The 576,716-nt window shown below is 38.8% G+C and overlaps 2 protein-coding genes and 1 pseudogene across 4 annotated transcripts; 2 read left to right on the top strand and 1 right to left on the bottom strand.

Moving 5' to 3' along the window:
* The first annotated feature begins 35,347 nt into the window (after positions 1 to 35,347).
* Positions 35,348 to 40,712, top strand: LOC130033046 (TM2 domain-containing protein 1-like). Its single transcript, XM_056124748.1, has 2 exons — positions 35,348 to 35,353; positions 39,977 to 40,712. The coding sequence occupies exons 1-2, from the start codon at positions 35,348 to 35,350 to the stop codon at positions 40,616 to 40,618; spliced, it is 648 nt and encodes a 215-aa protein (XP_055980723.1). The 3' UTR covers positions 40,619 to 40,712.
* Positions 40,713 to 98,734: 58,022 nt separating this feature from the next.
* Positions 98,735 to 349,140, top strand: PRR16 (proline rich 16). 3 transcript variants are annotated; one of them, XR_008793884.1, is made up of 3 exons: positions 98,735 to 99,117; positions 335,749 to 336,658; positions 349,072 to 349,140. XR_008793884.1 is itself a non-coding variant. In XM_056124506.1 (3 exons), the coding sequence occupies exons 2-3, from the start codon at positions 253,883 to 253,885 to the stop codon at positions 336,502 to 336,504; spliced, it is 768 nt and encodes a 255-aa protein (XP_055980481.1). In that variant the 5' UTR covers positions 98,988 to 99,117; positions 253,797 to 253,882; the 3' UTR covers positions 336,505 to 337,200. The 3 variants fall into 3 exon arrangements, 2 of the variants coding, with proteins under 2 accessions (XP_055980480.1, XP_055980481.1); XM_056124506.1 differs by lacking the exon at positions 349,072 to 349,140 and adding an exon at positions 253,797 to 253,894 and having other exon boundaries at positions 98,988 to 99,117; positions 335,749 to 337,200; XM_056124505.1 differs by lacking the exon at positions 349,072 to 349,140 and having other exon boundaries at positions 335,749 to 337,189.
* Positions 349,141 to 432,829: 83,689 nt separating this feature from the next.
* Positions 432,830 to 432,940, bottom strand: LOC130033211 (uncharacterized; annotated as a pseudogene).
* Positions 432,941 to 576,716: the final 143,776 nt, after the last annotated feature.

Here is a 576,716-nt window from a genome sequence, read left to right on the forward strand (position 1 = left end):
AATAAAGTATTTGAAAGGAAAAGCTTAAAATGAACCCAGGCAGTGATTTCCAGCTTAAGCACAAAAGTATAAAATGCAAGTTTTGCAACATTTATTAACTCTATGGTCCAACGGACCTATGAAAGCAAGGGTTCCTAACAATTGAATTTTATCATCTCAAGTAACTCTACCTCTGCAGACAGGATATACAAGAACTTCCATTTTTAAAAAGTCAGTGAAGACATACGATCCACAGTTAAGTAAGTTTTCAGTAATGTCAGTTCCAGATTCTTGGAACATCTTAAAACTGTCCAACATACAAGACTTACAGGATTTACAGGAATAGCTGCATAGCATGTCACTTTTTAAGATCAATACCTGCAGACCACTCCAGAACGCTTTCCGGGTACTCAGGCTGAGACTCACGCATGAGCGAAGCCGTGTAGAGCGAGGGAAGAGGAACTCTGTGACCTCGGACTCCAGGCTCAACAGAACCGGGAACAGAGATCCTCTGCATTCTCCCAGCAGCCCAGCAGACCTCTATTACCTCCACTACCTCCCCTACCCAGCCTCCAACACACTCCAGGATGCTTTCTGGACACTCAAGCTGAGACTCACGCACGAGTGAAGCCCCACAGACTGAGGTTAGCGGAACTTTGTGACCTTGGACTCCAGGCTCAACGGACTCAGAAACAGAGATCCTCTACCTGCTCCCAGCAGCCCAGCAGACCTCCATTATCTCCACTACCTCCACTACCCATCCGCTGACACGCTCCAGGATGCTTTCTGGACGCATCATAAAACACTTAATACACATAATACAAGATAACTGCACCATATTTGATTGAGTTGAAATATGGTTTGAACCACGGGAACACCTGCAAGGATGATTAGAGGCTGCCCTAAAAGCCTCTATGCCTCTTGGAGAGCCTGGAAAGCTACTGAGAGTGTTCCGCCCACACGAAAGAGCCTGGCAGGCTATCCGCGGTGTATTCGATATGCCAAAAACAGTAAATACAATGGATCTCATTCCCCTGACCATGAAAGAGCCACTGATACGGCAGCATTAAGAAGGATGAGGAAGGAGAGTCTGATAAAATCTCAGGGCCAACCTAAGCTGCCACAACGAAGAAAGAAAAAAACTATCATGTGTACTTTCAATGCACGTATGCTGGCATCGGATGCATCCATCGAGGACCTGATGGTGCAAGTGCAAAAGATCAAGTACGGCATCATTGGTCTGACCGAGACGAGAAGACATCATTCACATCATGCCATTTTCAACACAGGAAAAGAACTGTTCCTCGAAACATGCGACAAAAGAGGCATCGGTGGTGTAGGTGTCCTTGTCAACACAAACTTGGCCCTAAACACTGATTCATTCAAATACCTAACAACTCAAATTGGAAGATTACACTTGAATAGATGTGGCTCATGGCCGGCAGTTTCTATCTTTCTTGTCTACGCACCAACATCCAATTATGATGAAGGAGAAATTGAGAAATTCTACATGGAGCTGGAGAAGTTCTAAGAAGACCACACCTTCTACAAGATCATTGTCAGTGATTTTAATGCCAAGATAGGACCAAGAAGATCAGCTGAAGAACTCCACATCAGGACCCATGGACTAGAATGGAACGAAGAGGGTGAGAGTCTGTCCGAGTTCATCATGTTGACCAAGACCTTCCATTATAACACACTTACAGAAGGCTGAATCTAAACATTGGACATGAGAGTCTCCTGGTGGACGGTTCCACAATGAAATTGACCACATCATATTCAATTCACAGTCTTGCCTGACCGATGTTGCTGTTGTCCCAAAATTCCAAACAGGATTGGACCACTGTCTCCTTCGTGCAAAATTCTACTTTACACAGTGGGGAGAAAGAGCTGCAAAGTTTAAGAAGAGAACTCCCAGAATGACCACCAACTGGAAGCTATTTGGCACTATTGTGGCAACATGGGAAGATGCCATCATTGACAACATTGATGAGGAATACGATTGTGGTTCAGCACCTCCATGATTGTGCGAAGAACTCCAAGAGAGATAGCCACAAAAAGATAACCTTTCTTCAAAAACTCTTGAGCTCATTCACCAACATGGCTTGGCGCAAGCCTCAGGCAACCACAAGCAAACGTCCGAGCTCGCAAAGCAGTGCAGAGAACTGATAAAGGAAGACCACAAAGAGAGAAGACCAGCAGGGCTGGCAGATGTGGTAGAAGCCGGGAAAGGCATTCGCAACACCCACCTGCCCTTCGCCAACTACAAGACCAAGATGACTGCCCTCCGATATCCTGATGGATCTATCACAACTTTCAGAAGGGCAATGGAGAAGATTATTCATGACTTCTACTCAGAACTCTTTGATAACCACATCCACCTGCCAACATACCAAATTCTGCAGGATGAATATGTCGTTCCCAAAGTTCTCCCTTCCAAAATACAACACGCCATTTTGTCAGTTAAGAAGCAAACAAGAAGCAAACAGCACTCGACCCAGACAAGGTCAGACCCGAACACCTGAAGACCCTGCCATCAGTACTTATCAATACACTGGCTCGGCTCTTCACACAACACCTGTCTGAATGCAAGGTTTCATCCCAAAAGAAAACCAGAAGGACTATACTACTGTACAAGTAGATACACATCCACGACATTGGCAACTATCGCATGATCTGTCTGTTGTCTGTCGTCTACAAGCTGTTCATTTGAGTCATCCTGAATAGGATTGGCAGAACACTAGATGAAGGACAACCATGCAAGCAAGCTGGTTTTCGGAAAGGATTTAGCACAATCGACCATATCCACATGACAACCCATGTCAATGAGGTTTCTCAGGAGATCAAGACGCCGCTTTGTCTAATGTTCATTGATTTAAGGAAGGCTTTTGATTCTGTTGAGACTGAAGCGTTCATCAAAGCCCTAGACAAACAGGGCATTAAAACTCAATACATCAGTATCCTCCATGTGCTGTATTACAAATTCACTATCAGGATCTCACCATTCTACAGGTAGGTGATCATTGACATCAAGAGAGAGGTTCGGCAGGGTGATACCATTTCACCAAAACTTTTCAGTGCCAACCTTGAGAACATCATGTGATAACTGGAATGGGAAGGAATGGGAGTGAAGATAGACAGTCGGCAACTACACCACCTCCGCTTCGCTGGTATAATTCTTATAACACCAAACATCAGCTTAGTGGCACAAATGCTGGCTGACTTTGACCGTGAGTGTGGAAAGGTTGGACTATAGCTGAATCTCACAAAGACAATGTTTATGAGAAATGGTCTTGTTCCTGACGTTCCTTTCACTCTCAACGGGACAAACATCTTCGAATGCAACAGTTATGTGTACCTAGGTCGAGAAGTCAACATGACGAATGACCTGGCACCTGAATTGAGCAGGAGGAAGAGAGCAGCTTGGAACGTCTCCAAGAATGTCAAAGAAATAGCTAAGAGGACAAAGAAACTCTGTCTCCAGGCACATCTCTTAGATTCCACTAATCTTCCTGCATTAACACATGCCTCAGAGACCTGGGCCCTATGGAAACAGGATGAGAACACTATTCTGGTCTCCCTAAGAGGAATCAAAAGAGGTATACTTGGACTATCACGTTTCACTCAAATGAGAGAATGAATCCACAGTTCCACCCTCCATCTATGGTCAAGAATCAGTGATGCTGTCTCGTTTGCCAAGGCATCGAAAAACAGATGGGCTGGACACATAATGAGATTTGGAGATGACCACTGGACTGGAATCATTATCGACTGGATTACACAGGACATCAAAAGATCGCATGGCCAACCACCTATGAGTAGGTCAGACTTCTTCATCAAGACCCTGAAGGATTGGTTTGAGGCTCTTTGTGTTCCTAGTAGGAGCAGATGCCATTAGTATGCGACAGGGGTGAATGGAGACGTTACTGGCACCTGCTCTAGTAAATCTATGAGTAACCGGATGTCAAGTGTCAAGTGATCAAGTGACCTGAAGACCACACAGGATCTGAGCCATGATCATGAACAGATCATTGGTTGTTGAATGAATGTGTACCCTAGATTCTTGCTGTTTCTTCAGTGAAAAATACAAGAGAAAAACATGGAGGAAGATTAGTTTTCTCTATGGAAAAAACTTTATATTTTTCCTACACATGATCCTGAGAGAATTTCATTAGCATCACTTGCATTTTTTAATTAGATGAAGGAAAATTGTGTTAGTACAAAATCAAAGTATTAAAAAAAAGTATTAAAAGCTGTCAATCTATTTTGATACTCTTTGTTTATAATAGAATGAAGAAATATCATTTAAATCAGTATTGCCCAAGTCGAAAAAAATCCTTGAGAGTGACTTTAGGGTAATAATTGTTTTTTAAAAAAACAGAAGTGGATGTAGTTTTCTATGGCATTATCAGTACAATTTTAATAATTGCAGACCTGTTTTATATCTATATGTTAATTATTTAAGACAAAAATAACTTTCTTCGTTATATAATTTTCCATATATTATTAGCAGTAAAAATGAAATAGTGACATGAATAAAATTAAGTTATTAAAGACAATATTGAAATTATTGTCAGTTTATCAGCTATATTATTTAATACTAAATAGTAATTTATTGGGTTGGAGTGATAACACATCAGGTAAGGCTTTTGCCTTGCATGCGGCAGATCTGGGTTTAATTCCTCCATCCCCTTTAGAGAGCCTGGCAAGCCACTGAGAGTATCCTGCCCGCACGGCAAAACCTAGCAAGCTCCCTGTAGCAATTCGATATGCCAAAAACAGTAATTAGTCTCACAATGAAGATGTTACTGGTGACCGCTCAAGCAAATCAATGAACAATGGGGGAACAGTGCTAAAGTGCAGTAATTTATTTGCATAATCTATACTATATCCAATATTTATATGAGATTTTGAATAGTATGAGTGCATTAGTGAGATAATAGCTTATGAATATAACCTCTCTGGCAAAGTGTAGTGAAATATGATGTGACTCTAAAAAATAAAATATAGTTTTATTACTGACAAATTCTAATTCTCTTTATCTAAAATGTTTACATTCATACAACTAAAGATAAAACTGTAGTTTGGGGGCACTAAACATTAAAAGCCACAATTATATTCAGTTATAAGCTTAGAGCCAAAATATATAAACTAAATTTCTGAGCTAATGTAATTATCAGCACCATATGCCAGGTCTCCCAATATTTCTGAAAAGGTAGCTATGTTTTAAAAAGTAGGTGTTATGGAAAATAATTCAATCTTTTTCATATTTCTCACCAAAACTTTTTCTTCACTTCTACACTGTGTCACCTGCCTTCAACATACTTTATGAAATTCACATTTTATATCAGTGGACGTTAAGAATTTTTGTCTTGTTATCATTTCTTTATCACACCAAAATGGTAGCTTTTCTTATTCACTTTATTTATTAGTAATTATGGTAATATTAATGACACTAAAATTGCCTTATTCACTTGGAATTCTGATGTTGTCCCTGGGTTCTAACTGTGGACATACAAAAAGATATTATTCAGTAGCTCATACATGAAGAGCATTGTCATACTTTATCCTCCCTATCATCACCTATGATCCTCTCTTTCCTTATGAAAGATTCTTATCCCAAGTTTACAAGTTCAAAGTGGAGACAGATAGGCAATAATTTGTAATATAAATGAATAAAGTGACATATGGAAAAGTAACATAAGGAAAAGTGACATAAGATAATTATTCATGGGACTAATGGTGACCTGGAAGAAAGACAATCAAGGACTGGAGGTGATTAATAACGTAATGCAAAGCTATTTTGGTGGGATATGAGTAAACTCACATAGGAATGCATCATGTTCCAAACTGAGTTATAAGGGGAGCAGAGTTCCAGAGAACTCTTATACCATGCAAATGAGCAATACCATGATAAAGTAACGGTATATGGTGGCCTGTAGCAGGACACTCTGCAGCTGCAGATTCGAGTCAGAGGAGGCTGGAACCATAGTATGGGGTGTAGGGTGCTAACCTTGCATGCAGTCAACCTAGGTTTGATCCCCACACCATATTTAGTATCCCAAGCCCATCAGGAGTGATTCCTGAGAACAGACAGGAATAAGACCCAAACACAGCTGGGTATGGTTGCAAAACAAACAAACACCACCAGCAACAAACAGGCCAAAGATTGTAGGACAAGGATTGGGCTAATTTCCTTACATATGGCTGCTCTGGTTGAATCCCCAGCATCACATGGTTCTCCAGGCATTATTAAATAAACCCTGTGGACCCCTTAGCATATAATGGCACCTCATTCGGTAGTCCCTGCATTGAACTGCCACCCTAATCACCAAGATGTTCTAGGAGTCGCCCTGGTGCCTAATAAACACCTGCTTCATAGATAACCACCCCCCCCAAACACACACACACACTTCTTAAATATTTTTGAATCTTAAGAGTCAAGACTTCAGATCTTCAAGACTGCTTCTTTTGTTGAGTTGGCTTTCTTCCTGTTAATAGTTGCTTCTGACGTGAAAACAATGGCATTAAGATAATCACGATAAGTGAGACAAAGTAAGAAAGTTAAAAATAGTATCAAATAATTGTACTCATGTGTGGATATAAAACACCAGAGCACTAACTGGCAACAAATAATAAAACTAGCCCTGATACTCAATGAAAACTACAGTGGATACAAGATGGAAATGGGGATCATGAGCAGAAGGAAAGCATAGAGGGTTCCTTTCAGTGGCCGGAGGGCACTGAAACTTCAATGTAGTAAGACACATACACAGAGATGTCAAGCTTTACTCCTGAAATTATATTATATTTAAAACCACTAATAAATTAATTAAAGAAAAAGAATGGACAATGCAAATGCTACTGCCTTTCAAGTGTCCAAGAATATGTCCCATGTTCCCTTGCATTATCCAATCAAACTTTAGTGTTACCTCATACAGTGTAACCCAAATTGGGACCTGCAGGGCCCAGTGCGAGAAACAAACAACTATATTGTGGATTTCTGTATTTGTGGGAATTAGCCCTGTAACTCTGGGAAAGTATGATTAGATCTTCTGACGAGTGCTTAATCTAAGGGCCCAAAGCATGAAGTCTATTCAATGACACCACTGCTGTGATATCACTCCTCAAAAGCTTGAACTAATCAATGGTTGTGGGGCCATGATAGTATATTTGGAATGAGTTTTACCTGTACTAGGTAAAAATTTGAAATTTGAAAATCATGGTGAAAGAAGTGATTTTATAGGCAACGGATGATGAACTACAGAAGGATAAGAAAAATCATCCAAGACAGGTAGTCAGTTGAAACATGTTTTGACAGCATGCCAGACAACTGAGTCACTGTCTTTTGTACAATTTCTGGGTTTACCTTCTGATTTCATTTTTGGTTTTAATTTTTTTTCCATTTTAGGATGGTAATACCGGTGTGTACCAGGGTGCACACTTGAATGTATTTTAATTTACACAAATTGCAGCACCAGCATTAATGCTTTAAATTAACTTTAAATGTTTGTTTTTCATAGGAATCTAACATTTTTGGATTGCAGAATTTTTTAGATGTTGGAAATTGATTTTCTGCTTTAGAACAAAAGCTGAAATGAAAGGTTACATCTCGTTTTTTCAACTGCTTTAACAATAAAGCAGAAACACTTTCTCTTTTTTAGTCACAAATTACACATCAGTCACCCATGAGTTTTCTGCCTTTTGAAAGTCTAATCTGTAGAATTAACTACAATGATTAGTAGCAAAATTGCCACTTTCTTTGTGAAATAATATGTCAGGCTTGTCTCATTTGTATTATTGTCTCCATTTGATGATTTATTGTTTCTCATCCTTTATTTTAGGTTTATTAAGTTTATACCTTAATTATAATCTTTTCTAAGCCCTAAATGGTTTAAGCATTAGTTTTTCTAGAGCTAAATTTAACATTAAAACTACAATTTTAGGTGGAAGAGGGAAAAAATTGTAACTGAACAATCTGAAAATATCTAAAGTAATTTAATAGTTTAATTAAATTATTGCATTTAATAATGCAATCATTCTTGTTGGTACTGTTTTCTAAGTCAATTTGCATGATCATTTACTTTCCTCTCTGATTATATTAATATCTATATTTCCCAGTTTTGTGCGCTTGTTACGATACACTTAATAGCATCATTAGAGACTCATTCTACTCTGGAGAAGGCTGTGTTCTTTCTGAAACATATGTTCCTTTCTTTCTCCTTATATCTAACTAAATTTCTTTCAATAAAAATCATTGTGTTTCACTAAAAAAATGGTCAGAATCAGAATATTTAAGAATTGGCTATGATTTTTCCCCAGTCTTATGTTGTTATTTTGGGGTTGTACTCATCTGTTTCTAGGGAGTTACTCCTATTAAAGTGCTTAGTTATTATTCCTGGTTATTTTGGGGTAACCCTACAGTTTTGGCGATTGAACCTGACTCCCTCATGCATAATGTACACTCTCATCCTTTGAGCTATTTTCATTATTGTCAAATATTTTTTTTATTAAGGTTGTAGCCTCTGCAACCATCTTCTCAATATCACTTCTCAAAAGTTACCATAAATTGATAGCCAATGTAGTCAAGTCAATACTTCTGAAAGATAGACTCCATAGATCAAGCACACTATTTTTTCCTGTGCAATCTGTATATATTCAATTAAACAAAATCTTTTTAATACCAAATGACTTGTTTATATCATAACAGCATAGTCCTACACAAGGAGAACTAATCAAGCAAGCTATAATAAAACCAATTGATTAGGCAATAAAAAAAATTTGGATCATAAATTGGAACTCTAGGCCAAACTGTTGGGGTTAACTCTTTTTGCAGTGCAGGCCCAGAAATGTTGTACACCAGAAGGAAATCTTATGAAAGATAACAAGTAGATCCAGGTTTAAAAAATATAAAATATATTTTACATCATTCAAATATACAGTGATTTTCTCTGATCATTTTAAAAGGTTTTTTCCTTGCTTTTTTCATTTCTTCTTTGTATACAGAGTTTTCTTCCACTTGTGTGCTTTTCCCATCTATATCTCTTGGGGAAAATTAGAGCATTATAGTTCAAGCATAGACTCTATATCACAGAACTCACTGGCTTCTTATTTTACATTAGGTTCTAATCACATAATTTTAAATATGATTAAACATTATGCAGTGTTATTTTGATGAAATGCTCTGTTTAAAACAAAGATACATCAATAAAGTAGAAATTTATTTTCTGTTCATGTCTAAAGATAATTTGAGAGAATTTCACTCACTTATTTAATTTTCTACCCTAATTTCAGAATTAAAAAAATACTTAGTGCCCCCTCACCCCCGAAAATCGACCTTTTTTAAGCAAAAGCAGGGGAAAAAGCACTATTGCACTTGAGATTACTACCCTGCCTGGATCATCCTAGGAGCCCTTGTGACTATTATATATTTTGGCAAACACTGATGCCTTTTGGATAGTTTAAACAGTATAATATAGGGGAGTGTGTGCTGATTTAAGTACATCAGTGGGCTAGACTATAAGAGGTCGTGCAGCCTCCAGGAGCTTTGTTTATAGTCTCTGGATCTTGGCCATTGATGGGATTACATGGCACCGGGGGCAGTTTGTCAGTATGACTGAAAAATGGGGTAACTGGGGGATCAATAATAAAAGCTACTGAAAAATGGGGTAACTGGGGGATCAATAATAAAAACAATAATATTAGTACTATTTTTTAAAGTGTCCACACCACTTTAGTTTTGTTACTATTCATAGAATTACTTTCTTAATAACATTTCTGTTTGTTTAATGCCGGCTTTTATTTTTTTTAAATGTTTTTAAAGTGAGGGGTGCTGGAGTGATAGCATAGCAGGTAGGGCATTTGCCTTGCATGCTGCCAACTCAGGTTCGATTCCCAGCATCCCATATGGTCCCTCGGGAACCACCAGGAGTCATTCCTGAGTGCAGAGCTAGGAGTAACCCCTCAGAATAGCTGGGTATGACCCAAAAAGAAAAAAAATGTTTTTAAAGTGAGTCTGATAAATCAGTATAAAATGACGTTAATTTACTCATTTGCTTTAATGGATTTTCTTTTCCTTTTAAAGGTGCATAACATAGTAAAGTCTTGTTACAAGCTAAAAAATGCACATATTTTGGTTTGTTTGTTCAGATCTTTACATATTTTGTGTTTCCTCACTGCATTGGCTAGATCCGCCTCTAGATCAATGAACTTAAAACTCAAGGGTGAGTCTTTATCCTATTCCTAATCTTGTGAAATACGTGCTATTTTACAATTAAGTATATATTTAGCTATATTTTTAAGACTTCTTTATCGGACTGAGTATAACTACCTTTCTGAGTTTGCTAGAAGTGTTATTTTGATTGATGAAATTTATCAAATGCTTTTGATCAAGTTGTGATGTAAGTTTTAAATATTATAATAAACAAACCTGGAATTGCTATTATGACATTTATCTTGATATACTTCTTACTGACATTAATCATGACATTATTCTTATAGTACATTACTGAAATTACCTTGTTAATATTCTGTTAGGAGTTATTTCTGAACCAGTAATTTGGCAGAACCAATTCCAAATTAAAATCAGAAAGATAAAATAACTTCATAGTCAAGTCCTATAAAAATAAAATTGATATTCCAATGCCTTGATTTGGTTCAACTCTTCAGAAGGACATAGAAGGACTGAATAATGATTAAAAAGGTTTTTTGAGGCCAAAGACACAGCTCAAAAGGCTAGAGAGAATACTATGCATGCTGGGGCTCTGGGTTTAAACTCTGGCTCTGTTGGGGGCTGGAGCGACAGCACAACAGGTAGGGCCTTGCACGTGGCCAACTCAGTTTGATTCCCAGCATCCCATATGGTCCCCCGAGCACTGCCAGGAGTAATTCCTGAGTGCATGAGCGAGGAGTAAACCCCAAGCATCGTCGGGTATGATCGAAAAAGCAAAAATAAATAAACAAAATAAACTCTGGCCCTGCATGGTCTCCTGAGGAATCGGAGGAGCAACCCACAACCACCGAGCAGGAGCAAAACATGAGTGTAGCAGGTTGAGTCCCAAACCAAAAAAAGTAAAGGAAAATAATTTTCACCTTCCTCTCTTTTATACTGAAAAGACTGAGTCTTGATAATGTTTCTGCATTTTAAAAATGTCTCCGATGCAAACAAGATAGACCCTATCCATGAGGAGATTTAAATACCAAGTCTAAAAATTGTATTCCGCCTGAACAGCAGCACCTGGCAAGCTCCCCGTGGTGTATTAAATATACCCAAAACAGTATTTTGGCGTATTACCCTAACCCTGAAAGAGCCTCCAATATGGCACCATTGGGAAGAATAAGTAAGGAGAGATTGCTAAAATCTCAGGACTGGGACAAATGGAGACGGTTACTGGTGCTCACTCGAGTAAATCAATGAACAACAGGATGAGAGTGATACAGTGATAAAGTGAATATAGGGGAGTGAGCACACAGTAACAAACATATACTATAGAAATAATGTTCCTTGTAAACATTAATAAAAAATCTATCATTAAAAGTAGTTTTCCTTCTCGTCAATGAGACCTCTGGATTTGCTCATCTTCGTGAAGCACCCTGCTTAAATTAGCTTTGTTATTTTCCAGACATCTTGTATGCATGTATAATCATAAATGCATCATATAATCACATATGCATCACATATTTAGTTTTTAATTTCATAGTCTGAGCATTGTCAACTGTGTCTTCTAAATTCTAGACTTTTCCAGTATTATATATTGTACAATTTTCTAAATATTTTCTAAATAATACTCATTTTCTTCTGTTCTTGAGCTATGCCAATTCTATTCTTCTTTGTTACTCTATATTTTAGAGGATAATAAAATATTACCCAAGCTTTGTTTTGTGATTCATTCCATGTTCTCTACAAATGATTTTAGAGAAATTTAAAAGGAGCTTAAAGAGAAATTGTCATTAATCTCTTCTGTTTGGTATGCATTGTGTTATCTATTTTTTACTCAAAGATGTATTATATTCCTTTGTTCATATTTTCTTGTAATGTCTTTGCATATGTCACACTCTATGTCATTTCTAATTATTGCCAATCTTGAAATTAGGAATATTATCTTTGTGCCTGCTTGCTACTTAATGTCAGTATTAAATTTGAGCTAGGCCATTGATCTGGAAAAGCACATTCTGCAAATTTGGATCAGTTATACAAACTTACTAACACTCAACTCCTCTGAATCATTTGTCATTGTTTTTTATCTTCTCAGTTGCCAGACATGATCAGAAATAAACTTTACTTCCTGTACTCCTCCAGCTTTGCATCCGATACATCCTCAGGCAAAGATAATATGTCCAGAGGGTTTTTCATTCTCCATAATTTCCCTTGCTCAGAGATGATAGGCAGTGGGATGTCCCTGTCATCTTTATTTGGCAGTAGTCCTTAATTTTCCAAAGAAGGTATCACTTAGTGAGTATGCTAACCATTCTAGGTCATCCGTCCTTATTTGGGAATGTTCTGTGTCTCGTGTGAAATCTGAAATTATATCTTTAGAATCTTTCATTATTTTTGGCAGTTCTTTATAATTTTTTTAAAAACAAAAGCTTGGTTTTCTCTTCTGTTATTGGTTTTATTCCACTGGTTTTCAGAACAGGAAATAATGGTTTCAATAACATTAAACAATAACTTTTAATTAGAAACAACTTTAGACTGAGTTTAACAGAAGTGTTAGTTTACGATACTGAAGCAGAGTTACTGAAGCAGTACCATCAAAATATCCAAGACTCCATCACTATCTTTATGTCACCACTTCTGTGCCTGATATTTATTCCCCTCTTCTACTCTTTCTGCTTGCTAATTGGTTCTGTAATGCAAGGTCAAGTCTTTACCATTGTATAATACTGTCTATTCCCCGTTTTTGGTCTCTTCCTATTACACACATGAATGAAATCATCTGGTATTTTTCTTCCTCCTGACTTATTTTGCTTAGAATGATACCAGTTCCATTCAAGTTGGAGCAAACTGCAATATTTCATCTTTACTTAAAGCAACATGATATTTTATTGTTATCTGTACCATAATTTCTCAACCCATTATTCTATTGTTGCATATTTGGTTTCCTTATCTTGGTTATTATATAAGTGCTATAAAGAATGTTATTGCTATTATGTGGAAATAAGTTTTACTGCAAATATAGAAAAACCATCACTGTCAGTTTCTAAAATGAGAGAAATCAATAGACTTATTAAACTTTTGTTAAAGTACAGATATTTGAAATCATAAAACTTTTCTGTCATGAAACAAATTACAGAAATAGTTTCTATATGCTGAGCCACTTCCTGTTCATCCCCAACGCTGTGCCAGTCTTTTTCCTCCCCCAAATTGTACCCCCACACACACCAGGTACCCGTAGGGGGCGTGACCTCTTCAGAAGTGGGCGTGGATTCTTTAGAAGTGGGCATGGACTAATTTTGAGTGGCCACAGGTAGTCTACACATACCCAACAATCTCAAGTAACATCTCAGTCTCCATATCCCCCACACCAACATGAAGAAGCAACACAAATCCTCACTTCAAGGGGAAGACAATGAAAAGAATCCCTAAGTTTCAGTAGGTGCTACTCACCTAAGGGACCTCTCTTAGAAAGAATTCAGATTTGAAGTAATGAAGATGTTCAATGAACTCAATGAAACAGTGAGAAAGATATCCAGTAAGTTAAAGGAGGACATGAGAGAAATAATCTAGAAAATACAGGAAGAAATGAGAGAAGAAATTAGAAAGCTATGCAGAGGAATGTCATGAATAAAAAATTTCATAGATGAAATAAAAAATTCAGTCTGTGCTCTCAACATTAGAATGGCCACAGCTGAAGACAGAATCAGTAAGCTGGAAGATCAGCTGCACCAAGCCAACAGGCAACAACAAACAATGGCAAGGGACCTCAAAATAGCTCTAGAGCAAATCAGTCCTAAGAGATGATTCAAGAGGAACAATATTAGAACCATTGGACTACCAGAAGGTCAGGGAAACAGTCCCAATGAAAAAGACACGGCTAAACAAATCATGCTGAAAAATGAGAGAGAAGAAAGTGACATGAAAAAAACAATCCCGTTCACAATTGTGCCTCAGAAAATCTAGTACCTAGGAATCAGTTTAACTAAGGGCATAAAAGAACTGTTCAAAGAAAGCTACAAAATGCTACTTCAGGTAAGAAAAAAGGACACGAGGAAATGGAAAGATAGCCCCTGCTCATGGATCAGGAGAATTAACATTGTCAAAATGCCATTCTTCCCAAAGCATTGTACAAATTCAATGCGATCCCTATATCCATGACATTCTTCAAAGAAATGAAGGAAACACTCCTGAAATTCAAATGGAACAATAAGCCCCCTCAAATTGCTAAAGCAATTCTTGGGAAAAAAAGAAAATGGGAGGAATCAACCTCCCTAACTTCAAACTCTACTACAAAGCAGTAATAATTAAAACAGCATAGTACCAGAACAAAGGCAGAGATACAAACCAATGGAAGAGAGTTGAATATACTGACACCCCCCAAAATATATTGTAGGATAACACTGTTCTATCCTTCCTGCATAGCCTTAGGTAGTTTAGGTTTATTGGGTTGCTCCCATTTCAGTGTTCCCATTCCTCTGTGTTTATTTGTAACTTCTTTCTTTGTGCTCTGTTGACTTGTAAATATTGTTTTTCTCTTCTCCCTAAGTCCTTTGCACAGTTTATTCAGAGCAATGTCCTTTTTGTATGGACACAAGAAGGCATGCTATTGAAATGTGACTCTCAGTGATATTTCCCTCCTGAGCATCTGTTCTCTCACCTAAGCCTCAGCTGCCTTTACTTCCTAGCACCCCTAAAAGCAGGATCCCGACTAGGGACTGGATGAAACCAGGGCAAGCTGTAAGCTATGTGCTATTCTGGCATAGAGATGGGCCTGGCCAAAGCGCCATAATGCTTAACTGTAGGTTAAGAGCTTGGTCATGGACAAATGCTGTCTTGATCCAAACGTAATAACTAGATTTGGACACTGCTAGGGCTAGAAATGATTAATCTGGCCTGAGTGCTATAATCTGAGTCTGTGGCAAGATGTTCCCAGGAAAACTGCCCTAGAAGCCTCAATGTTATCTCTTAATGTGATACAAAAATAGCTAGTATTGATATGTTGATAGTTATTGGTCTAAGGCCCTCCCGTTGATCGTCGATTTGCTCGAGCAGGCGCAGTAACGTCTCCATTGGAGACTTTGTTGTTACTATGTTTGGCATATCGAATACTCTCGATAGCTTGCCGGGCTCTCCGAGAGGGGCAGAGGAATCGAACTCAGGTCGGCTATCTTGGCCGCTTGTAAGGCGAATGCCCTACCGCTCTGCTATCGCTCCAGTCTAAGGAAAAGAGGAAAACACCTTAGGAGGTATTTTGCCCTTGGGCAGTCAGAAAGGGCTTTGGTATGCCTTTTAGGTGGTGTTCCCTTTGAACTTGATGGGCCTTCAGGGAGGGCTTTCTTATGATGATTTGGCTACCTGAATGGGTGCAGTGGCAGCCTGGAGAAATAAGGGAGTTAGAGAGAGAGGCAGAGGAGAGAGACAGGAGGGAATGAAGAGAGGATTGGAATAAAGTGCAACTAAAACCAACCAGCTTGGCTCTCACTTCTTCCTTCTTCTGCCCTTGGCCAACAGTCATCCCAATCCAGGTTACACACAATGGCTCCAGAGCACCAAACACAGGTGGTGAGACAGAGCCGTCCAGAAAGCCTGTAGACACACAACCTTCAGCGTGCATAGTTTTTTACAATATATGATCATCTAATCTTTCATAAGGGAGCAAGAAATGTGAAGTGGAGTAAGGAAAGCCTCTCTAACAAATGTTGCTGGAAAAACTGGACAACTACATGCAAGCAAAAAAATGGTCTCAGATATCTGCCTACCACCATGTATAAAAGTAAGATCAAAATGGATTAAAGACCTCAGCATCAGATCAGAATCCATAAAGTACATTGAAGACAAGGTTGGCAAAACCCTCCATGACATTGAACTGAATGATATCTTCAAAGATGTCACAGCACTGGCCAAGCAAGTGAAAACAGAGATAGATGAATGGGACTATCTAAAACTAAGAAGCTTCTGCACCTCAAAAGAAACAGCGACCAAAATACAAAGACAGTCTACAGAATGGGAAAGGATATTAGCCTAATACCCATCCGACAAGGGGTTGATATCAAGGATATACAAAATACTGGTTGAACTCCACAAGAAGAAAATATCCAACACCATCAAAAAATGAGGCAACAAAATGAACAGAAACTTTCTCAAAGAAGAAATTTGAATGGAAAAAGGCACATGAGAAAATGCTTTAAATCATTAATCATCAGGGAGATGCAGATCAAAACCACAATGAGATATCATTTCACACCACAGAGACTGGGCCACATCCAAAAGAACAAAAGCAACCTGTGCTGGCACGGATGTGGTGAGAAGGGACCCTCCTTCACTGCTGGTGAGAATGCCGACTGGTTCAGCCCTTTTGGAAAACAGTATGGATGATTCTCAAAAAGTTAGAAATTGATGTACCATTTGACCCAGCAATACCACTCCTGGGAATATATCCTAGAGAGGCAAAAAAGTATAGTCAAAATGACATTTGCTCTTGTTTGTTCATTGCAGCACTATTCACAATAGCCAAGATCTGTGAAAAACCCAAGTGCTTGAGAACATATGACTTGCTAAAGAATGTTTGGTACATCTACACAATGGAATACTATGCAGCTATTAGAAAGGATGAAGTAATGAAATTTGCATACAAATGGTTCGACATGTAAAGTATAATGCTAAGTGAAATGAGTCAGAAAGATAGGGACAGACATAAAAAGACTGCACTCATGTGGGGAATATAAAGTAACAGAATGGGATATGAACACACAAATATAGTTGACATAAGTAGCAGGAGGTCTGCTCCACGGCTTGGAAGCCAATAGCACATGCTGGGGAAAAAGACAACTCAAATAGAGAAGGGATCAGCAAGAAATGCCTGCAACTTTATTATACAAGTCTATTGTTTCTATGACGAAGATGCCGTCATTGACAACATTGATGAGGAATATGATCGAATGATTCAGCACCTCCATGATTGTGCAAGGAATGCCAAGAGAGAGATAACCACAAAAAACCGTCTTTCTTCGAACACTCTTGAACTTATTCGCCAACGTGGCGTGGCACGTGCCTCAGGCAACCACAAGCAAACGTCCGAACTGGCAAAACAGTGCAGAAAAGCCATCAAGGATGACCTCAAAAACAGGAGAGCAGCAGTACTGGTAGATGCAGCAGAAGCTGGGAAAAACATTCGTAATGCCCGCCTGTCCTTCACCAACTACAAAACCAAGATGACTGCCCTCCGACATCATGATGGATCTATCACATCTTCCAGAAGGGCAATGGAGAAGATTATTCATGAATTCTACTCAGATCTCTTTAATAGCCACATCCACTTGCCCACATACCACATACCACATGATGGATATGTCGTTCCCAATGTTCTCCCTTCCAAAATCCAACATGCCATCTCGTCGGTAAAGAAACAAAAAGCACCTGGCCCAGACAAGATCAGACCTGAACACCTGAAGAACTTACCATCAGTACTCATCAATACATTAGCTCGACTCTTCACACGCTACCTGTCTGAATGCAAGGTTCCATCCCAATGGAAAACCAGCAAGACTGTACTACTATACAAGAAAGGAGACATCCACGACATTGGCAACTATCGCCCAATCTGCCTATTGTCTGTCATCTACAAACTATTCACTCGAGTCATCCTGAATAGGATTAGCAGAACACTAGATGAAGGACAACCATGTGAACAAGCTGGATTCCGAAAAGGATTCAGTACCATCGACCATATCCACACAATAACCAAGCTCATTGAGGTATCTCGGGAGTTCAAGATGCCGCTCTGTCTAACATTCATTGATTTAAAGACGGCCTTTGATTCTGTTGAGACGGAAGCGATCATGGAAGCCCTAGCCAATCAGGGCGTACAAACTCAATACATCAGGATCCTTCGTGAGCTCTATTGCGGATTCACTACCAAGATCTCACCATTCTACAAAGAAGTAATCATCCATATCAAGAGAGGGGTTCGGCAGGGTGATACCATTTCACCAAAACTCTTCAGTGCCACCCTCGAGAACATCATGCGACGACTAGAATGGGAAAACATGGGAGTGAAGATAGATGGTCGGCAACTACACCACCTCCGCTTTGCTGATGACATCGTTTTAATAACACCAAACATCAGCCAAGCGGCACAAATGCTTGCGGACTTTGACCGTGAGTGTGGAAAGGTTGGACTACAGCTGAATCTTACGAAGACAATGTTTATGAGAAACAGCCTTGTTCCTGACGCTCCATTCGCTCTCAATGGAACCACCATCTCCGAATGCAACAGTTATATATACTTAGGTCGAGAAATCAACATGATGAATGACCTGGCACCTGAGTTACGCAGGAGGAAGAGAGCGGCTTGGAATGCCTTCAAGAGCATTGAAGAAATAACTAAAAGGACAAAGAACCTCCAACTACAAGCACATCTCTTTGATTCCACTATTCTTCCTGCATTAACATATGCCTCAGAGACCTGGACCCTACGAAAACAGGATGAGAACACTATTCGGGTCTCTCAAAGAGGAATCGAAAGAACTATGCTTGGAATATCATGATTCACTCAAATGAGAGATAGAATCCGGAGTTCTGATCTTCGTCAACGCTCAAGAATCAGAGACGCTGTCTCATTTGCCAAGACATCAAAAATCAGATGGGCTGGACATGTAATGAGGTTTACAGACAACCGCTGGACTAGAGCCATTACTGATTGGATTCCACGAGACATCAAAAGATCACGTGGACGCCCACCTATAAGATGGTCAGACTTCTTCGTCAAGACCCTAAATGATCGGTTTGAGGCTCTACATGTTCCTAAAACGAACAGATACCATTGGGCTACGCTAGCACGCAACTGGGATGAATGGAGACGTTACTGGCACCCGCTCGAATAAATCGATGAATAACGGGGATTAAGTGATTAAGTGATTAAGTGATTGTTTCTAGTAGTTTCTTGGTAGAGGTTTTAGGGTTCTCTAAGTATAGTATCACATCATCTGCGAATAATGAGAACTTGATTTCTTCCTTTCCTACCTGAATGCCCTTAATATATTTTTTTCTTGTCTAACCAGTATTGCCAGTACTTCCAGTCCTATATTGAACTTGTGGAGAGCGTTGGCATCCTTGTCTCATCCCTGACCTTAGAGTGAAGGCTCTTTGTTTTTCCCCATTGAGGATGATTCTTGCTGTAAGCTTGTGGTAGGTGGCTTTAACTATATTGAGGAAAGTCCCCTCAATACCCATTTTGGTGAGGGTTTTCATCATAAACGGGTGCTGGATCTTGTCAAATGCTTTCTCTGCATCTATTGATACGATCATATGGTTTTTATCTTTTTTTCGATATGATAAATTATGTTGATTGTTTTCCGAATGTTAAACCATCCTTGCGTTCCCATGATGAATCCCACTTGGTCATGGTTTATGATCTTTTCGATGAGTTGTTGAATTCTATTTGCTATTATTTTGTTGAGAATCTTTGCATCCGTGTTCATCAGGGATATCCACCTGTAGTTTTCTTTTATTGTGGTGTCTTTGCTTCCTTTTGGTATTAGAGAGATATGGGCTTCATAGAAACTGTTTGGGAGAGTTTCTGGGGTTTTTTTCTTTTTGGGTCACACCCGGCAATGCTCAGGGTTTACTCCTGGCTCATGTACTCAGGAATTACTCCTGGCAGTGCTCAGGGGACCATATGGGATGCTGGGAATCGAACCTAGGTCGGTCATGTTGGCTGCGTGCAAGGCAAACGCCCTACCCACTGTGCTATTGCTCCAGCCCCTGTTTCTTAAATTTCCTGGAAAAGTTTGAAAAAACGGGCAATAGATCCTTTTCAAATGTTTGTAAAAATTTGCTAGTGAATCCATCTGAACTTGATCTTTGGTTTTCGGGAGACTTTTGAATACAGTTTCAATTTCCTTGATATTAATAGAACTATTCAGGTATTCTCGATCTCCTTGATTCAGCCTTGGGAGATTATAGGAATCCAGGTATTTATCCATTTCTTCTAGGTTTTCTTGTTTCATGGCATACAAGCTTTCAAAATTGTCTCTGATGATTTTTTGAATTTCTTTGGTTTCTATTGTGATATCCCCTTTTCATTTTTGATTCAGTTTATTAGGGTTTTCTCTCTCTCTTTGTAAGTCTTGCTAGGGGTTTATCAATCTTGTTTATTTTCTCAAAAAACAGCTCTTGTTTTTTTTATCTTTCAGATGGTTTTTCAGGTTCCATGGCATTGATTTCTGCTGTAAGTTTTATTACCTCTTTCCTTCTGCCTGGTTTGGGCTCCTTTTGTTGGTCCTTTTCTAAGATCGTGAGTTTTGAAGTCAAGTTGTTTAAGTGGGACCTTTCTTCCTTCCTGAGAAATGCTTGCAGAGCTATAAATTTTCCCCTTAACACAGCTTTAGCTGCATCCCCCAGGTTTTCATAGCTCGTGTCTTCATTCTCATTTGTTTCCAGGTATCTTTTGGGTTCTTCCTCAATTTCTTTCCTGACCCACTTGTTGTTCAACACTGAGTTGTTTAATTTCCAGTTGCTTGAATTGGTTTTCTGCGTCTGTACATGATTAACTTCTATCTTCAGTGTATTGTGGTCTGAAAAGATAATTGATACAATGTCTATCTTCCTGATTCTGTTGAGGTATGCTTTGTGGCCCAGCATATGGTCTATTCTGGAAAATGTTTCATGTGAGCTGGCAGGTCCCTCAGTGGGTGCATATGCATTTAGGAGTGTGATTTTTTTAACTTTTAACTTTCCAATTTTGCTCTCATTTCTTCCTGTAATTTCTCGATTGTCCGATCCATTGTTTCTTTCCTGTCCTCCTTTAATTTATGGGATATGTGTCCCACTGCTTCTTCAAGTTCATTGAACATCTTCAATAGTTCATCTTTGAATTCTCTATTGGAGAGCTCACATTTGTGATTAACACCTATTGAAGCTCTTGGATTCTTTACATCATCCTCTCCTCATGGTGGGGATTTGTGCTATTACTTCATGTTGGTGTGGTGGTATGGAAACTGAGATGTGACATCAGATTTCTGGGTATGGGTAAAATAACTATAGTCCCAACAAAGGCCATGCCCACTTCTACAGAGCCCACACCCCTTGTAGAAGAGGTCATGCCTTCTGTAGCAATGTAGCTGGGGAGCTGGTATCAGCATGGCTCACACAAACCTGGATGTGCAGGGAGCAAAATGGTGGTGGTGCTGGGGATGTGGTGCCACCCATTAGGGCAGTGGTGGGGTGCAGGGGGCCAGGATGATCTGGCCAAGATGGTAATTTTTAAGTAATACATTCTCATCTCTTCATCTCGTCTAAATCCAAATATTTATGAAATTCTAATGAAGCTTTGCATATAACCTTCCAGATATTGCAGCAATACCATAAATGTAGTTATTTATGAATGATCTGTTAAATATGCCTTACCCGTGATGAATATATCAGTTTCAGCTACTCATTCAATCAGTAGAATGACCTATATTTAGACAACATACTAGCCAAAAGAAAGAAACGCTGACATAGTCTTCATAAGAGTAGTAGTCGTTTTTTTCCATAATTAATCCTTACTAATGGAGAAACATTTATCAATGTTTAATTTCAACTTTTGCCAAGAAAAAATGAGGTCCGATGATATGATAAATGCTTTTGCTCTGTCTTCTTGATAGTTTTTTAATATCTACAACTATAAATTGTGTATAGAATGTCTAGACTGCCAGATTGACTTAGCTTCAAATTTCACTTCTTTTATTTGCACATATGTGAATTATTATTTCTCTGTGGTACATATCATATTGAAATTGTTTTCTACCTTGTTTCACCTTGGAATATAAGGAAAATGTGACTCATTAGTGTAGTCAAGGAGAATGATACTCTAAGTAGATTATTGTATTGATTTAGGTATTGTCTTTTAGTACAGATAAACTAATGGAACTAATGGGTATTGTCTTTTAGTACAAATAAACTAATGGGACTATGTTAAACTAAGAATGTTCTGCACCTCAAAAGAAATGGTGACCAAAATACAAAGACAGTCTACTGAATGAGAAAAATTATTTGTCCAATACACATCAGATAAGGGGTTAATATCAAAGATACATACCACACTAGTACAACTTCATCCTGGATAGCACAGCAGTTGGGCATTTGCCTTGCACACGACTGACCTGACTGACCCAGGTTCAATTCCTCTGCCCCTCTCAGAGAGTCCAGCAAGCTACTGGGAATATCTCGCCGGCACGGCAAAGCCTGGCAAGATACCCGTGACATATTCGATATGCCAAAAATAGTAACAAGTCTTATAATGGAGATGTTACTGGGTCCTCTCCAGAAAATTTATAAACAATGGGAAGACAGTGACAGTAAAAGTAGAACTTCACAAGAATAAAACATCCATCTGCATCAAAAATATACAAGAAATGAACAGAAACTTCCTCAAAGAAGAAACACCAATGGCCAAAAGTCACATAAAACAAATGTTCTACATTGCTAATCATCAGGGAGATGCAAACTAAAACAACAGTGAGATATTATTTCACACCACAGAGATTGACACACATCAAAAAGTACAAGAGCAACCAGTGTTAGTGTGAATATGGGGAGAAAGGGACTCTCATTCATTGTTGCTGGGAATGCTAAATGGTTCAGCCATTTTTTTTTGTTACAGCAAACATAATTTTTATTTTTATTTTTATAAAATTGTTCATGATGATTTATTACAGTTCTTACATTTAATATCCCAACATCAGTTCTGCCACCATTGCACCTTCCCATCACCATTATTTCCATTTTTTTTCCAACCACCACCCAAGCCTGCTCCGATAGCAAGTCTAAATAATTTATTTTATGTTACTTGCTATGAATAATTCACTAAAAATTATCAGAAAATTTTCCTTAGAAGAAAGTCCGTGAAGATTGTTTTATTTCATCCTGGAGCCATTAAGCTCTTGTATAAGAGATCACAAACATTTTGTTATGTTTAGTCTTGTGTGTTAATTTTTTCTCAGTTGAGATTGGTTACCTTATACTTTACATCCCACCCAATGTGGTGTGCTACTCCGAGTATATCAGTTGTGTAGAGCTTAAGATGTTGCTCTAGGAATTCTAAAATTTTGAGTGGGGTGTTATACCTGGAGTTAAATTTTTAGATGGATGGTGTCTTTGAGCTTCAGTAGCTTCTGTGCAACTTGTTGATCTTTTCTGAAATTTATTACAAAATCTCTAGAAATAATTGGTTAACGAGCTATTTGGCACCAGAGGAAGTTTATGGGCATGACTGCTGGACTCCCAGAAATACAGGGAGGGGGGAGGGGGGAGGGAGATAGCCCATCTCCCATTCTGTGAGAGCCTGAAGATTTCGGTCAAAACCCACATACTTGAATTTTTCAACTGATTCATTCCTGGATGAGGCTCTTCCCGAGCCTGTGGAGTCTGGCTGTGAATATGGAGGCCAGTAGAGTATGGAGGCTTTAGACTGTCAAGGCTTTGTTTCCGTGGTTGGTGAGCTCACCCACCCCCCTTTAGGGTTGCTGGATAAGAGACTCAGCCTGGCTCAGGGTCCAGAAGCATATCAGAAGCATGTTGATCTCTTTCAAAGATTATTTATGAATTTCAAGATTATAGCCAGTTAATGAGATTATTTGCTGCCAGAGGCAGTTCATAGAGATGCCTGCCATGCTCCTGAAAGAATGGGGAGATGATGAGAGGCAGCCAATCCACCCATTTTGGATTATACATAACTCTCCCTCCTTCCTTCCTCCTACCTGTCATCTCTGCTTCTGAAGTTAAGAACCATTTGTGTAACACCTATACTTAACTTAAGAAAGACATGAATTGTGTGCTTGCATCACCTGATGCTTTCAGATAACCTACTTACATCTCCAATGCAGAAAGATAAGAACAAACCAATTCATTGCCAATATGGGAAGCCCAGCTGACTTTTCCATGTAAGAATGGGATTCCAAACACTTAACACATTCAGCTATATGACAGAAAGAAATCTATGGCTAGGGTATTTTCTGAATGATCTTTTAAATAAATCATTTAAAATGTGGCACTGCTCAAAAAACTAGATATGAAGTTTCCTTTTTACTCAGCAATACCATTTCAATATAACCTGAAGGTCCAAAAACACACAGCAGAAATACCATCTGCATTTCAATGTTCATTTGAGCAATAGTCCCAATAGGCAGAATTTGGAAACAATGTGAGTATTCCAGAACAGACGACTTGATACCATTCTTTCTATATAGAAACTGATGCCACTGGAGTAAAACTTGTTTGCTCTCAAAATATCTCAATTGTTTTTTGTCACCTTCCACAGTGCCATATTTTTTCTTTTACTTCTCTAATATATTGAGCTATGTTGTATTACCAGTACATTAAATTGTAGATCTCCAAATACTTGGGAGATAGATTCATGCACACACACTCATACATACACCATTAATTCTTATACACATGTGTCTTATATATTTATGTTTTATATATGTGTATAACTTAAAATGAATAATCTGTGTTTGGTTTAAAACTTTTGAATAGACTTTTGTTTTGTACTATTTTGTTGGGGGCTCAAACCCAGCCTCTTTGCATGCAAGTTTTAGGTTTTGCTCCAAAGCTATATCCAGGCCTGGAATAAACTTAGTGATATGCTACTTTGGGTCTGTTTGTTTTAATTCTCCTTTCCCTTAAGAAAGAAACTAATGAAAAAGAAAAGAATATCTGTCCACTGAGTTCTGTGATTTGGGGTATTGCATCAGTTACTTAACTGAATACAGCATTCAAGTTCTTGTGGACAACTGGATATGGAAGTAAGGGGAGTTAAAATATTTAAATTGATCTTTTACTTTTGCTCTAAACATAGAACTCATAAACATAGAGCTGCAGGCACAAAATTAGTGTTTTCCAAAGGCTGAGGCCTTACTGGGTCACATGGGCTGTTCCCACCAAATACTGTATATGGTCAGGGGCACAGAGGTTCACAAGCACTGTCATTGTCTTTGCCACATCTTAGATGTTGTCTATAGTGTAAAAATTCTGCCACCTAATCTTCCCTCACAGACTGAAGTTTGCATCTTTGTTTGAAAGTTCCCCATGGTTCTCTAGATATTATTAACAGGTACCTACCCAGCTAATTTCCCACCTCAAATCCCATCTGAACACGCACTTCTCAAAGACTCTGAATTTACAGGGGCTGGAGTGATGCACAGCGGGGAGGGCATTTGCCTTGCATGCGGCTGACCTGGTTTCAATCCCTGTACATCCCATATGGTCCCTTAAGCACCACCAGAAGTAATTACTGAGTACATGGTCAGGAGGAAACCCTCAGCACCACTGTATGTGACCCAAAAAGCAAAAACAACAACAACAACAAAAAGAATCTGAATTTAAAAACTCTGAAATCATCCGGTCAGTTGAGAGAGAGAGTTATATGACACTTCCATTGCTTTTGAACTCTGTTATTCATAGATATCTCCATAGTTATTCTGCAATCATTCAAATCCCAAAACTCAGTTCTTTGGCTTAACTTGGCCTTTCAAAATAAATTTTGCCCCCATCAATAAATGAATAAATCAATCCTTGCAGTTTTAAATGAGAATCTGTACTTTAGGGAAGGAGGAAGGAAAACGATAGATAGATTAAATATATGTATGGTGACAAAGTGAAAGAAATAATTCAATTAAAATTTTTAAATTTAAATAATCACGTTACTGTGTTTGGCATATCGAATACGTCATGGGTAGCTTGCCAGGCTTTTCTGTGCAGGTGAGATAGTCTCAGTAGCTTGCCGGGCTCTTCAAGAGGGACGGAGGAATTGAACTTGGGTCAGCCATGTTGGATGTTTCGTAGGCAAACGCCCTACCCTCTGCGCTATCGCTCCAGCCCACTTTTCAAAGTAGCTTTCCATAATCTTTTTGCATCAACTTCTCTTTAATGGCTTCAATTCCCATCATCTCCCACAGAACTCCAAACTCATATAATTAATTTCTGGTATGCATTGGACATTCTGTAGTAGATTCAGCTGTAAGAAAAGACAAAATCTTGCATTTTACTCTGTCTTGGAACTACAGAGTATCATGTTTAACAAAGTGGGTCAGGAAGAGACCAACAAATTTTGCATATTTTCACAACGTGTATAAATAAACAAAACAAGAGAATAGATAATGACTCCAGAAAACAAGCCCAGAGATTCTTTTCATTTTTTCTTTTAGGGTTATGTTTGGTGATGCTCAGAGGTTACTCCTAGCTCTGCACTCAAAATTGCCCCGACATTGCTCAGGGAACCATATAGGATGCCGAGGTTTGAACCTAGGGAACTCATAACAGAGACATTACTGGGCCCACTCAAGCAAATTGTTGATCAACGGGAGGACAGTGACAGTGAAATAATCACATTAACTATATTTTGGAGTATCCTAAGTCTTTCCAAATATTAATACATTTGCTACAGATTTTTACAGATCTCAAAATCTCATGTTTTCGTATGTGTTTGTGTGGGTTGTTCTGTTGTTATTTTTGTTTGAGTGGGACCAGAGTTCATCCTTTAGTCAATCTATTTATTTATGAGAGAAATGGCTCCTGATCTTCTGAGCATGTTCTGCCTTTTGCTAAGTGTGTCTCAGGCACTAGGCCCTAAATATAGCTAAACTTTGCTTTGTCTTGCATTTGACATTTACAACACAAATTTAAGTAAATGCCAGAGATTTACTCTGAAGATGTAGCAATTTCCTGTATTTGATACTGTTTGTCCATTTGGGTTCTGTGCCTTCAGTCAAAAAGAAAAAAAAAATACTAACATTTATACAGATTCTGGTGGTTGGTTGTTATAACCGAATTGTGTAAATTTAATATTGCCACAGAATTCTGTGAAAACAGGATATGATTCATAACTTGCTCAATATCTTATTTTCTGTTTTCCTCCTTATTTTTTTTTTCTTTTGCTAGTTTGAAATGTATAGTTCTGATGTCAGTAGCAGCATCTTACACTTATTACACTGTTCTGTCTGGAAGAGCACAAGATAAAAATTTCTTCACCCTATCACTGAAACTGTGTCTAATAGTGTCATATAAAAATTAAAATTGAATTTTATAAAAGCACAGCGGTAGGGCGTCTGCCTTGCACGCAGCCAACATGGCCAACCTGAGTTCGATTCCTCTGCCCCTCTCAGAGAGCCCTGCAAGCTACTGAGAGTATCTTTCCCACACGGCAGAGCCTGGCAAGCTACCCGTGATGTATTCAATATGCCAAACACAGCAACAACAAAAAGTCTCCAATGGAGATGTTACTGGGCCCGCTGGAGCAAATTGATGAACAACGGGAGGGCAGTGACAGTGACAGTGACATTTAAGTGTTGTTACTTAGAGACTTTGTTGTTACTATGTTTGGCATATCGAATACCTCACGGGGAGCTTGCCAGTTTCCTCAGCTTGAATTACACTTCCCAACATGTGATCTTTGGCTGCTTTCTTCTTGCTAGTTTAATTAGCGATACTTGGTAGTATGTAATCTAAATTATTGTTTTCCATGCATTTTGCTGTAGAATAAAGTGTTTCTCTTAACCATTTTTCACAGCCAGTTATTTGAAACTTAAGTACAATCCTTTGGGCCTTCTTGAGAACTTGTAGCACTATAAGTGTTCTCATCAGTTTCCTCGGTGCACCCTTATTTTGGTGTAGCATTCGATCGACATTTTCAACAGCATCCTTTTAATAAAGCTCGGTTGCCTCTTGAGTAAAGAAGTAATCCGAAAGTTAATACAAGGATTAATACAAGGAGAAATGGAGTGCCACCTCTGTTTTTACTAAATTTAAGACAATCTTGGGGCTAAATAGATAATACAGCAGGTAGGGAGCTAACCTTCCATGTTGTCAACATGAGTTCAATTCCTGACAACTGATATGGTCACCCAAACACCTCCAAGACTAATCCATGAGTTCAGAGTCAGGGGTAAGCTGTCAGCACCACTGGGTGTGGCCTCCAAACCAACAATATGAACATAGATAAATTATGTACAACCTTATAATGATGATGTAACAAATTGGTGACATGTATGTAATATATATGTCAGAGCATATATTGCACAAAATACAAAATATTCCTTTGAGGAAAAGGGCAATTTTTTTCTGAAAAAAAGGAAAAAGAAAATAAAATTCTTTCTTCAGGAGAGGTTGACTTATTGACTTAAAAAATTCTTTTTTTTTTTCCTTTGTTATTTTAGGGTATGGGAATGTTGCCTCACAGTTGATGGTGCTCAGGCCTTAATCCTGATTCTATGGTTTTATCATTCTGGGTAGTGCTCAGGGGACCATCTGTAGAACTAGAATAGGTATAGAACCCAGGTTAACTTTGTACAAGGCAAGAGCCTTACCTCCAGTACTGTGTTCTCTCTCTCTCTTTCTCATACTCTTTATGTAGTTTCCTATGTGTGTGTTAAAGGAGAACCCACAAGTGTGTGCATCAGTAACGAGGCTTTTCTCACAGGTATGAGGAAATAAATTATTGATATTTTTATTTGAATTTACTTACTATTAAATAATAATTAACTTTTTATATGTCTTTGGCCACCTATATGTCTTCATGCAGGGCAGTAAATCTGTCCAACTCTTCTCTCCATTTTTTGATGGTGGTGATTTTTTGTCTTTGAGTTTGGTGAGTTTCTAACATAACTTGGACATCAGTCCTTTGTCAGATATAAGGGATATGCATATTTTCTCCTATGCAGTAGTATGTCTTTCTATTTTTATGGTAATAGTATCTGGAATGTTCACTTCTGCAATGAGAAGCATGCATGATAATATAACACACAGAGTAGATGAGTCAAGATCCCAATTTTCCAACAAAGAAAACTAATATACCATGATAGTTAAGGCAAAATTTAAAATTCAATTACAGAGATAGTTTCCAAAAATAACCTTTCAATCAAAGATTTTCACCAGAGCAACTAGAAGAGTATGGGGTACAATATATTTTACTTGAAGGAACATACTGGTTTCTTCATTCATTCATGGTATATCTCGGTTTTTTTTAATACTATTACTGTTTTTGTAGGTCAAAATTCTTTTCTCTCTTGGTTTTTACTGCACTTCTCTTCTTTTTTTAAAATTCTTTTGGCATGTAAGAAACTCTGCTCTAAGAGGAGCTATTTCTCCAAATTCATCCCTAATACATTATTAAAAGTTGATGGCAGCAGCCTTTTCTCCCTCCTTTTCATCTGTGATTCACTCACTGATTGTATCATCATCAGCTTGAGTCTTTCCATAAATCTGTGAAGGCAATTCCTTTTGGCAATATGATATTCTGTACCAAAAACTATTTGAGACATAGAAAGATACTATCATAATATAAAGGTAAGAAGGAATGAGACTCAAGTGAGTTTATGATCTCATAGAGTATATAAACTACACAAATACATATATAAACATTAATAGTACAAGAACATAAGTCAGGAAGAAGATAATTACTCTGGAAATATACTAAGTGGGAAAATTAACTTCACTAGGGCTTCAGTCAGGGAAAGCTTAGGACATCTGAGAAGCTACTACTTGAGGTTTTGAAATAATTCAGACAAGTAGAGTTGTTGGAATGTAATGTTGGTATCTTATAATGCAAACTAATCCAGAAAAAGATTTGTTGTGTTTGAGAGAGATTGAGTTGCCTAACTCTCTCATAACATTTTGTGTGTAGAATAATAGGAAGAGACAAAAACAGAAAAGTACTGTGTGACCTTGGTCAGATCATGTAGCCAGTAAAAAGCGCCTCTAGGAACTAAGGGAAATGTGAAAGTAATTGACAGTTAAGTTGTATGTGTTTCTTAATTTTGTCAAAGAGCAAAATACTTTAGCTATTTATGGCCTTTCACTGAAAGGTTCACTATACAAAATCACATTGCGTTCAGACCATTTTCACATTCAAAGATGAAAAGACTGCTCATACCAAATGCAGGGGAGTATTATTCAGCCAATAAACTGGTCTTTTTCTTTATTCTGTCATAAAACATTTCTCATTATCTATCCTTTCTATAGTGACAAGGATCTTGGAAATAATGAGACAGATCTGTTCTGAAAGATAGAGAAGAACATAGTTTCAAGGGAACTTCTCTCACACTATCATTTGATTTCTGCCAGAACTTAGTGATTACAATAATGCCATTATACCAGTTTCCACTAAGTATGACAAACTGTTCTAATTAAGTCATTTAAAACAACAATTTCATTCCAAACATATGTGCAACCAAATGTGGTTTTTAAATTAATTTTCCATTGCTCTTTTGTGCAAATTAGAGTTTTCATCATTGCAATGTGATTTGGTAAAACGAAAATATTAGAAACTCAAAGTTGTGAAAAGAAAATAAATTCCTTACTTATTGGAATTTGTACCAGCAATAAATACTATACAAAAAACATAACTGAGACAAGAAAAGACAAGAATTCACTATCAAGATAATATACTCATTAATTTGTAAATATTAAGAAAATAAAAACACAGAATGGAAGCATAAAATATTTATTATATTAATAGCCAATATGTGCTTCAGAAAATAGTGATTTGAGAGCATTTTTCATTCTAATGGATTTAGTTTATATTTTCTATTTATGAATCTGCCTGTCACACTATTTGAACATTGATATCCAAACTTGAATCAATTGCATTAGTCCTATGCAATTTTTATCTGAATTTTTAAATCCTTCTTTATTTATTATTTATCACTTGTGTTATCTCCATTTGGTCCAAAACCAAATGATTTGCAAACTTGTATTTTATGTAAATTGTCTATTTTTCCATAGCACAGAGGAGAATAATTGAAGACTTTGAATTATACTAGTTAATAATAACATATATATATATATATATATATATATATATATATATATCAAAGGAAGCACTGCACTGTAGCACTGCCCTCTCTTTTTTTATCGGTTTGCTTGAATGGGCCCAGCAATGTCTCCATTGTGAGACTTGTTATTACTGTGTTTGACATATTGAATACATCACGGGGAGCTTGCCAGGCTTTGCCATGTGGGCGAGATACTCTCGGTAGCTTGCCGGATAGCACAGCGGATAAAGCGTTTGCCTTTCATGTGGCAGACATGGCCGACCTGGGTTCAATTACTCTGCCCCTCTCAGAGAGCCCAACAAGCTACCAAGAGTATCTTTCCCACACAGCAAAGTGACGTGTTTGATATGTCAAACACAGTAACAACAAGTCTCACAATTTGTTGTGAGATGTTACTGATGTTCGCTTGAGCGAATTGATGAACGGGAGGACACTGCTACAGTGAAATAATATATCAAAGGTCTAACAAGTCTCACAGTGTTACTGGGCCCACTCAAGCAAATCAATGAACAACAGGAGGTCAGTGACAGTGACAATGACAGTGATATCAAAGGTCTAATTTTATCTTTACAGCATAGTCATTTTATCTGATCTCTTCTGCTACTAGCTTGTTTCACATAGCAGAAATCACATTTCTCAGCTGGAATACTAACATGGCCTCTCAATAACTCCCCAACATATGTGTCCTTCCTTAGTCTATTTTTTACAATGCAGTGTGGGTTCTCTTTCTCTTTTTTTTTTAAGTAACACTGGAACTAGGTTTAGACGTGCATTGCTGTTAATGGCTTTGCTGCAGTCCAGGGGTCCTGGTAACTCAATTAGTAATTAGTAATTCACACATCTTTCTTTCTTTTGTTTCCAGGTACTTTTTAATTTTTTTCTCGGATGTCTGAATTGACCCATTGTCATTCACAAGCATATTACTCAATCTATAGATAGTTGTGTTTTTCCCTCTGTCTTTCTTTGGTTGATTCCTATTTTTACATTATTCAATTCCAAGAAGATATTTCAGTATTCATCAATTCATTCAGACTGTATTGTATTCCAACATATTATTTATCCTTGACATTGATCCATGTACATTACAAAGGAATGCATAATCTGTTATTTTGAGGTATAATGTTAGACTATTAAGAACATTAAGTATATTAAGTCCATTTCATTTGATTTGTCATTTAAGCCATTGTTTTTTGGTATCTTTTGTCAGGATTATTTGTCCATTACTCTCAAAAGAGTCCTAAAATCCTCTTCCATTTTTACATTGTTGTCAATGTCTTTCTTTAGGTTTGATAGTACATTCTTTAGGTAATTTAGTGCTTAGTATAATTGATATATGTTATGTCTTCCTCTATCTGATACAAAAGGGACCACCAAGTAAAGGATGCTTGAAGGACCTGCTCATGATGGGAGATGTGTGCTGAAAATAGACTATAGATCAAACATGATCACCACCTAATACCTATATTCAAACCACAATACTGAAAAGGAGAGAGAGAGTGAAAGGGAATGTGCCTGCCACAGAGGTGGGTGGGGAGAGATGAGGGGGAGAGAAACTGGAAATATTGGTGGTGGTGAATGGGCACTGGTGGAGAGATGGGTACTAGATCATTGTATAACTGAAATTTAAGCAAAAAAGTCTGTAAGTCTGTAACTGTACTTTACGGTGATTCATTAAAAAATAAATAAATATATAGCTCATTCCAGAAAAAAAATCATGTCTTCTTGCTGTTTCAAGCCCATTGTCATTACATAATGCCCATCTTTGTTTCTAGTATCATTTTCCTCCCCTTCACTTTAAGTCTGTATGTCTCTTTACCTAAAGTGAGTTTCTTTGAAGTAATATATGATTAGATTTTATTTTATAATTTATCCAGCCACTCTGTGCCTTTTGATTGGTAAATTCAGTCCATTTATTGATGGGGTGGTTGATAAAATTACAGTGGCATGCTCTCACATAGTTTTTATTTTCTAGCTATATTAATCTCCTTCTTCAATTCTTTTTGAGCTTTTTTATATTTTAGAAGTGCTCCTTTCAACACTCTGATAAGAAAGGTCTGTGATGCTGAACTGAAATAGGGTTTTTTCAAGATTTCTTTCACTGACAGTTTTTCAATCTTTGAGTACTCTAAGTATGTCACTCTCCTATCCCCTGGCCTGTTGAGTTTCTACTGAGAAGTCTCAAAATATTCTAATGGAAGTTATTTCATAAATTACTCCACCCAGCGGCCTTTAATATTCTGTCTTGGACTCTTGATCATTCAATGTATATTGATGCAGGTCTTCTCATCTTTGATTACCAGGTTTTCTGATAGTTAATAGACTTGCACTTTAATTTTCTTTCCCAGGTGTGGGAAAGTTCTCAGGTAATATTTGACTATGTTCTTCATTTTTATTCTTCTCCTGGTAGACCCATTATTCTTGTGTTGAATTTCCTCATGGCACTTATTTATTTTTTCTACAATTTGATATATTTCTAGGGCTCCCTCTTCTAGTTAGTCAATTTTTAAAATTTTATCTGTTTTATTCCTGCAGGTTCTTATAAATAGCATTCTAGTGCAATATTCTTGAAAACCTCAGAGGTTTCTTACTGTTCTTGAGATAAAATTGACAATTATTGAGATAGGCTATAAGGGCATTACTAGTGGGTACTTTGTCTAGGTGTTGAAATTATACACAGATATTTTAAAAATTGTGTTGTGGAGACTTCCTCTGAGTTTTTAAAAATAGACTATTCTTTCTAAAATGCTTCCTTTTTTAAAAAAAAAATTTATTGAATCACCGTGAGAACAGTTACAAAGCTTTCAGGTTTAAGTATTAGTCATACAATGGTCAAACACCCATCCCTTCACCAGTGCATATTTTCCTCCACCAAGAACTCGAATATACTCCCATCCCATCCCTCCCCGTGCCCGTGAAGCAAATGATTTCCACTATACTCTCTCTCTACTTTGATTACATGCATTATTTTGACAAAAGATGCACCATTATTATTTGGAATTTTTCCCCAACAATCAAACCTGCTGAAAAGGCATTGTGAAATAATTTGTTTTTTATTGCTGGTTATGAAGACAGTATGGTGATTTTTGGATTTCTTATGTTTTACTAATAAAGTCTGGAGGAATTTCTGCCAAAATCCTCATAGTTCCGAGATTGGTTTGTGTGCCTCTGGGACCTTGGCTGTGCTGGAGAGCCGCTTTTGGGAGCACAACTTGTGGTCTCAGCGGGGCAAGAATGAAGTGCTGGTTCCCCGCCCCCCCCCCCCCCACTCTCCATCCCATGAGGCTGCAATTGCTTCGTCACCGTTGGCTCATACCTGGCTATCCAATAAACTCTGAGGCAGCAGCTACCATGGTGGATAAAGGTGGAAGAGGTGGAAGACACAGACATCCTTTCCCTCCCGGAGGGAGCAGTGCACATGCCATAGCTTAATGCATAGTCCATTCACATTTCTGCCAGAAGCTGCTGGGTTCCAAATTAGGTCCGTGTGCCTCTGGGGCCATGGATGTGCCAAAGAGCCACTCGTGGGGGCAACTCCTGGTTTTGTCAGGGTAAGAAGGATGTGCCGGTTCCAGCCCCCATCCCATGATGCTGCAATTGCTCTGTCCTCTAAAATGCTTCCTTACATCTCTATGTCCTATTTTAAATGTAATATCCTTCAGATTATAGACGAAATCACATTGCAGCTTATTTTATATCTCTTTTTTTGTAGCCTAACATACAGCCAGGTTCCATCCCTTTTAAATATTTAATTAGTAGCTAATGACAATTGATGTGACAATTTGAGTGAATTCAGCTTGTACACCTGAATTTGGGTTTATGTATATTTTAATTTTAGTCTGAATAACTACTGGAGTGCCTGTTCATTTGTAGATTGAATGACTTAATACTAGCATACTGAATTCAGAATGTATTAAAAGGGTTCTGTGAGGGTGACAGGGAGATAGTACATCAGGTAAGACACTTGAACTGCCTTCAGTGCCATATCAGCTCATCAATGGCCATGATCCAGAGATGCACAAATAAATCTCATAAGAAAGCAACCAAGCTGCAGAGATGTTTCCAGATCCCAAAGTCATCTCCAGTTTAAAATTTTAGAGATTTCATATTCCACTGATGTACCAAGAATATTTGATGGGTTTAAGGTAAGAGGCTATCAATCTCATTCAAAAATAAATAAATATTAGCACACAAGGTTCGAACTGAAACAATGTGTTATTAATCTCTTATATAAAGACTTAATGGCTTTAGGATGAGATACAACAATCTTCACACATTTTTCTCTAAGAAAACATTTTTGGGATGATTTTTGACACATTATTGATAAGAAAAAAGACAGAGAAAATAAATTATGTAGGACCTGCTTTGGGGGCAGACTTGGATGGTGATAGAAAAATTCGAAACAATGGTAGTAGGAAGGTGTTATGGTGGTGGGATTGATGTTGAAATATTGAATATGATTAACTATTGTGAACAAATTTATAAAATTTTGGAATAAAATAAAATTTGGGAAAATTAAAATAAATTAAAAAATTTTTAAAGGTGCCTCTCTTGCAAGAGTAAGACCCCCCTCTCCACCACCTCTCTCCCACCCTCAGTCAATTCCTGGCATTACTCTGTGAACCCAGTATAATTCTGACAGCTCTGTTCTTTGAGTCTGGCTGTCTGAGATCCCTGGCACTATGATCAATTTTCAGGGAGCACCAGAGCTGAATATTCAGGCACTACCACCTATATGTCACCCTATAACACGTAAGCATAGTAACCCCAATACCAACAAAGGAAAGTAGGGGAAGGGAAAAAGTTATCAAAGGCATTGAGTTTTAGAAAGAAAAAGTGAAGCTTTATTTGCATATGGCATAAATGTTCATATTGAAATTATAGGCAATTTATGAAAATATTATCATTAGTGTATTTCATAGGCCTTCAAGATGACAACATCAATGTGCAAAAAATAAGAATCTTCATATACCTTTAATAAATGCTCAGTAACAGAAAAGAATCCCATTCATAATAACATTAAGAGGAAAAAATATGTAAGCATAAATTCAACCAAAACCCACAATAATGGTACAAGGGAGAATAAAATAAACATTGTTAAAATAACTTAGAGCTATCAATGAATTTAAAATTATTCATGGTAAATAACATGTTTTGATTTGTGTCTGATTCATTTTATATAAGAACATTGGATGGTACATGAATTAGTCTAACTATAATCATACATTCTTCGCAAAGTACACATTATACCTATTAATGTTCTAGTTGTAAGACTAAAACATACTAATACAAACTAATATCATCCATACCTGATCACATTATAATTGTATCTGAACAAAACATTCATTATAACATTTAGAATTTTAAAAACTTGCTTAAAATAGCTAATCACAGTGGAAAAAATAATGTAAAACAAATCTTTTGAATGAATGCTAAAGAAATTTTTGCATTTTTTATGTATAAGATACAGCATTTGGAATAATACTTAAACCATTGCTCAACTCAATTTTTTTTCTCCTTAAATTTTGTGTTATATACAAGTAAATGCATAAATTAATACTCTAAACATCAAACTTAAGAATTTCTACAAAATAACAGTAAAATAACTTCCCAGTAGAGAACATAGTTAATCAATTTTGGAAATTAATGAAAGTGAAATGTGTATGTCTCAACAACCTTGTAATCTGTTTCTTTGAAAAGAGTAACAAAATAGAGAACATTTTAGCAAACTTGATAGAGGCCAAGTTATTTATAATGATTAATTTAGCAAAATTAACCACCTTAAATATCTGTGATTGAACACTTTGAAAACTGTTGATGAACTTCGATAATTTTGATATATTAAAGGATAGTAACTTGTTTAGAGATAAGGAGGGAAGGGTTAGGGTTTAGAGAGGAGAGAGGAAGGGAAGGGTGAAAAGAGGTAGGGAAGGAGGGAAGAAGGAACAAAGGCTGGTTTTTCATTATCCAAATGGTTGAGTCCTAATTTTCAAATGTTTTTACTCAAATAAGGAGCGATAGCACAGCGGGTAGGGCGTTTGCCTTGCACGCAGCCAACATGGCCGACTCGAGTTCGATTCCTCCGCCCCTCTCGGAGAGCCCGGCAAGCTACCGAGAGTATTCGATATGCCAGACACAGTAACAATAAAGTCTCCAATGGAGACGTTACTGGGCCTGCTCGAGCAAATAAGAGGTCTACTTCATGTTGAGCAAATTTTTTTTCATTTCTTTTTTTTTTTTTTTTTTTGCTTTTTGGGTCACCTGGCGATGCACAGGGGTTACTCCTGGCTCTGCACTCAGGAGTTACTCCTGGTGGTGCTCAGGGGACTATATGGGATGCTGGGAATCGAACTCGGGTCGGCCGCGTGCAAGGCAAACACCCTACCCGCTGTGCTATCTCTCCACCCCATGTTGGGCAAATTTTACACAATATATATGGAATTATTTTTGCAATCTTCAGCTGTTTATTTTTTTTAATTTTGTGAGGAATTTGGTTTAGGGGCCACAAACAGTGTACTCAAGGATGACTCCTGGTGGTGTTCAGTGGACCATATGCAGGACTGGGGATCAAACAAGAGTCAATTGCATGCGAGGAAAATTCCTTATCCCTTTACTATCTCTCAGACCCTTCAACAGATTCTTTTACAAAGAAAAAGAAAAAAGAAAAGAGATTTCTTCTTTGAGAAAGTTTCTGTTCATTTCATCGCCCCATTTTTTGATGGGGTTGGATGTTTTCTTCTTGTGGAAATCCGAATGGCTTAAAGGCACATGAGAAAATGTTCCACATCATTAATTATCAGGGAGATGCAGATCAAAACCACAATGAGATATCATTTCACACCACAGAGACTGGCCCACATTCAAAAGAACAAAAGTAAATGGTGCTGGCGCGGATATGGCAAGAAAGGGACCCTCCTTCACTGCTGGTGGGAATGCCGACTGGTTCAGCCCTTTTGGAAAATAGTACGAACGATTCTCAAAAAATTAGAAATTGAGCTCCCATTTAACCCAGCAATACCACTCCTGGGAATATATCCCAGAGAGGCAAAAATGTATAGTTGAAGTGACATCTGCAATTGTTTGTTCATTGCAGCACTCTTTACAATAGCCAGAATCTGGAAAAAACCTGAGTGCCCGAGAACAGATGACTGGTTAAAGAAACTTTGGTACATTTACACAATGGAGAACTATGTAGCTGTTAGAAAAGATGAAGTCTGAAATTTATATACAAGTGGTACTACGCAGAAATTATCATGTTAAGTGAAATGAGTCAGATAGAGAGGGATAGACATAAAAAGATTGCATTCATCTGGGGAACATAAAGTAACAAGATAGTAGACTAACACCCAAGTATGGCTGAGATTAGTACCAGGAATTTGCTCCATGGCTTAGAGGCCAGCCACACATGCTAAGGGAAAAGGCAGCTCAGATAGAGAAGGGAGCATCAAATAAAGGGTGTTGGGAGGTTCCTCCAAGAATGGGAGAAGTATGCTGAAAGTAGACTATAGACCAAACATCACTGCCACTCAATGCCTCTTTTGCAAACCACAACACCCACCCAAAAGGAGAGCAAGAGAACAAAAGGGAATGCCCTGCCACAGAGGCAGGGTGGGATGGGGAGTGGGAGGGTTACTAGGATCCGTGGTGGTGGAAAATGGGCACTGGTGGAGGGATGGGTATTTGATCATTGTATAATTGAAACCCAAGCACAAAATTTGTAAGTCTACAACTGTATCTCATGGTGTCTCACTAATAATTTTTTTTTAAAAAAAAAAAGCAAAGAGATTATGTTACAAGCAGAAGAATGAGATTCCAAAGATAGATTGCAAATCCCCAGTGTAGGAGACTATACCACTTTCACAGAAAAAGGGACTTACTTACTTACTGAAGATATATTAAGGACCTGATATATTGAGGATTATCCAGAGATCTAGTAGGAGCATAGGACTTTTGGGAAGTGAAAGACTTAGGCAGAAGAATCAGGTTCATCTTGCTGATGGCATCAGGTTCAGGAAGAAACTCACATGGTGCAGCACAAGCCTTGCACGTGGGAGAGTCTGGGTTTGTTTCCAGCATGCACTGCATGGCTACCCTGTCCTTAAAAGGAAGGTGAAGACCTTGATCATTGAACCATCAGGCCTGGAAAATATTGTCAGAAGTGACCACTTTTGTAAGGAAATATACATACTGATAGAAGGAATATTAATCAACAAAGGTGGTTAGCCTACAAAAGCTAAAAATAAATTAGCAATCAAGAAAATAACTTCCTCTTCTAGAGTATCCAAAGAAATGCAGCCTTGCTGGTAGCTTCAAAGTAGCTTTGAAAACGTATGTCCAACTCTGTCAGGTATTTAACCTGTAAAGTTGCAGGATATATTGGCATTACTTCAAACAACTATATAGTATATTATTTAATGTTATTTTATGTTTTATTATTTTAAATTTATGGTCATTTGTTTTAAAATTAATAGAAAGCCAATACTATTATTCAACTAATTTTATGAAGCTAATATATTCTGGATTTAAATTCTGCACAAATTCAGAAAAGAAAGAGAAGTTACCTGTCAAAGAACAAAGCATCCACATACATAGAATGTCAAAGAATCCACATACATAAACTATATTTTTGTACTTGTAAACAGTAGCAGGGAAGCCAGAATGTTTTTATATTAAGAGACCACAGAGAAAAAAACCACATGATTATCTAGGTTGATTAAAAGTCTTGCCAGTAGTTTCATCACATATTCACTGTCACTGTTCCTGTCCTCCTGTTCATCGAGTTGCTCGTGCGGGCCCAGTAACGTCTCCATTGTGACAATTGTTATTGTGTTTGGCATATTGACTACATCACAGGCAGCTAGCCAGGCTTTGCCCTGCAGGCAAGATACTCTCAGTAGCTTGCCAGGCTCTCCGAGAGGGGCAGAGGAATAGAACTCGGGTCTGCCATGTTGGTTGCTTACAAGGCAAATGCCCTACCCACTGTGCTATCGCTCCAGCCCATCACATATTCATGATAAAAAAAAAATAAAACCAGGCGGGGTTGACCCGGTCCCCAGCATGGTGGTCCACCTGGGCCCCCGGGCCGGCTGCTCAGGAGGCAGTGGCTGCCCCACTCCTGGCCGTTGTATGGCTCCTGTCGATCCCCACGGGCCCTTGGGCAGCCTCTGCAGCGTCCAGTGAGAAGACAATTAAATCCGAGGATCTCAAAGTGGGACAATATATTAGTAAAGACCCCAAAATAAATTATGCGACCCAAGAACCAGTTAACTGTAAAAACTACACAGCTCACATTCCATGTTTTCCAGCACTCAACATAACTTGTAACGATTTTGGTGGTAATGAAACACATTTTACTGGAAATGAAGTTGGTTTTCTTAAGCCCATATCTTGCCAAAATGTAAATGGCTATTCATACAAAGTCGCAGTTGCACTGTCTCTTTTTCTTGGATGGTTGGGAGCAGATCAGTTTTACCTTGGATATCCTGCCTTGGGCTTATTGAAGTTTTGCACTGTAGGGTTTTGTGGAATTGGGAGCCTAATTGATTTCATTCTTATTTCAATGCAGATTGTTGGACTATCAGATGGAAGCATCTATATCATAGATTATAATGGAACCAGACTTACAAGACTGAGTATTACTAATGAGACATTTAGAAAAACACAGTTATATCCATAATTTTTTTTTAGAGAATCAGTAAGAGGATTTGTGCTGCCTTGATTTGCATCCAGATTCTCAGTCTATGTAGAGTTCCAGGTTTTCCTTTTCATCCTTCTTCATCTACCCTTCACAGATTTCGTGATTACTTAAAATCACACTATTTGAAGATTTATTTAACAGAACTTTGGGGGTAGTGCTCCATGACTATAGAGTATATCTTCAGCTGTTGTCTCTATGAGATGGAGAATTATTACCTTGGTATTCTTTAGTGAATATGGGCTTGCTTCTAAAATCCTTCAGGAAATTACCTGAGTGATGAAATCCAGAATAAATTCCCTTAAAATCAGAAACAAAACATAAATACTCACTATCACCTTCATGATAGTTACTGGAGTCTGTCATCCAGGAAGATGTTAGGAAGAAGGCAATGGTATAAGAAAAAGAGAAAATGACACCACAATGCCATTTAACTGTTATTTACTTAGATATAATAGCATTTTTCTCTTTTTAATTAGTCACCATGAAATTATACATTCTTCGTGACTGGGTTTCAGGAGTACAGTGTTTCAACACCAATCTCTTCACCAGTGCCCAATTCCCTCCATAAATCCCCCCTCCCTCCTTTGCTTCCGACCCGTCAATCTGTACTTCTAGCAAATATATAATAATGAATGTCCAAAGACAATGGAAACAAACAAAAAAAATCAAAAATCATGAGAACTGGTAATCAGTAGGAAACACACCATTTTGAGGGGTCTGGGAGATATGACAGGGAGGAGCCAGAAACTGTATTGGAGGGAAGATCAAATGAGAGAAGGTAGTACTCAAAGGTAGAATAGAATTAGACTATTCAATTTTTAACTTGGTGGGTCCACGCAACCAATTGGTAAAGGGGAGAAATGAGAGCGAGGACCTCAGTCCCCAGCCTGAGTTTTTTGCTGGGACCGCGAAACCCATTTCTATAACTATATGGCCAGTAGTCTCATGGACTGTGACCTTCTCCTACAATGAGGACTGGGATGATTTTCCACGTGACCAATTCAGAAAGCGGAGAAATGAGAGGTAGGACCTCTGTCCCCAGCCTGCATTGTTTTCTGCTACCACAGAACCCATTTCTATAACTATACGGCCAGTGGTCTCTTGGACTGTTGCCTTCTCCTCCAATGAGGACTGGGAGGATTTCCCGCTCGCATCCATCCTCTTGAAGACATGCTCAATCTGCTCTTCAGGTTCCTCTTGGAGGATGCACGAGCCATGGAGCTGGGGGTAGATAGAATAGGGTGTGTTGGTTGGGTGTCCTTGGGAAGGGCAGTCCCTTCCTGGCCCCTCCCAGCATACATGGGCTTTCAAGGAGGGGTTGAGTGGAGGTGGCCCAGAATGTCCCATGGGAAAATTGGGGGTTGAGAGAAATCGGAAGAAGGGAAACCAACACTTAAGGATGGTTTGTCCCAGGGGACGCTGAGGGCAGCAGTTAGGCTCACCGAGGATGTGGTCAACACGGGGAACGGCTGATTCAGAAGGTCATCTGTCATTTGCAGCATTTTCCATACGCTCTTTCACCTTCTCCTCCTCCTTCACCTCCTCCTCCGCTTTCACTTTCTCCTCCTTCGGCTCCTCCTCCTTTACCTTCACCTCCTTCTTCCCGCTCCTCCTTCACCTCGTTCACTTCCTCTTCCTCCTTCACTTCCGCCTCCATTCCATCCTCCTCCTCTTTCTCTCTTTCTCCTTCACCTCCTCCTCCTTTACCTCTTCCACCTCCTCCTCCTCTTTCACTTCCTCCTCCTCCTCCTCCTTCACCATCTCCTCAGCCTCCTTCACCTCCTCCTCCTTTACTTCCTCCTCCTCCACCTCCTCCTCCTGCTTCACCTCCTTCACCACCTCCTCCTCCTCTTCCACCACCTCCTCCTCCTCCTCCTTGTACATCTCCTCCATCTCTTTCACCTCCTCCTCCTCTTCCTCCTTGACCTCCTTCACCTCCTCCTGCTTTATCACCTGTTCCTCCTGCTTCACCTCCTCTACCTCCTCCTCCTCCTCCTTCATTTCCTCCTCCTTTTTCTCCTCCTCACAATCCTTTGCCTCATTCCCTGTGCAGCCTTCCCCTCAGCCCACCCCTACCTTTCCCAAAACTAGCTTCTTTCTCCTGGGGTCCCTGTCACTTACTCTTTGCGTAGGTGGTCAGGATTTTGAGCTGAGCTCGGAGATGGAGATTGTCTTCTTTGCTAATTTTCAGAAGTTTCTAAAGGGGAGGGGAGAAGGTGGTGAGTGAGTGAGCAAGGAAGCCTGCTTCAGGTCTTCCTGCTCAATGGTACCGGGCCCCTCTCTCACTCCAAGTCTTTCCACTTCACAGTCGTGTTTCTTTTGCTGTTGTTCCAACTGTTCCATGAGCCGCCGCTCCTTTTGGCTGGCTAACTGTTGGAATGCAGCCAGTTGTTGATGAAGATTAGCTGTGGACTGCTGCAGTAATCGGACATAGGAGTCTTCGAGAATCAACTGACTCCTGACCTCCTGGTTCTGCTTTTGCACCTGCAGGCATGAAGCTGGGAGTACTGACGGGCAGCAGGGGCTGGCTGAGTGTTAAGCACAGGTGACTGTCACCCAAGACTCTCAGGCCCAAGGAAACAGCATTTGAGACAGAGCATTTGTTCCCCACATAGGTCCTCATGGTCTTACTCTCAGGACCAAAGAGATGCCAACCCCCACCCACACACACCACCACGATCACCACTCAGGCCCTTGCCTCCTTGCCTGCCTCCCACCCCCCAGGAACCCTGGATTTAAGCTCCTGATTCTTGGTCCTATGTGGTGAAGTTTTGGCTTCAGCCCAGGCCTCAACCCCTGCTTTGTGCCCTTCGCCCCCCCTCCCAATTTTTTGGACTCCATTGTGCTGCATGCTTCAGCCTTGAGTGTGATTTCCAGGCCAGGCCCTAACTGACAAAGAGACCTTCCATCACCCTTCCCCCTTTCCCTAGTGCGAACTGCCTTGGTTCTCTCTTGTGCTGGCCCCAAGGAACAACTCCCCCTTTCAGGCAGGAGCCTCACCCTAGCTGGAGCTGGGCCTACCTTGACAGTTAATTCTGCAAAGGTTTGCTGGAGAAGTTCTATTTTTTCTACCACCTGGTCTTCCACATCATTTCCACTCTGGAAGACCCAAGTGGGTTGGTCAGGCAGTGCCTCCCCAGCCACTTCCCTGAAGGCCTCCTGCCCACCTCTACCCCCATCATCCAAGTAGGGCTCTGGGCCATCTTTCCTGGTCCCTGCTTCCTGATGGAAAGAGAAGAGGGAAACAAAAATTCAGAACATCCCAGTCAATCAAGCAGTAGAGAAAACATGAAGAACGGGCCGAGGAAGGAACAAGAGAGACACCCCCACAGTGGGAATACAGCCAGCAGCTCATGCAGATCTGGCAGAGGGCATGGCACCTGCCCTGCCACTTTACCCATGGGACAGTATTCTGCATTGCAGCAGGAAAGGTCACACTTCACCCTGGTCCTTCATCTAAAGGGAGCAAAGAGAGCAGAGCGGACAAGGGCCAGAGAAAAGGGAGTCAAAGCGAGACCAGGTGTCTAGGGGTGGCAGGTCCCCTTGGAATGGTCCAGGAGAGAACAAAGGGGCCATTGCAAAGACGCGCATGAGCAGCACCACACATGCCCTTGCCTGCAGGGTGACGCTGCTCCATGGTGAGGCTTGGAATGTTGCAGGTGAGAACAAAGGGGCCATTCCAAAGAGGGCCCTTGGCCAGTATCACACATGCCCCTGCCTGCAGGATTACCCTGTCCCATTGCAAGGCTTTTTTTTTTTTTTGGCCATGAATCCCTTGAATCAGGCTCATGAGAAAGGGGTGGAACCCAGTAGGGCTCCATCCATCCTTCGAACCTTCTTCATTCTAAGACTTAGAACCAGACTTCTAATGAAGGGGCTCACTTCCACAAAGGAGGCTACAGCTAAATGATCATGGCTTGTGGCAGAGAAAAGCAATAAGGACCCTTGTTTCCTGAGGCCGCCCAGCATGGTAATACCTGAGGGACGCTCCTTACTGCACCCCCGCCCCCCGCCGTGTCCTAACTCATGTTAGGAAATCATGTCAGAGATGCCTAACCTTAAGCCCTGGACTACATTTCTCCCCTCTCAATATGGGTTTCTAACATTTTCATTCGAGCCTCTGCTGAAGAGTTAAATCATGAGAAAGAACACTGACAGGAGATTTTCAGGTTTCTCAATCTGAATTATCACCCTCTCTGTGGGCAGCAAGGGTTGTTTTCATTGCATGATGGTTTTCAAGAGAAGAATCATGTGGATAGTCAAACTGTTAGGGTCTGTGGTCTTAAGGAACAAGTGCAGCACAAATGTGAAAGTTCAACAGAGCTTTATTTCTGCCAAGCAGAGAGTTCAGATACTGATCAATCAAGTGACCAGGGTCTTCTCCCCAGAGAACCAGACCTTACATCTCTGAGCCCCTTTTAGACCCTGAACCTGAACTGTGCACCGACCTATTCCCTGTTTGCTGGGCCTCGGGGCAATCAGGGACTTTGTGGCTCGGGATTGGCTGCCCTTGCTGGGTCTGTTAGGTCAGCGATTTCCTTCTCTCCCCTATTGGTCCCCTACCTGCTGAACTCGGTAGTCATTCCAGCTAGGTGGGCTTAGGTGGGCCCTCTCACAAACGTGGGGCCAGCATAGCTCCAAGGATGCGAGGACAAGCTTTGCCTACTGAAGGCCTGGATTTGCTCCCTAGACCACCTGGTACCCTGAGCATCCCAGAAGCAACCCCTGAGTACCTGCATGGAGAAGCACCTGAGCACCGTTGGGTGTGAACACAGATCCCAGAAAAGAGGACTGTTTCAGCCCTAAGATACAGCAAGAGGTAGGAGATTGGTGACCGTACATTGTGTGTCTGTAGGTAGGCTTAAGAACTGTTGTAGCCACTCACCAGCTCTCCAGCTCCAATGGACCCTAAGAGAAATCCAACATCCCCTGGGAGCCCTGGCCTCCACCCCCCCACAGTCAGAGAACAGTGACATCACATGGAGGCTGCACCACTCTAGCTGGGCCTGAGGGAAGCTCCCCACCCCCACCCCCACCCCAGGCTCCCCAGCACTCTTCTTTCCCGACATGGGGGCTCTGAATGCCTGTGGTAGAGTGGGCAAGGCGTGTTCTCGGAGAGAGAGAAAGTGCATTCTTCTATGCCCTGACCCTTCCCTCTGGGCCCTAGTTCAGTACTGGACTGGAGCTGCTACTGGAAGTGGTTCCTCTCCTCAGACATGTTGTTGGGAAAGTGGGGAGGCAGGTGAAGCCTTGATTCTATGTAAACGTAGCCCTGCTTGTTCGCTAGTTTGGAATGAACTGAAGTTATGAACTTAGAACTGATGGTATTTTTTCCAACCTATAAACCCCACACGAGGGCTTGGCTCATCAAAATGCATGTGAAAACTCTTGATTATTCAATTCTTAAACATTGTTTTCACCACGTGGCAGGACTGCGCCACGGATGCTGGATTTTGGACACACAGAGGTTCATTACACTGGTCTGAGGATATTTTGACTTTTTCCTAGTGAAATGAATGAAAATAATAACAATAACTATGTTGGTGACTGATATAATGTAAGACATTTATTAATTAAAAAGCAAATTTAGGTATTTTTGTTTTGTCTAGAGTTTTTTATTGGAAGATTTAATTTTCCCAATATTGATTTTTTTAGATATTGTTTGTAAATATAATGTAATTCTTGATGGATTTGAGATCTATTGTTGTGAATTTTGAAAAAATTTGTTCTGATTTTCTTTTTGTTTTAATAAGTCATATCAGATTATGGTGAGATACAGTTACAAACTTGCATGATTACGTTTCAGCCATACTATTTCCAAGCACCCATTCCTCCTTCAGTGCACATTTTCCACCATCATTGTTCCCAGTGTCCCTCCCTCCACCCCCACCCCATCCCACTCCCTGTCTCTGTGGCAGGTACCTTCTCTCTCTCTCTCTCTCTCTCTCTCTCTCTCTCTCTCTCTCTCTCTCTCTCTCTCATTTTGGGCATTATGATTTGCAATGCAATTACTTAGAGGACATCATGTTTGGTCCTTAGTTTACTTTCTGCACACATCTCCCACCCTGGTCATCCCTCCAGTCATCATTTACTTAGTCGTTCTGTGCGGGAGAAACTGATGCCAAGACAACCTGCAGCTCACCTTAAGTCTCAACTAGGCCTCAGTTTCTGTTTCCCGGGAGCAGGACTCGCAGTTGCTGGTAGACTTCCAGTTAAGTAATGCACCTACAGAAGGAATTGGGCAGTTGGGTCTGGCCAGTCACGAGGGGTCGCTGTACCCTCCTTAGAAACTCTTAACTAACCATTGCCTAGTTGGGACCACCATTGGAATAGGGTTGATGCTAAAATTAACTCAGTCTATAGACTGCTCTTAACTTGGAATCCTATAGAAAGTGCTTGTGATTTGGAGTCAAGGTTCTTGTCAAGACTCCATTGCGTTGGAAGAGACCTGGATCCTAGCTCGATGTACTGCTGGCTTGGGCTAGTAATCAAGTTTCTTTGCTTTTGTATTATCGTGTGTGGAACAGGGTCTCTCCAAAATTGGGGATCTGAAACTTGGGCATAACAGTTGCTTCTCCATCCCAACTGCCTTTTCCCCATCAGGGGGTACAGCTTCCAAACCATGGAGTGATCTGCCTGGCCCTTATCTCTACTTTTCTTAGGTGTGAGAGTCATATCACTTTGCTTTATATTCCACAAATGAGTGCAGTCATTCTTTGTCTGTCCCTCTCTTTCTGACTCATTGACCTTAGCATGGCTCTCCGTGTCCATCCTCTTAGACGCAAATTTCATGGTTTTCGTCTCATCTAACAGCTGCATAGTATTCCATGGTGTAGATGTACCAGTTTCTTTAACCAGTCATGTATTCTTGGGCACTCAGGTTTTTTCCAGATTCTGGTTATTGTTATTGTGTGACTTTAGGAAGGAGGATTGTTCTAGGCAGGATCAATGGAAGTACATGGATCTTAGCAGACTCTTTCGGGATCTTGCCCAGATACCTCAAGATTGACCATTTGAGTGCCAATTCAGTGTCCAATTATGAGCAGCCACATCCCTCTCTCCTGAGGAATCCTTTGGGTTCCATCCTCTGGAATCTGTCCTGCCCACACTTGGCAGGCTTCGGGAGACTGGAGGGAACTGGAGTAGTAACACCCCTGACTTGTGCCTTTGGGGAGGCCAGTGCAAGTAGCCCGTTGTGCCCTGGTTGCCAGCCTTGGGTCAGGGGCTCACGGTGGAAGCTGTATCCTCAATCTTCCCTGCTCTAGCTCCCTTCCCAGCATCCCCTGAGACTTTTGTCCTTTACCAAAGAATTGAATAACACTCAAATCCTCTTCTCAGAGCGTTTGAGAAGGGGACCTTGTGGGGCCTGGAGATAGAATCCGGGCAGGCTTTCCAGCCCTTTGAGCCATCATGTTCTAGGCCCCTAATGTAGCTTCATATACAAGGCAAAATAGCTAACCCAGTGCTTAGAATGAATAACAGATTTTACTTGATCATCCTAAATTCAGTATTGTATCAAGTTGTATCAAAAAACTATGATTAGCCAACACATTGTTATTGACGACCTCAAATGATAACTGAAAGAGCTGTCACTTAGTCCCTGAATGCCAGCTTATTGTGTGAGGATAGCTCTCACATGTGTGAGGCTCTGGGATGAATCCTCCATCCTGGAGTGGAATCGGGGTCGGGAAACTGCCACTCAACCTTTTAGGCATGAGTCTCAGTGACAAAATTTCATGGTACATGAATCGTCACTACTTTGAACTTTCTGTCCTCAATTTTAAGGAAATGTTTCTACTTTCAGTTGCATGACTTGACGTATGGTGAAAAATGCCTCTGCACATGATCTGAGAGCCAACATTTGGGTTCAAAACAGAATCTCAGGAGGGAAAGCAAATTCCATCCCAATGCACAAGTTCTCATTTCCCTAAATAGCTTCGTTTTCTCCCACTTCCTCCTTCTGATCTGGGCTCCCAACTCAGGGTGTATTATCTTCAACAATTCCAGCTGCATTTTGAGACTATCCCTGAAAAAGGGTCAGCCAGACTCTGTAGGACCTCCTCACCCACAATCAGGAATACACTGAAAAATGAAGGGAACCCCCACCACCACCACACAGTTGCCACACCCACACCCCTCCTCTTTGTCTCAGAAGAGATTTGGCCCAAGGTGACACTTCAGTGAAAACAAACTGGTTTTCTGTCTTATCTTCATGTGGGATTCTCTCACCTGGATTTCCAGAAATTCTACTGCAGAAAGGCTATTTGAGATGTTCTGACTCACAACCATGAACAACACTTCTTACACTTCCACCTTTGGACAAAATACTACCTAGAAGAACTTGCACTCACCTTCACATTACCTGGAACATTTTAGGAAAGGAAGAATAAAATTCCCATCCAGACCAATAGACAGAATTGGAGGGTAGGACTCTAGGAGGTTGTGATCATAGCTCCAGTGAAAAGTAAAACTAAGGAGCACCATTGGTCAATTACGTTCATAGGACTATCTGCCTTGCAATGAATGCATCATTGTTACCAATAAGCAAGTAGTGGGTCGGCAAAGAACATGCTTTTCATGCAGCTAAGTAAGGTTTGATTCCTTACACTGATATAGTCCCTTGAACACGACTAAGAGTGATCCCTGAACACAGAGGGTTTCTAGTGCAGTTCATGAAAAGTCTTTTGTTTTTGTCATCGTTTTTGGCCATGCCCTGTTGCTGGGGGTGCCCCGCCAGACCCCTCCTGTAGCCTGCAGAGGTGGCCTAGGGTCCATATGTGCAAGGAGAGACCAACCGAATGAACACAAGACACAAGGGACATAATGCAGTTTAGAAGCAGAGAGAAAAAGGGACAGGACAGAGCAGACAGGACAGCAGACAGGATAAGACATGAATTACTCTTTCGACTCGTTTTTCTCTTTTCTTTCTTTTTCTGTTCTTTGCTTTCTGTTCTTTGCTTTTTGGATCACACCTGGCAATGCACAGGGCTTACTCCTGGCTCTGCTCTCAGGAATCACCCCTGGCGGTGGTGCTCAGGGTTCCATATGGGATGCTGGCAATCGAACCCGGGTTGACCATGTGCAAGGCAAATACCCTACGCACTGTGCTATTGTTCCAGCCCCTCACGAATTACACTTGACGGTGATCAGGGAACTATATGCAGTGTCAGGAATCAAACCTTGGTTAGTTGCACTCAAAGCCAGCAACTTAACCGCTCTTCTAGCCCCACCCACAACTTGACTATTGTTAACAACATTGCATTGCGTGGCTTCTTACATACAGCCACAGAGAAGGGCCACATGGAGAGCTGGCTCCACAGCTCCCAGAGAAGGCACCAGCTTCCAAAAAGAGCCGAGATCACCGGGAAGTCCCAGATGGGGTAGGTGCCGCATCCCGCCTCCCCCAGATGGAACCTTGGTGACCAGAAGCCTCCACAAGCATAGCTCTAGTATGCGGGAACTAGGACTTTTCCTCCAAACCGTGCGGCCACTTACGCGGCCGTGTGACATCTCTGTATATACAAAGTGATCAATGGGAAGTAAATCACCCAACGTTTCTCCCTGAAAATCAGAGTTAAGTTTGGAGCACGGCCACAGCCCCCAGAAGCACAAGGACTTAATGCAAAACCCAGCAGCTTGGAGCAGAAAAGAGAAAGGACTATGCGTTGATCCAGGCCATCATGTCTGCCCGGAGAGGAAAGGGTGTTGCTCCCTTCCGCCCTCCTCCCTCTGGAAACAAAGATGGCGGCCGCATGGGAGCCTTGTGAACAGCAGGTATGAGCTGGGGGTGCGGGGGCGACAAAAACCTCATGGGAAGGGGGGCGTTCTGGTCTGTCCTTCACGCCCTACCGAGGTCACCAGTTGCCTCCTACAAGCGGCTCTCCGGCACGGCCACGGCCCCAGAAGCACAAGGACTTAATGCAGAACCCAGCAGCTTGGAGCAGAAAAGTGAACGGACTATGCGTTAATCCAGGCCATCAAGTCTGCCCAGAGGGGAAAGGGTGTTGCCCCATTCGCCCTCTCCTCTCTGCAAAGAAGATGGTGGCCACATGGGTGCATTGTGGAGAGCAGGTGTGAGCCCGGGGTGTGGGGGCGACTAAAACCTCATGGGAAGGGGGGCATTCCGGTCTGTCCTTCACACCCTACCGAGGCCACCAGTTGCCCCCTACGAGCGTCTCTCCGCCACGGCCACGACTCCAGAGCACAGAAACCAATCTCTTAATTATCTGACTCTCAGTAGAAATACTTCCAGGGTTAATTAGCAAAATAGCGGAAATCCAAAACCAACATTTAATTCTTGAACCCAGCTGTAGAAAGCGAATCACTTCACAATGCCTTCTCAGCATGTCTGATTTGGGGGGAGGGGGTAAACTCTAAATAATAGTGGTGCATATTTTATTGCAACAATGAAACTAATCAAAGCAGATAGAGTGTCAACTAGAATTCATCTGCCTCGCAGGCATTGGGAGGAGTGGGGGTGGGGTTTTATTGGGGTTCTTCGTGGTAAAAAATAAGTAATTGTAAAGGGAAAGGTGTTTGATATTTGCATGACTGAGACCTAAACCTGAAAGCTTTGTAACTTTTCCCACAGTGATTCAATAAATAAATAAATTATAAAAATTAAAAAAAAAAGAAATCTGTGAAGCTAAATTGGAAAAAAAACAAAGAAACATGTAAACATCTCAAAAAGTTCTCACCTAGGGGTTGGAGTGATAGCACAGTGGGTAGGGCTTTTGCCTTGCACGTGGCTGACCCAGGTTCGATTCCCAGCATCCCATAGGGTCCTCCAAGCACTGAGCATCACTGGGTGTGACCCAAAAAGCAAAAAAAAAAAAGTTCTCACCTAAAGAAGAAAATTTGTAACTATATACTGATGGATGGTAGTTGACTAGTGGTGACTCATTTTAAAGTATTCTATGTGTATATATATATATCACTGTAGCATTCTCCTCCCATTGTTCATTGATTTGCTTGAGTGGGCACGAGTAAGTCTCCATTGTGAGTCTTGTTGTATATGTATATATAAATTGCGTAATATATTTGGCAATTGTTAATTATTACCATCAACCAAATTACAGCACTTTGCACCAGAGTTACCAAACAAGATAAAAAGAAATAAGAAAATGAAAGACAGTTTAAGATGGTAAACAAGGCACTTGTTGGATTGAATTGAAGTAGACGGATTTAACTGGAAATCTGGAAAATTTAACTGGAAAAAAGAGCAGTTGAGAGGATAGATCATTTGGGAGAGAGGTAATCTTTGTACCATATACATAGGCATGTGAGTTTGAGGACTGGGTGAGTTCAGGGAGAAAGGAGGAATGGAGGGTAGAATACAAGTAAAAAGTTCAAAATATATAATTTTGAAAAGTTTTAACAGCTTTCTCTGTACCATGAAATTTCCTTCGTTATTGAACGCTTGTGTAGACCCAAGGAATCCTTCTCATTTAACTGCCAATAAAAGATATAAACATATTTTCAGGCCTAGGTGGCAGAAAAGTGTACACTAGTGAAGAGATAGGTGTTGGAACATTCTACGATTGAAATCCAATCATGAACAACTTTCTAACTGTGTGCCACTGAGAGATTCAATATAAAAATTTTCAAACATCATGGAGAAAATCGTATGACTAATTTCCATATTGTATCATCATAAATATTTTTATAATTTCAAAAAAGTGTTTTCAGGATTAGGTCCAGAGAGAGCGTACAGGGGTTAAGGCACTTGCCTGGCAATTAACCAACCCAGGTTCAATTTCAGGCACCACGAATGGTCCCAAAACCCTGCCAGGAGTGCTCCTTGAGCAAAGACCCAGAAGTAAGACTTAAGCATTGCTAGATGTGGCCCAAGTACCAAAAACAAACAAACAAAAAGTTTCAGAAACATTATTTCAAAGATCTGCATTGATCGTAGAATCAGTACTCTGAGAACGAGGTTTTAGTATTCTAATTTTACAATTGAAGGCATGAGATCTACTCAGGCAGGTAAACGAGCTAAGGTCACACCAAACTAGAAGCCACCCCAAACACCTGACCTCATGTCAAGTGCCTTTGCACCTAGGAAGTCTCACGATCTCTTCCAGAAATGCGTTCAGGTGGAAAATGAGCCCAAAGCCACATTCTTGTTCTCACAGGCCTCATGTTCCAAATGGGAAACATCAAAATTGGCATACAAAATAGACAGTGACCTTGATCTCAAATAGTATAATGGATTTAGATACCACAAAATATGGTGAAATGTTCACTACTATTGTCAGGACGATGTGGAGATCTCTTTCTACAGGGGATTGGAACATCTCTCAGAAACAGCAATCCTGAGCTGAGAACATGCTGGCCAAGAAAAAAAGCAAAGGAAAAGTTCCTGGCCATCGTGGAAGAACTCGAATATCTGAGGATCTACCAGGAGCCCCTTACATCTTCTTGGAGTGTCAAGAAAAAGCAAGGTCAAGTCCAGAGATGCTGATTATGTACCTCATATTTTGGCCATTTGTGTATGTGAGGAGCACTCTTGGGGGTGCTTGATGGACCATTTGGTACCAGGGATCAAACTGAGGCTCCTGCATGTGAATATGTGCTCCAGAACTTTGCGCCATCTCCTGGAATCTGGAATCTAATGTTTTCTAGGAGTAGGCTTGCTGGGAAACACTAAGAGGGTTTGGACATGTATCACACTAATATTTTCTCCTTTTCATCTGCAAGCTGGCATTGGTAGGTAAGACATTGTTTGCGGCTGAGAATTGCTGAGTCAAGACAACATGGTGCTTTCTTTGACGAAACACATGCTCCCTCCATAATCAATCCATCTTGAGGTGGAGAGGATGGGGCCATTGCAATGCCATATGCTCCAAAATATGAAGGGAGAAACCTACTATTGTTGGTTCCACCGCAGCCGAATTTATGGACTAAGTCCTTGGTTTCTTAGAAATCAACCAACAGACGTTATAACTGCAAAATCACTTGAGGTCAAGTGTAAGTAAATTGATTCAGAGCACCTGCCAGCAGGACTGTTGCCCTAACAAACTCTCTTCTCAGGAGGTGGGAGTTTGGACTTGGTTTCTCCAGAAGGGTGAAAGCTGGAATTTGCACACTCGAAGCAGTCTTCTGGAGCCATGGCAACAAAGCCTCGATGGACAAGGAGCATCCCCAGGACTCAGGGGAGACATATTTCACATCCCGCAAACTGTGCATAAGGCTTTCTAACAAGAAACTAATTTTGATTATATCTGCTATCCACACCTGGCTGTCCCTGGGGGGGCCCCTTGGAGGGGGGGCACATTGAGTTTCCTTCTCCGCCCCAACCAGAGCCTGGGTGGCCGAAGACCTCCAGAACCAGCCACAACCATGCTGAGACCACTCTCCACACGCGTGAAGGTACCAGCAGAGGAATGCAGGCATGCGGGTCCCGGGCCTGAGATCTGCAAGCCTGCTCCAATCGGGGCTGAGCATCCTCCACCCAGATCCTCCATCTTCCAGTAGGCGGGGCTCACACCCACCAACTGCCCCTCCCCTCCCCACACCTGCGCCCGTGTAATCCCATCAACAGCCAAGACCCAGAGACTATAAAACCCAGCTCGCAGAAGCAAGACACCTTATTATCTCATTCCTGCTTTCCACAACCTGGCAGGCTACCGAGTGCAGCCTGCCCGCACGGCAGAGTCTGGCAAACTCCCCGTGGCATACCCAATATGCCAAACACCAGTAACAATGATGGGTCTCATTCTCCTAAACCTGAAAGAGCCTTGAATGTGGCACTTTTTAGAATCTCAGGGCTAGGACAAAGGAGACGTTACTGGTACCTGCTTGAAGCAATCGACGAGCAACAGGATGATCGTGATCGTGATTTTTTATTATCTCGCCTGCATGGCAGAGCCTGACAAGCTACCTGTGGAGTACTCGATATGTCAAATACAGTAACAATGAATGGTCCTCATTCCCCTGACCCTGAAGGAGCCCCCAGTATGTTATCAGGATACACTTGCCTGTGACAGGGACGAATGGAGACGTTACTGGGCCCGCTCGAGCGAATCGAAGAACAACAGGTTGATAGTGATAGTGAATATGTTATTGATAATATTGATGCGGGATAGCTTAAGTTTCAGGATATATCAGCCTTAACCTAAATAAATCTTCTTTTCAACTTTTAAAGTTCCCTTCATGTCTTTTCCAACTACATTATGGAGTCCTAAAATTCAAAGTATGCCATGGGTAGGAATATAGATTTTATGAAAACTATATTTTAAGGTGTCATAGCATATATTATATTACATCATGTTTAAGTAATAAAATATAAAGTTCTTCCCCCCTCCCATATTTTTCAGTGTTCATTCCTGAATGCAGTATTAGCATTCATACAAAGTTTATTTCTCAATTAATCCACATTCTTTTACAATACCTTGCAGTTTTTTAAGTCTTCGTAGTCTTTGTCATGAAATACTTGTATCTAAAGTGATTAAGAATAGTAACAGAATAGATTAAATTCCAGTCTTAAAAGGTGTTAAATAGGTATCCTTCTAGCCCACCTTCTAATTGTTCCCTGAAATAGTAATGAGGCATCAACTCTATAGATACCAACAATGGTGTCTTGGGAGACAAGCTCCAAGACAGAAATAGACAGTTTTATATAACAGGGTTGAATACTCATTTCAGCCATTTAAAGGTGTCTATTTGCAGACAAGCTGCCCTTGACAGACCCCTGAGGGTATTATCCTACTCTATCTCAAATGCTCAATAGGAGTTATGCCAAAGTTACTCCAGGGTTCAGGTGACTTGCATCTACTTCAGATACTTTTGCTTTTCCCCAATTGTGAGATCCAGAGCCAAGAGTAATAATGAAAGAATTATTTAAATGCTGAAGGTAGCTTCAGAGGTTACTTCTTTAAATCCTCCCCTTGAACAGCACACAGATGCCACATCCTTTGTGTACACTTTGAGATGTAGGACAGTAATCTCAGAGCCCAGGGGATTCATTTGCCCACAGGATGTAACTGTAGATGACAATGATATTTGTTGAGAATCTAGTACTTCAAATCCATGTATGATACTTTATTCTATATTCTACTCAGAGGAATTATAATAATCTTTTAAAAATTTATATGGAGGAGTATCTTGGGCACTTTAGTTGTGGTGAGTTACAGTGCCTTTGTATATTGAACTAATAAATAATAACAGTATTGTAACCATGTTACCTAAACTATAACCAACTTTTTAATTAAAGAAATGAGTAAATAACTATATTATGTTGTTGGATCAGAAATACAATACCAGAGCTAAGGGAACATGCCTTTGCATGCAGGCACCCCTATTTTAATCCCTGGTACCACCTGGTCACTGGGAGACCCCATTAACAATGGAGTTATATTAATATGTTAAATCATCACAAAATCAATTTATTAAAAATCATACATATTGCATTTCAGTTGTGTTACCAGGTGATCAAATTTTGCATCTAATCTTGATGTCTTTTTATGTTTTAACATTAATAGATAAAACAACCACTAAAACACAATTGAAAACCTTAAGGACAAAAGGCATTTTTGTTTTGTTGATAACTACTTATTGGGCACTTGATCAAGGCCTTCAACATGATGACTTTCAATAGTAAGTGTATAATTATTTATAAATAAAATAACTATGATGTATTTTTTATATTTTATTTTATGCTGGAGGGATAGCACAGTGGTAGAGCATTTGCCTTGCATGTAACCGGGCCCCTGCCGAGCTGGATTTGATTCCTCTGCCCCTCTAGGAGATCCCAACAAGCTACTGAGGGTATCTGACCTGCACGGCAAAGACTGGCAAGCTCCCCATGACATATTCAATATGCCAAACACAGTAACAAGTCTCACAATGGAGATATTACTGGGCCCACTTGAGCAAATCGATGAACAACAGGAGGTCAGTGCTACACTGCTTATTTTTATAAACTTTTTCACAATAGTTCATTACAGATAACATTCAAACACTAATCCCATCACCGTGCACCTTCCAACCACCATAAGAGGAAAGTGTATGAAGGTTGCTGTATTTCATCCTGGAGCCATTTAAGCCCTTGTATAAGAGATTAAAAACATATGTTAAACCCAAACAAATGTGTGATACTTTTAGGATATCAGTGGGCTAGAGTATAAGAGGTCGCTGGGTGTTTCAGGGCATTCTATGTCCCTCTCTTACAGGAGCTTTCTTTCATAGTCTCTGGATCTTCGCCATTTATTAGATTATATGGTACCAGAGGCAGTTTGTGGGTGTGACTGCCAAGCTAGTGTAAAACTAGGGAGCTTGGGGGCGGAGGCCCAGTCCTGTTCCAAGAAAGCTTGGAAATCTCAGCCTGGGTCCTGCATACCTGGATTTTTCTGCGGGTTCCCCTGTAGGTAAGGCTCATCTGAGTCTGTGGAGAGAAGCCTTGGGTATGGCTGTGCAGTTAGATTCTGGATGTTTTCAGCTGCTGGAGTTTTACTGGGGTGGGGACGGAAACTCAACCCACCTTCCTCCAAGTTGCCCTGGTGAAGACAGCCTGGCGTGGAGTCAGGATGGTCTGTCATAATATAATTTTTTACCTACTTTATCAAGTCAATCATGAGATAGCAGCAAAGCAACTTCACCTGTAAAAGTTCCCAGATTTTGGAGATGGAATGCAGAAAATATCAACCATACATGCCTATCAATCTATTTGTTTTCTCAGTAACTGCTGTGTCCAGGCATTACTGTAGGGAATATCATGATTGCACATAGAAACTTGGTAAGTCCACAGAAGGTAATGCTGCAGAAGAAAATTTGTAATAAATATATAAGCAATCAATAAGCAAATGCATTACTTTTGATGGATAGAGTCTAACAGGGATTTATTTGCCAAGGTATCTTGCAGATGACCTTGACATATGCTACTTTAAAGCGGTCTACAGACATGGCTATTCAACTGCCAAGTAGGGTTCTAGTGATAGTGATAGAATCAGTGGTGATAAGCTCCCCGTGGCATATTCTATATGCCAAAAACAGTAACAACAAGTCTCACAATGGAGACGTTACTGGTGCCCACTCGAGCAAATCAATCAACAATGGAAGGACAGTGCTACAGTGCTATTTTTATTATTTTTATTATTTTTTTATTTTTAATGAATCACTGTGAAGTACAGTTACAGACTTACAAACTTTCATGCTTACATTTCAGTCATACAATGATTGAGTACCCATCCCTCCAGCAGTGCCCATTCTCACCACCAAAGTTCCCAGTATTCCTCCCATACTTCCTCCATTCCCCCCTCCTCGCCTCTGTGGCAGGCACATTCCCTTTTACTCGCTCTCTCTCCTGTAGGGTAGTGTTGTCTATAATGCAAGTATCGAATGACCATCATGTTTGGTCTATAGTCTAAATTCCGCACACATCTCCCATCCTGAGTGGGCCCTCTAAACACCCTTTACTTGGTGTTCCTTCTCTATCTGAGCTGCCTTTTCTCCCAGCATATGTGGCCTTCCTCCAAGACGTGGAGCAAACCTCCTGGTACTAATCTCTAATGTTCTTGGGTGTTAGTCTCCCATTCTGTTACTTTATATTCCTCAAATGAGTGCAATCTTTCTATGTCTGTGCCTCTCTTTCTGACCCATTTCACTTAACATGATACTTTCCATGTTGATCCACTTATGTGCAAATTTCACGACTTCATCTTTTCTAACAGCTGCATAGTATTCCATTGTGTAGATTTACCAAAGTTTCTTTAACCAGTCATCTGTTCTCAGGCACTCAGGTTTTTTCCAGGTTCTGCTGTTACAAATAATGCTACAATGAATTTACAAGTGCAGATGTCATTTCTACTATACTTTTTTGCATCTCTGGGATGTATTCCCAGAAGTGGTATTGCTGGGCAAATGGGAACTCAATTTCTAAGTTTTTGAGAAACATCCAAGTCACTGAGTGTTTTGGAAGGCTTTCTATTCCATTGTGACTATGCATAATAGGTTTCCTGAAGACTTTTGTGATCATTGAGTCAGCTGTCCCTTAACTGGCAACAAGTGATCATTGATATTTACATTAGAAACGTCCTGTGCCTTGCTTAGTTATTGACTATCTTCTTGAGTAAGTCCTTTGATGACTCTTAGAGCGAGTAGTTCAGTCCCAGGAACCATTCTAAAATGTCCACTCAAAAATTCTCTTGACATACAATTAACTTTTCAATATTCTCCTGAAAACTTTTCAATCACATTGCAATGACTGACCTACCTTTTCTCATAGAATTAATAAAAGTACCTGACTAAAATTCTGTCATTGATCTTCCAGAATACTATGCTTAAAGACTGTAACAACATAATTTATAATGTTCTGTTTCTAGAGAGAGTAGACATAATTTAGTCAGCCTCAGGATTTTCTCTTTTGTTCCATGATATTAGCTTATAGTTCTAATTTAATATTTTACTTAAAAATTGTATTTTATATTAGGTAATATGGTTATAATTATTATTAACTTTGGACTATTTATACAAAAAGTTATGCTACTGTACCTCCACTGAAGTATCTATTGACCCTCCAAGTTTATCCTTATGTCATCTCTAGTCCCATCTTCAGTTTCTACCTACTACTATCCTTACTGTTTTTTAATAAATTTTGTAATCCAAGGGTAAGGGCTTGTTATTGGTGTACTATCCACCCCCTCCCCATTTTTGTCTCTTTCTGTTACATAGATGTGTGAGATCATCTTTTATTTATCCTCCTTCATATTTATAGCACTTAAAATGATACCCTCCAATTACATTTGCTTTGTGGTAATGCTCGAGCTCGAGCGGGCCCAGTAACGTCTCCATTGGAGACTTTGTTGTTACTGTGTCTGGCATATCGAATACTCTCGGTAGCTTGCCAGGCTCTCCGAGAGGGGCGGAGGAATCGAACTTGGGTCGGCCATGTTGGCCGCATGCAAGGCAGACGCCCTACCCGCTGTGCTATCGCTCCAGCCCGCTGTGCTATCGCTTGTGGTAATAGCTAGGATAACAGAAACAACCCAGTTTAGAATTTGAAATTTGACTTTGAATCTTTTAATTCATCTAGTTTTGTCAGAAAAAAATTCTGTATTTCTTTCCCTTTTCAATTTATTTCACATCCCCTCTCTGATATTATTGTTTCTCAACCCTCATTTCTATCTCAGAAAACTCAAAGGTCACAGATTATAGGCTATAACCCAACTATTGTTTTATTGCATGTATCATAGTCTACTTGCCATCTCAAATAAGCAGAGGACACAACACAGTTAAATCTTAATTGGCATGATGTTCAATGTTAAATGTTTCATATGGTCTTGAAGATCTTTTGCCTAAAATTACTGTGATCATTATTTATATAACTTTGACTTTCATTTGATTGATAGACAATTAAACCCAACTCTGAAAACTTAACAGTAATATTATTAGAACAGCTTATTTTAATAGTAGTTGGAGTAAATAAGGAATAAGAGAAATAACATGACCAGTCTGACCAAGAGAAAGAGTATTGCAACTCAACAGAAAGAAACATGGATCTTCTCCCTAAGAAATATATCAAGATGATTCCACTCTTGTAGTGAGGAAGCCATTATAGTAGAACCATCACAGTTTTATTAAATCATCCTGGAAAGATATTACATCACTCGAAGACACATTATCCAAATACTCAAGTCATTCTACCTACCAAAATACACTGCCTCTCTATTTTCCCCCAAAAGTTAGTTGTTATATAAAATTGTGATTTTTCCCCTAGTAAATTTATTAGCACACTAGTCTCTTATAAAAACCATACTTCTTTATTCTTCATTGACAACTTTGCTAAATTTACAATCAATAGGTCATCATAATAATGATACCCTTGAAAGGTTTAACTTCTTATTTTAGCTAATTTAAATGCTTCAAAAAGTTCAGTATATTGTAAATTCATGAGGGGCTTATTTCCTTAGACTAAAATTTCATTTAATTCACACACAGATGCCTTTTATTAGCATTTTTCAACATTTATCATTAAGTGTGTTGAGAACAGATAATTGGCACTTAGTTTTTGTGTAACTAGTCATATGGTTATTGGAGATTCTGGAAAGAGTTACACTGAAGTCAAATCAAAAGAATTTCCTAGACAGAAAAAGAAAGTAAGTACTGCTAAATAGGATTAAAGAGAGACAGGAATTCCAGGACTATAATATCAACACTTCTGCATCCTTCTGTCTTCTATCTCTAGAGTACTTTTATTTGTGCACTAGGAATTCATTCATCACTTGAGTGAGATGTTGCATTTTTTCCAAAACTCTTGTTAGAATGGGATAGATATAAGAGTACTCTGAAAAAATTCTTGGAAAGAAAAATCCATTTGTAAGTCTTAGATGTATGGATCCAAGAGGCAGGGATAAGTTTGTTGATCACGTGCAGTAAAATATTTGATTGACTCTGTCTTCTTAAATATCTGTGCAAGTTTTATGCATATCTCCGCTGAAATTTCACATTGTTGTTTGGCTATATAATTTTGTTGCTCTGTATTTGTAACATCTTTACAAGGACAATGGAAGTGCTTGCTCCTCAGTTCAGATGTTTACAATTATGTTGGTTGACATAAATTTTAACAATGAAAGGCTATTTTGTCCACAGGAAATTGTGAATTATAGTAACTCATAATCCCAAGAGGTGAGGTAAAACAATATCTTTTAAAGTTAAAGAATTAGCTGTTAGAAAGTAGATAAAGGGAAATACAGTACCTGTACTGAAAACCATAATTCCCCAAAGGAAAGAGAAAGAAAAGAAAAGTAACTGCCATAGGGGTAGGCAGAGGGGGTTGGAGGGTGACTGGAGGGAAATTGGAGACATTGATGGTAGGAAATATACACTAGTAACTCTGCACTTTGTTTCCATTTTAATTGAATTCACTCACTCCAAATTCAAAAGTTATTAAATTTTTTTGAATATTATTATTCAGAGAAAAATAAAGATTTTGCTCTTCATTGTTTTCACACCAATTAAGAGAACACTGATATAAACAATAATTATATGTATTTTATATATTATTTTGAATTATATATTTATATAGCATTAGGTCAGAACAAATATAAAGCATATTTCTGACTTTTCAAATAAAATTGTGAATGACAGGAAGAGCTATAATTGCATTCATAAATGTAGTTGCTTGATTTCAGTGACTGGTATCTCCAGCTCTTAATCCTCTCCCTCTGGGGTTTATAATGGATGCCTGGCACTACACGCCAGGCTGTTTTCATCTGGGGTGCCCCAAAGGGGGGGTGGGTGAGACCCTCCCTGCTCCAAGGGACCCAGTCCCAGCAGCCGACCTTCACTACCCAACCATCACCACACTCCAGGCCGCTTTCCACATGCTTGTGCTAAGTTTCACATATGAGGAACATATTTCTGAACACATCCTAAGACACTCCCTGCCCATTTTCCATTATATATATGTATATATATATTTTTTTTTCAGTAGTTTGCCGGTTTCTCCGAGATATATATATCTCGGAGAAACCGGCAAACTAACTGAGAGTATCCTGTCTACATGGCAGAGCCTGGCAAGCTACCCACGCATATTTGACATGCCAAAAACAGTAACAATAATGGGTCTCATTCCCCTGACCCTGAAAGAGCCTCCAATAAGGCAGTGTTGGCAAAGATGGGTAAGGAGAGGCTGCTAAAATCTCAGGACTGGGACAAATGGCTTGAGGATTAAGTGTTGAACGATGTATGCTTAAAAGAAAAATTCTGTAGGCAATTTTTTAAAGATTTTTTTGAGGAGAACTGAGAAAGAAAAATGACTGGCATCTGTTTTTTCATTTTAGTAAAGAGAGACAACGCATTCAGTAATATAATGACAATGTCTGTTTAGGTTTTACTCCTAAAACTCTTAGATAACAATGAGTTTAACTGTAGCTTGACTTTAAAGCAAATTGTTATAGATCTTGACAGACATTGTACTTTAGAAGACAGATAAAAAAATAAGCATATAAAATATATTGCATATAACCTCTCATCAGAGAGATGAAAATTAAAGTAATAAAATACTACTTTGTATCTATCAAAATGCCAAGAACCAAAATCATGACACCACCACATATGGGCAAAGATGTAGAACAAAAGGAACTCTCATTCATTGCTTGCAGAAAGGCAAAATGATAGAGACACATTGAAAGATATTTGACTGTTTTTTTTTAATATAAAAGTAATCACCATTTTGGCGCTGGAGAGACAGCACAGCGGGTAGGGCGTTTGCCTTGCATGCGGCCGACCCGAGTTCAATTCCCAGCATCCCATATGGTCCCCTGAGCACCACCAGGAGTAACTCCTGAGTGCAGAGCCAGGAGTAACCCCAGAAGGAAAGACTGCTTCACTAGTTGAGTGCATAAATAATCTATGGTATATACAGGGAATGGGATATAAATCTGCATTAAAAATAGCTTTTTAAATGATGAAAACAAGTGGAAATTAGGTGCTTCTTACTAAGTGAAATAAATCCATATGGAAAGGCCTCATACTATATAAATTTCAACTGATAAAATTCTGATCTGATAAAAAACTGATAAAATTCAAAACAAAAATCTTTTATCTTTTTGGAGTAAAGATAATGGTTTTTAGAGTTTGGGAGGAAGAAAGGTGAAGGACAGAGGAATTTTTTTATCCTTGAAATTTTCTGTTTAATGTTATAGTTATAACGTTATAATATATAAAATTTATTAGTTTTGTTAAGTTCAACAGAATGTATAAAGTCAAGAATAAGCCATAATAAAAATGATAAAATTTGCTTAATTTAGATGTATCAGTGTAGGTTCATCTATTTTAACAATATTTTACTCTCAGTAAAGGGAAAGATTATGTGCTAGAGAGCGGTCATGGAATCTCTATACTGTTAGCTCAATTTTATTGTGAACTTAAAAATGGAAATGTTTAATGAGTTCACTTTAGATTATTATGTATAGAAAAGAGTGAGGGAGCCAGAGAGATAGTACAGTGGGTAGGGTGTTTGTCTTGCACGCGGCCAACCTGGGTTTGGTCCCAGGCATTGCATATGGTCCCCCAGCCCACCAGGAGTAATTCCTGAGTGCTAGAGCCAGGGATAACCCCTGAGCATTGCTGGGTGTGACCCAAAAAGCAAAATAAAAAAAAACAATGAGAGCTATTATTCAAATTAATACTTTTGTTATCACTGAAGAGTCTTCCACTGGTAGTAGAATGGCACACTGAATTTTGAGTTTCCTCTGTCTATTTCTGATACTAAAGACAGAATAAAAAGTAGTATGAACATCTGTATCAAATGAGCAGTGACACCATTAGTTTATGAATTTATTTGAGCAGTCTCGTGCTAATTCATGTTCTTTTCATTTGCCATGTTAGCCATGCTCCCATGTTTTATACTTTTATTTATTTTTGTTTTGTTGGGGAACCACACCTGGGGGTGCTCCCTGCTTACTCCTGGCTCTGCACTTAGAGATTACTCCTGATAGAGCTGAACGGACTATCGGGCGTGTTGTGTATTGACCCTGGATTGGTGGCATGCAAGGCAAAACCCCTAGTCACTGTCCTATTGCTCCAGCCTCATGTTTTCTATTTGACTCAATCTTCTCAGTCTTCTCCAGCCTCATGTTTTCTATTTGACTCAATCTTTCCAGTCTTATTTTATGTCAATGGTAACAAAAGTTCAATTAATCAAGTCAACATAAATCCCAAGCAATGATACTACTTAAATAACTCACAGTACATTTTCAACTGATACTCAGCATGGCCACCTCTGAATCCCCTGTTTTTAAAAGTAACTAGATCACAAAGGAGCCAGGGTCATTCTTTAAGATGATGGTATTGTTCCATTAAAGCTGCTCCTTTCCTTATTTTTTTTTTAATTTAAGCACTATGATTTACCAATCTATTCATGTGCTATCGCTCCAGCCCTGCCTTTACCTTTACCTATTCATAGTGGAATTTTAGTCAGACAGCTTTCCAACATTTATCTATTCATCAGTCTCAACTTCTTACCACCTATGTATGTTCCCCTTTTCCTTCCCTCAACCCCCCTCCCACTCCCTAAGAAGGCACATTTTAAAATTTGGTTGGCTTAGATCTCCTACTTCTAGTTTTGTTGTATCTGTGGACCAGATATATAATTATGTAACACCTCTTCACCACCTTGTGTCTGGGGCCTCTGTCACCTGCCCCCTGCTTCTTGTCCCCTGCCCTCTGCTCCCTGTCCTATAACACCTTCCTCCTGCCCCTTTTACCTTCCAACTGTCTCTTCTTGTTTCCCCTCTTTAAAATTAAATATTTTTAGTGATGAGCTACATTAGTACAAGAATTGGTACATTGCTGTACCCTAACTTTTAGAGAATAAAGTTTGCTTAAGCCTTAGAAACACAAGAATCAGCACATCCAATAAGTACATTGAATTATGGTGCTCATAATCTAAAATGATGTCAAAAGTCTTATAGTATTGCATATGACATTAATCAACAAAGAGGAAAGTCTAAACTTTTGTTTAACTTTAAATTCACACATAATTTAAATTTACTTTTTCTTTGTCCAACCCATACCAGATTGTTAGTATCTCAAGTAGCTTGAGTAATTTATCATTTATTGAGGAGTATGGCACTTTTTTTACACAAATTAAAACTTGAAAGAATTACAAATTACATTACACATACACGTACACAAAGTCTGTTAATCCCAGCACAGCCAAAACACAGCCAGCTGCTTCTAAGATGCTATCACGTGGCAATTAAAATAGCACCAATAATGTCTCACTAATGTTAGGTACAGAAAATATTTTATCTGAAAAGAGCAGGATGTATATTTAGATACTTGGGATTTGTGTTTCATATTAAAAGAACAGATGCTTCAAAAGATTAATCTTTGGTGCCAAAGTGTCTGTCTATGCAGAATGTTGGACATGATGGAACCATAAGAGCCAGATGCCTTCCCCAATGTTAGTCCTTTAAGTGGTGGTCTCCAAGAATCTTCTGTAGGTCGACAGGTAGAATGTTAATATGCACTCAGTGAATGGGTTTTCTGCTCAAACATAATATGGAACTATTGTTAAAGTTGTATATTTTCCCTCCTGTGAACTGTCAGATTTATACGTATACTTCCATATATTATGAATATTTCTACAGAAATTGCATTATTCTCCCAAATTATTTAACTCTAGAACCTGTGCCAGACTAGCCATTAACCAGTAGGCAGATGGAATTCATATTTGGAACACCAATAATGTTGAGAAAAATTACATAGCAATATTTGATATGTTTAATATGTCAAGAGAGTTAACACCCTGAAAAAACAGCAGAATTTATTCGGGCTTTTCCTGTTTATTTCAGAATTGAATATGCTTATTTTGGTATGCACGGTGGGTTCAAACTTGATTTTTTTTTTCAGTGAGTAAGGTCCTTATGGAATTGATCCAGCATTTTTTTCTGCAAAGAATATCTATTAGGGTAATGTTGCATGTAACTCACTTAAGAGATTGCTGCTTTAAATCCCATTTGCTACATTTGTCATTCTGTTCATCTAAGGATATCATAATATTTTCCTCCTTCAATCCTTCTGGGACTGCCAATTCTCCTGGGTCATTGGACAACTATGGGTCTGGTGTGGGTGCCAAAGAGTCTCTGGTCGAAGGAGAATGCTTAGAATATACAAGAACCTAGGATTAATGTAGGACACATGGTGAAGAGGTCCCCTGCTTCGCAACAGCTGGAGGCAGCAGGGTTAGTGACCTGCATTCACCCAAAATCTCTGCTCCTTCATTGGACCGTTACAGCTTAACACAAGCACTGACACTGACATTGGGACCAAACCAAGACCAAACAATAATGTTTGATTTTAACATCCTCTTGCTGTGCATCCTTTATCTTTTCTCATATCCTAACTAATCCTGCTCTTTGAAATCTTTAGGCAGATTTCTCTCTCCTCCAGAGCTTTCCCGGTAAAATTCCATACTTCACTACTGCTTTGAAATCACTTCCCTGACCCTCTAATGGTGATCTGTGCTGTCTTTTGTATTCTCAACTAACTGACCAAAAATTGTTTCCCATACCTCAGTGGCTTTATTAAGTGAAATGGAGAAACATATGGAAGAGAGGAGAGAATCATAGAAAAAGAAAGTGAAAGAACACAAAGAAAAAGAAGTGAAAGAACCAAAGTGATTCTAAGAGACAAGCTTATGATAGGAAAGGATAGAACCCATAGAAAGTTCAAACATAGAGAAGAAATTATATGCATTGAAAAACAGTCAGTTTGGTCCCAGAGTTCTCTAGACTTTTATCATGGACTGCAGTCCTCAAGCCCAGACATCCAGGAGATACATGAAGTGCCCTTCTTACAATATGGAAATAAGAAAATTTTTCATTTTTCTTTTTCTAGAAAAATTAAAGAGGCCTCAGAGGAAAATGTGGCAGATATTGATAAATAAGATGAGAAAAAATGTAAGCCTCACTTATTTTATAACCACTATAATAAAGTCAGTTGGATTGGGACTTCTCAAACTTGAGTACTTGAATGTGCACATAAATCCACTGACATCTTACCAAAATTCAGGTTTTGATTCATTAATTCTGGATACACAAATTGAATAATGTTTGCCATCCAGGCATTCTTGGGAAGTTTCCAGGGTTTGTACTAAACTCTATGGAAAATTTCAGCCAAGAAAATGAAAGATACTTATATACAAATGGTCATTGAGAGAGAAGACCCATTGAAGATGACTTCCAAGCTTCCAAGATGATGAGGGAGTAGCATCTCAAGTAGACAAAAATAAAGCAAGTCCAGAATACAATAGGAAGAACTAGATCCAAAACAGCAAGGTCTCCAGATGAAGAATATCCACAGGAAAATTGAGTATCTTGAGATTCTCAAGATAATGTAGATATAACAAATAATAATAGGTCTGATATTTAATTATTACTTTATTAAAGGTAAAAAGTATACACAGGGATGTGAAACAAATTTATCAGTTGTGACAAATTTACCAATTTGGTACTTTGTGGACAGGATATTGAAAATTGGGGGGAGAAAGTTACAGGAATTTATTAAGCTGTATGAGAACTTGTACCTTCTAGTCCTCCTCAGTTTTGGTGAGATATTTAAACTTCTGTGAAAAAATATAAAATATTATTTTTCAACAAATGGAAAAACCTAGCAGTTATTATCTACAGAAAAATGAGCACAGATAGTATAAAGGAGAAATAATTTCAGCAAATATTTGTACTTGTGTCGACAGTGAACAATACTCAAAAAGCCAATCCCAGTCCTGTAATTTCTGATGACACATTTAACAGGCAAAGCAAAAGTCCCTTGCATGCAGGAGATAGATAAAGAGGGCGTATCAGTGAGTTGATTCTCTTTATTAAAACATTATCTGCCATGGCCATAAGAAAATGAATCATTGAATCATCTGTGAAATGAGTAACTCATCAATTACAGGTATCTGTAATATTATAAATATGAAGCATGAATATAAAGAAAACAGCCATCCATCGCCAGAAGAGTTGATGGTAACTTCTTCCATGAAACAGAAAGCATTATTATTACTATTATTATATTTATTCTTTGAGGTCACACTTAGTGGTGCTCAGGACTTGCTCCAGGCTCTGTGCTCAAGGATCAGTCCTGGAGAAGCTCAAGTAACCAAGTTTGCCAGGGACTATACTGAGACTGGCTATAAACAAAGAAAATATCTTAACTGTCATAATGCCTATGGCCCCTGAGAAATACCATTTTTAATATAAGGAATTTAGAGGTAATTAACTCTATGCATTTATTAATAGGATCATGCATAATTAATTAAAAATAAGCAAATTATGGGCTGGCCACTGTAAGGACTTTGGGAACAGATAGTTCTGCAAAAGCCCTTTGTCTTTCCCACACTTGACTGAAACTTAACCTGAGCAAGCTGTAGTTTGGGGTAGGAAATGAGAAGTGGGCTGATAAATATTAACAGTATTCCCCCAATGACAACTTAGCCCTCTAACTGTGGGGTGCAGGCAGAGGAGTCCCTGCCACTTTAATAGAATTTCAATCTTCCTACTAAGAGGGCGTAAGGAAAGAGCTGATCTAAGATCAAAGAGCTCATTGCTTTTATCAAGGTATAGAAGGTTTTTGTAATGCTGTTCTTTTTAATGCTCCTTTAGACTTAAATGATAGATTTTTTAAGAAAATAAATAAAGCTTATGGGGCTCCCGGGAGACAGCTCAAAAGCTGGAGTGAATTCATTTTATGCTAGAACTCCAGTTTTAGCCCTGGCACCATATGGTTGCCCCAAGCAAGGCTGGCGAAACAATTCCATGCACCTCCAGGTGTAACCCAAAAACCAATCAATAAAATCATTTCAACAGTTGGTTGGGAAACTTGTTCCAGCTGTTGCAACTGAAATGGCCCTCTTAATTTTGCACTAACAGCTTAATTTTCTTAATTCAGTTCTCTATTTTATTGATTTCTTTTTCTAAATTAAATTTCATGAGTATAGCTTCATACCTTGATAAAAGTACATTATATATCTTATTCACACCAAACAAACATCTAGTACCGTTCACTCCTGTAAAACTGACCCTCCACCTCTTCCAATTGAGCTTCTTTTCCTTTCTCTTTGGTATTTTGCTGATTGTTTTACTTCATTTGCTTTGTTTCTTTATGTTCAACAAAAGAGTAGAAGTTAGCAATTATTTCTCATTTTTTTACTTGTTTCATTTATCATAACATAATCATCCCAGGTAATATCCATATAGACGCAAAGGTAAGACTCCACCTTTTCTTATAGCTGAGTAGTATTCTTTTGGGCACTTGGATTATTTTCATATCTTATAGCACAGCGGGTAGGGCATTCGCCTTACAAGTGGCCAACATGGCCGACCCGAGTTCGATTCCTCCTCCCCTCTCAGAGAGCCCGGCAAGCTACCGAGAGTATTCGATATGCCAGACACAGTAACAACAAAGTCTCCAATGGAGACGTTACTGGGCCCGCTCGAGCAAATCGACGATCAACAGGAGGGCCTTTACCTTTTTACCTTTTTTGTCAATAAAGGGGCACATATCTTTGATTTAGAGTTTCAGATGTCTATGTATAAACACATGGAATTTCTGGATCACATGATCATTTGATTATAAATATTTAGGTGAAAGGAACTCTTCATACCATTTTACAGAGATGCTCTTAATTTTTCCAACCATATGCCAGAAGTTTTATTCTATTCACACTCTGCCAACAATCACTGTTTCTAGTCCATTTTAATATAGAACACTGTCATTGCTGTGTAGTGTTCTCTCACATTGATTAACATTTTCCTAATAATTGCAGGGATTTTTTAATGTTATTTATCAATGCACTTTCTATAGGAAAGTGTGAATTCAGTTTTTTTTTCTTTTATAAAAACTTGAATGTGTGTGTTTTAAGATTATATGAGATTTTTATGTACTTTGGATATTTACGTTTTTCAGTAGTGATGTATTAAATAATTTGTTGCTTTTAGTAGTACATCTTTGCATTTGATGATAGCACAGTGCAAACACTTTTAACTTTGATGTTATCCTATTCATTTTTTTCTTGTTTCCTTGAAATTGTCAAGTCTCCAAATGCCACTGTGAAGAAGCATCACTTTAAAGTTTTCCTATTCTATCTTATGTTTTTATGTATTCAATTGGGATTATATATAAAGTATATCTATAAAGTATTAAATATAATATATATTACTTATATATGATACAATTTCCTTAAAAGAACACTACTTTTATTGAATTGAAGAGATAATTCAGGGATTAAGAAACTTCCCTGGGGGGCAGGGGTTGGCACTATAGTACAGTGGCTAGGGCATTTGCCTTGCATGTCTCCGACCTGGGTTCCATCGCCCTCATTCCATATGGTCCCCCAAGCACCACCAGGAGCAATTCCTGAGTGCAAAGCTAGGAGTAACCCCTGAGCATCACCGGGTGTTACCCAAAAAGGCCAAAAGTAAAAAGAAACTTTCCTTGTACTCGGTTGATTCTGAATCAATTTCTGGCACCATATATGGTCACCCATAAATGAGGAGAAGATTATCCATGACTTCTACTCAAATCTCTTCGATAGCCATGTCCACTTGCCGACATACCAAATTCCACAGAATGGATATGTCGTTCCCAACGTTCTCCCTTCCAAAATCTGACACGCCATTTCGTCGGTAAAGAAACAAACAGCACCCGGCCCAGACAAGGTCAGACCTGAACACCTGAAGAACCTGCCGTCAGTACTCATCAATAGACTGGCTCACCTCTTCACTCGCTACCTGTCTGAATGCAAGGTTCCGTCCCAATGGAAAACCAGCAGGACCATACTACTGTTCAAGAAGGGAGACATCCATGACATTTGCAACTATCGCCCGATCTGCCTATTGTCTGTCATCTACAAGTTGTTCACTCGAGTCATCCTAAATAGGATTGGCAGAACACTAGATGAAGGACAACTATGCGAGCAAGCCGGGTTCCGCAAAGGATTCAGCACCATCGACCATATCCACACGATAACCAAGCTCATTGAGGTTTCTCGGGAGTTCAAGATGCCGCTCTGTTTAACGTTCATTGATTTAAAGAAGGCCTTTGATTCTGTTGAGACAGAAGTAGTCATTGAAGCCCTAGCCAATCAGGGCATTCAAGTCCAATACATCAGGATCCTCCGTGAGCTGTATTGCAGATTCACTACCAGGATCTCACCATTCTACAAAGAAATTATCGTTGATGTCAAGAGAGGGGTGCAGCAGGGTGATACCATTTCACCAAAACTCTTCAGTGCCACCCTCAAGAACATCATGCGACGACTGGAATGGGAAGGAATGGGAGTGAAGATAGATGGTCGGCAACTACACCACCTCCGCTTTGCTGATGACATTGTTTTAATAACACCAAACATCAGCCAAGCGGCACAAATGCTGGCCAACTTTGACCGTGAGTGTGGAAAAGTAGGACTACAGCTGAATCTTACGAAGACAATGTTTATGAGAAACAGCCTTGTTCCTGACGCCCCATTTGCTCTCAATGGAATGACCATCTCCGAATGCAACAGCTATGTATACCTAGGTCGAGAGGTCAACATGACAAATGACCTGGCACCCGAGCTGCGCAGGAGGAAGAGAGCGGCTTGGAACGCCTTCAAGAACGTCGAAGAAATAGCTAAGAGGACGAAGAACCTCCGGCTCCGGGCACATCTCTTTGATTCCACTGTTCTTCCTGCATTAACGTATGCCTCAGAGACCTGGGCCCTACGCAAACAAGATGAGAACGCTATTCAGGTCTCCCAAAGAAGAATAGAAAGAGCTATGCTTGGAATATCACGTTTCACTCAAAGGAGAGAGAGAATCCGGAGTTCTGACATCCATCCACGATCAAGAATCAGGGATGCTGTCTCATATGCCAAGGTGTCAAAAATCAGATGGGCTGGTCACGTAATGAGATTTAAAGACGACCACTGGACTAGAGCTGTTACTGACTGGATTCCACGGGATGTCAAAAGACCGCGTGGCTGCCCACCTTCCAGATGGTCAGACTTCTTCGTCAAGATCATGAACGATCGGTTTGAGGCCCTTCATGTTCCTGGAGCGAACAGATGCCATTGGGCTACACTAGCACGCGACAGGGACAAATGGAGACGTTACTGGCGCCCGCTCGAGCAAATCGACGACTAACGGGAAGTTAAGTGTTTAAGTGATTATATGGTCCCCCAAACATACCCTGAGTGATCCTGAAGTACAGTGTTTGGCTTAGCCATACTTTTCTACAATATAAAAAAACAAATATATTTAATGATAAGTGATACTATTGGTACTATTCTTTCACTACATTTTTTTTTTTTTTGCTTTTTGGGTCACACCCGGCAATGCATAGGGGTTACTCCTGGCTCTTCACTCAGTAATTACTCCTGCCAGTGCTCAGGGGACCATCTAAGATGCTGGATATTGAACCCAGGTCGGCTGCGTGCAAGGCAAATGCCCTACCCGCTGTGCTATTCTCCAGCCCCACACTCAAATATTTTTTTGCATACAGTCATGTTAACTGCTCCAGAGAAAGGCGGTTTTGAGAAAATCAAAGGTGATGCCTTCACGTAGCTTTATTTTAAAAGAGTAAATAGAAAATCTGTCACTGTCACTGTCCTCCCGTTGTTCATCAATTTGCTCGAGCAGGCCCAGTAACGTCTCCATTGTGAGACTTGTTGTTACTGTGTTTGGCATATTGAATATGTCACGAGGAGCTTGCCAGATTTTGTCGTGTGGGCGAGATACTCTCAGTAGTTTGCCGTGCTCTCTGAGAGGGGCGGAAGAAACGAACCCGGCTCGGCTGAGCTGGCTGCTCACTTTAGCAGCACATATACTAAAAAAAAATTAAAATAGCAGAAAAATACATAAAATAATATTAATAAATGCAAAATATTATAAATATTATAGGCTTAAGAAGCTAGGGAGTTATGGGGAATGCAGGAAATATAAAGGTTTCATTAAAACATAAAACTAGTATAAAATGGCCAAATTTTAGTTTCTAAATGTCTTTTGTCTTCAAAACTGAGTAAAAATTGTTTTTAAGATTGATTTATAATTTTGGCCCTGAAAAGTATGGGGAAATATTAAATGAATACATTCTATACATATTCATGTATGGTTGTTTTCTTCTGTGATGAAAACAAACCTTTCACAGAAACACTTAAATATAATCACATTACTTCTTCAATTCTGAATTCAAGCCTGCCAAAAGTGGTGGGGATTATCCAGTAGACATTTTTGGTCCCTTCTAATTTTGTTATACTTCTGTGACAGGCAGTCTGATGTGTGTTTGAATAGAAGCTTAGAGAGAATGGGGAAGAAGGATTAGACCAAACATCCTAAAAATCCTATAAAATACTACTTAACTAAAAAATACTATAGCTACCAGAATTAATTTAATCTGATAGTAAAGGAAATGTAAACTTGCTTAAGAAAACAAATTTCTGAATTGGTTTCTCTGCATTAGTATTCTCTCAACTGATAGAATAGCCCCTTGAGTATTCATTTAAAAATCACAACAACTGAGTTTCTATTAATTATCCTATATTATCAGAGGGTTTGAAGTTATTTCTAAGACCTATATCCTGTCCTAAGGAGTTTGCATTATTGGCAAAAAAGAAAACAGCTATGGTAATAACTATGGAAACTTGATATCCAGCCCCAGCTCACCAACAAAGTAACAGTGTTAAGATAAAGTCAGCCTTATAAAAACACTCTAATGCCTAAATTATTTTGCCTTCCTCCTGTCTTACATAGGATGGTGGTGAACTTAAGGGGCAAGGATAACTCCTTAATGTCTCCTACCCTCTTATCTTACTTCAGATTTCCCTCACACCTCTCAGAGAAACAGGAATTGCTAGAAAATTCATAATATACTCTTCCAATCACCAATTTTACTGTTGGTCAATTAGTTTGGACAATGGAAAGGGCTGCTATTCTGTATTTACCCTCCCCCTGCCCTAGGTAGAAAGATAAGTTTTGATAGCTTGCCAGAGAAAATTAGAAAAGTTTTGTTTGTTTGTTTCAGGTGGAAGTGGGGCTATTTCAATGAAAGGTTGTTGTCTCTTTGCAACAGCTGCTGTATCTGGTTTGTGTTCCACACAGCCATCACCATCACGAACAGCTGCCTAGTGTGAGACATTGACCTTTAATTGCAGTCATCTCCTGAAAGCTGTTTTATCACTACCTAAAATAGTTTCTTTTATTCTCTCACAATAGACTCTAGATACTCTGGGCTATAGTTTTCCAGATGTATCTCTAATTATTAAGAAATCATTAATCCTATTGTTTCATCAATCGTTAGCTATGGTTAACCTTAAATTACCCTTCTGTCATTTTTATAAAACTCCTAGAAATTTATCCATTAAAACCAAGAATCTGTCCTTTGGAGTCTCAGATTTTCAGGGACAATTTCCACTTGCAATCAACCAATTCACTTTCCTGTTGTCACCAGCAAATTTATTTGGAGAAGTTGGGAAAGGAAAAAGCTGATTATATAAGACATTTAGAAGATACAAAGGGCCAAACACAGTAAACCAGTTGGAGGTGGTTGATAGAAGATTAGACAGAGTTAGGGCAACTTCTAGGATTCTGGTCAGACACTGGTGACTGAATGATAGGCATTCAAGAAGATGGAAGGTAAGAGGTCAACAGACTTGAGTAACCACCAAGATTATGTTTCAAAATTAACGCGGTACGTGCTGTCTCAGTATGGTAAGGTTAAAGTGGAAAGGAATTCTGCCAGACAGAAAGAGAAAAATACAGGCACAAATGTAGACACTAGATTGAATATAATTAGTAGGTGCTACTTCTGTTACATACCAGAGCTGTCACTCAAATGATAATAATCCAGGTGCAGGCCAGAAGACTTATTTCTATTTGGTAGAGAACTGTTACTTGAAGATAAATCCATGCTCTCACTGAGTTTTAATAGTAGAGAATGTGGAAAAAAGGAAAGAGAGAACTAAGATAGGAATATGTGGCATGCGAGTTTAAGGTTTCAGCTCTACCTTTCTTAAAGATTGATCTGGGGATAGAAGTCATTTGATGTTTAAAGAAATTACAAATATAGTGTGTATTCTGATGTAAGTTTTTATTAAACAAAAGGATATAGAGAAACAAGAGCAAAGAAACATGATTAACTGGATAATGGGAAACAATTATTATGACAAAACTAATTAATGAAGACAAGAAGAACATGATATATACTCTATCTTGTTCAACTACAATAATAGAATAATAGAAATATTCAATATAATAATAGAAATACCATATCTGATATTGAATACTTGAAATGAGGCTATTTTAACTCAGGTATAAAACGTTGTGCTATTTAATTTAAATTGAGTTTAACTTAAATAACCACATGAGTTAATGTCTCTCATATTGAGCAAGGTAAATCCACATATTTACTGGAACAGTGGGGCTAGAACCAAGAAGGGTGAAATAATTTATTGCTGTCCCTACCCAACTAGACACAGGGTACCAGAGAATTTGAATAAATCCTTATCTTCCCAGGTCTCTTACTATCTATATTACTCTCTTTAAGGGAACAAAAAAAACTAAAAGAAGAAGTAGTGTTGAAGAAGCAGATAGTAAAGGTCCTGTGGATAATTATAAACTCTTTTGACAAGGGGCTACTGATCAATATATATTGTTTTAGGGAACATATATCTGTACTTTCTACCACCAGAGTCATATATCACATATATTGTGTGCAACATACAATATATAATATAAATATATAATATATATCATATTATAATTACAATATTTAATATAGCATACATATATATGGACTGGAGCAATAGCATAGCCAGTAGAGCGTTTGCCTTGCATGTGGCCAACTCCGCTGACCTGAGTTCAATTCTTCTGCTCCTCTCAGAGAGCCCGGCAAGCTAGCGAGAGTATCTCACCTGAACGGCAAAACCTGACAAGTTACCCATGGTGTATTCTACATGCCAAAAACAGTAACAAGTCTCACAACGGAGACGTTACTGGTGACCATTTGAGCAAATCAATGAACAACAGGACAATGGGCACCAGTAATGCCTCCGTTGTGAGACTTGTTACTGTTTTTGGCATATAGAATACGCCACAGGGAGCTTGCCAGGCTCTGCCATGTGGGTGGGATACACTTGGTAGTTTGCCAGACTCTCCGAGAGGGATGGAGGAATTGAACCCGGATCAGCCATGTGCAAGGCAAATGCCCTACCTGCTGTGCTATCACTTCAGCCCATGATGCATATTAACTAATATAATTATATATAATATAATTATGATCATATATTATATGCCCAATATATATCAATTATATGTGAATGTGGAAAGGTCGGACTACAGCTGAATCTTACGAAGACAATGTTTATGAGAAACAGCCTTGTTCCTGACGCTCCATTCGCTCTCAACGGAACCACCATCTCCGAATGCAACAGTTATATATACCTAGGTCGAGAAATCAACATGATGAATGACCTGGCACCTGAGTTGCGCAGGAGGAAGAGAGCGGCTTGGAATGCCTTCAAGAGCATTGAAGAAATAACTAAAAGGACAAAGAACCTCCAGCTACGAGCACATCTCTTTGATTCCACTATTCTTCCTGCATTAACATATGCCTCAGAGACCTGGACCCTACGAAAACAGGATGAGAACAGTATTCGGGTCTCTCAAAGAGGAATCGAAAGAACTATGCTTGGAATATCACGATTCACTCAAATGAGAGATAGAATCCGGAGTTCTGATCTTCGTCAACGCTCAAGAATCAGGGACGCTGTCTCATTTGCCAAGACATCAAAAATCAGATGGGCTGGACACGTAATGAGGTTTACAGACAACCGCTGGACTAGAGCCATTACTGATTGGATTCCACGAGACATCAAAAGATCACGTGGACGCCCACCTATAAGATGGTCAGACTTCTTCGTCAAGACCCTAAATGATCGGTTTGAGGCTCTACATGTTCCTAAAACGAACAGATACCATTGGGCTACGCTAGCACACAACCGGGATGAATGGAGACGTTACTGGCACCCGCTCGAATAAATCGATGAATAACGGGGATTAAGTGATTAAGTGATTAAGTGATGTGTATATATATATATATATATATATATATATATATATATTGGTTTACGGAACATACCTTGTGTGTTCAGGTTTTACTCCTGACTCAGTGCTCAGGGATCACTTCTAGCAGGTCTGGGGGACCATACACATTCCAGAGATGAAACACAGGTCAGTCACCTTAAAGGCAAGGGCCTTACCAGTTGTACTATCTCTCTCATAAATTTGTGTGTGTGTGTGTGTGTGTGTGTGTGTGTGTGTGTGTGTGTAAAACAAACTGTCAATTTGTGGAACATCTGCATTGTACTGTGGATATTAGCCTTCTAATAAGAGCAGTTCTATTGCCCATCAGCACTGAGAGAGGCTAGTATTTATTTAAAAAATCAAAACTAGCACAATGGAAACTGAAAATGATGAGAGAGATCATGATTAATTAATCAGACTTTACAAAAAACAACCACAATCATCTGCTAACTGGAAGAAAAGAGAGAGTGCACGAGAGAGAGAGAGAGAGAGAGAGAGAGAGAGAGAGAGAGAGAAAGGAACTTATAATCATGACTATCACATACAGGAGACATTGTTGATGATTTGGGGCGGGGATGTGTTTGCTTGGTGACCATATTCAGTAGTGCTCATAGATTGCTCTCAGTTCAGTGCTCAGAGGACCATGTAGTACAGGAGATTGAACCGCAGTATCTAACAAATGAAGATTGTACACCAAAATTGTGGATTTGAGAAATTCCTAGACATAAGATATTGCATGAAGACAAAAAGATATCAATGGAAAGTTTGAAACACATCTGAAGGGGTGTGGACAGGATTAGATACCTCACTGCAATAGTTTTCATCCATTCCATAGATCACAGGTATAAGAAGGTTGAAAATCACTGCTTTGGTTTTAAGTTAAAATCTGTGGACCAGGATGCAGGACAGAGGTCATTCCGTTGCCCTAAAAAGATTGAAGGAAACTATTTTTGAGGTTTGAGAGAGGCTAATATTTATTTGAAAAATCAAAACTAGCACAATGGAAACTGAAAATGATGAGAGAGATCATGATTAATTAATCACACTTACCCAACTCACTAAGAGGGCGTATTTTACCCTAAGGTCTTTTTGTACTCATAAAAGAATCTCACTAGTTCAACTTTTTTCTTGCAAAGGAAGATGGAAACAACCCTTAGATTCAAAATAGAGATCAGAGCTGATAAAGACAAAGTCATCCTAAAGTGCTTTTAAGCAGCTTGGGCAAGAATAGAACTCTGCTATGAGATCATTACAAAATGGATATTTGTTTAGTTTGGGTCATTTGATTGTATATTAGCTATAAAACAAATTATATTTTAAATACTTAGTCTGGCCAATAATTGGCAAATATTATAGTTTTTGATGTCTGGCTAATGTCTGATTTAATTAAAAAATAATGAGAAGTTCTGCTAATTCTGTCTTCAATTATAATTCTTTTATGAGTACAAAAAGACCTTAGGGTAAAACACGCCCTCTGTCTGCTCTATAGGAAAATGGTGTTTGAGGCTCATGTCTTACAAGCTCAGTTTTATTAGTAGTCATCCTCAAGTGATGTGGATACTTATTCAGAAGTTAATGTGAACATTAACCACTAAGTGGTTTCACTCTTAGTGTTAAAAAAAAATAAACTATGGTTTTGGTTATTTCCATCCTAACACCTTTAGCCTGTTTTAGCCTCCAATGAGGAGGCCTTGATTTTTCAGGGCTATGAAAATACCCTTATATCAAATTTCCTGTAATACAGGATGCCAATCTCTTTCTTGGGACAGGATGTACCATAAGGGATTCTAGATATCCATTCACTTGTCACCATCTTGATGACAACAAGTTCTGAAGTGTAAGATCTTTATTTTCTCTTCCTCACAGCCACAGAGAGTAGATAGCAACTATTACATAATTAACAAATATTTGTAATTAAATTGAACACAAAAGATAAGATGGAGAGTTGACTGAAACAACTCATAGTAGCTTTGAACCAAGTTAATCTTTCCAAACTAAGCAAAGAGACGGGTGGCACATGGAGGGAAATTTTAGCAATTACATTTGCAGATACAAATAATGAACCCATTTATGGTCCTATTCCATATAGGAGGTTTCCAGTTATGATTATATTGACAATCTATTTTTGTTTCTTTATTATTTAAGCATCTAATTTGGGGCCATTTGCTCCTTAATACCTGGGACATCTTAAGTACTTGAAATCTTTTGTCACACTTATCCAGTTGGGAGTTAATATTCTGGTAGGCAAAGAACCTATAAAAGCATAGAGAAATGACATGCATCTCACTTTATATTTTTAGTTTAATTGGACAAAATATTCACTTTTTCTATCCTGGAAACTTCCAGAGACAGTAGGGGTATATCATATCTGGTGGTGCTCATGGATCACTTCTCAGAGTCCATTAAGGGTGCCAGGGAAGCTGTATTGTTTCTGTAGCCCTGTAGAAGTAAAGTAAGGTCCTCCCGTTGATCATCGATCTGCTCGAGCGGGCCCAGTAACGTCTCCATTGGAGACTTTGTTGTTACTGTGTTTGGCATATCGAATACGTCACGGGGAGCTTGCCAGGCTCTGCCGTGCGGGCGAGATACTCTCGGTAGCTTGCCGGGCTCTCCGAGAGGGGCGGAGGAATCGAACTTGGGTCGGCCATGTTGGCTGCGTGCAAGGCAAACGCCCTACCGCTGTGCTATTGCACTCTGGAGTATATTATACAGGCAGGTAACATAGAATTTAAAGGTTACAGACTAATATGGATATTGGACAAAGTGTCTTTTTTTTTTTATCATTCCTGGTGAATATCCCAGACACTATAAAACTCAGCTCCCTGAAGAAAACAGCACAGAGGCTCCTGCCCCCATGCCTGGCTGTCCTTACCGGGGCCCCTTGGAGGGGGCGGGTTGAGTTTCCTTCCCTGCCCAAAGTAGAGCCCCGGCAGCTGAAGACCTCTGGAACCAGTCACAGCCATGCTTAAGACCACTCTCCACACATTCAGAGGAGCCTCACGCATGAAGGAACCGGCACAGGAACCCAGGCATGTGGGACCCGGGACTGAGATCCCCAAGCCTGCTCAGATCAGGACTGGGCTTCCTCCACTCACATCCCCCATCTTCCAGTGGGTAGGCGTTACACCCACCAACTGCCCCCTTGCCATATTATCCCATCAACGGCCAAGATCCAGACACTATAAAACCCAGCTCCCAGAAGCACGCTGCTGTGACCTCTTATCTAGTTCTTACTCTTAGAGAACCAGGCAGGCTACTGAGAGTATCCTGCCCGCATGGCAGACTCTGGCAAGCTCCCTGTGGCGTATTTGATATGCCAAAACCCAGTAACAATGATGGGTCTCATTCCCCTGACCCTGAAAGAGCCTCGAATGTGGCACTTTCTAAAATCTCAGGGCTAGGACAAAGGAGATGCTACTGGTGCCTGCTAGAGGAAATTGATGAAAAACAGGATGACAGTGATACAGTGATACAGTGGTCAATATATTCACCAAACTATATAGTCAGACCAACACTGATGACTATGTTATAACCTATATGACTGAGAGTTGATTTTAGTAGAATAAAATTTTTACAAAAAATTCTCTCTTCTTTCATATTTCTCCTACTACCTATATCTAGTTCAGACAAGCTCACCATTTATATCTTTAATTAATTAATTAATTATTTCTTTTTTTAAAGTCACATCCATGGTGCTCAGAATGGATTTATTCAAACTTTGCACTTAAGGAATCACTTCTGGTGGAACTCAGGGAACCATATATGATGCCAGGGACTGAACCTGAGTAAGTATGTGCAAGGCATGTGCTTCCTCTACTTTATTATCTTTCCAGTCCAGGTTCACTGTTTATATCTCATTTGAAAAGCCATGTTCATGGGAACAATATTCCTGGCACTTCATTGTAATTGAAACCTTGTTATTTGACATCAAGATAATTTATCTTTTATATTACCTATCATCTCCATAACTGGTTATACAATATCTGTCTTTTGTACTGGATTATAATTTCCATGATGGATAGGGAAGACTGTGCATTCAGCTCACATGTACACTCTTATCATTATTCAGTGCTTTGCAAAAGGTGGTTATATAATGAAACTTCTATAAATTAATGAGAACAAATGAGGGTGAGTTAACCAGTGAGTAAAAACCAGAAACTATCCTGGGTCTTTTCTTTCAAACATAGAGAATAAAATTCTAGGAGGTGTTTAAATGGGTGATAGGAAAATATGGCAAATAACTCAGGGATATTGAAGAAAACAAGAGATAAACATGAAATCAAATGGTGAACCAGCATCAAGGACTCATGGAGAGAGGTGGTGAGCACAGAACTGGAGGGTGGATTAGGTTCTAGGAACTTGGCCATTAGTCACTTGTTGAGAGAGAGAGACAGAGAGAGAGAGAAGAGAAGACAAGAGAAGAGAAGAGACGAAAAGAGAAGAGACGAGAAGAGAAGAGAAGAGAAGAGAAGAGAAGAGAAGAGAAGAGAAGAGAAGAGAAGAGAAGAGAAGAATAGAAAGAGTGTGAGAGAGTCTTTGAGAAACTTAGACAAGGCAGCTACTATACCACCAGAGAGAGGAAATTGCTCCAGTCTTTACATTTTTTTATATTCCGGTTTTCACCTTTACTTAGACTTGCCCCAAAGAAGGTTATCAACAGAAATTGGCTGGAAAGAAAATGAGGCTCCCTGTCTGTGTGAAGAAGAATCAGAAAAAAGGATTAGTTGTATAACAAATGCTCTATATTATGTACCCTATAAAGTACCTGGCAGATTGGCTTCCGGGGATGAACAGGCTTGTGACTGGCAAGGGACACAAAACAAATCAATACAGTTGAATTCAGTATTGATGACTTTGCTGGCATTATTATTTCAAGAGTGTAGAAAGCAGACTATTTCTGTTCCATAATGTAAGTGTTCTACAGTCATTAAATCTACATATGCACATAAAATGTAATAGGTATGGTACATAGGAAAATTAGCAATGAGTCATAGAGAACAGAGAACCAAAGCAAGAGTAACATTTCTGACATAATATTCTATGATATTCATAATATTTACAACTGTATGTATGTTCACATATATATTACCAATGAATATTATACTTTGCATGTTAATTGTATATAACAGATACTCTATATATTTTATATAACATACTCTATTTATATATTATATATAACATATACTCTATTATATTCCCTCTCAGAGAGTCCGGCAAGCTACTGAAAGTATCTTGCCTGCACGGACAGAGCCTGGCAAACTTTTGTGGCGTATTTGATATGCCAAAACCAATAACTATAACAGATCTCATTCCCCTCACCCTGAAAGAGTCTCCAATTGTTGGGAAAGATGAGTAAGAAGAGGATGCTAAAATCTCAGGGCTGGGACGAATAGACACATTATGGCACCCGCTTGAGTAAATCGATGAACAAGGGGATGACAATGAAAGTGATTCTATTATATGTATAATATACATTATATACATATATACATGCACTGTATGTATAGAACTCCACGCCAGGCTGTTTTCACTAGGAGTGCCCTACAGGGGGGTGAGTAAGAGTCTCCTTGCTCCAAGGGACCCAGCACTGGCAGCCAACCTCCACTACCCAATCACCATCATGCTCCAAGCTGCTTTCTACATGCTCGGGCTGAGCTTCACCTATGAGTTAACATATTCCTGGACTGCGCGGCCGTGAAAGACACATCATAAGAAACTCCTTACCCATTTTCCATAATTACCACACCATATATGATATATATACATATATATTCACGTATATGCATCTCGGAGAGTCCAGCAAGCTACCAAGAGTATCCTCCTGCAAGGCAGAGGCTGGAAACCTAGCTGTGTCAAATTTCATATGCCAAAAACAGTAATAATAATAATGGGTTTCATTCCTCTGACCCTGAAAGAGCCCCCAATACGTTGGGAAAGACGAGTAAGGAAACGCTGCTAAAATCTCAGGGCTGGGACGACTGGCGCTCACTCGAGTAAACCAAACAATGGGATGACAGTAATATTGTGATACAATGATATGTATAGGTGAACCAGCATCCTGTCAGCATCAGTGATATAAAAGGCAAAATTTGGGAAGTCTAGTAAATTATCACAACAAAAATGAGAAGTCATTTAATTAATGAATGACCATAAGGAAGCAAAGAAACAAGCCTTGCAGTTATTAGAGAGAAAAGCATTTTTTTTTCAGGGAACTTGAGTGCCAGCAATAAAATTAATAAGGCTGGGGGAAATTGAGTGAACATATCAGTAAGATACAAAATTCCAAAGAGGACTGGGTGCTGGGTTGGGTGTGGGCTTGGAAGTATTTTAGAAGAACAAGAGTCAGAGTGGTGAATTGGATCACTGCTTGCTCACACTCTACTACACTGAACAGGGAAAATAAGATGTTCTTCTTCATTAATCACCAAGTGAAATAAGAGTGTAGCTGGGAGAAGCAGTTGTTAACAGTGCTTAGCGAGAGTATTACTTCTGCAGTCTGAAGGTCAACCTTGATGAACAGATTCAAATTTCAAATAAAAATTCCAGAAAATGTTGAATTTATGACCTGGCTGTCTCTCATACAAAAGTCTTTCAGTTGACAGAGAAACTTGAGGTTCGTGAAACTAAAGATCAGTATATTATGCAGAAACAATTGAAATACACCAACACAGAAATATCTCTGAACCTGTTAAGCCCATGAAAATAGCTTAGTCTGCCTTTTTAGGGGCAATGTTTACTTTGGTTAGGAAGGTAAAATGGTGGCAAATGCCCTGTTGACTGAATATTGAATATTGACTGAATCATAATTTTTCTTGAAGTGCTCTTCTGTATCAAACAAATAATTCTGCCAGGTATGAGCTGGGTTTGATGTTAACGGGCTGCCAGTGGGAGCCCATGTGAAGAAGGGAAAGGAATTAAAAGAACAAAAACTCCATAGGTAGGTACTACCAGGTCTAGTAACACATTATGTAATATACGGGACAAAAAGTTGGAACTTATGTTCTGGAATAGATCGTAATGTTTATGAACCATAAAAAGGCAAGAATATAACTCTGGATAAGAGGTAATTTCCTATTGGAGGCACTTATTCCATGGCTCATGAATTAGTATCATGGTACAGTTCTTGAAAATTAATTTAGAATTAAAGATGACTTAAAGATGGTAGAACTGCCTGATGTGGGTCAATCCCTGGAACCCTAAATGGTCCTTCAATTCTGATATTACCCTTACCAGAAGATTCTACCACTTTTGTTTGTTTATGCTTGTTTTTGGACCACATCTGACAGTGCTCAGGGCTTACTGATGGCTCTGCACACAGGGATTACTTCTAGCAAAATAGGGGGGCATTTAGGGTGCCAGGGATCAACCCAGGTCAGGCAGCTCTTTAAGTCATGTAACTTTTATATAAATTTATAAATGTACATGTATGACTTTTATGAACATGTATTGTCTGTCTATATATACCTACAAAAAACACTTAAGTAATTCATATTTTATAACTTTTGGTGGGATGACACTATATCCCAACAATAAGCTAGCCTTCTGAAACTACTTGATAGACTGAATGTTTGTACCCTGTGCCCCAAACTGTCATGTTGAAATTTTAATATTCAGTGTGCTTCTAATTGGAGAAGGGACCTACTAAGGGGTAGAGTTAGATGAGAGCATGAGGATAGGCTTTCATTATGGGGTTACTCCCTATCAGTGGTGACTCTATTCACTCTCACCTAGTACCTCGAGGTTATACTTTAAGGATGTGATTAGTGAGTCTCTTTTCTCCGTGCCACAATGAAAACTTCCAATAAGTCTCCAGTCTTCCCTTTGATAGAAACTCCTGAAATCTGTAAGATTTGCAGTCCATTGCTCCATACAAAATAGCACTGAGCTGTCTATACTGTCCTCCTGTTTTTCATCGATTTGCTTGAGCGGGAACCAGTTACATCTCCATTGTGAAACTTGTTGTTACTGTTTTTGGCATATCAAATATGCTATGGGGAGCTTGCCAAGTTCTGCCATGTGGGTAGGATACATTTGGTAGCTTGCCAGGCTCTCTGAGAGGGGTGGAGGAATCAAACCTGGGTTGGCCGTGTGCAAGGCAAACACCCTACCTGCTGTCCTATCGCTCCAGCCCTCATACAAAATAAGCAAAAACTTAGCAAAAAATATTTTTTCTAAATTTTAGAATGCTGTGGGGTATATAAAACATAGAGTTGCATATGTCATTGTAAAAGATTCATATGAAAACCTATAATAGGGGAAAGAAACAGAATAAATAGGGATAAGTTTCTAAAAGAGTTAACAATGGAAGCAATTTTAATGTCTTTTATGCCCATATTAATCTTTAGTACAACTGCTTTTATTTATGAACACAAGAGTTAAAAATAATTCAACTCTATCAAAATATGTATTTCAACATATAATAATTATGTTGCTCATTATTTTATTTGCTTAGTATGTTTAATGAATGAGACAATCACAAATACTTCTATAGACCAACAGTTTTGAAACATATCAACTTGCTTAAATAATCTCAACAAGGTGTATATCATGGTAAAGTTATCTTCAAAGTTAAAATGTGAAGGTGAAAGTAATTACAAGGCAACTCTAAATTTTTTCACCTAAAAATGCTTCAGTTCGATCATATTAATATCCTGTAAAAATTCTACTACTTTTGCCTAACATACAAGTAGTTTGTTAAGTAATCTTGTTATGAATACAATCATATTTCAGGGTAGATACGTGGATGGAAGGGAAAACAATTAGATCCAGGCTGTATTGCAACACATACCACACACACAAATACACAGATACACACACAGACACATACAGATATACACACACATTTTTCCCTCCTGTTAGTGATTAAGAACCTAGGACAAAGTTGAGAACCCTATGTCTCTCTTCCAGAGTGAATGACTACCCACAAAGTTCTTTATGCCCTTGCGAACAGTACCCTTAGTGGTTGACCAGTATACATATGGGGGCATCCTGAGGGATTCATGGAGAGCTGATCTTGATACTTGTGCATGTGTGTGTGCCTGTGTGTGTGTGTGTGTGTGTGTGTGTGTGTGTGTGTGTGTTTTGCACTACCTACTAGTTGGGACTATAGTCATCTTCAGGTACCACTGATCCAAGTCCTACCGGCTATATGAGTTAATCTCTATCAGGAGAAGACCTGATTTAGAAAAAATTTTAAAAAAAAATTGAAATGTGATTGACTCTTACTATGTGCTACAACATGGTGATGTGCTAGTCTACTGTAAGGCACATTTTCTGTTCATGGACTGTTCTGCCAAGCAGCCCAGCATTGTCAAGGATGTTCCTGGGCTTCAAGTGTCTCAAATGCATGGTAGAAGAGACAGGGTGGAAAACTTTTCATTTTGTTTTATTGTTTACATTAGTGCATTCTGAAACTCTTTTTACAGCTCCAGATGGGCACCACTCGAGCAAAAGTTACATATGCTTTCTTTGGTAAATCATTGCTGTGTCCTTATGTGGGGAGTGGCCTGGGGTTATAATATTCTGGATTCCATGACAGCATCATTAACCCAAACCTTGGAGGATTCAGCCTTGTGCTCAAACATTGGAAATAGCCCCAGTCTTTGAAATGTATTAAATAAATCTCAGTCCAATGTGGCAAGAGGGTAACTTTCCCTGAAGTAATTCAAGCCAGGTATAAATCTTCCAGTCTTACGTCCCTATTTCCAGATGCCCTATTGCAAATAAAGCTCTGGGTCTAGATATCACTCAGCTAAAAGTAAGCAAGAAATTCTCCCCTTCTCATCTCTGACCAGAAGCAGACTTTTTATAGACATTAGCTTTTTGCAGGCATTTTGGGGAGGGACAGTCAAATGGAAGGAACACAGAAAGAAGCTTCGTGTTGGAGAAGAAAGCTCTGCGAACAAGAATGAGAATATCTGGACTCTGGTCCTCTCGATAGCAGCTGTGCAATCTCCAATAAGTCGTGGAGCTGTGGAGCCATGGAGCTCATCTGTAATTTCAGGACAATAGTTCTTTTCTGCTCCAGTTTTCCTAGATTATCCTGAGAATTAAGGGAGACAGTGATGCTATTTGGGGAGTACCTGGAGATTGGTAACACTCTACATCAATAAAGCATGAATAAAAATGCCAGAACAATTTTTTTTGCATGGAAAATTACATCAGCATAAAAAATTACTGCTGTATCACATATGGGTGCATGCACACACACAAATATCCAGCAATGTCGATACCCCTACAATGCATTCCATGAGTTTTTTTTTTTAAGCAGCGTGCTTGTGCTAGTTTATTAAAAGAAGAAAGGGGGGAAAAAGAGGGAATGAAGGAAGGCAGGAAAGGAAAATATTCATGGTTGAATAAAATAAGTTTGAAAACTGAAAAAAGCAAAGTTTTTCAATTCAATAGCTCTCTATTTAACCTCACCATGATGTAAGAGTATTTATTACATATATAGCATGTACTGTTTCCTTTTTTGTTTTTTATTGAAATTGCTGGAACATACTTTGGAAAATGCTGTTATAGAAGGATTTACTTAATCAAGCAATTCTGTAGATATCCAAATGCTGGAGTTTCCTTGATAAGCTGAAAATATCAACCAAAACTAAACACAAAAAAGGCTAACACTGACTTGTTCGTAATTCTCAGATTAGCAGACCTTTCCACGTAATTATCTCTTTTGATTTCTCATCCACTTTTGCAAAAGCAGGTATTGTATTTATATGTGCAGATAAAGAAGCAAATGTGGATGAACTTTACATATCTAAGATCACGAAGCTAGTGGTAGTAGTATTAAAACAACTTCAAATTCACTGAGTTTGTAACACAGCCTGCTGCTTTATTGTTTGGAGGGAATGAGATAATGAACTTTGTGCAAATTCTTTCCAACTCAAAATAGGGGATTTGGAGGGCCCCCTCTGTTAAGTTCTACATTCCTCTGATTCTCTGTTTCTGAAGGAAACAGTATCACTCTTTAGGGATCCATTTAGACATCTGGACAATTGATCCGACTGAAATTTACTAGAATGAGAGGTTCAGGGTCCATGTTCTGTAGCAAAGGTGAAAACTTTTGTCAGAACTCCTTCTAAGTTGTTAGCTTGTCTACACTCCCAAACTCCTGGAAAACACAGCCTACTAGCACTTCATACAAGTTAGTACTAAAAAGGTTTTACTAAAATTATGTGAAAAGCTAACACAGAAGTGGTCATAATTGGATGTATCTATACCAAAAGCATCTTCAGAATTTATTAACCCTGGGTATTTGTTCTTCTCACTTCGAATTTACATATCTATATCCTGTGTTTAACATCATTTCAAAATATCTGAAATATTGAAATTAAACCAACTTATAAGTAGGCAGAGCGAGAGATATTTGAGAAAATCCTACAGAGTTAGAGAAAAATGTTACAATACTAGAAGAGATACCAAGGTTTTGAACATAATTATTTTATGAAAAATCATGAAAAAATCATGTTGGCACCCTATATGTGTCTATTAAAATGTTGTGAAATGTTACATACCTTTTGGGAGGCTATATTATCATGTTAAGAGAGCTGCTTTTCTATCTTATTATTTTAATGTCTGTACAACTTCCTAGAGCTACTAGCATTAATGCTTTCTTCCCTCCTCCACCCAAGTTTATAACATTATTTAGTCACCAGTTTAGTTATAGGCATGAAATATTCCAACACCAATCCCACCACCATTGCTCCTTCCCAACACTATTATTTCCAATTTTCCCAACCACCCATTAAGACTTCCCCACATAGCAAGCCCTCAATTTTATATTATATAGCTTGTTAAAAATTATTGGCCAAAGGGATGATCAAAAAATGTTTCCTTAGAAGAAAGTTAGTGATGAGAGTATCTCACCCTGGAGCCATTAAACTCTTGTATGAGAGATTACTCAGATGTTGTTATAGATTACGAATACTTTCTTTTTTTAATTCTTGCTATCTTTCAAATTATGTTACTGCAAGCTCTTTTATGATAGTAGATACTGACTATATATAGAGAGAGATAGAGATAGAGAGAAACTATATATAGAGTCTATATATATATAGAGAGAGAGATTTTGTGAAGGAAAATTTTTAATATAGAAGAAATGGTCTCTGTGATACCTCATTATTTCAGTATTTTACAATTCTTTCAAAAACAGTTTATAGACAGTCTGTATTTTCTACAACAGTTTGGCTCATTTAAGAGTCCATGTATGACCAAATATCAGAAGGTCTAATTCTAGTCATTGGCTGTGTCTCTTCTCTCCACTCATGATGTAATCTTTCTGAATCTGTGACTATATATCAGTAAGACTAACAGATTTTGATTATATGACCTCTATGGTCATGTTCCATTCTAAACATTTCATACATCCAGTTTCAATCACTCTTTCTCATTAGAATACATGAGTCTGCTTATTTTGTGATATTAACTGTTTTTATGCTGATATTTTAGGATAATCAATGGTCACTCAATACTGTGAAATTTACACATACATATACACTTCAACTCTTGGGAAAGAAACAGAGAATGACTATTTGATTTTACATAGTACAATAGTCCATTTTGCTGCTATTTTATTTAGTCAACTGAAGTTCATTGTTATCAGACTGTTCATGGTGTGTATGTATGTGTGTGTGTGTGTATGTGTGTGTGCACGCACGTGTGTGTTTGAGAGGGAATCCAGGGTCTCATATATCTGAAATATGTACTCTGAGACTGAGAAACCTTCCGTAAACTTGAATTTTCATTATCTTTTAGAATATCTTAATTTGAACATTTGCACATTACTTAGTTTTGAAATATTAATTTCAATCTTTAATTAATTCTCATTAATGCATCAACAGGGATGCTGAAGCATATAGTTTATCCATTCTTATTCTGGGACCTATGCATTATTTCTAACCTACCTTCACCATACCTACCTCAAGACCATCAAGGTGGATCAACGACCCGCATGCAGGAACCATCCTAACTGGGTTACTTTCTCTTTCCCTACTTCTCTTAGTCCCTTACACAAGATTTCAGCGTTCAGTTTTTGCATACAGCTTGTAAGCCCTAAGATCCCAGGTAATATTGTTCACACATCCACTCTGTGCACAAGTCAGGCAGCATTGAAATGATGCCGCCACCTTAGAAATCTCAAACCTTCGAGGTAGACAATGCCAGGTTCAGGGAACACTGATGAACAGAATACAATACCATCGAGGGAGTGGCTCAAACCACAGTAATTTATTTTCTCACAGTTCTGGTGGCTGAGAAGTCCAAGATTGAGGTGCTGGCAGGCTGGGTTCCTGGTGAGAGTTTTCCTGGTTGCCAGATAGTTATTGACTTGCCGTGTCCTCATATAACCTTTTCCTAGTGTTTGAGAGAAAAACTAACAAGGAGGGCTAGAGCTTTTCTCTAGTCCTCTCATGAAGCCCAGTTGGTCATTATCTCATCTCATCCGAATTACCAGGCAAAGGACCCACTTCTAAATACCACAGCATGTTAGGACTTAATCGTGACTTTTGAGGGATGTCAGCATTTCATCTCTACCATATTTTAGTCCTGACACCTTCAAAATTCATGGCCTTCTTATATGAAATATATAGTCACCACATCATTACAGTTCCACTAAACATTTTTTTTTCCTTTTGAGCCATCCCCAACAGAGCTCTATGTTCAGAGATTACTCCTGACAGAACTTGGGAGATCATATGTGGTGCCAGGGATTGAAGCTGGGTCTGTTGCAATCAAGGCAAATGCCCTACCTGCTGTACTATTTTTCTAGCTCCATAGTCCCCAGTGTCTTACCTCACCCCAGCCTTAACTCAAAATTTAATGTCCCAAATCTCAGCTAAATGGTAGGTAAATCAAGGGGTTTGTCCCAAGGCAACGGCACCCTCTTTGAATCAGTGAAAAAAGGCAACTTTACTATGTTTCTAAATAAAAATCGCACTGCAGACATTGCAGGGACTGACCCCTTTCCAGTTAGAAGAAACAGGAAAGAAAGGATGACAGGCCTTCATCAAGTCCAATGCCTGGGAGGGCAACTTCCATCAGTACTTAAGTCTGAAGAATTAATGTTCTCTGGGGACTTTGCTCTACAGGTCATTGGTGACAATGCCATCAGGACCCACCATCCCTGAGGGACCCCTTGCAGGACTCTTCAGAGTGAGGGTCACACACCCACAGCCACCCTTTGGCTTTGTTCCCCTTCCCCACTTGCATGCCTTTTCTGGGTGGTCTAGTCCACAAGTCTTGGTTTAAATTCATTTCCTTTTCCTAAAGAAGGCACATTTGCAAGTCATTAGCTTTATAAGCTACTCCAACAGAATTTAAGAACTTGAACTGCTTTCAGCTGTCAGGTTTCACCTTGCCCTCCAATGCTTAAACTGGCCAGGTAGATCATGGTGTTCCATAATCTCTTTATTGATTGATGGGCCAACCCCAATCTTGCTTCTCTCTTTTGAGCATACATTATTTCCTTAATGCACAGGGATCAGAATGGGAATTTTACAAATCTTTCAGTTATGTCTGCCCATCTGTCTGTATCTTTCTCACCTCCTCCCTCTCTATCTTACTTAATAATCCCTCTATTGATTTAATATTTGCCTTCTTGCATCTTACTGTAGGTAGCACTAGTATCTTCCCATTGTTCATTGAATTGCTTGAGCCGGCCCAGTAACGTCTTCACTGTGAGACTTGTTGTTGCTGTGTTTGGCATATCGAATACATCACAGGTAGCTTGCCAGGCTTTGCTGTGTGGGCGAGATACTCTAGGCAACAAAATCACATTTAAAAGAAAGAAGAAAGAAAGAACACATCAAAGAAAAAGGAAACAGACAAATTTTTAATAGTGTTTTCATGACAGGCTAGGTACTATTCTAGGCACTAGGAAATACAGTGGTGAATGAGTAAGTTAAAGAAGGAGAAGAAATCAGATCCAGGTTTTAAATATTACTAGTCAGTGCTCAGAGACACAGAATCGGTTGCATGCAGCTGTTCCCAATTCAATCCCAGCACCACTTGGTCCCCAAGTACCAGTGGGTCTGGCTCCTTAGCAGAGAGAATCACAAGCACCAATAGGCGTGGCCCAATTTCCTCCCCTCCCAAAGTGACTTGTTCCCAAAGACAGCTGTCGATTTCAAGGAGATCCTTCTCTGCCGAGTAATTTTACTAAGAATTTTAACAAGAATTTACCTTATGCTTTTATTTATCTGGTTTCATTTTGGGGCCATAGCTGGCAGTATTCAGGAACTACTCCAGCTCTTCACTGGAGGTGGCAGGAGGTCACCACACGTTGAGGAACTGTATGTGGTGCCAAAAATTCCTCCTATTATGTAAACCGTGAGCTCCAGCCAACTGAACTTTCTTCCCAGTTCTACTATAAGTAGTCAGGAAAAACCAAACTGTTTCTTCCACACTTTTCTTAGAAATCACATCAGTAAAATATCTAATTTATAAATTATATTCTGGCTTTGTGTTAATTTGAAAACAATTTTGCTTCCAAACAAACTTTACTTATAATTAATTATTAGAAAGTTGTCTAAATACAGGTTTTGGTTGAATTACTCATTTCACTGCCACCTGCTGGAAAATGGTGGTAATAAATACACAAATACATGACTATTACAGGAATGCTACAACTGTAATAGCAGCCTCGTATATGCCAGCTGCCTGGCTTAGCCAGGTCTGAGTGCATGACCCAAGTTACATCTGTTACATTCTCTCCTGGGATCTTGCAGGGACTCTTTCCTTTTCAGCTGCATAGCTGTGAAGATGGGAGTCTGGATCCATCAGTGACTAGAGTTTGGCTATTCGAGAAACTGGCCTAAGAGGAAGATGCCACGGTATGCAAAGCAGGAGGGGAAGTGGGAAGAAGTAAAGAGTCCCAATGTTCCCAGAATTTCTGGCTCTACTTCTACCCAACGATACTTCTAGCCTCACCTTTCCATGGTTCAGGTGTGCAAGAACATCCTCTGTTTGGTAAGACTTCAGCCTCCATCACATGCACAAGAAGCAAATTACCTTTGACTTTAAAGATCAAGATTGGAATTATAAAGGGGTATTGAGAAGAGATAATTTCACTTTATCTTACCCCCTGTAAAATTACCCAATTAAATGCCAGGATTATGTCTTGCTAAACCTAGATATATATCTGTTCCATAGCATATATCATGCCGAGAACAGCCATTCAAGAATGTGTGGAATTAAACCAATTTCAAAACACAGACATTGTTCCATTCACTCTATTTTCACATATATGTTGTATTGAGCAGATACTTTACAATAGAGACAGTTCTAATTACACAGGATAGTACTATAAGTAATGCTATTTAAATACTCAGATAACATTTTATTGCACCAATACACAACCATAGCAGGCAGAAATCATATAACAAAAGAAGTTGATCCAAAAGAGGAGGCTCCAAAAAAGTCATACAACTCATCAAAAAATGCTTGTATTCACACTGGGATCTGACCAATTTTTATTTGAGATATAAAATTTAGCTATATCAGATAATCTCCTTGAGCTTAGTTTTCTCACCTCTAAGACTCTTAATGAGTTCAACCTTAAGACCAATTCAGGCCAAAAAGAAATCTAAAACTGTAGTTTTCTACTTTTTTTTCCATTGGGTGAAGAGGCTGTGTTCTCCTAAGCAGTACTTAGGGTACTAGTGGCCACTCATGGCAATACTCAGCCATGTATGCAGAATTCTACGTTCCACCCAGGCATTGCAGTGCTGCTCAGGTCCCATGCAGAGAGCTTTCAGGCCCACACCTGGTGGTTTGGGGAAGTGGCATCTTATTCTGGGAATCAGATGTGGTGCCTTAAGCATGCTAGGCATGTGCCTCTGAGCCCTGAGTTTTCTGCCCAGCACTGGTTTTACTTTTAATTTCTAATGAGAAGTTTGTTCAACCTAAAATTTCAGGCCTCACTCCAGCTCTGTTATAGCTAAACCAACCAGAAGTGAAGTCCAGCAATATGTTAGTTTTGGTTGGCTAATTTGAAGTAATGCTGCCTGATGAAATTATACATGTGTCAAGTGGGCATCACTGAAAATGAACATTAAGTTTACCACTGAAAATTCAAGTATAAGATGAAACTAGACCACTACCCAATGCTGTTTACAAAAAAGGATTTTGAAAAAGGCTTAAATACTTGGATATAAGACTTGAAAGCCTAAAATACACATAAGAAAGTACATACAATATACTTCTTGACACCAGCCTTAGAGCCATGTTTGGTAATCAATATCAATAGCAAAGGAAATAAAAACGAATAAGAACTTAGGGAGCTATATCAAAGTGAAAAAGTTTCTGTGTAGCAAAAGAAACTTGTATCCAAACAAGAATATAACCTAATTGGGAGAAGATATTTGCACATCACATGGCCAACAAAGAATTGATTATCTAAAATATTCAAACATGACATAAAATCCAACCATAATAAAAACAGAAACTTCAGTCAAGATATGGGCTGAGGATATGAACAGGCACTTCTCCAAATAAAACAGATAGATAGTAAGATTCATGAAACATTGCTCATAATCTCTTATCATTAGGAAAATACAAATCAGAACAATGAGGATCAGACTTGTTAGAACAAATTTATGGATAATAGCCATTCTCACTTTCTCATAAACCTCTTTATTGCTCCTTTTCCCACCCACACACATCCTGTTGGATCTGTATTTTTTAACTTAATCTTTTAAAAAAATTAATTAAAATTGTTTTATTTAAAGAACTATGATTTACAAAGTATTGATAGTTGAGTTTTAGGCATAAAATGTTTCAACACCAAGCTCACCATCAGAGTCTGAATCCCTGTTTGTTTTAACTCTTGAGAACTTTGATTTATATACTTTTACCCTATACAAAGCATGTCTTTTTAAAAGAGGAAAATATTTAGATATGGCAACTTACTCATCTAAAATAAATACAATTATTTTAGACAGTTTAAAAAATATTCAAATCCAGAGAAGCAATATCCTGTCTCTTTCCTCACATTACCTACTGTTTCTTGGCTGTTTATTTGTTAAAATTTTGTCTGTGGATCACAAACACGATGGTGTCAGGAATCACTCCTGGTAGTAGTGCTCAAAGATACATGGTACAAGAGATAGAACCCAGGTTGTTTGCATGCAAGGTAGTTATTTTTTTAAAAAAAAAATATTTTTGCCACATCCAGCGATGCTCATGGCTCCCTTCCTTCCTCCTGGCTCTGCACTCAGGATCACTTTAGCTTGCTCAGGAGACTATATAGGGCACTGGGGATTACTCAGGTCAGCTGCATGCAAGGCAAGTGCCTTATGACTGTAGTATCTTCCTGGCCTCAGGTAGTACTAGATCTATGAACTAATTTCCTTTCATTTCTGCTCATATAAATTTACTCAGATATAAAATAACAATAGCTGTTAAGATCAAAACTTACTAGTAAATTTGTAAACTTGATATTATTGCTCGCAACACTATAGCTCTATAAACAAAGAACCTTAAATGACAAAGGCACTTTCATCTACTCTCCTGACTTGAAGCAGCTTATTTCACTATATCACTGTATCACTGTCATCCCGTTGTTCATGGATTTACTTGAGCAGGTGCAGTAACGTCTCCATTCGTCTGAGATTTTAGCAGCCTCTCCTTACTTGTCTTTTCCAACAACTGCCTTATTGGTGGTTCTTTCAGGGTCAGGGGAATGAAACCCGTTATTTTTACTGTTTTTGGCATATTGAATATGCCATGGGTAGCTTGCCAGGCTCTGCCGTGTGGGTGGGATACTCTCTGTAGCTTGCTGGGCTCTCGGAGAGTCATAAATATATATTTCCCTCTATGATTTGTTATCTACTGTTTGAACCCCATCAAATATGGTATGGTAAAAGGTAAAGGTAAAGGCCCTCCCGTTAATCGTCGATTTGCTCGAGCGGGCCCAGTAACGTCTCCATTGGAGACTGTTGTTACTGTGTCTGGCATATCGAATACTCTCGGTAGCTTGCCGGGCTCTCCGAGAGGGGCGGAGGAATCGAACTCGGGTCGGCCATGTTGGCCACTTGTAAGGCGAACGCCCTACTGCTGTGCTGGAGCGATGGTATGGTAATAATGGAAAATGGGCAAGGAGGGTCTTATGATCTGTCGTGGGGCTGCAATACAGTCCAGGAATATGTTCACTCATATGTGATGCTCGACCTGAGCATTTGGAAAGCGGCCTAGAATGGGGCAGCAGTCTGGTAGTGGAGGTTGGCAGCCCTGGCTGGGTCTCTTGGGGCTTACTTACTTATTTATTTATTTATTTATTTATTTTTATTTATTGAATCACTGTGGGAAAGGTTACAAAGCTTTCAGGTTTAGGTCTCAGTCATGCAAATATCAAACACATTTCCCTTTACCAATACTTATTTTTTACCATGAAGAACCCCAATAAAACCCCACCCCCCACCCCTCCCCGTCCCTGTGAGGCAGATGAATTCTAGTTGACACTCTATCTGCTTTGATTAGATTCATTGTTTCAATAAAAGATTCACCACTATTATTTAGAGTTTACCCCCCCCCCCAAATCAGACATGCTGAAAAAGCATTGTGAAGTGATTTGCTTTCTACAGCTGGGTTCAAGAATTAAATGTTGGTTTTGGATTTCTGCTATTTTACCTATTGACCCTGGAAGTATTTCTACTGAAAGTCAGATAGTTAAGAAATTGGTTTCTGTGTTCTGGAGTCGTGGCTGTGCTGGAGAGCCGCTCATGGGGGGCAACTGGTGGCCTCGGTAGGGCGTGAAGGGCGGACCAAAACGCCCCCCTTCCCATGAGGTTTTAGTCGCCCCCACACTCCCGGCTCATACCTGCTGTCCACAAGGCTCCCATGTGGCCGCCATCTTTCTTTCCAGAGAGGAGAGGGCGAATGGGGCAACACCCTTACCCCTCCGGCAGACTTGATGGCCTGGATTAACGTATAGTCCGTTCACTTTTCTGCTCCAAGCTGCTGGGTTCTGCATTAAGTCCTTGTGCTTCTGGGGCCGTGGCTGTGCTGGAGAGCCGCTCGTGGGGGGCGACTGGTGACCTCGGTAGGGCGTGAAGAACGGACCCGAACGCCCCCCGACCCATGAGGTTTTAGTCGCCCCCACACCCCCGGCTCATACCTGCTGTCCACAAGGGGCTTACTTATTTAGCTCCTAATTATTTTTCTCATTCATCCCTTTTTCATCTGGTATCCTCTGCTTTTGACCTACCCCCATATTACTTATATAGCTGTTTTTTTGACACCCTATCTAAATCTCTATTTCATTTTCTTCTGTCTTTTTTCTTCTTCCATGTCACAATGATGGGTTTCGAAAGAGAATATCAAAATGAATAATTCGAAATGAAGAGAATAGTGGCTGAGGGGGCTTCTTAGTGAAAAGAAGAGGACCACTAGGAGTATCTTCCTTTATAGAAGCACAGAGGAGGAATCCGAGGTGGGAGAAAGCAGAAAGCAAGAACACAGAAAAGGTATAAGCCAAGGGGGGAATCTTATTATTAAAAGAATGTTGCGGAGTAGTGTTGGAGGAGGAAAATAAAGTCGGGCCAGACTGCCAGGCCAGTAGTTAATAGCCCTTGGGTTTGCTAGGAAGGGAATTATAACTCTAGCTAATGAGAATGACAGCTGCCTACTGAGAATAAAACTGGGGGTTTCCTGTGAACTTTTCTCCCTGGTTTCTTTGGACACAAGCCTCATGAAGTTACTCACAGCAAATGATTTTGAGTAGATACGCGAGCACTCTCACAGGCACACACAGAGGACAGGGAAACTTGAGGCCAAACTCCTCAGTTTCCGCAAAGACGCAATCCAGCTCCATTGGGCAGCTGCCCCTCCTCCAAGCCCAGACAGGCATCCCAATGGGCATAAATCACAGAGGGCACGAAAGACAACTTGAAAAAATAAAATAAACAACAACAAACAAACCCGAACTGTCCCAGAAAATTACAGTCAACATGACTCAGACAGCCCGGGGTTGGAGGCGGCGGGGAGTTTTTGGCGTAGGGACTTGACTTGAATAAATCCGCTATTAGCTCTGTGGAATCAGCGGGATTAGGCTCCAGGTTTGAAAAACTCTGATTAAATTTCATCATTGGGGTGGTGCGCGCGGGGTGGGGGGTGGGGGTGATGGTGATGGAGGGGAGTCGCCTTTTTTTACGCACATCTCTCTCGGTGTCTCTGTTTCTGTCTCTCCTGCACAAATCGGAACACGTGTGTTTAACTCCTAGACTCTCAGGGTCTCTGAATTGACCCGAAAAGTGCAAACTCCGGAGCTTTGGGGGCTTCTTCTCCCTCCACCGAGCCGAAAGCGCGCTGCGCGGGAGACCCGGGGCGCGAGGTGAGCTGCCGCCGCCGCCGCCCGCAGGCCGGGAGGACGCGGGCAGCCCCCGAACGCCGCGGGGGGTGGGGCGGGGGGCTGCGTCCCCGCGGGCGGTCCCCGATCCCCCCAGAGGCCGGGCGCCGTGGGAGCGAGCCGGGAGCGCGGCGGGCGGGGAGCGAGCGCGTGTGCGCGGGGCGGCGGCGGCGGGGGCGCAGGCGCGCTGCTTGGCCGGCTGCAGCCCGGCGCCCCGCGCGCCGCGGCTCGGGAGTGGATGGCAGCACCCCTGTGCGGCCGCGGGGCCGAGCGCCGCCAGTCGCCGCCGCCGCTGCCCGGCGAGCGCCCAGGATGAGGGGGGAGCGGGGCGACCGCGGCCGCGCCAGGGACGGGGGCGCGCAGCAGCCTCCGCTCGCCCGCCTCTGCTGACCTGCCTCGCTTGCCCCCAAAGAATGTCAGCCAAGTCCAAGGGGACCCCCTCCTCGTCCTCTGCAGCCGAGGGACCGCCGGCAGCCTCCAAAACCAAGGTGAAGGAACAGATCAAGATCATCGTGGAGGACCTGGAATTAGTCCTGGGCGACCTGAAGGACGTGGCCAAGGAACTTAAGGAGGTGAGTGACGCAGGGGGTGGGGACGGAGTTGGTCGCCTTTTGCCCCCACGGGGTCCCCGAGGCTCTTCTCGCCGGGGATCTCCAGGTTCCTTAACTCCGCGGAAACTAGAGCAAAACGCCCCACCGGCGGACTTTTCTCTGCTCCGGCGACTCCTCCGAAGAGTTCTTGCACTTTTTCTTTTTTTCCTTGTGGGTTTGTTTTTCGATTGGTGAGAAATCAACTAGTGTTGTAATCAAACGACTTGGCGTTGCGGCGAGGGGTTGCGGCGCGCGCCCGGGTCGGTGCGTAGCGCCCTGGGTCGGGGGACACTGGGGGTGTGTCGGTCCGGGGAGTGAAGAGCTAGGGATGGAGCACCAAGATGTGCCTCTCCTGCCCTCTTGCCCCCTCCCCCATCCTCTCAGCCCCTATGCAAGTTGTTTCTGGGAGGGCCACCGCAAGGTGCCCGGGTTAAAGGGGCGCCTGGCCGGGGCTGGAGAGATGCTCTGATCTGCTTGCTCCCTGCGCTTCCCGAAGGAGCCCAGCTGAAAGGGCGCTGAGCAGGACCACGGGCTGCAGAGTCCAGCATTGGGGAGCGGCGAGAGCCGCGGGACTTTGGCACTTTGACAGTTGGCGAAGCACCCCCTGCTCTCCTCAGGCCGCTGCACCTGGTCACTCTGGGCCTTCCCAACACCACCCCTGCCCCATCCAGCCACCTTCTTCACTCCTCTCTTGTGGCTTTGAACCTGGGGAGCTGTGTGCACTGGTGAGTGAGTGTGAGTAAGTACAAGTAGACCGGGGCCTCAGGTCACTTGCGTCCTGGCTCTTGGGAACATAGACTGTTGGGGTGTTTTCCTGCTCCCGCCTTGCCCTGCCGCCACCCTACAGCACTCAGAGAGAGCTGAAATCTGCCTCGGAAGCAGCGGAGGAGGCAGAGTCAGGGCTGAGACTGCCGAACTCTGGCTGTGCTTCAGGCGGGGGCGAGGGCTGTGCTGGTAGAGGTGAGGGTGGGGGGTGGAGGGGGTCGTCCTCCTCCCAGGGCTGGTAGCTTTGCGCAGTAGGTTAGCAGAGGAGTCCCAGCCCGCTGCGCAATTAATCGGATTCTGGGACCGAGACTCTGCACCCCCAGTAGCTCCAGAGCTGAGGACAGACTTGTAAGTTGGGAGGTGGAGGTGGCAAGAGCAGGAAGGGGTGGGACAGAGCCCAGGTCCAAGATGGTAATCCTATTTCCAAGGCCAAGTGGGAGGAGATGAAGTGTTGTTTGGTGGCCTGCAGAGGAACCCTCTTCCATTCCATTTCTAATCCCAAAGTGGGGAAAGAAGCCAGCCTCCCCCAGCTTTCTGGCCCTTCCTTGCCTTGTCCCTTACTCCACCAGCAGAAATCCGCCTGGGTTACAGATGCAAAAATGCATGTTAAAATAGACCTTTTATCTGTAGGGTTCTGATGGTTGCCAGTGGCAAATTCAGTTGCATAGGTCCCCCTACAGAATTTCAGCAGAGGTCCTAGAAGCGGACACTGATAAAAATAGATGCGAGGATAAAACTTGTTAGTGCCGGCAGGGCTTCTCTGGGATCCTTGCTTCACAACTGGCTGACAGATGGTGAGGTTATACATTTAAATTCAAGTCTGAAGATGCCATTGGTTTCTCTGTTATTCTTTTATTTGACATCTTTGGCAGCCTGTGTTTTCATCAGAAACATTATGGCGCTTTAAAAAATGAACAAATGTGGGCATGTTCCTTTTGGCAGAAGTGTGCTTTATAGTCATGGAGATTTCTAAGGTGGGGGCTGTGGGAAAGCTTCATGAGCAGAGAAATGTATTTACTGCTTTAGCGAGGATTAGCAGAAAGGCAGTCAATCAAAGCTCTGCATCCATGGGCACACACTTCTTAGCTTCTGGTGCGTCACTTCACTCCGTTTTAGACAGAATAAGAAGCTGCGCACTGGCCTACTTCTGCTTTGCATCGTTATTCCATAAGCAGATACCAAGATCAGGTATATCTGTAGTGAAACTTTTTACCCTCTGTGGTTCTTGGTTGGAATATCAGAGAAATAAATCTGGGCGTCTGTGGCTGTCTCTTCTCACTTTCTGTATCTTCATTGACCTCAGGATTTTTAAGGGGAAACATGTAGTTTATATAAAGAATAGGAAAGCATTGGGTAATGCATACTGGGTAATGTGCAACCAAGTTTAATGAAAAGATCTGTCTTCTCAGCAGATCTAGAGATAAAATTTTGACTTTGTGCTTTAGAAGCTGTGATGAGCTGCCAGGGCCTGTTTGGGTTAAAATTTTACACACATACCTCCAGAGTGAAATTTGTGAATGATAAATGATACAATGTGATAGTTAATTAGTCCTGCGTGGCTAGATGGCTCTAGGTTTGCACATTGAGTTGTATATATTATGGCTGAGATCTCCAAACATTGACCATTTATAAAATAAGTGAGACGTATTTTGAGAACAAAATATTTATAGGGTATGTTAAACCCATGACATCTTGCATTTGTCCAGCATTTATCTTTTAAGATAATCCTGTACATGTCCCTAAATGTATCTTTTATATTATTTTTGAGTGTAAGGCTAACTGAAAGCTGCAAGTTGCAAAGCCTGGTGGTCTCCATTGTGACTTGTAAATGTTACTCTGCATTTATCAAATATTACATCAGTGTTCTGGTTGTTTATAATTGGCTTATGTTAGATATAAGCTATTATGTCTAGAATTCTAATTCCTTTATTGGCAATGCTATGCTTTTTGATTATAAAATGTTTTTATATAAATTAATAACACCTTATTAATTTAGAATTAAATTAAAGACAGAGTGATTATAACTTCATCCATTACCACGTGGACTTTGTTTTTCTTTTCTGGTTTTACTATTCTAATTAAAATGTGCTATTCCTTTTTCTAATATTTTGCCATTAACTTCACATAAACACACAAACTTGTGCACTTTTATGGGGTTGTTTTGGAGTTACTTTCATTTTAGCAGTTATATGAACTTTATTTACCTGAAAATTCTAGTAGTCAAAAAGATCTGAATATAATAATAGCTATACAAAATGCTTTAATATTTAATAATGAAGCTCCATTACTTGGGTGCCTTTTATTTAGTTGTTATTTAGTCTTTATACATTTACATGGTATAGTATCAATCTTTATATATATTTGGAAGAATAGGACTTGCAGAACATCTAAAAGCAGTTTTATTCTGCTCTCATAATGTAGTAAAACCTAAGTAATGGAACTCTTTAAAAATAATGTAGGTCTTTGATTCGATAAGAGAAGCCACCTTACATATAAGTTAACTAATACATTATTTTGCAGCACCATGTGGCAACTTTTATATTCCCTTTTTGTTATTGCTAAGGTGAATAATGTGAAGTTGTTGATCTTGGTAAACTGGAAAGATTAGTTTGGGGCCCATTTATACTGTTCTTGAACAATAATGTGAAAAGGCATTTCTGCTCAACGGCTATGCTAACTCTGTCCTTCCAGGCAGGGTGTGGGAGGGGGGGGGGCGCCCACTGGGGAACAGAATTGAGAATGAGAAAGGAATCAGTTTGATCTAGAAACTGCAAATCATCCTTTGGATTGTTGTTACTCTTCTCCTCCTCCCCTTCCTTCTCCTCCTTCTCTTTCTTCTTCCTCCTTCTTCCTTCTCCTTCCTCCTTCCTTCTCTCTCCCCTTCTTCGTCCTCTTCCATCACTTCCCCATCTTCCTCCTTTTCCACTACCACCTCTCTTTCTCTCTCCTCCTCCTTCCTCTCCCTCCTCTTCCTCCCCTCCACTTTTCCCCCCTCACCTCTCCCTCCCCCCCCTCTTCCTCTCATCAGTTACAAAATTATTCATGATTGTTCTTCAGTCATACAATGTTCCAACACTCTTCCCTTCATCAGTGTAAATTTCCCATCACCAATGTCCCCAGTTTCTCTCATGCCAACCACACCCACCCCAGCCTGCCTCTATGACAGGCTGACAGGCATCACTCTCTCTCTCTCTCTCTCTCTCTCTCTCTCTCTCTCTCTCTTTCTCAGCATTTTGCTTTGCAATGCAGGTACTGAAAGGTTATAATCATTTCCAAGTATCATTGTCAGTTGTCATAGTAGTTCCTTTTCTATCCTAAACTGAGTACTTCTGGGAGTAATTCCTAACCACAGAACCAGCAATAAGCCTTTTGCACTGCTGATGTGGTTCAAAAAAATGAAGGAGAGAGAGATAAAGAGAGAAATATCTAGTAGATCTGTAAAGCAATATTTGCTATGTAGTTAGTTGTATGGTATGTATGGTTGTATGGCTTAAGGTATAAGAGATACATATTAAGAAACTTAAGAATTTATTCAAATTATGATGAGTAACATACGTGAATCACTGCCCTACTTAGGTAATCCCATATGCAGATAAAGCAAATATTGGAGGATGATCATGTGCATTGTATGCAGCAGAATGGGGTTCAGACCCCAGCTCCCTATGCTCCCCTGGAACTTGCAGTGCCTCTATCTCAAAATAAGCCCCCAAATATGTTTTCCAAATTCTCTTTTTTAAAAATGGCTACCTACTTGAAGTCTGTGGTTTATTGCTCCAGGAAATCTGACCCATTTAGTTGGTAAGTCTATTTATTATAAAACTAATTACTCTAACAAATTATAGTAAATTATATATATAAATTATAATTAAAGAATAATCTGAAGTATTTTGCAAATTCTGGAGTTGTGAATGAATGGAAATTTATGACACGATTGTACCAATAGTTATTCTTTGACTACTCTAATACAACAGTCTGCCTCCCCAAACTGAAGTGTATTTACCAAGTGCTAAAGTGCTTCTTTAATTTTTCTGTTCTTAAGCATGAGGGCTTAGCATGTTATTGAAGGAGTCAAATGGTTCTGAGAAAATAAAGATAGCCCATATCTATCTTTCACTGTCTGTTTCTAATGCATTAAAGCATTCAATACTCTTAGAATTAACTGATAAGAAATTCCAGCAACCTTAAAGTAATAAATAGTGTGCTTCAGGCAATAGTGAAGTAATAGATAATAAAATCAATGTAATAGGGTTCATTGTTAACAGGATTATGTTTTTTCCACTCTTGCCACTCTGAGAGTCTCAGATATTTAAATCAAAATGTAAGGAAAGAGAAAAATTCAAGTTGGACTAAAACATGTTTTCCTAAACAAATTAAACGTGAAGAACCTTCTTTAGGGGTAGTTTATGGAAAATTTCATGGGCAGTTTTTCAGAATTAAAGAGATAAAATTACAGTTTACTGCTGATTCAGTTCTGATTTAAATGTGTATAACTCGTGTCGGCTAAAATTGCAAGATTAATAAGCAGAGCAAAAAGTATATTTTACTTTTTAAAAGTAAATGTGTTATTGAGTCCTATTGAAGATTTTTAGCTGAGACATGGAAATAACCTAACCCAGCAATGCATGAGTGGATAAAGAAGATACGCTATAGCTACCCAATGGAATAATACTCAGCAACAAGAAAAGGTGAAACCATATTTTCCTTCATATCACATGGATAAATTGAAAACACTCACCCTGCAATGATTAAGAATCTCACACCTGTGAGAATGCCCTGTGTTAAAAAGACTAGAAAGAGTAAATGCTGGTTTGAGATGTGATGGAAAAAGAAACCCTATGTACTACTGTTGAGATTGTAAATTAGATCAGCATCTTGGAAAAATAGTATGGTGAGTTCTACAAATGTTAAAAATAGATCTGTCACATGATACAGTGATTCCATGATTGACTCGAACTTTTTGAAAGCCATCAAAGCATGAATTAAAGAAGAATCATGCACAACCACTGTTCATTGCATTGTTATTTGTAATAGTCAGCTCTAGTAACAACCCAAATTTCCAGTGATAGAGGACTGCGTAAAGAGTATGTGGCTGTATATACAATGCAAGACTACTCAGTTAACAGAAAAGGTGAAATCTTATCTTTGAAAAGCAGTTGGATCAAACTGGAGGAGACAATGCTAATTGAACTAAGTCAGAAGTTATTATCCGATCATATAATTGTGAGGGACATGGAGAAGCAAAGCAAGGGAAAAGAAAATGCCCATAGAAACAATCCTTGGATACACTGAGGTTACCAAAGCGGAAGAGAAGAGGCAGGAAGAGAATCCAGTGGAATACAAAGAGGAATATAGGCATTTTGGTGGTGGATGAGGTTCGCTAACACATTATTTTGAAGAGATGTAAAGTTGTACCCGTGAAACATAGAATCACATATCTAATGTGTTGTGATAATATAAAAAATAAAAATTGGACATCAAATTAATGAATTTATTTATATAGTTTGTATTTAGAAAATTCTTAAGTTTATCACAAATTTTAGAGGTCAGTAGAGTGAATTCCAGTCCACATTCACTGTCATATGCATAATCTCCCCATTATCTACATCTATTGATGGACCAGCATGTTTGTTCCAATTGTTTAATCTATTATTGACACATCACAATCACACAGAAATATATTTTGCATATGTTACATGGCCTGGCAATCTACTAGTAGTGTATTCGATATTTCAAAAACATTGACAGTAACAGGTTTCATTTCCCTGACCCTGAAAGAGCCCCCAGTACGGCAGTGTTGGGAAAGATGAGTAAGGAGAGGCTGCTAAAATCTCAGGGTTAGGAGGAATGGAGACGTTACTAGCACCCGCTTGAGTAAATCGATCAACAGTGGGATGATAGTGATATAGTGAAGTTGTTTTCAGAATTTTTCCACCATAGCCATCCATCTGTAAGGTTGGTCATTCAGCATCACTGGTTTATTATGGTGCATTTTTTATGTTGTGCATTTTATGGGCTTGGAACTAATGAATAGTGTATGATATGTGCATTACTATGGCATTATTCTGTGTATTTTCACTACTCTAAAGTCCCTCTCTGGTCTACCGATACCTTATGCCCCAACCAAATCTATTATTTCTTTAAAGAAATAATGTGGCTATATTTTATTCAGAAGTAGTATAGTATATAAATATTAAGGTTTGAAAATATAAAAATTATAAGGATATTATGAATCATCCTTAGTTCCTTCCAGAAGTGTATATTAATAATTTTTCTATATTTTCTTTCAATCTTTTGCATGCATATATTTTAACGTGAAATACAGCTATGATTTCTAAGTCAAATAAGTTATTGAACAAATTGGATTTTCACTTTTATGTATCTCTTCTACCAGTTCCTTTATAGTCTTTCATGTTGGATATTTTGATTATTTTCATTTTCTATGATTATCAAATATCACTTAAAATATCATTGCCCTTGCAATAAAAACTCAACTATTCAATAAAAAATATCTTACTCCCTGTTTGGCGCTCCTCAAATGTGTTTATCTATATGAACTCTTTTTTGTTTGTTTGTTTGTTTTGGGGCCAGATCTGGCAGTGCTCAGGGATCAGTCCTGGCAGTGCTCAGGAGACCATATAAAGTGCTAGAGATCAAACCCAGGTTGACTACATGCCAGGAAAGTGCCCCAGCCACTGTACTATCACTCTGGCCCCGTTGTGAATACTTCTGAACCTCAAACAGGTGTATGAAAGGTACTGTTGTTTCTCTTCTTTCACGGAATAAAAAAAATCAGAGGCTGAAAATAGTCAATAACTTGCCAATTTCACTTGATTCATAAATAGAAAAGTAAGAACCAAGTAACAAGCACTTTAATGTCAGTGTATAGACATTGAACCTTTAAGCTCTGGGGCTTTTTCAAAACATGTCTGGGGGTTGGAAAATGGCTCAGTGATCCAGGATTTTGGACTAAAGTCTGACTCCTGGCACAGTATGACCAAGTGAGGACTTCAGGGTGCGGTCCTGGAGGTCCCTAGAGTACCGAGAGAGTGGACATGGTATTTGGCATCACAGAGTCCCAGCTGCACTATGTCCTCAGGACCTTCTACTGAATTTCTGGCCCATCTATTTGACCAAGAATTCCTGGCAGTGGATTCAGGACCCCTTCTCACCACTTAGGAGTGTACACCTTTTGCCGAAAAGGAAGAGAAAAGAAAAGAATGGAAAGAAAGAAAAAACATTTTCTTATTTTTTTTGTTTGGTTTTTGTTTTGGAGTGTGTGCAAATCTGGCAGTACTCAGGGCTTACTCCTGGCTCTGTGTTCAGGAATCACTCCTGATGGTGCTCAGATACCCAGATGAGGTGCCAAGATAAGGGTCAGCTGCATGCAAGGCAAATGCCTTACCCACTGTACTTCTCTCCAGCCCATACCCCCCAAAATATTCTCTCTCTTTCTTTCTTTCTTTCTTTCTTTCTTTCTTTCTTTCTTTCTTTCTTTCTTTCTTTCTTTCTTTCTTTCTTTCTTTCTGGATCATACTCGGTGATGCTCAGGGGTTATTCCTGGCATTGCACTCAGGAATTACACCTGGTGGTGCTCAGGGGACCATATGGGATGCTGGGAATTGAACCTGGGTCAGCCGCGTACAAGGCAAACACCTTACCCATTGTGCTATTGCTCCACCCCAAAAAACATTTTCTTAAGCAAATATTTTTTTTTCATTTATATTGCTGGGCTGGAGCGACAGTACAGCGGTAGGGCGTTTGCCTTGCACGCAGCCAACATGGCCGACCCAAGTTCGATTCCTCCGCCCTCTCGGAGAGCCCGGCAAGCTACCGAGAGTATCTTGCCTGCACGGCAGAGCCTGGCAAGCTCCCGTGACGTATTAGATATGTCAAACACAGTAACAACAAAGTCTCCAATGGAGATGTTACTGGGCCCGCTTGAGCAAATTGATGATCAACGGGAGGGCCTTTACCTTTACCTTTACCATTTATATTGCTAAAGTGTCTACTAAGGTGTTTTTACACATTTTTCCTAACCAGCAGTAGAACATATAAGTTTCTTAAAATTACAGTTATGTGACTGAGTCCTTTAGTTTAATATTTTTTCTGTGGCTAATGCTATCTTTATAATAACACATTTTTCTGTGTGGGTTACATTTAATTTGGGGCACCAGTATTGAGAGAAAATTAATAATGAGTGAAATTAACCTTACAGCTTGCAAATAGTTGCTGCAGTGAATAAACTTAAAGCAGTTTATAGTCAACAGACATGTCAATAGAAATATTCCCTAAAGTAGCAGAATGGGAGACTGATACCCAAGGGTAGTAAAGATAAGGACCAGTAGGGTTGCTCCACGGCTTGGAAGCCGGCCTCACATGCTGGGGTAAAAGTCAGCTCAGACAGAGAAGAGACCATTAAATAAAGAATGCTTGGAGAGCCCGCTTGAGATGGGAGATGCGTGCTGAAAGTAGACTATAGACTGAACATGATGGCCACTTAATACCTTTATTGCAAATCATAACACCCAAAAGGAGAGAGAGAGAGAGCAAAAGGGAATGTGTCTGCCACGGAGGTAGAAGGGGGGGATGAGGGAGGGATACTGTGGGAACATTGGTGGTGAATGGGCAGTGGTGGAGGGATGGGTACTTGATCATTGTATGACTGAAAGTAAGCACGAAAGTTTGCAAGTCTAGCTGTACCTCATAGTGATACATTAAAAACAAAAAAAAAAGAAAAGAAATATTCTCTATCTTGTTAGAAAATTGAGGTACATTTTATGGGAAGAAAATGACTAAAATGGATGCTTGCCCACATGTAGCATTGCATACAGTGATTTTATTTCCGTTATTGTTTAGTTTTTTATTTGTAGACCACACCTGCTGGTTCTCAGGGGATGTTACTGACTGTGTTCAGGGGTCACTCCTGGGAGTGCTTAGGGGAACAGATGTGGTACCAAGGAGTTAACCGAGGATCACTTTGTGTAAGACAAGTGCCTGACCCTTTGTAGTATCTCTCCAACCCCACTTAATTACTTTATAGAAAATATTTTGGGAAAATTTTGTTCTGTTTTTTTTTTTTCTTTTTGGGTCACACCCAGCAATGCACAGGGGTTACTCCTGGCTCTGCACTCAGGAATTACCTCTGGCGATGCTCAGGGGACCATATGGGATGCTGGGAATCGAACCCAGGTTGGCCGCACGCAAGGCAAACACCCTACCTGCTGTGCTGTCACTCCAGCCCCCTGTTCCCTGTTCTCTGTTTTTATTGTCAGATTGAATTAGGAGGGAGACACTGTCTTTATATTTTCTGAGATGACAATTGATTTCATACTTGTTTTTCTTTTTGATCCAAAGAATGAGTAAAGAAATTTGTTAAATTCTTTACCAGCCACTGTACTGAACTATTAAGCTGGCTAATAAGGTCCAGTGTGTGTTTACAATTAGATTTGGCAAAGAAAGTAGGCAAACTCAGAAGGAGGCATGTGGGGATGAGTTTCTTGTACTTTTTCCACTCTGAGATCCCAAGTGAAACCAGTCACAGCTTTGAACTGGATTAAGTGGCCTTTATCTTATTTCTCAAACTGGTCTTAGGCATCTCAAGACTTTTCCTCGCTCATGACAGGAATCAGAGGAGAGGTTCAATGACGGTGTCCCTCCTCTGTGACATGCACAAGTTATAAAAGAAATATGGCAGTTGCACTGGTGATAGAGAAAAGATGAAAGTCTGTTAATTGCTCATATGTGCCAACTGTTCTGAGCTACTCACTGTCCTCAACTATCCTTTGTGATTATTATAATTTTAATTTATTTATTTGCTTTTTGGGTATACCCAGTGATGCACAGGCTGTGCACTCAGGAATTACCCCTGGCAGTGCTCAAGGGACCATATGGGATGCTGGAAATCAAACGCAGGTCGGCCTCCTGCGAGGAAAATGCCCTCCCTGCTGTGCTATTGCTCCAGCCCCTATTTTAGTTTTTAAACCTCTGAGGTTGCAGAAATTGTGAAGTTGACTAATATAGAGCACAAGTGATGGAGTTGGACACTATATTTCTCCCTTTAAACTATGGTCCTTTAACCAGTTTTCTAGTTCTCCACAGGTAAATACTCTTTTGTTTTTCCATTTTGTTGCTTCATTGGCCTCTCTCATACCTTTCCATTCTCCACCATCTCCTGAACTTAATCTATTACTTTTCACTTACCCTTCCCTTTTTCCTCCTCTTCCACTTTTCCTTGCTTTTTCTTGATTCGGGTTTCAGTTTCTTTGATATGCCCGAGTACCTTATTCGCTTATTCTCAAAATATGTTTAAATGCCTATGCCTACAAGAGCAGCAAAATATGCTAGGCAACAGAAATAAACTAGCAAGCAGCGCATACCTGGCTTCCTGCCATCTGGAACTTCTCTGTTCACTGTTCAAAGAGAAGCAGAAATAATATTTCATAAGGAGTGTTAAGGGCTACGAAAGCACAATACATGATAGAACAGGAGCATAAAGCCATTGATAAATCCTGCAGATTCTTGCTACAAAGGGAAATTCGGATTGGCAGCTTTTTTCCTTCCTCCCTGCCACCTCACTAATCCCCATGCCATTAATTTCATGGATGATGTTTTAATAGCCCTTGAGCTAATCTCTCTGTTTTTCGTTCTCTGCCAGTTCACTCTCTACACACTGCCAGATTAATCTCCCTAATGTACTACTTTCTCCGGGCCACTCCCCTGCTTATAAGATCACACACCATCCTCCTGATACTTAAAATGTCAAGTGAACAAACCCAGCCTTCCAGCCTCATGTACAACAGTACCATATTTGTCATTTGACTTTATCTCTGTTTTGTCTTTAGTGAGTATCGCCTAATCCATTTGGGCAACGTCAGCCTCCCCACCCCCCGCCCCGCAAAGACATTCAGGTTGCAACCATCCTTGATTCCTGTGTTCCTCCTGTTTAAAGTCAATAATCATTCCCTTATTATGGGAATAGAAGTATGGATTTATGAACTGTGCCATCTTCAATCCAACCATTTTAAAACCTCATTCTTGTTACCTGATGAACTGAAACTTAAGGATCCATCCCAAGTGATACTAACAGTGTTCAGGGCTCAAGGCCACTCATTTCCCCTTAGACCTGAGTGTCTGTTCTTGCACACTTGAGAATGACCAAAACATCCTCCCCCCTTTTCTCTTATACCTTCAGTTGCATTCTGTGCTCAGTGATTCCTAGTAGCATGCAAGTGAAAATACAGAGAGTAAACAAGAAAAATCTCTTGACCCCACCGATCCTGAAAATTTGCCATCCTATTCTGAGTGGGGATGGAGCAATAGCACAGTGGGTAGGGCATTTGCCTTGCACACGGCCAACCTGGTCAGCTCAGGTTCGATTTCTCTGTCCCTTTCGGAGAGCCTGGCAAGCTACTGAGAGTATCTCGCTCGCACGGTAAAGCCTGACAAGCTACCCGTGATGTATTCGATATGCCAAACACAGTAACAACAAGTCTGACAATGGAGATGTTACTGGGCCCACTCAAGCAAATCGATGAACAACGGGAGGACAGTGACAGGACAGTGATTCTGAGTAAGGCCCGTACTTGCTATCAACTTTGTCTTCCCACCGTTTCCTAAATTCTTTTATTTACCATAGCATGAAAACCTCCTCTCTTGAGGTTGTCAGTGACTACATGTTGTTTCATCAGATAATCAATTCTGATTATCTGATTTTATTTAATCTTATTTAATCCACTGCCAGTATATTAGTCTCTTTAATAAGGGTTTTTCTTCCCTTGGCTTGAGAAATACCCTGTGATCCCACTGCAGGCCTTTCTTTGTCTTCTACCTTCAGGGTTCCTTCTCTAAAAATGTTAGGCCAATTTTTTTCCCCTTTAAAACTATTTACACTATTCTGGGCAGTGGACATAGTTCAGTAGGCAGCGCACTTGCCTTGCATGTGACTGATCTGTTTCATTCCTGCCATTGCTTATGGTCCCACGAATCTCATCAGGAGTGATTCCTGAGCACAGAGTTAAGAATATGTCCTGAGTACAACCAGGTATGGCCCCCAAACAAAACTAAACAGAAAGTCTGTTTCTGGAAGTCAGTGATCCTCCTGCTCTGCTGCTTCTTTTTTTTCTAATTGTTCTTTTTATAGGGGCTTCCCTTAGCTTTTTTCAGCCTGGAGATTAGGGCTTGATGGTTTGGTGCCGTGGGCCTGTGCTTAGGGCTTACCAGAGCCACACAGCAGTATTTGTGAGAGGCAGTGTGTGGTACTACGTTTTGAAATTGGGACATCATATAAATGTATGCCCCACCTCTTGAACCATCTCCCTGGTTGCATGATCTTTGTCTCATTCCTTGGAGTGTCTCAAATTCCTGGAGCAGTGGTCACTGGTTAGTAGATATTCACCCAATAAACAAACAAATAACTGAGTCTTTCCCCCTCTCATTCCAATATTTTCAATGATCAAAATGATCATCTTTTACTTTCTTGATGCACATCTCATAGATACAGGGACTTTTGCTGTAGATATTTGTTGAACTTTTTTTTCATGGATTTAAAAAAATTTCCTTCTCTATTATACATGGTAGTAGCTTATAGTTGTTTGGGATGCATGGAGAAGAACGGTTGTTTCCCCTACTTGATTTTATGATTTACCTTAATTTAATTTTTTAATTTTTTTGAGGGAAGCTATACGAAGTTGTGCGCAGAGCTTGTTCCTGATTCTGTGCTCAGGGGTCATACGGGGTGCTGTGGATTAAATCTGGGTCAGCCTCATGCAAGGAAAGTTAAAAATTATTAACTTTTGTTGGCTTTTATATTTATATATTTTTATATTAAATAATTTATAAATTTATAAATTTATATATTTATATAAATAAATATATAAATAATATATAATTTATATATTTATATATTAAATAAATATTTAATTTATAAATTAAACAAGCTATTTGATAGAAACTCTCAATATAAAACTTAGCGATTTCAGCATTTTCCTTCTTTTTCACATAGCTGCTCCCTCCAGTGTTCACAAATATGACTACTTATATAAGTACCAGAACATCCAAGTATTGGACAGAACTACATGTTGGCTCTTTTTCCTGTGTTGTGCTTTCCTTGAAGAAATCTGATTTGTAACATCAGGGCTGTAACTTCAGAGCTTAGCCTGCCTCTAATCAAAGAGTCCCATCCCCTTAAGTTTGAGTACATATAGTAGGTATGTACTATGAAACATTGAGAATTATATATTCTACATGAAATAAAATTCTACTTTTTTCTAATAGGAAAAATAAAGCAAAATGAGTAGAATTGATGTGTTCATGTAGCATTCATATTATTTTCTGCTACTTTTGAATAGTTGTATATTTCTTTTTCTTCTTTCTGTCTCCCTCTGTGTCTAGTTCTTATCAGCCATTTTAAATTTAACATCAAATTTTAAACTTTGTATTAAAATTAAAGTAACCTGGACATTGACTTATAAAAGGGATATTAGATATTTCATAAAGGTTTTAGTGATCTCACTTTGTCCATTGAAAAATATCAAGATGGGTCAGAGAGCTGGTACATCTGGCGAGTTGCTTGCCTTACACACAGCTGATCCAGGTTAATTCTCAATACCATGTAGAGTTCACTGAACACTGCCAGGAGTGACCCGGATCACAGAGCCAGGAGTAAGCCCTGAGCACAGCCAAGAGAGGCCAAGAAACTGATAATTTAATTTATAAATTAAACAAGCTATTTGATAGAAACTCTCAATATAAAACAGCGATTTCAGCATTTTTCTTCTTTTTCACATAGATGCTCCCTCCAGTGTTCACAAATATGACTACTTATATAAGTAGTCATCCAGAACATCCAAGTATTGGACAGAACTACATGTGACTATTAGACCTTCTTTTCCTGGTACTATGTTTTATTTCAGAGATTATGTTGTCTGGTTACTGAACTTTTAGCATATTGTATGTAAAAAAAAATGGATTCTCACTTGTGGGGATGCAGTCATGCCTAACTTTTAGAAATTTTCAGTCTGTCCTCTTCAGCCAGGAATATTATTGCACTTCAAGAATTTTGTCCTTGAAGAACACCAGATAGGGGATAATTCCCTAGTTTTAATAACAGAAATATAAGCTGCAGTTGAATAATTTCTATAAGTAAAAACTTCCAGAATACTATTTGTAAAATAAAAAAGTATGTTAAAGAAGTATCTTTGGCTATGAAAATTATAACATTTAAATTAATAACATACTGTGCACTGTTGAAAATATGTTTTTCATCATACCATTCAAGTTAACAGGCTGAAGATATAGTACAGTAGGTATGTACTTGCCTTACATGCAGACAACCTGAGTTCAATCTCTGGCACCACATATGGTCCCCTGAGCATTGCCAGGAATAATACCTGGGCACAAAGCCAGAAGTAAGCTCTTAAATATTGTCTGGTGTGTTCCCAAAACAACAACAAAATATATCATTAAGTTTTAGTGTGTCTTCTTTAGTTTTTGTCTGCCAATTTGTTTATTTTCATGTGAAATAGCATTGTATTCTAATATTATATAAATTTTAGATATGCAGTATTGCCAATTAATGTCTACCTCCCTTTCTAAATTCCTCCACTGAATGAATTTTCTTCTCCTTCCTATGAGTTGGTTTTTTAACCCCAGTGTATATTTTTGTTTTGTTTAGCTCATCTTTTTGTTTTCCCTTTATACCACATATGAATAAAACATCTAGTATTTATTTGATTAATCAAGGCATAAAATACAGTTTTTATTTTTGTCTGGATTCTTCCACAAAGTTCTATATGCTCTCTAGCTTCATCTATGTTTTTGCAAATAACAGGACTTCATCTTTCTTTATGCTAAATCGTATACCTGGGCTGGAGCGATAGCAAAGCAGTAGGGCGTTTGCCTTGCACGCAGCCAACATGGCTGACCCGAGTTCGATTCCTCCGCCCCTCTTGGAGAGCCTGGCAAGCTACCGAGAGTATCTCGCCTGCACAGCAAAGCCTGGCAAGCTACCCGTGATGTATTCAATATGCCAAACACAGTAACAATAAGTCTCATGATGGAGACGTTACTGGGCCCGCTTGAGCAAATCGATGAACAACGGGAGGACTGTGGACTGTGGAAATCGCATACTATGCATTTTTGTACCAATTCTTCTCTATCCATTCTTCAGTGAATAGACACCTATTGTCTGTTATCAATAATACTGCAAGAAAAAGAAAACTCACAAAAACCCAAATCATAATAAATCATGAACCCCTTTGAATTAATTTTTGGGTTTATTGTTTTGGAGAAGTGTCCAGAAGAAATAACCGAATGATAAAAATTTTCTAGTTTTAATATTTTTTGAAAACCCCAATACTGTTTTCCATAGCTGTACCAGTTGATATTCCGACACAGAGTAGATAAGAACTCTGTTCTCTTTACGTCCTCTCTAATACATGCGTTGAAAACTTATTTCAATAAGTTGACTTTACATAGCCTTAAGAAATGATCGAGATTTTCCTAAAAGTATTAAGAGATTATGAATCCTATTTTTATTTAATATAAAATATCAATCATTGATAGTCTAGCATATTAAGATGATTTTAAATTATAAACATCAACTATATTATTACTCTATGAATTTTTAAAAAGCAGACACTAGTGGTAAAGTTAATTTTTCTAAACCAATATACAAAAATATCGTTTATATTAGACTAATGCCCTGCAGTTTTTAAAACACTTTGATACTTAGTTTTTCATTTGGTCATCATAAAGTGAAGGTAAATACAGAATAGAAAGAAATAATTACTTTCAGTGACTTTCAGGATTTTGCTTTCTAAGTTCTGTTTCCTGGAATTACTTTCATAGTTTAATAATATATTTTACGCAGAATTTAAAATTCAACATGTGTCCTATATACTTTAAAGAAATTTATAATCAGTATTTGAGCCATATTCAAAACATGCTTCATTGTGTGCCCTTGAGGAGATTTACATATTTGAATATACAGAGTTATATGGTACAATATAGCTGCTTGGGTTGTTTAATTAATTACTGTCAGTAGCTCAAATGCACAAGAGTTTAACATCTGCTCTCTGAAGTCACTAAAACTTGTGTCTCTGATGTTTTGTGAATTTTGTTACTCAAAAATAGCCTACTAGATTCATTCTCTTATCCTCTGCACTAAACATTAAATTGGCCATTTACATTGAGGAAAGAAATAGTTGCTGAAGAAACTATCCAAGTTCTTATTCACAAGTGTTTATCCTTTTTCTTACTCCACTAAAAGTATCTTTATGATATACATTGGTAACTTGGTATTACCTATTAGGGTTAACTCTTATCATAAGATACTTAGCTCTTTCTTTGAAGTGTTCCCAATTATTTTATGTTACTACTGATTCCCAATCATACATATTCTATCCTAGAGAAATTAGTGAAGATAAAGGAATTTCATGAAAAATCACTACCCCAAAACACAGTTAAGAAAATAAAGAACAGTACCACAAGGACTGCCACTAAACAGAAACTGCAGTGATGAATTTTATTGTATCACAGAAGGACCAATTGTTAGGAACCTGAAGGAAGGTTATTATTGACATTATTGTTACAAGTTGATGCTTATCTTAAATTGTGAGGGAAGCTAAGTTAATTATTTTGTAGCAAGGAACTTTGACTTATGGTATAAATTTTTAATTATGGTATAAATTTGTCTTTACATTAACAGTAAATATATGAGGACTGATCGAATTTATGTCTTCAAAAGTTCTTTTCTGGTCATTAGGGAAATAGCTGAGAGGTGAGGGCAGCTATGGGACCTGAGTTTCAACCTCAGTACCCCATGTGTCCACCTGAGCGTCACGGGGTGTGAACCTGAAGGTGTCAGTACCACAGTGCCCCAACATAGCTTCTTCACTCCTTAAGTTCTTAGCATTGAGACTCTCACCAAGCTGTAGCCTCTAGCCAACACATGGTAGACATCCCACCCCCAATCCCTACCCTTGTCCCAAAAGAACTAAAGTCTTCTTCTCAGCTAAACTGTGAACTATTTCTCTTTTGAGTCAACTGAGCATTTCCCTAAAGTAAATTTTAGCTATGAAGTTCTTAGAAGTCTGCCTTTTGGTGGACTTTTCCTCATTTTTTTTGTGTATGCTTTTTGTTTCACACCTGGCAATGCACAGGGGTTACTCCTGGCTCTGCACTCAGGAATTACCCCTGGTGGTGCTCAGGGGAACATATGGGATGCTGGGAATCAAACTTGGGTCGGCCACATGACAGGCAAACACCCTACCTGCTGTGCTATTGCTCCAGCCCCTGATGTTCATTTTTAACAAACAATATTTTGCCTACCTCTTCAAATGGATCATTATAGATATCACTTCCATTATAATAGGAGAAATATTTAGAATAAAGCATGTTCTATAAAATTCTTCTGGAAGTCTGTAGATTTTTTTTCGTAAGGAGGGATAAAGATAGGAGTAATAGTGCAGCAATTAGGGCACTTGGCTTGCATGCAGCCAAACCCAGCATTCCATATCAAGAGTGTTCTCTTATTGCAGAGCCAGGAGTAAACCCTGAGCACTGCCAGTGTGGCCCACAAAACAGGAAAGAAAATAAAGAAAAAGTAAAAAAAGATAAGAAAAGAAGAGAAAGAAAAAAAGGAAAAAAGAGAAAAGAAAAAAAAGAAAATGGGGGAAAATAATTCAGTAATATCAGGTGCGATGTATCAGTGTACTACCTCCTAGTCCCAAGAAAAGTTTCTTCACAGCAGTGTTTTTGAAGTCATTTAATATAACAATGTCACTGTCCTCCCATTGTTCATCAATTTGCTCGAGTGGGCCCAGTAACGTCTCCATTTTGTTGTTACTGTGTTTAGCATATTGAATATGTCACGGGGAGCTTACCAAGCTTTGCCATGTGGGCGAGATACTCTCGGTAGCTTGCCGAGAGGGGCGGAGGAATCGAACCCGGCTCGGCTGGGCTGACTGCGTGCAAGGCAAACGCCCTACTGCTATGCTATCGCTCCAGACCAACAATGCCACAAAAAGCCAAATTTGATGAGTAATAAAAGTAAAAATTAAGTTGTAGTATTTTTGTAGAACTAGGTGCAGTTTGTTTCCATTTGCTTAGACTAATTTTTAACAAGTTTTTGATTAATCGAGTTATTATGTGAAAATAAACTTCCATTTCTGTGGGGCCACAGCAATAGCACAGTGCACAGGGCATTTGCCTTGATTTTGGCCAACCCACTTTCAATCCCAGGCATCTCTTAAGACCCCCTGATCACTGCCGGGAGTGATTCCTGAATGTAGAGTTAGGAGTACCGACCCCTGAGCACCAATGGGTGTGGCCCAAAAAAAGATAAAAGAGATTTCCACTTCTAAAGATATGCAATGTATAAGATTAGCATAGTATCTAAATATTAGTTGAAGAAAATGTGACTCCAGGTTTATGTTTTATTCCTATTTCAGACAAAATTTTAGTATACCTTTAAACAAATTAGCAGGGGGGAAGTTATATGGTTATTTAATAAGAAAATTGACATTTTAAAGTGACTATATTACATACTGCACAATTTCTTAAATCAGGATGCATGCATCACAAGAGGAAGGACCAAATTATAGCTATTACCATCCCCTTTTCCTTTAGATCTGGGCCTGTTATGTATAGTCTATAATGTATATTTAATAAAGACCTCAAAGTTAAAAAGTAACATTTTTTGCTTAATAAATTTAATTATGTGATAGAGCATGGGTATAGACTTTTCAATATTTGAATATGATTTCAGTCTTATCGGACTGGAGTGATAGCACAGCAGTAGTGCGTTTGCCTTGGGCACAGCCAGCCCTGCTGAGCCAGGTTCAATTCCTCGCCGCCCCTTTCTGAGAGCCTGGCAAGCTACCGAGAGTATCTCGCCTGCACAGCAAAGCCTGGCAAGCTACCCATGACATATTCAATATGCCAAACACAGTAACAACAAGTCTCAAAATGGAGACGTTAGTGGGCCCGCTCGAGAAAATTGATGAACAACGTGAGGGCAGTGTTTTTTTTTTCAGTCTTATCAGGTTATTTTGTGTTCTAAAATTATTTCACTGACTATGTTGCATTGTTTAAAGTGACTTAAAATGTGCCTTTATTTGGGCAACACATCAGACTCTCCCAAACAGGTGTTTGAGAATATTACTGTAAGACAGGGCTGGAGCGATAGCACAGTGGATAGGGCGTTTGTCTTGCACGCAGCTGACCTAGGTTCAGTTCTTCAGTCCCTCTTAGAGAGTCTGGCAAGCTACCGAGAGTATCTCGCCTGCACGGCAGAGCCTGGCAAGCTCCCCATGGCATATTCTATATGCCAAAAACAGTAACAGCAAGTCTCACAATGGAGACATTACTGATGCCCGCTCGAGCAAATCGAGGACAGTGCTACAGTGCTACTATAAGAAAAAGTTGCTCAGATACCCGGACACTTGTGTGATCTCAATAACCTGGTTATCAGAGGGGAATTGCAAGAGCCTGATATTATCCATATCCTATTTTATGGTGTTACAGTGAAACACAGTGTCATTCTGTGTCAATAACACAGAAATGTAGCCCCAAGCCAAATGAAAGGAAAATGGAGCTTTCTGAAAAATTTATAATGAAGAAAATCAGTTTGGCCTTCATGTGTCTTGGACACAACTTTATTCCTTCTAGAGCCTTTATTTTCGAAGTAAAACACACAGCATACTCATTTCATTGAAACACAATTTCTTACACACAGAGATGATTTGCCAAATTCAATAAGTTTGGCATCATATCAAGTTTCTTGGAATAAAGACCTCTGCTTTTTTGTAGACCATCTGTCAAACTAGTATTTGGTGGATCAATTTTAGAAACCACTCTTCTTGATTAATTAGATTGAATCAATGTCAGAATGTCATAGAAAGAAGAAACTCACATTTTTAGCATACAGCAAATTTATGGACAAATTGGGAGTATGCTCGTCAGTTAAACTTTAGATTAATAAGTTCCACTTAATCATGAATACAAGTTTCTGAATGCTTTTGATGTCTGCACATAGTTAAGAATCTGGACAACGAGAAAAAAAATGCTGCAACTGGCAAGTGATTGTTTCTTGTTGGGACCAAAGGGAATGGTGGTGTCTGGATTCCAAGCAGTGCTCAGAATCCCAGGGGTTGCTTCTGGTAGTTCAGTTCTGGAGAATGAAGTGCTTGTTGATCAGACCTGGTCCTATGGTAAGAAACCAGCAGGGCAGTACCTGAGATCCTGAAGGGAAGGGGTGTGGGGAAGGGGGCTTAAATAATTCATTACTGAAGTTCCTGCAATAAAAATAATTTATTTGCCCTGATATCGGGTATGGAGTACGTTGTTTTTTTACCTGAAGTGCTATAATGAACAATATTGTAAATCACAATGAATAAACATTTAAACAATGATTTAATTTCAGTCAGTTCCAGCTTGTTTTAGTTGACCCAGAAGATTGACATTTAGATATTTTATCCCATGTTTATTGTTCATGTTAAATTATGTATACCAAATTAGAAAAAGTTTTGACTTAGTATTTTCTTTTCATTTTTGAGGCTTATATAACCTACGCCATTTGGGGAAATAAAGCATCAGCCCAACAGAATGGAAAACAAGAAAATATACAATTAACTATATCTTTAAAATAATGCAAGTACCGAGATTAAAGAAAATGTTTCATTTCTTAAAATGATAAGCTTTAGAAAGATATGATTTTCAGAAAATACCTTCTCTTCTCTATAAATGAGAAAAATGTGAAAAAATGCTGTTTACCTTTTTTAGGATAAAAATGATAGAATAAAATATGCACGTTGATTTTTGTTTCATTTTCTCTCAATAGAAAATGTGAAATAATTAGAAGTTGTGAAATGGTTGTTTATTAGTGGTTGTCTTATGGTTTTTAAATTGCAAACATACATATAGTTATATAACATAAATTGTATCCTGCATTTTAAACTTAATTCTTTGATTTTAAATTTACATATTTATTCATTGTTGCTATTATTGACAGAAATTTATCATTTTTCTTGATAAGAAGGAATATTTTCTCCCTTCCCTTATCTGAGAAAAGGAATTTTTGTACTGATTGAAATTATATAATTGATTTTTTTTTTTTTTTTGCTTTTTTGGGTCACACCTGGCAATGCACAGGGGTTACTCCTGGCTCACTTACTCAGGAATTACTCCTGGTGGTGCTCAGGGGACCATATGGGATGCCGGGAATTGAACCTGGGTTGGTCGCGTGCAAGGCAAATGCCCTACCTGCTATCCTATTGCTCCAGCCTATATAATTGATTTTCTAATGAGTGTAGAAGAGTAGATTAAAAAGTATCTTATGTAATAATAACTTTAAAATATTTGCATAAATTTTAAAAGATCATTTTTATAGTTGTTGTAGGGCATATACAATACTGTCTTTAGTTTGAGACATTTATTAGCTGAAAATATTTAAAGGTTCATATATGTAGTTGGGTATACTTTTCATCAAGTGATTGTTGGAGATGCAATTTAGATGATGGTAAATGCAACACTAAGCAGACACTAACAGGATTAATGTTCTAAAACATCTGTTGTTAGTACCTACTAAGGATGTGCTAAAGTTTTCTTAGAGGAAGGTATTGAAGGATCATACAAAGTATAGACCAACTATAGTGAGTTTATCATAAGCTACTAAGGAGCCTTTGGTTAGATGTTGGTGTTAATTCTTTCTAGATTCAAGTTCTAAAGTTCACATACTGGCACATTAATTGCAGCATGAATAGGTATGCAAAACTGAATCGGGGAAGTAACTAGATTCTGTGATTAATTTTCTGGAAATCCACTAAGATGAAAATGCAGTAAAAACCCCCATAGAAAAATCCTGTCCTTGTCTTTTCTGTGCTAACTTAGAAGACCTCAGGACACATAATTTCCCTTTAAACTTTTTAAATTTTATTTTTTAATTCTTTAGTTGCCTCTGAATTTCTGGGAATGTCACTTGATCATAAAGGTTTTTTTTTTCTTTCTGGGTCATACCAGGCAAAGCTCAGGGTTTAATCTTGGCTCTGCACTCAGGAATTACTACGGGCGGTGCTTGGGGTACCATATGAGTTGCCAGGGATTGAACCTAGACAGGTCAGCCATGTGCAAGTCAAATGCCCTACGTGCTGTACATTGCTTCAGCCTTTATCATAATACTTTGATGGAAGAATTCATACAATTCTGAAGAAACATCTAAGCAAATAACTATCAGAACTAGTATAGTTTTCAGAATACATAAAGTTATAAAAACTGAAGCAGGAATTACTATATTATGCTGCTCAATGTTTTGGTTCAGTTACTTTTCCTTGCAATGTTAGAAAAATGACAGTTTTATAATTGATTTTTAGAACTAATTTAGAATTAATTGGCTTTAGTTTTGGTTTTGTTGGCTTTTAAGTTTACAAAGAAAAACCATACGGATTTTTATAGATTTCCTTATACTTAAATGTTTTAACTATTGTATTTTTTGATATCTTTGTGTATATTTTAGAAGAGTCATGTAGTATTTTATACAAAAAAGACCAACCACTGTACAATGTTGAGTTCTTTGATTAATAAACATGATGTGTCTTTTTTATTGATTTAGTTTTATTTGGTTTTTTAAATCAGAATTTTGTGTTTCTGTGTTTTGTTAGATTTATACTTATTTTTGAGTGGTTATAAATGCTTTTATTTCCTTTTAATTTTGATGCTCAGTGTATGGTTAATTTTTTTTCTTTTTGGTTTTTACCCAGTGGTACTTCTGGTGGTGAACAGGAAACCATATGTGGTACACAAACCCTGGTTGGCCAAGGGCAGGGCAGGCACCCTATTTGCTGTGCTATTGCTCTGGCCCCTGCATGATTAATTTTAAATGTGTATTTTACTGTGACCTTGCTGAGCTCATTCATTATTTCTAGAAGGTTTTGATTGTTTCTTTATTTTAAGGCTCCTTGGAATTTTCTTCGTTGTAATCTTCTCACTAGCAAATAATATCTATTTCTTCTATTCCTGACTGTTTGCTTTTTATTTCCTTTTCTTGCCATATTTCACCGTCCAGAACCTCAATGTTATGCTTAATTATAACATGAGTGGGCAATCTTTTTTATAGCAGTCTAGTAGAAAATGTATTCACTTTTCACTCTTAAGACAGGTATTAACTAAAATTTTCTTGTAGATACTCTTAATAATTTAAGAAAATTTCTTTAAGAACATTTCTTTTTTTTCTGAGCATATGGATTATGAATAAGGTAGATGATTTTTAAATGCTTTTTATTCACTGAATGATTTGAACATATGTGTTTTTCCTATTTTGAAAGGGATATAGATTTGGGCCACATAAGTCAGCACTCAGGGCTCATTCCTAGATCTTTGCTCAGGATTGACTCCTGGCAATGCTCAGGGAATTGTGTGTACTACTAGGGTCCGCCACATGCAAGATGTGCTATGACCTCTATACTATCTCTCCAGCCCTTCTTTACCCTTTTAACATGGTAAGTTAAACCAGCCTTATTTTCCTGAAATGATAATTGGTTAATTATGATATATAATTTATATTACTTATGGTTATTTGCTGATTTTGTTCCTGTAATTATGAGATATTAATAAATACTTTTATAGTTTTTATGGTACTTGAATAATTAAGCAGTAGAATAATCCAAGGATAGTGAAAGATGAAGAAATTTTGTATTTTCTGAAAACATTTGTATTGAATATATGTTCATCCTACTTTGAGTATTTTATAGTCTATATTTACTTAAATTTTTTTTTTTAAATTTATTGAATCACCATGAGATAGTTACAAGTTTTCATGTTTGGGTTACAATCACACAATGATCAAACACCCATCCTTCCACCATTGCACATTCCCCATCACCAATATCCCCGGTATACCCCTCCTTTCCTACCCTCCCCTTGCATCCCTGACAGACATGATTCCCCATAATCTCTCTCTACTTTTGGGAATTATGGTTTGCAATGCAGACACTGAGAGGTTACCATGTTTGGTCCTTTATCCACTTCCTGCATACATCTCTCATCCCGACCAATTACTCCATCATCTTTTTCTTAGCAATTCCTTTTCTATTCCAGCTTCCTTCTCCCCTTTGCTCATTGCTATGAAGCAATCTTTCTGTCTATCGACTATCTTTTGGTGTCAGCCTCATGTTATGTTGTTTTATACTCCACAGATGAGTGAAGTCCTTCTATGTCTGTCCTCTTTTTCTGACTCATTTCACTTAGGATGATACTCTCCATGTCTATCCATTTGTAAGCAAAGTTCATGACTTCATCTCTTCTGACAGTTGCATAGTAGTCCACTGTGTAGATGTACCAAAGTTTCTTTAACCAGTCTCTGTTCTAGGGCACTTGGGTTGTTTCCAGATTTTGGCTATTGTTAAGAGTGCTGAAATGAATATATAGGTACAGATGCCATTTCTACTGTGTTTTTTTGCATCCTCGGGATATATTCCCAGAAGTGGTATTGAGGGGTCATATGGAAGCACAATTTCTAGTGTTTGAAGGACTGTTTATATTGTCAGAAAGGCTGGACTAGTGGGCATTCCCACCAAAAGTGAAAGAGTGTCCCTTTTTCCCCACATCCATGCCAGCACTGGTTGCTTTTGTTCTTTTGAATATGTGCCAGTCTCTGTGGTGTGAGATGATATCTAATTATTGTTTTGATTTGCATCTCCCTTATGGCTACCGATGTGGAGCATTTTTTCATGTTCCTTTTGGCCATTTGTATTTCTTTTTTGAGGAAACATCTGTTCATTTTTTCTCCCCATTTTTATGGGGTTGGAGGTTTTTTTCTTGTACAATTCTACTAGTGTCTTGTATATCCTGGATATTAATCCCTTATCAGATGGATATTGGGTATATCTTCTTTCCCGTTTTGTGGGCTCTTTCTTTATTTTGGTCATTGTTTCTTTTGAAGTGCAGAAACTTCTTAGTTTGATGTAGTCCCATTTGTTTCTGTTTGCTTCCACTTGCATGGTTAGTGCTGTTTCATCCTTAAAGATCTTTTTAGCTTCAATATTGTGGAGAGTTCTGACTATATTTTCCTCTATGTACCTTATGGATTCATGTTTGATATTGAAGTCTTTAATCTACTTTGATCTGACTTTTGTGCCTTGCATTAGACAGAGGTCAAAGTTCACTGGTTGTCCAATAATGAGATGTTTAATTTCCAGGAATTTGATTTAGTTTTCTGTTTGTGTTGTGTGATTTACTTCTAATTTCAGTGCATTGTGGTCTGAGAAGATTGTTGATACAATCTCTATCTTCTTAATTTTATGGAGGTATGTTTTGTGGCTCAGCATGTGGTGTATCTTGGAGAATGTTCCATGCACACTTGTGAAGAATGTGTATTCAGCTCTTTGAGGATGAAGTGCTCTGTATACATCTACTAAGTTCTTCCATTTTTTCCCTCAGATGAAGTATGTCCTTGCTAAGCTTGAGTCTGATTGATCTATCAAGAGGTGATAAAGCGGTGTTGAAGTCTCCCACTGTTATTGTGTTGCTATCAATGTCTTATTCTATAAGTAGTTGTTTTTAAGTACATTGCTGGTCCCTCATTAGGTGAATATATATTTAGTATTGCAAGTTCTTCCTGTTGTACAGATCCCTTGATCAATAGGAAATGGCCTTCACTGTCTCTTGTGACCTTCAGTCTGAAATCAATATAGCCTAATACTAGGATGGCTACCCCAGGTTTTTATAGGAGTTGTTTGCCTGTAGGATTGTTTTCCAGCCTTTGATTCTGAGCCTGTGTTTGCTCTTACTATTGAGATGTGTTTCTTGCAGGCAGCACAATGTTAGGTTCAATTTTCTAATCCATCCTGCCACTCTGTGTCTTTTAATTGATGCGTTTAGCACATTGACATAGAGAGAGTTTATTGTTATGGGGTTTTGTCCCATTTTTTTCTGTTGAAATTTGGTGTATTTGAGGGGTCTGTCTTGTCTTAAAGTAGCCCATTTAGTTGTTCTTGTAACATGGTTTTGAGTCTATGAAGTTCCTCAGTTGTTTGTCTGTGAAACTGTGTGTTGTTTCTTCTGTTATGAATGAGAGTCTCTCTGGGTAAAGTATTTTTGGTGAGGCATTTATTTCATTGAGTTTTTTCACTATATTCCACCACTGTTTTGGGGCTGTGAGGGTTTCATCAGACAAATCGGTGGTGAATCTTAAGGATGCTCCTTCATAGGAAATTTCTTTCTTTGATCTTGCTGCTTTCAGAATTTTGTCTCTATCTAAGGTTTTGGTCATTTTGATCAGGATGTATCTTGGGGTATTTTTATTTGAATTTCTTCTAGCTGGTACCCTTTGGGCCTCCTGAATGTGGTTGCATATTTTCTTCAGCTCTGGGAATGTTGTAGAAATGATGTCTTTGACAGTTTCTTCATCAGTGTTTTCTTCCTGTCCCTCGGGGACTCCAATAATTCTTATGTTAGTCCATCACGATCTTCTCTTGCCATCTTTTCCCAGATTGTGAGTCTCTTTTCCATTTTCTGCTCTTTTCTGGAGTCTCTGGACTTCATCTTCGAGCTCACTGATTCTGTTCTCAGCAGCTGTTACTCTGCTGCTGAGGCCTTCCTCTGAGTTTTTCAATTCGCCTACCAGCTTTTTCAGGTCTGACATTTCCGTTTATAATTTTGTTTCCATTTTCCTCATTTCTACCTTCAAATCCTCTTGTCTTTTATTGGCACTGCTTTCCATTGTTTCTTTTGCTCTCTAAGCATCCTTAGTAGATCCTTTCTAAATTCCTTTTCAGAGATGTTGTCTAGGACTTCATTACTCTTGAGGTCTTCTGAGCTAGCCTTCTCAATACATAAGCTTGGTGGGCTTCTGTGTTGCTTTACCATTGTGACCTGGAAGAGTGAGCAGAGGGTCCTTGGAACAGTTCAGCTTTGCGTGTGTGTAGTGTGCCTCAATTCCCGTCCCTCCGCAGACCCAGGATGTAAACCGGCAATTCTCTGGGGGTCTAATTAGACGCGCAGCCCCTGAAAGAGCCTTGCCACCAGGCGGGTACCTGGATGAGTCACTTAAATTTCTTTTTAAAGATAATTTGTATATTGCATTTGGGTTGAGTAAGGAATATGTATTTTGATCTAATGTGGATGTTTATTCAGTCTGTGATTTTAGTACTGAATCTATATTCTTGCTGATTTTCTATTTGGTTTTCCTATTATATTGTGTTATATACAATATTTCATAATATAGAAACTCCATAACTGTCACTATCATCCCATTGTTCATCAAATTACTAGAGCAGGTGCCAGTAATATCTCTATTCCTCCCAATCCTAAGATTTTACCAGCCTCTTCTTAACCTTTTTTTCTCAATGATTGGAGGCTTTTTCAGGGTCAGGGGAATGAGATCGAATATGCCACAGGGATCTTGCCAGGCTCTGCCCATGCAGGTGGGATACTCTCAGTAGCTTTCTGGCCTCTCCAAGAGGCATAAATGGGTAGGAAGCGTCAACGCGGTCAAGAATGTGGCCCTGAGTGTAGTGGTGGTTAGGCAGTGGAGGTTGGCTGCTGGGGTTGGGTCCCTTGGGGTGGGGAGTGCTCTCACCGCCCCACAGCCCAGTGTGGAGTCCCATAGAAACTCAATTTGGAAATAAATATTTCTCAGGTTTATGTTTTGTATGCTGTGTTCTTTCTTTCAGATATTTTAAAGATTTCATTACCATTTTCATTTTTCATTTGGAGAACTTTAGAGAACTTCTCAGTAATATTCTCAGAAAGTTGTCTTGAATAGTTTTTAAAAACTTTTCTTTGTTTGAGAATCAAGTCTTTAAGAGTTTATAGAGTATATTCATTAAATATAAGTTTATGAATAAGTACATATTTTTAGTACTCAAAATATTCTGCTTCCTTCTTATCTTTATTGTTTGTGATAAGAGGTTTGGTATAGTAATATTATTTGCCCTTATAGATGAGGAGTTATTGCTCTTAAAATACCAAAACTTATTTTTGCATTTATGAAAGACAATGGAAATACAGATTAGAATGACTGACTCTTTTCTTCTAAACATTTAGGGAAGAGGTATATACAGAAAATACTAATACAGAAAATAGTGTTAAAAACTTTTATGTGAAATACTATGAAAGCCTTTTCATAGCATGAATGGAAAACAGCTTAGGAAGTATGAAAATACAATTCAGAACTGTATTTACTCTTTATACTTCATAAATTAGTTTAATTTGGAATAAAATTGATTGAAGTGTACTTCTGGATTCTGTCTCTAGTCATTTCAGGAAAATAGGTTTAAACATGCACTTTAATTTGGAGAGGGAATAGTATAGTCACTTTAAGTTTAATTGAGTGACAGATATATCTTTTCTTCTCAGAAAGAAAGGAGATTTGGAGATATTAAATTAACACACTTGCATGGTATATACATGCAAAACTGAATCTCTTAATAAACAGAGATAAACTTTTTTTCACCTTTCAAGCACTTATTCCTTTAAGAGGTTCTCTTTAATAAATCATGTTTTTTCTTCTGCAGTTAAAAGTAACTGTGGTTTAAAGTAAACTTATTTTGGTATGGTTTTCCCATTTACTGGTTCAGTTTTCATTCATGGAAGTGAACCTATCTAAGTTGTACAGTGTTCAGAGAATGTGATCATTGATTCATTAAAGGAAAAAACATATGACAAGTATGTTGGCAAAATTACTATGGAAGAGAGGACTAAGTCAAGCACTTTCAAAACTAAACTGAGGAAGGTGCTAACTAGAACAGTATTTCTGGAGGAAAGTTTGCAAATATTTATCAGAGGCCATTCAAATCATTGGTCTCTATAATGGTACCTCTTCTTTTAGAAATAAAAGGTAAGGTAAAGGTAAAGGCCCTCCCGTTGATCGTCGATTTGCTCGAGCGGGCCCAGTAACGTCTCCATTGGAGACTTTGTTGTTACTGTGTCTGGCATATCGAATACTCTCGGTAGCTTGCCGGGCTCTCCGAGAGGGGCAGAGGAATCGAACTCGGGTCGGCCATGTTGGCCGCTTGTAAGGCGAACACCCTACCCCTGTGCTTTCGCTCCAGGGTGTTCGCCTTACAAGCGGCCAACATGGCCGACCCAAGTTCGATTCCTCCGCCCCTCTCGGAGAGCCCGGCAAGCTACCGAGAGTATTCGATATGCCAGACACAGTAACAACAAAGTCTCCAATGGAGACGTTACTGGGCCCGCTCGAGCAAATCCAAATTTAAAACTCAGCAGTTTTCTGCATCTCTTCTTTTAGAAATACATTCTAGAAAGTAGTTTAAGAAGCATGGAACATTTTAAATCAAAAGATTATTTATCAAAATACCTTTACCAGTTTCTTTTATATGTTTTCATGTAGACTTACTTTCCTTATAATTATGCGATTTATTATTACATTGTACAAGCATAGAATTACTTTGTGCTTGTTTTATTGGGGGGGGCATCCAAGTAGTATGCAGGGGTCCCATAGACCGCTCCTGGCAATATCAGGCCAATATCAGTAACACTCCTGTGCAAGTCAGAAAGTGAATGTCTTGGGGCCAGTGGTACTTGGGGCACAAAGGCCATATTCAGCAGTACCCAATGGCATGGGTTTCCATGGATAAAGCTCAGGGCCTGGTACATGCAAAACCCTCTGGGCTGTCTCTTTGACCCCAAGAGTTCTTTAATTAGCAAAAAAACTTAATAGTATTTTTAAAACATATAGCAAAATTCAAGTATTTAACCCAAGTAAACTCTATACTATAGCTAATTAGGGGTTAAACTCTGTCTCTGTTCCTCCTCAAACAGAACACGCCTTTCATTCTTCCCTGCATCTGTGATAGAACTGCTTTAAATGGTTGAAAATAGAAACTGAAATAGAAAGACAACTGATATATTAAGAAGCTCCTTATGCTTAAAATGTAAGACCACCTGGTGTGGGAATTCAGAGGTCTTGGTTGAAATTCCAGCATGTTAGTAACCTTGGGCAAGCCTATTTACCACACTGCAAGGCAGCTTTCTTTTTATTAGTTGAAGCATATGATGTTTTTGTTGGGCTCCCAACCAGCAATTTCTGTCTTAGTCATAATGATATGACTAATAAATTTTCTCCGAGGGCCAGGAATCCGAATTTATTAGAATCAGTACTTATTTGTCTACCAACGATAAGCACTGCTCTTTTATTCCTAAGATTTACTTTGGGGAGGCAAAGGAGCCACTTGGCCTTTCAAAACCCCACACATAATCAACTAGAGAAGATGTTTTCTATACATTCTCTAGTGTACCACTATATCACCGTCATCTCGTTGTTCATTGATTTACTTGAGCAGGCGCCAGTAATGTCTCCATTCATCCCAGCCCTGAGATTTTAGCAGCCTCTCCTTACTTGTATTTCTCACTTCACTTAATCACTTAACTTCCCGTTAGTCGTCGATTTGCTCGAGCGGGCGCCAGTAACGTCTCCATTTGTCCCTGTCGCGTGCTAGTGTAGCCCAATGGCATCTCTTCGCTCCGGGAACATGGAGGGCCTCAAACCGATCGTTCATGACCTTGACAAAGAAGTCTGACCATCTGGTAGGTGGGCGGCCACGCGGTCTCTTGACATCCCGTGGAATCCAATCAGTAACAGCTCTAGTCCAACGGTCGTCTTTAAATCTCATTACGTGACCAGCCCATCTGATTTTCGACACCTTGGCAAATGAGACAGCGTCCCTGATCCTTGATCGTCGACGGATGTCAGAACTCCGGATTCGTTCTCTCATTTGAGTGAAACGTGATATTCCAAGCATAGCTCTTTCTATTCTTCTTTGGGAGACCTGAATGGCGTTCTCATCTTGTTTGCGTAGGGCCCAGGTCTCTGAGGCATATGTTAATGCAGGAAGAACAGTGGAATCAAAGAGATGTGCCCGGAGCCGGAGGTTCTTCGTCCTCTTAGCTATTTCTTCGACGTTCTTGAAGGCGTTCCAAGCCGCTCTCTTCCTCCTGCGCAGCTCGGGTGCCAGGTCATTTGTCATGTTGACCTCTCGACCTAGGTACACATAGCTGTTGCATTCGGAGATGGTCGTTCCATTGAGAGCGAATGGGGCGTCAGGAACAAGGCTATTTCTCATAAACATTGTCTTCGTAAGATTCAGCTGTAGTCCTACCTTTCCACACTCACGGTCAAAGTCGGCCAGCATTTGTGCCGCTTGGCTGATGTTTGGTGTTATTAAAACAATGTCATCAGCAAAACGGAGGTGGTGTAGTTGCCGACCATCTATCTTCACTCCCATTCCTTCCCATTCCAGTCGTCGCATGATGTTCTCGAGGGTGGCACTGAAGAGTTTTGGTGAAATGGTATCACCCTGCCGCACCCCTCTCTTGACATCAACGATCACTTCTTTGTAGAATGGTGAGATCCTGGTAGTGAATCCGCAATACAGCTCACGGAGGATCCTGATGTATTGGGCTTGTATGCCCTGATTGGCTAGGGCTTCAATGACCGCTTCCGTCTCAACAGAATCAAAGGCCTTCTTTAAATCAATGAACGTTAAGCAGAGCGGCATCTTGAACTCCCGAGAAACCTCAATGAGTTTGGTTATCGTGTGGATATGGTCGATGGTGCTGAATCCTTTGCGGAACCCTGCTTGCTCACATGGTTGTCCTTCATCTAGTGTTCTGCCAATCCTATTCAGGATGACTCGAGTGAACAACTTGTAGATGACAGACAATAGGCAGATCGGGCGATAGTTGCCAATGTCATGGATGTCTCCCTTCTTGAACAGTAGTACGGTCCTGCTGGTTTTCCATTGAGATGGAACCTTGCATTCAGACAGGTAGCGAGTGAAGAGCCGAGCCAGTGTATTGATGAGTACTGACGGCAGGTTCTTCAGGTGTTCAGGTCTGACCTTGTCTGGGCCGGGTGCTGTTTGCTTCTTTACTGACGAAATGGCGTGTCGGATTTCGGAAGGGAGAACGTTGGGAACGACATACCCATCCTGTGGAATTTGGTATGTCGGCAAGTGGACATGGCTATCGAAGAGATTTGAGTAGAAGTCATGGATAATCTTCTCCATTGCCGTTCTGGAGGATGTGATGGATCCATCAGGACGTCGGAGGGCAGTCATCTTGGTCTTATAGTTGGCGAAGGACAGGCGGGCGTTACGAATACTTTTCCCGGCTTCTGCCGCATCTACCAGTACTTCTGCTCTTCTCTCTTTGAGGTCTTCCTTGATCGCATCTTCCTTGATCTTTTTGTATTTCTCAATGCTGCCTTATTGGAGGCTCTTTCAGGATCAGGGGAATGAGTCCCTTTATTGTTACTGTTACTACTGTTATTGTTACTTCAAATATGCCACGTGTAGCTTGCTGGGATCTGTCGTGTAGGCCGGACACTCTCAGTAGTTTGCCGAGTTCTCCAAGAGGAATATATATATATATATTTATAAATATATATATATATATTTATTTATATATATTTATTTATAAATATATATATATATATTTCCCTCTATGATTTGTTGTATACTACGGCCTCTAGTGTATATTTTAACTTAAAAATAATTTCTTACTTTATAAGCTCAAGTTATGTTGAAGCAATAAAATCTTGGGGATCCACTAGGTTGAAAGAAAACCTCATTGTTTATATTCAGTTAATCATGTACAAAGCATTAAGATTCTACCATGAATCTTTAATGCTAAATGCTAACTTAGAAGATAACAGCATGCAGCATTTTTATAAATGTTCTAAAAAGTTCTGAAAAAAAGTTCTAGATTTCTAAGTTAAAGATTTCTAAAACAAAAAAAGATTTAATGTTTTTATAAAGTACTGTCATTTATGGGCTGGAGCGATAGCAGCACAGTGGGTAGGACGTTTGCCGTGTATGTGGCTGACCCGGGTTTGATTCCTCCATCCTTCTCGGAGAGCCCGGCAAGCTACTGAGAATATCCCACCCACATAGCATAGCCTGGCAAGCTCCCTGTGGCGTATTCAATATGCCAAAAACAGTAACAATAACGGGACTCATTCCCCTGGCCAAAAACAGTAACAAGTAGTCTCACGATGGAGACGTTACTGGTGCCTGCTCAAGCAAATCAATGAACAACGGGAGGACAGTGCTACAGTGCAGTGCTACTGTCATTTATACATTCTATAAAGTTATATAAGTTTAAGCAATTTCGCGTTAGGGATGAAGAAATGAGTTATCGATAAAGAGTGTGATTGAAGTAATAATAGACACAGGGTCGTTTTAGGGAAAGTCTGGAATCCAATTACTATGCTCTTAAAATAAGGTGAAAAAAAAGAGGGCAGGAAGCTTTAATAAAATATCATGAACAGAGAACATTTATTTTTGCTCGAGTAAGACTTGGTTGGTTGGGAAAAACACTATACAATCATTCAGTTGCCAGAGACACTGCTTTTTTGGCAGAGATCCAGGCTCTCTCCCACACTCTTCTTCCAACTGCCCTGACCTTGGTGCTGATTCTCTTGGAAGTCAACCCCCAAACATGTGGTGTCATCTCAGCAGAGAAGTGTCACTGGAAACACCCCAGGATCAGTGGATGTGCATTTGGAGTCTGATAGTATAACATAAGCTAGTAGAAACCAATCAAAAGGAATGGGAAGTAAATCATCCGACCTTTCTCTCTGAAAATCAGGCTTAACTCTTTTACAAACTACAACACCCAATAGGAGAGAGAGAACAAAAGGCAATGCCCTGCCACAGAGGCAGGGTGGGATGTGGGGAATGGGGGGTGGGAGGGAAAATGGGATCCATGGTGGTGGGAAATGGTCACTGGTGGAGGGATGGATATTCAAAATAAATAAATAAAAAAGGAATGGAAAGTATTCCTTTGATTTCTTCGAGTTCCTTCTTATACACAAAGCTCATGAAAGACTGAAGAACTTTTGCACTATATCTGAAGCCTTCTCCCCTCCCCACTGCCTCAACATTACCTACTTGAAGAAAGCTGTCGTGCACAGTTGACATTTTGAAAAGAAACTCCTCTGCTGCATTCCTTGAGTATTTCCCATTTCAAAGTAGGTGCCATGTGTCACGCTTGGTAGAATTAATATGGGCACTGAACATTGGTCCAAGGAGGACAGCATCCCTGGGGCGAAATGCTGTGTGAGAAAAGAAGGGAAAACTCTTGTAGATTTCAGAAAAGCACATCAAACCATTTGCTTACAGCACTTCCCTATAAGCCCCTTATCCACAGGGAACCCATTTACAGACAAGACAGACAGAGAAGCAGTGCCTGTATCCTGCTGTTTCTTAGGTGACTACCATGTGATTCCCAGAGAGACACACTCTGGACCACCTCTATTGTCACATGAAAACTTCCACAGTCTCAGTCATAAATATGCAGTTAAGGGCATATTGTGTATGCAGAGGACTCAATCCCAGTTATTCAAGGCAACAGGAAATAGGTGGTGGCAGAAGGAAATCTTGTTTGATAGTGGCAGCTTGTATGTGTATTCCTGTTGTTTTGTTCATTGGGTTTTTTTTGGGGGGAGGGGTTCTTAGCTGTGATGAAGAGCATTAGCACTATTTCCAGTGAAGGTTGGGAAGCCATAGAGAATCAGGTATTGAACCCAGGGCCCTCTGCATGCCAGGCATACTCTCTAGTCCTTTGAGTCATCTTTCTGGCCCAGTATTGACAGCTTTTATAGAAGCACCTCTTTGTATATTTAGGTATTCTCTCAATTTGATTTTTCTTCCCACACACTTATAATATATTTTGGAGAATTGAGCTCTGTTTAGTAACTTCAAGTGTAATACTAAAAGAGTCTTACCTACCTAATTGAATATACTGTCTCTTTGGAATGGGGTGTCTGCTCTCTTTCTTCCTATTCCCAGTACTCTTTTTGACTACGAGAAATGAGTTTCAGGATAATATAAACTTAATGAGGCTCTCACCAATATTTGAACTGAGAATATAATGTCTAAAGGAATACTAATAGAGTCCTTAATAAAGAAACCATTTATAATACATTACGTTATTAAAGATTTTCTGAGATACTGTAATAAAGCAGCCCAAGTCCTGGATCAGAAGTCTAACAGAGAGAAACTATAAACATGTCTGAATGTGGTTTTTGCCTTCTGCTTAGGCAGATATCAATTAAAAAGTTATAGAATACTTTGCAGTATACTTGCCAGCTGTTGAAGACTTGCGTTGTTAAAACTAAAATTCCAAAACATGGTTCTCAGAATTTATTTTGAGATTATTCATCATCAGAATGACTGAACTATCAATGGAGAATAGAGGTAACAGATTTGGGAGCTATAGAAATGTCACTCATTTTAATGGACAAAGTGGCATGATTTTTCCCATTTTTATTTCACAGATTTGCTACAAACAAATATTTTCAGTAGTTTGCAATCTTTCATTTTCTCCTTGAGAAATCTCAAAAGTTGTATGACATAAAAATTGTTCATGTTGAGTCTAAGAGAAGTACCTCAAAGGGCTGAGTGACTCTTTGTTTGAAGGAGGCCCAGGTTAAATCCTGAGCATCATATAGTCCCGTGAGCACCGCTGGATCTAGGGAAGATGTGGCACAGACCCCTCCCTAGTTGTTCATGAATTGTCGCATGTAATTTAAACTGATATAATAATTATCTTTTATTTATGAAAAATATCATGGTACTTTTATTTACAAAGTTATTCTTAGTTGTTCAAGCCTACTATATTCCAACACAATGCTATAACCAGTGTCAGCTTCTCTCAAGTTGTATCCCCAGCTTCCTTCCTAAACCCAACCTGCTTTTTTGACAAGCGCATTTTAAAGTTTGATTGTTGTAGTTTGGATCTCACACTTTCAGTCTTGTTGGTTCTTCATTTCAGGTTTGTAGATATGTTATAGCTCTATACTGCCAATTTGTCCTAGGGCTTTCTTGTGAAAGTGTTTGTATGTGGTGGCTACATATTTATGTATACATAGATACAGTGTATTTTCCCTTTTCTGCATAAAATATGTCTTGATTGATCATTTTCACTTGTAAACTAATGTCATTTAATAAAAACAAATTTTTCTTGGATCCAGAGAGATGGTACACCAGCAAAGACACTTGCCTTGCATGTAACCATCTCATGTTTGATATCAGGCACTGCATATGTTCCCTGAAGAACTATAAGAAATAATCTCTGAGCACAGAGCCAAGAGTAAGCTCTGAGCATTGCCACGCGAGGCCCCAAAATCCAAAAATAAAAAAACAAAGAATGTTCTTACATAGAAAACCTAAATATACAAATTTCACAGAAATTATACTTTAAAGGGCAAATACTATAGAGAGATTGTAAAAGGTAAAGGTAAAGGCAAAGGCCCTCCCATTGATCGTCGATTTGCTTGAGCGGGCCCAGTAACGTCTCCATTGGAGACTTTGTTGTTACTGTGTCTGGCATATCGAATACTCTCGGTAGCTTGCTGGGCTCTCCGAGAGGGGCTGAGGAATCCAACTCGGGTTGGCCATGTTGGCCGCGTGTAAGGTGAACGCCCTACCCGCTGTGCTAGAGATTGTAAGAAATTTTAATATGAATTACCTTTTAGTTACTACTGTGTATCCTTGTTTTAATTTGAAATTTTGATAAAAATGTAAACTTTGAGAATTTATTTGAAACTCTGTTCATATTTGTCCCATCCTAAAAAAAAAAGAAAAGGGGAGAGCCAATTTTGTTTTAGAAATCTCTGAAAACAAAAAATTAAAATAGGTTAGTATACATATTGAAGAAACATTTCTAAATAACATTTTTAAAAAATTGCATTGAAGATATGGCCTGATGATCAGTGAATATGGATGTCATTTGTAAACCATCTGGTTTATATCAGTGTGGACTTTCTAAGGCACAAATTATAGGAAACATTATTGATGATGGCCCAAACTTATGGTGCTAATTTTTCCTATATTACAGTAAGTTCAGAAGCAAGGGCAAGGGCAAGACCAAAGCAAAAGATTCACAGTGCTATCAAGAACTCAGCCCTCTTTTATCTCTCTGTCTGCTCATGTCCCGTGGCTACCCTTGCTCTCATGGTGGCAAGATGGATGCTACCCCACAATTTTCCAGCAGAAAGAAGAGAGAAACAAGACTACAGAGTACTAAGAAGAGATTGCCTGCTGAGTCTGCTCCTTGAAAATAAAATTCCCATCTGTTCCATCTCACTGAACAACTGTTGGGTACCTTGACCAGGAAGGAGAATGGAAAGGGGATTATTTCAGCTTTCTCTACTCAGTGAAGGAAGGCTGGGGAATTTGGCTGACTTGGGGAAGTAATTATGTCTGTCTTGAGAGCAGATAAAGAAATGTAAAGATGCATCTGATTTTTTAAGTCTAGCCAGGTTGCTGTGCCCTTTTCAATAATTGAGTGATTAGACTCAGGAATGATTTGTCTGAAGTTTTAATTTGGGGGAGTATATACTTTTAGAAATCCTGAAGAAACTAGATATATAAAGATATCCACTACACAGAGTATGATTATGATAGTCCTGGAACATACAGTTCCACATTTGCCATCTTACATATATAGATTAGCCCTAAGTTACTTTTATGTGGTATGTGTCTATATAACCAAAGTTAAAAGCGATATTATCATTTACTGCTATGTTTGATGACATCTGTCCCAAAAATATTTACTGAAGTTGCAGAACATACTCCTCAGTAATACTTATTCCTAATTCATGAGCCTTAATTCATTCTTAATTGTAAAAGGTCTTCTAGTAAACCTTGTGATAAGGATGTATCTGCATGCATAATAGATGGTGTCCACCAGCAGTTGAATTTCAAAAATTTACAGAAAAATATTTTCATGTCTCTTCTTCCTCATCCTTCTTAATGCTGCCATATTGGTGGCTCTTTCAGGGTCAGGGGAAGGAGACCCATTTTATTTACTGGTTTTGGCATATCGAATATGCCAAAGATAGCTTGCCAGGCTCTGCTGTGTGGGTGGGATATTCTCGGTAGCATGCCAGGCTCTCCAAGAGGGATAGAGGCTTTTAGGGTGGCCTCAAATCACCCTTGCAGGTGTTTCCATGGTTCAAGCCATATTTGAACCTTATCAAATATGGTGTGGTAGTCTTGGAAGATGGGTATTAAGTGCCTTATGATGTGTCCGGAAAGTGGCCTGGAGCGTGGCAGTGGCTGTGTAGTGGATGTAGTAGAGCTGATAAAATTTCAAGGCCTAACTAGGCTGCCCAAATGATGAAAGACTAAAATGACTGTCTGTACTTTCAATGTACTTACACTAGCATCAGATGCATCCATCGAGGACCTGATGGTACAAGCGCGAAAGATCAAGTACTACGTCATTGATCTGACCAAGATGAGAAGGCATCAATCACATCACACCATTTTCGACACTGGAGAAGAATAGTTCCTTGGAACATGCGACAAAAGGGGCATCGGTGGTGTCAATCCTTGGCAGCATGAACTTGGCCATGAGCATTGATTCAGTCAAATGCCTGAACAACCTGAATCAGAACATTACACTTGAATAGATGTGGCTCACTGCCCACAGTTTCTATCTTCATTGTCTATGCACCAACATCCAACTATGCTGAAGGAGAAATTGAGAAGTTCTACATGGAGCTGGAGAAGTTCTATAAAGAAGACCACACCTTCTACAAGATCATTTTCAGTGACTTTAATGCCAAGATAGGACCGAGAAGATCAGCTGAAGAACTCAACATCAGGACCCATGGCCTAGAATGGAACAGACAAGGTGAGAGACTGTCTGAGTTCATCATGTTGACCAAGACCATCCATGGTAACTCACAGTTCCAGAAAGCCAAGTCAAAATGTTGGACATGAGAGTCTCCCAGTAGACAGTACCACAATGAAATTGACCACATCATATTCAATCGATGGTTTTGCCTGACCAATGTTGCTGTTATCTCAAAATTCCAAATGGGATCTGACCACCATCTCCTTCGTGCAAAATTCTACTTCATGGAGCGGGGAGAAAGGGCTGCAAAGTTTAAGAAGAGAACTCCCAGAATGATCACCATCTGGGAGCTCTTTGGCACTATTGCAACAACATGGGAAGAGGCCGTCATTGACAATATTGACGAGGAATACAATCAACTGGTTCAGCATCTCCATGATTGTGCAAGGAACGCCGAGAGAGAGATAGCCACCAAAAGACGCCTGTCTTCAAAAACTCTTGAGCTCATCTGCCAACGTGGCTTGGAACAAACCTCAGGCAACCACAAGCTAACGTCTTGAGTTCTTAGCTCACAAAGCAGTGCAGAGAAGTGATAAAGGAAGACCTCAGAGACAGAAGAGCAGCCGTGCTGGCAGATACAGCAGAAACCAGAAAAAGCCTTCACAATGCCTGCCTGTCCTTTGCCAACTACGAGACCAAGATGACTGCTCTCCGATGTCCTGATGGATCTATCACATCTTCCAGAAGGGCAGTGTAGAAGATTATCCATGACTTCTACTCAGATCTCTTCAATAGCCACATCCACCTGCCCACATACCAAATTCCACAGGATGGATATGTCATTGCTAAGATTCTCCCTTTCGAAATCCGACACACCATTTTGTCAGTAAAGAAGCGAACAGCAGTTGGTCCAGATAAGGTCAGACCCAATCACCTGAAGAACCTGCTGTCAGTACTCATCAGTACACTGACTCTGCTCTTCAAACAATACCTGTCTGAATGCAAGGTTCCATCCCAGTGGAAAACAAGCAGGACTATACTACTGTACAAGAAGAGAGACATCCACAACGTTGGCAACTATAGCCTGATCTGCCTGTTTTCTGTTGTCTATAAGCAATTCACTCGAGTCATCCTGAATAGGACTGGCAGAATACTAGATGAAGGACAACCACGTGAGCAAGGAAGGTTCTGAAAAGGATTCAGCATGATTGACCATATCCACATGATAACCAACTCATTGAGGTTTCTCAGGAGTTCAAGATGCTGCTCTATCTAATGTTCAATGATTTAAAAAAATCAATGAACATTAGATAGAGCCTTTGATTCTTTTTTGACTGAAGTGGTCATCGAAGCCCTAGCCAAACAGGATGTTCAAACTCAATACATCAGGATCCTCCATGAGCTGTATTACAGATTCACTACCAGTATCTCACAATTCTACAAGGAAATGATCATCCATATTGACAGGGTGATACCATTTCACCGAAACTCTTCAGCGCCACCATCGCAAACATCATGCAATGACTAGAATGGGAAGGAATGGGAGTGAAGATAGATGGTCGGCAACTATACCAGCTCTGCTTTGCTGATAACATCGTTCTAATAAACCAAACATTAGCCAAGCAGCACAAATGGTGGCCAACTTTGACCATGAGTGTGGAAAGATCGGACTACAGCTGAATCTGATGAAGACAAAGTTTATGAGAAATGGTCTCATTCCTGACATTCTATTCGCTCTCGATGGAACGAACATCTCCGAATGCAACAGTTATGTGTACCTAGGTTGAGAAGTCAACATGACGAACGACCTGGCACCTGAGTTGTGCAGGAGGAAGAGAGCGGCTTGGAACACCTTCAAGAGTGTCAAAGAAATAGCTAAGAGGAAGAAGAACAGGGCAAATCTCTTCAATTCCACTATTCTTCCTGCATTAACATATGCCTCACAGACCTGGGCCCTATGAAAACAGGATGAGAGCGCTATTCAGGTCTCCCAAAGAGGAATGGAAAGAGCTATGCTTGGAGTATCACGCTTCACTCAAATGAGAGAAAAAATTTGGAGTTCCTACCTCCGTCAAGGATCAAGAAAAAGCACGCTGTCACGTTTGCCAAGGCATCGAAAATCAGATGGGCTGGACACATAAGAGATTTGGAGATGACCGCTGTACTAGAGCCATTACCAAATAGATTCCACGGGACGTCAAAAGATCGCATGGCCACCCTCCTACGAGATGGTCAGACTTCTTCGTCAAGAACATGAGTGATTGGTTTGAGAATCTTTGTGTTCTTAGAATGAGCAGATGCCATTGGGCTACACTAGCACGTGACTGGGATGAATGGAGACGTTACTTTCACTTGCTCGAGCAAATCACTGAGTAATGGGATGTCAAGCGGTCAAGTGATTTTCAGGACTATAATCTTGGTCAATATTTAAACTAGAGAAAGAAAGGTTTGTACAGCCAACATATTTACCCTCAATTTTATGCCTGAAGCATGTAGGCTAACACTTTGACCATTGTTATTATTTTGTTTGATTTTGTTGTATGTATTTTAATTAAATGTGCCAGTTTTCATGTAGTCCTTCTTGCTTCTTTGGCAATAATCAAGTGTGATAACTGGTTATGCCAATTGAAAATTAGAGTTTTTTTCTTCCTAACAACTTTTATGTCATGTCTCTTTCATGTTATAACTTGAACTTTGGAGTCACAGTGCTAGGAACAAATAATTTATCATGTCTTTCTTTGGTCAGGTAACTAAGAAGCATTGGCTTCTGTCTCCTGAATTGAAATCCTTATTCCAGGAGACATTGACCCAAATTCCCTTTCTTTCCATCTCTCCTGACTCTCAACTTTTGACCTTTGATACTCCCAGGTCTTTTATAACCTTTTGTTTTTGATTTTGCAATTAGAATTGATTTTATTGAAATAGGAGGAATTATTTTATTTTCCTCCTTCGTAAATGAAGTAAAATTGTTTGATGAGACTGTTTATGCATGGGGTTACTGTTCACATTTCTTTGGGATATCTGTTACCACACCACAGCTCCCAGGACAATCTCAATATCCCTTCACCAGAGTACAGAGGACACCTTCTCCTCTCCTCCTCTGGTAATCAGTTCTTCATCCTGGGCACAGAGATTGGCTTTCCTTTGGCTTTGTGAGTTCTCTTGCTTGAATTCTCTGAGTCTTATGTATCAGTGATATCATCCAATATTGTCTTTCTTCTTCTATCATATTTCACGTAGCAGGACCCATACCCACTTCTTCCATATTGTCTCCAAAGGCAAGATTGTATCTTGTTTTTATAGCTGAGTGGATGCCATGGTGTATATAGACTTCTATATCCATGCTTCCATCATTGGACATTTAGGTATGATCCAGCAAGGCTGTTCCTAGGATCTATCCAAAGAACAAAAAAGCAGTAAAGTCAAGAAGGTATATGAATAACTATATTTACTGATGCACTGAATATACCAGTCAAAAATTATTTTGGATTGGGGGAAGGATTGGTAGAGAAGGGAAAAATCTTGCCAATTAACTATTGGTGAGGCAAAATGATCCTGGAGTGTTTTCATTATGGCACCTTGAGTTTGGAAATCTTTGGAGCAGCAGAGAGTGCCTGAGAAGAGAATCAGTAGAAATATGATTCTCTTTTTGAGAGACATTCAAAACTAAGTCCAGTTGGTTTTTTATAGGAAAACAACTGGATAAACAAAGTAGTGCCTGCGATACAGAGACCATCCTGCTAGTGCCTCCACATACTCTGCTTTTCCTTTCTTCTGCCATGGGGTGAGGCACTCAGGAGTTCATTTACACACCCTCTGAATCTTTTTTAGCCTCTCAGTTGAGGTCTTTGGGAGTGCTTGCAGACAAAAGTTGAAGAAGAGAGGGGTGGGAGAGGCACTGCATTGTAATTCATACAACTTTTCTCCTTTTCCTTCCCTCCCCTTCCCTTGCTGCTGCTCAGAATAGGGACATCATGCTTAGAGACACAGTGGCTCTTTAGAGAATCAGGATGACATGCTGAAATGCTTGGCATCCAGGAGTATTCCAGGCATCACACCATTGTCCTGTTCTCCCTGAATTGCTTGAAACTGGATTTTCTGTTATGTAAATTTCTGTGTGCTGAAAATGATACATTTTTTAAAAAAATGTGCTATTGAATACAATTTTCCGTGGTTATGTAATAACTTAATAACTCCTTCCATGTTGTCTAATGTGTGGAAACTAATGACAATTTGTCCTCTTTAGTAACAGTCTGCTACAATTTGATCCACTCAGCTTAATTTTAGACAGATAATGACCCAGGAAGGCTCAGTTGTTCCAGGAACTACAGTAGTAAGAAAAGGCTAGAGAACAATGGTGTTACACTTCTACCTAGCATTATATTCCTGTGTTAGTTATCTCTGACTTCTCCATGATATGCACAGGTTATCATAAAGTGGTGTTTTCCAGTGCCCTCTTGGGGTCACAGTCTGCTGCAAACATTTTACTTTTACTTTTTGAATGGTTTCCCAGAAACAGAGTTTATCCTGGGATTGAAAACATTACTTTCTTTTTTTAAAAAAATTTTAAATTTTTTTTTTTAATTTTAATAGTGAGACACCATGAGGTACAGTTGTAGACTTACAAATTTTTGTGCTTGGTTTTCAATTATACAATGATCAAATACCCATCCCTCCACCAGCTCCACCAGTGCCCATTTCCCACCACCAAGGATCCCAGTATCCCTCTCACCCCCCATCCCCCCCCATCCCACCCTGCCTCTGTGGCAGGGCATAACCTTTTGTTCTCTCTCTCCTTTTGGGTGTTGTGGTTTGCAAAAGAGACATTGACTGGCAATTAAGTTTGGTCTATAATCTACTTTCAGCGTGAAAACATTACTTTCAAGGACAGAACTATTTAATGATTAAGACTGGATTTACCAATCAGTGAATATGTTAAATATGTATATATGTGTACATACATATTTATTTATATAAATGTGACCTGTGAAAAAGTTAGGCCATAATGTCATAAAATCATTCTAGGATGTTTTTGCCAGTTTGAATATTTATATATACTTTAGTTTTTTCTTCATTAAATCACCTATAGCTTCACTTGGGTAGGGTTGACTGGTGATAAGAATTTGCTTAACCAATAAAACCTGTTAACTAAAAATTATTAATGTGTGGACATGGTTTTTGAAAACAAGCTCAATTTAGGTTACAGAGGCCTAATCTTATGGTTTGTGCTGTCCAGGAATCTGCATGGTGGAGTTCTAATGAGTTGGCAACATGTAGGAGCTCCATCAATTCGTGTCTTGAACTTTCTTGTGCTGTTCACGTTGCCTGTATCCGTCTTGTAAATGCTTTCATCCACATGGTTTACGAGTTGTGGAGGTTTGCTGTGGTGTGATGATGCATGTGCCGGCCAGATTCTTCCCCTGGCTTCTGTGGAGTTCTCTGCTTCCATCTGCAGGGCTGTTTACAGCCATATGCTTTTGGTATCATGTGAGAATAAAAGGCTTGGCTAGACTAGCAGAAGATGAATGGCAAGTTGTCAGGGGCTACTGACATTTTTTCGGCTGGTATATCTTCTTGCTGCAAAGTGAGCTGTTTCACTGAGGGTGGGGCACAGGGAACCTCAAAGACCCCCACATACACCCTTGTGGGTTTCTGTGCTAAGAGTACCTTTCATCATTTTTACTGTTAAATGTTGTAGCTTCTAGCTATTTCTGGGTGGTAGCAAGGGGGATTTAAATTTGAAATGAGGAGCCTGTCAAACTTGATGGCTGTTGAATGTGTGTTATTTTTTTTTTAATATGAAAGTCCCTGGAGTTGTGTCCTTATAGTCTGTGCTTTGGAGCAGGAGGGAATGCCTGTGAACTGAAGTCATCAGGTAAATACCAGGAGAGTTTTATTCCTGCTTTATCTATTCAGTCAGAGACTTTCACTCACCCTGCCAATGCATAACCTTCTAAATTGGAATTTTGTATCGCCATTGAATAATACATAATGGCCTGTCAGGATTTCATGTCCTTTTGTTGGAACCTCTTTTTTGTTTGCCATGCTGGACTTCTGATGTGACAGGCCAGCAGATTTCTGATTCATTGGACTGCCCTGAGCACGTTCATGTTTGTATATGTTCACTAATAAGGCTTTTACTCTCCAAAAGGAGAATGTAAGAAAGATCCAGCTTAAGAAGGGTTAAGGGCAGAGCAGAGTAGAAGGACCCAGGCAGGGTATATTCATGTTTTATTCTTGTAGGGCTTGTTATTTAAAATGTTTAATCATTGCCTTCTTCTGACTTCTTGCTCATTTCTCACCTCTTAAAGGGAGAGAATGATGTATGCCTGCCAAGGAAGAGATGATATTATGGGCAAAGTGTTTATGATTGTCAGAACACTTTCTGTTCACAGAAAGTTGCTTAAATACTAAATAACAAGCTCCCATGTGTTGGATGGGAGCTTGTTAATGTATGTTAGAACTCAGTTCATAATGGAAATGTGAGAAATGGATAGGTCTTGACAGTTGAAACTGCTTCTCTTCAAATTTGCTAAGATGAAAAATGGCTTGCTGGCATGCTTATCATCACGCAACAGAGCCTGAAATCTCTGGGGGATTATTTCATACTACGCCTCATCATTAGAAAAGGATCTTGTCCCATGAAAAGCCACACTGCATCTTAGACATAGTAGGATGCCATCATTTTCCGTGACCTCCAGATGCGGTCTTTTTTGTTAGGAGATATAAAACGAGAGTTCTGTGCATTGGATGATGGAAAGGGGAGTTTGAAAATCACTTAAGTAAAGAAATGAATTCAGTTCTGCATGGTACACACCTTGAACTACCTAGAAAATTCCTGTGTATCTCAAACCCTGGACTTAATTTTTAAAAATAATATGCACACAAATTTATTTTATTATTTATTTTCTTTTTTGACAGGGTTTATAATACTGTTATTAATTATACCCTCCATGCACATATGGTTCCAACACCACACCCAGTTGACTGTGTGCAACGTAAATGCCCTACCCATGGTGCTCTCTCTGACTCTCCATAAAGGTTCAGTTTTATAGACAAAAACCCCCTGGACTTTAGACAGAGAGGCTATAGGCTATAAGTGAATTGCTTTTGTCCGTGATGCAAGGAATCTGGGGGCTGATTTTAGTCCCTATTCTACCAAATAGAAGCCACATGCTTTGAGTTATCTCATCTCTGAAGAGTGTGGGTTGACTCCCCCTCCTTGTTTGCAAACACTAATATCATTTGGACAAGAATGCCGGTAGTGTTCTGTGATATGGTCTGGTTTGCAGCTTTACTCTTTTGGGAAGCTCACTTATTGGCATACTGTATGTGAATCTGTCTGAGGATCCCACACACAAGCTCCTAGAAACTAATGAATCCAAGTAGAATGTCAGTATGTTCAGTCTAATGACAAAGAGCAGAACCAAAAGAGCCCTCCTCTCTTGGCAGATTTTCCTCTCAAAGGCCAACTGCTTAAGAAACCAGAATGTCAATTGAGTCTGTGCAGGTAAAGCATGAAATCAGTTTAGGTTGAATGGCATCAATTGCAGTTTAGTAAATTCATGCACATAAGTTTTTGTTTGTCTCTCTGTCCCCACAAGACACACGCTTGAGCCAGGACATTCCTTCCTTTGGATGGAGCCTCTGGGAACATTCCTTTTCTATATTTTTCCAAGCGTCCATTGCTGATTAATCTCTGACTAATTCATTAGGATGGTTTTTAGTCACAGTTTGATGTGTTGAGGAGTCACTTCTGGTTCTTCTAAATGACTTGTCTTTCCACTCCCCCATTTTCTCCCTACCTTCCTCTCTCCCTACCCCCCCCCCCCCACCTCCCATGGTGATCTCTTAATATCCTTTTCAGAGAGACTAGGATATTTCAGAGGAATTTCTATATCTTCAGTGCCCAGGTGAGATGAATTCAATATTTAAAGAATCCAGATCTAGGGTAATTTTCTCATTGCTTAATATATTTATTTGGTGGAGTTCTTAGTGTGTAAGAGACAGTAAAGCTTCCCAGATTTTGCTTTTATCCAGCAGGAAAAAGAAATGAACCATAGACACTCACTAGTCAAGGGAGGGAAAAAATAGCAACTTTGGACACAGTTGCGTGTCAGTGAACAAGACCTCCTCCAAAACCAAAATACAAAGAAGTGAACAACTTGAAGAAACTGCCCAGATGTTTCTACTGCCTTAGAAAACCTTCTAGCCACTGCTAATGATAGCACTCTTTTTAGTTTTTTTCAAGTTATAGAATTCATGTTGTGTTTTCTATCCAGTTTCCAATGGAAATAACTTTCTAAATTCACCATCAATTAAAATGTAGCTTGTGATAGATGATGCTGATAATAGAGTATGAAAGATACTTGGAGGAAGGGAATTTTGTACATTGCAACCAAACATGGTATCTTTCCTTGGTCATTTCCTGAGTACCAGGTGAACTCTTCCTCTTGATAAATTTCTTTGTAAAAAATAGCTTTCCATAGGCTACCAATATATTATAGTTTGCTTATATGTATATTAATTTGCTCAGTGTGAGTGTTTGTGGCAGGGGTGGGAGTGTGTGTGTGTGTGTGTGTGTGTGTGTGTGTGTGTGTGCATGCAGAGGTTGGGGGGTGACTTCTACTCATCAGTTTTGAGTGTTATTCTATAACATAGAGAAATCCCAGTGTGTCTGTTATGGATCGGACCTCAGGTAAGGATTTCACATTACTGCCCTTAAAACATTCGTGTGTTCTCAGACTATTTGGATTCTGTTCCATTGGAAGGAATTTCTGGGTTATCTTGCTGTCCTGTATCTCTTCCAGGATCTCTTGTACAAGAGGACCTGGCATAAGCCATCTTTTTAAATGTAATCTCGTTGTGTGTGTTTCCTTTACTTCTCTGCTAGGTCTCACTTATTGATACGGGAGCTTCTTTATATTGTTGCCTCATTTTACTCCAACACCAAAGTTTTATGTCAGTAAAAATCTTCTGATACCATCTCATGGGTAAGGAGACCTCAAACTTTGTGATTTTAAGCCTCACTCTTTAAGATTGTTTTTCCCCTTGGCTCCAGAGAATATTAAGTCTGCCAGGCAAAGAGTGAAGTTGAACCTGTGCGGATGCTTTTCTTTGGATTTCTCTTTCTTCTTTCAAACTAGCATTATTTTAAGCATCAGTCAAAGAAGATGAAAATCAGCTGGATATACAGAAAATATATTGGTGTAGAAATGGTTGCCCTTGGGCATTTCAGAAATATGGACTGATGCCAATTCTACCATGGCCAAATACGCTGGTGGTTGCAGAACCTGCTGCTTTATTTCCCATTTTAGCTATTTCCATATGGCTTGTAGGGGACCTATCAGCAGGACCACTGAAGGGCTGATGGCATTTGGCACATCCTGCTGGGTCTGTATCATTACCAAGAACAATTTCTATTGTTAGCACATTTCGTGAGAAATCCTCCTGCGGGAAACGCAGCCCAAAGCCAAGACCGCTTTGGGATTTCCCTGAGTCCAGGTGCAGGATTGACCTTTGGCAGCAGAGCTGTATTCCGCTCTGCATGGAAACGTCTGGGAGAAAACCTGAGACCAAGACCATCTAAGGTTGACAGGCTTGACCAGATTCCTTTAGGTGGTCTGTGTTTTCCTCATTTTAAAGTGTGAGTTGGGATGATTGTTTTATTAGAGTCATGCAGGAAATACATGAATTTATTTCATTACAAGTGAAGCAGGTATCTGCTGGTCTGCTGAGACCATTGTCCAGTAATTCCCTTTTCCTTTTTTTTTGGGGGGGGCACACCTGCTATTAAAGAGGGTCACTTGTGGCTCTGTGCCCTGGGTTGCTCCCAGAAGGTATTTTTTTGGGGGGAGGGGTCACAGTTGGCAGTGCACAGGGGTTATTCCTGACTCTGCACTCAGGAATTACTCCTGGCGGTGCTCAGGATGCTGGGAATTGAACGCGGGTTATTGAATCCAGGCCTCTTAAGACATCAGCATCTGAAGGCATTTATTCATTCAGATACTTTCTAAATAATTGGATAATAAATTGGTTCCTATAGAATGGACTCCATTTCCTTTTGTATAAAACATGCATGGAGATGGACAAACAAAACGAAACAATCTTAGATATAAAGAGGTTGGCAGATAACAAAGGTGAAAGGGTAGGAATTTCAGTGAAATAGATCATAAGGGTTAATTGTAGGGGAGTGCACCAACACTACCTTTTTCATGTGGCTCATGATGTAGAAGGCATGGATATCAGATGATACTGCTATATGCTAGAAACTTAGATAATGCCTAAACCAATATTATAGTGATATAAATATATCCAAATACTAATGGAAAAAAAGCTTTACAGAGTAAAAAAAATTGTTTGAACTTGAGATATTCCCCAGGGTTTTAAAATAGATTCAGGGGCTATTGAGATAGTATAGCAGGTAAGCAGGTAGGGTGCTTGTCTTGCATGCAGCTGACTTGTATTTGGTCTCCAGCATTCCATTTAGTCCTCTGAATTTACCAGGAGTAATCCCTGAATACGAGTAAGGTGTAACCTCTGAACATCACTGGGTGTGGACTCAAAGTCCCCTTCCTCCCCCTAAAATAAAAGTTGCATAGATTGCCTGTATTGTAAAAAAGTCCCTAACATTTTTTAGTGATTGCTCTTTCAAGAGAAGAATATTCTTGGGTAGCATTCGGTAGGGGCTGGAGTGATAGCAAAGCAGTAGGGCGTTTGCCTTGCACGCGACCGACCTGGGTTCGGTTCCTCTGCCCTTCTTGGAGAGCCCAGCAAGCTACCAAGAGTCTCTTGCCTGCATGGTAGAGCCTGGCAAGCTCCCCATGATGTATTCAATATGCCAAACACAGTAACAACAAGTCTCACAATGGAGATGTTACTGGTGCCCACTTGAGAAAATCTATGAACAATGGGAGGACAGTGCTACAATGCTACAGTATTTGGTAGGCCAGAAAATAATGAACATTCCCATGTGAAACATACTTCCGTATCTGCCTTTGTCACCTCCACCATGTTCACAAAGAGAAGTTGTAGTGAGGGTGGAGGATGGGCTCTTCTGAGGACCAGCACTGCATGCTCTCTAACCTCTGTTAAAATCAAAACTTTCCCAGTTCTAAAATTCTGGGATTCTCTTCATGCATTAATAAAACTGCAAGTGGATAAAGTATTTTGACTCAGGACTAGTTGTGTGTCCTAGAATGAAGGCTGGATTTTCCCAAGGAGACATAATTGCCTCCATTTGATTTTTTCTTATCTGTTCTTGGATAAATTATCTACTGAGGGTTTTTTTATAGGCTCATACCCTCCCATATTAACTTTAGGAAAAGTTAACTAAGAATCTTGTATTTATAAGCTTAAATCTCTTTAGAAGCTCTTCTATTTCCCACCTTAATCATCTTTTACTAATAGTGATGAGCAATGACTTGTTTGTTCGGGCTCATTTATTTTAAAGGGAAAAAAGTGCCAGCTATTTTAATGAACATTTTAGAATCTGAGTAAACCTACTTCCTTCCTTCCTTCCTTCCTTCCTTCCTTCCTTCCTTCCTTCCTTCCTCTCCTTCCTTCCCTCCTTCCCTCCCTCCCTCCCTCCCTCCCTCCCTCCCTCCCTCCCTCCCTCCCTTCCTTCTTTCCTTCCTTCCTTCCTTCCTTCCTTCCTTCCTCCCTCTCCTTCCTTCCCTTCCTTCCCTTCCTTCCCTTCCTTCCCTTCCTTCCCTTCCTTCCTTCCTTCCTTCCTTCCTTCCTTCCTGCCTTCCTGCCTTCCTTCCTTCCCTCCTTCCCTCCTTCCCTTCCTTCCCTTCCTTCCTACCTCTCCTTCCTTCTCTCCTTCCCTCCCTCCCTCCCTCCCTCCCTCCCTCCCCTCCCTTCTTTCCTTCCTCCTTCCTTCCTTCCTTCCTTCCTTCCTTCCTTCCTTCCTTCCTTCCTTCCCTCCTTCCCTTCCCTCCTTCCCTTCCTTCCTTCCCTTCCTTCCTACCTCTCCTTCCTTCTCTCCTTCCCTCCCTCCCTCCCTCCCTCCCTCCCTCCCTCCCTCCCTCCCTCCCTTCTTTCCTTCCTCCTTCCTCCCTCCCTCCCTTCCTTCCTTCCTTCCTTCCTTCCTTCCTTCCTTCCTTCCTTCCTTCCTTCCTTCCTTCCTTCCTTCCTTCCTTCCTCCCTCTCCTTCCTTCCCTTCCTTCCCTTCCTTCCCTTCCTTCCTTCCTTCCTTCCTTCCTTCCTTCCTTCCTTCCTTCCTTCCCTCCTTCCCTCCTTCCCTTCCTTCCTTCCCTTCCTTCCTACCTCTCCTTCCTTCCCTCCTTCCCTCCCTCTCTCCCTCCCTTCCTTCCTTCCTTCCTTCCTTCCTTCCTTCCTTCCTTCCTTCCTTCCTTCCTTCCTTCCTTCCTTCCTTCCACCTTCTCCTTCCCTCCCTCCCTCCCTCCCTCCCTTCCTTCCTTTTTTCCTTCCTTCCTTTGCTTTTTGAGGAACACTCATCTAGTAAGCCTACACTAAGGAATTACTCCTGGTGTGCTTAGGGGACCATATCAGGTGACAGGGATTGAATCTGAGTTGACCAGTTGCAAGGCAAGAGCTTTACTTGTACTTTTGCTCCAGAATGAACAGAGTATTTTTCAAAAAGGAAAGTATATCTAGTTACAGCTTAACTAGTAAATTGGGGGTGTAGATGAAAGTTCCCAATTGGTTAAGTGGCATGATAGCCACAAGTTGCCACAGCAAGTGCAATTTTAGTGGGTGATGGGACTGACAGTTTGTTCTTGAGTAGATTGTTTTGAATCTTTATAATGAACATGGGTAAAGGATGTGAGTAAAACTAATTTTTAGCACAGCGGTAGGTTGTTTGCCTTGCACGCAGCCAACATGGCTGACCCGAGTTCAATTCCTCTGCCCCTCTCAAAGAGCCTGGCAAGCTACCGAGAGTATCTCGCCCACACGGCAAAGCCTGGCAAGCTCCCCGTGATGTATTCGATATGCCAAACTCAGTAACAAGAGGTCTCACGATGGAGATGTTACTGGGCCCGCTCGAGCAAATCGACGCACAATGGAAGGACCGTGACCTCATGACATTTTTAAATATATGATATATAAGACTCTTGGAGTGCTCAAATACTGTCTTTCAATCAATGAAAAGAAATAATACAAATAAAAAATGATTTGGCATGCTGAGGAATTGCTGAAAAGAATTGATTTTGTTGTTCTCGTTTTATTTACTTTTTTAGCAAAATACATTTTCAACATGCCCTTTGTATATTCGTGGGATCTAATCTCTTGTTTACTATAAGATACATCCTGAAACTAATCCCTTATTCTGTATATTGGGACTTTTCTAGATAAGGGTTAACCTTAAATGATAATAATGAGTATTATAATTTAAAAAAATTTTATTCCTTGGCCGAGATTAGTACCAGGAATTTTACTCCATGGAGGCCAACCACACATACTAGGGGAAAAGGGAGCTCAGATGGAGAGGGGAACACCAAATAAAGGTGTTGGGAGGGTCCTCCCAGGATGGGAGAAGCATGCTGAAAGTAGACTATAGACCAGCCTCAAGAACTGTATTTTTTTTATTAAATTCTTTTCAATTGAATGATAGAAAACATGAACTGTTTTTCGTTGAAGAATCACAGGTTCTTTTTCTCAGGAGATGGAGATTTGTCTACACATAGGTTTATTAGAATGACTCTCTGGACAGAACTTTATGGGCACCAAGAAACAGGGTTATATTTCAGCATTAATAGGTTTAAGGGAAAAGTTGAACTGCATTGGAAAGGGTGGGCTTAAGCAGTTCCTTGCAGCTCTGAGGTAGACAATGCCATTCTGAGACATGTCTGTGGAGTGTGTCTCTCTTCACCAAAAAGACTTGGACTGAATGCCTAGGAAGGCATGTGACCTGGGGGAAGACAGTTCCTCCCCACAGAGAGCTCTTGGAAGAAACCCTACAAGTCAACAGGTAATGCTCCTAGATTGTGATCAGGGAATCAGGCCCCCTAGATGGAGGAAGAGTGAAGGGAGGCAGCATTAAATCTCTAATATTTTTACTGAAAGAATTGAGGAAGGACACACAGTAAAATTGAAATGAGTTCAAGATGTGTTTCGTGTTAGATATGTACCTGAGAAATCACTATTACAGTATTACAAACCATAGAACCTCAATGAATAATTTATGTTTTTTTAAAATAAATGAACTTAAAAACAGAAGAATCAGTTGTCAAACGAGTCTCCAATTCTCTGTCTTCAAAAATGTCTTTGGAGTTGTTCACTTTTCATTCAATAATCAGAAATAGCATACATTTAGTATTCAAGTGTTTGTGTTGTAGATTTCTGGATTTGTTGACATAGTCATTGTTATATAGCTCTAAAAGAGTATATATACTTCATGCCTGTGTCATTATTAAGGAGAATTAGTGCAGATGCATATCTCATGGCATAGGATATAGACCCACAGGAGACTAGAAGAGAGTGATATCACAGTTCTTAACCTCTATCTGTGGTTCTCATTTTTGTGGCCAAACCTTAATTCTGTCATTTGCCTTTTTACTTAAGTTAAATTCTCAAAAATTCTATACTCTCTTTTCCTAAATTAATTTCAAAAGTGTGACTGGGATTATTTGCTTATATGACTTTTGCATATTTGTTCATCTTATAGAGAAGCCAGCTTCATAGATGAGACTTTTCTAGAAAGCAGTGAGTATATCTTGCCATTATTCTTATTTTTAAATTTTGAGCTAATAAATTTTTTTCTCTCTATTGGTATCCTAAAATTATATAACATTTTCTTAAATAATTGACTCTATGATTGCTGCATTTCAATGGAACACATTGCAGCTGAAGAATAATTGCGACCTATATTATTAACTGTGTTATTTAATAGTTAATGTTATTTATATGTTTTTACTAATGGACCAAATGCCACTTCGAATTGCATATGTAAATTTGGTCCTCAAAGAACCAAGCATAATAAATTTCTTTGTATTTGTGAATATTATAGCTAAGCACCATTAGTATTAATATCAGTGAACACAGTTGTTTCATTGTTTTACTATTTAATTTCTTTGCACTTAATTTTGTAGCAACATTTATTGTGCATAACATCAATTAATATATTATGATTTAATACTTATTTTCAATTATGTTTGTTTTTTTCCGGAGAGTTTATAAATTACAGCAGCTATAATGTCCTATAATCAGTACCTTATCATACTTAGATTTATATGCATTCTTACATTAACATATTTCCTGAAAAAATCATCCTTAGCCAACATTTTTAGAGTGAATATATACTATTTATTATCCATTTATTGATTCTTTTAACCCAAGTTGCACCTCAAAAGATTTGAGGTAATATTAGAAATATTCTATCTCATAAAATTGGAATAAAGAAGAAATAGATAACTAAAACCAAGGGAAATACAGAGAAGTAATATTCCACAAACCAGAGGAAAGAATATTAATATGTAAATCACAAGAGTCAAAATAATCCCTGAAGCTGAACTTTGACATTGGTTATAAGTTTCCCAGTGTAATTAGAAAGACATAAGTGCTCAGTCATGTAGTGTTCATTCATTGTTACAGGACCTAATAGTGTTACTTTCATTTTATTGATGAGGAAACTGAGCCAGAGGCACTTCTGTGACCTACTTGTTATCATATAACCAGCTTGATTCTAATTCAGCTAACTTCTGTTTCTGAACTTTTATGTTTGTTTGTTTTGGGACCACACAACTGTGTTCAGGACCTAATCCTGACTTTTGCACTCAGCTATCAGTCCAGGAGGGGTTCAGGGGACCATGTAGGGTGCCAAGGACTGAACCTAGGTTACAGCATGCAGGCCAAATGCCCTGACCACTGTACTCTCTCTCCAGCTCTGTCCATAGACTTTGATCTATGAGTTCATTTCTGATATCTATACTCAACATCTCCTTACATAACATATACTACTAAATTGCAGTTTGTTGTTAAAAATTTTGCAGAAGGAACTTAATGCTTTTAGGTATGTGGAGGATTTTTTTAAATTCTTGATATTTATTTGTTTGGGGACCACACCAGGCTGTACTCAAGGCTTGCTCCTGACACTGTTACTCTTTGAAATGCTCGGAGGCCAGCTGCATTTGAGGCAAGCATTCTACCCACCATAATATCTTTTTGACCCCAGTAGTTTATCTTGTATATCTAATGTAGACTATGGAAAGTTTGCATATATATACATTATTTTATGTAGATATTCAAACTATTCAATTGAATATCAAAATGGCAGATCTTTAACCCATTTTTATGTGCAAAATGGCATATATGTAAGGTTTACCCTAATGTTGAAAAGTGATAGATACCTTAAAAATATGATTGTGTCAATGTCATTTTTATCATTTGGGTCATGTAGCTATTTAGTATTCTGGGTTCCCTAACTTTTCTTCACCAGTGGAGAGAGCTAAAGACCAGTTTCAGTTTTGGAAATATTTGCTGTAATAATTTTTAAAACAGAACTATTCACAACAATTCCTCTTTCTTATGAGCCTTATTCCCTCATTTCTCATGCCAACGTACTTGCTAAAAAATTAATACAGCTCAATGTTTTAATAAACTGTGAAGTGATATGCAAATGACACAACTCCATTACCTATTTAAATGTGCTTTATCAGGTAATTTTCAAATTCACCTCTTTGGCATTTCTTTTTAAGCCCAATGACTCAAGCTACAAGACATGGCCCGTCTATAATTCTTCTTTAGACCATTTCACCACACCCAGACAAATTTTATCAATAAAATTCAAATCATTGATTCACTAGTTTATCTTTTGGTTTTCACCCCTTTTAATTTATGTGGTCTAGCTATGCTTAAGAATTTTTATATCTTCTCAAATTCTTTGTGGAATGTGGCTAATTACAAAAAAATACATTTATTAAGTAGATGTTCCACTTCAAACTATTCAGTTCCATGCAACACTATGAATATGCATTGGTGACTTCATTTAGAGAGCAAATGATTTTTCTTTAGCAGTAACATCAATATTGCATTAAAAATAACTGCACTGTAACCACTGTCCTCGCATTGTTCATTGATTTGCTCAAGCAGGCACCAGTAACATCTCACAACAAATTGTGAGATTTGTTGTTACTGTTTTTGGCATATCGAATATGTCACGGGTCGCTTGCCAGGCTTTGCCCGTGCAGGCGAGATACTCTCAGTAGCTTGCCAAGCTCTCCTAGAGGGGCAGAGGAATCGAACTTGGGTAGGCTATTTTGGCTGCGTGCAAGGCAAACGCCCTACTGGCTGTGCTATAAAAAATAACTATTGGGTAAGAAAAATATTCTATTAGATTTTGTGAGTTTCAATGATTTACCACATCTGCACTGACAAACAGCTGATGTTCACCAAATGGACACACACCAAGCAGCTACAGGATGGATGAGTTCTTCTGTGCTATGAGTTTACTTTGCAAAACAGGTTTTGATGAGTACTCACTGTGCAGTTCAAATGATCAAGTTGGTGCGGTGGATGTTGAACATGACATTGATCTTCTTTTAATATGACAGAGGATGAATTATTAAGTAATGAAAATTTTGCTTCCTGTTTAAAAGATTTCAAGTGTTTAAAAGCAAAAAACAAGTGTCAGCGAGATAGTACACGAGCTTAGATCCTACTCCAAACTCATCCAGTTCCCAATGCCAAAATCAGGGCAGGCTACCAGATTTCTTTGTTGTCAGTCTTAAACCCATTTCAACAAGTCCTAACAGATCTGTTTGTCTTCCAAAAGAATTTACATTCTTCTGTTTTAATTATGCACCATTGCTTTTCCTCTTTGACTTTTGGAATACCTTTCTGTACTTTCTGTTCTTTTTTCCCTGGGCAACAAATCCAAGAAATAGTCATGAGTTATTGCAGCCCTCCTTCCCTTAATTATCTGACAACATCTTTCCAGAGCATTGTTGTGCCTTGCCCCAGGCGGATATAGCCTTAGTATCAGAGTCAGTGCTTTTTGTATTGCCTCTGCTCTCCACCAGAGATTGGCAATCCTTAAGTTATGTGATCTGCCTGTGCCATTGTTGATTGCATCATTTCCTTAAAAATGAGCCTTCATCTCTCAGTTGGGGCATTTGTGTCTTGGCTAATTACAATTACCAGATGCAAGTATATATAGTAATATTTTTTCCAATAATGGGAAGGCAGTTCAGAACTATATCTAGGTTTACAGTGACATCATTCTAGCCAAACAAAACCAATCATCTAAGCTGAGTATTTGAAGATTATCAGTAATAGTGATTGGATTTGTCTATATAGGAACGAACTATTTGTTTATTGGACCATTGCTCAAAGAACATTTTCTCCAGCTTATGTCACTGTATAGATGAATTTGGGGGGCCTAAAGTTTATGGATACAGGGAAATCTATAAAATAGTAATAAAGTACAAATATTAAGCAAATAAAAATTCTTCTAGTTTCACAAAATGAAGCTAGTGTTACGCAAACAGTAAATGGTTGCAATGATTGACAATTTTGATTTGCTGACTGCTAAAACATTACCTTATGAATCAATTCTCTTCTGTTTCTAGTAACTGTATTGGTTCTCACCTTGATAAGAAAGGCCATTCAGGTTAAAGCTTCTTCAGCCTGGTGTCCAAATTGATGATCCAATGAATTAACTCTCCAGATTTCATGACCAAAGTTTAGGGAGTTAAATTATACCTGCGGATCCGGCTGTAATAGCGCATCCTCTTTTTTTGACTTGGATTTTTGCTACAGCACCAGAGTCCCAGCGTGGACTTTGTAGTTTAAATAAGACCAAAGGCACCAGATGTTCCAATTAACATTGAGACATATCTGTTGCTACATTTCTAAATCTCCATGCCAGTGTTGCTGCTTTTGAATGTGGGGGTGGAGGGCAGAATGTACTGCAAAGAATTGCTCCTTTAGGGTAAGGAAGCTGAAAATATAGCTCAAGGAAATTTCCAAGAAGTAGAAAATAAACAGCAGAGACTGGGCGTTATTGTGATTATGAATCCAGGCTCAGGAGTCAAACTAAGTTCTGCTTCCTGATATCTCTACGTCATAGCTAAGCTTGTTATCCTTCCTGAAACTCCTTTAGATCACTAAGAAAAATGCCAAACTCAGAGGGCTTGAAGTTCATGGAGCTTAGTAAATAATTAGTAAATATGCAGTCCATGACAGTAATTCACAATTTTTTGAAATTAGTAGTAGGGAATAAGGACAAAAGAGTTGCCCCTTACAAAATTTAGTTAATATGCATGATTCCTTCATCCCCCTGGGAGAGCCCAGCAAGATATCTAGAGTATCCCCACAGGGCAGAGCCTGGCAAGCTCCCTGTGATGAATTCAATATACCAAAAACAGTAACAACAAGTCTCACAATGGAGACATTACTGGTGACCGCTTGAGCAAATGATGAACAATGGGAGGACAGTGCTACAATGCTACATGATAACATGTAGGAAAAAAAGTGTGTGTGAAATGTGTAAACACAAAAAGAGGACAGCAGCAGTCTATCTCTCCTGCCGCCCACGTTGGGTAGTCTCAGGCCATTTCCCCACTCCAGGGAGGTCAATGGCAATGGGCAGGCAAAGGAAGGAAATGAGGGCCAGGCTGGTTGGTCATAGTAGCAGTTTATAACAAGGAAGAAATTTATGTCATGGAGGGCCCATGTTCTCTCAATCACGTGTTCCCTGTTCTCTCAGATTCTCTCAGACCATCCACACCAGGTTCTTTCAGGCCTGTGTTCCCCCAGACAGCCCTGAAAATCCCCTTATATAGATCATGGTACCTCTAAAGGGCTCAGTGCAGTGATGTCATCAAAAGTAGTTGCAGAAAGAACATTGAACAAAACATACATTGTTTCTTTACATCTTTAGGGCAGTAATTTTGGTCTCCAGGAGAGAAGATACAAAACTAAGGCTGAAACCTTTCTCAAGCACTTTTGCAAGCTAGAAGCAATTGGATTTGCATCCCAAAGACCAGTCTGCTAAGAGCTTGGAATCTACATCTCAAAGTCAAGGATCTGAGCTTTGCAGCCCAAAGATTAGCCTGCCTGGAGACTGGAATCTACATCCCAAATATCAAGGCTGGCTAGCACCTGAGATCTGCATATCTAAGACCATCTAGGTTTCTGTGAGAAAAGGAAAACTGCCTCTTACAATATACTGAAATTATTTACTGAAGGCAGTTTGAGAGGGAAAAATGTTCAGCCTCATCCAAACTAGTCAGGACACACTGGAAAGCTACTTCTAGGACAGATTCTCATTTGGCAGATCAACTCACCCTAGAAATGAATTCCCTGGGTGTGTTTGCTCTCCTAGGGCCATCTAGATCTCAGACTACAGTGCTTAGGTCAGATAGTCTTTCCTATCCCTAGCAGGGTCCTAATCTCGTTGTTACTTTTGGATCATGACAGCAATTGTCTATGATCAAACTCCTAACTTATAGTTAAGAATCATGACACTTTGGCCTGGCCCATCTCGATGCGAGGGAAGCACATAACTGATGGCTTGCCCTGGTTCCATCCAGTCCCTCGTCGGGACCCTACTTTGAGGGGCACTAGGATGTGAGGGCAACTGAGGCTTAAGTTGAGAAAGCAGATGCCCCGGAATGAATAATATTCAAAGCCAATTAAATCCTGAATTACAAAGCATAATATTAATTGTCTTCCTGTATGTATATAAAAAGGACATTGCATTAAAGTAAACTATTCAAAAGATATAAGAAGAGAAAGGCAATATTAGCTTAGGATACAAGTTCAGTGTCCTAGAAGGATCTGACCTTACAAATTTACAGATTCTGACTAGGGGAAAAGCTGATTAACTGGGTGGGGAAGAGAGCATAGAGAAGTGGTTACAGATAAATGAAGGAATGGGAGTGACTTGGGAGCACTGTGATGGGTGCAATCTGATAAACCTAAGTTGCTTGTATTCCAACAGTGTGTGTTGTGTGTGTGTGTCTGTGTGTGTGATGTGTGCATAGTAATCCTGTAAACCTGTCATTTGAAACTCATTGAGTTTTTGCCAAAAAGGTCTACCTTTACATTTTATGGAATAGCTCCAACTGTGGTCCCTGAAAGCCAGAGAAACCTTTCCTGTAAAAAGACAGGTAGTAATTATTTCAGTCTTTGGAGTTGATGTCGGTGGGCCCCATGGGTGACTTATGTGAAGTGGGGAGGAGAAAGACAGTCACTTTCTCCCCACCCGCCTCTGTCTCCCGGGACCCTGGGTAGGCTAGGACCAGTAAAGTCTGCAGTGAGCACCTGCTTGGCACAGGCCTAAGCCCCGCCAGCCCCACAAGGTGGCCGTCAAGCCACACCTGAAGTCCGCTTGATCTTCTCGGCACGGGAGTTAATCCCCGCCACCTGATTGCTCGTGGAGCCATGGACTCAAGCTGGGGCGAGAATTCGCTCTTTGCAGGAAAGGAGAGACCAGTCCCAAGCCTTACCCGAGGTTTCTGGGGTTCTTGTCTCGCTCGCAGAAAAGAATTTCAGGAGTAGACGAGCAGTGAAGTAACAGGTTTTATTTGGAGGCTTTTGGAGAGGGAGAGAAAGGGATAAGCAGATAAGCGGGGGAGAGAGAGAGTAAGAGAGAGAGAGTAATGCGTCCAGAGGGAACGCGGGCTTCTCCGAGAGTGGAGAGAGCGCCAAGTGGGCTCTCAAGCTAATTCTTATAGATCCTTCTGACTCGGAATGTTCTGGAATCTCCTTGGGGCTGGGTCACTGGAGTCAACCGGATTGAAAGGGGGTTCGAGAATCATCTGACTTGGAATGTCCTGGAATCTCCTTGGGGCTGGGTCGCTGGAGTTAACCGGATTGAAAGGGGGTTCGAGAATCATCTGACTTGGAATGTCCTGGAATCACCTTGGGGCTGGGTCGCTGGAGTCAACCGGATTGAAAGGGGGGTTCTCGGAAAGGAGGAATTTCATGGGGAGGAGGCCCATATCTTCAGGGTCTGGGAATGGTCTTATCAAGTCCTTATTCTCTGTCTCCACAGGGTGGGTTGGTCCTAGAATTCTTCTATGAGACTTTGTTTCATTGCAGAGAGCCTTTCCCTATCTACCTGCCTACATCAGAGTCACTGTCACTGTCCTCCTGTTGTTCATCAATTTGCTTGAGTGGACCCAGTAACATTGTGAAACTCGTTGTTACTGTGCTTGGCATATAGAATATGTCGCGGGTAGCTTGCCATGCTTTGCCACGCGGGTGAGATACTCTCGGTAGCTTGCAGGGCTCTCCGAGAGGGGCAGAGGAATTGAAGGCGGAGGAATCGAACTCGGGTCGGCCTGGTTGGCCAGGTGCAAGGCAAACACTCTACCCGCTGTGCTATCACGACTTTGGAGTATAGGATCAAAATTAAATATATAAAGTAGATACATACATATCTAATTTTTACATATTTTGGTTGATGTGATTTAAAGTAGAATAATTAAAGTATAGTAATTGAGTCCAAGTGTTTTTCTTTGTTTTTTTAAATAAAAGCTTACTGGTAAGGTTTGTAGAATTCCTTTTTGTAGGAGAAAGTAGCATTTTTTCCTTCATTGTTGTTAAGTTTTTTCTATCATCAAATCATTTGGTAGCATTTATCTGTAAAACCATTCTTACTTTATGGTCTGTACAAGAACAGGTGGCTGGCCAGATTTGACTCAGGGGTTATTGTTTCCTAACCCTAGAGTTAAAGGATTAAGGAAACAAAAGAACCTTGAAACATTTTTATCAAATTAACATCTGAGCAAGTAATGATATGAGTAGCCTTGGGCTAATATTGAGTCATGATGTGGTTACCATTTCTGTAATCCTTTCTGAACATCTTTAGATGTTGCAAGCAATGGGAAACCAAACTTGAAACTATGTTTGAGGAAGAGTTTCCAGTTATGAAACTGGACACATTTTCTTCCTACATTTGCACACACTTTCTGCACAGTGGGTAGGGAGGATTAACTAATATATTTTCCATGTTCCCGGTAGTTGCAATCATTTTAAAAGGACGAGAACGTCAAAGAGAAGCTCATTTCGTTTTCTCTCTATGAAGACAGTAACCCAGAAATGAAACCAGTTATGAATGTAAGTTCCCTTCTCTTGTACATTTGCCCAATGTGAAAAACAATTATGAAAAGATGGAAGAAATGTCCACATATTAACCAGAATTATTTCTTAAAAGACAACTGAAAATATCAAGTTATTTAGTGAAGGGCCAGGGAAATGACACTAATGCCAGAGAATGTGTGCTTTGTATGGTCTGAGATCTGGTTTGATATTTAGTAACAAAATCTCCATCCCTTCAAATCCCCACTCACACTGCTAGGTATAGCTCTAGAGGCTCCAGACTACTGCTGAGTGTGATCCTAGTGTACTATTGGTGTGGCCTAGGTGGACCCTGGCAACTGAGGGCCCTAGGAGCATTTTCAATCCTTTGATTGAGCCATCCAACTGGGTTGTTAACTCCAGCCCCCCACTGAACACTGCTTATAAGAATCCCCTTCACCCAAAAAGGTAATTAGTGAATATTCTTTTAGAACAAAGTCAGTGGAATGATATGCAGAATTCTAAATAGTATTAAGGTGCCTTCTTAATCCCTTCTAAAATGACACTTCCTCTTGCTTTGTGACACAATGAGCATCCAACATGACTAAGATTCAGTAAACAAAACATCTCTTGTCATTGTTGTGGAAAATTTTAGAATTCAGCTACAATATAGCTGTGAGGTCAGCAGTGAATGCATACATGTTACATCAAATAGGGCCAGAATATCTCTAAAATTTGAGTACTGAGTTAGCACTCTGAAGAGATCAAATACTGAGAACAGAGTTAAATATGTGAGTAAAGTTATTTAGACTGTTAGGTTGACAATGTCTTTAAGCAAACTTCCATTGATTGCAGTTAAATAGAAGTTGCTAGATACATTATGGTGTAGTAATTTAGATGTCCACTATCTGTTGAAGCTGGCCATCTTCTGGGGATGGGCTAGTAAAGAAGAATCAGGAATGGAAACAAAAATAGGACTGCTGCTACTTCCAAGGAGACATGGGATATTCCTCAATGAATTCTGAATTCAAGCTCGCTGATAGTATACAATACGAGCTTGGCCTCAGGGATTCAACATAGAACTCTGATGTAGGATAAGAAAGATGGGGATCTCAGGTTTACTTTGGTAGAGTCTAATAGAGATGGTAAGATACCTGGTCCAGCAGAGGTTGATATGGAGATCACTGTGCACAGGATGCAGACCAAGTTCTTTCCTGAGAAGTTGGAGAGTGGCAGAAAAGCTTGACAGGCCTTTGCTGTGATCTGCATTCTACACATTCTGTTTGGTTATGGGCATATTCATGAGTGCTGAACATATAGCAGTATCATGTTCCCACTCCTTCTGAGTAGTGGTACTCTACAGAGGCCAGTGCATCTCAGGAGCCTTCTGGACAGAGGTAAGGTTGGTCCTGCCACCTGCTTACCTGCATGAATTGTGTGACTCTTATAGGAACTTGGATTCTTAAATTGAGCTGTTCTAATGAATTTTACAATTGAAACTTCTCCTCTGAAGTACAAGTTGAATATCAACCTAGCAGGCCTTAGTTCTCACTGTATAATAGGGTGGGATGCTTCATGAAGGACAGAGCAATCTTAATTGCTTTTGCATTGTTTATTGAGCACCTACTAAATGCCTGGTCTATACTGGAATAACAGGGATGATTTTAATATGCTCTCTGGAAATATACCTTTAACAGTGATATAATACTGACACAGTCCTTGCCAATATATACAAAAAATTACTGCCAAAATGTTTCGAAGGTGGCACCTAACTTAAAATTTCTGATGGTGTCTACACTGAATAGTGGCTGTTCATCCCAAATTGCTTAACTGACATCCCAAATCGCTTTTCTCAGCACTTAAATAATGCAGAGTGAGGCTTTATCAGATGCTTCCTTATTAAAACAAATCTGTTGCTAAGACAGAAATCGAATTTTTCCTTCTCTCAAATGGCAAGCACAATAAATAACCTTCTGGATTATATAACAAACTCTGGCAATATTTATCTGTTTGAATGAAGTGCAAGAATACTTGCTGTGCATTCCCTATCACAGCGTGCATCAGCTTGCTTGGTCTAAGAAACTCTCCTGTTCAAATCAGGTTGATAAGGGATCGAAAAAAATGGAGAAAAATTCTCACGTATCTCCTTGGAAATGACGAGAGGAAAGGATAAAACCTTAGAGTGAATATGAGTCTCAGGATTCAAGGATAGTGTATTTTTTAATCCCCTTTGTATCAGCTCTAAAATAGAACAATTGTCAAAGAGTCTAGTTACCATGGTGATACATCTTTTAAGAGCACATAACTAGATAAAGTCACTCAATAGCAATAACAGAAATATTGAATACAATATTATAGGATTTCTCTCTTTGTAATATTAGCATTTTTAGTTAAATAGAATGATTTAAAACTGTATTTTGTGTGCTGGGATCCAATGAGAAGAACAGAATACATTATACACATTGGTGTGTTTGTTTCTTTTATTTCTTAAGATCTTTTTCTCTATCACTATGAAACAGTGAGACTTGTTCATTTGAGGATTGAGTGTCGGAAAATTTGGTGCCAAAAATTGTGTAATGCTTGGGCTGGAGAGGGTGATCATCTGGCATGTCGCTAACTCTGATTCCGTCCCCAGCACTGCATATTGCTCTGAGGCACAGCCATGACTGAAACCTGAGCAAAGAGCCAGGAGTAATTCCTCAGCTCCCAAACTAAAAACTAAATCAATTAAATTAAAAGGGTCTAGGAAACATTCTGCAGGGAGGCTTTAAAAGAACACACTGGAGTAGAATTTTACCGACATAATTCCATGCCGTTCACTGCTTAGTGAAACATAAATGGAAGCAGAAATAGATAAAAAATAAATAAATAAATAAATGAAGTACAAAAGAAATGCCCTGACAGTCTCCTTCTATCGGATCAAACACTCTCATTGTTCGGTGCTTCTTTTTCTCTGAATTTCATTCACACTGGGTGGAATAATTAGGAGATTTAAAAATTCAAGAGTATAAGTCATCTTTTTTTCTGTTTTAAGAAATGAATCCTATAAAGAAAAGAAAACTTTTTTTGAAAATTAACATTTTTCATGTTAAGTAGTAGTATTTTGATAACAAATATAAGTAGCCTTATTGGTTACCAGTACTATCATTGAAATTTTTTTTTCAAAGGAAGAGCCTTAGATTGATTAGAAAGTATTGATGGGATTGAGATGCTGTTTGGTTGTGTCTACCATCAGAATCACCAAGGAAGCAAGTGGCCTCAGGAACATATTGTATGATGGGTTGTGCATGAGATCCAGAATAGCCGTCGTTCATCTTAGGAAAATACTTGTGATCTGAAACGTTCTAACCATTAATACCATTCAGCCCTGAATTTGGAAAAACAATGAAATAGACACATGCCCTTGATAGTAAGTAGTTTAGTCTCAAATAAACTTCAGTTAGATTGTTTCCTCTATAAAGTAATCTAAACCTTTGCATTTCTGTCCTCCTTACCTTCTATTTAGGCAGTATATGTTGTGACTTTCTGCCATAGTATAAATGATGCTTCAGACTGCATAATTTGACACTCATTTGATAAGGAAGAACATAAGGGAAAACAGAAAAGGAGTAGTATTAGCTAAGCATGATGTTGCATTATGAATATTCAGTGTATCCGTTGATATTTAAATATATAAATATGATGAGGAGCATAATTAATTTATTGACATGACTGCTAAACTGTTGTGCGGTAATTTGACAAGACAGTGATAAGAGAGTTGTTAGCTGACATCTCATAAATTAAAGACACTGCAGTTCATGTATTGACAGTGAGTTCATTGAGAACTAATTCTCTAGAAACTCCCTTAGAAATTCCCATTTTTGAAAATGATTGCATTCTTCCCTTTTGTATTTTGAAAAAAGTTAGCATAGAATGAGTTTTATGTTGATGGGCAAGAGAATGAAATTTATATGATGATTATAACATTAGACCCTCAAAATCATAAAATCCTTTGGTTGGGACCCAGAGGTACCATTTCACCCAATCCCTGATTCTGGGAAGGCTCATACATAAATCTCATCATGATTATTAAGCATTGTGTTGACATTTGTGTTTTTTCCTGTATTAAGACTTCTAAGTTCTTTGGAAGTCATAAGTGATGAGGCACTGTTTGTTAAGTATGTAGGAAATTTTGGAAACCACTTGAGGATGAGATCTGCTTGCCAGTGGGCTTAATCATGTCATTTGTTGGAAATGTTTTTTCTACAATGCCCCTCAGCGGAGGGTGCACCTCAGTGGAGAAGAGAAGAGCTGGAGGGTAGTGCCTCAATTTTCAACAACCAGTGAGTTAATAAAATATGTCTTTTATGGAGGCTCCAGAGAAAAGCAGAATATGGGATGTGGAGAGCTTCCAAGTTGGTAAACATGTTGAGATTTGTGAAAACTTCAAACTCTTAACTGAAGTTTTGTGTTATGTATCTCTTCCATCTAACTGTCTCTGAGATGTGTCCTTCGGTTAGAAGCACAAGTAGAAACATGGCCTCATGGTTAGGTCTGAAGTGGAAAAGAGATAGAATTATCCTGTAATACTGAATCCTTAGCACATGGACTCTGAGGTAGATTGTGCTATTCAGGGCAAACAGTGTCAAAATTTAGATGAATTACAAGGAATTTAGCTGGTGTGGGGGACCTCTAATACAAAGCATTGGAAATTTGAATCAGAAAACATATCCCAAAGGACCAGTCATGTCATGTCTTCTACATAAGGATAACATGCTGTTTGGATATACTTTATTTCTTATATATAAATTATTCAGAAAATCTGTTCTTAGTTCTTTTGATGGAGCTATCTACATTTATGAACCCACTATAAAAAGGATTAGAAAAATAAAATATTTAACTAAAAACTTAAAAATTGTACAATTTTGTCTCACATAATTGTGGACTTTATATGGATGGTTTCCTTTGGTATTTAGAATGTTTATGACTTTATCATCCAAGCCATTTTTACTCAGGATGTCTTTCAAGAGTATTAATTTGTATTTTATATAAATAAATATAAATAGGATTTTAGAAGAGCTCTTGTTTTCTATTAGAATGAATTTTTAATTTCATAAGAAACTTTAGGGGGGAATCCACATATGAGAGAAAATGACAGAAAAAAAGCACCAACAAATCCATTCTTAATATTAAAAGTCTATGAGTATGTTCCAGGAATCTTACAGTGATGAATGAAGCATTTATAAAGAATAGGTCTGTGTACCAATATCACCGGGAGGTCCCTGATGGGGTAGGTGCTGTCTCCTCGCCTTCTCCAGATGGAATCCTTTGACCATGAGCTTCTACAAGCATGGCACTGGTATGTGGGTACCAGGACTATTTTCTGAACTGCACAGCCACTTATGTGGCTGTGCAACATTTCCTGATATGCAAAGTGATCAATGGAAAGTAAATGATCTAGCGTTTGTCCCTGAAAAATAGGCTTAAATAGTGGTGGGAAAATATAATGCCGAACCGAAATGCATTTGGACTACGCATTTAACTATGTTGCTATGCCGCCTTGGGAGGGGAAGGGTGTCTGTCCCTCCACTGTCCCCCCCTTGTGGCGGTATCATGGTGGCCTGCATCTTTTAGAGCCTAATGAACAGTCAGGTATAAGACTGCATTGACGAGGCACATGGGGCTTCATGGGGTGGAGGTGTGGAGGTGTGGAATCTGCCCTGCTCCCTGCCATGACAATGCTCATGACAACCCTCAAACGCCTCCTCTGGCTTCTGACCAACCATGAACCCAGAGGCACACATACAAATCTCAGAACCCAGAGGCTTCTGGCAGTAATCCCTCTAGGTTTATTACTAAAATATCAGAGCTCCAAATTCGCGTGGCTGCTATTGTGGCCACATGACATCATATGTTCTTCATAATCTGTCACTGTAACTGTCCTCTCATTGTTCATTGATTTGCTCGAGCGGGCCCAGTAACATCTCCATCATGAGACTTGTTGTTACTGTGTCTGGCATATTGAATATGTCACGGGTAGCTTACCAGGCTTTGCTGTGCGGGCGAGATATCTTGGTAGCTTGCCAGGCTCTCTGAGAGGGGTGGAGGAATTGAACCTGGCTTGGCTGGGTCAGCTGCATGCAAGGCAAATGCCCTACCACTGTGCTATTGCTCCAGCCCTTCATAATCAGCAATAGAAAACAAATTATCTAAAGATGTCTTTGTGGCAGGTCTGAATGTTGAGAAAAATTCCAAATAACAGTGTTGGGTCTTTTGTCGTAATATTGAATGAAATCAACATAGAGAAAGAGAGTACAGTGGAAATCTGCCACACAGGCGAAGGGTGAGTGGGAGCGGGGGTATACTTGGGTTCTTGGTGGTAGAAAATGTGCACTGGTGAAGGATCGGGTGTTTGATCATTGTATGACCAACCGAGACTTGAACTGACAGTCTTTGTGACTGTTCTCACGGTGATTCAATAAAATAAATAATAAATAAAAAGAATAGGTCTGTGTGATGCCTTCCCAAATTTTTGGTGCTTCTAGATCATTATGGCTCAGGCCAGACTCTTAAGTTCCAGGCAGATCTTTGCTTTTCTTGTTCTTTCCCTTCCTACAATCAGTGCTCATCTTTCTTAGGAGTCTGATGCAGTAGGGCCCTGGAATACAGTTAGATGAATGCAAAAGAATTAACTCAAGGTTCTACTATTCTTGCCCTCTTGGAGTAATGTTCTAGATTTCTGTGCCAAAATTTTTACCTATGTGTCCCTTATGATTGGAATACATCACTGGGGCATCCAATTTGGCAATTCCAGAATACTATCCCTGATGGGATCCACACCCACACAAGGAGTCAAACATACCCCTTCTACACTGGTTTGTTTTCAATGTAATTCCCCAAAAATTCTGGACTGTGTATGAATAACAGTGTTGCAGGAGGGTGTTTGTGGTGAAGGTGCCATCAGAATCAAGACAGAAAGAGGGTGAAAGAGTTTACCATGGGACTCTGGGGGAAAAAGGCTGGCCCTGGTATAGTCATGACTGCTTCAAAGGCAGAATCTAGCCTGGTATATGCTAGGAAAAATCTTGGTGCTGGACCAGAGGGCACAAGGGAAGAAGATGAGTTAATAGAGAAAGAGGAGACAGGCATTGCATCTTTTCACCATTGTGACAACATTCTCCTGGGTGAAATCCAGGCAGCAGTGTGCACTGTTGAGCTGAGGATCACATACTCTGAATTTTAGTTTTAAAAGGAGTGTTCTAATTTCTCTTTTGAAAATAGCCCATAGAGTGGTGCAGGCGAGAGAGAAAATTAGGAGGCTATTACAACAGACCAGGTGACAGATGGTGATAGAATGGCTTGGACCAAAAGCAGCAATGGAAATTGTAAGAAGTGGTGAGATGCTGGATGTTTTAAGAGTATAAAGAACATAATGTTTCCTGACAGATTGGATGGGGGTGAGAACAGTAAAAGAGGAGTCAAAGATGAATTCCTATACTGTTGTGGACCGGAGCAGTTGCAGTTCCTCCTCTGGCATATGTAAGGTCACATATGTGGAAACATGGAGGGAGATGTTGGACTATGCAGTTTTGGACAGATTGGGCTTGAAGTGGTTATTAGCAATCCAAACAGAGATCCTTAATAAGCACTAATTAAGTCATTTTGGAATTTGTGCAAGAGGTACAACTGGAGATTTAAAACATGGTTGCTGTTGGCAAACAGGTTGTATTTGTATGGATTTTAAACTGCTTGCCTTTATCACTGTGAGATGAAGAACTGGGTCAAGGACTGAGATCAGAAGCCTTCAGTGCTAGGAGAAAACTTACTGCCACACACACACACACACACACACACACACACGCGCGCGCGCGCGCGCGCGTGCACGCACACACATATCTGTGGATACTGTGTATTTGGATATAGATATTTTTAAAATTATATCATTACTCTTAGCTATTAGAGTCCAATATTTTCTTCTTTGATAGTATATAGATCTAATGCATGCAAATGTGCTATTCACAGCACTTAACAGAGCTGGAAAGGGATCTTAGGCCAGCTGTCCTGGATTATACTGCACTTAAAAAGATTCTTTCACATCCTTTTCGTACATATTGTTTTGCAGATGGAGTTATGGATCTGATGATCTGTACTTAAAAACATGTTGTGTCGTTGTTTCCTCACCTGTTTCTCTTCCTTTTCACACTCAAAACAAGTGTTTACAAAAATGTGCTTTTAATATATTTCCAGTTTCTATTAAAATATTGTGTGAAATATATAAGCATGCTTTTAAATTCTGATGAATGCATTAACAATATTTTTATGTGTGAAATTTAAGTGAAATTGTGTTTAAGTATGTTCTGGCATTCAAAATAAAATCCTTGGGGACTGGAGCAATAACACAGCGGGTAGGGCATTTGCCTTGCATGCGGCTGACATGGGTTCGATTCCCAGCATCCCATATGGTCCCTTGAGCACTGCCAGGGGACTGAGTGCAAAGCCAGGAGTAACTGCTGTGCATCGCCAGGTGTGACCCAAAAAGCAACAAAACAAAAACAAAAACTAACAAACAAAAAAACAAAACAAAATAAAATTTCTGGGCCAGAGAGAGGCAGTCCTGGAGTTAAGGCACTTGCCTTACACATAGCCAATCCCCAGCACCACATCTGCTACTTTACACACCACTAGGAGTGATCCGTAAATCTAAAGCCAGAATAGCCCCTGAGCACTGCCAGGTTTGGTTCCACAAAAAGAAAGAAAGAAGGAAGAAAGGAAGGAAGGAAGGAAGGAAGGAAGGAAGGAAGGAAGGAAGGAAGAAAGAGCGAGCGAGCTATAGTGCAGTGCTATTTTTTAAGTTGATTCTGAAAAGTGATCAAGCATTATGGTAATCAGGGTATCGCTAATATTTAAACCACAGGTCATATTTAAACCAATGAACGTGTGTTTTGGAGCCCATCTAGCTGTGCTCAGAACATACTTCAGGATTGCTGCTTATGGATCATTCCATGAGGTACATAGTGGACCATATTTAGTGCTGGGGATTGAACTGGTATCATCCATGTATAAATCCATGAGAACTTTTTTTTAATTATTCTTATTTTTTTGCTGAATCACCATAAGATATAGTTACAAGATTTCATGTTTGAATTTCAACCATACAGTGATCAAATACTCATTCCTCCACCAGTTCATATTCTCCACCACCAATGTCCCCAGTATACAGCCCCTTTCCAACCCTCCCTGTGCCTCTAGGGCAGACAATTTTCCCCATACTCTCTTGACCATGAGAACTCTTAACTTTGGTTTTCAGGGGATCATATGCAATACCAGGAATGAAAGGCAAGCACATTAACCCTCAAACTGTCTCGATGATCCAAGTGGTTGTTAACTTGGAGTTTTTTCCCTATTATTAAGCCAGATTAGTTGAATTTGATCAAGTGAGATCAAACTTCCTTGCCATTACTGTCAGTTTGATTGTCCTTACCTGCAATCAAATGCGAGGTCAAGCTTAGTTATTTTGTTGTTTCTTTTTTGGCGGGGGACCATTGGGTGGTGCTGAAGGCATATCCTAGCACTGTGCTCAGGGCTCACTCCTGTTGGGTTCAGGAGACCATATGGGGTGCCAGAGATCAAACACAGATAGGCTGTGTGCATGGCAAGACCCTACCTGCTGCCAAGAATAATGAATTTTTATCCTTTGAATTCTTTATTTGGATGGCATAAATTTTTGCCCAGCTATTTTGGATTATTTTAGGTAAAGGTAAAGGTAAAGGCCCTCCCGTTGATCGTCGATTGCTCGAGCGGGCCCAGTAACGTCTCCATTGGAGACTTTGTTGTTACTGTGTTTGGCATATCGAATACTCTCGGTAGCTTGCCAGGCTCTCCGAGAGGGGTGGAGGAATCGAACTCGGGTCGGCCATGTTGGCCGCTTGTAAGGCGAATGCCCTACCCGCTGTGCTATAAGTAACAGATATTTTTAAAGGGAGCCATGGTTAGCATTCTGGGGGCTCAGTGGGAATTGAGCCAAACCCTGTGTTCAGAACTTGATGTTTTGGCTCTTGAGAGGGCCTTGTGGTGCCATGCCCATAGTGCCTACAATGCCAGGGCCACCAGGGCCACCAAGAGAAAAATTGATGCTGTTGGGCTGGAGCACACCACCACATTGCAGCTGTAACTCAGGATCTCCAAAAAAATCTTTGACTCTACTACTTGAGCTATCTCTCTAGACACTTAAGAGGCACTTTTAAAAAATGCATCATAAACTTGAAGCTTCTTCAAAACACATTTCTGTAAAAAAGTGTTTCCCAGACTGGTCTGTGTTTGGGAAATTTCAGGGATATGGCAGGCACAGCGGTAGGGCGTTTGCCTTACAAGCAGCCAATATGGCCGACCCGAGTCCGATTTCTCTGCCCCTCTCAGAGAGCCTTGGAAGCTACTGAGAGTATCTCGCCCACACAGTAGAGCCTGGCAAGCTACCCGTGACGTACTCAATATGCCAAATACAGTAACAACAAGTCTCACGATGGAGACGTTACTGGGCCTGCTCGAGCAAATCGATGAACAACGGGAGGACCGTGACTGTGACCAACCGTGGCAGGTGGTGTATGGTTGTGTCCTTGGGAGCCAGTTTCTTTTCCAGTTTAAAAAGGTAAATGTCTAGGGCTGGATAGATACCACAGTGGGCACAGCACTTGCCTTACATGTGCTGGGCTTGGGTTTGATCCCCACCGTAACATAATGTTCCCCCCCACCACCAGTAGTGATCACTGATCATAGACCAAAATCAAGCACTGTGTACTACCAACTGTGTCCCCCAAGCTAAAAAATAAATAAATCAAATAAAATAACAGGTAGACTTCCAGAGGGAGATTGAATGATTTTTTTTTCCTGAAAAGAATTCAGTAGGTGAAATAAGTTTGGGAACCTTTGTTCTCAACAAGGAGATTTAAAACTCTGGTGGGGCTGGAGAGAAAGAATGGTGGTTGGGGGCTTTCTTTGCATGTGGCTGAACCAGGTTCAATCCCTGAAACCTCAGGTGGTTCCCCGAGCCTTGTCAAAAGTGATCTCAGAGTACAGAACCAGGGGTAAATTCTGGACACCACCTAAAATCCCCTTTACACTCTCCACTGCTAAAATCCCCTTTACACTCCACTCTACTGCCTAAAATCCACTCCTAAAATCCCCTCCACACTCCACTGCCTAAAATCCCCTCCACACTCCACTGCCTAAAATCCCCTTTACACTCTCCACTGCTCCCGCCCCCCACCCCACCACACACACACACACACACACACACACACACACACACACACTAAAGACTGAGGTGTCTATTCATTGGCTTTAACCATATTCAAAATGCAAGTAAACTATTATTAACGCTTCCCTTTCTGATGGGCTGGAGTGGTAGCACAGCAGTAGGGCGTTTGCCTTGCATGCAGCCAATATGGCCGACACAAGTTCCATTCCTCTGCCTCTCTCAGAGAGCCCAGCAAGCTACCGAGAGTATCTCGCCTGCACAGCAGAGCCTGGCAAGCTACCTGTGATGTATTCAATATGCCAAACACAGTAAAAACAAGTCTCACGATGGAGACATTACTGGGCCCGCTTGAGCAAATCGATGAACAACGGGAGGACTGTGACCATGACTGTTATTAAATTACTGGGCTGTAGCCATACAACAGCGGTTAGGGCGTTTGCCTTGCATGCGGCTGACACGGCTGACACAGGTTCGATTCCTCCATCCCCCTCGGAGAGCCTGGAAAGCTACCGAGAGTATCTTGCCCATATGGCAAAGCCTGGCAAGCTACCCGTGACGTATTTGATATGCACAAAACAGTAACAACTAGACTTAGAATGGAGACATTACTGGGCCCACTAGAGCAAATTGATGAAAAATGGGAGGACAGTGCTACAGTGCTATTAAATTACTAACTTCACTGGCAATTGAATGGATTGAATAAAGGTTCCTAATGTTCAAAAGTTGCTTGGTGGTTTGAATTCCTTCGAGAAGTAGCAGGCCCAGTGAATAGGGTGCTTCCATCTTGTGGAAGAATCCAGTTTGTGGTTGAGTGTGGTGCAGTGGTAGATAGGAGGGAAAATGGGCCTTTTCCACAAGTTTCCGAGTAATACTGCTCCTTCCAGGTACCATCATCTGCAGGATCTTCCTATCCTGCTTTCCCAGTAGCTCTGCCACATTTGAATCTAGCTGAGTTTGTACCAGATACTCAGGGCCCCTGCAGGGGCAAAGTGATGGCAATAGGCAGCAATTGTATTTTAAGTTGATTCCCTGGAGGAAGATTGGGGGGAAGTGGGTGAAGTGAAATAGAGAGAGAAAATTGTTATGAAGGAAAATGGCCATATCAGGAACAAATGACCCCCGAGGCAGGAAAGACTTTTCTTTTTTAAAATTTCTACATAATACCTGGGCCTCTGAGAAAACAGAAAAGGCAGCTCAGTGTGGCCTTTAGCATTTTCTGAAATTTCTGACATGCAACTTGTAGGCCCTTTCTACAACATAAGTGGGAATTGATGCAGGTTCTCATGAATATTTCCTATGGGAGAAAACAAATTTTCAGTAACTCATAACATTAGTAGAAAAAAGCAGAGATACTTGTTTTCACAAAGTTTTTTTTTGCAGTTACAAAATATTCTAAATCAAGAACAGTTATTTAAAAGAACAATAAGAAATCAAAAAATGAGGAACAGTGACTGTGTTATTTGAAATGAATGCAGTGCAGACTTTATTCTGAACATCAAAGTACTATGAGGTGCTTTTATTATTCACTGATTAATGAATTCATATGATCATTTCAGCATTATGTAATTGGGTGCTTCATTTTACACTGTGGAATTAACACTGCAGCCTGAAGGAGATCCTAGGGGTAGTTTTTGTTTGCTTATGTTTTGTTTCTTGCAGGGAAGATTGTGAATAAAGTAAGTGATTTAGTGGTTTTATTGTTTTGGTGAGAGGTTTACATATCTCTAGAAGAGGTCAGAGTGCTATTCATTCATTGTCCTTTATGTTTAGCACTTCATTGTTTCAACATGTCCCCAGGGTTGACATTCATAGACAGTTACTACAGCCAAGACCACAGACTCTGATCTGTGGGAAGCAGACCAAGGACCCCTTTCATATGGAAACACACCTATTGCAATTTTGGTGAACCAATGGTGTCTCCTGTTGGGATAGTCCAAAAAAGAATAAGGTTCTGCCAGTGTGGTGTTCTCTGAAATGAAGTAAACACACATTCCCCTTTTTTTATTGTTTTCTTTATTTTTTGGAGCTACAACTAAAATTCTTAGTAAAGCCCCAGCAGACACCACTAAAAAGCTGCTCGTACCTGCCTGCATCCAGCAAGCAGCCCAGTTGACCTTCTTTCACACAGGAGAATTCTCTCTCCTGCAAGTGAGGGAAATTGAGGGCTCTTCAGATCATAGCCCTGTTGCTGCCCAAGATGTGTCACACCCAGACAATGAAATGCTGGATCCTCAGTTCTGTATTCTGCAGGATGCTCTGCTTTCTCTCCACTTGAACTCCAAATGTATTTGCACCCCAAGTCTCTTCTCTGCTAGGTTTTTTCGGACCAAAGCAAATTCCCTGAATGCTGACTAGATTAAAACTTTTTTGGGCTGCTTTTCCTTGATGTGCTATTCCTTTGTAGAAATGCTGTTAAAATGTTAAAGCTGTCATTTGTAAATTTTGTAACCTATGATTCATTGATTGCCAGTCCAGCTAGACTGTATGTTCTCTGTAGGTGCATGTAGCAGGGCTGTTTCCTGTGACACAGCAGTAGGTTTTATTTAAACAGAGTTGTGCATGTATATAAAATATGTCCCTTTAAAAGACACATGCTCGGGCCAAGCCTCACGACACATCACAAGACACTCCCTACCCTTTTTCCATAATTAGCACGCCATATTTAATGGGGTTCAGACATTCAGACAGTAGGCAACAAATCATATATGTATATATATGTCTCTCGGAGAGCCTGGCAAGCTACCTAGAATATCCCACCTGCTCAGCAGAGCCTGGCATGCTAACCATGGGGTATTTGGTATGCCAAAAACAGTAACAAAAACAGGTTTCATTTCCCTGACCCCGAAAGAGCCTCCAACATGGCAGTGTTGGGAAAGACGAGTAAGGAGAGGCTGCTAAAACCTCAGGGCTGGGATAAATGGAGATGTTACTGGTGCCCACTTGAGTAAATCATTGTGAACAATGGGATGACAGTGATGCAGTGATTTAGTCAGTTACAAAAGTGCTTATGTGTGAATATATATGTAAATGACATATATATATAATTAGTGTTTTACAGATATATATGCATTTATACAGTGAGTGATTGGTGAAGACTTCAATATATTACATACAAAGTTACATGATTTATAAAGGGATTTTTAAAAAAATATCTTTTGTGATTTGCAATACTATTAACGGTAGTTTATATTGTCCCATCCCTAGAGTGCCAGCATCCCTCCACCAATGTCCCAAAGCCCCTTCTCTTCACCCTTATCTCCATTTAAACTCAGGTCTGTACAGGGACTAGCTCTCTGTGTCTGTTGCCTTTGGTCGCTTGTTCCCTTACTGTGCATCTTTATATGCGTCATATGAGAAATATTCCTTTGTATCTATTTCTTTCCTCTGTTTGACTTCACTAAGCATAATTCCCTCTAGTTCCTAGAGGCAAATTACATGGCTTCATCATTTCATGCAGCTGCATAGAATCCCATTTTATGAAAACACCACAACTTCTTGATCCATTCATACATAGTTGGAGATGTGGGTTGTTTCCAAGTCTTTGCTATTATTCTTGGTGTTGTAGTGACCATAGGGCTGGAGCGATAGCACAGTGGTAAGGCGTTTGCCTTACAAGCGGCCAACATGGCCAACCCGAGTTCAATTCGTCCGCCCCTCTCGGAGAGCCCGGCAAGCTACTGGGAGTATCTCGCCCGCATGGCAGAGCCTGGCAAGCTACCCGTGATGTATTTGATATGCCAAATACAGTAACAACAAGTCTTATGATGGAGACGTTACTGGGCCCGCTCAAGCAAATTGATGACCGTGACCGTTGTAGTGACCATAGGTGTGCATAGTTCCTTTTTAATCTTTTGAGATTATATAACTGACTGCTTTAAAGTTTGAGGTCAGGTAGCAGTAGTACCGTCTCCAGCAATAGTTAATTTTAAAGTTTGATTTTTTTTTCTTACTACTTTACAACTCTTTCCTCATTTCCAGTCAGATATTCAGGACTAGTTGAGCAGTGTGCAATAAAATGCCCTAGGAGACATTCCATTCTTAGAAGCTGATGACCACCAGCCATGAGTATCTTCTACCCGCAGCAGGGGTTTTGAAGGAATTGCTAAAACATTTTTGAAGAATTCCTTGCTTCCCGAGGATTTGGATGTTGAGTTACCATAAGAGGCACATTGGTTTTCATTAGAAACGTTAGTCTTTGGTAATAATTGCTAATTTGGACATCAGAGTATCTGTGCAGGGATAATAGAGGCCACACAACCTTCAGGGCCCAGAGAAGCTGTTTTGGAGATAGACACAGCCATCAACCAAAACCACATATTCCAGGGCCTGTCTTGGTCACTTCATAGATCACTAATCTTTCTCTAAATCAGTATGCTTACTTTCCTATTCTGTTGATTCTTCCTGGTCATTATTTTGTTAAGTAGTAATTGTAGCCACAGATTAAAAGCCGACTTCTTGGGACTAACCTGTTAAAAACCCAATCTTCTCCACATGGAGAAGAAATTGCCAAGAACCTCTGAAAATCATTCTTATTTATTGGTTAAAAGTGTTTGCCTTTTTATTCTTGGTTGAAGTAATGCTGTATCATAAATAGTACCAAGTGTGCATTATTAGAAACCGAAGTCTGTAAAACATTTGTTTTGGGTTATATGTGGAGACGGGGGATGGGTACCATGGTGCAGGATGAGCAACTTTATGCCTTGGCGTTAGCTGTGACCTTGTTATAAGCTTCAAGTCCGCTTCTTGCAAAATGGTGATTTGAGAGTAATGCTGTGGTAGCTTTTTAACAAGAAAATTTTTTCTTCTAGATCACTGTATCACTGTCACCCCATTGTTGTCAATTTACTCTAGCAAGAGCCAGTAACATCTCTATTTGTCCCAGCCCTGACATTTTAGGAGCCTCTCCTTACTCGTCTTTAGCAATGATTGGAGGTTCTTTCAGGGTCAGGGGAATGAGACCTGTTATAGTTACTGGTTTTGACATATCGAATACGACACATGAAGCTTGCCAGGCTCTGCCCATGTGGGCAGGATCCTCTTGTACTCTTGGTAGCTTGCCGGGATCTCCAAGATGATTTATATGATTTGTTGCCTACTGTCTGAACTCCAACAAACATGGTGTGGTAATTATGGGAAATGGGTAGGAAGTACTGGAAAACAGCCTGGAGCATGCGGAGGTTGGGTAGTAGAGACTGACTGCCGAGCTGGGAACCTTGGGGTGGGGAGGGCTCTCGCCACCCCTCTCTGGGGTGCCCTGAGTGAAAACAGCCTGATGCGCAGTCCCATTTTCTTGTAGATAAATTTATGTTTTCATAATTTTACTCCTAATTAAAATGACATCCTAAAATTTATGGTAAAGATTGTACAGTACTTTTTAATCAAGTTTAATTGTTCAACATATTGGATTGATAGAAAAGTTGCAGACACGATACAGTGTTCCCATATATGCTTCTCTTACCTCAATACATTTTCAAGAATGAGGAAATTCATGTGGTTCTTATCTTACAATGTGTGTGCTAACATGTAGTTATTTATGTCTTATTTGATTATTAATTTATTTTGAGTTTGGTTCCATACCTGGTGGAATTCAGGGACTACCCCTGACAGCACTTGGGGGAACATTTGGTGCTAGGGAACAAACTAGTCATCATATTAAACTTATTTCATGCAAGGCAAACGCTGCATTCCCCTCCTCCCTCAAGCCCCATTCATATTTTAGGATGCACACTGTAACAATTAGCATACCAGTTTCTACACTTTCCATTTGTATACAATGAATAGTGTAGCTAAGTAAAAAAAAAAAAACTGTCCTGAGCTGACAGCAGTGTTGACAGGAATAGGAGAGTGATTGCTAGTACTTAATTCTGTTAGAGGCACCATATCACTGTAGATCATTTCTACATAACAGCATAGTGGTTTCAGGATGCCTCTGTAGAACTTTTTATTTATTTATTTATTATTTTGCTTTTTGGGTCACACCCAGCAAGTACAGGGGTTACTCCTGGCTCACGCACTTAGGAATTACTCCTGGCAGTGTTCAGGGGACCATATGGGATGTTGGGAATTGAACCCAGGATGGCCGCGTGCAAGGCATATGCCGTACCCACTGTGCTATTGCTCCAGCCCCTAGAATTTTATTATATTTTGTTTATGAAAATTACTCAAAAAGGCAGCCAGGGGACCTGCAAGATACTCTAATGTGTAGGACACTTTCCTTGCATGTGGCTGAGCTGGGTATGATCAACAGCACCATATATGGAACCTTGAGGACTGTCTGGAATGATACCTCAGTGCAGAGCCAGGAATAAACTGTGAGCACATCCAGGCATTACCCTCTCCCCCACTCCCCCCCCCCAAAAAAAAAAAGTAAGACAATCATTTGTTTTGCAATAGCTTCAAAGTAGTATTGAGGAAAACTTATTTAGAATCATGAGGCATTAATTCCCTTACCTGAGACCTTTTACCTTCCCTCTGTGGGTCTCGACACCATCATTTGTGAATTGTCAGGTTGAACCAAGGACCAACTGTGTTGGTATTCTACACAGATAACTTTGCTATTGTTTCTTTTTTATGGTCATGGATTGCTATTGTTTGGTATCTGGCAAATTATTGTTGATCCACTCCAAATCATGAAATTTTATGTCACAATCTTTAGACCTCTGCAGTCATATTGAGAGCAAAAATTAAATCAGAGGTGACAAGTTTAATGCCTAAATTTGTCAGAATTTGAGTGTCAGGACTGGAAATGTATCTCAGTGGAAGAACATTGTCCTTGTATGTCAGAGGTCATGTTTTACACACACACACACACAGACACACACACACACCAAGAAAACAGAGACAGAAGACAATATTTGTCTGCATGCATGACTTTCTTGTAGTGAAACTCTTTATCAGCTTCTAACAATGACGGCCTAAGGAAACCAACTCTTGTGACCTTTGAAGGAAATCCCGCCAATATCTTTGGTGTGAACTTTCATATTAGGCCTTTAAATATTAGCATCCCTGATGATGGAAAGGAAACAAATCTATGGGCTAAATCAAATCATCAGTAGTCTGACTCTTTTCCATTGGATGTCAGTTCTATTTCAGTAGCTTATAAACATACTTTGCCTTTACAATAGTAAGAAATGCCTTTTTGATCACTGCCTAGTACATACATATCTTTTTGTTTATGTGTGTCAGACTGGAATAAAAATTAATGAAATAGGTATCTATGATTGTTTTCTGTCTTATTTTATTTCCTATTCCCTATTTTAGTCCTATTATATTTCCTATTTTAGTCAATATTATAAACATCTATTTTATTTATTAAAGGTAATAATGGACTGGAGCAATAGCATAGCGGTCGGGCGTTTGCCTTACAAGCAGCCAATATGGCCGACCCGAGTTTGATTCCTCCGCCCCTCTCTTGGAGAGCCCGGCAAGCTACCGAGAGTATCTTGCCTGCACAGCAGAGCCTGGCAAGCTACCCGTGATGTATTCAATATGCCAAACACAGTAACAACAAGTCTCATGATGGAGACATTACTGGGCCCGCTGGAGCAAAGGTAATAATGGGCAGGAGCGATAGCACCGCAGTAGGGTGTTGATTGCCTTGCGCAGAGCCAGCCTGGCCGAGCTGGGTTCGATTCCTCCAACCCTCTCGGAGAGCCCAGCAAGCTACTGAGAGTATCTCGCCCTCATGGCAAAGCCTGGCAAGCTACCCGTGATGTATTCAATATGCCAAACACAGTAACAACAAGTCTTAAAATGGAGACGTTACTGGGCCCGCTGGAGCAAATCGTGGAACACTCGATGAGCAATCGGAGAATGGTGACAGTGACAGAAAAGTAATAATATTTACAGTCATGTAGTCATTTCAGGACTCCCCCAAATTTGGTTGGCTTCCTTTTATTTATTTATTTATTGGGTGGGAGTGCTAGAGAAGAGTTCTCCTGACCCCGGAATGTGATTTTCCACCTAGATGTCTGATATCTTAAATATCTCAAAGGTAATTTCCTCATCTTGTTACTTAGAAGGACACTCATAACCAATGCGAGTATAGTGCTATATTAATATTTTAGGATCCTGTATGAACCAAGTAATCAATCCAATGGGCATAAAAAATTGTCACCAGGAAGAAGGTAACATGGAGAACAGAAGGTAGGAAAGAAGGACCAGAGAGATATGCTTGTTAGGGACTTTACATGGGGCATCTCATCTGTTTTTGGTAAAAGATATTTTCCATATTTTTTAATTATCCACAGAGAGCATATATTCCTGCTCATTCCCATGGACAGAGTTGTATCCATAAATATTGTGTATACCAAATGCTTTGTTCCCTATAAATTAAAACTATTACATGAGACCATCAATATAGGTGTCTTGCTATCTAAGATTCTAACCATGATTTACAGATACTTTATTTGTAACTAATCAGCATTCCCTAGATACCCTGAGTGCATTGGTGAATTTTTTTCCAACCCCGACATCTTATCATTATAGAGCTGATGACCCATAGATTGCAACTGCTTTAAAATGTTATAGCAAGACAGAAATATTAAACTTTGTATGTTTTAATTATTCATGCCAGTTTAGCTTCTTTTTAGGAGAAAATGTTTTCTCATTATTAAACTTTGATATTAAAATAGTACCCCTATAGTGCTTCACAAATTGAATTCCACCTCCTGCTCCTCCTCTTCCTCTTTCTTCTTCTTCTTTCTTTTTTCTATTTTCTTCTTTACCTTTCTTCTTTCTTTTGTTCTGTTTTGGAATCACACCTGGCTACACTCAGAGATCAATCCTGATGCACTTGGAAGACCATATAGATTGCCAGGAACGGAACCCAGGTTGGTCATATACAAGGAAAGAGCCTGCCTATGATGGCCCCATAGAGATTAAGTTCTTCAAAAGGTTTCATATGGATTTTGTTGATATATGGTGAATATATACTAAAATAATATATATAAATACATATATATATACACACATTTCTATATATTATTGTGAAACACCATAAGGTATAGTTGTTGACCTTACACGTTTTTTTGCTTGGGTTTCAATTATATAATGATGTAGTACATATCCCTCCACCAGTGCCCATTCTTCATCCCCAATGATCCCAGTAACCCTCCAACCCCTCCGATCCCCCTTATCCCATCCCACCTCTGTGGCAGGGCATTCCCTTTTGTTCTCTCTCTCCAATTGGTTACAGAGGTTTGCAAAAGAGGCATTGAGTGTCAATCATATTTGGTCTGTAGTCTACTTTCAGCATGCATCTCCCATCCTGGGAGGATCCTCTCAACACCCTTTACTTGCTATTCCCTTCTCTGTCTGAGCTACCCTTTCCCCTAGCATGTGCGGCAGGCCTTCAAGCCATAGAGTGAACCATGGTACTTATCTCGACTCTTCTTGGATATTAGTCTCCTATTTTGTTACTTTATATTTTCCAGATGAATGCAATCTTTCAATGTCTGTCCCTCTCTTTCTGACTAATTTCACTTAGCATGATACTTTCCATGTAGTACCACTTGGATGTAAATTTCATGACTTCATCTTATCTAACAGCTACATAGTACTCCATTGTATAGATGTACCAAAGTTTCTTTAACCAGTCATCTGTTCTTGGGCACTCGAGTGTTTTTCAGATTTTGGCTATTGTAAACAGTGCAGCAGTGAACATAGAAGTGCAGATGTCATTTTGGCTGTACTTTTTTTTGCCTCTCCAGGATATGTTCCCAGTAGTGGTATTGCTGGGTCAAATGGGAGATCAGTTTCTAATTTTTGGAGAATTGTCCATACTGTTTTTCAAAAGGGTTGGACCAGTTGGCATTCCCACTAGCAGTGAAGGAGAGTTCCATTCTCGCCACATCTGTGCCAACAACTGTTGCTTTTGTTCTTTTGGATGTGGGCCAGTCTCTGTGGTGTGAGTTGTTATCTCATTGTTGTTTTGATCTGCATTTCCCTGATGATTAGTGATGTAGAACATTTTCTCAAGTTCTCCTTTAAATGTTCTCATGTGCCTTTTAGCCATCCAGATTTCTTCTTTGAGAAAATTTCTGTTCATTTCATTACCCCATGGGGATGGATGTTTTCTTCTTGTGGAGTTCAATCAGTGCTTGGTATATCCTTGATATCAACCCCTTATCAGATGAGTATTGGGCAAATATCCTTTCCCATTCTGTAGATTGTCTTTGTATTCTGGTTACTATATCTTTTTGAGGTGCAGAACCTTCTTAATTTAAGATAGTCCCATTTGTTTATCTCTGTTTCTACTTGGCTGCTCAGTGGAGTATCGTCTTTGAAGATATTGTTAGCCTCAATATTGTGGAGGATTTTGCCAACCTTGTCTTCAATGTATCTTATGGATTTCAGCCTGATGTTGCGATCTTTAATCCATTTTATCCGATTTTTGGTGCATGGTGTTAAATTGAGGTCTAAGCCAATTTTTTTTGCTTGTGGTTGTCCAGTTATGACAGCACCATTCGGTAAAGAGGCTTATCTTTGCTCCACTTTACATTTCTTGCTCCTTTATCAAAGATTAGATGTTCATTTGGGGTTATTTTTACGGATATTCCACCCTGTTCCATTGTTCTGCGGCCCTGCCTTTGTTCCAGTACCATGCTTTTTAATTATTATCGGTTTGTAGTAGAGTTTGAGGTTGGGGAAAGTAATGCCTTCCAACGTCTTTTCCCCAAGAATTGCTTTAGCTGTTCATGGGCGTTTGTTGTTCCACATGAATTTCAGGAGTGCTTGATCTCTTTCTTCGAAGAATTTCATGGGTATCCTTAAAGGGATCACATTGAATCTGTATAATGCTTTGGGGAATATTGCCATTTTGACAATGTTAATTCTTCCTATCCATGAGCAGGGGATATTTTTCCATTTCCTCGTATCCTCTTTGATTTTATGGATTCGTGTTTTGGAGTTTTCATTGTAGAGGTCCTTTATATCTTTAGTTAGGCTGATTCCGATGTATTTGATTTTCTGGGGCATGATTGTGAATGGGATTGTTTATTTTTCTGTCACTATCTTCTGTCTCATTATTTGCTTATAAGAAAGGCATGGATTTTGGGGCAATAATTTTATAGACTGCAACTTTACAAGTTTATTATTTTTAGGAGTTTCTTGGTAGAGGATTTCGGGTTCTCGAAATATAGTATCATATTATCTGCAAATATTAAGAGCTTGATTTTGTCCTTTCCTATCTGGATTCCTTTAATGTCTTTTTCTTGCCTAATTACTATTGTATATGCTTCCAGTGCTATATTGAACAGAAGTGGTGATAGTGGGTATCCTTGTCCCTGATCTTAGAGGGAAGGCCCTTAGTTTTTCCCCATTGAGGATAATACTTGCCATGGGTTTGTCATAGATGGCTTTGACTATCTTGAGGAAGGTTCCTTCAAAACCCATTTTGGTGAGAGTTTTCATCACAAATGGGTGCTGTATCTTGTCAAAAGCTTTCTCTGCGTCTATTGATCATGTGGTTTTTATTTTTACTTTTGTTGATATGATGCATTTTGTTGATTGATTTCCGAATGTTGAAGCATCCTTGCATCCCCGAGATGAATCCCACTTGGTCGTGGTGTATGATCTTTTTGAGTTGTTGGATTCTATTTGCTAATATTTTGTTGAGGGTCTTTGCATCCGTGTTCATCAGGGAAATTGGCTCATAGTTTTCTTTGTTGTTGATGTCTTTGTTTGCTTTTGGTATTAGGGAGATATGTGCCTCATAGAAGCTGTTTGGGAGAGTTCCTGTTTTCTCAATTTCCTAGAAAAGCTTGAGGAGAACTGGCAAAAGGACTTCTTTAAATGTTTTGAAGAATTCACTAGTGAATCCATCTAGGTCTTGACTTTTGTTTTTAGGAATAATTTTGATTACTGCTTCAATTTCCTTGTTATGAATGGGTCTATTCATGTATCCCAAGTCTTCTTGGTTCAATCTTGGGAGAGTATAGGAATCCAGGAATTTATCCATTTCTTCTAGGTTTTCTTGTTTCGTGGCATACAGATTCTCAAAGTAGTCTCTGATGACCTTTTTAATTTCATCGGTTTCTGTTGTGATGTCACCTTTTTCATTTCTGATTCAGTTTATTAGGGTTCTCTCTCTCTCTCTCTCTCTCTCTCTCTCTCTCTCTCTCTCTTTGTTAGTCTTGCTTGTGGTTTATCAATCTTATTTATTTTCTCGAAGAACCAGCTCTTAATTTCATTCAACTTTCAGATTGTTTTTTGCATTTCAATGTTGTTAATTTCTGCTCTAAGTTTTATTTTATATATGTAGGCTCTTTCTTCTTTCCTTAGGAATACTTGCAATGCTATAAATTTTCCTCTTAGCATGGCTTTAGCTGCTTCCCATAGGTTCTGGTAGCTCGTGTAGTCATTCTCATTTGTTTCTAGGTATCTTTTGATTTCATCTTTGACTTCCTTCCTGATCCACTCATTGTTCAACATTGAGTTGTTCAATTTACAGGTGTTTGATTTGTTTCTTGAAAAGTCATATATTTTGTTAATGATTTATTGACTAACCTGTCTATGAAGCGCATAATGCACAGCTCATAATGAATAATTTGTCTTATTTAAAATAAAAAGTGACATTGGGGACCACCAGTTTGATTCTTTTAAATTTAAACTTTGATAATACTATTGGTTCTCAATTGCTAAATTTATATTGAAGGAGTAAATCATTCTCCCACAGTTGAAATGTAAGACATGTTCCTGTCAATTTCTACTGATATGTTAAAATGCAACCCTAGACTCTTTTTCATTGATTTTGACAGTGTAGTTAGATAAAAAGATTCCTACTACTGAGTTTGACATATACCAGTATATACTGAGCACTTGGCCTGGACAGTGCACCTCATGCATTACTTCATTAATTCTCATGCACTACAGGGGCTACTTCTCTTGTTCCCATTTTAAGAATGAGGAAACGAGTTAATAACAGTGTCACCGAGTTAGCAGCACATCTTATTCTTTACCTCTGTGCTCCATCATCTCCACAGCTAGTTTTTTCACGTCTAGTTTTTTAAATCAGTAAATGTTCTACCTATTTATATATTTTATATATCAACATATATTATATAATGTACTCAGGAATGCATAGAATATTAAAAAGGAAGGGTATTAATTTGAAAAATAGTTTGGAATTCCTGATCTACAAACATCTTCTAACTTCAAATCTATATAATTATTCACATTTTGTTCTGAACAGTTTATTTGCATGTCTGTAAATAATCGAGTGCCTAGAGTATGAAGGATGTATAAGATGTACCTGTGAATTATGGGTTGAAAAAATTATGAAATATTTTTAATAGGTTGAAAGACTGATTAGTCCTGGTATCCCTTGCCCTCCTTTAGAGTAACCACCCCAAATTCCCTCCAGAATCTCGGTATGTGTTTCACATGATTCAGATATGAAATGTTTGTGACTGGCACAGAAGAGAAGGCCTGCCCCAGTGCTCATATCCAAGATGATTCAAGCTGATTCTGGCCAAATGATCTGCTTTTACTAGTTTTCTATACTTTGAAATCATCCCAGTATATTGGTGTGTAGGTATGAATAGGTGCTATGAATGTCAAGTTCCTTTGTCTTCTCTGATAAAGTGAACACAGCGGAGAGGTATTCATGGGTTCCACAAGACATTTCATCTCTACACTTGGCACTGTTGAGGGTGAGCAGTGAGATCCTTTCATTTCAGTGATGGAAGTTTGAGAATTTCTAAGTAGCACAGAGCACTATCATTTTACAAGATGGTCCCCAACCCCCAGATTTTTGAATTCTGCATTGGCAGAATATAAAAAATAAAATCGGGATATTATGAAAATTCTCAGGTTTCCAACCATAGTCTTAGTTTTCAAGTAAGGCAGATAACAGGGATTACTATCAATTTCCATCTCTCTGGGCAGGAGAACAGGTCTCAGAGATTCATCAGCCTGTTTTGAGAGGAAATATGAGGAAGCAGATGATGTTCGCCTCTCTGCTCTTTGTCCTTAAGACCTTGACCAATATTCTTAGACCTGTGTTCATCTAGGGAGGAAAATCATCATTACCCTGATACAATTTTTTATTCGCATCTTATATTATGTGTGAGCATTATGCTCAAGAACCAAATTGCTGAAATATACCAATTTTTTTGTTACTTGGCGAAGAATGTTTAAGGAGCAAAGTGTCAGTTACTAATGGAACACAAGCAGTTACTTATTTAACTTATTTTAAAAATTGGGGCCAAAGTGTTAGTATAACAGTTAGGATACTGACCTTGCACACAGATGGCTTAATTTGATCTCTGACACTCCATATGGTCTTTGAGCCTACCAGGGCTGATCCCCGTGTACAGTGCCAGAATTTAGCCCTGAGCATCATCAGGTATGGCCCTCTAACAAACAACAACAACAAAAGTCAGCAAAAAGTCTTAATTCCTTACATGGTGTGAAATTTGTAAACATTCAAATAAGAAAAGGGTATCACTTTGAATTTTTATATGAATATAATAATTTATTAAAATGCATTAAACTGTTCAATGAATGAATGTGCAAGTTGTAAAACACCATGCACCCACACAGGCAGTTTGGGGGGAATTTTTTAAATTTTCATAGGGCATAGCTTCGGTCATAGAAACAAAATGCCTGTTGTTAATGAGAAGAAACCTCTTGTATTTTTAGTGAATAAGCATAAGAAATGCAGATTTCGGGTAAGTCTCTTCTGCTTCTGTGGGCTTATCCAACCACAGCAATAGATGGAGGAGTTGCTGAGGATGATGGGGTGGCTTGGGGAGGGGGTTTAAGTTGAAGATTTTGGTTTCAGATAAAGGAAGCTTGGATTTTATTATTCTTTATACACATATTGGACATTTCCATGTATTTTCTTAGTCATATTGTACTGTGACTTAAGCAGCACCTATTTCAATGTAACCAAATAAGAATATATTGCCATTCTTGCTAATGAGCAAGGCTTAATTTAGCCACATATAACCATTATTTTTCAGGATATAGAAATATTTTCTTGTCATTTATTTACAGCACTCTTTTGTTTATTTGGGTTAACCTGGTGATTCTTAGGGCTTACTCCTGTCTCTGTGCTCAGGAATCACTCCAAGGGGTGGGGTGGGGGGGCTTGGGCAATAATTTTGGATGTGGGAGATTGAACCTGAATGGGCCACATGAAAGGCAAGCATTCTGAGTTATCTTTTTCATGCTAAGGCTGGACACATATTACCTTTCAAGGATTGATTACAATATCACTTAGTGATGGCATCAGGTCTGTCACCAGAAGTAAACAATGAGTTGATTGTGATATCAGTGCAGTTTTAATGAGACACTTTTACTTTGTGTTAGCTCCACATGCCATATTTCAATATGATGAACCAAATTTAAATGCATTTTGTATGGATGTTGAAAATATTAAAATTATTTTGTTTACACTTACATGCAGTCATCCATCGCAGACAAAACTCAGTTATTTCTTTATACTTATAAAGTCAACTGATCACTCTAGAAGAGCATATTGACATATTTTCTTCTTAACCACACATTGCCAAAATGCATTGTTTTTATGCTTTTTCTACATTTATTCTTTTGTCAGGCAGTGAGCCATGTCTGACAATTCTCAGGGTTTACTTTTGCCTTTATGCTCAGGAGTGACCCAAGGCAGTTCTTGGGGAGCCATATGCCATGCTGAGTTTGGAAGCAGAGTTAGCTTCATGCAAGGCAAGCATCTTCACTTGTACTATCTCTTTGAACCCTCTCTATTTTTATTATTTAAAAGATAATATTTCTAAAATGCTCTAACAGTATGCTTCAATATGTTGCCATTACTTTCTAAGAAGGGGATGTGATGCTCTGGGGTCCATTTTATTGCCCTCTATCTTTGGCTGGGTTCAGAGGTTCAGAGGCGTTATTGAGCTTTGGATCTGCCTTCCTTTGGGAATATCCCCTCTAATTTCCCTCTGAAGGAGTCAAACAAGATTCTCTGAGCCCTCTCTCTCTCTTCTTGTTCACTCTACCCTGAAATTACTATATCAGTCAGTTAGATTGTACATCTTTGAAGAAGAGGATCAGAAGTTATGATTCTTTGTGCTTTTGTCATATCAAAATTGTTTGCTTCTGGTGACAGACCTGATGCCATCACTAAGTGATATTGTAATCAATCCTTGAACGGTACTATGTGTCCAGCCTTAGCATGTCATATCTTATGTGTATAACAATACTAAATGCACATTTTTTGATTTTTAAAAATATGATCTTGTCTGTGTTAGTTAAACTCTTATATTAGAGCTTGATCAGAGACCAGAGCAAGGCATGGTTAAAGTGGTTATGTGGCGATAGCTCCAGTTAGCTAAGTAAACTACAATGTACTCTCTAGGTACAGGCTTTGTCTACTTCTAACTTTAGGCAGTTAATTTACAAATTTATTATCCTAGAAAAATGCTGTGGAACACTTTCTACACAAGAGAGTTTGTAGGCCCCTAGGGATACAGTTTTGAGTAAAAATAGACAAATATCTGTCTCCTGGAGTTTCTGTTATAGATTACAATTCTGTATTCCCTCACAGAACTGTGTAATTACAACACTTATCAGCTGAGTGCTGTAAAGAATGTATAAGGAGACTTGGGGGAAAAATCAGGAAAGCAAGAGAAAATTTCACTAGAAGAAATCGAAGAATTAATCTCATTTCCGCCAGTTACCTGTATGAACCTTGCTGATCTGGACTTGGTAAGTTATGAGAAGTAGCCTACCAGTACTGGGTGGAGAGAAGGCTGCTTATTAAAATATTTTCTGGAAAATGAGTTGTTGTACAAGCTGTTCCTCAGCACCTACATGCCATTATCACAAGAGAAATGTCTTCAATTATCGTTCTCTCTTCCTGCTTCATAACAGCTTTACCAGGTTGCAGATGTGAAAGGTGATGAGACACAATAGATGTAGACATTCAACTTGAATTGTTTAGACATTTGTTTCTCCTTATTTTCCTTTATTCCCCTTGGGCCACACATAGCTGTACTCAGGGTTGACTCCTGGCATGATGCATAGGAATCAGCCCTGGCAGGTTTCAGAGACCATATGGAGTGTGCTGGGGATCACACCTGGATCAGCCACGTGTAAGGCAGGCTTCCTACCCACTCTATTATCCCATCTATTTGTTTTTATTAGTGATCAAATTAAACAGAAATTATTTGCAGCAGGAATAAAATGTAATACAGGAGTAAGGGGAAGATTTCAGACTCAATTATTATGCAGGCAGAAGCCCTAGGAATCCTGGTAGAGAATCAGTTGCTGGAATGAAAGTTTGGCAAAGTATCTGCACTTCCCTACCACTCTGAGAGACAGGTTGGCCCTGAGCCCTTTGGAGATCAAGATTCCCACAAGCAATAATTCAAATCTCAACAAATAGAAGCCAACAAAGGTGTTTACAAAGGCCTCATCTCTGAATCAGAGACTGGGATTTTAGTCCCCAATCTCCCTGCTCAAAAAAAGAGATCACCATCTGTGAAAACAGAAACAACATGAAGAGGATTAATGGAACTAATATTGCATGCGAGTACCCCGAATAATTCCTTGAGCATTGGTACTTATTCCATGATGTTTCTTTCTGTCATTTTTCCTTTTTGCCATTTCTTTTTGTTTCTGCTATTCATTTTTCCCATTTTCAAATGCAGCTTAGCCTGAAGGAGGAAAAGACACAGCTAGGCAAATGTCTTGATTCTCCAAGTGTCTTCATTGTTCTTTACCAGATGGTAATGCTATTTCTTGTTTTCCAAAGGGCAAGTCAGATGAAATTGGATTAAAACGTGGACTCTCTGAAGAGCTAGCCTTGAAGCTGTTTGTCAGTTATTTAATTTTACTTTAGATCTTGATTCAGATTCATCGTTGAGTCCATTTGGATAATAAGAAGTTCCTCATCAAGTTGTTGTTCCCTTACCATAGTGCCTGGCATATAATCAATACGTGATAAATACATGCTGGCTTACTCTGTATGCTGCCTATCTGTCAAAGTCAAAGTTAATATTTATCCCATGTTGCACAGAGTATACTAAATCTAAGGTGTTTTTTTTTTTTCTAACTGGCAATGTTAGTCAAAGAGTAAGACTCTTGAACAGTGAGGGGAGGATATGACCCATAGGAATGAAAAATTTGCGACAATGCAGAATATACTGTATAGGGATGTGGAAAATTGTGTTACCAAATGAGAAGAATTGTGTGGCTCAACAGAGGGAAGTTACCAGTGCTTTTTGGATTTGTTAACAGAGAAACTCTTGTGACTAAAGCACATTTACTTTTATAATTCTTTTTTATTGATTTTGTTTTGGGGCCACATTAACAATACTCAGAGAATTATTTCTGGTGGGACTCAGGGGACTATATAGGATGCTGGAGATCTAACCCCAATTGGTTGCATGCCAACAAGTTGTCTTCTCACTGAACTATCTCTCCAGGCCTGAGTTAATTTTTTGATGTTTTGTTTTGTATTATTTTTGGTTTTGAGGCCATACTTGGTGATGTTCAGGCGTTACTCTTAGCTCACCACTCAGAAATTATTCCTGGCAATGCTTAGGGAACCATATAGGATCCTAAGGATCAAACCTGGTTCTGACATGTGTGAGGCAAGCACCTTCCCTGCTGTACTATAATGCTGGCCCTGCCCTGAATGAATTTTATACCCAGAGTCCAGTTTAGAGGTGGAAAGCATGTTGATGTTTTTGGCTTTTGTAGAACCAGAAGGGAACCTTCTTGCTGAAAGATCTCTGATCAACAAAGGGAGTGTCATTTATCAGAATCCAGTTCCCAACCCTCTGCAGCAGCTGAGTGACTGAAAGGGACACATTCATAATAGCAGACAGCTCTATAAGAGGTGACCAGGCATTCTGATAAGGTCCTATGAACTTCAAATTTTCTATTGATCTGAAACTCATCTGGGGGATTTCTGATGCCTTCCTTCATAGACATGCTGGAGATGTTGACTCTGGGGTCTGGCATGTAATTACTTCTCTCCAAAGCCTCCTATCCCCTCAAGTGAAATAAATTCTGAATCTCTTCTTATTAGGAGCTATAGTTAATTATAAATTAATCTAAGCTATAAAAGACAAGTTATAAATAGAACCTAAAAAATAACATATGTGTTACTTTGATGTGGACATTTGTAATTTGACCAAAGTCAAAGAAAATATAAAACAGAGATTGAAACAAAATATAGTTATCTTGTCAGCGTTCTGAAGCCAGGCCATGTAAGAAAAACTTGCAAATAAGGAATGTGATTTTTTCATTATGTTTAGATTATTCTTAGCTTGTGGTATAGTATTGATTCTTTTTGTTTTGTTACAAATTGTTTTAAGCAAATTTATCACTTAAAAGGAGTGAGTGTGTGTGTGTGTGTTTGTGTGTGTGTGTGTATGTGCTTGGGGGTGGGGTGGGGAGAGGGACAGGGTTCTGTGGTAGTCCACTGAATGCATGCTTGAGGACACACATTTTATCCCTAGAACTGCCCCATCAGTGTTTTGTACAACTTAGATTTCTGCCAGTGTGATTATTGGTGCCACAACCTATCGAATGACTACGGATACACAATAACCATTAAAAGAAAGGAAGGGGTAAAAATGTTCAAAGCCCTTATTATAATGATATTGGGTACAAGGGCCAGAAGGACTGGTCCATTGTTGCAAGCTTTCCATAACACAAGTGGTGGTGGTGGTGGTGGGGAAGGGCAGTTAGGATGGAGAAGGAACCACTTTCCAACAAGTATAGTTGGAAATAGTCACTCTGAGTACTGAAAGTAGGTCAAGGGACAAACATGACTTTTCAGTACATATAGTGCAAACTGTAATACCTAAAGAAAGGAGGGGGGGAGAGAGAGAGAGAGAAAGAGAGAGAGAGAGACAGAGACAGAGACAGAGACAGAGACAGAGAGGAGATAAAAGTGCCTGGGTTGGGGCAAACAGGAGGGAAACATTGTATTGGTGGTAGGAAATGTGCACTGGTGAAGGGACAGGAGTTGGAATATTGTGTGACTGAAACTCAATCACAAACAACTTCGTAACTGCATATGCATGGTGATTCAATAATAAGTAATTAAATAAAATGCTAAAATCAAAGATTTCATACAGATTCTTTTGTATTGAATCACTGTGAGATACAGTTACAAAGTTTTCATGTTTGTATTTCAATCATATAATAATTGAACACCCCCCCTCCACCAGTGCACATTTTCCACCAGCAACATCTCCAGTATCCCCACCTCCCTTTCCAACCCTCCCCCTGCCTCTTTGGCAGACTTTCCCCCCATATTCTCTCTCTATTTTTGGGCATTATGGTTTGCAATAAAGATACTAAAAGACTATCATGTTTGGTCCATTATCTACTTTCAGCACATATCTCCCATCCCAAATGATTCCTCCAACCATCATTGACTTTGTGATTTCTTCTCTATTCCAGCTGCCTTCTTTTGCAGCTCATGAGACAGGCTTCCAACTATGGATCAGTATTTCTGGCCCTTGTGTCTACTGTCCTTGGTTCAGTCTCACATTATTTTATTTTATATTCCACAAATGAGTGCAGTCATTCTAAGTCTGTCCCCCTCTTTCTGACTCATTTCACTTAGCATGATACTCTCCATGACCATCCACTTGTAAGCAAATTCCATGACTTTATCTTTCCAAACAGCTGCATAGTATTCCATTTTGTAGATATACTAAAGTTTCTTTAACCAGTCATCTTTTCTTGGGCACTCAGGTTGTTTGCAGATTCTAGCTGTTGTGTACAGTGCTGCAATGAACATATAGGTATTGATGTCATTTCTACTGTGCTTATATGCACCCTCGGGATATATTTCCAAAAGTGGCATTATGGGGTCATCATATAGATGCTCAATACAGATTATTGATCTCAGAACATCCTTCTGAAATAAGTAATGTGTAAATTTCTTTTGCATTATTTTAAAGTTCAGCCTCATTGTATCATAGTAATATGAATGTTGCAGAAGAACCTAATACTACAAGGATTACGAGTACAATTTTTATTTTCAAGGTGTTTCTTGCCTCAGGAAGTTGATTACTGTTCAATTTCCATCGATTTTTGAAGTCATTCACTTCATGTTGATGATGAAAGAAATAGAAGAATGCCAAGAGGAGAACTGAGTTTGGAGCCTACTCCAACTGCCAGCATTCTGATCTTGACTGTTTTGAGCCTTTGGGGAACACAGTTCAGTGAGAAGAACAGTTAACTCTGAAGCAGACTTTCAAAGACAGCCCAGAAATTTTATCTGGTTTGTCCAAGACAAATATGTTTAGGTGATATGTCCAGAATAGAACACGGTGTTTCTGTTTTAGTTTCAGTGCTATTTCCACAGTATCAAACACTGCAGAAAATGAAGGATAAAACATATGAATAAATGGTAAATAATATTCTTCTCTTTGTGAAAAATAAAATTCTATTCAAGTTTAACATATGCATTACTATTCTTGTAAACTTCTATATAGATTTGTTATGACATTGCCTAAGGACAATCCAAAAAGTAGTGAGAAACAGAATATAGTGTATTCTCTCCAAGCCTATTTTGTCATATTTACTTACTGTTTGGGTATCATTAGTAAGTGGTAAATTAGATACAACTTCCTTTGTACCATAGCTTCATTTCACTAAAGCATTTTTGTGGTGCCTCAGCATGTCTTTGTTATACAGGAGGAACCATCCCCCGAATGAGGAAGAAGGGTTGCTTTGAATTATAGCTTGCAGATTTTTCTAACACATAATCATTCTGAGTAATGGTGAATACAGACTGAGGTTTTTGATTTTGTTGTGGAGGTTCTCTCTCTCTCTCTCTCTCTCTCTCTCTCTCTCTCTCTCTCTCTCTCTCTTTCTTTCTCTGTGTGTATGGGGGGGAGAACTTTTGATTTTCCTGATGTATGTCATGCTTTATTGTCTAAAATGGTATTTGCAAAGTCATCAGGTCATCAGTGTCTATATTCTTCACATTCTTTTAGAGATCATTTAAGGTCATACCCGAAGCAATTGAATGCATTTTCAAGAACTGGAAATTTTCTATTATATTTCAAGTTTCTCAGGAACCATTTGCTAACTGAGAATGTGGTTCAGTATTAGAGCATATGCTTTGCCTTTGTGGCTCTGAATTTCATCCTTAGCAGCCCTTGCAAAATCCTCCTCCCCAATGAAAAAGAAAATAAATAGATATTTGATTTTATTTTTTAGAGATTTTGGAATTTTAGGCCCACACCTGGCAATACTCGGGGGTTATTCATGGCTCTACACATAGTAATTAATCATGGCAGTGCTAGGGGAACCATATGGGGTACTGAGAATTAAACTGGGTTGACCACGTGCAAGACAAGAAATTTAGCTGCTGTATTCCTCAGACCCCCAGAAAAAATTAAAAAATTGCTCAATCCTTTGCTAAAATTTATAGCTATAGTCTTTTTCATTCATTCCCAAAATACTTCTGAATAGTGTCTCAATTTTCTATGCCACCGTTAATATTTATGCTTGAGTAATACTTTTAGTGTCACAATTTGATATAATAATTATGTTTGAAAGAATTACAATTGGATCATAACAATAGATGCATTTCAATAAACAAGATAGAGTTCTCTAGTTAACCCACATGGTAAGAATTCAGTAAATATTCTGCTTCTTTCCTTCTTGAATCTAACAAGCAAGCTTCTTTACTAATATTTCAGTAAATATTACTTCTTTTGGACCCCTTTTAGCATCTTTTCCACAAATTGGTCAAATAGTAGATGGAATACTAAGTTTTCAGAAAGCATAATTTTTTTTAGCTTTTTTGGGTCACACCCGGCGATTCACAGGGACTACTCCTGGCTCTGCACTCAGAAGTTACTCCTGGAGGTGCTCAGGGGACCATATGGGATGCTAGGAATTGAACCTGGATTGGTTGCGTGCAAGGCAAATGCCTTACCCACTGTGCTATCTCTCCAGCCCCCCAGAAAACATAACTTAGAGAAAATAAAAAAATATTTGTTAGAAGCAAATGTATAAAATTGAGTTCAATTAATGCTTTTGAGGAGGTCAGTGTTTAGACAGTTAGGCTCAGATTTTTAGATCTTTGTTGCCAGATCTCACTATGAGGCCATTATGCCACAAATACCTGTGCATTTTTATAAATGGATAGTACTTGTCTATTTTAGATTACAGCAAATTTTGCATGCATAAGACCAAGATAATCTGGAGCTCTGAACAGATGTCAAACCCATATTTTAAATAGAATAATTTCAAATATTTTGATTCCTCTTTGATAAATTCAGTTGGACAAGTATTGACAGGGCAAGTGTTTTTTAATAAACGTATGAAAGTGAATTTAAGAAGTAAGTTGCTTCATTAATACTCAATGAAATCTTGATCTGTTGGCAGAGCAAAATATTCTTTAGGTATAAAGAGAAAAGGGTATAGTAAACCTCAAATCATACCTTGACTTCAGACTGAGTGATCCTACTATGTCCAGAATAATTCCAGTCTGGCTGGTTATAAATAAGAGAACTAACATTTACGGACGAGCCTGCATTTGTGGCCCCATGATTGCTGTTTCACATTTACTGTTTCTCATAAGCTCTTCCTAGTCCAGATTTCAGCAAACCCAGCTCTCCAGAGTAGCCTTGCTTTTAACCAGGTGAATGTGTCTTTCAACTGTCAGTGGGTTACATTGGGATCAGAAGGAAGAAAAATGGTACAAACACCTGCCATGATTTTTTTTTCTTTTTGAGTCACACCTGGCAGTGCACAGGGGTTACTCCTGGCTTTGCACTCAGGAATTACTCCTGTTGGGGCTCAGGGGACCATATGGGATGCTGGGAATCAAACCTGGGTTGGCTGTGTGCAAGGCAAACACCCTATCCTCTGTACTATTGCTCCAGCCCCTTTTTTGATGAATTTAACTGAGATTGCAGGCACAAAAATGAGACAGCCACAAAGAACCAGAAGCAACCTCTTCTTTTCCTTGCTTCTGAGTTCCATCATGAGGACATTAGAACAGCGAGGCAAGAGTGATTTTGTAGAAGATGCCAGAAATGAGCTCAGCCACTTTTCCTTTATGAAGCAGGTTTATTTATATGATGCATATTATCGATGATGGAAGCTTTATGCTAATGATCTCTATGAATTCTTTCAAGGGAATCTTTATAAATGTGTCCTTTCTATTAATAGCAACTTTGGCAACCATAGATGATATCCTTATTCATGGGAAAATAGAGTTGGTCCCACATGTCAATCTGTCTACACCAGGTTTTCATGTTCTGACAAGCCCTTTCATCTCAGATAAGCTGTGGAAGATCTATTTGACAAAGTTTAAAAATCAGTAAATTTTGAACTGTTTGAGAACCTCATCAGTCAGCTCTTCAGTTGCCATTTAAAAATGCCATAGACTGGGGCATGTCAGCTATGGGAATTAATTTTTCTGGCTGAGAAAGTCAAATTTTTTAACTAGAAAATTCAAAATCAAAGCAGTTCTTGATTGAGCTCATTTTTCTTAACTCACATATACAAACCCATGTATATCCTCACACAGCAAAGAGAGAATGCTGTGATCTGTGTCTCTTCCTATGAGGTCACTAGTCACTTCCCAGGGGCCCCGCTATCATGACCTTTTCTAAACTGAAATATTTCCCAAAGGCTTTCCTTACATATACCATCATATTGGGGCTTTAGATTTCACCATCGTAATGTTATGGAGACACCCTTCAGCCTACAAGTGTTCATAGTGAGACTTATCTATAAAATGAGTAACTGCTGTGTTTTTTTCCCAAAGTGTAGATGTAATAGGCTAGACAAATACCTCTTAAGATTTTATTGGTTCCAGTTTCTCAGTCTCCATTTTATTTCTGTGTGGGATAGCAGATTTTACATTGCAGAAATAGAATGCTGACCACAGGCACAATTGTTTTCCATCCAGGGGAGTGATTTTTTAAAATCACCAACTGAGTCCTTATTTCCAAGTACCAGTATTTGAATAGGATCAGCAAACATTTATCAATGTGTTCCTGTTAAGACTCCCGAAATGGGAAATGAGCCTGGCAAGCTACCCACGATGTATTCAATATGCCAAACACAGTAGCTACAAATCTCAAACAGAGATGTTACTGGGCCCGCTTGAGCAAATCGATGAACAACAGGAGGACAGTGACAGTGTGTTTTAACTCCCATTTTGTCTGCCTCTTCACATAGCATCCAGGAGTTGATGCTTTTGCAAAGCTGAAGAGAAACTGAAGCATACAGTTGCCTAACGTTGGTATCATTCAAGGTCTACTTGAGTTTCACTTTGTGCTTTGATTTATGTAGTATGTACATTTGTTCCACCCCCTCTCTCTTTTATTATCTGCATGACAAATGTTTTCATTGCTTTTTCCTTAAATTAATTAAAAATTTTTGGGGACCTTCCAATGTTTGTAGTGTGGCCTGGAAACTAATCTTGGCAAGACCACACAGGTATGAAAGCCTGAAGGTTCAGCTCTACAGACCCTTGAGACAGCGCTGCTTAGACTTGGCTCTGCTAGAATACTTCAGGGTGTCACCACACCGGTGCTTTCAGGACCATGAAACAAACTCAAGATGCCTCCATGCAAGGTGTATGCTCCCAGCCTTTTAATTATCTCCCTAGCCCTCCCATTCCTTTTGCGCCCCCTCCTCCCGCAGTTGCTATAGTTGATCAATATTACTGCAGTTAACTGCAGATGCACTGACAGGATGATATGAGGTATGGCCTGGAGTTCAGGATCCCTGATTCAAATAATTGATACTGTCACTTGTTACCTCCCTGGCCCCTGTCAGCTTTATTGCAGCAAGATTGGCAAGTAAAACTCACAGATTTAAGGTGTGTACAGATAAAGTTTGAACTATATTTACTTAGTGAAATGATTACTGTCATTAAGATAATGAATACATTTTGCATTGCGTAGTCACAACTTCTTTCTGTGTTTGTGTTTAAAAAAAACACTGGGGATCTGCTATGGGTTGGTTTCAAGTGAACAGAACAGTATTATCACTATGCTGTACAAGGTGCCGCCACACTAACTTATCTTTTTTTTTTTTTAAATTTTATTAGTGAGACACCATGAGGTATACAGTTGTAGGCTTACAAATATTGTGCTTGGGTTTCAATTATACAATGATCAAATACCCATCCCTCCACCAGTGCCCATTTCCCACCATCACAGATCCCAGTATCCCTCCCATCCCCCCACCCCCATAATGCCTCTTTTGCAAACTAACTTATCTTATAGTTAGAACCTTGCAATCTCTGACCAACCCTCTGACCAGCATCTTCCTTTTATCTGAATTCCCTGACCCTCCTTAACAACCATTTTTCTCTGATGCTATGAGTTTGTCTGTGATTTTATTTAACATTCCACATTTAAGTGAGTTAATATATTTTATTTTTCTCTGATTTATTTCACATATGTAATGTTTTCTACGTTCACCCATATATCACAAATGACAGGAATCCCTTTTATAAGGTCAAATATTAGTTTATTACATAGAGATATATACTATACATGTGTATCATGTGCGGTCACGGTCATGGTCCTCCTGTTGTTCATCGATTTGCTCAAGCGGGCCCAGTAACATCTCCATCGTGAGACTTGTTGTTACTGTGTTTGGCATATTGAATATGACCTGGGTAGCTTGCCAGGCTCTGCCGTATGGGCGAAATACTCTCGGTAGCTTGTTGGGCACTCCAAGAGGGGCAGAGGAATCGAACTTGGGTCGGCCATATTGGCTGCTTGCAAGGCAAACACCCTACCGCTGTGCTATCGCTCCAGCCCCGTATCATGTGCATATATGTATATTATGTCACATATACACCAAATTTTCTTTATAGAGACATTTGTTAATGAATAGTTAGCATAACCATATATATATTTATATATAAATAGATATATTTGATTACTGCCACTATTTGTATGCAAATATCTACTAAAGAGAGTGATTTAATTTCCTCTGTATATATACCCATGAGTGCACTTGAAGGAGTAAATTGTAGTTCTGTTTCAGTTCACTGAAGAAATCTTATTCTGTTTTCTGTATTGATTGCATCAAATGACAGTCTAACCAATGTGTGCAAGCATTTGTTTTTTTCTCTATTGTCCCCAAACATACTCTAATTTCACCTTTTGGTAATATTCATCAATGTTTACATAAAGTTATATGTTATTATACTTTTGACTTTTATGTGGTGATTAGTTATATTAAACTTCTTTTATATAAATATCAGCCATTTGTATAACTTATTTGGAGAAATGCCTGTTTACGTTATTAACTCCCTTTCATAAATGGAGTTATTTAGGGTTTACTTTTTTTTAGTTATTTATGTAATTTGGGTATTATCATTTTATTAAAGTAACACATTTCAAGTGCTGCCTTTAAAATTTTTGGATAATTTTCTTTGAATTGCAGATTTTTTCTTCTTTTTTGCTTTTTATGATCACAGTTATTGATTTTTGCTTTAATTACCTGTATTTTTGGTGTCATATTTCTTAAAAAGAAAAATCACTGCCAGGTTGATTACTTTGGATCACTCTCTGGCCTTTCTATATATTCATTTTACCCTTCAAAATTAAAAGACTTAATTACTTGTAATTATAATTCCTGTTGTTATCTTTGTATTTTTAATTAAGGAGTTTTAACATATGCTTGCATTTCAAGTAAGTAATATAAAACAGTAGATATGTGTCTGATAGTTATGCTATTGACAATTTGAAATTATTCAGCATCCTTACATATAGAACAATTTTTCCAAATGTTGGAGTTCTTGTACATGACTCCTCATAAAGAATTATTTTGGAATTTGTTTTCTTTGGAATCTGTTAATAGTTAAAAGTAGTTCAGATTCAGGCAGAAGAAGGCAGCAGTGTTACTTAAAAATTTTGTTTCTACTACAATATACTGTAGGATTTTATTAGAAATTAAATAATTTTAATCATACTTTAACATTAAGGCTACTTCCACATTTGCATGGTTTTTTTTTAAAAAAATTGGGTAAAAACTTGAAGTTAATGAATTCTTGTGAAAAACAATCTATTCAGTGTCAATGGACTGACTTAATTGTGGAATCCTTTCATATTATCATTGTCACTGTCACTGTCCTCCCGTTGTTCATCAATTTGCTTGAGCGGGCCCAGTAACATCTCCATCGTGAGACTTGTTGTTACTGTGTTTGGCATATTGAGTATGTCATGGGTAGCTTGCCAGGCTTTGCTGTGCGGGCGAGATACTCTTGATAGCTTGCCTGGCTCTCCAAGAGGGGCGGAGGAATCGACTTGGGTTGGCCATGTTTGCTGCATGCAAGGCAAACGCCCTACCACTGTGCTATCGCTCCAGCCCTTCATATTATGTATCAATATAAAATAATATATATTTCATATGTTATAGTTTTGCCAAATATAAATTAGTACAGTTAAATTACATATAACTTATTTTTTATGAGAGAAAATAAAAGAAAATAAAATTAGGTTTCTCTCCATTGATTAAAAAACATTAAAATGAATTAGTTTAATAATAACTTGGAGTTAGGGACCAGAAGATATTATGTCAGGTAGGTTGTTTGCCTTACACACAGTTGAACCAAATTCGATTCCCCTGACCATATATGGTTTTTTGAGCACTACCAGTAGTAATCTCTGTGCACAGAGCAGGAGTAATTCCTAATCACTATCTAATCTAATTCCAAAACAAACAAAAATATAATGACTTGAAGTTAATTTTTTTCTTTATATAAGTAACCCAGAGTTGGTAAGAAAAGACCAGGTATTTTGAAAGATTCAATTTGTGATACACACTCTACCTCTACGCTTTATAATGTTTTATATATGCTGTTCCTATATGCTTTATATGCTTTATAGGAAAATCTAAGAAAACTGGATTCAGAATCAATATCTTGTCATTAGTCTCTGACAGTTTATTATGTAGCTCTGAATTTGATTCTTCATAGCTATTGTTTTAATAGATTAAGGAGAAAGATTAATCATATATTCAGAAATAATTTGGCAATGATATTTTTAAAAATAATGTTTTAATTCACTCAATAAATGATGACATAAGATCAAAAAAGGTCATTACCGTTCAGTTGTTCTCACATATTTTTAGTAGGGAATTTTACTTGTTGCATTATAAGAATTGTGATAGAGCTTGTATACTCAATTATGACATCAACAAAATATTAAGTCTTTACTTGATGATTTGTTAAACTTGATGTGAGTTATATTTAGATTATAGTAAGGTAAAAGTAAAGGTAAAGGCCCTCCCGTTGATTGTCGATTTGCTCGAGCGGGCCCAGTAACGTCTCCATTGGAGACTTTGTTGTTACTGTGTCTGGCATATCGAATACTCTCGGTAGCTTGCCGGGCTCTCCGAGAGGGGTGGAGGAATCGAACTCGGGTCGGCCATGTTGGCCGCTTGTAAGGCGAACGTCCTACCCGCTGTAGATTATAGTAAGCAGCAAATTAACTTAGAAGTTTTATTGACTTGTGTTGGTACTGCATGGATGAAAAGTCTTAATCTTTGCAAGAGTATGATAAATTGTAAAAATTTTGGGAAAACTAGTGTATTGATCTATTCATATGCATGTGTTCTATCTTTATGCCCAACTCCTTGATGAGCTTTTCAGTTCAGTGTTTTTATTTAGTCGAATAGAACTTGGGGGAAGCAGGCAGGCGTGGTAGGAGGAATTTAAAAATATTCAAGTCAGGTATAACCTTGAAAAAATAATGGTGAATTAATGTAATTATAAAAGTCATTTAGACAAAATCATTTTTGAGTTTCCCCACTCTTAGTTAAAACTAGCCCATTCAAACTAGTTAATATAATTGCATCTACCTAAATGTGGAGAACCGTTTCAAAGCAAGTAGCTTCAAAAATAATTTGTTATGCTCTGATTGGATTTCTAGTTCATCAGAGTTTAGCCTGGAAAGATCATAGGTATCTGAAATAATACAGACTCTGTCTCATTTCCAAATATGGGAGATCTCTAGCAAATTTCTAACCTTGTCACGGTCATGGTCCTCCCATTGTTCAACGATTTGCTCGAGCAGGCCCAGTAATGTCTCCATCGTAAGATTTGTTGTTGCTGTGTTTGGCATATTGAATATGTCACGGGTAGCTTGCCAGGCTTTGCTGTGCAGGTGAGATACTCTCAGTAGCTTGCCGGGCTCTCCAAGAGGGGCGGAGGAATCAAACCTGGCTAGGCCTGGCTGGCTGTGTGCAAGGCAAATCCCTACTGCTGTACTATCACTCCAGCCCCTCTAATCTTACACATGAAATAAAAGATTGTACTCACCACTGAAGGATTTGTGGGCTAGAAGAAATGAAGAGTGTTTCCTGTGAAATAGTTTTGTGAGTTTTAAGTGCATTGCAAGCTTTAGTAGTTATCCTCTCAAAACCCTGTACCTCTAAAATACCATTCTACTTCATTGTTTTGAGAACTGGGCTTATTAAAAGTGCAATTAACGTTACAATTGCATCACACATGGGTTTCTTTAACAGTATTTTGACATTTCAATTTAGCCTGAATAGTTTTCCCCCTTGAGTTTTGACAAGGTTGATTTAGCCTATTCTCACCTAGATTTTGACTTATTCTGTACCAGATATATAGACTTGACACTGTGGATTGCCAGTGGAGAGTATTCTGTCTGTTCTAGTAGTTACGATTCAGTTAATCTTACCCTTGCCTGACTTGTATTTTTGGAGATTTAATTTCATAATGATATTCTCTTTTATCTCATGTCTCTTCTCAGAAAGTAACAACTGCTAATATTTCTCAAATAACTTCCATTACATATTCTACAAGCAGTTTCCTATGAACTCAATCAGAAGGGCTCTTTGACACTAATATCACTTCCACCATGTCTGTGTTAGAATTCACCATGACTTTAAAACGTATATTACTCATAAATTGCGCAAACTGTGGTTTTATTCTGATGACTCACAAAGTCCTTTCAATTTTTTTTTATCTTTCTGCTCCTCAGGTATGCTCAGCTCCTATGTCTCAAACAACAGCTTCTCAGGAGTTTGTGTTTTATCTTTGGTGTTTAAGGATGAGGGTCATGATCACGATCATCCTGTTGTTTGTCGATTGCCTCGAGCAGGCACCAGTAACGTCTCCTTTGCCCTAGCCCTGAGATTTTAAAAAGTGCTGTATTCAAGGTTCTTTCACAGTTAGGAGAATGAGACCCATCATTGTTACTGGTATTTGGCATATTGGGTACACCACGGGGAGTTTGCCAGACTCTGCCATGTGGGCAGATTTCACTAAGTGTGAGGGTATACTATGTGTACGCATATTAAGTGTTCTCATTTATTATAAATCAGTGTCTAGCAACAGCTCTATTTTGTGAAGGTGAATATCTTATGCATGGAAGTTAAGCCCAAATGTCAAGTTTGGTCATCCTACGGATAATGTTGCCTGCCTCTTAATTTGTAAATACAGGACCCATGTGTTTTTCTGGCCTCATGCATTCTCTGAGCTCATGTCATTTTTTAATTTTTATTTTCTGGAGCACAGTATACTATCCTAATGTCCTGTTCTGGTTGGAATGTATATGTAGCCCCAAGTTTATATGATGAATCCTTAACCTCCCAACGTGATGGATGGGGATTGTGAGATGTGAGACATCCAAGAATTAACTAGATATAGAGATGGGTCTAAGATTGGGATCCTCATGATGAAATTACTGTCCTGAGAGGGCAGGTAAGAAAGCCTGTTCTTTCTCCCTCTTTCTGTCTTGGGAGGACACAGTAATGAGGCAACTCGCCACTGCAAGCTAGGAAGAGAGCATTCCCCAGATCTAAAACTGCTGACGTCTTGATTTGGAATTCTCCACCTCGTGACATCTGAGAAAGAAATACTTGGTGTTTTATCCAGCCATCTTGGATATTTTGTTGGAGTCTCTATGAACTTAGTGAGATTGACAACCTTCCTAGCTTTCATTGGTCCTCCCGATCAAGGAGTGCACTGTGCCTTGGCATTCTAGTGAACCTTCCTACCAGTGTGCTTTGCCTTTTAAATTTGACTATGTTCATGTTCATAGATATTCTCGTTAAGATAATTAATTACCTTCTAGGACATGGCCCTGTGTAATCAGTGATATTACACCTGGGTTTCCATGTCCAATTCCTTTATACCCATCTCCACTCAGGCTCAGTGTATCTGGGAATACAAGTTGAAACACAGTTGTAGTCTTAGATAGCTATAAATTACATTTCTACTACACTATATACCAGCTTTCATTTCAGAGAATGTAGTATATAGTAGGCCCTGTTTTGTGTCAGATTGTTCATATATCTTCTATACCTATTAGACTCATGATGTATATCTCTGTGCTAGGAAGCAACTTTTTTTTTGTTTTTCTGTTGCATTCTTTTTTTAGGAGACTTGGAGAATCCAGAAATCTGAGTATGGTGGAGCCACACAGAATACAGGGATTGAAAATGCCAGTTCAAGGCTGTCATAAGCTGGTTTGGAGAAATAATGTTCTCAGGATACACAAATTCTAGATCAGTAGAGTTCCGGTAGAGCATGAAGAATCTGTGTCCAAAGAATCTGCATTTTGAAAAGCGTCCTTGATGATAAGGTTGTACAGCAAACAAGGAATTACTAGTCCCTCAAGCAAGTGTTGAGCTGTCATTGGTTATGATGATGGGTATGAGATGTTGGTGATATAAATTATTTCTTAAAGATATCAAGGTAAAACTAGTCAGAGAAAAATGGCATTTTAATGTTATAAATAAACAAAGAATATAAAAGATCAATACCTTCCCCCTCAAACACCCCACTTCCTTCCCCCTAATCCAATGAACCAATTCTAAATAGGAAACATTTTTTCATATGTAATATGGGTGTGGAGAATGCCTTACAGGCTATAGCATTCTTTTATTTTTATAGTGAACAGAGTACCATAGAAGTAAGAATTACTCATTCTTTGGTAATGATACATCATATCATACCATACCACAGACATTTTTTGGTAAAATATATGATTCTGATGCAATTTTTTCAATCTTGATTTAGACATCAACAATTTAATGGACTATATTAACATGTCAGAACCTTCTTAGGAGAAAATTTTGGGTGGATTTAGCTCATTTTAGGAGAACTGTGACATCTTACTGGAATGCAGTTGTCATTACTGGTTGCCAACAAACACAGTCACCAGCCACTTCTCAAAACTCAGACCATTGGCACTTTGTTATGCCTCAGCTTGTGAAAGTTTTCAGTTCTCACTGTTGGCTTATAAATGAGATAGTCCTTGAAATTGGACAGGACATTCTGACAGAGGATGGGTGGAAATTAAGGAGAGAACCACATGGGTAACAGGAGCTAATTCTTTCCAGACAAAGGAAATAATTCAAATGTAGAAGTAAATGCAGTGTTGGGGTGGGGGTTGAGTGGTGGGAGGGCTTGATGTGTTTCAGAAACCTCAGTGTAGGTGCTGTGATTCAAGTAAGTACAAGGAAGGAGGATAGATATTAGACTCAGAAAAGCAGAAGAGATTCAGATAAAATAATCCTTGATAGCCTTTATAAGGAACGAGCTATTCACCTCATTAGGGCAGGAAATCAAAGGGATGATCTATTTTTTTAAGGTCTGTGGGGAAAGGAATAGGAAGGTCAATGTTGGAATCTCAGGGATCAGAGATTATTTGTAAGATATTAATGTCATCCACGACGAAGTGATGATGCCTTGGTATTTGTTCTAGTTATCTATTACTTTGGAACAAATTACTCCAAAAATGCAGTGTCTTGTGACACAATTATTTTGTTGTATGTCGCATTTTATGGGTCAGGAATTTGTACAGAATGCTGCAGAATGCTGCTATAGGAAATCCTGTATCAGGAAATACACACATGAATCATTCGCTCTTTCTCAGCTGGTGTTTTAACTTTAGACACTACATGGTGCCTTGGAGGGATATCAATAAATGTGGGCTTAGGTGAGTTTCCCTCCATGGAGTCTCAGAGTCTCTCTGATTGGTCTTTTTTGGTATTCATACAGTTGTATAGCCATTCACTACTCCAAAAACAGGGTTCCCACAAAGGTAAAAAGTGGCAGCTACTAATGTCCTGAGGCTAGGATCTAGAAAGTGGCACAAAATCATGATTGTCATATTCTACATAGTCAGAGTAGTCATAAAGCTCACCGCAGCATGTGGATTTAAACCTTACCACTAATGGGTGAACATGGAAACAATTTGTGGCCAATATAGTACAAAAGATACAGAAGAAGTAAATTCTAGATTTTAAATGCGTCATTTCTAGGTTTGGCTAATGAAGTATATATCCATATGTAATAAAAAAGGAGTATTTAAAGATGGCCCTGTGGGTTTTTAATAGAACAACTAGAATAACAGAATTATAGTTAGAAAAATATGGAAAGAAAATAGGTGGTTTCATTTTATACATGATAATTTTAAGTTGCCCGTTAGAAACTCGAGAACATACTAAGAGACTGTCAGAAAATTGATTCTGAAATTTAAAAGAGAGATCTGAGTAAAGAGCTATTTTCATGGAGATGGTATTCAAATTCATGGGACTGGATGAATTTCATTTAGGGAGGAAAGTAGGTAGAGTGAATGATGAATCTATTTACTGAACCTAAGGGTTGTTCACATATTAGCTATTACAGGAATGAGGTGATCTAACAAAGGAACCAAGAAAGTCAATCATGAAGTAAAGAAATCATAGAAAATTATATCTCTAAACCCTAATGAAACTCTTTCAAAGAGAAGGAAATGATCAGATGGGTTAAACACAGCTAATGAGATAGATGGCCACTGAAGTACATATAATCTTGGAACCCGGACTCCACTGGAGATCCTTATAGGCAACATTTTGTTTGAGTCTTTGGCTTGGAAACCTATGCGAGTTTCCACAGGAATAAAAAATGAGGACAGCAGGAGAGAAAGCCAGCACGAACATAATGTGCTTTCCAATATGCCACTTGTCTGCCAAAATAAAATGCCTCTATTCTCACTTTTGGCTTCAGTCTGGAGAGAGACCCTAGAGGTACCTGGGCATTTTTATCAACTTAAAGATAATTTCTGGAAGCTGATATTTTTACTGTAAGTCACTGATGTAAAGAATGTTGACTAGGATTGTTTCTGGCCCTTGAGTATGTGTCTGTTCAACTGCCTATCCTGCTGTTAAATATCCAGGAAATTTTATCACTTCAAATTTAGATGCTCGTTTGGAAGTGTTTTCTTGCTATTATGTCATAGTAGCGAGAGGAATAAATTTAAACTCCTTACCTAAGGGAAAGAATTTGTAAACATTTGGTACGTATTTGTTAGACATGCTGTGCTAGCCATACTGACTTCTCAGAGAATCCCTCCTATAATATGGACATCTTGTAGAAATCACCAAATAAATTGAGGTTGGAATTATTCTGTTTGCATTTTGTAGATGAGAACTTGAACCTTTATGAGGTTCAAGAATTTTCCCTCCAAACTTTCTGATTTCCGCATTCAGCATAGTTTAAGGGGAAGAACTAGACTCAAATTCTAATCAGTCTCTTTTTTTCCTAGTTTTAACTCACTTCAGTGAGTCAGGCAGTTGACTTATTTATTCTTTCTAGTAATAATCAACTAGAATCATGTAGAAATACTCTGTTTTATCTATAAAATGCCGTATAATTTGGGGGTAATTTCAAAATACAGTGAATCTTGAACTATTTCTTCAACCCTCTGGTTAATGCATTTATTTTTTAATAAGAGAACTATATTGGAAATTAACTTGAGAAAGATATCTTACAGCACCAGCTAAAGAATAGCTTCCAATGCATATTTTAATGCTGCTGACTTCTAGTACTTTTACCTTGATCTTGTCTTTTAGATTTCTTGGTTTCTAATAGTAAAATAAATGCCACAATCGCGACGAACTTGCCTGCAGCCAAATAAAATGATTTGTGTATTTCCTTTTTGAAACAGTTCAATATCATGGTAAAAAATAATTAGTAAATGATTTTTTATGGCATTCTTAGTAGTTTGACTTGCCTGATTTTTGAATTGATTATTCTCAATTCACCTATGCTCTACAGTTTTAATACTTCTAATATAAAAACTTAAGTATACAGGATTCAAGAAATAGAATATGTTGTGTGTTTTTCAAAACAGATTCATGTTTAGGTTAGACTTTCTCAGTTAATAGGAAGAAATCTCCCAAACTATTTCTGAGTAAAATTTAGATATTCTTTTCTTTTTGTATTAAGTTAGGTAAGAGAATCATACTAATTTTGCCATTATGATAGTATTTGATCTAGTTGAGCCATTTACTGTAATCAATTTATGAACTTCTTGAGAGTAATTTCTACTTTGAAAGGTGTGCTGATGTGCCTGACCCAGGTATGATCCACAGCACTGCATGTGGTCCACTCCAGGAATGATCTCTGAGCACAGAGCCAGGAATAAGCCCTGAGCACTGTTAGGTGTGACCCCCACAAAAAGCAAAATCACAGCAAACAAGTAAAAAGACATACTGAAACTGCTGCAGATCATGTAGTCTATTTTTTACTTTTTCCAAATAATCAGAAACAGAGACTTACCACTACAGATTTATTCAGTTAAGTTTGAAGGATTCAGAAGACTTTGAATTGTTCTTGAGAAAGTTGTTTAGTAACCCAGAGCATAGATTCAACATGACATGAATTTAATTTAGGCCGTGATGAAATGTTGTAAATTCAGCAGATGTCCCTCCTGCAGTCTCTACAGAGCCCTTAAGGTCCTAGTATATTCGGAAGTAGAATCCACGGTGTGAGTCTTTCATTGCTTTGATAACTCCCTGCTATAGCTGCATGGTCACCACATTTGTCCGTAGACTGCATTTATACTTGGGGACAAATGACTCTACTTAAACAAAACAAAGAACTTATGAAAGAAATGCATTTGAGAGAAATGTTTGGTTTTTTTGGTCATTTTACTGTTCTAAGTCTAGTCTTTATAAGTCATAAGAGGCGAAAGTCCCAACTTCTCTTCAAACTGGGGAATCTTTGCTGAGAACTTTGATAAGAATGTTTGTTTTGGGGGGCCAGAGAGATAGTAGAGCAGGCAGGGCACGCAGTCAACTCAGGTTTGATCTCTGACATCCCATATGGTGGTTCCCTGAGTTTGCCAGGAGTTATCCTTGAGAGCAGAGCCAGAAGTGACTTCTGAACAATGCTGAGTATAGCCCCAAAACCAAAGGGGGGGGGGAAAGAAAAGAAAAATGTTTCCTCCTGACCTCATGAAAATAATATATATTCTGTGTAAAAAAGAAAAGCCATTATAGGCCTATGAATAAAAGTTTGACTAGTAAGTGGAATGTTAAGAAGAGAATAAAATAATAACCACCATCCCACTACAGGAATCAGTGTTTTTAGACAGAAATTCTTACGTTCCCAAACTTGTAGTTTTTGTAAATAGAGTAGCACTGTAGCACTGTCCTCCAGTTGTTCATTGATTTGCTCGAGTGGGCACCAGTAACTGTTTTTGGCATATCGAATACATCATGGGTATCTTGCCAGGCTTTGCCATGTGGGCAGGCTACTCTTGGTAGTTTGTACATAGGATAACTTTTATTTATTTATTTATTTAGTTTTTAAAAATTTACTTTTGGGTTTTGGCTATACCCACCAGTGCTGGAATTGGCCACCGGCAAAGTAATAGCCTTACTCGCCGATTATCTCTAGCCTTGGGTTCACTTTTAAATGTTAGTGTTATGGCAAAAGAATATACCAGTTTTATCATTTCTCTAGTATTTTCCCACTTTTATTTGATCTTTTTCAAACACAAATGATAACTCATATTTCTTTTAAGATTGGGGTAGTTTGATATTTATAATTATGTTGAATTTGGATTTAAATAATGATAGAACATTTTTCTTTTCTTTATAAATAAAAATTCCAGTACTGTTAATTAGAAGATATAATCACTTATTGTATCCTTTTAATATGCCAGTTACTATTATAAATACTTTGAAGATAAGAACTTTAATTCCTTAGAAACTAATGAAGCCTTAGAATCACACATGTGATAAAATTACCCACATGAATTGTTAATTTATATTTATAGGTTGGCAATGTGTTGTAAAATTGAGAGAATAAATATGTTCTCAAAGCATCTTTACAGAATAGAAAACTAATCTGTAATTCTTACTGTTTTGTGATTGTGCAAAATTTAGTACTCATAATAAATAATGGAGAGAGGACTTTTTCATTCAGTAATTCTGTGTAGAGTGGATGTCTGTAGACTATAAATAATAAAAAAAAATTAGAACCTACCAAGTGACCCCTGAGCACAGAGCCAGCAGTAAGCTCTGAGTATCTTCTGGTGTGGTCCCCAAACAATATAAAAATCAATATTAGAATGATTATAGCTCTAAAAACAAGAGTTAAGGAACTATTGCATTTTTAAAAAAATAGAATCTTAGCACTGTAGCACTGTCCTCCCATTGTTCATTGATTTACTCAAGTGGGCCCACTAACATCTCCATTGTGAGACTTGTTACTGTAACATTTGGCATATCGAATATGTCACGGGTAGCTTGCCAGTCTTTGCCATGTAGGCGAGATACTGACTTTTTAGTAGAAGGATAATTTTTAAAATACATACTACTCTCAAATATTAATGGACGTGATTCATTAGACTGGACTAATTGAAAATTAACACTTTATCAAAAGATGTCATAGAGTAAATGAGCAAAATACTGACAGGGAGGAGAGTTTTAATATATGTATTTAAAAATATGTATGTTGTGATATTGCAACTAATTACAATAAATCAAGCACTACCACATAAAAATGCATAAATAGCATGAATTATGGACCCTGGAGTGATAGCACAGCAGTAGGGCATTTGCCTTGCATACGGCTGGCCCAGCCGATCAGGTTCACTTCCTCTGCCCCTCTCAGAGAACCCAGCAAGCTACCGAGAGTATCTCGGCAATGCCTGGCAAGCTACCTGTGACTTATTCGATATGCCAAACACCGTAACAACAAACTCTCACAATGGAGACGTTACTGGGCCTGCTCCAGCAAATTGATGAACAATGGGAGGACAGTGCAGTGTACAGTGCAGATGAATTTACATAAAACACCCAGATTTTAACCAGATCACACTAAAAACCAATCCATTTTCATTAAAGAAGAAAAATTACAATGACAATAACATTTTTATATTTCTAAGTGCTTGCCAGGTGAATAAATTTTTTTTAAAAAATAGTGTTTTATGGAGCAACTAGAACTCTCCTATAATATTGGTCGTGATGTTAATTCCTGTGACTACTTTATGAACTGTGTTTAGTTTAATTTTGAGTTTAACATATATCTCCAACCCCAGCAATTCCATTTTGATAAAAAGTATTTTATGGGGCTGTAGCGATAGCACAGTGAGTAGGGTATTTGCCTTGCATGCATCCGACCCGGGTTCAATTCCCAGCATCCCATATGGTCCTCCAAGCACTGCCAGGAGTTATTCCTGAGAGCATGAGCCAGGAGTAACCCCTGTGCATCACTGGGTGTTTACCCAAAGGGCAAGAAAATAGCATTTTCTTACATAGTGACTAAAAACCTGCCAAAGAATATTATGGTACAATTATTTAAAGTACACAAAAGCAGGGCTGGAGTGATAGCACAGCGGGTAAGGTGTTTGCATTGCACGTGGCAGACCCAGCTTTGATTCCTCCGTTCCTCTTGGAGAGCCCGGCAAGCTACCGAGAGTATCCCACCCCCACGCAGAGCCTGGCAAGCTCTCCGTGACAAATTTGATATGCCAAAAACAGTAACAACAAGTCTCACAATGGAGATGTTACTGGTGCCCGCTCGAGCAAATCAATGAACAACAGGAGGACAGTGCTCTAGTTCTACACAACAGCAAGAAGTCAACCAATTATATAGCAATAATAGGTGAATTGTAATGTATTTATATGATGGAAATCTAGTCAGAAAAGAAAATTTACTTTTTGCAGACATTTAACTTAATTTTATGAATTAATAATGTTTCATATGTTGAGTCAAAGAGTCCAGATACAAAAGATGATTTCATGTATATAGATTTCAGAGTAGGTAAAATGAATATATGTAGAAGAAAGAATTCATGCTATTTTTCAAGGGAAGCAATAGGCAGATTATGTAGTAATATTCATTAACTTTATTTTCTCTCCACCTAGAGAGAAACCATGGGTGGTCAAGATCACCTAGGTGCATGCATGACACTGGGCATACTCTCTTGATCTCTTGCTTGTCCCTGTGCTTTTCGAGCACTTAACTCTGGGCACTTTCTTATTGACCTCTAACAGCAGGAGTGCTAGGATCTCATAAGCATCTGGGTGTAGTATAATGGGGCAGGATTGGGGAGCACCATCAGGATTTGAACTTCCCATCTTTAAACCATGGAGTCAATATCTATGCTCTATCCCGTGATCTATTTCTGAATGTGTCTACTGATTGTGCAAATGTGTTCACTTTGTATATTCCAGTGATTTCCTTAATCATGCTACTATTTTGTTCATTGATTATGCCTGGGAAATTAGAAAAAATAGTGAAAAAAATGAAGTGAGCTCTAAAATCTTTGTTCTTAACTTTATCTGAAGGAATTAATTTTTTTCACCCTATTATGCCCTTGGGATATCTAGATAAATTGTCTTTGATAGACCATCAGATATTATGGCTCTAATACACTTTGATTTTTTTCCCCTCAGAGATACATTTCTTTCTTCTTCCAAATTGTTATACTTGCCATAATTTATTACACTGCCATTATCTTAGTATCTTATATGACTGTCAAATGCCTACTTATGGTTTAACTATTCTGTGCTTAATATAGAAACATGAAAGTGGATGTGTTTTGACTACTGGATTTGAATTTCCTGAATCAAAAGCGTATGAGCTTCTATTTTTATTTAGAATTATGGAGATTATTTAATCTTATTTGTGTGACATGCTTATGAGGTCTTGTAGCTGTCTGATTGATATACTGCTCATATGAATTCATGGTGCGAATGACAGCTGTGAATCTGTGGAGCATGTATGTTTGATGGAGACATATTTTGCAGCCTAGACAGTAGATAATGTACACAGCCCTAGAAATTTAGCAGGTTAGCTTAGACCTCACAGAAACAATATTAGTTTCGTTCACATATTCTAGCTGACTCCTTTTCCATTTTCCGCCTCATAGATTTTATATATTCCTCTGCCCTACCTTCTACATTGTAGAGATCTCCTTTAATGACTTTCTATTTTATTCCTATAGAAACCAAAACCCTTTGTACAATGTTCATTTCATTTTCCTCCGGTTTGCCCCAAAGACAACTTTACTTACAATAGAAGTAATTGATTGAACTTAGGATAAATGGGCTGGTTATGATTTCTTCTCAAATCTCTGATATGAAAGCAATTTTTATGGATCACTATAAGCTTATGTATTTCTTACATAATACTATCAAAAATAACTTGTTGTACGACAAAGCTTTCCTGTCTCTTTGCCTCTCATAAAGTAATCTAACCTAGTCTTCTAGCATGGTGGAACACCAAATGTTATGTTTTTAAGTGCTTTTCCTTTTCTCCCTCTTACTTAGCAAAGAAAATATTTTTATAAACCTTCAACCTTACCTAATCAAATTGTGCTATATGATAGTCCCCAAATTGAATGAAAGAATAAAGTATATTAATGTTTGTCTTGAAATTATATTCATGAGTTATACATTAAGGTTTTTTCACTTGACATGGAACTTTTCACTTGACATAGTAGTATATCAAGAAAGAACACTACCCATTTTCCATTTATTTTGTAATATTCTGAATAATAATTATACTATTATGAATAATTTTGTGGGCTGGAGTGATAGCACAGAGGTAGGGCGTTTGCCTTGCACGCAGCCAGCGTGGCCAATCCAGGTTCGATTCCTCTGCCCCTCTTGGAGAGCCTGGCAAGCTACCGAGAGTATTCAATATGCCAAACACAGTAACAAGAAGTCTCACAATGGAGATGTTACCGCTCGAGCAAATCGATGAACAATGGGAGGACAGACCCAGAATAATTTTGTTTTAGTTTGAGCTGCAAGATCCATAGGTACTTTGTCAAATGATCCCTAATATACTGTACCTATGACATGTGTTTGAATAAAATCGACACTCGAGATGGTTGCTGAGTAAGGGAGACTTGAAATATGGATAGGTCTTAACTAATAAAAGTCAAGACCCAAATACAGCAAGATAGGGAATCCTCTTCAAATCAAGGGTAATTCCTACTGTCTCACATTTTGAGCTGCAGTACTGATTATTTTATGACCTTGGACTATCACAGAAATATTAACTTGTCTTGAGTCATGAATCTGCCTGACTTTAGACCCATAAGTGAATTCTGCTGATTCCCAGGCCATTACACAAAAACAGATCTGCAGCCCAGCAAGATTCAAAAGGAGAAAATTTGTGTCTGGTTTAATGCATTGAGTAGAGTTAGCGTTGCATAACAGAATGTGCCTATATATTTTTTAAGGGAAAATGCAGCTACGAAACACAAGCAAGTGTGGTTGAATAATGTACATAATATTACATCTCATCTATGAAAGTGGCAGAGGTGTGTTGTTGGAGTTGTTGTGGTGTGTTGTTTAAGATGGTAATGAGAGAAAAGTGACAGTTGTGTTGAAGTGGACCATTTATTATCCTTCAGGGCTCTAGAATTCTGATCAGGAAAAAGATTTTTGAAAGGCTGCATCTTGTGCAGTCCAAGGCAAATGTAATGATGTGGTTTTGCCCTTATTAGTTATCATGCCTGTTAAATTGCAAGGGTCAGGTCAGTTTGTTTTGACTTTCCTTTTGTTGTTGTGGTTTTGGTTTAGGAGCCATACCTGGCTAAGTTTAGGGCTTACTCCTGGCTGTACCCTCTGGAATCAGCCCTGGAAGCCTCCCAGGACTATTACTGGGTGCCGGGGATCGAATCTGGGTTGACTGTGCAATGCAAGTGTCCTACCGCTACGCTACCTCTCAGGGTTCAGTATTGGCTTTTGTAATCCAAGAGTGAACCTGGCTTTGATGTGGCAAAGAAGGAGAGAAGTACATTTTATTATCCTCTTTATAATTCTGTCTTTCTTCTATGTAAGATCCCATTGTTATGTTTCTGTGGACAATCTTAAGTAATACAGTGCCTGTTTTAAAAAGGTTTGGATTGGCAAGCCCCAGAGGCATCCTCTGGAAGATGGGAGACAAAGCTGATCTGCGCCTCTCTGCCTCTCCCTTTTCACCGCCCCAGCTGAGCCAATCCCTCTTCCTCAATCCCCAGATTCTCACCAGGAGTTATCTTCAGGCTCAGAGCCAGGAGTATGCCCTTATTACTTCTTGTATGGTCCCAAATTAAAGAAAAAAATTATGAAGAGGAGGAAGGAAGAAAAAGAAAGGAGGAAAGAAGGAAGGAAGGAAGGAGGAAGAGAGGGAGGGAGGGAGGGAGGGAGGGAGGGAGGAAGGAAGGAAGGAAGGAAGGAAGGAAGGAAGGAAGGAAGGAAGGAAGGGAGACAGAAGAAAGAAGGAAAAAGAATGAAGGAAGAAACTGAAAGAAAAAACTGAGAAAATGCCTAATGGTACACTTTCTTTCTTTCATCTTTACCCCATTATTCCCCCAAAAGTAATTATACTGAAAAACAAAAAAAGTTTAAGAGGAGTGGCAAGAGAACAGATTTATTAATACACACAGTACCAACATAGGGAGAACCTTCATAAGCATGTAACCACTGAATGCTATCAATGAACTAATCAGAACTGAACTAATCGTCGCTAATGCAGTTCTAGTATTAGAGATGAGTGTGCGTACAAATAATGAGAATTCAAAGGGATCATTCAACTTATTTTTTCTTCCTAGAGACAGCATCATTTGTTTTCCCAGTAAAGCATATCTCTTACAGTTTAATATATAAAACTTGCCTATTGGGAAACTTAAATATTGTAATTTTAAAAGTCACCAAGCTAATTAAACAACTTACAATGCCAATTCAAAAAACAAAACAAAACAAAACAAAAAAGTTTGGATTTCTAGTTCACATAGTCTTTTTTTCTAAACAGTATGGATGTATTCCAGGAAAAGATTCAAAATGGGTGAATAATTGCATATTCTTGTGAGTTCACACTAATATGAGTCATAGATGACTATATATAGCAGGGTGGCTACAGAAAGGCAATATGTGTTCCAAGGATGTGTTTTGAAATTTTAACCAAGAAATCCAAACTGGAATGTTTTTGTGTTTTTCTCACAAATGTTCTGGTTCAAAGTCCACAGTTTTCACATTGAGAAGTTGTAAGGGTATGGAATCTCAGTTAGCCAAGACTCTCTACTCTGAAAAATATTGACTCTTAAGAGCGCTTGTTTCTGATGACCATTCTGCATGTGTGAGTGATAACTTGATTTGCACAGTTGTTTAGGTATGGGAAAATAAAGTAGAGCAACAAAATGACACCAGTGTTTTCTGTAGGAAAACTTTTCATGAACTGGAGCGACATATGATAAAAACACTTAACCTTTCCCATGCCAGAATTAGGTTTGATTTATGACAGACCAAGTCTCTCCAGTAGTAATCCTGGAGCACAGAGCCAGGAGTAAAAGCTGAACACTGACAGGTGTAGGAAGGAAGGAAGGAAGGGAGGGAGGGAGGGAGGGAGGGAGGGAGGGAGGGAGGGAGGGAGGGAGGAAGGAAGGAAGGGAAGCTTTCCACTGCTGGATTTTTTTTCTCTTTTTTTCCCTTGACATTTGGGGGAAATATCATTTCATGAGCATGGCTTTCTGAAACTTCCACAAATCTTTTTATACAAATCAATGCAACATCAAAGAACATACAAATATTTGTTTGATTAGGTAATATTTATGAGAGCTGCTTCTGCCTCGGCCTCTGTAAATAGAACTGAACTTTTCTTCAGGGAGTTAAAGAAAGACATAGAAGGAAGGACTGACTAGAAAATGCAAATAAGAAGCCCTCTGTTGAGGGATTGCTATGGTAGACTCAATGCTTAAAGCTTCCTATCTGTTACCTCATTAAATTTTCTAGCAATCAGAGAGAAAGGTGCTACTATTGTGCTAATTTATAGATGTGAAACCTAGTAAGATTCTGATTTTCATAAATTCACAGAAAGTGACTGAAGTGTAATTTGAATCAGTTCTTTTGGAATCTGGAGACCCAACTCCAAAGATAAACTAATTTATGAAATACACAAAAGAAACAGAATGAAGAGAAAGCGAGGGGTGGGGGGTGAGAGTTAATTTAAAGTGATTTATTATTTTAAAAATATACCTTCTATTCCAGAGCATTCAGTGAAATAAAAGAAAATATAGAATTCAATACCTACATTCCAAGGAATGACTACTTTTTTATTTGCCTTCAGTTGTTATGCTCTATATAATTTTGTTTGATTATTACCCAATTATGTTTGTACTCCAGTTTTTTATTCTCTTACTAAAAATCAATCTTCAGTAGTTACTCTGTTAATACAGATTTTTGAATATAGTGTTGTAAAATACTGTGCTAAGAAAATGAGCTATAAATTAATTATTGTAATTCTACTTGAGAACAATTTGTTGGTACATAATACAAATATAAACATCAATGTGTATGGAGCATTTTGGTGGTGGGTCAAATATTTTATCAACTTTCCCCTCCTTTTTTCAATGAAAATATGGGATTATTTGAAAAAGTTAAAATAATTTGGCCTGAAACTGTGTGTGGAAGCTGTAAGAAACTCTCTGTGGGAGAAGCTTCCTTGTTGCATTGGACCAAAGGGGAACTTCAAGAACATTTTTGCTATGATAAGGACCCCAACTGGCTTGACAGTGTGTCCAATGGAAACTGCACAGTAGAACCATTTCTACCTTCAACCCCCTTGATCTTCATGACCATACTAACTAAAAAACTCTTCATGATACTTACCGTTATCTGTGCATGTAATGTATGTTGTTTTTATATTTCTCAATTGCATGTGTACTCTTCCTCATGTATATGCATGATTTCTCTGAAAAACTACTGGAAGGCAAATAAGCTTTTACTTCTGTCTCTGCTGGGCATAAAACCAGCCTCTGGTACTCTGTCTCACTGAAGCTGTTTGGATCCCCTTTCCAACTTAAGTTGTTTCATTGCCAATAATGCCCCCAAGCTGTTCCTTTTTATTTTGTAGGATGCTAATACAAATTTGTGATTAACTTCAGCTTATGACAGAAGTTTATGTTATCAAGATGCAAAAGAAATCATTTTTCAGAGATAGACAGATGCCCCCAACATAAGACTGATAAGATAAAAACTGAAGAGAAAGTTTTTGATATCATGAATACCTCCTGTTTATACTTCCTGAGAGAGGCTGGTTGAGGGACTCATTATGTGAGATTCTGTCTTTAAGTAGTTAAGCCACCAAAAAGGGTTTTGTGAAAAAGAAAGGAAAGGTCAATTAGGAAAGTTACCCAAAAATGTATAGTAAAATCATGCAAATGCTGCTTCCTTCATTGATTATATTGCCTCCTGCAGTGGACTTCAAGGGTGATATTGATATCAACAGTCACTCTAAGGAAATATCTATTTTGTCTTCACAGGGCCTCCTCAAGGAATTTAAGCATTTTCTCTTCTAAAATTAAACCAGAAAAGTCAGCCCTTGACTGAATTTTATTTTAAGGGTGGTGTTCTTAATAAAGGTAAAGGTAAAGGCCCTCCCGTTGATCGTCGATTTGCTCGAGCGGGCCCAGTAACGTCTCCATTGGAGACTTTGTTGTTACTGTGTCTGGCATATCGAATACTCTCGGTAGCTTGCCGGGCTCTCCGAGGGTGTTCTTAATAACATCATATAAATACTGTCACTATAAATTTAAATAAATTTTAAATAAATTTTAAATTAAGTTTAAATATATTTTCAATTAAAATTTAAATTAGCTTCTAAAACTTTTATATTGAATTTCTAAACCCACCATAATGCATTTCTTTACAGTACATTTCTTTTGGGGGGGGGGGCAGAAGCGATAGTACAGCAGGTAGGGCATTTGCCTTGCACACAGTAGACACAGGTTCAACTCCTGGCATCTCATATGGTTCCCCAACACTGCCAGGAGTAATTCCTGAGTGCAGATCCAGAAATAACCCCTGAGCAGCGCTGGGTGTGACCCAAAAATCAAGAAAAAAAACCAAGACATTTTTTTTAAAAAATATATAAATTTACTGTTTTTCCTAAGATTTTGTAAAAAATTATTGATGAGTCTTAACTTCAATTGTAATACCTATTTTGTGAAATGATACTTTAATATTTGTGAGTAATACCCCCCTCCCTTTTTTTTAATTTGAGGCATCCACAGTGTTTCTTAGAAGCCACCAAGCTTGTATTATGGCAAGACAGAGTTTACCCCTTTTGTAACATGACAGATTAGAAATACTCAGCTGGACCTGCACTGATTTGCAAAGTTAGTGCTCTGTTCATAAACCTATCTTATGATATTCCTTTACCTTCTGATTATAGGATTCCAGCATATCTTTGAGTACAACTTTGAGTGCAAAAAGACACTGGTTACTAAACTTACACCCTGGCCAATGAATCTCTAGTTTTTCAAAATTGTTTCTCTTCATTTTGCAATATTATTATAACTTGACTTCCTTATTTTACAGATTTTGACAAAATTAAAAACTACATGTACTGTTCAGAGATTATTATCTTTCTGGTCATAACTTTGGTTTAATTTGTAGGCATCCCTTAAATTTGAATATGTTTAATATTTATTTGAAGGTCTAATGGAATGACCTTTACTTACTATAGACATACACTCATTAATTGGTCATTGTCTACGATAGGGTGGAGAAAAGAATCTGTTCTAAGTGAAATGTAATTGTGAAGATAAGAATTATATTTAATAATAATTACATTCTTTGTGCTGATCTCAGTCTATGGATAAAGATGTGGCTATGTGACTAGACTGGCTCTTTGATTTTCATTATTATATCAGGATGCCCTTCAGTAATAATAGTCTCAGAACCCCAGTTTTTTATCTCTCAATAAATAAAAAGTTACAAAGGCCAGAGCTATTTCACAGACAAAGCTTTATTGGGGGTGAGGGCACTTGTACCTTAAGCACAGTGGAGAAAGCAAGATAGATTCTAGGGTTGATTTTTCCCATGTTGTGTGTGCGTGTGTGTGTGTGTGTGTGTGTGTGTGTGTGTGTTGTGGGAATGGGGGGGGGGGTTGCTTAAGATTTTGCACATGGAATTCCAAAGTAAACATGTATTCAGCTAAGCATGATTCTAACGAGTAGCACACAGGCACTATAGAGAGTGCACATCTAGTGGAAAAGAACCTCATATGGCCCAACAAAGTGGCAGGACTGCTCATTTGATACGAATTCCCCACAATCAGGAAGGCCTGATAGGAGAGAGACTGCTGAATCTGAGCTAAGAGTTCCTCTCTTCCTTTCTGGATCCTCTTAGTGTGTCATTAGTTTTTTGTTTGTGGGAGCACACCCTATGATGTTCAGGAATTATTCCTGGTTGTGTGCTCAGCGATACTTCTGGTGGTACTCAGGAGACCATATTGGTGCAGGAGATCCAATCTGGGTTGCTTGTCTACCCATTGTAAAATAATGCTAGCCCACTCAGTGTTTAGTTAGGTTGGATCATCTTTGTTCTGGAGGCTCCATATGTTAGGACAGCTACTTAACTGAAATTGAAGAGGTTATGAGTTGGGATCCTTGATGGACTTATGAAATCAAATACAAGTAACTTTAAGGTAACTTGGAAGCAGGGCTGTATTTCTTTCAGGCCATGAGAGTTTTCTCTGAGTAAGAGGAGTGAGGAGAGAGAGAGAGACCTGAATCTCTTGGGGTTAAGGTATGGGTCCTAGAGCTCATTCACAGGTTTGTTCTTCATTGCAGAATTTAAAATCCAAGAAGTTAATTTGAAACAGAAAAAGAGAATAAAAAACAAAAAGAATTGACTCAAGAGATTTTAACCAACCGTGATCTCTTGAACACAGGGTTCTAGAATGGGGCCTTGCTCTTTACTTAGTCTAGTGACAAGCCATGCTTTTTGGGTTAGTTTTCTATGAATGTCTAAAGTGGATGTCTTAGAAGTCAAGCTTAAGGCAGATGCTCTTATTAACAAATATAATAATCATAATTCTTTAAAGAAATTTGAGGCTTCACACTGCAATTAACTTGATCTGTTAAATTCTGTTAAGATCTGTTAAGTGCATATGTATGTATATATATGTATGCATATATGTACATAAATATATATAAACGTGTTATATATGTATGCATATATGTATATAAATACATATATAAAAACATATATATAAATTCTGTAAGATATGGTAGGAAAACTGAAACTTATGTGAAAAGCAAATAATAATCTAGAGTGGGAAGCGGACTCTTTTGTCTTCAGGTGGATGCTATTTAACCATTCAGAGCGAGAGCTTCCTCCTGCTGTGTTCTATGAAGACTCTGTAGGTAATCTGTGGAAGTGCTTTTTAGTGGATGACTAACAGGATACTAATAGGATTTAAGATGAGCCATAGGTCTGATGAATTGTAGGGAGGGAAATGTAAAAGTGTAATTGTGAAGAAAAGTATGTTTTAGAGGAGTATATGTATTAGTCCAATGACCATAATGGAGCTAAGGTTAATATAGATTAAGTTAAATTCAAATACATGTATAAAGATTTGATTATGAGTAATTAGGAGTAGATAGGCTCAGATTTGCAGCATTAATACATTTTCCACCAAAGAATATTCACATTTCCTTAACATCTAAAAATATATATAGTAAATATAAAAATGGTGACTTTTTTTGTAAACTGAGAGATATAGTTGAAAATTGGTAAGGAAATAGTATTTGAAAAACTTTAAAGAACATTTTGATACCCTTTGTCAAGCAATTAAGGAATATAATATAACACATTTTGAATGATTTCTTTCTTCCAGGAGGTAATACTTGCTCAGAGAATAGTACATTCAGCATAGTTACTTCCTGGCGGTCTGTAAACAAACCTTTCCAAAGGGTATAAATGATCTGACTACTGTAAATCTAGCTGAAGGCTGATATTCCAAAATCTAGGTAGCCAGTCAAATCTGTTTTGATATATTGCTTCATAATTTAACCTTCCAAAACATGGCAGTTTCAAATAGCATGAAGCATCCATTATTTCTGATGGTTTCAATGGATCTCACACGGAAACCTCAAACTGTGGAGGTAATCACTTCTGGTCTCATCTCTTCCAGTCACAGATCTGGTGGTGTGGACTTGCGCTGGCCATAGGTTGGTGTATCTACATGGGCTCTCTTCACGTAGCCTGGAATCTCATGCAACATGCTCTCCTGATTCCAAAACAGATACCTGAATTTAAAGGATGAGTCAGTCTGTGATCACTGCTTTGTTTGTTACCTATTTCCTCCGAATGCTATCGATCATAAAGTTAAAACGACCTAATCAGGCTTAAGGATGAGATAATATAGTCTTTCAATTTCATTAAAGGGTTAACATTTTAATAAAAATATATGGAAAGATTTAATAGAAATAATATGTAAGAGTAAGAAAGAGATAGCAAGTTGGGGGATAGAGGAGAGAGACAGAGACATATTGAAAGAGAGCACGCTTGATTATATTGAGAATACAACCTATCATTCTAAACTTAGTTTTCTAAAAATCGTCAGAACTTGGAAAAAAGGTAGAAAAAATGAATCACTTTTGTCTTGTGGACGCACATTTAATAAAATATGGCAACAACAAGCATTAATCCAGTTCATGAACGCATGTTCTATTTTGTCTCTAGTTTGTGTATTTTGCTAAGTACTTGTACTAAGAAACTGAGAGTTTTCTCTGTAGGACATGGATGGAAGCAATGGAAGCTCTCTCTCTAGTTGGCTAAAACTAAAAGGTTTGTGGCAAGGAAGAAATAGCGTCAGGAATGGTCTTGCAATTGTTTGTAAATCTCATGAGCTTTGGGCGGGTTGAATTGTCAAGACTGATGTTAACTGCCTGCCACTAAGAGAGTGTGGTTGGTGGGTCCTTAAGATGTTTGAAGTTCTAGTGGAAACTACCTCTTAAGTAGCAGGGATCCTATTTGTAACCTTTCTGCTTGTGAAGCATCATGAGAGTTTTCAGACTCACTGGTAACAGCAGTTAAAGCAATCAAGTTTGACCTTGACTGTTCCATATATTTCTGGGATTTATTAGAAGTTTTCAAGATTGTCCTTTTTCAAGCTTATTCAGTTCAACACTTATTAAATATCTGTTTAATATTCTAGGTCAAGCACAGTGTGCTATAAGGAAAGTTCAGGGGGGAACAGCTCTTCTCTGTCTAGGAATGTTGCCAACCAGTAAAAATGTGCACAAAGGCTATTTCAGGACAGCCTAGCTTCTTAATCTGTGTATCATAAATTCCTGCATAACTGAATGGGGCAGAAAGGTTTGCAAAAATGTCTTTAAAATTTGTTTTAAAATAAAGTTTTCTAGGAGCTATTATTGGTAAATAGTGGACTTGTGTACTTACTTTATATACCTATACACCTAAGTTGTATAAAAATTTCTCTAATGAAAAGGGGTGGCAAGTGGAAGATGTTTAAGCCTACACTATAGGATAGGGAGGTAGTATAAAATGCAAACAAGAGGCAGTCTTCTAATCTGAGGGGAGAGTGTTTGACAGGAGCCAGTAAATAAAGCCACAAAGCACTAATGATAAGTTTCATATCAAAGCAGGGTACAGCAGGAGTTCCAGCTTTTGTGCCATATATTGGCTATGAGGAAGTGGTTTATTGCTGGCAGAGGGTAATCCTTGCCCTTGATAGACTTATCATCTTCACTTCCTTGACGTCTAAGTTTTGAGTCTATGTGGGTAAGCAGTTGTTCCAGGAAGTCATCCAAAATTATAAAGTTTAAGAATCAGGAAGAAATTTAGATATCATGTAGAAGCTATTAATTATAGCTAAACATAGGATAATAAATTGACTCTGAAAGTGAAAAGATACCGTAATTGATGAATAAACCTAAAAGTTAATTGATCACTAAAAAAATTCTCATTTTATAATGCTCACTGGAATTAAACTGGAGGGATATTGCTTTTCAAATTTATGAGCAGTATCTAACTTAATGGCTAAGCAGGGTAGTTTTTGTTGTTGTTGTTTTGTTTTTTTAGGCATAAAATAAGGTCTACATTTTTAAAAGCACAATTCAATTTAGAGACTTGTGAATAGCTCATGATCAAACTGTTGTCACTTGCACAACTGGAATCAATAATTTTGAATTGAAATTTTGTATTTGAAATGGAGCTCACAGAGCCAGAGTTAGCAATAAAGAGGTTAAGGCACTTATCTTGTATATGGCCAGTGCTGTACCAATCCCCAGTACTACATATGGTCCCCTAAGCATAGTTCTGTGTCACCCAAGAGCAGAGAACCAGGAGTAAGCCCTCAACATCTGTAAGTGTGGTGCCAAAACCAAAAACTATATTTGTATTGCACTGTCGCACTGTCTTCCCATTGTTCATCAATTTGCTCGAGTGGGCCCAGTAACATCTCCATTGTGACACTTGTTACTGTGTTTAGCATATTGAATACACCATGGGTAGCTTGCCAGGCTTTGCTGTATAGGCAAGATACATGGGTAGCTTGCCAGGCACTTCGAGAGGGGTGGAGGAATCGAACTCAGGTTGGCTGGGTTGGCCGCGTGCAAGGCAAATGCCCTACCCACTGTATTAAAAAAATAAATAAAAGCAGAAAAGCAACTATTTTTCCAAAAATAGTCTCATCTGTCATGAAGAGTCTGCCATTGAAAAGGTCTTCTGGAAGCTACTGTCATTTCTTTTCTCATTGAATGGTTCTAGGAGTTGGATGAGTGACAATAAGATCCAGAGGTATGAGGTAATTTCCATGTGACCAGGGTCAGAGTGCCTGATGCCCCTCGCCTTTCTGTCCCCCAAGATTGATTCCCTTGTTCTCAATTTTGTAAAAATAAAGTGGTAATACTTTCCTTCTAGGGAGGCTCCTTGATAAAATAGTTTAAAAATTAGTGGACTTTGAAATGCTAAACAGAGCAAGACAGATACATGCATTCTACTTCTCTGATCAGTAGAAATGCAACATCTTATTTAAGAGGGTCTGAATGTCTACATTCAGATTTTAAGTCCAGGAAATCAAAGCATACAGCTCTACATGAGAGAGTGAGAGTTTTACAAATTTAGGAGAATAAAGGTCAGGGCTTTTCTGCGTGGTTTGTTTACTATGTAGAGAAATACAAACATGTGTTTTAAGTGAATGTATACAGAACTGGTTTCATCTTACAATATACTATATATGAACATATGCAATAATAGGCTGGATAATATGTTTATAGAATGGCAAGTATCATTTTTTCTTTGTTTCTCTTACAAAATGAGGCAACATTCTTAAATAGTTATAATCTGTCATAATTTCAGTTACTATTGTAAAATGAAGTCATTCATTAAAAAATGTAGAACACAAATTCTGATAATGAACTTTAAATTTGGTATTAATATACCTGCCTGTCATGTTTTTAGAATATAATAAAACACCTGTAGTGAGGGGCAAGTTAAGTAGTTTGCCTACATGTGGCTGACTGGGTTCGATCCCCAGCACCACACATTCCTGACCACTTCCATGAGTGATCCCTCAGAATAGCTGCGTGTGGCCCCCCAAATAATAATAATGATAGTAATGATAATAGAATCAAGCCTTTCTTTCTCTGTATTTCTTACATAATACACACTCCTAATCAGTTCTAATGACTCTTTTAGGGAGTAAGATACCAGTAAACTACCTAGGTGAGAATCTTGATTATTTGTTTCCCAGAAATGAGAGCTTAAATTACTTGGCTTTTGGAGCTTTAATTTACTCTTTTTTAAAATATAGGTAATAATGAAACCTACCTTCCTGGCTTGTTATAAGTATTAATTAAGGCTTTTGTTTTAAACAATAAAGTGTGGTTGGAGGACCTGCTCAGGATGGGAGATGCATGCTGAAAGTAGACTACAGATTGAATATGATAGCCACTCAATACCTCTATTGCAAACCACAACAATCAAAGGGAGAGAGACCGAAAGGGAATGCCCTGCTGCAGAGGTGGGGTGGGTATGGGGGGGATGTGGTCGGGGGGGGGGGAGGGATGCTGGGATCCTCAGTGTGGAGGGTGCACACTGATGGAGGGATGGGGACACGAGCATTGTATGACTGAAACACAAGAACAGAAATATGTAAATCTGTAACTGTAACTCATGGTGATTCACGAATAAATTTTTTTTTAAAAAAAGACTTTTGTTTTAGTAAATCTCTAAAGATACTTTCTAAAATTGTTTCTGTACCTTAACAAAAACCAAAATTTCTATACCTTGATAAAAACTTCCCTTGGGGTGGAATATGCCTGATTCTCTGTTTTCCTTGTTATTGCCAATTTCCATTCCTTTATCGATGCTACTGTCTCTAACTTGAACCCTTTTGCTTAATTTTCCCTTATCAAAATCTACTTGCAGGTAACTACCCAGTCCCAGGAAAATACCCGTTCGTGAACTTTCAAGGTGTACACATGTCTAAACTCAAACATATGTGGTTGCCTTTATTGTCCCCAGTCTGAATCTTAGGTTGTGATTTTTAGGGAAGTGATATTTAGACAACAAGACACAAAAGGAGATGCCATTTCTACTGTGCTTTTTGCATCATCAAGATATATTCCCAGAAGTGGTATTGCGGGGTCATATGGAAGCTCACTTTCTAGTTTTTAAAAGACTCTCCACATTGTGTTCCAGAAAGGCTGTTGGCATTTCCACCAACAGTGAGAGAGCATCCATTTTCCCCCACATCCATACCAGCACTGGTTGATTTTGTTCTTTTGAGTGTGTGCCAGTCTCTGTGGTGTGATATGATATCCCCTTGTTGTTTTGATTTGTATCTCCCTGATGACTAGTGATGTGGAGCATTTTTTATGTGCCTTTTGCCCATTTGTATTTTCTTTTTGAGGAAATTTCTGTTCATTTATTCTCCCCATTTTTTGATGGGGTTGGAGGTTATTGTTTTGTACATTTCTACTAGTGTCTTGTATACCCTGGATATTAATCTTTTATCAGATGGATAATGTGTAAATATTCTTTCCCATTATGTGGGCTCTTTCTGTATTTTGGTCACTATTTCTTTTGAAGTGCAGGAACTTCTTAGTTTGATATAGTCTCATTTGTTTATGTTTGCTTCCACTTGCATGGTCAGTGCTGTTTCATTCTTAAAGATGCTTTTAGCTTCAATGCCAAGGAGAGTTCTGCCTACATTTTCCTCTATGTACCCTTATAGATTCATGTCTGATATTGTGGTCTTTAATCCACTTTGATCTGACTTTTGTGCCTGGCATTCGACAGAGGTCATTGCAGCACTGTTCATAATAGCCAAAATCTGGAATCAACCCAAGTGCCCTAGAATAGATGACTGGTTAAAGAAACTTTGGCACATCTACACAATGGAATACTATGCAGCTGTCAGGAGAGATGAAGTCATAAAATTTTCTTATAAATGGAAAGACATGGAGAGTATTATGCTAAGTGTAATGAGTCAGAAAGAGAGGGACAGACATAGAAGAACTGAATTTATTTGTGAAATATAAAACAACATAACATGGGGCTGACACCTAAGGATAGTAGATACACGGGACATGAAGATTGCTCATTAGCTTCAAGCCTGCCTCATGAGCAAAGAGGAGAAGGCAGCTGGAATAGAGAAGGGATAACTAAGAAAAAGATGGCTTGAGGAACAGGTCGAGATGAGAGATGTGTGCTGAAAGTAGATAATGAACCAAACATGATAACCTCTCAGTATCTGCATTGAAAATCATAATGCCCAAAAGTAGAGAGAGTATATGGGGAATATTGTCTGTCATGGATGCAGGGGGAGGGTGGGAAAGGGGTTATACCAGGGATATTGGTGGTGGGGAATGTGCACTGGTGGAGGGATGGGTGTTTGATTATTGTGTGATTGTAACCCAAATATGAAAGTTTGTAACTATCTCAGGGTGATTCAATAAAATTTAAAAAAGGAAAACAGATGCAAAAGCATGAGGTTCTAAATTCTCAAGAACTGAGTAGTTTTCCTTTATATGTGCTATAGGATTTATGCCCCCCTTCTCTGCTCAGTGGTGTTCTCTCATCCGTACTTACTTGCCTTCTTAAGGTAAAGGCCCTCCCGTTGATCGTCGATTTGCTCGAGCGGGCCCAGTAACATCTCCATTGGAGACTTTGTTGTTACTGTGTCTAGCATATCGAATACTCTCGATTAGCTTGCCGGGCTCTCCGAACTTGCCTTCTTAAACCAGCACTTTTAGTAGGTGTAAGGGACCCTAAGCAGTTCTCAGGGGACCTCGGGAGTCAATCTTTGGGGTACGAAGTTTCAGCACACATAGATGGGTATGCTTGATGATCCCAGGATTGCTTGGAGCTACATTCATCCCTGCTCTGGGGTCCATGTGGTTCTGGAGATCAAAGTAAGAACCTTGTATAAGGTGGACAAGACTATTCTCTGAGATTTTTTCCTGGCATTTAAAATAATTATGCTACATATTAGTGATAGAGGCTTGATCACTTGATCACTTGACTTCCTGTTAATCATCGATTTGCTCAAGCAGGCACAGGTAACGTCTCCATATGTCCCTGGCGCATGCTACTGTAGCCCAGTGGCGTCTGTTCGTGCTAGGAAAACGAATCAATTGTTCAGGATCTTGATGAAGAAGTCTGACCACCTGGTAGGTGGGCGGCCACGTGGTCTTTTGATGTCCTGTGGAATTCAGTCAGTAACGGCTCTAGTCCAGTGATCATCTCCAAATCTCATTACATGTCCAGCCCATCTGATTTTCTATTCCTTGGCAAACAAGACAGCGTCCCTGATTCTTGACCATCCACAGAGGTCAGAACTCCAGATTCTTTCTCCCATTTGAGTGAAGCATGATACTCTAAGCATGGCTCTTTTGATTCCTCTTGGGAGACCCAAATAGTGTTCTCATCCTGATTTAGTAGGGCCCAGGTCTCTGAGGCCTATGTTAATACAGGAAGAACAGTGGAATCAAAGAGATGAAACTGGAACTGGAGTTTCTTCGTCCTTCTAGCTATTTCTTTGACACCCTTGAAGGTCTTCCAATCCGCTCTCTTCCTCCTGCACAACTCAGGTGCCAGGCCATTTGTTATGTTGACTTCTCAACCTAGGCACACATAATGGTTACATTCGGAGATGTTTGTCCCATTGAGAGTGAATGGAATGTCAGGAACGAGACTGTTTCTCATAAACATTGTCTTCGTGAGACTCAGCTGTAGTCCGACCTTTCCACACTCACTTTTGAAGTCGGCAAGCATTTGTGCCACTTGGCTAATGTTTAGTTTTATTAGAACGATGTCATCGGCAAAGCGGAGGTGGTGTAGTTGTCGACCATCTATCTTCACTCCCATTACTTCCCATTCTAGTTATCGCATGACATTCTTGAGGGTGGCACTGAAGAGTTTTGGTGAAATGGTATCACCCTGCTGAACCCCTCTCTTGACATGGATGATCACTTCTTTGTAGAATAGTGAGATCCTGGTAGTGAATCCATAATACAGCTCACAGAGGATCCTGATGTATTGAGTTTTAATGCCCTTATTGGCTAGGGCTTCAATGACTGCTTCTGTCTCAACAGAATCAAAGGCCTTCTTTAAATCAATGTACGCTAGACAGAGTAGCATCTTGAACTCCTTAGAAACCTCAATGAGCTTGGTTTTCTTGTGAATATGGTCAATCATGCTGAATCCTTTTCGAAGACCGGATTGCTTGCATGGTTGTCCTTCATCTAGTGTTCTGCCAATTCTATTAAGGATGACGTGAGTGAACAGCTTGTAGATGACAGACAATTGGCAGATTGGGCGATAGTTGCCATTTCATGGATGTCTCCCTTCTTATACAGTAGTACAGTCCTGCTGGTTTTCCACTGGGATGGAACCTTGCATTCGGACAGATAGTGCATGAAGAGCCAAGCCAGTATATTGATGAATACTGACGGCAGGTTCTTCAGGTGTTCAGTTCTGACTTTGTCTGGGCCAGATGCTGTTCATTTCTTTACCGATGAAATGGCTTCTTGGATTTTGGAAAAGAGAATGTTTGGAATGACATATACATCCTGCGGAATTTGGTAAGCAGACAGGTGGACGTGGCTATCAAAGAGATCTGAGTAGAAGTCATGGATAACCTCCATTGCCCTTCTGGAAGATGTGATAGATCCATCAGGACGTCGGAGGGCAGTCATTTTGGTGTTGTAGTTGGCGAAGGACAGGCGGGCGTTACTAATGCTTTTCCTGGCTTCTGCCGCATCTACCAGCACTTATACTCTTCTTTGAGGTCATCCTTTATCGCATTTTCATGTGCCAAACTATGTTGGCGAATAAGCTCAAGAGTTTTCGAAGACAGGTGTTTTTTTGTGGCTATCTCTCTCTTGGCGTTCCTTGCACAATCGTGGAGGTGCTGAACCAGTCGTTCATATTCCTTGTCAATGTTGTCAATGACAGCATCTTCCCATATTGCAGCAATAGTGCCAAAGAGCTCCCAGTTGGTGGTCGTTCTGGGAGTTCACTTCTTAAACTTTGCAGCCCTTTCTCCCTGCTCTGTGAAGTAGAATTTTGCCCGAAGGAGATGGTAGTCCGATCGTGTTTGGAATTTTGGGAAAACAGTGACATCGGTCAGACAAAACCATTGATTGAATATGATTTGGTCAATATTGTTGTGGAACCATCCACTGGCAGACTCCCATGTCCAACATTTAGATTTGGCCTTCTGGAACTGTGAGTTACCATGGACGGTCTTGGTCGACATGATGAACCCAGACAGTCTGTCACCCTATTTGTTCCATTCTATGCCATGGGTACTGATGTGTAGTTCTTCAGCTGATCTTCTCGGTCCTATTCTTGGCATTAAAATTAACATGAATGATCTTGTAGAAGGTGTGGTCTTCTTTATAGAACTTTTCCAGCTCCATGTAGAACATCTCAATCTCTCCTTCATCATAATTGGATGTTGGTGTATAGACAACAAAGATAGAAACTGCCAGCAGTGAGCCACATCTATTCAAGTGTAATCATCCAATTCAGGTTGTTCGGCATTGGAATGAATCAATGCTCATGGCCAAGTTTGTGTTGACAAGGACACAAACACCTCCAATGCTTCTTTTATCGCATGTTCTAAGGAACAGTTCTTCTCCAGTGTCGAAAATGGCGTGATGTGATTGATGCCTCTTGTCTTGGTCAGACCAATGATGTCGTACTTGATCTTTCACGCTTGTACCATCAGGTCCTTGATGGATCCATCTGATGCCAGTGTACGTGCATTGAAAGTACAGACAATCATTTTCGTCTTTCTTCGTTTTGGCAACCTAGTTTGGCCTTGAGATTTTATCAGCCTCTCCTTCCTCACCCTTCTCAATGCTGCCATGTTGGTGACTCCTTCAGGGTCAGGTGAATGAGACCCATTGTAATTACTGGTTTTGTCATTTTGAATACACAACGGATAGCTTGCCTGGCTCTGCCGTGCAGTGTGGGTGGAATACTCTCAGTAGCTTGCCAGGATCTCCAAGAGGGATAAAGGCTTTTGGGGCGGCCTCTAATCTCCCTTGTAGGTGTTCCCATGGTTCAAACCATATTTGAACACTATCAGATATGGTGCAGCAATCCTGGAAGATGGGTATTAAGTGTGTTATAATGCATTGCCGCGCATTCTGGAAAGTATCCTGGAGTGTGGCGGCAGCTGGGTAGTAGAGGTAGTGGAGGTCGTGGAGTTCTGCCAGTGAGGTATTTATCTGGTACTGGTAGGGGTAGGGTGGGTCTTCTGTGTGTAATCCAATCCCTGGGTCACAGGTGTTTGGTGGAAACAGACAGGGAAAGGTAAGGTCGGGCTCCTGGTTTTAATCCATTCGTCACCTCTGGTTGGTGGGAGCATAGACTACACATACTTAATGTATTCAACCTGGCGACGTTAGAAGTACATATTTAATGTTGGTGGGAGCATAGGCTACACATGTTTAATGTATTCAAATTGGCGAAGTTAGAAGTACTTCTGTATATTGAAACAGAGATCACTTCCACATATGTCTCTGTGAAACCAACTTCATATACAACATGCTGAACATTGTCATCATCTCCAAATGTTTCTTTCAACATGCTCAGTTTATCATTGTGGTAAGGACACAGTATGATATCTATGCTTTCAGCTGACTTTCAGCTGATATATTTTTTTTAGATTTATATTTTATTTATTTATTGCTTTTTTTGGGTCACACCTGGCGATGCACAGGGGTTTCTCCTGGCTCTGCACTCAGGAATTACTGCTGGCGGTGCTCAGGGGACCATATGCGATGCTGGGAATTGAACCTGGGTCGGCCGCATGCAAGGCAAATGCCCTAGCCTCTGTGCTATCACTCCAGCCCCTATTTTTTAATTTTTTAATTAATTTATTTATTGAATCACTGTGGGAAAAGTTACAAAGCTTTCAGGTTTAAGTCTCAGTCATGCAATCATCAAACACATTTCCCTTTACCAGTACATATTTTCCACCATCAAGAACCCCAATATAACCCCCCTCCCAACCCTCCCAATGCCTATGAGGCAGATGAATTCTAGTTAGTACTCTCTCTACTTTGATTAGATTCACTGTTTCGACAAAAGATGCGCCATTATTATTTAGAGTTTACACCCAAAATCAGACCTGTTGAAAAGGCACTGTGAAATAATTTGTTTTCTACAGCTGGTTACAAGAACCAAATGATGCCACGTGGCTGCAATAGTGGCCGCACGATTTTAAATTTCTGATACTTTACTTATTAATCCTGGAAGCATTTCTGCCAAGAGTCAGATAATTATAAGATTCGTTTCTGTGGCTTTAGAGCCATGGCTGTGCTGGAGAGCTGCTTGTGGGGGGCAATTCATGGCCTCGGTAGGACGTGAAGGATGAGCCAGGAACATCCCTCTTCCCATGAGGTTTCAGTCGCTCCGTCATGACTGGCTCATACCTGGCTTTCCAAAAAGCTTGGAGGTGGCTGCAATCTTACTGTCCAGAGGGAAAAAGGCGGAAGGAAGCAACACCCTTTCCCCGCCGGGCAAGCATGGTGGTGTGAATTAATGCATAGTCCATTCACTTTTCTGCCGCAAGCTGCCGGGCTCTGCATTAAGTCCTTGTGCTTCTGGACCCATGGCCGTGCCGAAGAGCCACTCGTGGGGAGCAACTCGTGGCCTCGGTAGGGCATGAAGAACGAGCCGGGAATGCCCCCCTTCCCATGAGGTTTCAGTTGCCCCGTCACAACTGGCTCATACCTGACTTTCCAAAAAGTTCTGAGGTGGCTGTCTTGTTATCCAGAGGGAAAAAGGCAGAAGGGAGCAACACCCTTTCCCTTCCAGGCAGGCATGGTGGCGTAGATTAATGCATAGTCCATTCACTTTTCTGCCGCAATCAGCTGATGTTTTTAGTCCCCTGGTTATCTCAGGTAGAATTTTGGCTCCCTATCTAAGTCACAGTTAGCAGGAAATACTTAACCATAAGAATTTTTTCCTTCCCAGACTGGAGAGAGTACAGGGAATAACATGCTTGCCTTGCATTCAGCCAAGTTCAGTTCAATCCTTAGCACTGAAAATGGTCCCCGAAGCATTGCTGGGAGTGATCCCTTAGCAGCTCTACATAATTAAATCAGACAGATAGCACAAATGTGCTTGTCTTACAGACAGCCAGTTCCAATTCTTTCCTGGTACCACATATAATCCCATGAGCAGTGTCAGGAGTGATCCCTGAGCACAGAGTCAGGAGCAATTCCTGAACTCTATTGGATGTCACCCAACCCCATCTCCCAAATATAAATAATGTTTCCCTCACAACAGAACAAACAAAAGAAAAGTATTACCTTATAAAGGCTTGATTTTCTAACTTGATTATCCATGGTTCAGCACAGGTTCTCAGCTCCTTCACTCCTCCTTCCTCTTTGTCTTCTCTGGACTCTGAATGACCCTGGTAGTTTGTATCTCCCATGCACAGTCATTTCTGCTATGCTTCCAGATTTTAGAGTGCATTTGTCTCTCCCCTTTGAGAAATGGTTAATGGCTGAGATGACTTTGTCTCTTCTTCAATTTTCCGTAAAAATATGTTCACTAAGAATATCAGTGAACAGTTGACACTTATTCTGTAATTATTGATGATCTTATATAACTCTATAATGACCAAGTTGCTGTTAATTTTTTTAATGTTACTTTTTTATAGAAAAGTATAATTGGAGCTTGGAGACATAGTTACTGTACCCAGAATTCAACAGCAATCAAGATTCATGCTTGAGCTGATCTGTGGCCTGGAGCCTACACATGGTTTCTTTCTCCCTGGCACTTTCCCTACATATGTCACCTGTATAAGTCCTGCTTTTATCATTGGAAAGTAAAGAAGAAAAAAAAATCACAAAATGATTTGGTGCGGGTATACCAAGAACTTGAGTATAAAATTAGTGACCTAGTTCATAATGATGAGCTATTGTTTTTACTGTGAACAAAAGTGAGTATAAATGATAAATGTGTTTCATGATTATTCTAGTTCTTATATAAAGTAGTGCCCTGATAAGTCTTCTCTAATTTTTATGCTGCATAGATTTTATTCTTTAGAGTTCATCCAGTATTCCACATTTTTCCATTACTAGTCTAACACTAGTCTTATATGTCCCTGCTCTTAGTGAGCACATTATTAGCAAAGAATCTATGTGTGTCTCTATATTTATCTTTTTAATTTTTATACTCATTAAATTAAACATATAAATGGGTTTATAAACAGGTACATTCATATTAATTATAGTAAATGTGTGCTGACTGTGTTCTGCAGTGTTCTTAGAGCTCTGTTATAAGCCATCCACCTATAATCATGTAAAAGTCATTTCTATTTAGCTAATTTAATAAATGCAATGACTAGGTCTGGGGATGTGATATCAACAGTTTATGTGTTCGGGCTGGAGCGATAGTACCGCAGGTAGGGCATTTGCCTTGCACTCGGCCGACTCAGGTTCGATTTCCAGCATCTCTTATGGTCCCCCAAGCACCACCAGGAGTGATTTCTGAGTGCAAAGCCAGGAGTAACCCCTGTGCCTGGCTGGGTGTGACCCAAAAAGCAAAAAAAAAGTTTATGTGTTCATTATTTTCTTCCAAATTATCCTTATAATTAATCACTTTCTTTTAGGTCATTTCCTCTTGATACTCTAGGTGACTGGGGTATATAAGTGTTGTTGGTTGATTGGAGTTGGTTGAATGAAATGTTCAGGATAAGGGCCAGAAGAGCTGCCTCAGCATTAGGGTTGTATGCTTTACATGTGTTGGTCTCAAGCTTAAACCCCAGTAATATATGGACCCCTGTCTCTATGGCTATGCATCACCTAGCATAGCCCTAGAGACATTGAGTCCTACTGCAGTGGTCCAGGAGGTCTCTGACACATTTGCCCCAGCATTGATTCATCAGGTTAAATTGACTAAGAATCATAGGAAAAGTACCAATCTTTTTTGAGAATTGTTTGGGTAGCCACCCGGAAAAAAAATTCAATTTTATGACTGTTGTTATATGAGTAAGAATAACTTCACATAGTAAACCTGGGTCAAGGAGATAGCTTAAATGAGAGAGTGCATGCCTTGCATATGCAAGGCTCAGAGATTGATCCCCAGCACTGTGTGGCAACCTGAGTACCACTGAGTGTGGCTTCTGTGGCCAGGAAGAGCTGTCTGCTTGAGCACTAAGTCCACATTTCTGGAGCATGAATCACGACAGTCTTTAATTCCAAGGCTCTTTCCTTGCAGCAAAACTGAGTCACCTCTATATAAAAAATAATTAACAGAGATGCATAGTGTTGTGAATAAAATTACATAAAAGAAAATTCTTATTTTGAATTAAAAGTACAAATTAGAGATGAATATTAGAATGTTGTCTAACCTGAGACATGCTAAAACAGCTGAAAATGGAAGCTTAGGCTTTCATTAGGCATGTGTTGCTATTATTTTCATTGCCTACGTAGTATCACAATTGAATCTGTATGTGATATTTTAGGCATCTATTACTTCCATCATCAAAGTGTCAGAAAAGATAGACTAGTGTTACAAAGGCATTATAATATACCATGGTTTTGTTAGACATAATAATGAAGATACCATACAAACTCTTCAATATATTCCACCCAAGCAAACTTACCTTGGGTGAAGACTAGATGCTATTTCTAAAGCAGTCTCTTTCAGACATAAATTTTAGATGAAAATATCCTCCTTACTAACATGAAAGATGTTCTACTTGTCCCAGAGACTGAAATGTGGAATAAGTTTTGGAGATGAGTTATGCTTAGTAAATGCTTTTGACTAAATTGACAGTTGATGGAACAAAGTTGTAAAACACTCTACCCGGGACCAGTTAATTTGTTCTGGTTTGTTTGATGTATGTTCTATCAACAGATATACTACATTTACATAAAGTATTTGAATCATAGTTTTTTGTTATTATGACTTTGGGAAGGCAAACTTAGGACAAATGATAGGACCATAGTGTTCTGCGATAGTTTATTTCAAAAGCAATTTGAAATGCAATTGTTCTGCTTATCTTTTTCTTTGCTGCCTGCTCTCTGTGATTCATCTTTAAGGTAACAATAATTTTTTTAAGAAAAACTATATATCTAAATCTTAGCTAATGATTAACTTTGGATTTTCAGCATAATAATTATTTTAGGCATGTGAACGTGTTTTATCATTAGCATTTAATTATCGGCATTTAATCAGTCTCCCAGATAATATTTTAGAATTTGATGGTAAATGCAGACTTTAAAAAAGACATACTACTTTATTTTCTGGAGTAGCAGTAATCACTAGAAGTAATTTTTTTTGTTTGTTTGTTTTTGGAATCTTGGCGGGGGCTACACCCAGTTGTGCTCAGAGTTTATTCCTGCTTGGTGCTCAGGGGTCACTCCTAATGGGGCTTGAGGGTAAACAAGTGGTGCCAGGAATAGGATCCAGATCAGCCACGTGTAAATCAAGTGCCCTCCCCACTATTACTCTGATCCCTAAAAGTAACTCTTTAAAGAGGTGCAAAAAACTAAGATATATACCATGGGATTTTAGTTTTTAATTATTAATTTGAGAATTTGTGATTTTCCTAAAAGAAACTAGTTATCCTTAATTCAGGTATAATTTCATATAAATACTTTAACACATTCAACATATATGATTTTGTCTTGACAGCATCCTAGTTATATTAACTTAGCTTTGCAGTTTATCTCTTTGAGTGAAAGGCGGTTTCAGGACCTCATAGATTCGAGAATACGTTCTCCCACTGAACCATCTTTCAGGCTCCTTAAATTAACTCCTAGCATTTCTATTGTTAATTGTTATCTAATGTATTTTATGTAAAAATGGAATGTTTTATGAGTTTTTTCTAGGTCTTTACTCTCATGGCAAAAATTCATCAGTTATTGTGAAAACGTAAACAGGTTTGTCATCCAGTCAAAGCATGTTTGTTTCCAAGTATCAGTGTGATATAGCACAGTGGTAGGGTGTTTGCCTTGTGCCCAGCCGACCCGCCTAGCAGGGTTAGATTCCTCCACCTCTCTTGGAGAGCCCGGCAAGCTACCAAGAGTATCTCACCTGCACGGCAAAGCCTGGCAAGCTACCTGTGACATATTCAATATGCCAAACACTGTAACAACAAGTCTCACAATGGAGACATTACTGGGTCCGCTCGAGCAAATGGATGAACACCGGGAAGACAGTGCAGTGATACAGCGCAGCATTGGAAATTGAAAGGAAGGAAAGTTTCTCTTGGCCTGTCTTCCCATTAATCTTTTGTATAGGTATCTTTTCCTTTATTTGTCTATTATCTACTTACCTTTCAGATATTTAGTGTTTTATTTTTTGATCTCTTATCAAAAGATTTTATTTATTTTTAGACATGTGGTTTTATTTTGTTTTATCATTAGTATTCAACATCATATTTTTTGACAAGAGTGCTTTTATTTATTTATTTATTTATTTATTGCTTTTTGGGTCACACCTGGCAATGCACAGGGGTTACTCCTGGCTCTGAGCTCAGGAATTACCCCTGGGGGTGCTCAGGGAACCACATGGGATGCTGGGAATTGAACCCAGGCCGGCCGCGTGCAAGGCCAACGCCGCTGTAGGGCGTTGGCCTTGCACGCAGCCAACATGGCTGTCGCGAATTCGATTCCTCCACCCCTCTCGGAGAGCCCGCAAGCTACCGAGAGTATCTCGCCCACATCGCAGAGCCTGGCAAGCTACCCGTGACGTACTCGATTTGCCAAAACACAGTAATAAAAAGTCTCAAGATGGAGACGTTACAGGGCCCCTCAAGCAAATGGATGAACAATGGGAGGACCGTGACCATGACCGTGAATCATTAATATTCAGTTATCATCACATTGACCACTGTGATTGCAAAGTCCTGGGATCTTGATTTATTGCAGGGCTTATGGGAAGGCACTTGCTGAACTTCATAGGAAACGTACTTCTCTATTCCTTCATAAGATGCTTGAACTTCATCTGACACTGTTTCAGGAGTGTTAGCTCCTGATTCCTTCCCAAAGATAGAGTGAAATCAATAGAACTAAAAGTTGTGAAATTTCAGATAACAGACTGATTGTACAGAAAAACCTCAAGAGCAAACTCTTCCTGAACGTTGCCCTACCCATTAAATTTTTCATCTATTTCAAGCTATAATATTAAAATCCTTTGTTTTCCTTTCATTTTTTTCTTAGAACTATTCTTTTTTCTTCTTTCATTTGCTTTAGTGAAGTATGTCAGACATACCAAAACTACATAAGAGACAACCCACTCTTTGTATCTTTGACTAACTTTAATAAGGCAACTAATTTACCATATTTGATTTTAATTTTTTTAAGTTTTATAAATAAAACATCACAGAAATTATTTCTAATGTGTCATCTTTTCTAATTCCACTCCTTATTCTGTTTTCCTTCATACATGGCATAAAAATTTTTTGATAAACTTTATATTACATATTTATAGACCCAGGGGCTGGAGCGATAGCACAGCGGGTAGGGCGTTCGCCTTACACGCGGCCAACATGGCTGACCCGAGTTCGATTCCTCCGCCCCTCTCAGAGAGCCCGGCAAGCTACCGAGAGTATTCGATATGCCAGACACAGTAACAACAAAGTCTCCAATGGAGACGTTACTGGGCCCGCTCGAGCAAATCGACGATCAACGGGAGGGCCTTTACCTTTTTTATTTATAGACCCAACCATAATATGTATAGTTTTGATTGACGTATCTCATATGCAGTTGGTATTAGAAATAATTTTTATTTCCTGTTCTACTTCTTAGGATTTTTATTTTTATTTTATTTATAATTTTTATATTATTGTTCTTTTGGTTATATGGTTATAGTAGTGTTCAAGTTTCTTGTATTGATGTACAGAAGTGCTGCACATCCCTGCCACCAAAGTGTCCATCCAATTTTCCCTTTTCTGTGTCACCTCCAAATTCCTCCCTTTCAATTTCCTCTCATTATTTGTTGATTGACATCTAATGTTTCAAAGCATATGTTTACCTCCATTAACAATTATTTATGCTGCTGTAAAGTATTCAGTTGTAGAATATGAGTATTCCATTGTAAAGATATACCATTATGAATTCATATATCAGACATGATCAACAATTACCAGCAGTTATTATTGCATAAAACATTTCACCCTTGATTGAGTTCTATACTTTTTTGTTATGCAGTTTATATGTTTCTATCAGGTTATGTCTATTTATTATTGATTTATGTATTTGCTTGTTATACTTGAATTTAGTTCTTTATAAAATATGTGTTTTGAAAAAATATGTTTACATTCTTTTTGTGGTTCGGTGTGTTTCTTTTGTTTGTTTTTAGGCCTCACCTGGCAATGCTCACTGGTTACTCCTGGCTGTGTTTACTTAGGAGTTACTCCTGGTGGTGCTTGAGGAACCATGTGGGATGCCAGGGATCAAACCCAGGTTAGCTGCATGCAAGGCTCTACCTACTGTACCATCTATCACTCTGGCCCCAAGCGGTTCTAACTTTGATCACAATATATCTTGTAATTTTTTTTATTTTTTCTTTTTGTTTTTTCTTTTGCTTTCTGGGACACACCTGGTGATGCAAAGGGGTTACTCGTGGCTTTGCACTCAGGAATTACTCCCGGCAGTGCTCGGGGGACAGTATGGGATGCTGGGAATTGAACCCGGGTCAGCCGTGTGCAAGGCAAATGCCCTACCCACTGTGCTATCGCTCCAGCCCCTATCTTGTAATTTTTAGGAGAATTTATCATCCATGTTTATTGCCATGTTTAAGAAATCCATTTCTCTTCCAGACACATGGAATTATATGTTCTTGTATTTTATTCAGTTTTGCTTTTCTGTTTGAGAATCCTCTTTCTGTTTCTATATTACAATTTATAAATTTTTACTAAAATTTTTTAAGTTTTAGAGTTTTTAATTAAATTTTGTTTTGTTTTTTGGGTTGTACTCAAAAGTATTCTGTGCTAAGTCCTATTTCTGCATTCAGGAATCACTCCTGGTTGGCTCGGGGGACCAGATGGGGTTATGGGGATCTAACACACCTTGACTATACAAGTCAAGTGCCATACCCACAGTACTATCACCCTGATCCTCAAATTTCTCAATTAAGATTTTAAGCAGAAATTTACTTTTGATTTTCATGAAAATAAGGACGAAATACTTGAGGTTCTGTACTGGGGATATAACTTAACAGCTGTTAACTTATGTTCCATTCTTGAGGTTCCATGTTTAATACCTGTCATTATATCCATTTTTTCCTAGTTATGCAAATTTGGTTCAAATTGTAAAAAAAAAAATCATTCATTTTTCCTCATACTGATTCATTATGTCGAACCCTTGTAGTAGGAGCATATATCTGAGCATTCTCTCTCTTGATTTATATAGCATTATCATAGTTTACACAACAATATTATATTTTCTGAATCGCCTTAAATTAATTAATATAATTTTCATGAGTAGGAGGATGATCTCCCAATATCTATGAGGCATATTGATTTCTGGTTTCCATTAGCAAATTTTCTTGTTAATTTTCTACTGAGTATTTTTAGCAAAGCCTGAAAAGGGAAAAAATAATCAGGACTAGTTCAAGCTAAAATATGCTTGTACATAACAAATAAGATGCTTGTAAAATAAAAAATCTACCTGTGAGTAGAGGAAAAAAGTCTCAAGCCATATATGTGACAATGGATTAAAATTGAACTTATACAACTCAATATCAAAAATACAAATAAGCCAAATAGGAAATATGTGAAGGATCTGAATAGACATTTTTTCTAAAGAAGACACATCAATAGTTATCAGGTATATAAATAATTGCTGTACTTCTCTAATTATTAGAGAATTTCAAGTCATAGCCATAATGATCTATCACTTCACACATTTTGGGATGATTATATGACAAAAGTCTAACATTAGTGAGAGTGATACCATATAGGAACTGGAGTCTTTGTACATAGTGTTGATGAGACTCTAAATTGGTTAAGTCACTATAGAAAAAGTGTGAAGTTTACTCAAGAAATTTTTAAACATTAGCATATAACCCAGCAGTCTCTCTTCTGGGGAGAACTATAAAGAGACTGGGCTCTTCTTTGTCTTAAGAGTTACCAGCACAGACTGACTGCACCCATTTGTGGAATATAAAGTAAAATAATAGGAAATAACACCTAAGGATATTAGAGATGAGGGCCAGGAGGATCTCCCCAGGCCTTGGAAGCTGATCTTGGAAGCAGAAAAGGTAGGTGGGATGGAGAAGAGACCACCAAGTAAATGATAGTTGGACGGATCTCTCAGGATGGTAGATGCATGCAGAATATAGACTATGGACCAAATGTGATGGCAACTTAGTGCCTATATTTCAAACCATAATACCCAAAAGGAGAGAGAGAGAGAGAGTGAAAGGAAATGTGTCTGCCACAGAGGCAGGGAGTGGGAAGGGGTGGAATGGCGGGAGGGACACTGGGAACATTGATGGTAGAGAATGGGCACTAGTGGAGGGATGGGTACTCGAACATTGTTTGATTGAAATATAATCACAAAAATTTGTAAGTCTGTAACTGTATTTCACAGTGATTCATTAAAATAAAAAAATAAAAATTTATAAAGTTACCAGCATGTCTATGTTTATTGCATTTATTATATGTATTGCATCCTAGTAGCTCAGATTTAAAAACCTTCTAAATGCCAAATGAATAAAGAAAATGTTAGATAAGTAGATAATAGCTGTATACATATAGGCATAGGTATATATATATACACACATATTTTGTGAACAGTTAGATGTTATTCAATCTTTAAAAGCAAGGGAATTCTGTCATAACGAACCTAATGGATATTATACTAACTAAAATGAATCAGGCAGGAAAAGACAAGTACTACATAATTATCACAATTTATATAGTGAATTTTAAATGAGTCTGGAGAGATAGTACAAAGGATAAAGCACTCTCTAGGCAGTGCTGCCAACTCTGGTTCTATCCCCAGGAATTGAATATGACTCCCCAAATCAAAAACATGGTCTGGAGATATCATATAAAAGATGGAGCACTTGCCTTGCAAAGGTCCAATTTAGGTTCAGTCCTGTGTTCAATCCAGGGCACCACACATAGTTCCTTAAATCCCAGCAGGAGAGATCTGAGTGCAGAGCCAGGAGAAAACCTTGTGCATAGCTGTGTATGGCCCAAAAATGAAAATTTTAAAAATGTAAAAATAAAACATAAAATATGTGAAAGTCATACTCCTAGAAACAGTGGATTGTAGAAGTGTGGTCTTTGGTTTAGAAATGAACGTATAGGAACAGCAGAGTGCAATTATAACCATTTTTTAATTCCAGAGATCTAATATACAACATCATATCTGTGGTTTGTAAGATTTTATTGTATAATTGAAATTTGTTAATGGAAATAAAGCTGTTTCCCTCTCCTAAAATATGTCAGGGGTCAAGTGTGTTAATTAATCTGGTGGTGGGAATCTTTTCACAGTATATCTGCATATCAAATTATTATGTATATAACAAATACCGTAATTTAGTTACTATTTTATTAATTAGCAAATGTGAAAACTCAACCTTTTAGAAAAAAGGAACTCCTCACCCATATAAGTTATCTATAATAGTTTGTTTTATTTTTATTGTATAATTTACAGTAGTATTGGTATTATATTTTAGTAGGAAATATCATTGAAAACCACCATTAAGTCAGTGGCCCTCCACTCTGTCACTACTAGGTCTTTCTCTTTCCCCACACACCCACTACTCTGTTAAAGATCACAAATGACGGATATCAGCTGATACTTGTCGTTCTCCTAACTCTTTTTGCTTTGCATAATGCCTCTAGTTCCAGCTAGGGTGCAGGAAACTGCCTTTTTTTATAGTGGAGTGGTTTGCAATTAACTATATATTTGTATATATGCATTAATTTCTTAATCTATTAATCTTTGTTTCTATCTTGGGGTTGGTTCCAAATAATGGCTATTGTCAACTGTGTTGTGGTGAACATAGGTGTGCAATTATTTTTCCAAATTAACGTTTTTGTGTTCTTGGGATAGATGCCAAGGGGTGGAATTACTGAATTACATAGAATTCTATTTATAACTTTTTGGAGAGGTCTCCATACTGCTTTCCAAAAAAGACTGAATTATCCAACAGTTCAACCAATATGGGTTCTTTTATCTCTACATCCCCACCAACACTGGTTGTCTGAGACCTTTCTCTGGGGAATATTCTCATTATGTGAATGATTATCTCATTTTCACCTTGTTTATTATTTCCCTGACATATAGCTGTTGGCTTCCTATATGTCTTCTTTTGGGGAATATCTATCCAGCTCTGCTTTCCATGTTTGAATGGGGTTGTTTATATATATTGTTTTCATTTTGAATTGTTTTATGTTTTGTTGACAAACTATAATGCATAAACATTTTAAATTGCCAGGAATGGGGTCTGAATGATAGTACAATGGGTAGAGTGCTTGCCTTGAACATGACCAACCTGGATTCAGTCCCCAGCATCCCATATGGTCCCTGGAGCACCAGAAGTAATTCTTGAGTGCAGAGCCATGAGTAACCCCTGGGTAAAGCTGGGTGTGCCCCCCCCAAAAAAAGCAAAAATAAAATATAAAATGCAAGGAATGATCCCTGAGTACAGAGCCCTGATGGATCATGAAATGTAGCCATTATTTGTATTTTAGCACTAAAATAAGTAATCTTAGACATGTTTTCTCTTTCTTTTCAAATTTGGAGGGAAACAGTTCCTTTGAGACTTATTATTCTACAATGAGATTTTAAGTGGGAACTCACAGAGCTTTGTCAGCACATAGGCATGGGCTGAAAGTCAGGGTTTGGCTATGGATATGCAGCAGGTGCTCCCCGAGAATAGGACTTCGTCCTGAGATGATGATCGTGCTCACAGCAGATCATTGCTTCAAAGTCCTTTGCACGATTGGTTTCTCAAAGATAGCAAACCACTTGCAGGAAAATTTCCCCCAGCTGCTTTCAGTGATCCCAGTCGGCATATTTGTGGTGGTCATGGTTTTTTTTTTCTTTCCAGATCTCTTGTTTTCCTGGAATTCAGTGTGTGTGTGTGTGTGCGTGTCTGGAAGTGTGTGTGTGATGGAAAGTTCACTTTAGAGCAAGCAAGAGAAACCTTTGCAAATTGAATTTTCCTGAACTCTTCTCATCTTTTTTTAAAATTCCCTACTACTAATGCTGCTGCTATGTATATGAAGAAAGAATTCAATATGTCAGACGAAGCATGGCGCTCTATGGGAGACCTATAATTTCTTGGAATCGCCACTTTCTTCAGTTCATTGCCAAATGGTTTAAGTGGATCTTGGCATTGACTTGGCTTATCTCTGGTAAACAGACCATGGCCATCTATGGACTGCTGGCTTAAAGGCTCAGTGTCTATGTTTTATTATTATGACTGTACCTGGTGGTGCTCAGGACTTGCTCCTGGCTCTGTGTTCTGGGATCACTCCTGATAGTGCCTGAGAGACCATTACGAGGTGCCAGAGATTAGACCCTGGTCACCCACTAGCAGTGCAAGTGCCTTAGGCTCTGTATGTTATGTCTCCAGCCCTGTAAGACTGTGTTTAAGCTCACACACAAAAATGTTTTGTTGATGTCCTCTTCTTGTTTTTTTTTTCTGAAAATATGTCTTCTTGTGTTATAGCTTTTATTTATTTGTGTTTGTTGTTGTTGTTATTGGTGGTGGTGGTGGTGGTGGTGGTAGCAGTGGTATTTTTTTCAGGGGTCTACACCTGACTGTGCTCAGGGCTTTTTCTTGGCTTTGTGGTCAGGGATCTCTCCAGGGAACCCCATGCAGTGGTTGGTTGAAATACTGTATTCCCTCTCCAACCCTATAGTTTTTAACTCTATTACCTTTCTCCATGTTGGCTGCGAGTTCGATTCCTTTGCCCCTCTCAGAGAGCCCGGCAAGCTACTGAGAGCATCTCGCCCACACGGCAAAGCCTGGAAAGCTCCCCGTGACATATTCGATATGCCAAACACAGTAACAAGAAGCCTCACGATGGAGACGTTACTGGGCCTGCTCGAGCAAATCGATGAACAACAGGAGGACCGTGACCGTGACCGTGACCTTTTTCCAGTGCTGGGAAAGAACTCAGATCCTCCACAGACAAGCCATATGCTCTATATGGAACAACATTTCCAGCCCCTTGTTGTGCTATATTAAATCTAATTATTATGAAGTAAAGACTAGAATATTCTTGCACTGCAGGGATGAAATGAAATCAACTTTCTCTGCTGAATCTTCATTGTCACCTTACCCCTGAAGCCTCCAAATGGACCAAAGTTTGGGCAAAAATAAGACACTCTTGGTGAAAATCAACAGTCTGTGCTAGGTCCTGGTTTACCTTTCCAACTTTATTGCTGCCTCAGCTCCCATCCTACATAGAGTATTGAGACCAGCTCTGATGTTTACAATTTATTATAATTTATCATAATCACATTTCATTCACAATTGGGGCATAAACAAAAGAGTAGTTAATGTGAAGATATATAAGCAAGGCAAAAAGAAAACAAAATTTTTGACATGTTGTCCAGGAGAACATGGTTTGCTTCATACTAGTCAACTTTTAGAAACACTTGGGAATTGGAAAAATGACTTGCATACTAATTATGACTTAATGTACTGAATAAAATCACTTTAGTCAATTAATTATAGTACTATTTCCATTAAGTCGAAGAGAGCTGACTCAATTCTGGGAAGAACTTGTTTTCTAAAAATATTTACTTTTATTCCATAGGAAGGAAATTATTTTTATATAGTAACATCGCTTTGTTTCCCATTTTAAATTATTTAGCCATCATTGCCAACCAAATGTAGAGGCAGATACCCTAGTCCCAGGATGGAGATTCCTTACCAAGCTTATAAACAGTATGAAGATCAAAATAATAACAGAATAAAAATCAAAGACTTCAAGATAAATATAATAATAAAACAGATATGAAAGAAAGACTCCAATCAATATATCTTATCAAATTATTGATTCTCTTTTTTCTTTGGTGAAGTCTTGAATTCCTCAAACATTTAGAATATGTTTGATTGAGAAATAAATGCATATGAAAAAGTGTGATTGTACTTTTTCAAACTGGCAATTTATCAAGAGTAGAAACATGTCATTTTCATTATCTGAAAAAAAAATTTACTTCATTTTTACTCCATTTTCATTTTCCTGGCTAGTTTATTCCTTAACTATAATAATAGTTTCAACTTGGTGGAAATCTGCCAGTTTCTCAATTCTCTAAGGTTCCTCAGTTCCCTTTTGCTCTGCACTTCCTTGCCAAGTTCTCAGACCTCCCTGCAGAGCTGGTCTCTTTGCTGTTGAGTCTTACCCTAGATTATGTCCCAAATTCCATAAATGAGGACATGTAGCTTCAGGCAGTTCTCTTGCAGTCTAATTCCAGATGTGGGTGACACATCCCACCAGCCCCCATTAGCCTCATGAACAACTCTACTGTACAGGCAGGTGGCATCTTGGTTCATTATCATTTAATGTATAGATTTGTGGGACAGGAGAATTTCTCCATTTGGGAATCCATCTGTCTGCTAGTACAAATAGCTCGTATAAATATTAGCTTCCTTTGCGCTGCAAAGGTAACTGGTTTAAATTCTGAGCTGATTTGAAACATTCTATTTCAAAGCTCCATACTTCTTTTTTTTTTCTTTTTGGGTCACACCTGGAGATGCACAGGGTTTACAGCCTCTCCGTACTTCTTTTATTAAAAGCCTGACTAGGAAATGTCTTACCTGGAGAGTGAATTTTAATTTTAAGGTATTAGAAGCTTAGATACTCTTAGATACCAAAGAGAAGTTTTAATATCTAAATATTACTTTCGTTTTCTTAAAACATGCTATTTTGAATTTTGAAATGTCGATAAATGGAATATACTTATTACATCTATTCAGTGAAATACATACATCACATTAAGTCCATACAAACATAAAGTTCTCTTTAGCGTGAATATTAATAAATGCATTTTTAAACTTAGCACTTAAATATATTGTCCTAGTTTGATCCTCAAAATTCACATTATTATTTTACAGAAGTGTTAGATTGAGTGAAATCTCTAATTTACTAAAAATGAAACCCTCATTTTACCTTCCAAGAGGAAAAATAAATATAGTCTAAAAATTAAATGTTTTAATTTATTCATATAATTTCCTTACATGTATGATTATTTATAGCATTAAAATAATATTATAAATTGTAGGTGTGGATTTTTCTAGACTGCTTTTTTTTTTTGCTTTTTAGGTCACACCCAGTGATGCACAGGGGTCACTCCTGGCTCTGCACTCAGGAAGCATCCCTGGAGCTGCTAGGGGACCATATGGGATGCTGGGAATCCAACCTGGGTTGGCCGCGTGCAAGGCAGATGCCCTATCCGCTGTGTCACTCCAGCGCCTAGAGTGCTTTGTACAATTTCATTAGTATGGTGATATGCTAATACTTTCTAAATACTTTTTGTTTAAGGTAGCTATACATAATTCAGTTGGTGGACACTAAAAATGAGACTATACTTGCATTTTATTTAATTGATTAGGTTTGGGGCCACACATGGCTATACTCAAAGCTTACTCCTGGCGTTGGGCCCAGAAATTACTCCTGGTGGGTGCAGAGGATCATATGGAGTGTGCAGGAGAGAGTCTGGGTTGGCCACATGGAAGGCAAACACCCCATTGTATCAATGACTGTGGCCCCTGAACCTAAATTTTAATTCAGATTTATGATTCCTTTAATAAATTAGGCTAAGTATTAGATTGCTTTCTGCTGCTTAGCCTAAGTACTAAACTTTAATTTTGTGTAGCCAATTAACAAATTTCCTTTGATCCTCAAATGCTGGTGTTACGAAGAGTAAAAAGATATCTCTCAATTCTGGATCGAAGTTTTAGTGCAGTTAGCTGAAAACTGAATGAAGTTTGAATGGAACGATCCTTATCGAAGTTCTGTCACACACATAAATCAGTTGATGGTTATTTGTGGGTTATGGTTTTGTGTTTGAATCCTAGATAAATCTGGTGGTGTTTGAGAGAGACATTTTTTTCTTTTAAGCAGACTCTGACCCTGTATACATGACTGATTTTACAAATATATGTCATTTGTTATAAGGGATAAAAGATGATGTAGCAAGCTCAGTGTAAAATCTATCAAGATTTCTGAAAAGTCTATTTAACATTCAGCTTTTATGCTGTGGGGGTTTTAAGAAAAATTTGTGGAAAAATGTGTAATTATTCAGTTAGAGTTATCCATTTAAGTTATGCCATTGATTAATTCCACAAAGACCAAAAATGTAAGTTCAAAATTTAAGTCTGGTACTCTTTCCATTAACAAATTCAAGTCATCGTGTTCTTTTCCAGGAAGCAATTCAATGACTAAGATTTAGACATTTTTAGTCCTAGTACGGATAATAATACTGAGCCTGATCAAAATGCAGTGTAAAGACTTAGCTCAAATATTTACCTGATAGTTTTCAAGCTTTTTCCATTTGCTTTTAGCCTAGTCTGACACTGTGTCCGAAATACATGAGGAGAATAAAAGAAGGAATTGTTCAGCTTTACACTTGGCATAAAAGTTCTGTTATTGAATAAGATCACAAGTTATGGCTTGAATAGGTTGATAATAATTTTTTCCACTGCACAAAGCCAGAAAATCTCTGCCAAACAGCAGAACAGAATCCATACTGTCAAAATGGAGAAATGGACAAAAGTGGTGGCAATTACAGAACTGGAGGATTCTGGCAGTGTACCTGGAATCTGGCACTTAGGCTTGGCTTGGAGGAGGGAGGGTGTGAGGCTTAGCTCTTGATACTTGGTGGATTGGCTGCTGTGCCTTCCACAGAAGATTGGCTTCTGAGACTAATCAAAGCTTATGTGCTTGGTTCAAAATTCTTCCTCCCAAGGGTTATAGTGCTGTTGTCACTAAAGATTATGACATGTCTTATATTGTTCAACTATAGTTCTTGGCAATGTAATAGCAAATGAGAGCAAGCATTTTTACTATATCCTTTCCAACATTGAGTCCTTTTCATGTATTAGCTTACTTAATTTTCACACTATTCCTATTGCTGATTATTTTATCTCCATGAGATGAGGAGAGCCAGCACATCAAATTACAGGGGAAAGTAGCATAAGAGTCAACCAAACTCAGCAAACAAAAACATAATCACTGAAGGATGAATTAGCAACAAACAGCTTAGCAAACCCTTAGATGAATATTTAATGACCCCCGGTGAAATATGACATTTTTCATGTGTTCTGTTTTACTAAATAATTTTTGATAATTCCTTTGCCATTTTATTGCAACACACAATATAAAAGAAATTATTGTGTGCTCAGTAAAGGGGCAGACTAGGTGGGTGGTTTGGTAAATGGGAACAGTGGTGGAAGGAACGTCACTTTGGTGGTTGGATTGGTGTTCGAACATCAAAAGTCCATAACAAATCTATTATGAACAACTTTGTAAGGCCTGGTGTTTAACTAAAGTATCTTATTTACAAAAAATGTAAAAAAGTATCTTAGCTTGAGCCCATGGCTAGAAAGTCTGAGCTGGTTGTCCTTTTTTCTCCTCCCTCTCTTGTACCATTCTCTCTCTGTAGCACGGTAGCACTGTCCTCCCGTTGTTCATAGATTTGCTCGAGTGGGCACCAGTAACTCTCCATTGTGAGAGTTGTTACTGTTTTTGGCATATCGAATATGCCACAGGGAGCCATTCTCCAGAGTGCAATACTGTTTACCATTACTGTTTATATTTCCCTTATTGAGCACTGAGGGCTATTTTTACTGATCTTTTAGAGGTTTCCATTGAGGGAAAGAGGGGAGAAGATAGCTATCTGAATTTCATCAGAACTAGACTTGTACTACTTCATGGCTCTTCCATACGAGGATTCCTTTATGAATCTCTTATTTATATCACTATTGTAGAGAGTATTCTATTTAGATTTCAAATGAAATGCGATAAGCAAGGTAGATCACTCTTCTTACATTCTTATATTTTTGAATATTTGAGCCACAAACTTTTTTAACTAGACATTATATTATTAGCATCTTGCATTCCAACTTTATAGTTTGCTTATTAATTAAAATGCTTTTTTTAACCGATGTGTGCATTAATAAAGTATGGACAGATTTTATTCCTAACAACTAGATGGGCTCTTGACACATAAATCATTCTTAGGGAGTATTCTATGAATGAGTATTCATGTGTAGATTAAAAATAAAGTTAAATCTTCAAGTCTATTCAGATGTTTAATTTCACCTTTCCTCTACTACATATTAGAGGTAATTACCAATAAAGAAGGACATTACGCCCGCTCCTCTCTGGAAAGAAAGATGGCGGCCGCACGGGAGCCTTGTGGACAGCAGGTTTGAGCCGGGCTCGGCGGGAGCGGCGGGGACCTCATGGGAAGGGGGGCTTTGTGGGCCGTCCCCCACGCCCCACCGAGGTCGCCAGCTGCCCCCCACGAGCGGCTCTCTGGCACGGCCACGGCCCCGGAGGCACAAGGACTTAGCACAGAGAACCAGCCGCTTGGAGCAGAAAAGCAAATGGACTATGTGTTAAACCGCGCCACCAAGCCTGCCCGGAGGGGAAAGGGCATTGACCGGCCCGCCCGCTCCTCTCTGGAAAGAAAGATGGCGGCCGCACGGGAGCCTTGTGGACAGCAGGTTTGAGCCGGGCTCGGCGGGAGTGGCGGGGACCTCATGGGAAGGGGGGCTTTGTGGGCCGTCCCCCACGCCCCACCGAGGTTGCCAGCTGCCCCCCACGAGCGGCTCTCCGGCACGGCCACGACTCCAGGGCACAGAAACCAATCTCTTAACTATCTAACTTTTAATAGAAATTCTTCCAGGGTCAATAAGTAAAATAGCAGAAATTCAAAACCGCGCGGCCGCGACATCATTTTATTCTTAAACCAAGTTGTAGAAAGCAAATCATTTCACAACGCTGTTTCAGTATATCTGATTGTGGGGGGTGGGTCGTAAACTCTAAACAATAATTGTGCATCTTTTATCGAAACAATCTATCTAGTCAAAGTAGATAGAGTATTAACTGGAACTCATCTGCCTCACAAGAATTGGGAGGGGTGGGAGGTGGGGGTCTATTGGGGTTCGGGGTTAAAAATAAGTATTGGTAAAGGGAAATGTGTTTGATATTTACATGACTGAGACCTAAACCCGAAAGCTCTGTAACTTTTCCCACAGTGATTCAATAAATAAATAATTTAAAAAAAAAAAAGAAGGACATTAAAAAAGTTATTAATAGTAGGCTGGAATTATAGTACAGTAGGTGGGCGCTTGCCTTACACATTGGACAACCCAGTTTTGATCCTGGCACCCGTATGGTCACTTGATTTCTGCCCGGAGTGATCCCTAAGTGCAGACCTATAGAAAGCCCTGATCACTGACACTGAAATCTCTGATCACTGACACCGATGGTCCCCAAACAAACATACCAGAAATGTTTAATAGTGTGGAAAGCAGCAGGAAACTAAAAAAAAAATGTTTGTTTTTCTCAACCTCTCCTTCAATATAATTCAGTTGATTTTTTAAGGAAGGGGTCTTACTTATTTCTCTACACTTCTAATACTGACAAAGCATAGTTCACTCTGTTGAGAGTTAATTATTGTGCAAACATAATAACTTAAATTTTTACATAAACCTAGTTTGAACAAAACTCAAGTATAGCAAATGCAGGATTTGGCACCTATGTTATTAATGGTTGAAGGTAGGAGCTGGGGACTCTGCATTTCGGGAGCCGTGATCTAGCATCTCAGGACTGGGTAGGAATCCAGGGTCTTCTACTTAGATCTCTAGAAGATGGGTTCCCTATTTGTTAGTTCATATAATCCTGAAGGTATTGCACCAAGAGACCCCTTTGCCTCTTTTGTCACTCAGAGTTAGCAGCGTGCCACTCGGATTTATTTGGTTGATATCTGCTAAGGGATGTTTCTCTGAGGTTGATTCAGTTCCTCATTGCTGCTCAGGAGAAGCCCACCCCTTCTGATATCCTTGGTTTCAGATATTTGAGGATAGCGCTCTGATTTTGTCTCTGCACCACATGATACTTGGGTACTTGTACCAGTTTGTATGGTTTGTTCAGTTATCTTTTCCCTTCCTGATAGCTATCTGAGGAACTGACCCTCATTTATTTCTGTCAATGTCTTTTAAAGCAGTTCATTCTAAAGCAGTATTGTTAGTGAATAATGACTATTCTCCAGAAAGATTCCTGTGACTCGCTGGCTCTGTTCTGTTCACAGAAATATTTGGCATCTGGGTGAATATCCTTGAAGTGGATGCACCAATCTATTCCATAGCTCTTAAGGTTTCACACATAAAAGGTGGCCCCTGTGCATTTCCTTCATGTGCATCTTTGCTGTATTACCTCTTTTCTTCTATTCATGTGTACCTCTCCCTTCCATATAACTTATTTCTCATCCTGACTAATCCCTGCATCCAATTCATAAATTCCCATACCTGTACAGTGTGTATTGGAAAGTCTAAAATAAATATGGTATTTTTAAAAGTTCTCTAATTTTTTTAACAGAAGCTCCATAGCCTACTCCCACCTCCCCACATGATGAAACAGGGAGACAGTGCTGCGGGCAGACAGTGACAACAGGACACCAGGAAATGCCCAAGAAGGTCAGCCCTACCTTGACATGATGTTTGCAGGAATTGGACAACACATACCAGCATTGCTAAGAAACATGCAAGTCCAATATATCATGTGATATTCGAAATATACACAGAAGGTGCAATTGCAAATGAGATCTTTTTGATTATTAAAGTAATTAAATAATTGCTACAAGTAGCATGATGAAAAATCATCACACTAGTTGCCACCAGATCATTGTCATACTTCATTCTGTGTTTTACATTTAAATTCCCTAGAGGGAAATATTTCATTATACTGCCACAAACTTCAACATTTATTTATAGTTTTTGTTTATAGGACTGCAAAATAAATTCATGGTGCTTTAATGATGTTTTAAAATTGCAGGATTTAACTTCCAGGTGACAGGATTTGTGAGTTCACATTAACATTCTTTCTGTGAATCAAAATAATTTGTGTTCTGAAAATTTTCATATATGGACTATGAAATCCAAATACATTGGCCATTAAAACTAGCAAAAATTACATAAAACAATTCTTAAATAGTCCTTTCTTAAAAGTTGATTTGTGTTACATAGAATTTACTCATAATTAAAATATAGTAGTGGGTGTCCATATATGACCATAAGAAGGATCACTACCTTTATTACTAGCTGTAGACCTTTTTGTGGGAGGTGGGGATATACATTCATCTCTCGTGCTCAGAGATCACTCTCAGTGGGACCCATGTGTGTGCTGGGGATCAACCCACATGAAGGGCAAAAACCTTAACGCTGGACTGTTTCTCCAACCAAAGAAGTGGACTTTTAATAAAATGAAAACTTGGGGCAGTTACAGTCAACAATATTATTTTCTCACAACTTTTATTTTTCATCAAAATTTGTGATCTGACAGTGTTTCAGTGTTTTCTGTATATCAGAGAAAATTTATTTCTTAGGTACCCCAATACTTTTAGAACAATACTGTAATTCCAACACACCATTGTATTTTGGCATCTACTCTAATGTTTCTGTTAAATATAGATGCTTCATTTTCCCACTAGATCAAATCTGAAATGTGAAATAATTAGTCAACTATTGACTTTGATTAGTAATATATTATGTTAGAAACCAAAATTAAAAGATACATAGATAATGTCAAAACTTGGGTGCTATATTGACATGCTGGCCACCAATAATTTCCTTTAATAATCTACATTATTTAATCAGACTTTTGAGTATACTCTTGAGATTAATTCCTCTGAGTAGTGTTATCTAGTTGTGAGCCTACTAGAGTTTCTGTATTAGTGTATAATGAGCTCAATGATGTATTAGTAACATTAAAAATGTTTCTTGGGTACTTTCCCACAAATTAAGTCTTTATTTTTTATATAAAATCATTGGAAGACAAGAAAGATTATTATTTAGAATTTAGATAGACATATCTTCTCAGTTAAATGTACATTAGTGGTAAATGAGATGGACATTATAGCATATTATATGAATGAAAAATATGCTGCAAATATTTTAAGAATAAATTGTTGACTACACTGTGATGAATATTAGAAGAATTTTTATAAAAATATTTCTCTGTGGAGCTGGAGCGATAGCACAGCGGGTAGGGCGTTTGCCTTGCACGCAGCCAACATGGCCGACATAGGTTTGATTCCCAGCATCTCATATGGTTCCCCAAGCACCACCAGGAGTGATTCCTGAGTGCATGAGCCAGGAGTAACCCCTGAGCATTGCCAGGTGTGACCTAAAAAGCAAAAAAAAAAATATTTATCTGTGAACTGGAGAGATAGTACAGCAGGTATGTGTACTATCTATGTGTACTATCTTGCATGCAGTCAACCCAGGTTGAATCCCTAGCATCCCGTATGGTCCCCAAGCACCACCAGGACTAATTCCTGAGTACAGAACCAGAAGTAACCCCTGATCATCTCAGGTTATTCCCCACCTAGTAATCATCATCATCATCATCATCATCATCATCATCATCATCATCTCTGTTGATAAAAAAATCAATATGCTAGTTTTATAGATTAGCGATTAGAAGTACTTGTAATTTTTCTTTTTTGACGTCATCATGGCAATGCTTCAGGCTTTAATCTTGTGCTCAGGAGTCACTCTTGGTGCTTGGGCAAATATATGTGTTGATGGGAATCAAACTGGAACCAGATGCCTACCAGGAAGGTGCCTTACTCTATGTATTAGCTCTCCGGCCCTTAATTTTCTATGAAAAAACATAATAAGATACAAAGCTGCCTGGTATATGTGGTATATCCAATATAAAATTATACTGCGTGGATAGTGTAAGACCAAACTTAAAGACTTCCCAAGTTCAGATTCTTCCTCTGATGTTAACTTGCTCATTAATATTTTGAAAATCAGTTATTGAGATTTAGTTGCTCTGAATTAATTGGCCAGAGAAATTCAGGGCCAGCAAAAAAACAAAACTATAAGCTCAGCATTTGCCATTGGAATAAATACTTGTAGTTATAGCCAAACAATATCTTTCTCTTGCAGTGGATTACTTTCTCACCCTTTGGATAGCTGGTTTTCATAGTAATGTTTGAACCTCTAACTCATAATTTTTCTGAAATAAAAAAAATTAATTCTAACATTTAACATTCATCAAAATTTAATTTATTTAAGTTGGTGAATTCTCTGTTAAATAATTATAAAGCTTACTAGTAAAGGAGCGCTGGAGCGATAGCACAGCAGTAGGGTGTTTGCCTTGTGCGCAGCCGGCCCAGCCGAGCCGGGTATGATTCCTCCACCCCTCTCAGAGAGCCCGGCAAGCTGAGAGTATCTCGCCCACACTGCAAAGCCTGGCAAGCTACCCATGATGTATTCAATATGCCAAACACAGTAACAACAAATCTCACGAAGGAGACGTTACTGGGCCCGCTTGAGCAAATATCAATGAACAACGGGAGGACAGTGCTTACTAGTAAAGCTAGTGGTGAAAGTGTTTTTTATAAAAACTATAAATTTTATTGGAGTGTAAGTAGTATTTGATAGCTCGAGAAAAAGAAAATATGGATCTTAATGTAGATGTTGAACTTAAGCACACTGCTGGGTCCTGTGGATCACTCCCTCTTCCCCTCCCCCCCAAAAAAAACCATAGAAATCTTAGCTTCTTTAAATAACTCAGTAGTTTGTTTGTTGCTAGCAAACTAATAAAAATCCTTCAGACCATAGTAAGGGGAACAAACTCAGATCAAGGCATAAAGGCTAATGATTCTTTTGTAGGGTGATTTCTCCTCTATATCTGAATTAAAATAAAACAATGAATTGCTTTTATGTGTTTAGCATTTTTTTTTGTTAAACTAAAAAGGTACTGTCTAAACTAACCAAATAGAGTACTTCATTCATTCAATGCTTATTGAAAAGATACTTTATAATGTACCTTAGGCTAGAAACAATAAGATTAATGAAAACACACTTCTGCCCATCCCTTAGAATACGTACAGTTTAGTGGAAAAGGTTATAGAGAGGTGAAACAAGGTATGTACTTTAAGTGACAAGAAGATATAGTTCAGAGAGAATACAGAGAGTTGATACACCAGAGCAAAGTCTGCTGTTTTACAGTTACTGATATAATGTGTAATAATATATATTATATATTTATATATATATATATATAGAGAGAGAGAAGCAACTCTTGAAATGGTTGCACAAGAGCTCAATTCCATAATACAACAGTCAATATAATTTATTTGAAATATCTTCTTCATCAAGAATGACCTTGACCATGGTAGCCTGGAGAATTGTGTAGCTTAATAACAGCAAGGCTGACCATTCACAGTTACACTGCAGTTCTCACCAGACTTGTGTTGTGATTGACTATCTGCAGGAAAGTGTGCTTGGGAGATGAATTTGCTTGTTTTTGTTGTCAAATCAAAACATGGCAGAGCAGTGTTGTTTGCATCCCGCCTAATCAGTCAACAGGCTATTCTCTAACATAGGCCTGAACTTCCTCTAATAGCAATCCCCTGTTTGGAAGATGCTACAGAGCATTACCTTTGGGTCCCAGTGGCTGGAGAGTGATCAATCAAGTTTATTTACTTGGAACAGATAAATTTATTTTTCTCCTTCTTGAACTCCTAGCTCCCCTTCATGTTTGGGGTGTTTTTTTTCTCTTTTTGAGTCAAACCCGGCCTTGCACAGGGGATAATTCTGGCTCCTGCACTCAGGATGCTTGGGGGACTATATAGGATGCTGGGAATTGAACCCGGGTTGGCTGATGCAAGGCAAATGCTCTACCCGTTGTGCTATCTCTCTAGCCCCTTGTTTTTGTTTTTTAACTGAATCTTTTTTTGATTTCTCTCCCTCTCAGATATTCCATCTGAGTACTCCTGTTTTTTCTCTTCTCTCTTCCTTCTCTGTTCACTCATCTCCAACCCTCCCATTTCTCAATCTCCTAAAACATCTTTTGCTCCCTGCAAGCTATGCCAACTTCTTCTGGTGCCAAAGCTTTAAGCGTGTGCTTGTGCATGTGTGTGTGTGTGTGTGTGTGTGTGTGTGTGTGTGTGTGTGTGTGTGAGATAGCTGAGACACATCTTTATGACCCCTCTGCTGAACCTATACATCATTTAAAGTTCCCATAAACTGTCTATCCTATCTCTCTGGGGACCAGAGAGATAAAGGAAATGGACAGGATGGGCAGTTTATGGGAGCTAGCACATCATCTTCATTAAATGTTTAATAATTAACTAAAATTAAACTTGCCAAAGAAAGGACTTGCGAATCAACACTTGGGATCACAACTCCATTTCTCCTTAAGTTTTCTTGGTGTCAATAAATCTACTTTAACTAGCCATGGTGACCCAAACACTGAGGAACGCCCTCTAGGTCCTATATATAGCACATAATATATAGTATGTTATTATAATTGGTCCCATAAACTGCCCATTCTGCCCATTTCCTTTATTTCTCTGGTGTCCAGAGAGACAGGATAGATAGTTTATGGGAATTTTCAATGATGTATAGGTTCAGCAGAGGGACCATAAAGATATATCTCATCTATCTTACACACACATACACTGTGTATAATATATAGTATGTTATATATAATAATATAAAGTATATAATTTATTTTTTCATCTTCACATTGTTCTTCTTAGAATTTCTCATCTTTTCACTAAACTGTCATAGCATAAATTTCCAAACTCATTAAGCTTCCTCTCTTTCCCCTCCTATAATCAATTTTCTGCCAAGCAGTTAAACTAGGATTTTTGAAATATCCCATGTTGGCAATATGTGGAATCCCCCTCACTGTCTTGGAGCTCCTGTACTCTTCTTTCTGTGGCTCTCTACCTTGTGTTCACTTCCTTTCTCACCCCAAAATCACTTGTCTATTGGTCTCAGATACCTCTTCCTACCATAAAACCACAGAAGTTTTCCTGGATTTTTTCCTGCCCCCGACCCTTTTTATTTACTTTGTACCTGCCTGGCTCATTTTAATTCATTTAGACTTATTTCATTTCGGCACCTTTCTTTGAGGTGCGTTTGCTAGTCATATCTGAGCCCTCACTATCCCTGGGGTAGCTCTCACCCCATTTCGTACTTTATCCTTCTGGTATACCATTCAGTATTTTCATCTGAGTATTTTTACTCTGTAATTGTTTATATGTTTTATTTTCTCATTTTCTGACTGTCTTCTCCATGTTGAACATATGCTTCTTCAGAGATCAGACCTGTCTTGACCTTTTTATTATTGAGTCCTCAACATCTAGAAAAATAATGACACAATAAATATATGTGAAATGAGAGAGATATTCTCTAAAGCTCAATTTGTTCTTTCTTTCCCATCTTTACATGCTTGCAAGCATTTCCAAGAGATTAAAAAATGCATAGAAAGCTAAAGAAATGCCTTTCTCATTACTTTGATGTCTTCTGAGAACAACACATGCAAAAGCTGCATATTTTAGAACTTGCCATTCCATATTTTAGCAATTTTCTGTGGTCTTTAAATCTAGTATCTTTTGCATGATTTCCATTTTGCTCTTTAAAAGGCTAGATGTCAATTTAGAATCGGATTTGTGGAAACCCAGTGTTAGCGCTTTAAAAAGCATGCAGTAGGGAAGAAACAACAAAATGTATACCATTCGCTTACAAACAAAAGACATTTATAGCTCAGATTTAGGAATTAATATAAGAAAAACTCCTACCATAGGTAAATGGAGGATAATGTGCAATAGTGCTTTGACTGCAGATACATTTTATTATTTGCCACTATTTAGAGTAGATAGCACCATTTGAAATGTGCTGTCACAGCAGTTCTTTTAGGCAAGAGAAGAAAATAATGTTTTAATCATCAGGCAACATAGTAAAGAGAAAAAGACATAAGAGGGAAGGTTTTATAACAGTGAAAGTATCAGGGGGATAACATAAATTGTGGTGAATAAATTATAGGTACCATTTCTAAATTCTCCATAGTAGTTGTGTATAATTGTCTGCTTCCTAGTCAATTTCTGATAATAGGTATTCTCTTTGGGTAAGGAATCTTCTTGCCGAGGGGACAGTTAGATGGATTATTTGATGACTGAAATGTGAGCTCTGGGTTTGCAATGCCTGGACATAGCCCAATGTTACCTCAACTGTTTACACTGGCTTTTTCTCTCATTTGTTTCTTTGTGAGACAGAACAAATGAATGAACACATGCCTTTCGGGACATTCTTGTGATTGTTGAAGTATAAAGAATTACCCCTATGTAATACTTGAGAGCTACTCCTGGTCTTCAAAGCCTATTACTCACATTGCTTGGGGTGGGGAGAATTACCTTGCAATGCCAGAGATGGTCCTTGGGACTCCCACATGCAAAGTACTTTGAGACATCTTCCAAAACAAGGGTGTTGTTTTGAGAGTTAAAGGAAGTAACCACACAGAACACTTTTTCTGTAACATAATGTGTTCCTAATAATATTACTAAATGACTGTTACACTATTGGTTTTTTTTTTTTTTGGATGAGGGTGAGGTTGGCCACACACAAAAGTGCTCAGGGGTTACTCCTTTCTCTGCATTCAGGAAGCTCTTCTGGGTAGGCTTGAGGGACCTTATGGAATGATGGGAATTGAACCCAGGTCAGTTAAGCATCCTACTCATTGCAGTAACACCACTCCATGCAAATACCACTCTGGCCCTTACACTATTTTTTCTTTTACACTTACCACATTACCATATATAATTATGGTAATCATCTTATTTTGCACAGCTCAAACCGCAAACATTATATTAGAATGAGGCTTTACTAGAAACACAAGAATTTATTGCATTAATTTATATGCGTTGTTTAGACATCTAGATCAGTGTTTTTATAATTTATGTAAACAGATGTTACATAGGGGAAAGACAGAGTCCATTATTTTAGTGGTTTGAAAAATGCCACTTTTGACCAATTTCGTCATCAGAACTTGTCAAATTATTTTAAAATTTTAGTTGAGAGTTGTTTCTATTTATCTATAGAATTTTAAGTTGTTTTTCTTTTCAGGTAGGTACCTGATATTTCAAAAATTAAGAGTCAAAAATGGCACTATAAACCCACTGTCTTCCAAGGAAGATATAAATTGCACAAGAATTTTCAAAACATGAACTTTTTTTTTCCTTCTATACTCTCATTTGCAGCATGTAAGTGATCAAGTCAAAAGAGAATGGTCAGATGGCAGAGCCGCAATTCTTATGGCATGTGAAGCACCTCATCTAGGAACTTGAAAGCTTGGATTTTCAGTATCATTGTTATATATAAAGGATAAGGTGATTTTAAAAGAAACTGAAAGTAGGATATAATTTAGCTCTTCCTTGTTTCACCCTAAAAGAAACATTTTCCCATGGCTTAAGTAGATTGAATAGATGATTAAAGAATATTGTTCTGTGTTCATTGCTGAGCTTATTGTGCTGTTCTGCTTGTTTTTTTTTCTGGGAGTTTTTCTTTTCTTTAATTTTTTTTCTTTCCTTTTGGGTCACACCAAGTGATGCACAGGGGTTAATTCTGACTCTGACTCTGCATTCAGGAATTACCCCTGGCAGTGCTCAGGGGACCACATGGGATGCTGGGATTCAAACCTGGGTCAGCGAGGTGCAAGGCAAATGCCCTACCCACTATGCTATCGCTTCAGCCCCTGGGAGTTATTCTTGCCTGGGTCAGATGTTCTGTCTTCTGGTAGGATATAGCAGTGCAGATCTGTACCAGCTAAATGTGATGGTGACATTATCTTTTGTTTGAAGCTCAGCTTTGAACTTATCTTGCTGTAGTCTCTGTTCAAGTTACTCAGCCTCTCTGTGCCTCAGCTCATCAGTAACTGGAGATAATAAATAGAAGATATCTTATGAGGTTGTGGTGAAGATTTGAATACTTTCATGTGTGTGCTGTGTGTGTGTGTGTGTCTGGTGCTGAAGATCAAACCCATAACCTCACACATGCAAGATAGATAATCTACTGCTGTGTTATATCCCAACTCCTAAATTTCTGTTTTACCATTTTTTATAAAGAGCAAAAAACTTTTCTTGGACCATAATATATTCTATATTTATTAATAGATTTGCAAATTCTCTGTCTTGGACTTTACTGTTTAATTTTATTTTTCCAGGGGGGAAGTTCTGAACCAACCCCAGTGGTGCTTAAGGTTTATTCCTGGCCCTGTACCCAGGAATCAATACTGGTAAGACTCAGAGGACAATATAGAATGCAGAGATTGAACCCATGTTTACTATGTGCAAGGCAAGAACCATACCAGCAGTACTATAGCTCCTGCATTCTATTTATTTTTATTCTCAATATTCTATCATTTATCTAGTGCCATAATCAAAAGGGTATGGCACTGGATTGATAGTACAGTGAATAGGACACTTGACTCACATGTGGCCAACCCAGGTTCAATTCCCTACACACATGTAGTTCCCTAAACCCACCAAGAGTGATCCCACAGTGCAGAGCCAGAAGTAAACCCTTAACACAGCTGGGCTTATCCCAGAAAACAAAACAAAAAACAGAAATTAAAAGGTTATGACAGGTAGAAGAATGAATGCTCCATAGTAAAATCTAATATGTGTATATGCCATGTTATATTAAATATATAGTAAATATAATATGTATTATGGTTATTGTCCAGTATAGACCCATGAAACTGGGTTGTGATATCCACAGCAGGGTTATTTCTAGAAATAAAAGGAAAAGAAAACAACAATGCTAAATAAAAGTCAGCAATTAGAGACGTGTACTATATGGTTGCATTTATAAGAACTGTCTGTTAAAAGCAAGTTAAGAGAACTAGAAAGTATATTATTGGTGGTAACCTCTGTCTAGGAATTAAATAGGTCTTGAGCATGAGAGAGTATTTGCGATAATGGCAAATATTCTAATGTCAGACTGCAGGTATGATTGTGCAAATCTTTTTGTTTACTAAAATATTGTATATCCAAATTACTGAACTGTTTAATTTTCAAATTATATCTTATTAGATGGATTTCAAAGATGATAATGGTATCATGTACCATTGACTCAGATCAAAGTTTAGTGATAAAGACAACTGAAAATCAGTGAGAAGTTTATAATCCATTCTAACCTTTTCTTGATCTGCCTTTCACAGTTAATAGAATGTTATAAGTCATTGTTTATGCCTAGCATTTAAGAATAGGCAGTAAAATGTGATTTTAAAAAACACTTACATAGAGGACTATACCCAGATTCTAGGATGCATATGGTACCAGGAATCCTAACACATGCCATATGTGTAGTTGGCTTGCCACTTGAGCGATCTCCCAAGTCCCAAAATGGAATTTTCACTTATTTTTCTATAGTAACCTAATTGCCCCCCTGATATCATTAACTGAGAATCTGACTTGGCAATATATTAGGTTTTGGTGCTTCATTTTAAGCTTATCTCTTCTTTTGAAAATTTCCAAATTGTAGTTGCTTCCTGGAATTAGATTTGTGTATAAAGAGGATACTAAAAACTGCTGGTGGAATTTACTACCTGTTACCCTGCCTAGATAAGACTATGCCCCTTCTAATAGCCAGTCTCAATTTTTATGTTCTGTCTTCTGATCGTCACTCGTGTCCATTTTTTTTAAATAGATAGGCTGACCATTTGTTTATCATTCCCCATTTTACAAATTAAGCAGCCATCTGTGTAGTAAGGGAAGCCAAGTGATTTTAAATGAATAATAGTGACTCGGTTTTCATGACTTACCACTGCTCTCACAAACGTTGCATCAGGTTCTGAGGTATTCCCACATCATTCTCTTCAAAAGTGTTTTGAAAGATACATATCTGGAAGTTTAAAAGCCTTACATCTCACTCCATTTCTGATGTAGTCAACTTCTGGTGAAAGAGAATTGTCAAAAGCTCACAAATCCATTCCCTTGCAGTTTCTTTCTTAAAGAAATGAAAGAATGTTACTGGGCTTTTATATTGTTTTAATCAATAGCTCTTGACTATTCTTATTGTAATTATGTTTCTAAATCATATCCTTTTTCTGTTATACTGATTTTCCTGGGTATCTCTTCTTTGAACAGCATCATGATTCTGTAATCACTTCTTCAGTTGTTCTGTTATCTTGCCAATTTATGTGTCCTTCATAGGAAGATTTGTTGCCCCCTATAAGGCTGATTTGCAAGCATAGTTGTTTTGCAAGCCTTGGAATTGTGTTTTTTTTTTAATGTGGAGCCCTTCTGTTTTCACCTGTGGGGTTGTGTGTGTGTGTGCATGTGTGTGTGCATTGTGTGTGTGTGTGTTCAGAGGCTGATGAACAAAGATGGGTATCTTTTTGTCCTGTTTTTCAGAAAGCATTATGCTTTGGAACTATGTAAACATTTTCCTGGTTACATTTCATTTTGTTTTTTAGATAGTTGTTTTTATAGATATAAATGAGACCGAGTGGGGTGGCCTTAATGTAAAGCACATGTATTGGCAAGTTTGCAGACACTTGTTGGAGTTCTCTCCCATATGTTGAATAATTGATTTGGTTTCTGTTATGTTTTTGGGGCTAAGCCCAGCATTGTGAATTTTCAAGTCTAGGAAATCACTGTAAGCTGATTGGAGCACCCCAGCCCCCAGGCTATAAAGAGCAAATGGCTTGAAATATAGGAAAAAAAGAGGGGTGATTTCTTAGGGATAAAGCACATTTTTTTCTTTTGTTATATGAAATGGCATCTATTTCTTTCCCATCCAATAGTAGCTATCTTAAAGACTGATTTTCATTGTCTAGTTCCTATAGCTTCTTCAAAATACGCACTATGTTTTTACCCTTTTGCTGTCCACATTCAATTTCAAATATACCTATTTAATTCCTACAAATGTGTGTTTCTTAAAATTTCATTTTCAGTGTGCACACAGAGTATTTCTTTATGCCTCTTGTCCAGTGAAAGGATCTTAGAATATTATAAATCAGCTCACAAACTTACTATCCGGAATGATAGACTCATCTTGGTTTCCATGACCTAACATTGTCATGATTATACTGATTGTTTTATATTAACAGTGATTGTTAACAAGAAATTAATTAATAAATAATGTCAACCAATTAATTAAGAGGGCCAAATGTTCAGCTATATATTATGTATTATAGCTTCTCTGTCATAATTGTTTGATTCACTCGTCTTTCTGTTTCAATTTCCATATTCTTTGCTCGGTCCTTTAGTTCTTATGATCATCTAATAGAACAAGCAACCCTTTCACTTTGAAATATTCTAATATTTATCCTTTATTTTAGAAGATGATTCTACAGGGATAGAGTTATATCTTATTAACTTGAGTTAGGATGGGATATATACACATTTAGATAGATTGAGGGGTATAGCATCTCAATTGCAAGACTTTTAATATTATTAATCCGTATCCTCATTTATTCTGTTGTTCTGAGTAGTCAGAAATCAATTATCAGCAAATCTTTAATTCTTTAGTAGTTATATGTCTTTTCCTCTGGTTGTTTTCAAGATATTAAACATAGTCTTTTATTCTCACATTTAGTTATAGTTGAATTAAAGTATAATATTTGTTTCAGGTATGCAAAATGATGAGTTCGTATTTGTAAGCTTTGCAAAATGATCACCACAGTCTTCTTAACATCTGTAACCATACATAAATATTATTTTTCTTATAATGGAAACAAAGAGAAAGTCTCTCTCTAAATACTTTCCCCATTTTCTGCATTCTTGTTCTTTCAAAGAAAGAATTGTTAAAACTTTATTTCTTTTTATTCTATTATTTACATATAAATTACTTTTTAATGTTTTCAAAATCTTGAAATTATTTTGCTATCTTGCTAGTCAGTTTGTTAAAAGTGAGGTGGCGGTGGCAGGGAGGGGTTTCCAAGCAGTATTTGGGAACTCTTTGACCAACTAGGCCAAGCAGTTCAGTGTTTGGACCAGGTGATGTGTTTCTACTCAGACCAGCAGTGCTGGGAACCACCAAGGCTGAGTACCTGTGGTGCTCAGTGGGCTATGCAATCCCAGCAATGCATCTTAGGTCCTTCAGCATGCAAGGAATGTTCTCCTGACCCACAAGTTACCTCCCTGTTCCTTTGTCCATTTTCTAGTTCACTATTTTTATTTTTAGTTGCGTTTAATTTCCTTTAAATTTTATTTAGTTTCATTTTTGAGGTCACACCTTTCTAATCTCAGGAATTACACCTGACTCTGCTCAGAGAACACTCGTGGTGGGGTTCAGGGGAACATATGTGGTCCTGGGGATTGAACCCCAGCCATCTATATGCAAGGCACATTGCCTCACCAGTGTACTCTTGTTTCTTGCTCTCTAGTTTAATTCTTAAATTACTTGTCTGTTCAATTACATTTATACAGTTTCTTTTTTCTGTTATTTGTAATTTGCGATGTTAATCACTTTATGCATGACTTTTTTCATAGCTTTAATACTTGCGTTTCAATTCTTTTTGCTTGTTCTCTGGAATGACTCAGTCATAGTGGATGGTTTCTTTATGCACTCTATTGTCCAAGGGTTATAAAGCTATCTAAACATTTGACTTGTGCCTTCTTCTGCCATGTGCATTTTTACTATTCTAGTTCAGAACTAGATATATTTAGTATAACCTAGCACAGGATAGCCCTATGTGTAGATGCAATATACTTGAATCTAAAACCTAGATAAAAATTTTTTAAAAATAATTGCCAACACAAGAGCCAGAAAATGTGTTCAAGTGATAAAAGATATAGCTAGTGTTTGTGAGGCCTTGGGTTAAATTCCTGGCACTGAGCCTCTGTGTCTGTATCATCAGGAGTGGCCCCTCACCCTCATACCACTAAGTGTGGCCTCAACAAAATTATTTGTTTAATTGAGAATTAGACTAAAGTGGTGGTATAGGAGGTAAGTCACTTAACCTTCTTACAATCAACCCTGGTTAAAATTTTCATCACCATATATTATCCCCTGAGCACCAACAAGGAACTTTTAATAAGCAGAATCATATGAGCCTCTAAGCACTACTGGGTCTGGCCCTTCTCCCCTAAGATCAATAAAGTTTATTAAAAGAAATATATTGCTTCAATCAAGGGCCAGGAGGACTGGTCAGTGGTAGGAAGATTACCGCAAGTGTGGGGAGTATGAGAGGCAGTTAGGATGAAGAAAGGACCAGTATGACAATAATAGCTGAAACTCTGGACAAGATCTGAGTGTTCAAAGTAGGTAAAGGGATATACATGATAAACTTCAGTATCTTATTGCGAATCATCAGACCCCAAAGGGGGCATGGAGGAAAGAAGGAAGGTAGGGGAGAGGGAGGGAAAAGGGGAGGGGGAGAGTGGAGGAGAGAGAGAGAGAGAGAGAGAGAGAGAGAGAGAGAGAGAGAAAGAGAGAGAGGAGAGAGAGAGAAATGGATAGAGGCAGACTGAAAGGAGTTGATGGAGGGGACTTGGGACATTGGTGGTGGGAAATGTACACGGGTGAAGGGATAGGTGTTGGAACATTATACATTATATCACTGAAACCCAATTGTGAACAACTTTGTAACTGTGTATTTCACTGACTCAGTTTTTAAAAATAATTAAGTTTTTTTTAAAAAGAAGATGAAAGGTGGGTAGACAACTTTGTGCTGGAAAAGGCTGTGACTAGTGGCTTCTGGAAAGGCAATATATTAACTGCAATTAAATTTCCTCATCTCCAAAAAAAAAGAATAAAGAAATATTATGTCTCTTCCAGAGTGCAGAAAAGTGTGCTTCTACTTTGAGTATGTTTGTATGTGTACATAAATATGTATTATGTATGTTAGTATATATATATACTAAGATATAATATATATTATAATATGCACTAATACATACATATATAGTAATATAATATATACATATAGATACTAATGTATAATATATACATATATTAGTTCTGAGCCATAAATGGCAGAACTCAGACTTCCTTCTTTCTCTCTGCTCAGGGATCACTCCTGACAGGGCTCAGAGGATTACAGAGTATGCTGGGGATCAAACCTGTGTTGACTGCATGCAAGGCAAGCATCCTAAAACCATTCCTATCTCTCTAGTTCCTATATACATGTTTTCCATCCCACTCTTCCCCAGAAAATGTAGCTCTTCTGGAATTCTGTTTGGATCAAGTGTAACCTCTCATTACCCCCATGACCTCTAATTCCTTAGTCACTTTCTTCTGTATCACTGGGACTCATTGAATTACACTTCTATTGCTGGCACCTGAAGAATCCTGTTCATTTTTGATCAGCTCAACTTGTTATAAGAAATTTCAGTTCTTTTGGGCCATCTGGTGTTCTTCTGTGAAGAACAGAAGTCTTCATATCCTTTTATTATTTAGCTCTGTTTACTCTAAAATTTCTAAAACAGATTTTTTAATTTATGAACTTGATTTATCATTATGAACTAACAGAGAGGCAGCTAATAATGAAGATAAATATTCAGAGATTTATTGGGTTCTGAAATAGAGATTTTTTGATATTATCCAGTACAGAAATAGCTGATATTTTAAAGTTGATGATTCTGGTACATATAATGAGACTGAATTTTATATGTGCATAAATAATATAAATTTGGAGTACTTCTACCAAATATGAGAAGAAATGAGTGGGAAGAAAATAATTTACCATTTGAGCATAATTTTTTTAATTAGATGAATCTACTTCCTCTGTCTTAATAGCTTTCTATTCTTTACTGCTTGCAAGTCACTCTCTCACACCCATTATTTTAAATCTTTTTTAAAAAGAAAAAAACCTGATTTAGCAGTTTTGGTATTGGTTTGTTTTGGAGTGCATATAAAAATAACATTTGAAGGTAAAGGAATTTTGAGATACCCTGGTAATATTTTGCCTCCTCCTTGTTGGAAAACTTAGCTTGGTTCATTAATTCATCTTCAATGCCAACTCTGGTGTTGGTAGACATTACAGAAATCTTTCTCATTAAATATAGAAATGACACTATCGACATGTTATTTCACCACAGTTATTCATTTTTGAGTTATTGTACTACAGCATATTAAAATGTAAGAGTATCTAAAAGCTGTTTCAACATCATGTATTACCCTATATATTTTAGGATAATTTTTTGGCTTATAGAGGTTGGAAGAAGCTTAATAACGGTAATCAATAAAATAATAACCCTTAGAATCAGGCACTGTTCCAAGACTTTCCATATATTGACTCACCTAATCCTGACAAGTCCATGAGATTTTGTAATAATCCCAGTTAAAGTCAGGGCACTATGAGGTTAAGCTCTTCCTAAAATTTATGTAGTTAGGAGATAGATGGCAGAGCTGGGATTTACAACCAAGTTATCTGTGTTTAGTTTCTTTTTTCTTTATTCCTTTTCTTTTTTCTGTTTTTTTTTAATTTTTGGTCTCAGGCAGCAGTGCTGAGGGTTTATGCTGACTGCACTCAGGGATCACTCTTGGTAAGAGTGAGGAAACCATATGTGATGTTGGGGATTGAACATGAATTGTGTTCATGTAAGACAAGGGGCTTACTTATAGTATTACTTCTCTGATCCCTCTTTAAACCTCATTTTATTGAGGTAGGACATGGGCCTCCCTCAGTGATGCTCAGTGATCATTCCTGGCAATGCTTGGAAGACCATATGGTGTTCTAGAGCTGAAACGAAGGTTGGCCATATGCAAGGCATGTGCCCTCCCTGTTACTGTTGCTCTGTCCCTTAAATCTCTTTTTATCTGAGGAGAAACATAAGGGTTCAAATGGGGCCAGAGAGAAAGTACAGGGGTAAGGTACTTGCCTTAACTCAGCATCACTTATGATGTGAACATAAGAAATGATCCCTGAGTTAAGAGCTAGAAATAAGCCCTGAATACTGCCACATGTGAAGGAGGGAGAAAAGAAGGAAGGAAGGGAGGGAGAGAGGAAGGAAGTGAGGGAGGGAGGCTACTTATTACTGTTAATAATAAGGAAAACAATCCCTCAAATATGTGGCAAACATAATGACCAAATGATCAAATATGTGGTCAACAATAAATGGCCCAATTTGTATGGAAAATGCTATTTTAGACATATTGACACACATATGTTGTAGACTGCAAGTCAAGATATTAATTGTGCAATTCTGAAATAATTACGACTCTTATTTTGTTAATATTGGAAAATGGAGACTATGTCAACTTCAGTACCCAGTAACTTAATTCAGTAGCTGTGCTTCCCCCTGATTCAGAACAAGTGAATTAATGACATTTGTGATTAACAAATAACTTATTTCTTGGGGCTCAGCCATCTCATACATAATGAGTGTCTCTATCCTAATATTAGATATTTAATTATGATTTTTGATACAATTAATGTATTTCTGTTCCTTTAATATTATTTAAGTGTTTTAGTTGTTATAGTTTATTTTCATAATTGTTTAGAAGGCAATAAACCTTAATTATAGTCTATTTTATAGCAAGCAGATTATAAAAGTGGAATTAGATTTCTAATGATTAGGGAGAATATTTTGTTTCCTTTCAAGATACATCAATGTACATTTTGTCCTATTTTTTTCCTGGGGTTGACTGTGTAGTCCAAATGCAGTGAAAAGTTGTACAGAAATGCTAAAAATACTATGCATCAAAGTGATGACACCTTATTTGGAGGAGGGGGTTGAGCCACACCCAGATATGTTCAGGGTTTAATCCAAGCCTTGAACTCAGGGTCACTCCTGGCACTGTTGGGCAGGGGAGGAATGAAACCATATGCAGTAATAGAGAACCACAACAACCAACCTTTAAAATGTTCCTTCCAGAGAGTCAGACTAGTGGGGTTACAAGTAGGGGGAGGGGACTGCAGGGAACCTTGGAGACACTGGTGGATGGAAGCTGACTCTGGTGGCGGGACTGGTGCTGGAACAAAGTTTGCCTAAAACTTAACTGTTGGGGCTGGAGTGATAGCACAGTGGGTAGGACGCTCACCTTGCATGCGGCCGGCTGGGTTTGATTCCCAGCATCTCATATGGTCCCCTGAGCACCACCATGAGTAATTCCTGAGTGAATGAGCCAGGAGTAACCCCTGTGCATAGCAGGTGTGATCCAGAAAGAGAAAGAAAGAAAGAAAGAAAGAAAGAAAGAAAGAAAGAAAGAAAGAAAGAAAGAAAGAAAGAGAAGGAAAGAAAAAATCTTAACTGTGAATCACTTTGTATCTCATAGTGTCAAAGACAGGATCAAATACATGCAGGGCAATTGTCTTATCTGCTCTACATACTCTCTGGTTCCCCAAATAGTTGTTCTTTTAATTCTTCTTCCGTAAAAATAATCTTCTTGTTAGAAATTATCATCACTGAGTTTAAATCTTTGGCATTCCTGTACTTCAATACTTCTGACATTGATGCCAGCATTTAGTTTGATTCCAGATAGAAAGAGAAGCACAAAACTTGCATGCCATGTTTCTGAAGGAAACATTCTAATCTTTACAGTAACTCAGAGTCCAGCCTCCCCGAAATGGCAGTGTTGCAGGCTGTATAATCTTAGGAAAGACTGTGTTTTCTTTGTGTACTCATCATTTACCCATGGCAAGAGAACCCGAATCACATATTGAATAATTTCATGTGCTTAGAAGCAGAAATAGGAGGAAGTGAAAGGTCTCACTGTTATTTTCTCGACAGGCTGACTTTTGGTACATTTTTTTCATCTCTGTGAAAGAGTAAGCTGTCAAATAATCTGAGTCAAGAACTCAAAACAAAACCCAACAGCTCTTTTTTCTTCCCACAACATCACCTCCTGCCTCTATTCCACCATTAAGTTATGCCCCTCTAGTTTGGGTTTGGGCTTGGTCCTTGGTTAGGCATTTTTCATTTTGCCATTCTGTAAATTGGGAGTCTCTGATCTGTTTCTCATTGATTTGGATGACTTCTGGCATTGCCTAGAAGCATGAATAAATAATTCCTTGTGTACGTTTCTTTTTGCTTAAAAAAAGAGGGCATTGTATTATAAATCATGGTGGCTGAGAGAGAGAGAGAGGAAGAGAGGGAGAGGAAGGGAAGAGAGAGGGAGAGAAAGGGGGAGAGAGAGAGGTCATTTAGAGGCCAAAGCGTTGGCCAACAGAAAAGTAGAGTTGTAGGGGGAAGCAAAGAAAGTTGCTGGAGGAGTAATGGACAATCAGAGGAAGAGAAACTTCCTAGTGAGAGTGAAGAACTAAACAGACTTCATGGAATATAAAACTTTTATGCTGGGGCTGAGAAAAATACAATGTATTTTCTTTGTGTGCAAAAATACATAAATAAAAGTTACTCTCCAGTCACTTAGCAAATGTTTATGTAGAACTATATGGCAAATAGTTTGTATGCACTGGAGAGACCACCTTTAAGACATTAAAATATCTGACAGCTGAAGATTAATGAGTTGACAGAGAAACCCATTGATTCCAATGCAATTAGAGAAGTGGCAACAGAAATGTGTATTATGTAGTGTCTTAAAAAATAAATATGGAAAAGAGCAAGAGGAGATTTTTTTCTTTTTAAAGCTAAGTTTGCAGCTATTAGAAGGTAAAGGAAAATCATTCGTCCAGGAGGCATCGTCAACTATGTTCCTACAGAAGACTGCCCTCACCCCAAAAAGAGGAAATACATCTTGCACACTTGTGAAGATGAAGCGAAAACACATTCATGCCTGTACTAGAAATATTGCACCATCCAAACTATGGAGAGGAAATTTAGCATCATCCACTCCCAGGGAGAGGCAATATACCACCATCTGCTCTTGTAGAGAGGAAGTATAACACCCGCCTTGCCCCTGGAGTAGAAATAGAATACCATCCTGTCTGCAGAGGAACTATTATACCATCCACACTATGGGGAGGAAATATATTACCACCCATGCCTATAGCATCCATCTGCTTTTGGGTATGTAGGAACACCTTGGCTTTCTTCTATTCTAGTTGATTTCTCATTTCGTCAAATGAAAGTAGCAGGTAATAAATGTCTCTGTTCTCTCTGAAAAATATCCCAGGTACAAGTCATTCCTAGGCAGCTCATTGAAAAGATAAGAACTTCAGTCTTGATCTGAAATCAGTTTTCAAGGATGATTCTTTTATTATAGTGGGTTGAGGTGCTCAAGTTCTTATCCTCATGCAAACAATAGTGAAAGCAAGGGGCTGGAGATCAAATGGCCAAATTCAGAAAAGACTTTATTTAAGGGAAGGGAAATGAGGGGAACTCAATACAGAGATTCTCTCATTTTAGGAGCAGGTCTCCTAAAAAAGTATTCCCAGAGCTAACCAGAAGCCTTTCCCCTTTCATATCCTTTTTTGAAGGATGCGTAAGTCAGCATTTATTTATTTATGCCACCCTAGTGACATTTCATAACAGATGAGTAACCTGCTTTAGAGCCAGTCCCTAATCTTGCTCTGCCTGTCCCAGCCTCTCCCTATCATTTTGGTGTATTGATCATTTGAATATAAATGTCCTCAGAACCCCAGACTTTGATGTCACTGGTGAGGCTTCTGGCCCACTAATATTTTCCCGCACCTCAGCCAGCTTAGTCCTTGGATTCTATAGCATCCTAACCAAATCTGCTGATATCTTCCTCGGCCTTCCTTTCCATATACACTCCATTACTGATTCCTGAGCTGGAGTGATAGCACAGCCGGTAGGGCATTTTCCTTGAACACAGCCAACCCCGGTTCGATTCCTCTGTCCCTTTCGGAGAGCCTGGCAAGCTTACCAGGAGTACCCACCCACAGGGCAAGCTCACTGTGACATACTCAATATGCCAAAAAAAACATTAACAAGTCTAACAATGGAGATGTTACTGGTGCCCACTCGAGCAAATCGATGAACAACTGGAGGACAGGGCTACATATTCCTGGCTGCCTAAACTTTTCCACTCTCTTGACTTTTGATTCTCAGTTTCTTCAAGCTGTCACTATATCTTTTCCATTGTTTCTCAGTTCCTTCAGGCTGTCACTCCTGAACTGTATCCTTGCTGATTAGTCTCAGCCCCATTAGCCACTTAGTGATCCTTTTGATCTTTTCACCTGCAAATCTGAACCTGGATTTTCTTGTCTAACCTACTTTAGCAGCTACCAGTGTCCCAAGAACAGCAAGAAGGTTCAAAACTGTGCCTAGTGGGCAGAATCCTCTGTCAAATGCAATTTTATATAACACTTTGATTACCTCTCATATTTTAGGTGTAAAGTTTAGGTATAGGGCGAGGGATATAAAAGGAGCAGTGATCCTAGTGTTCCTTATCATGATCCCTTGATGAATCACGTCCACTTCCTCAGTTTAAGAATATAGAGCAGACTGCAGCTGAAAGAGCGTCGGTTCCTTTCTCTATGCTCAGCTACATGTCTAGGCTCATTGTCTGCATTTTGCATCTTTTTGCTTCCTGCTGTTATGGCCACATCAAACTGCTAATACATAAAAGGAACTCTGAGGTATCTCATTGCCTGTGTCTTTGCGCAGTCTTTCCTCTGCCCGTAATTGCTCTTCTGGACATGAACTTTGAGCAACAAACTCTACTCATCATCTGATGGTCACTGAACATTATCTATTACTTGTCATCACTTTCCACACCTATTTTTACACAAACTCTCCCCTTGTAAGCCGCTTTTCATCTTCACCTTGGAAGAGTAGGCTTATTGCTTCATGACTCTTGTCTTCACATCTAATTTTCTTAGAATATTTGGGGTCAGTCTCTTTTTTTTTTTGGCTTTTCAATTTTCTAGCACTGTTTTTGATCAATAGGAGTGATTAATAAATACTTGTGAATAGTAAAGATAAATTGTTTCATGAACTGTTACAATTAGAGTTAAATTAATTTTGAAGATAAGTATTCTCAAGAAATACTAGAGAATATCCCTCACTTTAGGTTTCATTCTGTTCAAATTACATTTATATGTAAATGGAGGATAATTTAGATGAACCTTTGTAGATAATAAAATGAATGCATTTAAGAGGGAAGAAATAAGTAAACAAAATCCAACCCCAAATATCTCAGATGGGGAACTATCTCTTTTGTAGTTTATTGTCACTGCATTTAAGAGATTTGAAAAGAATCTGTAATTTCTGGCCCATTCCAAGTTTCTCTTTTCTGTGTGTTTGTCCTGTAAGTGCTGCTGGTCAAAATTGCCACCTGTGATTTGTGTCCTAGTCAGGTTATAGCACATAACTATGTTTAGAATAAGAAGTGCTAGAAAATGAAAACAAGGCAGTGAAGGTAAAGAAAAATCATATCCTTTTGTGTTCTTCAAAATGACTCAGATATTTAATAAAATTGAAGGCATTACTCCTGTGGCTATTTTTTTAAAACTTAAAATTATTAAATGTTTAGCATTTATATTAAGAACCTGATGAATATTGGAGAAGAGGTCTTAAAAGAGTGACCTGGACCAGTGATATTTCCTGTAAAATCTACAGCTGCCTTTCAGAGATGGGACTGTGGTCTCCCTGCACAGACTCTGAGAGTGACGGTAGCCCTGGACCTCAAGGATTTTAATTGAGGCCATGGACCTCCTTGGATGGGTGGAGAGACCTGTGTTCCAACTTGTTCATTCTCTCCCTGTTTGTGTGAGTCCTTGGGTCAGTTGCTTCCCTCGTCTAATCTTGGATTTCCACATCTAGGACTCCAGATGGGGATTCATTGAGATAATGAGTTCTTAGCCAACTTCCAGGCACAGGGTGGGTCATCAGTAAACATTGGCTGTTATTTTTATCTGACTCCAGTCTAAAGACTCTCAGTCTTTAAACAAGCTTTACTGTTTATAACAGGGTGGCTAGAAATAAAAAGGCCTGAAGGAAATTCCCAAGGATGCTATGAACAAGAAGCTTGGAAGATGTCAAACACTGATATTTCAGTAAATAATGTTTAATTGAGCTCCTAGCCTTATTTTTATCTGACTCCAGTCTAAAGACTCTCAGTCTTTAAACAAGCTTTACTGTTTATAACAGGGTGGCTAGAAATAAAAAGGCCTGAAGGAAATTCCCAAGGATGCTATGAACAAGAAGCTTGGAAGATGTCAAACACTGATATTTCAGTAAATAATGTTTAATTGAGCTCCTAGCCTTCATAAAAAACTAAAAAGGATGCATGTTCAATGAAGAAATTTTTAGGTGTATTAGTGCCAAACACAGTAACAACAAGTCTCATGATGGAGACGTTACTGGGCCCACTCGAGCAAATCGATGAACAACGGGAGGACAGTGACAGTGACAGTGACAGTGCAAGATAACACAGATATTGGTGGAAACAGAACTTTCTAGAAGATCTGATAGCCACAGCATTGATGTGACTTCTTTGATCAATAAAAAATGAATCCCATTTATATTTTTATTTACTATTGTCACCTGGGTTTAAATATTCCAGAACCTTCTGATCCAAGACACAGGGCTACCTCACTTTTTGTGCAAAGACATACCTTTTATTCACATGGCATTTGGAAACATATTCTGGTTTTCCTTTCTGTGTGTAATACCTGTATTTCTCAGAAAGAACATTACCATTGATGGCATTTCGTAGATTGAAATAATAATGCTTGTTTATATACTTCAGTTGGCTAATAGTAAGAGTTCAAAAACCCTATGGGAATTTAAATCACTTAAAATGAGATCTTTTGATAGAAACCATTTTACCCAACTTCATTTATAGTTAAAAAAATCATCTCTACAGCCTATTTATTTAAAGCAGCTGTTGATGAAAGTCAAATATTTATCCCTTGTGGCTCTCTTCTGACTAAGTGACTTGCCAACATTAGTTTGTCTTGTCATCTCTGGAGAGTGTTGGAGATTTCCAGCTTCTCTGACACCTCCACCTTTTCAATTCCCATTAAATTTGCAGATTACTTAGATGTCTTGATGGCTTGTTATGAAGACAAGTCTCAAATCTTTTGTGTACTGAAGAAAAGGTTAATGAAGGTGAATAAATATTTGCCTGTTTGACTTTCCTTATTGTAATTCTTCTCCCTTTATCTGATAGGGGTTTGTAGAAAACACATTCTACTTCAGCTTAGTCATTCAGCCCATTTCCATATAAAAGACCGGAGATAGACACAGACAGATAGACAGGTGGACATACAGACACACACACACACACACACACACACACACACACACATACACAGAAAGTGAAAGACTGAAACAGCATTTTCGTTGAAATATGACTTATTTCCCCAACAATTTTTTGAATAGCTGTTATGACTAAAATTTATACCAGATGCTGAGTAAATAAAGGAAGCAAAGGAAACCAAGACATTAGCCTAAAAAAGTATTTTGTGTCTATAAATGTAATAGAATGCTATTTGTTGCAGAATACTGGTTTACACAAAGAGAAAAACGTTGAAGTCACTTAGTGTTTTCAGGTATGTCTGCGGATACCACAGAAGGAGTTTAGCCAACAGTCAAAAGACAGTGGCCAGGGCCAAGAGTCTTCCATTGTTCCATGGTGCCACCTTTGTTTTCTGTAAGGGTTTTCACAAATATCTAATTATCTACAGGCATTACACCCTGACTAGAAATGGCCAGAAGAAGAAAACAACTACCATGTAATCTCATGGTTATTTTTCTTAAGACGGGAATATATTTTTCTGCAAAGAATCCAGCAGTCTCCCCTTTTATGTCTCTTTGTCAGTGTGGGGGACCCTGAATGGCCTTAACTGCTCATTTTAGAAAATTAGAGTTACAGGGATTACTAACAGTTATTGGGATAACAGACAAAAATTCAGATATAAAATGAATATAAGACAGATTAAAGTGTGATCTGTAGCACTGTAGCACTGTCCTCCCGCTGTTCATCGATTTGCTCAAGCAGGCACCAGTAATGTCTCCATTGTGAGACTTGTTACTGTTTTTTGGCATATCGAATATGCCATGGGGAGCTTGCCAGGCTCTACCATGCAGGTGGGATACTCTCGGTAGCTTGCTGGGCTCTCTGAGAGGGACAGAGGAATAGAACCTGGGTTAGCCATGTGCAAGGCAAATGCCCTGCCTGCTGTGCTATTGCTCCAGAGTGTGATCAATATTATACAAATACTACTGGGATATTGAAATATCAGGTGGTTTTGAAGGTTTTCCTCATTGAAAAGAAAGCATAATGATATGGAGGTAGAATGGATAAAGAAAATGTAAATTAATTTAATTCATAACCACTTTCAAACTTGTTGCCTAGATATTTGTTATTTTTGCTTTTGTTTTGGTACCAGCTATCAAACCCAAAATATCAAAAATGTAAGAGCTGGAGATGTACACTGCAGACTGGATTCTTGATTTGCATGTGGCTAACCCGGGTTCAAGTCATAGACATAGGGTCACCTGAACCCTATCGGAAGTAATTCCCTGAGCGCAAGCCCCAGAGTAAACTACCTGAGCACTTGTCAGGTGTGTCCCCCAAAGTAACCAAACAATCAAAAGAATGTTAAGCAGGTAAAGCCAAAACCCTTCCACCTCTGATTCTGAAGCCATTTGTTATTTTTAAAAAAAATTATGTGTGGGTTCTGGTTTATTGTTGTCTCCTCACCGAAACTCTGTGGGTCAAACAAGAGGTCCATGAGTTCCATGGACGCATCATCCATGTGTCTCTCTGTTAAGCAAATTGAAAAAGGAAGACTTTTTTTGTTTGTTTGTTTTTTGCCTTTTGGGTCACTCCCAGCGATGCTCAGGAGTCACTCCTGGCTCTGCACTGAGGAACCACTCCTGGCGGTGCTCAGGGGACCATATGGGACACCGAGGATTGAACCTGGGTTGGCCGCATGCAAGGCAAACGCCCTACCCGCTTTGCTATATCTCTCCGGCCCCGACATTGTATTTTTTTAAGAATTTAAGGAGGCAAAGAGAAGCCTGTAAATGACTGGGAGCACCCACACTAAAGGTTGTTCTCAGGGAAACTTACTCACCTGCCTAGAGTCAGTTTAATCAGATAGTGAGTAGCTGTGTAGAGAAAATGAGGTAGGAAAGGCAAACATTCAGAAGAACTTTCAGCTTTGAATGGTGATGTAGCAGTGATATTAGATTGTTAGATTACTCTGAGTCCAAGAAAGGTCATGACCAGATGTGCTGGGTTTAAGCCCTGATCGGCAGTAATTAACTGAGGAAGGAAATTGTACTGAATTTCCCATCGAGAAAGATTCCATGAGAATGGAGTTGACTTATTAAAATGTAGAAAAGGAATGAATCAGCAAGAGATATGTGACAAAAAAGATAGCTTTCAAGAGCAGGGACTGTATGTATTTTTCATTTTATTTGAGACACCTTGATTTATAGTACTGATAATAGTAGGGCCTTATGCTGAAAATATTCTACCACTGCACTTTCCACAAGTGGCAACTTATCTCCACATTGCCTCACCATACAGTGATATGCTTCCCCCTAAAGACTAAACCCTAGTTTCTGTTCTTTGGGAGCGTTTGTTGTTTCCTTACTATGTTTATTTATATCCAACATGTGAGGGAGATCATTCTATATCTGTCCATCTCCTTCTGGCTAACTTCATTCAACATGATACTCTCCAGATCCATCCACATAGCAGTAACTTGGTTGACTTCATCTTTTCTTATAGCCAACTGTCTTCCACTATGTGTATGTACCATTGTTTGTTTGTTTTTTTATCCGGTCATCTGTTCTTGGACACCTGGGTTATTTCCAGATTTTGGCAATTGTGAACAGTGAAGTAATGAACATAATGCAAATGTCTTTTCTGAACAGATTTTCAAGCATTCCCACAAGGAATAAATAAAGGTCCATTTCCCCCACATCCATGCTAGTACTGGTTGTTTTTATCTTCTGTGATGTGTGCCAGCCAGTCTCACTGGTGTGAGATGGTCCTGTAGCACTGTAACACTGTCCTCCCGTTGTTCATCGATTTGCTCAAGTGAGCCCAGTAACATCTCCATTGTGAGACTTGTTGTTTCTGTGTTTGGCATATTGAATATGTCACGGGTAGCTTGCCAGGCTTTGCCGTGCGGGAAGATATTCTTGGTAGCTTGCCGGGCTCTTGAGAGGGGTGGAAGAATCGAACCTGGCTCAGCTAGGCTGGCTGTGCACAAGGCAAACACCCTACCACTGTGCTATTGCATTTCTCTGGTGATGAGTGCCTTAGAGCATTTTTCCATATACCTTTTGACAGCCTGGCATGGAGTCCCATGTGAAGTCCCCTGGACTCCGCACCAGGCTGTTTTCACTCGGGGCACCCCAGTGGGGGGTGGGTGAGAACACTCCCCACCCCAAGAGACCCAGCCCCGGCAGCCGGCGCCCACTACCCAACTGCTGTCACACTCCAGGCTGCTTTCCACATGCTCGGGCCCAGCCTCACATATGAGTGAATATATTCCTGTACCGTGCAGCCACGAAAGCAACACATCATAAGACATTCCTTAGCCATTTTCGATAATTATCACATCATATAACATATATATATATATATATATATATATATATATATATATATATCCCTGCAAACTACTGAGAGTATCCTGCCTGCATGGCAGAGCCTAACAAGCTAGCAGTGGCCTATTTGATATGCCAAAAACAGTAATATTAACGGGTCTCATTTCTCTGATCCTGAAAGAGCCTCCAATACGTTGAGAAAGACGAGTAGGAAGAGGTTGCTAAAATATCAGGGCTGGGACAAATGGAGACATTATTGGTGCCCACCTGAGTAAATTGAAGAAGAGGATGACAGTGATACAATGATACCTGTTGACCATCAGTATGTCTTCTGTCTTCTTTGAGGTGGCTTCTGTTCACCTCTTCCCCTCTTTTTTTTCTTTTTTTGCTTTTTGGGTCACACCCAGTGATGCACAGGGGTTACTTCTGGCTCTGCATTCAGGAATCACCCCTAGCGGTGCTCAGGAGACCATATTGGATGCCGGGAATAGAACCCGGGTTGGCCATTTGCAAGGCAAATGCCCTACCTGCTGTGCTATTGCTCCAGCCCCTCTTCCAACCCCCCCTTTTTTTATGGGGTTGATTGCTTTTTTCTGTCAGTGATTTGTAAATCTTGGATATTAGCCATTTATCAAATATTTGAGTGATGGCAAAATATTTTATTCCAGTCCTTCTATCCTGGTCATTTTTTATTTATTTATTTTTTTTGCAGTGCAGAGTATCCTTAGTTTGATATAATCCCATTCGTTTACCTTTGTTTCTGTTTGCTTGGTCAATGGCATTGAAACTCTGAAGATGCCTTTAGATTCAATATAATAAAGAGTTATACCTATGTTTTCTTTGATATAATTTATTGATATAAGTTTCATGTAAAGATCTTTAAGTAGCTGGTATATTTTGTTTTATTGTAACTATGATGCCTGAGGCATGCGCCAAACCATGCTGGCGAATTAGCTCAAGAGTTTTCAAAGATAGGCGATTTTTTTGTGGCTATCTCTCTCTTGGCATTCCTTGCACATTCATGGAGGTGCTGAACCAGTTGATCGTATTCCTCGTCAATGTTGTCAACAATGGCATCTTCCCATGTTGCCTCAATAGTGCCAAAGAGTTCCCAGTTGGTGGTCGTTCTGGGAGTTCTCTTTTTGAACTTTGCAGCCCTTTCTCCCTGCTCTGTGAAGTAGAATTTTGCACAAAGGAGACGGTGGTCCGATCCCGTTCGAAATTTTGGGACAACAGTGACATCAGTCAGGCAAAACCATTGATTGAATATGATGTGGTCTATTTCGTTGTGAAATCGTCCACCGGGAGACTCCCATGTCCATCGTTTAGATTCTGCCTTCTGGAACTGTGAGTTACCATGGATGGTCTTGGTCGACATGATGAACTCAGACAGTCTCTCACCCTGTTCGTTCCATTCTAGGCCATGGGTCCCGATGTGAAGTTCTTCAGCTGATCTTCTCGGTCCTATCTTGGCATTAAAATCACCCATAATGATCCTGTAGAAGGTGTGGTCTTCTTTATAGAACTTCTCCAGCTCCATGTAGAACTTCTCAATTTCTCCTTCATCAGAATTGGATGTTGGTGCGTAGACAACGAAGATAGAAACTGCAGGCAGTGAGCCACATCTATTCAAATGTAAACATCCAATTCCGGTTGTTAGGCATTTGAATGAATCAATGCTCTTGGCCAAGTTTGTGTTGACAAGGACACCGACGCCTCCGACACCTCTTTTATCGCATGTTCCGAGGAACAATTCTTCTCCAGTGTCGAAAATGGCATGGTGAGATTCGTGCCTTCTTGTCTCCGTCAGACCAATGATGTCGTACTTGATCATTCGTGCTTGTACCATCAGGTCCTCGATGGATGCATCTGAAGCTAGTGTATGTGCATTGAAAGTACAGATGATCATTTTTGTCTTCCTTCGTTGTGGCAGACTAGGTCGGCCTTGAGATTTTGTCGGCCTCTCCTTTCTCATCCTTCTCAGTGCTGCCATGTCGGTGAAGCCTTCAGGGTCGAGACCAGTTGTAGTTAGTTACTGGTTTTGGCATATCGAATACACAACAGATAGCTTGCCAGGCTCTTCCGTGCGGGCGGAATACTCTCGGTAGCTTGCCAGTCTTTCCAAGAGGGATAGAGGCTTTTGGGGAGACCTCTAATCACCCTTGTAGGTGTTACCATATTTGAACCCTATCAAATATGGTACGACAATTCCGGAAGATGGGTATTTAGTGTCTTATGATGTGTCGCGCGGCCGCTTGCGGGTCCGGAAAGCGTCCTGGAGTGTGGCGACGGCTGGGTAGTGGAGGTAGTGTCGATAGTGGAAGTCTGCCAGTGGGATATTTATCTGGGTAGAGTGGGTCTTCTGTGTGCAATTCGATCCCTGGGTGGTTGATGGAAGCAGACAGGGCAGGGTAGGGTGGGGCTCCTGATTAGAATCCCTTTGTCACCTGTGGTTGGTGGGAGCAAGCAGAGAAACCCTGTCCCTGGGTCCGCCGAGCCTGGAGTCCAAGGTCTCAGAGAGTTCCACCTATCTTGTTCTGTGGGTCTTCAGTCATGCGGGAGTCTCGGCTGGAGCTGCCACGCGGGTCCGGAAAGCGTCCTGGAGTGTGGGGACGGCTGTGGTTGGTGGGAGCAAGCAGAGAAACTCTGTCCCTGGGTCCGCCGAGCCTGGAGTTCAAGGTCTCAGAGAGTTCCTCCTATCTTGTTCTGTGGGTCTTCAGTCATGCGTGAGTCTCAGCCGGAGCTGCAACGAGGGTCCGGAAAGCGTCCTGGAGTGTGGCGACGGCTGGGTAGTGGAGGTAGTGTCCGTTACTGGACGTTAGTGGACGTTACTGCAAGCTCACGTCCGAGCTCGCAAAGCAGTGCAGAGATGCGATCAAGGAAGACCTCAAAGAGAGAAGAGCAGAAGTACTGGTAGATGCGGCAGAAGCCGGGAAAAGTATTCGTAACGCCCGCCTGTCCTTCGCCAACTACAAGACCAAGATGACTGCCCTCCGACATCCTGATGGATCCATCACATCCTCCAGAATGGCAATGGAGAAGATTATCCATGACTTATACTCAAATCTCTTCGATAGCTATGTCCACTTGCTGACATAGCAAATTCCACAGGATGGATATGTCGTTCCCAATGTTCTCCCTTCCAAAATCCAACACGCCATTTTGTCGGTAAAGAAACAAACAGCACCCAGCCCAGACAAGGTCAGACCTGAACACCTGAAGAACCTGCCGTCAGTACTCATCAATACACTGGCTCGGCTCTTCACTCGCTACCTGTCTGAATGCAAGGTTCCATCCCAATGGAAAACCAGTAGGACCGTACTACTGTTCAAGAAGGGAGACATCCATGACATTGGCAACTATCGCCCGATCTGCCTATTGTCTGTCATCTACAAGTTGTTCACTCGAGTCATCCTAAATAGGATTGGCAGAACACTAGATGAAGGACAACCATGCGAGCAAGCCGGGTTCCGCAAAGGATTCAGCACCATCGACCATATCCACATGATAACCAAGCTCATTGAGGTTTCTCAGGAGTTCAAGATGCCGCTCTGTTTAACGTACATTGATTTAAAGAAGGCCTTTGATTCTGTTGAGATGGGAGCGGTCATTGAAGCCCTAGCCAATCAGGGCATTCAAGCCCAATACATCATGAGCTGTATTGTGGATTCACTACCAGGATCTCACCATTCTACAAAGAAGTGATCGTTGATGTCAAGAGAGGGGTGAGGCAGGGTCATACCATTTCACCAAAACTCTTCAGTTCCACCTTCGAGAACATCATGCGACGACTGGAATGGGAAGGAATGGGAGTGAAGATAGATGGTTGGCAACTACACCACCTCCGCTTTGCTGATGACATTGTTTTAATAAAACCAAACATCAACCAAGCGGCACAAATACTGGCCGACTTTGATCGTGAGTGTGGAAAGGCAGGACTACAGCTGAATCTTACGAAGACAATGTTCATGAGAAACAGCCTCGTTCCTGATGCCCCATTCGCTCTCAATGGAATGACCATCTTCGAATGCAACAGCTATGTGTACCTAGGTCGAGAAGTAAACATGACAAATGACCTGGCACCCGAGCTGCGCAGGAGGAAGAGAGCGGCTTGGAACGCCTTCAAGAACGTCGAAGATATAGCTAAGAGAATGAAGAACCTCCGACTTCGGGCACATCTCTTTGATCCCACTGTTCTTCCTGCATTAACATATGCCTCAGAGACCTGGACCCTACGCAAACAGGATGAGAACGCTATTCAGGTCTCCCAAAGAAGAATAGAAAGAGCTATGCTTGGAATATCTTGTTTCACTCAAATGAGAGAAAGAATCCGGAGTTCTGACATCTGTCGATGATCAAGAATCAGGGACACTGTCTCATTTGCCAAGGTGTCAAAAATCAGATGGGCTGGTCACGTAATGAAATTTAAAGACGACTGCTGGACTAGAGCTGTTTCCAACTGGATTCCACGGGACGTCAAAAGACCGCATGGCCGCCCACCTACCAGATGGTCAGACTTCTTCGTCAAGATCATGAACGATCGGTTTGAGGCTCTTCATTTTCCCGGAACGAACAGATGCCATTGGGCTACACTAGCATGCGACAGGGACTGATGGAGACGTTACTGGCACCCGCTCGAGCAAATTGATGACTAACAGGAAGTTAAGTGATTAAGTGATTAAGTCTCCCGACCCATGAGCAGGGGATATCTTTCCATTTCCTCATGTCCTCTTTTATTTCCTGAAGTAGCGTTTTGTAGTTTTCTTTGTATAGGTCCTTTACTTCCTGATTTACTAGCTGATTCCTAGGTACTTCCTGATTTACTAGCTGATTCCTAGGTACTTGATTTTCTGGGGCACAATTGTGAACGGGATTGATTTTTTCATGTAGCTTTCCTCTCTCTCACTGTTTGCATATAGGAAAGCCATGGACTTTGGGGTATTGATTTTATAGCCTGCAACTTTACTATATAAGTCTGTTGTTTCTAGGAGTTTTTTGGTGGAGGTTATTGGGTTCAGCTTGATTTCTTCCTTTCCTAGCTGAAAGGAGCTGGAGCGATAGCACAGCGGGTAGGGCGTTTGCCTTACAAGTGGCCAACATGGCCGACCCGAGTTCGATTCCTCCGCCCCTCTCGGGGAGCCCGGCAAGCTACCGAGAGTATTCGATATGCCAGACACAGTAACAACAAAGTCTCCAATGGAGACGTTACTGGGCCCGCTCGAGCAAATCGACGATCAATGGGAGGGCCTTTACCTTTACCTTTTACCTAGCTGAAAGAGACGTTACTGGCGCCCGCTCGAGCAAATCGATGAGTAAGGGGAAGTTAAGTGATTAAGTGATTAAGTAACTATGATTAACAAAGACAAAACGTGTGGTAAAAACACCAAGGTTCTAGGTGGAAGGCTTCGTTCAGGCTGTCATTTAGATATTCAGTTTTAGAAATTATTGCTGTCAATAATAAAACTTATATAGGAATGATTTCTGATATAAATTATAAAATGCATGCACCTCCAAAGAATTTTTAAATTAAAAAAAATATGATAAGGCTAAGAGAGGAAGAAAGTTGGGTTTGTTTTTTTGTTTTTGTTTTCGTTTTTGCTTTTTGGGTCACACCCACTGATGCACAGGGGTTACTCCTGGTTCATGCACTCAGGAATTAATTACTCCTGGCGATGCTCAGGGGACCATATGGGATGCTGCGAATGGAACCTGGGTCGGCTGTGTGCAAGGCAAATGCCCTACCCACTGTACTTTTGTCCCAGCCCTGGAAGAATGTTTTTGATGAGATATTTTATGAAAGTATTGATTGTACTGACCAATTTTGCCCTATAGTTGTTCCTTGTTGTCTGATTGGACTTTTGGCAATAACACATATTTGTAAAACATAAATGAGCCTTAGGATATTTTCCACTCTTCTTTCTTTTAAGTAGAGGTGATTCTTAAAATATTTCAGATACATGAGAATCTGCTTATTTTGAAAAGATTGATAAAAGACACTTCATTAACAAAGACAATTTTATCTGAGTGGTAAATATTAGTCCCTGCCACAAAGAGTTTCTATCATTAGACTTTGGTATAATTAATATCTTCTATCAAAATGAAAGCCAATTTGTTTTTGGTTGTTGGCTTAATATAGATTAAATTTGGCCAATTTCCATTTCCATCATCTAAATCTTATTTCATTCATTTCATCTAAGTCTTATTTCAGTCTTATTCCAGTTCCGTCATCTAAGTCTTATTCTGTGTCACCCTTCAAGTTATTTCTTAATGATTATAGTCTCTTAAATAGTATTTAAAGTAAAGTTTTTTTATCAATCTGTAATAGCTTTTGGCAAACCTTTAAAGGTTCTTTGTATGTCTTAGAATGTGTTGTAGACCTTAGTAAAATATCTGAATCTCATCTCATGCTTTCTCTTTACATTATTTCCTAAAATTCTTCAAAAAGCACTGTACAGGTACCATGAAGAATTTGCCAGGTTATATAATTGTGTTTGTGATGTAGGTATGCTGAGATACTGATATTTGACATACCAGAGAACCAAACCAGAAGTCAGTGCTTTAATCACTGACACTATCATTAACACCATCAAGGCAAAACTGAGAGGCCTTCCTACATTATTAGGGAGAGAATTTTTGAAGAATATTAGTTAAGCCATTCATTGAAATCTAAAGATCAAGAAAATATGAGAAGTTTCAGGAGTGCAATTAAATATATTGATATATATCCAGCACTTCTCTGAGTTTTAGTGGGCTAACATTCAATTTAAAAACATAAGCAAGAGGGGCTGGAGTGATAGCACTGCAGGTAGTGTGTTTGCCTTGCATGAAGCCAACTCGGGTTCTATTACCAGCATCCCATATGGTACCCTGAGCACCACCAGGAGTCATTCCTGAGTTCATGAGCCTGCATAACACCAGATATGATCCAAAAATAAAGGAAAAAATAAATAAGACGTAAGCAAGGAAAATAATAAAACATAATGCCCCCAAACAGAGAGAGAATATGGGGGGAATTGTCTGCCATAGAGGTACCGGGATTGTTGGAAAGGAGGGGCGTGTATACTGGGGACATTGGTAGTGGAGAATGTGCACTGGTAGACAGATGGGTGTATGACTGAAACTCAGACATGAAAGCTTTGCAACTGTATCTCATAGTGATTCAATAAAAAAAAAAATAAGGAAGGCTCAGAAAAGACTGATCTACATTCCACTGTATTATGTGTTTTAAACCAGTTTGTGCTTTCACATTGGTGAAATTACTAAATACTAGGTATATATTTTGGGGGTTTCACACACAGCTCAGGGATTACTCCTGGCTCTGTTTTCAGTAATCACTCCTGGCAGTGCTTAGGGGACCATATGAAATACCAGGAAGTAAACCCAGCTTGGTACATGCAAGAAAAGTTTCCTGTTCTCTGTACTATCTCTCCATCCCAGAAGATCTAAGTTAAGTCAAATGAAAAATAAACTATAGAAGGAAACTTAAAGGTGCAGCAGAATAGTCTCCTGTTTTCAAAAGTTATCACGTGTTTTACCAGGTTTAAGGTAACGGAATTTCAGTTCTTGAAGGTTTTTGAGGATGTTTTTGATGAATTCCCTGCTAACTTACTTTGATGCTGCATAGTTATAGAGTATCTCAGAGCAGCTCTCATGGTTTAGACTTAGCAGTAAAATCAAAGCATGGTTTTGCCTCAGGGATAGGTGGAGATATCAGTTTCGAGTTTTGAAGATATTCCTAATTTCTGTTGCTACTGACTGTACAGGTGTTATGAGTTAGTCGGCATTTTATTTTTACTTCAAATATAGGAATGAACATTGTTTAAAAAAACAGAGTGAATATATTTAATTAACTTGGAAGTTAGTATACATTACGGGATGGTATTTAAAATTTCAGAATAGCTTATAGATATTGCAATGTAATATATATGGAAAACACACTGCATTGTTCTCTGTTATATTAATAGAAACATTTGTTAAATTAAAGAAAGTTCAGGCATATCCTTCAGGTGTATTTCATACTGGACTTATAAATTTTATCTTCTTATGAGATAAAGTGACAATGAAAACTTGTTTGTTATTTTGTTCTTAATAAGAGTCTCCTTAGTAAACTAAACAGTATATGGCATGTTAATCTTCTATGAATAAATTTCTTTTAGCATCTTTTGTATTGCCAACATCAACTCTTACATATCCTGTGGCATGTATTTTTTGAATTTATCTTTTAAAATTTAGTAAGTAGATCTACACATGCAAAATTAGATATTATCCAAAGTTTGACTAATTCTTATATTTAAATGATTTTTGTATCTGAAGTATTTGAAAATTTTCAAGTTTTTACAAACCATTTTGTATAAATTCAGCTTATTTCTGTGGATACTTATTGACCTAAAGATTGTTTTAGTTCATTCTATCTATATTTTTGAATTCCAACTATCAATTTTTAAGAAAACAAAATTTATGGATTCTGAATTACAAAAATATTTCTGATTGAGTTTCAGTCATATAATGTTCAGTCTTTTCAACGATGTCTACTTCTCCAACAGGTTTTCCTCCTACTCTCAGTATGCCTCTATGACAGTCACTGTTTTCTTTTTGCTCCCCAACCCCCGCTTAGGCACCTCGTTACAATACTGATAGTGTATCATGCATGTCACTTTCTCTCCTCTCAGGACCAAGTCCTCATCCTGATTGACCTCTTCCCTCTATCGTCATAGTGGTTCCTTCTCTAGCAAGCTTCCTACTAAGGAGCAGCTCTCCTGTTACTTTTACACTACCTTTTAGCCACAGTTATTCCCCTACCAATTTTTCTTTATATCCAGGATATAAATGAGATCATTCTGAGTCTCTCCTTCTTCCTCTGACATGTCACTCAGCATGATACTCTCCAGATCTATCCATGTAGCAGCAAATTGCATAACTTCTTATTTTCTTATGGTGAGTAGAATTGCATTGTGATAGGTACCTTATCTAGACATCTATTCTTGAGTAATTGGGTTATTTCCAGATTTTAGCTATTATGAATAATGCTACAACAAATAGTAGTGCAGATGTATTTTTCCATATTGTGTTTTTGGACCCTTCAGATATATTCCAAGGTTGGTATATTCCAACCTCATGACAAATGGGGAAAAATATGAACAGAAACATCTTCAAGGAATAAATATGGAAGGACAACAGGCATATGAAAAAAATTATTCTGTTACTCAGAATCAGGTAAATGCAAATAAAAACAATAATGAGTTATCACCACATACCACAGAAATTGGCACTCGTCAAAATGAACAAGTGTGGCAAGAATGTAGGAACAAAGGGACCCTCATTTTATGCTAGTGGGAATGTTGACTGGTTGGTCCAGTGTTTTTGGAAGATAATATGGACATTCATCAAAGTACTAGAAATTAAGCTTCTAAGTGACCCAAAATATTACTCCAAACGAATTCAATTCTGATACTCATTTGGGAGAAAAATGAATAGTATCTGTATTTCCCGAACTGAAATTCTATATAGATGACATTAATTAGACCTATGGTCAACTTCTTTCCATTGCATTCTTCTGGACAGCCTACTTGTTAAGATGCTGAACTCGGGATTCTTATCATTTGTTAACATATTTTGCTATTTTTGACTGTTTTCGAAAAAGTATGCTATGGAAAGCGGAAAAAAATAGTACTTATATAATCTAGAAACTTGACAAATTTCCTGAAGCCAAGTGATTTGGCCTTACATCAGTGTGGACTGGTTAAGGTTGCAGCAGATACCCTCTATCTAGGGTACAGCATGGCCCCTACCTTTTTTCATACTCTAATCCTCATCCTCACCACAAGATAAATGATAAACAGCAGGTTATGCCATAGAATGATACTTCCCCAAATACCTAGCCAAAAGACCTCAAAACCATTGAGATCATGATAAACAAGAACAGTTTAAAATATAGCAACCAAGAAATCTTAAGGAGATATAATGACCTAGGAACAGAAATTGTACAGAAGAGGAAGGTGATTTCAGAACAACTGAGTGTCAACTACTGATAATGTATTAGTACTGATTCGATAAGTATAACATTTAGTGTACTAATTAAGGTTCTAATACTAGTGAAAACTGTGCAGATTATGGTAACAACTTTATTTTCTGTAATTCTGTAATGCCAAAAATTCTTTAATGAAAACTATTCAGTAGCTTGGGTATTAGATCGAACCCAGGTTAGCTGCATGCAAGACAAGTGCTCTACCCACTCTACTATTGTTCCAGATCTTTTCTTAACTTTTTTAGGAGAATCTATTATGTGTTAAGCAATATACTGATAGGATAAAAAGAGACTGATTTTGTTTTCTGATGAGCACAATATTTTTTCCCACATAAAGGACCAATGTGGAGTAGACATCAGAATAGAGCATAGCTGAAGGCCCAGCTCCTTCCCTTGACCCTCTTTGGGAAGCAATGAAGATATTGCTGGGCTGGAGTGATAGCACAGTGGTAGGGTGTTTGCCTTACAAGCAGCCAACATGGCCGACCCAAGTTCAATTCCTCCGCCCCTCTCGGAGAGCTCGGCAAGCTACCGAGAGTATCTCACCCGCACGGCAGAGCCTGGCAAGCTACCCATGACGTATTTGATATGCCAAACACAGTAACAACAAGTCTCATGATGGAGACGTTACTGGGCCTGCTCGAGCAAATCGATGAAAAACGGGAGGACCGTGACCGTGAAGATATTGCTATAATGTAGAGCATGTTTGCAAGAACGATTGTAGATAAAGTTAGAAAGATAAGTAGAGGGCCAAACAGATGTACATAACCTGCTTATGAACAGAGGTTAAGATGCTTGCCTTTTGGTTTGATTCCCGTCATTGCACATACGTCACCCCACAAGCAGAGCCAGTATGAAGCTCTGAGCACAGTGAATGTGGCCATCAAACCAAAATAAGATAGAAATAACTATACGTAGCCACCATATCATGAAAAGTGGTTTAAATTAATTCAGATTAATTTTACCACAGAGGGAACTGTTCTCAACACTGGGATTAGAAGTCTGTGTTCTTTCCCCTGTCCAGTAGATATGGCATTTCTTCCATTTCATAGTAGTAGATACTGGCTGGTTCAGCCCCAGTGCCTCCTTTGCAGATAGCAGTCAGGCATTTTGGGCTACGAGCATGACTCCTCCCCAAAGACATTTTTGTGGAAATTTTCCACATCTCTTCACTTCCACTGACCAGGGCTTCAGGTCTCATATTCTGATAACAGTGGCCTGGGAAATGCCGACTTAGAGAGGAAGGTGAGGAAAGGTTTTGTATGTCGGTAAACGTTCTTGTATTCTTGGGCTAAATAGGGAAGGGAAATTGGTTAGTGATTGATTCAGTCTTGATTCGAAGTTTAGATTTTATCTAGACTGTAGGGAGGAGTCCCTAAAGAACTTTAAGCAAAGGATTTTTGAGTTTAGTAAGGTCACTCTGACTGATGTGAGATTCGAGGCTGACTGACCAATTAGGCCACTGTGAGATTCTAAGTATGAGAAATACAATGTATTACAGCTGTTTGAAAGGGACAGGAGACAGAGCATCAGTATTAATGAGATCAAGTGACTGTAATGATTTTGGATTTTTATCTGAAGGGCTATATATTTGATGTATAATTATTATAACATACATAAAGACATATATTTCCAGACATAAGACAAATAGATGGTAATCAGCACATTTGACTCATTATTTTCTCTTCCTAAATCTCAGAGAATTTTTGTGCGATATCCAGAGTATCTTTATTTCTTTAAGAATGTGCATTGGTGATCTTATTTTTTTACTAAATGACATACACATGGGAAAACACTTAAATGCAATAAGATAACCCCCTCATAAAAGTATAACTTTTTACATGCCAAGTGTATTTTTTCTTTAAATGTTAAAATCTCAGAATGCTTTCAATCCTACTGCCTCAATAGATATGGTTTATCATGCCAGAGACTTACCCCTCTCACACAACCCTTATTTATTTCCAAACTACATCTGTTCATTGAAGAATATTCCAACATAATCCTTTAACTTCTTATTTTGTTTAAATATATGCAGACATGCTAACAAAGAATATTGGATGGTGAATTTAAATATGCAGTTTGTTCAATGTGCATGTACTTAAGTATGAGACCATAAAAATCATGTCTAGTTGTAGGTTCAGAGGACTGTACTCTCTTCACCATCCCTGAGAATTGAGTATGATTATATTATTTATATTAGTATATATTTATGTTTGCTTTTTATTGTACACACTATATATGGTATACATACATATATGTCAGATATATATTATCATGCAAGCTAATTAGTTTATCTCATACTCAAATGATGACTTTTTTCTAAAGTTGGAAGACAAACTTACTTTGTTAATTTTATGGAGGGAGTTAGCTATATTTTAGTCTCAATTTAGCATCTTAAAGTAAAGTAAAAGTAAAGTAAAGGCCCTCCCGTTGATCATCGATTTGCTCGAGCGGGCCCAGTAACGTCTCCATTGGAGACTTTGTTGTTACTGTGTCTGGCATATCGAATACTCTCGGTAGCTTGCCGGGCTCTCCGAGAGGGGCGGAGGAATCGAACTCGGGTCGGCCATGTTGGCTGCGTGCAAGGCAGACGCCCTACCCACTGTGCTATCGCTCCAGCCCTTAACATCTTACTGAAGGAATTTTCTAGTAACCTCTGCCCCATTTCATGCACTGCTCTGTATTAATTTCTGCTCTGTTTAAAATAACAGCTTCTGTATTTTTCTTACTCAGCCATGTGAACACGTGTGATTCTTCAACATCAAATATTGTAAGGGCGTTTCCATGTATACTCTTGTTCCTCCTGCTGCTTTTCACTGTGGTTTGTAATTTTGTTTTAAGATTGTGAATATTTTTTCTTCTCCTTATTTCTCATATCAGTGTTCTAACAAGTAAGTTATTTGTTTTTATATATATGAAATATATATCATGAAAAAAGCTGTTTATACATATTTATGTAAATTATGACACTGTGAACATAAGAGAATATAAGTTAAAACATACATGCTATGGGCTGGAGCGATAGCACAGCAGGTAGGGCATTTTCCTTGAATGCGGCCAACACGGTCAACCCAAGTTCGATTCCTCTGCCCCCCTCGGAGAGCCTGGCAAGCTACTGAGAGTATCTCGCCCGCAAGGCAAAGCCTGGCAAGCTACCCGTGACATATTCGATATGCCAAACACAGTAACAAGTCTCACAATGTTACTGGGCCTGCCTGAGCAAATCAATGAACAATGGGAGGAGAGTGACTGTGCTATATGTTATATCTATGTTCATGCTATATCTATGTTTGCACAGATATATGTAAAGTATAATCCTCTGTGAAGATATGTGAATATACATTAAAAGCAAATATGCTTAGGTGAATTTCTAAAAAGAGAACTGAATGTCAAATGGTGTGTTTATTCTTAATTTGATTAATTAAAACTTTTCAATCATTGTTACTTGCAATTTGCTTCTGTAAAAAGACTTAACAGTGCCCCACCAGATAACATAAATGCACTGAGAAACCTGTTGGTGAAGTGTTGAACTGCTTGTATTGAGACCAAATAACCTATTTTCTTTTATTTATATTTAAAATAATTTAGTAAGATAACATTATACTATAATGTTATATAAATTACCTTATTCTCTTTTAGAATACACTCTACCAAACTATCTAAATTCACTACCCTTCTCCCCAAAGTCCCCAAACACTTTGGTTTACTTTCTTGCCTAGAAAATCTTTCTTTTGCTGTTCTCATCGAAAACTGCTATGTAATAGTAGCACTGCACTGTAGCACTGCCCTCCCGTTGATCATCGATTTGCTTGAGTGGGAACCAGTAACGTCTCCATTGTGAGACTTGTTATGGTTTTGGCATATCGAATACACCATGGAGAGCTTGCCAGGCTCTGCTGTGTTAGCTGGATAATCTCCGTAGCTTCCTGGGCTCTCCGAGAGGGACCAAGAAATCTAACCTGGGTTGGCTGTATGCAAGGAAAATGCCCTATCCACTGTTCTAAGTAATGGTACAGGTGAATAATATTCATAAGCAGTATGGCACCCTTTATTTCTAAGCTGTTCAGTTATTCTTTTGAGCTGTAACAATACCATGACAAGGGTATAGGAGATAAAGCCAACATGCTGGGAGAAAAAAAAAACGGTGCTGGTAAAAATTATTTTGCTGTATTGAGCCACCTGTGGGCTGTGAATACAGACATAAGCTGGTAGTAGAAAACATCATGAGTTGAAAGTAATACATTATCCTTGTTCACTTTTTTTTAAATTTTCCATTGATATGCCACTCATTCCTGCCTTCCCCCATAACTTTTCTCACAGCGGGTAGGGCGTCTGCCTTGCACGCAGCCAACATGGCCGACCCGAGTTCGATTCCTCCGCCCCTCTCGGAGAGCCCGGCAAGCTACCGAGAGTATTCGATATGCCAGACACAGTAACAACAAAGTCTCCAATGGAGACGTTACTGGGCCCGCTCGAGCAAATCGACGATCAACGGGAGGGCCTTTACTTTACTTTACTTTACTTTATATTCATGTTAACTCTGGCCTTTGATAATGATTAATTCTTAACAGTGTGATACTTAATCACATTAAGACACCATTTCTGTTGGTGACTATGTTTATTGGCTTGCTGATAAGCCCGAAAGATTTACTTGTATAAATAATCAAAGGGATAGATTTATCATGCTGACTGGGATTTTTTTTTACAAAGGAGATTTTTATGGTAATCACAGTTTTCTCTGTAAAAAAAATATCATGAAAGGATTTGGACCTATTTATTATACATGTTTAGAAGCCTTTGCGTAAATAAAAAAGATGAGTAATCCGGAGTGGAAATAATCATTTACTAATACCCAAGGAACAAGTTTATTGCTTTCTTCCCCCTCTCACATTTTAAAACTTAATTTGAAACCTACAAACCAATGAGAAAGGTCTGTGGGATTTTCTATGGGAATCCCTAATCTCAAACATAATACTTTAAACTCAGTCAGTTGCAGGCACCATCCTTGTCTAAATTTTTGTGCTAGTCTGTTGATTGGTTTTCATTCTAAATCAATTTTTAAATTAACATGATCAAATGAGGAAGATAGTTATCAAGGGATGAATGCAGCTTCTGTTTGAGGAACCTGTCAAGCTGGGGGACTTCTCATATTCTTGTAATTCATGATCATAAAATCATTGCAGAGTCATTACATAAATAAATACATAATCATTATAAAGATGAACCCCTTTTGCATTTAAGACAGAGTGAAGAACTGCCCCCAGGAAGTGTCAGCTTCCAGAGGGGGCTTTTTAGACTTGGAGTAGCAACCAGATGTACAGAATTGGCTGTTTAGGTTTCTTATCCAGTAGGTTTTTTAATCTTTGAAATAGCATTGCCACCTTTTACACGAATAGATCTTTAAGTCCTTTTTAATTACATTATGACAGAATTCTACAACGTTTGAATCTCTACTGAAACGCTGCAATCATACTTACTTTGGAAGAGAACGTCAACTGGGTAAAGTGGTATGTCTAATTTCAGTCATATAGTGACCTTGTTTTGGGTTCAATAGTTAGTTCACTTAACATGGCACCTGTTTATTTTTTTAATTTGTTTCTTGAGTTTCATTTTAGGCACAGTGACTTGCAATACTGCTAATGGTAGAGTTTCATACATAACACATTCCTGCCCCATACTTTCCACCAGAGTGCCCACTTTCCACCAACATAGTCCCAACCATCCTATGCCCCTTCCCTCCCCTGTGGCATTTCATTCTAAAGTCCCGCTCTCAGTTTCTTTTGCCTTTGAGTGTCACTGTCACTGTCTTGCCAACTCAGGTTTTAAACCAATTGTACCCCTAATTTTTCTAATACTCCACATAATGAGAGAAATCATCCTCTGTCCCTCTCCTCTGTCTACTTCATTCAACATGATATTCTTCAGACCCACCCACATAGCCGCAAATTACATGATTTCATCTTTTCTTAAAACCAAGTAGTATTCCATTGCATATGTGTACCATAGTTTCTTGTGCATTTGGTTGTTTCCAGATTATTGACTTCAGTGACTAGGGTTGCAGTGAACAGGGGAGTGTTCTGAATAGAGTTTTGGGGACCTTGGGGGAGATGCTAAGAGGTGGAATTGCTGAGTCATATGGAAGCCTGCTTCCTAATTTTTTGAGAAGTCTCCATATTGTTATTCAAAAGGCATTCCCACCAGCAGTAAATCAGTGAATGAGTGTTTCCTTTTCTCTACATCCACACCAGCACTAATTTAGGTTTTTTTTATTTTTTTAAATTTTTTTTGCTCTTTGTAGCAATAGCACAGAGTTAGGGCATTTGCCCTGCACACAGCCAACCTGGCCGAGCCAGGTTCGATTCCTCAGCCCCTCTCAGAGAGCCTGGCAAGCTACCGAGAGTATCTCGCCTACACAGAAGAACCTGGCAAGCTACCTGTGATGTATTCAAAATGCCAAACACAGTAACAACAAGTCTCAAAAAAATGAAGACATTACTGGGCCCGCTCAAACAAATCAATGAACAACGGGAGGAGATCTCTTTGTAGAGTGTGTCAGTCTCACTGCAGTGAGATAATGTCTTATTGTTGTTTTGATTTGCATTTCCCTGGTGATAAATGATGCAGAACATTTTTTATAAGCCATTAATATGTGTATGTCTTTTTAAAAGTAATTTCTATTGATCTTTTCACCCCATTTTCTGAATGTTTCATCTTAGATATTAACCCTTTACTAGATAAATGGTGAGCAAATATTTTCTTCCAGTCTATGGGTATCTATTTGTTCTGGTCACCATTTTCTTAGAGATGCAATAACTTTCAATTCGATGTAATCTAATTTGTGTATCTTTGCTTTCATATGCTTTGACAATGACATTGAATCCTTGAAGATGCCTCTAGCTTCAATTCAAAGGAGTGTTTTGCATATATTTTCCTCAGTATAACTTATATAGTCTGGATTGATAGCGAAATAATTAATCTAATTTTATAGCACTTCTTTGCCTTATGGATGCTGTGCAGTGTTATACAGTAGAGCAATTTTGTGAAGAAAATAATTTTAATATTATTTGAATACATTTTTAAATATTATTCTTACAGTAAACTCCAAATACTTTCCAATCGTTTAAAGGACTCTTTAAAATATTAATAACTTATCAAGCATATCTGAACTGATGAACAATTCAGAACTGATGAGTATAGATGTCTCACCAGAGATTCAGTATAAAGAATTATAACCATAAGTAAGCTATTAAAGGGACGTGTTTGTGCTGACACATTATATACATCTTGCCAAAGTAGCTTTACGTTTTTAAGTAGCCACTTATGTTATTTCTATGTGTTACAAGCAAATATATCAGTTTCAGTTCTCAATCAATTGATTGTATATAGCTGATATTTTATGCTTAATGTTCCAATAAGAAACTGTTTGGCAATTATTTTTCTCAGGCTTTATTATGAGAATAGATCATTTTCTATCTGTTAATAAACACCTAGATGCATTTGATAGAAATATTTGGGGTAATAAGAAAAAGCACTAAATATTTTTATTCCCTCCTCGTCTTTAGATTGAGAAATGTCTGCATCTGCCTTTATAACAGCCAAATGAATTTGAAATATAATAACCTAGATTGTTTGAATAAAAGTTGCACATCATGCCTGTTGATATGCATGTAAATATCCCTGCATCATCACAAATCCCAATTTATTCATTTATTTTCATTTGCTAAGTGCTTAGTGTGGCTCAGTTACTCTATTGTTACATAGGTTCTGAAGATAAATTAGAAATGATTCCTACATTGCTGTACCTCTCTTCGTTTTGATTTTTGAAGGGGGACAAATTATTTGTCTTGCCAACTCAGGTTTTAAACCAATTGAGAAATTAAACTTCATTGTGAGACACTGAAGCAAAAACATCAGATAAATTACCCTTAAAAGGCAGCTGGAAGAATGATACTGAGTGCAGCACTAGAGCAACTCATAGTTCATACATCCCTAATTCCATGTTCACCAACATCATGTTGATAGCTTAAAACCAGCTGTCCTGAGTTTATTTATACCACAGAAATTGGTAAATGACTTATATAAGGGACTTCCTTTTTTATTTTTTTTTAATTTTTATTAGTGAAACACAATGACATACAGTTGTGGACATTACAAGTTATTGTGCTTAGGTTTCATTTATACAACGATTGAGTACCCATCACTCCACCAGTGTCCATTCTCTACCCCCAATAATCCCAGTATCCCTCCCCCCACATACATCCCGCATCCCATCCCTCCTCTGTGGCAGGGCATTCCCTCTCTCTCCTATTGGTTGCTGAGGTTTGCAAAAGAGGCATTGAGTGGCAATCATGTTTGGTCTATACTCTACTTTCAGCATGCATCTCCCATCCTGGAGATGCATAGTACTCCATTGTATAGATGTACCAAAGTTTCTTTAACCAGTCATCTGTTTTCGGGCACTCAGGATTTTTCCACAGTTTGGCTATTGTGAACAGTGCAGCAATGAATATAGAAGTGAAGATGTCATTTCAGCTATACTTTTTTGCCTCTCCAGAATATATTCCCAGAAGTAGTATTGCTGGATTGAATGGGAGCTTAATTTCTAATTTTTTGAGAATTGTCCATACTGTTTTTCAAAAGGGCTGAACCAGTCGGTATTCCCACCGGCAGTGAAGGAGAGTCCCTTTCTCGCCACATTAATGCCAACACTGGTTGCCTTTGTTCTTTCAGATGTGAACCAGTCTCTGTGTTGTGAGATGATATCTCATTGTTGTTTTGATCTGCATCTCCCTGAAGATTAATGATGTACAGCATTTTCTCATGTGCCTTTTTGCCATTCGGATTTCTTCTTTGAGAAAGTTTCTGTTCATTTCATTACCCCATTTATTGATGGGGTTGGATGTTTTCTTCTTGTGGAGTTCAACCTGTGCTTTGTATATCTTTGATATCAACCCCTTATCAGATGGGTATTGGGTGAATATCCTTTCGCATTCTGTAGATTGTCTTTGCATTCTGGTCACTTTATCTTTTGAGGTGCAGAATCTTCTTAATTTAAGATGGTCCATTTTTTATCTCTTTTTCCACTTGGCCTGTCAGTTGAGTGTAGTCTGTGAAGATACCATTAGCCTCGATATCGTGGAGGGTTTTGGCAACCTTGTCTTTGATGTGTCTTATGGATTTTGGTCTGATGTTGAGATTTTTAATGCATTTTGATCTGACTTTTGTGCATGGTTTTAGGTTGAGGTCTAAGCCCAGTTTTTTGTATGTGGTTGTCTAGTTATGCCCGCACCATTTGTTGAAGAGGCTTTCCTTGCTCCACTTCACATTTCTTGCTCTCTTATCAGAGATTAGATGCTCGTACATTTGGGTTTGTATTTACGGATATTCCACCCTGTTCCATTGGTCTGCAGCCCTGCCTTTGTTCCAGTACCATGCTGTTTTAATTATTACCGCTTTGTAATGCAGTTTGAGGTTGGGCAGGTTAATGCCTTCCCACATCTTTTCCCCAAGAATTGCTTTAGCTATTTGTTGGCATTTGTTGTTCCATATGAAATTAGGAGTTTTTGAACTATTTCTTAGAAGAATGTCATGGGTATCCTTATAGGGATCACATTGAATCTGTATAATGCTTTGGGGAGTATTGCCATTTTGACAATGTTAATTTTTCCTATCCATTAGCAGGGGATATGTTTCCATTTCCTCACATTCTCTGCTATTTCATGGAGTAGCATTTTGTAGTTTTCATTGTAGAGGTCATTTACCTCTTTAGTTAGCCTGATTCCGAGGTAATTCATTTTCTGGGGCATGATTGTGAACGGGATTGTTTTTTTCCTGTCACTTTCTTCTGTATCACTATTTGCATATAGGAAGTCCATTGATTTGGGGGCATTAATTTTATAGGTTGCAACTTTATTGTACAAGGCTATTGTTTCTAGGAGTTTCTTGGTAGAGGATAGGGTTCTCGAGATAGAGTATCATATCACCTGCAAATAGTGAGAACTTGATTTCTTCCTTTCCTATCTGGATGCCTTTAATGTCTTTTTCTTGCCTAAACGCTATTTCAAGTACTCCTAGTACTATATTGAACAAAAGTGGTGATAGTGGGCATCCTTGTCTTGTCTCTGATCTTATCAGGAAGGCCCTTAGTTTTTCCCCACTGAGGATAATGTTTGCCATGCGTTTGTTATAGATGACTTTGACTATCTTGAGGAAAGTTCCTTCAAAACCCATTTTGGTGAGAGTTTTCATTACAAACGGGTGCTGGATCTTGTCAAAAGCTTTCTCTACATCTATTGATATGACCATATGGTTTTTATCTTTACTTTTGTTGATATTATGGATTATTTTGATTGATTTCCGAATGTTAAACCATCCCCGGGATGAATCCCACTTGGTCATGGTTTATGATCTTTTTGATGAGTTGTTGGATTCTATTTGCTAATATTTTGTTGAGAGTCTTCTCATTCATATTCATCAGAGATATTGGTTTATAGTTTTGTTTCTTGATGGTGTCTTTGTTTGCTTTTGCTATTAGGGATATATATATATATATATATATATATATATATATATATATATATATATTAGCCTAATAGAAGCTGTTTGAGAGAGTTCCTGTTATTTCAATTTCCTGGAAAGGTTTGAGGAGAACTGGCAAATAGTCTTCTTTAAATGTTTGGAAGAATTCACTAGTGAATCCGTCAGGGCCTGGGCTTTTGTTTTGGGGAAGATTTTTGATTACTGCTTCAATTTCCTTGATATGAATGGGTCTTTTCAGGTATCCCAAGTCTTCCTGGTTCAATCTCTGGAGATCATAGGAATCCAGGAATTTATTTCTTTTAGGTCCTCTTGTTCCGTGGATACAGACTCTCAAAGTAGTCTCTGATGATCTTTTGAATTTCATTGTTTTCTGTTCTGATGTCCACTTTTTCATTTCTGATTTGGTTTATAGGATTCTCTCTTTCTTTGTTAGTCTTGCTAGTAGTCTATCAATCTTGTTTATTTTCTCAAAGAACCAGCTTTTGGTTTCATTGCCTGTTCGGATTGTTTGGGTTTCCATGCCGTTAATTTCTGCTCTAAGTTTTATTATTTCTTTCCTTCAGCCAAATTTTGGTTTCTTTTGTTGGTCATTTTCTAAGATCTTGAAGCATTGAAGGAGGTGCTGGGAGTGGGAAATATAACTGCGGCTGCTTCAGAAAACACCATGCCCACTTTTTTAAAAAATTTTATTAGTGAAACACCATGAGGTAGAGTTGTAGATTTACAAATTTTTGTGCTTGGGTTTTGATTATACAATGATCAAATACCCATCCCTCCACCAATGCCCATTTTCCACCACCATGGATCCCAGTATCCCTTCCACACCCATCCCCCCCATTCCACCCTGCCTCTGTGGCAGGGCATTCTGTTTTGTTCTCTCTCTCCTTTTGGGTGTTGGGGTCTGCAAAAGAGGCATTGAGTGGCAACCATGTTCAGTCCATAGTCTGCTTTCAACATGCATCTCTCCTCCTGGGAAGATCCTCCAAACTCTTTATTTGGTGCTCTCTTCTCTAAGCTGCCCTTTCCCCTAGAATGCCCGGCTGGCCTCTAAACTATGGAGTAATCCTCCTGGTACTGATCTCGGCCATTCTTGGGTATTAATCTCCTATTTTGTTACTTTATATCCCCCAGATCAATGCAATCTTTCTATGTCTATCCCTCTCTGACTCATTTCGCTTAGCATGATACTTTCCATGTAGTACCACTTGTATGTAAATTTCATGACTTCATCTTTTCTAAGAGCTACATAGTACTCCATTGTGTAGATGTACCAAAGTTTCTTTAACCAGTCATCTGTTCTTGGGCACTTAGGTTTTTTTCCTGATTCTGACCATGCCCACTTTTAAGGAGGCCACGCTCCCTACATGGAGGCCATTCCCCAAGCCCATCCCAGGGACGCACTGTCTTAGGAACCTGCATAGGAGGGTGGGGCCCTGAAGAGGTGGGTGGGAGGTCCAGAGGAACTCTGGCAGGTGTTCCCACAAGTCTCCTCTGGATGCCCAGAAGTGGGGGTACAGCACCACGGGAAAAGGGGCGCACACATGGGCTGAGGGAAAGGGACTCGCTCCCTGGCTCCCTGGTGAACCTGTAAGGGTGGGGCCCTGAAGATCAGGACTTCCTTATTTAGTTGGATAATTTGTTGCAAACACTGAGCAGCTTGTCACAGTCTGAGAGTGTGCTTTAGTCCAAGTACTGAATTTTGTGGGCTGGAGGCGATAACACAGCAGGTAGGGTGTATGCCTTGCATGTGGCCAACCCAGGTTTGATTCCTTAATCCCTCTCAGATAGCCTGGCAAGCTACCGAGACTATCCCGCCCACATGGCAGAGCTTTGCAAGCTCCCTGTGGTATATTTGATATGCCAAAAACAGTAACAACAAGACTCACAATGGAGACAGTACTGGTGCCCGCTCGAGTAAATTTATGAACAACGGGAAGACAGTGCTACAGTGCTACTGAATTTTGTGCTTACTCAGTTCCACACCATGGAGACCAGCCGAAGCCCCCCTTGGTGCCTGGCATTGAACAAGAGTGTTCTCTGGAGAATCTTACTCCTGAGACAAGAGAAAAGGAAGAACTTTAGTTATTTATAATTTTTCCAGCCTCACTTAATCAGTCCACCTTCTTAAGAACACTAGAAATAAGGACATAATGAATGGACTCTACGTGGAGAGAAACATTAGCAGTGTGAATAAATTTGCCCCCACACATTTTCTCAATCTTCTGCTTTTTACCTTTCTGTTTATTGGACATAACAATAAATTACTAAGTAGAATCAAGGGAATACAGATAGGAAAGGAAGAGGTCAAACTATCACTACTTGCAGATGATATGATACTATACTTAGAAAACCCTAAAGATTCTACAAAAAGGCTCCTAGAAACAATAGGTCAGTTTAGTAAAGTGGCAGGCTATAAAATCAACACCCAAAAGTCCATGGCTTTCTTATATAAAAATAACGAAAGAGAAGAAAATGACAATAAAAAAACAATCCCGTTCACAATAGTACCTTAGAAAATCAAGTACCTTGGAATCAGCTTAACTAAAGAGGTGAAGGATCTCTACAAGGACAATTACAAAAAACTACTTCAAGAAATAAAAGAGTACACTAGGAAATGGACACACATCCCCTGCTCATGGATAGGGAGGATTAACATTATCAAATGGCAATACTGCCCAAAGCATTATACAAATTCAATGTTATCCCTATCAGGATACGCATGATATTTTTCAAAGAAATAGACAAAACACTCCTAAAATTCATATGGAACAAGAAACCCCAACTAATAGCTAAAACAGTTCTTAGGAAAAAGAAGATGGGTGGCATCACCCTCCACAACTTCAATACAAAGCAATAGTAATTAAGACAGCATGGTGCTGGGCTTGAAACAGACCTTCAGACAAGTGGAACAGAGTCAAATATTCTGTCACAGACCCCCAAATATCTTATCTTTGACGAAGGAGCAAGAAATGTGGAGTGGAACAAGGAAAGCCTCTTCAACAAGTGGTGCTGGGAAAACTGGATAGCTACCTGCAAAAAAATGAACTCTGACCTCTGTCTAATGCCAGGCAAAAAAGTCAGATCAAAGTAGATTAAAGACCTCAATATCAGACATTAATCCATAATATACATAGGGGAAAATATACGCAGAACTCTCTACCACATTGAATCTAACCCAATACCCATCTAATAAGGGATTACTATCCAGGATATACAAGACACTAGCAGAATTGTACAAGAAAAAACCTCCAAACATATCAAAAAATGGGGAGAAAAAATGAACAGAAGTTTCCTCAAAAACAAAATACAAATGGCCAAAAGGCACAGGAAAAAATGCTTCACCGTGTTAGCCATCAGGGAGATGAAAATCAAAACAACAATTAGATATCATCTCACACCACAGAGACTGGCACATATTCAAAAGAACAAGAGAAACCAGTGCTGGCATGGATGTGGGGAAAAAGGGACACTCTTTCACTGTTGGTGGGAATGCCCACTAGTCCAGCCTTTCTGGGAAACAATACGGACTGTCTTTTAAAAACTAGAAATTGAGCTTCTATATGACTGCACAATACCACTTCTCGAGAATATATCCCGAGGATGCAAAAAAGCACTGTAGAAATGGCATCTGCACCTATATGCTCATTGCAGCACTGTTCACAATAGCCAAAATCTGGAAACAACCCAAGTGCCCTAGAACAGATGACTGGTTAAAGAAACTTTGGTACATCTACACAATGGAATACTATGCAGCTGTCAGGAGAGATGAAGTCATGAACTTTGCTTGTAAATGGATAGACATGAAGAGTATCATGCTAAGCGAAATGAGTCAGAAAGAGAGGGACTGTCATAGAAGGACTGAACTCATTTGTGGAGTATAGAACAACATAAAGAGATGCTGAAACCTAAGGATAATAGATACATGGGACAAATAGATTGCTCCATAGTTGGAAGTCTGCCTCACGAGCAAAGGGGGGAAAGCAGATGTAATAGAGAAGTGATCACTAAGAAAAAGATGACTAGAGGGATAAGTCAGGATGGGAGATGTGTGCAGAAAGCAGATAAAGGACCAAACTAACCTCTCAGGTTCTGTATTGCAAACAATAATGCCCAAAAGTAGAGAGAGATTATGGGGAATCATGTCTTCCATGGAGGCAGGGGGAGGGTAGGAAAAGGGTGGGGGGAATACCAGGGATATTGGTTATGGGAAATATGTACTTGTTGAGGGATGGGTGTTTGATCATTGTGTGATTGTAACCCAAACATGAAAGCTTGCAACTATCTCATCGTGATTCAATTAAAATTTAAATAAATAAATAAATAAATAAAATAAAAGTAAATTAGTAACTAGAAAGGGATGTATATGTTCCCTGTGGGAAATAAATTTGCATCCCATTAGACCACCATCTTTATACCTTTATAAGGCTGCTGTCTTAATATAACCATTTTGTCTTTGATTGGAAGTTGTGGCTGTCAGTTCTCTTTTGTTCCAGAAAGCTCTGCCTACTGAAACCATACATAAAATAAAAATATTTTCTTAAATTTTTGTTATTATTTAGGTAATAGTGTTAAAGTTTATAATATTAAGCTAGATAATTCAGGGGGTTAAGATGTTTTCTTTGCCTGTGGCTGACCCTGGTTTGATCCCTGGCACTATTTATGGTCCCCTGAGCATTATCTGGAGTGGATCCAAAGCACAGTGTTAGAAGTAATCTTTGAGCACTGCTGGACATGGCTCCAAAACAAAAGTTTATAGTATTGATGCTCAAAATTACTTCACCCTACCACTACCAAAGTACCTATGACCACCCAACACTGTTCTTATGTCACCTCTGCTCAGATCTTACCCCTAACCCTGAATAAAAATGAAATATTAATAGACAGTATTTTTATTTACAAATTCAACTACAGAAAAAATTTTGTCTAATATTTTCCTACACACTAACAATGTTAAAATATAAGCTGTTCTTTACTCTGTGCTGATTAAGCCCAATGTTATGACATTTTTCAGCATAGTGTGTAAGTCTATCTAGTATCAACATCAGCCACAGTTAGACTCATAGGGCTGGGTATTTCCTGCAACTGTTGTAATAGGCTCCCATTGGTGGTCAAAGGCATATTCTGAATTCTGGTTTATCATGAATCCCACAGCCTGTGTAATGCCAAGCACTGGTGGAGAAAATGAAGCCAAGAGGAAATGCTTTTGTCTACCACCACATTGTCCCAGAAAGCAGTGAAATTGTTTATGAATAGTATAGTAATTAACTCAATACCCAAAGTTCTAGTAAGTTATGCTAAAGTTTTGTTTACTGGTTTCCTTCTTATCCCATAGTATTTCCAATCATATTTTCTAACAGAAGTTTGGTAATTTGGTTAACAGACAAAATAAGATATTCCAGCAATATATAGGATATAGAACTCTTATGTATAAACACGTAAAATGAAAAAAATACTTCAGTAATAAAATATCAAGGAAAGATACCGTGCATATTTGTAAATATTAATTTTTATTTGTGTATCTGCTATCTTCTTATTATTTGAGCAAATAATTATTTGATATTTGAACCTCTAAGTTCAAATTCAGACAAATTGTAGGAAGTAAAATTTTTTGCTCTTGATTATGTAAAAGTTAAAAGAAAGCATTTTTTTGCCAATTTCTTCTTTTGGTATTCCTGATTAGAATCTTAGAATCAGCATCCTTTCAGCCATTCATTATGTGGATTATTTCTTCTCTTCTCTGTCTCTCTCTTTCTCTGTCTCTATCTCTGTCTCTCTGTCTCTGTCTCTCTCTGTCTCTCTGTCTCTCTGTCTCTCTGTCTCTCTCTCTCTCTCTCTCTCTCTCTCTCTCTCTTTCTGTGTGTGTGTGTTTGTGCGACTCATTGGTTTAGGCCCTCACAAGTTGCATTATTTACTTTTAAAGAACCAAAGAATTGAAATCATGTAATTATTATAACGACTGACTTCACTAAAGTCTCAAACTAAGCCACCCAATTTGATTCTAAAACCTGGTGTTTTAAACAATGTCTTTATTTTGATTTTATTTCTTTGTAAGATAAATTTTATTGTCATGTATATTATTTCAAAGTGTTCAACAGGTTTGTTATCTGTGTGTTCTTAGGTCCTTTCAGGTCACTAGGTTCTTGAACTTGCCTTACAGTTGCTTCTATACTTCAAGAACATCTTTTAATGATACAATAAAGTATTTTCTCTTTTAGAATGTATACACCCGCTTATTGAATTTTGATATAATCACCTGGTCAGTTTTCTCTGTCATCTCCTAGGTTGGTGAATTTTAACATTTCCTTGACTCCTTAGGTCCTTGAGAATGAGTCTCTCTTGTCTGTTGTATATAAACTTGAACAGCTACTGTTTATGTTCCTGGGCCAAAGAGACCCCGTGGTATCTGAGGGAAGGATGCTTTAACTTGGAATGATTTGAAAAGATGGTCCGAAGACCTTTGAAGCCAAATCATTTCATATTTAAAGCTCAAATGTAACTTTGACATTCAGACTCCTGAGTTTGCTGGTTCAGAATTTGAGATACTACTCAAGTTCTGACACTCGAATCTTAGAACATGTATCTCCAACATGTGCTACACAGTCTTGGTCACTCATGTTCAGTTGCTTCGATAATGATCTTGAGTGTGTAGTATAGGTCACAGATGAATGCATCCTTACCAAATTCACTCTAAAATTAGAAAGCTAGCATGTAAGTGACAGATACTTGTTTGCTTGAGGCAAAACTAGTTGAAGTATTGATTTTCTTTCTTCTGGTGCCCAAGCTATAACCTACTCACAGTTATTTTTAAATTTCCAATGGTATTTTCTATAAATACTTTTTGTTTTTGCCAACACATTTTTAATAATATGATATTAGTGGCAGTAGATTTTGTTAACTAAGTTTTTTCATTGACAGACTTATGGCAAAGGAAATGTATTTGCTTTGTTTTTCTCTTTGTTTCCATAATACAGAATCAGCATACTGATACCATCTTATATCATTCAGTTAAATATTTAAAGCTTCTACATGGTAATCCAAGCTAATTCATTTTGCAGACTTAGTATATTTTAAACCTGCTTCAACTATGAATGTTTTTTAGCATATAGAAAATGTTTTAATAGACACAACCAGTAATCCAAATTTCACAAATATCTTTTCTGACCACAATTTCTAAAGACATATATTTTCTTTTAAATCATTCATATAAAAATAAGAACTCTATCCCCTGCTTTAAACTCAGCCATCCAATTTCCTTTTGAATTTGGTATTTATGTTCAGTGCACGGCTTTTGAACTTTTATGCACAAGTAGAGTACACATAGTTTTCTGAATTTGATGTGTTTTCAGAATTTTCAAGTATGACAATTTACAGATCCATTTTATTATAATTTTATTAATATCAAATTATAAAAATAAAATGGTTATAAAATCTTTTTCATCTTGGTTGTGAATGATTTTATGCTGTCGAGTATATTGTCATTGAATTTTTCCTTTTTTTAATATTTGATTTAACATAGTGTTCAAGTGTGTTTTTAGATACTTGAGAAATATGTCAGCAGTCTCAAAACTTGAAAAAGAAGGTAAAAAATGCTACTGTGTTTTAATTTCTTCTGAACATATGAACCTTGATATGTAATCCTTTCATCACTCTTTTTCCTTTGTTCATCTGGGGAAAGTGGAGTGTTGCCCATATTTCTGGGGTACACATTACTCAAGACTCCTGTCTGTCATTCAACTTGAATGGTCACTTCTCTGGGAGAGTCATATTTGGGCCCAAGAACTTTCTGCACATCGCTGTTCTGTTTTCTGGCATATGATACTTCTCTGGGAATATTTCAGATCTCCTGTGTTTCCTCCCTGGAAATAAACATGGCCCTTTTACAAAGACGGCCCTTAGGGAAGAGCTGGGTTCTTCTCAGGGTCCATAATTCAGCAGCAGTATGTCTGGAGTAAACAGATAGTTTAACAGCCATGTTCTGTGGTTTCTTTCTTCTGGAGAGATTAAACCTTTCAGTGCTTCCTGTTCATAATAATGATCTATAAATTTGGGAAGCCAATCTTCCCTATACTCTATGCCAACTTGTCTTTCTCCCATAGCTATGAAGATGTTTCATTTCTGTAATCAGTGCTACGTTTTGGACTTTAGCCACAGGGGGCCGTATTTTGAACCCTGTGCTATAGAAGCTGTTGCTGCTACTGCTTTTCCTCTTCCTCCTCCTCCTCCTCCTCCTCTTACTCCTCCTCCTCCTCCTCCTCCTCCTCCTCCTCCTCCTCCTCCTTATTTTAGGGCCACCTAGAGATGCTCAGGACTTACTCCTGGCATTGTGCTCGGGGATCACTCCTGAAGATCCTTGGCTAACCATGTGGGGTACCAGGGAATTGAACCTAGGTCACTCATAAGGCAAGCCCTATAGCCACTGTACTCTCCATGTTCCCCAATGAAGCATCTTCTTACTCTTTGATGGTGGCCCCTCAGAGGATCATGTATCTCAGAATCTCTCAACCAGAGACCGTATGGCTCCCCATGAACACTCAGTTTATTCCAAGGGGCCACAGGTGAGAAAACATAGAATATGTTGGGTATATATAGTCCAAGACTAGAGAGCCAACTGATATGAAGGTGAGTATAGAAAGAAAACAGAGTGGAAAGACAGGGAGGCCTCAGTAGGAAAAATGTTGGGAACCACGGGTATGATTGAATATGGGATTGAAAAAACTGTTGCAGTAAAAAAAATACTTCCTGAACATGAAATAAAAAAACCAAAATTTTATTCCAAGTCCATCACAGAATGAATCCTAGGTGTTTCTGACCCTGCTTGCCCATGTGACCTTTCTTGGGCCGAAAGGTGCTGCAAGTGGGAGATGGTTAAGCCCCCATGCTGTAGAGTGTTCCATCCTGTCCCCAGCTGCTGTGAGGGACCCAGAAGCATGTCCCCTGGAGCAAGTTTCCATCTTCTCAGATCACAGTGCTGAGAACCTGGGACTCTGTCACACCCATGCACATTGCTAGGACATTTTTTTCATGGTATTTCTATTTTCTTCTTCCCTTAGCTATTGTGGTGATTATCTGGGGGGGGGGGGGGTGTCATAGTTGGGTGCAGGGGGTTACCTACACTTCCTGTGGTTCTCAATGACAATGCCACCAGGATCATACTTAACAATATGAGGCAGTACCAAAGACCCAACTTGCAGCCTGATGCATGCTGGGCGGGCACTCTCCCCCTGAGCCACGCCCCAGAACTCTTAATCTTCCTTTCTGGGAAATCAAACCATGGGTTTCCTTTAGTTTAGCCTCCAGATTGGTCCTCGATTGGCTCTTTCTGATGGCTGTTGATAGAGTTTAGGAGTAGGCAGTGCAGCATTTGTGAGAGTCCTTGTGGGATATGAAAGGTGAGGAGGAGAAGGGGGTAGATCATGGTCAAAAGTTCAAAACCAGGAGCCTGACCTTTACTGCCTCTGACATGGACTGCTGAGTTGTTAATAACACAAATCACAAATCACAAATCATCCTATTATTCATCGATTGCCTCGAGCAGGCCCCAGTAACGTCTCCTTCATCCTAGTCCTGAGATTATATTCAAGGCTCTTTAGGAGAATGAGACCCATCATTGTTACTGGTATTTGGCATATTGGGTACGCCACGGGGACTTTGCCAGACTCTGCCGTGTGGGCAGGCTACATTCGGTAACCTGCCAGTTTGTCCAAAGTAGGAATGAGATAATAAGATGTTATAATAAGATGTTGCGTGGCCGCAAATGCGTCCGCGTGGTTCCGGGAGCTGGTTTTTATAGTCTCTGAGTCTTGGCCGTTGATGGGATTACATGGCGCCAGGGGGCCAGTTGGTCGGTGTGACCCCCACCTACTGGAATTTGGAGGATCTGGGTGGAGGATGCTCGGCCCAAATCCGAGTAGGCTTGGAGATCTCAGCCCTGGAACCCGCGTAATTTTGTCCCTCTGCCAGTACCTTCATGTGTGTGGAGAGTGGTCTCAGCATGGTGGTGACTGGTCCTGGAGGTCTTTGGCTGCCGGAGCCCTGGTCGGGGTGGGGAGGAAAGCTCAACCCGCTCCCCTCCAAGGGGCCCCGGCGAGGACAGCCAGGCGCGGGGGAAGGAGACTGCCTGTTAATAACAATCTGCATCTAAACACATGCAACCCCTGTGCCCCCTTTCCCTCTACCCTCCCCCTGCCGCACAAACATATCGCATTCTGCACTTGAACATCCTCATTCAGGGTTTTTGAGGGTTGTTTTTGTTTGTTTGTTTCTTTGCTTGTTTGTTTGATTGTTTGAAGTGCAGGTGAGTTTTCAGAGTAAGAAATGGAAAATACAAACATTAAAAATCCTTTATTTACCTTGAAATCACCAGTATTCAACATCTCAATATCTGTCTTTTTCTCTCATCTCTGGAAGCTGACAAGATTAGGGGCAGGGTGCCTGAAATCTGGTTTCTGTTCCACTGTGACCAGGATTGTATCATGTACTCTTATGTCAGTAATTCAGATTTGTCTCTTCCAATCTCTGTTTTGTCACAATCATTCCATGCATTTTACATGTTTCCTTGGTAATGTGAGAACAGAGTTTACCAAACTTATTTTCCAACTTCCCCCTTTCAAAACAAAACAAACATTCATGCCATCTACCTTCTGTAGATGAACAAACAGAAGGTAACCCTTGCCCCAATAGCACCCACAGCTAGCACCCCCCAGAGTCAGGTATCTATTACAACTTTCTTCCATTACTGCTTTATATTATTTTGTTATATTACTTTATTACACAGTGAATATATGTTGCATTTTATATATATATATATATATATGTATATTTCTTACTAATTTTGGAGTGATAGCACAGTGGGTAGGGCATTTATTTGCCTTGCACATGGCCAACCTGGGCTCAATTCCTCCATCCCTCTTGGAGAGCCTGGCAAGCTACTGAGAGTATCCTGCCCACACAGCAGAGCCTGGCAAGCTCCCCGTGGCATAATTGATATGCCAAAAAACAGTAACAACAAGGCTCACAATGGAGATGTTACTGGTGCCTGCTCGAGCAAATCAATGAACAATAGGAAGACAGTGCTACAGTGCTATTAATTTTCCACAACACAAAACGTTCAGGGGAAGGTTTCTTCTATGTCTTTTAAATGGAGTATTTCTTGTATCTTGAGTGTGTCTATCCCTTCAGTTCTCCTCCCTCTACCCCCCTATCCACAAGAGTGTTGATAGTGTTACTTACATGTACATTTTCTCTTGCCTAATGCAAAGAGCTTAATTCAAAACTTTTCCACTGGGCCTGTGACAGTTTATCTTCACCAGGTTCCCTGCATGGCCAAGTTTGACCCGTTCAGCCAAAGACCTATCATGTGAAGGCTATGGAGTTGGGACAGAGGTGGGAGGGCCAGAAATGGCTAAATTACTGTCCGCCTTTGTGTACTGACTCTATGTGGGTTTTCCCAGTACCTTCAGTATTAGCATTAGTATTACCTCCCATTTAGCATAGCTCCCACTGTTCTATTTCCAGCACTCAGCCTCTGCTCACTGACTTCTTTCAGTTTATACTCCCTTCCTGGGCTGGAGCGATAGCACAGCGGGTAGGGCGTTCGCCTTACACGCGGCCAACATGGCCGACCCAAGTTCGATTCCTCTGCCCCTCTCGGAGAGCCCAGCAAGCTACCGAGAGTATTCGATATGCCAGACACAGTAACAACAAAGTCTCCAATGGAGACGTTACTGGGCCCGCTCGATCAAATCGACGATCAACGGGAGGGCCTTTACCTTTTACCTTATCTGCCATCCTGTCCATATACAGATCACAGCTTCTTACATTTTCTATTTGGTATCAATTGTGAAATTGTGAGAACTTTGAACTTTGCTTCAGTGGTTTCATCCTGAAACAGAATTAAGGCCAATGTAAGGCTCTGTACTGAGCTGAGCTTAAACTTGGTCTCATTCTTCAACTGACAGTATTTCAAATTTAAAACAATTGACGGTGCTTCTTTGTGTTTTAGTTTGGAATCTGTTTGTCTTCTTCCTGCCTTTGTTTTTTCATTTTGTGATTTTTTTTTCCCTTTTGATACTAACAATGGGATATTGCTTTTACTAAAGTTTGTGCTGTGGTTTCACTTTTTATAAGTAAAAACAATGCAGTGTGTGCTGCTGAAAAGCTGGAAAGAGATGAATAAGGTTCAAATGTATAATAAAGAAAAGTGGTTCATTCCCATTGTGCATATATCTCCTGACATGCTTATTCACTCTCACCCAGAGACTTCCTTTTTTCTTTGCTTCCAGAGACCTTGTTACTCATCCTGCTGTGCAAAGTATATTTAAGTATTAGCACAGCAGGTAGGGCATTTGCCTTGCACACGGCCGACCCAGGTTTGATTCCTCTGTCCCTCTCAGAGAGCCCGGCAAGCTACTGAGAGTATCCAGACCACCCACATGGCAGAGCCTGGCAAGCTCCCTGTGGCGTATTTGATATGCTAAAAACAGTAACAACAAGTTTCACAATGGAGATGTTACTGGTACCTGCTCAAGCAAAATTGATTTACCAGCTCATTCCAATACACATAGCTAAGAAAAATTAGCTTAAAAAGAAAACATATTATTAGAAAATTATAAATTATGACTTTTCAACCCATTTTTGCCTCTCTAATACTCTCTCAAGGACTCATCTCTTGGATATAAACATCTGCATCCCTGTAGGTTACACATTGTCTTTGGGGGGAATTGTTTGTACCACTCTGTTCTTTTTGACGATTGAATTCAAGCTAACTATAGCATGCTGGCACTCTTGGCTAACACCTAAAGAGTTGATAGTTTCATGTTGTGGAGTTTCCGAATATTGTATCACTTTATAAATATTTCTCAAGTAATTCTTAGGTTGATGTTTAATATTAACCTTCTGGAAAGAACAGTTTACAAGGCCAGGAAGCAAATACCAGAATCCTCTCATTTTATATGAAAATTATTTGTTACAAAATCCATATGCATAATTATCTGCACATTAAATTCTTAGATTTCTGAGTATTTTCATCTAGCCTGTAATTTTCTAAGTTTTAACATCCTTTGTCTTATTCTATTAACTTGGATAGTACAACTCTTCTACATTCTTATTAAATTAGACCTCAGTAAAAGATAAAGCCCTTGTTTTGAGATAAAAAAGAAACATTGTTTCTGAGTTTATATTAACAATTTAACAAATATGTTACAAATACACTAAAATATTACCTAATAGACTTTGGTGATATACACAATTTTGGCCACTAGAGGGCTTTACCTTTTTTTGTTTGTTTTGTTTTTAAACCAAAGACAGTATTAATTGTGAAGATAAATAATAAAGTTTCTTTGGCTTCCATATTTTCAATATAGTGTTAGAAATTGTTAACTGTAACATAAAGAATTAATAAAGTTTCTTTGGCTTCCATATTTTCAATATAGTGTTAGAAATTGTTAACTGTAACATAAAGAATTAAGTGTAGCTGTAACATAAAAATTAAGCAAATATCTTATTCTGGCTATAACAAAATATGTAAAATGTGACATTGTATGTAGAGAAGTCAATAAGTGAATAAGTTAATAAGTGAAAAGTAGTGAGATTTGTAAACCTAGAAGTAGGGTATGTTCTACAATTATCATATATTCATCACTATAACATTTTTAAAGTATCAGAAAAGCATTTTTTTTGTTTCCTCGTAATGCTATGTGTAATAGAATATGTGTATTTATGGTATCTTCACACACATCTTGTCAGACATAATCAGTAGGAACTGCTTTTTCTCTGAGTTTTTTGTTCTCATAAAGAAAAAATTCTGTAAGACTTTCAGGAAAGTTTGACAGAATTAGAGCTGTGAAAGAGTCCTTTTCAGAGTGCTAGCAGTTTTAAATGGTGATACTCAGGGTGGGGGATTGGGGGTTCCTTGCTTTTCAGATTATTTGTAATTTATTTTTATAAAATATCTCTGAAGTCCTGTAATGATAAGGGTATATGTTTGAGAAGTAATTTCTAGAAGAATACCCAATTTTAAATCCCCCTCTCTTTTTCATCCTGTATACTCTGGTTCTGGGCTGGAGCAATAGCACAGCGGGTAGGGTGTTTGCCTTGCACGCAGCAAACATGGCTGACCCGAGTTCAATTCCTCCGCCCCTCTCGAGATCCCGGCAAGCGACCGAGAGTATCTCGCCCGCAAGGCAAAGCCTGGCAAGCTATCCTTGACGAATTTGATATGCCAAACACAGTAACAACAAAGTCTTACAATGGAGACGTTACTGGGCCCGCTTGAGCAAATCAATGAGCTATGGGAGGACAGTGTTCTATTTTATAAATAAAGAAACCTTTGGGCTATATCATTTACCCAAGGTCATGTAGCTAATAAAGGATAAAATTGATGTCATACTCTGGTTCATCCATTTAGTCCCAGAGGGGTTATATTTTGACACACAACTCCCCTTGCCCTGTGAAGTATACTGGGACTCAGATGCAGAGAGGCAGCCCCTAATGTGCTCATACCTTTATTAAGCAAAGATCATGTGCCCATGTGTGTTCAGGTTCAGCACACACTTGTCATAATTGAGTCAGACAAGGTACTTTCAAGCTGGGAAAGCTAGTCTAAATATGAATTTAAGAGATTTGCAAATGTTTTCACTAATGCATAAATAATGTGATATAACTCATTCGCATCATTTTCCATATTTTCCCTGTTTGCTTCTGACAAGAATTTCTTTTAATTTTTCGGCCACACCAGTGGTGCTCAAGGCTTACTCCTGACTCCTCACTCAGGGATCGCTCCTCGAAGTCCTCAGGAGACCATATGTAATGATATGTAATGAGACCAAATGACATTTGCATTCAATCCCTGGAGTGCCAGGGATTGAATGCAAATTATCTGCATGCAAGGCAAGCATTCTGCCTGCTATACTATCTTTCTGATCCCCCCCCCCAATAAGTTTTTAATGACTTGCTTTATAGCTTTGACTTTCTATTTATCATGCTTATAACATTTTAGATGCTCACATAGTTTTTATATCCCAATAGTGTTTATCCACAATCAAGCATTCCTTCATCTTTCTGTCTTCAAATATTTCTTGCTTTTCCATACTTATCTCAGTACTCCCTCACCTATTAAACAACTTGCATATTTGATGGTATGAATATGCATGCTTGAGTATGCATGCACATACACAAACACATACAATCACACAACAGTCTCATTTAATTGTCCAATAAATTGGCTGTATGGGATGATTTTTTTTTTCTGGGAATATCCATTGTTTTCCAAAGTTTCCTTCCTTTGAGTTTTATTAGTCTTGGTTTGCTCTTCCATATTTTCTACCTGATCTCTCAAAGGTCCTTTTAAATATTCCCAACCTTCAAGATATTCTCTGAAAGCACTTATTTTCCCCTGCTTGATTTGTTATTCTTATTCTCTCCAAAATGTTTGTATATACTCATATTCTGCATTAACCATGCAAACTGCTTTATTATATTTGCATTCAAGAATTGTATTCTTTCCTTTGAATTCAAAAGTGTTATGAATATCAATATTTTTAGAATTATTATTGTGAATACTTAAGAAATTTACTACTTCTACAATATAATTATATTCTCACAATATCCAGGAATAAAGTAAGAGTTTTTATGATATTATTGATAAGTACTTTAATATTCTGCATCGATTCTATGATAATTTAAATAATATTCTCTACACAAAATTATTTCTTTATGTTATAGAATAAATATTTCACTCACAATGTGAGATGTATAAAGACACAAGATGAAAATTCACCTGAATATATTTGTAAATATTTCTTTAGGGATATTGCATGATATTGCAGGTTTCACTGTCACTGTCACTGTCCTCCTGTTGTTCATTGATTTACTCGAGCGGGCCCAGTAATATTGTGAAACTTGTTGTTACTGTGTTTGGCATATAGAGATTGTCATGGGTAGCTTGCCAGGCTTTGCCATGCGGGTGAGGTATTATTGGTAGCTTGCTGGGCTCTCTGGAAGGGGTGGAGGAATCGAACTCAGGTTGACCTGGTCAGCCACGTGCAAGGCAAATGCCCTACTCACTGTGCTATCACTCCAGCCCATTGCAGGTTTATCTCAATATATTGTTCCAAAGCCTTACCTCCATTTCTATTATACTTTATAATATATAATACATATTTTAGAAAAAAAGCAGACTAGAAATCTCATGCATATAATCTCTTTATAACCTGATCTTATTCTAAAGTTTTAAACATACATGAAATAAATAAATAATATACTGATATTACATACGCCATGTAAGTAATAGATAAGTCAGTGGATTATTATGGATACAGCTCAAATGTTGAGCACATGTGAAGAGCACATACACCAAGCTCTGTGTGAGATATCCGGGCCCCTTACCTGGGCATGGCCCCTACAGAAATAAGAATCACGGTCACGGTCCTCCCATTGTTCATCGATGTGCTCAAGCAGGCCCAGTAACGTCTCCATTGTGAGACTTCTTATTACTGTGTTTGGCATGTTGAGTATGTCACGGGTAGCTTGCCAGGCTCTGCCGTGCGAGCGAGATACTCTCAGTAGCTTGCCGGGCTCTCCGAGAGGGGAGGAGGAATCGAACTCGAGTCGGCCATGTTGGATGCCTGCAAGGCAAACGCCCTACTGCTGTGCTATCGCTCCAGCCCAACAATAAGAATAATGAGACCTAATATTAAAAAGTTATATGTGCAGTATATGAAGTTTATTATACTGTATTTATGCTTGTTATTCACTCAATATTCATATTCTGAACATAAAGGTATGAGATATTTTGTTCTCTGTGAACTTACATAACCGCCAAGGAGACAAACATTAAAAGAGGAAACTAGTTACAGGGCAAGAGAGATAGTTCAAGGCTCATGCCCTGCTTCCAGCAACCCTGGTTCAAATCAAATCCCTAGTACCCAAAATGGTCCATGAGCACAAACAGGGATCATTTCTGAGCCGAGAGTCAGAGGTAGCCACCTGATGTGACCCCCAAACAAACAAAACTACAGAGACACTATGTTCTGGCGGTGGGGCTCTTGGGCTAATTTTGGAAGGATAGGCAAAGTGTGTGTGGGGGGCAGGGGCGGAGCGGGAGGTTAATAGTGAAGAATGAAAGAATGAAAGGTCTAGGGGCAGTATCTAAAGGCAGAATCTTTGTCTCCTCTGAACACAGAGGAAAATGCAGAGGCTGCTGTGAGGCTGTAGGTGATCACACTTGCTGGTGCAGGAAGGAGGGCCCAGATCTCAGGAGTATTTTGGCTTGTTTTGTTTGAGGGCTGGTTGTACTAGGGGCTTACTCCTGGCACTGCACTCAGAGATCACTCCTGGTGGTACTTGGGTGCATTATGGAGTGTAAAACTCAGATTGGCTGTACTTATTATCCCTCTAGCTCCCCTGTCCTAGGAGTGTTTTGATCCTACTATGTATATTTTTTTCTGACCTATCTGAAGAGCAGGAAGAAAGCACTTTAGGCTCAATAATTCTGTTATATAAAACAAAATGCAATATATATATTTTGTTGAAAATATATGCATTAATGATGTGTGATATTAATGATTATCACAATATGTATCACATTACTATATCACATTATGATTATGAGGTACAGCGTAAGGACTTGAATATTTGAAATCTTTTTAAGAAAGGAGTTTTTCTGCAATGCAGGAAAATGGATTAAGCAGAATAAAGAGTGGATTGAATAGAGAAATTTTGTTTTTCTGACCTTACTTAGGATGCATTCAGAATGTTTTTAGTGAGCTAGTTTAACATCAGTAGGGGAAATAATAGACAACTTGAATTTTATTTCCTTTCTACTTTGTAAATGCAAAAAGATACAGGGATTTAAAAGCCATAAGCTTGTTTACATTTTCATTATTATCAGTTACAGTCTCCACCTGCACATTATTAACATAATGGAATTATATCAAAGTGTCTACTCACAAGAAGCAAGGAGAGGCGTCTTTTACATCTATTAAGTTGCAAAAGTGATTATGATGAGGGATGCTTGCTTTTCCACACTTTGCTGGAAGCCTCTGAAGCATGTTGCCAGTTAAAATAACAAGACAGCTTATAAAAACACAAAGTTAGCAGTGGCATTTCAACCATGAAAATCTGTGGCAATGTTTGTTACTAGGGAAAGGGAAATCATAAATCTCACACTATTCTGATAGACAATAATGTGGGATTTACATGATCATAATGTGTATTGCATGTTAGCCAGATGGAGCAAAGTGGTGTTTTAATTACTCTTTCTCAGTACTTCATTTTTCTTTTCTTTTTTTTTTTATTTCAAGCAGTAAGTGTTTGGGCACATGACAATTAGAAATTGTATGTGATCACTTGGGGAATTTCTGCTTCCTTCAATGCAAGTTAAAAATACTTAAACCTTTATATGAGGAAAACATTTAAAGGAATCCCAATACCTTTGGGAGATTAAAAAAAATTGAAAGGCTCTGAATTCCATCCCTAGCATGTGACTGCTCCCACAAGGAAAAGTTAAACATCTTGTATCACGGTATCACTGTCATCCCATTGTTCATTGATTTCCTCGAGCAGGTACCAGTAACATCTCCATTGATACTAGCCCTGAGATTTTAGCAAGTGCCACATCAGAGGCTCCTTCAGGGTCAGGGGAATGAAACCCATCATTGTTACTGGGTTTTGGCATATCGAATATGCCACAGGGAGCTTGCCAGACTCTCCCGTGCGGGCAGGATACACTCAGTATCTTGTTGGGTTCTCCAAGAGTGAGAACTAGACAATAAGAGGTAGTGTGGCCATAGCCACACACTTCTGGGAGCTGGGTTTTATAGTCCCTGGGTCTCGGCCGTCGATCAAATGACACAGCACCAGGGGCAGTTGGTGGGTGTAACACCTAGCTACTGGAAGATGGGGGATCTGTGTGGAGGAGGCCCAGTCCCAATTCGAGCAGGCTTGGAGATCTCAGCCCCAGGTCCCGCTTGCCTGGGTTCCTCTGCAGGTTCCTTCATGTGTGAGACTCGTTCGAATGTGTGGAGAGTGGCCTTAAGCATGGCTGTGGCTGGTTCTGGAGGTCTTCAGCTTCATGCAACTTCATCTTGTAAAATTTTGTAGTTAAATTTTGGGGGTCATTTGTATTTCAAGCAGTATAAACTACAAGTTTTTGTAATGTCCAAGGCTATTAGAGTGCATTAACAACTCTAGAGTTGAATAATTTTTTTGAAGGGCACGCAGCTGACCCGGGTTTGATTCCTCCACCCCTCTGGAGAGCCCAGAAAGCTCCTCCTTCTCCTTTTCCTCCCACATCCAGTAGTGCTTAGGGCTTACCCCAGCTCAGTGCTCATAGATCGCTCCTGGCAGGACTCAGAGGACCATATGCACTGCTATATACTGTGGTGGGTTTTTTGTTTGTTTGTTTGTTTGTTTTGACTCTTTCAGTCACACCTAGAGATGCTCAGGGGTTACTCCTAGTTGTGCACTCAGGAATTACTCCTGGAAGTGCTCAGGGTACCATATGAGATGCCAGAGATAGAATCCGGGTCGGCTGCATACAAGGCAAATGCCCTACCTACTGTACTTTCACTCCGGCCCCAGTGCGGATATAGAACCTGGGTCAGCTGTGTGTAACACAAGATAGTACCACCCACTGTACTATCTCTCTGGCTAATGGTCAGTTTTTTCTTCTCAACTGCATTTTGGCTGATGGCAATATGTAGATTTTTTATTTTCAGTCAGATAAATCAGCATCTGTTCACAGTACGCCACATTTTCCATCAGATTTCTAATTTCATGGTGCCACAAGTGAGAACCTTTTAGGAAATGACCTTTCTAATTGCAGCCAGAGTTGAAAACTCCCTTATAAGGCTCCCCACTGCCTGGCTTTGATCTGTATCCCTACCTTTTGCTCATATCCATATGTCTTCTATCTTATTCTTCACTGACACTTGCAAAGTTATACTTCACATGCTTAGACCTCTGCACCTCATATAGTTTCTGCAGAGAAATACATTTTACTTCAATTTTTTTTACCACTCAAGACATTTCTCAGGTTTCTCATTTCTTAACTTGGTATTAAGCAATGTCTGGTTCCTGCCATGAACTGATCTTCTTGGAAAGAGCCTTCCCTCTGCTCCCCTGTGATAACAGATCCATACATATCACCCTATGCACTGTCTGTGATTTGAATGGGAAGGACCATGTGTCGTTCACCCTTTTTGATTTGAGGAGTATGATTATAACCATCTCCTAGCTAGCATAAACAGGTACAAACACCCATTTCTAAATCAAACTCCTTATAACATTTTGTGAATTCATTTATTTTTCATTATCCTCTCCATCCTCTCTAGATTTGTTTCATGGAGATAAGAACTTTTAAATTTATTTTAATTTTTCGGGCAGTCTGACAACAAGGCTAGAGAGATAGTACAGCAGGTAGGGCTCTTGCCTGGCACACGGCCAACTAGGTCCCATCACTGGCATCCCCTGAGCCTTTCCATAGTAATTTCTAAGTGTAGAGCCAGGAATAATCCCTGAGCATTGACGGGTGTTCCCCCAGCAGCAGCAGCAGCAGCAGCAGCAACAACAACAACAACAACAACAACAACAACAACAGCAACAACAAAACCCAGTTAGACAAGCTTCCATTTTTGTTTTACAGACTTCAAACCATGTCATATGACTTACCTTTGTGGAAGATAAAAGATTAATTGGTGCTTTTCATTGTCACCACATTGTGCGGAAAAATCAATAATCAGTTTCTTGAGAGTGAAAATGGACTGAAACACTGTTTATGAATTTATGAGGCAATAAATTTTAAACATATATTTCCAACCTTGAACCTCTAATTGATTCAATTCAATATTCAAATGGATTCTCTTATTACAAACCATTACTCTCATCACTTAAAAGACAATATTACTTTTGCCCCATCACTAAGGGTTGACAACTTTCCAATTATGTCATCTTTGATGTAATTTTTAAATTTAAAAACTTGAAAACTTTTGATTTTCTGTCTTAGCTTAAAAAGATTGTCCTTTAGAACTCTAGTGTTGCGGTTCTTTTAATTCTCATATTTATTTATCTTCTACTTTACTTAAATATCATGTTTTGCAAAGTTGTTGATAATACAGTTGTTAAGGGTATCCAATGTTACAACACCAATCCCAACACTAGAGTGATCTTTCTTCAACCAGTGGCCTCATTTTACCAATCATCCTCAAGCCTGACCCTTTATCAGGCATCTATTTTATTTAGCATAATTTATTTTGTAGTACAGTGGCAGTGTGTTTGCCTTGCACAGAGCCAGCCCGGCTGAGCTGGGTTCGATTCCTCCGCCCCTCCTGGAGAGCCTGGCAAGCTACCGAGGGTATCTCACCCACATGGCAAAGCCTGGCAAGCTACCCGTGATGTATTCAATATGCCAAACACAGTAACAACTAGTCTCAAAATAGAGTAATTACTGTGCCCGCTTGAGCAAATCGATGAACAATGGGAGGACAGTGTCAGTGTGAATTTATTTTGTATTGCTTGTTACAAGTAATTGGCTAAGAAAATGATCAAAAAAATACTTCAGTAAAAGAAAATTTGTGAAAACATTTATATCTCACCAGGATGTCATTAAGTTCTTGTTCGAGAGTTTAGTAAGCTTGCAAATTGAGCCTTCTGTGTTATTGTTTTTCTTTTTTGAATTTATTTGGCCTCTGTAACTTTCCCGGATAATTTGTTATATTTCTACAAGGATGTCAATATTGTGGAATTTGGAGGTGTAGCACAACCATATGTAGGCACAAGGAACCCAAGGATCTATAGAACTGGGCTCATGGATTGACATGGCATTGGCTCTGAGTCATGGGTACGGGTGTCAGTGCTTCTGGAAGTATGGGAGGATTGGGTGAAGCTGCCTACCCTGACTCTGTGAAGATTCCAGAGTTTTTGCCTGAAAACCGGTGTGCTTTGAATTTTCATCAGTTTGGTATCTCTGCAGAGATTAGTTAAGCAGTGGAGTTGGGCCGTTGGCATGGTGGTAGTTGTGGGGCGTGGGTATAGCTGCCCAGATTTCTGCAGGATGGGACTCCTCCATCTACCTTTTCCTGAGGGTGCTCCAGAGTTTTGAGCTGGGAGACCATTGTACCGTAAACTTGAGTAAGGCTTGGCTTGCATCTCTTCCAAGATTTAGTTGTGAATCTGTAAAGCTGGGCAGATAGATAAATTTACATAGAGGTGGTTGTGGGATGTGGGTGTGCCTTCTGCGACTTCCAGAGTACAGGTGAAGTAGTGGGGTGGGAGGGTTGCTAATCCCCACTGCATGAAGACCCTAGAATTCTCAGCCTGTAAATCGGTGTACCTGGAATTTTCATTTGTTTGATGTCTCTGTAGAGATTATTCATGAAGCAGTGGAGTTGGGCTGTTGACATGGCAGCAGCTCTTCACTGTAGTTTCAGTTACCAGGGCTTTGGCAGTACAGGGACACAGTCTTCCCCCTCCCAAAGGCACCCCAGAGTGTTCAGTTGGGAGACTGCTGTACCTATGAATTTTAGTGGCATGACATGCATCACTTCCGAGATTTAGTCATGAATCTGTCGATTCTTGCATTTATTGACACACTTCTTAGTACATTAAATTGTTCATCAATTTGCTTGAGCAGGCCCAGTAATGTCTCCATTTTTGAGACTTTTGTTGTGTAAATGTGGGCTGGAGTGATAGCACAGTGGTAAGGCGTTTGCCTTGCAAGCAGCCAACATGGCCAACCTGAGTTCGATTCCTCCGCCCCTCTCAGAGAGCCCAGCAAACTACCAAGAGAATCTTATCTGCACAGCAAGGCCTGGCAAACTACCCATGATGTATTCGATATGGGAAACACAGTAACACTTGTCACACTGGAGAGGTTACTGGCCCCCTCGAGCAAATTGATGAACAACAGGAAGACAGTGACAATGACAGTTGTTACTGTGTTTGGCATATTGAATATGTCACGGGTAGCTTGCCAGGCTTTGGCATGCAGGCGAGATACTCTCGGTAGCGTTCCAGGCTCCCTGAGAGGGGCGGAGGAAGCGAAACCCAGCTCAGCCGGCTGGCTGTGCAAAAAGTAAACACCCTAACACTGTGCTATCACTCCAACCCACATTTCTTGAATACTTTATGTTCTTTCTGTCATTTTACCAGGCTATAGATAAGATATCATCTTTTTAAAGGAATCCAACTTTTTATGTAATTATCTAAAATATTTCTATTTCAATTTGCAGTGGATTGTTGATTTAATCAAATATTCAGTTCACAGTTGTTTTGCTGTTATTAGAGTCATTATATCATTTTGCTTCAGGACTTTTGAAGTTACTGGTAAAATGCCTTTCATTATTACCCTAAGAGGATAATAATGATTTTATTTTTATTTATTTCTAGGTTTTCTGTGTTTAATTAGTAATTGATTTACTTGTTTTCTTTTTACATTCATTCTGATTAAATAGTTGATTTTTCTTCTGAAGTTCCATTTTCATTGTTAACTAAAAAGGTTTTCTTTTACGTCTTTGATTATTGCCTGATTATACTTTCTTTGTCCGGAACTAATCACTTGTTCATTGCAGTGCCAGAGTTAACTTTCTAGCTCCATGCATTTTATCATTTTTCTTTCTCTGCTGCTTTCATTGAAGATTGCATCATAACAGTATATAAGTTTTAGTACTACATCAATTGAGATCATCATAGGTATGCACTGCATTAAGTTTTATATTTTCTAATATTTAAAGAAAAAGGTTTACTTTATTGGTAATATTTGTTTAATTTTATCTCATTTTTATTAATCTTATAAAATTATATTGAAATTCCATACACTTATAAAATTTTCCTGTTTTATATTTACACTCTATACTTTTTCTTGTATTTTTTCATATATGTTCATATTTTATAGTTACATTCCATGTATTTAAATCTCTTTTTTCACATATGCTTCTATTTTATAACTTTGTTCATTCTGAAAACTCTTTGAAAAACACATCAGTTGGATTTAATACATAGTTTTCTTTAGTTGACTAATAATGACACTGTATTCATTATTATATATTCACTCATATTGGGCATTGTAATCTGTGCTACTGTTGACCCTCAGTTACATTATCTTTAGTATTTCATTTATGTGACATAACGATATTTTATAGACCTGTTATAGATGGAATGAGGAAAGATTCTAATTGTAAGATCTGTATAGGCCAGATGTGTAGCCAGTATTTTGGGTCTCTGGGCAAAAAGAAGACAAAATCTTTGCTCCTGCTCCTTTTCTGTACCTTTGTATTGAAAATCCAAGAAGAGCTTTGCTCTGAGTTGTTCTCTTCCTCTTCTTCCGGTCTCCTAGAACCCTCCTCTACCTCTTCATCCTACCACTCTTTCTCCTCTTCGACATTTTCCTCATCATCCTCCTCCTTCTCCCTTTCCTTCTTCCTCTTTTCCCTCCTCTTCCTCTCTGTCCTTTTTATAGTCTTATAGAGAGATATTGTTCAGTTACTTTGTAGCCAGGATAAGTAAAGTAAAGTAAAGGCCCTCCCGTTGATCGTCGATTTGCTCGAGCGGGCCCAGTAACATCTCCATTGGAGACATTGTTGTTACTGTGTTTGGCATATCGAATACTCTCAGTAGCTTGCCGGGCTCTCCGAGAGGGGCGGAGGAATCGAACTTGGGTCGGCCATGTTGGCCGCTTGTAAGGCGAACGCCCTACCACTGTGCTATCGCTCCAGCCAGGATATCAGAGGTTATTTTTTAGGATGTAAACTATTGCCAGATACTGCACTTAAAAAGTGGGATCATTTGACACAGTATCCTTTGCTGTAAAAGTCACTTCATCATTTTCCACTCCTACATTCTCCTTACTTCTCAATCCCACTTTCTCTACTTTTAAATTGGAATGTTTCAGAACTCTACTAGTGACTTTTCCAGTATTATATTGATTTTCCTATGTATTTATGAAACTTTCTGGTCAACGTGTACCACACTCTGGGAAATTGTATAAATGCATTACTAGTTGTATTTCTTTGCTCTCATTTAAATATCATTTATTAAAGAAGCATTCACATATAATCAATATCTATTAAACTAGAAATCTTATTTTTTAGCCCTCAGAAAATCAAGATTCAACATATTAATAGTATTTGTATAGTAAGTATTTTCAAATCCAATTAAACCTATAGAAAAGGGAGACAAATTACATGTAAACTTTATCTTGATTTTCTGTTGATACAGAATGGCTGCAAATAATTGTTGTTCTTTGTTTATTTTCCATTTAATTAATTTTCAGAGAAACAGGTTGTGAATTACCATTTATATGAGTATTTAAAAAGTAAATATCACAACATCAGAATATACTGCTGTCTCAAAAATCATTTATAGCCTGGCAATAAAAATTTTCTTTGTTTTTGACTTTTGGAGTCATGCCTATCAGTGCTCATTCGTGCTTGGAGCCCCACCATACAGTGCTAAGGATGGAACCCTAGCTTTCCACATGTATAACATGAACTCCACCTATTAAGCTGTCTCTCTGGCACCTCAGTAAAGAAAAAAAATTGGTTTTCTGCCACTGGAGCTCAGGAGCTAGTCCAAGATCTATGCTTAGGGGACCATTTTTAGTGCCTGGGATCAAATTTGAGTAAGCTATATACAAGGCAATGGCCTCAACCAGATACCCTCTCTGGTCCCAAAGCTTTCAATTGAATTTGGATATTTATATTTTCTTCCCAACGAGAAAATGATTAAAATTATTTGGTTTTGTATATATGATCTACATGTGTGTTTTAGTCCCTATTTTAGACGATGTTAGTTGAATATATATATTTTTCTGTGGAAGAAACAGGGCTGGAGTGATAGCATGGTGGTAGAACGTTTGCCTTGCGCTCAGCCAGCCCGGCAGAGCCAGGTTCGAATCCTCTGCCCCTCCTGAAGAGCACAGCAAGCTACATAGAATATCTCACCCACACAGCAAAGCCTAGCAAGCTACCCGTGACGTATTTGATATGCCAAACACAGTAACAATAAGTCTCAAAATGGAGCCATTACTGGGCCTGCTCAAGCAAATCAATGAACAACGGAGGACAGTGCTACAGAAGTGATTTTTAGGATGTGTGTAACCTCTGATAGCACATTACATTTTCTAATATATAGGCATATAAGTCTTGAATTTTATTGGTCAGCTATGTACAAAATATATTATTCTAGAAACATCTCTTTAAAAGAGGGTACATGTACCTTCCACCCTTGTCAATCCTTGGAGCTCCAGCCATAAACTTGTATTTGAAAATGTAGTTCATACCCTAGGAGAAACAAAGCAGAGAGTTATTCAGAGACTGTTATCTGCCAACTTTAGGAGATTGCCTTCATTACCCTGGATTACTCTCATTATTTAACTCCCATTATCTATCCTATAAAATGCCAGGAGAATACATTAGCATTCTGTAATATAATGACAATATTATATACCCTACGAAATGCAAGGAGAATACCTCAGCATTCTGTAATACAATGACAATATTGTATTTGGTACATTTATAACTCTCTCAGTATCAGATGGACTGGACTCCAAAAAACACTGATAATGTCAAGGAAATAAGGTCTGCTCTAGAAATCTAGAGAGCGTTTTGGGAACACAAGCCCATTATAGGCATTCTTTCAGAAGCAAGCAATTAGTGTTCTCCTCCTGCACAACTTTTCCTGGAAACTGGACCATTTATAAGTGAACACTCCTGAGTCACCAATACTTTTTTTTTAAGTTCACATACATTCTTATTTAAATAACAATAAATTCTGTAATTATCCAAATTTCAACATGCCCATTTGTTAAATTGCTTCTATCACAAACCCCATTCAATATAATGGTCCCCTTCACATTAAATGACAGCAGTGATTCATACACATCAATGCATATGCAGTATAACAAATGCCAGGGCCTGTTGACTGAATGAAAAACTGTATTAACTGCATGATAAAGAACTCATTATTTTAATTTTGTCAGTAGATTTTTGTCCTAGGTTAATCATAGATAAATCAGTCAACTGGTAACTTGATCAACTTGGTCAACCAATATATGAAGACAGATTTTATATAATGCTTCTACTGTATCACTGTATCACTGTCATTCCATTTTTCATGGATTTGCTCAAGCAGGCATCGGTAACATCTGCATTTGTCCTAGCCCTGAGATTTTAGCAGCCTCTCCTTACCCTTCCTTCTCAATGGTGCTGCATTGGGGGCTCTTTCAGGGTCAGGGGAATAAGACATATCATTGTTACTGTTTTTGGCATATCAAATATACCACAGGAGCTTGCCAGGCTCTGCCATGTGGGCAGGATACTCTTGGCAGCTTGACAGGTTCTCCAAGAAGGAGAACTAGACTATAAGAGGTTGCACAGCTCCATATGTGGCTGCGTGCAATTCCAGGAGCTTTGTTTTATAGTCTCTGGAACTTGGCCAGAACAAGCCACAACCATGCTGAGACCACTCTCCACACACATGAAGGTACTGGCAGAGGAACAAAGGCATGCGGGTCCCGGGGCTGAGATCTCCAAGCCTGCTTAGATCGGGGCTGAGCATCCTCCACCCAGATCCTCCATCTTCCAGTAGGCAGGGGTCACACCCACTTGGTGCTGTGTAATCCCATCAATGGCCAAGACCCAGAGACTATAAAACCCAGCTCCTGGAAGCGAGCAGCCGCATTTGTGGCTGCATGACATCTTATTATCTCATTCTTATTTTTTGACAACCTGGCAGGCTACTGAATTTAACCTGCCCACATGGCAGAGTCTGGCAAACTCCCCGTGGCGTACCCAATATGCCAAATACCAGTAACAATTATGGGTCTCATTCTCCTAATCCTGAAAGAGCCTTGAATATGGCACTTTTTAAAATCTCAGGGCTAGGACAAAGGAAACTTTACTGGGGCCTGCTCGAGGCAATCGAGGAACAACAGGATGATCATGATTGTGATAGGAACTTGGCCATTAATGGGATTCCATGGCTTCGGGGGCATTTTGTGGGTGTAACTGCCCAACTACTAGAAATTGGGCATCTGGGTGGAGGAGGCTTAGTCCCGATCCAATCAGGCTTGAAGATCTCAGCCCTGGGATCTGCGCACCTGGGTTCCTCTGCAGGTTCCTTCATGCATGAGACTCCTCCAAGCATGTGGAGAGTGACCTTGAGCTTCTGTGATGCTTCTACAGTGCATGAAAATAAAAATGAAGTTTGTGAGTTAGAAATATGACACCAGGGAAATAGAACCCAATTTCTTCATGTTGGAATTGCCCCACTGGTGTCTCTAGAACATTCTATTTGATTTCTTCTAGGGAGCTTCTTGCTGACTCTGCCAGTGTCATCCTGTACTCTTGAACAAATACTTGTATCAGCCTGCATTTGAGTTCTGCTACTGAACTCAGTCTGACAGTTATTGCTGAAGAACTGTGTTTACATTACTCTTGGCAGAAATTCCTGTGGCCTCCATTCATTTCTCTTCAGTAATTTGTGGCTGCTACATCATATTTAAAAAGTGATGGTTGTATAATTCAATGCTAAAGATTTCAGGAGAATTCATAGTTTCTTACACAGATATATTTTTGGTTTAATTTCCCTTTTCTCTTCATGATATCCGCAAAAGAAACTTTTGTGGTTAAAGAGACCCTTAGGAATTGTGTTTGTTTTTAAGGCAGTAAAATAATATATCATGTGGTTTTCAATTAAACACTCTAAGTAGAATTTAGGAAGGATCTAAATCCATATACAACCACATAGGCAAATATTTAAAGATAAATACACACTTAAACTAACTTAGTTGTTTGGAAAAGACATAAAAACATTTTTCATTATAATATGTGGGATAGGCGAGATAGAGACAGGTATCCCAGGAAGACAGTTTTTCCTTACCACCCAATTCTTTGTTTCTGCCTCATCCATCCTGTTTCTCTTTCTAGACTATTTGGAATAGGCAAAGTTAAAGACTTTGAAAATCAAAACCTGCTGGGGAAATGGGTAAGGGGTGGGTGTAAAGGGAAGAAATAACTTACTCTTGGGGTCTGCAGTGTATCAACTTCCTTCACTGAGTATAGTATTACTGAATTTGGAAAATGTGCGCTTCCAGTTTTCTCCCAGGAATACAGAGATATGTGCTTCCAGAGTCTAAGTAAAACACTGAGCCCAGTAGGCACAGAAAAAATGATTCTAATTTTTATTTTAATTTTACATTAATTTGGGCTGGAGCGATAGCACAGCGGGTAGGGCGTTCGCCTTACAAGCGGCCAACATGGCCGACCCGAGTTCGATTCCTCCGCCCCTCTCGGAGAGCCCGGCAAGCTACCGAGAGTATTCGATATGCCAGACACAGTAACAACAAAGTCTCCAATGGAGACGTTACTGGGCCCGCTCGAGCAAATCGACGATCAACGGGAGGGCCTTTACCTTTACCTTTACCTCTAATAACAATCCTCAATGTATTTTTATTCTGGGAGTTTAATATTTACTGAAGTAATATGAACTGAGTTTTGCATTCCAATCAATAACCGAGATCATAGTATCACTAAATCTCTTCCAAATCTGTTTCTATGAAATAATTATGAAAATATTGAGGAATATATTCCAAGTCTGAAAACCTGCTGTTCACGTGACTTCTAAGCTACAATGATCATTATTCTTAATTATTCCACAAGCTGCACATGGTTTCTTTGTATGTTAAAGAAAAAAACTCCTGGAACCATCAAACACAATGCTTGGCATTATCTTTCTTTAAATCTCGTTCTGTTTCACTGTCTTTAGAAAAATTTTCTCTAACAGTGCAGTGCCACAAACACTTGAACTGATGATTCAAGAACAAGTTGGAGATACCCATTTTTTCTTTGCACCTGATGTTTAAATGTCATTTTTCTTACGTGAAAGATTTTTTGTTCTGCAGCCTTCCACCTCCAGATATCTGCAAACAATCTACGTGTATCATCCTCCCTTCTTCATTTGACTTTCTCTTTAATTCCATCAGGCCTGTGGTTACCTTTGTAGTTACAATATGATATTTTTGAAATAGCTTCAGCAAAATGGAGAAGTGTAATTATAAGACAGTGGAGTCTTTGTCTGGTTAATTGATTCATCCCTTAGTTGGCTTCAATAACATCTAACAAGCCAAGTAAATAAACTACATCCCCTTCAATATGTGCTCCACATGGCAACTATAAGAATTGCTTCTTTTCTTTCTTTCTAACTTTGACCAGTGCTGAAGATTTATTTTATTTTCAAATTATAAAATAGTTCACACATGACAAAAATAAATAAAACAAATAGAATGCAGACTTAACACATGTTAACATATTACCCTGACTCCTTTATAGCAAAGTTAAAAAGGAAATATTTCAGCATTATAGTTGATGCTTCCCAATATTCATTCATTCTTCTTCTTGTCTATACATGATAATTTTCGTGTTTTGCAAACTAAGGTACCTGGATTTCTATCTACAAGTAACATACTTAAACACTGGGAATAATTTTGAAACCTTTGTAAGTTCAAAAAATTTGAATTATTTGTAGGAAAATGGTTTTCAAATTCGTAAATATATATTTAATTTTATGCTGTGGTTCCTCCCATGTTTATCTCTTGAGTTCCTCCAGAGTTTGAGTTTTAATCTTCAGAAGGTCTCAAAAGAGGCTGGAGAGTTAGCTCAAAGGATTGGAGCCAATGCTTTGTGTGCAGGAGTCATTTCCTCCCTGTACTGCATGGTCCCTTCCCCTACTAGGAGTGATCTTGGAACACAAGAACTAGTTGTAATCACTGAGCACCAGGGGTTCTTGCCAGTCTAGAAAATAGACAAGATCTCTAAAGAAGACAGGCACTGGTTAAAAGTTTTCCACATCATGGTTCAGTGTATAGGGATCTTGTAATGACTTTTGAACATCAAAACCTTTGATTGACCATTGTTTCCTTGGGGAAGCTTCAAACATTGGCTACAGTTTTAAGAGCTCCTAGTTTTGGTCCCTACTACCCTATTTTAAATGACCAATTTGTGATTTTTTTTAATCCACATTCAGCATCAGATATTTGAGATGTAATCCTTTCAGAACATATAGATTCAGCTAATTTTTTAAAATTACTTTATATTCACTTACTCCATTCCTTACTACCTAGTTAGGTTGATAACTGTTTACCTCTCACTAAACAAAGAAGAAGACCTAAAACAAATGAAGAAACAGAAGAACAGAAAGAACATCTTTGTGCTTTTCAACCCCATAAACCTGTGTTTCTCTTGAATGTCTGTTTTTATCCTAAAAGGTCTCTGCTCCAGTGGATGTCCCTGATCCTGTTTATAAGACCTTACTATTAATCAATGATTTCCTTGTCCAACTTTGTTTCTTGTATTCTAGCACTGCCTTTTGTTTTTACTTTTTTTCTTCATTGAAACTTGTTGGTTGTTTCACCACTAAAAAAAAGCAGGAGAAACACTCTCTCGGTTTTAGTCTGAAGTGAGTATGTCTGTCTCTACTTTTACAGAAGAATTAAACTTCGTTACATCCTCAATGTCTTTCAAATTGAAACATTTTTCTCTGTTTCCTTCAGCCTACTTCCTAAAGCTTGTAGGAAGATCTAATCTGTCATCCTAATTTGATGTGACCTGGTAAATGTTTTTTTTTTAAATTATTGTGAGACCTTTATATTCCTTTTCTAAATTCTACCTTTAAAGGGTTATATACCTGGAGATGGCTTGGTTTCAATTTCTTGTTTAGATTCTTGTGACTTCTATCATTAGAATGAGCCTCAAGTTTGGCTTTTCTGAAACCAATTCACCATCATTTTTAATAGGGCATGCTTCTGTGACTACTTTGTCTTTTTTTTTCTTAATCTTTGGACATTTGTTATTAGAGCATAACAAAGATTCTTACAGCCAGACTGCTTCCCTAGTCTCTTACAGGCCCTAATCCCAAGAGAGTCTACTTTAAATTATTTATTCTTAGACAACTCCTCTCCCAGAAGACCTTAAGCAGGCTCTTTCTTGAGTAGAACTTTTAGAAACATTCCTTTCCTATCAATAGCCACTCATCCTTCAAGCACATTCCATGATCATGTCTTCCCATTCTTACAGCATCTAATGAATGTCAGGTCTTTCCTCTGGATTTCCTTCTCAGTCAGGGTATTATTTAGTTTGATTCAGGTTTTAGGCTAAGGAGATGACAAGGAAGAGATGAAAACACACCAGGAACTGTCAGACCCTCTGGGACTGCGGAAGTACCTATTTATCTTGGAGTTGCTGCTTCTATTCCCTCTCAATTCACCGGCTTCCTCTCCTTTGCTGCCAGTCTGGGAGACAGTCACAAGTCGAGAGTCTCTGACCTCTCCAAGTGAAAGAGTACATAGTTCCCGTGAACAAAGCTGGCTCATCTCACTCACATTCATTACGTCCCTCATTCTCTGATAATGACCTGCAGCTGGAGTATGAATAGGTATTGAGAGATTTTAAGCAGGGAGTTGTCAGAAGCATAATTCAATTAAAAAATATCTCTTATGTTACAAAAATGAGGGGGAATAAAGTAACTAGGCCATGTTTTAAATGATGATGGCTCAGATTAGAATCAAATATGAAAATGGAGAGAAGTAAATGGATTTTAAATATACAGGTTTCAGAATTAAAATAGAAGGCTCTGCTCTGGTAGAATTGATAATCAAAATTTCGACATGAACTTTAAATTCTGGATGTATAGTAATTGTTTCATTTGGGAACTGGACTAATAGTACAATGGGTAGGGCACTCGCCCTGCATGTGACCGACCCAACTTTGATTCCCAGCTCCCCAGAGAACTGCTGGGAGTAATTTCTGAGTGCAGAGCCAGGAGTAACTCCTGAGCATTATCACATGTGACCCCCAAAACCAAAAAAATCAATAGTTTTATTTTGAACTTCATCTTGGCATCCTGTGTCAAATAGTGAAATTCAGTTTTGCCCCAAGTAAGAGAGGCATATAGAAAGAGTAGATGAAGGACTTATCTTCATATGAAAAGAAATCATATTTAAAGCAACACTTAACTTGCTTATGAACACATAAAAATACATATATAGTGACCATAAGAATGGCTCCAAGATCTTGGACTGCACCAAGCATCAGTGACTTAGAACCCATTTGCTGAGCTCTGTAATGAACATATTTGAATTGAAACCCTGATCCCCACTAGATTTTCACCAAAGCAGTGTAGGAATTTGATTAACACCTAGGCAAGCCCTTTGTGGGAGCTTTCATGCAGTGTTCTTTAATATTTGCTATAAGGGAGACATAGCGTGGGCAAACCAAGGGAAGAGATGCCCCCAAACTTGTGAAATCTGGGTGTGCTTCACTAGGCTTTGGGATGGATGTTCTTGAGAAAGGGAGGACTTTCCCTAGAAAATCTGGCCCCTTAGTTGTTGATTTTCCAACACTAGGAACACTGCCTCTTTTATGATTTATATGATATTTTCCAAATTCTCATGACATCAGCTACATGATGGAGGAGACTATAATTTCATTACAATCATGACGGTAAAGTAAAAGGTTAGTTGCAGGAAAGTTCCTGACCAGTTCACCTATGTGGCTTCTGTGGTTCTTGGTGTTAGAGAGTGGCATCAGAGGTGGTAGTCTAAGATGAGTAGCAGAAAAGCCAAGTAAAATCTTGCCAATCTCACTATCCTGCCTTTAGTGCCTGTATCTTGATAGGTGTGCCCTCCAAATCTTCTAGTTCTGAAATTCTGTTTTGTAAGAGAAAGGATCTGGGAAGAAAATGGGGTTTGTGACTGTATGCCCAAGAGAGAGTATTCCCAGTGTCTGCTCTGCCTTTGGCATTGTTCTCAAGGGACCCATGAAAAGGATGCATAAGTGAGTAAACATTACCTAGTGTCTGGGCACCAAGAGAGTTTAAATTGTCATTATAGCATATAATTTGCACTTGATTATTCATTTAACTTTTGGCTTCTTTCTTTTCTCACTTGAGTGGATGTTACCTCCTTCTTCTGTGATTTGCCAAACGTGCCAAAGTGCTCACTCCTCCATCTTTTCAGAAGGTGTAATGTCATAGCAGTTCATTGGGTTCCTTCATTTGCATACCTTGTGACTTCAACTTTCAGATGGACTCTAGAAAAGTCATAATTTTGCAGATTATCTGAATTTCTCTCATTTGGGATCCGAGATAAATGTTTTCCTGGCATTTTCGTTTATGCCCCACAAGAATAAAAATTAGCTTTACATTCTTGGGGGAGGTGCAGGAACTGGTTCATCTGTGCTGAAGTCACCAGGGCTATATGCTATATGGTGCATGGGAGACCACATCATTCCAGGGATGGCAATTCAGGGTCAGCTGGGCCTGCCAGGCATGTATTTAGCCCACTGAGCTATCTTATTGGCCCAGAGTAAATCAGCTTTGTACCAATCAGAAGTTTTTCTGTGGGTCAAACAGAGTCAGAGATGGTGCATGCATACTGAAGAGGTGCTCTGTGTGGACATTGAGCTGCCCAGCTGAGTATATGTCTCTAGTTGCAGATCACAACCAGATACAAAGACAGTGTGTCTTAGTGCATGTGGGAGTGTATGTCACTTTGGGTCATTCTTCAACAGTTCCCTTGTGCTTTCTGCCAGGTGGTTGACCAGATTGACACCCTGACCTCCGACCTACAGCTGGAGGATGAGATGACTGACAGCTCCAAAACGGACACCCTCAACAGTAGCTCGAGTGGCACTACAGCATCCAGCATAGAGAAGCTCAAAGTGCAGGCCAATGCGCCTCTCATCAAAGCGCCGGCCCACCCCTCTGCTATCCTCACAGTCTTGAGAAAGCCCAACCCACCACCACCGCCGCCGCGGTTGACCCCAGTGAAGTGTGAAGACCCCCAAAGGGGGGTGCCCCCCACCAATCCCCTAAAGACCAACGGCACCCTTCTGCGCAATGGAGGCTTACCAGGACCTCCCAGCAAAATTTCAAACGGAGACCTCTGCTGCCAGGCCAGCAAAAACTCGGACAAGGCTCCGGGGCCACCTCTGATGCATAGACCTGAGAAAGACAGGTGTCCACAGGCCGGGCCGAGGGAGCGTGTGCGCTTCAGTGAGAAAGTGCAGTACCACGGCTATTGCCCCGACTGTGACCCCCGCTACCACATCCAAAGCAGGGAGGTGCACTTCCACAGCGAACCTAGCCACGGCCTGGGCAAGCCTCCACCCCCAGGACCTCCCCTCCCGCCGCCACCCCATCTCCCTCCTTTCCCACTAGAAAATGGGGGGCTGGGCATAAGCCACAGCACCAGCTTCCCCCCACTCAGACTTGCAACTGTGCCTCCTTCCACTGCACCAAAACCACAGAAGACCATCTTGAGAAAGTCCACTACCACAACAGTGTGACGTCTGCCATTGACAAAAGCAAACTTTTTGTTGTTTTCTTTTCTTTTCTATATTATAAACGTAAAATTATAAGTAATGAGCACTTTCTGCACAAGCAATAAAAAGCCCAAATATATAAATCCTGCATTCAGCAAAGTGGCATAAAAATTACTTGGTAAGTATGCAGTATGTTGTTTATATCTGGGTAGAAGTTATTTTAAAATGGTACCACTGAAAACCACAAAATAATGAAAAAGATGCATATATATATTTACATATATGTGCAAATTAAAAAAAAACTGACCCATCACAAACTGTGACCTATAGATTTCAAATATTTTTATTAGCTATCAGAGATGGAACTGATTCATTTTATTCATCCCAAACTAATCTATTAATAATTTCCTATGCTTAGCTTTGAAAAATGCCTTTTGGAATAAGAAATTTTAATACCAATTATTTTTTTCTGGAGCTGTTTTTCACTAGTTTTTTATTATTAAATGTGGAGAATACAGATAAGTTTATATTTAATGCTAAACAGTTAATCTGTGTTCCGCCTTATATGCAATGAAAGATGTTGGTCTATGATGGAATGTTCTATCTTTTATCAATAAACAATTGTAAATAATGGCAAAAGCAAAAAGTACCTCAAAATCCCAATGAAGCAGCAGTCCTTTGATCCCATCGTCATATTATCACAAAGGGATGCAATTCAAGAACAGTTGGGAAAGCATAGTGAGTGCAGTGGCCCAAGTATTCTAAGTAAAATACCATGATTTACATCAGAGAACTTTTCACACATTATTCTTTTTTACTTCCATTTTGATACATTGAGGACCATTTATTGCAAGCCTGGGGCACTTCCAACCCTCTAAGAACCTTCTTACACTCCACTTTCCTTCAGGACACACATAATCTATTACCTCCAAGGGTGAATGTTCTTGCCCTTGCAGCAACATGCCCTCTACTTCCTGAAAGGAACCCATATTTACAGGAGAATCGTAAGGGGAAATAGAAATGTACCTGGAACAGAATGTTTTAGCATTGGCTTTAAGTTGATTCTCCTTAGAATTGAAATATACCAGGGTTCCCAACATTTTTTCAGAAGACAGAAAATTGTTCTTCTAAACATTGAAAGGCCTTCAGGATAAATTTCCAGCCACAGTCACTTTTTAGCAGATGTAATCTGGGAAGGATTGGATGGTCTACCCTGAAGCTATAAAAAAGTTTTTCTCCCTACAGGCATGTTAGAATGTTAGAAGCATGGCTGGATAATGGGTCTATCAAGGGACTAGAGTAGAGGGGAATCATCTTGAATGGAGATTTGTTTATTGTAAAGCTGCATAAAAAGTATTTAAAAATATATCTTGTGTTTGATGTCAAAACTAATTATTGCTGCTATAGGCAGTTTGCCTTCAATCATAATTCTTTGTAGTCTTTTTCCGAACATATTATGGTGCGTTGGAATGCTCTTTTAAGCTACATCTTTTAAAAAGATGACTATTTTAGGCAGAATATCAAAGAAAATGAAATTTATTTCTAAGAATTTTTTCACATCTGGTTATATCGTAGCATTCAGTGGAACTGAGTTGTGTGTTTACATTAAAAAAATATGTGTATGTATGTATGCATGTGTATATATAAACTTATAAAATATGAAAAGAAATTCACATAATATAATATTTTCCTGGAAACTCATAATTATAGTGTCATAGTAGCAATGCAGTTTTCATAATCAGCCGGCATTGTTTTTGAAACTTATATTCTCATATTGGAAGCTCATATTTCATTAAATCAACATAAAAATGTGGTTTATCTATCCACATCCTGAAGATCTCAGATTTTCTTTCCTTAAATCTTTGTGAGCAGATTCTACATCATCCATTGGGGGAATTTTATTCCTACATAGAGGATACCATGAAGCTAGCAGTGGTTCCTTTTGAAAATGATGTTCCTGCTAAAAGTAAACCATAATACTGTATATTACAGTGTCCATTCATAGAGAAAGGTAGAACACATAGTTCAAAACCTGTAGTATCCATCCACTACTTTGGGATAGGAAAGGTTATTTTCATGTTAGCTTAAGACAACAATTGTCCTTCTTCTATGATGATGTTATCATACTGCTAAAATACAAAAATAAAAAACTGACCCATGTTCTCTTCCATTTACAAGTATAATAGTTATAAAAAAAATTATTTTTAGGTCATGCTTAAACTAAATATAGGATGTTTTGTCAAAAGTATTTTCAAAGAGATTTGCAAAAGAAATTTCTCACACTCCCAATTTTGTATTATTGTATTCGTACATCCCTCTCATTAGTTTAATAATGATCTAGAAAAAGTGCTGTCTGCTATTTACTTGAAATTGTTTTATTTATCTAAAAATATCTTCTGTTTGAATTATTCCTGCATCTGATTTGTAAATGGATAAAAGGAAGGAATGTATTACTTAGCTTTCTTTGAACAGATCAGTAGTTGCTTTTAGCATGATCAAAAGTTCCAGCTACTCACAGTCTCTGAAACTATGTAAGACCAGGTTCTAATTATATCTGTTTTGGAGACTCCATGCAGAAAGGCCTGAGTAGTTCCACAAGTAATTGCACTGGAAACCAAATCATAAATCACTGCATTAACTGAATTATTTTCCCCATGGGACAAATGTGATATAAGAATGTCAAGTCTTGTATTTGTTCTGATTGGGTTTCTTTCTCCCAGTTATCTACTGTTAACATATTTTGCTATGATATACTTTCAAACCTGCAGCAGAAGATTGCATTATATGTCCTTACATAAAATATTGGTGATTTCCATGAAAGGGAAGGATTTCTATTGAATGTGTGAGCTAATGATTTATGAAAAATGAAATTCCACAAGTGATTATATATGTATTTATGTAGCATATATATTTTAATTGGGTTGATTACACAGGATCTGATTATGAATGGATACCACAGAAAAATCATATGATGTTGTATGTTATTGTAGCAATGCATTGGGATTTTTTGAGTAAATATTTGGGTGTTTAGGAGCATTCTGGTTGCCTGGTTCTGAGACTATGAAAGCTGTGACACAGCCATTAAGTTACTCAGCAGAGCTGGACATAAAACTCCAGGCCCCATGTCTTTCTGGGGCAACAACTCTATCGTGCTTCACTTCCCCAGCTGCTCTAGGATTTCACTCTGGTCCTTTTGGAAAAGTCTAAAGTAGGAAATAAAGTGGCTTTGCAAATTAAGCCACTATATTTAAAAGGCAATTAAGTCAACAAAGGTTATAGAATTGTGTGGAGGCCAATGAAAAACAAATAGGAAATACTCCTAATTGTTTATGACTTCTAGACTGATCAAATGTTTAGGTAAATTCATATTACCAAGTACTTCCTGATACTCTCCATCTCTTAGAGTTGCTTTAAATCACCTGCAGATGTCTAAAATAGTCACCAGTATCCTGAGTTCCAACTACCTGGGATCTTGGTTTCAATATTTTGTCAGAACTGACCCCTAGTCCCCCACAATCTCTCCCCAAAACATCACCATTTAATTGTTTTTCATGCCTCCAAGCTTTGTACATATTTTCTGTATTCGAGGGGTTATTTTGACGCTTAGAAGGGGTTACCTAATGCTGTTTTGACATTCTTAATATGTGTGATCTTTGCATAATATGAAAGGGATTTCAGGCAATTTAGCTTCCGTCTAAAATGAATGAGCTGCTGAATTATGCAAACCTCATTTTCTCATGTATTATTCCAGCAACTTCACTTTTCACTATTTTTTTTCCATTCTAAGATCAAAGGATGTCTGCTATTTCTATAAGGGGAGGGGGACATCCTAAGAAGTTCTGACTTCATAGTAATATTGCCATTTGACACTAAGTATGTCACTTCCATTACTGGTGTTTAATTTGTGAATTTCATCTATTCAACAATGACCCCAGGAGCAAAAATCATAATAGATTCACTCTGTGGAACCACTGAAAACCTGGGCCCTAGAGCTCTCTCCAATAAAAGTGTTTTAATCGATTTCATTATTAGGCCTCTAGCATCATTCAGCAATTCAGACTGTCTGGCTGTTTGGTCCTACCTACAGTCTCATCAGGTGTCCTCGTCCCAGACCCCCACAACTGAAGAGGGGACACTGGGGACTCTATTTTCTGCCTTTATTTCAACACTTTAGACTTATTTGGAAAGTAGTTTTTCTGCCCAAAATCAGTGAGATAAAATTGACATTTAATAAAATGATGAATGAGTTTTAAGGTAACTCTTAGCTACCATACTTTAATTCTGAGAATACTGACCAATGTACAGTTTATAGTTCAGCAGTTTTGACCTTTCATGTACCAAATTTCTGAAATAAAGAAGTTTTTGTAAATTTAGTTACTGTACTAAGAATGAACACTTTTAGACTAACAAGTTTATTTTAAGTCACATTTATTCAGAACTGTTAAAGAAATTTTTAATTTCTACAACAGAAATTTCTACTACAGATTTTAGGTCATTGATGTTAACTATGGCATATCTTTGTAATGTTAATTTAGAGGGTAGGTCAGTGTATGAGGATAAAAGTATCAATTTGAAACTTTAAGTGTAGATTAGGACTCAGTTTCTCCAGCCCATATTTTTCTGACCAAAGAACAAAGCCAGATCTGGAGCATGTTTTTATCACATTCAAATTAATAATGCCCTACTTCCTCCTTCTAGATTCTTGAGTTACTATTGCCTTTCCTCCATCTCCACTCTGTGTAAAGGCAACTGACTTATTATTGATTTATAGTTGACATGTGACATGCATGTTAATTCCCACAGATACAAGTTGTGATGACTTGATACTTATATACCCTGTTAAAGAATCCTCACAATTCATATCATTAACATTCATCTATTACAGGTTCAAGACAACATTATGCATAAGCCTTTTGCAACTTTCAAATATACAGTTATCATTGCTCTTAAATATAGTCTTCAGACTGTCATGATCACAATTACGATCATCCTGTTGTTTGTTGATTGCCTCGAGCAGGCAACAGTAATGTCTCCTTCTTCGTAGCCCTGAGATTTTAAAAAAGCCATATTCAACGCTCTTTCAGGGCTAGGAGAATGAGACCTATCATTGTTACTGGTATTTGGCATATTGAGTACGACACTGGAAGTTTGCCAGACTTTGCCGTGCAAGCAGGATACTTTCGGTAGCCTGCCAGGTTCTCTAAAGTAAAAACGAGATAATAAGATATTGCACAGCCACGAATGCGACCTCACACTTCTGGGAGCTGGGTTTTATATTCTCTGGGTCTTGGCCGTTGATGGGATCACCTAGCGCTGGCAGCAGCTGGTGTGTGTAATGCCTACCTACTGGAAGATGAGGAATCTGGGTGGAGAAGGCCCAGTCCCAATCCGAGCAGGGTTGGAGATCTCAGCCCCGGAACCCGCATGCCGGAGTTCCTCTGCCAGTTCCTTCATGCATGAGGCTTGTCTGGATGTGTGGAGAGTGGTCTCAGCATGGCTATGGCTGGTTCTGGAGGTCTTTGGCTGCCAGCGCTCTGCTGGGGGCGGGGAGGGAAACTCAACCCACCTCCCTCCAAGGGGCCCTGGTGAGGACAGCCAGGAGCAGGGGCAGGAGACTCTGCCCTTCAGATTGTATACAATACATTCTTGTAATATCTGTTTCATAATCAATTTTGTATCTTTTTACCACTCCCTCACCTAATTTTCTCCACCTTTTGTAACTACCAGCCTGTTACCTGTATCTATGAGCTTGTTTGTTTGAAGAGCCTACTTATATATGGGATTGTGTGACATATGTCTTTCTCTGTATTACATGTCTCACATGTTTTATCATTTAGCATAATACCTAAAGGGATATCTTATGGTCACAAAAGAAAAAATTTCACTTTTTTATGGTTGGGTAATAGTTCATTTTGTACTCTTGCCCCATTTTCTCCATTCATCCATGGACTCAGCTTATTTCCTTTTCTTGACTATTCTCAAGAGTGATACCAATGAATGTGAAGACATAAAGCTACATAGCTTTTGAGTTAGCTCCCAGATCAATACCCAAAAGGGAAATGCTGTCATCATATACTAGTCTGTGTTTAAATTCTTGAAGTGCTGCCATACTTGTGCTTGTTATCCTAACACAATCTCACCAATAGTGCACAAGGATTTTATGAATGTCATTTTAGAAAAAGTACTTAGATCTTATGCCTGTGTTCTTTTATTTTTTAGAAGTGGGGGACTGTTAGCCACTACCCCACCAAAAACAGATGTGCCCAGATGTTACTCCTGGCTTCATGCTTTGTGCATAGCCTCATATAAGACAAAGACAACTACCATGAACTATCTCCAGCCTCTCTACCCACATTTAGTTATGTATGGTCTTTATTTTGTATAGTAACCCTTTATAATGTATATTTGAAATAGTCTCCCATTCAATCGGTTACCTTATTTTGTTTCTGATTTTCTTTGCTTTATAAAGTCATTTTAATTTGGTATTATTTCCTTATTTTAATTTTGTTATTTTTTTCTTGCTTTTAATTTTGGTGTTAAACTGAAAACTTAATTACCAAGACCAGCGTCAAGATGTTTCCTATCTAGATTTTTTTGTTTGCTTGTTTGGTTTTGAACTATACCTGGTGGTGCTCAGAGCTTACTCCTAACTCTGAGATCAGGGACCACTCCTGGTGTAATTCAGAGATCATATGGTGTTCTGGGGATCAAACACAGGTTGGCAATATGCAGGGCAAATACCTTGCCCTCTGTATTAACTCCTTGACCTCTTGTTTGTTTGTTTTTTTTAATTACTGGTACGCTTTTAGATCATACATATTTAGTTATTTAATTCATCTTGAGTTAGCTTTTTTGCTTGTGGCTATTCATCTTTTCAGTGACACGACTGTCATTTCCCCTTTGTATATTCCTGAATCCTTGATCATGAAATTATTTGGATATATATATATATATATATATATATATATCACAATGTTTTTTCCTTAACTTTGCTCTCTTTTACTAATCTTTGTATTTTTAGCATAACATCATACTTTTAATTATTATAGTTTTGTAATAGAGTTTTAAAATTACGGAATAGTATTCCTCAAGCCTTTTCTTTTTTCTTAAAATGTCTTTATGTGTGATCTTTTAGAGCTCTTTACAAATTTTATAGCTGTTCTATTTCTGTGAAAATGACATTGAAATTTTAATATGGATTACATTATATCTATATGTTGCTTTCACTAGTATAAATATCTGAACAGTAGCAGTACTTCCAGTTTGTGGGCAGGGAACATTATTCTCTTTGTATCTTTTTCAATGTGTTTAATTAATGTCTCGTAGTTATTTTTTGTTTTTTTTTTGGGGGGGGGGGATGTCACACCCGGCGATGCATAGGTGTTATTCCTGGCTCTGCACTCAGGAATCACTCCTGAGTACTCAGGGGACCATATGGAATGCTGGGAATTGAACCCAAGTTGGCTGTGTGCAAGGCAAATGCCCTACCTGCTGTGCTATCGCTCCAGCCCCTGTCCTGTAGTTTTTAAAATTTAAAACATTTGCTATTGAAATAGCATTGTATTATAATACATAGAAACTTCAGATGAGTAAAAAATCGAAAATGCTGGTTTTTAGACTCACATACCTAGATTTCACATAGCTGTTCTTCATTATAAGCAAGTAAGTTCTTTCACTTAAAGTCCAGGTGCAGTTTCAATCCCTCACTTGAATTCCTGGAACAGGTGAGTCTGAGTGGGATCATGAGCCCTTTAAGAAACCTGAAGTGTTTCTCAGATCTCTGTTGCCTGGTGGGTACTGCAGAGCTCTGGTGGTTTTCAAAGCTACATTTTACAGGTCAGATATTAAGAGTCAGGTGCTTAACTTGACGTTCAGTTCCTTTGCACCCCCAAAAGTACAGTGGTTTCAGTTTTCTCTCTTTTCCATATGGGAGTCACAGTTCCCAGGTATTTGTTTTGTGAAGACTGGGCCCCAGCCTCTTATGTCCACTCCACAGTTGCTGGGTTGCTCCCCTGAGATACGGTAAGTACAGAATCTTCTTGTCGCAATTGGAATGCATGCTCTTTTTTTTTTTACATTCCAATTTATTTTTTACTATTTTGTAGTTGGTTGAGTGAGTTGCACGGAGTCCAAACCAGCTGTTGCTTTTTCCTTGTTTATCTGCTGAGTTCAACTCTGTTCCAACTCATGTCTCTCTTCTGGTCACAGAGATAGGGGTGTTCATTTCTTTGTGGTATTTTTCTCAGTTCCCTAACAAGATATTTACCACCCAAATCCCTATCATTTTACTCTATGTTTCTGTAATTAATAGTACCTCCAAAAGCATTATTTAAAAGTCCTAAACATAGTCAGTTAATGGCTGTGAATCTGTTTTAGGAACCATAACACCACACACATGCAAAGCATTGTTGTCAATTTGTGATATTCCTTGCTGAATCACCTATGTCCCTTCTTTGTTAATCTGTTGGATTGATTTGTATTTCACAGGGTTGATGGAAATGCTATTTTATTTGTATCCATTATAAATCAATCATTTTACATAGAATTTTTGGTAGGGATTTTTAACCAGTTATTCTAATGATGTTCTCAGAACCTTTCTGTGAATAGGTTCCAAATGTTTTAATTAATTTTTGTGAGCTAGAAACAAAAATAAATATGCTAGAAATCCGAGGTGACTAGTTTGACTACAGAGGGCAGTTTATTAAACTACTTTGACATGTGTAACTTAGTTTTTATGAAAATACTTAGTAAAAAGCGTATGAATAAAATTTTTAGACTATAATTTATCAAATGAATTAAAGTCTAATACTATTAGTCTTTCTAAGTCACCCAAAAGTGTTCAAATGAAAGTTTAAATCAAAAACCTTTTTTTTTTAAAAAAAAAGAACATCACTGTGTATGGATAAAGACCTTACTTCTGATCATTGTTACTGTATTAACTCATTTTTCTTTGTTTTGAACACATATTTCAGTTGATGTCCTTCAAAAGGACTAAGCATTAATAAATTTTAATCACAGTAATTAAAGTGTTAAGTGAAAACAAATAAATACTGCAAACAGCCCAAAATTATCAGTGGGAGCTATTATTATTTACAAATTTAAGCCATTCTTTTGAACAATAACAGAACATTTTGGTTTGCTTTACTTTTTTTTTTTTCCCCTTTATTTTATTTTATTTTTTTTAAAGTTGTAGATTTACAATTTTTTGTGCTTTGGTTTCAATTATACAATGATCAGATACCCATCCCTCCACCAGTGCCCATTTTCCACCACCATGGATAATATCCCTCCCACCCCCATCCCCCCATCCCCCCGTCTCTGTGGCAGGGCAATCCCCTGTGTTCTCTCTCTCCTTTTGGGTGTTGTGGTCTGCAAAAGAGACATTGAGTGGCAAACATGTTCAGTCCATAGTCTACTTTCGACATGCATCTCCCCTCCTGGGAGGATCCTCCAAACATCCTTTATTTGGTGCTCCCTTCTCTATCTGAATAGCCCTTTCCTCTAGGATACCCAGCTGGCCTCTAAGTTATGGAGTAATCCTCCTGGTGCTGATCTCAGCTATTCTTGGGTATTAATCTCATACTTTGTTACTTTATATCCCCCAGATGAATGCAATCTTTCTATGTCTATCCCTCTCTTTCTGACTCATTTCGCTTGGTTTGCTTTACTTTTAAAAGCATCACTGGTGAATCCAGTAGTAACTGTATTGTGTGTGATATGAAATATGGTCCTGGCATCCTGTTTTCGAATGTGTTTCTTTTATGAGTAGAATTATTATGTAGCCTGAGTATTAAAAATGGTTCCTCCAAGTGTCTTCCCAGTAAATCTTCTAATCATCAAGTATACAATTTTCAGTGTCTTAAACTTTAGCATCTCCATTTTACCCTTTCATCCATATAGTTTGAATGTTTTGGGCAAGTCTTACTAATTTTATTTTATTAAATGTCATCCCCGGAGACATTCTCTTGAGAGGCTTTTCTCCCCACAACTCTGACTTTACAATCTTCACGTACCCAGTTTCTCTCCCTTTTGCCTGAATATTTTCTCCAGCCGGCAAGTATCCAACAGAGAAATGATTTTTTAATTTCCATCTTAACCTAGGGGATTTGAAAGCTTTGATAGCCTGGTGTTCATTCATAATCCATTACTATAAAAATTCTTAATCTAGTTTGGAAGTTCTAATAATATCCCTTCAGAGAATTACTTTTCAGTTCCCCAATCAAGGAGCACAGCAAACACCAAAAAATATGACCCATCTGGCTGGAAAGTGAGTAGGGTGCTTGTTTTGCCTGCTTTAGACCTGGATTCAATTCCTGGCATCCCATATAGTCCTATAAACCCACCAGGAATGATTCCTGAGTGCAGAGCCAGGAGTAATCCCTGAACACCACCGGGTGCAACTCACAAACAAATTAGCAAACAAAAAAAAAATGCCCCAGAAAAAGTGGAAATTTTCACCTTCTGGTATGCCTTACTCATTTGTGATTGTTGCTTCTTCTCAGAATCATGTCTCTAGAATTTTTCTCATGTGAGAACTTCTGCCTGGCATGGGTGAGACCCCAAGTTTGATGTCTGCCACTGGAGGCAGTGATGTCTTCTCTTTGTTTGGGCTTGTAAACCACATGCTACAGATTTTGCCATTTTGCAAAATAGATTATACGCAAACGACTAGAGTGGTAAAATGGATACAACAATGGTAAATATATTTAAAAGAAACAACATAAAATTTACAGAAAAATATAGCCAACTAACAAATAAATACAAACTTAAGTGCTATGTCTTAACTTTCATTTGAAGACCTTCATTATCATATCTGCCTTCACATCCAAAAATATGATTGTATAAGAACAGTTAAATTCATTCTTTCCCCTTATAGCTAAAATATGTAACCTTATAGTAGGAATCCAAAAATACGTCATGCTGTCTCATGTACAGAAATGTTATTTTTTTCCTGCTTGACAAAAATATAATCCTCTTAACTTAAAAAAAAATGGTTTTCAGTAAAAGACAGATTGCTATTGATTGGTATGTGAGAATCAGAATTTTGGCAAAGAAAGAGAAATAAGAAAACTTTTCGCTAATATAAAGGTCTGTCACATATGCAGAAGTTGCTTGGCAAAATGGAGAGTGAAAAGAAAATTAAAGAACTAAGCAATTTAAATTTTGTGCTTATAGCTTAACACAAACCAAGGGACTGAAAGGAAGGCTACAGATATATGCTATTTTGTGCAGATTTAGTTTTACTATGTATTGTTTAAGCTGTATTAAACATGACACCTTTTTGTTTTTTACCTCTGTTCTTTTTCTTTTTTTAATTTGAGAATATTCTGTACTTTAATAGGCTGGAGGAGTCCCTTCTTTTTCCAGAGATATGTATAACTTATAAGGTATTTCTGAGACAGACCTATCTATAAATATTTTCAGAAGGATTAAGTTTAGTTGGTTTATATTTAGACTCTTGATTACATTCACTTAAGAGCCTTCTCAGCCAGAATTTTGTTCAGTCACTGTTAAGTTGATAAGGACAGAAAAGCATACTCCTTATGTACAAGGACCAAGTAATTATTTTATTCAAAGATGAAATAATCAGTGTCATTTGCAACTGGAATTGTACAGCTGCCATAACCCCTTACCTTCCCTAAAGCTGCCTCCTCTGAAGAAAGATTACACAGTTTATGAGTTTCTTTCTACTGGGAACATTGTAGTTATTTTCCCCTGGTTTTCTTTGGAATTTACACTAAGCTAATTCTGCTAGCTTAGAAAACCAAGTATCATGCTTTTTTGGAATTTTTTCTTTTTCTTTTTCTTTTTGGGTCACACCAGCAATACATAGGGCTTATTCCTGGCTCTGCACTTATGAATTGCTCCTGGTGGTGCTCTGGGATATATGGGATTCTGGGGAATCAAATCTGGGTTGGTGATGTGCAAGGCAAAGTCCCTACCCGTTGAACTATTGCTCTGATCCATAACCTGTTGTTTTATTGGCTATAGAGTATTCATCATGTGAACTGAGGATTGACTTTGTTATCTTTATCATTCTGTTGTATCTTCCTAATCAAATTGGTAAAGATAAAAGAGCCATTGCTATATATATGTATAATATATTTGCTGATTGAATTAATAGAATGAATAGCAAGTTGGAAAGTGCTGTTTTCTTGTGCATGTTTTTCTATTGTTTTTATTCATCATATTGCTCATATTATGATGGTTAGGGAGATTAAAGCAAACTTTGGAAAGACTAATTTTATGTTTTGGTTCCTTATTGATAGTTACAAAATGTGACATTTACTTAGTTTGCAGTTCTAAGGATTTGTCCTCATAAGTTTCTTATTCTGTTGAATGAGGGACATTCTTTTAACTTGTAAGTGATGTATAAAGACTGACAACCTGAATTATTCAGACTAGGGAATAGAACTGGTTCTGGCAGTGTGTGTGGCACTTCAGGTTGACAGGAAACTTTCCTATTGTTAGTTAGATACTGATAATGCATCTGGGTTTACCTGGTCAAACACAAAATGGTGATGTACAATGTCAGAATGAAAGCACAAAAGCTAATAAGTACACAGGTAATAACACTTTTTGTGAACTTAGGAAAACAGCACCTAAAAGAAGCCGATGTGGGAAAGGAAACACTCTTCATGGTGGAGAATAATAAATGATATTCATAGGCCCTGAGCTGACGCTCTGCAGAATGCCAAAATTCTCTTTGAAGCTGACCTCAAAAATGGATCTGGGTTGGGATGTGGGAGAAGAGTTTTCATGAGTGTGAGAAAACTGACTACTTTTTCTTGATATCATTTGTTTTCAATTATTACCTTTTCTTGATATTATTTGTTGTGACAAATCTGAAGGAGTTTAGGGCTCTTAGAAATAAGAGTTGCTATTTGCAACAAAAAAATAAAAACCCTGATTTTATTTTCCAGCATTGAATATTACTTTCCAGTATTGAATAAATCTGAAAATCTATGTTCTAAAATGTCTTCGTGTTTCATTGTAGAAATATGCAGCTCCATGCTCAGAAATATTTTACCTCACCAGAGCCTATTCACAGCATTCTTTATTCAATGTAGATCTAGTTCTGTCTGACCAGCCGAATCCTCCAGACAGTTACATCTGGACTCCTGTGTAGTGCCTATTAAATGGGAATCTCTTTCTGGTGGGCCCAGAAATCTCTATCTTTTCTTTTACCCAGATGATTTCAGAGATTAGAGGGCTTCAGTACTATACAGGTTGTGACACATTTGATAATTGTTATTTTATTCTAATTGCAATAGCTTAATAGTGGTATTTATGGAATCTAGTTACACCATTTTTTTCCTCATTAGAGTGAGACAAAAAATTCTTAGAAATGTATACTTGAAAATATTTATGTGGGATGTTGCAATCTTTTTTCATTTAATATAGAATTTTCAGAGTATTTCCTGAGCTTGAGATCCACTTAGATTTAAAGCAGGGATATACAGGTTTAATTTATTGTCTTCCCACTCAGAATTTTAGTGATTCACTTGCTCAGCATCTATTTCAAAAAGGAAAAGAAAAAGTGGATACAAAATCATGACAAAAAAGTTGAAATCATGTGCATTTTTAAGACTGTTGCTTCAATGTTGGTAATATAATTATGTAGCAATTATTCTATACTGTGAATAGAAAAATGTTACTTTAAGGACTGAAGATAGTACAGAGAAAAAGTCTTGTACAGAGCAGATCAGGGTTCAATTCTTCATTATTTGTGGTCCCCTGAGCTTCACTAGATCCTTGAATACAAAGCCAGGAGTAAGCCCTGAACTTCACTGTGTGTGACCCAAAAATTAAAAGAAAATAGTCATTATAACAACAATTTACTGTTACCAGCCTTTATTCAGATTTGCTCATGCTGTATTTAAGCTAAACTATAAGATAATAAACTGATACTAAGTTACCGAATCACTGTCACTGTCCTCCCGTTGTTCACCGATTTTCTTGAGCGGGCCCAGTAACATCTCCATTGTGAGACTTTGTTGTTACTGTGTTTGGCATATAGAATATGTCATGGGTAGCTTGCCAGGCTCTGCCGTTCGGGTGAGATACTCTCTGTAGCTTGCCGGGCTCTCTGAGAGGGGCAGAGGAATTGAACTCAGGTCGGCCACGTTGGCTGCGTGCAAGGCAAACACCCTACACATTGTGCTATCTCTCCAGCCCAAGCTATCAGGTAATGATACTAAACTATGGGGTACCATTATATATCTTTTTTAGGGTTTTATTTTATTGTTTTGTTTTGGAGCCACACTTGTTGGTGCTCAGGGCTTACTCGTGCCTCTGTGCTCAGATATCATGGTACTCTGGTGACAGAGATCAAACCCAGGTCAGCCACATACAAGGCAAGTGTCTTGCCTGCTGCATTCTCTCTCTGATTCAATCATATGTTCTTCATAGAGTCATTTAAAGTTCTACATTTTTGTTGATGGTGGAAGAGTTTGGATCATAGTCAGTGGTGTCATATATCTTATATTTTACCCCACCTCAAGAAAAAAAAATGTATCACAATCTCTCTCAAGAGAAAAACAAAGATGAACCTCAATCCCCCATCAGAATATTGTACTTTTTATATCTCTTTTTGCAAATATCTAATTTAGGGATCAAGTACAGGAGCTCAGACTATCAAGGTATGCCCTTTAACTAAACCACGTTCTCATATCCTGTCATATTTCAGAATAAAGACATAGAAATAAAATTTTAATATTTAAAAAAAGTATTTTCTTCATAATGGTTTTTAAAATATATTTGTATGATTCATTTTTCATTAAGTCTTTTTAAAGGCAATAGCTTTAACAAACTTCCAATTTTTATTTCTGCCCCATTGTTTATGGTACATAAGTTACTTTGTTGACATTGAAAACATAAATTTATAAGAACATGTTGCTAACATTATTCCAATGAACGTATTTAAATATTGAAGAAACATTTGTAAATAAATCAGTGCTGTTTTTTATGATTTATAGTAATTGCTATTAGAAATATTGATATTTAATACCCTTAAATTGGAGCCTACTGTAGTATTATATATATTATATATATATATATATATATATATATATATATATATATACTGGTTCTAAACTATCTGATCCTATGCAAACGCACTGGGCGTCTTCTAGGACCCTGGGTCGCCCACCAGCCCTGAGCTTCTTCCTGTTCTACCCAATGCTGTGCCACTCTTCTTCCCCTCCCAGGTCAATTAAACTTCCAGTTCTCAAACCCAGGAATTGGCTTTCTTTGTGCAAGTGCCCCGGGTGTCCTAGAGGACCGTGGGTTGCCCACCAGCCCTGAGCCTCTTCCTGTTTGTACCCAAAGCTGTGCCACTCTTCTTCCCCTCTCAGGTCAATTAAGACGCCAGTATCCAAAACCAGGAATTGGCTTCACATAAGAACCCCAGGCATCCTCTAGGGCCCTGGGTCGCCAACCAGCCCTGAGCCTCTTCCTATTCATCCCCAGTGCTATGCCGGTCTTCTTCCCCTCCCAGCTGATACCCGCCCCACCCCCCACAACCAGGTACCTGTAGGGCGTGGCCTCTGAGTAAGTGGGTGTGGCTTCTGAAAAAGTGGGCGTGGCCTACTTTTAGGCTGCCCAATGCTTATGCAGCTGCAGGTAGTTTAGTCATACCAAGAAATCTAGTGTAACATCTCAGTCCCCATACCTCCACAGAGACATGAAGAAACAACGCAAATCTCCACCACGTGGGGAGGACGAGGAATATAGTCCAGAAGCCTCAGTAGGTGCTACTCACCGAAAAGATCTCTGTGAGAAAGAATTCAGATATGAAGTGATGAAGATGTTCAATGAACTCAATGAAACAGACAGATATCCAGTAACATGACAGAGACCATCAAGAAATTACGGGGGGAAATGAGAGCAGAAATTGGAAAGCTGCACACAGAAATGTTACAAATAAAAGATTCCGTAGATGAAATAAAAAACTCAGTCTGTGCCCTGAACAGTAGAATGGCTACAGCTGAAGATAAAATCAGTGAGCTGGAAGGTCAGCTGCACCAAGCCAACAGGCAACAACAAACAATGGCAAGAGACCTCAAAGTAGCTCGAGAGCGAATCAGAGTCCTAGGAAATGATTCCAAGAGGAACCACATTAGAATCATTGAAGTACCAGAAGGTCAGGGAAATCCCAATGAAAAAGCCACAGTCAAACAAATCATTGCTGAAAAATTCCAGAGCTGGACAATGCAGCCATTCAGATTCAAGGAGCCTGAAGGGTCTCAGCTAAAAGAGACCCTAACAAAAACACTCCAAGGCATATCATAGTTAGAACGATGGATGCCACCAATAGAGACACAATACTGCAAGCATCAAGGTCAAAGAAGGAAATCACATACAAAGGAGCACCCCTTAGATTCACAGCAGATCTATCAGAGGAAACCCTCCAAGTTTGAAGGCAATGGTTGGATATAGCAAAAAAAGAAAAAAAAAAAAACCTCACTGAAATGAACACTTCACCAAGAATACTCTATCCAGCTAAACTCTCACTCAAACTTAAAGGAATGGTACACTATTTTCTAGATAAACAGCAGCTCAGGAACTTTTTAGACTCAAAACCAAACCTAAAGTAAGGGCTAAAGGGGCTACTGTAAGACAAGGAAAATCCTACAAGCACAACAGACCCTTACAGAAAGATGACACAAAACCCCGTAACAATAATCTCTCTCAATGTCAATGGTCTAAATTCACCAATTAAGAGATGTAGAATGGAAAAATAGATACACAGAACCCATCATTCTGCTGCCTACAGAAAATTCATCTGAACAGTCAGAGCAAACACAGACTCAAAGTTTAAGGATGGAAAACAATCCTGCAAGCAAACAGCTCCCTCAAAAAGCTGGGGTGCCATACTATTATCTGAAAACATAAATTTCAAGTTGCAAAAGAATAGAAGGGACAGCAAAGACCATTTTATATTAATCAAGGGATACGTACAACAGGAAGAAATCACACTCTTACTATACTCACCTAATGAGGGAACAACTAAATATTTAAAAAAAACTTCTAACAGATTTTAAGGAGGACTTTGCTAGCAACACAATAGTAGCCAGAGACTTCAACATTGCCTTATCACCTCTGGATAGATCAACAAGAACAAAACTCAGCAAGGAAACATTGAAAGAAGAAATAGAAGAGAGAGGGCTCATACACCGGTACAAGGCTTTATTCCAAAAGAAAAAAGGAATACACATTCTTTTCCAGTGCAAATGTAACATTTCCCAAAATAGACCATGTTCTAGGACACAAAACATACCTCAATAGAATCAGGAAGATAGAAATAGTATCAACAATCCTTTCAGATCACAATGCACTGAGAATAGAAGTGAATCACACACAGACACAGAGAGCAAATCGATCACCTCGAAATTAAACAACTCAATGTTGAACGAGTGGGTCAGGAATGAAGTCAAGGACGAAATCAAAAGATACCTGGAAACAAAAGAGAATAAAGACACATGCTACCAGAACCTTAGGGATGCAGCTAAAGCCGTGTTAAACGGAAAATTTATAGCTCTGCAAGCTTTTCTCAGGAAGGTAGAAAGGACCCACATAAACAAGTTCACAGCTCAAGATCTTAGAAAACGATCAACAAAGGGAGCCCAAATCAGGCAGAAGGAAAGAGGTCATAAAAGTTAGATCAGAAATCAATAACATGGAAACTAAAAAAAAAAGAAAAACAATCTGAAAGAAATGAAACCAAGAGCTGGTTCTTTGAGAAAATAAACAAGATAGATAAACCACTAGCAAGACCACAGAGAGAGAGAGAGAGAGAGAGAGAGAGAGAGAGAGAGAGAGAGAGAGAGAACCTGAATAAGCCGAATCAGAAATTAGAGGGGTGTATCACAACAGAAACCAAAGAAATTCAAAAGATCATCAGAGACTACTTTGAAAGTCTGTATGCCATGGAACATGAGAACCTAGAAGAAATTAATAAATTCCTGGATTCCTATAATTTCCCAAGGCTGAATCAAGAAGATCTAGAATACTTGAATAGATCTATAAAATCAAGGAAATTGAAACTGTAATCAAAAATCTTCCCCAAAACAAAGCCCAGGTCCAGATGGATTTGCTAGCGAATTTTTCCAAACATTTAATGAGGACCTATTGCCAGTTCTTCTCAATCTTTTCTAGGAAATTGAAGAAACAAACTCTCCCAAACAGTTTCTGTGAAGCCAATATCTCTCAAATACCAAAAGGAAACAAAGACATCACAAGAAAAGAAAACTGCAGGCCGATATCCCTGATAAACACAGATGTGAAGATTCTCAACAAAATACTAGCAAATTGAATTCAAAAACTCATCAAAAAGATCATACACCCTAACCAAGTGGGATTCATCCCAGGGATGCAAGGATGGTTTAACATTGAGAAATAAATCAACATAATCAATCCTATCAACGAAAGAAAATATAAAAACCATATGAGCATATCATTAGATTCAGAGAAAGCATTTGAAAAGATCCAGCACCCGTTTATGATGAAAATCCTCGCCAACATGGGTATAGAGGGGAATTTCCTCAATATAGTTAAAGCCATCTGCCACTAGTCTACAGCAAGCATCACTAATAAAAATTAAAATAAAATAAAATATCTCATTCTAAACATTATCAAGTATCCCAGCAGATAATTTGCATGTATTTTTATTATGCCCTCTTTAAGAATTAAGTGTTAAGGAATATACTCTTATTCTGTCACTGTCCTCCTGTTGTTCACCGATATTCTTGAGCGGGCCCAGTAATGTCTCCATTGGAGACTTTGTTGTTACTGTGTTTGGCATATCAAATACATCACGGACATCTTTCCAGGCTCTGCCGTGCGGGCGAGATACTCTCAGTAGCTTGCCAGGCTCTCCGAGAGCGGCGGAGGAATCAAACTCAGGTCGGCCAAGTTGGCTGCGTGCAAGGCAAACGCCCTACCGCTGTGTTATACTCTTATTAAGATTGGCATTCTATCAGTCTTAGAATGATACCCCTAAAGAAAGAAAGAATATATTTTTGTCATGAAATTAGACTGAAAATTAGTTATAGTTTATGATTTTCTTATTCAGCTAGCTATTCGAAGGGTTTCTTTGCTGTATTTCAGAATTGTGCTAGATGCAAGAAGACTTTGAGAGATTCCATTGGCTCTTTCTGAAAATGCTATCTCCTTACCTTGTACTGGGTGGCCTTATTCCATGAGTCTGTAAGATTCCAAAGCAGACACCTGGGTTTGAGTTTTGGGAAGGTAGGGAATGTAGTACTTGCTCTCTGGACTTGGGTTCTGTGTTTTATCTATGAGCTGAGGACCTTTGCGTACTTTGCTGTGATTGTGGTTATCAGAGCCCCATCAGGGTGATAGGTGCCTGCTATGCAAATAAAAGGTATTGTAAAGTTGTTAAACAGTCACATCATGTCAGTTTATATGGCCTTTGGGAAAAATTCCATTATAACTAGAGATGCTCAGGAGGAAACACTCCTGGCTCTGCACTCAGGAATTACTCCTGGAAGTTCTTGGGAGCTGTATGAGATGCCCAGGATCAAAACTGGTTAGCAGCATGCAAGACTAATGCCTTACCCACTGTACTATCACTCTGACCCCAGGAACCTCTTCTTATGGAACAATTGAGTGCTATGAAAGAACAGCACTTGTGAAGAAAGAAAAACTATCGATTACTGAACTGCCATTAAATTCAATATTGGTGACTGTATTGTATCTTTAGAACAATTCTTCTCAAAGAGTGTTTGCAAAAGATAAATTAAATCGGAGGCTTTATTTCCGACTGTTGGAATAAGGGCCAAAACTATTATAATGAGGGAGGACAACTGAAGTGAACTCCACTAAAACAAAGGCAAGATGATTCAAGTTCTAACATCTCAGAAGAAACTACAGACTAAGGCTTGGAGAGTTTTCATTTATCTGCCACATTTATTTACCACATTAAAGTGGTAGAATTGTGTCTGATCAGTATTCTGCTCAGCTCTCAATCCTGTGGACTTTCAGATACTTTGGTGTTTTACAAAAATCCCAGGTAGAAATAGCAATATGAGACTCCTTTCTTTGGGGTGGGGGGATAATAAACGTATCCAAAGCCTCACAGGAAGACAGTTCTAAGAGTATTCTTAAAGATCCCCTATTCCTTTAGGGACAGTTTTTTCAAGTATTACCTTGAAAGAAGTTTTTGTTCATTTGAAAATGATCGTATGCCACAAGATTCATATTTTTCAATGGTCTGAATATTTTATTGACTTAAAAACAGATGCAACTTTTGGAAAACAGAGTCTTCTAATCTGACTGGTTGTGTTCTTCATTTCTAATCAAGGTTGTTACCAACTGAAAAGGAGTCTCAAGAGAGTTATAAAGAGCTTTTATAAAAATTTGCATTTTCCCCTCTCTGAGAATCATTTTTGAGTTAAGTAGCATTTTCATAAAGAGTAAAAGGAAAGTTAAAGAAACAGTATTTATTAATAATAGCACTTTAATTTTTAATATTAGTAGACAGGTATGGAGAAGCTTTCAGGTGCTCTGAAGGATTTGAGCACTTCAGTTGTCTTTGAGAACAAGATGCGGCAGCCTTGGAATCACCCATAGGTGATTCATATGTTTGTAAGGACCACTGTCTCATGTCACTGGCAGACTGGCTGTCTTCCACATTGGTTTATATGCAAAAATTCAGTAAGATGTTATTTTCATCACTGTTATTTATTTCAAAGTTGATTTTTGCTAAGTAAGGGTGGGATGGACCACAGGATGAACTCAGAGCTACTCCTATCTCTATGGTCAGGTATCATTCCCGAGGGTGATCAGGAAACTAGGTGATATTGCTGATTGAACCCTGGCTGTCTTCAAACAAGAACTACACACATTGAGTTATCTCTATGCCCCATCTCAGCTTTTAAGTCAGGGGTTGAGAATCCTTTTTTTCTGCCAAGATCCATTAGATATTTACAATATCATTCTGGAGCCGTACAATATAGACTAAGAGCTGGGTCAGACCTTATGGTTTTGCTGCCTTAAATTGCTGAAGGCTAGACTTTGCCTGCCCTGGTTTTAAGTAGATTAGTGATCACTTTCTTTTGATCAATAGGAGATAGCAAGAATAAATAAGCACTGTTGGTATAAAGTTACCAAGAAATTATTTCCATAGGCTACCTTGCATAAGATTGTGTTAAAGCATCTTTAGTTAAATATGTTGATGTTCTGGTAAATTCAGCTGGGAAAAGCTAAAATGATGTTCTTATTGTAGAGGAAATGAAATGTAAAGTGGGAAGGGAGCTTGTAACTTTCAGTATAAGAATTCATTACCAAGTACTGTAAACATGAAAGATTACTATGGGGTATATTTAGCATGTCTGTTTCAAAACTAGAATTAAACTATATGCGCAACTTCATATATTTTAAGAGCTGAAAAAGTAGCAGAATTGAAGGAGTAATGGCACTTTCAAACATATTTAGTTTAAATTAGAACTTAGTAATAACAGTGTCCTCTGGCCAAGCCATTGTTAACTAATCATCTGAAAATAATGCTAGTAGTAAAAGTAAGATTTGCAGGTTATCATTATATACAAAATACCTTCTGAATTTAGTTTTAGTCTGTGGCAGTCCTCTAGAAGTTCTTGCAATCACAGATGATTTTATATGCTCTTTTTATTCTGGAAAAAAATTATGTTGAACTAAATATGTATTGGCTCAAAAATTCCATCCATTGATATTACTGCAGTGTTTCCAACTCATGACAGTGGCCAAATTTAAGCAGCTTTATTTTCTGTGGGTGATGGTTGATGAATTATAGAGAAGATGAGACTTAGAAACATGGCACAATTTGATACTCATTAACCCATATACCTCCCAGTTCCAGGCTGTTGTGACCTCTCCTAAAATCTTAATAGTGAGGGTTTTTTTTGTTAATTCCAAGGACCTTGTATCATTGTAATACTAGAAAGCATAGAAATATATGTTCTAGAATTAAATATTGTTTGGATTAAATAATCCATTAAGCATGAAGAACAGAACCCAGAATTTTTGTTAAGTGTGTGATTGTGTTAATAGCTGCTCTCCATTTTTATTACTAAAGTAGAACACATGTCATTGGTAGACATGTTGGTAGGCCATAATAGCAGTGGTTTGGGGGCTTCTGCATAAAGTGAAGGTTAACCAAATTCCTTTTCATTCCTAGTTGGTGATTGATAAGGTGTCCAAAACTCAGTTCTGGTGAAAACAGGTTGATATATGACACTGTTGGTACTTTTACAATAGAGAACTACAGAGAGTGGTGAGCCAGAGTCTTTTTTCTCTTGAACTTGGATAAACTTACCTGCAATGATCTCTCCCATGTGATACTGCCTACACACATTAAAATGTTCCCACAATCTGCCTTAAATAGAATCCATAGTTGAATATTGCAGTGGATATCTAAAATTTCTTTGGGAAATTATCTGGTTACACTGACTGATTGACTAACATTGCCTTCACAATCACATACATTTCATCATCATAAATAAATTAAAATTATTCCAAGAGGAAAACATTTTAAATGCAGTCATTTTATATGTATGTCATACTGAGGCAAGAATGTAATGGTTCACTTTTAAAGTACACAATTAAGCTTATTAAGTTGCTTTTGCGAAGATTCTTTTTTGATACATCTATTTAAGGCTTGGAGAAAGTCTCAAAATTATTGTTAATTACTGAGCATCTCCTAGGCTTTATTACTTGCCTATGTTTCCTCTGGGAAAAATCCAGCTAAGAAGGAAATTTAGGTTGATTCTATGTTTTCACTATTGTGAATAATGCTATTATGAAAATAGGAATAAAACTATTTGCTCAAATGAGTGATTCCATAGCCTTGAGATAAATGCCTGGATCTATGAAGTCTTTATTTCGATTTGTTTAAAGGAATTTCCATAAAATTCTCTACAAAGGCCACCAATTTATGTGTAATCACAAAAGAAATAAGTGATTGGTGGCGGCAGCACTGTCTGCATGGTCTCTCTCACCGCCACTGTGTTCAGTGACCATGAGCCACTTCCTTCACCCTGGCCTGCAGCCACTGCCATCAGGCACATGAAGGAGGTAACAGGGCAACCAGGCTGGTTGGTGATCAGTTGCCATTTATTCCATTCTTCCCACAGACCTGTTCCAGTCTCACTAAGCACCCCATTCCAGTCTCACACTGCCTCTAGTTCCTGTCTCCCCCTATCCCCCATGCTAGTCTCTTTGCACTCTGTCTTGAAGCCTTGGTCTCCTGCCAACCTCCAAGCACTGGGGGTAGAAACTACATGTAGGTCAGGTAGCACAATCAACATATGATAGCCCTTCCTTCTGTGGGACAAAGATCTGCAGCCAGAAGATCTGCTCCAGTGTGAAATACATTCTAGGGATATGTTTCTCCTTTCCTTGGTCCAACCATTTAAACATTCATCTTAATTCTACTTCTTTACATTAGTCATTTTGTATGGACACAGTAAGAGATACATTAATCTCGTAGTGGCTCTTCTGGGGACATCTTGCTATAGAGATCCCAGACCACAGTGCTCAGGCCAGATTAGTCTTTCCTAACCCTAGCAGGGTCCTAATCCAGTTGTTACTCTCTGGATCATGACAGAATTTGTCCATAACCATGCTCTTATAGTTAGGTATTACGGCTCTTGGCCTGGCTCATTTCAATGCCAGGGTAGCTCATAGCTTGCCCTGGTTCCATCCAGTCCCTCATTGGGACCCTGCTTTAGGATTGCTAGGAACTAAGGGCAACTGAGGCTTAAGTCAAGAAAACAGATGCTTAGGAGTGGATATTATTTGTAGTCAATTAATTCCCAAGTTACAAAAGTATAGCATTAACTGCCTTCCTGTGTCTATACAAAAAAGGACATTGCTCTGAAGTAAACTATGTAAAGAACATAAGGGAAGGAGAAAGCAATATTTAAATTACAAAGAAAAAATAATACTCCTTAAAAGGGTCTGACCTTACAAGTCAACAGATTCTGCTTTGGGGATAAAGGTGATTGAACAATTGGGACAGCAGAACACAGAAGAGGTGAAACATAAACACAGAGGAATGGGAGTTCCTCGGGAATATGGTAATGGGTGTAACCCAATAAACTTAAGCTCGCTTTGTCCAGGGAGAAAGGAAAAGCCAGTGTTATCCTACAAATTTACATGTCCATCACAGTGTTTGTGTTTTTATTTTCTTTACACTCTCACCAACATTTGTTGCGTCAATCATTTGATATAAACTATTCTTGAAGATACAGAGTGCTAACTCATTGTGCTTTTGACTTGTATTTTCCTAACAACAAACAATGTTAACCAGATTTTTATGTATCTGGGGCCGATCTGTACAGAATCCTTGGAGAAATATTTGTTTACTTTGCCTCTATATATTTGGTTTGGGGAACACACCCAGATGTGCTAAGGGATTATTCCTCAAAATAAAGATTCAAGGGACCATGTGTGATGCCAGGGATTGAACCAGGATTGACCCATGGGCTGGGCAAGAGGTTTGCTTTCTATAGTATCTCTCAATCCCTCTTTGTATATTTTGAATATTAACTCATTGTCAGATGTGTGATGTGTAAATGTCTTGTTACCTCTCAAGTAGTCTATGAAGTTCAGGAGCCCTCCTAATGAATCTTCATTAATCTTCCACCTAGAATGCCCTGTACTATGATATCAGCCCCTAGTAGAATATACCTGAATTCTATTTTTTAACCAGACTGGCAGGAGTCTGGGATATGGTGCTGCTTGGACTCCACAATGCTTGTCACATGCATGGCAGGAGTCTTACCCTCTATACTCTTGCTACTCTCTGCTACTGGAGTTGAGTTTCTAAATACCTCTCTGGTGTTTCAGTCCTAAAATACATCAACTTTATTTTCTTATATGCATTTCATTGGTTTGAAGTTTTATAAACAAGTCTTTAATAATTTTGAGTTAATTTTTATGTGTGGTTTTGTTCATAGCCTTTTTTGCATCTGTTTTTCCCCCAATATATTATAACTTAGTGAGAACAAAAATCATATCAAATGTTCTTTAATTTGATAGTGCTCAAATATTCATTGAAAGAAGTTGAATAAGTCAATAGTATAATGTATCTGGCAATAAGATGGCAATAGTTTTAGGATGCACATTTAATACCACAAATATTCAACTCTTAGGAACTACTGGTAGCTGTACAAAAGTTCCAGCAGAAGACATTTATTATTGATGAAAGCTGGATTTGTCCCATGTGGCCCTAAAGATATATCTCTCTTGTACTATTAAAACATAGCTACCAAGTCAGAAACTACTGAACAGTGGCCAAATTCTGTGTTGGGTGCAATTTCTGTAGCCCTTGGAAGATATTCCATGATATGAAGTTGAGCCTTGATCATCCCTATTCTAAGTCTAGCAGTTGGAGAACTCATACTTCTCGTGACCTTTAATAAGACATTTCCAAGGCAGTTCTTCAAAGAATTTCCCTCTGTGTAGGTGAGACACAGGTGTTTTTCTCTCATAATCCTCCACCTAGAATGACCTGTGCTATGATATCAGCCTCTAGTAGAATATACCTGAAGTCTACTTTTTTAATTTTTTATTGATTACTGTGAGATGTCTTATAATGTGTTGCCAAGAGAGAGATAGCCACAAAAAAATGCCTGTCTTCAAAAACTCTTGAGCTTATTCGCTAACGTGGTTTGGCGCTTGCCTCAGGCAACCGGAAGCGAACGTCAAAGCTCACAAAGCAGTGCAGAGGTACGATCAAGGATGACCTCAAAGAGAGAGGAGCAGAAGTGCTGGTAGATATGGCAGAAGCCGGGAAAAGTATTCGTAATGCCCACCTGTCCTTTGCCAACTACAAGACCAAGATGACTGCCCTCCAATGTCCTGATGGATATATCACATCCTCCAGAACGGCAATGGAGAAGATTATCCATGACTTCTACTCAACTCCCTTTGATAGCCATGTCCACTTGCCGACATATCAAATTCCACAGGATGGATATGTCGTTTCCAATGTTCTCCCTTCCAAAATCCGACACGCCATTTCATCAGTAAAGAAATGAACAGCACATGGCCCAGACAAGGTCAGATCTGAACACCTAAAGAACCTGCCGTCAGTACTCATCAATACGCTGGCTCGGCTCTTCACACGCTACCTGTCTGAATACAAGGTTCCGGCCCAATGGAAAATCAGCAGGACTGTACTACTGTTCAAGAAGGGAGACATCCATGACATTGGCAACTATCACCCGATCTGCCTATTGTCTGTCATCTACAAGTTGTTCACTTGAGTCATCCTAAATAGGATTGGCAGAACACTAGATGAAGGCAACCATGTGAGCAAGCTGGGTTCCACAAAGGATTCAGCACTATCAACCATATCCACACGATAACCAAGCTCATTGAGGTTTCTCGGGAGTTCAAGATGCTGCTCTGTCCTACGTTCATTGTTTTAAAGAAGGCCTTTGATTCTGGTTGAGACGGAAGCGGTCATTGAAGCCCTAGCCAATCAGGGCATTCAAGCTCAATACATCAAGATTCTCCGTGAGCTGTATTACGGATTCACTACCAGCATCACACCATTCTACAAAGAAGTAATCATTGATGTCAAGAGAGGGGTTCAGCAGGGTGATACCATTTCACCGAAACTCTTCAGTGCCACCCTTGAGAACATCATGCGACAACTGGAATGGGAAGGAATTGGAGTGAAGATAGATGGTTAGCAACTGCACCACCTCTGCTTTGCTGATGACATTGTTTGAATAACACCAAACATCAGCCAAGCAGCACAAATGCTGGCCGATTTCAACCATGAGTGTGGAAAGGCCGGACTACAGCGGAATCTTACGAAGACAATGTTCATGAGAAACAGCCTCGTTCCTGATGCCCCATTCGCTCTCAATGGAATGACCATCTCCGAATGCAACAGCTATGTGTACCTAGGTCGAGAAGTCAACATGACAAATGACCTGGCACCTGAGCTGCGCAGGAGGAAGAGAGCGGCTTGGAACGCCTTCAAGAACGTCGAAGAAATAGCTAAGAGGACAAAGAACCTCCGGCTCCGGGCACATCTCTTTGATTCCACTGTTTTTCCTGCATTAACATATGCCTCAGAGGCCAGAGCCCTACACAAACAGGATGAGAACGCTATTTGGGTCTCCCAAAGAGGACTTGAATGAGCTATGCTTGGAATATCACATTTCACTCAAATGAGAGAAAGAATCCGGCAGTTCTGACATCCATCGGTGATCAAGAATCAGGGACGCTGTCTCATTTGCCAAGGTGTCAAAAATCAGATGGGCTGGTCAGGTATTGAGATTTAAACACGACCGCTGGACTAGAGCTGTTACCAACTGGATTCCACGGTATGTCAAAAGACCGCATGGCCACCCACCTACCAGATAGTCAGACTTCTTCATCAAGATCATGAATGATCGGTTTGAGGCTATTCATGTTCCTAGAGCGAACAGATGCCATTGGGCTGCACTAGCACGCGACAGGGACAGATGGAGACATTACTGGCGCCCGCTTGAGCAAATCGACAATTAATGGGAAGTCAAGTAAAGTGACTGTGAGATGCTTACAAAGCTGTTCATGATTATATTTCAGTCACAATATTCCAACACCCATCTCTACCAGTGTACATTTCCCAGCACCAGTGTCCCCAGGTTCCCTCCCATAATCCCTATCCCCTACCTCTTACCTACCTCTAGGCAGGTGCTCTATCTCTCTCTCTCTCTCTCTCTCTCTCTGTCTCTTTCTCTCTCTCTCTCCCTCCCTCTCTCTCTCCCTCCCTCTCTTCCTCCTCCCTCCCTTCCCCCCTCCCTCAGTTTTTAGCATTGTGGTTTACAATATTGACACTGAAATGTTATCAAGAATATCCCTTCACCTACTTTTAACACTCACATCTGGTCCAATGTGATCATTTCCTGCTATTATTGTCATACTGATTTCTTCTCTATCTTATCTACCCTCAGCCCCACACATTATTTTATTGGTAGGCTTCTAAGTCTTCTTAGTGTTTCATAGGTTACTAATGCAGAAGTTATTTTCAGGCTCTTGAATATGCATATTTTGCCTGGTTGCATAAATGGAGCTTATTGTTCTTACAGTCTGTGCCTACTCTATGCTTATAACTCTCTTCATTTGCATAAAAAGAATATCCTGACCAGCCTATAAATGCTTTCAAATTAGTCCCCGGGGCTTCTATTCATGAGATTTCTCTCCTTGACCATGTTATAGTACATTTCCCCTATTTTGTGTATGTGATATGGTTTTGAGAAAAATAGTTTGTTGAATTTGTAGACTGTGAGTAGTGATAAAATATAACATTAATGACATAATATTGCAGATCTAAACAGGGTATATTTAGTTATAAAAGCATTTGAGTGCATTTGAGTGCATCTTAATTTTAATAAGTATTTTTTCTAAGTTCTCATTATGTAAAAAAGTTATCGTTTAGCTAAATGACACATTTTCTAGTATCTTAAGGATTTAATTTACCTAACTGTCTTTCTGTGATTGGGATCAGTTACAAAGAACAATTGTCTTAGTGTATATTTTTTATCAGGTAATAAAATTCTTTGAGATAAATATGCCTATAATATTATGTTAAATAGTAATTTTAAGTCCACTAAATATCACAAATACCACAAATGATCATGGAATTAAATTGAGTACGGCATTGTAGTCGAATGTATCATATGGGGAAGTGTGCTTAATTTTTATTCAAAATAGAAATATGGAATGTAAAATATGTAACATAGTATCTTAGGGAAAAAATTTATGATTGAAATTAATTTTTTCCGGACTGTCTGGGTGGTGGTTCATATCGTTAAACAATATATCTGGCACAGTTAGTGTAACTCAAATGGTTGAATATATCCTTCGCATGTATAAGCCCTGGGCTCATCTCTAGCACTGTATGACCAGGCAGTGCCCCAACTCCGCCACCAAATACCAAGCACAATTGAATATGCTCCCAGTAAAAAATAAAATTAAAATTTAATCTGATGTTCAATAAGTAGCAAGCTTGTTCAATTTCTAGCTTCCCAAGTCCTGTCTTTCAAAAACACCAAGTAACTTACTCAAATTAAAATACTGTTAGTTGTGGTAATACATCATATGATATCCAATGATTTCTTTCATGGAACTTTGTATGACAGTGTAATGGTATTTTATTGGCATGATCTATAGGTTCATGTTCTATCCATGCTTATAGTAAACAAAGTAAAATTGATGAGAGCAGGGAGGGTATGTGTAAAAATTTAAATAAGGTAAATATAATTTTTCATATTTGTGTGTGAATATTTATTCCACGTAAGTTTTTTGAAGTTTGGTTCTCTTTTCAATTGTTTGCAGAGAAAATGTCAAAAAGGAGGCATACAGGGAGGTGTTTGTGTTACTGCATATTTACATGCGCCTTATCTCTGGAGGATAATCTCTAAAGGCATCCCTGGCCTCTGAGTCCCAGCCAGGTACCTGAGGACAAATCCCCATCCCCACTGCATGAAATTCTGATCTCCTAACTCATCTGTTACTTAGATCCTAGCAGTGACAAGGTTTAGTCAGCCTCCCAGATGACTCATGCAGTTCTGTCCCAACATTCACAAAGCCAAACCAAAAGTAGGAGAGCTTAGTGAAGAAAACATCTCCATAAATAGTCCAGCGTGAAGAAATTTAAATACACAGGGGCAAATCTAGAATTTTCTGGTTTTTTCTTTTTCTATGACCTTGCACTATTCATTCCATAAATTTTGTTGTCCCAGTGTTCTATTCAGCTCCTTTGCAAATTCCTCCCTTCTCTTCAGGGTTATGATCATCAGAGTTCTTTTTCTTCCCTGAAATGGTGCTAAGTTCTACCACTTCTTGATCTTTATCCAGGGGAATTCTATCATTTTTTACTTCAACTGTGATTACATTTCTGTACATTTCCATTGAATACTACAATACCTCTGGTTCTAACTCTTCCATAAACCTCTAGATGGCTTCAGCGATTTAGCAAGTTCTCACTTTCCTTCTTCAAAGGTATCACTAATGATCACCCCATGAAAACAACACTCCATCTTAGTCTTTATTGTCTATCCAGTGGTTGGCATACATCTTAGCATAAATGCGCAGCTTTGTACATGGGACTTAGATGAGTCAGTAGAACACATGCATGAGCATATGAACCATGATTTCAGAGAAGTTCTCCATATCTGACAAAAATGCTAAAAGTTAGGCAAAAACAGAGACTTACAATTGATGTCACTATTTCAGCCAAATGTTTGACAATTATTTGATGTTAAAAAGTTTATTACTATTTGCTGCTGGAGCGATAGCACAGCGGGTAGGGCGTTCGCCTTACAAGCGGCCAACATGGCCGACCCGAGTTCGATTCCTCCGCCCCTCTCGGAGAGCCGCCAAGCTACCGAGAGTATTCGATATGCCAGACACAGTAACAACAAAGTCTCCAATGGAGACGTTACTGGGCCCGCTCGAGCAAATCGACGATCAACGGGAGGGCCTTTACCTTTACCTTTACTATTTGCTGCAATGCAATGATGAGTGTCTTACTAAAATATTTTTTCACCAATAATTTAGAATAGTTTTATCATCATTGGATTAAGAGGTTAAGAGGTAGGAGCACTTTAAGCTTCAATTATTTATTATCTTCATCAGTTTCTATATAAAATAACTGAATGTCTTGACAGATTTTTGGTTATGATTTTAGCCAGAGGGAAAATAATATACTTTTAGGGGAAAACTGTAGTTCGCATAATTTATTTCTGGTCAAATTATTCTGCCTGACTTTATTCTTGTTATCTTTGATCATTTATATCTGAAATGATCAATTTATACCTTCTGAAGGTAGTCAAGAATAACTTGAAAAAATAATAACCTCATTATTTATATTTTCTGTGAAGATTAATTTTTCTATGCAAATCTATTTATTTGCATAGAAATCACAAAGCTATTTCGTACACCTATGTTTAAGAATTTTCTATTTCTATTTAGCTTCTGGCTGCAAACAAAATTATGGTACTCTTTGTCACATGTGAAAGCTCTTTCTTTTGCTTGGTAATATTCTACAAAGATGATGACATTTGACTTAAAATGAAAAAACCTGATATGAGCGTTGTATGATATTTTCTTTGTGAAGAACTTGGTATAATATCCTCCCTCATCAGATGCTCTCACCAACTCTGTGCTCTTTATAAAGCAGTATTTGAAAAATAACCCTCAATCTTAGAATAAAGAGAGCATTAATTAAATTTGAATGTCAGTAGGGAAACTTTATAACACAACTTTCATGTTTTCTCCTTTAAAATGCAAGTAAGAGGGAAATACTAAGGTTTGCTTTTGCATTTAACTGGAGCCTTGCATTCACCATGGCAAATTTGAAGAAACAATATTCTTCAGCTTTTTTATTTCCTTTTGTCTAAAAATAGTGAATTAGAAAAAAATAGTCTTGTGGATTCTTCTGGGCTGGAGCCATAGCACAGCAGGTAGGGCATTTTCCTTGCATGTGGCCAACCAGGCCAACCCAAGTTCAATTCCTCCACCCCTCTTGGAGAGCCCGGAAAGCTACCGAGAGTATATCGCCTACACAGCAAAGCCTGGCAAGCTGCCTGTGACATATTCAATATGCCAAACACAGTAACAAGTCTCACAATGTTACTGAGCCCAATCGAGCAATCAATGAACAATGGGAGGAGAGTGACAGTGGATTCATCCTAATATATTTTAATATGTTACATTGTCTAGAGTTTTGATTACCAGAAGTTAGTAATGACTGCTATTTCAAATATCCTATAAAGTCATTCCTTCATGCACAAGATATTTTTGTATTTTTATTTCTTGAATGAAGTTAATATTCTGCATTGACACAAGTTTATGATTCATACAACCTTTGAGGGTCTACTCAGTAAAGTGAAGAAGAAAATGTTGTATAAGATATCTTCTAATGTAAATATCAGAAAATCTAACCAATCAGTCGTCAAAATTTTGTTTTAGTAATTTTTCCTACCAAGAAAATAAATGACTCTGCGATAGTGGGTTAGCAACTAAATAATTTAAGGTAAAAGCAAGGGACCAAAGAGATAGTGCAGTTGTAGGGTGTTTGCTTTGTTCCTTGGTATCTCATAGGGCCCCCTGAATCCCAGCAGGAGTGATTCCTAAATGCTGTCAGTAGTGGGTTCAAACCAAAAACCAAACAAAAAATAAGATAGAAATCAATATTAGCTTTTTCACTTTTTGGGAGGAGGTAGGTAGTTTCAACCCCAGATATGCTTAGACAGGACTGGTGATCTACTCTGGAATCACTCTTGGCAGGGCTTAGGGGACCATGTGGGATGCCAGGTATTGAACCTAGGTCAGCCACATGCAGGCAGGCACCCTACATAGTCCACTGTCTCTCCACAACTAGTTTTCTCTGTTTAATGGTGCCAGCATGCTCTCTTCATTGCTTTTAAGGCATTTCCACAATTATGTTTATCACATGCAGACTCAAAAGTTTCCAAAAAAGAATAGTCAGCTCCTTCTTGATTGTTTTAAAGACTAATGAGAAACTATTTCCAAAAGCAGCCAAGTAGGAGAGGAAGTGATATTCAATGAAAACAAACTCTTAGACTATGACCATAAGAAAGAGAGGAGAGTGGAGTTTACGCACAATTCAAGTAGCCTAATCAGTGGCTGAATAAATAGCAGTACTCCTACATAAAAAATAAATAAGTAAGTAAATAAACAAATAAATAAATATATAAAATAAATATATAAATAATAAATAGAGAGGAGAAATGCTGAGAGGAGTGGGCTGCAAGGGACAATTAAACTTCTTCCATTAAGGTACATTCCATTGAGCCTTTGCCCATGAGATGGAAACATAAGTTAACACTCAGAAACAACAGATTCATTAGGTGGTAAATTATGAATTCATTTTTGGCCTCTGCATGTCCAGAAATCTGTTTCCATTGCCAAATTTTTGTGAACTTTGCATACAGTTATGCAGCCCCTATGAGGTCTGGTGCACAGTTTAAGATCATAAGCATTAAATTGATGATGTGGTGTTTTGTGACATTGCTCCCCTGAAGCACATCAACCTTTACATTTTGTAAACTGTTTCCTCCATAAAAAATAAAATCCAAAGTGCTTCCCATTATTTCTCATTGGCCAGCATTTTGTTTGATATTTAGGACTAAACCATGCTGAAGAAACTTAGGGAGTGGCAATAGCTATAAGTTCATGGTTCACCCTCAACCAGAAGAGGTTTCTTCCCTGGGGTATAAAAGGTATAGCAGTGCACCTAGAATACAGTCAAGACCACTCTCAAGGAATGACTGGGGTTTGGCTTTTGATTGGCAATGCATAATACATCATAAATTCAACTAGGCTCTGTCCCTAAAAATTACTGTATAGTTAATAAGGCAATAGGCAGTTGTAAACATAGCACAAGTGATACCACTAATAAAACATATATATATGAGATGTTATGAGGTTATGAAGAGAATTGCTGAGAAGAGTTCTGTGATTTTAAATGAAAAGGAGAAAATGGCGATGTGTTGACCAGAAGACAAATGTCAACTCTGATTATTATTACAAATTTAGGAATTGTATCATAATCCACTTGTCAGAAGATCATTATGGAAGGTAACAGTGCTTTTGTTGTTACTTTGTAGTTTAATTTTTAAATGAGATATTATTTTATACTCTTTGGGGATTATACAATGATGAGGTGAAATGCAAAGCTTCATCATAGCTTCAGACTTGATTGTACCAAATCTGACAAGTTTGACCAGTGAAAAGAACAATAAAGGTAGATGATTCCAATGTTATAAATTGGTGTGATTTCACTGTTAGTTTGACTGTGTGGGATGTCAGATGGATTGTCAGAAATATATTTTTCTTGAGTTTTGTAGCATATACTCAATACCACTAAGCATTACACTATAAATTCATCAAGGTAATTGTCAATTAGATTGTTACATAAATTAATTAGATTGTTACATAAATTGCAGAGAATTTGTTGATTTTTTTTCAATTTTCCTGTATCACTGTGACTGTCATCCTGTTGTTCATCGATTGCCTCGAGCAGGTCCCAGTAACGTCTCCTTCGTTCTAGCCCTGAGATTTTAAAAAGTGCCACATTCGAGGATCTTTCAGGGTCAGGAGAATGAGACCCATCATTGTTACTGGTTTTTGGCATATTGAATATGCCACAGGGAGTTCGCCAGACTTTGCCGTGTGGGCAGGTTACATTCGGTAGCCTGTCAGGTTCTCCAGAGTAAGAACTGGATAATAAGATGTTGGATTGCCACAAATGTGGCCACACGCTTCCGGGAGCAGGGTTTTATAGTCTCTGGGTCTTGGCCATTGATGGAATTACATAGCACGGGGGGCAGTTGGTGGGTGTAACTCCTACATACTGGAAGGTGGGGGATCTGGGTGGAGGAGGCACAGTCCCAATCTGGGCATGCTTGGAGATCTACACCCCAGGTCCCTCACACCTGGGTTCCTCTGTTGGTTCCTTCATGTGTGAGACACGTCTGAATGCGTGGAGAGTGGTCTTTTTTTTCTGTTATAACATAAAAAAGAAAGGAAAGCAATGGAATGTCATTTTGGAGTTTAGCTGATGGGAACTTTTTGTGATACCCATTAAATCCATTTGCAAGTAATATTTTGATTTGAGACATATTCTACAAAAGTAACCCCAAAAGCAAGTTGCTGTCTCATGAAATGCAGCTTCCAATTCTAGGTGAGACTTTAAAAATAGCACAATATTAATGAGAGAAGAAATGTACCTAGTTTTGACTTTCTATTTGTGGAAATTTGCTCATAACACAAAGTAATGACAGGTTCAGTCAAGTTGAATTTTAAAAAATCATTATAATGGCTCATGTGAATTTATGAAGTGAAAATAAATATCTGCTTGATTTGAAATTCCTAGAGATGATATAATTCATATAAAATGAAGTATTTGCCAAGTCACTTTTTAATTTAGAAGTCATGATGCTTAGTGACTAAAATACTGAAGAACCCAGTACCCAGGAAGTTCTTAACTGTTCAGGAAGTTCTTACAAATCTGAAGAAATGGATCCCAAATGGTGAGACATTTTTTTTAAATGTTATTTGTATTTATTTTGCCAAAGAGAGGGAAGGGATTGAAGGGTACAGAAATGAATCTGTTTTTAATAATTGTGAGCATAATAAATACCTACCTCTGATTTCTTAACTCCTGGGCTTCAGTATCTGAAATAATCATGACCTATTCATGATATAGCATTCTTAATATTCTATCTCTACTTATAAATACATATATTTTGTCATTCTTCTTTTCTTTATCTTTTAACTACCATTTTCTACTCCAAAGTACACATTATTAAATTTCATTCTGTTCCATTATTGCTATCTTTTTCATCTCCTCCAAAAAAAAACATGCATCTTTTTTCTAAACATGTAATATGCCATATTCTCCCAAGTTTCTCGCGTGTCTTTTTTTAGGAACTATAACTGAATATTATAGTCACCTCACAGACACAACAGCAGCAATGCTAATAATCACAAAACTGGTTTTAGCTAATATTCTTCGTATCTTCCTGATTTCTGGTCTTATCTGTTTACGTAGAAATAGAATGTGGGTGATAGGAGCGTAATCTACTCATTTCACTTCTTTTAAATTTGTGTGAGTTTACCAAACAATGAAAAAATTATTTTCTGAGTAATTGACTCCAGATGATAAAAATTTCTTCATTGTGCACAATTTTGATTTTCTTTCTTTGCCAATGGACTAGAGCAATAGCACAGTGGGTAGGGCACTTGCCTTGCACATGGCCGATCCGGGTTCAATTCCCCCATCCCTCTTGGAGAGCATGGCAAGCTACCAAGAGTATCCCGCCCGCACAGCAGAGCCTGTCAAACTCCCCATAGCATATTCGATATGCAGAAAACGTAACAAAGATCTCACAATGGAGACGTTACTGGTGCCCGCTGGAGCAAATCGAACAAAAGGAGGATGGTGCTACAGTGCTACCAATGGTAAATGTTTTCCCAGTGGGTGTCATATCAGTTTTGTTGGTGCATTTTAAAATTTATTATCTATAGGGCATTTGCCTTGCATGTGGCCAATTCAGCCACGCCGGGTTCGATTCCTCTACCCCTCTAGAAGAGCCCGGCAAGCTACCGAAAGTATCTCGCCTGAACAGCAAGCCTGGCAAGCTACCTGTGACCTATTTGATATGCCAAACACAGTAACAACAAGTCTCACAGTGCAGATGTTGCTGGGCTCACTTGAGCAAATCGATGAACAATGGGAGAACAGTGCTACAGTGCTATTGTGTTTTTACTTAAATGATCCAAATAATCTTTTATATTTAAAATACATCATTTGATCACTTGATCATTTGACATCCCTTTACTCATCGATTTGCTTGAGTGGGCACCATTAACGTCTCCATTCATCACATGCTAGTGTAACACAATGATGTCTGCTAGCTCCAGGAACACGAAGAGCCTCAAACCAATCGTCAGGTTGTTGACGAAGTCTGACCATCTCATAGGTGGGCAGCCATGCAATCTTTTGGTGTCCTGTGGAATCCAGTCCCTAATGGTTCTAGACCAGTGGTCATCTCCAAATCTCATTAAATGTCCAGCCCATCTGATTTTCAACGCCTTGACAAACGAGACAGCATCCCTGATTCTCGATAGTCAATGGAGAATGGAACTCCAGATTCTTTCTCTCATTTCAGTGAAGCAAGATACTCCAAGCATAGCTCTTTTGAATCCTCTTTGGGAGACCCAAATAGGATTCTCATCCTGTTTTCGTAGGGCCCAGGTTTCTGAGGCGTATGTTAATGCTGGAGCGATAGCACAGCGGTAGGGCATTTGCCTTGCACACAGCCAACATGGCCGACCCGAGTTCAATTCCTCCGCCCTTCTCGGAGAGCCCGGCAAGCTACCAAGAGTATCTTGCCCGCATGGCAGAGCCTGGCAAGCTCCCCATGACGTATTCGATATGCCAAACACAGTAACAACAAAGTCTCCAATGGAGATGTTACTGGGCCCGCTCGAGCAAATCGATGATCAGCGGGAGGGCCTTTACCTTTTACCTTTATGTTAATGCAGGAAGAACAGTGGAATCAAAGAGATGTGCCCAGAGCCAGAGGTTCTTTGTCCTGTTAGCTATTTCTTCGACAATCTTGAAGGTGTTCCAGGCTGCTTTCTTCCTCCTGCGCAATTCAGATGCCAGGTCATTCCTCATGTTGACTTTTCGACCTAGGTACACATAACTGTTGCATTCGGAGATGTTCGTTCCATTAAGAGCAAATGGAATGTCAGGAACAAGTACATAGCTCACCATCATTGTTTTCATGAGATTTAGTTGTAGTCTGATCTTTCCACACTAACAGTTGAAGTGGGCCAGCATTTGTGCCACTTGGGTATTGTTTGGTGTTACTAGAACGATGTCATAAGCGAAGCAGAAGTTGTGTAGTTGCCGACTGTCTATCTTCACTCCCATTCCTTCCCATTCCAGTTGTTGCATTATGCTCTCAAGGGTGGCAGTGAAGAGTTTTGGTAAAATGTTATCACCCTGCCAAACCCCTCTCTTGACATCGATGATCACTTCCTTTTAGAATGGTGAGATCTTGGTAGTGAATCTGTAATACAGCTCACAGAGAATCCTGAGGTATTGAGTTTGAACATCTCACTAGAGCTTTGATGACTGCTTCAGTCTCAACAGAACCAAAGGACTTCTATAAATTAATGAACAGAGTGGCATCTTGAACTCCCGAGAAACCTCAGTGAGCTTGGTTATCATGTGGTTATGGTCAATTGTGCTGAATCCTTTTCGGATCCCAGCTTGTTTGCATGTTTGTCCTTCATCTAGTGTTCTGCAAATCCTATTCAGGATGACTCGAGTGAAGAGCTTGTAGATGAGAGACAACAGGCAGATCAGGCCATAGTTGCCAATGTTGTGGATATCTCCCATCTTGTACAGTAGAAAAGCCCTGTGGTTTTCCATTGGTACGAAACTCGCATTCAGACTTGTATCATGTGAAGAGCTGAACCAGTGTATTGATGAGTACTGATGGCAGTTTCTTCAGGTATTCATGTCTGACCTTGTCTGGGCTGGGTGCTGTTCACTTCTTTACTGCTGAAATGGTGTGTTGGATTTCAGAAGGGAGAACTTTGGGAACAACATGTCTATCCTGCGGAATTTGGTATGTGGGCAGGTGGATGTGGCTATTGAAGAGATCCAAGTAGAAGTCATGGATAATCTTCTCCATTGCCCTTCTGGAAAATGTGAGAGATTCATAAGTACGTCAGAGAGCAGTCATCTTTGTCTTATAGTTGGCATGGGACAGGTGAGTGTTGCGAATGGTTTTCCCTGCTTCTGCTGCATCGGCCACCACTGCTGCTCTTCTCTCTTTGAGGTCTTCCTTGATTGCTTCTCTGCACTGCTTTGTGAGCTTGGACATTCACTTGTGGTTGCATGAGGCTCATGCCAAGCCACACTGGTGAATGAGCTCAAGAGTTTTTGAAGACAGGCTTGAGACTTTTTGAAGATAGGCATCTTTTTGTGGCTATCTCTCTCTCTCAGCGTTCCTCGCACAAACATGGAGGTGCTGAACAAGTTGATAATATTCTTCGTCAATGTTGTCAATGATGGCATCTTCCCATGTTGCTGCAATAGTGCCAAATAGCTCCCAGTTGGTGGTCATTCTGGGAGTTCTCTTCTTAAACTATGCAGCCCTTTAAACCCCTTCTGTGAAGTAGAATTTTGCATGAAGTAGTTGGTGGTCCAATCCCATTTGGAATTTTGGGACAACAGTGACATCAGTCAGACAAAACGGTCAGTTGAAAATAATGTGGTCATTTTCATTGTGGAACCATCCACTGGGAGACTCCCATGTCCAGCGTTTCCATTTGGCTTTCTGGAACTGTGAGTTATGATGGATGGTCTTGGTTGACATGAGAAACTCAAACAGTCTGAGTTCTCCACTACCTCCTCTACCAAGCCAGTGCCACGCTCCAGTGCACTTTCTGGATGCTTGGGCCGAGACTCAGGCACTAGTGAAGCCCCACAGAACCAGGTAAGCAGAACTTTGTGACCTTGGACTCCAGGCTCAATCGGACCCAGAAACAAAGATCCTTTGCCTGCTCCCACAAATCTCTGGCGACCCAGGGATCAAACCCAGAAGCCCCACCCTTCCCTGCCCTGCCTGCTTCCACCATCTCCAGCAATCCAGGGATCACACCCAGAAGCCCCACCCTACCATTACCAGATCAATACCTCATGGCTGACTTCCACTACCTCCATAACCTCCACTACCCAGCTTCCACCATGCTCCAGGCTGCTTTCGGACCATGCGGCCGCTTTGACACATCATAAGACACTAAATGCCCATCTTTCAAGATTACCACACCATATTTGATGGGGTTCAAATGTGGTTTGAACCATAAGAATACCTGCAGGGGCAATTAGTGGCTGCCCTAAAAGCCTCTATCCTTCTCGTAGAGCCTGACAAGCTACTGAGAGTATCCCACCTGCATGGCAGAGCGTAGAAAGCTATCCATGGCATATTCATTATGCCAAAAACAGTAAATAAAATGGGTCTCATTTCTCTGATCCTGAAAGAGCCACCAATATGGCAGCGCTAAAAAGGATGAACAAGAAAAGACTGATAAAATCTCAGTAGCCGAACTAGGCTGCCAAAACAAAGATAGACTAAAATGATTGTCTGTACTCTCAATCACGTATGCTGGCATCAGATGCATCCATAGAGGATCTGATGGTGCAAGCGCAAAAGATCAAGTACAACATTATTGGTCTGACTGAGAAGAGAAGGCATCTACCACATCGCACCATTTTCGACACTGGAGAAGAACTGTTCCTTGGAACATGCAACAAAAAAGGCGTCGGTGATGTTGGTGTCCTTGTCAACATGAACTTGGCCAGGAGTATTGATTCATTTGAATGCCTAATAACCCAAATTGGATGATTACACTTGAATAAATGTCACTCACTGCTGGCACTTTCTGTCTTTGTTGTCTACACACTAACATCCAGTTATGATGAAAAAGAAATTGAGAAGTTCTACATGGAGATGGAGAAGCTCTATAAAGAAGACCACACCTTCTACAAAATCATTTTCGGTGATTTAAATGCCAAGATAGAACCAAGAAAATCAGCCAAAGAAGTCCACATCGGAACCCATGGCCTAGAATTAAAATACATAAACACCCAAATATTCTATTCTTTAAACTTCATCAGTATGGAGAAGTCTCCAACACCTATAGGACTATAGTAATAGTCAATAAGTAATTAGTGTAGAATCCATCATTCATTGAATAAAGTTTATATTGGTGACTATATTTGGAAATCTATGTTTATATATTTTAATTGAAATAAAATTGCATTAATAGCATGAGTTTCAGATTTGTGTTATCAAAAAAATCACCCTGTATTTATACCACATTAAGATTACCTTCAATGTTTTTCAGCCTTTATAATCCATGCATGTCTTTATAAAACTCATCATCTTGTTTTGTTTTGCTTGTTGAACCATACTCAGCAGTTCTCAGGGCTGAATCCCACTCAGCAGTTAATTCTACCTCTGCACTCAGGGGTCACTCTTGGTGAGCTTAGGGGACCATAGGAGCTTGGGTCAGCTACATGTAAGGCAAGTGCTCTACCCACTCTACTATCTCTCTGGTCCCTCATGTTTTACACACGTGAGAGGATGCTTAATAGTTATTAAATAAAAGCTTAAAATTTTAATTAATTTATTATTTCACTAAATGAGACTTTAAGTGACAGTTATATACGAGAGATTTTTGTAAGGGAAGAATCAGTGAAAAGAATAGCTAGTTCGCCACTTTTGAAGCTTGTATCTAAGATAGAGAACACAAACATGGACTCTCTACAGTTACATAATGTAACATGTTACCAAGTGATCACTGGTATGGAGAAAATTACATAGGCCAGGGAAGTGAGTCTACAATGATGGGCTTAGGGACATGGGGAGCATGGTTTGTAATTTTAAACATAGTTATTGTGGTTGACTAAAGTGAAAGATATTTTCAAGCTAAAACTTGAATTTAGCAAGAGACTATGACTTTGAGTTATGTACATTAAGTGCTTTGGAGCCAAAGAAATAAAGAAGGTGCTGAGTGTCTTCAAGGAGAACCAGCAGTTGAGCTCAACATATTGGTCAGAGCAATTAGTGGCAGGAAGCCAGCTCAGATGGGATTTTTTTTAAGCCTATGTAAAATCTTTGGGCAGAGGAGTTACTTGCTCTAATTGATCATTACAATTATCATTCTAGCCGCTATGTCGGGAGTCCACTATAGAAAGCAAAAGAATAAAATGAAAGAACAGTTCGATGGCTAGTTCAGGATGGCTAGTTCAAGCAGCACTGTAACTGATAAAATGTGTGAGTGCTCTGCTGGAGGCTTGTCTTCCTGGGCTATTAAAGAAAATAAAAAGAAGCCTCTTAATTGACCAGAGTTACCACATTGCGTTTGTTAAAAATACGGGAAGTTCAGAATGGAGTAAGCTTCTGGAAAGTCTGCTTATGTTGGATTCAGTGGACAGTATTGGAAGCTCACAGTTAGCAGCCACAATAATTAGTTAACATGTATTGAATGCCTGTAAAGGTCCAGATTTGGTAGAAAATGGTCTTGCCATAACTTTTAACTTTTAGTCATTTAAAATATCTGAGGATGCATTTTTTCCTAAGTCAAACTAATGGAAAATTTAAATGAAAAAAAAAAACTACGAAATCATTAAAATTCCAGTAAAGGTAAAGGTAAAGGTAAAGGCCCTCCCGTTGATCGTCGATTTGCTCGAGCGGGCCCAGTAACATCTCCATTGGAGACTTTTTGTTGTTACTGTGTCTGGCATATCGAATACTCTCGGTAGCTTGCCGGGCTCTCCGAGAGGGGCGGAAGAATCGAACTTGGGTTGGCCATGTTGGCCGCGTGTAAGGCGAACGCCATACCCGCTGTGCTATTACTAAAATAATAAGATGTCATAATAAGATGTCGCGTACCCCAAGGCGTACCCAATATGCCAAATACCAGTAACAATGATGGGTCTCATTCTCCTAAAGAGCCTTGAATATAATCTCAGGGCTAAGATGAAAGAGACGTTACTGGGGCCTGCTTGAGGTAATCGACGAATAACAGTATGATTTGTGATTTGTGATACCAAAATAAAAGTATAGATATGTAGATTACTCCGAGTAGAACTAAATTAGTACAAAAATCAGCTTTCTGCTTATCTGCAGTAGCATATCAAGGTTGAAGTGATGAACAATAATCAGACTTTGCAATGAACTTCCATATATTGATGTATCTGCCCTGCCCTCATATTGAGAACTTAAACAAATTATATTCCTTCTGAGTTTTCTCTTACCTGTTAACATGTATAAAGATGCATATTGCATTTCATATGTAAGTATGTACACATTTGATGTTGATTATATTATACATAGACAAGTATATTAAGACTATATAGTAGTTCATGTATGATTATAAATATATAGTATGTCTATGAAGTATTGCATATATACATGTATTAATTATGCTGTTTTATAAATAATATAACATATTTTTATTTATGTATATAACCACAAGACTCCGCACCAGGCTGTTTTCACTTAGGAGTGAGTGAAAACAGAGTGGGGCAGGTAAGAGCCCTCCCCGTCCCAAGGGACCCAGCCCTGGCAGCCGACCTCCACTACCCAACCACCACCATGTTCCAGGCCTCTTTCTGGACCACAAAGTGGCTGCTCAACACATTAATAGACACTTCCTACCCATTTTCCACAATTACCACACCATATTTGATGAGATTCAGATAGTCAGCAACAAATCATAGAGAAATATATAAATATCTGCCTCCCGGAGAGCCTGGCAAGCTACTGAGAGTATCCTGCCCACACACACAGAGACTGGCAAGCTCCCCATGGTGTATTTGATATGCCAAAACCAGTAATGAGAACAGGTCTCATTCTCTTTACCCTGAAAGAGCCTCCAATCATTGGGAAAAGATGAATAAGAAGAGGCTGCTAAAATCTCAGTGCTGGGAAGAATAGAGACGTTACTGGTGCCTGCTCGAGTAAATCGACAAAAAAAAGGATAATAGTGATACAGTGATAGAACCACAAATAGGCATATATTTTCTTTCCAATGTACAGTAACATTAATAATGTCAATTACTTTAAGATAATTTTTTCTTAAAATGACATATAAATTTGTTGTTACTATGCTTGGCATATTGAATACGTCATGGGTAGCTTGCCAGGCTTTGCCATGTGAGCGAGATACTCTCGGTAGCTTGCTAGGCTCTCCAAGAGGGGCGGAGGAATCGAACCCAACTTGGCTGGGCTAGCTGCATGCAATACAAATGCCCTAGCGCTGTGCTGTCTCTCCTGCTGAAGTGTATAATATTGTTATATTAAGATAAAGGACAGGATAGAATTTTAAGTTCTGTATAAAACATTTTGAACTGTGATACTCTTTACAGCAGTGACCCTATTTCCATATCTGGCAGCTGTCACCCTACCCAGCACCTGTTGTGTATTGGGCTCTTGATTTATATATGTCGGCTATTAAGGAAATTTATTATTATTGGATTGGTATTATTAAGATGAACATAATCTTCTGCCATGAAAATAAAGTTTAATTAATTTTATTACCTCTGACTAGTAATTTCAGCAATGTTAGATTCAGAAATGTTAGACTGAATCTCTATATGCTCCAGGAGAAATTGTTTTCTGTTTAACTCAATAAAGTAAACAAAATTTTGAGTAATATAACAGAGTATTATAACAAAAAGAAGCTTTTTATCAATATTTCTAGCGAACAGTGTGTTAGCTGCAGATGCTTTTTTTTTTTTTGGTGTTTTATAAAACAAGTCAAGCAGTATTTGACTAGTTTTATAAAACACCAAAAAAAAAAAGCATCTGCATTGGTATATTTAATTTGTTACTTTTTTTTCTAAATAAAAATATGAGATCATTGAAAAATGCATAAAATCTAGGTGTAAAGAGGGAAAAAAACAGTAAAGGTGATAGGCATTTGGGGTATCTTCTTCCAGTTATTGAATTATTGTTTCACATATGACTCTATTTGGACTGTTATTGACTTTTCCAGTTGGATACTATTGCACATAAACTTAAGAATTATTTCCTTGGGCTTCCTTCTCCTCCAAAAATCAACTTCACAAAAAATCTACTTAACAAAGGGCTCCCTTGCTATTGTGAACAACTTAAGCTAGAAATACAGAAAGACAGTACTGACTGTCAGGTTAACTTCAAAAAGAGGGTGTTGGGAGCTTGGGAATATAGGAGTTCAGGTAAGGCACTTACGTTGCAGGAGGTCCACCCAGGTTTGATTCCTTCCCACCACCTATATAGGGTCATCCAAGCCCGGCCAGGAGTGACTCCTGAGCACAGAGCCAAGAGTAAGCCCTAAGCACAGCTGATTGTAGTTCAATAATTTTAAAAAAATTAAAATAAAGAAGGAGTTAAGATTGAGTTTTATGCAGAGTAGATACTGGGTAACATTTTTAGGAGTTTTTACAAAAGGATTCAGGTTTTAGCAGGATAAGGTGGGCATGAGCAGTAAAGGACCATTCCAATGAACAGACTTTGTTAGAGAGGTCAGGTGCAGAGAATGGTGGAAAAACATCATCAGGGACATTTTTTATATGATTCAGAGGTGATCCTGTCTCAGACAAAGAGACTTCAGTGAAGTCTCCATTGAACCACTATCTCTAATCTGAGTTATGATATCTAGATATTTCTTGATCCAATCAGTCAAAAGAATGCCTCCCAGGAAGTCGCTATTAATCACATTGTCCAGACTACATACTTTGGCCAGTTTTTTTTTTTATTGTTTTGTTTTCTTCTTTAATCCTAGATGGTCTGCCTCAGGTTTGACAAGAAAATAGTGGAGTTAAGTTATGGTTATTTGATGATATCTTCCTCTCTCTCTCCCTCCCTCCCTCCCTCCCTCCCTCTCTCCCTCCTTCCCTCCCTCCCTCCCTCTCTTCATTCCTTTCCCCCTCCCTCCTTCCCTTCCTCCCTCCCTTTCGCCCTCCCTTTCACCCTCCCTTTCTCCCCTTCCTTCCTTCCTTCCTTCCTTCCTTCCTTCCTTCCTTCCTTCCTTCCTTCCTTCCTTCCTTCCTGAGAGTGCTTGCATCATGCTTTAGTTTTGTTTACAATCCAGGCATTATGTGATCCTTAATATCTTTTGGCTTGGTTACTTTGGTTTCTTTTCTTTTCTTTTCTTTTCTTTTCTTTTCTTTTCTTTTCTTTTCTTTTCTTTAAAATACATTATCATGGTAGAGTTCATAGGATTTCCTTTGCACCTCTTTAAGGAGAATTGTTGTAATTTTCTGCATAGAAATCTGATAGCAGTGAGGCCATCCACAGCCCCAGGCAAATGGGTCAAAGAGACCAGATTCTGGTTGTAGGGGTCAATATTGTTATTGCTTGTTGGAATTGTTCCTTGTATGTCTGGTGGATCAGGTTTAAGTCACAAGATGAAAAAGGAATGCATTATTAATAGGGCCAGCTGTCTCCTTTGAAGAAATGACTTGAACTTAAACTTCTTCATTACTAAACTAGAATTTTATTTATCAACACCTAACATTAGGCATATATTTTACCCTTGAGAAAAAGCTGGCTGCAGTGGAGAAGTTCCTCTTAGTTTTCCATGGGAGTAAGCAGGTGATTTCAGCAAAGGGTATTAGCAGAAACAAACTATGAATGGAGTCTACTATTGGTCTTTGTAAGAAAAAAAAAGGTATCTCTACGATTTCCAAGTTCACTCTAGGATTTATATCAATGCAGAATGGAAATAATCTTGGGGGAAAAAGACACAAAGATATATTGCTTTCATTATAATTTTTTAAAAAAGAAATAAGTCTTAAAAACTGTTTCTCAATTTTTCAAGGTAGGTAAAAAGGATCTAATATTAATTTTTCTGAAGAAGATTATTTTCATCAGGAACTGCTATGAAAACATCTCCTTGATTCCCTGGGCTGGGATAACATCTTATAAAGGGCACTTATGTGCAGTGTTCTGACTGGTTTGTTAAATAAGTGTCTTTCACTCACGCAAAATGTCTCCCTTCTTGTGTATTTGTCTTGATGTCTGGATCATCTTTCAAAAATGCTGCTAATGCTGAGCTCTACTGCCTTGATGTGAAAGGAAACAAGAGATGGTGAAATTGCAATGGCCCTGCCCTTTTTAAAGATCATCATTGCTTAATTAGAAATAGATACAATGTCTCTAAGAACGCTGCTTGCTTTGTCTTTTATCAAACAGTTAAAGAGAATATACAGTATTCCAGAAATGAACTGCACATGCTAAACTCTGAACATTTATTTGCCTGAGACTTCTGTTGGTTCTAGCAGTATCAACACCTCTCAACCAGCTTTAGCCACATCATTTAAAACCTGTCCTACTGTGAATAAGGTCATGTGTAGCAACTGAAAAAGCAGAAAAACAATGAAAGGAAAAGAGGGCTGCCTTTCACCAAAGGTTATATTAAACTATCTTAATATTGAACAGTTAGGAACTTATGTTTTGAAATAGTCAGTGTTTTTAGAAACTAAAGTAGACACGATTGCTTTAAAATTTATGAGTTGAAAATGGATCCTCTGACTGAATGGAAAGACAGTAGATTTTTGTTAGTATGTAATATCAACCAATGGCTGGAGCGATAGCACAGTGGGTAGGGCATTCGCCTTACAAGCGGCCAACATGGCCGACCCGAGTTCGATTCCTCCGCCCCTCTCGGAGAGCCCGGCAAGCTACCGAGAGTATTCGATATGCCAGACACAGTAACAACAAAGTCTCCAATGGAGACGTTACTGGGCCCGCTCGAGCAAATCGACGATCAACGGGAGGGCCTTTACCTTTACCTTTACTGATTATACAGCTTTAGAGACAAGCATATGCATACATAGATATATAGATAAATGTTATATCTATATAACACATTGAGGAGAAATGCTTTCTTTTGGGGATGGGGCTACCCTAGGCCTTACCGATGGTGTTTGGGAGGAGGGTTTGTTCTGTCAGTAGTCAAGCTTGGGACCTGTGTATGCTCCAATTCTTTGAATTTTCTCCCTGGTCCTTCAGTAGATCATAACTTGGGAGGAAGAGAACACACTAAAATATCCTTAGGGGCTTTCCCTGGCTCTGTGTTCAGGAATGACCCCTGGTTGTACTTGAGGGACAATATACTGTACTGGGGGTACAAGGGATCCAAAAGATCCCCACTTCATTGCAAAGCAAGTACCTCACCTGCTGCACTAGCTCTCCAGCCCTCTGGAAATAGACGCTTAATCTAAAGTCTTGGAGATGCCAGAATACTGATAAGATTCAGTATTGTCAATGGTTTGAGAATGCCTTGACAAAGAAGGGGGGATCACTAAGAAAAACACTTACCTTTGTGCTTGTCACTAAATTTGTTCATTTTATGCAATTAGAGGGGTTTTTTTATGGGAATTAGTATTGAACAGAAAGAATAAGGAAATGTCTTTGGTTTCATGTGATCACTTTGGTTCTGATAATCCTTTAAGCAACAGCATAAAGTTGAAATGCAAATAGTTCTTTCTTGCTAAACAAAAGAAGGAACAAAGAATGATCTCCCCCAGATTCAAAGAGGAGTAGTAATTATCTGTGTGAGTTGAAAATAACAATTGTATTCTTTCTCTGGAAGCCTTTTGTGATCCTGCAGCTGTTTAAAGGTCAAGGGGTAGTGATTATGGAGGATGGGTTAGGGGGTTCACTTCTCTTAGCCCCCTCAAATTCATTGATGTTTTTGAAAACTAACTCAAAATCCTATCAATTAATCCTATAATCCTAATGCACCGAAATTGAAAACCTAAGCCAGGATTCTCCTATATCGTCCTGGTTCTTGGCAAATGGAAGTAGGCGAAGATGAGCCAGGACAGCTGTCACCATTGTTGGGCACAGGGGACCGTTTCCCACTTCTCTCTTTTCCTCATAAACTAGAGGATTCATGGAAGAAGAAGCAGGCAGATTGGCAAAGGAAGAATCAGGTAATAATATTTCCACAGAGAACTGGCTGTTAACTCTAAGGGATAGAAAGACAACCTAAAGGAAGAGATGGCATGGGAGTGAAAGCGTGGGTGTTACAGGTCTGAAAGGTAATACAGGGGCTATAGCATTTGGCATACAGCGTACAGGTAACTGACACTGTTCATTTACCCTAACCCTATTCCTGCTCTGCTAATCAGCCCTCACACCATCAGGAGCGATCACTGAGCACAGAGCGAGGAGTAAGTTATGAGTGTTAGGGCACGACTCTGGATCTCTGACCGCAAGCAAGGACCACGCAGCAATGCAGTCGGCAAGCGGGTAGTTTATTGAGCTGGCTAGCCAGGGTCAAGCCATCAGGCAAGACCCCAAACTTCTTCAAAGGGGATCTTATATAGGCCTTCACTGGTCCTTACAGCAAACCCTGCACATTTTATAGCCAATAGATTTGTAACAACATATACTTTCTTAACCAATCCATTTAAAAGTACATCATTCCTTAGCCTATAGATTCAAAGATCAGCATTTACGTACATAGGCATTGTGGCTAGTGAGTATCTGGTAACTCAGACATTTGGTTATCTTCTATGTTTACCTGGATCCCTTTGCTTCTCAGCTCATGGCTCCTGCATTCTGGTGGAGGCAGATAAGGGAAAAGTTCCTAACAGAGGTAACAGATGAGGAAGGGCCAACAAATGGTTTCGGAATTTACATCCCAATAAGGAAGGGTCAACAAATGGAGACAGAATTTACATCTCAAGGCTTTACCAGGGAGGGGACAGGTAAGGAAGAGTTACTAATTAGCAGAGTTTAGCTCTGAAATTTTTCTCAGGGTCACCTTACAATGAGCACTCCAGGTGTGGCCCATCTCCTTTGTCCCTAATGGCAAATGCTTGCATGCAGCCAACCCTGGTTTTATCCCAGATACTTCATGCCCTTCTCCCCACAAGCATCACATGATGTGACCTCAGGATTTCCCAAATGCTGAGGTGTCCTGGGTAATCCCTGACACAATCAGGCTGGAGCAGTGACACATCCTCAGGCCCTGGTATTGACTGGCTGAGACTCTCTGGGAAAGTTGTCTTGGACTACTTGGGAAACCCCATTCCAAAACTGCAAAGTAAGGAACACCAGTGATACTTACGCTATGTTAGAGAACCTGGCGTCTATCCAAGATAAAGAGGGATACTTCCAGTGCAAAGAGGAGGTGTCCTCATCTTTCATCTGAGACTGTGGAGATTGATTTCTTGAGTTGGGAGGACATGTTCACTGATAAATACATGCCTGCGTGACATATCCTCAAACTATAGTGTTCAAAATCACATATGTGGGAGTATTAGAGGACATTAGAGAAATGGTCACTTTCTCCCGATTCACCTCTGCCACCTCAGGACTGGCTGAGAAGGTTAGAACTGATAAAGTCTGAAATGAGTGCAATGAGCCCCTGCATGGCACAAATCTTTACAGTTCTACAAGGTAACTGTCAAGCCATACTAATATCTTCTTGGTCTTCTCGGCACCCAAGTTATCCCCACCACCCGATTTCTCTGGTAGCCAAGGATTCAGGCTAGAGCGAGGAATTGCCCTTTGCAGGCCTTATCCAGGGTTTCCTGGTATTTTGTCCTGTGAAAAAAGAATTTAAGGAGTAGACAGCAGTGAAGTAGATGATTTTATTTAGAGGCGTTTAGGAAGGAGAATGAGGGAGAGAAAATTAGAGTAATGCATTAAGTGAGAATGAGGGTTTCTCTAAAGACAAACTCACAGTATACCTCTCAAGAGGGGAGATGCGGGGGGGGGGGGGGGTAACACATGTGCTTAGGTGCCACATGTGCTCAGCCACTTGGCCCCAAATAGCACATGGACTTGGGCAGCATATATGTGCACTTTGTTTGTTCAAATTAGTTTTATAAGGTTTCTTCAACCTGTCCCATGTGAACCCTTCTAGCTAAATAAGTCTGTTGCTAGGGCAGTTGCCAAAGGGTAGCCTTGGGAGTGGTTGATTGTCTTTTTCAAAAATCCTTTTCTGGCCTTTGTTGCTGCTGGAGCTTCTCTCTGAGGGTGTCCAGCCTTCTTTGGATCTCTTGGCTCCAGGAAGATTTTATTTTACCTGAATTCATGTACTCACAGGTGAGCTTTTTGCAGCTTCAGGTTTTATTATTTCCCAGGAATTCCATTGTCATGGGGCCCTTCCCTGTCTAACTGCCTACATCAACTCTGGGCATCTTGAGGAAATCCTATCTGGCACAGTTGTGAACAGAGATGCCATAAAGTATAACTAACTCTTTTGATTCAAATTACTCATAGTTGAATATATTTTTTAACAATTAGCATTAGGTTAATCAGCATAGATCATAAAGGGATAATTGCTATAGTAATAGTTAAGGTATCCAAACCCATCTTTGCAAATAGGAAGCCTGAGTTTGATTATGGATACTGTAAGTTCCCCGAGACCATATCAGCTGCAACCACATATACTAAGGCAGATATAGTCAGAAATCAAACAGAACTGTCAAAGGATAATGCTGTCGGTTTTAGTTTTGGCATGTAAACTCATGGAGAAACCTTTTTAATAGACATGACCTGACTCTTGATGGTGAAGAAATGTTCTGGGTTTAGTACCCATAGAGAAGCATCCTGGACTGTATCCAGCACTCTCCATACTAGCATATATCCTTGACCAGCTGCCTGATCCTTGACCCTGTCTGCATGGAAGACTCAAGACACGGAAAAGTAGCAGTAGGCCTTTCTCTACTACAGTACTTTCTACCAGATTAGACAGCTGTTTATCAACCTAAATCCTTCACTAAAGTCCTTGGCAGAAGCTGGGTAGATAGCCCAAGTGGTTGGTTACTGTCGAAGCATGTCTGAATATTGAGTTTGACTGATAGTACAGCGGGTAGGGCGCTTCCCTTACATGCAGTCAACCTCGGTTCAATTCCCAGCATCTCATATGGTTCCCTGAGCACCACCAGGAGTAATTTCTAAATGCAGAGCCAGGAGTAACCCCTGTGCATCACTGCTTGTTACCCAAAAAGCAAAAAAAAAGCCAAAAAAATGTCATTGAATATCTGAGTTTGAGACCTAGAACCTCATAGTCCCAAAGAGCACTTTAGAATGTTTCCTCTTTAAAAATTCTGATAATTATCTATCGAAATGCAACATTGATTATATGAGCCATGAAACATATATTTAGTGGAACATTGGATGTCTCTTAAAAGGAATAGGCTTGTCTTTATAATTTTTACACCACAGAGATTTATATAGAATTGGTTAAATTATACCTAGAAAGAGCATTGCCTAGAATAAAAGTCAAAATGCACTGTAGCACTATCCTCCCATTTTTCATCGATTTGCTCAAGCAGGACCAGTAATGTCTCCATTGTGAGACTTGTTGTTACTGTTTATGGCAGATCAAATATGTCACAGGGAGCTTGCCAGGCTCTGCCGTGCGGGTGGGATACTCTCAGTAGCTTACCACGCTCTCTGAGAAGGACAGAGGAATCGAACCTGGGTCAGCCACATGCAAGGCAAACGCCCTACCATCTGTGCTATCACTCCAGCCTAAAAGTCAAAATACATTTAACTAAATATGTGGAATCTGAAATAATTTTCAAATAATTTTCAAATAACACTTATGCAAATATGATAATATATTTTATAAAATCTAGTAAAATTCTCAAAGGAGTGGTCTTTGACCTCAAAGGTACACTATCGTTTGAGGTAGTAACAATAAGAAATTCCTTTTAAAAGTGCTCGTTTATACAGAAACCTAAATGCATTTTACATTTTTAAAAAAAATTGTCACAGCAAATGTTTTATCTGTGATCGAACAAGAAGAAAGTCTGAAATGAAATAATCAGGACATCATCCTGAGAGTTGTTTTTCTACTGAGGTGAATCTTAACTGTCCAGATTATGCCACATTCCCATAGACTCTTTTGTCCTATTTAAACAGTAAATGAAACAGGATAATTTGGAATAACTCTGAACTTGGGCTTAGCTGTTCTCTTTTTGCCCTTGAATTTACGTTGGCAGATTAAGGAAGACCATTTATTCAGACTCTATAATATGCCCTCTGTCTGTCAAGCAGTATGAAGTATTTTTCTATATCTGGGCACTAGCTACCTGTAGTCCAGGTGTTCAAGTGCTTTATTTTGATATCATTTACTCTATTCAGTCCTGCTGTACTCTTGTAGCAACCACATATTACTTTAAGTCATTTTTTAGTGATTATGCTGGAAGCCTGCATCTGTTATTTGAGAATTTTATGGCAAAGCCATTAGCATTTTCAGAATGAATTACTAAGCTTTAATTTTGGGCTTATAATGCAAAGATTGCTTTAGATACCAGGTGTTCACATCTGATTCATGCCTTTTCCCCACCTTCCTTAAACCATTCAGTTCTAACAGATGTGGCAGGATACCAGTGGAAGCAATAGGATATTACTGAAATCAGTGAGACTCTAACAGCATTTTGCAGATTAACTGCTTTGATTAATTCCTCCTGCAGTCCAGAGTACTAGGATAAAACTTCCTTTACATATTTAAGAATTTGTAGAAATTCATTTAGGAGTGAAATATTTGTCTATGATGTGACTGAAGACAAGTTTAGACACCTTATTTTTTTCACAAAGGTACCAGAAAGCCTGCAGCATCATGAACAAGTATAGTGTCTGTTATTGGAGACTTTAGGTTGTTTATTCATATTTGATCTCTTTGTAACTATGAAGCACCTAAGTTAATTTGCAAAATTCTGAGACTTATTTTCTCACACCTAACAGCAACTGAACACATGCTTTAACATAAATTTAGTCATTGAAATGAGCAAATATATTAGAGCACTAACCCATGGTTACCCATAGACAAATTCCCAGGAGCCCCTGGGAACTGGCACTTAGAACAGGTGACCCGAAGGGTTCTCCATTTATTATGATTTGTATATTTGTTCACTTTCCGACTAGCTCCTCTCCACCAAATTGAAAACTCCATGAGATCAAATATTTTACTCATTTTACACATATATTTGATCAAAAAATGAATGATTGAAATGCCATCTAAGTTTTAAATTTGTAATTAAACAGCCCCATGATAAATGAGGAGAAGATTTGGTGGGGTTTGATGGACTAGAGCACACCCTTTGCATAGGGTTCCTATTTGATCACTGGCACCACATGTGAACCCTTAAGCACTGTCAGGGGAGTCTTGAGTCCCTATCTATAAAAAGTCTTTGAGCATTGCTGGTGCACCCCCCCCAAAAAAAAAAACCAACAAAATAGCAGAGAACTCAAGGAAAGTAGAAAAGGGGGTCGGGATGAATGGTTCATGGTTGCATGTCTGCCTCAAGGGCTAGGGAAGAGGGCAGTTGGGACAGATGAGGGACCATTATGACAATAATGGTTAGAAGGGATCTCTCTGGATGGGAGATGTGTGCTGAAAGTGGGCAAACAACAAAACACGACATCCCTTCAGTACTGTATTGCAAATGATAATGCCCAAAAGCAGGCGGTGAAGATGGAAGAGAGAGAGGGAGAGGGAGGGAGGGAGTGTGTGTGTGAGAGAGAGAGAGAGAGAGAGATAGAGAGAGAGAGATTGCCTGCCATAGAGGCAGGGTGGGGGGGGGGGGGCAGATGGATATGGAGATATTGGTGGTGGGAAATGTACACTGGTGTATGGATAGGTGTTGGAAGGTTGTATGACTGAAAATCATAAAAAAATTTGTAACTGTAAAAAATGTTACTCATCATATAATAAACAAGAAGCAAGGAATGTAAATGGGAGAATTTAGAGAAACTGTTCTGTATTTGGGATTGTTTGCTATGAAAGGTGAGTTGGGAAGTATAGAATATCTGAGATTTGCATGCCATGCCAATGAAGTAACTTTTCTCTTTACTTTAGTGGTTTTCAGCTTCTGCTTTGGGACCCTAAATGATATTCTCAGGGTATCTCAAAAGCACTGTAGAAGTGAATGGGAAAATCTGGATGAGGGGTTATATTCTGAATTTTTATTCTGAATTTTTTTCTTCCATAACACCACTGTGAGGTGACAACCAGAACTATTTTTGTTTCCATATTTACATGTTAGTTTAGGGTTTTGACTAACCACTTCATTCAAGAAATATTTTATTATGTTAAACAACATTAGGGGCCAGAGCAATAATACTGCAGGTAGGGGGTTGCCTTGCATGTGGCCAACCCAAGTTTTATCCTCAGTACCTCATATTGTCCCCCAAATCCTCCCAGAATTATTCCTGAGCACCATTGGGTGTGGCCCAAAAGTCAAAAGCAAAAAAGAAAAAAAAAAGAAAAATACTCCTCTGAAGGTAACAGTAGAATATTGGTGTAGAGGAATCATATGGAAATTGTGTTATTTTGATAAAGGGATAAAATAGCTAATCAGAGTACAAGCAAGGTGTAACATACAAGAGACACAAATAGGTTATAATGTGTGATAGACATCACTGAAGAGTAGATAGACTTTAAGGCCAGAGAGATAGTATGTAAGAGATAGTGTGTAAGTCTTTTGTCTTCCATGTAGTTTACCTGGTTTCAATCCCTGGTATTCCATATGATCCCCTGAGCAATGTCAGTCATGATTCCTGGGCACCAATGCAGGAGTAATCACTGAGTACAGCTAGCTGTGGCCCAGAAAATGTAAGGATGGAAGGAAGGAGAGAGAGAGTGAGAAAATGAGCAAGAGACAAAGAGAAAGAGAGAGAGAAAGATAAAGATAAGGAAAGAAAAAAAGGAAAGGAAGGAAGGAAGGAAGGAAGGAAGGAAGGAAGGAAGGAAGAAGAGAGAGAGGTTTTGAAAGATATCTGAAATATTCTACAGTAGGTATCCATGTGAATGTTAGGTGTATGAATCTGGACTGAATAAATATTTTATTGTGATTTGAATAACAGCAAAATTATAAAATTAGAATAAAATAACCTAGTGAAGTTTGATAAAACACCAATGAACCAAGGATGGGTCCTTGAGAATTACTAACTTTTCATGAACCAGGTTAGGTGTGAGTTTACAAAAAAAAGATGTGGGTGTTTGGTGCCTTAGAGCTGCCTCCCCAGGTCAGTCCATGGCTGCAGTGATGGCGGCAATGGATGATGGATCAGGGGAATGGAGAAACTGGACCCAGACCCCCGGCTGGTGGGTAGTCAATTTATTTCTCTCTCCTCCATGTAGTCTGATCTTTCCCTTATGGCGAATTATAATCATAGTTTTGGTAGTATTCCCAGGCATCATAGTTCCCTCATCCTAGTCTCCTCTTAGACTTAGACCTCAAAGTTCTCTCCAAATATCTCCTTTCTAGTCTTGTCGTAGTCTCACAGTCTCCTCTTACTCCTCAAATTCTTGGCCTCAAAGTCTCAAAGTCCCAAAGTCCCTGTTCTCCTCCTTCTCCTCCTCTAGTCTTCAATGCCTAGCCTCAAATTTCTAGTCCCCTCCTACCCCTTACAGTGTAGTTATTTAGAAATCAAAGAGGGTGGGGACACACAAAGTTGGGGTTGAACATTATCATAACATCAAACAGAGGTAAAGCCACTCCTACAGGGGATTAACTCAAGGACAAAATCTCATTTGAGGAGATTATTTCAGATTACTAAGAGAACCACTCAAGGGCAGGATTCCATCCAGGGTATATTTCTTTCTCCTTTCCTCAGCTAGTAATCCATTTAAACAATCATAGTAATTTACTTTTTATAATATTTCTAGCAGGACTGGAGTGATAGCACAGCGGTAGGGTGTTTGCCTTGCACGCAGCAAACATGGCCGACCCGAGTTCGATTCCTCCGCCCCTCTCGGAATGCCTGGCAAGCTACTGAGAGTATCTCACCTGCACAGCAGAGCCTGGCAAGCTCCCCGTGACATATTCGATATGCTAGACACAGTAACAACAAAGTCTCCAGTGGAGACATTACTGGGCCTGCTCGAGTAAATCGATGATCAATGGGAGGGCCTTTACCTTTTAATATTTCTAGCAATGTTGTTTCATATGAACACAGTAGGAGATATATCAAGCTTAAAGATTGGCTCTTCCTGGGGACATCCCACTGTATATTCCAAACCATAGTCCTCAGGGCAAATTAGCCTTTCCTAACTCTGGTAGGGTCTTTATTCAGTTACTTCTTTTTGAGTCATGACAGTTTGTCCATGACCATGCTTTTTTACCTTTACTTAACTATTATGCATTTGGCCTGGTCCATTTTGACTCTGGGTAGCAGCTTGCCATGGGTCAATCCAATGCCTCATCGGGACCTTGCTTTTGGGGTGCTAGGAACTAAGAGCAAATGGGACTTAAGTCAAATAAATATGGATGCAGTGGTAGGGAGTTTACCTTGCACCCAGTCAGCCTGGACAAGCTGGGTTCGATTCCTCTGTCCCTCTCGGAGAGCCCGGCAAGGTACCAAGAGTATCTCGCCTGCACTGCAAAGCCTGGCAATCTACACATGACGTATTTAATATGCCAAACACAGTAACAACAAGTCTCAAAATGAAGATATTACTGGGCCCGTCCAAGCAAATCGATAAACAACGGGAGGACAGTGTAGTGTAGTGCAGTGCCTAGAAATAAATATTATTTTGGAATCAATTGACTCCCATGTTACAAAGCATGCCATGAACAGTCTTCCTGTGTCTGTACAAAAGGACACTGCTAAATAAACCATGCAAATGGCATAAAGGAAAGAGAAAAGCAATCTTGGATTATCAGTGCTTGATAGAATTGGGTGTGCCTCAGGGGCACTGTTGTGGGAGTATCACTGTATCACTGTCATCGCGTTGTTCATCCATTTATTCAAGTGGGCACCAGTAACGTCTCCATTGGTCCCAGCTCTGAGATTTTAGGAGCCTGTCTTACTCGTCCTTCCCAACGCTGCCATATTGGAGGCTTTTTCAGGGTCAGGGGAATGAGATCCATTATTGTTACTGTTTTTGGCATATTGAATACGCCATGGGTAGCTTGCCAGGTTCTGCTGTGGGAGTAGCTCAGTAAACCCAAGCTCCCTACAAAGGAAGCAAGGATATGGTTTTCCAACAACTAGGTTAAAGAGCTAGTAAAGAGATAAGAAAATGTAGCCAGAAGGCAGACAGGTAAAGTGAGATAAGACTCATGCTTTGCATGCAGTATGGTGGCTGTGACTGTGACCTTGATTTGAATCCCTGGCACTGCATATGGTTGCCTGAGCACGACCAGGAATGATCTCTGAACACAGGGCCAGGAAGAGCTCCGAGAACTGCAGGGTGTGACCCCCCCCCCCCCAACTAAAACAACAACAAAATTTGACCAGTATATAAAAAGAACTAGAAATATTTGAGGACAACATACTTTGAGCATGCTTAATTTAAAAAAATGGATGAAGAAAGTTTTAAATAGAAAACTTCTGGATTCGTCCAATAGGCACTCAAAATTAAACTTCATATGTATGAGAAACAAAATTATTATTTACCCTGAGATGATTTTCCAAACTCTTATACTATCTAAATTTGAGTTCTCATTTATAAGAGAATTCTTACTCTATTTATTGCCTCTAGACTCAATTATCTACACTAAGACTGGAAACTGTTCTTGTAGAGATTAGAGTTAATCCTTTCATCTGAAGGGAGGGTGTGACAATATCATCATTGCATAAATTATACACTGAAACAGCATAGCATTAAGAGTGAGCTCTTTAGTCAAGTGTTTAAAGAGTGGCATTTAGGTTTCACCAGTTTTGTGGGAAAGCTCAGTTGAAAGATATACTTATTATTCCACCTGTCTGAAAATCTAACCACGATGCTTGTGCCTTTGTTTAAGAGACTATTTCCCTTAAAAAGGTAGATTTGAGTGGAAAGTCAGATTTGTATCGAACATATGATACTGAAAATAATATGGCTGTGCATTCTGATTTAAAGCCCAAGAAGGGTGGTTTGGTAACCTTCTGGAGTCATTCTATGGGTTTTCGTCAACTGGGCAAGGAGTCATGAAGAATTTTCATAATAAAACACTCTTCTGAAATTTGGAGGATGTTGCTGTTTTGGAAGTATGCTTTTTTTTTTAATTGTTTTTAATTTTATTGGGCTGGAGCGATAGCACAGCGCGTAGGGTGTTTGCCTTGCACGCAGCCAACATGGCCGACCCAAATTTGATTCCTCCGCCCCTCTTGGAGAGCCTGGCAAGCTACTGAGAGTATCTTGCACGCACGGCAAAGCCTGGCAAGCTACCTGTGATGAATTTGATATGCCAAACATAGTAACAAGTCTCACAATGTTACTGGGCCCGCTTGAGCAAATCGATGAACAATGGGAGGACAGTGACAGTGACAGTGGTTCTGGGTTTGAGCAAGCTGATTGCACACACCTTTCTCAACTGCACTCTCAAGTGGTGCTGAAAACAAGCCTTCCAAAGGATGTGCCACTTTGGCATGTGAATTATTTTGAGCTGAACTCAGTTGAGAACTTAAAAGCTCATGACATATTTTTAAATGTATTACTTTTTCAGTGTGGGCTGGAGCCGTAGCCTAGTGGATAGGGTGTTTGCCTTGCACGTGGCTGACCAGGCAGACCAGAGTTCCGTTCCTCTGCCCCTCTCAGAGAGCCCAGCAAGCTACCAATAATATCTCATCCGCATGGCAAAACCTGGCAAGCTACCCGTGACATATTCAATATGCCAAACACAAACACAACAAGTCTCACAGTGGAGATGTTACTGGACCTGCTGGAGCAAAATCGATGAACAACTGGAGGACAGTGCTACAGTGCTACTTTTTCAGTGAATCGCCATGAGATAGCTACAAAGTTGTTAAAGATGAAGTTTCAGTCATACAGCATTCCAATACCCTTCCCTTCACCACTGTACATTTCCCACTACCAGTGTCCAGCATTCCCCCTCCCCCCACCCCCAGAAACCCCCCCAAGGCCCAGCCCCCCACAGCCTATATCTATGGCAGAATCTTTCTCTCTCTGTCTCTCTCTCCCTCCCTTTCTCTCTCTCTGTCTCTGTCTCTCTCTGTCTCTCTGTCTCTCTCTCTCTCTCTCACACACACACACACACACGGCACAAACGCACGCGCAGTACACACACACACACACACACACACACACACACACACACTTTGACCTCTTTCCTTATCTAGTTAAAGGAGTGCTTAGGCAAGCAGGCAATTCCCTCAAGGGGCTCTAAGACAACCCAGTCATTGCCTGGTATAGCTTTATGCTGACTTTTAAAATTTACTTTTAAAAGTTTATTCAGTGTTGGGGGTGGTAGATACTCCATGATTCAGTTTTTCTAGAAAGGGGAGCGGGCAAATACATTTGAGAACCTCTGACCTGAGAAAATGAATGTGGAGGGAGCGTGTTCATATTCAGAGCTAGGGCTGGCACCAGAGATGACCTTTCTCTGAGAGAAACCTCTCTGTAATCAGGGCAGGCATCTAATCAGAGCATCTAGCTTTCCTCCACGTGAGTTCCCTGCTCCTGGTCATATGCACCTCCTTCCTCTTCCTCTGAATTCCAGGTTTCTACTCCAGTTAATTAGCTCTCAAAAAATACATGTTTTGTGTCACTGACTTTGGACTCCACATGACTTTGCAGAATTTTCTCACCAATCTCTCTGATGATAACTTAAAACAATCTGAGAAGAATCCAGAGGAGTGAAATGGTGGTCACTGCCCTTCCTCTCTGATAGTGCCATTATCAGTAATATAAAATCCACAATTTGGTAGTATTTGTACCCCCTTGGAACTCAGCAAAGTCCATGAATTAAGTCTTTAGCACTTTGGGGAAATAGTGTTCTTATTATTAAGTAGTTAATGCACCACTAGAATAGTGTCACTGAAAGAATAGACAATAAAAACAGTTGGCATTTGTTTGCTTCTCTAGTGGAACTATTTAATGCTCTCAATGGTATTCTGAATGCTGCAGTGAAGAACTGTCACGTTCCTCTGTAATTTCCATGGTAAGGCTGGACACAAGAGTACACTATGCTCATAGTGAGACCCACTTCTGTGGGACTCCCCTGTTCTAAACAATGCGTGGGATTAACATGTAAAGTTTCATCATCACCTTTAATCATTTTCCACTAAACTATATTTATTTATTTATTTATTTATTTTTGGATCACACCCAGTGACACACAGGAATTACTCCTGCTCTGCACTCAGAAATTACCCCCCGGAGGTGCTCAGGGGATCATATGTGATGCTAGGAATTGAACTCAGGTCATTCGCGTGCAAGGCAAACACCCTACCTGCTGTGGTATGCTCCAGCCCTGACTATTTTTATTGTAGAACTTGTGCCTCTGCTACTGAAAGCAGTTAGCATTTGTCATGCCTTACTTCTAAAGTTGCAAACAAACTTAAAGACGTATGCTCAGCTCTCCCACAAATTGTCTCCTCAATAATAACCACTCCGATTCAATCAGGAAACAGCTATAATCTCAAACAAAAATTACCATAGAACTTTTGGAATAAGTCAAAATATCCCGCCATCTCATGATATTCCTGAACTGGTCCTAAAGGCTATATCCAGCCACTGTTATTGATGATTTACTTTATTTCTCTCTCTTTATTTTACTGTGTTTTTAGTACGTCTCTTGGTTTCAAAGAAAAGTGTTAAGCCCTTTATCAAGTTTCTGAAACAAAATTTAACTATCTAAAGTCTAAATGTCATGTCTATTTTATATAACTTACATCATTTAAACTTAATTTACTTTTAAAAAAACATTCATACCCAACAGTTCTCAGGGGCCATATGGTGCTGTGATCAAATCTGGGACAGGGAAGGCATAGAAAACAGTAGTGATATTTTAATGTAGATTGACACTTATATCGGGTCATCTCTTGCTTAGGATAAGAAGACACCCATAAAAATGGATATTTTCCTTATCCACCTAAAACACTCCAAAAGGACAACTTCAACTCAGTTTTCAGAACATTTCTTCTCTTTACTATTTGATAAAAATAAGTATTTCAAAGTAATGGTAATGCCAGTGAGGAGTATCTTGAACTGGCATATCTTGCCCCCCTTTTAAATGCTGAAATCTATAAAAGGTGAAATGCTGAAAGAAATAAAGAAAAAAGGCCTTTTATATACTTTGAAGGCAATAATAATTAATACAAATTAAATTTTAATATTCATTTACTTTCATTTGTTTATTTGGTTTGGGGCCACACCTAGTGGTGCTCGGGGCTTACTCCTAGTTCTGGGGACCTTATGAGATGCCAAATCAAACTTGGGTCTGCTTAGTAACTAGGCCCTACCACTGTACTATATCTCCAGTACCTTAATTTCTAATTATGCTTTAAAAACTCTTGTATTTCCTGCACTGCTTCCCTGCTTTAGCCTAGTTACATCAGACACAGTGTAAAATTTATGTCTTCATATAGTTTAAGAAACTAGGGGGAACTATGTATAACAACAGGTAAACATAAGGTGTATTTGGGGCCCAAGAGACAGTATAGTTGCTTGGGCTCTTGCTCTACAGGAGCCAACCTAGCTTTGATCCTCAATGCATGGTCAGGTATAAACCCACTGTGTGTAGTCCCCAAAACAAAGAAAATGAGTGGTGTTTTGCTTTGCTTAGAAAGTAAAACCAACCAACCTCCCCTCCCCCCCTTTTTTGCCCACTAGATATCAAACCCAAGGTCTCGCATAGGCAGGGCAGGTACATTACTGTTGCACTTTATTTCTGGCCATGACATAGCAGAATTTTAAAATGATGTAGATGTATCTAGAGTGATAGCACAGTGGGTAGGGCATTTGCCTTGCACAAAGCCAACCTGGGTTTGATTCCTCCTTCCCTCAGAGAGCCTGGCAAGCTATCGAAAGTATACCACAGCAAAGCCACTTAGCACAGCAAAGCCTGGCAAGCTACCCGTGACATATTTGATAAGCAAAAAACAGTAACAACAAGTCTCACGATTGAGACGTTACTGGTGCCCACTTGAGCAAATAGATGAACAACGAGAGAACAGTGGTGCAGTAAATGTATCTCAGAGCTAAGGAGATAACTGAAGTGGTAGAACACATGTAGAGCATGTGCAAGGCTCTGAGTTTAACCATGGCTGTACTGCCCTTTTAGCACCACTATAAATAGATGTGTGGGTAGATAGATCCATAGATAGGGAGAGAGAGGGAGAAGGAGCAGGGGACAAAGAGAGATCCTGTCAGTTCCTAAAGCGTATTCTTTGGGGAGTCTTAAAAAATGCTGAGGCAATTTTTATTTTTTCTGTTTGGGTGCTATACCACTGGATCTGTACTCGGTGGTTATTCCATGTGGTGGTGGCAGGGCCAGGTGGTCCCAGGAATTCAGCCCAGGTCTTTTCGGAAAACAATATGGACATTCCTCAAAAAAACGAGAAATTGAGCCCCCGTTTGACTCAACAGTATCACTTCTGGGAATGTTTCCCAGGTGCCCAAAAACACACAGCAGAAACACCATCTGCACTCCTCTGTTCATTTCAGCACTATTCATAATAGCCAGAATCTGGAAAACACCTGGGTGTCTGAGAATAGATGACTGGATAAAGAATGGAATACTATGCAGCTGTTAGGAAAAATAAGGTCCTGAAATTTGCCTATAAATGCATGGACATGGAGCATATCATGCTGATTGAAATGAGTCAGAAAGAGGGGGACATATATAGAAGGACTTAACTCATTTGTGGTATATAAAATTATATAGTAGAAGACTAATATCCAAGGTCAAAGAAAACAAGGGCTAGGAGGACTGGTCACTGGTTAAAATCTACCACAAGTGTGTGCATATAAGATAGAAAAGGGACCAGTATGAGAATAATAAATGGAAATGATCACTCTGGATAAGAACTGCATGCTGAAAGTAGGTAAAGGAACAAAACTTCTAAGTGTCTGTATTGAAAAGCATAATGCACAAAAGGAGCAGGGGAAGAGAGGAAGGGACCCAGGGAGGGAGAGAGAGGAGAGGAAAGGGGTTATAGTGCCTGACACAGAGACTGTCTTGTGGGGATGGTGGGAAAGAAAGTGGGGACACTGGTGCTGGAAAATGTACACTTATAGGAAGATGGTTGTTGGAACACTGTAAGACTGAAACCTAATCATGGACAATTTTGTAAGAATCTAACACAGAGTGATTCAATAAAAAAATCTTGGAAAAAGTTGCTAGGATTCACAGATAGAAAACCTAAAATATGACCCCAAAATAGACTAAGTGAGATCTTTTATGGCAGGAAGATGAGGTCAGGCCTCAGTAAAAGTATTGGTCAGTGTCAATAAGCATAAACTATTCTTAGTTTTCCCAAACTGGAGTCTGATTACCTAGCAAGGAAGTGGGTGACTTTATTCTTCTGCTAATACATCTGTATTTATCAGTTCTCCAACGAGTGTCTACTTGGTTGTTTCCTATAATAGTTGTTTTGGACTCAGTTTAAAATCTCAGATAACAAACAGGACTGATTCAGAACTTAGGAAATACTTGAAAAAGTCTAAGAAATGTCTTGGGGGCAAAAGACACAGGACACAGATACTAGGGAAATAGAATAACAGACAAGGGGGGGGTGGAAATTACTGGAAAAACAGAAACAAATCTTGCTCATTTGGAAAATACAAGATTACACATTTCAGTATGCATTGGGGTCTAGGTGCCCACTGATCTCTGATTAACAGACTGAAGTTATGGCTGCTACTAGGATCGGGAGGTGGATAGATAAATTAACATCCACTATGTCTACTATGTCTATAGACTTTCCAGCAAAGATATCCTCCAATATTTTTAAAAATATAATTAGAAATGGACTTTAAATATTTTAAAAATAATTTCCCTTTAGTCCTCAGAAGATTGCTTTTGACTTTTCAAGTCACGGTACTAACATGCATGTTCCCCAACTTTGCCCATATAATAAATTTGACCACATAAGCACTATGAATGAAATATAGGATATGAGAATGCATATGCTAGGAAAGCCCTTTCTTATTGGAAGAAACCCTTCTAATAAGAGCCCTTATCCTTCCAATAAGAACTTAAACCAAACCTTTTATAAAATGTGTGAGCTCCTAGCTTTCTTAGGAGCTTACACATTTTACCTTTGTATGCACAGAAGTGAGAAGTTGACTTCCAATCTCATAGCTGCCTCTGTTGTACCATCTTGATTTGACCTCATTTGAGGGTGATAGACAGATCTGTGCTTAGTGACTCTAATTACAGCTTTTAGCAGGCACTTTCTTCAAGTGATTTAGCAAACTAAGCAATGTGCTGGGAGACAGGGACACCTACTGAGATAAGGCAAGTTCAAGTTAAAGGTGATGTCTAAATCAAACTCCTTGAGGACTGAGTGATAAATATAGTGATAGTCCTACATTAGGCAGAGTTCTTTCCTTACAGGGGGCCAGTCTGAGTTAGATCCCCAGCATCATATATGGTCCCTTGAGCAAAACCAAAACCAAATTAAAACAAGAATCAAACACTAATATTGGTAGACAGAACCTAGTTCCTTGAATATCTGTGAAACTGTTAAAAACCTTAATGCTCTTGTACACCAGTAAAGGAAAAGATTGTTTGTCTTCATAGAACATAAATAAAAACAGATAGAGATAAGAAAAATGACTTTATAATTTAAATGCAAGTACACTGGCAACAGAAGCATCCATCAAGGACTTGATGGTGCAAGCGCAAAAGATCAAGTACGGCATCATTGGTCTGACCAAGATGAGAAGGCATCAATCACACCATGCTGTTTTCAACACTGGAGAAGAACTCTTCCTCAGAACATGTGACAAGAGAAGTGTCGATGGTGTCATTGTCTTTGTCAACACGAACTTGGCCATGAGCATTGATTCATTTGAATGCCTAACAACCTGACCCGGACTACTACACTTGAATAGATGTGGCTCACTACCAGCAGTTTCTATCTTTGTTGTCTATGCACCAACATCCAATTATGATGAAGTAGACATTGAGAAGTTCAACATGGAGCTGGAGAAATTCTACAAAGAAGACGACATCTACAAGATCATTGTCAGTGATTTTAATAGCAATAGGACCGAGAAGATCAGCTGAAGAACTCCACATTTGGACCCATGGTTTAGAAGGAATAAACAGGGTGAAAATGTTTGAGTTCAACATTTCAACGAAGACCATCCATGGTAACTCATGGTTCCAGAAGGTCAAATCTAAATGTTGGACATGAGAGTCTCCTGGTGAAAGATTCCAAAATGAAAGTGACCACATCATATTCAATTGACAATTTTGCCTGACTGATGTCGCTGTTGTTCCAAAATTCCAAATGGGATTGGACCACCATCTCCTTCATGCAATATTCTACTTCATGAAGCAGGGAGAAAGGGCTGCAAAGTTTAAGAAGAAAACTCCCAGAAAAGCCACCAACTGGGAGCTCTTTGGCACTATTGCAGCAACATTCCATCATTAACAACATTGATGAGGAATATGATTGACTGGTTCAGCCACTTCCTGATTGTGCGAGAAACGCCAAGAGAGAGATAGTCACAAAAAGATGCCTGTCTTTGAAAACTTCGAGCTCATTAGCCAACATGGCTTGGCACAAGCCTCAGGCAACCACAAGCGAATATCTGAATTCACAAAGCAGTGCAGAGAAGTGATAAAGGAAGGCCTCAAAGAGAGAAGAGCAGCAGCACTGGCAGATGCGGCAGAAGCCCGGAAAAGCATTTACAACGCAAACCTGTCCTTCACCAACTACAAGAACAAGATGTCCTGATGGATCTATCACATCTTCCAGAAGGGCAATAGAGAAGATTATCCATGACTTCTACTCATATATTTTCAATAGCCACGTCCATCTGCCCACATACCAAATTCTGCAGGATGGACATGTCATTCCCAAAGGTTTCCCTTTCAAAATCTGATACACCATTTCACTGGTAAAGAAGTGAACAGCACCCAGCCTAGACAAGGTCAGACCCGAATACCTGAAGAACCTGCCGTCAGTGCTCATCAATACACTCGCTCAGCTCTTCACATGATACCTGTCTGAATGCAAAGTTTGTCCCAGTGGAAAACCAACAGGACTGTACTACTGTCCAAGAAGAGGGATACCCACGACATTGGCATCTATCACCCAATCTGCCTGTTGTATGTTGTCTATAAGCTGTTGACCAAGGTTATCCTGAATAGGATTGGCACAACACTAGATGAAGGACAACCATATGAGCAAGCTGGATTCCACAAAGGTTTCAGACAGAGGTTTCAGCACTATCGACCATGTTAACATGATAACCAAGTTCATTGAGGTTTCTCAGGAGTTCAAGATGCTGCTCTGTCTAACCTTCCTTGATTTAAAGAAGGCCTTTGATTCTGTTGAGACTGAAGTGGTCATCAAAGACCTAGCCAAACAGAGCGTTCAAACGCAACACATCAGGATCCTCTGTGAGCTGTATTACAGATTCACTACCAGGATCTCACCATTCTAGAAGGAAGTGATCATCCATGTTAAGAAAGAAGTTCAGCAGGGTGATACCATTTCACCGAAACTCTCCAGTGACACCCTCGAGAGCATCGTGTGGTGACTGGAATGGGAAGGAATGGGAGTGAAGATAGATGGTCGGCAACTACACCACTTCTGCTTCGCTGATGACATTGTTCTAGTAACACCATCAATAGCCAAGTGGCACAAATTCTGGCTGACTTTGACCATGAGTGTGGAAAGGTTGGGCTACAGCTGAATCTCATGTAGACAATGTTTATGAGAAGTGGTCTCATTCCTGACATTCATTCCCTCTCAACAGAACGAACATCTCCAAATGTGACAGTTATGTGTACCTAGGTCGAGAACTCAACATAACAAATGAACTGGCACCTGAGCTGCACAGGAAGATGAGAGCGGTTTGGAATGCCTTCAAGAGTGTTGAAGAAATACCTAAGAGAATGAAGAACCTCCGGCTTCGGGCACATCTCTTCAATTCCACTGTTCTTCCTGCATTAAGACATGCCTCAGAGACCTGGGCCCTACAAAAAACAGAATGAGAACGGTATTCAAGTCTCCCAAAGAGGAATCGAAAGAGCTATGCTTTGAGTATCAGACTTTATTCAAGTGAGAGAAAGAATACAGAGTTCCAGCCTTTGTAGATGATTGAGAATCAGGGACACAGTCTCGTTTGCCAAGATGTTGAAAATCAGATGGGCTGGACATGTAATGCAATTTGGAGATGACCACTGGACTAGAGCCATTACCAACTAGATTCCACGGGACGTCAAAAAATCGCGTGCCCGCCCACCTATGAGTTGGTCAGACTTCTTCATCAAGACCCTGAGAGATCTGTTTGAGGCTCTTTGTGTTCCTGGGACGAGCAGACACCATTGGGGTACACTAGCATGCTACAGGGACAAATGGAGACGTTATTGGCATCCACTCGAGCAAATCGATGAGTAACGGGATGTCAAGTGATCAAGTGATAAGAGGTAAGCAGAAGCAAGTATTACAATTAGGCAGGTACAATTTTGTTAGGCTTCATTATAGAAGAAATTAGTACTAGGCCCAGAAGCGCTAAGTATCTATGCTAAGTACTATTCTGAGGGTGCATCATGAAGAGCTTTGTTAATTAAAATACAGATACGATTGTCTAAAATTTCATAAATCTTCAAGACTTGTGTGGCTATCTATGAAGGCAATGATGGGGCTAACAATATAGTAAAGAAGTATAGTTCAGAGGTAGTGCGGCATGAGCTATACACAATGACACACACACACATAATACTGAATACACACACAGATAAGACTGAAGATTCAGAATACAAGTCTTAAGATTGGATTGTAATTCTCAGTCCAACTCAACTCTAAGAGAAAGTTTTTTAATGGGTAGTTGCAACATCTGCAGCAGTAGCACTGCAGCACTGTCCTCCCCTTGTTCATTGATTTGCTTGAGCAGGCACCAATAATGTCTCCATTATGAGACTTGTTGTTACTGTTTTGTTTTGTTTTGTTTTTTTTGCATATCAAATATGCAACGGGTAGCTTGACAGGCTCTGCCGTGTGGACAGGATACTCTTGGTAGCTTGCTAGGCTCTCCAAGAGGGGTGGAGGAATCGAACTCGGATCGCCCAGTTGGGTGTGCAAGGCAAACGCCCTACCCTCTGTGCTGGCACCTTGCAAACAGCCAACATGGCGAACCCATGTTCGATTTCTCTGCCCCTCTTGGTGAGCTCGACAAGTTACCAAGATTATCTCGCCCGCATGGTAAAGCCTGGCAAGCTACGCATGATGCATTCAATATGCCAAACATAGTAACAATTGTCACAATGGAGATGTTACTCGGCCCACTTGAGCAAATCGATGAATAACAGGAGGACAGTGACAGTGACAGTTACGATATCTGAGTTTATCTAAATAAAAACCTCCTAAGAACACCTAGTGTAGCTTAATGTTGGGACCAAAACCATATTAACAAGTAACTGACTACATTCTTTTAGCAACAATGGCCTTTTTAGCAAAACCAGAAGCTTAAGTTTACAATAGAACCACTTCCTGCCTTTTTATTGATTTACATTACTTTACAATATTAGGGAACTTTATAGATATAACTTAATGCTTTATCAGGTATATGTAATTGACCACTAAACTACCAAAGTTCTGTTACCATTGCACCATCAGAAAGACGCCACCCTATTTTTCCTCTGAAAACCAATATAGTTTTCTCCAAGACTAGGAGGTTTTTTTTTTTTTTTGGTTTTGAGACCATTTAGTTATTTATACTTTTGAGATGACTGAAAACACCTTCTACAAGATCATCGTGGGTGATTTTAATGCCATGATAGGACCGAGAAGATCAGCTGAAGAACTTCACATTGGGACCCATGGCCTAGAATGGAATAAACAGGGTGAGAGACTGAGTACATCATGTCGACCAAGACCATCCATGGTAACTCACAGTTCCAGAAGGCAGAATCTAAACGTTGGACATAGCTGAATAATCCACTCATCCTTGGATGGGCATTTAGGTGGACGATTCCACAACAAAATAGACCACATCATATTCAATCAACGGTTTTGCCTGACTAATGTCGCTGTTGTCCCAAAATTTCGAACGGGATCGGACCATCGTCTCCTTCGTGCAAAATTCTACTTCACAGAGCGGGGAGAAAGGGCTGCAAAGTTCAAAAAGAGAACTCCCAGAACAACCACCAACTGGGAACTCTTTGACACTATTGCGGCAACATGGGAAGATGCCATTGTTGACAACATTGACGAGGAATACGATCGACTGGTTCAGCACCTCCATGAATGTGCGAGGAACGCCAAGAGAGAGATAGCCACAAAAAATCGCCTATCTTCGAAAACTCTTGAGCTAATTCGCCAGCGTGGTTTGGCGCATGCCTCAGGCAACCGCAAGCTAACATCCGAGCTCGCAAAGCAGTGCAGAGATGCGATCAAGGAAGACCTCAAAGAGAGAAGAGCAGAAGTATTGGTAGATGCGGCAGAAGCCGGGAAAAGTATTCGTAACGCCCGCCTGTCCTTTGCCAACTACAAGACCAAGATGACTGCCCTCCGACGTCCTGATGGATCCATCACATCCTCCAGAACGGCAATGGAGAAGATTATCCATGACTTCTACTCAAATCTCTTTGATAGCCATGTCCACTTGCCGACATACCAAATTTCACAGGATGGATATGTCATTCCCAAAGTTCTCCCTTCCGAAATCCGACACGCCATTTCTTCGGTAAAGAAACAAACAGCACCCGGCCCAGACAAGGTCAGACCTGAACACCTGAAGAACCTGCCATCAGTACTCATCAATACACTGACTCGGCTCTTCCCTCGCTACCTGTCTGAATGCAAAGTTCCGCCCCAATGGAAAACCAGCAGGACCGTACTACTGTTCAAGAAGGGAGACATCCATGACATTGGCAACTATCGCCCGATCTGCCTATTGTCTGTCATCTACAAGTTGTTCACTCGAGTCATCCTAAATAGGATTGGCAGAACACTAGATGAAGGACAACCATGCGAGCAAGCCGGGTTCCGCAAAGGATTCAGCACCATCGACCATATCCACACAATAACCAAACTCATTGAGGTTTCTCGGGAGTTCAAGATGCCGCTCTGTTTAACGTTCATTGATTTAAAGAAGGCCTTTGATTCTGTTGAGACGGAATCGGTCATTGAAGCCCTAGCCAATCAGGGCATTCAAGCCCAATACATCAAGATCCTCCATGAGCTGTATTGTGGATTCACTACCAGGATCTCACCATTCTACAAAGAAGTGATCGTTGATGTCAAGAGATGGGTTCAGCAGGGTGATACCATTTCAACGAACCTCTTCAGTGCCACCCTCGAGAACATCATGCGACAACTGGAATGGGAAAGCATGGGAGTGAAGATAGATGGTCGGCAACTACACCACCTCCACTTTGCTGATGACATTGTTTTAATAACACCAAACATCAGCCAAGCGGCACAAATGCTGGCCAACTTTGACTGTGAGTGTGGAAAGGTAGGACTACAGCTGAATCTTACGAAGACAATGTTTATGAGAAACAGCCTTGTTCCTGATGCCCCATTCACTCTCAACGGAATGACCATCTCCAAATGCAACAGCTATGTGTACCTAGGTCGAGAAGTCAACATGACAAATGACCTGGCACCGAGCTGTGCAGGAGGAAGAGAGTGGCTTGGAACACCTTTAAGAGCATGGAAGAAATAGCTAAGAGGACGAAGAACCTCCGGCTCTGGGCACATCTCTTTGATTCCACTGTTCTTCCTGCATTAACATATGCCTCAGAGGCCTGGGCCCTACGCAAACAGGATGAGAACGCTATTCAGGTCTCCCAAAGAAGAATTGAAAGAGCTATGCTTGGAATATCACTTTTCACTCAAATGAGAGAAAAAAATCCGGAGTTCCGACATCCGTCGACGATCAAGAACCAGGGACACTGTCTCATTTGCCAAGGTGTCAAAAATCAGATGGGTTGGTCACGTAATGAGATTTAAAGATGACCGCTGGACTAGAGCTGTTACTGACTGGATTCCATGGGATGTCAAACGACCGCGTGGCCTTCCAGATGGTCAGACTTCTTCTTCATCAAGATCATGAACAATCGGTTTGAGGCTCTTCATGTTCCCAAAGCGAACAGATGCCATTGGGCTACACTAGCACGCGACAGGGACAAATGGAGACGTTACTGGCGCCCGCTCAAGCAAATCGACGACTAACGGGAAGTTAAGTGATTAAGTGATTATGTGATTTTTCTTCCTTCCTTACTTTACATTGCTTATATAGCACAGCGGGAATGGCGTTTACTTTGTACACCAGCCTGGGTGCAATTCCTCCATCCCTCTTGGAGAGCCCGGCAAGCTACAGAGAATATTCTGCCTGCACGGCAGAGCCTGGCAAGCTCCCCCTCGTGTATTCCATATGCCAAAAAGAGAAACAACAAGTCTCACAATGGAGATGTTACTGGCTGCCTGCTCGAGTAAATCAATTAACAACAGGAGGACACTGGTACAGATAGTGATACAGTGTTACTTACATTGTTTAGCCTAATATCTTCAAATTCTGTTTTCTATCCTAGTGGCACAGTTTCATCTTGATCACACACAGTAGTCTTTTATTCCTGGCTCTGTGCTCAGGAGTCACTCCTGAAGGTGCTTCATGGACCATATACAGTGACAGGGATTGAACCAGGGTCGACCACGTTCAAGCAAAATACCTTATAACCCCTGTATTTTCTTCTGGCTCCCAATTTAATCTCTAATGGTAAAGTGTACTCTTTTGATAGCTGAATAATCCACTCATCCATGGATGGGCATTTAGGTTGCCTCCATGTTTTGGCAATTGTGAATAATAGTAGTATGAACATAGGCACACAATTATCTTTTTGCAACAGTTTACATATCTTTCAGATAAGTCATATAAGTGGTGTCATATGATATTTCTATATTTGTATGTTTTTACAGAATATACATATTATGGGCCGGAGCAATAGCATGGCGAGTAGGGTGTTTGCCTTGCAAGCAGCCGACAGGGTCAACCAGAGTTTGATTCCTCCACCCCTCTCGAGAGCCCTGCAGCTACTGAGAGTATCTCGCCGGCACTGCAAAGCCTGGCAAGCTACCCGCCAAGTATTTGATATGCCGAGCACAATAACAAGTCTCAATGTTACTGGGCCCCCTCAAGCAAGATGAACAACCGGAGGACAGTGACAGTGATACATATTATATTACATTGCAACTGTACCAATATGTGTTTCCATAACAGTGTTGCAGAATTGCTTGTTCTCTGCACTCTCACCAGTCTTTGATGTTTCAAATAGCATAACTTCTCCCAACTATTAGGCTAACTTTTTGTTTTGTAGGTCATTTCCTCCACTGTGTAAAACTTTTTAATTTGATGTGGTTCCATTTGTTCTTGTTTTTGTTTCAATGAAACTGTTTTCTAAGAAATATCTTTTGTTTGTTTATCTTCCGTTTAGGCCACAAAAGCTTCCGTTACTCCTCTCATTGGGCAAAAAAAAAATTGTATTTTAGGATTTCGGCATCTAATAAGACAGTAATGTTTTATTTTGTTTAAAGAGACATGGAGGTTTTATATTTTAAACCTTCTAGAAATTCTGCCATTTTAGAGAAAGTATTGTGAAAGTGTTTTAGTAAGCTTCAAATAAATGACTAGAGAAGTCAAAGCATACTTTTAAATTTATACAATAAGGGGATAAACGGTACTAGAAAACTTGATTTAAATTGTCTTGAAAATTCAGTCACATGTACATGTCTATACTATCACTTATAGGAGTCCAGAATGAAATATTTAATATTTAAAATGTGTGTATGCCTAATATTGTGGTGATAATTACTTCTTAAAAATTTATAATATTATCAAACATGTGAAACTTCAGTCCATTTTTTTATCAGTTGAAAGATTATGTCTATGTATGCAAAAGCAGAAAAAATGCTTCATATTTTTCTCAGTGGATTTTTTCTCAGGGTACTTTGTATGGTGTGTGTCAGATTCTCCCTGAAGTCACAACTTATTTCTTTGCAATGACTTACACATTAGATTTGACTCATTTTTCCTTTAATAGTTTTCTTTGAAATTTCTGTCCTTTTTTAAAAACTCACTTTCATTTGAAGATGATAAAATAAGTTAACACAGATCTGGAGCTCTGGGGCTCATATGTTAACATTTAAAAAGACTACACTTCCTGTTTTAATTATTACTGCTTTGTAGTACAGTTTGAAGTTCGGGAGGTTGATTCCTCCCATTTCTTTTTCCCACGAATTGCTTTAGCTATTCGTGGGGGCTTATTGTTCCATATAAATTTCAAGAGTGTTTGCTCCATTTCTTTGAAGAATGTCATGGGTACCCTTATAGGGATTGCATTGAATTTATACAAAGGCAGAACTGCAGACCAATGGAACAGGGTTGAATACACTGACATCTCTCCTCAATCATATGCTCATCTAATCTTTGATAAAGGTGCAAGTAATGTGAAGTGGAGTAAGGAAAGCCTCTTTAATAAATTGTGTTGGCATCACTGGACGGCTACATGCAAAAAAATAGGCTCAGAACTCTGCCTAACACCATGTACAAAAGTAAGATCAAAATGGATTAAAGACCTCAACATCAGACCAGAAACCATAAGGTACATTGAAGATAAAGTTGGCAAAACCCTCCATGACATTGAAGCTAATGGTATCTTCAAAGATGCCACGCCACTGGCCGAGCAAGTGAAAACAGAGATAGATAAATGGGACTATCTTAAACTAAGAAGCTTCTGCACCTCCAAAGAAACAGTGACCAAAATACAAAGACAGTCTACAGAATGGGAAAGGATATTCACCGAATACACATCTGACAAGGGGTTGATATCCAGGATATACAAAATACTGGTTAAACTCCACAAGAAGAAAACATCCAACCCCATCCAAAAATGGGGCAATGAAATGAACAGAAACTTTCTCAAAGAAGAAATCCGAATGGCAAAAAAGCACATGAGAAAATGCTCTACATCATTAATCATCAGGGAGATGCAGATCAAAACCACAATGAGATACCATCTCACACCTCAGAGACTGGCCCACATTCAAAAGAACAAAAGCAACCGATGCTGGCGTGGATGTGGCGAGAAAGGGACACTCCTTCACTGTTGGTGGGAATGTCCACTGGTTCAGCCCTTCTGGAAAACAGTATGGACGATTCTCAAAAAATTAGAAATTGAGCTCCCATTTGACCCAGCAATACCACTCCTGGGAATATATCCCAGAGAGGCAAAAATGTATAGTCGAAGTGACATCTGCACTTGTTTGTTCATTGCAGCACTCTTTACAATAGCCAGAAACTGGAAGAAACCTGAATGCCCAAGAACAGATGACTGGTTAAAGAAACTTTGATACATCTACACAATGGAGTACTATGTAGCTCTTAGAAAAGATGAAGTCATGAAATTTACATACAAGTGGTACAATATGGAAAGTATCATGCTAAGCGAAATGAGTCAGAAAGAGAGGGATAGACATAGAAAGATTGCATTCATCTGGGGGATATAAAGTAACAAAGTATGAGATTAATACCCAAGAATAGCTGAGATCAGCACCAGGAGGATTACTCCATAACTTAGAGGCCAGCCGGGTATCCTAGAGGAAAGGGCTGTTCAGATAGAGAAGGGAGCACCAAATAAAGGATGTTTGGAGGATCCTCCCAGGAGGGGAGATGCATGTGGAAAGTAGACTATGGACTGAACATGTTTGCCACTCAATGCCTCTTTTGCAGACCACAACACCCAAAAGGAGAGAGAGAACACAGGGGATTGCCCTGCCACAGAGACAGGAGGGATGGGGGGATGGGGGTGGGAGGGATATTATCCATGGTGGTGGAAAATGGGCACTGGTGGAGGGATGGGTATCTTATCATTGTATAATTGAAACCAAAGCACAAAAAATTGTAAATCTACAACTTTAAAATAAATAAAATAAAATAAAATTAAAAAAAAAAAAAGACTACACTTCCTGTCAGAGTGATAGCACAGCAGTGGGGCATTTGCCTTGGGCACAGGCAGCCTGGCCGACCGAGCTGAGTTGGATTCTTCCACCCGTCTCAGAGAGCCCGGCAAGCTACCGAGAGTATCTAGCCCACACAGCAAAGCCTGACAAGCTACCCATGATGTATTTGATATGCCAAACACAGTAACAAGTCTCAAAATGGAGACGTTACTGGGCCCGCTCGAAGAAATCCATGAAGAATGGGAGGACAGTGCTATAGGACAGTGCGACAGTGCTACACTTCCTGTTGGGCTGGCTAAACTTACCACTTGTGCCAAGTACATTGACTTCAACTGTGTTCATCTGTTTCTGATGTCTCTTTTCTGCCCTGGTGGTCAATTTTGTATCTTTGCACTCTTAGTACACTTCCTTAATTGCAACATCTCTGAAAATATCCTGATATACATTTGTTCTCCATTTCTATTTTTCTTTTACTTTGTATATTTTTTTTTGTTTCTAAATAAATTTTAGAATTGGCTTTCCTGGGCTCTCCAAGAGGGACCGAGGAATTGAACCTGGGTTGGCAGCATGCAAGGCAAATGCCCTACCCACTGTGCTATCCATCTAGCCCCCTAATATAAGGGTAATTTCAAGACAATTGACAACTTTAATATGCAGAACTCCAGTCTAAATCAAATATCTCTTGCATTTGTTATGTTTTTAAATGTCTCTTTATATCTTGCAGTGCCCTATGTAGTAGAATCCTTGATAATACTTCTTTAGATATATCCCCCATTCCTGATATATACATATGCATATATATCATGCTGTTTTATAATGGTATTTAATGTTTAGTAATTTTATTTTTGAAGTCTTTATAATGCAAATCTTCTGTGCTAAAATAGTCATATTTCTACAATTCACTCAGTTCAAATAATTTTATGTAAATAGCTACATAGAACTTTATTGTGTCCATATACATAAGTTTATTATACTTAATTTTATTAAGCTTGAATTTTTTTTCTGCTTACGTTATAATCATGGCAGAGCCTGGCAAGCTCCCTGTGTCGTATGTGATATGCCAAAAACAGTAACTAGAAGTCTCAACGTTACCGGTTCCTGCTCAAGCAAATTGATGAACAACGAGAGGACACTGCTATACAGTGCTACACTTTAAAATTATATACAATCAGATCTTCCATGAATAATGAAAATTTTATGAGTGATAGCACAGTGGATAGGGCATTTGCCTTGCATGTGGCCGACCCTGGTTCGATTCCTCTGTTCCTCTCAGAGAGCCTGGCAAGCTACCAAGAGTATCCCGCCCGCACGATAAAGCTTGACAAGCTCCCTGTGACATATTCAATATGCCAAAAACAGTTACAACAAGTCTCAAAATGGAGACATTACCGGGCCCACTGGAGCAAATTGAACAACTGGAGGACAGTGCTACAGTGCTATTTCTTTTTTCCCATTCCGTATAATTTGGGGATGGTAAACACTGCCCAGGGGCCACTCTTGGCTCTCTGCTCAGGGCCCATGCTTGACAGTGCTAGGGATTTAAACCAGGTTGATGACTGCAGCCACATATAAAGTTTAACCTCTGTACTCTCTCTGCCCCTAACCTTAGAATTTTTATTTTCTCATCAGTTCTTCCAAAAGTTTGACCTTAGAGGATTGCATTAAATAATTATTTTGAGGTTTTGTTTTGAGGAAGAAGTTGTTATCCATTTTATGTTTTTGTTTTCTGTTTGTTTTTTTGTTTGTTCGGGGGGGAACTCCCAGATGTGCTCAGGCCTTACTCCTGGCTCTGCAGTCAGGGGTAACTTCTGGCATGCTTGGGGAACCATACATTTCATTCATTTCATTTCATCATCCTGTTATTCGTCAATTGCCTCGAGCAGGCCCCAGTAACGTCTCTTTCATCCTAGCCCTGAGATTATATTCAAGGCTATTTAGGAGAATGAGACCCATCATTGTTACTGGTATTTGGCATATTTGGTACGCCACGGGGAGTTTGCCAGACTCTGCCCTGTGGGCAGGCTACATTCGATAACCTGCAAGTTTGTCCAAAGTAGGAATAAGACAATAAGATATCATAAAAAAAAAGTTCTGTTAAGATGTTCCAGGATCTGGATTTTATAGTCTCTGAGTCTTGGCCGCTGATGGGATTACACGGCACCAGGGGACCAGGTGGTGGGTGTGACCCCCGCCTACTGGAATTTGGAGGATCTGGGTGGAAGATGCTCGACTCCAATTCGAGTAGGCTTGGAGGTCTCGGCCCCGGAACCCGCGTGGCTTTGTCCCTCTGCCAGTACCTTCATGTGTGCGGAGAGCGGTCTCAGCATGGTGGTGGCTGGTCCTGGAGGTCTTCGGCTGCCGTAGCCCTGGTCGGGGCGGGGAGGAAAGCTCAATCTGCTCCCCTCCAAGGGACTCCAGGAAGGAACACCCAGGCACGGGGGCAGAGACTGCACTGTTCTCGTCTGGGATCTGGATTTTATAGTCTCTGAGTCTTGGCCGCTGATGGGATTACACGGCGCCAGGGAGCCAGGTGGTGGGTGTGACCCCCGCCTACTGGAATTTGGAGGATCTGGGTGGAAGATGCTCGACTCCAATTCGAGTAGGCTTGGATCTCGGCCCCGGAACCCGCGTGGCTTTGTCCCTCTGCCAGTACCTTCATGTGTGCGGAGAGCGGTCTCAGCATGGTGGTGGCTGGTCCTGGAGGTCTTCGGCTGCCGTAGCCCTGGTCGGGGCGGGGAGGAAAGCTCAACCTGCTCCCCTCCAAGGGACTCCGGGAAGGAACACCCAGGCGCGGGGGAACCATACATGGTGGTGTTTATTGAACATGGGTCAGCCATGTCCAAAGCAATTGCCCTCCCTATTGTAACGTTGCTCTGGTCCCCATTTTACATTTAAATTATATAATGGATGATGCCATGTTTTGCATTTGAGGATGTAGGCTAGGCTATGTATTTATCTTAAACTGTAGCAAATTTTCTTTGCAAAGTTTCAGTGTTATTGTTCTTAAAGTTTCTGCATTTCAATTGGTAAAGAAAATCTGAAGTTAGTCTGAACTTTTCCCAGTTGGCAGTGACTTTGCAAAATTTCACTCTTGAATTTCAATTTGTTAATCAAGATCTATTTTACTCCTAATAATCTTATACAAAATTTTCCTCTAAAAAAATCCTATTATGTGCTCTCATCTTCATTTGCAATTTTTTCTTTCAGAAAAAATTTCTTCTGTCTTGAAGGCATATACATTTCCCTTAATGAATGTATCTGCTCCTCTGGAAACAACACTCTTTGGGTTGGTCATCACTGACCAGTTTCCATCTCCTTACTCTGCATTATTTCTTATAATCATTTTATTTTATGTTCTATCTTTATTCTAAATATATTTTTTCCTATTTGTCAATGAAACATTTTATCATGTTCTTCCTTTTCTTTTCTGTACTAGAATGACTAATTCAGAAGTAATTAGACTTAGCTTTCTGCTTCCCTTTCTCTTCAAGATCTTTTTTCTTCACTTTCTCTTGCATTATGGTTTTCCCTTGGAGGAATAAATTTTTTAGAATTGTGTTTTCTATTAAGTTTATGTATAAATAGCTCTATTAAGTATTATGTATAAATAGCTCTTTCATTTTCTTCTAAATAAGATTCTATGATGTTTTACACCTAGCTCATTTTTAACATAGACCCACAATTTTAATTTATGCTAATACTCTTGGTATAACTTTAGTGTATAATGCTTGCTTTTTTCTTATCTTATTTCTATTTAAATTTGCTAAAAGATGCAACTGGTATTTGTATGTTATGTGTACACTTGAGATAAGGACTTTAGAAATAGGGCCTGAGTGGGAATCAGCTGGAGCTAAGTTTAAACCTCATCAGGAAAATAAATTGAATTACAACTTGTTTGTCAACGTTTTAACCTCAATTGAATTTACAGAAGATAGACCTTAATCCATTCAAGAATATTTTCAGGTTTCATGAGTGTGGTATAGAATTGTACAGTCTTGGGACTTTATCAGCAAGCAGCTACCTAAGTTGCTTTTACCCTATTCTATCTTGGCTTACCCAAAAGTCTTTTCTAATCCTCCATAAGAAGAAGAGCATAATGAGATTCGCAATTAGATTTTCCTATTATGACTATGGTAAATTAGATATATTTTAGCAGGTTCACCTACCTTTGCCTTTGCCTTTGAAATAGTTAAAAAAATTTCTTGAATATAATTACATTCTTTCATCTGCATGGAAGCTTACATCTAGACTTTTGAAATATTTGGGATTTCTCCCCCTGTTTTCCCCAGATCAAGAATCAAAAGCTTAACAGTCAATCAAGCTTCTTCTTTTTCTTTTCTTTTCTTTTTTTCCCCCCGTAGTTCTTTCTTGTTAAGCTTCTCCTGCTCTTCTCTTTCTCTTGTGCTGGTCCCTGTTTTAGATATTTAGGGGATTTTCTCAGACTGAAATCTTTTCTTTTTCCCTGTGGTCCCCACTAAGTGATCAGAAGTAGCATGGTGCCTAAACCACGTCATTTCCTACAGGAAATTTTAACAAGTTTTCTCTTGCGGGGGGCCCCGCCAGACCACTCTCTGGCCTGTGGAGGTGGCCCTAGGATCCGTAGGTGCAAGGAGGGACCAACCAAATGAAGACACAAGACACAAGAGACAGAGTGCAGTTTAGAAACAGAGATAAAGAGACAGGACAGGACAGGAGTTTATTCAGGGCAGCAGGAGTATTATATACTTTGAGACGCAGAAAACTACCCTGTTGTTCATCAATTTGTTCGAGCAGGCACCAATAACGTCTACATTGTGAGACTTGTTGTTACTGTTTTTGGCATATCAAATATGCCACGGGGAACTTGCCATGCTCTGTCCTGCAGGCGGGATACACTTTCAGTAGCTTGCTGGGCTCTCCGAAAGGGACAGAGGAATCAAACCCAGGACGGCCGCCTGAAAGGCAAAGGCCCTACCCACTATTGCTCCAGCAATATCAGGGATTTATTTAAAACAAACAAATTAGAGGGGGTAGATAGTAGATATATGTACTATAGAGATAGTACAATGGGTAGGGCAATTGTTTTGCACATGGCCAACCTTGGTTTGATTTCCTATGCCCCATATGATTTTCCTAGCCCACCTGTAGTGATTCCTGAGTGCAACACCTGGAGTCATCCCTTTGCAGTGCCCCCAAACAAATCAACCACAAAAAAACCCAAGGAAGTTAATATTCTGTAAGAAATCCCAGAATAACACATGATCTCGAATCATCTATTTTTGAAAAATTATTTGATAATTTATTTGCCCTTCCTAAGCCAAAATATTGAAGATGTTTTATTTGGAGAGTTTTGCTTTTTCTTAAAAAATAATTAAGATGCTGTGGTTTACAAAATTGTTTATAATACATTTGTTATGGTGTTTTGATTATATTTCAGAGAAATATAAATGAAAATGACAATAAGATATCAGCTAATAGGAGAGTATATGGCTATATACCAAATAGTTGAGAAACAACCACTGCAGGTGTGGATGTTGCCAGTTGAGTGAATCAATGAAAAAAGGATTTTTTCAAAAAATTTTATATATATGTAAATTTTATATATAAAATTTACATATATAAATTGTGATATGTATTATATATAAAATTATATATAATATATATTTTTATATAATTATATATGATATATAGTCATATACTCTCCTATTAGCTGATATCTTATTGTCACTTTTATTTTCTATTTCCCTGAAATATAATCAAAACACCCAACCAGGCCTGCCCCCTTAACAGACACACAATAATTTATTCTATATTACTTATTCCAACTAAATGGCTAATGAAATTATCAAAAATACTTCAGAGAAAGAAAATTTGTGAAAATTGTTATATCTTACTATATATATCTTTTTGAATTATTGTTTTTTTGCTCTTGGGAGAGATGCCAGGGAGTAGAATCATAGGCCATGTGGGAGTTCTAATTTTAGCTTTTGAGAAATCTATATACTATTTTCCATAGAGGTTGAAGCAATTCAAATTCTCATCAACAGTGAACGAGGACGCCTTTTTCAGTGATTCACTCAACTGACAACATCCACACCTGCAGTGGTTGTTTCTCAACTGTTTGGTATATAGCCATATACTGTGCTATTAGCTGATATCTTATTGTCACTTTTATGTATATTTCCCTGAATATTAGTGATGATAAACACTTTTTATATGCCTATTGGTCATCTACATATGTTATTTAATGAAGTATTAATCTGCTATTATCCTATTTTTGATGGGATTATTTCCCTTTTGGCTAAGATCAAGTGTAGTGTAGTGTAGTATTGTTGGAATTTGTGAGTTCTTCATAAACATTTAGCATAAATGTCTTCATAAACATTTAGGGCTGGAGCGATAGCACAGTGGGTAGGGCGTTTGCCTTACAAGCGGCCAACATGGCCGACCCGAGTTCGATTCCTCCGTCCCTCTCGGAGAGCCCGGCAAGCTACCGAGAGTATTCGATATGCCAGACACAGTAACAACAAAGTCTCCAATGGAGACATTACTGGGCCCGCTCGAGCAAATCGACGATCAACGGGAGGGCCTTTACCTTTATCGGAGAGCCCGGCAAGCTACCGAGAGTATTCGATATGCCAGACACAGTAACAACAAAGTCTCCAATGGAGACGTTACTGGGCCCACTCGAGCATAAACATTTATTGATGGGTAATAAGCAAATATTTCTCTATTTCTCTTTTAATAGAGTTTTATTTTATTTTAGCTGTAGTTTCTTTTTCAGTACCAAAGCTTTTTGGATTGTAGTTTCATTTATTTTTGCTTTTTTTTTTTGACAGTTTAGTTGAATCATTGAATCATTGAAAATAATTCTGTCAGTATGTAGAGTTCTAAAAGGCAGTGAAATTTTAAAATGTGACACAATTCTGATCTCTTCAGAGTTCCTGTTGAGATTGTCCAGTATTTTTTTTTTTCTTTTTACAAATAGTTGTTCTTCTAGCAGTTATGGAAGTGGCTTGTTGGTAGAGGACATACCTGTGTGAGTGAAGACCTAGATTTGACTCCCAGCACCACCATAAATAAGCATATGAATAGATGAATATTTAAAATGAATAGATACAATATGTAAATGATAAAGCTTTGTCTTAAATTACATCATTTTTCTTTCCTTGAATCAATTTCATAAAGTATCTATTATGGGAATATGTTGATGAATATAATTTCCAGTCCCATTGCCGAGGGAATAACTATTTTTCACTCTGACATAAAGACATGGTAATCAACTAAATAAGATGTTTTAGAACTCTAGTCCTGAAATAATACAATGAGTAATTCACTTGCCTTGCACATAGTCAACCCTGGTTCAATCCCTGGCACCACTAGGAACAATCCCTGAGCAGAGAGTCATGAGTTTAAGTTCTTAGCACCACCAGTGGGGCCCCCAAATAAAAATAACAAACCAACAACAACAACAAAAAATCACGAATTCTGTTCTAGTTTAAACATAATTAGAACTTGGAAAATATATCTCCTTTGAAGTAATCATTTCCTAATTTATTACTTTATGTGGTGAGGAAATTATCAAAATCACATCTATTATTACATATATATACTATTATTAATATCACATATATACTATTATTCACTGATTAGAATTAGCTACTATACTAATAAACTCAATTTATGAGTTGTTACATAAGCCTTCCCAAACATTCCTGATGGAGTTGTATATTAGTACAAATCTTTAAGGGGCAAGTAATGTTGAAATTACAAATATACCATTCTTTGTCACAACAATTATAATTTCTGAAATTAATAGCAATAATCAGCTTACAAAAAAAAGACAAACTATACCCTAGGCTTGTTGACACATGTGTCCAATGTGTTTTATTTCCAAGTGTTAGTGATTATAGCAGAGCCAAGAGAGAGGCCCCCTCGTGGCTTGGCTCCTTACTCAATCTAAGAATCTGGCTAATAAAAAGTTTCCTGAACTGACTGAAAATTTCTTCCTAATAATACCAAGAGATCATTGTACTGAACTGTTTGTACAGTCTATTTCAAGCTAATTATCTGCTTCCCTACATGCTCAACCTAAGAACACTAAGATACTGACTCCTTTCCCTGCCCAATACAAACTCTAGACTCAGGAAGAAATTCCCTGCTTTATGGCATTTAATGCATGTCAGTCACTAGAGGAAAGGGTCTCTTGGAAGCTTGTAACTGGTTTCCTCCAAGCTTTTCTCTTGGTTTAGCCTTCATTGTTCTGAATCTGAGTGGGAACCACACAAGGTCTCAATTTCTCATTTCTCCTTGTGGAAATTTCTGTCCTTTTCTAATTTTGAGTCTGATCTTCATTTTTATCAGTTCCCCCTTTATTACAGAGATTAGCCCATGAATGGTGTAAATTGCATGTATTTTCCTCCATTAGGTCATGAGAATTTAGGCACTTGCCTTGAAATATGCGCACCCTAGTTTTTTTTTTATTATTATTAGTGAAACACCATGAGGTACAGTTGTAGATTTACAATTTTTTTGTGCTTGGGTTTCTATTATACAATGATCAAATACCCATCCCTCCACCAGTGCCCATTTTCCACCACCATGGATAATATCCCTCCCACCCCCATCCCTCCCATCCCACCCTGCCTCTGTGGCAGGGCAATCCTTTGTGTTCTCGCTCTCCTTTTGGTTGTTGTGGTCTGCAAAAGAGGCTTTGAGTGGCAAACATGTTCAGTCCATAGTCTACTTTCAACATGCATCTCCCCTCCTGGGAGGATCCTCCAAACACCCTTTATTTGGTTCTCCCTTCTCTATCTGAGCTGCCCTTTCCCCTAGAATGCCCAGCTGGCCTCTAAACTATGGAGTAATCCTCCTGGTGCTGATCTCAGCTATTCTTGGGTATTCATCTCATATTTTGTTACTTTATATTCCCCAGATGAATGCAATCTTTCTATGTCTATCCCTCTCTTTCTGACTCATTTTGCTTAGCATGATACTTTCCATGTTGTACCCTAGTTTTATCCTTGGCACCACCAAGAGTGGGAGCTGGAGTGATAGCACAGTGGTAGGGCATTTGCCTTGCATGCAGTGAGCTCAGATGACCCAGGTTCAATTCCTCCGCCCCTCTTGGAGAGCCTGGCAAGCTAATGAGAGTATCTTGCCCACATGGCAAAGCCTGGCAAGCTACCCATGATGTATTCGATATGCCAAACACAGTACCAACAAGTCTCACAATGGAGACGTTACTGGGCCAGCTTGAGCAAAATCGAAGTAATAATGAATTTTCAAAAATGTGTACCCTGTGGTCCCTGAGGAAAATAAGAATTTTGGAACTAAACCAAGAATTCAGAAATATTTGGGTGAAGTGTCTTTTTCTAGGATTGCTTGAACCAAGTGGGAGCTAAATCTACAAAGTCCCAATTTGTCGACTATTTTCCTCTAACTCCTTAATGTTTACTTTGTCTAATTTCTTTCAAAGGAGATACTGAATTAATTTTTTGCAGCCTTCATTGTTAGTTAGTGTCGTCTGGGAAGTTTTGAAAACAGCTGTCCAGGTACTAGTGCCAGAAATTAGCTTTCAATTTGTCTGAGATGAAATTATGACAGAAGCATTTTTAAAATCCCTCCTGGATGTACTTACTATGTTGCTGGCAGAAGTCAGTCATAGGAAAAACCTGTTCTCAAGAGTGAGAGTAAGGGTGGCCCAGTTTAACACAACTACAAGATAAATGAAAGTAAATAATTTCCCTTTCATCTGTGCTAAAAGTTAAATTATTTTGGTTTAAACTATTGTCCATCAAGTTTATTTTAAAAAAGAAATTTTCTTGGTGAGGTCAAAAGAAAAGGTCAAACTTTCCATAGAAATTTGGGTGGAAATTTTTTAAATTTTATTTCTTAATTTTTTTAATTTATTTTTTTTGTTTTGGGGCCACACCCAATGATGCTCAGAGATTACTTCTGGCTCTGCACTCAGGAATTACTCTTGGAAGTGCTCAGAGAACCATATAGGATGCTGGGGATCAAAGCCAGATCGGCTACATGCAAGACAAGTGCTTTACCTGCTATATTATTACTCTGGCCCCATGCGTGGAAAAATATAAAGTGATATTTTCAGAGTCAACTCTAAGATCATTTATTGTGTAAGTGTTGCATTTAGATTAATATTCTGATTGGCTTGAAGAGATATCTTTCAGGTAAACTTGAAACTTGCTATCATTATAGAGAAAAAGAGTACAAAGCTAAATATATATTGAGAATCCCAAACTCTTCTTTCTTTCCATAAAGAAACCACAAGAGATAGATTGTTGCTCTAAGATCAGCAAACCAAGGATTTTGTTGTCTATATTCACCAACAACCCTCTTGTACTACTAAAATATTTATGTTTGTCTTACTTTACATTCAAGTAATTTTTTTAATTAATCTGATCACTAAAGCATTACAACTTTGGCCCTGCTAAGAACCAATACTATTTATCAGACTATATCAGTTCTATAGATTGACAATGTAAATCATTCTCTATTTCATGTTTACAACTTCCTCTCTCAGAGGATATTCCAGTCCTACATGGTCCTAATCACATTAATGGCTGTGAAAATGTTACAAGATTTCTGGAGGCAATGTGCTAGTGTGATCAGAGCAATGACATGGAATAATGAAGAACATTTCCTCACTGACCACCCAGAACCATTATGTATGTTCTTAGATACTAAAATATTGCGCTGATATTAAAAATGGCAGATGCCACTTAATTAAGAAACAGTATAAAATGTCTCTGTAGAATCGAGATGCTTCTTGTAATCTAATCATTTAGTCTGTTTTTAAATAAGTAAAAAGAAGAAAGAACAAAAAATTGACTAATAAACATCTCCTTATTTATCAGTTGTATTTCATGTTATTCTCTAACTTATTAGGGCTCACCCCCTCAAAACACATACACACACAGGATCATAGAGATAGTATATCAGGTTATGCATTTGTCTTGAACACAGCTGACATTGGGCTTAGTCTCTAGCACCCCACATGGGTACCCTGATTTCCTGCCATTCTCACCCTATCAGGAGTGAAGAACTAGGAAGTAAACCCTGAACACCACCAGATGTGAACAAGGAATAAAATAAAAGAAGGAAAGAAAATATTTAATAATAATAATCTCCTTGATTCAAATACTTGGCTTTCTCCCAAGAAGTAATTTGTCTTAGCTTTGAAGAATTAGAAATGCAACATCACAGCTTTCTGCTGGACCATTTTCTCCTGTATACAGTTCATTTACAATTAATTCACTTAATCACTTAACTTCCTGTTAGTCGTCGATTTGCTTGAGTGGGCGCCAGTAACGTCTCCATTTGTCCCTGTCGCGTGCTAGTGTAGCCCAGTGGCATCTGTTTGCTCTGGGAACATGAAGAGCCTCAAACCAATTGTTCATGATCTTGATGAAAAAGTATGACCATCTGGTAGGTGGGCGGCCACGCGGTCTTTTGACATCCCGTGGAATCCAGTCGGTAATAGCTCTAGTCCAGCGGTCATCTTTAAATCTCATTATGTGACCAGCCCATCTGATTTTTGACACCTTGGCAAACAAGACAGCGTCCCTGATTCTTCATCGTTGACGAATGTCGGAACTCCGGATTCTTTCTCTCATTTGAGTGAAACGTGATATTCCAAGCATAGCTCTTTCAATCCTTCTTTGGGAGACCTGAATAGCGTTCTCATCCTGTTTGCGTAGGGCCCAGGTCTCTGAGGCATATGTTAATGCAGGAAGAACAGTGGAATCAAAGAGATGTGCCCGGAGCCGGAGGTTCTTCGTCCTCTTAGTTATTTCTTCGACATTCTTGAAGGCGTTCCAACCCGCTCTCTTCCTCCTGCGCAGCTCGGGTGCCAGGTCATTTGTTATGTTGACTTCTCGACCTAGGTACACATAGCTGTTGCATTAGGAGATGGTCGTTCCGTTGAGAGCGAATGGGGCATCAGGAACGAGGCTGTTTCTCATAAACATTGTCTTCATAAGATTCAGCTGTAGTCCTACCTTTCCACACTCACAGTCAAAGTCGGCCAGCATTTGTGCTGCTTGGGTGATGTTAGGTGTTATTAAAACAATGTCATCAGCAAAGCGGAGGTGGTGTAGTTGCCGACCATCTATCTTCACTCCCATGCTTTCCCATTCCAGTCGTCACATGATGTTCTCGAGGGTGGCACTGAAGAGTTTTGGTGAAATGGTATCACCCTGCCGAACCCCTCTCTTGATATGGATGATTACTTCTTTGTAGAATGGTGAGATCTTGGTAGTGAATCCGCAATAGGGCTCACGAAGGATCCTGATGTATTGAGTTTGTACGCCCTGATTGGCTAGGGCTTCCATGACCGCTTCCGTCTCAACAGAATCAAAGGCCTTCTTTAAATCAATGAACATTAAATGTTACAATTAATTAATTCTCTTAAAATTTTAGATTTCTCCAATGTAACCAGAATCATCATATTGAACTAAAAGTGGACCTGTTACTATGGAAAACGTATAAAATAAGAATTTTGTAAACTAACCAAGTCAAATATTAAGTTCAAATATTTCGTTGCTGTTGTTTTTACTTTGTTTGGAGGCCATACTCAATGGTTCTCAGGGCTTACTACTACTACTGTGTCTGCATGTAGGATCAATCCTAAATTACCCAAGTTGTGGGCTTGAGGGACCAAATGGGTGCCAGAAACTAAACTGTCAGCAGTGTTATAGGCATTCACACTTTCCACTGTACTATCTCTCTTGCCCATAAAAGTCTAAAACTTTAATAATGTATAAGAGGACAAGTTCTTATAAAATGTTTGGAAGATACAGAACTATGGCTGATATCTGGGAAAGCCAATATGAGGAAATAGTAACTGGGCAAAGGACAGACAATGCAAAGGCATTCGTTTAACATGTCTGGAAGATAAAGAACATGAGTTGAGTATATCTTAACATACAGAGAAAATGTGTGACGGCTAATCATGCATGTTAGTGGGGTCTTGGGATATAGAATTGAAAATCAGTAAGGGTCACATAGGATGGGGGAGGGTAATCATGAAAGTAGTGCTCTAAGTAAATAACAGTGTACATTAAAGAGTGGTATTGAGTGAGATTGGGTAAAAGAAGCATGAGAAGATATGATCTGTGTACTTAGCAAGTACAGCATGACATTAGAAATTCTTTGTGTGTGTGTGTGTGTGTGTGTGTGTGTGTGTGTGTGTTTTCACACCCAGTGGTGCCTAGGACTTACTCCTGGCTCTGACATCAGGAATCACTCCTGGTGGGCTTGTAGTTCTGGTGATTTAACCCTGGTCAACTGTGTGCAAGACATACACACTCACACTCACACACATATACACACACACGTACACAAAACACTACCCTCTATACCATCTCTCTGCCCCTAAGGAATCTTTCTTTTGCTTATTGGTAATTGAAGTCATACTTGGCAGTGCTCAGGGCTTTCTTCTGACAGTGTTCATGGTACCATAAGTGGTGCCAGAAATTTGAACTTAGGTCAACTGCATACAGAGCACCTTACTCACCGCACTATATCTCTGGACAATATTTGAGATTATTAAACAAAGCTAACAGAAATGTATAGAAATAGAAACATTGACTTAAAAATGAAATTAGTGTTGGATCATAAAAGGTTAAGTATATACCATTTCAATTGGCGGGGACCCATTATATACTTGTTGAATGATCTACACACCGCTGGACCTTGAAAGGGTGTACAGCAGTACTTTGTATGGTCCTGAGCTCTAAGCATAAGAGTTTTAAGTCCTGACTCTTCACTTGCTACAAGATGTTACCCAGGCAATTCTTAAATCATTGACTATTGTGTACTATAAATCTATTGGTAAAATCTTATAGCAATACCTGGATTAGAAAAGGTCTATCACTATTATTAAGATAGCAACACACTTGAGGTAAAATGATATAAATTTTTTTCAGGATGGAAACAAAAAACTTGTGCTATCAAAAGACTATCACATAAGGTAATGACATTGAATTTGAAGTATTAAAGGAGGTAAAATAGTATGATTTCACAGCTCTTATATTCACACATAAAAGATAACAAACCAGTTTTTAGAGTTGTTTCCAGTTAAGACTTAAGGTTCATTGATGTTAGGAACTTGAATTATTATTCATGTCAAGTCTCCTGAACTACAAAATTTCCATTTACAAATTTGTGATATACTTTGTAATTACTACTTAAAAAACATGTCAGTTCCAGACTCTGTGAGTGAGTGAAATAGTGAACTTCAGATTGCACAGGTGTTATTTTTATTGTCTATAAATAGAAGGTGGAATCTGTTAACTCACCAGTATGTTTGATGTAAGTTTCATCAAATATTTAGGAAATATTATTAAATAGATGACTTATAGAAAAAAATCGAGGAGTTGAGAGATAATATATATATATATTGCATATATATATATATATATATATATATATATAGTGGGTAGGGTGTTTGCCTTACATGTGGCCAACTGTGTCCAATCCCTGAAACCACATACAGTACCCCTAGTACTACCAGAAATGACCCCTGAGTGCTGGGTTGGGAATAAGACCTGAGCATAGTGGGATGTGCCCCTCCTCCCAACAAAGGAACAGTGACAAACAAAAATAAAAAAATCAAAGAGAAATCAGTGATCCCAGCACTTGGAGGCTTGTCTAGTTTAGCTCTTTTAAAATATTTTTGACACTATTGAGGAAATAGAAACCATGGTTTTAAAGTTCCCCCAAATTTCTTATAGAGATACATATATTCACTCAGTGGATTTCTAGATAGATTGGTTACTGTTATAAATTGTTTGAAATTGCTTTCAAATATTGGATAAAGTGGAGGCAGCGTTTCTGGTTTGCAGAGCTCTGTGGGGTAGAATTCAAAACAGAAAATTAAAAGTTGAGGAGTTAGAGCAGTAGTACTGTGAGTAGAATGCTTGCCTTGTATACAGCCAATGCAGGATCCATCACCAGCATATCATATGGTCCCCTGAACCACCCATGAGTGATTCCTGAGTGCAGAACCAGGAGTAAGCCCTAAGTATCTTAGGCTGTGACAACCCCCAAAAGGAAGGAAAGTAGAGAAAATAAAAACTGTGAAATTTTTGAACTTGTGTAACAGAATTTTCCAAGAATTAAACGGACTCTGATGAAGTTGTGGATTACTAGCACCAATTATGTTTAAATAGAAAGGGTAGCACTGGAGCAAGAATTCCTTTAGTGTCTGACATGGATATTTGTTGTTTTTGTCTTCTTGGCATGCGTTTTCCCTTGTACTTGCTGGACACTCTAGATTTACTTTTATAAACACGGTCACACATAACCTACCTTAATTGGATGAGGTGTAAGAGTTACTACAATTGAACATCCTTTCTTCTAATCATTAGCAACTTGGTTCAAATCAATCAAAATCTCTCTAAAGATGAATGGTGCTGTAGATGGTGAGAATTTATTCATGTGTTGAGATGAACGTGAGAGAAATTGTCCTTCGGTTCTCCGTTCGAGTATTCACATTCCTTCTAACTCCTCAAGATATAGCTGTTCAGATATTTATTCTAATAAATCCCACTTTTCTAATCAGTGATACAACAAAACACTCAGGTTTGCTCTCAAGCCATAAATTCTGGTTGATAAACATATGACAAGCTAAACATTTGATAAATTAATTTAATTACTGTTAAGATATCTATTGTTCCAAGCTGCCTGTGGTTCTCTGATTAAAAAAAATATTCTTTTGTGATTCTTAATAGGGAAATGTAGAGAAATAGGGGAAATAGACAAATTTTGGCAGATTGAGAAAGCCTACCTATATTTTCTTCTGATTGTGAAATGTTCTAGAAATAGCTCTAATTGTTCTCTTGTGTATACTTTTGAAGTTTGGGGCTATCTAAAGCTTCCTTTTGGGTTCTAGTGTGTTGCAGTTCTGGACTGAATCTTTGCGACCCTTATTTGTAGAAATGATCGAAGGTTCTAATGAGGAATATCATGAAATCTGACATCATCTCTATCAATGTCAACTTCAATAAATGGGCCATCACACTTAAACCTCAGACCAGCAGGTCTTGTCAATCAAGAAAATAAATAGAATTTACTGCTTTGAGGAGAACGAATCAATATCCGGAATAAAGAGTGAAGAGTTCCCTGAGTAGACTGTCATTTTGTTTGTTTGCTTGTGGACCATACACCACAGTATTTAGGTGCTATTCCTGACTGTGCTCAGGAGTGACCTCTGGTGGTTCTTCAAGGACTATATGCAATGCTGGGGATTGAATCAGGGTCAACTACATGAAAGGCAAACACCCTACCTGCAGTACTATCTCTCTGGCCTTGGTAAACTGTTCTCTTTGCGTCTCTCAGATTCATAAAATGTGGACTTCACTCTAGAGATAGCATATGGGTAATTATAGCACATCCATTTGCCAGTGCATATGAGCAATCTGCTATTCTGGTTTGCTTCTTCAGGACTATGCCCGCCAGAGGCTGTACTTTCTGCTTATGTATTGCTAACTGACACTGAAACACGACAGGATACCCTATTGCTAACCCACACTTAAACACGATAGGATACCCTATTTTGGGAAGTTTCATACCTCACATTTGTATCAAGTGTTCCATCTCTTCTGAATCCTCTTGGTGTCTATCAATTCCCTCTTTAATCTCTTCTCTTTTGGTTCCTTTAAGGAATATACCTTTAGTCATTTTTTAAAATTATTCTTTTCTGTGTATTGCTTTTGATGTCGTTTCTTGGTGATACAGTCACGGTCAAGGTCCTCCCGTTGTTCATCGATTTGCTCGAGTGGGCCCAGTAACGTCTCCTTCGTGAGACTTGTTGTTACTTTGTTTGGCAAACCAATGAACAATGGGAGGACAGTGCTAAAGTGCAGTGCTCTATCTCACCATAGGGTTAAGCCTTTATCTGAGGATTTACTAAACTGTTCATCCCTAGTTGGTTGAGCCTTCTGTGCTACTGCTTTTGTTTGTTGAGTTTAGTTGGCTTCTGTGTTGCATTCCACCTGATTTACTTCCATTGAAATTTCAGTACCGGGGAATTATGCAGCAGCACAGCCCAGAAACTTCAAGATTTCTAGAAGTGGGATGAGCCTGCAAAGATTCTTACTAAACCCATGGTGTTAGGTTGTTGGCATGCTGGTACCAGTAGGTTGTGGGTGCAGCTGCCCAGGTCAGGGACTCATCCTGTCCCTCTCCTGAGGGTGCCCCAGAGTTTTCTATTTATCAGTCTGATTTTTTTCTCTTCATTAATTTTTTATTAATGTCTTAAGGGAGTAATCCAATGGGATGGAATGTATGCTTTGCACAAGGGAGGCTTGGGTTCAATCCCTGATACCTTAAGCAGCACTGAGACCAACCCCCAAGCATCACTGGGTATGATAAAAATACCAAAAAACTAATAAAAATTAAAATCATTAAAAATTCTTTCTTTAGGATATGGGATATGACCATAGTAAAGTATATGCATAGGGCACAGTTTTTTAATATTGATACTGCAGAATAATAATGATAATCATAATAAAATGAATTACATGCATTCCTTTTTGAAGATCTTTGTGATTTATGATTAATCCTTTTTTGTATACTTTTGTTAACAGTTTTAGCGGGTAGGGCGTTCGCCTTACAAGCGGCCAACATGGCCGACCCGAGTTCGATTCCTCTGCCCCTCTCAGAGAGCCCGGCAAGCTACCGAGAGTATTCGATATGCCAGACACAGTAACAACAAAGTCTCCAATGGAGACGTTACTGGGCCCGCTCGAGCAAATCGACGATCAACGGGAGGGCCTTTACCTTTACCTTTTTGTTTTATATTCTTGGCTTTCTTTTTCTTTATCCCTCTCTTTTGTTGTTTGTTCTGGGGTCACACCTAGAGTTACTTGAGTTTATTCCTGGCTCTGCACTCACAGATCACTCCTGGGAGGCTCTTGGGACCATATGGGATGTCAGGATCTAAACTAGGGTCAGTTGAATGCAAGGTAGCACAATACCCTCTGCATTATCTCTCTATACCCTATATTTCTCTTCTTTAGGGATTTTTGTGACCAGAAATATTTTGCTAAGTACAAACTTTCCTATGATATTGTATTGTGTGAATTATCATTATTTTCCTTGATTGTTTTAGATATTCTGTGCATTTTTTGTTCTTGTTTTGATTTTACCAGGCTGTGCTCAGAGATTACATCTTGCCTTTCTATTCAGGGATCACTCCTGGCAGGGTTCTGAGGAGCCATATGTAGTGCCAGGGATCAATTCCCAGTTTGCCACATGCAACTCAAGTGCCTTACTCTCTGTACTATCTCTTTGGCCCCAAGATTCAATATTTATTATAATCCTATGATTTATTCTAAAATTGTATTTAGCTTTAAAACTTTTAATTTACATCTACCTGTTATGAAGGGTATTTTTGGTGGGGATATAGGGTAAATAGTTTTTTAAGTTACATTTTTGGTCTGATATTCAAAATATTCCTGCACCCTACCCCTGTGCTATCGCTCCAGGGCGTTCGCCTTACAAGCGGCCAACATGGCCGACCCGAGTTCGATTCCTCCGCCCCTCTCGGAGAGCCCGGCAAGCTACCGAGAGTATTCGATATGCTAGAAATAGCTCTAATTGTTCTCTTGTGTATACTTTTGAAGTTTGGGGCTATCTAAAGCTTCCTTTTGGGTTCTAGTGTGTTGCAGTTCTGGACTGAATCTTTGCGACCCTTATTTGTAGAAATGATCGAAGATTCTAATGAGGAATATCATGAAATCTGACATCATCTCTATCAATGTCAACTTCAATAAATGGGCCATCACACTTAAACCTCTTGATGTGGTACTGCTCATAGGTAGTACTCAGGGGACCTGGGGATCATTCCTGACAAAACTCAGCAGGTTGTACATTTCAGTGCCCAGATTCAGCGGAGTTGGGTGCCACCAATTCCATATCCCATGGTATTCTGGGACCATGTCAGCTATTAGCAGTGATGCACTGGGCTGTGCCTTGTGTTGCCAGAGATCAAACTGAGACCCTTATATGCTCCAGCCATTCTCTATACCCTCAGAAGTAACTCCCTGTATTTCATTTATTTCTTCCATGATCACACTTTTGCTGTCATATTTATACAAATCATAGCTATAACTTTAAAAACTTTCAGAATCTCTTCAGTGTTGATATATAGGGATATAAATAAGTTTGGTAGGCTGAGTTTTATATACAACAAGGATGCTAGAGTCAAAATTTAGTAGTAACTGCTTTGTGCCTGTTCATTTTGAATTTTTGACAAATTCTTATGTATCATAATTTGTTGGAATATAGCTCCAAATATTTTAGGTTAGGTTAATACTGTTGCTGTTGCAAAAACAACTCTTCAAATTGTGGTCAAATGAGACCTTTTGTTTGTAATTGTTACTCTTTCTATTTCAAATTTTTGTGTTTTTGTAAACAGGAAAGGGGGAGATGTAGGGTAACATTGCTTTGTCCTTCCACAAGAAGCTTAGGTTTATCTGGTTACACCCATTAATCTGGTTACACCCGTCACAGTGCTCCTGAAGCACTTCCACTTCCATTGTGTTTATCTGTAAACAGTCTTCCCTATGCTCTCCTTCCCACCCAGTTAATCAGCTTTCCCCTTAATCAGACTTTGTTAATTTGTAAGATCAGTTTCCCAGAAATCTATGATTTTATATGTATCAGTGAAATATTGCCTTTCTCTTCTCCTTATGCCTTATGAACAGTTTACCTTAAAGTAATATCCTTTTGTATAGATACAGGAAGACAGTTAACATTATGCTTTGTAACTTAGGATTTGATTGGCCTTGAATATTATTCACTCCCGGGCATCTGCTTTCTCGACTTAAGCCTCAGTTGCCCTTAGTTCCTAACAACCCAAAAGCAGGGTCCCGACGAGGGACTGAATGGACCCAGGGCAAGCGGTGAGCTACCCTGGCAGCAAAATGGGCCAGGCCAAAGTGCCACGATTCTTAACTATAAGTTAAGAGTTTGATCATAGACAAATGCTGTCATGATCCAAAGGTAACGAGGAGACTAGGATCCTGCTAGGGGTGGGAAAGACTTTCTGGCCTGAGCACCGTAGTCTGAGATCGAGATGACCCTAGGAGAGCAATTCTATAAGTTTAAGATATTTCTTACTGTATCCATACAAAATGATTTATATTATATTCTTATATGCTTGTGTACAAGGAGAGGAGAGGCACGCCCATGGGATTATGCTCTAGGGTGGGTCCTCCTGCTGAGGAAGGATCTGTCCTAGGAGCAGTCTTCCCTGAGGCTAAGATTTCTACCCCTATTAATTTCTACCCCTATTGATTGTGACCACACCTATGTGTAATTGTTTTCCCCAATTCCTCTTGGAGAGAGATATAATGAGACTGTAGATTGGGCATGGGGGAGCAGAGAGTGAAGGAGAGAGGGAGCAGAGACAGATGAGGAGAGAATCAGAATAAACTACGACTAATACCAACCATCCTGGCCCTCGTTCCTTCCTCCACCTGACCATCGGCATCGACCTCCCCAGGGCAGGAGAAGGGTGAGACTACTGAACGCAGGCAGTGGGAGAGATAGAGCCACCGCTGCTGTGTGTGTACTGTGCCCCTCTTGTGTGAGTTTACACAATAATTAAACACAAATGGGATTATGACTTCCTTCCAATTTATATTTTTTATTATTTGTTATTGCACTGTTCAATACTTTGTGTACAGTGCTAAATATAATCAGTGAAAGAAGATGTTCTTGCCTTATTCTCAGTTTTAAAGGCAAAACACTGATTTTACTAGTAAGCACAATACTACTTGTAGATATTTTTTCTTATGCCCATAATTATATTGAGGAATGCTTTTTACTTTGTCGAAACTCTTATCATAAAATTGTTTTAAAAAAATAAGAACTTACAAAAGAAACCAGTGAGATAGTATAGAGGGTAAGTAACAATCTTTACATGTGTTCAGACCCTCTTTGATCCCAGGCTCCACATATGATCCCCAAGCACCACTCAGTGTGTTCCTTGAGTACAAAGTCAGGAATAAGCACGGAAAATAGCCATGTGTGGTTCAAAAACAATCAAGCAAGCAAAAACATAAAAATTTTTCATTATCCTACTGTTGTCAAATACATTTTTGCACCTATAGAGATATCCATATGACTTTTAGTTTATCTAACTTGGTGTATATGGCAGATTTTTTTCTTGTTATTTGCTTTGGATGTTTTGTTTTGGGGGCACATCTGGACCTGTCCTGTGCTCAAGGATTGCTTTTGGATGTGCTCCAGTGGCCTGTAGCCAGGCTGCCCACATGTGAAGACCATTAAACTGTCTTTCTAGCCTATGTAACTGATTTTCAATGTTGATTGTGCTGTACATTGTTGTGATAAATTTCAGCTGATGTTGAGTTATTGTTTTTAGATACTATTGGATTTTATTTGTTAGTAATTTCTTGTATGCGTGTTGCAGGCCGAAGCCTCTTCTATCCTTGTCAAGGGGAGTGCTAACCTTCTCTCCTTCGATAGCACAGCGGGTAGGGCGTTCGCCTTACAAGCGGCCAACATGGCCGACCCGAGTTCGATTCCTCTGCCCCTCTCGGAGAGCCCGGCAAGCTACCGAGAGTATTCGATATGCCAGACACAGTAACAACAAAGTCTCCAATGGAGACGTTACTGGGCCCGCTCGAGCAAATCGATGATCAACGGGAGGGCCTTTACCTTTACCTTTAGTAATTTCTTGTGAATTCCTATATATGTGTCCGTTACCAGAGACAATGGTTTGGTTTTGATATTCCGGTAAAGCTGACATCATACCCTAGCTTTGGTCAAATTTCTGTTCTATGGTGTGGTAGGATATGTTTATCATATCCTAACTTTGGTCATATTTATGTTTTGGGGGGAAGATTGTATAATATTGGTGTCAGCTATACTCCCGTATACTGGCATTTACCAGTGAAGCTATCTAGGCCTAGATTTTGCTTTCTAAAAAAATCACAAACACTTCAGTCTCTTGAGTAGAGCTTTCTGCTTGTGGTACATCCATAGAACTCAGACAGGGCACCAGGTGGGACTGGAGCTCCCATATCCAAAACATGTGCTCCAGTTTCTCCAGTCATCTTCTGGCCCAGTAAATTTTTTTAAATGTAAACACAGATGTTGAGTGGCAGTACTGCATGAACGCTGGGGACAATGTTGAAACACTGTTCATTTGTATGCACAGCCTGTAACAATAAACAAACACTTCTTTGCTGGGCTGTAAGGGGGCAAAGCTTCTGCCCTTCTTTCAGATCTTCCCTCATGAGGTTTGCCAGGAAATGTTAATGCTGGAAGACCTTCTGTAGCCTCAAAGTATGCTCACCTACATGTCTGCTCAGAAACCTGGTGTAAAATCTTAGCTTCATGCACTATTTGCCATCATCTGTTATAGTAACCCAAGGCCGGTTTCTTCCTGCAGCTTCTGGTCTGTCTCTCCTGGATTTCAGGAGAGTTTTGGTGATTTTAGTTCTCTAATGATTTCAGGAAAAAGGCTCTGAGTCACTTTTTCTCTTCTACTGCTGGGAGCAATGCTTTTTCCACTTCAGAACTATTTTTTACATCTCTGAGCTGAAACTATAGACCTATTTCTGTGAATTGCTGACTTAATTAGATTATCAGGTGTACACATCAATTTTTTTTTGGTATCACCTAATTGTGAGATGTAGTTGATTTGGTTCAACTATCTCTTAGGACAGAATATTTTTTTTTTCCCCTTTATTTTATTTTATTTTTTTTAAAGTTGTAGATTTACAATTTTTTGTGCTTTGGTTTCAATTATACAATGATCAGATACCCATCCCTCCACCAGTGCCCATTTTCCACCACCATGGATAATATCCCTCCCACCCCCATCCCCCCATCCCCCCGTCTCTGTGGCAGGGCAATCCCCTGTGTTCTCTCTCTCCTTTTGGGTGTTGTGGTCTGCAAAAGAGGCATTGAGTGGCAAACATGTTCAGTCCATAGTCTACTTTCGACATGCATCTCCCCTCCTGGGAGGATCCTCCAAACATCCTTTATTTGGTGCTCCCTTCTCTATCCGAACAGCCCTTTCCTCTAGGATACCCGGCTGGCCTCTAAGTTATGGAGTAATCCTCCTGGTGCTGATCTCAGCTATTCTTGGGTATTAATCTCATACTTTGTCACTTTATATCCCCCAGATGAATGCAATCTTTCTATGTCTATCCCTCTCTTTCTGACTCATTTCGCTTAGCATGATACTTTCCATATTGTACCACTTGTATGTAAATTTCATGACTTCATCTTTTCTAACAGCTACATAGTACTCCATTGTGTAGATGTACCAAAGTTTCTTTAACCAGTCATCTGTTCTTGGGCATTCAGGTTTCTTCCAGTTTCTAGCTATTGTAAAGAGGGCTGCAATGAACAAACAAGTGCAGATGTCACTTCGACTATACATTTTTGCCTCTCTGGGATATATTCCCAGGAGTGGTATTGCTGGGTCAAATGGGAGCTCAATTTCTAATTTTTTGAGAATCGTCCATACTGTTTTCCAGAAGGGCTGAACCAGTGGACATTCCCACCAACAGTGAAGGAGTGTCCCTTTCTCGCCACATCCACGCCAGCATCGGTTGCTTTTGTTCTTTTGAATGTGGGCCAGTCTCTGAGGTGTGAGATGGTATCTCATTGTGGTTTTGATCTGCATCTCCCTGATGATTAATGATGTAGAGCATTTTCTCATGTGCTTTTTTGCCATTCGGATTTCTTCTTTGAGAAAGTTTCTGTTCATTTCATTGCCCCATTTTTGGATGGGGTTGGATGTTTTCTTCTTGTGGAGTTTAACCAGTATTCTGTATATCCTGGATATCAACCCCTTGTCAGATGTGTATTCGGTGAATATCCTTTCCCATTCTGTAGACTGTCTTTGTATTTTGGTCACTGTTTCTTTGGAGGTGCAGAAGCTTCTTAGTTTAAGATAGTCCCATTTATCTATCTCTGTTTTCACTTGCTCGGCCAGTGGCGTGGCATCTTTGAAGATACCATTAGCTTCAATGTCATGGAGGGTTTTGCCAACTTTATCTTCAATGTACCTTATGGTTTCTGGTCTGATGTTGAGGTCTTTAATCCATTTTGATCTTACTTTTGTACATGGTGTTAGGCAGAGTTCTGAGCCTATTTTTTTGCATGTAGCCGTCCAGTGATGCCAACACAATTTATTAAAGAGGCTTTCCTTACTCCACTTCACATTACTTGCACCTTTATCAAAGATTAGATGAGCATATGATTGAGGAGAGATGTCAGTGTATTCAACCCTGTTCCATTGGTCTGCAGTTCTGCCTTTGTTCCAGTACCATGCTGTTTTAATTATTACTGCTTTGTAGTACAGTTTGAAGTTCGGGAGGTTGATTCCTCCCATTTTCTTTTTCCCAAGAATTGCTTTAGCTATTCGTGGGGGCTTATTGTTCCATATAAATTTCAAGAGTGTTTGCTCCATTTCTTTGAAGAATGTCATGGGTATCCTTATAGGGATTGCATTGAATTTATACAATGCTTTCGGTAGTATTGCCATTTTGACAATGTTAAGTCTCCCGACCCATGAACAGGGGATATCTTTCCATTTCCTCAAGGACAGAATATTTTTATAGGTGTTATTTATTCATTGTTTTCTGCACTAAGAAATTCATATCCATATTTAAATTTGGAATTTAAGTATCAGAACTGCATTGTGGCAACTGTAGAGAGATTTATATGTCTACTTTGTTCTAGGTGTATATAGCTACTTTGTTCTAGAGAATTCATATGAAAGAAAAAATGCTACTTTCAAGTTGACATGAAATAGGACAAAAAAATTATATTAGCATTGAATTACTGGGTTATGCCATTTGACTTATTTCCCAACTAGGCCTAGAGAGAATAAGTGATTCTATTCAAGCTCTTTTGTATGCTTTGTGTGGCCAGCGAGGTGATTTAAGTGGTCAGGCAATTTCTTTCTGTGTGAGCCTCTGAGTGACCCCTGGATTCAGGTCCCCACCAATGACAGGCCACTGAGGAGCACTGTGTGAGGGCTCCAAACCAGTTATATACTGTGTAACATACCAGTTGTGGAATACTGTGAAGAAGTCAACCATGTTTTAATTTGCTCCCCCCCACCCTTTGGATCATGGATTGTGATTCATGACAATATTTTCGTACATTTTTTGATTGATGTTTGATGCAGTGGAAACAAAGGAGGGCTTAGTATAGTCTTACAAAGTGCAGTCATGCATGAGCTCTTATTCTGAATAGTCTTGAAGGATAACATGTGCCACTGTCATTCACTGTCCTCCCATTATTCATCGATTTGCTCGAGCAGGCCCAGTAACGTTTTCATTGTGATTGTTACTGTATTTAGCATATTGAATACGTCATGGATAGCTTGCCAGGCTTTGCCATACGGGCAAGATACTCTCGGTAGCTTGCCAGGCTCTCCAAGAGGGGCAGAGGAATCGAACTCAAGTCAACCATGTTGGCCGCTTGCAAGGCAAACTCCTTACCCACTGTGCTATCGCTCCAGCCCAACATGTGCCATCACCAGCCAAATCATTCTGTAACCAAACTTGACTTAAAAAAAAAAAAACAGAGGTACACCAGGTATATTAGGAAGTGGGAGGTATGGGGTGCTTGGATGGAATCCAGCATCTCACACATGCCTGGCTTGAGCTCTATCACTTGAGCCACATCCCTGCTCCCTCCCCTATAATTTTCTTTTTATCTTAAATTTTTTTCCATTAGTTTGGACCCAAGATTTGAATCTGAGTTATTTCAAGTGAGATGCATAAAATTAAGGAAACAATGAGACAATGCAGGAATTTATAGTCAGTGTAATCAACGTGATTAATTTAGATGCGAAGCTACATGTTGAAATTCTCATTAGGCACTTTTTATTTTTGCCTTGGAAGCTAAGAAAAATCCCTTGATTTCATCTGTAATGCTAAGTAATACCAGTGAACCAAGTTGTTTATACTGCAATGTTAGGAAATTTTATTTTTCAGAAGCAAGAGCAGAAAGATGAAATGCAGTATGCTATCGCCAAAAACAATGTGTTTGCTGAGTGGAAAGTGTATTGCTATTTTCTTTTCTGAATATTCTTTGATGAGGGAAATTCATAGTGGAAATGTATCACAGAGTATTTCCACGTTAAGATTTCCAAGATCACATTTCAAATAAATTTCTCCTATGAATTGAGAGACCATTGAGAAGAAATCACCCAGAAATTTTCCATCTGAGCAGTTACTCGAACTCGTGCTCTAGTGTTTGAAATCAGAGACTCTGCAATAGGAGCATCAGAGTTCATTTCTTTAGTCATGTCTTCCTTACTCTTCTTGGAAGTATTGAGTGCTTTTATGTAGTGAATTGACAACTGCATTGTTTCATTACATTTGTGGGGCAGGTAGAAATTTGCTATTGATTAACATATTGTGGAAAATATGTAAATCCTTAGCTGTGTGATTACTTTAAATCAATATAACAATATGATCATGCAGATTATTGATTCATCCTAACATGATGTAATACTCACCACAACTCCGTAGGATTCAAGGATACTGATTCCAAAATAAATTGTTTTCTACCTCTAGTCCACACACTGCTGCAGTTTAAAGCCTAAAGAATGGTGAGAATCATTGGTTTCCATCAGTGTTAATTAACTGCAGATCAAACTGCTTGTCCTGAGAAATAAAATGCAGAAAACCTCTGCTTTAAACCCCATAGTCTATTGGCTGGTCCCTTATTTAAATGTTTTAATTTAAAATTTCTTTTTTAGACTGGCATATATTTAGAAGACATGCCTCTAAGATCCCACAAAGTCAAAAGGCAATAAAGCCAAATATTCTAGATTTGGACTATTTAACATGTGAATATGCACACTCTCTCTGGTACTGTGTTTATGGCTCCATTTAAAAAGGAGCCAGAGAGGCTCAAATGAACCTTGTCATAGAATTGTTCAGCTTCTTGCTCCATCAAGGTATCCTCTTTTTAGTAGAATAATAAAAATACTTTTGTTTTCTATATTGATACAGACTCACCCACTGGGCATTTGCTTTCTATTTACTTAGAGTATGTTCCTTAAATTTGCTTCCTCAGAGTTTATGATGTTTAACTTCAGTCTAAAGTTTAACATTTTTCTCTTTTATCTTCAAATTTGTGCAATATTAGAAAAAACTGAACCCTTCTGAAGAAGCTTAGACTTTTACTGTAATTTTTGACAAATATAGAGAAATTCAAGTTAATTCTTTAAGACTGTTCTAGTTATCACATCCATATGTCACCTAGGAATATGTAATTATATGAAAATGTTAAACAAATTTAATTACAACCAGAGAGTCTATCATTTTAAAATAAGAACTTCTGATTCTGGGAAAATATTAAAAAAGATATGACCCAAGAAAAAATAAGTCATAAACATATTATTTCAAATTAGAGCTAGTCATAAAAGAATAAAAGAGAATGGATAATAGGAGAAATTGTGTTAGAATCTTTGAAGAATGGAGATATAGAATAATAGGAATTTACGTTTCATAGACTGTGTATTGATGAGAATGTTAAAAGAAAGTGAGGTTCCATACATTTGTATATCAGAAACATTATCCCATATTGTTATATCTAACATTTTATAACCTATGCAGTTTCTGATGTGCCATTAAAATCCAGATAAAAAATGAAAATGATATTTCCTTTAAAAATATTCTAGGATTGGAAAGAGAATACAGGGGTTATTAACTCAGCCAATCCTGATTGGATCCCTGGCTCTGCGTATGGCCCTGAGCAGCACAGGGAGTAATCCCTGAGTACAGGCAGGGCCAGAATTAGTCCCTAAGCACAGCTGAGTATGAACACCCCCCAAAAAAAATCATATGGGAAATGATGCTATTTATTAGTGGTGATGTCTACTTTCCTAGACTGTTTCATAGTAGGATGAAAATGACTCACCTCTTCCAAATTATAAATATATTATTAGGCTACATCTAGCTTGGATTGTTAAAGACATGCAGTTCTTCTAGAAGTTTCTGCTTATTTGTGGCATTTACTTATCTAACTGAAGAAGGAAAAAAATACAGCCCTGATTACACAAATAGTTCAAGTCAAAGGAGGCTCTGAAAGAAGCAGAAAGCAGAAGGGCAAGGATGAGAAATGATCTCTGACCCCTACACCCAGTCACTCACCCATAACAGTGTCATTTTGTGCAATGATGTGATAGTACATAAGGCCCTCAGGCATTAACTGTTCCTCGGTATGCTATAAATAAGAGTGAAGGAAAAGGTTGTTCAACTTGTTCCAAGTCCTTAATACAAAACAGATATAATGGCACTGTCATTCATAAATATTATATCCATAAGATTATTGTCTTACTTTGTGTTTATTTTGCTTTGCAGTGCTAGGGGCCTCGCATAATCCAAGGTCTACTCCTGAGTTACCTACATGGCCCCATGTTAAATAAATAAATACATACATATATACATAGTCACACAGAAATTAGAAGGTGAATAAATGTTGAACATATCCCTTGAAGGTGGAGGAACTGTGTTGGATCTGGCACAGAAAAAAAAATAATAATTTGTATGTTTGAATCCCTGAGTTTTCACACACACACACACACACACACACACACACACACACACACTAAAACACAAATAGAAAAATTAACTTTTCTTGAAACTGGAGTACCGTGAACTATTTCATCTTTATTTTTAAAATATTTCAATTTTAGATGCCAAAATATACAATAATATCAGTGATAGGATGATAGGGTTTCATGCATACATTGTTTCTATACCATACTCTTCTCAACCTATTCCCATATCTTTTCAACATATTTCCTATTTTCTTTTTTCCTTTCATAAATTACAATAAAGTACGGTCAACCACAGAATTGTAAGCCTGTGTTCTTTAGTACAACTAAAATTGCTGAGGGTAAGTTGTACTAGACATTAATTAGTCAAATTTATTAAAAATTAGTTCAATTTCAAATTGTTCACAATTCACAACAGAATACATCCTCTAGATCAACTGGCTTGGCCCAGCTGGGGCGGTCCATGCCATTCGGCAGATGGAAGAAGAAACGAGGGCCAAGCCAGTTGATTGATCAGTTGCCGTTTATTCCATTCTCCCCATGTGCCTGTTCCAGTCTCTCTAAGTCCCCCATTCTAGTTTCACACTGCCCCTCATTCCCATCTCCTCCTGTCTCTCAAACTCATTTCTCCGCGCTCCTTCTTGCAGCCTTGCTCGCTCTCTCTCATCTCTCCTCCAACTTCTCATCTCTCCACTCCAGTACTCTAGGCTGATGATACACCCAGTCCAGTAGCAAAATCACCATAAGAAAACCCTTTCTGACTGCCCATTAGGCTCAAGGGCGGAAATGCCACCTAGGAGTGTTTCTCTTTTCCTTAGTACAAAAACGTGACTAGCATCTTAATTAACATCTTAATTTTACTTATTAATATTAGCTATTTTTGTATGGACACAGAGATAGCTTGAGTTTGTAGGGTGGCTCTCCTGGAAACACCTTGCTACAGACTCAGCATAAGGACTTAAGGAGAAGAGACAAACAATATTTACAAGTTAACAGAGAAAAGAGAAATAAGTTACAAATAAACACAGAGAAATGGGAGCACTGTGACGGGAGTAACCCAATAAACCTAAGCTCCCCAAGGCAAGGTGGAAAGGACAAACCAATATTATCCTACACCCAGGCTTACCCATTTTTAGCTGCAGTACTTGGAGTGTTCTCTTCTGGGTGCAGGGTTTTATAGTCTCTGGGTCTTGGCTGTTGATGGGATTACATGGTGCTGGGGGCAGTTGGTGGATGTAACGCCTAATTCTGGAAGATGGGGGATCTGGGTAGAGGAGGCCCCGGTCCCAATTCGAGCAGGCTTGGAGATCTACGCCCCGGGTCCCACACACCTGGGTTCCTCTGCCTGTTCCTTCATGCGTGAGGCTCGTCCAAATGTGTGGAGAGTGGTCTTAAGCATGGCTGTGACTGGAAACATGAGGTCTTCAGCTGCCGGGGCTCTGCTCCGGGTGGGGAAACATCTTATCATCTAGTTCTTATTCTGGAGAACCTGGCAGGCTACCAAAAGTATCCTGCCCACACGGCAGAGTCTGGCAAACTCCCCAGGGCGTATTCAATATGCCAAAAACCAGTAACAATTATGGGTCTCATTCTCCTGACCCTGAAAGAGCCTTGAATGTGACACTTTTTAAAATCTCAGGGCTAGGACGAAGGAGACATTACTGGGGCCTGGTCGAGGAAATCGATAAACAACAGGAAGGCAGTGATACAGTGATACTTGGAGTGTGTATTCATCACACTCTGGGAGTACCCTAGGCTATGGCACTGCAATGCTCACCACAGTACTCTTTGGGAATCACCTCCCTGGCCTCAGGGCTCACACATCGTTTCAGTTGTGTTCTCAAACACACAGAGCTAAAGCATCATCAGAAGGAGCTGGCATCTCAGATAACAGGGCTGCAGGGATTGTGCTTGTTGCATGTGGTCACACTAGACATCAAAGTCAGGGCCTCATTGCTTCTCAGGCAGGCATTTTAGCCATGAGCCATCTCTTAATTAAGCAGCCCTGCCCTAGGATTGAGGTTAGATTTGCATAAACTTTTTTTAAAATTTATTTCTTATTTGGTAGGTGTGGCAGCCTCACCTGTCAGTGCTCAAGTGCCCAAGTTACTCTGGACTCTGTGCTTTGAGTTCACTCCTGACAGAAGTGGACTATCATTTTAATTTTTAGAAATTTTGATGAACCATATGCCCAAAATGAACATACTATTTCTGGTTCCTGGTAAATAGGAAAAAATGGGAAAGATGATTTATCCTTATAAACGTTTTTGACGTTTTGACAGTTGCATCAGGCTAAGCATTTTTAATTAACTTAACATTTACTACATGTACAGTTGGAAAGGATAGTACAGGGATTAAGGCACTGATTTTAAAGAAGCCAATCTAGGTTTAATCCTTGACACCACATTGGTCTCTGGGCCCAGCCAGGAGAGAGTGCAGAGCCAGGAATAAACCCTGAGCACCACTGTGTGTGGCTCCCAAACAAAAACAAAATGGAAGTTATTTACCAAATATACAATGGAAGAAAAATCAGATATAAAGTTATAATGTGAAACTCTATGAGGTGGAAGCTCCCAAGTGATGCTCAGGATGCCTGATGACCCCTCACAATAACAAGTCTAGTGGCCCACATGAAGGCCCAAGGATGTGTTGTTGTTCAGGTGCTTAGGTGTCAGGAATAACCTGGGTCACAGAAATTGTACTTGGCATCTCCAGGGACACAATGGATCACTTGGTGTTGGGGATTGAACTGGAGTTGAATGCATTAAAGACCTGTGCCTTAACTCCTATATACTTTCTTTTCCTTCAGAATTTAACTAGACTACTTTGTTGGTAACTTTGTTTTTAGCTTCAGCTGTGTGTTCCTATAATAATTTTTAAAACTTGTATGTTTTTGGTTATAAATTGGAATATGTAACTCTCACTTGGAATCAAATTTTATGTGACAATAATGCCATTGGCTTGTGCATTTTATAGAATAAAAGGGCAGTAAATTTTTTAATATCCTCAAATTGTATTTTTCTAGTAGTAATGTTTTTATAATATGTAAAAATTAGAGTAAATATTCATCGAGATTTGCTTTGCTATGCTCTGCATCTTCTCATGTGCCCTAGTGTTTGCTTTTACTCTTTGTCAGTTTTACATTTTACCTCTCAATAAAATAGGTATTTTTATTCTGTAATAGACGCAAAGAATGTCATAGGATAATTGTAACTACATTTATGTAGCTTAAATATAATTTTTCTATTATGTTCTAACTTATTTTTGAACATAGTTCCTTTCAAACAATTTTGATTGTTTTGATTTAAATTGATAAAAGGTATAATGATTAATGAGTTGTCTGCTGGTTTTTTTTTTTCATGAGCACATAACCTTCAGGTATATTTATTTTCTTCAATAATATGGGTAAGTATCTTTATTCTTTCTTTTTTTTTATTAGTGAAGCACCATGAGGTACAGTTGTAGATTTACAAATCTTTGTGCTTGAATTTCGGTCATACAATGATCAAATACCCATCCCTCCACCAGTGCCCATTTTCCACCACCATGGATAATATCCCCCTCCCACCCTGCCTCTGTGGCAGGGCATTCCCTTTTGTTCTCTCTCTCCTTTTGGGTGTTGTGGTCTGCAAAAGAGGCATTGAGTGGCAAACATGTCCAGTCCATAGTCTACTTTCAACATGCATCTCCCCTCCTGGGAGGATCCTCCAAACACCCTTTATTTGGTGCTCCCTTCTCTATCTGAGCTGCCCTTTCCCCTAGAATACCAGGCTGGCCTCTAAGCTATGGAGTAATCCTCCTGGTGTTGATCTCAGCTATTCTTGGGTATTAATCTCATATTTTGTTACTTTATATCCCCCAGATGAATGCAATCTTTCTATGTCTATCCCTCTCTTTCGGACTCATTTCGCGTAGCATGATACTTTCCATATTGTACCACTTGTATGTAAATTTCATGACTTCATCTTTTCTAAGAGCTACATAGTACTCCATTGTGTAGATGTACCAAAGTTTCTTTAACCAGTCATCTGTTCTTGGGCACTCAGGTTTCTTCCAGTTTCTGGCTATTGTAAAGAGTGCTGCAATGAACAAACAAGTGCAGATGTCACTTCGACTACACATTTTTGCCTCTCTGGGATATATTCCCAGGAGTGGTATCGCTGGGTCAAATGGGAGCTCAATTTCTAATTTTTTGAGAAATGTCCATACTGTTTTCCAAAACGGCTGAACTAGTCGGCATTCCCACCAACAGTGAAGGAGTGTCCCTTTCTCGCCACATCCGCGCCAGCATCGGTTGTTTTTGTTCTTTTGAATGTGCGCCAGTCTCTGAGGTGTGAGATGGTATCTCATTGTGGTTTTGATTTACATCTCCCTGATGATTAATGATGTAGAGCATTTTCTCATGGAGGGTTTTGCCAACTTGGTCTTCAATGTACCTTATGGTGTCTGATCTGATGTTGAGGTCTTTAATCCATTTTGATCTTACTTTTGTACATGGTGTTAGGCAGAGTTCTGAGCCCATTTTTTTGCATGTAGCCGTCCAGTGATGCCAGCACAATTTGTTAAAGAGGCTTTCCTTGCTCCACTTCACATTTCTTGCACCTTTATCAAAGATTAGATGATTATATGATTGAGGGGATGTCAGTGTATTCAACCCCGTTCCATTGGTCTGCAGTTCTGCCTTTGTTCCAGTACCATGCTGTTTTAATTATTACTACTTTGTAATAGAGTTTGAAGTTAGGGAGGTTGATTCCTCCCATTTTCTTTTCCCCAAGAATTGCTTTAGCTATTCCCGGGGGCTTATTGTTCCATATAAATTTCAGGAGTGTTTGCTCCATTTCTTTGAAGAATGTCATGGGTATCCTTATAGGAATTGCATTGAATTTATACAATGCTTTCAGTAGTATTGCCATTTTGACAATGTTAAGTCTCCTGACCCATGAGCAGGGGATATTTTTCCATTTCCTCATGTCCTCTTTTATTTCCTGAAGTAGCGTTTTGTAGTATTCTTTGTACAGGTCCTTTACTTCCTTAGTTAAGCTGATTCCTAGGTACTTAATTTTCTAGGGCACAATTGTGAACGGGATTGTTTTTTTCATGTAGCTTTCTTCTCTCTCACTGTTTGCGTATAGGAAAGCCATGGACTTTTGGGTATTGATTTTATAGCCTGCAACTTTACTATACAAGTCTATTGTTTCTAAGAGTTTTTTGGTGGAGGTTATTGGATTCTCTAAGTATAGTATCATATCATCTGCGAATAGTGAGAGCTTGATTTCTTCCTTTCCTACCTGAATGCCCTTAATATCTTTTTCTTGCCTAATCGCTATTGCAAGTACTTCCAGTACTATATTGAATAGCAGTGGAGATAGTGGGCATCCTTGTCTCGTTCCTGATATTAGAGGGAAGGGTCTCAGTTTTTCCCCATTGAGGATGATGCTTGCTGTAGGCTTGTGGTAGATGGCTTTAACTATGTTGAGGAAAGTCCCCTCTATACCCATTTTGGCTAGGGTTTTCATCATAAAGGGGTGCTGGATCTTGTCAAATGCTTTCTCTGCATCTATTGATATGATCATATGCTTTTTATCTTTTCTTTTGTTGATATGATGGATTATGTTGATTGATTTCCGAATGTTAAACCATCCTTGCATCCCTGGGATGAATCCTACTTGGCCATGGTGTATGATCTTTTTGATGTTTAGTTGGATTCTATTTGCTAGTAGTTTGTTGAGGATCTTTGCATCTGTGTTCATCAGGGATATCGGCCTGTAATTCTCTTTCTTTGTGGTATCTCTGTCTGCTTTTGGTATCAGTGTGATATTCGGTTCGTAGAAACTATTCGGAAGTGTTTTTGATATTTCAATTTTGTGGAAAAGCTTAAAGAGGATTGGGAGTAAGTCTTCTTTAAAGGTTTGGAAGAATTCACTAGTGAATCCATCCGGGTCAGGGCTTTTGTGCTTGGGGAGACTTTTTATTACCATTTCAATTTCCGTGGTAGTGATAGGTCTGTTCAGGTATTCCAGGTCTTCTTTGTTCAGCCTTGGGAGTCTGTAGGAGTCTAGGAATTTATCCATTTCCTCGAGGTTTTGATGTTCCGTGGCATAAAGCTTCTCAAAGTACTCCCTGAGGATCCTTTGAATTTCTGTAGTTTCTGTTTTTATGACCCCCTTTTCATTTCTGATTCAGTTTATTAGGGTTTTCTCTCTCCCCTTCTTTGTGAGTTTTGCTAGAGGCTTATAAATCTTGTTAATTTTCTCGAAGAACCAGCTCTTGGTTTCATTGAACTTTTGGATTGTTTTTTGGGTTTCCATCTCGTTAATCTCTGCTCTGAGTTTTAGTATTTCCTTCCTCCTGTTCGGGTTGTGCTCCTTTTGTTTGTCCTTCTCCAAGCTCTTAAGCTGTGAGTTTAGTTTATTTATGTGGGCTCGCTCCTCCTTTCTGAGAAATGCTTGTATAGCTATAAACTTTCCTCTTAAGACAGCTTTTGCTGTGTCCCATAAGTTTTGGAAACTCGTGCCCTCATTTTCATTCGTTTCTAGGAATCTTTTGATTTCCTCTTTGATTTCCTTTCTAAGCCACTCTTTGTTCAATAGCACACTGTTTAATTTCCAGGTGTTTGATTTAGTTTTCTGTTTTTGTGTGTGATTTACTTCTAATTTAAGCACATTGTGGTCTGAGAAGATTGTTGATACAATCTCTATCTTCTTAATTTTATGGAGGTATGTTTTGTTACTCAGCATGTGGTCTATCTTGGAGAATGTTCCATGTACACTTGAGAAGAATGTGTATTCAGCTTTTTGAGGATGAAGTGTCCTGTATATATCTACTAAGTCCCTTTCTTCCATTGTTTCCCTCAGATGAAGTATGTCCTTGCTAACCTTGAGTCTGGTTGATCTATCAAGAGGTGACAAAGCGGTGTTGACGTCTCCCACTAGTATTGTGTTGCTATTTATCTCTTTTTCCAAATCTATGAGTAGTTGTTTTAAGTACTTTGCTGGTCTCTCGTTAGGTGCATATACATTTATTATTGTAAGTTCTTCCTGTTGTACAGATCCTTTGATCACTAAGAAATGGCCTTCACTGTCTCTTATGACCTTCTTCACTCTGAAATCGATGTGGTCTGATATTAAGGTGGCTACCCCAGCTTTTTTATGGGAGCTGTTTGCCTGTAGGACTGTTTTCCAGCCTTTGACTCTGAGTCTGTGTTTGTTTTGACTATTGAGGTGTATTTCTTGCAGGCAGCAGACTGTTGGGTTCAATTTTCTAATCCATCCTGCCACTCTGTCTTTTAATTGGTGCGTTTAGCCCATTGACATTGAGAGAGATTATTGTTATGGGATTTTGTCCCATTGTTCTGTTGAAATTAGGTGTATTTGAGGGGCCTGTCCTGTCTTAAAGTAGCCCATTTAGTTGTACTTGTAACCATGGTCTTGAGTCTATGAAGTTCCTGAGCTGTCGTTTTTCTGTGAAACTGTGTGTTGTTCCTTCTATTATGAATGAGAGTCTCGCTGGGTAAAGTATTTTTGGAGAGGCATTTATTTCATTGAGTTTTTTCACTATGTCCCACCACTGTTTTCGGGCCCTGAGGGTTTCATCAGAAAAATCAGCTGTGAATTTTAAGGATGTTCCTTTGTAAGAGATTTCTTTCTTCGATCTTGCTGCTTTCAGAATTTTGTCTCTGTCTAAAGTTTTGGTCATTTTGATCAGGATGTGTCTTGGGGTATTTTTGTTTGAATTTCTTCTAGCTGGTACCCTTTGGGCCTCCTGAATGTGGTCACAAGTTTTCTTCAGCTCTGGAAATGTAGCAATGATGTCTTTGACAGTTTCTTCTTCATCAGGGTTTTCTTCCTGTCCCTCTGGGACTCCAATAATTCTTATGTTACCCCTCTTGGCTTCGTCACGATCTTCTCTTGCCATCTGTTCCCGAACTGTGAATCTCTTTTCCATTTTCTGCTCTTTTCTGGCAACTCTCTGAACTTCATCTTCGAGCTCACTGATTCTGTTCTCAGCAGCTGTTACTCTGCTGCTGAGGCCTCCCACTGAGGTTTTCAATTCGCCTACCAGGTTTTTCAGGTCCGACATTTCTGATTGCATTTTTCTCATTTCTGCCTTCAAATCCTCCTGTCTTTTATTGGCATTGCTTTCCATTGTTTTTTTTTTTTTAGTTCCCTAAGCATCCTAAGTAGCTCCCTTCTGAATTCCTTGTCAGAGAGGTTGTCTAACACTACAATACTATTGGTGTCTTCTGGGCTAGCCGCTTCAATAAGAAAGTTTGGTGGGCTTTTGCGTTGCTTTACCATTGTGACCAGTGTGCTTTAGTCCTTCGTGTTCACTGTTACTATTCTGGTTGAGTGAGGAGAGAGTTCCCGGATCCATTCAGCTTTGTTGCGACGGGATGTGATGTTGCCTCAGTTCCCATCCCTTGCAGGTCAAGGGAGAAAACCGGCTATTCTAGGGGATCGAGCTAGGTGCGCATTCCCCGGGGGAGTCCCAAGTCGTGGGGGCAGGCTGTACCTGGTTGAATGAGGAGAGACTGCCAGGAGCCATTCAGTTTTGTTGCCGAAAAATGGGCCTAGGTTCCCATCCGGCGCAGATTATACTGTTCCCTTTTATAGTGGGAAAGGATTTTGGATAAGGTTTGGTGGATGGTAGGCACCCTTCTACGTTTCTGAGTTTGACCTTCTTCTCAATCAGGCGTTATTCTTTGTTTTATAACCGGCATTGAGTGAAACTTTTGGAGGAGGTGCTATTTGGTACTGAGCTTATACAGCTATTTTCAAACAGGTCTTTGTTGGAAATTGAGTAGGCGAGTGGGATGTTGTTGGATTGTAGTAGAAGAGGTGGGAAATTTTTGGTTGGTATTAGGCGGCAAATTGTGGGATGAGAGTCCTGAGTGCTTGATGTGAGTGATATAAGTGCAGCCACCCGCCGAGGAGAAGGCCATGCCCACTTTTAAGAGGCTATGCCCCTTTCCTGGTGGCCACGCCCCTAGCCCTTCCCAGGCGACTCCCACCCAGGATCCTGGAATGGAGGAAGGGTGGTCGACTGTCTCCCCGCTGGGCTTCAGGCGGGAATCTGAGGTGTGGCTGGGGGACAGGAGTGCTTCCTGGCTGGATGTCCCCTACCCACCTGGAGTGGAGGGGCCAATGGACTGGTGGGTGGTCCCGCAGAGCTGGACGGACACTCTCCCCACTGGGCTTCAGGTGGGAATCTGCTGGTTTTTAAGGTGTGATTTCTTAACATTTTCTCAGTAATCTTACCAAAACATTGATCTTATATGGGATTTTTATACAAGATACACAAAGACCTCTTAAAGCTTTAGAATAAGAAGACAAAAGGTTTGGAGAACCTTTTATTATATATATGTAAAACTTTTATTTCATTTCATTTCATCATCCTGTTATTCGTCGATTGCCTCGAGCAGGCCCCAGTAACGTCTCTTTCATCCTAGCCCTGAGAATATATTCAAGGCTCTTTAGGAGAATGAGACCCATCATTGTTACTGGTATTTGGCATATTTGGTATGCCATGGGGAGTTTGCCAGACTCTGCCCTGTGGGCAGGCTACATTCAATAGCCTGCAAGTTTGTCCAAAGTAGGAATTAGACAATAAGATGTCATAAAAAAAAAGTTCTGATAAGATGTTGCACGGCCGCGAATGCGGCTGCGCGGTTCCGGGATCTGGATTTTATAGTCTCTGAGTCTTGGCCGCTGATGGGATTACACGGTGCCAGGGGGCCAGGTGGTGGGTGTGACCCCTGCCTACTGGAATTTGGAGGATCTGGGTGGAAGATGCTCGACTCCAATCTGAGTAGGCTTGGAGGTCTCGGCCCCGGAACCCGCGTGGCTTTGTCCCTCTGCCAGTACCTTCATGTGTGCGGAGAGTGGTCTCAGCATGGTGGTGGCTGGTCCTGGAGGTCTTTTATTATATAAAAACTTTTATTATATACATAAAATATATATAATAGTTATATATGAATATATAATTTACTTATAAATTATATCACTGTATCACTGTCATCCCATTGTTCATCGATTTCCTTGAGCAGGCACCAGTAATGTCTCCATTCATACTAGCCCTGAGATTTTAGCAAGTGCCACATTAGAGTCTCTTTCAGGGTCAGGGGAATGAGACCCATCCTTGTTACTGGATTTTGACATATAAAATATTCCATGGGGAGCTTTTCAGACTCTGCCATGTGGGCAGAATACTCTCTGTAGCCTGCTGGGTTCTCCAAGAGCAAGAACCAGACAATAAGAGGTCGGGAGATTGGTTCTATAGTTTCTGGATCTTGGCTGTTGATGGAATTACATCGCAACAGGGGTAGTTGGTGGATGTAATGTCTAGCTTCTGGAAGATAGGGGATCTGGGTAGAGGAGGCCCAGTCCTGATCCTAGCAGCTTGGAAATCTCGGCCACTGGTCCCACACACCTGGGTTCCTCTGCCAGTTCCTTCATGTGTGAAGCTCGTCCAAGCATGTGGAGAGGTTTCTTAAGAATGGCTATGGCTGGGTTCTGGAGGTATTCAGCTATATTATATATAGTTTATAATTTCAATTATATATTAGCCTGATAAAGACCAAGAGTATCATAAAAATATCAGTGACTAGTAAGAGGTTGGGGAAATTTGGAGAGAGAATAAGTGAAACTATGTCATCTATTAAATTAAGCTGTATGATTTCTAATGTTAAACGTATTATGTACTTGTCAAAAGTCCATAGAATTTTATAGCAGAGTAAGCCTAAATACATACAAGTCTTAAAAATCACATAGGAGCCTGCAACATCTCAAGAAGAAATGTAATCTATAACAATGTAAATATATTGTGTATTTATAAAACTGTATTTTAAGAGTATGCATGTAAAATGTTGATTAAGTTATGAATCTCTGAGAGCAAAGTCAACAGAAAATGTGTAAACCCAAATTGATAAAATTGTTTTCCACTAAGGTATAAGCTAATTCTAACAATTCTCTGAAACTAATAAAATGGGGCAATTAAAGTATGGACTGTGGTTAATAGGAGTCAGGTTTGGAATGAATTTGCACATTTCCAACAAAAGGAGGCTTCAGTGAGCCCTGAGGCAATGAACTGGTGTTCCAGACACTGAAATTACTGATTTCAATTCACTGACATTCAGATGCTTCCATAGTAATCATTATAGGTATGTGTTTGCATGGGTTAGAATGCACCTATGTGTTTCTTTGAACTGTCAGCTGAAATAGTCTAATAGCAATTGTACTTAAGTTTGTTCCTTTTTCTGTTTTCTTTTCATTATACCCAATGAAGTATATAGTACCTAGAATGTTGTTTCTAAATAAATAAAGAAAAAAGGAAAGAAAAAAGATAGCTTCCTAGTTCTTTGAAGATTAGCTGATTCTAAGATTGAGAGATTACATACAAGATCTTGGTGCCCCTTGCAGGTCTAGAGAGCAAGTAAATAATAAACATCTACACATACATACATACACATGACATTCATGCAAAGACTGCAAAGGGATATAGGAGTCAGATGAAAGAACTGCAGTGGCTAAAGAAAGAACATGCTGTATCAAAGATATAGTTGGCATTGTGCTTAACATCACCAAAAATAGAAAATCAAATGAACTCATAAGAGTTCATACTTATTTAAATCAGTGTTTTAAATAAGTAAGGCAGATAAAGAAAATCTCTCATGCAGGATAATCCTCAACAATATACATTAATCTACTACCCTCAGGAGGCACTATCAATCTTGAAGCTTCTCAAGCTACAGGGGAATATAAAGGAAAAACATGGCCATGCTATCAACAGAATGTCTTTAGCTGTGTGGTCAAGAGCAGTGATAGCACGGATAAGTCTAGGCAATGATATAGAAAACTTATGTTGCCTGATGCTTAGAAAGGGTGTTTTACTTCCAAGTTTTCTTCCCCCAAACACATAAGAAGTCTAATCATGTGACAAACACAAGACACACACCAACACAACAGTGAAACATTCACAAAATTCCTTCCAGCAATCAGTGTTATTAAAAATATGGAAAAATTATGTGACAGCTTAAGATGATGCAATGGTTAGATCCAGAAAATGTGGGTATGTAGCTTAGCAGTAAAGCACTTGCCTTGCACATGTGCTACCCTTGTTTCTAGCCCTGGTAATGGAGATAGAGGAGAGAGAGGGAGAGAGTGATGACAGAAAGAGGAGAGAGATTACTGGTGTGGGGGGGAGGGAGGAGAGGGAAAGGAGAGAGGAGAAAGAGGTTATTATAAGTTTTCATTCAAAACATTCAAATGATCTAAAAATCTCATTTTCTATAGTATTCATTTTTTAAATTTGTGTTCATTGGGTATAATGAAAAGAAAAGAGAAAATTCAACAAACTTAAGTACCATTAAAGGATACTGCCTGCAGGTAGCTTGTTTATCAGTATATGCTTGTGGGTGTTTTTTGTTTGCCTGATTTACAGTGTGATTAGCTGAACTTCTTAGTACTTAGAATATTCCTAACAGCATCATAGGAAATAGAAATACTAGAGTAGAAATTATAAACAATCTGAAAATCATACATAGGTTGCTTTATCTGTTATCACATGGACTTAATGTTGTTTTTGGGAAATATTTCATCTTTGGTCTTTAAAGGAGCATTGAAGAGAATTTTAACAATGCAGTTTATGTTTGAGATGTCTTTTGCAAATAGAACTATTTACTCTTACTGTTATTATGATTTTTACTATCCTGAATTTAAAAAAATAAGTTATTGTTTACTTTATGGAAGTTATTTAGCTAAAACTTAGTGTGAGCTAAAGTTATTAGCACATCCATTAACTTTAGATTGCCATAGGCTAGACACCCCCCAAATGATCCACAAGTCAGAATTTTGTCTCAAATCAAGAAGTCTTTATTAGCTGACCAGAGATTGCTGGTCAGCCTAGCCTGGATGAGAGAGGCAGCCCTGAGTGTAAAATGTCTTTTAAAGGGTGAACCACATCTTGAAATTTCACTAAGCCACTAAGCAAGTTTACAGAAGGCAAAAAAGTTGTTATCTAAACAATCCATTGATGAACACAATAACCAAAAATAAAACATTCTGGGGGTATGGTGCCACCAGCAGGTCAATCTGCACCTGTGAGATGAGTGCATCAGCAGCCTTATGATACTGTCAGACTTTCAGATACCCCAAAATTTCTGCTGTGCCTTTGGCCAGACCCCATAAACTTGGAGCAAACTTTACCAAGAAAGTAAACAGCCAAAAATTAGGTTTGTGGGAGACACACCCACAAACCACTTCCAGCTTAGCTATATACTGGAGGCATGGCCTCTCTGGTTCCCGATCAAACTGCTTAACTGCCATGATCCCAGAGACTCAGAAACAAATCTTGGAACCCAAAGGCTTTGGCAGAAATGCGTCCTGTTCCTGCAATAGGTTACTGGCGCTGGGCCACTCTAGGTGGGAATAGGTTTCGTGCCTTGGCCTGTTCCCCTTGGCAGCCTGGTGACTGCCATCTTCCAGAGGCCACTGGACAGTCAGGTTTGGGCCTACAGTGATGAGACACGTGGGGCCTCACCAGATGGGGGTGGAACCAGCCCTTTCCTCCCTATCCCAGCAAGACCTCGAGTCGCCGCCTACAAATGGCCTCTCTGGCTCCTGATCAAGCTGATTAATGGCCATTATCCCAGAGACTCAGAAACAAATCTCGAAACCCAGTGACTTTTGGCAGAAATGCATCTGGACTGCATAAAAGGTGGCCACCGCCTCAGAGCTTATAGAAAGTAAGGTATGAGCCAGCAGTGATGGGACAACTGCAGTCTCATGAGAAGGGACAGAACCGGCTTGTCCTTCACACCGTACTGGGGTTACGAGTTGCCTTCCATGAGCAGCTCTCCAGAACAGCCATGGCTCCAGAGGCAAAAGGACTTAATCCAGAGCCCTGCAGCTTGTGGCAGAAAAGTCAATGGACCATTGTGTTAAACTACGGCACCATGCCTCCTCTGGAGGGAAAATGTGTTGCTCCCTTCTTCCTTTCCCCACGACACCCAGCAGCAAGGTGGCTGCCACCTCAGAGCTTATTGGAAAGCCAGGTATGAGCCGGTGGTGACGGGGAAACTGCAGTCTCATGGGAAAGGGGGCGGTATCTGCTCATCCTTCATGCCCTACCGAGGTCACGAGTTGCTCCCCACGTGTGGCTCTCCAGCACAGCCATAACACCAGACGCACAGAAACCAATCTCATAATTATCTGGCTCTTTGCAGAAATCCAAAATCATTATATGATTCTCATAACCAGCTATAGAAAACAAAGTATTTCACAATGCCTTTTTAGCAATTCTGATTGTTGGGAGGGGGGAATTCTAAACAATAATGGTGCATCTTTTGTCGAAATAATCAATGTAATCAATGTAGAGAAGAGTTAAGTGAAAATCATCTGCCTCACAGACATTGGGAGGGGTGAGAGGGGGGGTATATTGGGGTTCTTGGTGGTGAAAAATGAGTACTGGTGAAGGGGGAGGTGTTTGATCATTGTATGACCGAGACTTAAACCTGAAAGCTTAGTAACTTTTGCCACGGTGATTTAATAAATAAATATAAGAAGAAAAAGAAATAAAATTATGAAAAATAAAGTAAGGTGGAGTTCTTGCCCAATTCAATCAGCTAATCAGTGGCTGAATAAATAGCAATACTCCTACATAAGAAAATAAATAAAACATTCAACCAGAAACCAAAATTAAGTAATTAAACAGAGTCAAGTAGTAAATGAAGAATTAAGTAGTAAAAATAAAGAGTCAAGTTAAACCATCAAGTGGTTAAATGAAGAATTAAGTAGTACTAATTTAAAAAAAACTAAAGTACTTAAAGAATCAACAAAGTCAAGTAATCAATAAAGTCAAACTATTGATAAAGCAGTTAAACAATGACTGATTGATGCGGTAAAAAATAAATGGTTAGCTACAGTCTTTATTGATCCACCTGCATCTCGTGTCTTGTTTTCTCTGCCAGGTGACACATGCTTTCTAGATGCTGAAGCCAAAAGTAAAGCAAGTTGATATTTTTTCAAGGGAACTATGTCAGTCTTCCATGTAGAAATCCTGAATTTTAGATTTGGTTCATTTCCTATTATTGTTTCTTAACATTGTGGGAAGAGGAGAAAAGGGAAATGCATATAGATGATTTCTGGTCATTTCAATTCTTTTATTTATCATTACTTGAGTAAGATACAAATCCAGAGTGGCTTGGGGCTAACTACTGATCTAAGTTCAGAGATCACTTTTGGCAGTGCTCTGAGTTACCGAATGTGGTGCTAGGGAATTGAATTGAGGTCAGCTCTATGCAAGTCAAGTGCCTTAGCACCTGTATTTATCTCTCTCATCCCACATGATATTTTTAAAGTTGTTTTCAAGGGGCTTGAGCAGTAGCACAGCAAGTAGGGAGTTTGCCTTACATGTGGCCAACTTGGTCAGCCCAGGTTCGATTCCGCTGCCCCTCTCAGAGAGCCTGACAAGCTACCAAGAGTATCTCGCCCACACAGCAAAGCCTGGCAAGCTATCCATGACATATTCGATATGCCATACTCAGTAACAATAAATCTCACAATAGAGACATTACTGGGCCCGCTCAAGCAAACCATTGCATAGTGGGAGGACAGTGCTACAGTGGACAATGGTTTTCAAGCATGTAATTAAAGATGGTATAAATTTCTACCAAAACTTACTTTTTTTCATTATGTAGCACTGTAGCACTGTAGCACTGTCCTCCCATTGTTCATCATTTTGCTCAAGTGGGCACCAGAAACGTCTTCATTGTGCGACTTGTTACTGTTTTGGGCATATCGAATATGCCACAGCGAGCTTGCCAGGCTCTGCCATGCAGGCGGGATACTCTCGGTAGATTGCCAGGCTCTCTGAGAGGGACAGAGGAATCGAACCTGGGTTGGCCACAAGCAAGGCAAACACCCTATCTGTTGTGCTATCACTCCAGCCCTTTCATTTGAATAATTCATTTCAATTATTTTATTTGATAATAGTAATTACAGAACATCATTAACTGGAGTTACTTTTTCTTCTCTATAAAAATCACTTCATTTATGCCCACTAAAAATTTAAAACAATAAAAATAAAAGGCAAAATAAACAAAAGATTAGGTTTGCCTTTTATTTTTATTGTTTTAAATTTTTGGTAGGCATAAATGAAGAGATGAAAAAGTAACTTTAGTTAATGATGCTCTGTAATTACTATTATCAAATTATAGTTGATACAAGATATTGCTTAAAATAGCTTAATGATGTTGCTCTAGACTACATAAATAATTGTGGGTAAATTCAATCACACATAATTATACTCTTGGGATAACACTACTTCGACTCCTGATGGCTAGGAATTTATGTTAAAGGAACAATACTGAATTTAAGTATATGAAATTTTATCTCTCTACTGGTTCTGATTCCCTTTTTCTATATTAGTATAATTGTAGGAACATGTGTCTTTGTTTAGAGAATAAGATGTAATAATGACTTGTTTGGTGAGTGGTATAAGCTGAAAAAAAATAAACATATGCTGCAAACAAGTGATATTCTTCCTTTTAGATGAATGGTATAAGGGAAGTATCAAAAATTTTAAATAACGCTGTTTCACTTTTCATCAATTCCATTATTCTCACAAATTATTTTACTTGCCTAATCCTAAAGTTCTTACTTAAAATATATAGAAAATGTAAATATTGGATTGTGATATTCTGTCTCTAGAACAGCTCTTTCCAGGCAACTATAAAATATTCAAAAATACAAAATAGATTTGTTAGGTTTTCAAACAATACAGAGATATGGTCAATCTGTTTTAAATTTTATATAATTAAGATTCCTATAAAGTCACTTGATCACTTGATCGCTTGACATCCCGTTAATCATCGATATGCTTGAGTGGATGCCAGTAATGTCTCCATTTCTCCCTGTCGAGTGCTGGGGTAGCCCAAAGGCATCTGCTCACTTCAGGAACGTGAAGAGCCTCAAACTGATCATAGAGGGTCTTGACGAAGAAGTCTGAATAACTTGTGGGTGGGTGGCTATGCAATCTTTTGATGTCCTGTAGAATTCAGTTTGTAACAGCTCTAGTTCATCAGTTGTCTCCAGATCGCCTTATATGTCCAGCCCATCTGACTTTGACACCTTGGCAAATGAGACAGCGACCCTGATTCTTGATCATTGATGGAGGTTGGAACTCCGGATTCTTTCTCTCACTCGAGTGAAGCGTGATACTCCAAACATAGCTCTTTTGATTCCTCTTTGAGAGACCCAATAGCATTTTAATCCTGATTTCATAGGACCCAGGAATCTGAGGCATATGTTAATGCAGGAAGAACAGTGGAATCGAAGAGATGTGCCAGGAGCCGGAGGTTCCTGGTCCTCTTAGCTATTTCTTTGATGCTCTTGAAGGCATTCCAAGCTGCCCTTTTCCTCCTGCACAACTCAGGTACCAGGTCATTTGTCTTGTTGATTTCTCAAACTAGGTACAACTGTTGCATTCAGAGATGTTTGTTCCATTGAGAGCAAATGGAATGTCAGGAACAAGTCTGTTTCTCATAAAAATTGTCTTCATGAGACTCAGCTATAGTCTGACCTTTCCACACTCACGGTCGAAGTCAGCCAGCACTTGTACCACTTGGCTAATGTTTGGTGTTATTACAATGATGTCATCAGCAAAGCAGAGGTGGTGTATTTGCCGACCATCTATCTTCATTCACATTCTTTCCCATTCCAGTCATCGCATTATGTTCTCGAGGGTGGCACTGAAGAGTTTTGATGAAATGGTATCACCCTACCAAATTGACATTGATTATCACTTCCTTGTAGAATGGTGAGATCCTGGTAGTGAATCCATAATAAGCTCACAGAGGATCTTTATGTATTGAATTTGAATGCCGTTTGGCTAGGGCTTCGATGACCGCTTCAGTCTCAACAGAATCAAAGCCTTCTTTAAATCAATGAACGTTAGAAAGTATGAGATTAATACCCAAGAATAGCTGAGATCAGCACCAGGAGGATTACTCCATAACTTAGAGGCCAGCCGGGTATCCTAGAGGAAAGGGCAGTTCAGATAGAGAAGGGAGCACCAAATAAAGGATGTTTGGAGGATCCTCCCAGGAGGGGAGATGCATGTCGAAAGTAGACTATGGACTGAACATGTTTGCCACTCAATGCCTCTTTTGCAGACCACAACACCCAAAAGGAGAGAGAACACAGGGGATTGCCCTGCCACAGAGACGGGGGGATGGGGGGATGGGGGTGGGAGGGATATTATCCATGGTGGTGGAAAATGGGCACTGGTGGAGGGATGGGTATCTGATCATTGTATAATTGAAACCAAAGCACAAAAAATTGTAAATCTACAACTGTAAAAAAAATAAAATAAAATAAAGGGGGAAAAAAATTAAAAAAAAATCAATGAACGTTAGACAGAGCAGCATATTGAACTCCTGAGAAACCTCAGTGAACTTGGTTATTGTGTGGATACAGTCGATCATGCTTGGAACCTGGCTTGCTCGCATGATCGTCCTTCAGCTAGTGTTCTTCCAATTCTATTCTGGATGACTCGAGTGAACAGCTTGTAGATGACAGCTGATCGGGCGATAGTTGCCAATGTTTGGATGTCTCTCTTCTTATACAGTAGAACAGTCCACTGGTTTTTAAGTTGGAATGGAACCTTGCATTCAGACAGGTAGCGTGTAAAGAGCCGGGCCAGTGTATTCATGAGTACTGATGGCAGGTTCTTCAGGTGTTTGGGTCTGACCTTGTCTGAGCCAGGTGCTGTTTTCTTCTTTACCAATAAAATGGCATGTCAGATTTCAGAAAGGAGAACCTTGAGAACAACATATCCATCTTGCGGAATTTGGTATGTGGGCAGGTGGAAGTGGCTATTGAAAATATATGAATAGAAGTCATGGATAATCTTCTCCATTGCCCTTCTGAAAGATGTGATAGATCCATCAGGACATTGGAAAGCAGTTATCTTGGTCTTGTAGTTGGCAAAGGACAGGTGGGAGTTTCGAATGTTTTTCCCTGCTTCTGCCACATCTGCCAGCACTGCTACTCTTTGTTCTTTGAGGTATTCCTTGATCACTTCTCTGCACTTCTTTGCGAGCTCAGATGTTCATTTGTGGTTGCCTGAGGCTCGCACCAAGCCTTGTTGGCAAATGAGCTCAAGAATTTTCGAAGACAGGCTTTTTTTGTGGCTATCTCTCTCTCTCGGCATTCCTTGCATAATCATGGAGGTGCTGAACCAGTTCACTGTATTCTTTGTCAATGTTGTCAATGACAGCATCTTCCCATGTTGCTGCAAAGTGCCAAAAAGTTCCCAGTTGGTGGTCGTTCTGGGAGTTCTCTTCTTGAACTTTGCAGCCCTTTCTCCCCACTCCATGAAGTAGAATTTTGCATGATGGAGACGGTGGTCCAATCCCTTTTGGAATTTTGGGACAACAGTGACATCAGTCAGGCAAAACTGTCAATTGAATGTGATGTGATCAATTTTATTGTGGAACCTTTCTGTGGGAGACTCCCATGTCCAACGTTTAGTTTTGGCCTTCTGGAACTGTGAGTTACCATCATTGATCTTGGTTGACATGATGAACTCAGATAGTCTCTCACCCTGTTCCTTCCCTTCTAGACCATGGGTCCCGATTTGGACTTCTTTGGATGATCTTCTTGGTCCTATCTTGGAATTAAGATCAATGACAATGATCTTGTAGAAGATGTGGTCTTCTTTATATAACTTCTCCAGCTCCATGTAGAACTTCTTAATTTCTTCTTCATCATAATTGGATGTTGGTGCATAGACAACAAAGATAGAAATTGCTGTCAGTGAGCCACATCTATTCAAGTGTAATTGTCCGATTCGGGTTGTTAGGCATTCAAATGAATCAATGCTCATGGCCAAGTTCGTGTTGACAAGGACACCGACACCACCATTGATGCCCCTTTTATCGCATGTTCCAAGGAACAGTTCTTCTCCAGTGTTGAAAATGATGTGATATGGTTGATGCCTTCTCATCTCGGTCAGACCAATGATGTTGTACTTGATCTTGGCGCTTGCACCATCAGGTCCTCAATGGATGCGTCTGATGCCAGTGTACGTGCATTGATAGTACATTTGAGTCCTTCTTCTTCTTGTTAGGCTTTGAGATTTTATCAGCCTATCCTTCTTCATCCTTCTTAATGCTGCATATTGGTGCCTCTTTCAGGGTCAGGGGAATGAGACCCATTGTATTTACTGTTTTTGGCATATAGAATACACCGTGGATAGCTTTCCAGGCTCAGCCTTGTGGGCAGGATACTCTTGGTAGCTTGTCAGGCTCTCTGAGAGGGATAGAGGCTTTTAGGGTGGCCTCTAATTGCCCTTGCAGTTGTTACCATGGTTCATACCATGTTTGAATCTCATCAAATATGGTGCAATAATCTTAGGTGATGGGTATTAAGTGTCTTTTGATGTGTCCAGTCCGGAAATCAGCCTGGAGCATGGCGATGGCAGGGTAGTGGAGGTAGTGAGGTAGTGGTGATCTGTCAATGAGGTATTTATCTGGTACCGGTAGGGTGGGACTTCTGGGTGTGATCCTTTGGTTGCTGGAGATTGGTGGGACTACATCCACTACCTCCACTACCGAGCTGCCACCATGTACCAGGCCACTTTCCAGACCCTAGTGCCAAGAAGCCCCACAAAACCAGATAAGCAGAACTTTGTGACCTTGGACTCCAGGCTCAATGGGACCCAGAAACAGAGATCCTCTGCCTGCTCCTATAAAGTCACTATAGAAAATAGTATAAAGTTTCCTCAAATAGAAGTACCATATGATCCAACCATCACACTTCTGTGTACCTATCCAAATAACACAGTTTAGAAACTGATTTCATGTTCAAGACATTATATTCACTATTACTTTTCCTTCTGTTTATCTTTACTGAATACCTCCCAATGAACAATTTCATCTTGTAACATCACAAGTTATTTTAGTCATTTTGGTTTATTAAGAGCTATGAGTAAAGAAATAGTGAAATATCTACTTTTTGGTTCAAGAGCAGTAAAACTCCAGAACTTTAGTGTGTTCTTTGAAGTGTCATGAGAAAGCAGGTTTCTTTTTCTCATGATGCCAAGAGGTGTCACTGTGTTAACCAAGACTCTCAAAGACCAGCATTTTGGACTGATGTTGTATAGGTAACAACTACCATGACTCCTAAGGGTAGAAGAAAAAAATATCAGAGCATATTCCTTGCAGACAATATGTCATGGCATGGTATAGATTTTGAAGTATTTTGATGTATTTAACTACTCTGTAGATTGATTTACCAAAATATCAGTATCAGAATTCTTATAGTTCCACTATTTATAATTGCAAACTCTAAATCCTACTATAAATAATACCTAGAATAATAAAATTGGTAAAATAAACTGTGTTGTAATTTTCTAATAATACATAACACTGAGAATAAAAATCAAACTCTAAATATGACGATATGGGTGGAGCTCACAGATGGAATGGAAACTGCATATTGTATGAATTCTTTTCTATGCTATGTCCAAATAGGACAAATTGGAAGATTATGTTTATTAAAGTTTTAAAAGACAACATACTTATTTATTCATGTATTTGTTCACTCTCATATACTTATTTTACTGTGTTGTGTAAGCATAAAATTAATCTGTGACATAAGAAAGCAGGTACACTGTGTATTAGAATTAATGGGAAAAGATAAACAGGTTGGAAGTTCTGGTAATATTCTACTAAACTTTAGTGCTGGTCATACACTGTGTTTGAAAGTCTGTTGAGCTATGAATTGATAATATGTGGACATTAATGCATGTGTATTGTAATTCAATACGAATTTTTAAAAATAAATCAAAGAGGCTTATACAAAGGAAAAGAGATTAATTTCCTCATTTAAAGACATTTTCTGTAACAAAGTATTTTCAGAAAATAAAACTTTTAAATAAAAATAAAGATTAAAAGATAGAACTTGAAATACTCTAAAAATTATCCAGAGTTGGGTTTTTGCAGTTTATATAGTACAATCTGCTTAAGCCAATATTTTCTAAACAGCCTTTCACACATGTGGCAGTCCAGAATCAACAATTCTTATTTATATATTTAAGATCTTTTCAGGGTAGTCTAGAATTATCAAAGAGAGTGATGTATTCAATTTCATTTAAGTATATGTGATTAAGTCTTTTCTCATTGAGCATCAGTAAATCTGTGTGTGAGAGCTAAGGGAAATATAACAACATATTTACTTAAGTGAATAATTATGCAGAGGTCTAAAAACTATTTATATTCTTAAAAGTTGTTATAAGTACCAAGGAGATACAGGTCTAAGAGCACTTGCAAAATTCCAGACATAATATGAAACTTTCAAGCCCCATCAGGCACAATCCAGGTGGCTCTGGTTAGCCCAAGCACCACAGGTCTCGTCTTGGGAACTAACATGGAATCACTGGACTAGTTAGCTAAATATCAAAAGTAATGGTGTAACCTGGGAAGCCACAGATATTAAAAATAAATCAATTACAAATTATTATTTTAGAAACATAATTTTATTCTCTATTTTGTCTTCCTTATTTTTCAAGTAACTTTTTACCTTCTTCTGTTTCTATGGTCAGTCTTAACTAGCCCACGAATATCAGATTTGAGATATGAGAAATTCCATAAAACAGGAACTTATTCAAACTCTTTGTGTAGACGTGAGGACTGAGAATTTTAGGGAGTTTCACACACTTCTAGTTGGTCTTATGCAGTCAGACTCCAAAATGACAAAATACCATGGAGCTATTTAAGATTAATTAAATTTAGAAGATTGACTAGGTTGTGAAAAATGAAATAAATTTAAAAATTAAAGTAAGAAATGATAAATATCAGTTAAAATCACTTGATCACTTTATACCCCATTATTCATTGATTTACTCGAGCGGGTGCCCGTAACATCTCCATTCATCCCTGTTGCGTGCTAGTGTATCCCAATGGCATCTGCTCATTCTAGGAACATGCAGAGCCTCAAACCGATCATTCAGTGTCTTGACGAAGAAGTCTGACCATCTTGTAGGTGGGCATCCACACGATCTTTTGACATCCCGTGGAATCCTGTCAGTAATGGCTCTAGTCCAGCGGTCATCTGTAAACCTCATTACGTGTCCAGCCCATCTGATTTTTGATGCCTTGGAAAATGAGACAGTGTCCCTGATTCTTGAGTGTTGACGAAGATTGGAACTCCAGATTCTATTTCTCATTTGAGTGAAGTGTGATACTCCAAGCATAGCTCTTTTGATTCCTCTTTGAGAGACTCGAATACCATTTTCATCCTGTTTTCACAGGGCACAGGTCTCTACTTGAGTAAAATACTTGGTATTTTGTATGTATTTAAGTAGTTATTTAAGTATGTATTTGTATGTATTTAAGTATGGTAAAATACTTAAAAATATTTTATTTCCTTAGCTAAGTAGGAAAGAAAAGCATTGAAAGGTAATTGACAATGATACCTTTTCTCAATTAAGTTTAAGAGTTTTTAGAATGACTTTTGTATGCTTTTCTACATTCAGTTAATGAAACTAAAACAAAAATTAATCTCTTCTTTGATCACTCATTGGGTTTTAAAACATATATAATCAGATTCTTGTATTACAATTTTAGAAAACAAACTTTCATAACTAAGTAACTGAAATTTTTTTATATGATTTTCTTCTCAAGATACTATAAGGTTTTGAACACAGATACCTAAATTTAGCAAGGTAGGAAAAAGAAGGTAGGAAACAAGGAAGGTAAGAAAATACAGGACCAAAAAAAAGGAAAAGAAAACAGAGGAACAATTAAAATGATGAATAGAGAAAAAAATTCAAGAAATTTTCAGTTACAAATTCCTCAATGCTTTATATTTCACAAAGAGACATAAGAGACAGTTCCAGAACAATGACACTATAAATTGTATCTCAGTCCCCATTTTCCCCCCAAATTATTCAAAATTAAATTTTCTGTGAAAACATAAAATGTGAACTTAAAGTTATTGTTACATTAAAAATGAGTAAGGAGCAAAAACCATCCTGAAAGGAGTCCTTTTGTATGAAACTATAAAACAGATGAAAATGTGAAATTTAAGAACAAATCAATGAATAACAAAATTATTAAATGAATAAACAAGATAGACCAGGATTAGCCATAATTTTCACTCATGTGACAAGAACAGATATATAGTAGAAAAGATGTGAACTACCATGGAAGTCACAATCACTGCCTATGTTTGTGACTCTCAAAAGGGGTCACTTTTGCATCCTAAGAGATATTTCACAATCATTGGAAGCATTTGTAGTTATTACCATGGGGTTTGTTAACTGTATCTAGCGGTAGGTGCATGGACAATGTTCTGATCAGTCTCTTCTTTATCAGCCTGTTTTCTCTTCATTCTCTTCCTCCTAAGAATTATCAACCCCCTTTCCCTCCCAGGGATGCATGGCACCATAGTTTAACGCATGGTCCATTCACTTTTCTGCTGCAAGCTGCCCAGTTCTGGATTAAGTCCTTTTGCCTCTGGAGCCATGGCCATGCCAGAGAGCCACTTGTTGGGGGCAACTCATGACCTCGGTAGGGGGTGAAGAACGAGCCGGTATGGCCCTCCTTCCCATGAAACTGCAGTTGCCCCGTCACTTCCGGCTCATACCTGGCTTTCTAATAAGCTCTGAGGTGGCAGCCACCTTGCTGCCTGGGGCGGGGGGGGGGCGGGAGGCAGTAGGAAACAACACCCTTTCCCTCCCAGGGAGGCATGGCACTGTAGTTTAATGCATGGTTCATTCACTTTTCTGCCACAAGCTTCCAGGCTCTGGATTAAGTCCTTTTGTCTCTGGAGCCATAGCTGAGCCAGAGAGCCGCCTGTGGGGGGCAACTAGTGACCTTGGTAGGGCGTGAAGGACGAGCCGGTACCACCCCCCTTCCAATGAGACTGCAGTTTCCCCGTCCACCGGCTCATACCTGGCTTTCCAATAAGCTCTGAGTTGGCAGCCACCTTGTATGCAGTCCAGATGCATTTCTGCCAAAAGCCGCTGGGTTTCAAGATTTGTTTCTGAGTCTCTGGTATCATGGCCATTAATCAGCTTGATCAGGAGCCAGAGAGGCCGTTTGTAGGCAGCGACTTGTGGTCTCGTTGGCATGGGGAGAAAGAGTCAGCTCCACCTGCAGCAAGGTAGCCACCACCTTGCAGACGAAAACTGAATGGACCATGCATTGAACTATGACGCCATGCCTCCCCAGGAGGGAAAGGGTATTGCTCCCTTCTGCCTTTTTCCCCCCGGCAACAAGGTGGCCGCCACCTCAGAGCTTATTGGAAAGCCAGGTATGAACCGGCGGTGAAGGGGCAACTTCAGTCTTATGGGAAGGGGGATGGTACCAGCTCGTCCTTCACGTCCTACCGAGGTCATGAGTTGCCCCCAACAAGCGGCTCTCTGGCATGGCCATGGCTCCAGAGGCAAAAGGATTTAGTTCAGAGCCCAGCAGCTTGCAGAAGGAAAGTGAACGAACCATGCGTTAAACTACGGTGCCATGCCTCCCAGGGAGGGAAAGGGTGTTGCTCCCTTCCGCCTTTTCCCCCTGGGAAGCAAGGTGGCCACCGCCTCAGAGCTTATAGGAAAGCCAGGTACGAGCTGGTGGTGACGGGCAACTGCAGTCTCATCGAAGGGGGGCGGTAGTGGCACGTCCTTCACGCCCTATTGAGGTCAGGAGTTACCCTCCATGAGCAGCTCTCTGGCATGGCCATAACACCAGACACACAGAAACCAATCTCGTAATTATCTAGCTCTTTGCAGAAATCTAAAATTGTGGTCGCGTGACATTATACGATTCTCATAACCAGTTATAGAAAACAAAATATTTCACAATTCCTTTTCAGCAATTCTGATTGTTTGGGGGGAAATTCTAAACAATAATGGTGCATCTTTTGTCGAAATAATGAATGTAATCAATGTAGAGAAGAGTTAAGTAGAAATCATCTGCCTCACAGGCATTTGAGGGGTGGGAGGGGGGGTATACTGGGGTTCTTGGTGATGAAAAATGAGTACTGGTGAAGGGAGAGGTGTTTGATCATTGTATGACTGAGACTTAAACCTGAAAGCTTAGTAACTTTTCCCACAGTGATTCAATAAATAAATATAAAAAGAAAAAAATGAAGTTAAAAAAATTAAGGTGGAGTTCATGCCCAATTCAATCAGCTAATCAGTGGCTGAATAAATAGCAGTACTCGTACAAAAAAAAAAGAATTATCAACCCCTGTGTCATTGCCACTAGTACTGAGTTATGAAGCCCTGATCTTTATGAGCTTATTTGCAGAGAATAAATCTGTACTATATATCATTTTAATATGTTATATCAATCAATTAAACTTGTCAAATTCTAAACCAAACTTATAGGAGCTACCATACTCTTTTCAGAAAGAGAAAAATTATTTTGTGCTCCCTGAAAACCTGCCTTTTTTCAAGTGAATTGTTCCCACTTGGGAAGCAATACTTCAATCAAAGAGTTTTTAAACTGGGTCTCTCTATGCAACAATGTATGGGAGTAGCCTTATTAAAACTATAAACCAAAAGTCATTTTCCATTATGGTATTTCTCCATTATGATGCTTATTATAAGAGCCAATTCCATAGTTTTTCTCAGATTCTTTTCAAAGATGTTTGACCTCAAAGCCAGCCACCAAATTTATTAGTAGAGGAAAGATTTCTAGTGTCTTAGGGAGCAATTATTTTCTCTCTGAGGAGCTAAAATGGCCTTGCCTACATTGTTTGTATGCACATTGTTTGCTGTTGTCTGTGACGTATGACCACTCATGAAAATGATGCACAAAACTCTTCAGTTAAATTTCTTTAGCAGAAGAAAATAAAATTGGTAGGAGTCCTGTGAAGAGCCTGTGAGTTCCCACTTCAACGACTATTTTTCTGGAATACATTAAATATTCTGCATGATGCATATTTGGGATGTTTAGTGGAGCCTCTACAGTTAATCATTTATTTCCCTCTAACCAGGGCTGGAGCGATAGCACAGGGGTAGGGCGTTTGCCTTGCAAGCGGCCAACATGGCCGACTAGAGTTCGATTCCTCCACCCTTCTCCGAGAGCCCGGCAAGCTACCGAGAGTATCTCACCCACACGGCAGAGCCTGGCAAGCTCCCCGTGATGTATTCGATATGCCAAACATAGTAACAACAAAGTCTCATGATGAAGATGTTACTGGGCCCGCTCGAGCAAATCGATGAACGGGAGGACAGTGACAGTGACAGTCTCTCTAACCAGCTTCTTCTGTCTTGGAAAGTGGTGTTACTAATCCAAGTCACTGAAAGAGAAACTAAAGAGAAGTCTTCCTTAGAACTATACTTTCGACTCTGTTCACTTTTCTATGTTCTGTTCATTCTACATTGGAAGTATGGCTGGAGTACATTCCCTCTTCCCAGTTTCTAATGTTATTAACTTTTCATTTCAGTGGTTCATTCTCTTTTTGGCAGAGTGGCATTCCTTATCTGTTCTTTTCCACTTTATTCTTCATACACCTGCTTGGTCATCCTTCCAAACTGCTCTCACTTTTCCATAAAAAGGCATGGCATGGCATGGCAGTTCCCCTGACTGCTAGCATTCCCTTCTGCTGACTTTGTCTCCAGCCCTTGCTTCTCCCTCTGCAGCCTTCCTTCTCATTGTGTTGATTTCTTCTCCACCCACTAGAGAAGTGCATTTATGCCTCTCTCCTCTATTTGCATGGATGATTTTTCCTTTCTTTTTGAAATTCTGTTTTAAAAGCTGACTTTGGAAGTCTTCCATTTCCCTTAGGCAGAGTTCATTGTTCTCTCATTTCTGCTCAAAAAATCATTTGGTCCTTTAATATCGTATCCCCCTTTTGTTTTCCAAGTGCCTTGAGCATTTCATGCACCTAGGTACATTTCCAATCAATGTTTCTGTAATTGGATTGACAATGCCATGTAATATTCAAGACTTGGCTCAAGACTGCTGTAGAGTGGGCAAACACTATCTTTGTGAGTTAGGCTAAATAATAGAGAGACCATAAATTCTTGTGAGAAATAAAATTAAAAAGTTCATTCTCAGTGCAGAAGACAGTAACTTGTGTTGCTGCTTTCCAAAACTTCATTCTTTGGAGTACCAAAGATAGTTTTTGCATGAGACAAATATTCTTGCTTTTAAATTAGGATTTTTATTAATATTAATAAGAGGTGTTGCAGTGACTGTATGGCAGACATTTTTAAAGTGCTAGGATGTCAGAATCATTCAATTAAATTTCAAAAATCCTTCTTTTGTTTATGAGTGAAATGATAAATGAAGTGACATAATGGTGAATCAAAAAATGCTGCTAAGTTTCTCCCAAAAGTGTTACCTAACTTGCTGGGAGGATATTTTATTAACTTATTTAAAGTGTTCAAATACTTTAGGCACTGTGATAAGCAATATTGGTATTGTTTCTATGGTAGGGTTTCCTACCTATAGTGGTTCAACACCCCAGCCTCTATAACAAACACGTTTGCTCCATCATTGTGGCAAGGCAGATATTTTCAAAGTAGCATGTAGTGAGTGAGTGATTTTTGTTAGAGGCATACTGGTTGTGCCAGGGTTTTCATACAGAGCTTATACAGGACAGGCTCCTGGACCCCAGGAAAGAATGACTTGTACCAGCATATCAGAACTGCCAATAGTGTGAAACATTGCCCTGTATTTATTTTTTGGGTTTTGTTTCTGAGCTTTGGGTTTGAGGTTGGGACCATATCCAGTGGTGCTCAGGTCTTGCTCCTGGCTCTGTGGTTAGGGGTAGCCCCTGGCAGTGCACCAGGAAACCATATCAAGTCAACCCTGGGTTTGCAGTATGCAAGGCAAATGCCTTATTTGCTACGCTATTGCTCCACCTCCTGCATTTTGTTTTAATTAAAATAGTTACTTAGTGGCTATTGCTGTGTAAGGGATTTGTCTTTATTTACACTTAATATCCTCAAGCTCCTAGGTTTTTATTTTACATCCACAATGTGTTATTAAAATTATGTGCCTGCATCCTGCCACCTAATATATCAAAAGTACGCTGATTTTTCAGACTCCACTAATGTCAGAAGTCTACTAATTTTACAAAATTGAAATTAGGAGCCAATAGGAGTCAAATGTCATAGGAGCCAATGGTGGTTTCAATGAGCTTATTTCTCACTGAAGCAAAAGAGGAAATACTAAAGTAGGTCACACTAGGCCCTCGACATTGCCTGCCCCCCCACCCCCCCACACACAAATTAATCAAAAAGTGCCTTTAGAGTTAAAGATTAGGTTAGGTTTGGGGTTTTTGAACACTATTGAACACTATTAAAGAAGTTATTGAAATCCAAATATGATATAAAATTGGCCCTTTGATGATGCTTTACATCTTTTTGATTTAAGGTGATGTGTCACTGAATTGTGTTTGAGAAGTATCATGAAAATGTTAGAGTTCCTGGGATCTTTTGTTGGATTTTTAGATACATGATAATCAAGGATGCTTATCCAGGGACCAGAGACATAGTACAGCAGGTAGGGTGTTTGCCTTGCACACACGTGACCTGGTTCAATTCCCAGAACCACATATGCTTCTCTGAATCCTGCAAGGAATAAATCCTGAGGACTGAGGCAGGAGTAACCCTTGCGCATGGCTGGATATGGCACACAAAAAAAGAGAAAATAAAAACAAAACTCTCATTCATTTATTTGAGTTGTTTTCTGTTGGCCGTTTGAATATGTACATGTTGATGCTTACATTTTCTAGTTCACAACTTTGGTGAGATGGAAGGAAAGGCCATAAGAAACTGCTCCATTGTCCACTTCATTTAAAAATATCTTGTATATCCAGCAATATAGTTTTTGTGTTAGCATACTTCCCTAAATTGGCATCACGATTTACAGAGTTACTCACAGTAGAGTGTTAGGAATATAATGTTCCAACACTAATCCTACCACCAGTGATGCCTTCAGTCCAGCAGTGTCCCCAGGTTCTTTCCCACTCCATAGCCTGCCTCTCTGATAGATGCATTTTTAAGTTTGGTTGTTTAAGTTTGGATCTTATGCTTATAATGTTGTTGATGCTGTGGTTATATATAGCGAGGAGAGAAAGAGAGAGGGAAAAGGAAAGGGAAAGGGAAAAACAGGGAGAAGGACAGGGAGAACGATACACCACATTTCCACACTGTACTTCTGTTATGCCAGACACTCTGACTCTATCCCTTTTCTCTTACTCGCATCTCCATTTCTTTCCTTCCCTGTCCCCCTCCTTACTCTAGGGTAAAGGATAAGCTAGGTATCCCTCATTAAATAACTTGCATTCGTTTGTTCTGTATACCACAGACAAATTAGAGTATCTGCTATTTTCCCTTCATTTTCTGACTCACTTTACTAATATAATATCCTCCAGTTCTATCCAGGTTGCAGTGAATAATAGCATGATTTCATCATTCCTCAAGCTGAACTGTGTATATTTACCATGCCTTCATTATCTACTCATATACTGTAGTACACCTAGGTTGATTCCATAGCCTAGTGAAAGAGGAAGCCTCAGTTTCACCTTGCCAGCTGCAGCAAACAGCTTCATTTTAGTTTTCCTTTTCCCTAAATTTTAAACATTCCTGCAAACTCCTGGACTCTTTCTGAGATGGGAAGTTTGCAATTTCTCAAAGCTCACAGATACCATGACAAAGGGCAATACCTGGGCATAATGTGAAATATATAACTTAAAACATCAAAAATATAAAGAACATTCCCACCACTCTAAGTGGGAATGCAAGATGTTAATCTTATTCTAGCATAAAAGATGGAACCTACATTAACATGAATCTGGGGAACAAATTGAAGTCCTCTGATACTTTGTCTGATAAGTAATACAAAGATCCTGTTTTCCTATAAAAACTCCACAAACCAAACCATACTTAATTTAGTGTTCTACTAAGTTCTTCCACTGATGGAGAGTTTCTTTCTCTTCTACTTTTCACTAAAGTTTTTAATTTTGTAACTCTGAGTCTGAGCATATTTATTACTAAATATTTTAATTCTTAAAAATATTTATAAATCTGTGAACCATGGATAAACAAAGAGACTTGCCATCACTGTTCTTGCATTGCTTGCTGGTGTGCAAAAGAGAATAATGGTGTGTGTATGTCCTTTTGAATGAATGTTTTTGTGTTCTGGGGGTATTGAAATTTCTTTCTTACATTGAAACAAGCAGAATTGCTCTGTTGTATGGAAAATATGTTCTTTCTTTCCTGAAAAATCTCTATACTAAAGCAAAATCATGTTTAAAGCTCATCTTCTCTATGTTCTGTTTTACAGACTCTTGAAATACTCTATTGTAATTAATGCCAGAATCTCCTTTTCATGAGCTTAGAATATTCAATTACATTGCTAATATACAACAGATCTTGAAAGGAAAATATAACTTAAGTGGGTTCATCTTATTCTGCTTTGTTTTTAAATCCTTGAGTACAATGTTTTTTGTTTTTGTTTGTTTGTTTATTTTTGTAAAGAACTAAAAGGAGATTAGAGAGGATTCTCTTGGTGTCTGCCAAGAGATGTTTTTCTAAACCTAGCTGCTTCAGAGATCTTAATAATATAAGAGACTTTCTGTGTATTTTCCAGAGTACTGCATAACTGTGTACATCGCACTGGTTTTAGTCACCCTCTTTGACCATGACTTCTAACCTTTCCTGTGCTTAAACAAGATTATTAGGCTAATGAAAGGACAAGATATAAAGTATAAAGTCTACCTTGTAGATTTCCAGAAGGCATGCATTCATTATTTAAAAGCCAGATGAAGAAAGGAGAGCAGCATTTTATTGCTTGTCTACAGAATTTAACCACTGGAAAACACCCATGAATATTAGAGGGGAAGTATTTGTTTCTTGTAGTAAATTAACAAGCTAAAATGAATATGGTCTGACAGAAATGTTTAAACAAGAAGGAGGGAGCAGTGCTAGCATTTTAATTTTGTTTGATGGAAAGTACTCTCATTCTGCCATGAAAAAAATAGCCCATTCTTCTAGTATGCCTCATTTTCAGTGGAATCCAATAGATTGTACCCATGTTCACTTTAGATTGGGCAGGCTTCTGTGCAGTGACACAAAGGGGGGCAGTAAGTTTAACAACCGTTCCTTTCTCAGTGCTCTCCAATATGGCTACAACTGTTATTTTAAAAAGCATGTTGTTGAATAAATTGGTGATTCAAAGGAGGGGGAGGGAAAAAGGGACTTCAGAATAGATGACTTTCAAAATCATTTTTGGCAACAGAGAAAACAATTCACAATCATTAGTTGTAATAAAACTCCTTTCAGCCTAGGCTAATGAAAACACTCTGAAAACAGAGAATTTTTAGGAAAATATTTTAACATGATCCTTTGGACACCATTTGTGAGACTCAAAGTTTTCAGAGTAAGTAAATAACTGCCCTTTAATATAACTGTCCCCTTAACCCTCCATATTATGAAAGAAATACCTCATTGGGTAAGCTTTTCTGTAGTCACACACACACACACACACACACACACACACACACACACACGAGAAAATATTCTAGTGGGCAGAGAGATAGTACATCAAGCAGGGCCCTTAACTTGCATGTGGCTGACTCCTGTTGATTCTTGATGCTATAATGACTCCTGAGACCCTCCTGAGAATGGAGTAAGGCCTGGGAACTAAAGTTTGTAGACCAAAAATAAAACAAGAAAAAATATTCTAAGTGCCATATTTTCTAAATTAATTTCTCTATCACTGATAATTTCTCCATCACTTATATTTTGGTGCTTTTTTACACAAGACACTCTATTGCCCTAAATCAGAGGTTCCCAAACCTTTTTGACCTACCACTTCTCTTTCTGAAAATAAAATCACCCAGTGCCCTTTCAAAAGTCTGCTTTAAGTGAACAAAAACAAATTGTCTTTCAGTCACAACAAAGGCAACTGGATAATTCCCACACCCCTGAGAAGAAGAGTGGCAAATCACCCACTTTGCAAAATACTGCAATATATAATTGAATATTAGGGTAGTTTTATTATTATTATTATGGGGGTTGCAAAATATGGGCTATGCTGATGTCATTAATAACAGCAGAACAAAGGGTCTAAACTGTTATTTCCATTCTGGTTTTGTGTCTTGGTACATCCACCACTGTGGCCTTCTGTGTTTGTATGAGATGAGGAGTAGGAGGAATACAGCTCTCTGACCTTGGCTCTATTTATTAAAGGTTAATGGAACATCTGGCACCTTCTATAATACTTGTGTGGAATTACTCCGTGCTTCCATGAACTTCGTCAATCTTCCTTTTTTTAAAAAACGAAAAGACAAATAATACAGCATCATTTTTCTAGCTATATTTTTAGTTACTTTACTAACTTCTGGGAACTTAATTTTGAGTCCCAAACTTGACAAAGTTACCAAGAACTATATTGTTTCAAATCTGTAAAAATTTGCTAACTTGATAAACCCTATATTTGATGTTAGCCAATACTTCAGAGAGAAAATGAAATTGATGGCATGTACTTTAAATATATAGATGCTTGTAAATAGAATTTACACTTAATTCTCAGAAGTTGATAGTTGTTCTTGACTAATAAATGGTTCCTTTTTGGTCATTGATGAACAGTAGAAAAACTATTGTAGGACATATTCAATGTAACATCTTCATTGAATTTGGGGTCTGAGTAATTCTAATGGTCCTGCTCTTTTTATGAGACTAAATACAATAATTAATCTAAAATTTATATTGTAAAAATAGTCTTTTCAAAATTTTGACCAAATATCCTTAAGTGGGGCTCAAAGACACTACCAAAATATACTTTTAAATGTTTTTATAAGAGATAGATACATATTTTATATATATATCAAAAAATTAATAACTTAAAACATGATAATTTCATAGTAAGTTCACCATTATAAATGACATCTATAATACAATTTTATCTCTTATTAAAAGTTTTATAACCAAAATGATTTAAAATATTTCACAAAATAATGAAAAAAATGTTTTAAATTGATGTTGTTTTACATCAATTTAACGCTATTTAAATTTAAATATTTAAAGCAATTTAAAGCTACAAGAACATAAGCATGGAAATTTAAAATATCCAGATTAAGGTAATAATTTAAGAGTATTTTTAATATGTGACTATCCCATGGACAAAAGGAATTTTTAAAAATAATCTCTATCTATAGTTAATTTTTATAGAGAATTCCACCATTTGTTTTTCAAATATTTACATGGACTTTGTAAACTGTGACCTTATTTTAGAAAATAAATTCTTCAGGGCGACTTTGTGTACTACAGAAATACTTTCTCTTGTGAAACTGTTGTATCTTGTTTTATTAATTTATTTATTTTTGCGAAGTAAATAGATTTTATTAGGAGGGTTTTTGAAGGTGTATTGGGGGGGGGGCGGAGAGCTAGAGAGAGAGAGTAAAACACTCAAGAAGGAACATGGGCTTCTTCAAGGGCAGAGAAAGATCCTACACACATCCCAGCATTGGAAACCAAAGCATGAAAGTACACATCTCAAGAGGGGAGATGCAAGTGACACATGTGCTCAGGCACCACATGTGCTTGGCCACATGAGCGAAAGCAGCACATGGGCTTGGGCAGCATAAGCAGCAATCTTCTCTTATAAAAGCTTCAAAATCTTTTAACAAGTGAGAACTTATAAAAAATTTAAATACCCGTTTGGTATATTAGTGTTTTAGTGCATTCCTTAAATTAATCTTTATGTTGCTCCTTTCATGTGCTTTTTTCTAGTTATCATGAATGGAGAAACAAAAAGAACACAGCACAGTATTATACAAAGTAGTATTATACATGGAATTGGGATTGTTTTGAATTCTTTGTAAGGGCTTAAAGACTTCAAGTGGGACAGATGGAATAATCTGTTTGGGACAACCTAGTAGGCTCAGCCTCATGGTGGGTGAGCATGGCATTTACACAGGGACCAAACTACAGAAGCACCCCACTATCTTCATGACTTTCTTACTAAGCTCCTACCCCAGCCCCCTACCCTGCCTATCCCCTTGAGATTTACAATCACTATTTAATTTTTTTCTTGAATTTATGTTTTGTAAATAAAGTTTGACTAGATCCTGGAAATGTTCTTGTAAGAGTCCTTCAGTCATGGTTCTATACACCCACATGGATAAGTCTTGGTCATTCAGCTATTTACTTCTAACTACTACTCCTCTCTGTCTTAAAGTAATGACAAGATTTTGGCACTTTGAAATGTGAACTGAGCCAAAGGGCTAATATCTCACACTTGGGATTAGGGGCTGGGGCAGTGGGGGGTCTACACTCCATATGTTCCAATAGCACTATAGCCTTGTAACACTGTCCTCCCATTGTTCATTGATTTGCTCGAATGGGCAGCAGTAATGTCTCCATTGTGAGACTTGTTATTGTTTTTGACATATCGAATATGCCTTGGGTAGCTTGCTAGGCTTTTCCGTGCAGGCAGGATACTCTTGGTAGCTTGCCAGTCTCTCCAAGAGGGACAGAGGAATCGAACCCAGGTCAGCAGTGTGTGTGTGTGTGTGTGTGTGTGTGTGTGTGTGTGTGTGCGCGCGTGTGTGTGTCTGCACGTGCACACAGGGTGGGGGGGTGGGGTAGGAGCTTAGTAAGAAACCAGATCACTTTGCTTTGATTTATTTGGTTGGGGGCCACACCCAGCTGTGCTCAGGGATCACTCCATAAGAGATGCCAGGTATCAAATATATCCTGCTTTTGAAATAAAGTCTGTATTTTATTTCTAACTAGTCCCTGTAAATGTTGTAGTTCTCCTTCCCCATTGGAGCCTGTGTTTATTAGATGCCACTGTCTGTTGCACCAGCTCAGATGAGAAAGGTAATTGTGAGTTGCATGATATTTCAGGATGTCAGGTATTTATTTTAGAAAATGACCATCTGTCCTTAGATATTTAAATATTTAAATATCATCTCTCTTCACTGTTACTTTGTCAGCCGCATACTTAATAAATATCCTTAACAACTCAAGCATTGAAATCAAGTTTGTTGAATGTGTTTCATTCTTGCTCTCATACGTACACCTTCTCTAGACCATCCCTGCAATGCAGGAGAGAACAGCAAGCAGAGGCATTGCCAGAGAAGCACACTCCTATTTTAGAAAATGTCATAGGTAATGCATGAGGAGAAATTGGTTGTGTCAATTTAGAAAACCATGCTAGAATTAGCAATATCATTTCCCCGATATTAAAATAATAATCATTTTCAAGGTGACTTCCTCAATCTTCTTAATTTGTAAAGCATGAAATGAAATGTTTTTACAAAGTACATAGATATTTACTAGAACTTAGATTGCAGTGAAAGCCATGCATAATGTATTTTCTTAATTTAATTATAAGTACTGTTTAGTATATATGCAATATGTACATTCAATATAGATGCAGAATATAAAACAAAGTAACATGTGGAAAGGATTTAGGATCTTATATTTTTGTTATTTGTGTTGAGCCATACCTAGCAGCACTGAGGACTTACTCCTGGCTCTGTATTCTTGGATTACTCCTGTCAGTGCCAGGATTCAAACCAACATGGGTGGAGTGAAAGGCAAGTGCCTTAACCCCTGTACTATCTAATAAACTCCTATTTGATGCCTTTAAAAAATAACTCAAGCTGTCATCTTTGAAAGCTTCACCCCACTTTCAATTCCCAAACTAGTGACACATTGACTTTTTTCTTAAGTTCAATTATCCTTTTTATTTATTTATTTTTTTTCACAATTACAAAGTTGTTCATGGTTGAGTTTAAGTCATTCAGGGACCCAGCTACAGAAACTCTCCATTTTCCTCATGACATTCAGTATTCCAACATCCATGATACATTGTCTTTTAAGAATCTGATTCAATACAGCTATCACTAGAAGCTCTAGAATATTTTTGCACATCTCAATGAAGCTGCCAAGTTCTTCTCCTTTGAGCCTTTGTTTTGGTTTAACAGTTTCAAAGCTGTGGTATTTTAATTGTGTCCTCAACCTCAGAATCTGTTGCAGGTTTTCAGAGAGGACCAACGTTAGTTTATCTACAGGCCTAGTCACAGTCTTGGCACTAGTCTTGCTCTGTTCCTTCTCTGGACCACTGATAGTTCTCTGCTCATGAAAGAGCATGACACCAGTAACATTTTGATAATTTTATGAATAAAAAAATTCTCTAGTTACAGAACCCTCTGTTAGTAGTTCCAATCTCAAGGAGACAGGCAGTCTTATATGAAGTCTATATGGGCTACGCTTGATAATGGTTTCATTAGAAAGATCTAAAGTAGCAAAATAAGCGAAGTATGGCAGTGGGTCAGTTTCAGATAACCTGTTACCAGTAAGAAGTTTTCATAGAAACAGCTAAAAAATTAACTCAAGTTCATTTTTATTTTCACAGTCAAGGAAAAAGTGCTTTGCAATCCATTTATTCACCTTAAGAAACAAAGAGTTTGGGATTTGGTGACCAAATAGGCCTTAATCAAAATGATAGCTATATAGTCAAAATGCAATTAAGATTCAAAAGAAGAAAAATATTAAGATGCGTCAAGAAAAAGTAGATAAGAAAAATTAATGTTAGGAAAATAATTATCACAAAGTATCAAATTAATTTTAAAGTATTTTGATTAAGATTATCTTTTGTTTTTGGACATAATGTAAAAGCGGGTTCCCCATCTCAGTGTCTTAGGCCATGAGGGCTGCTATTACAAAGGCACCTGGAGGATTTAAGGAAAAATTCCTTATTTCTCACAGTTGTGGTTAATGTACAGTCAAAGAGACAGATGCTCAGTCTGTTGAAAGCTCACTTCCTGATTCCTGATAGCTACTCCTTGTCTTTGTAAGGGAAAGGTCAAGGGAGCACTATGGTTTCTCCTTTATTAGAGAACTAATCTCATTCACAAGATCTCTGCCCTCAGGACTGCCAAAAGTCCCTGCTTCCAAGTACCATCACACTGTTGATTAGATTTTACTATAAATATTTTCAATCTTTGCATCTCAGATACCATGGAATATTAAGAGGAAATAAAATTAAGAAGAAACAAATTGAGTGATTTTAGGAATCAGACATACTGCATCTCTAATGAAATATATTGAAGTTCATCTTATAAAGAAAACATTTAAGTGATGACTGTTTCAGTGTAAATGGACGTTAATTTGTTAGAAAAATAGAAATGATTAAAGTTTTCTCAAAGAATATTCAAACCTTAACAGCCAAATAATAGTTAAAACTCTTCTATTAAAATAAGACATCATAATAACATGATTTTATTGGCAATTTTTTTACTGGCACTATTCTACATTGATTGAGTTTCTAATCAATGGAATAAGTCAAAAATAAAAGCCATGTAAGATCTAAATTTTGAAAAAGAAAAATGAAACTATCAGCATTTATAGATGATTAATTACTGACCTAGATTATTCCAGAATATTGATGAAAACCTCATAGAATCAATAAGATGAGTAAATTAGCAGAGTTAAGAACATTTTAAAATTTAATATACTATTGTATGCCAACAGTAAACTCTCAGAATGCATTTTTTATCTAATAGTTATGAAATCTATAAACTATGGGAATAAACTTAGTAAAATGCTAATCATATCTCTACATGAAATAATAAAACTATAGTGAAACCTAAAATGAGGTTCTTAATAAATATTATTGCTGTTTTTAAAATGTCTATTTAACATTGGATAGGTTCCAATTCACCTATTCTATAAACCTAAAATAATGCTATAGAGTTTTTAGTTTTATTACATAGAGACTAACTCTGAAATGTATCATGGAGTGGAATTGAATGACTAGTGTTCACAAATACACATGTATATGCAGATTATTACATGGTAAGAATAGCTTCTTAAAGTACAGCAATATATAGGTAACTGAAAAATGCTATTGAGATTATTCCCAATCTATTTGAAAAATTACAGACCCATTAATAAGAACAAATATGTTGGATGGATCAATTGAAAAAGAATGAACAAGCTTTGTATGCAAATGACCAGATAAGTATTTTCAACTCTATGGATTATCTAACCACTGTCATGGGTATTCAATAATTTTTCCTTCGTTGACACATGCATATGCATTCTCTGAGTTTATAATGATTGATTGTATGTGTGTGTGTATGTGTGTGTGTGTGTGTGTGTGTGTGTGTGTGTGTGTGTATTGGGAGGAGGGTGGTTACATTTCTAGTAACAAGTACTAGCCTATATGTTATCTTACTGAACCAGAATTTTCTTACCTGGAAAATTCTGAGACTATGTACTTCATAGGTTATTTTCACACACAAAGTGTGAAAGATTTTATTCTAGATGTAGTACAAATGTAACTCATTGTACCTTATGTTTCTCAGTCTTGTCATGATGTCTGACCTGTGGTAGATATTTTATATTTTTAACAAAATCGAGAGAGCACTTCTTGTTGCTATTACATTAAATAAGATAGATTTTTTCTTGTGCAATTATTTTGGTCTCATAATACATATTACTTAAAATTCTGCAGTCATATGACATATTGTCTTGTGCTTTAAATATTTTAAATTATACACACAGAAAGACATAAATACACATATTTGTATATAAATGTTTTATAAAATATATTTCAGAAAATATTTCTTATCAATGTGTAATTATAATTTTAAATGTTTGTACTATAAAGAAGAGAGCTATAAAAATCACACCAAGGTATAAAAAAATAAGAATCATAAGATACGTTTTGATTGGGCAAACTCGTATTTTTAGCTTTCCTTTTCTTGTGCTTGCTGTGTAGGCATTTTAAAAACTTATGATGTCCTTATGTGTTAGGAATACTTTCACTTTATATACTATCAACATACATTATCAATTTGACACTTAATGACTACAAAGTCTTAAAAATTATCCAGTATCATTTATATTTTGTATGTCAGATTGAGATCTGGAATCGTTTAAAAATTGAAAATGTGGCTCCCAAGGTGCTTGACAATTTTGATCTATTTAATATAAAAAACCAAAGAAAATATTAATTCTAAGCAAAAATCTTTCTGATATGAGTGAAGTAATTAACCCTTTGCTTTGAAAAATAGGTCCAAAAATATTTCCAGGGCATTTCTCATCACGTTGGTCTTATAAATGCATGTGATACATTTTTCATTCCTTTGATATTATTTGACTGATTGGCTCATTGTTTTTGGAAGGTTACAACTTGTCTATGCTCAGAGCTTACTCCTGTGCTCAAGGATCACTTCTGGTGGGGCCTAGGTGCCCAGGATCAAAGCTGGTCAGCCACAGGCAACACAAGTGCATTACCTGCTATACTATCTTCCAGGCACACAGAGTAAATGTATTTAGCTTGTACATTTGTGGTGGCTACCACACCTGTGTACGTATTTGTCACAAACGTTAAAATATATGATGTTTTAAAAATGTATTTACAACTATACAATAGTGGGCTGGAGTGATAGCACAGCGGTAGGGCATTTGCCTTACAAGCAGCCAACATGGCTGACCCAAGTTCAATTCCTCCGCCCCTCTCGGAGAGCCCGACAAGCTACTGAGAGCATTTCGCCCCACGGCAGAGCCTGGCAAGCTACCCGTGATGTATCTGATATGCAAACACAGTAACAACAAATCTCATGATGGAGAAGTTACTGGGCCCACTTGAGCAAATCGATGAACAACGGGAGGACCGTGACCGTGACAATAGTGGAAGTTTATGAAAATATTAAAATGCAATAATGTAGTTATTTGAAGCTTTTCCTTTGTGTGAAAAATTGAACCTGAGGCTTATTGAACATGTTATCTAATACAATATAGAGAGAGCCCTGGATATTTTTAATAAAACTTCAAAATTCAATGAGATTGTGATCTACACCTTTAAGTCCAGTGTTAGATTCCAGTCAATGGCTATAAGTGTATACTGGTTAGAAGATTTTAGTCTCAGCATTTAATGTATGCTTACTGTGGGTTGAGAGTCAAGCGGTAGGGCGTTTGCCTTGCACGCAGCCAACATGGCCGACCCGAGTTCGATTCCTCCGCCCCTCTCGGAGAGCCCGGCAAGCTACTGAGAGTATCTCGCCTGCATGGCAGAGCCTGGCAAGCTCCCCGTGACGTATTCAATATGCCAGACACAGTTAACAACAAAGTCTCCAATGAAGACGTTACTGGGCCCGCTCGAGCAAATCGATGAACAACGGGAGGGCCTTTACCTTTACCTTTATCTGTTTCCATGAGACACCCAGAAAGAAATTGGTCGGATAAAAAAAAAATCATAAATAATGTTTGGTTTTGAATAGTTGGAAAATGAAAGAAAGGCTCTCTCCATTTAGTAAGATAGAATGAGTCCTTTCGTTCTCTTTTAATTTAGCACCCAGAAAGCATTTGGAGTGAGCAGTCACTGCTTTCATTGCTAGCTTTGCTATCCCTTCCTGGTAAATGTCTTTGTAAATGACATTTAAACTGTCTCTCCCTTCCATCACACTTTTCCTAGTCCCTCCAGTCACTGTCATCAGTAGATTTCTCAACAGTTCCTGAAATTTCTTAGCTGAAAGTCTCAGTTCTTTCATATTGTATAGAAGGAAATTTTGGACCCTGAGACACTCTAAAGAGATGTCTATTTCTCACTTCAGTTTCATGCTTCTCACTATCAAGGGTACCTTGCTCTTCTTTGCTTCTACCTTTACCTCTACTCTCAGTTCTCTGCGTATAAAATATGATTAAGTTCATAACTAACTACATTGTGTTGCTCTGCAAATTCTAACCCACCTTTAAATTCCAATTCAGATACCATCTTCCATAGGCTTCTATTCAAACATTCATGTTTTATTTCATACATGTGTTACTAGCACAAGTCTTTTTATTATGAATATTTCTGTCTCCTTCTCTAGAGATTAAAAATTCATTTCTATGGTTCCTAGAACAGTATCTGGTATACTATAGGTAGTGGAGACATAACTAAATCTAATCCAGAATGATAGACAGAATTCTACTACTTTTGTATCTTTTATAGAATATGTTCAATGATGAACCAGAGAAAACTCTGGTATTTGCCAACTACTTGTGGCTGATGATTTTTCTAATTTTAATCTGGAGTCAGTAAAGAAAAGAAAGTGATTTTTTATTTTAATTATTTGTTTTATTTGTTTCCTACCAGGATTGATGTTGGTATTTGAAAGTAACAATGGAAAAAAAATATTCTTAATTAGTGTAGTAGAATGATATTGACAGACTATTGCAAAAGGACTGAATGATTTATTATGGTCTAAGTGTTTGCCTGTATATCTGTTTTTAGAGGATACTCTTCGCCCTGGTTCCCAACACTCAATTAGGGCTTAAGTTGACAAAAACATTAAGATCAGATAGAAGGCACATCAAATTTTAATGGATACATTAAGAGCAGAAGCTGGGATATTTTGCATAACCAATCAGCAGGCATCCTTAATGTCTAGACTAAAGTCATGATAGTTTTCTATTCTGTTTTAAGCCCCTGTGGCCTTCTATATCTGAAAGAACTGAATTGTTTCATTCTATTCTTTACTAGGTGCATTTTTTGCCGTTTATTATTATTCTAAGATCAATGCTGTTTTGCAAGGGACTGTTCCTACCTTGGGATTGAGTTTTTAGTAGCAGAACAATATCCTATATGAATGTAATAATAGTAAATTATTGCATAAATAATCTCTTAACATAATAACTTATATAGAAGATCATAGATAAACTTGATATTAAGTGGTGCTAAGCACTTTTGCTATTGGGAGTGCAGGCTGAGAGTTATAACTACCTTTTGTTCCTTTTTTGTTTTCCAAAAAACATATTTGTTAATTACAAATTTGAACATAATTTATTTTAAGCACTAATTCAAAAGGATTGTCAATATTCATGACGTGAAACATAACCAGTTCCTTGGCAGCTTTGCTGTATCATGGGAAAGTACATTTTTTTTCTGGCAATTTGATAATGCATTCAGATTGTATCTATTGTAGTAAAGGTTACTTGTGCAAAGTGTTTCAAAATCAAGCAAATTAAGATTCTATGTTGATAAAGATTCTCAAAATTATATCTTTAAATTGTCTGTAGTGAGTACCTTGCAGGAGTCTTAATTTTAATTATTTTGTTCAAAATATATAGGATTCTTTAAAAATAATTTTATGCTTTTGTGATCCATGGGCAAAATGAAATTTTAGTATAAGATTTTAAGGGATATTTTTTGGGGGGCAATTATCAGTCAACCAATTTTTTCAAATTTTTAAAGAGAAATAATAATTAAAATATATGAGCAGGCTTCTAGGTTTTTATGAACATATTTTTAATGATTTTTTGTGAGACATAAGTGAAATTGATGTTTAGAACATATTTTGGTTTTAAAAATGAAATTCTTGGGCCAGAGAGATAGTATGAGGGTTTCAGTATTTGCCTTCTATGTGACCAATCCCATTTGAATCCTAGGCACCAAATATAATCCCACCTCCGAGAATGGTTTCTGACAGAGCCAGGAGTAATCCTTAGCACCACTAGGAGTGGAAGAAAAACCAGGAAATATTTTTTGAAAGTTTAAAAATATTTAATATGTCAACTAATTTTAAATATAGCTTACTATTAACAGAATTTATTTTAAATCATGTTTGTTTGGTTCTTTGTTGTTGGTAAGTTACATTTATAAAACTGATGTTTTGTCTTTGTTTTTCTTCTTTTGACAGTTCCTTCAGGTTGGAAGGAATATCTCTGTACTTGGAGGCATGTCAGCCAATTTTTCTCACTCCAAATTCATCATTAAGACTTCCTGAGACCAGATTTAATTTTGAGGTAACCAGGAACCCGCTCATTTCAGAGCAGCAAATCCCTTCATTCTGGAGCACAAGGGATCAAGAGAGGGTCTGCATGAAATCATCTGCCTCTAGTCTGACAGCCATGAGCAGGGCAGGGGGGATAAAAAAGAAAAGCCACAGCCTTAAATCTCTCCACTTAGAAATCAACAAGAAGATTTGGGGGAAAAAAAAAAAAATATATATATATATATATATATGTGAAAAGGACTAAAAAGCCAGCCAACAAAGAAATGAAACCAAACGAAATACATTTTACTTCATCCGGAATACAATTGTTCTCACATGTGAACCCCAGCAAATGTATATTCAGCCATTAAGCTAGTAAATTATCAATTGATTTCTCTGGGGGAAAAGAAAGTATAGAGATCGGAGGTATCTCTAACAGAATAACATACTTTATAAACAAAGCGAACTGAATAAGCTTCGCAACAGGACTGCAGTGAAGACCATTAAGAAAGGTTAATGTGTGCAAAGAGAGAGAGGATGGTCGCCACCTTGTGTCCACCTCAAAGCCATAAAGGAAAAACAGTGTTGTCATCAAGTGCTTGAAATGTGACCTTCATTCAGTCCTTCACTCCATACCTGTTGAGAAAGGGGAGAGGCCAGCTCTTTCTGATGACTTCTCAATGCACTTCAAATATTTGCACTGTCACTTCCATTCAGGGTAATGATGCGTGCTGGGATTTGCACAGAAGGTCCAGTGAGTTTTGAGACTACAGCAGTTTCTTTCAAGAGTCCAAAAAGGAATCACTGAAGAATTCTCCAGATATCAACTTCTCTTTCTTCTTTAGTATCACTTATCTCTTAAAAAATGGACTTGTCTCACATTTTAAAACAACTACAGAAGGAAAATTAAAAATTATCAATGTCAAAATGAATGAAAAAGGATCAAAAGTTTTGTTTTTTTAATTAAACAAAGAGCATTTTATATCATTAACAACCAGTAATTCAAATACAGTGAACTGTATACTAAAAACTTGTGTTGAACATCTATTTGTTCTCTCAATTTAAAGAAGTCATTTGTAATTTGTATTTGACATATAACAGTTTTTTATAGTCATTTATCTAAGCTACATGAGAAAATGTACTAGACAAACAAACAGCATTTTCAGTTTATTTTTCTAAATAAATGTGTTGTTTGTATTATTTCTCTCTGTCTACTTGATGTGGTTTTCATTATTCAGAGGATAACATTTCCAAGGATTCTTTCATAAATTTTGGTCTTATTAATTCAGATCTTGTGGAAAATTGAAACTTAATTTTGTTTTGGTAGTCTTACATTTGTGTTTTATTCTTAAACTCTGAAGAAGAAATTATATATATTTTTCATATTTACTTTCTTATGGTTTATTTTAATATTTCACTCATATTCAGCAGATAATTTTTTTGGGTTAGGTACATGATTGAGGGCGATAGAGTTGACATCAAGTGGATGTTTTACTTTTCCCCTAATTTCTGTTTCTGGAAATATGCTCCAGAGATGATGAAAATTAGATTAAATGTTTAGGTCATTGATCATATACAGCAGACCCTCATAATCCTCTCAGAAGTCTTCTGAGAACTCCTATCAAAGGTATATAAAAATGGTCAAACTGTTGAACTAGAACCAGAACAGAACTCTCAATCAAGAATAGCTTCTTGGCATCCCCAAAGAGCTCATCTTTATTTGTTGCTCCTCTGATGTAGTCAGCATTCATGGTTGTTGCTCTCACCAAGAATCCATAATGTAGAGTAAAACAGGATCCTTTTAATGATGAAAATAATAGGGCTTTCCCCAAACTCTGATCTAAAACCAAATTCCCATTACATTGTTCTGCACACTTAAATCGATTTATTCTCTGCAGTCTCTCTTGGTAGTACTTAGTGCATCCTGTAAACATAATGAAGAAAATTAGTTGGTCATGCATGATTTGAACCCCTGAAAATTAAGACGTTGTACATGAAAATAATCCAGACTGAAACCAAATTGCTGGTCCCTGTGGAATGTTAAGCATCAAGGACAGATGGCTAAACTGGCTCGGCATTCAAAAGTAAGGTATTTGCTCAGTGCTTCAAGTTGTGAACTATTTAAAAAATCACAAATAAAGTCAACATTTTCTCAAACATCTAACAATAAAATCTATGAAGAATGATTAATAAAGGTCCCAAGTGAAGAAATGTATATGGTAACTAGAGACCAAATCTGTATTTCAGGACCAGAGATGCTGCACAGTGGTAAAGTACCTAGCTCACAGGCATGAATCATGCCATGAGTTTAATTCCCAGAGCCATCCACATCTTCTACTGTGGTCCCCAAATTGCACTGGAACCTCATCCTGTGTGAAGCAAACAAGCACATGAGCACAACTACCAAGTGTGGTTGGTGCTTGCCTTGTACATGACTAACCTGGGTTCAATCCCTGCCATCCCATATGGTCCCCTAAGCCTGTCAAAATTGATTCTGGAGCACAGAGCTAGAAGAAAGCCCTGAGTATTTCCAGGTGTGCCACCAAAACAAAATAAACAAGAAAAAGAAAAATAAGCAACTACAGTACCTCATTTTGTGACTCTTATCAGCAATATGCCAGACTGTATGTGCTGTAGTCAAGAGTCAAGAGGCCCTAAAATAAGTTGCAAAACCATGACATTATCAGGCATACTCTTTGGCACATTAGCACTGATTGTAATATATAAAATCTATTAGAATGATTTCTTGAAAGAAACACACAGACTAAGAAAAATGTCTAAGGATTACTTGAATTTGGAAAATTCTCTTCAATTTGAATTCTTTGTACTTTTTAAAGTTATTTCACTTGTCAACTGCATCATCTTCTCCTCTTCACATTGCAAACTTACCTTTTGCTATCTTCATAGTTCAATACCGTTTCTGTGTGTGTGTGTGTGTGTGTGTGTGCGCACGCGCGCGCGTGTACGCGCATGTGCATGTGTGACTGGTTTTTATCTTTTATCTTTTTTCAATTGAATTACCATAAGGTACACAGTTACAAAGTTGTTCATGATTTGGCTTCAGTCATGTAATTCTCCAACACCCATCCCTTCTCCAGTGTACATTTCCCACCACCAGTATTCCCAGCTTTCCACCCACCACACCCCTGACTCCAGCCTGTCTTTATGGCAGACACTGTTCTTCTCATTACTGCTTTTACCTATTTAAAACATTTGTGTTTCCAATGAGAAGTGCTCCCTACAATATTGTACCCCTTCTTTTCACTTAGAGGTAGTTGTCAAAATGTCAAGAAGTCACACACTGGATCTCAGTGATGAAACACTTGATCGTGATGCTCACACACTGATTTGTGATGCTTGTAAGGGTCACACTTGATGACAGTGCTATAGAGGTGGTACTTGGTGGCAGTGCTTACATGCTTGTTTGCTTTACAAAGGATGAGGTTCCAGTGCAATGTGGGGACCACAGCTGAAGATGTGGATGGCTCTGGGAATAAAACTCATAGCCTGATTCATGCCTGTGAGGTAGGTACTTTACCATTGTGTCCCATATCTGGGCCTGTAAACAGATTTTGGTCTCAATTTACCATACACATTTCCTCAAAGAATTTGACATAACTGTGATTTTTCTTTTAAACAAAGAAAATGATTTTTTAAATGTTTCTCTCCAGATGGATCTTGAATTCCCAGAATAGTATCCATGAGTAATCTCTACTTCTGATGCTGCACACAGCTCACTTGCCTTTTGTCCTTCCTGGTTCCAACTCTCTTAACTTTCAGGTTTGTTCCCTAGATGAGTCATTTCGTGAGCATTCCAACTAGAACATAAACTGAACTGGACACTGGAAGTAAAAGGTGAGAAGCCAAGACTTTATTTTGATATATTTTAAAATACAGTTTTAGACATATAAGTGTATTAAAATAATGTTTGACTACTTAAACAAGTATAGGGGTATAGGGCATATGATCTAGCACAGCCCTCTATCCAGTGGGCCAAATTCAGTGCAGAAGTAAACTCTGAGGTGGGATCAGAAGGATGACTAGTAGATGAATAAGGTCATGTGCAAAACAGTGCAAAGTGGGAAGAAAACACAGTATCAGAAGATCTGAGAATTAGACTAATTTGAGTGATGCAAAAAATTGATTTATGGTTTTTATGGTCCTCCCATTGTTCATCGATTTCCTTGAGCAGGCCCAGTAACATCTGCATTGGAGACTTTGCTGTTATTGTGTTAGGCATATTGAATACATCACGGGTAGCTTGCCAGGCTCTCCCGTGCAGGCGAGATACTCTCGGTAGCTTGCCAGGCTCTCCGAGTGGGGCGGAGGAATCGAACTCAAGTCGGCCATATTGGCTGCGTGCAAGGCAAACACCCTACCACTGTGCTATCTCAAAAATAACTCCGCCAAGAAGCAAAAAATTGATAGCACAGAAAAATTCAGTGAGTTGGAAACCAGACCTATACAACTCAGGAAAGAGACAAATAAAGATGAACAGCTATGTGGACTACAAAAAAATAATACAGAAATAACACAAATAATTGCATATCTACCTGGTTGAACAAGTGTTGGCAGGTTTAATTCCTGAAAAGACCAAGATCAAGCTCTACTTTCTTCTACCCATAAAGGACAATTTTCTCCTATATTTCAAAATGATGGAACAAGTAACATCACAAAACACTGAATATAAGTGATTAAATGTAAATGATAAGAAAAAATGGAGTCAAATGAGAGTCAATTCCGCAAGAGAGCAGAATTGCAAAGAAAATTTTAAGAATGATATTGGGAACAATAAAATTGATTAAAAAAGGGCACGTTTCTTCATGAAATGTTAAAGCAATTCACTCAGTAGGCATCTGTAAAATCAAGGTTTCATTAAGAAATGTATTGTGACCCAAGGTCACAAAGATAAGCCATGTTCAGAGTTTACCTAGCAATTCTTAAAATCATCAGGGACTCAGGAGTTCTTGTTCGTTTCTCTAATATACTTAGAATATTACCTTTGTTCTAACCTTGCGTAATAGTTCTGAGAGATCTGGACACCCCATACATATTTCAGACAGCAGCGAAAGGAGAACTAGAGATGCAGAGAAAGAGAGGGAGAAAGCCAGAAAGAGAGAGAGAGAGAGAGAGAGAGAGAGAGAGAGAGAGAGAGAGAGAGAGAGAGAGAACACCTCTTTTTTGCTCCTTTTGGGGTAACTTAATGAAAAAAGATCACAAATATTTTTGGACATTTGTCATTATTCAAACAGGCCACACAAGCCAAAGGATGACTAAGGAATGAAATCCTCAGACTGGGCACATTGCCACATTTAAATTAACTTGTTATTCTGACATTAAAGAGGCTAAGAAGAATGAATGATGATATACATAGCTCTGTAATTGTGCCACAAGATTTAAAAAATGTAACACCACTTCATCATGTCCTGAGTTAATTATTGGGAGTTTTAGATTCTGAATTATTTGCAACTTGAGTGCATTTTCTATTCACCTAACAGTATATAACATATTACATTCACATCTTGAAAATATTCTACTCTTTAGGTTTTTATACCACGTCATTCTGATATTTTAATAGTCTCATAATTATAAGCTATTAATAACTTATTAATGCTCAGACACGTACACTCTAGTAGGGTCATACTTATTTTTGGGGGGGGAGAAAGAATAGCATTAGAATTGCCTAACATCATTTTCTTCAACAGGTACTTGTTTGGTATTTTTTTTACAAAACTTCATTTATGTGTTTGTAAGTTGTTTTTGACATAACTAAAGAAGATTGTTTATCAGGTACTGAGATAAGATGCAACTTTTCCAGAGATATTGGTAATGAAAAACCAGTAAACATAAAATTTTAAAAAGTAAATCCGTAAGCAAATAGATTTATTGGTGTATACAGAACCTAAATGATCCCCTCCAATTTTGCATTTGTCTAACTGCTATCAAAGATTTTTCATGTTCCTGGGTCACATTGGCAAATAGTTACTAACAGCTAAACATACTTGAGATTATATGTAATTTAGAGGTGAAATATTGCCCACATTTTGGCATGCAGTATTATCCATAAGCGACAAGGTAATACAAGCTTTTCAAGATATTTTTGTCTCTCAAATAATAAAATAAGCTAAACTATGAGTAATTAAACACTGATCAAATGAAATTCCTGCAGCATGGAAACATACACTCTGTATGCTGCTTTAATTTCTCTGGGAAAGCATTAAAATATTTCAGATATGAACAGATCAAGCCTATAATTTGTTCACCTAACAAATATATTTCTGCATTCATATTGTAGGGTAAATACTTCTTATGAAACATGAAAATGACAAAGCAAAAGTAAATAGCTCTTGTTGCATAAACATTCATTTATAATACAAGTAAAAGAGAAATATATTATTTTTACATAATCCAAAGAAATCCTCTCAGTTCTGAATTACAGTATGTAAACGTTGGGGTCAGAGATAGTACAGTTGGTAACAGGCTTGGCTGTAACTGATCCAATCCAGGTTTTATCCCTGATTCGCAGAGAGTCTTGCCAGGAATGATCCCTGGGTGCAGAGCCAGGAGTATACACTAAGCACAGCCAGGTATGGCCCTGCCCCCTTGCCCTACTTCCCCATCTACCCAACACACACAGACACAAATAGAGGGAACGAAGCTTGGGCATAAACTGAAAATACCATATTCTACAACTTTCAATCAGGTTTATACTTTAAGCATGTTTGATTCAATATTGCAAAAATAAATATAATGCCAGGGTTGGAGAGATAGGACAATGACCAAGACATGTGGTTTTCATTAGGTTGATCTGAATTTGATCTCCAGCACCCCATATGGTCCTCCAGCCCCAGGAGTGACCCCTGAGCACAGAGTCAGGTCCTCACCTCCACAAAAAAATTCCTATAGACAAAACTTCTCTTGCCCCCTTATATTCCGTTCCAGAGGTTGGATTTTGATATACTGTTAGTATCAAAATACTAACAAGTATATCAAAACAGTACTAACAGGAAAATAGAGTGTTTGCGTACACATGGATAAGAATATATGTGTACACTAACAACATCACGGTTACTATATATTGTTCTGCTTTCTAAATTTGTTCTGTTTAAAAATACAGTTACTCCCCAATTTACAACGTTCACATTATGCCACTTTGTTTTCACAAATGCTTTTGTTAGTACCTTTTTTCACTAATAGAGAGAAATCTGAAAAGGAACTTCACTTCTCACAACAAAAGCTGCGAAATGAAAAAATCACAATTGGTGTTTACAGCCAGCCATCAGTTGGCTAGACTCAGCTTCGGATCTGGATCCACTCCCTATGGGGGTGTGTGTGTGTGTGTGTGTGTGTGTGTGTGTGTGTGTGTGTGTGCGCTTTGATGCTCTTGCCCGACAATGTGTCAGTGCTGTTGTATTTAGCTGTGTTATTTGCGATGATTTGGTAGTTATTTTGGTGACCCAGAACTCTTTCACAGAAAGCAGCAGTAATCACCGACTAGCTTTTATCCTTTTCATTTCAGAAATGCTTCCTTTCAACCTTTTCTCATGTGGTGGAGGAAGCTATAAATCTTGGAGATATTTATACCTCACTTTGGGTTATTTATTGATCAGTTTTTTATCATCTCAACAATCAGTTTCACATTTGAAGCATCATTGTAGATAATTACCTGGGCACACAGGTGCCTACTGAGTGGAAATGAAGAGCAAGTCTTTGTGAATCTACACAACTAATGGTCGGCACTTAGAAATACTGTCTAGTGACCTAGGAGATAGTACAAGGACTGATGAACTTGCTTTGCCAACCACATTCAATTCCCTGAGCCCAGACAAATCCAGGAGTAAGCCCTGAACACTGCTGGGTGTATCTTTTCTATCCCACACCCCACAAAAAAGCAAAACACTACCTACTACTATTATTTGCAACTAGTTGCAATGATGTGTGAAAGGTCTCTTTTGTCAGGAAATTCTATTTAAATGAAAAGACAAGGAACTTTGAAGCTAGTAAAACTTAGATTTGACAAGTAATGAAAGATTTCACTGGAAAAATTTATAATGCATTGGAACTTCTATTTGTTACAGCAATTATTACTTTGTAAAGTACAGATATGGACATTGGCTGTGAAATATAAGAATAGAGGCTAAGTAGAATTGAGAAAGCAAAACATGCTCCTTTATTAGGTTTGCAGAACATTGGAACCCGCCATGTTTGTCAAACAGTACTGTTGTGCGGTTTATTAATGTTAAATTTTTCCTTTAAAGATGTCATAAATGTTTTCTTTCTGAGACAAAAATCATGCTTTGTAGGGAGAGCAGTTGTTCTGTTGTAGTAGGAAATGTAAAATCTCGTCTTTCGTGGGACAATTTTGGTCACTCTGTTTTTATCACAAAATAACCTCCTAGAAATGAGCATTACTCACAAGAAAAAGTAAGAGTAATTAATAAAAAAGAAACAAATATATATGTTTAAGTAATCTTATACATCTTTTCCATTAAATATAAAGTTCTAAAGATAAATATTTGAATTTCAAATGTCAAAAGATTGTATGTGTTCACATAATAAATTACTAGCCCTCTAAATAATGACTACCCTACAATGTAGGTGTAAAGTAATATGCTTGTGAAGAATTAACAGATGAAAAATTAACACCATCTAACTTTTTTCAGACAAAGACCTGTTTTTATGACTCGTTAATTCAAAAAAATTTTAAAAAATTATAAAAAAAGGTAAGAGAAAGTGTCGTTCAACTAGGGTTCACATAGACACTTTGGGCCTCCAAGATATTCCAAGGGCCTCCATGTGAAAACTGCATAAATGGGGCAGGGGGCAGGCAGTGACACAAGACTGGAGGGGTAGATTGGGGGAGGCACAAAAAGAAAGCAAGATTGAAAGAAGGCTGAAAAGCACAGGTCTAAACTAGGTTTTCCATCTCTCTTTTTTTTTTGACCCCCCCTCAACAGGGCTCAGGGCTTTACTCTTGGCTCTTCACTCAGGGTTTCCCAGGACTAGCCCTTGGTAAATGGGTCTGAAGTAGGTGCGCTGAAGGGGTTAAGAAAACAAAACAGACATGAGAGAGAAAGGCATGAGTCAGGAACCCTCACAGTCTTATGCACTGAGAGCCCCGATTCTCCATCACATTCCTTAATTTGTGCCTTCAACCAACAATCATAGAAAGATTAAGGGTTATTGTTTACAAACATCTACTATCTGTGTTAAACTAACCATGCTAAGTTAACACAAGTCAATAGGAACTATGTAATTGATGAGGCAAAGTGGATATGTGACTGCACTGGCATAGGAGACATATAAGTGAGGACCACTAAATTTAGTTTACCTCTAAGGAATCTTCTCTGGGAGAGGTAGCAGAGATAAAAGTGACTACAGGACCTCTACCTAGGGAGCTTCCCTTTTTGTGGTGTTGACTTTCCAGGAAGCAAAGTTCCCAAAAGCTACTCTCTCAAATCCCTCTCCTCAGTCTAATCCTTTAAACTAAGTGTCATCACATTTATATGCATGTGTATGCATATTCAACAATGAATCACTCCTGGGTACCATATAAGGTTCTGGTGATTGAACCCAGGGTGACTGTGTTAAAGATAAGTGCCCTGCCAATCTGTGCTATCTCTCCTGCCCCTGTTTTCAGTCTTTTTATATCTGGAGCGATATCACAGCGGTAGGGTGTTTGCCTTGCACGCAGCCAACATGACCAACCCAAGTTCGATTCCTCCGCCCCTCTCGGAGAGCCCGGCAAGCTACCGAGAGTATCTCGCCCGCACGGCAGAGCCTGGCAAGCTCCCCATGACGTATTCGATATGCCAAACACAGTAACAACAAAATCTCCAATGGAGACGTTACTGGGCCCGCTCGAGCAAATCGATGATCAATGGGAGGGCCTTTACTTTACTTTACTTTATATCTGGACCAGTGTATTATGAAAACCACTGCTCTAACTAAGTATTCTTAAACCTACTTTAGACCTGCGTACTGGCACTTCTCCTGCATATCAGTTCACATATTATTAATTATAGTTCTAAGACCATTAGCTTTCAACCTGTTTACACCTGTGGACCTATGTTAGTTCACAAAACAGGTGGTTGAAAACCACTGCTCTAAACCAGTCCTTCCACGTAGAGGCCACTTATGCAGACATACAAAATGACTCTGTCAGTAGATTTCTTTTTGCACATCTTTTTCTTCCAGTCTGTGTGTAATCAACTGGACATCCAAATGCTTACCTGAGAAAAATTATGCAGAATTAGTGAGATATTAGAATTATGAGCAAAGAAAAATGAAAAAGAGTGAAAGGGGTGGTGGAGATGAATTCTGTCAAGATCTCAGCACTCTCCTTTGTGTAGAGAATTGGTAGGCCAAAAACTTTCAGAGCATTGAAGACCTACCAACATTTCTGGTTGGAAATGCTGACTGAGATAAACTTGATATTACATGACTGAAGGACTTCTTAGATATTCCTCCTCAATCTCTTCTGGAGGAAGATAAGCCCAACTTGAAGAAATCTTTAACTATGCTAAAATATACCATATAGACCAGAACTTTGAGGCCATCGGTACTGCGCCCTACTTGGATAGATATAAGATAAGTCTGATTATCTTTAGACATGTTTAGGACAAGGCTAGTTAGTCACTTGATAGTGACTCTTTTTCTTTATTCAGTATGTATTGGCTGCTTATTATATTCCAAATTTACATTACATAAACCTAGAATTTAATTTGGAGCTTCCCAGAAGTCAGGACACAACTTAAGAAATGTAGATCTGTGTCATTCATTAGAAAGACAGTGTCTAGGAATTAAAGGACCAGAGCTTCACAAAGAAGTACTATGAATTTTAGTATTGTAATTTTGTGAGTTAGAAAGTTAACACAAGTCAGTTTTTACTTACTTATACCACACCAACTTTGGAATAATTTGATGACAGAATGTGAAAATTCATCTACAGTAGGAAACAGATTTGTGTTGCCTGGGAGCATCCAAGTCCTAGATTTCTAGGTTATTTTCACCCCAAATGACGTTGCACTTGCACATGCCCGTGATAGGGTATGCTTATATCCTCCAAAGTTTCTGTAGGGGTTCCATTTATGTCTCCAACTGCTTTACTGGTATTCTTCTGGTCACTTGGTTCCACATCTCCTAAACCTGACAATCCTGTTCCTACTGACTCTTCTAGGGCTGTACACCAGCCAAAGTCCAAACCAAGCAATATTGTTCTTCGTTAAGGTTGTTTTAATGGAAACTAAAATCACTTAGATCAAGTACCAATACTCGTTTTCATTAGTAAGGAGTCTATATTAACTGAAGCATTTACATTTTGTATTATTCAAATGGAGGGGAAATTCTTGTTGGTTACATGCTGTTGTTTCTTTCCTCATTCAGATTACTCCCATAAACTCAACTATTACCTCTGAAGGTATTTTTCTCCCTTTCTAGCTTCTGTTCATCTCTTTTTTGTATCTATGTAGCACAGTTTTTTATTAATAATTTTTTTGGTAAAGCCAATACAATTTTTGAGCTATTTTTTCAGTAAAGATAATAGCTTTTTATTAAAAGTTAAAGGCCTTAATTAAAAATTACAGAACTGCTTGTTAACCCAATGATATCTTTTTGTATTTGTTTAGATAGCAGAAAAATATTTTGTTTTCCTTATGTTTGGAAAAATAGAAACTGTGGAACTGAAAGTGATGATTTTGTCATTAATTTTTGTTTTCTGTATGTTTTAGTTTCATCCAATTATGTCTTCATTCTCCTCCAAATTTCTTCCAAACAGATTATTTGGAGATGTTGATCTTGGCATTTCTTGGAAAATCATTAGCTACCAGGATTCCTTCATATGTTCCAGCCTGTTGAGCTATCTCTCCAGCTCTCTAAATAGATTTATAGATTTTTATGAATGGACTTATGGTTAGTTGATTATGCTGAGCATTAGTTTTGATTTTTATTTGTTTTGGTTTTGGGCAGTGGTGGTATGTTTCATTCTTGCTTTATTTGAAGAAAAGTTTAATGTATTTGGAAATGTGTATTCTGTTCATAATAATGGCTTTAATTATGATGTTTAATGGGAGTGAGAAAACACAAGAAGCAAAAGTTTATACAATTCTGTTAATTAGAAGGGGCTGAAATAATTTGAAAGAATACAGTATGTTCAGTACTTTAAAAGTATATTAAGTACACAGGAAACAAATCTGCTAGAATTCTAGGATCTGCTCTGCCTTTTCTATACAATTAATTAATGGATTAAACAAATATTTCATAATTTTATTCTAATTCAATACTTGGATTTAAAACTTAGGATACAATAATACACAGAAAACATAAGTGCCTGTGTTAAACAGAAGTAGGCATATGATAAATGAACACATTTGCAACACATATAGAGTGTGTCTGATGTGAAATTTGGAGAAAAATACGGTAGTGCAAGGGAACAGGAAATAATGACGGTAAGGACATTTAGGAATATAAGAACACTATTATATGTAAAACATCATAATCCAGTTTTATGTAATTTTTGAAAACTTTGAGGAGAGGAAAGAGCATGAATAAAGACTCTGGGTCAAACTCTGCATAAGATACTTAAACACACATTATTTAGTTCAGTGTGAAGTGATTGAGGGAAGAGAGATGGAATGATGTAGTAGAGTTGTATTAGATTTTGTAGACTTCTAGTGACTTTAGGACTTTGGACCTTACTCTGAATGAAATGAGCATGATTATAGGAAATATGTATGAGAGGAGAAAGCCCTGAGGAGCATAATGATTTAACCTCTTTGGGGACCACTATAGTTCTGACATAAGGCAGAGTTTGAATTATTGGTATAATCACATGAAAACAAAAATCTTAATATATAAGAAAATATATAAGAAAAATATAATCTCAATATATTATTAATATTCTATTAATATGTAAAAAACATAATCTCAATAAAATGAATGCGTCTTGTGTTGGGGAACAGTTTCCCCCCAACATGCCTGGATATGTTGCGCACCAGGTCCAGGGAGATGTGGGCAAAGGATGACAGGTGCATGGAGAAACACCCTCCTGGAGCAACTGATAGCTGTCCAATTTATTGCCAATACACACATATTTTCTAGAGGGTTTTGGAATACAAGAAGTTCCAATCACATAAAGTTTAGCATCATTGGTCTGTTAGCTCTCCTGTTCTGCTTTGTCCTTGTCCAATCCCAATCCAGGCTGGTTGTTGCGGCTAGGATGACCTGCTAAGCTTACATGACAGTTCCTGTGTCTTGGATACTTATGACTAGGAGGTTGAGAGAGACTCAAGGCTGGACACCCTGTGCTGACACCCTGTTCCTGCCAACTATGCCCAGATATTTCCTCTTGCAAGGCTTTGCTTCTGGACTGCCTTGTAAGGTCGGGTCTTATCTGCTCCAGTTCCTGTCACGATGCTCCACGGTCATGGGCCTAAGTTAATGTCAGATGACCAACCTTAGGGTACTTTGGAAAATTTTAATGAACATAATTTGATTATAGATGGATAAATTATATTTTATGAGAGGAGAGTGTGTTGTTTGGGCATCTGAGTGAAATAGTTGCTATCCATTTAGATGAGTGAAGCAAAAGTAAAAGAAACAGTTTGGTTTATGATGGAGAAACAGGATTTGGTTTAACTGAGTTTACCAACAAGTGGGAAGTGCACTGGGTTAATGGTGGAGGGAGCATTTTTTCATGTGCATTTTGGCCATTTGTACTTTTTGGAGGAAACTTCTGTTCATTTCTTCTCCCAATTTTGATATGATTGGAAGTTTTTTTCCTTATAAAATTCTACTAGTGTCTGTATATCCTGAATATTAATCCCTTATCAGATAGGTATTGTGTAAATAGTCTTTCCTATTCTATGGACTCTTTCTGCATTTTGGTCATTGTTTCTTTTGAAGTGCAGAAGCTTCTTAGTTTGATGTAGTCCCATTGTTTATATTTGCTTCCACTTGCCTGGTCAGTGCTGTTTCATCATTAAAGATGTTTTAGCTTCAATATCGTGGAGAGTTCGCCTATATTTCCCTTTATGTACCTTATGGATTCATGTATGATATTGATGCCTTTAATTCACTTTGATCTGACTTTTGTGCCTGGCATTAGACAGAGGTCAGAGTTCATTTTTTTGTAGGTAGCTATCCAGTTTTCCCAGCACTACTTGTTGAAGAGGCTTTCTTTGTTCCACTTCATATTTTTTGCTCCTTTGTCAAATATTAAGTGGCTAAATATTTGGAGGTCTGTGACAGAATATTCGACTCTGTTCCATTGGTCTGCAGGTCTGTTTCTAGTCCAGTACCATGCTGTCTTAATTACTACTGCTTTGTAGTACAGTTTGAAGTTGGGGAGGGTGATGCCACCCATGTTCTTCATTGCTAACCATCAGGGAGATGCAAATTAAAACAACAATGAGATATCATCTCATACCACAGAGACTGGCACACATTCAAAAGAACAAGAGCAACCAGTGCTGGCATGGATGTGGGGAAAAAGGGATGCTCTTTCACTGTTGGTGGGAATGTCCCCTAGTCCAGTCCTTCTGAAAAACAATATGGACAGTCCTTCAAAAACTAGAAATTGAGCTTCCACATGACCCCACAATACTACTTCTGGGAATATATCCCGAGGATCCAAAAAAGCACCACAGAAATGACATCTGTACCTATATGTTCATTGCAGCACTCTTCACAATAGCCAAAATCTGGAAACAACCCAAGTGTCCTAGAATAGATGACTGGTTAAAGAAACTTTGGTACATCTACACAATGGAATCCTATGCAGCTGTCAGGAGAGATAAAGTCATGAACTTTGCTTATAAATGGATAGACATGGAGAGTATCATGATAAGTGAAATAAGCCAGTCAAAGAGAGGGACAGACCTAGAAGGACTGCACTCTTTTGTGAAGTATAAAACAACATAACATGAAGCTGACACCTAAGGATAGTAAATGCACGGGACAGGTATATTGCTCCATAACTGGATGGAAACCTGCCTCATGAGCAAAGGGGAGAAAGCAGATGGAATAGAGAAGGGATCATTAAGAAAATGATGGCTGGAGGAATCATTTGGGATGGGAGATGTGTGCAGAAAGTAGATAAAGGACCAAATATGATGACCTCTCGGTGTCTATTTTGTAAACCATAATGCCCAAAAGTAGAGAGAGATTATGGGGAATAATGTCTGCCATGGAGGTAGGGGGAGGATGGGAAAGGGGGGTTATACCGGGGATATTGTTGTTGGGGAATGTGCTATGGTGGGGGGGATGGGTGTTCAATCATTGTGTAATTGTAACCCAAACATGAAAACTTGTAACTATCTCATGGTGATTCAATAAAATTTAAAAAAAATAGCGGAGGGAGACAGACAGTCTAGTAAAGTGTGTGGTGTTGAAAGATTGTTTTCATGAAAATAAAAATATATTAAATCTGAGGTGCATAATATGCATGTGGATTATCATGAGCAGTTCCTGGAGTTCCAGGTCACATCTAACAGAGGTAATGTAAGTTTTTGTGTCAGTTGCATGTGAATGATAGAAAAGTTCCATATAAGATTATCTAGTGAAATCATATAAATAGAAAAGATTAAAGATGACATCTTAAAGGCAAGACCACAGAAGAGACTAGATGTGTGATCATAAACCATAATCCATCTGGTTGTGAAACATTGAAACCAGTATAGAATTGAGTTATTAAATAATGAATTTCAAATTGCTCAGCTTCTCCGATGTCTAGCCAACTGAACTCAAATGACGATCACGATCACGACCATCCTGTTGTTCGTTGATTGCCTCGAGCAGGCCCCACTAACGTCTCCTTCATCCTAGATCTGAGAATTTTTTAAAAAGTGCCATATTCAAGGCTCTTTCAGGTTTAGGAGAATGAGACCCATCATTGTTACTGGTATATGGCATATTGGGTATGCTACGGGGAGTTTGCCAGACTGCTGTGTGGGCAGGTTACATTTGGTACCCTGCCAGTTTGTCCAAAGTAAGAGGGAGATAATAAGATGTCGCGTGGCTGTGAATGTGGACACGCGCTTCTAGGAGCTGAGTTTTATAGTCTCTGGCTCTTGGCCATTGATGGGATTACACAGTGCCAGGGGGCCAGTTGGTGGATGTGACCCCTGCCTACTGGAATATGGAGAATCTGGGTGGAGGATGTTCAGCCCCGATCCAAGCAGGCTTGGAGATCTCAGCCCCAGGACCTGCATGCCTTTGTTCCTCTTTCGGTACCTTCATGCTTGTGGAGAGTGGTCTCAGCATGGTGGTGGCTGGTTCTGGAGGTCTTTAGCTGCCGAAGCCATGGTCAGGGTGGGGAGGAAAACTCAACCCGCTCCCCTCCAAGGGGCCCCGGTGAGGACAGCCAGGCACGGGGGCAGGAGACTCAAATGACATTCTTTTTAAAAATTATTTTTATTAAGAACTGTGATTTACAAAATTATTGATAGTTGTATTTGATGTATAAAATATTTCAACACCAATTCCACTACCAGTGTCGACTTTCCTCCACCAGTGTTCCTATATTCTCTCCCCACCCTAAACCCCAACCCATCCCTATCTGTCAGCTTGAGAAGCACATTACAAAGTTTCTGTGATTGCAGCTTAGAGCTCATGTTTACAGTTTTGTCAAGTCTCTACTTTGGATATCTGGCTCTACCACTCACCTATATTACCACTATAACTAAAGACCTGATGGCACTTCACCCATTACTACCATTTATCTTATCCCCCCTTGATTTCTTGCCTTTTCTGTCCTCCTTTCTAAATACTAGTATCAAGAGTCACCTAAAAATCTCCCTTTTACTGTAGTACATTTCCTCATCTGGTATTCTATATACCACAGATAAGTGAGATCACCCTGTATTTGTCTTGTGACATTCTTTAGTTACTGTTTTATGAGTCATGGTTCCCATGTTAGAAGAGTAAAATGTTCACAATGTTGTATTTAATATGGAACAGAAATTTAATAGAAACTTAGAAAAAGCAATTTATTATCAAAGGCAGAGTTGGAATGAAGGGGGCACTCACACATTGGTGATATCACCCAGAGATTGAAGTCTTGGGGGAGTGAATTTTTTATGTTACTGATCTGTACAGAAAGATGACCTAAAGGTAGTTGATAAATTAAATTAATGGTGAGTTCCCAGACCCTGAATTTAGAGTCACAGATGATGGATTGTCCAATTGAATTGGGTAAAAATTTGGAAAGACTGTGAATGATGGGATTATAGGAATATTTTTACTAAGGTGGGGTTGACAATGTGGACTCCCTCAAGTTTCTTCATCAGAACAAAGGTGAAAAACTCAGTTCTTTTGCACTGAAACTCATTCCCATTTCTATAGATAGTAATGCTTTTTCAAGCCTACTTTTGTCTTTCTGGACACTATAACTTCATTTATCTTTTTTTTCCTATGCAAATATTGTAGGTGTTAGATTGGTTAAGGCAGTGCTTATTGAGTTTGAGTTTGATAAAATCTTCCTTTAGCTTTTCTACCTCATGTTTGGTGAGCTAGCAAGATTGGTTAACACTTTTGGACTCCAAAGGACATTGAGTTTGGCCATAGAATACCTTGAGAGTTCTCTAAGAAAGATGAAGTCATTTCAAAAGTGCAAGTATCTATGTCCCTAGAGTTTCCTGCAACTTTCCACAAAACTGATGACTGACTTGTCTAAGGGGAAACTACATGAAAATCAGTCCATATGGTTTAAACTTACCAGCCCTATAGGTTAATAAGAGGGAATGTTAAGGATCTTGGTTACTAAGAATACTATTTAAAAAAATTTTATTAGTGAAACACCATGAGGTACAGTTGAGAATTACAAATTTTTTGTGCTTGGGTTTCCATTATACAATGATCAAATACCCATCCCTGCACCAGTGCCCATTTTCCACTACCATGGGTCCAAGTATTACTCCCACCCCCCATCCCCCATCCGCCCCTGCCTCTGTGGCAGGGCATTCCCTTTTCTTCTCTCAGAAGGGCACTGGAATTGATATTTATGTACTAAGAGCTATTCTGAGACCATTATAATAGACAATGGACAACGTTTCTATACTGCATGTCATTACATTGTTCTTTGAATCTTTCATTCAATGATTCCTTCATTTGTTAAAATATCACTGTGAAGAATCTTAAATATTTAGTTGATTATATGTCAAAAGCATACAGAAATGATGAAATTGGACCAATACAAATGATTTAATTTACACAAGATTTAACTTTGGAGAGGGATAGATTAGGGATAATTTGGCAAATAACTTTTAATGTGTGAATAACTTTTTCAGAAAAGACTGTTGTGTAGTTAGTTTCCATGGGGGCAAAGTAAAATGAAATATTAACAATTAAACCTTATTAAATGGTTAATCAGAAAAAAAGAAAAATCTTTCTAGTGGTATGTACTGTGCTAAATCTTGGTATATTGATTTTTTTTAGTCAAATAGATTTTTTTTTTCCAGAATGCATTCTCTCATCCAGAAGCAGGAGAAGCAACTGTGGAAATTTATGCTCAGTGATGTCATTAAAAATAGGCCACTCTCCAGAAAAGTACAGCCTAGTTAAATATATCATATGTGTCTATGCTCCTTTCTAAATCAGAAACAAAGTATGAATGTTAAAAGTTGTTATTGTGATAGCACAGCAGGTAGGGCATTTGCCTTGCATGTGGCTGACATGACTGGGCCGACCAGAGTTCAGTTCCTCCACCACTCTTGAGAGCCTGGCAAGCTACCGAGAGTAATCTCACCTGCACAGCAAGCCTGACGTATTCCATGTACTAAACACAATAACAAGTCTCACGATGTTACTGGGCCTGCTTGAGCAAATCAATGAACATGGGAGAACAGTGACAGTGACAGTGAACTTAATAGAGAGATGTGTCTGAGCTGATGACCACCGACCAGATCTCAATTTAGACTGCTATCATTTGAATTGCTGTCAGTTAAATTTAATATAGAAAGTATTGAAAATCTACCAATGAAGAAAACTTTGTGGTCAACGCATACAATTTGAACATCCATTTGTCGGCCTCTTAAAACTAGTATTTGATAAAACATCCTCCTGAATTTCCAAATGCGTAGTTTGGAATATAAAAATAAGTAACAGGCTCTTTCATGTCTAATGGCTTTTTAAATAATTAACCTTTCTTTCACCTTATTCCCTGCAGCACTGATCTCTTTGTTTCTAGATGCTTCCACTTCATTCAAGTACAGCTTTTACAGCCACAGTTCACATGGGCACCTTAGTGATCAAATAAAACATAAGGTTTGGGAGAAGGAACATATTTATCTTTACCCTTGAATAGTAATCCCTCGCATTTCTCTTCTGTTGTGGAAAGTGCTTCTGTTTTGTCTAATAGCTATAATTAAAGGTAAAAATGAACATTTTAAGCAGCTCAACACAAAATTTTCAGAGAAAATAATTGAATTGATTAAACACATCATTTTTATCATCAAGTACAAAAGGTGATGAAATAAGTTGCTCTGTTTAAAGACTAATAATTAAAATAGAAAATCATAATTTTCTGACTGCACAGTTTTGGAAGTTTTATTTCCTCACCCCCTTTTTAAAATTGAATCACTGTCAGATACAACTACAAAGCTTTCAAGTTTAAGTCATAAAATAATCAAACACCCATCATACCAGCAGTCTACATTTTCTACCACCAATGTCCCCAGTATCCCCCATCCCATCCCACGCCTTCCTCTATGGCAATTTCCCTCTTACTCTGTCTCTACTTTGGGGCATTATATATTTAAGTAGAGAGAAAGATGGTGGGGAAAAGGCCTTTTGTTATAACTTGGCAGAAATCTACAAAACTCAGCATATATATATATACATACATATATATATACATACGTACATACATATATATATATATATATATATATATATACATATATATTTGCTCCTTGTGAAAACTTCCAGAATTGGGGCTACCTCACTGACTTGGGGTGCCCCGCTAGCACAGCGGGTAGGGCGTTCGCCTTACAAGCGGCCAGCATGGCCGACCCGAGTTCGATTCCTCCGCCCTTCTCAGAGAGCCCGGCAAGCTGCCGAGAGTATTCGATATGCCAAACACAGTAACAACAAAGTCTCCAATGGAGTCGTTACTGGGCCCGCTCGAGCAAATCGACAATCAACGGGAGGGCCTTTACCTTTACCTTTACCTTATGATCCAGAGGGCACAGTTTGTTTCCATCACTCTATCAATTGCAACTCTCCTCTTTGCACTCTCCCTTTCCCAGGAATCCCACTTCTTAGCCCACCACTGAGACTTTATTACAAGGCTCTAACCTTAACCCCAGTGGGCTTGTGTTCTTGCAGTTTTATTATATTATATTAAATCATATTAAAGACTCCAATTTAGTAGCCTTCTGAATTCCCTATTAATGGATCAGTCCAAAAGCTAGCAAGACACCTCACTTTTTTTCCTCTAATCTTGGCCTTTCTTCCCTCCTTTAAATTCTATCTTCAGGGGCTGGAGTGATAGTACAGCAGGTAGGGCGTTTGCCTTGCACGCAGCTGACCCAGGTTCAATCCCAGTATCCCATATGGTCCCCTGAGCACCGTCAGGAGTAATTCCTGAGTACAGAGCCAGGAATAACCCCTGTGCATTGCTGGGTGTGACCCAAAAAGAAAAAATAAAATAAATAAATAAATAGTATCTTCAGTTGTCCTTGAGCAGTAACCAGTAACATTTCCTACCTTTTCTCTTATTTTTGCATCATGCTTTGTGAAGTCACTCAAAGAAGAACATTCAATCAATTATAGGGGAAACCAACTCCCAAATGAGTTTCTTCTTAGCTATCCTTTTAGAGCAAAGGTCCTACATTTGAGGATTAATTTATTCTAAATATCTTATATTTGGGTTGGAGTGATAGCACGGCAGGTAGGGCGTTTGCCTTGCATGTGGCCAACTCGGCTGACCCAGGTTCGATTCTTCCGCCCCTCTTGGAGAGCCCAGCAAGCAACTGAGATTATCTTGCCCACACGGAAAAGCCTGGCAAACTACCCGTGTTGTACTCGATATGCCAAACACAGTAACAAGTATCCCAATGGAGACATTACTGGGTCTGCAAGAGCAAATTGATGAACAACAGGAGGACAGTGACAGTGGCAGTGATCTTATATTAATGGATATTATTAATAATATACATCAAACTTACTCCTGAAAATCATCCTAATTTATTGAATAGTTGCTTTGGAAACTAGAAAAACAATCTATGCAGACAATTGTGTCATTTACAATTATAGATATTTTTCTTTCTTCCTACTCAATATTTATGTTTACTGTTTTGACGACTTTATTCCCTGAAATCTATAGTTTAACATGTGACATGCATGCTGTATTATTGATTTTTAGTGGAAAAAGTTACTCCATCATTATTTATGTTCTTAGTTATTTTAGTTGATATTTTGCAGATGTCTTTTTTCCCCCTCTTTTTGATTAATGTGGGTATCATTTTTATCACTTGTTATCCTGTTTGTCTTCAATTTGCTCAAGTGGGCACCAGTAACGTCTCCATTTGTCCCTGTCGCATGCTAGTGTAGCCCAATGGCATCTTCTCTCTTCAGGAAAACAAAGAGTCTTAAATAATTTGTTCAGGGTTTTGACGAAAAAGTCTGACCATCTTGAAAGTGGACGGCCATTCGTCCTTTTGACATCCTGTGGAATCCAGTTGGTAGCAGCTCTAGTCTAGCAGTTGTCTCTAATATGCATGATGTGTCTGACCCATTTGATTTTCAACACCTTGGGAAAGGAGACAGTGTACCTAATTCTTAATTGTTGATGGAGGTCGGAACTCTGGATTCCATCTCTCACTCAAGTGAAATGTGATATTCCAAGCATAGCTCTTTTTATTCCTCTTTGGGATACCTGAATAGCGTTCTCGTCCTGTTTTCATAGGGTCCAGGTTTCTGAGGCATATATTAGTTCACAAGAATGGTGGAGTCGAAGAGATGTGCCCCAAGATGGAAGTTCTTTGTCCTCTTAACAACTTCTTCAATACTCTTGAAGGCCTTCCACACCATTCTCTTCCTCCTGCACAGTTCTGGCACCAAGTCATTCCTCATGTTGAGTTCTTGACCCACGTACACATATCCGCTGCATTCAGAGATGTTCGTTCCGTTGAGAGCAAATGGAATGTCAGGGACTAATTCATTTTTCATGAACATTGTCTTGGTGAGATTCAGCTGCAGTCCGACCTTTCCACACCCATGGTCGAAGTTGGCCAGCTTTTGTGCCACTTGGCTAATGTTTGGTGTTATTAGAACAATGTTATCAGTGAAGTGGAGATGGTGAATTTTTTCATTTCATCTGTATTCTCAAATTCATGGCCATAAAGTTGATCTTTGTTCTTTTTTTAAGTTCAAACAATATTTTAAAAATAACTCTTCCATTCCAATATTTATCATTTTATTTTTCTCTTTTTTTCTTGTCCACTTTTACTAAGAGTATGTCAGTTTTGTCCATTGCATGTTTTTTATTTCAAACAGTAGTAGAAAGAAAACTATTTGATTCAATTTTAAAGTATATTTAAATATTCAGCAATATGTTTTTTGTACAAGTGGATTCAGAATTGAACAAGAAATATTATGTTTTCATGGCATAAAAAGCTATTTCTCATAATAGTTTTGAAAGGAAGATTTGTAAATTAATGATTAATTATTAAACTATTTTGAGAATATGTGTACTTAAATATACCTTGTTATTTTGTTAATATTTGTTAACAAGTTGCATGATAATATTTATCCACTTTATTTACTCATAGTTTCATATAATATTTATGCTTTCAGCCTAAAATCATGGTCACAGTCATGGTCCTCCCATTGTTCATCGATTTGCTCGAGCGGGCCCACTAACGTCTCCATCGTGAGACTTGTTGTTACTGTGTTTGGCATATTGAATACGTCACGGGTAGCTTGCCAGGCTCTGCCATGCGGGCGAGATACTCTCAGTAGCTTGCCAGGCTCTCTGAGAGAGGCAGAGGAATCGAACTTGGGTCAGCCATCTTTGCTTGTAAGGCAAACGCCCTACCACTGTGCTATAGCTCCAGCCCTCAGCCTAAAATATGAAATATTTTGTAAGACATCATAGTTTGTAATTATTTTACTATAATAAAATTAATTGATAATTATTCTTTCCTACTAAAGATATTTATTCAAGATATTGCTTTACACTTTTTATGTTTGGGGGCAGCAAAGAGAAAAGTAAACTTATTCAAAACCAACAATTTCTGAGGCTAAAGTGATAATACAATGGGTAGGGTTTGTACACACATCCTATCTGGATTTGATCTCCGGTACCAGATATGGTCCCCCAAGCACCACCTGGAATAATCTCTGAGTGAAAAGCCCAGGTATAAGCTCTGAGCATCACAAAATATGGGCCCCCAAACTAAAATAACTACTAAAATTCCTAAACTTTAAAAAGAATCCCACCAACAACTATCTCTTAAAGTCTCCTCTCAATTCACTGTTTTAATAGTGAAATTAATTGTTAATAATAACAAGATATCTCATGTGAAAAATGTATGCTGTAAAAAATTAAAACCCAGAGGTGGGCAAAGGGCGCCATTTTACTGAAATTATTTTAAAGGTAACTCACCAATGCGCTTAAAAGTTCATATCTAAAAATTACTTTGAGACTCAACAGTAAAAGTTCCTGCAGGAAATTAATGATTGTGAATATTTATATATGCTACTGCATTTAATCATAAGAAAGAAATAAGAACAAGGAGGTTATAAGTCCAAAGCTGAAGAAAGCTCTACGGGCTAAAGCTATTACTTTAGAAAATAAATCCTTCCACACATCACAGAGAATGAATACAGTAAATTTCTGGGTTTGGAAAATGTTTCTTGTGGGAGAAAATCCCATTAAAGTAGATATGAATTACTTCAAAAGAAGGTCTATGGCAGTGTCAACTGCCATTAACATGAAGGATACTTCCCTGCTTTTCTTTTCATTATGTTGCATCAAATTCTGTGACTTTTGTTTATGATCAATAACCAATTTCTTCTAGAAACACTGAAAGGTTACAACCAGATTTGCTCACAGTAATGAAGATTTACTAGAAAGTGAATCAGCTCTATTTAAATCAGTCTATTGAGTCATCAATTCCAGCAGCCCTAATGGTCTTTGTATTTATTGCTGTCTGCTGGCTCATGGAGATTTTGTTGTTATCCCAATTTAAGATAAAAAATCGATTTTTGTCTATAAGTCCTAGGTTCCTGTGTTGACTGGATTTTTTCATGGGAGCTAACATTATACAGTTTCCCTTGTAGGCAACTGAAGGAGAAACAACCCAAAGGAAAAATAGGACTGGACAATTGTGAGCTCAGGGATTTTCCTAATTATTAGCAACAAATTTATGGCAACTTAGAAGTTAATTCACTTTTAAATTTTCTTTGGCATTTTTAAAAAGTGTATGTAAATAAAAAATCTTAACTATGTCATTACATAAATTATAATATTTAACACTGTCTTCCTGATAGTTTTAGTGTATAATCTCTACACTGGGGCAGATTAAGCGTCTCCATTTCCATTTATTAATGTGTTCCCCCAAAGGATTAGCTCACCTTTTTTTTTCTGTTTGAAAGAGTTGATATTTGTTTCACAAAAATCTCTCTAAAGACTATCCTATTTATTTCCTTGCAATCCATCTTTATTGTCCAAGTCCCTGCAGTGTGAGTGAATTCTGATTTAGGGCCTTTGGAGATTACACAAAGGACTCACAGAGGCTGTTTTATATCTCAGACTTCTAACTCAAAATTGGCATGCTTTTCTTAGAGAGAGCTGACTCCCTTTTTGTTGGTGCTACTTCTGTGTGGATTGTTGTCTTGTTGTTGTTGTAGTTATTAGTACACAATACAACCTTTTCAGAGAGCTTTCTGGATTTGGATATTTGGAATGTTTCCCCCTAGATTTGGAATGTTTTCCCCCCTAGATGTGTTTTCCAGAATTGCAGACTTAACATAGTCCTGTTTTTAATTTGATAAAAATATTATCAATTGCTCTTTTAGTACAAGGCATTATACTAGATATACTGATAAGACACATTGATAATAAGATATACTTATCACTCATATTCTCTACTTCTTTAATTTTCTGGGGTTTTATCAGGGGAAGGAGTGGACATTAATTTGCTTTGTTGTTATTATTATTACTAATTTCAATGAGTGTAGTGTGGTTCCAGAGATCCAAACTTGGGACTCATGAATGAAATGCTTGTGCTCTGTGTTGAGATACATCCTTAGCAGTAAACCTTAATTCTTGTTTAATTTTTTTTTAAATTGGAGTTAAAAAATACTAAGAATTTAAAAGATACACAGCTCTTTCCTCATTTAATCACATTTCTGGTAAGTTTCACAGTGCAAATTTAGTGTTCTATGAGTACAAAATTGACTCCACTATATAGAGTGTGATGAATTTATCACACCAGAATCTTACTGTTTGCCAGCTGCTAATGCTAGAAATAGACTCTTAGATGGTTTATTTGGCAGTCTTTGCCAATAAACTTTTAGGGGTCTACACTGTATTTATTTTGGCATTCATTGCGCTGATGCATATTATAGTCTCTTTGTAGTATACATGGCCATCATATAAGTTCACAAGGATAAAGAAATGCATTTTTTTCTTAAATTGTGATATACACAAACATCCCCTAGTCTTCCATGTTTGATTCAGAAACCTCAGGGACCACTAGTCAGCCTGTAGTAGAGGACTGAAAGGGGAAGTGGATTGGTATGGACTTTCTTAAGCAAGGTAAATTGGCACTTGGATATGCTGTCCTAGAACAATTTGTTTCTGGTAGACAGTGTTACCCTAAAGCAAGGGCCAAAAAATGTTCAATGTAAACAAATCCTTGAACTATGAACACAGAATTGAGGAGATGACTAAGGTGTATGTATTAGGGGTGCGAGGCAGGTGTGATTCATGGATGATGGTGGAAAGATATTGGCACTTTAGTGATGAGTGTAGTGATATGGTAAAACTATACCCCTTAAACATCTAAGCATATAAACCAAATTTATTTTCATTAAAAAAGTTACCATAAGGAGGGGGGAAAAACACAGAAAATATCCCCGAACTCACTCCTATTGCACTGAGTGATCTTCACGCCTTGTTTAAAATGGGTTTTATCTTGGCTCTTCCAAAGCCCTTGATTTCACAGAATGAGTCTGGTTATTATGATTTCCCCAAACACTGTTCAGTGACTGTCTGTACTCATCAACAGTAGCCACTGTCTCATGCTCTAGGCCTTCCTTAGCAGTCACCAATTAGGCTGGCTGGCTTCTATAACACTCCTGGATTGGATTCTTCTTATTTACATCAGGTAACAGATCACCTGCCATCCTTTTTTCATATTTAAGTCCTAAATTGTTATACATCCCTCTCTATTCCTATTTTAAAAGGAACTTTCAAAATAGCTCAAACATCCCAGAATAAAAACTGATGCCTCTGTAGCCTTTACTTTCATCCCTAATTTTATTATTTCTCCTCACTGAGTGGGCAAATCACTCATTCTTCCTTGTAAATTAGTATTCGCACCAAAAATGTTTAATCAACTTGCCTCCCTAGGCACAAATTTATGCTCTAAGACAGAAATAAATAAATATTTATACCACAAAATATCACATATGAATATTTATACTCACCTCCCACACTCACCTTCATTTTAACTCAAAGAAGATTTTGCTCATTATTTTTTCACCTCAATTGTCCCACATTTAAATGAAAACGCTGGTAGTAAAATTACAGGTGACAACATGCTGTGACTGCTCTCACATTGTCTTTGCTAAACATATACAGGCCTTTTATGCAATTATCTTCACACACTGGGATGCTAATTTCTGAAGTATTTTGCCTGTGATGGATGATGTCTGTGAATTTGGGATTTAGGGAGAAATAGTTCTGTTGAGGAGAGTTTTGTTTTCATGTGATATTGCTACCCTTCTCAAGTCACCACTGCTATCTTGCATGGTGAAGTCTGCCAAGGACTGAGTGCAGTATCAGGGTTAAAGAGGAATTTTTGACAGCCAATACCTTTCATTACACACACCCTACTGAATACACTATCTTCTTTTTTCACTTTTCAAATATAATTCTGAGGATGATATCTAGGGTCAGTACAAAGCAAAGGGAAAACAAGGCTATCACTCACTCATTCAATTCAAGGCAGTGGTTTTCAGTGCTTACTATATGATGCTACATAAACCACTACCCATCTAAGAATTAGGCATGGAAATGCTGAGCTATGGCTTCAGGCAAGTGTCAAAGCCCCAATTCAAACCCCAGTGATGCCTGCATGCTCTAAGGCATCGATGATTCTAATATTCTATTAATGGGGATTCCTGGCCAGAAAGGGCCTGGAAGATGGTTCAATAAGCTATGAGCAAATGTTCATCCCTGAGGCAACTTCAGTTCTGTATTTATAGTTTCAAGGATTCATTTACATTGAACATTATTTTTTTGCCCTTTGCTTAAGGGTAACACTGTCTTACACAGACAGATTGTTCTAGGACAGCATCTCCAAGTGCCAGTTTATCTTGCTCAAGGAAGGCCAAACCAATCCACTTCCCCTTTCAACCCTCCACTACAGTCTGGTTCGTAGTCTCTGGGGTTTCTGAAGCAAACATGGAAGACTAGGGGATATGAAGACTTAAGAAATGCCCTTGTCTACTCACACTCAAACTTCTGATCTTGGTTGCCCAAATTCATCAGATGCCACATATGAGCACTTGTTTATGAGCTTATTTCATCAACACAGATTCCCTGGGATGGTCATGAGAAGAGGGAGCTGGGAAGAAGTTTATTTGTCTAGATGCAATATTACAGCATGTAAGGTGCTGTAATATTTTAAGCATCATATAGTAAGCACTGAAAACCACTGCCTTGAATTGAATGAGTGAGTGATAGCCTTGTTTTCCCTTTGCTTTGTACTGACCCTAGATATCATCCTCAGAATTATATTTGAAAAGTAAATGCAATATTACAGCATGCCTTGCACATGGACAACCTGGGGTCTACGTCAGGCACCCCCATATAGTACTTGAGCCCCACATAAGTGATCCTGGAGTAGAGAGGAGTAAGCCCTGGTTACAACAGGGTGTGTCCAAAATTAAAAGATTTTTTGTAAATGTTGACAAGTGTTGGGGGGGGCACTAGGTTGGAATCATTGGTGGCCCAATGAATGGGCCATTTCTCCTCAGGAGGTGTTGGCAGGAGATCCCCTGGAGGCATGAAGCATTGCTTGTGGCATTCAGCAGGAACCAAACATCATACATAGTGGCCATGAGTGAACAGTACTATGCATGTGGTGCTTTGGGTGCTTTTCACAGTTCTCTGGGACCTGGAATTTGGCTCTCCTAAAAGGACAAGTCAGCACAATGATTTCTTTGCCCATCTTTTAGTCTTGGAGAGCAAATCTGGAGACTATGAGTCTCTGACTGAGCAGTGTCAGTTGCAAATGCAATGCTGAACATTTCTCTTTATGTGTGAATCCAAGGTTAATTGTTTCTTTTGTATTTTTACCCCACTAGAGGAAGCCACCAAGAGCAATGATGAACCCCAAGGGATTGCCACTGTGTCCTGCACACAGTGGATTTCACACTTCCTTCCATGGAACCCAGGGTCTACCCTCTGCCTTCTCAGGCTTGATAGAAGTAAAATTCCCTATATACCTTGAACATTTGAGATGCAAAAGGTCAGAGATTAACTCTTATATATGTGCTGACTGATCTTCCGTCTCTATAGAATTCTCATGCCCTGTTTGGTAGGTGGTATTCAAATAAACTGGAACAGGAACAAGAACAACTGGATACAAAAGTGTGGCCCTGAGGGCTGGAGTGACAATAGTGTAGTTAAGATGTTTGCCCAGCACACCACTGACCTGGATTTGATCCTCAGCACCCTGTATGTTTACCCCAAGCCCTGCCCAGAGTGATCCCTGAGCACAAGGCCAAGAGGAAGCCCTGAGCAGTGCAAAGTGTGGCCCCAAAACAAAAATAAATAAAATAAAAACCCAAAAGTATGGTCTCATTGGCACAAAACCAATTCAGGAAGCATAAATAAGGAGCACAGGCTATAAAGCAGATGTCAAAGAGGAAATGAGGGCCTGGTTTTATGTCTCACATAGCTAGGGTGATGTAACAGTCTATCCATATTTAATCATTTTTCAGGAGGCTTATGCATATTTATGAAGGGGAAATGGCGGGTTTACACAGTTGAGGAATATACAACAGACAAAAATATAGTGTGATTTTTAGAATGAAAATGAGAAATGTGGTAGAAATGAGGACTGTGGGTGAAGATGGATTCCACTGTGCAGTCTCCACTGGCTAGTACCAGTAACCCAGGCATCTGAGGTCCTTATAGTACACAGTATTTGTAAGACTCTGTCTTGGCCCAATCAAGTCCAAGGAACATAATGAGATAGTTTCTCTTAAAGAAAGATTGTCACAACTCTAAACCTCATTTCTGTCCATTTAAGCTCTCTTAATCTCATGAGACTTTCCAAGTTTTAGGGAGTAAGTGTGGGGTGCAATGTTGCAAATAATCTTGATTATCCTATTATAGATGGACGACACAGCCACTGAATGAAAGTTCTTCCTGGAGAGAATTTTTTCTCTATTTCTTTTCAAATCCACATTCAGCACCTATGGCATTCAATGCCCTTGCAGGCATGACTGTACATATCAGTAAAGATAGTTACAGTAAAGGTAAATGCGTGAATGGACAATTATGTAAAGTGAGTAATAAGTTTTCTTCTTCCTGATCCGAAATACCACCTCCCCTCTCTTCTATTTGCTTATGAAATAGTTAAGAGAGAAATGCTGAGCAAAGTCTGTGGTAGAATAAAGATGAGAGCCAAGGGGTGTAAATGTTCGTGTGCTGATAATTATTGGTTATTAAGTAAGTTTGTGCAACATATTTTCATGGACTTGGGGGGCAAGTCGGGGCAGAGCCTGGCAAGAGTATTCAATATGCCAGAAACAGTAACAATAATGGGCCTCATTCTGCTGACCCCGAAAGAGCCCCCAATATGCCATTGAGCTATGCTAGCACGCAACATGGATGAATGAAGTCATTACTGGCACTTGCTCAAGCAAATAAATGATCAGTGAGATGACAAGTGACAAGTGGGGCAAGTTGATTACATATTTCCTGTGAGTTTAATAGTAAAATCGTGCATAGAAACGATAAATTGGGTAATAAATACAACCTTCAGGCATATTACTTTTTAATTTTGTGCTATTGTGTCCTTGTCTAAAGTTTTTTCTTAACATAAGAAATGAGAGGACTCCTAAGTGTGTAACTTGGAAAAGTTATGATGGGGTGATAAGGTGATTAATAGTCTCCCATGGCATCAGGAGGATAGGAATGAAAGGTTAAGACTTAAGAAGCAATTTAATGGGACATTAGAGATATTGGTGTAATACAATGGTATAGTCAATGGTATATGACCCAGGTTTGGTCACCAGCATCCCATTTGGGTCTCCCACTAAAGAAATTTACGAGTCCATTTATGATCATGGGCTGGTGTGGCCCAAAACTGAAAAAAAAAACCAAAAAAACAATTGAAGAGTGTTTGTCGAAAGGACATATATGGAATTGGATATGAGGAGGGATTTACATTTCGTTATGAGACACTGTAGATCAAATAGTGAACAGCTCTTCACTCTCTTTTCCATCTGTTTTGATGACCCAGAATCTAATGGGGTTTTGCTTCACACTGTGGGGGATCAGTGTGTCACTACTGTCCTGTTTGAGGGTGAGGGATGGACACACCAGCCATCGACCCAGATGCACATGAATGTGGAATCAGCGTTTCTCTCTTAAGGCAGTTGATTGATATCCATTTGTATATAATCCATTTTGGTGTCCTGTCAGAGAAATTAGGGATTCCAAGGTAGGAGTAGATTAGATTCATTAAGTCCCTCTTCCTCCTGCACAGTCTCCGCATTCTTATCCTTCATCACACACAACTATGGCCACACTGCCATAGCCCATTGTACAGATGTTGGGTGACTTTTGGAGTTTATTCGGGAAACTTCACTCTGTAAAATGACTTTGATTACCCATTCCCCCCTGCATCTGGGGCAAGCCCAACTGCTGATGGATTTGACTATTCTCGAGATTCTTAACTCATACTGACAATAGTCATTTTCCTTCCGATCAGTTGAAAAGAGATAAGGGGGTTAAGGAAAAGACTTTTTACTCATATTTAAAGAACAAATGACATTTTAGATCTTGGTGATAATACTCAGTTGCTGCTTTTGAAAGTAAGTTTAATGACCAGGTTGATGAGTAGCATTCCCACCTGGTCGAGGAGAATTGGAGAAGTTTGTAGTTTATCTATTGAGGGATTTTGAACTTCGCAAATAAACAGGATTAATTTGTAAAAGAACTTGGTGGATCTTAAGTTCTTCTGTAATTTTGTTATTTACAACATAGACACCTTTCCTTGGTCAAGGGTTAACCTACTTAGTGAAGACATTTTTCTTGATAATTGCTAAGTTCAAAAATAAGACTGACAATTAAAAATTCATCAAAATTTCAATCTTACTCTATTTTCTAAATGAGTATTGAGAACGTGAGTATTTGACAAATGAAACTATGCTAATTGCTTTCACTCTGTCTATGAATTAAAGGTGACCTTTTTGTTGTTTTGTTTTTAATTTGTTGAGTTTTGGTCTACATTAGATCTATACTAGGTCTTGGTCCTGGTTCTGTGCTCAGGTACAAGAGATTAAACTAGGGCTGAGCACATGTAAGATCAACACCTTATCTCTTGTACAATCTCTCCAGCCCTAAATCAAAATGGCTTTAAGAAAAAGAGATCGGGTTGTATTTTTAAAAATTTTATCCTCTATAGCAGGAGAGATAGTAGATAGGGTGCTTACCTTGCATGTGGCCAACCTGGGTTTGGGTCCAACATCCCATATGATCGATCCCCAGAGCATAGAGCACAGCCAGGAATAATTCCCTAACTGCAGAGTCAGGATCAACCAGTAAGCACTGCCAGGTGTGCAACCCCTTCCCCCCCAAAAGCTCAAAATGATTAAAAAAAATGTCCTACTTTTTTTTCTTTTTTTTAATGTGGACTTCCTAATACATATCACCTCTTTCTGAAAAATAAAATTTTAAATGTGGTCATCGATCTAGTAGATCTTGGCCAATCACTGCATCACCTGCCAGGGTGAAGAGTTCATTTCTTTAATTGAGTAAAAAGGAAGAATTATTGGGTACTTTATTGCTGCATGCTTTGAATAAAACAATCTCTCTTCTTTGTCATACAAAAGCCATACTTAAAATGTCTATAGTTTTTAAAGCATATGTGCATGTTATTAAGTTTGTTTGAATTATTTGAATTCATTTATTTCTGTTCTTGGGCCACACCCAGCTTTGCCCAGGAGCTACTCCTGCTCTGTGCTTGAACAAGAGGGTGGGGGAAGTTCAGTACCAGTGGTGCTCAGGGACTATGCCCTATGATGCCTTAGTCCAGGCTTCCTGCATGCAAAGCATGCCCTTACTCCCTTGAGATCTGTCTGGCCCAGTAAATTTAAATGTGAAAATACAAAGGCATGAGCTTGGAACTCATGTTGTCTTGCACAGTCATTAATAATGGTGCCCTATAAATACTGGGACAAGAATTCTGTATGGTGTGGTGGGAAATTGAAAGGTTCAAATACAATTGGTTACATTTTCAGGAGCTCCTAGAAACAAGCACTTAAGTAAATGTCACAGTGAGGTGACCTTTATCTATTCTAGCAGCTTTCCTCTCCATACAATTTCAAGTATGCACACAGTCTTAAGAACCTCCTATGTGCTCCTGGTATCCCCTGACTTTTTTCTTCCCTTGTATCCTTTCTTTCCACCCTTCCTCCCACCGGCCTCTCTTCTGAGTTTCCTTCTTACTATCACTAGCGTCTGCTGTGAATGTAGTCACACCTGCATTGAGAGCTAAACTGACAATGATAATGAAGTTGGTCAATATTATTACAAGGGAGGGTCTTTATTTTCACCTCTTTTACACTTCTACTTCATTTTCTGCCAGTCACAACAGAACACAAAACTATGGAAAATTTCTTGTATCATCCATATCCCTCTCCCTTATGAAAAATTACTTTTAGTGCCATTGTGGGGTATTTTTTTGTTTGTTTTTATTGAAGTGCCTCTGTATCCCTTCCCGTTCTAATGTGTCAGGATGCTAGGAGGAGTCATCTTCTTTGACTTTGAAATTTTTTGCCCCGGTTTTGACCTTATGAGAGACCAAAGGTAGGGTTTGCCTGATGTTGATAACCCAGGTTAATTTCATTTGGGTCATTTAAAATGCCATTTTTTAATTCTAAAATGACTCTTTGCAAACTATATTTTGCAAAGTATAAAATTGTTCCAGTTCCCCCAACTTTTATCAGCTTCTTCAGGTCATTCCACACAGCTGTGCTCTCTGAGCCGCAACAGACAGTATTTATTCCAAAGCTTCTAGGGGTGACAAATTTAGAGGCTGTGTCCTGGAATTTGCATAAGCAACCAGCACAATCCTGGTTTTGAGGGACCTTGGTGCCTACATATCACCCTCAGGGGAGATGTAATCCAGTCCTAACTAACTGTGCTTTCACATACTTCAGTTCTATGATTGTCATCATAGGAATCATTTTTAAATGCAGATTTGTCCTTTGACAATGGAAATTCATGCCTGTGTCTTCCTCCACCGCTCCACCTCCCACCTTCTCGGGAATGATCCTTCTATCCCCACACAAAGGTGGGGCCTGTCCACCGTGGACTGGTTGCCAAAACAATTTTAATGAGAACTTCCAACTTTTCCTTTCCTCCTTCCTTGGATTTCCTTTAGGTTAGCAGCGGCCTTCGTGGTTGCTGAGTTGCTCAGACTTAGAGCTGAGTTTCAGTACATCTTATTTCTATGTTTTACACCTGTGTTTGGAATAGGGGCTTTAACATGAGCTCCTTCCCCACCTGCCCTTAATAGGTAATGAAGTACCAATTTAGAGCCCTCCAGGTGTCTATATCCTTCCCCAAACCATCTGCAGTTGCAATCAGTCAGAGGATTTGGCCAAGGCCTGCTGCCTGCACGTCCCAGGGAAATGTAAGTTTCACTTATTCTTTCTTTCATTTTAGTTTTGATGCTCTGTGACCTGTCCAGCTCACCCGCCTCACTGTCCTATCAGGAGAATCTTTGGTTGTGTGAAGGGTCATCGACTTGGGAAACTCCAACTGTCTTCCAAATGTTTTCTTTCTTTGGATTTAGTCTTTACAATCTTAAGCGGCTTTTTTTTCTAGAAAATTATTTTCCTGAAGTGACGAATGCCTCACTGTCTATGTGTGGGAGGGGGCAAAGACAAAGGTTTTAGAGAAAATGAAGAGAAATTCATGTGTATAATGTGGGAAGTGAGGGTGGGTTACATTGGCAGCTCTGAGGGCTACTCCTGGATCTGTGATCAAGGGTCACTCCTAGGGATGCTTGGGGTACCATGCAGGGCTGGAATTGAACCTGGACCTCTCTTCACTACTCAGGCAGAACTATTTATCTAGCTGCTCTGTTGATATTTCAAAATATCCTGACACAAATACTTGATCTACTTAGTGTTTTGGTATATTTTATCTTTACGATGAAACCCACTTAAAAGACAGGGAACAAATGCTTTATATGTTGATCTTCCTTAAACCCCAGTAAAAGAAATCGAGTTGGGTAAATATTAAACATAAACACAAAACTAATTTTCTTGATGTATAGTAGAGTTCCATTTAAGACCATTTTTTTTGTTTTTTGTTTTGGTGTCACACATGACAGTACTCAGAACTCACTCCTGGTGGTGCTCAGAAGACCATCTTCAGGATGTTGGGGATGGAATCTGGTTGGCCATCTGTGTAAAGCAAAAGCCCTATCTCTTGTACTATCACTCCATCTCCAAAGTTAAATATTTTTTATCAAATCATTTTATAATCCACTGGACATGGCTTACAATTTTATCATAAATTGTCCTCAATATTTCTGAAAAGCAAACTATAGTGACCCACTACTTTTTTCATATTTCAGTTTGCCTGCAGTCAGTTGTGATCTGAAAACATTATATACACTAAGATATTTTGAGATAAAGCATTCATGTAATTTTCATTACAGAATATTGTAATATTATTAGTATTTCTCTTCTATTTTGTGTATTATAGAAATTGAACTTGATCATAAGTATGTGTATTAGAAAAATTTATTATATATAAGATTCAATATTACCTATAGTTTCAGCGTCATTTTGGGTTCTTGGATGCTCTCCCTGAGGATGAAAAGGGCACCACCATAAGATAAATATTTCTCAAGAGCACTTTTTTATTGGTAAACATTAATTCAAATCTGGTAATTTGTTGTTAAGTATCCTTTAAAATACAGACATGTACAGGTATGTTCATCATATAATACAATATATGAAGTCACTGTTGTCCTCAAGAATACATTAATATTTTCCTGCTGAAAACATAATGTAATTTTGTTGCCCAAATTTGGGTTCTGCTTCTTCATGGCTACCAAGCCAATAGGTTTGGATAAGCTTAGCTGAGAGAAGTTCATGACCTGTGACAAGGAACTTTGTGTTTCAAAACCCAACTTTCAGAGTCCCATTTTGAGGTTGACCTTCACAGGACATTTAGGTGGAAGTTTAAGTGATTTTGAGGTGGCAGATTTATGGTGAGGTCCAGCTGTTATTATATGCTAAAGCTGTTTTTTGTGTTCTCATCAGGCTCCATGCATGCTACAATATAATACATTATTTGCTTAGAAAGGTGTAGAAAACTCCGAGGGGGACACCTTCAAATGCCAAGAAAGGTTGAGACTACATGTTTGTTGTTCTGAAATCTAACGAGCAGCCTCATATGGATATTTTCAGGTCAGCTGATTATGTCTCTTGCACTGTGCAAGAGTTTCTGGGAGCGAGGAAAATTACACAATAAATCACCTATTACAGTGGTAAATTTCAGAGGACCATATGTGGTTCTGGGGCTGGAGCCAGAGGTGAATGCATTCAGCACAATTGCCTTACCTACTGTACTAACTCTCTAGACTGTCAATGGGAAATCTTTACCAAATTTATAAGGCTCGGATTATTAAAAATCCCAGATGACTACACAGTCTCCTCTGAATTAAGACTAAAACATTGTTCTCTCTTTTGTTATGCTTGTCGAAAATGATCTTTTAAATTAAAATTTCCTCTGCAAGTTAGGATATTGTCCTGTAACCTAATTCAATTTTCTATTTAAGTGGTTATTATACAACTTAACTATAACAGTTAAGTTACTAAGAAATTCTTCCCACAATACAAATCCCAAAATAAAAATTTTATAGATTTAATGTTCACAGTTTTCTGGGTTTGCAAATAATGACTTCAGGGTTTCCAAATTAAAAAAGACGTGAATCTCCAAAGCATTATAGGAAGTTGAGGAGGCATACCTCAAGTCCTTTTCCCTTCATGATGGTTTGAGATTTGTGACATAGAGTTCTGAAACAGACTGAAATCTAGCCTAGAGGGACATCACAACTTAAGGTTGGCTGGGTCCTTGTATCTCCCTCCAGAGTCATTTTTCCTTTGGCATCTTGTAAGTTTTCAGGAACACTAGTAAAATTTATGTCAGACATTTTGTTGGAAATGAGATTTTGAAGTGGCATCAGAGTAAATTTCTATTATTTTGATTCTTTTGTACTCTTACTGATTTTCATCATCATTAACAAAAATGCTTGAAGACTCAAACATATTACATAATATTTTATCTCTGACAAAATTTTACTCATGTTAGAACTGCCATGAATTAGGAAACGGGGAAGGAATTTTTTTTATTATTATTTTTAGTGAAACACCATGAGGTACAGTTGTAGATTTACAATTTTTTGTGCTTGGGTTTCAATTATACAATGACCAAATACCCATCCCTCCACCAGTGCCCATTTTCCACCACCATGGATAATATCCCTCCCACCCCCATCCCTCCCATCTCACCCTGCCTCTGTGGCAGGGCAATCCCCTGTGTTCTCTCTCTCCTTTTGGGTGTCGTGGTCTGCAAAAGAGGCTTTGAGCGGCAAACATGTTCAGTCCATAGTCTACTTTCAACATGCATCTCCCCTCCTGGGAGGATCCTCCAAATACCCTTTATTTGGTGCTCCCTTCTCTATCTGAGCTGCCCTTTCCCCTAGAATGCCCGATTGGCCTCTAAGCTATGGAGTAATCCTCCTGGTGTTGATCTCAGCTATTCTTGGGTATTAATCTCATATTTTGTTTCTTTATATTCCCCAGATGAATGCAATCTTTTTATGTCTATCCCTCTCTTTCTGACTCATTTTGCTTAGCATGATACTTTCCATGTTGTACCACTTGTATATAAATTTCATGACTTCATCTTTTCTAACAGCTACATAGTACTCCATTGTGTAGATGTACCAAAGTTTCTTTAACCAGTCATCTGTTCTTGGGCATTCAGGTTTCTTCCAGTTTCTGGCTATTGTAGAGAGTGCTGCAATGAACAAACAAGTGCAGATATCACTTCGACTATACATTTTTGCCTCTCTGGGATATATTCCCAGGAGTGGTATTGCTGGGTCAAATGGGAGCTCAATTTCTAATTTTTTGAGAATCGTCCATACTGTTTTCCAGAAAGGCTGAACCAGTCGACATTCCCACCAACAGTGAAGGAGTGTCTGTTTCTCACCACATCGGTGCCAGCATCGGTTGCTTTTGTTCTTTTGGATGTGGGCCAGTCTCTGAGGTGTGAGATGGTATCTCATTGTGGTTTTGATCTGCATCTCCCTGATAATTAATGATGTAGAGCATTTTCTCATGTGCTTTTTTGCCATTTGGATTTCTCTTTGAGAAAGTTTCTGTTCATTTCATTGCCCCATTTTTTGATGGGGTTGGCTGTTTTCCTCTTGTGGAGTTTAACCAGTATATTGTATATTCTTGATATCAACCCCTTGTCAGATGTGTGTTCGGCGAATATCCTTTTCGGGAAAGGAATTTTAAATCAATACTCTGAAGGCTGGGAAAACTCAGAAAATGTATTTTCCTATATACCATTCTGAATCTTTGTGTAGTTTGTCTGTTAAGTCTTATTCAAGGCGAGATTTTGTATTATAAATAAGCATTCCAAGTGATTTAGTGCTCGGTCCTCATATTTCCTCAAATAATATTTGCTTTTGCAAAGAAAATCTGTTTTTTTTCCTTTTTTTTCTCTTTTGGCCCCTACCTCTGAATTTGCAGTGACATATCTTTTCACACCTAATTTGAAATGTTTTATGTTAATATCAACAAAGGCAGTCTTGAGCTAGAGAAATTAGACCTAAAGAACATTTTTTTTTTTGAGTGTAGAAGGTGTGTCACATATCTGGTCTGGGCTTACTTCTGGCTTTGTACTTAATGATCACTCCTGGTGGTGCTCCAGGGACCATATGACGTGCTACAGCTTAACCTAGGTAATTGGTATCACCTCATGCAAAGGGGAATCTACCAAGCAGATACATGCCATAGTCACACTAAGGTGACTATCAGTGGAAAGTATATATATATGTATATATATATATATGTGTGTGTGTGTTAACTCTTTGAATAATAAAAGAAAATGTTTCTCTAATATGATTTCTGGTCAAAGGTAAAATAGCAGCAGGCACTCCAATTTGAATGATTTTGTAGCGCGTGTCTGGGTGACTACTGACAGACTTTTTCATTTAGCAGTGATTCATATTTCCACTGAACTACAACCAGTAACTACCTGTTGATGAATAAAAACATGCCCAGTGCTGTGGCAATAACTTACTTAAGTCAGTTTCTTAAACTGCATCTGAATTTTGTGTGCAACTATTTTTCACAATATTCGAGAACCCAGGAGCTCAAGAATAAATCCACTTGTACTGTAACAGGCTACCTATTGCTTATGTCCAGTGCTGTAGAGGTAACTTAGTTAGGTGACTTTCTTAATTTACCTAGTTTAGTTTGTTCATCCATTTACATGTTGACAACTGGCACATAGCAATGGTGGTTTATACTTAGATGTCCAAGATGAGGGCTCATACTTAGATGTCCAGTGATGTTACATTGGACAGACTATACTGTAACCAAAGATGTACAGTAGTTCATTAGATTAGGTTGGTAAGTAGAAAACAGCTATTTTCAAAATTTTTTATCTGTTGAAAGAAAGGATTTATTTAATGAAGACAACAGAAGGTTAGAAAAACAAATTACAGTGTCAGTGTCAACATCTTAAATATGCATGGATACTTGCTCTGGATGAGCATTCAGTAATCACCTGTGGCTCAATACATAAATGAATATCTGTCTTTTAACAGGAGGGAATTCAACTGATTAAATGAGATAGCACAAACATAATGTAAAGAAAGGTTTGCTCATTGACCTGCTCAATTATTAGCTATATTAGCTTCTGTCTTGGTTTGACATAGCATTTTTGCAGTAGAATTTACATTTAGGATACACAATGTCATTTGTTTTAGGGTATACATAATTTCCATTTCCCAAAGAAGCCCTAAGATTTTAGGAACTTTTTACTGTTTGCCAATACCTTTGTTACCTAGAGGCAAAATTGGGTTTCAGGGTTTGAATTTCCTGCTCGGGATGTTCCACTTGGGTTTCCAGTTTTTGCCTCAGCTCATTTGGTTGAATGATTGTCTTTGGTGCCATCTCATTTATGGCCATGTTGACTGGTGCCTGGTAATCAATCATAATCTTAGTAACATCCAGCAACATATATTTACATAACATACAGATATGTCTGTCTACTGAACTCTGATCTAGTTAGTGATCTCTGTGGGTGGCCTGTGCCATTGTTCTCCAGTCCTGCTTCAGGGCCTAACCCTGGCATTTTACTTTGCTGTAGCTGATGGGAACTAGCAGATGAATAGAGCGGGAAATCATTCTCCCATCTTTCCATTAAATCCCCAAAGCAAAACTAAAGCAAGGGGTCAGGAAATAATTCCTGTCTGTTTCCCAAGAACTGCCAAGTATTTTGTAAAGAATTTGTGTAAGGGTAGGTTAAATCATTGTGGACATGAATTCAGTGTTCTAAAAGTGCTAGGATTGCTTTTAAGTCCAGAATAGTATTGTTTCCCAATATACACTGGTTGGGAGGCTCCTTTTCTCCTCTTCTTTCTTAAGTTTTTATAAATTTCCCAGGGCAAACACGATTGGGGGCAGTGGTGGGACACAGAAAACTCATTTCCATTTGTCATTCTGAGGATTTTTTTGTGTGTCAACCTTAAGATTCCTTGAGTTAATTTTTAAGGATTATCTCCAGATGTTGGAGTAGCATATTTTCCTCATCATAAATCTGGTTTAGAGTTTGCATGGGTAAATGTCTTTTGTTTATAAAAATAAGAGGGGGACTGTAAGAATTTTGCTTTGTAAAGAGCCTGAATAAATGTGAAGTAGCCACCAAAAAAAAATTAAGAGCTGAGTTCAAAATGAAAAACCAGCAAGTTTGGGTGGGGAAAAATTCCCTTGTTTTTCCCTTTCTTCCACAACTCAAGATAATGTCATTAACGTTATTACAAACCACAATGCTTAGAATGAAAAAAAAAGTGGGGGAGTGAGGAGAGACAAGTAAAATGTCCTTGTGCTAGTCTTGGGGGTAAGGGGAGGGGAGGATGTTGTGAAGGAAACTTGAGACCTTGGTTGCAGGAAATGTACACTGGTGAAGGAATGGGTGTTGGAACATTGCACAACTGAAACTCAAACACAAACAACTTATTAATCATGTATTTCACAATGATTCAGTTTTAAAAATAAATAAAAACTCTTAATCAGAAATCTTTTCTTTAGATTTGTAGAAAAGATCAAATATACCTCAGGGGACCAGGCCAGGAAAGAATTTATTGGTCACTCTGGCAAATACCAGTATGGAAACCCACCTTTCTAAAAAATGTGCATCCCTGTTCTATTTTTCTTCAGCGAACTACTTCAAGTGACCATAAAGGCAAATCAGTTGCTATGGGGACATGAGTCTCAACTTGCTGGCCTATTGCCATTAAATCTCTTTCTCAACCATCACTGTGTCTCTATAAGTTGGCATTAGAACCATAACTTTGCAGTTACAAAATGACGAATCAGGGGCTGGAGCAATAGTACAGTGCTAAGGCATTTTTCTTGCACCTGGTTGAAACCCATATGATTCTCTAAGTACTGCCAGTACTGTCTGAGCGTAGAGTGAGAAGTAAACCCTGAGCACTGCCCTTCTCTTCCACCCCACTCCCAAAAATGATGAATCAAAGGGAAATGTGGTGAAATGCATTGTGCAAGGTTGTTTCTGCTAATCAATGTGGACTCAGAACTCATACAAATTTCTATGCTTGGGCTTAGAGTTTTGTTTCCTTTCTTCTCTTTAAGGGCAGATTTTTCCACGTGTCATTTGAAATTTATTTTCCTCTTTTTATTCTTAGCTGTTTTTATCTTTGTGGGTTTCTTTCCAGTTTATGAAAGCATCAAACACGAGGTATACTTTAATACTTGGCAGGCAATGCATGAATGCATTTAAAAAAAATCTTAAGTAGTTGCATTGCTTACTTTTTAAACCCTTTACTGATAGTATAGGAAACATAAAACCAATCAAATATAAGGAACTGTTCTAGATTCCAATGTTGAGGAAAATATAGGGATGATCAGCTTGAGCCAAGGATTTTTTCTTCCCAGCACTCAGCAGCTTGTGGAAGACTAGAGGTTTAGGGTAGACACTGATGTATTTATGTGAATGATCAGATGCCTAATAAGACCAAATTAAAAGATAAACTGGTAGAAAAAGACAGATCATTAATACAGAGGAATTATTGCCTGGGATATTTAGGACTGGTGAAAAGTCTGTTATGAGCTCCTGCATAACACAGATTCTCATATCTTGTCAACTCCATAACATAGCCATTAGTGTCTATCTGATGACCACTTGTTCTGTGAGGCTTAGAAGATGATCCCCATCACCCTATTTCTTGGGAGCCACAGACTCAGGTTGGAATTGCTCTCTGCAAGAAAGGAAAGTCAGTTCTACACCTTACCCAGGCTTTTCAGGTTCATTGACTTGGCCTCACAAAAAGTAATTTCTGGAATAATTTCATTATATGGAAATTAAGGGAAGTAAGGAGAGCTAAGTTAAAATAATGAGCTCAAAGAGAAACCATGGGCTTCTCCAGAGTGGAGAGAGTCAGTACATACTCTAATGCTAGAGTATGAAAGTACTCATCTCAAGATGGGAGATGTGGGTGGTATGTGCTCTGGCCCATGTGTATATGGGTACCATGTACACGGGCAGCATGGGCGCTGACAACACATGCACTCAGGTAATACCCCGCATGTCCAAGTTAGTTAGTATACACTTTTCTAAACTGCCCCACCTCCAGCTAGTTGCTAGGGAGGTTGCTAAGGGGCAGAGCTGGAAGCTCTTCTTTGATGGTCTCCTTTTGATACTCTTACATGGTCTTTGTTCCAGTAGTACAATCTCACCTTCCATGGGGTCCTGCTACCTCTTTCCCTGGGAAGGCTCCTTGCACTTGCCCTGAGTTTCTGCATCTAAGTGGATTTCTGGGCTCTTGAAATGGTTCTATTATGTCAGAGGCCTAGTTTCCATTTCTTTTTTTTTTTTTTTGAGGGTGAGCTGGCCAAAGGGGTGGGGAAGAACAACCAGCTGTTCTTATCTCTTACTCATGGCTCTGCACTCAGGAATCATGCATGGCAGGGCTTAAGGAACTTATGGGGGTGCCAGGTATGGAATTTGGGTTAACTGCATGCAAGGCAAACACCCACTGTGCTATCACTGTGGCTCTCAAAATAGTATATTTTATTGATTTCACATATAAGACCCAAATTACCATCATCATTTTAAGGAGAGGCATTTTAAATTTGGAGACAGATAGCATGTAAGATTTTTTTCTTTACCTAACTCCATTCTTGATGAAAAATCTAATTAGATGAGCAAACTTTAGCAGGTTCAAGATGATAACTCCTGGGAATTTACAACTCTGACTTAATTAAGGAATTATAGCCAATGTATTGAAAGCATTTTAAGCATGTTGTAAAGCATTTAAATATTTTAAAAAAGAAGATGCTTATTCCAAGGAATTCCAGATTAGTTAGGGGTTAGGAGTTAATGTCCCAAGTTCAGTCCACAGCCTCCAAACGTCACCTGCCCACCCCACCAGGTTCACTAGGAGTAACCCTAAGTACAGAGTCATGAATAAACCTGAACACAGCCAGGGGCGGTCCTCTCCCAAAGATACAACTTTTTTTTTTCACTTAGTCACTGTGAAATTTACAAAGTTATTGTGAATAAGTTCCAGGCATATATTATTTCAATACTGATTCTTTGTCTACTTCCCTTCATCAGTTCCCCCTCCCCCACCACATACACAGTTTCACCATTTGCTTCGCTCCCACCAGTCTGCTACTAACAGATTTTTTTTCCAATATGTTTTCCATGGTGTTTTACAGCTCTGTTGCTGATACGGTTTCATACACACTTTCCACTTTCAACACTACCTCCTAGATAGTAATCAATTTTTTTAAACTGAAGCCCATTATCAGTGACTACTCTATTAATATTTACATTTTAATTTTTACATTCCAGTACTTACATTTCAGTATTTACATTTCAATTAAATTTCAATATTTACTCTTTCAATTACATAGATTCAAATTTCTGTAAATATTTTCCTCAGGAATCACTTGGGGACGTTTTGTTGTTTATTTCTTTTATGGGGGTTATCTGATAAGTGGTAGTAAGATCATACCTAGTTGTGCTCAGGGATTACTCCTGACTCTGTTATGGGCTCATTTTTGGTAGCGCTCAGGGGACCATCTGCAACATCAGAAATCAAACTGGGGTCAGCTGCTTGCAGAGCAGGTGTCTTAATCCCTTTACTATCCTTTTGCCCAAAATGACTGAGTTTTTAAAGTTTACACAAACAAGTTCTTTTTAAAAATTGTATAGCTTTGAAATGGACACAAATAGCTTTGCTTTAAAAAAATTATTAGTATTATGAACATAAACACTCCCCAGTATATCTAATGATTTTGTACTCAAGAAATAAAAATACATTTAAATGTCTCTAAAAATGAGTTATGTTCTTTTGTCCAATTTCTTTTGCTATCTATGACCTTTGTTACAATAATATATCCTTACAAAACTCAGAAAGGTTTCAGCATATTTCTATCTAATATTATGTTCATCTATGTTAACTAAATTTCCTTCTCATGTGCTAAAAGATAATACATCATGAAGGTTGCTGAATTCTAATAATTCTTGTTGCAGAATCTGTTGAGATAATTTATAAATTTGAAGGTGATAAATCTTGAATTTTTCTTGCATAAAAATTTTATCTGTTTTATGATTAAGGTGAAATTCGTATAATGTAAAATTAAATAAATAAAATGAACTTTTGGTGAATCATTTAGTATATCCAAGATGCTGCATAGTCTCTACTATATTTAGGTCAGAAACATTTTTCAAAGGCAAGAGAGAAAGTAGAAAGTGTGCTTGCTTTGCTTAGGGCCAACCTGAATGTGTCCCCAGTTCTTTACACTGTTCTTTGAGCACTGCCAGATGTGATCCCTGAGCACAGAGCAAGGAGTAGACCCTGAGTATTGCCTGGTGGTTCACCAAAACAAATCAAAACCAAAAAAAAAATTTTTATTTTATTTTATTTTTTTCCTTTTTGGGTCACACCCGGCATTGCACAGGGTTTACTCCCGGCTCATGCACTCAGGAATTACTCCTGGCAGTGCTCGGGGGACCATATGGGATGCTGGGAATTGAACCTGGGTTGGCCACATGCAAGGCAAACGCCCTACCCGCTGTGCTATTGCTCCAGCCCCAAAAACTAAAAAAAAAACAATTTTAAAGGTTCTAATTCTTTGTCACTGTCACTGTCCTCCCATTGTTCATCGATTTGCTCGAGCCGGCCCAGTAATGTCTCCATTGTGAGACTTGTTGTTACTGTTTTTGGCATATCGAATAATTCTATGTATATGTTCTTTATTACCTGCCTTCCCCCGTTCCATAGCCCTTTTAATTTTTTAATATAATTTTAGTGGGCTAGCATTGTTTTACAACATTATATGTTTCAGGTATACAATACTAAAATCCTGCAGTGCTATATCCATGATCAGGAAAATAACTTGCTTTTCTTTTCTTTTTTTTGTTTTTTGGACAACATCTAGCAATGATGCTCTGGGAACTAATATGCTTATGGGAGCTAATGTAGGGAATTATTGGGGTAGTGATATTCATTTCACCTACCACCTACCACAGCTCTTTGAAGTTATAACTTCATTGTGTTTTGACTTACAGCTTTTTTTATTGTAAACTAAAATTCCTTTGATGTTTCTTTGAAATTTGTCTTTTCTTTCTTAATGTATATCGGTCTATCTTTATATATATATATAAATAAATATATATGTACATATATATTTCTGTAGTTTTATACAGCTGTGTCCAGGTTTTCTTTGCTTATACTCATCATGTAAAATCCAATATTTAAATGTATAATATTTTTGATTAGCTTTGGGTGTCAGTGGTAATTTATTCTAATACTGCATTTTATAAATTTATGCTGTTGCTTCTCTCCTTTGGAAATCCTACAGTGCATCTCACATTAATGTGCTATTCTTTTCTTGGTTTCTTGTTACCTGTTTCTTATATTCAAATTATTTTAGTTCAAATTTTTTTACCATGTAAAGTTTACAATTAGATGCATTGATGTAATTACTATATTTAATTTTTATAAATTTCATAAATATTTTATGTTCATGGTTTAGTTTAAAAATGTATCTTTTTTTCTTAATTACCTTGAAAATGTCAGAAAGTTTAGTTTAAAATGTGCCTGGAAATTCAAGTAACTGGAAGTGCCTGTTTGTTCTGTTATCTTTTATTTCTCATAGATTTGATTCATGTTCTCTTATGTCATCTCATGCCTGTCCATTAAAAAATAATAATGCCAAAAGGTATGTATATATATATATATGTAGTATACATATGTGCATATACAAATACATATATGTAATATTTCCATTAAATATTTATGTGCATATATTTTCCAGTATGTGTAATGCACTGGATATTACTTTAAGTAACTGTTTTAATACCGAATGAATATCAGATAAAATACTAAGATCTGATCAGTAACAAACGCTGGTAATGCTGAATTGTGTTCTAACATGTTCTAACATAATTTTCTCTATTGAAGCCCAAATACCGACAGTACCAGAATGTAACTATTTAAAGATGGTTCTTGATAAGGGAGATAATGTTAAAGCAAGTGTGTTTCAGTGGGTCCCAGTCCAATCTGACTCGTGTGCTATTCAGAAATAAATACTTTTGACAAAGACACCCCTAGGTACAGACGAGACTAAGGAAGAAAACAGTAAAAGTAAAGATCGGAAAATCAGAAAGTGATGACACAGAAGAAAGCCAATATGCTGTTATCTTGAACTGGGTCTTCTACTCTACCGGTCTGAGAAAATATATTTCTGTTGTTGAAGCCTATAGTAGAAATATTTGGTGATGGCAGTCCTACCTAGTTAATGCATATCTTTATAAAGGAACTACTAAGACTTTGACCCCAATCAGTTTCAAAGCCCAACACACATATAAAAGAGTTTTTGTAGAAATCTGACAGGAGTAGATGAAAATGTGCAGGGCCAGAGGTCAGCCTGGAGCTTGCAGTGGGTCTGGTTCCAGGAGCCAGGCTCAGCCCTGAGGGCATAATCTTGTGCACATCTGTAAGCCATTCATGGTACCCCATTTGGGACATACTCTTCCAAAGGATGAACTTCAGGAAGATGTAAAATATTCTAAAGAATGCATGAACTCCAAGGGAGGAAGTCTTTATATGTAATCTGAGACCCTAGTCAGTTTCAACATACCACAGTGCTTTAGAAGTTGTTAAAAAGCCATCTAACTCCCTATGATCAGTAAGCCGAATAGCATATCCCTTATCACCTGTACCTTTCCACTTACAGATATCCAGGTATCTGTGAGTGTAGCTTCATTCTCTGTCTTGGGTTTCTCTTTGGAAGATACCAAGATTTTATCTTGTGTTTGATCTTAGTTTGAAATTTCTCATTAACACTTTGTCATCACTATCTCTTTTGTACAGAGGTAATGTCTTGAAAGCATGATCAGTTGAAGATGTCTGAATGAGAAATCCAGCATTGCCATTATTCTAACAGTTTTCAAATCTCTTTTTCCTAAAATATTGTTTTATTACACATCATATGAAGATTCATATATTCAGCTACTTCAATGTGGGTTAAAAACATGAAACAAAACATACAAAAATTTGTCACTATGGAACACCACTTAGAAAAGTATTTTAACACTGAATCAATAAACAAAATTTTCAAAACAAAATTAGATTCTTTTTCCAAAAAAGGCAAGTCCTAACGCTTGGTTTACCTTGCTTTAGATCAGTGGTTTCCAATCAGAGGTTATTCATCCTCCTCAGCCTACTGACAGCATTGGCAATGTCTGGAGATAATGCTCATTTTCACAATTGGAAGTGCTCCTACATATCTTATGATGTACAAGACACAAAAATATTTGCACTGCCCATATCTTAATAATGTAAAAATTGAGAAAACCTATTTTAAATCTGAAAAACAGAATCCAAAATGATCAGATTAAACTTGTAAGAAGTACTTTTTATGTCATGAACTTAACAATGCTTACAATTAATTTTTCTTACAGATATCATTTGGTTCTTTCTTTGCATCTCTTGCATACATCTTCTTAAAATCAACATCAGGGAAATACCGAACTGAGTATTGTTGCCTGATCACAATAGTGATGAACTCAGCTTATGTGTATATGCAACTCATATTTATGATTTTTGTGTGTTTGTGTGCTCAACTGCTGTCCTAAATGGACCTTCATTCAAATTTTTTAGCCATGCATAAAAATAATTTCAATGCTAATATTTAATCATTTAAAATAAATTCAGATGAATTTTTAGTGTGCACTAAATTTTGTAAACCATTACAACAACAGTGAGACATCTGCTAGAAGGATTATTATGAAAAAGATGAGTACTCACAAGAGCTGTCAAAGATGTGGATGATTGAAAACACTGGTTTACTTTCAGTAGGAATATAAATTGGTAAAACAACTATGGAAAACAGCATATAAGTTACTCAAAAATAATTAAGTAGCTGGAAAGATAATATAAATGATATCGTCCTTGCCTTGCAAGTAGACCACCCTAAGTTCAGTCCCTGGAACTGCATATGGTCCCCCTTGCTGGGGGTGGAGAGTGATTCCGAAACACAGAATAATCCTACACAACCAAGTGTGCTCCAATAGCCCTCAAAACACAAAAAGAAAAATGCAAAAGGAAAACCAAAAAAAACTTTGACTGTCCCACCATATAACAGTAGAACTTCTGGTATACAACCAAAGGAAATTAAAATACTGCTTCAAAGAGATCTACACTCCATTGTTCACTGCAATGTTCACTGCAAAGCCAAGGCAGCAAAATAACCTGAGTGTCTGCCAACATATAGACACACCTAGTTAAAGGAAATATGGTATATATGTCATTAAAATTATTCATATATTAAAGAATTAAGAAATTCTGACTTCTGTAAGTGGAATTTTATGGCATTATGCTAAGTAAAGCAAGTCACAGACAAATGCTGTGTAATCTCACTCTAGTGTGGAGTCTAAAACTCTAGAATTCATAGAAAGTACAGAGGTGATTCCCAGGGACTGGATTTGCGGGAAACATAGACCTCTTGGTCAAAGCACAAATGTTCAATTATAGAATGAGTGAGTTCAGGCAAGAATTGTCATGGTGATCATAGTTAGTAGTTGGTACTGAACTGTATAGTTGGAAGTTGCTGTGAAAACAGAAACTAAAATACTCAATATAACGTGTACAACTCAAATTATGTTAATTAAACAAGGAATATATTGTCACATATGCTTTTTAGTTATTTTTTGGGGGAGGGGAGGAGAGGCTCTTAGCAGTACATAGGGGACCTAGAGGCCATTCCTGGTGATATTTGGCCAGCTGTACCATTGGTTCAGTGGTGCTTGGAGACCTGCAGGACTACACCGTGCAATGCTTGGCACCAAACCAGGTCTGGCACTTCACTCCTACACTGGCATCTGTCATATGTGCTTATGAAATCATCTCCTTATATCACTTGAACTGACTTTTTAATTTTTGATAGAATCATGAAGACAAGATCTTTATGAGAAACTGGATAACAAAAAATCAACAATTTAAATTTGACACCATACCAGAAATATGTACTTAAGTAAGAAATGAAACTGATGGAACTAAGTTTTGACTCCTGACTCTACACTCAGGGGTCACTCGTGGAACACTGAGGAACTTTATGTGATATACCAGGAACCCGACCCGGCTTGACTGCTTGCAAGAAACAGCAGAAAAATATAAAAAGCCTTCACCACCATCAACATTTTCTCTGACAAGAAAAGCACTTGGCACCTAATGTACTGACAGGGCTCCCACAGAGGACCAGGTTAAGAGACCAGAAAGGCAGAGTGGACCCCAAGCTGGCAGCGGCTCCAAAGTTGCAATCTACAAGGCTCTAATATTTGGACATTTCAGGTTAGAAGAGGGGGAGAGGGGAGGCTTCCCTAATGGCACCTGCTAACTCGTCTGCCAGGTAATCTCTCATACCATGTCCCATAAGAACAACAAATCAGTCTCTTATTCGGAACTTATTAGGTCAACCTGACCACCCCAACCACATTAGGCCAAAAGTCAATTATCCCCACTCTAACATTACACCAAAAGGCCAAGGCCACAGTGAGCTTAAGAATCCAAACTGCAAAGGTCACAATGGGAAAGCAACGCAAAAACCCACCAGGTTTAGTGAAGATACTAGCCCAGATGAGCCAGCCAGTGATAATGAGCTGTCATAATCTTTCTGATAAGAGATCCAGAATGAATGTTAAGCATGCATGAAGAGCTCAAAGAAAAGTTGGGATTCAGTGTTAATAAAATACTCAGGATGGAAGCAGAAATGAGAAAAATACAAACAAAAAGACCTATTAGGTGAAATGAAAAACTCAATGAAAGGTCTCAGCAGCAGGTAACAGCTGCTGATGGCAGAATCAGTAAGTTCTAAGATGAGGTGCAGAGAATTTCCAGAAAACAGCAGAAGATGGAAAAGAGCCTAAAAATAAATGAACAGATAACAAGAGAACATTTGGATGGATTCAAGAACAACATAAGAATCATCGGGGTACTTGAGGGGTAGGAAGAAAACCCTGATGAAGAAGCAACTGTCAAAGGTATCATTGTTGAAAATGTTCCAGAACCGAAGAGTCCATGTACCCAGAACCAAGAGGCCTGAAGGATACGAGTTAAAAGAAATCCAAATAAAATCTCTTCTAGACACATCCTGTTAAGCCCAGGACTATGGGTTCCCAAGCAGTGAGACGAACAGAAACACTACTCGATAATGCAAAAGTTGTAGTTTTATTCCAGTATAGTGGGGTCAACTATCTCACCCACAGAGTGTTCTCTTGATTGTGACCCTTGACTTCAGGCAGCAAGCAGTTTTATAGGGTTTGATTATGTAAGTAGAACATGCCTTATTGTTTCAGAAAAAAACCTTACCTAGTTACCAAACCAAGGCGTTTTGGCAAGTGTCTAGGGTAACAGTGGTCAGGCAATAGTTAAACAATAGTTTCCAGTGACAATTCATGGTTACATAAACTATTCATTCTTTTAGGGTTAACAAAAGACAATTTCTGGGGCATTTTGACTGGGGGCATAGTGATTGAGTCCACTTGCTGGGCCAGGAACTTTCCCAGGTGGGTTCAGGTTGGCTAGTCACACATTGTTTCATTGCTGGGAAATCAGAGACTGTTTCAGTTTCAGGAACTGAACCTGAGCCTACCTGATTTTTCTCATTTCTGCCACCTTGTCATGGCATCAGTTTCGCCCTTACAATCCTAAAATTAAAGGGATAGAAATGATATCAACCATGATACTACAGACCATGTTACACTGAAAATAGATGTTAATCACAAACGGAAATAAAGAATCAAGTCAAACGCCTGGAAATAAAACAGGACCAACTGGTGGGTTAGAGAGGAAATCAAAGAGGAAACCAAAAGATTCCTGAAAATAAGAATAAGCACATAAGCTACCAGAACTTGTGGGACATAGTAGAAGCAGTGTTGAGAGAAACATTTATAGCTCTGCAAGCATTCATCAGGAAGTAAGAAAGTTACATAAATTACTTAACCTCACAGCTCAAGATCTGACAGTGCTTCCAAACCTGTAAAGCTGTACCCAGCAGTGCCGAGAATATAACTTGCATCCTTATGTATCCAAGGCTTATATGACTGACTCATGACTTTTTTCCCAAATTTCTTGTTTTCAATGGATGTGTTATTGAATGGCATATGAAAATTTAAGACCAAGACTTCTGTATGTATAAATTGGTCACCATTATATCACACTCACAAAAATATGAAATTTTAAGAGCAAGACTTCTGTATGTATTTATGGTCACCATTCCCTTCACCAAAGTTGTAATATTACATGTTGCTACCACGAAGACCCCCATTGTCAGTTCTTCCATACTTCTCTTTCTCTCTGGTAACCATCAGAGTTTTCACCAGCTGCAGAAATTTTGTGATTTCTTGCCAGTTCATTTTAGCAGTTCATTCCTGATGTGTGATTGAAATCACCTAATAACTGTCTTTAATTTTCTTATTTCACCATCCTTAGCAGTTCATTGCTGATATGTGAGTGAAACCACCGAATAATTGTCTTTAATTTTCTTATTTTACTAGTATAACAACCTCAGAATGAACAGACACCATTGGGCTACACTAGCACATGACAGGGACAAATGGAGACGTTACTGGCACCCACTCGACCAAATTGACGATTAACGGGAAGTCAAGTGATCAAGTGAACAACCTCAGAATCTAACCATTTTGTCTTCAAAGGTGAAATTCATGCTTTTAATGAGTGGATGGTTAGTATTCCACTGAGTACCTGTAGCACAGCTTCTTCATCCAGCCATCTGTTGATAAGAATTTTTCATCCAGCCGTATGTTAGTTAGAATTTGTTTATTCTGGTTTCTTTTGTGGGGAGGGAGGTTGGGGTCACACTGGTTATGCTCTGGGGTGACTCCCAACTCTGCACTCTGGATTACACTTGGCAGTGCATGGAGGATAATATGAGATGATGAGAATCGAACCCAGGTTGGCAGCATGCAAGGCAAATGCCCTAATTGCTGACTATCAGTCTGGCCCCAAAGTTGATTCTGTTTTAACTACTGTAGATATTGCTAGTATGAATGTGGAAAAGCAAATAACTTCAAACATGTCTTTTCATAGCATCTGTATAGATACCTAAGTGTGGTATTGCTGCATCACATATTTACACAGAGAAAATATTTAGAGAAACAATACGAGGCTTCATAAATTAGTAAAGACTGGAATCATTAATTGTATGAGCCTGGTGAGTAATGCAAACTCCTTGGTGATGTTTTGCTTTTGAAAATGCACCTGTCTCCAATTCTTTTTTTACTTAAATTTTATTTTTATAAAATTGTTCACAGTAATTCATTACATTTAATTTTTAAACACCAATCCCACCACCATTACACCTTCCCACCACCATATTTTGAATGTTTCCACCTCAAGTCATGCCCCCAGAAGCAGAACAAAACAATTAATTTTGTATTGCTTGTTATGAATAATCCGCTAAAAATGTTCCAATAAAGTTTCCTTAGAGGAAAGTGTGTGAAGAGTGTTGTATTTTATCCTGGAACCATTAAGCCCTTATATAAGAGATTACAAACATGTTTGTTAAACCCCCTCAACTGCTGTGGGATACTTTTGATACAACAGTGGTATAGGGTATGAGAGGTCTAGGAATTTTGAAATTTAGAATATGATTATACAGCAGATTCATGTTGTTCTCTTCTAGCCTTATTTCTGTGTCTCTGATCTCTCCATTGATGAGATTATATGGTGCTAGGGGCAGTTTGTGGGTGTGACTGCCAAGCTACTGGCAAATTTGGGAGATAAGGAAGGAGGCCTATTCCTGCTCCAAAGGAGCTTGGAGATTTCAGTCACAGGTCCTGCATACCTGGGTTTTTCTGAAGATTCACTCATGGGTGAGGCTTGTCTGAGCCTGTGGAGAGCAGCTGTGGTCATCGCATTGGTTTGGTTCTGAAGGTTTTGGCTGCTGGGGCTCTGTTGGGGCGGAGAGGGAAACTCAACCTGACCCCTCTGAGTTGCCCCGGTGAAGACAGCCTGGCACAGGACCTGGACTATCTCCAGTTCTATCTAACTGCTATTACCTTGTTCTTTGCTCTAAATATCAATGCTTTGAGTATTAGAAATTAAACCCAATTTTGGTATAGATTTGCTGTAGTAGCATGTGGAGATAAAACTCGAGTCCTCCCAGCTCTTCTCTCTTGGCTCTACCCTTGTTACACAATGTTTTATGGCAGTAATATCTCAGTGAAGCCAAAAAATTACTGTAGAGCATATACATTCTAGAGATCTCTTTTTGCTTGTCTTTTACCTGCTTTTTCATCCTCTATAAACCCATATCTCAAACTTGAAATGAATATAAGATTCCCTGAGTGAGTTCTCTCTGAAAATAGTTGAGTCTTTGATATTTGGGTTTTAATGACAGTTTCACAGAAAAATTGCATGTAAAATTTCACTAAATGTTTACTTTTCCTAAATCATTTTTTACTCTGCACTCCAGCAGGATTTTCTTTCTTTTAATTCCATTTGTGCTCAGCATTCGGTTGCCTGGCCTTGACTTCCTTCCAGCAGAATGTCTCTACTCTTATGCAGGTCTGACCTAGTTCCTGCCTTACAGATTACAAAGCCACATACCCTGATGTAAATTCTTCATTCTTATTTGGACTTTAGAACTTCATTTGTGTTCTTCTTCTTTTTTTTACATATCCTATGAATATAAACCCTTTAATCATGGTTATTTTGGCTCATTGTAAAATGCCTATCCTAGAAGAGTAAATCATGAACAAATATTTGTGGTATATATATTTTGGGGTCTGCTTTAGTTTTTCAAACAGAAATGGAACAAAGTGATAGAAAAATATCCTAGGTGTGTGTGTATTGCATATACTTTCCCTTTTAAAGTCAAAGATATTGACTTTAAAAGGGAAGGTGCTAGCAGATATAATAAAGTAATACAAACACTTTTTTCTTTGAAATGAAAAAGGTGCTTGCATATTCATTCAAAATTATTCTTGAAAAAAATCATTTCCAGGTAGTATATTATCACAAAGTTAATTCAAAATTACATGCCAAAATATTAAGAAAGTTTTGCTATTACCAAAAGCAACATAGACACATATTCCTAGTATCTTTTTGGTCCTAGAAACAGAACACACATAAAATGCTCAAGCTTGCTAACCATACATACATACACAGGCACAGACATTGAATATAGATATGAGCATTATACTTCATAAAAATATTTTCTTTAGCCACCTTTTATTTTCTCAGTGCACCAGCAGCACTTTCTTGTTCTATCATCTGCACTTATTTTAGGGCAACTTCTATACTTTTCTGCAGTACCTCCCTTTCACAGTAATGACTCACAGAATAACTGAGCATCGTTTCCGTAACTTTGCTGAATCCTATTCCTGGGTCACAGAACTTGCAATGACATTCATCTTACAGCCACCAAGTCTTTCCCCCATGTTACTGCATCTTCCAGCATAAGGCACAGACTCTCCGAGGCATTATTTTAGCGTGGCAAGAAACCCCCTTGCCATGTGAAATCTATTATATCTTATGTTTGAGACATCAACAATGGATTCAAATCAGGGTGATGTTTGTATTGTTTAAATATCTGTTTTTTTATTCAAATATAGAAATAAATTTCCTGTTTAGTATCTGAAGGGATCAGTGTTATAGCCAGCATCAATGCTATCCAAAATCTAACCAACCTTTTTTTTTTTACTTTCTCTCCATAATTTATTTTTTAATTTTTTTAATTTTTTAAATTTTTATTAGTGAGACACCATGAGGTACAGTTGTACCTCATGCCAAAATATTACAAATTTTTGTGCTTGGGTTTCAATTATACAATGATCAAATACCCATCCCACCACCACGAATCCCAGTATCCCTCCCACCCCCCATCCCACTCATCCCACCCTGCCTCTGTGTCAGGGCATTCCCTTTTGTTCTCTCTCTCTTATTGGGTGTTGTGATTTGCAAAAGAGGCAATGGGTGATAATCATGTTTGGTCTATAGTCTACTTTCAGCATGCTTCTCCCATCCTGGGAGAATCCTCCCAACATCCTTTATTTAGTGCTCCCTTCTCTATCTGAGCTCCCTTTAACCAACCTTTTTCTTACTACTTTTACTAAAATATACCAACATTATAGAGGCAACCAGAAATTTATAGGAATATAAGAAGAAACAGATACTCACAGAATAGACTGTAGGTACATTGGCAGCAGCATGTGGCTCCCCTTTTTTTTCTCACTCTTGATTCCTTCAGTGAGGAAGAAGACAAATTCTTTCTAAATGCCCAAAATTAAATTGGACTAGCTTCCCAGAAAAATGAGGCAATTTCATCGAACCTCATATTGCATTTCATTCCAAAAATCTATATCTTTACACTTGTAGCTCTTTCTGTTTTCTACATGCAATTGTAAATTGGATACATTCATTTTTAATGCATATATCTGTACGTGTTGTATATGTTGCTGGAAAGCCATCTCTTCCAAAGCAAGTATCTATTATTTATTTTTTCGAACTGTTTTTAAGCAGAGATTTTCTGTGGAAATTTTCTCCACAAAACACAAACAAACAAAAAGTTATTGTTCAAGTGTTTCTGGCATGCAGCACACTCTTGAACTTATGTTTTTTCACTGTAGAATAGTGGGACAGTGAATTTACCAATTTTGAATTTGACAAAGTGTTACTTATGAAGTAGTAGTATTACTCTCAAACTTACCATCCATGGCCTACAAACATAAAGTAAAACTTGTGTTCCCTGAAGGAATATGTTATTTTAGACAAATTCCTAATTGGCATTTGATACTTGTCACTTGATCCTGAGCTAGATTATTACCTCTCAGATGACTGCTGATGAAAAGAAACCACATGTCTTTTTTTTTTCATTATGTACACTGAGTTCATTCTACTCAAGGGGAGTTTAATTGTTTTCTATCTAGATTATGAGTTTAGTTGAGACCCCTGGGATGATAACTGTTGAACATATATAGTTCTGGCTTTATCACTACAGCTTTTGAAAATGTTCCTGGTAGACATTGGTACTGGCCTGTGGGATCCTTACCATAAACAATTTTCAACTCCCTAACCCATGCCAATCAGATAATTTGTCCAAAGTCCATTATTTATCTTTTATTTTGGAAAAGATGCACTTTCTATGATTGAGACTTTATACTTCTGGACCAGGGGTCTGCTCTGCTTTTAAAGGAGAGAAATGTTGGGGGTATGGTGCTGCCAGTAGGTCAATATGTACCTGTGATGTGAGTGCATCAGCAGCCTGATGGTGCCTTCAGACTTCCAGATACCCCAACATTGCTTCTGCCTTTGGGCAGACCCCAAAAACTTGGGGCAAAGTTTACCAAGAAAGTAAATGGCCAAAAGTTAGGTATGTGGGAGACATAGCCACAAACCACCTCCGGCTCAGCTATATAATTGGAGGCAAGGCCTCTCTGGTTCCTGATCAAACTGCTTAATAGCCATGATCTCAGAAACTCAGAGACAAATCTTGGAACCCAGGGGCTTTTGGCAGAAATGCATCTGGCCCCTGCAATGGGTTACCAGCACACCAGACAACCCCAGGGGGAAAAGGGTGTTGTCCATCCACCTGCTTCCCCATGGCGACTCAGTGGCCGCCATCTTTCAGAGGCCATTGGAAAGTCAGGTTTGGGCCTGCAGTAACAAGACATGTGGGGCCTCACCGGATGAGGGTGCAGCTGGCCCTTTCCTCCCCGCCTCAATAAGACCCCCCCGAGTCACGGCCCACGAATGGGCTCTCTGGCTCTGATTAAGCTGCTTAATGGCCATTACCCCAGACACTCAGAAACAAATTTCAGAACCCAGAGGCTTTTGGCAGAAATGCATTCGGTCCCTGCAGTAGGTTACCTGCACTAGGCCACCCCAGGTGGGAATAGGTTTCGTGCCTTGTCCTGTTCCCCTGGTGGCTCGGTGGCCGCCATCCTCCAGAAGCCATTGGACAGTCAGGTTTGGACCTGCAGAGATGAGACACGGGGGCCTCATGGTATGTGGATGGATCCAGCCCTTTCCTCCCCACCCCAATGACACCCCGAGTTGCTGCCCACGAACAGCTTCTCTGGATCCTAATCAAACTGCTTAGTGACCATGATCAGAGACTCAGAAACAAATCTTGAAACCCAGCAGCTTTTGGTAGAAATGCATCCAGACCACACAATAGGTTACTGTCACCAGGCCACCCCAGGAGGGAAAGGGTGCTCTTTCTCAGCCTTTTGGCGACTTAGTGACCGCCATCTTCCAGAGGCCATTGGATAGTCAGTTTTGAGTCCTCAATGACAAGACACGCGGGGCCTCATGTGATGGGGGTGGAAGCTGCCCTTTCCTCCCCACCCATCAGGACCCTGAGTCGCTGCCGACGAATGAAATCTCTGGTTCCTAATCAAGCTGCTTAATGGCCATGATCCAAGAGACTCAGGGAAAAAATCTCAGAACCCAGCAGATTTTGGTAGAAATCCCTCCAGATTTAATTGTTAAAATTTCAGAATTCCAAAATCTCATGGCCACTAATGCGGCCGAGGAACATCAAATGTTATTCATAATCAGCAATAGAAAACAAATTGTCTACTGTTGCCTTTTCAGAAGATCTGAGTGTTGGGGTAAAATCCCAAATAATACTGTTGGGTCTGGTGTCAAAATATTGAATGTAATCAAAGGAGAAAGAGAGTAATGTGAAAATCATTTGCCCCACAGGTAGGGGGAGGGTGTGGGATGGGGGGGGTGTACTGGAGTTTTTGGTGGTGGACTTCACCATGGGTACTGGTGAAGAGATGGGTGTTTCATTGTATGACCGAGACTTAAACCTGAAAACATTTTAACTGCTCTCATGGGGATTCAATAAATAAATTTATAAAAAAGGAAAAAAAGTAAGGTAGAGTTCATGCCCAATTCAATCAGCCTAATCAATGGCTAAATAAATAGAAATAATTCTACATGAAAAAATAAAGGAGAGGAATTTTTTCATGACTTAATTTTTATGAATACATTTAATCTTGTGTGCATCATATTCCTGCAACACACTTTTTCTAAGGAGCATCTGGCATTTTATTGTGTTTCAACTCTATAAAATATAGCAATGTTGCTGTTATAATAATGATATAATTCTATATTACAACAGCTATGGTTTAAACCCTAATTGTAGACCTAAAATTGTCCTTATCATCAATAATTTTCTAGAAATCTGTAATGAATAGAGCTCATTTACCAGTATTTGGGTTCATTTAATCTTTCTTTAAAGAAATATATTATGTATTTATGCCTTTATTTTTTAACTTATTTTTTCATTGATGTTTCATTGCTTTACAGTATTATAGAATTTTAGGAGTTAAGGTTAACTGTTACCATCATCAAGTTTCCAACAATAACCACCTACCAAGAAGACCCCTCTATCCATCCTCCCTTTTCCCTTTGGTCATCATCATAGTTTTCACTGAATCTTGAAGTTAGTTTGTTTCTTGAAAGTTCATTTGTTTTACTAATATTCAAAGTATGAGTGAAGCTATCCAGTAATTTTTCTTCATATCCTTATGAAGCAAGTTTTAGTATTCCTATTGAATTCATAAATAAAGAAGAAAGCCACCTCAATATACATAAAATCTAAAGATAGTTACTTAAATATAAATAAAGATTCAGAACTTCTTTCTCTTTTAACCTTCATTCTGTTAATAACTTTATATCTCAAGCTGTCTTCTGGTCATAATGATACTGGGGAAGAAAAAAAACCTCTCTTCAGATAGTATAGGATATGTAGACCAAAGCAATAATTCCATTTATTTTCTGAAAAGATTTGAATTTTAAAAATTAAAATAACAGTTGTATCACTTAAAAGCATACATACAGCCTGCTATAAGAGTACAAATGTAGAGGCAGAGAGAGAGAGATTACAAAGGTATGGCTTTTGCCTTGCATGTGGCTAACCCTAGTTCAATTCTCAGCACTGCATATGATTTTTCCCATCACCTCCCTGAGCACAGAGCCAGAAGTAATCCCTGAGCCCCACCATGTATGGCTTAAAGACTCATACCCCCACAAAAATATTGGTTCATAACTATGAAAGTGTTACAGATCTAGTTAATAAATATTGCTTAATTGTAGATATTTCTTAACTCACACAAAATAACTTAAAACTAGAAAATTAAAAAAATCTGTAAAGTCTAGAACTTTAGGTAACTAAAATGCAACAAAATGGCAAGGATGGCATTTCAATATGATTTTATATGATGATACGATTAATAGAGCTGGAGTGATAGCACAGTGGTAGGGCGTTTGCCTTGTGCACAGCCGGCCAGGCCAAGCCGGGTTAGATTCCTCTGCCCCTCTCGGAGAGCCCGGCAAGCTACCGAGAGTATTTCACCTGCACGGCAAAGTCTGCAAGCTACCTGTGACGTATTCTATATGCCAAACACAGTAACAACAAGTCTCACAATTGGAGACATTACTGGGCCTGCTCAAACAAATCAATAAAAAAGTGCTACAGTACAGTGCTACAATTAATAGGATAGATTAAATGTACATTTTATTTATCATAGTAGCTATACTATCTATTAAAATATTATTTTGAGGGGCTGGCCATACCTGTTGATATTTGGGGTTTACTCCTGGTTCTGCATGCAAGAATTACTCCTGGTGGTGCTCAGGAGATCATATTGGGTCCCAGGGATTGAATTCTGTCAGCTACATACAAGGCAAGAACCTTCCCTGCTGTGCTACTATTTTGGCCCCTATATTATATTCTATAAAGTCTGTTTTTCTTGCCTTAATTTCTGTGTACTATTCACTATGCAGACACATTATCTGATTCTTAATTTGCTGCAACTTCTCTATCAGTTTTGCCCTCTATGCCCACATTCACTGTTGCCTTTGGGAGATCTTCCTTAGTTTTGCCAGTAGTTGGGAAGAGTCCTGTCTAGGTTCCTAGAATTTTCGACAAAGAATTCAGTGAGATGTACAGGTAAAAAGTAAAGCAGGGTTGGAGTGATAGTCTACTAGGTAGGCTGATTGTCTTGCACATAGCCGACCTAGGTTCAATCACTGCGAATATCCACCCACTCCACCCCAATATATGGTTACTCAAAGCCATGCCAGGAGTAATACCTGAGTACTGGTGGTATGACCCCCAAACAAACAAACAAAAAAACAAGAGGAACCGGAATTTATTTGAAAGTGGAAAACACTCTCTAAAGCAGTGCAGGCTGAACAGAGAAGCCAGTGTCCCCAACAACATGTTTCAGGGGTATTTTATTATGGCTTGAAGGGAGGTTTTCAGGGGGGATGTCAGGGTCAAGTGTTGGGTAATTAGGGGCTCTTTGAATATCTTGACTGGCACATGCAGGTTGAGCATGATTTCTTGGGGCTATTGCATTCTTATCACCTTGGACTACATTGAATGCCTTGGGTATTCCTCCAACTAAGACCTGGGCTGATATTTGGTGTTTTTTCCATCGTCCTTGTTCCCTGTGTAACCTTCCTACATTGCTAGAAAATAGACTCTGTATCACAATTCTCTTAGAATTCAGGACTTAGAGGATTCAGACTATTCTAATTTGAGGACTATGGGAAATTATACTTTTAGTATTTGATGTGCTTCTCTCCACAAGTTCTCCAAAACTACCCACTGCCTCCAGTTGCTGAGTAATTATATAGTTCTGGATAAATACATAGAATGAAATGTCCCTATGTTTTCATATGAAATGGATTAATTGTAACTGTTTTCTCTTGGATTCAAAGACGAGTGTTTCCAGGTAATTTTCGAATAGTTTGATATAGTTCTGGATAAATACATAGAATGAAATGTCCCTATGTTTTCATATGAAATGGATTAATTGTAACTGTTTTCTCTTGGATTCAAAGACGAGTGTTTCCAGGTAATTTTCGAATAGTTTGATATAGAAGCAAGAGATGAGGGTGCCAGGATGGGATGAGAGTTATGGGAATTAATATCTCTGTAGTCACGTTCGCCCCAGGTGAAAGCAAGGGAAGAATCGGATCCGCCCCCCAGCAGTCATTTGATCTGGCAGAAATTTTGACATGTACATGTAGATTCCTTTTATTTTCATAGGAACTAGTGGTCTCTTGTCCTCCCAGGAGTAAATGCAGGAGGTAGTTGGTGCTTTAACTTTCTGTACAAATAAGGCATGTTCAGGCATGCACAGGCGGGGAACTCATGAACAAGTATAGATAGACTATGTAGTCTCCAAGGGTTTTTTTTTCACTTTTATTTTTTAAATTTTTGTTTTGTTTTGGCACCACTCCCCCCAATGCTCAGAGCTTACTCCTAATTCTGTGCTCAGAGGTCACCCCTGGAAGGCTGAAGGGACCATCTGGGATGCTGGTCATCAAATACAGGCTGGCTACATGCAAGATAAGCGTCTTACCTGATGTAATATCAATAAGAACTTTACCTCCATTTTTCATTCCTAGACCTTAAAAAGTCTAGAAAATATGGTACTTGGATTTTGGATCATGTCTTTAATTCTTGGCATAGCATCTTTAGACTTCTCCAAGACTGATTCTATGTGTGGGATTGCAGGAAAGAATGAGAGCTAGAGATACAAAGTAGTGAAGCTCAGGTGCTTTGTCCAGTGTCAATGGCAGGAGATGATCCAGTTGAAGCAATCATTAGTACAAATTAAGGTAGATAAACAATTACAATGAAGTGTATTTGCAGGCTTACCATTGAAAATTGCATGGGAAAGAGAGCAATGTGTTGGGAATATCAATATTTACTAACTCCAACAAAGCTAGTTATCTCTTCATGTGTGAACAGATTGATGCATATCTGTTATTTGGAAATAACTCGAAGTCATCTGGTTATGATTTTATGACATGTACAAATAGACCTTTATGCACTTCGAGTCTATAAAGCTGAGTAAAATGCCCATGCTGAGAAACAGCAAATTTTTCAATCCTATTTTATGTCTAAGCTTATGCTGAGATGAAAATTGCTCCAACCATTTAAGTGGATTTTTTTATCTTGTTCATATTTTTTGAAACAGACTTATATTGGTGTAGATGAACTATATGTTCCATTTGTGCCACTTTGTTTCCTGTGATCAAAGAGGGATATTTAAAAATCAAATTGTGTGGGTCTGGAGAGAGATTATAGGGATTAAAGCTGTTGCCTTGATGTGACCAACACTGTTTTGACCCCTTGTACCATATATGGTTCCCTGAACTCATCTATGAGTACAACTTGGTGTGGCCCACTTATCTCACAAATTATTTTTGTTAGCTCACTTATCTTAAGAAAGAAGAAAGGCCAATGTTGCTGTGTATCAATGAAATACTATAAATATTCATACTTTGGAGAGAATAACAGTTATTCCCAATATTTTGGAAAAATCAGGATCAGTTTTATAGGTACCTTTTTTCCTCAAAAGAAATCTCAATGAATATAAAATATACAAGTTTTAATTTTATAATTTGCTGAATTCTGAGAGATTTGCTTTAATCTTAAAATTTATACAGTAGCTAATTTAATTAGATTTGATATTGGATTTTGGAGTACAGTCATAGATTCTAACATTTAAAGAAAATGGTTACTTGTGAAATTCAGACTATGAATCAGATTGCAACCAGATGTGAAGTGGCAAAAATGGCTTTTAAATATGTGCATATAAGCATATCTGTGATTTTGAAATTAAAAACTATAATTAAAACTGTTACTCCAAATTCACACATTATCATAACATAATTTTTGGAAGGAAAAACATATTAGTTGGAGAGTGCCAGTAAATGTCATATTAAATACATCCCTTCTAAGTGTGTTTATACATTAAATGAATTTATTGTTTAATATCACAGGTTCTGATGACTCCTGATTGAATATTACTGCTGAAAGTAAAGAGGCAAAGCTCCTCTATATAACAAAATCTAGAATAAAATACAACAGGCAGAATGGGAATGGGAAAATGTGCTTCAAAAACAAGTATTTATCAACAACTATAAAGTTAAGACATTAAAATTTGAGGTTGCAAACAGGAAAATACCTTACTATTTGACAATAAAAATAAAAAGAAAATAATAAATCCAGAATAAGTAAGCGCAAATTTTAAAGCTTTGCAGTTCTTTAAGTTTAATTATTATTTTTATTTCCATTTTATGGACCATGCCTGTAAATGTTTGGGCGTTGCTCCAGGCTGTATACTCAATGGTCACTCCTGGTGGGGTTTCAGGAACCATATGGGATGCCGAGAATTGAACGTGGGTCAGCCATGTGCAAGACTAATGTCCTACCTGCTGCACTACCGCTCTGATCCCAGTGGGAATATTGTTAACCTGAAAGATTTATGCATTTCTAGGTCACAAAATAAATTTCAGACTGACCCAAGTTTACAATCTAGGTGTCTTATTTCCTGACAAGTACTCAACTGGTTGTGCCCTAAAGAGAGTATCACAAAAGTTTGATGGAAGCTTGATTTTGAACAGAGCTGAGAATTAAGGGCAGAATTTGTCTGTAGACAGATCTAATTCATATCTTCATGTTTTTGCCAACTAATAACTTAATGAACATGTTAGGTTTTCTATCTTAGCTTTTATTTTTATGTTCTAGAATGAAGAAATAAAGTATTCTAACTATAACAGATTTTGTGAGAAATCAGTTCAGTGATTTATATGAATGTTTAGCACAGGCTAAGTACCATTTAAATATTATTTTTTATTGCTTATTGCCATTTTTCTGTCATCTTGTCAGTATAACTGCAGTTCATAATGTGGACCTGTAAAATTTGCTTTTCTTGATGGAAGACATGAAAGATTGACTTTAAAAGTCTCTGTCGAGGCTGGAGCGATAGCACAGCAGGTAGGGCGTTTGCCTTGCACGCGGCCGACCTGATTGCCAGCATGCCATATGGTCCCCTGAGCACTGCCAGGAGTAATTCCTGAGTGCAGAGCCAGGAGTAACCCCTGTGCATAGCCGGACCTGACACAAAAAGCAAAAAAAAAAAAAAAAAAGTCCCTGTCTTCCGGCCCACTGTAGATGTCATTTTGATCTGTGTAACTTGCAGTGTTCATTTGAAATGAGAATTATGTGAAAAGTTGAACTTTGTGAAAAGTAATTGTCTTTTCAATCGGATACTTTGAATTCATTGTATATATACATGTATATATATATATATGTATATATATATTGCTTTTTAGGTCACACCTGGAAATACACAGGTGTTACTCCTGACTCATGCACTCAGGAATTACTCCTGGCGGTGCTCAGGGGACCATATGGGATGCTGAGAATCGAACCCAGGTCAGCTGTGTACAAGGCAAATGCCCTACCCGCTGTACTATCATTCCATCTCTCATCATCATTATAATTTAAAACTATGTTTATGATATTATGAATTGTGTTTATACTGGAGTATAAATGAGTGACTGTGTAAACACACAAAAAATAAAACAGCCGGCGGTCAGGCCGTTTCCCCACTCTACGGAGGTCTATTGCGATGGTCAGGCGAAGGAAGGAAACGAGGCCAAGCTGGTTGGTCTTAGCAGCTGTTTATTACATGGAAGAGATGTATGTCATGGAGGCCTCAGGAATCCTCAAGCACGTGCGCCTTTGTTCTCTCAGCTTCTGTCCTCAGCCCTATCTTCCCAGGTTCTCTGATGCACATGTCCCCCCAGAGCCCTGAAATCTCCCTTATATAGATCATAGTACCTCTAAAGGACACAATATAGTGATGTCATCAAAAGGAGTTACAGAAAGAACATTGAGGTGGCAAACATACATTGTTTCCTTACATCCACATCCGCAGGCCAGTAATTCTAGCCTCACCTTTTTACAAGCTACAAGCACTTAGATTAGCATAACAAAGACCAGTCTGCTAGAGCTTGGAATCTACATCTCCAAAATCAGCCAGCCTGGAGCCAGGCATCTACATCCCAAAGACCAGGCCTGACTTAGCACCTGGGATCTGTATACCTAAGGCCAGCTAGGTTCCTGAGAGAAAAGGGAAACTGTCTCAATATACTGAAATCAAAATCATTTACTGAAGACAGTTTGAAGGGGAGAAAGCAGTCTCATCCAAGCTAGTCAGGACACACAGGAAAACTGCTTCTAGGACGTGTTTCTCCTCTCCTTGTCCAACCAACATATAAGCATACATAATATTAATCATTTTGTATGGACACAGTAAGAAATACTTTGAGCTTATAGAATTGCTCTCCTAGGGCCATCTCGATCTCAGACTGCAGTGCTCAGGCCAGATATCTTTCCTATTCCTAGCAGCAGGGCCCTAGTCTCGTTATTACTTTTGGATCATGACATCATTTGCCTATGATCAACCTCTTAACTTATAGTTAAGAATCGTGTCACCTTGGCCTGGCCCATCACGATGCCAGGGTAGCACATAACTTACCGGCTTGCCCTGGTTCCATCCAGTCCCACGTCGGGACCCTGCCCTTGGGGTGCTAGGAAGTGAGGGCAACTGAGGCTTAAGTTGAGAAGGCAGATGCCCAGGAGTGAATAATATTCAAAGCCAATCAATTCCTAAGTTATAAAGCATAATATTAATTGTCTTCCTGTATCTATACAAAAGGACATTGCATTAAAGTAAACTGCTCAAAAGACATAAGGAGAGGAGAAAGGCAATATTAACTTACAGTACAGCTTCAGTGTCTAAGAAGGATGAGACCTTACAAATTGGTTGGGGAAGAAAGCATAGAAGTGGTTACAGACTGACAAAGTAATGGGAGTGACTCGGGAGCACTGTGATGGGTACAATCTGATAAACCTAAGCTCCGTGTACTCCAACAAGTGACATTTTATGTATATTTAGAAAGTTTCACTTTGATCTCTATAGTTCCTTGAATATCCTATACATTTATTTTCTAACATTTCAATTTATTTATTTATTTTTTCTTTTGTTTCATTCAGTAGTACTCAGGGTTATTCAGTAGTATTCAGTTCAGTGATGGGGAGTCACTACTGGTGGTGCTTAGAGATAAATGTAGTACTAAGGATCAAATGTGGGCTTCCAGTATCCAAAGCGTGCACTCAAACTCTTTGAGTTATTCCCCCATTTCTAATTTTTTAATTCTTGTTCAGAATGTGCTAGACCACGTGCTTGAGTTAATGCATCCAATATTCTAGTTGTTAGGGTAAAGGTGAAAAAGTGGAAGAGCATAAACCTAATATGTGTGGGATCCTGAATTTAAACTTCTCCTGGCTTCTGGTCACTTGTGACCCTTGAGATTTAGTGGGAATGGCCTGGGACCCCACCATCTTAGCCCCACCCCACACCTGCAGCATGTGGTCTTTATATATATATATATATATATATATATATATATATATATATATACTGGTCTAGGGCCAGATGGATAGTACAGAGGGTACGATAACGTGCCTTACACCATGCAGTTGGTTTTTGATCCTTGGCATAGCATACATTTCCCAAGTTCATCCAGGAGCAAAATCTGAGCACAGCTAGAAGTGACCCCAAACCCATCTCCTACTCCCCACAAAAGAAAATAAAAGATGTTCTGTCTTATCCATTTCAAATTTTCTTTTTTGACTTCTCAATGCTTGATTTCAAACTTAACCTAATGAATAAATGAGTCCACAGTGAATCCATTATGCCATTAAGTTGATTCCATCACTCAAGGTTTGCCATCTTTGGCACCTTAATGATTTAATTATGTATCTTAACTTACATATCAAATGTTTAAACTCTTACACATTTTTCTCTTCTTTTTTTGGTGGGTGGGTGGTTGGCATGCACTGAATGGTGTTCTGGGGCTACTCCTGGCTCTGTGCTCAAGGGAAATGCCCTGTAGTGTTCAGTGGGGCATGTGGTCATAGGGACCTTTGCATGCAAAGCATGTGTTTAATTCATTAAGCTTTCTCTGGGCCTCGCCAACACACGCTCTGTGTCTCTCTCAAATATGACTGATATGACTGATACTTAAAAAAAAATCATTTCTTGATCTTAGGCTCCTGTGGACCCCAGAGAACATTTCTCTTTAACCAGTATTTGGTTCATTTAGTGAATACATTGGAAATGTTATCATGACTTTAGGCATTAAAATAAAAAAATTTGAGAAAAAAAACCTACTTCAGAGTAGCAAGTTTTGGATATGCGTGCAAGTGATTGTTCAGAACATAACATCATTTCTTTTCAAAATATATCCTTAAGTTTTCATAAATTGTGATTCCCAGATTTTATTTCACTTTAGGAGTCATTTGGCAAGAATTTCAAGTCATTTTAACATAGATTTTTGGTTTCAGGGAGGCCCTGAAACCTCAGCTTTCCCCGGGTAAAAATCTCAGTGCTTTTCTCACTCTGTAAAAAGATGCATTATACAATTTTTTGAATTTTATGGCAGTTGTGGCACCCTATTAATGTTCAGTACAGGTTAAAAACTGATCTTGAGCTTGAAAACGGTGGTTAAGAGCTGAAAAGTATACCATTTTTCCTTACCCAATGTGGAACAAATGACTTCAGTTTCCCTAGGACATTTTAAATTTAACATCTGATATTAAAGAGAGTACACTGGAAATGGCAGCTTTGTTTTTTCTAGCCCATCTCAGGAGACCCTGCAGGATGCCATCAAATAGTCATCCAGGTGTTAGCCTTGAGCTCCAATGTTCAGCAGTCCCTGCAACCTGTGAGAAATCTGGCAAACGGCTTCATGAACAAGGCCCGGGATTGTTTTGCTGATGGGAGTGATGTACATATGTTTTTGCTTCATTTATTTTCTTCTACTAGTAGGAAAATATGATAGACTTTTGTCTATGAATACTTAAATAGACCTAATACTTTTAAAATATGTATATAGAAAATAAACTTTACATTTACAACATTTTGTGCCAAAACGTTAGCACCACTACAAGTCAACCTGAACATTAATCTTGGAGTACACCACAGAATGTAGGTCAAAAAGTAAAACAAAATAAAACAAAACAAAAAAGTAAAAAAAATATAAGATAATGAAGTACAGCAGATAGTTCATCTGGAATTTTTTGGGGTTATTTTGCTTATGTCTATTTCACATTAACGTGAATTTTATGTCATTTTCATTTTTTCCAGTTAATTCTCTAAAGTACTGTAGCACTGTCATCCCGAGCGTGTTGGGCTTTTGCCTTGCATACGGCCAGCCAGGGTTTGATTCCTCCGTACCTCTTGGAGAGCTTGGCAAGCTGCCGAGAGTATCCTGCTCGCATGGCAGAGCCTGGCAAGCTACCTGTGGCATATTCGATATGCCAAAAACTGTAACAACAAGTCTCACAATGGAGACATTACTGGTGCCCACTCAAGCAAATCGATGAACAATGGGAGGGCAGTGTTAAAGTGCTATAGTGCTACAATTCTCTAAAGCTTCACACTGAGATATGATTAATATTTATGAAAGGAATAGATAAAAGAAAGTTAAAAGTTATAAAGAGTTATATATAAAAAAAGTTGTAAGAGTTATAAAAAGTTATATACATCCATTCTGTTTGGTCAAGGCAATATTGGAAATCCAGAAAATCTTCTCGGGATTATTTTGAAGATAAGCAAGGGCTGGAGCGATAGCACAGCGGTAGGGCGTTCGCCTTACAAGTGGCCAACATGGCCGACCGGAGTTCGATTCCTCCGCCCCTCTCGGAGAGCCCGGCAAGCTACCGAGAGTATTCGATATGCCAAACACAGTAACAACAAAGTCTCCAACAGAGACGTTACTGGGCCCGCTCGAGCAAATCGACGATGAACGGGAGGGCCTTTACCTTTACCTTTACCTTTATGAAGAAGGAAGTTTGTATATTGGACAGAAGTTTTAATGGATTTGAGTTCTAAATTTTCTTGCTTTCCTTTTAATGCCTTTCAATGCCAACATGTTTATTTTAAAATGAATTACACAGCGGGTAGGGCGTTCGCCTTACAAGTGGTCAACATGGCCAACCCGAGTTCGGTTCATCCGCCCCTCTCGGAGAGCCCGGCAAGCTACTGAGAGTATTCGATATGCCAAACACAGTAACAACAAAGTCTCCAATGGAGACGTTACTGGGCCCGCTCGAGCAAATCGACGATCAACGGGAGGGCCTTTACTATTTTTCAGTCATATTGTTCAGAAAAACTCACATACATGTAAGTACAACGGACTTTCACAAAGATATTCCCCATAAATACTACCCACATTAAGAAATAGGATATCAGACCAGAGAAATAGTATAGAGGTTTAGGTGGATACCTTGCATCTGAAAATTTCAGTTGCATTGTCACATGCAGCTCTAGGGACCTCAACTCACCACCAGAATGGCCTGGATAAACCCTGACACTGCAAGACCCAACCAGAACCACATTCTTGGGCTCTTGAATTGAACCATGAACCTGAGTGGCTGACAATCTTTAAGAGGATCCCCAGGCTTCTATTCCAGGGTGGGTCCAACTCCCAAACAAGAGCATATTATCATCACACAGAAACTCCTTGGTACTTATCACACTTAATACTTCCCTTTCTTTCTAGTTGTAGCATGGTCTTCATTTTAATAAGCGTTAGAATGGTTTTAGTTCTTGGACTTTATAATTTTGTATGAATGAATGACTTATGACTCCCCAGTGACTCTTATGTCCATCTTACTTCACTTTTCATTTTGTTTCTGATATTAAGCTGTGGGATTCATCTAGCAATGGTTTGTTCATTTTATCTTCTGCATAGCAATTCCTTGAATAGATGATGCTACATGGTTCATCTATGGCTATTTGGATTTTTGCCTATTATTGGCCATTGCAAATGATTCTGTTCTAAAGCATCTAATACATGACTTTTGACACAGTTCCAAATGCATTAATATGACTGTATGGCTATATATATTATTGCTAGTTCATAAATATTCCTACATTCAACTTTAGTGCAACTGTCAAATAATTAAAAATTGTTGGTTCTTCAGGAAATAAAGTTCCATTCTATTTGTATTTATTTATTTGTTTTATTTTATTTATTGAATCACTGTGGGAAAAGTTACAAAGCTTTTAGGTTTAAGTCTTGGTCATTCAATGATCAAACACTTTTCACTTCATCGGTACTTATTTTTCACCACCAAGAATCCCAATATACCCTCTTCCCAACCCTCCCAATGTCTGTGAGGAAGATGAATTCTACTTAACTCTTTACCTACTTTGATTAAATTCATTATTTTGACAAAAGATGACCATTATTGTTTAGAGTTTACACCCAACAATTAAAACAGCTAAAAAGGCATTGTGAAATAATTTGTTTTCTACAGCTGGTTGGAGCGATAGCACAGCGGGTAGGGCGTTCGCCTTACAAGCGGCCAACATGGCCGGCCCGAGTTCAATTCCTCCGCCCCTCTCGGAGAGCCCGGCAAGCTACCGAGAGTACTCGATATGCCAGACACAGTAACAACAAAGTCTCCAATGGAGACGTTACTGGGCCTGCTCGAGCAAATCGACGATCAACGGGAGGGCCTTTACCTTTACCTTTACCTTTACAGCTGGTTATGAGAACCACCTGGTGTTGTGGCCGCACGATTTTGGATTTCTGATATTTTATTTATTAAGTCTGGAGGGATTTCTGCCAAGAGCCAGATAATTATGAGATTGGTTTCTGTGGCTCTGGAGCCATGGCTGTGCCATTGAGCCGCTCATGGGGGGCAACTTGTGACCTCGGTAGGGAGTGAAGGATGAGCCAGGAACGCCTTCCTTCCCATGGGGTTGCAGTTTCCCTGTCACAGCCAGCTCATACCTGGCTTTCCAAAAAGCTCTGAGGAGGCCACCATCTTGCTTCCCAGGGGGAAGAGGCGGAAGGGAGCAACACCCCTTCCCTCCCAGGGAGGCATGGTACTGTGGATTAACGCATAGTCCATTCACTTTTCTGCCGCAAGCTGCTGGGCTCTGCATTAAGTCCTTGTGCCTCTGGAGCCATGGCCGTGCAGGAGAGCCGCTCGTGGGGGGCAACTTGTAACCTCGGTAGGGCATGAAGGACGAGTCTATTTGTATTTAGAGATGGCACCTTAAATCCATGTGTATATTCCTTAATACTCTGTTTTATTTTTTTAACTTTTGGATAAATATAGGTTTAATTTGTTTTTAATATTTTCCTTTTTACATTTTTTCTAAAATAATTTTGTAATCATCATTAGCTAGAATATTACACATGATTTATTGGATCAACAGAATGTAAGCTGATACAATATTTTTGCCTCTTGTATAAAATGAAATTTATTTACTTTTAATACAATGACACTTATACCATTGCTTACTTGTATTATTAAAATTTACATTTAATAATATAAAATATGAAATCATCATAAAATAATAGATGTACTTCCTCTTTGGGGGTTGGTTGCTGCTGCACCTGATGGTACTTAGGTTATTAGTCCTGGCTCTGTGCTCAGGAATCACTCCTGGTTTGCCATGTGACAACCCAGGTCTGCCATGTGCTGCTGTGCTTAGGAGTAAGCCCAAGGAGGTACACAGGGAACTCAACGTGATACCATGAATTGAAATTAGGTTGGTAAACATTTTACCCTTTGTATTATGTCTGATCCTAGACTCTGAAATATTAGCTGTGTAGATATTTAGTAATAATTTGAATCAAGGGCTGAAGAGACAGTGGATCAGCAAGGCACATACTCACATAGTTTGCATACAGCCTACCTTGGTTCAATCCCTGACATTACATATGATTCCCTGAGCACTACCATCCCTGAGTACAGGAAAGTTAGGCCCATAAGCAAAACAAAACAAACATTAATATAAATTAACCCACATACATAAAATATTATACCTATAACTTTATAGCTTTCAAACAGCCTGCAATTACAATATTATGTAATAATCAACAGTATCAGTTTTTGAAAATAATTTTTCAAGAACCTAAATGCATTTATTTCCCCCAGTGAATTATGCAATTGATTTCTTATCATAACAATCCAGACTTAGTGAGGATTGTTAAAATATGCATATATGTTTTAGCCATCAATTCAACACACTAAAACAACTTGGGTTGGTGCAAATTCTCTTCCAAAGAAAATGTCTGATATTGCTTTACTGTAAGTAACAATGTGAATTCTGTTTTCCCAGTGTTTTGTCAGTGTTTTATAATTTTGGGCATTTTTTGTCTGTTTTGGAATCATAGCCAGAAATCCTCAGCAATTAATTCTGGCTCTGCACTCGGGGACTACTCCTGGCCGGAAGCAGGGGAATAAATGGAGTGCCTATGATTGAACCTGGGTACAAAGCAAGTACCCTACCAGCCATACTATCGCTCCAACTTGGGTATAGTTTTTATCTTTTAATTAAATAAAACATAATCTTTCCTATGTTAATTTGGGAATTATTAAAATGTAGAATTGTGTACTTTTAAGATGTATACTATATGGAACTTCAGAGGTAATACAACAAGTAGCATGGTTGCTTTGCATGTGGCCAATGTGGGTTTGATCTCTGGCATCCCCTACTTTCCTTAAAGCCCAGGAATAATTCATGAACACTGTTGAGTGTTATCCCCAAAGCAAAATGAGACAGAAAGAGAGGGACAGACATAGCAAGATTGCATTCATCTGGGGAACATCAAGTAACAAAATAGGAGACTAACACCCAAGAATGGCCAAGATTAGTACCAGGAATTTTGCTCCATGGCTTGGAGGCTAGCCACACATGCTAGGGGAAAAGGAAGCTCAGATAGAGAAGGGAGCACCAAATAAAGGGTGTTGGGAGGATCCTCCCAGGATGGGAGAAGCATGCTGAAAGTAGACTATAGACCAAACATGATTGGCACTCAATACCTCTTTTGCAAACCACAACACCCAAAGGAGAGAGAGAACAGAGGGGAATACCCTGCCACAGAGGCAGGGTGGGATGGGGGGGATGGCCGGTGGGAGGGATACTGGGATCCATGATGGTGGGAAATGGACCCTGGTGGAGGGATGGGTATTTGATCATTGTATAATTGAAACCCAAGCACAAAAATTCATAAGTCTACAACTGTACCTCATAGTGTCTCACTAATAAATGATCACACACACACACACATAAATTGTTATCCAATTACAGGTTCAACATCTTTGTGTGTATGCAATGTTTTCCACTCTCTTTCTGACATATTGAGCTAAAATCTAAAAATCAAAATATTGGATTATGTTTTCAATGAGATAATATTCCTTGTATGATATTAGCCTTTGTATAAACTTTTACATAACTACGCATGTTCATACCGAGTGATTGGTAGGTTAGATAGATTCCATTTTATTCCTTCTTATGCTGATGAACATTTAAGTAATGATGCAAAGAACACGAGAATACAGATATTTTCACATATTTCAGTGATTTTGTTTTAGATATTTACCCAAAGTGGCTGGAGCCATAGCACAGTGGTAGGGCATTTGCCTTGCATGCAGCCGCCCTGACCGACACAGGTACAATTGCTCTGCCCCTCTCAGAGAGCTCGCAAGCTACTGAGAGTATCTCGCCTGCAAGGCAAAGCCAGCAAAGCCTGGCAAGCTACCCATGATATATTCAATATGCCAGGCACAGTAACAAGTCGCACAGTGGAGACATTACTGGGCCCACTCAAGCAAATCAATAAACAATGAGAGTACAGTGACAGTGACCCAAAGTGGATTGCAGCATTACCTGCCAGTTACATTTTTTGTTTCTTTAGTTTTGAACCACACTGACAGTGCTCTGGATCTACTCCTGACTCTTAGCTCAGGGCTCATGCCTGGCAGACTCTCGAGGCAAATGGGGCACTGGAGATTGAATTTGTGTTGATTTCATGCAAAGCAAAGGTCCTACCAGCTGTATTCCCATATTTTTAATTTTTTTTAAGAAAACTTCTGCGCTATTTTCCTTAGCAGCTATGTCAGTAAGTTTCCTACTAGCTATGTCAGTAAGTTTCCAATCCTCTCCAATTCTAGTCCATTCTGACAACATTGTTCATTTTCATGTTTCCAATAATAGCCATTTTAAGAAGTGTGAGGTATACTTATGATTTGTATTTGATGATTGGTGATGTCAGGTAACTTTTTATATACCAGCCATTTGTATGTATTTTTTTTTTGAAAAATGCCTATCCAGTTTTTCTGCCATTTTTATTTGGATTATTTTGTGTGTTTTTTTTTCTTTTTACTATTGAGTTTTGAGTTCTTTATATATTATTGCTATTGCTATTGTCAGATAAATAGTTTTCAAATATTTTCTACCATTCCACGTGTTTATTTTTCCTCTTTAAACTTTATTCAAATATATATTGCATATGAAAATTATTTTTGAGAAATAGTTGCTGCGTTAAATGTGGTTATAAGAAATTAATACAAAAAGCTAATAAAAAAAACTAATAAAAAAACTAATGAAATTACTAAGTATATCCCCAAAGTCTTGGTCAATGTCACTATGAGTAGCAATTTAAAAGTCTTTGATCAATTTTACAGAATTTTACTCAGTAAATGATAGAGTCTTTCAAGGAAAGATAAATAGCCTAAATTATTGAAGTTAGAATAACTGAACTGTCCGGTTTTGAATTCTGGTTCTTAAATTCTGCCTTGTTGTAGATGGGAATCACACACACACACACACACACACAGGAGTGGAATAAATCCCTGCAGTGCTGTTTGGAATGTGAGACAGGGTAAACTATACAGAGGTTTGTTGATTTTATGTAGTCCAAGTTGTTAATTGTTGAATAGCATTGGTTTGATTGGTTTGTTCTTTCTCCCAGCCTCAGGGTTTATTGAGTAACACCCATGACAGTGCTAGAGTTGGGGGGGCACTCCCATTCCTCTGTGTTTAACTTCTCCTTTTTGCTTGGCTTCCCCATCTGTTAATCACTTATATCCCCAAATCAGACCCTGTGACTTGCAAAGTCAGATTTTTCTGAGGACTCTGGATTTTGTATATGCAAGTGTAATATCACTTTTTTCTTTCCTTTATGTCCTTTGCATAGTTTAATTTAGATGGATGTCATTTTTGTATAGACTCAGGAAGACAGTTAATGCTATGCTTATGTAACCTGAGAGTTAATTGATTTTGAATATTTACTCCCGGACATCTGTCATATTTACTTAAGCCTCAGTTGCCCTTAGTTCCTAAAACTCACAAAGAAGGAGGGACTAGGATGCACCCAGGGAAAGCTGTAAGTTACCCAGGCATGGAAAAGTGACAGGCCAAGTGCCACAAAACTGATAATAAATTATGAGCACAGTTATGGGTACTGTCTGTCATGACCCAAAAAGAATTAACTGAATAAGGACCCTATTGGGGTTAGGAAAGACTAGTCTGGCCTGAGGATTATAGTCTAGGACATATAGTGAGATGTCCCCAAGAAGATCCACCCTTTAAACTTAATATACCTCTTACTGTATCCATACAAAATGACTAGAAATAGTATTCGGATGTAAATTTAAGATGACTGCTTAAATTTGGACTAAGGAAAGGAAAAATACACCCTTAGATAAAAATACAGCCTTGGATCTCCTAGCACTATGAGACTGTCCTAGAAGAGCTTACCCTAAAGGAAGGGTATGTCATCTGTTCTTTGTGCCACCACACCTATGTGTAATTGCTACCCCCAACCCTTCAGGATTTCTCTGAGAGAGGATGGGGGGAGGGTAAGATTGGAATAAACAGAGAATGATTACCAACCAGCCTGGAAGCCCCTGTTCCCTTCTTGATTTGCCAATCACTGTCAACTGGCTGGGGTGGGATAGCAGCTCATGGCCACCAAATGCACACTTGTGTGCCCGCAGTTTGAACTCCCAGTTAATATGTTTGCCTTTGCAGGTGTTTTTTGCGGGGGGGGGGGGGGTGGGCATTCTGGGCAGTATTCAGGACTTCCTCCTGGTTCTCTGCCTAGCAGAGCTCTAGGAATCTTATATGGTGTGAGGATTGAACATAGGTCAGTGGTGTGCAAGGCAAACACATAATTTGCTATATTATCGCTCTGGCTCCCCGTTGACTTTGGTTAATGTTACATAAAAATACAATTACCAAGACTGATATCACGAGTTTTTCCTCAGTTTTCTTTTAAAAGTTTTATTAGGACACATAATTAAATTTTTAATCCATTTTGACACATGCATAACCATATACACAATAATATATTCCATTGTCTTTGCTAATATTTGTGAGTGATATCATCTCATCAAAAATATTCCATCATTTTTCATGTGTTGGGCTGGAGTGATAGCACAGCAGGTAGGGCGTTTGCTTTGCATGCAGCCAACATGGTCAACCCAAGTTTGATTCATCCACCCATCTCGGAGAGCCCGGCAAGCTACCTAGAGTATCCCGCCTGCATGGCAAAGCCTGGCAAGCTCCCCGTGATATATTCAATACGCCAAACACAGTAACAAGAAGTCTCACAATGGAAACGTTACTGGGCCCGCTCGATCAAATCCATGAACAACGGGAGGACAGTGACCGTTTCATGTGTTAATCTCATTCTTTCAAGGCAGTTTATTGAAGAGACTCCAAACTTCACTGACAATTCTTATCTCCCTTTCAAAGTATAAATGACCATATACACAACTATGTATACCTTTAATTTTTTTCCATTGATCTTTGTATCTTCTTTTATTCCTATAGTTTTGTAACATAGTTTGAAGTCAGAAAGTATGGACCTTCCTTCTGTGTTTATCTTAATATTGTTTGGTCAATTCAGAATATTTTGTGATTCCTTGATATAAAAATAATTTTAGCACTTTTTTCTATTTCTGATAAAAATGTTCTTGGAATTTTGATAGGGTTTGCATTTAATAAATAGGTGACTGGATAATATTGATATCTCAAATATATTAACTTTGATAGATCCCCTTTTTTATTTATCTATTCAGTTTCTTTCACCAGTCTTGCAGTGCTGTGTATATATAAAGTTCATTTCTTTGGTTCAGTTTATGGTAATTATATTATTATCTTTAGTGTTATTAGAATGTAGTATTCTTCTTCTCCAGATACTTGTCTATAGAAATGCAGATACATTTGATAATTAATTGTAAAGGAGATAGTAGCTTAGTTGAGACATAATATGTCATGGAAGTTTGGTAATGATGATGAAAATGTATACATTCTCATAAAGAGACTTTAAATGCTTCCTTTGGAAATCTCTCTCATGTAGACCAGACCTGTAACTTGGACCAAGCTTGGGAATAAGGTAGGAGTTTAGAAAGAGAATATAGTTGGGAAACAGAAATAGAAGGATGGTCAAAGAATTCTTGTAGACTCACTCTCTTGTAGACAGTGGGTACTGGTGCACAAACAGTATTTACTGTCTGTAGTTAGACCCAAAAGGCCTTTGAAGTAAAAGCAGTATTTTAAGTCTATAGATAGAAGTTCTTAAAGAGTGAGTGGAACTTTATGAGATTTAGGTTAGAATTTAGAATTCTAGTAAAATACAAGTGGCTTTGGATCATTTAAATGCAGGGTACAACTAAGGAGAAATCAATGAAGTTGAAAGCTAAAATTATATGATCATATATATATGTCATCCTAAGTAATTGGGAAAATATTTCTGATTGATAGTAAGTTTAGAGTTACATAGTTTTTAAAAACCCATCCAGCTTACTGTGGAAGGTGGCTTGAAGGATAAGATTTGAACGAGGTGGATTAGTCTGGGATTTACTTCAATAACTGGTGAGAAATGATGAAATTAGAATTCTATTAGAACAGTGACAAAGGAAGTGGGTGGAACCAGTCAATACAATGATGAGAGACAGAGAGACAGAGAGACAGAGAGAGACACACATACACACAGAGACACTAAGAGGTTCACTGTACCATTGTCATCCTGTTGTTCATCGATTTCCTTGAGCAGGCACCAGTAACATCTCCTTCGTCCGGTCCCTGAGACTTTAGAAAGTGCCACATTCGAGGCTCTTTCAGGGTCAATAGAATGAGACCCATCATTGTTACTGTTTTTTGGAATATTAAACATGCCACGGGGAGTTTGCCAGACTCTGCCATGTGAGCAATACACTTTTGGTACCCTACCAGGTTCTCCAGAGTAAGAACTAGATAATAAAGTGTCACGCAGCTACAAATGCAGCTGCACGCTTCTGGGAGCTGGGTTTTATAGTCTCTGGGTCTTGGCTGTTGATGGAATACACGGAGCTGGGGGCAGTTGGTGGGTTTAATGCCTACATATTGGAAGATGGGGGATCTGGGTGGAGGAGGCCCAGTCCCAATCTGAGCAGGCTTGGAGATCTACGCCCCGGGTCCCGCACACTTGGGTTCCTCTGCCAGTTCCTTCATGTGTGAAGCTCGTCCGAACGTGTGGAGAGTGGTCTTAAGCATGGCTGTGGCTGGAACTGGAGGTCTTCAGCTGCCGGGACTCTGCTCGGGGTGGGGAGGGGAACTCAGTCCACCCTCCTCCAAGGTGCCCTGGTCAGGAAAGCCACATACATACACTAAGAGGTTAGTGTATGCAAAATATTTCTTGCTAAAGAAACAGTCATTTCAGTTGCGTAATCATTGCAAAAGACATCAGGCTCATTGATATATCACTAAAAGAAAAAATAATAATGAATTTGTGTCTGAAGGCAGAAATTTGTTCTACTCTAAAATACTCAAGGAATTTAGACAATCTCTCAGGAATCCTGTAAATTGAGACTCCTTTTTAAATTTCAGTTTCTAGTGGTCAGAGCTTCATGTCAGAGGTCCACTGTTCCATAGATGCCTTTTTGAGAGGTGCAGCAGCCACATTAGTGATATCTGAAAAGGCCATTTACAGAAACCTACTTTTGCAAGGCAGAGTGGCAAGCTGCATTGAAATAAATAGAAGTAACCTGCTTTCTTTATGTAATTAACAGTTCGTTTATGAAGCTACCTTGCATTTCCCTATCCTCTTTGTGTGCGTGCGTGTGTGTGTGTGTGTGTGTGTGTGTGTATGTGTGAAATGCAAACCATGTTTTCTATTTAGTATCATGATGACAAATGAGATGTCACCAAGATGATCTGCATGCCATAGATCTGGGAAGCAGGTGGAGTGCCTCATTGTGGGGGGAGAGATTTGTGTTTTGAGTTCTCTCTCTCTCTCTCTCTCTCTCTCTCTCTTTTATTTTTGGGTCACACCTGGCAATGAACAGAGGTTACTCATGGCATCCCATATGGGATGCTGGGAATTGAACCCTTGTCAGCTGCGTGCAAGGCAAATGCCCTACTGGCTGTACCATCACTCCAGCCCCTTGTTCTCTCTTCAGGTCTGTGGCCACACAGGATTCAGATGTGCTGCAGACACAGAATTCCAGCAGGGTGGAAAAAGTGGTGAAAGATCCCAGGAGTGCAGTTGCTTTAGAATAGTAGCAGAAAATCTGACACTCTCCTTAAATGTTACTTCTTGATTGCATAGCGATTTCCTAAAAGCTGATTGAATACACAGTGAAAACTGGGTTCAGTGTAATGTAGCTTGGGTTTTCTAGGTCAAGCAACAGGAACAAGTCTCTGGGACTCTGATGTTTTTACTGCACATAACCCTGTTTGTGCTAAGTGCCAGGCAAAGGGTATCCTGTGAGTGCAGCATTTCAACAAACAATTGGATTCAAAAGGACCTAGATCAGGATTAAAATTTCAGTTTACTCTTTTTTTGGTCATATGACACTGAGGATTTCTCTTAGGGATATAGTAGTCAGAATCCTAAGGAATTTTCATTAGGATAATAATAAATGTCTATAAACTTCTGGCAAATCGATGAACAACGGGAGGACAGTGACAGATAATAAACTTCTGGTACATTGCCTCTTATAATGTGCAAGCTCCAAACTTGCACCATTTTTCTGGAATCTAGGATAACATAAATGTATACTATTGGTAGTTTCTCATCTCATTATTAATTCTAATAATTCTAATAATATTTATTCACAAAATATATATCTTTTAGATATTAGCTACAAAAGAATAGATGAGCTAAAAGAATAAGGAGGCAGGAAAGTTACCTTGAGACATAACCATAGTTAATATATTGCAATCATTTTATCACAAACCAATCACATAAATAAATACATACACATATGCCTGTTAAAGCATGAGAATTTGGGGGTTTATTTCATTTTATAATATAATGCATATGTATGCATAATTAATTTCATAGTTATTGCAACTATTTTTAAAAATACACAGAAATACTCTGTACTGAATCCCTGTGCACTTATCAATCACAATTATACATGTTTTCCCACATTTGTGGCAAAATTTCTATCCCATCCATTTTTTCTGTTGTTCTTTGCTGAAATATTTTGAAGTATAGTTTTCATATAACCTTTTATACTTATGCTTTGATATTGTATTTAAATGTTTCCCAAACAATATTATAAATGAAGTTGTCTCAAAAATTGAAAACAATAAAAATATATAACAATTTCAAATGAGTATAAAAAAGAGAAACAGAAGAATTAGATAATTCTCAATGAAAGCAAAGTTTAGGCCATGACCAACAGACCTGGGAACTGGGGAGCCAAGTGGGTGGGGACTATGGGAAAATGGTGGAAGGATTTGACACACTAGTTGGAGGGGTCGGTATGGTGGCACTGCAAGTATAAAACAAGTATAAAGCAGTGATTTCAAATACTATTTTAAGCTATAATTCTCCAATGACAAAATAATTACCAAAAAAAAAGACATAGCCCTAAAATACAGGGACATATTGCCTTGTGAGCACAATGCAATCATAGTACAATCCCAAATTATCATTTAAAATTTGAATTAGCTTTAAAAAGCACCATCTAGAAAAAGTGGGTGACTGGGCTATATATGCAGCAGGTAAGATGCCTGCTTTGCATGCAGATTACCCTAGTTTGATCCTCAGTACCATATATGAACCTCTGAGCCCTGACAGGCATGATCCCTGAGTGCAGCCAGTAGTAATCCTTGAACATCACTAGTCCCTAAAATAAAATGAACCATAATAATACTCTCATTTTAAAATTGCTAATCTCACATAGTTTATGCTATTGATTTGCTAAAGAAAATGAGCTCACTACTGAGGTAGACTGGACAATGACTCCACAAATGACAGATGTCCCAATTGTCATCTCCTGAACCTGTGATTAGGTCTTCTTACAAATAAAATGGAATATTGCTGATGTGATGGAGTTCAATATTTGTGCTAAAAGACATTTCTTGGATTACCCAGGTGTGCCCTAATGAATCACTTAAAAGCACTTAAAAGTAGAAAACCTGCAGAAAAGTAGATTTGGTGACACATTATTAGAGAAGTTCATAGGGTTGCCAGTACAGCCTTTAAAAAATGGAAAAAGGGAATCGTAAACCAAATATTCTGGATTACTGCTTCAGCGTGAAAATGACAAGATAACCTATTATCCACGAGAGCTTCCAAAAAGGTATCAGTGCTACCCAATTCTTTAACTATGATTGAGACTTCCAACCTACATAAAATGAGAAATTTGTTGTGTTTTAGGCCTCTAAGTGTTGTTTTCTTTTTCAATTTGACACCAGCCATGGAAGACTGATGTTTTCAACAGAGCTTTTCCATTCTGGGTCTGTCTGTTTGCTTCTTTGTGGCATCTATTAGCTTTTCCTATTTCTTTATGCCTGTTCTCACATAATTTATTGCATCCACACAAAAATGCTGTTTGTTTCTCTAAGTTCATAGAAAGAGCCCCACAGCTTCAGGTGGTGATTTGGCAAAGAGCAACTGAGTTGGAGGAACTCCATAGTTAAACAGAACTCCACCCCACCCCCAAAGGTAGAGAGTATTTTTGTTTTGGTTTGGTCTTTGGTTTGGGAGCCACCCCAATAATGTTCAGGGTTTACTACTGGATCTGTGCTCAGGAATCACTTTTGGTAGACTCAGGGGACCATACGGGATTTGGTAGACTAAACTTCTTATTTTCCTTTTCCTTTTTTTTTTTTTTTAATTTTCCTCTTTTTGGGTCACACCTGACAATGCACAGGGGTGACTCCTGGCTCTGCAGTCAGGAATTACCCCTGGCGGTGCTCAGGGGACCATATGGGATGCTGGGAATCGAACTCGGGTCGGCCATGTACAAAGCAAACACCCTACCCACTGTGCTATTGCTCCAGCCCCCATTATGGGGCTGGAGTGATAGCACAGCAGTAGGGCGTTCGCCTTACAAGCGGCCAACATGGCCGACCCGAGTTCGATTCCTCCGCCCCTCTCGGAGAGCCCGGCAAGCTACCAAGAGTATCCGATATGCCAAACACAGTAACAACAAAGTCTCCAATGGAGACGTTACTGGGCCCGCTCGAGCAAATCGATCAACGGGAGGGCCCTTACTTTACCTTACCTTAAACTTCTTATAGACTATGTGCAAAGAGATTTGCCCATAATACTGAATCTCCAAACCCTAGGGAGTGTTTTTTTGATCTATAGAAAATTTAATTGCTTTTATCTTAAAAAATTAAATTCTTTAGAATCATGCTTGTGAACTAATTTTAGTTCTTAAAAATTAGGTACAAATAAAAATTTATCTTTGTGTAACCTGCATACAAGACAAATAAATATTTTGAATATTAAAATTTAATCAATTTAAAGGCAAACAAGAAAAAGGAAGCAAATACTCAGATGTGCTAAAAATCTTATTTTGCATGTTTATTTTAGCTTTAAAAAAAAAGATGGGGGTATGATGCTGCCAGCAGGTCATTCTGAACCTGTGAGGCGAGTGCATCAGCAGCTTAATGGTTCCTTCAGACTTCTAGATACCCCAAAATTGCTGCTGTGTCTTTAGACAGACCCCAACAACTTGGGGCCAAGTTTAACAAAAAAATAAACAGCCAAAAGTTATGTATGTGGGAGACACACCCACAAACCACCTCCAGCTCAGCTATATAATTGGAGGCAAGGCCTCTCTGGTTCCTGATCAAACTGCTTAATGACCATGATCCCAGAGATTCAGAAACAAATCTCAGAAACCAGCGCTTTTGGCAGAAATGAGTCTGGTCTCCACAGTAGGTTACTGGTGCCGTGCCATCCCAGGGGGAAAAGGGTGCTGTCCCTCAACCTGCTCCCTCCTGGTGGCTCAGTGGCAGCCATCCTCCAGAGGCCATTCGACAGTCAGGTGTAGGCCCGCAGTGACAAGATACGTGGGGCCTCACAGGATGGAGGTGGAACCGACCCTTTCCTCCCTGCCCCAACAGGACCCTGAGTTTCCACCCATGAATAGCAGGTCTGGCTCCTGATCAAGCTGCTTAATGGCCATGATCCCAGAGACTCAGGAACAAACCTTGGAACCCAGCAGGTTTTGGCAGAAATCTTCCAGATTTAATTGTTAAAATTTTGGAATTCCAAAATTTTGTGGTCACTACTGCAGCCATGTGACATCATATGTTATTCATAATAAGCAATAAAAAAACAAATTGTCTACAGTTGCCTTTTCGGCAGATCTGAGTGTTGGGGTAAAATCTCAAATAATAATGGTGGGTCTTGTGTAGAAATATTGAATGTAATCAAAGTAGTGAGAGAGAGAAATGTGGAAATCATCTGCCCTACTGGTGGGGGGATGTTGGATGGGGCATATCCTGGGGGTTTTGGTGGTAGAAAATGGGCACTGGTGAAGGGACAGGTATTTTATCATTGTATGACCAAGATTTAAACCCGAAAGCTTTGTAACTGCTCTCACGGTGATTCAATTTATAAATTTATAAAAAGAAAAAAAAAGTAAGGTGGAGCCCAATTCAATCAGCCTAATCAATGGCTGAATAAGCAGCAATACCCCTACGTTAAAAAAAAGGAAAAGAAGAAGAAACACACTTTCTATATTGCTTTCTTCACTAAAGCATATTTCTTTAGAGGGAAGAGATGGTGCTTTATTCATATATTGTGTTGATCTCCTAGTTTAACCTGCAGATTTGCAAATAACAGGATCTATAACTCCTTCTTTCATTGAATTAGAAAGTGCTTAAGCTGTGAATGTAAGATTTATAATAATTTAAATAATTTGGGCATTTAGGACCTTTAATATTTCTCTAATTGGTTTTACTCTAATCATTGGTAAATTAAACTGTGCTGTTTAAATTTAATTTAGAGCAGAAATGGTGATTTTATTTTGTAGGTTATTTCATCATACTTCCTTTGATTGCAAGTGCTAATGCTTTCTTCTTTTCTCACAGGATTTTTTTATAATACAAATGTTTTAAGATTTCCATTTTTAGTAAAATATGAAACAAAAATGTGGTCAGAGCAACAGTGTAGTATGTAGGGCATTTTTTTTGTACGTGGCTGACCTGGGTTCACTCCCTGGTACTCCCATATAGATCCCTCTAGGAGTGATCCTTCAATATAGCTGGTGTGAGCCTGAACCCCACCATAAAAAATGTAAACAAAACTTTTGTCTGGTTTCCATTTAAATGCTAGCAATAGACTTAGCAAAACAGGAACAGCTTCATTATTTAAAAACAAAAGCAAAATTATATTCAGTTCAAACAGTTTTAACTCAGCTTTTTTCTTAAAAAGAGGTTCCCAAACATGTGGCTTACCACCATCCCCTCTTTTCAAAAAATATAACTTGCTAGTTTTCCCCTACCCCCAAATATACCTTCTTATTCTTTTTCTTTACTTTTTAAAACTTTTATTGAATCACCGTGAGATACAGTTACAAAGCCTTCATGATTATCAGTATACAAAGATCAAACACCCATCCCTCCACCAGTGTACATTTTCCACCACCAATGTCCCCAGTATCCCTTCTACTACCCCGCCCCACCCCAGCCCCCGCCTCTATGGCAGACAATTTCTTTCTTACTCTCTCTCTAATTTTGGGCATTATGGTTTGCAATACAGATACTGAGAGGCCATCGTGTTTGGTTCTTTATCTACTTTCAGCACACATCTCCCATCCCAAGTGATCTTTCTAACCATCATTGACTTAGTGATCCCTTCTCTATCCCAGATGCCTTTTTCCACAACTCAAGGCAGGCTTCCAACCATGGAACAATCTACTGTCCTTGGATGTTATTCTCATGTTATTTTATATTACACAAATGGGTGCAGTCATTCTGTGTTTGTCCCTCTTTTTATGACTCATTTCTCTTAGCATGATACTCTCCATGCCCATCCACTTATAAGCAAATTTCATGACTTCATTTTTCCTAACAGCTGCATAGTACTCCATTCTGTAGATATACCAAAGTTTCTCTAAGCAGTCGTCTGATCTCAGGCCCTTGGGTTTTTTCCAGATCCTGGCTATTGTAAACAGTGCTGCAATGAACATACTGTGCTTTTTTGCACACCTGGCATATATTCCCAGAAGTGCTATTGCTAGGTTGATGGAAGCTCATTTTCTAGCTTTTTAAGGAATGCCCATATTGTTTACCAGAAAGGCTGGACCAATTGGCATTCCCATCAACAATGAAAGAGCCTCTCTTTCTCCCCACATCCGTATCAGCACTAGTTCTTGTTCTTTTTGATGTGTGCCAATCTCTGTGGTGTGGGATGATACCTCATTGTTTTGATTTGCATCTCCCTGATGATTAGTGATGTAGAGAATTTTTTCATGTGCCTTTTGTACATTTGTATTTCTTCTTTTTAGGAATTTTCTGTTCATTTCTTCTCCCCATTTTTGTTGATGGGGTTGGAGGTTTTTACTTGTTGTTCAAGTAATACCTTGTATATCCTAGATATTAACCTCTGATCTATTGGGTATTGGACAAATAATTTTTCCCATTCACTCTTTTGAGGTCCAGAAGATTATTAGTACAATGTAGTCCATTTGTTTATGTTTGTCCACTTGCTTTGTCAGTGGCGTTTCATCCTTGAAGATGCCTGTAGGTTCAATGTCATCGAGGATTCTGCCTACACCTTTCTCCATGTACCTTATGGATTCAGGTTTGATGTTGAGGTCTTTAATACACTTCAATCTGACTTTTGTGTCTGGCATTAGACAGAGGTCTGAGTTCATTTCTTTGCACTAGCTGTCCAGATTTCCTAGCACCACCAAATCTACCTTCTTTAAGAAAACAAAAGAAAATGTTCTTGTTGTTAGGTACATCCACAGTATTCCCCCCACCCTATATTTCTAGTTCTTCTTGGGGGAGTGCCACTCATTTTGAGAAATATTTCTATAGAGCATAATTTACTTTTTAGAACAGATTTTTAAAAGTTTTAATATATAAGACAGTTGTAATCTCAGTAAACATATAAAATAGGCATCAATTTAAAAGCAAACAGCAAAAAGGAAGCAAGCACTCAAATGCACTAAAATACTTAACAGAATATAAATAATAGCAAAGAGCATTTAGCTCAGTTTTTTTTGACTATTTTAACCATATCCATTAGCTGGTATGAAATTTTTTTAAAGAAACCTCCAAATTGCTATGATTTACAATACTGTTAGTGCCGTTTCCATGAAATTTCATCCATACTTCATTCCAAAGCTGCACCCAAGTGACATCTTCCCAAAGCCTCTCCATTTATTCTCTTCCCTCCAGATCATTCACAAAAGTAAAGAACAATTTTATACCAGGGTCAGAGGGCCCTTCATTATCACTGTGGTCCAGGGGACAATCAGTCAAGAGATGAGGTGGCAGGTAGAGAAAGAGCTTTGTTTGCAAGAAGCACACAGCTCGGCAGATGCCAGCTCACTAGAGAACCATCTTGCCTTCATGGTTGCAAGAAGCAAAGAACAGGAATTTTTCATTCTAATGGAATAGGATGATGGCTTGTGGGCAGCAGGCTGATTAGCAAAGTTCTTTAAAGATGAGATAGTTCCCTGAGGCTGGCTCCAGTGAGTCTTGATTCAGGATTCATCCTGAGTCATCTTCCCTGTTACAAGCTTTGGGAAGAATGGATGTGAGAAATGTTCTTCACATTCTCAGCAGAGCCTGCCCCAAAGAGGTGGTAGTTGGTTTACATTTCTGAATCTGGGATATAATTTCTTTGAAGCTGTTTTCATCTTCACAAAAACCCTGATACCCTCACTTTGTGTCTCAGGTTTAGTGACAGTCCATACAAAAGAATTGGAGCATCTTTGGTTGTCTTGAGGATTCTCTAAGGTGTGATCTTAATAGAATTAAACTTGCTTAGCATAAACCATTTGTTCTCATTCTGTCTAGTTTACATACAAAACTACCCATCGCCCTGAAATGTTGATGCAATATTTTTGATCTTTTTTTTAATTGCACTGCTTTTGTCCTGAACAAAGTCATTTGTGGGTGTCTAAGAGATTGTATAGTGGTAAAGCAAAGTACTTATTTTATCAACCCAGGTTCAATTCTTCTACATCATTTATGGTCCCCTGAGCAGAATGATCTCTGAACATAGGGTCAGAAATAAGTCCTGAGCACAGCCAGATGTGGCCCAACTTCCCCTCACCCTACACTCAAAAAAAAGAAAAATTCATTTTTTAAAGTAATATGGTTATATTAGTACTGATCATGTTAATATCTATGTTTTTGGTATGTGCATTTGCTGCACTTAATTGCTACATAAGTGTTGAAGAAATTCTCCTGCTACCTTTGTGCCTTGCCCTCCCATCTTTCCTACTCCCAATGCTCAAGTAACTCTATTATGTTCTGGGATCAAAGTCCAAGTTTTTGTTATCATTAAATATTATCAGAATTTTTTTTCTTTAGAAACATGCTTATAAACTATTTTACACAATGAAGTGTATAGAAGATATTTTCAAACTCCACCTAAATTTAATAAATGAAATTTTGTTCACTCTTTGAAACCACGAGTTATTAATACCTGAGCTGTTTTTGACTTACTAAATTCTCTGACTTTCTAAGGCTCTGAAATGTAATGAAAGTTACAAAACCTCTCTCAGAAAATTGTGCATGCATACTAAATTTTATATCCTGCCTTTGAGTGTTTATGGCCTTTCCAAATCCTGTGTTAAGACTCCTGCTAGATTGAGAAAGTTTGTTCAGCTAATCTACTGTGAGTAGACTGCTAATGTGAGGTGAGTTCATAGTAATATAAGGCAACAGGAATAAACCACTAGATTTATTACTATCATAAGCATGGGATTCAAACAATGGCAATCATAAGTGGATAGTCATTGAGAGTATCATGATAAATGAAATGAGTCAGAAAGAGAGGGACAGACATAGAATGACTACACTCATTTGTGGAATATAAAATACCATAATAGAAACTCATAACCAAAGACAGTAGAGACAAGGGCCAGAAAGGTCGCTCCATGGTTGGAAGCCTGCTTTATGATTTGGGGGAGAAGGAAGCTGGGATAGAAAAGGGATCACTAAGTCAATGATGGTTGAAAGGGTCACTTGGGATGGGAGATCTGTGCTGAAAGTTGATAAAGGACCAAACATAATGGTCTCTCATTATCTGTATTTCAAACCATAATCCCGATAAGCAGAGAGAGAGAAAGAGGGCAATTGTCTGCCATAGAAGGAAGGGGAAGAGTGGGATGGGGGTGGATACTGGGAACATTGGTGGAAAATGTATACTGGTGGAGGGATGGGTGTTTGATCATTGTATGACTGAAACCCAAACATCAAAGTTTTATAACTGTAGCTCACAGTGATCTAATAAAAAATAAATAAATATGAAAAAATGTAATTGACCTGAAATCAGGTTGGGAATTTGGAGGAAATCAGAGGTAAGTGGTGGAAGGATGGGGAAATGGGGAAGTAAGGATTTGAGGTGGCGACATTGCATGCCTTACAACCCATTGTAAACACCTGTGTAAATTATGGACTTGAATAAATTAAAAAACAAAAATAAAAATAAAGGTATGTTTATAAAATATGAGAAGTATCAAAAAATGTGTCAGGAACTGTGGACTTCAAGTAATTTATTGATCCTGAAGTAAAATAATGAAAAAAGATTCAAAGTAGCACAAGAACACTGCCATACATTTATACACATGCACACATGTGCCTAGGTATATTTTAAGTATTTCAAGTTATCCTTTGAGAAAATATGGAACATAAGAAGGGAAGAAGTTAGGAGGTAAAATAGAGTATTTTTCTCTGTGCTCAACTAAGTAAACCTTCATTATTTGTACATTACGTCATGGTAGTAAACAAAGGCAGTAAAAAGTGAGTAGTATGGTAAATTTTTGGTAGAAAATTTTTGAAATGAAAACAAACACCAAAGAATGGGAAAGCAATTAGCAGAAATTTCCTCAAAACATTATGGCATTATTTTTATAGAAACAACATGCAACAACTTATAAACAGCACGTAATAAGCTTTTTTTCAAGTATTTCCCAAAATTCTCATTGTATTTTCCTTTTCTTGATTAATTTTTCTTTGACTGGTGTATACTTTTTGAGATACTGGTGTAAACATGGATCATTGTAATTCAGACAAGTTTCATTACATAAAGAATATTTTAAAATATTAAAAGACTGACATAAATTGAGTAGACATTCTGTATCAGGCCTCATGCTAACACTTAATAAATATCATATTTGATTCAAAAAACAAACAAAAAAAAACAAAAAGTAAGTGGTACGGTAACACTGTCCTCTTGTTGTTCATCCATTTGCTCGAGCGGGCATCAGTAACGTCTCCATTGTGAGACTTGTTACTGTTTTTGGCATATCGAATATACCACCAGGCTCTGCCGTGCAGGTGAGATACTCTCAGTAGCTTGCTGGGCTCTCCAAGAGGGACAGAGGAATTGAACGTGGGTCAGCCATGCGCAAAGCAAATGCCCTACCTACTGTGCTTTCACTCCAGCCAGAATGTGAGTAGATATTTTAAATGAAATATTTTGAATGCTTTGTCAATATGTTTCCGTCTTTCTTGCCTTCTTTTTGTGGCTGCTAACTTTGTGATCACCAGGGATCACTTGTGCTTGGTTGTGAAGTTAATATACATGTTGCTCTGTGGTGGCAGATATCCTGTTTCCTGGCCTCACCAGTATGTGTGTGTGTGTGTGTGTGTGTGTGTGTGTGTGTGTGTGTGTGTAGTTGCAAACACTATGCTGTGTGCCTCACTGTTGAAACTCTGCAAGTGAGAACTTGTAGAGAACTTGCTTCTAGCCGCCAAGCCAATCCAGGCTCTCTTATTTACATATATTACAAACAGTCCCCAAAAATCTTTGGGGAACCTGTGTTGAATTTTGCCTTCCCAGCTCTGACCTCGCTTATAATGAAATCCTGCTACAAAGCATAGGTGCATGTCTCTATAGCATGGTTGAAAAACAAAATTCATTGTAATTGTTTTAATATATGAACACAGTCCAAATTATATTTGATACACCAGATGATTCCAGGAGTATCAGGAACACATTGAGGAAAAAAGAAACAGAATTCCAAGTAGCATGAAAGTGTGATGACACAAATGCACACACACATGCACTTGTGTATATCTTAGGTATTTCAAGTTATCCTTTGAAAAAATATGAATATAGAGTGGGGAGAAGGTAGGTAGTTAGATATAGTATTTTTCTCTCTGCTCAACTTAAATAAATCTTTATCTTTTGTACATTAAATCATGGTTGTAAACAAAGGCACAATAGTATAAGTGGGAATTTACCAGACATACTTCTATATTGAACGCAAAACTTTGTAAAGAGAAAATAATTTTAACAAGGTACACACTTGAAGCTTACATGTATATTATGTAAATGAAACAGTTTTCTCAACAATTAATTAGGTTGTTGTCAAATGAAATATCTTCTGGGAACTATATTTTAATACTGAATTTGTTGAGGATTAATGGTGCATGAGGATAATTAAAAACAAGCCAGCTTGTAGTCAGTTTTATTTTGTTTTTATTTTCTCTGCATACAGTACATTTTATGATTGCTATTTACCTCCTAAAACACTATGGGCACCAGACATTGAACTCGTTTCCCAGGCTGCAGTGTTGCAGACCCCAGCTCTAGTTTTATACCCATAAGAAGATCGCTGATAACATTATAGCTGGTCAGATACACAACTGTCTTTAAGAGTATACAGTTCCTAAATTCACTCTTTCCTATGCAGCCCATTGGCATTGAAGAATAAGATTGTTGGATTGCTTGCATATTCAAGTTGTCAATAGGTTTGTCAGGTGCAAGTTGTCCAGAAATCAGTGTGGATGTAGGGAACTACTCTATATAAATGTGTCTCTATATGGCCTGATTGTCGCCTTAGCTTGTCCTTTAACTATAGACTACACTCCTTTTCATTATATGTAAAAAGATAATGTAAGATGACATGATTCTGTCTCTCTATTGTCTAAGTGTTCTTTGATTTTTCTATCTTGTAAATTCTTCAAAATAGATCATGCACTTGGGTGCAAATGCGTGTAATTTTTAATTACTGTGAAGCTAATCTAGATAAAGGTAAAGGTAAAGGCCCTCCCGTTGATCGTCGATTTGCTCGAGCGGGCCCAGTAACGTCTCCATTGGAGACTTTGGTGTTACTGTGTCTGGCATATCGACTACTCTCGGTAGCTTGCCGGGCTAGATATATAATTAAAATGAAAAATGCCTGATAACTATCATATGTGATGAAATTCAAGTTCAAATATTTTATTATCATGGGAGAAACTGTGCATATCATATAGGGTTAAATGTAAACTGTGTATATCATATAGGGTTTTGTTATCTTGTTTATTCACATACAATTCATGCTGAATGGCATTCTCTTAAACCTTTCAACATTTTAAAAATAGTTATATATTAGTAATGCTGCTATAACATCTTTGGTTAGTCATACCAAATTCCACAGAATGGGTATTTTTGATTTCTTTTTTAAAAAGCTTGTTTATTTTCTGGGGGAGATAGAATTTGGGCCACATCCAGAAATTTTTAGAGTCTATTCCTACTCTGTATTCAGGAGTTATCCCTAGTAGTGCTAATGGGATGGTCCATATGTTGTGCCAGGGATCAAACCAGGTTGGTTGCATGAACGCAAGTGCCTCAACTCTTGGACTCTCAGGGTTCAGGCATTTTGATTTCTCATAGTCCTGAGATTGAAAGATAAGATACCTACAGGTATATGTCTGGTCAGGGTGCACTGCCTGTCCTGTAAACAGTTGTCCTCAGGCTGTCTCTTTCCATGTCACCTGACTCCACTTCTCTTTACCCAGGACACCATTTGCTTGGTGGGGGCTCTACCCTCAGTACTTTAGTTAAACCTAAGTACCTCCCAAGGGTCCTGCCTTCTAAGATTATCCCTGTCTAGGATAATGTTTTAATGTGCAAACCTCAGACCAGTATGGGTATGCAGTCTATAACTTTTTTTACAAAGTTCTAAAGGTTGTATTTATTTTTTTCATTTTCTAACATAAATCCATTTATTGACTTGACCACTTGATATAAGACTTTAGTACAGGTACAGTTTCAGACCACAGCCGAAGACAGAATCAGTGAGCTGGAAGATAAGCTTCACCAAGCCAACAGGCAACAACATACAATGGCAAGGGACCTCAAAATAGCTCTAGAGCGAATCAGAGTCCTAGGAGATGATTCCAAGAGGAACAACATTAGAATCATTGGACTATCAGAAGCTCAGGGAAACAATACCAATGAAAAAGCCATGGTTAAACAAATCATTGCTGAAAAATTCCCAGAGCTCGACAATGCAGCCATTCAGGTTCAAGGAGCCAGAAGGGTTCCAGCTAAAAGAGACCCAAACGAAAACACTCTAAGACATATTATAGTTATCAATATCATAGATTGATGCTGCCGATAGAGACACAATACTGCAAACAGCAAGGTCAAAGAAGGATATAACAGGTTTTAAGTATCTGATATCACTAGTTCCGACTCCCTAAATTCATTTATGTGTAACTTGTCTATTCGTATTCCATAACCACTTGGTCACTGATAGCTTCTGAATCTGCTAGCTGCCATTCTTCTTAGA

Source organism: Sorex fumeus, unplaced genomic scaffold (genome assembly GCF_029834395.1).
Source record: "Sorex fumeus unplaced genomic scaffold, SorFum_2.1 ptg000051l, whole genome shotgun sequence".
In the NCBI taxonomy this organism is placed as follows: domain Eukaryota; kingdom Metazoa; phylum Chordata; class Mammalia; order Eulipotyphla; family Soricidae; genus Sorex; species Sorex fumeus.

What these genes read in the sequence shown, in the direction of transcription:
- PRR16 (XM_056124505.1), top strand. Translation starts at nt 98,959, where the DNA reads ATGTCAGCCAAGTCCAAGGGGACCCCCTCCTCGTCCTCTGCAGCCGAG. An exon ending in TGGCCAAGGAACTTAAGGAG is followed by an intron (nt 99,118 to 335,748) that starts GTGAGTGACGCA and finishes GCTTTCTGCCAG; the next exon opens with GTGGTTGACCAGATTGACAC.